Raw genomic sequence first — 576716 nt, 5'->3', positions numbered from 1 at the left:
CATATATCTATTTGTATATATATTCCTAAATATAACTTGTTGAGTTCATACAATGTTAACTGTATGTATATTTTCAGGGCTGATTGTAGTCATTAGATCACTAATTGGGGACTTGCTTTCAATTTTAGAGGGTTAGTCCATGATTATCTTGGATATCATGGGAGGAAGCATGGCATCAAGGGGGAGTAAGGAGAGTGTGAGAGAGATGTACAGGGAGAGAGAGACTGAGTATTGCATGGGATTTTGGAATCTCAAAGCCTTTTACCAGTGACATACCTCTTCCAACAAGGTCACACCCACTCCAACAAGGCCACATCTTTTTATCCTTCCCAAGGAGCTGCACTAACTGGGAACCAAGCAATCAAACATATGAGCCTATGTGGGCCATTCTCATTCAAACCAGCACATCATCACAATCCCTAACAAAAAAATCAATCAACATCTTTATACCCACAGATAGTGTAGTGTTCCTCTCTCATGAGGAAAACTTCTCTTTGCAGTAAATGGAGACAATTACAGAAAATCACAACCGTTAAAAATGCAGGGTTGTGGAACACAGTCCCAATGCATACATCCACACAACACTCCTCCACACAGGGAACACTGTGGAAGACGGGGATGGAAAGATTGTGAGTGCTAGCAGATCACGGAGTTTGCTGAGATAGTTTGTCTTCTAGCAACAGCAGAAGCTACACCCATAAAATCTCATCAACATGATCTACTTTATTTTTTTTTAAAGAGTTTCTCACTGAACGTGAAACTTGCTGTTTCAGCTATACTAGTTGGTAAACCCTTAGGGTTTGTCTGTCTGCACACACATACACCTGCCCCTGGCCTGGATGTTATAAACAGGCAATCATACTAAAGAATTTATGTGGGTGAATTCAGATTCCCATGCTTGATCAGTAAGAACTTTGTCCACTGAAATCATCTCCCTAGTTCCTTGCTTTTTCTTTTGTATGTGCAAAGGTGCTTTTATCCATTAAATCATATCCACAAATCCCAGGGATATGTATTTTATATTTACAAGGATTCTAAATACAAGTAATTTATCATCTAATTTTGTAATACCTGCCTCATTCTGTGAGTTATCATTTTCATGTCATATCATTTGTAGCACAGGTGTTTTAAATTGATGAAGTACAAGCTAGCCTTTTATTTTCATTTGTCACATGTGCTTTTTATTCTGTGTATAAGAAAGTTTTGTTTAAACTGAGGATTTCTGATGGAAGATTTCTGATGGAACCTGATGTAGGTAATTCGGGACATGACAGAGAGAATGGGGATTCAGAAATTACAGGTTAAGAGAAAGAGACAGAAAATCTAGGACAGTTTAGAGAGGGCTATCAGTCATTACTGAAAACACCCCAAGTTTATTTTCCAATTCCTTTTAAAACACAAAGCAAGCACAGTTCACATTGGTCCAAGGACAGGGTTCATGAAACAGTTAAGCTTGTTTTTAATAACCACATTCCTGTATAGCAGACATGGCCCAAGGTCTCACAGATAAGTTAAAGAAACTTGGCAAAACCTCCTCCTTACTTCTGTCTCAAGGTAAAGGCTACAGCATATTTTTTCACTGAATAATCTATAACAAAACAAGCTTGCCAGACAAGCAGCTATCCACAGCTTGAGAAAGAACTTTGGCTTCCCACAATTTCACCCTTTTTTATATTTTTTCTTTTTATTTTTTTAATATTAGTTACAGTTTATTAACTTTGTATCCCAGCTGTATCCCACCCCCCCTTCCCTCCCATTCCTATCCTCCTTCCCTCAACCTCTCCCTATGCCTTTCCATGTCCACTGATAGGGGAGGACTTCCTCCCCTTTCATCTGACCCTAGCTTATCTGGTATCTTCAGGCCTAGCTGCAAAGTCCTCCTCTGTGGCCTAGCAGGGCTGCTCCTCCCTCAGGTGTGTGTGGGAGGTCAAAGAGCCAGCCATTGAGTTCATGTCAGAAATAGTCCCTGTTCCCCTTACTAGGAAAACCCACTTGGATATTGAGCTACCATGGGCTACATCCCAGCAGGGGTTCTAGGTTATATCCATACATAGTCCTTGGTTGGAGATACAGTCTCACAACAGACCCCTGTGCCATGATATATTTGGTCCTTGTGGAGTTCCTGTCCTCTCCAGCTCATACGAATTCCCCCTTCTTTCATATGATTCCCTGTACTCTGCCGAAGGTTTGGTTATGAGTCTCAGTATCTGCTTTGATACACTGCTAGGTAGAGACTTTCAGAGGCCCTCAGTGTTAGGCTCCTGTCCTGTTGTTTCTTTTTTATATTTTTAAAAAAGGCCATAGCTTGATACCCCACAGGGTAGAGCCTTTCAGAGACGCTCTGTGGTAGGCTCCTGTCCTGTTTCATGTTTTCTTCCTCTTCTGATGTCCATCCTCTTTGCCTTTTTGAATGGGGATTGAGCATCATAGCCAGAGTCCTCCTTCTTGATTACTTTCTTTAGGTGTACAGATTTTAGTATGTTTATCCTACATTATATATCTAATATCCACTTATGTGTGAGTATATTCCATGTGTGTCTTTCTGCTTCTGGGATACCTCACTCAGGATGATCTTTTCCAACAGAGTGTATGGAATCTTATGAAAGAAGGGATCTTGTGAAAGAGATAGTAAGACCTGAAGAGGACAGGAGCTCCACAAGGAAAGCAACCACAACTGAATCAAATTATCTGGACACAGGGGACTTTTCTGAGATTTATACTCCAACTAAGGACCATTTATGGAGAAACTTAGAAGCCTTGCACTGATGTAGCCCATGGCAGTTCAGTGTCCAAGTGGGTTCCATAGTAATGTGGACAGGGACTGTCTCTGATATGAACTGATTGGCCTGCTTGTTGGTCACCTCCCCCTGAGGGTGGAGCAGCCTTACCAGGCCACAGAGGAAGATAATGCAGCCACTCCTGATGAGACCTGATAGACTAGGATCAGAAGGAAGGAGAGGAAGACCTCCCTTATCAGTGGACTTGGGGAGGAGCATGTATGGAGAATGGGGAGGGAGGGTGGGATTGGGAGGAAAGGAGGAAGAGAGCTACAGTGGGGATACAAAGTGAATAAACTGTATTTAATAAAAATACAAATAAAAGTCATAGCTTTAGAGCTATAGCATGAAAGATTGTGACTGTATTAGGTTGTCTCTCTTGAAAGATATATTCTTAACTGTTATCAGTACATGAATTCCATCATTTCTGCCCTGTCTGAGGTTGAATATTCCTCAGAGAGATTTTACTCATCCTTGGCTATCCAATCCTACTTAAAGGGGAATGAACAAAGTGTTGAAACTGTAACTTTTGGACTTCTGCCTTCACAAACCAAAGGCTGTGTATGAAAAACTTTAAAGCACAGAGGGGAAAGTAACATCATGAGTAAAAGTATAACACCAAAGTAAAACATTCCTCCTATCTTAGAAATAAATGATGCCAAGTTGGAAATACAGAACAAAATTGTTCCAGAAGAGAATTAGCTGCTTTAAGAAACATCAAAATTCAAAGGTTTAGCCTCTTGCATTAATACTACTTCTTGATGTATCTGGACCAGGTATAGACACAAGTTGGTGTGATGCCATACACCCAACAAATGTTTCTTAACCCTTTCCCAGGTGAAATAACTATCATTATATTTTAAAGGCACAACATAAATCTATTGATAATTAACATGAGAATTTAAATATGATTTAATCTTTAACCCTTGCAATTCATCTAAAACTGGCAAAATTTCATATAGAGAATCTATTCTCAGTTTTAATTTTGCAATCCTAAAATTGCAGTAACATTATGAGATAAATCATTAAAATGACTTGTTGTTTGTACTTCTTGTGTCAAAGCAATAGAAGCTGTTGTAGGTGTAGCTATCAAAGCAATTAAAGCAAAAAAATCCTGCTATAATCAAGTTTGCCATACATTTAGTTCTACTCAGAATTCTCTCTGATTCTTCCAATACCTGCCAACCTTTATCTGAATAGAAAGTGGCTGATATATTTACAGGAACCATAATGAAGGGTGAATCAGAACTGAAGTTCCTTTAGCAATGACTGATAAGCAATTGGAAAGACAACAATTCAAGCAAGAAACATTAAAGTGTACAGACATATTTTCAACTTAACATACCCTGATAAAAATACATGAGGGTAGGTCAAGCAAACAGAGACATTCTTGAAACCATGTCCATAACTAGTGTTACCAATCTTTGTATCAGTAGACAGTATAAGAGGATACATTATTGCAGCCACTTTCCACAAATGTCTTTGAATATAGCTCTCAGGAGTAATCCAAATTCCTGAAGCAAGCTCTTTTTTCCCTAAATCCATCTGATTCCCTGACCAGCTAATTATCTTGGTGACATTACTAATAGAGAATTGAACAGGAATGTTATGATAATAATGCTTCCAATTAATAAACATATGTATATTTGATCATATATATATATATATATTTAATAAACCACCAGAATTTAATGAACATGGTCTGACAGTTTGTGAATATAAAACTTGAAAAACATTAGTCACTTCAAACTGGGGCATACCCATCATGACATGTTGTTGAGTAATTTTTTTGTGACATTGGCAGTCCATATTTGTGATGTAACAGTGACACATCCCTCTTGAGTAGCATTCTTTACAAAGCATATATAAACAGCCGTACTAATGTCAGAATATTTAACCGCAAACCTAGTAAGTTAGTGTCATCAGTGAATACAAGTAGTTCCATACCGTCCCAGAGAATGAGATGCAGCAGAGAAGGATTAAGAACATATGCCCAGTATGGTTCTCCTGTTGCTGTCATCACCAGAATCTATAGGATCAGCAGCAGTGGCAGCCTCAACAAACCATACCAGTCCCTTAGGTAACCAATGAGCATTTTCAGCACTCTGTGGAAAAACACAAACATGTCCTTGTCTCCATATCAAAACCGGGTAGGGCCCATTACATTGTCCATTGAAATGATCTCGCCATCTCACGATGTTAAAATAACCTATAGTTTTGAGGTGCCAAAAACGTCCTGCAGATGACAATCCTTGTGTGTCCAAATTTTTAATTTTTTATATTAATTACAGTTAATTCGCTTTGTATCCCAGCTACTCCCCCTCCATCTGACTGTAGCCTATCAGGTCTCATCAGAACTGGATGCATTGTTTCCTCTGTTTCCTGGTAAGGCTGCTCTCCCATCAGCGAGAAGTGATCAAAGAGCCAGCCACTGAGTTCATGTCAGAGACAGTACCTGTTCCCCTTATAAGGGAACCCACTGCTACATCTGTGCAGGGCTTCTAGGTTTTCTCCATGCATGGTCCTTGGTTACAGTATCAGTCTCAGAAAAGAATGCTGGGCCCAGATATTTTGGTTTTATTGCTCTCCTTGTGGAGCTCCTGTCCCCTCCAGATATTTCTATCTCCCCTTTCTTTCATTAAGATTCCCTGCACTCTGCCCAAAGTGAGTACATAATATGTGTGTCTTTCTGCTTCTTGGATACCTCACTCAGGATGATCTTTTCTAGGTCCCACCATTTTTACCTGCAAATTTCATGTTTTCCTTGTTTTTAATTGCTGAGTAGTATTCTGTTGTGTTAATGTACCACAATTTCTGTATCCATTCCTCAGTTGAGGGACATCTGGGTTGTTTCCAGGATCTGGTTGTTACAAATAAAGCTGCTACAAACATGGATGAGCAAAAGTCCGTATTGTGTACTTGAGCATATTTTGGATATACGCTTAGGAGTGGTGTGGCTGGATCTTGAGGAAACCCTGTTGCTAACTGTCTGAGAAAGTGCCAGATTGATTTCCACAGTGGTTGTAAAAGATTACATTCCTACCAGCAATGGAGGAGGGTTCCAAGTTCTCCACATCCTCTCCAGCATGAGTTTTTTTTATTTATTTATTTGTTTTATTTTTTATTTTTTTTTATCAGTTACATTTTATTAACTCTGTATCCCAGCCGTGTCCCGATCCCTCATTCCCTCCCAGTCCCTCCCTCCCTCCCTCATCTCCACTGTGCCCCTTTCCAAGTCCACTGATAGGGGGGACCTCCTCCCCATTCACCTGATCCTGTTTTATCAGGTATCTTCAGGACTGGCTGCAAAGCCCTCCTCTGTGGCCTAACAGGACTGCTCCTCCCTTCGGGGGTGGGGAGACCAAAGAGCCAGTCATTGAGTTCCTGTTAGAAATAGTCCTTGTTCCCCTCACTTTGGGAAACCAATTGGTTACTGAGCTACCACAGGCTACATCTGAGTGGAGGTTCTAGGTTATATCCATACATGGTCCTTGGTTGAATGTCAGTCTCAGAAAAGACCCTGTGCCCAGATATATTTGGTCCTTGTGGAGCTCCTATCCTTTCCCCATCAGACTAACTCCCCTTCTTTCTTATGATTCCCTGTACTCTGCCAAAGGTTTGGTCATGAGTCTTTGCTTTGAAAACACTGCTAGTTAGAGTCTTTCACATGTGCTCAGTAGACTCCTGTCATACGTTCAATGCACATCCCATCTGTCTTTCTAAACGAGGATTGATCATCTTACCCCATGTCCGCTCAATTGATTATCTTTTTTAGGTGTATAGATTTCATTATGTTTATCATATCTTATAGGTCTATATAAGTGAGTATATCCCATGTTTGTCTTTCTCCTTCTGAGATATTTCACTCAGAATGATCTTTTCTAGATTCCACCATTTGCCTGCAAATTTCATGATTTCCTCCTTTTTGATTGCTGAGTAGTATTCCATTGTATAAAAATACCACAATTTCTGTACCCATTCCACCATTGATGGACATCTGGGTTGTTTCCAGGTTCTGGCTATTACAAATAAAGCTGCTATAAACATGGTTGAGCAAGTGTCCTTTTTGTGTACTTGAACAAACTTTGGGTATATACCTAGCAGTGGTATAGCTGGGTCTGGAGGAAGCACTATTCCTATTTGTCTTAGAAAGCGCCAGATAGCTTTCCAGAGCGGTTGTACCAGTTTACATTCCCACCAGCAGTGGAGGAGGGTTCCCCTTTCTCCACAACCTCTCCAGCATGTGTTATCGCTTGAGTTTTTCATCTTGGCCATTCTGATGGGTGTAAGGTGATATCTCAGGGTCGTTTTGATTTGCATTTCCCTGATGGCTAATGAGGATGAGCATTTCTTTAAGTGTTTTTCTGCCATTCGATATTCCTCTGTCGAGAATTCTCTGTTTAGCTCTATTCCCCATTTTTTAATTGGATTACTTGGATTGCTGATTTTCAGCTTCTTTAGTTCTTTGTATATACTGGATATTAGTCCTCTGTCAGATAAAGGGTTAGTGAAGATTTTTTCCCAATCTGTAGGCAGTCGTTTTGTTTTGATGACGGTATCCTTTACTTTACAGAAACTTTTCAGTTTCATGAGGTCCCATTTATTGATTGTTGCTCTTAGAGCCTGTGCTGTAGGTGTTCTGTTCAGGAAGTTGTCTCCTGTGCCAATGAGTTCTAGGCTGTTCCCCACTTTTTTTTCCAATTGATTTACGGTATCTGGTTTTATGTTGAGGTCCTTGATCCACTTTGACTTTAGTTTTGTGCAGGGTGATAAATATGGATCTATTTTCATTTTTCTGCATGTAGACATCCAGTTGGTCCAGCACCATTTGTTGAAGATGCTGTCTTTTTTCCATTGAATGGAATTGGCTTCTTTGTCGAATATCGAGTATTCATAGGTGTGTGGATTTATTTCTGGGTCTTCTATGCAGTTCCATTGATCCTCCTTTCTGTTTCTATGCCAATACCATGCAGTTTTTATTACTGTTGCCCTGTAGTACAGCTTGAGATCAGGAATGGAGATACCTCCAGATGATCTGTTGTCGTACAGGATCGTTTTGGAGATTCTGGGTTTTTTGTTTCTCCATATGAAGCTGAGAATCTTTTTTCCAAGGTCTGTAAAGAATTGAGTTGGTATTTTGATGGGAATTGCATTGAATCTGTAGATTGCTTTTGGCAGTATGGCCATTTTCACAATGTTAATCCTACCAATCCATGAGCACAGGAGATCTTTCCATCTTCTGATATCTTCTTCGATTTCTTTCTTCAGAGACTTGAAGTTTTTCTCAAACAGGTCTTTCACTTGCTTGGTTAGAGTCACACCAAGGTACTTTATGTTATTAGTGGCTATTGTGAAGGGTGTTGTTTCCCTAATTTCTTTCTCAGCCCTTTCGTCTTTGGTATACAGGAGGGCTTCTGATTTTTTTGAGTTGATTTTGTATCCTGCCACTTTGCTGAAGGTGTTTATCAGATAGAGGAGTTCTCTGGTTGAATTTTTGGGGTCGCTCATGTATACTATCATATCATCTGCAAATAGTGACACTTTGACCTCTTCCTTTCCGATTTGTATCCCCTCCAGCATGAGTTTTTGATCTTGGCTATTTTGATGGGTGTAAGGTGAAATCTCAGGGTTGTTTTGATTTGCATTTCGCTGATGACTAAGGACTTTGAGCTCCTCTTTAAGTGTTTTTCTGCCATCCAATATTCCTCTATTGAGAATTCTCTGTTTTGCCCTGGACCCCATCTTTAATTGGATTATTTGTTTTGTTGCTTTTTAACATCTTGTGTTCTTAATATATTCTGCATATTAGCCCTCTGTCAGATATAGGGTTGATGAAGATCCTCTCCTGGTCAACTGTCATTTTGTTCTGATGACAGTGTCCTTTGCTTTACAGAAGCTTTTCATTTTCTTGAAGTCCCATTGATTGATTGTTGATCTTAGAGCCTGTGCTGTTGTTGTTCGTTTCAGGAAGTTGTCTCCTGTGCCAATGTAGTCAAGGCTCTTCCCAGCTTTTTCTTTTAATAGATTAAGTATATCTGGTTTTATTTTAAGGTCTTTGATCCACTTGGACTTTTGTTTTGAACAGGGTAATAAATATGGATTTATTTGCATTTTTCTATATGTAGACATCCAGTTAGACCAGCACCATTTGTTGAAGATGTTAACTTTTTTCCATTGTATGGTTTTGGCTTCTTTAAAAAAAAAAAAATCAAGTATCCGTGGGTGTGTGGGTTTATTTTGGGGTCTTCTATTCGATTCTATTAATCCACCATTCTGTTTCTAGGCCAGTACCATGCAGTTTTTATTACTATTGCTCTGTACTACAGCTTGAGATCAGGGATGGAGATACCTCTAGATGATCTTTTGTTGTATAAAATCATTTTGACAATTCTGGGTTCTTACTTTTCCACATGAAGTTGATAATTGTTCTTTCAACGTCTGTAAAGAATTGTTTTGGTGTTTTAATAAGAACTGCTTTGAATCTGTAGATTGGTTTTGGCAGGATGGCCATTTTCAGTATGTTAATCCTATTGATGCATTAGCATGGGAGGTCTTTCCATCTTCTGATATCTTCTTTGATTTCTTTCTTCAGAGACTTGAAGTTTTTTTTTTTTTCAAACAGATTTTTCACTTGCTTGGGTAGAGTCATACAAAGGTACTTTATGTTATATGTGGCTATTGTAAAGGGTGTAGTTTCCATAATTTCTTTCTCAGCCTTTTTGTCTCATGTATAGAAGATGGCTACTAATTTTTTTAGTTAATTTTGTATAGAGCCACTTTGCTAAAAATGCTTATCAGCTGAAGGAGTTCTCTGGTTTAATTTTTGGAGTCACTCATGTATATTATCATATCATCTGCAAATAGTTATACTTTCACATAGTGATCCTTTGACTTCTTCTCCAACTTGAATCCCCATCATCTCCTTTTGATGTCTTATTGCTCTTGCTAGGACTTAAAGTACTATCTTGAAGAGCTACTGAGAGTGTACAGCCTTGTCTTATCCCTGATTTCAGTGGAATTGATTTAAGTTTCTCTCCGTTTAGATTGATGTTGGCTATAGGCTTGCTGTACATTGTCTTTACGGTGTTTAGGTAAGTGCATTGTATCCCTGATCTCTCCAAGACTTTAAACATGAATGGGTGATGGATTTTGTCAAATGCTCTTTCGGCATCTAAGGAGATGACGTGTGTTTTTTTCTCCTTCAATTTGTTCATATGGTGGATTACACTGATGGATTTTCCTATGTTGAACTACCCCTGCATGCCTGGGATTAAGTCCCCCTTTTCAGTTCTGTTTTTTTTTTTTTTTTTTTTGGATAGTGCCTCTCTGCCTTTAATTAGTTTGGCTAAGGGTTTGTCTCTCTTGCTGATTTTCTCAAAGAACCAGCTCTTGGCTTCATTGATTGATTCTTTGAATTGGTTTCTTTGTTTCTAATTTATTGATTTTAGCCCTGAGTTTTATTATTTCCAGCTGTCTACTGCTCTTGGATGTGTCTGCTTCTTTTTTTTCCAGGGCTTTCAGGAGAGTCATTAATTTGCTTGTATGAGATATTTCAAATTACTTCTTGAAGGCACTTAGTACCGTGAATTTTCCTCTTAGCACTGCTTTCATTTTGTCCCATAAGTTTGGGAAAGTTGTGCCTTCATTTTCATTGAATTCTTTTTTTTTCCTTTCCAAATCTTTTATTCTTTTTTTATTTTTAATTATACTTTATTTACATTGTATCCTACCTCTAGTTCCCTCCCTCCTCCCCCTCCTAATCCCTCCCTCCCTCCCCCCTTCTCCACATACTCCCTTCCCCAAGTCCACTGGTAGGGGACAGTTTCTTTTTCTTCCTTCTGATCCTAGTCTGTTAGGTCTCATCAGGAGTGGCTGCATTGTCTTCCTCTGTGGCCTGGTAAGGCTGCTCCCCACTCAGGGGGAGGTGATCAAAGAGCAGGCTGACAATCAGTTCATGTCAGAAGCAGTCCCTGTTTCCATTACTATGGAACCCACTTGGACACTGAACTGCCATGGGCTACATCTCTGCAGGGGTTCTAGGTTATCTCCATGCATGGTACTTTTGTATAGAGCCACTTTGCTAAAAATGCTTATCAGCTGAAGGAGTTCTCTGGTTTAATTTTTGGAGTCACTCATGTATATGAGTGGAGTATGAGTCTCAGGAAAGACCCCTGTGTTCAAATTTTTTGGTTCTGTTGCTCTCCTTCTGGACCTCCTGCCGTCTCCAGCTCTTACTATTATTTCCCACTTCTTTCATAAAGATTCCCTGCATTCAGCCCAAAGTTTGGCTATAAGTCTCAACATCTATCTGTTTTGCTAGTCTGCAGGGCAGAGCCTTTCAGAGGCCCTCTGTGGGAGGCTCCTAACTTGTTTCCTGTTTTCTTCTTCTTCTGGTGTCCATTCCCTTTGCCTTTCAGGATGGGGATTGTGCATTTTAGTCAGGGCCCTCCCTCTTGATTAGTTTCTTTAGGTGTACAGATTTTAGTAGGTTTCTCCTATATCACATGTCTATATGAGTGAATATATACCGTCTTTCTGCTTCTGTGATAGCTCACTCAGGATGATCCTTTCCAGATCCCACAATTTACCTGCAAATTTCATGATTTCCTTGTTTTTCATTGCTGAGTAATATTTCGTTGTGTAGATGTACCACAATTTCTGTATCTATTCTTCAGTTGAGGGGCATCTGGGTTGTTTCCAGCTTCTGGCTTTTACAAATAAAGCTGCTACAGACATGGTTGAGCAAATATCCTTATTGTGTACTTGAGCCCCTTTTGGATATATGCCTAAGAGTGGTATAGTTGGATCTTGAGGAAGTGTTGTTCCTTGTTGCCTGAGAAAGTGCCAGATTGATTTCCAGAGTGGTTGTACAAGTTTGCATTCCCACCAGCAGTGGAAGAGGGTCCCCCTTTCTCCACAACCTCTCCAGCATGTGTTGTCACTTAAGTTTTTGATCTTGGCCATTCTGATGGATGTAAGGTGAAATCTCAGGGTTGTTTTGATTTGCATTTCCCTGATGGCTAATGATGTCGAACATTTCTTTAAGTGTTTCTGTGCCATTTGATATTCCTCTATCGAGAATTCTCTGTTTTAGCTCTGTTCCCCATTTTTTAATTGGATTACTTGATTTGTTGCTTTTCATCATTGAATTCTTTAATTTCTTTCTTTATTTCTTCTTTGACCCTGTTGTCATTGAGCAGCAAGTTGTTCAGTTTCCATTTGTGTGTAGGCATTTTACTATTTCTGTTATTGTTGAGGTCCAGCCTTTTTCCATGGTGGTCAGATGGAATACAAGGAATTTCAATCTTGTATCTGATGAAGATTGCTTTGTGACCAACTATATTGTCTCTCCTGGAGAAGGTTCTGTGAGGTGCTGAAAATAAGATATACTCTTTTGAGTTTGGGTGAAAAGTTCTATAGACATCTTTTAGGTCCATTTGATTTAGGACCTCTGTAACTGACATTATTTCCTTATTTAGCTTTTCTCTAGATGATCTGTCCTTTGCTGAGAGTGGAATGTTGAAGTCTCCCACCATTAAGGTGCTGGGATTGATGTGTAATTTAATTGTTGGTAATGTTTCATTTACAAATGTAGGTTCTCTTCTATTTGGGGCATAGATGTTCAGAATTTTGATGTCCTCCTGGTGGATTTTTCCTTTGATGAGAATTAATTTCCTCTCCTCATCTTTTTTGATATATTTGGTTGAAAATTTATTTTATTAGATATTAGGATAGTTACGCCAGCTTTTTTTCTGTGTCCATTTGCGTGAAAAACATTTTTCCAGCTCTTTACTCTGAGGTAGTGTTTATCTTTGTTGCAAAGGTGTATTTTTTGGATGAAGCAGAATGTTTTATCCTGTTTCTACAAACATTCGGTTAGTCTGTGCCTTTTTGTTGGAGAGTTGAGTCTACTGATGTTGCTAGATAATAGTGACCAATGAATGTTAGTTCCTTTTATTGTGGAGTTGGTGGTGTTACTGTGATTCATTACTTGTTTTCTTTTAATTTTTTATTGTGAAAGTTATCTGTATCATGTTTTCTTGGGTGTAGTTTCTGTTGGATTGGAGTTTTCCTTGTAGTATCTTCTTTAAGGCTGGTTTGCTATATAGATATTGTTTAAATTTAGTTTTGTCATGGAATATTTTGCTTTCTCTACCTATGTTGATTGAAAGCTTTGCTGGGTAGAGCAGTCTGGGTTGGCATCTGTGGTCCCTTAAAATCTGTATGACATCTGCTTAGGCCCTTCTGACTTTCATAGTTTCTGTTGAGAGGTCTGGTGTGATTCTGATAGGTCTACCTTTACATGTTACTTGGCCTTTTTCCCTTGTTGCTTTTAATATTTTCTCTGTTCTTTAGATTTAGTGTTTTGAGTATTGTGTGATGTGAAGAGCTTCTTTTCTGGTCTAGTGTATTTGGTGTTCTGCAGGCCTCTTGTATGTTATGGACATCTCTTTAATTTGGGAAAATTTTCTTCTACGATTTTCTTGAAAATATGTTCTGGACCTGGGAGCCTGGAATCTTCTTTTTCATCTATTTCTATTATTCTTATATTCCATCTTTCATGGTGTCCTTGATTTCTTTGATGTTTTGTGTTTGGAACTTTTGTGATTTTACTTTTTTATTGAAAGAAGTATCAATTTCTGAAAGTGTATCTTCAGCACCTGAGATTCTCTCTTCCATCTCTTGTATTCTATTGGTGATGCTTACCTTTGTGGTTCCTGATCTTTTTTCTAAGTTCTCCAGCTCCAGGGTTTTCTCTGTTTTTGTTTTCTTTATTGAGTCTAATTCTGTTTGCATGCCTTGCACCATTTCCTTCATCTGTTTGAATTTGGATTCCTGCCTTTCTTTGATGGCTTCTATTTTTTTGTTCGTTTCCTCTCTATATGCCACTAATTGTGCCTCTATTTGTTAGGCTGTATTTGCCTGTATTTCTTTGAGAACTTTGTTCATTTCCTCTTTATTTGCCTCTATTTTTGTGGCTATTTCTCTGTGAGATTTGTTCATTCCCTCTTTATGTGCCTCTAATAACTGGATAAGCATATCTTTAAAGTCATTTTTTCTGTGTTCCCAATGAATTGAAATATCCATTGGTTTGGGGGTTGCTTGTGAAGCCATATGCCCTAATTTTTGTTGGGTGTGTTCTTATGCTGACCTCTGGCCATCTGCTTATCCATAACTTTCACTGTTTATTCCTGGAGTCTGTACTTCAGATTAGGTCCGTCTTTCTCTCATGTCTGGAGTATTCTTTAGGAAGATGAGAAAAGTCCACCTGTTTGAGAGTGGATGTTGGTGTTTCAGCTGTACTTACAGTAAGAGGGTCTGCTGGCACAGATGCACAATTGTGGGTGATCCATGCAAGTGTGTATGGAAGTGTGTCTTGAAGGAAAGAGTGCAAGAGAATGTAGATGTTTGGAATGTGGTGAGGGGGGTGCAGGCACAGGAGGTGTTGAGGACAGTGACACTGTTCGTTGGTGCAATGCACATGCACAGATTTATTGAATACCTCAGTGGTCTACAGTCCTGTCATACTGTCCTTCTGGTATTCAGATCCACTTGGACTCCAGGAGTTGTTTGCCTGTACTTCACTGGTATACCCACTGAGCAGGGGCTTAAATGTTGGAAGTGCTGTCCCAAGGATCCCTGTGTTGCCCACAATTGGGCTGTGGGTGTGAGGGATCTGATGTCTGGCTGCTAGCGTAGAGGGACCCTGGATTTTGGGCTCTGCAAGCACTCACTTGAAGGCTCACTCACTCTCTAGCCTGACCATTCGGAAAGCACAGTGGTTCCCCCTGTTCCCTACTCTCAGATTTGATTTTGTTGGGGAGAATGCAAGTGTAGATCATCTGTCAGCTCAGGGGTCCTGCAGCTTCAGAACTTGGGGGCTGTTGTTGTGGTCCACTGGGAGTCCAGCTACCACGGCTTAACTAGGAGGCCACTGGAACAGATGCCTTCTGGAAGGCCCTGGGAAGCTGCTGACCTTGTTGGCCTGGTGGAGCCACTGGCACTGAGCTCTAATCTAGGAGCTTTGGGCACTGCTGGCAGGTCACTGTGCTCTGTGGCAGACCCTGCGGGCCAGGCACTGCGCTCTTTGGCAGGCACTGTGCAGCCTCCATTTCTGCCAAGGAGGGAGCAGGGAGGCCCACAAAGGGGAAGTGCTTGGGGATTGAGCCCCCAGGACAAGTCTTCTGAGAAGTCTGTAGTTGACCTGAATCCAAATGGTCTTCAGACACAGTTTGTCCCCTTTCACCCATGAAACCTCAATGTCTATGTTCTAGTTTCACCTGCCCCCCCCCAACTCAGCAAATTCCGAGTTTCAGATCCTCTGCCCCTCAGATAAGGTGCATGCTGGTGACTGCCATCTTGGATCTCATGGATTTTTCTCTTAGGACTGCTTTCATTGGGTCCCATTAGTTTGAGTATGTTGTGCCTTCATTTTCATTGAATTCTAGGAAGTCTCTAATTTCTTTATTTTTTTCTTCCCTTACCCAGTTGCATTGAGTAGAGAGTTGTTCAGTTTCCATGTGCGTGTAGGCTTTTTGCTATTTCTGTTGTTATTGAGGTCCAGCTTTTGTCCATGGTGGTCAGAGAGGATACAAGGAATTCTTTAAATCTCCTTGTATCTGTTGAGGCTCGCTTTGTGAACAAATATATGCTCTATTTTGAAGAAGATTCCATGTAGTGCTGAGAAGAAGGTGAATTCTTTTGTGTTTGGGGTGAATGTTTCTGTAGATGTCTGTCACGTCCATTTGATTCATGATCTCTGTTAGAGACATTGTTTCTTTGTTTAATTTCTGTTTTGTTGACTTGTCCTTTGTTGAGAATGGGGTGGGAATCTATGTGTGCTTTAAGTTTTATTAGCGTTTCTTTTACAAATGTGTGTGCCCTTGTATGTGGGGCATGGATGTTTAGAATAATGATGTCTTCTTGGTGGAAGGTTCCTTTGATGAGTATTAAGTGACCTTCCCCATCTCTTTTGATTAATTTGGGTTGAAAATCTATTTTATTAGATATTAGAATGGCTACTCCTGCTTACTTTTTGGGTCCATTTGTTTGGAAAACCGTCTTCCAGCCTTTTACTTTCAGATAATATTTATTTTTGTGACTAAGGTGTGTTTCTTGTATGCAACAGATTTTCGGGTCTTGTTTATGCATCTATTTTGTTTGTCTGTGTCCTTTTATTGGAGAGTTGAATCCATTGATATTGAGAGAGATTAATGATCTAATGGCTGTTAGATGCTTTGATTTTGCTCTTGGTTGTGGTACTGTGTTGGTGTGCTTGGCTAATTTTAGTTTTGCTGTGTTAATTTCCTGTGTTTTCCTGAAAGTAGTTAGTTTCCTTAGGTTGTATTTTTCCTTCTAGTATCTTCTGTAACGCTGGATTTGTGGGTAGTTATTGTTGAAATTTGTTTTTGTCCTTGAATATCTTGTTTTCTCCATCTATGATGACTGAGAGTTTTGCTGGGTATAGTAGCCTGGGCTGACATCTGTCTTCTCTTAGGATCTACATGATATCCGTCCAGTCCCTTCTGGCTTTCATAGTTTCTGTTGAGTAGTCAGGTGTGATTCTGATGGGTTTGCCATTTTATGTTACTTGGCCTTTTTCCCTCACAGCTTTTAGTATTTTTTCTTTATTCTTTATACTTACTGATTTGATTATTATATGGCAGGAATATTTTCTTTTCTGGTCTAATGTATTAAGTGTTCCATAGGCCTCTTGTATGCTTATGGCCTCTCCTTCAAATTGGGGTAATTTTCTTTTATGATTTTTGAAAATATTTTCTGGGCCTTGGAGACAAGAATCTTCTTTTACATTTATTCATATTATTCTTAGGTTTTGCCTTTTCATGTTGTCTTTGATTTCTTGGTCGGTCAGTGTCAGGAATTTTTTGGATTTAACATTTTCTTTGACTGATACATTGATTTTTTTCCATTGTGTCTTTCATACCTACGATTCTTTCGTTGATGGTCAATGGGTCTTTCCTTTCACCAGGAGAAGTCCTGGAGATAGCTGCCCTGCTGCTGGGTTACTTGTTCTGAATTTAGTGGGCTGCTGCTGCTCTTACACGGTGTTTCCTGGGCACACCCTTCTTGAAGAAGCAGTTAGCCCTGCAATTTGGTCAGTTTAGCTAGGAGACAGGTTGCACTTTGGAGCATTGTCTGGGGTTTGATCCCTTGGACTTTTGTAGGCTTTTGTAGGTCTGAGGTTTGAGCTCTGTGTCCCAGCTGCCAAGTGGTAATCAATGGTAGGTGAGTGAAGCAGTCATTTGTGGAGCAAGAGGCTAGAGTCTGGAACCTGCGGGAACCCAGAGACTTTTCCAGAGCTGGGTGCCCTGAGGTTGGACCTGTTGCTTCCCCCACCATAGGGTTTCCTTCTGATAGGGAGTCCCAGTTTGTGTTGTTTGGGACCCATAGTTCAGTGTAGGATGGTGAGTAGAGTATGCAGGGGCAGGCAATGGCTCCTTGCTGGTGACTGGGCACCTGCAGGAACCCAGGAACCATTCCAGGGGGGAGGTTTCGGCTGAGTGCTCTAAGGTCAGACCTGCTTTTTCCCTCACCTTTGGATTTCCTTACTACATAGAAACCCAGTCTCTGGTGCCGAGGGATCCCACAGTTCTGTCTGGAACAGTGAGTCAGACACACAGGCAGGTCTCTGGGTTGGCAGCTGAGCACCTGCAGGACCCTGGGACCTTTTTCAGGGATTGTCTGGAAACCTGAGGTCAGTCCTGATTGTTTCCTTCACTGTGGGGTTTTCTCTTGACTGGAAATTCCAGTCTCTGGTGCTGTGGGGCCCACAGTTCCGTGTTGAGTGATAGTCTGAGCATGCAGGCATATGGCTTTGGGTTGGCAACAGAGCACCTGATAGGATCCTGCTGTGCTTCTCACACCGTAGGGTTTCCTCTACCTGGGAAACACACTCACTGGTGTTTTAAGGCCCAGAGTTCTGTCTGTTGGTCGCTATGCAGTCCCTGCTGTCCTGCTCGCCAGACACAGTGTCCTCTTGGTGCCTCCATCTTGGATATCATCTATAATTATATCATCTATAATATCCCTTTAAAATATCAAAGAAAGGTTTCAGTTCTCTGATGGATAACTTTAAATAGGGCCAAAGCCAATTAACATCTCCAATAATTTTTGCAAGTCATTTAAGTTCTTCATATTACTGTTTTTTTAATTTTATTGTATATGCACTAGTGTGAAGGTGACAGATTCCTTGGAATTGGGAATTGACATTACAGACAGTTGTAAGCTGCCATATAGGGTGCTGGAAATCGAACCCGAGTCTTTTGGAAGAGCAGGCAGTGCTCTTAACCACTGAGCCATCTCTCCAGCCCCCAAATTATCATTTTTATTTCTATCTTTTGTGGCAAAATAGTCTTGGTATATAATTGATGTCCTAGGTATTTATATGGAGGCTCTTGTTGCACCTTTTCAGGAGCAATTATCAACCCATGTCTTTGCAATGCTTCTTGAAAAGCATCATAAGCCTGGAATTGATTTACTTTTTTTTAAATCAACTAACAGTATATTATCCATAAAATGCACAATATACATTTGAGAATACCTTATTCCTATTGAATTTACAGTATGACCTACACATTTTTGATATAACACAGGACTGTTAGCCATACATTGGAGCAAGACTTTCCATGATAACTTTGCATACAATCACGAGAGTTTACAGAAGGAACACTAAAAGCAAATCTTTTACAATTTTTAGGATGCAAAAGTATAGTATAAAAACAATATTTTAAATCAATAATAATATGAAATGTATTTGCAGGTATGGCTGAGGGGGAAAGAAGACCTGGTTGTGGTGCTCATATTAATTCCACAGTCTCATTTACTTCCTAAAGGTCTTGTAACAAGCTCCTTTTCCCTGAATTTTTTCTTTTTTTTATATTGATGATGGAATTACTTTTTTATTAAAATTTCTCATGCAGTATATTTTGTTTTTTAATTTACTTTTTAAAATTATTTTTAATAAATTACAGTTTATTCACTTTGTATACCAGCTGTAGCCCCTTCTGTCATCGCCTCCAAATCCCACCCTCCCTCCCTCTTCTCTCCCCATGCCCCTCTCCAACTCAACTGATATGGGAGGTCCTCCTCCACTTCCTTCTTACCCTAGCCTATCAGATCTTGTCATGACTAGCTGCATTGTTGTCCTCTGTGTCCTGACAAGGCTGTTCCCCAACAGGGGGAGGTGATCAAAGAGCCAGCCACTGAGTTTATGTCAGAGACAGTACCTGTTTTCCTTATAAGGGAACCCACTTAGAGACTGAGCTGCCACGGGCTACATCTGAGCAGGGGTTCTAGGTTATCTCCATGCACAGTCCTTGGTTGGAGTATCAGTCTCAGAAAAGACCCTTGGGCCCAGATTTTTTTGGTTCTGTTGCTCTCCTTGTAGAGCTCCTGTCCCTTCCAGGTCTTTCTGTCTCCCCCTTCTTTTGTAAGATTCCCTGAACTCTGCCCAAAGTTTGCCTATGACTCTCAGCATCTGATTTGATAAACTGCATTTCTGAATGATGATTAAGCATCTTACTCAGGGTCCTCCCTCTTGCTTAGCTTCTTTAGGTGTACAGATTTTAGTATGATTATCCTATAAGTCTAATATCCACTTATAAGTGAGTATATACCATGCGTGTCTTTCTGCTTCTTAGTTGCCTCACTCAGGATGATATTTTCCAGATCTCACCATTTGCCTGCATGTTTCATGATTTTCTTGTTTTTAATTGCTGAGTAGTATTACACTGTGTAAATGTACCACAATTTCTATAACTATTCCTCAAGTGAGGGACATCTAGGTTGTTTCCATATTCTGGCTATTACAAATAAAGCTTCTACTAACATGGATGAGCAAAAATCCTTGTTATATACTTGAGCATCTTTTGCATATATGCCTTGGAGTGGTATAGCTGGAACTTGAGGTAGCATTATTCTTAATTGTCTGAGAAAGCATCATATTGATTCCAGCGTAGCTGTGCAGGTTTATATCCCCACCAGCAATGGAGGAAGGTTCCCTTGTCCATATCCTCTCCAGCATGTGTTGTCACTTGAGTTCTTGATCTTAGCTATTCTGATGAGTGAAAGGAAAAATCTCAGGGTCTTTTTGATTTGCATTTTCTTGATGACTAAGGATGTTAAGCATTTCTTTAAGTGTTTCTCTGCCATTTGATATTCCTCTATTGAGAATTCTCTGTTTAACCTTGTACCCCATTTTTAAAAATTGGATTACTTGATTTGTTACTGTTTAATTTCTTGAGTTATTTATTTATTCTGGATAGTAGCCCTCTATCAGATACAGGGTTGATGAAGATCCTTTCCCAATCTAGGCTGTCGTTTTATTCTGACAACAGTGTCTTTTGCTTTATAGAAACTTTTCAGTTTCATAAGGTCCTATTTATGGATTGTTGATCTTAGAGCCTGTGCTGTTGGTATTCTGTTCAGGAAGTTGTCTCCTGTGCCAATGAGCTCAAGGCTCTTCCCACTTTTTCTTATAACAGGTTTAGTGTATCCGGTTTCATATTGAGGTCTTTGAACCACTTGGACTTTATTTTTGTACGGGGTAGTAAATATGGATCTATTTGCATTTTTCTACATGTAGACATGAGCCCTGAACTTTAAATTCATTATTTCATTTAAATTTTTTCAAAAATTTTCAGGCTTGCTTTATTATCTATATTATACAGCTGAGTAAACTGAATCTATAACTAACATACTTAGAGCTAGTCACTGAAAGTGTATATGCTTTCCCAGTGTCCCATGATTTATTCAGGAGGACCATATTTTCTATCGAACAAAAGATAAGATTCTAGGATGTGATTCCATATATCTGTCTCCATTTCCATTTCTTCTATCAGCGACCATAAACCTACATTAACTAAATGACTGTGATTAATACACTCCATTAGCTTCTGGTTAGTACCCATGCTTTTAAGATACTTAATATGCAATATTTTATGACATTTTGCTTATTTGTATTATGCATCAGGTGCTACTGTATGAACATGAAGGTCAGAGGATAGTGTGTAATAGGCTGTTTTCTTCTTCTACAATATGGAGCTCTAGAACTGAATAATGATCATCAGGCTTCACATGTGTTCCCTTTGCTCACTGAATCATCTCACTGTTGTTCAAAAAATTTGAAGTGATAATGCCTCCTATCTGAGAGAAAGTTTGTAAATGTACTGAGAGGAATTACCTATAAATATTATTTGAGGAAGAGTTCAAGTAATATTCAACATTTTTAGTCTATATCAACAATTAATCTATGGGTGCTTATATTGCCTTCCCAAATATTTAGAAAAGTGTGTGGATCCATGAAGTCATGAGCTTATACCAAATCCAATGAAAGAATTCCAGTGAGCATATGCTCAATTATAGGCAGATCCAATTACCAAGTCTGGTTAAAAATATTCTCAGGGACGGAAAGGTTGGCCCAGTGGGCAAAAAGTCAATTGCCACATAACCCTTGTGGCCTGAGTTTAATCTCCACAGTCCGTGTGAAGGTAGAAACAGAAAACTGACTCCACAATGTCTTCCTCTCATCTCCACACTTGTGCTGCATCATGTGTACATACCTGCATGCAGCTATCATGCACATATAGATACATACATAACAATGGTGAGTAAATACATTAAAATGTTCTTAAAAATAAAAACACCCATGTATAATCCAGGAAGTGAAAGAGGAGAAAACTAAAATGTATAATAGAGTTCTAAGGAGGTTTCACCCCAACAATTGTTTCTTAGCATGTTCTTTGTGCTAAGCTTTGTGCTAACACTTATGGATAAAGTGACTAAGACATAAGGAAGTGTCAGACACAGTCCATAGAATTGATACCATTCTTAACTGAATCTTTTAGAAATTAATGAAACTATTATATTAAGGACATGGGAGAGTGACAAACCTAAACTATTGATGAGGCTCCAAGATGATTATTGACCTGGTTTTCTATTTGCCAGGAAAGTATCTTCCCCCCTTATATTGAAAATAGCTTTCTCCCCTCACATCCTAATTATCCTAATTATGGTTTCCCTTCTATCTACTTCTCCCAGTTTCTCCCCATCTCTCCTGCTATTCGGATCCAGCTTTTTCTGTCTCTCATTAGAAAACAATCAAGCTTCTAAGACATAATAATAAGATGAAATAAAACACAATATAATAAGATAGAATAAAAGCTAATATTTTGGAATGGAACCCAAGAAACAATCAAGGAAAAGAGCACAAGGAAAGCAAATGAAACAGACGTAGACACAAAGACCCATTTGTTTGCACACTCAGGAATCTCATAAAAAACTAAACTGGGTGCTATAATACATGCACAAAGGACACTCTTTTTACCCCCACTTCAGCAGTGTTCTCTGAGCTATGAGGTCCCCTGTTTAGGGTTGAGTGTTCTAAGCTCTCTCATTCTCTGCATGTCTGGATGTGTGTCTCTGTATTTGTTCCCATATGCTGCTTCTCTGATGATGGATGAGCAAGGCACTGGATTATGAATATAGCAGAATGACATTAAGACATTTATTAAGACATTAATGACATTTATTACTATGTTTATTTAATATTGGAACAGTAGTGTTTGGTTTGTTTGTTCATTTATTTATTACAACTTACTCACTTTGTATCCCATCTGTAGCCTCCTCCTTCATCTCCTTTCAGTTCCACTCACCCTTCCTCTTCTCCCCCTATGCTTCTTCCATAGTCCATTGAGAGAGGAGGACCTCATTCCCTTCTATCTGACCGTAGCCTATCAGGTCTCATCAGGACTGTCTGAATCCTTTTCTTCTATGGCCTGTCCAGGCTGCATCCCCCAGGGGGAGGTGATCAAAGAGATGACCACTGAGTTTATGTCAGAGACAGCCCCTGCCCCTCTTACTAGGGAACCAACTTGGAAACTGAGCAGCCTATGAGCTTCCTCTGAGCAAAGGGTCTAGGTCCTTTCCATGCATGGTCCTTGGTTGGAGTATTAGTCTCTGCAAGCCTCCCTGGGCCCAGGTTTCTTGCCTCTGTTGGTCTTGTTGAGGAGTTCCTGTCCACTCCAGGTCTTCCTATCTCCTCCTTCTTCCATAAGCTTCCTTGCACTCTGCCCAAAGTTTGGCTATGAGTCTCAGCATCTCCTTTGATACCCTGATGGGTAGAGTATTTCAGAGGCCTCCTGTGGAACGCTGGTGTCCTGTTCTTTGTCTATCCTGTTTGCCCTTCTGAATGAAGTTTCAGCCTCTTCCCTAGGATCTTCCTTGTTGTTTAGCTTCTTTAAGACTATAGATTTTAGTATGTTTATCCTATACTACATGACTAATATCTACTCATAAGTGAGGATATATCATATGTGTCTTTCTGCTTCTGGGTTACCTCAGGATGATCTTTTCTAGTTCCCATCATTTGCGAGCAAGTTTCATGATTTCCTTGTTTTTAATTGCTGAATAAGTTTCCATTGTGTAAATGTTCCACAATTTCTGTATACATTCTTCAGTTGATGGACATCTAGGTTGTTCCAAGATTCTGGCTATTATGAATAATGCTGTTATGAATATAGTTAAGCAAATGTCCTTGTATGGTTGAGCATTTTGAGATATATGACCAGGAGTGGTATAGCTGAATCTTGGGGTACCACTATTACTAATTGTCTGAGAAAGTGCCAGATTGATTCCAAAGTGGTTGCACAAAGTTACATTTCCACCAGCAATGGAGGAAGGTTCCCTTTCTTCACAACCTCTCCAGCATGCATCAACCCTTGAGTTTTTAATCTTGGCCATTCTGATGGGTGTGATGTGGAATCTCTGGGTCGTTTTGGTTTGCATTTCTCTGATGTGTTGAGCCTTTGTTTAAGTGTTTCTCTGTTATTCAATATTCCTCTGCTCAACATTCTCTGTTTAACTCTGTACCTCATTTTTTAATTAGATTACTTGGATTTTTGGTGTTTGACTTTATGAGTTTATGTTAGGTCACTTGGCTATCTAGTATCAGTTTCTTGGTCACACATGCAGTGTTGAATAGGGGTTCCAGCTCATGGAATAGGCTTTAAAGTCAAACCAAATATTGGTTGATTCCTCCCACAAGCTTTGTGCCACCATTTCACTAGCATTAATTGCAGGAAGGACACCACTCTAGATCAAAGAATTTATGATTGGTTTGGTATCTAAGTTTTACCTCTAGGAGCCTTCATGTATGGTTGAAGTCTCTATGTAGCCACCAGGTCGACATCTCTAAGTTCAATGAGTTATATAGATAAAACGGGGCCTTGTTGTCAGTTTTTGGAGAACAACCTATAATCTTGGCAACAGTCTGGATTTTTCTAAGATTCCTATGGGACCCATTTGGCCAACAATTCAATTAGCTGTAACACAATCCCTGGTACTGGACTCTTCATTTGGTGACAAGAGATGTATCTTTTTAATGTTTCTTCCACAATATTCTAATGTTTATGTTTTGCTTCTTTAGGGGAAAAAGGCTTCGAGCTCCCTAGTTCTCCTACTTGCTGATGTCACTGACTCATCCCTTTACTCTTTTATTAATTTTTTATTTTTTATATTAATTACAGTTTATTCACTTTGTATCCCAGCTGTAGCCTCCTCCCTAATTCCTTCCCAATCCTACCCTCCCTCCCTCACCTCCTCCCAAACCACTCTCCAAGTCCAGTGATAGGGGAGGTCCTCCTGACCCTTGCTTATCAGGTCTCATCAGGACTGGCTGCATTGTCCTCTGTGGCCTGCCAAGGTTGCTCCCCCCTCAGGGTGGGGGGAGGTGATCAAAGTGCCAGACACTGAGTTCATGTCAGTGTCATGACAGTTCTTGTTCCTCACCCCTTTACTTCTAACACATCTGTATCTAGTTTTGTGTAGGCAAAATGGAGCTGGGTTTGTTTTTACATTTATTCTCATGGTGTCTATCCTTATTGTACTTAAGCCATTTCATTCTAAATGAATGTAGTTAGAATAGTATTTCCTATATTTGTAACTATCTACCCATTGTCCTCAAGAATGTGATTATTTTACATCAGCTTTCCAAGTACTAGACTCATAGGTATGCCTCACTCTACCCAGCTTCTGGGTTTTCCTTATTTATTCTTATTTAATTTTATTATTTATTTAATTTTATTATTTTGTTATTTTATTTATTATCATTTAATTTTATTATTTTTATTCATACATTATTATTGTATATATGCACAATGGGGGGTGTCTATTTAACATAGGGGCCATGTGGAAGTCAGAGGAAAAGTTTGTGGTGTATCTTCGCTCTATCCATCTTTATGTGGCTTCTGGGGATCAAACATAGGCAGCTAGGCTTACACAGAAAGCACTTCTTACTACTTCTGGTTTCCAATATTTACAAACATCTCATATTCTTCTTTCTAGTTATCAAACAGTTAGCTTATTGTTATGTTTGAGTCTCAGTATCATTTTAACTCAATGGTTTTAGAATGTTGCTTTACTTGTTTCCATATCTGATGCTGCTAATGTCAGAATGATTCTTATTTCATTGTTGGTAGTTTTACTTTTTCTCTCTGAAATACTTTACTACTTTTATATTATTCTTGACAGTCTAAAGTTCTACTGTGGTGCACATAATTTTGTCTTTCTTTTTCTTAGAAAATAGCAATTGTTTAATGAATAAAATAAGTAAATAACCTGACTTTAATTTTTGGAGTGTGAGAAGTGTGTGTTTATGTGTGTGAGCATGTGCATGCACACATGAGTGCCTGCATGTGTTTCTGTGTATGTTCAACCTGGTGTTTACAACCTGGCTAAAATACAATTAACTATAATACTGGCTTCCTAAACAGCCAACAAGTAAATATTGCCCATGAAATGTTTAAAGACTTTGGAAGCTTTGCTCCACCAAAACCAGGAAGCAAACCAAGAAAAAAGACACAGAATTCAGTAAAAAGGGATCCAGTAAGGACAACTATGAAGGTATGTACCAGCACAAGGGATGTGTATCAGGTCTGTAGACTATATAGTTAGAGTCTTTGGGAGAATGCTGTTTATTTTTGGGAAATAAGCATATTTGCTTGAGAAAAAGATGATTTTTAATACATATATAAAAGGATAATTTTTTAAAAATAAGGTAATTGCGAACTACAGTAAGAACAACTTGATACAGTAAGAAATATTTATGTGCTATATTAATGCGAAATATATACTTGGATATGACTGAATCTGAAGAGTAATATTATGAGCAATGTGTGACAGTATGAGAAATAAATAATGTTGATAGTTGAAAACTATACACACACATATATGTTTGATTTAAAAATATTTAAATAAAAATAGAAATACAGTACCAATATTCTATTTAATGATGGAAATATATTTAAAAAAAAAACCTTTTCAGAGGCCCTCTGTGGCAGGTTCCTTGGTTGTTTCCTGTTGGAAACAACTTCGGAACCTGCCACAGAGGGCCTCTGAAAGCCTCTGCTGTGCAGACTGTCAAAGCAGATGCTAAGCCTGATGGCCAACTGTCGGGCAGAGTGAATGGAATTTTATATAAGAAGTGGGAAATAGTAAGAGCTGGAGAGGACAGGAACTCCACAAGGAGAGCAACAGAACAAGAAAATTTGAACACAGGGAACTTCCCAGAGACTCATACTCCAACCAAGGACTATTCATGGAGATAACCTAGAACCCTGACAATGCAGCCACTTCTGATGAGAACTAATAGACTAAGATCAGAAAGAAGGAGAGGAGGACCTCCCCTATCAGTGGACTTGGGGAGGGGCATGCACGCAGAAAGGGGGGGAGGGTGGGACTGGGAGGGGAGGAGGGAGGGGCTTATGGGGGGATACAAAATGAATAAAGTGTAATTAATAAAAGTTAAATAAAAAATTAAGAAAAAAAACTTTTGATAAAACTACTGTAAATTCAGTGTGCTTTTTTCATAACTTTATTGTCATATATTAATTACATATACTGTGCCCATTATATATTCATACATGTTTACAATGTACTTTGATCATGTTCATCCCCATTATACCCTCTGTTCTCCCTTCCATACTTGTTGATCTACTTGTTCTGCACAATTAGGTATTTTTTAGAGGTTTTATTTTTATTTTTATTATTAGTTACATTTTATTAACTCTGTATCCCAGGTGTATCCCGCTCCCTCATTCCCTCCCAATCCCACCCTCCCTCCTTCATCTCCTCCCTGCCCCTTTCCAAGTGCACTGATTGGGAAGGAGCTCCTCCCCTGTCATCTGACCCTGTTTTATCAGGTATCTTCAGGACTGGCTGCAAAGTCCTCCTCTGTGGTGTAACAGGACTGCTCCTCCCTTGGGGGGTGGGGACATCAAAGAGCCCACCATTGAGTTCATGTCAGAAATAGTTCCTGTTCCCCTTACTATGGAAAACCAATTGGTTACTGAGATACCACGGGCTACATCCGAGCCGAGGTTCTAGGTTATATCCATACATGGTCTTTGGTGAAGTATCAGTCTCAGAAAAGACCCCTGTAGGTATTTTTTGTGTGTGTCTGTGTCCCATGAGTTTTATTAGGGTTGCTTTACAGGAGCATGGCTAACGGGTTCTTTACAGGCACATAGGCAACTCAGTAATGGCTACATCACTGAAGAAGATATTTTCCCCATTACAACCATTACTTGTCTGTAGATCTTTAAGGAGGGATAAGATCTCATTAGATCTTCTTTCTTAGCATCTGTAAGAAGGAGTTCGACCCCATACCCCCACCCCCAACCCCACCTCATTTGGTTAACTATATATAAATCCTCAAGCAACAGTGGAGTCTCACCTTCAAGTGTCTGTTAACTGCCTATAGCTTTTCAGGGAGGGTGAGGAGCTTGAGCCTCTACTCCCTCTCTCAGCATCTGTTAACTGCCTATAAATCCTCAGGGAAGGGAGGCCTCATGAGTTCCTCATCTTAGAATCTGTTAACTGCATATAATTTTTCAGTGAAGGGTGGGGCCATAAAGGTCTCTCCCTAGATTTAAGTTTATTGATTTTTTTTTAATACTGTCTTTGTTTGGAACCCACAGAGCTCTTCAATATGAAGACTGATGATTTTATTTTTGTTGTTGCTTTTCTATTTATTTTTTAAAATTCTTTAAATATTGTTTCCAATTTTACTTTCAATTTTACTCAATGACGCTCATAATCCTTTCAGGAGGGGTGGATTTGCTCTATAGCCAAGCCTAGCTCACATTTGTGATCCTTCTGCTCCGGCCTCAGCTTTCTGAGTGTGAACATTACACATATGTGTGGCATATCTGAATATTTATTCAGTCCAGATTTTCTCCCTAATTTAAAGCAAGTTTGAAATAAGACACTTTCTATATTTGATCAAATAATTTTTTTAATTACTTAGATAACTGTTTTAAAAAGTAGAATGCACTTCCAGGCATGGTGGCACATGTCTTTATTTCCAGCACTCTGGGAGGCAGAGGTAGGCTAATCTTTGTGAGTTTGAGTCCAGCCTTGTCTACAGAGTGAGTTCCAGGACAACCAGTGCTACACAGAGACACCCTGTCTTGAAAAATCTACTAAGTAAATAGATAGACAGATCAATAGATAGATAGATAGATAGAGAGATAGATAGAGAGATAGAATCTAAATGCAAGCAATCAGATACTAAAGAAAACAATAGCACTTAAAACAAACAAGAAAATATACCAAATACTAAATATTGTGTAAATTAAAAGAAAATAGTCTATTAAGACCAGTGAGCTGGCTCAGTGTCCTTGTCAATTCCTGAAGCCCAGGCAAAGATCGAAGGAAAAAAAATACCTGAAAAACTGTCCTAAAAATGCATGTCCTCATCTACTGAGCACATCTGAAAGACTCTAACTAGCAGTGTTTTCAAAGCTAGTTACAAAGACTCATGACCAAACCTTTGGGAGAGTACAGGGAATCATATGAAAAAAGGGGAGTTAGTATGATGGGGAAAGGATAGGAGCTCCACAAGGACCAAATATATCTGAGCACAGGGTCTTTTCTGAGACTGACATTCAACCAAGGACCATGTATGGATATAACCTAGAACCTCTGCTCAGATGTAGCCTGTGGTAGCTCAGTAAACAATTAGTTTCCCATTGTGAGGGAAACAAGGACTACTTCTAACAGGAACTCAAGGGCAGGCTCTTTGACCTCCCCACCCCCCAAGGGAGGAGCAGTCCTGTTAGGCCACAGAGGAGGGCTTTGTAGCCAGTCCTGAAGATACCTGATAAAACAGGATTGGATGAATGGGGAGGAGGTCCCCCCATCAGTGGACTTGGAAAGGGGCACGGTGGAGATGAGGGAGGGAGGGTGGGAATGGGAGGGAATGAGGGATTGGGACACGGCTGGGATACAGAGTTAATAAAATGTAAATGATAAGAAAAAATAAAATTAAAAAAAGAACCTAATATATATATATGTATATATATATATTTCATACATTTGTTTATTTGTTTTTATAGATTTATGCATGTATACAATGAATTAAGTCATATTCACTTCTCCATTCCTTTTCCTCTTTCCACTCTTTCTGGAACTTTTCTTAAGATATTTCTTCTATCCCTTCATGTCACCTTTTTGGGTGTGGCCCATGGAATTTAATAGGAGTTATTTGGTCTGATGGGTTGGAGTAGTGAGTAGAGCAAGGTCAACTTATCTGTGGCTACATGACTAAAGAGTAGAAAGACCATACATGTAAAAGATTCTAATATGGCAGTTCTTTTGAGTAGAAGATTTAGATTTTGAGAAGACAGCATTCTTGAATGCTTTTAAAATTCATAATACAGAGTATGCATACCCATAATAAATTCAGAAACCATATGATAATATGCAAAACTGTAAGAGAGAAAATTGTATCTTGGCTATGTGTGCATTTTCTTTCTATATTCTATCTTATGAGTGATCAAGGAATTGTAAACTAAAGATGTACCTTTATTTTCTGAGCCAATAGTTTTTGTCACCAATAAAAATATGTAGAGTCCTAAAAAAATATGCATGTCCTCCAGACATGTACTGTGGCAGAAGTGCCTCCCTCATCACAATTTCTCTTTCTCTCTTTCTCACTTTCTCTCTCTCTCTCTCTCTCTCTCTCTCTCTCTCACACACACACACTCACATGCATAGCCAATAACAAATGATGTAACTGAAAAGTTTACCATTAAATCAACAATAATAAACCAAATAAGAAAATCAAATGATTTGATAAAATTCATGACCTATTAATGTATTTTAAAAGAAAACCATAAAAATAAAGACAAGCTTGCTCAACTTCATAGATAAATCATACAACAAAATATCCTTAGAGCTAATATCATGTCAAAGTGGTAAGGACTGAATGTTCTCCAGTTAACATTGGAAACAAGTTAAGGATGATTCCAAGCAGTACTATTCACTGTTATACTGGAGGTATCATCCAGTGCAATGATGCAAGAAAAAGAGATAAAGTCAATTAAGATTGAAAAGGAAGAAATGAAGACATGTGGACCTACTCTGATGATATATGTAGAAATTTCCATGGTAATGTAGTCTCCAGGATCTACCAAGTTAATTTAATAGGTATAATGTATAGTTCAACACATATACCTCAAACACAGTTGTAGATAATAGAAATAAACACGTGGAAAATAATATTTTACAATACTTAACATAGAATATTGATGTGTAAACATAAAAATAAACATATACAGTGAATTATACAATGAAAATTACAAAATGGGGAAGAAGTAAAAGATGATCTACATGTTTCTTATTACAGTGATAGACCACCCTAACAAGCACCACTTAAGAAGAAAAGGTTTATGCTATCTTCCAGCTCAAGGTGTCATCCACCATCTTGGGGAAGACAAGGCAGCAAGAGCTTCGAGCAGCTGGTCACCTTGCACCTGTCAAGAAGCACCTGTCAAGAAGCAAAGATCAAAGCATGAATTCTGCTGCCTGATTCCCTTTCTTTCTTTAATCAAGCCAAGATCCAAACCAGAGACTGGTGCCAGCAACTAGTGTGATGAATGTAACCCTCACAGGCATATGCCCATAGGCCCATCCCCCAGGTGATACTTAGTTCTGTTAAGTTGACAACCCTGACTACTGCATTTGTCTTACTATAGCATGAAAACTCACTTTAGTAAATCTTTCATATAGGCTTAGCAAAAGTCCTACAAAATGCAAGAATTTTTTATATAGACAAGGCTATTGTAACATTTGTATTGGAAGTCAGAAGACCTATAGCAGCTGAAATAATTTTGAAAATTAAAATAAGAAAAACCAGTCAACTTGATTTTAAGACAGTGAGCAGACACTGCAATCAAAGCTGATGAGAGTGGTGAAAGTATATATCAACAGCATAGAGAAACCAGAAGTAAACCTACACCAATACACACGAGTTGACAAGTATTAATTGTATTTATTTATGGAATATAGCATGATCATTTAATCCATACTCAATTTTCATTGATCAAATCTGGATATTAGTATTTCTACTGCCTCAAACATCTATCAGGTTTTTTTTTTTTGGGGGGGTGGTTACCATAGCATTCCCTTCTAGTTATTTACAAATTTATATGAACTTGTTAGGCCTGTAAGATGATGGATGGCTCAGCAGGTAAAATGCTTTTGCTCAGAAAAATTGAGTTTGATTGCTGGAATTGACCTAGTAGAAGGAAAGTAGAAGGAATTCCCCTAGTAGGTCACCTCCTCTGACCTACACATGCATGCTATGACTCACATTCATGAGCACACACACACACTAAAAGCAATCATTTTTTTTAAAAAGAATGTGCCCTAAGAAATGGGAGAAAAAGAAAAAATAGACTATATGGATACTTTTTAGAGACAGGAAAGGCAGGTTTTTCTACAGAACTTCACAATACAGAAGAGAATGCATTCAGAGTGCTGAAGGGAAAGACATGCTAGCCAAGAATACTATGTAAAACAAAGCGATCAAAAATGGATAACAAAATCTTTCTAAGACAAGGGGACACTGAAAAGATTTATCACTAGTAGACCAGACATACAACAAATGCTTTATGGAGTCTCACATTTGGAAACAAAGGAAAAATAACTTTTATCATGAAAGCATACAGAAGTATAAAACTCACTGGTAGAGCATGTATATATTCATATATATATATATATATATATATATGATAAAGAATAAAAACTTTAATACAGAAAAGGAGCAAGTCCCAAAATTAACAGAGAGGATTAAAAAGGGGGTAAATGGATTATAAAAATAGCTAAAGAAAACAAATAAAATGACAGGAAGTTCTTGGATATTTATTAATAAAATCCTGGAAAGAAAACATACTAACTCTCAAAATAAAGTACCAAATGTATGCTGCTTATGCAAAACATACTTCACTGATAAGAACCTACATACTAAAAGTGAAGGGATGAAAAAAGATATTTCATACATGCACTATAAAAAGAAAGAAAAAATGTTATATGACAAAGGCAACAATTCAGCAAGAAGACATTACAAGCACAAATATATCATGTCCAAACCAGACCACCCAATCACATAACACAAATATTATAAGAGCCAATGGAAAGATAGGTTTCAGTACAATAACAGCTCAGGTCTTCTACACTGCATTTCAGTAAATGAGTAAATTATCTAGCTAAAAATATAGAAAACATGAGAGTTAAACTGTACAGTAGGCCAAATGGACTGAATGTACACTTATTGTACATTTCTTACAATGACTGTAAAGTGAAACCTACTAATCAACACAAGAAATACTTGATTTGTTTATCTCTTGAGTAAGCCATAAGTTGGGAGAACATACAACTCTCAAGAATTTCAAAATTTCCTAATTGGTTTGATTGCTGTTCTATTGCTATAAAGAGATGCTATGAAGCAGTAGCTGAGAGCTTTATATCCTCATTTGAAGGCAGCAGGCAGGCAGGGAGAGAAAAAGGGGCAGGGAAGGAGAGAGAGAGTGAGGAGACAGAGACAGAGACAGAAAGACACAGAGACAGACACAAAGACTGAGAGAGGGAGAAAGCCTGGATTGAGCTTTTGAAATCTAAAATCCCACCCCCCTCCCCAGTGACACACTTCCTCCCAAAAGGCCACATCTACTCCAGTGAGATCACACCTCCTAATTTTTCCCAAGTGGTTCTACTAACCAGGAATCAAGCATTAAAATATATGAACCTATGGGAGCCATCCTTCAAACTGCTACACTAATTATATTATGGATCTTCCCTGATTATATGAGAGAAAACAGAAAATCATTTAGAAGAGGAACTTTAGAAACTGAACAAATATAAGGAAACAACATGTTCTGTAATGACCCATGGGGCAATAATCAAAAGATTATTCTTTATTCTTATTCTTTAATCAAAAGATTATTCTTTATTCTTTATTCTTATTCTGTAATGACCCATGGGGCAATAATCAAAAGATTAAGATAAGAGATTCTTGACAAATGAAAGTGTTTACACAACCAACAAAACCTTAGATATGATTTGAATCTCTTCTCCAGGGCTTCCTCGTCATCAGTGTGGGGAGAACAGGAAGAGGTGGAACTTTTATGAGGTGATGCCTTTTACAGGGTAATTAAGTCACTGGGGATGCTACCTTCAAAAAGGATTAACTTTGGTCAAGGAATGAATTCATTCTCATGAGAGCAAGTCAGGATCCTAAATCCCTCTCAGATTTCCTCTATTATCATGTAACCCCTTTGCCTTCTGTACTTACTCCATGGTGCTATCTACCAGGCTGTGCTTTAGCTAGATGTCTCACTAGAGCCAAGATGCTCTTTTCTTATCAAAACTATAGTCCGAATAACCCATTCTTTCTTTATTGTAAGTATCAAGGGTCAGGTATCTTAATAATAACAAGGTGGACTAATGTAGTATGAAATTTAGCAAAGGCAGTACCAAAAAACAAAATTAATACTAATAAAATGCTGCGTAAAATAGATTGCAAAAATAACCTAGCAAAAACTTAACTACCCAAAGTTAGCAGAAGGAAAGAACTGACGAAAAAAACCAAGAGCAAAATTAAATAGATTTGATCTTAAAAATACAAAATACCAGCAAAACAGCAAGTTGTTTGTTTGCAATGATATACAAAATTAATAAATTTTTCATTAGACCAAGAGAACAAGAGGAAAAGCTCAGTAAATAAAACAGGAGCTGAACAAGGAGCTGGAAAACAAATACTACATACACTTCACAAAAATATAAAAGATGATTATGAACAGATGTTTGCTAGCCAACAGAAAATATAGAAGAAGGAATAAACTCTTGGATCCATTTATTGCACTGAGATTAAATCATGAAATAAAAAACTCTGACCCATAACAACAAAACTGAGTCACTAATAAAAAAGTTTCCCAACAAAGAAAAGTCCAACACTCGATGTCTTCAATGACTGTGAGAGAAGAATCACCACCAATTCTCTTCTATTTTGAACAAATAAAGGTAAATTCTTCCAAGTTAATTCTAGATGGCCAGCATTATTCAATTACTAAAACCATAGAAGGAGAAACACCCACCTGCACACACATGGTATACATGGATATATAGCAAGGTAGGGGTTACAGAACTTAATGAACACAGATATAAAAGTTTTCAACAAAATACTAGCAAACCTAATCCAGTTGTACATGTGAAATGTTTCATGGCATGAGAATGGAACTTATCCTGAAAATGCAAGGGTGTTATAGCACATCTGAATCAATGATCACTGTACATCACATCAACACAATGAAGGACGCAAAGCACAAGATCACTTCAATAAGTAGAAAAACATTTCTGGTGATCCAAGATGGCAGGGCAGAAAGGACACTGTTTCTGACCATCAGGATAGCAGTGACTACACAGTGACCAACAGAACAAACTCTGGACCCTAAAACACCAGCAATTGTGGTTTCCAGGTGAGAGGAAACACAACGGTCTGGGAAGCAATCGGGATCAGGTCACCCAGGTAAACTCCAGAAGAGTTCCCAGGTTCCAGGAGGCACTCAGTCACCATCCCAGAGCCATACGCCTGTGTGCTCTGATCACCTTCCCAGACTGAACTGTGGGCCCAACAACACAAGAAACTGGATTTCCAGTTGAGAGAAAACCTCACTGTGAAGGAAGCAATTGGGACCAACCTCAGGTCACACACAATTCCTGGAAAAGGTCCTGGGGTCTGGCTGGTGCTCAGCCACCAGCCCAGAGACCTGCCTGCATGCCCAACTCACTATCCCAGACAGAATTGTGGGCCCCAGGGTGCCAGAGACTGGGTCTCTCTGTCGGGAGGAAACCTCATGGTGGTGGAACATCAGGATACCCTGCTCCAGGAAAAGTTTCTGGGCTCCTGCAGGCTTCAGGCTTTGGCCTCCTGCTGCACACATGAGTGCTGTGTTCACCTGCCACTGATTACTGCTAAGGTACTGGGGCACAAAGTTCTAACCTCAAACCTAAGAAGCCTGAGAGCTAGATACTGCTCCAAGTTGCAACCAGCTATCCCTAGCTAAACTAATGAAACCAGGGGCACTGTGTTTCTTCAAGAGGGCTACGTCCAGCAAACACAGTGTAAGAGCATCAGCAGCAACTCACTAAATTCAGAGCAAGAACCCAGTGGCAGGGCAGCTGTCTCCAGGACTTCTCCTGGTGAGAGGAGAGCCCTCCTGACTACCAACGACCATGGTTACCACACAGGTTCATATGCTTGAGGTGAACTGTGGCAATTTCTGAGGAGCAATGCCATTCAGCTGATCATACCCAAAAAGCTGAGGAGGCTCCCTTCAGAATGCTGCCAAGAGGAGCTTCCCCACCCCAGGATGTCAGCAGGAACTTGAAATTAACACCTTCTTCTCAGCACATCATGGAACCTTCTCCAAAATAGACCATATAGTTGATCATAAAGCAAGCCTCAACAGATACAAGAAGATTTAAATAATCCCTTGTATCCTGTCTGATCACCATGGATGAAAGATGGATCTCAACAACAACAGAAATGGAAAAAACTCTACACACACATGAACACTGAACAACTCTACCCAGTGACAGCTGGGTCAGGGAAGAAATATAGGAAGGAATTAACGTCTTCCTAGAATTCAATGAAATTGAAGGCACAACATACCCACACTTGTGGGACACAATGAAAGCAGTGCTAAAAGGAAAATTCATGCACTAAGTGCCTTTAAGAAGAAATTTGAAACATCTCATTCAAGAAACTTAATGGCTCACCTGAAAGCCCTAGGAAAAGAAGCAGACAGAACCAGGAGAAGTAGGCAGCAGGAAATAATAAAAAAAAAGGGGGGGGGGGGGATGAAATCAATAAACTAGAAACAAAGAGAATAATTCAAAGAATCAGTGTAACCAAGCGTTGGTTCTTTGAGAAAATCAACAAGATAAATAAATACTTAGCCAAACTAACTAAAGGCAGAGATACACTATACAAATAACAAAATCAGAAATGAAAAGGGGTACATAACAACAAACACTGAGGAAATCTAAACAATCATTACTTCAAAAGCCTCTATGCCACAAAATTTGAAAATCTAAATTAAATGGACAATTTTTTTGATCAATTCCACTTACCAAAGCTGAATCAAGACCAGATAATTAAATTAAATAGTCCTATATCCCCTTAGGAAATAGTAGTTGTTATCAAAAGTCTTCCATCCAAGAAAAGCCCAGGACCAGATGGTTTCAGCACAGAATTCTACCAGACCTTCAAAGAAGAGCTAACTCTAGTTCTCTTTAATCTATTCCACAAAATAGAAACAGAAGGAACACTACCAAACTCATTCTATGAAGCCACAGTCACCTTGGTACCTAAACCTCACAATGATCCAACAAAGACAGAGAATTTCAGGCCAATGTCACTTATGAACATTGATGTAAAAATACTCAATAAAATACTTGCAAACCGAATACAAGAACACATCAAAGATATCATCCACTATGACCAATTAGACTTCCTTTCCTTCCTACTCCACTCTTCCATCCCCCATCCAAGCTTCCTTCCTTTCTCTCCTCCCTCCTCTTCTCAATTTCTTTCTACTGTCCCTCACTTTCTTACATTGTCTTTTCTAGTCCTTTCCTCTGCTCACCTCCCCTCTTCTTCCTCCATTCTCTATTATCCTCCTCCTACCCTTCTCCCTTCTTCAGTCCCTTCCTCACTTTCCCTCTCCTCCTCACTTCCAACCCTCCTTTCTTTCTCTTTCCCCTTCCTCCGCTACTCACTTCCTCGAACTCTCCTCCCATCACTTCCTCCCATACCCTCCTCCAATCCCAATCTCATCTCTCATTCTCCTCCCCCTTTATCCCCTACTTTCTCCTATGCTATGCATTTCTTCCATCTCCCCTCCTCTCTTCCTATCCCTCTTCCCCACTTTTTTATTCTCCTTCCTTCCTCTTCCCCTCCTCCTCTCTTCTCTTTCCCTCCCCTTTCACCTTGTCCTCTATTCCCTTCCCCCTTCTCTATTACTCTACCTTTCCTCCTCTCTTCCTTCCCCCTACCACATTCCCATTTCTCTTTTCAGCTTCCTCCCTCCATTGCTACTCTCTTCTTCCCCTTTGTTACCATTTTCTACCTTCCTCCCTATCCCTCTTACCCTTCATTTGTTCTTCTACCCTTCTCCTCTCCTCTTTCCTGCTGTCTTCTCCTCCTCTCTCCCTCCTCCATTACTCTCTTCCTTTCCTCTTCTATGCTTTCCTACCTTCTCTCATCCTCTCCTTTTCCTCTTCCTTCCACTTTCCTCTCCCATTCTCTCCCCTAGTTGTCCTCTATTCCTGGCTCTGCTACCCCTTCATCTCTTCTTCTCCTTTTCCCTCTCCTTCTCTCTCTCCTCCTCCTCCTTCCTCCCTCCTCCTCCCAATTCCCCTTAGCTTTTCCTTTCCCCTTCCCCTACTAATTCCTTCCTTCCCTCTGTCCTCCATTATACTTCTCCTGCCTTTCCTTTCTTTACCTCCCCTCCCATCTATCTCTTCCTTTGCCCCTCCTCTCTCTTCCTCTCCTACTCATTCTTTTCCCTCCCTCAATGCCCTCCTTCCCTCCTCTTGCCCCCTCCCTTCCTCTCCCCTCTTTTCTAATCTCCTTCTTTCCTCCTCCCTCTCCCTTTTTTCTCTTACCCTCTCCCTTTCTATCCCTTCTCAGTTGCTGATCTCTTCCTCCCCTCCATTTCTCACTCCTCCCTTGCTGCTCACTTTCTTTTTTCCTCCCATTCTTCTATCTCTTTCTTTCTCTTCTCTCTTTTTCTAACCAGCTTCACCTTCTTCTCTTCATACTCTTCTCCCTTCCTTCCCTCTCTCCTCTTGCCCTCCCCCTTTCATTTTCCCCTTCCTTATTCCATTCTGTCCACTTTTTCCTTATTCCCTCCTGCCTAACCTGCCTTCCTTACCTTCTTTCCTTCTTTCTCTCCACTTCTACTCCTCTCCTTCCTTTCTTCTTCCCATTTCTCCCTTCTCCTGTGCTCCTATTTCCTCTTATCCTTCTTCCATACTTTTTCCTTCCCTCTCTCCTCCTCCCTTCTTCCTCTTCCATCTCCTTCCTCTGTTACTCACTTCATCCCCTCCTCTCATCCCTCTATTCTCCCCTCTCCTCCTTCTTACACTCTTCCCTTTCTTTCCCCTGCTCTCTCCTCCCCTCCCTTATCTCTTCCCTCCTCCCCTCCCTCTTTTCTTTCTTCTCCCCTCCCCCTCTCTTTCTTCCTCCCTCTCCCCTTCCTCTTATCTTCCCTCTTCCCCTCTTCTCCTCTCTTTCTTCCGCTCCTTCCTCCTTTCCCTTCTTTCTCTCTTTCTTTCTCTTCTTTTTCTTTTCATTCTCCTTCCTCCCCTCCCTCCTCTCCCTCACCTCTTTCCTCTTCCCCTCACTCCACTCTTCTCTTCTCCCCTTCTCCTTTCCCTCCTCTCCTACCTCCTCTTTTCTGTTCCCTCTTCCCCTCTTTCTATGTGTCCTTCATCACCTCTCTTCTCCCTTTTTCCCTCTGTCCTCCGCTTCCTACTCCCCTCCCTCTTCTTTTCTTTCCTCTTCTCCCTTTCTTCCTTTCCTTCCCTTCCTCTCTTTTCCTTCTCATCCTCTTCTCCCCTTCTTCCTTTTCTTTCTTACCTTTCCTTCTCTACTATTATTCTCCTCCACAACACTCCACTCCTCCCCTCCTTCCCCCCTCTTCCTTCCTGCCTCTCCTCCTTTACTCCTTCCTGTTGGGACTTGTCTGGGTTGCTGGAAATTCATTGGCCACCACTGTTTCGTTGAGTCATAAAGCCTTAGTGGCAAAGACAGGCTCAACCAGCCAGTCCCTGTCAGTACTGTGCCTGATGTGGAGGTAAACAGATCAAGGCTTCCTGGAAGTTATGATAGAGATTCAGAGTTAATACAATTCTGAAACAAGACAGTAAGAGTATGTTGGTGCTAGAAGGGTATACTTAGGATATAGAGTAACCATAAATGAAATAGAGAAAATAAAATCAGATGACAACTGTTTATCAGGTTCTAAGTATTGTGCTTATTTGTTGAAACAATATTTGAATACTAACTCTCTGAACAGCGCTGATTTTAACCCTTGTTTTAGGTCTAGAGGCATTAGGCTAGTGAAAGGGGAGACGGCTTGATAAAGTTATTACCTGGTGTTTTATCAAGGCAAGACAAACTTCATCAGATATGAAAAGCAGGCAGAATCTACTAGCAAGAACATCTCTATTTTTGTGTTCAGGGCACCTAGTTTCATCTAAATAAATACAAAAGTTCTCTCTGTAATTCATGCTGTCTCACCAGTACCTCAGTGGGAAGTGTTCACATTCTTCCAGAAAGAGGACTAAGTTTGCATACTAAAACAATAGTAGTGTTTTGTGTGAATATCTTGGTGGAAAGTTAAAGTACTGCATGAATGAGTGCATTCTAAGTAATAGCAGATCATAATTTTAGGTTGTGCCAAAGTAACCATACTTATCTGCTGACCATATAATTTCCTAATATTGAAATGAGTCTTTCTTTCTTTCTTTCTTTCTTTCTTTCTTTCTTTCTTTCTTTCTTTCTTTCTTTCTTTCCTATGGCAGTTTTCTCTGTGTAGTCCTGGCTGTCCTGGTCTCTCTGTGTAGACCAGGCTGTTCTCAAACTCACAGAGATCTGCCTGCCTCTGTCTCCCAGAGTGCTGGGATTACAGCATCATTCCTGGGGTGTTTTTTTTTTTTATTTCTCTTTAATTTTTAAAATTAGCCAACAAAGTCTCAGGATTTTTTAAAAAATTTACATACACTCCCATTTTTTGGTTGATGGCCCCACCCCCAGGCTGCCATTACTCCCCTTTCACTGCATCCTTTCCCAGTATTCATTTCCCTTTTCCTCTCCTTAAAACCATTTTTTCCTATGGTCTCCATTTTAGTTTCATGACTTCTCTCTCTCTCTCTATCTCCCTCTCTCTCTCTTTCACACACACACACACACACACACACACACACACACAAACACACACGCACGCACACTATAAGCTAGGGGTTACATATGAGAGAAAACAGATACCAAATACGTTTGTCTATCTCTGCCTAAGATACTTCACTTAGTCTAATGTTTTCAGTTCTATCCACTTTATTATAAATTTAATAATTTCACTTTTTAACCTATAGAATAATAGAGTTGTGTATGTGCACTGCATTTCCATTAATTCATCATTGATAGACATTTAAACTGATAATATTTCCTTGCTATTGAAAAGAGTACAAATAAAATATATGGGAAAATATCTTCATGGTATAAAAAACCATGTATTCCCAGGAGTGTAGTATAGTAGTTTGATTTTGTGTTTTGTGATGCATAGTTGAATTAAGTTCTATAGAGGCTGCACCAGTTTACATTCCCAATATAAGTATACACATATTCTCATTTCTCCACATTCTCACCAGCATTTGTCTGTTTTCTTTTTTTTTTCTTTTTGTCTTGAAAAATTTTATTTATTGTAATAATTACAGTTAAATCACTTTGTATCCCAGGTGCAGCTCTCCCCCCCCAATTCCCTCTCAATCCCACCCTCACTCCCTCATCTCCAGCCACCCCTCTCTCCAAGTTCACTGATAGGGGACACCCTCCTCCCCTTCCATATGACCATAGTCTATCAGCTCTCATCAGGACTGGCTACATTGTCTTCCTTTGTGGCCTGGTAAGGCTGCCCCCGCCCCCTCCCCAGGGGGAGGTGATCAAAGAGTCAGCCACTGAATTCATGTCAGAGGCAGTCCCTGTTCCCATTACTAGGGAACCCACTTGGACACTGAGCTGCCATGGGCCACATCTGTGCAGGGGTTCTAGGTTATCTCCATGCATGGTCCTTGATTGGAGTATCAGTCTCAGAAAACACCCCTAGGCCTAGATTTCTTGGTTCTGTTGCTCTCCTTGTGGAGTTCCTGTCCCCTCCAGGTCTTTCTATCTCTCCCTTCTTTCATAAGATTCCCTATACTCTGCCCAAAGATTGGCTATGAGTCTCAGCATCTGCTTTAATACTGTTGGGTAGAGTCTTTCAGAGGCCCTCTGTAGGCTCCTGTCCTGTTTCTTGTTTTCTACCTCTTCCTATGTCAGTCCCATTTGCCTTTCTGGGTGAGGATTGATCATCTTACCCAGGTTCTTTCTTCTTTCATAGCTTCTTTAGGTGAACAGATTTTAGTGTGTTTATCCTATATTATATGTCTAATATGCAGTTACAAGTGAGTACATACCATGTGTGTCTTTTTGCTTCTGGAATACCTCAGTCGGGATGATCTTTTCTAGTTCCAACCATTTACCTACAAATTTCATGATTTGCTTGTTTTTAATTGCTGAGTAATATTCCATTGTATAAATGTACTGTCGGGAGCCGCATTCGCCATTACAAGATGGCGCTGGCTTCCTGCTTCCTGGTTCTTCTTGCCAGAACTCGCCTTACAGCGGCGCATGCGCCACATGATGCTAATACGGATTTGAGTGCTCTCCCTATCTGAGAACACATGCTAATTGGGTATTGTGCGGAGCACCAATCACAGACGAGCACGCCGCCCTGCAGGCTATTTAAGCAGAGTGCGCTTGGGGTTTGGGGTCCTTCTCCATCTACCTACAAGAGCTCTACAATAAAGATTCTGCTGGACAAATCTTCGGTTGCCGCGTCTTCCTTATCGGCGAAGGATTGCACGCGACAAGTGGTGCCGAAACCCGGGAACTCGCCGACCCCGGGCAGAGGAACGACTCAAAGGACCCCCGACTGCTCGTCGGAGGAAGATTCAAGCCAGCAGAGTGAAAAGCTGCAGCACTTTTCAGCAAGGAAGAAAACAATCCATTCTGGGTACCGGAGTGCCTCACGCGAAAGCTCGTGACAGCTGAAGATGATCTTTCAACAGACACACCTGCTACTGCTTAAAGAATCAAGGACAGCGAGGAGGACCACTAATTCTACTCGAGTGGATTCATTGCCCACAGACTGGCTTTACCCTGGGTTTCTTCTGCCTTTTCTTACTTCAGATTGGGTGGGGGTGGGAATGTTTGGAGTAACCTTGATAGCAGGACTGCTCCTCTGTTTTTGGTTGCTGCGCAAATTCAAAAGACAACAACATGCAAAAAATGTGGCCATCGTTCAGGCTATGCTGGCTGTCGAACAGGGATCTTCCCCTCAAGTTTGGTTAAACATGCTTAGCCGTTGAGACACTGTCAGAACTCATGGCACTCCTGACGGGCACAGGTTCCCATTGCACCGGGATGCTGTTCTGATCAGACCTTTGCATCTCCCAGGGCTCAGGTTCCCATTGCACGGGGTTCAAGGTGCAAAGGGTCTCTTATACTATGTAACCTCCTCGATCGCTTATACTGTTGAGTCAGTGAGCTGATCGGAAATCTCATAGTGTACCGTTTGGCTTTGCTTGTAATTTTAAAGTAAGGGGGAGATGTCGGGAGCCGCATTCGCCATTACAAGATGGCGCTGGCTTCCTGCTTCCTGGTTCTTCTTGCCAGAACTCGCCTTACAGCGGCGCATGCGCCACATGATGCTAATACGGATTTGAGTGCTCTCCCTATCAGAGAACACATGCTAATTGGGTATTGTGCGGAGCACCAATCACAGACGAGCACGCCGCCCTGCAGGGTATTTAAGCAGAGTGCGCTTGGGGTTTGGGGTCCTTCTCCATCTACCTACAAGAGCTCTACAATAAAGATTCTGCTGGACAAATCTTCGGTTGCCGCGTCTTCCTTATCGGCGAAGGATTGCACGCGACAATGTACCACAATTTCTTTCTAAAATTTATTTAATTTTTCTTAATTACAGTTTATTTACTTTGTATCCCAGCTGCAGCCCCTACCCCCATTCCCACCCAATCCCACCCTCACTCCCTCTTCTTCTCCTATGCATCTCCCCCAGTCCACTGATAGGGGAGGTCCTCCTCCCTTTCTATCTGACCCAAATCTATCTGATTTCATCAGGACTGGCTGTATTGTCTTACTCTGTGGCCTGATAAGTCTGTCCCCCCCTTCAAGCAGAGGTGAGCAAAGAGCCAGCCCCTGGGTTCATGTAAGAGAAAGACCCTGTTCACATTAATAGGGACCCCTCTTGGACACTGAGCTGCCATGGGCTACATATGTGCCAGGGTTCTAGGTTATCTCCATGCATGGTCCATTTTGGAGTATCAGTCTCAGAAAACACCCCTGTGCCCAGAATTTTTGGTTCTGTTACTCTACTTGTGGAGCTCCTATCCCCTCCAGGTCTTTCTATCCCCCCCCTTCTTTCATAAGATTCCCTGCACTCTACCCAATATTTAGCTATGATTCTTAGCATCTGCTTTGATACCCTTTTGGGTAGAGTCTTTCAGAGGCCCTCTGTGGTAGGCTCCTGTCCTATTCTCTGTTTTCTCCCTCTGCCAATGTCCATCCCATTTGCCTTTCTGAAAGAAGATTGAGCATCTTACCCAGGGTCTTCCCGCTTGTTTAGCTTCTTTAGGTGTACAGATTTTAGTATGTTTATCCTATATTATATGTCTAGTCTCCACTTCTAAGTGAGTATATACCATCTGTTTCTTTCTGCTTCTGGGATACCTCACTCAGGATGATCTTCTCTAGTTCCTACCATTTGCCTGCAAATTTCATGATTTCCTTGTTTTAATTGCTGAGTAGTATTCCATTGTGTAAATGTGCCACAATTTCTGTACCCATTTCTCAACTGAGGGACATCTGAGTTGTTTCCAGTTTCTGGCTATTACAAATAAAGCTGCTAAGAACATGGATGAGCAAATGTCCTTGTTGTGTACTTGAGCATATTTTGGATATATGCCTTAGAGTCTTATAGCTGAATCTTCAGGTAGAACTATTCCTAATTGCCTGAGAAAGCACCAAATTGATTTCTAAAGTGGTTGTACAAGTTTACATTCCCACCAGCAATGGAGGACAGTTCTTCTTTCTGTATATCCTATCCAACAAGTGTTGTCACTTGAGTTTTTGATCTTAGCCATTCTGATGGGTGTAAGGTGAAATCTCAGGGTTGTTTTGATTTGCATTTCCCTGATGAGTAATGATGTTGAGCATTTCTTTAAGTGTTTTTCTGCCATTTGCTATTCCACTATTGAGAATTCTCTGTTTAGCTCTGTACCCCAGTTTTTAATGGTATTACTTAATTTGTTGTTTTTTTTTTTAACTTCTTGAGTTCTTTATATATTCTGGATAGTAACCCTCTGTCAGATACAGGGTTGGTGAAGATCCTTTCCCAGTGTGTAGGCTGTTGTTTTGTTCTGATGACAGTGTCATTTGCTTTACAGAAGCTTTTCAGTTTCATGCGGTCACATTTATTGATTGTTGCTCTTAGAGCCTGTGCTGTTGGTGTTCTGTTCAGGATGTTGTCTCCTGTGCCAATAAGTTCAAGATTCTACCCCACTTCTTTTTCTAACAGATTTAGTGTATCTGGTTTTATGTTGAGGTCTTTGATCCACTTGGGCTTTAGTTTTGTCCAGGGTGATAAGTTGGATCAATTTGCATTTTTCTACATGTATATATCCAAGTAGACCAGCACCATTTGTTGAAGATGCTCCCTGTTTTCCATTGTTTGGTTTTGGCTTCTTTGTCAAAAATCAAGTATCCGTAGGTGTATGGACTTATTTCTGGGTCTTCTTTTTTATTCCATCGATCCACCATTCTATTTCTAGGCCAGTACCATGTAGTTTTTATTACTATTGCTCTGTAGTACAGCTTGAGATCAGGGATAGGGATACCTCAAGATAATCTGTTGTTGTATATGATTGGTTTTGCACTTCTGGGTTTTTTGTTTTTTGATATGAGGTTGAGAATTGTTTTTCAAGGTGTTGTAAAGAGTTGTGTTGGTATTTTGATGGGAATTAAATACAATCTGTAGATTGGTTTTAGCAGGATGGTCATTTTTAGTATGTTAATCCTACCTGTCATTGAGCGTGGGAGATCTTTCTGTCTTCTGATATCTTCAATTTCTTCAGAAACTTGAAGGTTTTTTTTTTTTTAAACTGGTTTTTCACTTGCTTTTTCTAAGTCATACCAAGGTACTTTATGTTATTTTTGGCTGTTGTGAAGTGTGTTGTTTCCCTAATTTCTTTCTCTGCCCTTTTGTTTTTGGTGGACAGAAGTGCTTCAGGTTTTTTTGAGTTAATTTTATATCTAGCCACATTGCTGAAGGGGTTTATCAGCTGCAGGTGTTTGCTGGTAGAATTTTTGAGGTCAAGCATCTATAATATCATATCATCTGCAAATATTGATACTTTGATTTCTTCCTTTCTAAGTTGTATCCCCTTGATCTTCTTTAATTGTCTTCTTGCTCTAGCTAGGATTTCAAGTATTATCTTTAAGAGCTATACAGAAAGTGGGCAGCCTAGCCTTGTTCCTGATTTCAGTGGGATTGATTTAACTTTCTCTCTGTTTAGTTTGATGTTGGCTTCAGGCTTGCTGTATATTTTCTTTACTATGTTTAGGTAAATGCCTTGATTCCCTGATCTCTCTAAGACTTTAAACATGAATGGTGTTGGATTTTGTCAAATGCTTTTTCTGCATCTAAGGAGATGACCATGTGTTTTTTTGTCCTTCAGTTTGTTTATATGGTGGATCACATTGATGGATATTTGTGTATTGAACCACCCCTACATGACTGAGATGAAGCCTTCTTGGTCATGTTGGATGATATCTTTTATGTGTTCTTGGATTTAGTTTGCAAGTATTTTATTTAGTATAGTAGCATCAATGAACTTTCATATGAGAGATAGGTCAGCAGTTCTCTTTTTTTTGTTGGGTCTTTGTGTGGTATAGGTATCAAGGTGACTGTGTGCTCATAGAATGAGTTTGGTAATATTTCTTCTGTTTCTATTTTGTAGAATAGTTTGAATAGAATTGTGGAGTTAATTCCTCTTTAAAGGTCTGGTAGAATTCGGCACTGAAAGCATCTTGCCGTGGATTGTTTTTTTTTTTTGGATGGGATGGGAGACTTTTGATGACTGCTTCTATTTCCTTGGGAGATATAGAACTATTCAATCTATTACCTGATCTTGATTTAATTTTGGCAAATGGATTCTATCAAGAAAATTGTCCATTATATTTAGATTTTCAAATTTTATGACATATAGGCTTTTGAAGTAAGACCTAATGATTATTTGGACTTCCTCAGTGTCTGTAGTTATGTCCCCCTTTTCACTTCTGATTTTGTTGATTTGGATGGTGTCTCTCTGCCTTTTAGTTAGTTCAGCTAATGGTTTGTCTATATTGTTGATTTTCATAAAGGAACAGCTCTTAGTTTCACTGATTCTTTAAATTGTTGTCTTCGTTTCTAATTCATTTATTTCAGCTCTGAGTTTCTTTATTTCCAATCATCACTCCTCTTGGGTGTGTCTCCTTTTTTTTTTAGGTCTCTTAGGGGTGCTGTTAAGTTGCTTGTATGAGATGTCTCAAACTTTTTTTCTGGATGCACTTACTGCTGTGAACTTTCCTCTTAGCACTGTTTTCATTGTGTCCCATAAGTTTGGGTAAGTTGTGCCTTTATTTTCATTAAATTTTAGGAAGTCTATTATTTCTTTTTTTTATTTCTTCCCTGACTCACCTGTAATTGAATAGTGAATTGTTTAGTTTCCATGTATATATAGACTATTTTTTATTTCTGTTGTTGTTGAAGTCTAGTTTTATGTCATGGTGGTCAGATATGAGACAAGGGATTATTTTGATCATCTTGTATCTATTGAGGCTTGCTTTGTGCCCACCTATATTGCCAGTTTTGGGGAAAGTTTTGTGAGGTGCTGAGAAGAAGGTATACTCTTTTGAATTTGGTGAAAAGTTTTGTAGACCTCCATTAGGTCCATTTGATTTGGGACCTCTGTAATTGGCATTTTTTCCCTATTTCGCTTCTATCTAGATGATCTATCCTTTAGTGTTAGTGGAGTGTTGAAATCCCCATTATTAAGATGCTGGGATCAATGTTTGATTTAAGGTTTAATAACGTTTCATTTACAAATGCAGGTGCTCTTTTATTTGGTGCACAGATGTTCAGAATTGTGATGTCCTCCTGGTGGACTTTTCCTTTGATGAGAATGATGTGTCTCTCATCATTTTTTTTTTCATTAATTTTGGTTGAGAGTCTATTTTATTTGATATTAGGATAACTACTCCAGCTGGTTTTCTGGCTCTATTTGCTTGAAAAATATTTTCCAGCCCTTTACAGTGAGATAGTGTTTATCCTTGTTGCAGAGGTGTGTTTTTTAGATGCAGCAGGATATTGGATCATGTTTCTACAACCATTCTGTTAGTCTGTGTCTTTTTATTATAGAGTTGTGTCCATTGATGTTGAGACATAATAGTGACCAATTAATGCTAATTCCTTTTATTATGGCCTTGGTGGTGTTACTGGATTTCGATGCTTGTTTTCTTTTAATTTTTGTTGTTGTTGTTGTTGTTGAGAAGTTATCTATATCTAGTGTTTTCTTGGGTGTAGTTGTTTTCATTAGATTAACGTTTTCCTTCTAGTATCTTCTGTAGAGTGTGTTGCTGTGTAGATATTGTTTAAGTTTAGTTTTGTCATGGAATATTTTGTTTTCTCCATCTATGTTGTTTGGAAGCTTTGCTGGGTATAGTAGTCTGGGTTGGGATCTGTGTTCTCTTAGAGTCTGCATGACATCCGTCCAGGCCCTTATTGATTTCATAGTTTCTGTTGAAAAGTCAGGTGTGATTCTGATAGGTATACCTTTATATGTTACTTGGCCTTTTATCCTTGTTGCTTTTAATATTTTTTTTCTGTAAATTTAGTGTTTTGACTATGATGTGACATGAGGAGTTTCTTTTCTGGTCTAGTCTATTTGGTGTTCTGTAGGCCTCTTGTATGTTTATAGACATCTCTTTCTTTAAGTTGGGAAAATTTTCTTCTATGATTTTTCTGGAAAACATTTTCTGGACCTTGGAGCCTGGAATCTTCTTTTTCATTTATTCCTATTTTTCTTAGTTTCTGTCTTTTCATGGAATCCTTGATTTCTTGGATGTTTTGTGTTTACAACTTTTGCGATTTTACTTTTTCTTTGAAAGAAGTATCAGTTTCTGCAATTGTATCTTCAGCGTCTGAGATTCTCTCTTCCATGTCTTGTAGTCTGTTGGTAATGCTTTCTTTTTTTTTGTTTCCTGATCTTTTCTCCAAGTTTTCCAGCTCCAGTTTTTTCTCTATTTATGTTTTCTTTATTGATTCTAATTCTGTTTTCATGTTTTGCACCATTTCCTTCATCTGTTTGAAAGTGGATTCCTTTCTTTCCATGATGGCCTCTATTTTTTGTTGTTGTTCATTTCCTTTCTATATGCCACTAATTGTGCCTCTACTTGTGCCACTATTTGTTCAGGTGTAGTCGCCTATAATTATTTGAGAGCTTTGTGTGTTTCCTCTCTATATGCCTCTACTTGGGTGTTTACCCATGCCCCTATTTGTCTGGCTGTAATTACCTGTATTTCTTTGAGAGCATTTTTTGTTTCCTGTGTTTCCGATGAATTAGCATATCCATTGATTTTGGGGGGTGCTGGTGAAGCCATGATGTCCTGATTTTTATCGGATGTGTTCTTATACCAACCTCTAGACATCTGCTTATTTCTAACCTTCGCTGTTTGTTCCTCCAGTCTGTACTTCAGACTGGTTCTGTCTTTTTTTTCTTTGGTGTCTGGAGTATTCTTCAGAAAGATGAGAGAAGCCCACTTGTTTGGGAGTGGATGTTGGTGTTTCAGCTATAATTAAGGGAGGAAGGTCGCAGGCCAGGTGCACAATGTCAGGTGAGCAAGCATGAACCTATGGGAGGAAGTGTGCCTTAAGGGTCAAAGTGCAGCAATGTGTAGGTTCCTGGAAAGTATGGCTTAAGTGCAGGAAGGTGTGTAGGTGCTAGCTTTTTGGGGGGTCCAAATGCTCTTTTACAGGTGCCCTGAATACCTCAGTGGTCTACAGGCCTGTCTTCCTGTTATTCAAATCTGTTTGGGCTCCCAGAAGTATTTTCCTGGACTCCACTGTTATACCCACAGAACAGGGGCTTCAATGTTGACAATGCTGTCCCAAGAATCCCTATGTTGCCCACAGTGGGTTGTGTGGGTGGGAGGGATCTGATGTCTTGCTGCCATAGTAGAGGGACCCTTGATCTGGTACTCTACATGCACTCACTTGAAGGTACACTCACTCGATAACAGGCCTAATCAGAAAGCACAAGGGTTCCCTCTGTTCTGTATTCTCAGATTTGGGCCTGCAGGGGCAAAAGAGAGTGTAAGAGATCCATCAGCTCAGTGGTGTTCACTGTTTGTTTGCTGGGCTGAGAGACCCTTACTTGGAGTCTCTATTGTCTCAGTCACAGAACATGGATGCTCCTGTTAGGCCTACCTGCCACTCTTCTGTTGCTGCAGCTGCAGAGCTAGGAGGCTGGTACAGCCACCTGCTGGGCTGGGACAACCTGGGAAGCCTGTACAGCCACCCACCCGCAGACCTTGGGAGACCTGTACAGCCTCCTGCCTTTACAGCAGAACTGGGAGGCCCACCTCTGTTGTCTCAGCTACAGAAGAAGGATTCCTGTGCGTGGGTTAAAGGGAAGTTCAAGGGGGTTGCATATTTGCCACTCTCAGTCCCCATAGACATCCATGGGTGACCTTGATCCAAATGGTCTTAGCTCACAGATTGTTTCCTCTCATCCTGGAAGCTTCAATGTAGATGTTCTGGATTCAGCTGTCCTTCCAGTCACCAATTTCAGAGTTTCAGATCCTCTGTCCCTCAGATACTGGGGGCGCTGGTCACCACCATCTTGGATCTCTCTTGTCTGTTTTCTTGATGATAATTATTCTAACAGGAACACCAATGAAATCTTACAGCAGGTTTAATTTGCATTTCGTTGATGGATTAAGGGTGTTTGAACACATAAGAACTCTTTATTGGCTATTTGTATTTTGCAGTTTGAAAAATGTCCATTAAACTCAGGATGATCTTTTCTAGGTATTCCTTTTTTACTTTTTTGAGATAGGATTTTATTTTATAGCTCTGGCTGACCTGGAACTCACTATAATTGTCTGGGCTGGCCACAAATATATGATGATTTTCCTGCTTCCACCTCTGAAATGCTGAAATTACATGTATCAGTCACCACTCCTACCTTGAATGAATAAACAGAAAGACACATACGGTATACACTCACTCATAAGTGGATATTAGACATATAATATAGGATAAACATACTAAAAACTGTTCACCTAAAGAAACTAATCAAGAAGTAGTACTTTGGGGTAAGATGCTCAATCCTCATTCAGAAAGGCAAAGAGGATGGACATCAGAAGAGCAGGAAAACAGTGAACAGTACAGAAGCCTACCACAGAGGGCCTCTGTAAATCTCTTCTCTGCAGAGTATCAAAGCGGATGCTGAGAATCATAGTCAAACCTTGGGCAGAGTGCAGGGAATCTTATGAAAGAAGGGGGAGATAGAAAGACCTGGAGGGGCAGGAGCTCCAGAAGATGAGCAACAGAACCAAAAAAATTTGGACACAGGGGTGTTTTCTGAGACTGATACTCCAATCAAGGACCATTCATGGAGATAAACTTAAACCCCTGCATAGATGAGCCCATGGCAGCTCAGTTTCCAAGTGGGTTCCCTAGTAATATGAACACGGACTATCTCTGACATGAACTGAGTGGCTGGCTTTTTGATCACCTCCCCCTCGGGGGAGCAGCCTTACCCAGCAACAGAGGAAGACAATGTAGCCACTCACTGATGAGACCTGATAGACTAGGATCAGATGGAAGGGGAGGAGGACCTCCCCTATCAGTAGACTGGGGAAGGAGCATGGATGGAGAAGAGGGAGGGTGGGTGGGATTGGGATGGAAATAGGGAGGGAGCTACAGGTAGGAAACAAAGGGAATAAACCAATTAATAAAAATAAAATTAAAATTAAAAAAGTGAAAAGGGGGAGCCTTAATCTTATTCAGGAGGGGAATACGCAAGATCCTATCACTTCATCAAAGGACTCACATTTTTATATTTTCACCTAAGTCAACCACCAAAGAGTTAGTAGTATCAGAATTTGAACTCAAGTAGTCTGGCTCCAAAGCCCCTGCTCTCACCATTATATTTTCCTACTCTAAGCTCCTATTGATGCTGACATCTGTTTGGTTCCCAAGATCTGTCTTCCAAGCCAATGTTATATCTATACTATGTTCATTTTCATAATTTTATAATAAATCTTGGTGGATTAAATCTTGATTTGTAATGAGTCTCTCTCTCATCTTAGCTGTACATAAAGCTTTGTATTCCTTCATAACAATTTTAACATTTTTTGAGATTTCATAAAAATTATTTATTAGACTTTTTCTTGAAATGTATGGATGATGTTGGAGGGGGATTGATGCTCTTATGACATATCTTTGAGTCTTACTGTGAGTGTGGTCTGTGTCCTTTTCTGACAGAAAACATTAATTGCCATTTCTCAGGGAATGGTGAGCCTCTCCTACCCCATCCATAATAGAATGTTGATGTCCTGATCTTGTACTGTTCTTGTTCTATTAACAGCTACCATGAGTTCATGAGTGCCATGCACAGAAGCCTCACCTTACTTCAGCTTTTATATTCTTCCATTACCACCACCTTTCAATAATGAAGCTGAACCTCAGAGGAGATGATAAAATGTTCCTTAAGGCTGAGCACTCAACAGTCACTTATTCTCAACACATAGAACAATTATGAGTCTCTGTGTTAACTGTTGGCAACTGCAGACAGAAATTTCTTTGACCATGACTGAACAGCCCTAATCTTCAATTAATCTGTAATCTATTATGTGAAAACATAAACACTGAGGAGGTAGTTTGACACCATGTCCATAGACCAAAATAACAGTAATCAGTTTCTTCCTAGGGCTTCCACAGATATAATAGGGTTCTGACCAGTCATAAAGAAGCAAATGATTCCATTCTATGAACTAGATTTTAATCCCCATTTCTTTTTTTAAGTCTAATAGCTTATTTATTTTTATTAATTACACTTTATTCACTTTGTATCCCCCCATAAGCCTCTCCCTCCTCCCCTCCCAATCCCACTCTCTCTCCCCCTTCTTCACGCATTCCCCTCCCCAAGTCCATTGATAGGGGAGGTCCTCTTCTCCTTCCTTCTGATCTTAGTCTGTCATATCCCATCAGGAGTGGCTGCATTGTCATCTTTTGTGGCCTGGTAAGGCTGCTCTCCCCTCAGGGGAAGGTGATCAAAGAGCAGGCCAATCAGATTATGTCAGAGGCAGTCCCTCTTCCCATTACTATGTAACCCACTGTACACTAAAATGCCATGGGCTACATCTGTGCAGGGGTTCTAGGTTATCTCCATGAATAGTCCTTGGTTGGTGTATGAGTCTCTGGGAAGTTCCCTGTGTTCAAATTTTCTGGTTCTGTTGCTCTCCTTGTGGAGTTCCTGTCCTCTCCAGCTCTTACTATTTCCCACATCTTATGTAAGATTCCATGTACTCTGCCCGACAGTTGGACATAAGTCTCAGTGTCGGCTTTGATAGTTTGCAGGGCAGAGGTTTTCAGAGGCCCTCTGTGGCAGGTTCCTAGGTTGTTTCCTGTTTTCTTCTTCTTCTGATGTCCATCCTCTTTGCCTTTCGGGATGGGGCTCAATCCCTGTTTCTTAAAACCCATTTCTCTTACAGGCTGGTTTGAAGCTTCATGACCTGTACACACACCATACAATAAGCTAGAATCATATATGACAGAATTCTTTTGTCTCTCTCAGCTTAGGATGGCTCACTCAGTATATAGCATTTTCATTTTAACCCAATATCTTGCAAATCTTATAATTTCACTTTTTAGGATTAAAACTGCACATATATCTTGCATTTTTATTATGTACTCATCTGTTAATGGGCATCTGGTCTGTTTCCACTTTCTGGCTGTTATGAACAGAGCAGCAATAAACACATGTATGCAGGTATCTCAATGGTAGGATATTGTCTTCTTTGAATATATGCCCATGAGTGGGTAGGTGAAATATTAACCAATATTTTACATCAGCCTAATATGCTTTGGAGAAATGCTGAGCTTGAAGGCCTAAGTACCGGCAAATCCTAATATCCAGGAAGCAGAACAGCAACCAAAAATTCCAGCAAGTTGAAGGCTAGCCTGGGCTACCTGGTGAGTTCCAGGTCAACTATAACTGCAAAGCTGGACCCTGATTCAATAAAACAACTGAACAAAAAATTGAAGGAGTACCACTTTTCAACTCCAGCCTTCATGATTTCTGCAACTATTTCCCTTTGTATTGTCCATTTCCTATCCTTGCTGACTTATTTAGAAAATAATCAATGTTGAAGGCATGAGTTCAAATGTTAAAGAATTTGCAGATTTTATTTTCTTTGAAGAAGGTAAAAGGAAGAGAGCTGTAATTTCTAAGAATCTTAGTTTGTCTTTCTGAGTCCAGCCACTAAGCAGATTAACTCGAGGTTTTACCCAAGTAAAATTGCCAATTTTCTAAGAGAAAGGGCTAGCACAATGCTCATTAGAGCATTCTGAGCTTGCCTGTGCAATCTTTTTTTTTTTTTCCTACCCTGCAATTTCCTGCGGGTTATAAATGAAACCATTCTAGCTGTTAATGCAGGCTGTGAATTGAAGAAAAAAAAAAAAGCATGTAATTAATCATAGGAGGTTGGGGGGGGGTGTTCGCTAAGCTTGAGTTACAGGAGAGAAGCTGGACAAGGCACTAGGACCTAGAAGGCAACTATCCACCCTGGCAGGAAATTCTTGCTTGGAGCTCAGACAACAAAGGCACAGAGAGATTGGTTTTCTTTCTCTCAGCATCTCCACCCAACCAGCAGAAAACCGGTGAGTGGGGCTTTTGAGTGATTTTCAAGCAGAATGTAACAGATGTCAAACGGGAGAAGCACACGGCATCCAGCTCTTTTTCTCTGTGTGTCTGTCTCTTTCTTCTTTTTTCTTTGCCTTTTTCTATAGGATTTTTTTTTTTTTGTCTTCTAAGATTCTACCTGGGATTTTCCTTTGGAAAAGTGAGTTTGTTGTACCTTTGTTTTCACTATGATGCTAATTTAGAATAATAGCTCTTCTGATTCTAAAGCAGAGCTTTATTTGCATAGCCAGCCTGGGGAAAATGCTTGCTACTCGTGTTGCAGAGGTGAGGTCTTACTACTGCTAGTTGTCTGACAGAGACAATGCTGAGCTCAGCATAGGTCATGGTGACATTGGAAAAAAAAGGGAGGACTGAGCCTGGTAAATATACCAGCTACCAGTCCCCCTTTATCTCCTGTCTCCCTGGTTCCTTACAAATCTTTATGTGGCAGTATGTAGCAGCTGAGTCCTCTTTGTGAGTTTTTTTTTTTCCCATCTGTGAGATGAATGTTAATAGTTTGGTTTCTTGGATGTCACATTACCTTTGTAAACTGTCAGAGCTTTGGTTGTTTTATTTGGTTGCATGTTTTCATTGTTTTGGTGCTTTTTTTTCTGGTGGGGAGGGGTTTAGAGGGTGTGGAGGGGTGAAATGAAAGCTTGACAGATGACTTTTTTTTGCCTCCATCTATGCACCTAGGCAATAGACAAGTTTGAAGTGAATTGCCTGCTGTGAAGGCAAAATGTCCCTTCATTCAGGGGAGAAATTCAGAACAATGAATGAAAGGTGTGCTCGATGGTAAAGATCCCCAGTGCTATTCAGGGACCCGATTGGGAATCTTTCCACCATTTAATTATTCTATTAAGAGGTGTCCCGGCATTGGTTAGAGAGGGTATGAAACACCTGAAAGGAGAAAGAAAATATTCTGAGACCAAATGGAAACAAGGGGACAGCCTCGCTAACAGATTGCTATATAGCTGGGTTTTCAGCATCCCCACCCCTTCTAGACCCCAGCTTATTTCTTATGGATGCTCTATAGCAGCACCAGCTTGATGGGGAGAGGGTCTGATGACTAGCACAAAGACACTGGGTATTCCCTGGAGGCCACCCCTTTAAGAGAGAATCCTAGCTTATTTGGGGGGAGGGGATACACATATTAGAGTAAGTAAAAGGGGATCTGGAATAAAATGATCACACCCCTTTTCATTGTCATTGTAGTGAGAGGCAAAGACATCTTCCTCAGGTGGAGATGCTAACCTTGGCTAGTCCCCTCTGCTTCTCTTCGAGGGGGATTTTGTCAGGCTAGGGATTCATTTACAACTGTTAGTCATGTGGCCATGTGTGAAGTAGCAGATGTCAGTTTTAATGTATTTTGCCCGAAGTTACAATTTGATAGGGAGTCACTGTCAGTAAGTTCCAGGTTTTCAAGCTATTTCCACATCCCCTCCCAAATTTGGAACAGTGCCAAACGTGCAACCCATTCTATCTCTTTCTCCTGGCCCCCTCCCCACCATCATCCCATCTTTAGCCTACTGCACAGCCTCTCCTTCTTCTCTAGAAAAATCAATATTTCTGCAGGTCAGGGACAAGCAGCAGATGGGTCACAGGCTTTTTTTTTTTTTTTTTTACCAGTTCTTTTCACAGGCAGCAGATTACAGCTCTGGATCTGGCTAATATTTTAATTCTTTTTTTCTCACCCTTTCTTTGCCTCTCTTTATCTCCCCTTCCCCCTTTTCTCTAACAATCAGGTTGCTGTGGTCCTACTAAAATATGGAACTTGATTTTGGACATTTTGACGAAAGAGACAAAGCATCTAGAAATATGAGAGGGTCACGCATGAATGGGCTACCAAGTCCCACTCACAGTGCCCACTGTAGCTTCTACAGAACCAGAACCTTGCAGGCACTAAGTAATGAGAAGAAGGCCAAGAAGGTACGTTTCTACCGCAATGGGGACCGTTACTTCAAAGGGATTGTGTACGCTGTTTCTTCTGACCGTTTCCGTAGTTTTGACGCGTTGCTGGCTGACCTGACCCGATCCTTGTCGGACAACATCAATCTGCCTCAGGGAGTCCGCTATATATATACCATTGATGGATCCAGGAAGATTGGAAGCATGGACGAACTGGAAGAAGGTAATTCAAGTGGTGGGTGGTGGCCCCTGGAGAGAAAGGACATTTTTGCTTAGGGTTACATTTTTAGTCTACCTTAGAGAAAACTAGGCTATTTATTTGCCAAAACATCAGGTTGATTGATGCTCAGGTTTCTGATTCCAAAGTCACCAACAAGACCCTTAACTGTCACTAGTCATGGGGTTCCATCTCTGCTGAGGTTGAAATAGAGGTGGGTTTGCTAATACTAAATGAGTTTATCTGCCCAGGTATACAAAGGAAAGTCTGAATTGTGACATTCATTCTAGATCTTGTTCATAGTTTACTCTGTGGAGCACCATCAAAGCAGGCCATGAAACCATTAGGGGAAGGAAGAACATTTGGTTGGTTTAACATACAAAATTGTATCCACATTTCCTATGAACTACTGAGAAATTACTCAGAAATTGCCATTCATTAGGAATACATGCCCCAGTGCAGAACTTCCTGGGTATAGTCACAGACGATTAGACTTTTAGGTGAGTGGTTGCTGCTCAGCTGTTGCTTTTAAAAAGTTCATTTTAGGATGTGTCCATGAGGATGAGATCATTGTGAGAAATACAAAAGAAAGCTGTAGGTATGTCTGGAATTTACTGAACCACCATTAGAGTAGCTCTATTAGAGTAGAAATGAGTCACTCTACCTAAATCTTTTCAAATCCTCTATAGATTTTGGAATTGTAACTGATTTTTTTTTTAGTTGATTGCTGAAAACCTTGACAACATGCATACCCATGTGACAACAGAGAAAAACCCCAGATCTTTTTTTAATGGATATTTAGAAAATAGATTTTGGGTCATTTTGTTACTAATTTTTACTGCCATATAAATTGTCTTGATCAATTTAACCCATAGGCACTGTAAAAGATAACCTCAAGAAACAGTGACAATGAACATGTTCTTTTAGTCCCTCTTACATTATTCAGCCCTCCCTCCCTCCCCATTGTCCTCGATCTCTGGGCAAAGGTGAACTCAGTGCAAACAGATCTCTAGGGAATTCAGATTATAAATAGCCAACAGGGGAAAAGAAACAGCACAATTCATGACACAGTACTAGCTTTGAGGTTTCCTATGTTTCTAGACAAAGGAACATGAATAATTACTTATGCATGGTCCTATTTCCCTCATGTACTTGTGGTTTTTCAAAGTATCAATGTGAAGTGACTTGGAAAAAGCAACTTATAAGAGACGATGCCCACACAGTGCTTCCATCTGAGTGTCAGGTTCAAATCGAAGAGTTTTCTACATAGCTGACTTTGAAAATCCATACAGATCACATAAAGAGTGGGTAGGCAAACATTCACCCTAGTCTTGCCTGATCATCGAAGAATTAATCATTTTAGTGCAAATCTTAAAATCAAAGGAGGCCATTTGGGGTCAACACCATATATATATATATATATATATATATATATATATATATATATATATATACGTTTATTGGGAGCAGCGAGGAGGGTGGAAGGAAAAGGTGAGCTCATACTGGTGGTGGAGGGCTGGGAAGGGGGGAGAGCAGGAAGAGGGGAAAGAGCAAAAAGGGCTCAATTCCAAATCTTGATGGTTCTGTTAAGGGAGCTGTCCAACAGAGTGATAAATAAGGTATGTGTCTTCAATTGCTGTAAAATATTTATCTTAGTTGAGGGATTTATCTTTAATATATTTTATAAACAAAGCACACTGAATCTCTCAGTTTATCTTAATTTCCATCATCTGTGAACACTTAAAGGCCACAATACATGCTAGGTCAGAACTCTGAACCAACTGACAGTATTCTGAGTAAGAGTGAAAATGTTTTATTTATTAACAGTGTTTTGCATGGATTTCCATTATTAAAAAAAAAAAAACTTTCCACCATCCATGTGTATATGTATGTACTGAGAAAAACAAGATGATAAACAATATCAAATGAATTCTATAAATGATCAGTGTCAATTTTAAAAACAGACCACCGCTTTATCTCACTTGTGTTCTTTTGTTTCTTGCTAACTTAAATGGATCTACCTGGGGGGGTATTGGTATGCACATGTCTTGATGTGCTCCTTTACAGTACAGAATCTGAACAGGGATCAATTATATGTAGCCATCTTGTCTTAAACAAGCCCAAGTTACTGTGGATGCCAATGCTTTTTCAGTCATATGTTGAGGAAATCCAGAGGTATTTCTCGGAGAATGCTGATAATGTGTTAATTTTTCCCCTCTGTCATAGAGCCAAGTGGGAAAGTGCACTGGGGTGAGGAACATAAAGTGTTTTCTTCAACCTCATATTGTTAATTAGAGCTACTTATCTAGGAAAAAGTTCAGAAATCCCTTTACTTTGCTTACTTCTAGAAGATCAAAAATTATTAATGCACAGTTTCCTTTTAAGCTTAGAACTGAGGATGTTAGGAAAGGTTTCTGGTGAAGAATCAGATAACAGGATTACAGGAGCAGATTATAATGGAAAATGAAATATTGGGAATATGATTTGTTTCAAATTCAGATCTATTATCTTCTAAGCTGTAGAAACCTGAGGAGATCAGAAAAAAAGTTTCAGTTTTATTTTTTCGATGTATGTACAATTCTTTTTTTTTCAATGCAGTTTATTCAGGAACCTTGAACAATCATCTGACCCTGGGGAAATCCAGCCCACAGCTTAAATAGCCCCCGGGTATTTTTAAATCTATAAAATGGTAGCAATTGCTTTGAAAATCGATTAATAAATGAGCACAGTCCAGGACAACTGACAGAGTAACTCCAAGTCTAGGGCCTCTAAATTAATTTTTATAGTCTGTATTGAGAAATTCTTTTGTGTATTAAGACATGAAGAGTGTTAGATGAGGTGATTTTTATGAGTCCTTTCCATTAGCATCAGTGAGGCAGAGTTCTTAACTGTAGAAATCCCCATTTCTGCTCCTTTTTGCTTTGTAGATCTCAAAGGAATGGATAATACAGCATATAACATTCCCAAATGATCAGAATATTAAATAGGTAGCCTAAAGTTAGATAAAATAAAAAGTGACTGGTAATCACTCTGACCTTATGGCACTGCTGGCACTCTTTTTGTCTGGTGACTCTAGTCAACTGTCTGCTGCTCGATGTGGAAAGCATCAAGGGAAACATTTTGAGTCTAAACTTCATTTTTCATGTCAGCCATTCCACAGTGTCTTACATACACCAACGGTCTTGGCCAAACCACAGAGGATGTAGCCCTCATTAACTGTATCCCCAGCTGGTCAATAAAGCAGATCCATTGGTGGCATTTCCTTTTGTCTTGCCTTTTAAAAAAAAAAAAATCCTTCATTAGAGAATCATTCTCCACTTTCCTCATAGTTCATCTTTTCTTCACCTTCATGTTTATACAGGGGTATAATTGTGACTAGCCAGTTTTTGTGTATTAAGAAAACGTGGAATACTATTAAATATTGGAAGAATACTTAAAAGTGGGCCAGTCTTGGATAATTTGAGCTATATAGGGACACTGTGTTATCTGGTTCCTTTACCATCATTCACTTGTTTCAATGAGATGAAGTGGGCTTTCCACTTATATTCTAATCCCTAAAGTAAGAACATCACCTATAGCAGTAGTCTTACAATACTCTGGAGTGATACATTAAGAGGTATGATAATACAATAGGCCATAATTTAATATTTTAATGTAATAAGGAAGTAAACTATTATTCAGTATTTTCTTTCTTGAGCTAGGAATCCCCAAGAAAGAAAAGAAAGTCCAGGGAAAAGTGTTTTTACACTAACAGATTATAAATGTACACAATTCTTTGGAAAATGGGGCCTTCTTAAAGGTGAAGAGGGTTACACATTGGATCGTTTTGAATGCAATAACTTCCTTTTCAGCCATTTTAGTTGTCTTTCCACCATTCATTTCTCTTAACTCTCATCCTAAAGCATTTTTTTTCCAGCAAATTGTCACCTTCCTTGGCTGAGAAACAGCTTTCTTTCTAGGTTCCCAGAAGGTGGAAACTAGCCCCTGGTGTCCATGGCAGGGTGGAGACTTGGCTGTGGAAAGAGGCAATATGCCTCAAACAGCTCCAACTGTTAAGTAACTGACTGGGTAGGAAGTGCCAGGCTCTGAAAATAGACTTGGGGAATGTTTGCAAGATCAGAACAAGAAAATCTTATGTATAACCAAGCAATACACCTAAGCCTTTCCAATATTAAAAGTAGAAGGTCCTTGGTGGTGGGTATCTAGTTTTGATTACTGCAATGCTATTTCCTCAAGCCTGCATGAGATTGAAAAAGAAAAGTCCTTTTTATACATCTTTAGGACCCCAAGAGGCTTTGCTATCACTTAGTGAAAGGCCTTCAGTTTGTAGATACATAAATCTAGACTTGGGAGATTAAGTGACATGCTTGAGTTCATATGGCTCTTAAATTCCTAGTTGTGATTTGAATTAAGGTCTGTCTTCTTCATCCTCCTCAGTGCTGAGATTTACACGCATTGACCACCATGCTCTGCTGCAAGGCATTAGTGTTTTTGTTGTGTCTTTTAGCCTCCTATATCTCAGGCTAATATCATACTTTCTATGTAGCTGAAGATGTCCTTGAAATCCTACCAGTTTCTCCTCCACCACTCCCACTCCCGGCCTTGAACTCTTACCCCCACTGCCTCTCTCTTGCAAGTGTGTGGATAATAAATGTACATTTACCATGCCTGGCTAAGTCACTCTTCTTAATCATCATAAATGTCTTTCCCTAAGAGGGCATCAACAGTTGCAGCAGCAGCAATGACTTTGCTGAATGTGATCTATAGAGCTCCTGCATTTGTTATTTGCAGCACCCAGGGGCTTCTTTTCTAGCAGCTAGAAATTATGGATCTATGTATCTATCTATCTATCTATAGACAAGGTATCACTCGGTAGACCTTGTTGGTCAAGAACTCACTATGTGAAGCAGGCTGCCTCCAGCTCACAAGATGATTTTGCCCCTGTTTCCCAAGAGTTTTGGGATTTAAAGGCATGTGCCACCATGCCCAGCCTACAGAAGCCAATCATGTCTTTGAAGCAGAGGGCCTCAGAAATGCTCACATTATACAATTAGCTCAGTTCAGGCCATAGACAGCTGATTTTGATGCATTCTTTGCTGTTCTTTAGCTTTGGGTCTTTCTCACCCTGTATCTTCTCTCTTAGCTTTTACTTTTTCCTCTTTCTCTTTATTGTTTTCCCTTAGTTTTCTGTTTCTTCAGATGAGGGGCTTAATGGTAATAATAAAAACTTAGGAAGTGCTTACTATGCTCCAGCCTCTGGCCTAAGCTCATTTCATCCACCACTGGATTTGTGCCCCACAGCAATCCTGTAAGGTAGGGCTTATTATTAATACCCCCACTTTTCAGACAAGAGAGTGCTGCCAAGGAAGTCAGGTAATTTGCCAAAGGTCATGAAACTAGAAAGGGTTAGGAATAGCAATCTGACTGACATCATACCAGCTGTTCTTTTTCCACTGCTATATATTCAGGACAAAAGTAGAGTGGAGTGATTAAAATATACCTTTAGAAGGTACTCAACATAGATCTGGTTATGGGCTGAGCCCTGTGGAAAGTTCTAGGGTGCCATATGATACTCTAATTATTTGCCATCATATTCATTTTTGTCTGGGGATAGTTAATCATACTTGTAGTTCAGAGGCTTAGAGGTTTAAGAGTGGGGAGCAAAAAAAGTTCAGAGCCCTGATTGGGCTACACATCTGACTTGTCAGAAGAGCCTGCACATGAGTGAAATCATAAATATAAAGCCCTGGATGTTTCCACTCCACCAGTTGTCTGACAGAGTTTGAAAGTGTATGACAAGTTATGGAAAATATCTGACTCAAAGACAGTGACCTCTTGGGGAGATGTCTATGAATATGATAAAGTGCAGAGGCAAGAGGCCATTTCAAATGTGTGTGTGTGTGTGTGTGTGTGTGTGTGTGTGTGTGTATGAAGTTGGCTACAAATAAATGGAAGAACTGAAAAGACTCCTTTATCCATTTGAGTCAGGGTCTCTTTCAGCTTGTGTCCACAACTCCCGAACACATGAGCACCAAGTAGGGCTATTGCCTATGATTGCCTATGATTCATCTCTTGGTTTCTCTATTGTAACAGACCATTAGTGAGATTAAGCAGCCTGTGTGCTACCTTCCCTCCACACACACATACTTGTCCCATCAAAGCTATCCTGGAGATCACCATTGAAGCTTAGCACTAACAGAGAAGTTATTCTTTCACATGACTTAAAGGATTCGGAACAATCAATATTTTCAGAGAATAAATTGTCAATCTAGTGTTTCTGAATGTTTCTGTGTAGTTCTACTGTTGAGAACAACAGAAGCAAAAGAGTCATCAGACTTTAATTCTGTTTATTTTTTGGCACTGGTTAAGGATTATATATTTGTCTACATATTTAGTTTTATTACTGATGACTTAAAGCCTGATCAAATCACTGCATCTAAAGCTCAACCTCTAGATGAACTTCTGTACACCTTGAGGCTAATGTTTTTTACTCAGAAAATTCAGCTTTCTCTCTCTCTCTCTCTTTCTCTCTCTCTCTCTCTCTCTCTCTCTCTCTCTCTCTCTCTCTCTCTCTCTCTCTCAATATACTTGTCCCTCAGGCTGAGCTCACCTCTCTTCGAATTTTCTTCAGTTTCTAGTTCTGGGCGTCTAATGTCCTCCTATTACTTCTGGCCACTGTATTTTTCCAACTGTCTTAGTCCTTCCCCCAAGCCCTCAGTAAATGTAAAACTTATACTGGACCTTTTCAACTCAGTCAGGCTGCATAATGCAGCCATCTCCTACTCTTTGTTCAAAGCAGCCAGAAGCAACTGGTGGAGATGGCACCAAATACACATATGTAGTGTGCAATATTTAGGGAGATGGAGAAAGATGTAAAGAGGGTGGTAGAAAAAGGAAAACATATTTCACAAGGAAGAGCTCGATTTGCAAATGCTAGGAATAGTGTGTGTGTGTGTGTGTGTGTGTGTGTGTGCGCATATGTGTGTGTATGTTAAGATATTTTCTTCATTTGTATGGTATAAGCAGTAGATAATGTGGTCATACACATGTTTAGACTTTCAACTTATACACACACAAACACAAACACACACGCGCAAGCACACACATACACACACACACACCTCATATTTTAATAATTCTACCAATAGCCCAATTTTGTGTGCAAAGGAAGGTTTGGCTTTTGACCAACTGTCTATTGATTGTCTGATATGTAAGGTGTTTTTGGTTCATTTCATTTGAAATAAAAATAAATTAATTAACTTTGAAATTTTTTCTTGGATTATAATAGTACAAAAAGATGAGACTATGAGTGCAAAAGTAGCATGGGAACATCAGGAAATAGAGAAGTTAAACAAGCTCAAGATGTGCATGTAAGTTAATGAACATCATAGAAAGTGAAATGTATTTCTATTTCAGTAGCATCATATTGATTGTGGGAACTTCACTTATTAAATCATGCATAGAGTTGTTTGCTACAATCCTTAGATATACAAGTTTCTTCAACTAGCTGTGCCATTGCCTTAAAAAATGTTTAGCTGATTACTTTTGAATTTGAATAAGTCAAGTTGTCAGAGGACCCATTTAAGAACTGGACATAAAGTTGGTTATTACCTCAACATTTCTCCAAAAGCCTTATTTCAATATACTATTTACTACATCAGGCTGATTTACATCTGCATATCTACTACTGAACTAAATATGTAAACATTTACTTCTTTCCTTAGGGGAAAGTTATGTCTGTTCCTCAGACAACTTCTTTAAAAAGGTTGAGTACACCAAGAATGTTAATCCTAACTGGTCAGTCAACGTAAAGACATCTGCTAACATGAAGGCTCCTCAGTCCTTGGCTAGCAGCAACAGCGCTCAAGCCAGAGAGAACAAGGACTTCGTGAGACCCAAACTTGTGACCATCATCCGCAGTGGGGTGAAGCCTCGGAAGGCAGTGCGTGTGCTTCTCAACAAGAAAACCGCCCACTCTTTTGAGCAGGTCCTCACTGATATCACAGAAGCGATCAAGCTGGAAACTGGAGTTGTCAAAAAACTCTATACCATTGAAGGAAAACAGGTCAGTGCCTGTGTAAAGTACATTTCTCATTTTCCCAACTGATGATCATCTTATGCCTATCATGATTGAAGGTCTCTCCCCCTATATCCATTCTTTCTTAACTGACATTCTTTATCTCATTTGGGAGAAATATTCTCAAGGACAAAGCAATGAACCAGAAATTAGCTGCCTTGAAATTCATTCTACTTTTGATTGATCAGGCATAGCAGTCAGTTAGCCCTGAAGTTCTTTATTTGAAAATAAAAATGCCTTTAAAGCTACGTTTTACAAATTTATATGAATTTATATGTATTATGTTGCAAACTTTCAATGCATATGACTTAAGATATTGTTTGTCTGTCCCACTCCTTTTTGAAGATGCTTCCACGTTGTTGTTTTGCTTCTATTTGGATGTAAGGAAGTTGAAGTGACCTTCATATTTGTATGAAAAGAGGGAAACAAGGGGAAAGCACTGAAACTTTTGGTGCATTGTCTTTGCCTTGCACTATATATATGTGTAAGATATATATATCTTACCCTTTTCCATGTGATATAGCTGACACAGCTGTTTTAACTTGGTTCCATGGATGGTTTGTGTGAGAAAAGAACTATTTCAGGATTCTAAAATTAGCCCAAGAAAGATGCTACCATCTGTTCTTCTCCAAAGCAGGTTCTTCATGTCATTGGTTGCTCCACTGAAGGGCCACCTATATTAGTATCTGGGAAAGAATGCAGCCAGGAATCTATCCCCTTGAACACAGAGATCTGTAAATACTTAACAGAAATGTTCCAAGGGAATTGGAACAATGGCTCGTTCTATTGTCCTAAAAGATCATTTTGGTCACCCACCTAGAAGACAAGTGTGGGTACAATCAGTCCATAATCCTACCCCCTAAAGTTCTTCGATAACTAAACTGTAGACTTCTATACATCAAAATGTCTAATGGGTGTTTAAATAAAGAAGTACCCCTCTCTTCATAATTACTGGTATGTATTGCATGCTGCCGGATTTCAAGTTTCAGGAAAAGTCACTTATATTCTGTGCACTTGGCAATTTAGATAAATCTGCATCTTTTTTCTACTTCTAATTGTTCTGTGTACCAAGATGCCTAGAAGCATAGGTTATAGATCATGCTCATTGAGATACTCTGCCTCAAGGGAATAGACAGAGAGTGGTACAACAGGATACCCACTTTTCTCTTCTGTCCTCCACACAAGCGTGGGCATAGAAACCACATGCATCACACGCACTTACATAGCACAGACATTCACACTCATATATCACAAGCTTTCACACACACATACCACAAGCATACACACACACACACAAACCCTACAAGCATTCCCACATACACACAATACCCACATACTACAAGTAGTCACACACAAGACCACAATAATAATACAAGTATTACAAGCATTCACATATAGACAAGCACACTCACCACAATCATTCACATACATCACACACACACACACACACACACACACACACACACACACGCACACTATTAAAAAAAACCAAAACAACAAAGGTTAACCCTTTGTTTGCAGTCAGTCATTGAATTTATTGGTATTCACATACCTCTTAATAAGCGTTCCTGCTCTTCCTCTACTTTGCCTCTACTGTTCTTTGTATGGGTTTCCTGTATTGTGTGAAGATGAATCATCCCTTGGCATTCTTGACTGTTCCAGATCATGTGTAAAAGGTAATGTACAACTATTAAGTAAGCAACCAAATGTCCGATGATGAGTAAGTTTTCACCTCTGCAGGCCATGCATGATGGAAACTATTCCCCAACATCTTCAACCATCAGTTATTTAGGGAAGATGCAACAAAATACCAGGTTATGATAATGGTGTGTAAGTACAGAAACATAAATGATGCCCAATAGACAGTAATAGAGTCAAGAATTGATTAATTCAATAAAAAAAATTAGGATTGGTATTCTTATCTCCCATAGTGACAAATCACTTTCTGACATTAGTCAACTGGAAAGAAGCCTAGATTTGAATTCTAGCTTTTCACTTTTTCTCCACTATGTGGCATGGAACCAATCATGTCACATTTCTGAACCTCATGTTTTGTTCTTTGCTTCTTTTGTTTTTTCAATACATCATCTCTCTGTGTAATCCTGGAAGTTGAGCTGGCCTTGAATCTGTCAGATGTCTTCCTGCTTTTGCCCTCTGAGTGCTGGGAGTAAAGGCGTGTACCACCTCAGTGGGTCTTCTTTTGTGTAAGATGGTCTCTAAATGTATTCACAACTATCTTATACTAAGTTTATTCTTGCTAACGGTATCTAAAGTGACACCATACAAAGCGATTTTCAAACTTGTCATTTTTATTTGTCTCGACTTTCTTCCCAATGTGGATGATGTAAGGAGTAGAAAAAAGACAGACAAAGAGCAGAGACAACAACAAGAGAACAGGCAGACTATTAGAACTGTCAGTAGCACAGCACCATGATGTTGGATAAGGATGACTGATGTTTGTGGATGGCTAACGTCTGAGACAGCATCACTATTTGTTTTATTTTAAAACATTTATTGGTGTTACTCTTTCTTTTTTTTCTTTACAAGAAATGTGTTTCATAATGATATGTTTGTGCCTATATATCTTTGTAGTTTGATCACATTCACCCTCACCCCGTTATTTTTCCCTCTCCCTTTCATGAATATCTGATTTTTCCAGTACCACTTGTTGAGAAGAAAAAGCACCAATTTTACATCTATCTGCATCAAGGACAATAGCTTACAGTTTTCTCTTTCTTGTATCTTCATGTGGTTTCAGTATAAGGTAATACTAGCTTTGTAAAAAGACATATTCCTTTCCTTACTTTTCTAATGTATGCCATGGTGTGTGAAGCCATTTTTAAAGGTCTAGTAGACCAAGGTCTAGGTCTGGAATTTTTATTTCTTTATTTTTATCTTTGGAGATTCTTAAAAATTGTTTCAATCTTGTTCTTTTTATAGATCTGTTTAAATTGCTTATTTTATCTTGGTTTAAATTTGGTAGGTTATGTACAGGCAGAAAACCACTTTTGTTTTTTTTAAGTTATGACCTAATTATTTTCTATATCTCATTGTTATTTATTGTGATGTCTCCACTTTCATCGTGATTCTGTAAATTAGATTCTTTTCCCTTCTTTGTTACTTTGTTGAACTTTGTCCAGTACTTTGTTTCACTGAGTATTTATATATTTCCATTTCATTAATTTCTGCTCTGATATTATTTCTCCTTTGATTAATTAATAACCTGAATAAAACCTTAAAATATTTAGTCATGTAACATAAAATAGTGGCATCTCTCCATACTGATAATTAAAGGAAAGGAAATTATGTAAAGGTAAGCATCATTGAGGAGGTCATTTTTAGAATTCTTTTTATCATAGATGAAGGAGAAAGAAGATTCGTGTGATTCTATGATGTATGCCTAAAGTATATGGGTGGATGGTGGGCCCATTCAAAGAGGTTAAGGGGGTTCGTAGAAATAACATGAACTTTAGGTATATTGAGTTCTGGGGCTTTGCTTCATCTCATAATACCAATTGCTAGGTTTTAAACTTCCACACTGTTTAACTATACTGCATGGTCTGTGTTGCCCCAAGTCCAGATTTCTCCAGGTGGCAACAATTTCACAAGCTATAGAAGTCTGAACTATTTTCTCAGCAAGGTAACAGTTTTTATACATGGTTTGGTGCCAGAGACCAGTATCTTCTGAAGTCAGTCTGTGTCTACATCCACACGTGTGCCCTGTTTCTGTTAAGTACTGGCTGACTCCATCCAGTGAACTCCAATGTAAACATTTGTGTGTCTGCACAGTTTACAGCCCTGCTTGAAAAGCTAAACTATCTGCCTTCATAGCTTATGTAGTATAGCAATTGATAGGGGACCTTCCCCTCACTTTTCCCAAAGAGGGTGCATCCTTGCTTTGCTTAATGTTTCAAGTGTTTGACTTGTTGTCTGCTGGGAACTGATGTTTGTATCTTCAAGACGGTCTTAAATGAAAGACATGTGGGTTCTCTAGTGGGTAATCTATCCTTTAGATTTTAGATCTTCTGGAATAGTTGATATACTTTGGAATGCATGATGGCTTTTCTTGGCACTATGCAGTTTTGATTTTGTGAAGTCTCACCGTAAAAACAAACAAACAAACAAACAAAAACTTACCACTGTGTAAGTATGAAGGGGAATATATTAATATTATGTATTTAAACATTTTTCAACCTAAGAGTTTGCTTAATATTTCTTGTATGTTTTATTTTTGAAATGTGCAGCCCATGTCTCATGTAGCCTAGAATATCACAGAACTCATTATATAGCTGAGGATGACCTTGAACTTATGAACTTTCTGTCTCTACTTCTCAAGTGCTGAGATTACTGTTACCTGCCACTATACTCTGGTTTTGTGCAGTGGGAGGTAGCAAACCCAAGGCTTCACATATGCTAGACAAGCAGTCTATCAACTAAGCTGTATCCCCCGTCCTCACCTGTTTCTATTCTGAAAAGAAATCAGATAAATTTTTATTGTCCTATAAAAGTATTGTGGACCCCAAGCTCCATGCTGTTCCTGGCTCTTGGCTAGCTGATTCCTGGACTCATATTGTAAGCTCGCTTGCATTATGTAGTTAATGAGAATTCTGGCCTGAAAAATCAATACAAAATAGTGGTAGTTTCTTGGATCTGCCAGTTCGTGATTGAGAATTACCAAAAAAGACTCTTCTTTTTCTCTAGTTCTAATGTATTTTACCCAGTGCACAAATCATGGTAAGATGGTATTGCCAGTAGGCATTTTCTGTAGTTTGTTTGACTCCAGTTAGGGAATAGAGATTTGCTTCCTCAGCATCTTCCTCAAGAGGCTTACAGGACTGATGGATGGCACTATCCATTTCCAGGCTGAAATTGCTTCTGACATTTAGCCTGCAGCTCTAGACAAGACATCTCTGAAGGTAGAATGAAAGTTGATTAGCAATAAGATGATTATTACATTTTATCCAGAGAGAAGTGGATTTTTTTTCTAGCTCTTGTCTGTATTTAGTAGCAATTAATATACTTTTATCTCAACTCCAGCCATAAATTTGGAAAGCAGCAGCCACCCAACCTGTCATGAGGTTCTGAATGCTACACTGCTGTTACATTGGCTGATAAGGCATTTGTTGGCTTTATTTATTTGCCAATAAACCCCATCTGGAAGCTGGTGTAAATTGAGTCTGAGGATGATCGAATATGGAAAACAAAATATAAAATAGGATTCTCTGATGGGAATTTACTTTACATAGCCATACTTAATTTAACATTTTCCTTAATCAGGACTCTAGAGACAATTGCCAAAACCTAGCAGGAAAAAAAAAATCACACACCCACCTTCAACCAGATTCACAGCCCTGGCTCTGGTTCAGTTCAATGAGTAGTATCGACTTAGGCTATTCTACAGGGACTTAGTTGGAGACCTTGAGGTCAGACAGCAATCATTCCCCTTCCCTTCTGGTACAGCAAAAAATCTGTTTAAATCAATAGGCTGCTATTCCCCCAGCTGAATGTGGCTTTTAAGAATGACAGCATCTGTTCCATATTGCCCTTGCCCTTGTCAAACCCCAGCATGAAATAGAACAGAATGGTATAGAGTAGCTAGGTGTGTGTATGTAATACATACAATGTAAATGTAAAGAATATGGTCCCTGGAAGTCTTCATACAAAAGGCAGCCTAGTGGGAGTATAAAATGAGAGTAATCAGACTGAATATAATTAGAAAGATTTAAGGTTGATCAGAACTGGCAGTCTTCTAAGAAATATCTTTTTGAAATATATAGAACTTTATTTTCCATTATTCAAAATATAGTAGATTAGAGGTCATCAAATGTTAGAATTTAAAAGAAAGTGATAAAATATGTGACAGAGACCACAAACCATTGCAAAATTCAAATTTTTATTGATATATTATTGTCTATATTTATGTTGTAAAATATATTTTGACATATGTGTACCCTGTGCAGTGATGAAAACATTTTGATATATATGTATATTGGGCAGTGATCAAATTGTGGATGATTAGCATTCCTATCAACTGAAACAGTTCTGATTCATTTTGTGCTGAGCTTACTCAAAGTCCTCTTGTAGCAGTTCAGAAGTGGTTACAATGCATTATTGTTAGCTACAGAGCCACAGAACTTAATTTCCTCTCCAACAGGTTTATTAACTGTGTTGATCAGAGTTCTATAGAGGAGCAGAATCCATAAGATACATTGATATGCAGAGATTTTATTTTATGGAATTGAACCATGTGGTAGAAAGACTAATAAGGATGAAATATGTAGAGCAAGCAGGCAGGCTTAGAGACCCAGAGAAGAGTTTCAGATTGGAGTCTAAAGCCATAGATAGTGCTTGGCAGATAGATAACATGTGTCAAGCCTTGAAGTTTAGTAAGAAAGAGCAAAAAGGACTCTAGACAAGGAACCCAGAGACACTTGCTCTGCTACCAAAGAACTGGACAAATGTAGACCAAACTCCTGCCTCTCCCTTCATCTGTTTTGTCTATAAAATAGACTCCCCCAAACTACCTTCCACAAGGAATAATTCTATGCACTCAATTCCCTGTACATTTAAAGTTTTGTAACTCCAAACCTTAGATTTGGAAGAATAGCAAACAGCACTCTGTAATGTATCTCCTGGCGATGTCTAGAAGCAACTGCATACTCCTAACAGTTCTGACATTCAATCAATTTTAATTATCTTTAACTAAAAAGAAAATAAGCAAAATGCCTCATTTTCCCAATTTGTTCATGTCATTATCAATAGTAGATTTCATTAATGAGAACTGTATCTGGCAGCTCTTCATAATTGCTCAGCACAGCACTATTCTACTCTATACAGGCAGCAGAAGGAGAAATATTCAGCCTCGACATTTTCACAGCTTAGCAAAGGAAGAAAATGGCAGGGCTAGAACTAAGTAATATTTTAGGTGAATCTACAAACTGCTATTGGAAGCATAGGCATTGCTCTTGATCAGGAATGTTTTCTCAAAACCTTGAGCACTGTCTGGTAGCTGGCATATGTTCAATGTGAAAGAGCTGAGGGCAAGCTTTGAGTAGTACATACTGAAGAAATGTCAGGGCCACAAACTGCAATCTTAGATCATAAAACTTAAAGGATAAACGTGACCTTAGGTAACAAACTATCCATTGAAGTGGTCTGAGTAGCATGAAATTTATTTGTAAGGGATCAACATAGCAATAGAATCAGAAAATGTTATTTAGCAACTAAAGTATATCTAAGTCATTAAATAAAATAAAAACTGTGGACAGAGTCTTTACTTTCCTCCAATTTTCCTGGTCCCTCTGACCTGGCCAGAATAAGGACTATTGGATTGAAATCCCAGTAAATAAAGATGGCATACATTGCCCTAAGAATTCACATTTTCCTCAGGAAAAAAATAAGATGACAAAGGTCCATAGCAGAGGATGCTATTCAGTCAGTTTTAGCATACTTGTAGTCTTCTTGTCTGGAGCATAATCATTCTTGCAAGCTCAGGGTGAGGCTCATAAATTTTAGCCTAGTATGAGACATTGTTTCCTGGGGAAAAGGGGACCTCCCTTGATCCTGGTTCATGTCATCTTGCACCAAGTTTCTAGATACCACACTGCAGAGCCCAGAAAGCTAAGGCAATTACTACTGAAGATGCTTCCTGATTTGTCCCTAGTTTGTATTTAATTACATCCACTCTTTGTATCTCACACTTCTGTACCAGAGTGAGAAGTTCAGAGTTAGTGGATTTTCTGGTTCCCTTACTTACTTTCATGTTGCTGCTCTATATTGTCTGAGATTTTTTTTTTTTTTTTTTTTTTTTTTTTTTTTTTTTTTTTTTTTTTTTTTTTTGTGATTCCATAAGGGCAAAATGACTCAAGGCAAGATGAAGCTTGATGCATGCCTACGTCGTTTTGTGAAGTTTCTTGATTCACAAGCCATGTTTTAGTATCAATACTGAGAATATCAGAGAGTTTCTCATACCCTTGTTATTTCCATATATTCTAGGCCTGTCTTCCCAGAACATCCACCACTCTTCCTGGCCTTTCATTTTCCATCTGTAAAATACAGAGAGGAAACAGTATACACTAATTTAACATTTATTCTGCCTGGCATTTCACTAGGTGCTGGGAATATATTAAGATGTGTTAGCTGCAATCTCATTTTTCTGTCTTTCAGGAAGCCACGATTGCCTAGTTGAATACAGAAGAGTACTGGGGATCTTATATAAAATTATGTATGAAAAATGATCTGTGAGGTGTAATGCATGTTGCAAATGTTAGTTAAGATTTGAGTTAATTAAACTTGTTCTCTTCTCTGACATTGGATCTGTATAGTGGTTCTCTGTAGTACTTGAGCTTTGACAAACATTCCATTAATAACAGCTCAAAGAAGAGGATTGAATAGTGATAATAGGTTTTCTATGTGTATTATGTACTTCATATTTTTATTTCTTATTGTCACAGCATCTCACAAAGCGCAATCTTAGATCATAAAACTTAAAGGGTAAAAGTGACCTTAGGTAACAAACTATCCATTGAAGTGGTCTGAGTAGCATGAAATTTATTTGTGATATTTATTTGCTGTTGAGTAAATATAATCCTCTCCATTTTCCAGATGCAAAATCTGATATTTCATGACATGACCTCACCCAGTATCACAGAGCTGATCCATAGCAGGGCCAGAACTAGAATTCATATTGTTTAACCTCCTAGGTCAGTGTCTGTTCCCTATAGCAATCTTACTGACGGAACTCCATCTCCAAAGTTCACATCATGCTAATTAGGTTCCTGTAAACACAGATGTGTAGCAAGCTATAATCTTTTTGAAACATCTTAAACCTGTCCAGATTTTCTTCATATCCTTGAGTTAAAGCACACAGCAGCTGTCAGAGAGGCAGAGCTGAATTCCTCTGTTTTGAATTACTATGTATCAGAAACCTTATCAACTACTGGCAGGCAGTACTGGATTATACATACATTTCAAGAATCAAAGGCTTCCATTTGAGAGCTACATTAGGAAATCAGAATAATATTCCTGCATCATCCAAAGTCCTTTAGAGTAGATTAGAAATAAGAACTTATATCTTTTACTACAGGCTGGAACTAGAGGCCTCCTGTGTCCTGTTAGATTTTTTTTTTGACATGTAGCCTAATTTTCAGAGCAAGTATGTAGTGAGGAATTTAAATTTTGGACAACCACATTTAATAGGATTTATGGCTTATTACAGATATTTCCCATTTGAAAGTAAGCACCAGAAAATGACATATTCTTCCTGAATATACAAAATATAATTTGTTTCTTTTTTAAAATTTATTTATATTTTTTATTAATTACAGATTATTCACTTTGTATTCCAGCTGTATCCTCCTCCCTCATCCCCTCCCAATCCTAATCCTCAAAAAGAGGATTTCTTCTTTAAAAATAAGTTCTGGATGGGTCCAGCTTCTTCATAAAATGGATGTCACAGCTAACTATCTGCTGAGTCTTGGGGCCAATGCTACATTATTCCATGCCAATCACTTCATTCCCTTCTACAAAAACCTTACATCCGTACTATACTCAAGGTAATTTTCTATCACCGCAAATTTCATTTAAACTTCTTCTAGAAGATACATGTTTCTCTGAGGTATCCTATGCCATGAACCATTCACTGGTACTGTCATTTGACATTACATAACCTGTTCAAGTCTTTCTATTACATTTTGGGTGCTCCAGGAAACAAATGTTACACAAATGCTACAAACACACTGGGATTATAGAATTCCAGTACTCTGGAGGCTCTCAGGTAGAGTTCAAGTACAGCTTGGGATACAGAGCAAAACCCTATTGTAATGCACAAAAATGAGATGATGTGCCCCTTCTGATATCAATTAAATTAGACATTTTTATAGCAAATATCTTTTTTATTTATATGTCTGTTGATTCCTTGATCCCTCCCTGAACTTTGGTCTATTGTGTAGTCTCAATTACTCATCTTTTAGGCTCTCCTAGATTAGGATGCTTAAGGTACATGGCATTAATCTTTCATCTTGTGCCTTAATGATCTCACAACCACACCCCCTTTTCTGCTGCCCAAGCCTTAATTTAATGTTTAAGTAGATCAAGATTTCATGTTTTTCAGAGATTAAAGCCAAGCACCTTTAGTTAGTTTCTGTAGTTCTTTTATGAATAAAGCGGTGAGAGAAGGATAAGAAAAAGGGGAAGGAAGAGGAAAGGAAAAAGAGGCAGAGGAAGGGAAGGGGAAGAGAGGAGAGGAGAGGAGAGGAGAGGAGAGGGAGGGAAAGAGATAGGAGAAAGGGGAGGGCGAGGAGAAAAGACAAGAGGGAGAGGAGAAGGAGAGGGAGAGGAAATAGATGGATCCAACCATGGAATATGGAGGATGTGCATCATTATTACAGAATAAAAGCCATGTTCACCACACAGATTATTTGATATCACTGGGAAACATCTTCACTCCCACCCACCTCCTTGTAACTCTCTCATTTTCACACCTAGGGGTGACTGCTAGAGCAGGTGGAGGTGACAGAAAGCTGCACCCAAGTAATCTAATTTGGCCTTGATTCACAACAGGAAGGGGCTTCAGTTCCTGCTTATTTTTCCCCACTCTAGCATAGTATTAGACCCAAAGACAAAGCTCAGATTGATGCAGGCCCCACCCCACCCTTTCTCTCCTGGTTTCCTTTCTATAAGTCATGTTTTCAGTGTTTGGAGTCTGGCAGCTGCAAGGCCTGGTTGCTAGGAAACAATTTCTCAGTACAAAGAACCCTCAGCTGGGAAGGTCAGGGTTGTCAGTGTGAAACAGCTGTACAGAATTTTTATTTGTCTTCCTCTTGTTTTGGTTAATCATAGGGCATGAAACCAGAATCAAACTTTTCATAGAAATGAAAACTGCTGGAGAGTACCAGTTCAGCTGCTGTGGCTTTGGGTTTTTTTGTTTGTTTGTTTGTTTTATTGTTTTATTTATTTATTTATTTATTTTTGGTTTTTCTTTTTTCTTTTTTTTAAATCTGATCTTCAAATCACAGCCTTTCTACTCCGGCTCAACACAACCTGAACAAGCTGGCCAGGCTAGAAGTAACGACTGGAAGTAGAGAGGTTAGGTGTTCTTTAGCCTTTGACTGCCTACCCAAGGCAGCAAAAGTGCAGCTGAGTCACGGAGCTGAGTTGAATCCCTTTTAATGAATTTCCTTAGAATTTGAGCTGCAAGATAATGCAACATACCCTTAGATATTTAGATCTAAGCTATGTGTGGTGGTAGTCAGCTATAAATGCAGGTTAGTCTTGTGAGGATGAGGCAAAACATTAGTGAATTGTAGGCCAGTCTGTAGATCTTGCTATCTATATACTGTCTCAAAAAGTAGTTTTATGTAAACAATGAGACAGATGAGACGATCAAGTTAAACACCATCTTGTGTTTGATTTGAATAGTATGTCAACCCTAACCTGTATTAAATAAATTTGCTATGAAGGTTGTATAGAACTGATACAAAAATAATAAAAGTGAAGAAAGGGATGATGTTAGTTAGGGTTGTTTAGACTAGCGTGGTAGATGCAAAAGTCAAGGGCTACAGCTGTAGCCCCTAGTGATAGATTGCTTGCAGAGCCTATGGGTTCATTGTCTAGCACTGCTGAAAACTGTAGGCTGAAGCCAGAGGGTTTTTATTTTGTTTTGTTTTGTTTTGTTTAATAGAGCCACACACAGAAAAGGCAAAATCTGTGTTTAGTACTTTCAATGTCTTTTCGAGTTATTCATCATATACCAGCAGAGTGATTAAACTTAAATATGGTACACTGTGAACAACATATGATTACAAATCAGGAAGCATAATTTATAGGACTGCATGGGTGGACTCAATGAGCTGAGTGAGCTTGGGCTGATCATTGGTCTTGTAGGACTCAGCTGCCTTTCCTAATCCATGAAAGAATTGAAATAGTTGTTTCTCTGGCATGTTTCCCCTTCCACCAGGAGCAAGAACAAAGCTGGGGATTTGTTAGAACTGTGTAACACCAGGCTGCAAGTTAGATCTTTGCAATGAGAAACTGGATGCTAGGCCACACAATCATTTTTTTTTTTTTTTTTTCACAACCATCCTGGTAATTTGAGACCAACACATTTGAGAACAACTGAGTGAGAGGACTGTGGAGGAGCATTTCAGCCCTCATTTTCTCTGGCTCAAGCTCCAGTGTTAGTTGGGTTATTTAAAAATGTCTTTGTCTTCTTATTCCCATTCTCAGGAATTTGTTCTAAACTAGTTTGAAAGGTAGGCAAGGAAATTTCCATTATATTTATAATTTCGTTTGTCATTATATCCTCTCTTATTTTCAGGTATCTCCTATTCTTCTTATGCAGTTTTGGCAAGGCCTTCTAAAACCCATTCCACCAGACAGTTAGTGGGAAGGTTTCTGTAAGGGTCAGCAAGTCCTCTGACTGTTGTGTGTATGTTTCATATTGTACTAGACAAAAGATCATATTGAATATTGGTGCAATTTTATAGGAAGAACTGGCTAAGGACACATCTCATCATAGCTTAAGTTGATTTGACTTATAGCTGACTTTATTTCTGTTTTTTTCTCTTTAAAAGTCTAATGTTTCCAAAAGCACTTTTCGTGCCTCAATCTTGATTCTTCCTAAAATGTGATATATAAATCTTCCTCCCACTGTGTTTATATGTATCTTATTACTAATGTAATGGAAGCTAATTCAAAAGGGGCAACTCATGAAGTCAATGGCCTCCATCCCCCCCCACCTGCTTACCTTGGTAGCTGGGACCCAGTGTGTTGTCCATGGTGCTGAATGTGGTTGTTCACATTTAAACACAGGAATCTTTTTTTTTTTTTTTTTTTTTTTTTTTTGTAGGTAACCCACAGTAATTATGAGTTTATTCCTGGTTCAAATCAAACGAGAAGGCAAGAAAAGACAGGATTGTTTCACAAACACTGCTCACATCTTACATGCTGACAGCTCTTACATTTAAAAACAAAAACAACAAACGCTGGTGATAATCATCATTGCTTTCTGGATCATACATTTCTTTTTTTTTTTTTTGTTTTGGTTTGGTTTTTTTTTGTTTTTTTTTCTTTTATTTTATTTTTATCAGTTACATTTTATTAACTCTGTATCCCAGCCGTGTCCCGATCCCTCAGTCCCTCCCAGTCCCTCCCTCCCTCCCTCCCTCATCTCCACCGAAACACAGGAATCTTTGAGAGAAATACATATAGGCAAAGGAAGAGATACTAGATTGTCATAGTGGTCTGTCCTTTTTGCATTTCATTTCCCAACGGAGACAACCTAATGAATTTGGCAATAAAATCATGCCACTTAGCCAAGATGATCAGAGTAATTATGCCTTTTATATATTAGTGCCTTCATTCAGAGCTTTTCTATTGGAATAGCAGGGACACAGTACTCATAGCTCAAGTAACTATTTTATTCTAACAAGGGATTTGATGTAAAGTGTGTATTTACTTAAGAGTAAAGGATTGTCTTCCAAGTACCTCAGTGTCAATGTGAATGAACACGAAAGGATAGTTGCAAAGGAAAGTCAGCAAAATCACAAGCCTTGAGTTGCGCTCACAAATTGTCTTATCATGCATTATGAAGTGTGAGGACACACAAGCATGTTGAAGTACCTTAAGTACTTATTGCAAATAATTGGCTTGATTTTTAAAATTTCTTTTATTTTAAGATAATGAGAGATTTCCAGAGAGTTGTAAATATAGTACAGAGAATATAGTATTGTGAACAGCAACTCTTTACATAAGTACGTACATGTATGCACTCTCAGAATCAGACCATTGACATTGGTACAGTCCCAGGCACTATCCAGATAGCACCAAGGTTATATACATTCATATGAATTTGAATGTGTAAATATAGATTTTTTTTTGAAAAAAGAAAAGTATTGCTATAGTTCCCAGATGACCTGGAACTCACTATATAACCTTCTATGGCATCATCTTGTGACAATCCTCTTTCTCAGCCTCCCAAGCACTGAAATTCTAAGCACGCACCATAATAGTTGACTTAAATAATTGGGAACTTAAAAGAGACAAAAGGATTGTATCACTAGATCCCAAGCCCAGAGTCATTTGGTAAAAATCGGACTCATGGAACTGTTTATACAGGGAAGCTATCTAAAATGGCAGTGAAGGAGTTTGCTGATTCATAGATCATTTGGCTTCTTTCTTCCTTTTACCCTCCATTTTCCACTTTAGTTTTTCCATTGACGACAATTGGAAGTGAAGTACCATGGACAGCCAAATGGGAGGTCAGAAACAGTTTCTTTCTGCAAATTAGAGCATACTTGAGGAAAATGAAGAGTGAATTTGAGGGTTTTTAGGTTCAATATCTGCAAAGCAGCATTGTGATTTTCAGTTTTGTAAAATGACACAACGTTTACAAGGAGAACATACGCATGTAGAGCCACATAAGCAATGTAAAAGAATACATGGACCAATATATTTTTCAATGCCTGGATTCTCGGTGGATATGTTAGCAGAACATATCTAAACGCTACTCTAAGTTATCTTCAAACAGGCAGATGTATTCAGAGTGCAAGCAGGGAATAGTCCAACCCTGACATGTCCTCCAGTGATGACCACTAGACCCTGGCTCCTTTTTCTTATTTGGGAACTCTTAACATGGCATCGACTCTATCTTAATAACATTTAGCATAAAGTTCTGTGTGTTCATGGTACACTGTGTTATGACACACATGGGCACATACTGGCAGGTTTTGGTTAACTTTCCTTTTATACTAGGAAAAGAACAAACTGAAAAATACACATACCTATCCTTCTAAAGAGCTTGGCTTGAGTATGACAGAACAAGGTGGAAGGAATCTAGTTCCAAATCAGCTTACAGTGTTATGTTTAGACACATATTGTGACCCAAAATATGTTACTAAGTCTTTTGGAACCTCAGTGTTATCGTCTGTAAATTAGGCACAGTGATACTGAATGGGTACTGTTTATTTAGTAGTTACAACATAACATCAATGACTCCTAATTCACAAGGCTCTTACTATAATTATATAGCACTGCTGTAAATTATCTAGTGCATAGCAGACACTAAAAAACGAAGTCTATCAATTTTATTGGCAAATACTTTACTTGTAAGGAGGCCTGAATTCATCTGGAGCATATATGGTGAATCAGAATCTTTTCATGGATAGGGAATGATTCTGCCTAATGTTAGTTCTTAGCGTGTGTAGCAAATATAACCCACAAAGACAATAATTCCTGAATAAAAGAGTAATATAACTAATCCTTGCATCAGTAAGCATGATTTTTTAATTAATTACAGATAATTCACTTTGTATCCTAGCTGTAGCCCCCTCCTTCATTCCCACCTGATCCTACCCTCTCTCCCTCATCTCCTCCCTGCCCCTCTCTAAATCCACTGATAGGGGAGAACCAACTCCCCTTCCCTTTGACCCTAGCCTATCTGGTCTCATCAGAACTGTCTACATTGTCTTCCTCTGGGGCCTGGTAAGGCTGCCCCCCACAAGGGAGAGGTGATAAAAGAGTCAGCCACTGAGTTCATGTCAGAGTCAGACCCTGTTCCCTTTACAAGGGAACCCACTTGGAGACTGAGCTGCCATGGGCTACATCAGTGCAGGGGTACTAGGTTATCTCCATGCATGGTCCTGGGCTGGAGTATCAGTCTCAAAAAAGACCCTTGTGCCCACATATTTGGTTTCTGTTGCTCTCCTTGTGGAGCTCCTGTCCCCTCCAGGTCTTTTTATCTCCTCCTTCTTTCATAAGATTCCCTACACTCCACCCAAAGTTTGGTTATGAGTCTCAGCATCTGCTTTGATACCCTGCTGGGGAGAGTCTTTCAGAGGCCCTCTGTGGTTGGCTCTTGTCCTATTCCTTTTTTTCTCTCTCTTCTGATGTCCATCCCTTTTGCCTTTCTGGTTGGGGATTGATCATCTTACCCAGGGTCCTCCTTGATTAGCTTCTTTAGTATGATTTATTTAGATTTTAGTATGTTTATCCTATGTTATGTGTCTAATATCCACTTATAAATGAGTATATAACATGTATGTCTTTCTGCTTCTTTCACTCAAGATTATCTTTTCTAGTTCACACCATTTGCCTGCCAATTTCATGATTTCCATGCTTATAATTGCTGAGTAGTATTCCATTGTATAAATGGACCACAATTTCTGTATCCATTCCTCAGTTGAGGGACATCTGGGTTGTTTTCAGATTCTGGCTATTATGAAGAAAGTTGCTATAAACATGGTTGAGCAAATGTCCTTGTTGTGCACTTGAGCATATTTTGAATATATACCTAGGAGCGGTATAGCTGGATATTGAGGTACCACTATTCCTAATTGTCTGAAAAAGAGCTAGATTGATTTCCAAAGTGGTTGTATAAGTTTACATTCCCACCAGCAAAGGGGGAGAGTTCCCCTTTTGCCACATCCTCTCCAGCATGTATTGTCATTTGAGCTTTTTTGTTTTGTTTTGTTTTATCTTAGCCATTCTGATGGTTGTAAGGTGAAATATCAGGGGTGTTTTGATTTGCATTTCCTTGATGACTAAGGACATTGAGCATTTCTTTAAGTGTTTCTCTGTCATTTTATATTCCTCTACAGAGAATTCTCTGTTTACCCCATTTTTTAATTGGATTGCTTGATTTGTTGCTTTTTAAATTCTTGAGTTCTTTATATATTCTGGATATTAGCCCTCTGTCAGTTATAGGGTTGATGAAGATCCTTTTCCAGTCTGTAGGCTGTTGTTTTGTTCTGATGACAGTGTCCTTTGCTGTTTAGTTTCATGAGGTCCCATTTATTTATTGTTGATCCTAGAGCCTGTGCTGTTGGTGCTGTGTTCAGGAAGTTGTCTCCTGTAGCAAGCATCATTTTTATGTACTAAAAACACTGAATGATGACCAGAGCCATTCCTAAAATATGTGAGGTTATAGTTTGAGACACATCTAGGCCACTCATTTTTGATAAATATTTACATAAATATCTTTTACCTCTTCTGTATAATCACAAACCTGTGCAAGGATTTCTTTTTTTTTAAATTACAGTTTATTCACTTTGTATCCCAGCTGTAGCTCCCTCTCCCATCCCCTCTCAACCTCACTCTCTTTCCCTCATCTCCTCCCATGCCCCTCTCCCTGTCCACTGATAGGAGAGGTCCTCATCCCTTCCATCTGACCCTATTTCTTGTTACTTCATCTTGATCCCTCTGTTATCCAGTTTTATAATTTTAGATGGATTGATCAATTCCTCTGCTAGACTGGTAATGATGGAAAGGCCAGTTTTACTGTGTTTCCACCCCAAGTCCAGTTCCAGAAAAGCCATGACAAAGATTCTGCCTGGAGATATTAATTCCATGAGTTGTGTGATAACGAAATCTTGAATTTCCAGAAGAGAACTAAATTTCATTGCATTGGGTTATCAGTGTTCCTCTGTTTTAAAGCATCCTTTGGTTGTTGACGCCATCATAACTTCAGGCACTTAGTTTGCTAAAGTGTCATCTATTTCCCTTCCTGGATAGAAAGTTATGCAATAATCCTTTGCCTGATTGAAAGAAGCCTAGCAATCCAGATGAACTGCCGATCTAAACCACATAGCACTCCCCTTTTATTCTTGACCCATTTTTCACTGCTTGCTTACAGAACTGAGAGGCCAAAGCTTCAAAACTGATTTACCTTTCCAGAGCATGACATTCTCTTCCCCATGCCAACTGAGTAACATTATTTAACCTGTGAGGGCAGACTGATAGGCTAAAGGAGTCATTAGGGGACACTGAGTGATGAGATGCTTCCATGGGATGCTGCCTTTCTTAGCAAGAAACGCCCCCTCCCCCCCACCCCCCCGTGTGCATAAACAGCCATCTCAAACAGACTATGGGTAATTGTCCGACTTAATGGGATATTCATTAAGCAGACTGATAGCATAATGTAGCCTGAGTGAGTCCCAGCCCTGCCCATTCTCTGTTTCTGTGATGTTAATCACGCTGTTCCTGGCAAGTCTGTCAGCTCTGAAGATGATGATGTAACCAATTTTGCAGCAAGTCCTTTGTCTGAGAGACTGCAGTACAGCTGCAGAACAGAGCACCAGGGAGCTGAATGTATTAATGGGGAAAGGTGCTTTTTCCTCTTCTTTCTTCCAGGATGGTGTTTTCACTGAGTGCTTTGTGTGTCGGTTGGCACCACTGTGTCAGTGTACATATCCGTGGATAGTCTTAGTGCAGTGTTTCTTAAAGTGACAATGGCAAGGGCATTATTGGGAATACAATAGCTCTCAAAGCTCACGTCAGGACTTGGACCAGCAACATTTGTATGCATACATGAATATAAAATACAAGGTGCATATGATAAATGTGGCAATGGGAAGGGCATTATTTTTTTTATTTTTTTTTAAATTTTTCATCAATTACACTTTATTCATTCTGCATCCCCCCATAAGCCCCTCCCTCCTCCCCTCCCAATCCCACCCTCCCTCCTCCCTCTGTATGCATGCCACTCCCCAAGTCCACTGATAGGGGAGGTTCTCCTCTCCTTTCTGATCTTAGTCTGTCATTTCACTTCAAAAGTGGCTGCACATTATTGGGAACACACAATAGCTCTCAAAGATCAGACCAAGATTTGGAGCAGCAACATTGGGCTGCTGAGGTATCTAGGCTTATGTGTGTATGTGTGTGTTGGTACAACCTTCTTTTCATTTAGATGCTGTAACTGAACAGATTGTATAAATAGTAGGTAAATTTATATGCACACATAAATATAAAATACAAGGTGCATATACTAAATATACAGTATTTCTTTTTTCCTCATGTTTGTCATGCGGAGTGAAGAAAGTAGGATGTTTAACTGTGAGAATGTGGTCCTTACAGTCACACCATTTTGGGTTATGTTTAAACCTTCCTATTGTAGTTGATTTGGGAAACTACTCATTTAGAACAATTTTTTTTCTTATATTATGAAGATCCTAAGAGTAAGAATACGTAGATAAGATAACTCTTGTCCTTATCTTGATGTTTAACAAATTGCAACTCTTTCTAAGCACCATCATTACCAACTGACTTAGTTATTTGATGTCTCTCAGTCATCTTTTTGGGCAAGGTACTATTGTTATTTTTGCTTTGTGGGTGGAGGAACCAAGGAGTAGGCACATGTGATCATGCCTGAAATCTCACAGATGTTTTTGAGCTGGATTTGACTTTCAGGATTGCAAATGTCAGAACTGTAAAAGACAGCTCAGTTATAGAGTGCCAGGAAACTTAAATATGAATTTTCCAGCATAGGATTTCCCTCCATAGCTATGTATTAGAATCATCTGGAAGAACTTAGCAGAGAACACTCTTTCTGACAACCCAATAAACAATGTCCATGTTGTCAATGTACATAACTATACATTGAAGATCCAAGACCTACAGATATCTTGTTTATATTTGTAACAAATTGTGTCTATGTGAAATCCTCATTCTCTATTACATATAGTGTGGGACCGACTACTCTGAAAAAAGCAAGAGGGTTATTAAGTGGAAGAAAATAAAGGTGTTTCTTGTAATTGGTGGGATCATTAAAAGCTAATATTAGTGAGAATTTGAAGATTTGAGTGTAAGTAAATAGATATTTGGTTCTGTGGTGTGTTTTGTGGAGATATAACAGTATTTTAAAAGACAGTTTCTCACAAAGTCTAGATATACCCAGACTGGATTAATGTAAGCAATCTTACATCATCTCATATCCCTGTTTCTCTGCACAATGCCTGGCTCACAATAGATGCCCAAAACATTCTTGTTGAACCAGCTACAAAGAGGATTCTACAAGAATAAACATAGGCCTCTAGGAAAGCAAGTTATGGGTGTGGGGAACCAAGAAAAGAATGTACTTCAGCAACTCCCCACTTGAAACAATAACTCTGAAATGGATACCTCCATGGGAATGCACCTTTTTCCTTAACCCTTGTGTGGGTGTAGGAACAACTAAAAAAGTTGTGTGGCTTTTTGTCTTCTGTGTTGTAAGTTGAAGAAATACAGCAGGGTGAGTTGAGGGTGAGGAATACTTTGCCTGTTGTCTTTCTTTTGGGAATAGTACATAAAACCTAGATGCTGGGAAGAGGAACTGAGCTGCGGAAGAGAGGATTAGTCTAGTAATGTTGGCTTCTTTCCCTGCTTGCAGTGTCTTTTGACCTCATACTTTTCACTCTTGGAACTGTATGCTAATAGATATGATTTGCTATGTAGCAGCTGGAAAAACAACCTTGCTTCTCTTTAACCATGTTGTAGGTCTCTCATTCTACACAAAATAACTTCTTTTGGCTCATCTTCCAGAATAATGTTAGTTTTTCTAATAGTTTGCACTAAAATAGGAGAGTATCAGGCTGAAGTTTTGGCTTAATGGTAGAGCACAGACTTAGCATATCTATGTGTTTAATACTCAAAAATCAAATTAACTCATTAATTAAACATATAAACTGCCATGGAAAGAAAAAATTAATTGATTGTCTTCTTTGGTGTTGAGAGAATAAAAAAAAGGGGGGGACAAGAGATTTTTGGAGGAATAAGCTCATCCTAAAATTGATTGTTGTGATAGCTACACAAATCTATGATCATGTTAGAATTGGCTGTGTTCTGCAATTTGAATGAACTGAATAGCAAATTAAATATATTCAATGAAGATGTTGTATATGAATATATGTGTTAATCTAAGGATTATAGATTAATTGAATGGCAAACTGAAGGAACTCTAGAGATCCACATGGTAGGCAAAAAGATATGATTCCACAATGATACAAGTGAGGTAAACATATGTAATTTTTCAACTTTCTATAAACCCACTTCTATTATTTCCAATCTAAAAAAAATAATCCCAACTGTTATCAAATTATTTAACATTCAGTTTTTGCCTGGAAAAATAGCCAGGAAACTCTTGAATACAGTAAGTAAAGAAAGATAGATATCCTACAATAAAAAATACCATCATTAATAAAAGAATAGGCTTGGACACTATCTCAGGGTTCTGGAAGCTCTCTAAATTAGATCAGGCCATTTATATCACTATTGTTTTCTACAAAGATCCCCAGTATCTGTATTGTCTCTTTTCTCTTTAGTCTCATGTCCAAAGACCCTCTGTATGTCCATATATAGCTTCACATGATGCCACTGCAACTTAGCAGAGTTAATATGGCACAGTGGGAGCACAGACAGCAGGTAAAATTCAATAATGTATTTAAAATATGAAAATGGAAGAATCTAGGACCGAAAACCCCCATTTTTAATTCTGAGCTAATGCTAATTGGATATGGAAGAAGCATGTTTTCAACAATGGTAAAAAGTAGATTGAAAAATAAGACTTTGGAGGACTAGGAGAATAAAAATATTCTGGTTGATTTTACTCTGGGCTTTCCTTGTGTTTATAGCCAGTGATTTCTGGATGTAAAAATACACATCGAGACAGAGCTTTTACAGAGATCCTCAATTATGACATTGACTGTTAAAGAACAATTGAACATACTATTATATAGCACATTGTCCAAAATGTGTCACTTCTTCAGATTTTCCCTAATGCCAGAAACATGCGAGACAAAGGAAAACTACAGAAGACAAAGGGAATAGGCATGTGGCTGATTACTACATATTGTGCTTCACAGCAAAGTATTATCTCCACTGAACGCCAACTGGAAATAATCCAGAGTTTGGCTAGTGAATGACCTTATGTACAATAAAGTCCCAATTTTCAAGAAACTATTGTGCAAACTTCATTGCCTGAACTTGTCTCGCTTTTCAGAGGAGCATGGGTTGTTTACAAAGCATAATGATATCCTGCAATATTCCCTTCTCTGCTAGGAAGAGATTTTCACACCAAGGTCAGTCTCACTTGGCTCAAATTCATTATGTCTGTAGACCTCAAATAACCAGGGAACATTTTGTCAGGAAAGGCCAGATGGGCAGACAGAGAAGCAATCCAGTCCCTAAGGAAATTAAGTGTTCAACCTGTCCCTCATCTCCCATGGTGCTGGTACCTGAACCAGGCAGATAGATAAAAAGACATGCATGTAGACAGACATTCAAGCTACTTCGGACATGGGGAATCCAGGGCAGAGCACACTGGGGGAGCTTGGGGAGTCAGGAATTCAAGTTCCCATGTTATAAGCTCACACAATGAAATCTGATAACCACCGTCCCTGCACTCTGGAAATGAACTCAGTCTTGTCCTTGGATTGGGAGTCTGAGCCACAAAACCTGGCAGTACAATTCTCCCTCTCTATACTTTCTGGGAGTGAGAGGCAAAGTGAAACATTGGGGACAGAGGCATTGATGAAGTATGCATTGTCTATTTCAGTATTCAGGATAAGAGGCGTTGTCACTATTGGTACAGTTTATGTTCCTGAGCAATTTCTAAATAGAGTTTAGAATATAAAATTCCACAGTCACATTTGTATCCTCAGCACCTAGGGCAGTGTTGGGGATGTGGTGATAATAAACATTTCCTTAAATAACAGGTCTCACATCTGGCAGTACGCCCCCCATCCCTTGTTGGATTTCTTGATTACTAGCCTTACTCTTTGACCCATGATCTGAACATTAGTCCACAGATGTCAGGGGAAGACACTTGAGACTTATTGTCCAATTGCCTTGGTAGTGAGGAGCCAGAGTACACTATTATATTTTGAAATCCCAAACCAACTAATTTAAAGAAGGCACTGTCAGAAAGCATTTTTCAAATTTAGGATAGGATGAATATATATATATATATATATATATATATATATATATATGTGTGTGTGTGTGTGTGTGTGTGTGTGTGTGTGTGTGTACATGTATAATACATATGTAACATATAAGGATCTGAGGGCAAACAAGAGACATTATGTTAGCATTATATTTGAAAACATGGGCTAGATTGTGAAGACTCATACCCTGATATTGTACTAAATATACTTTGAATCAATAATTCTTGACCAACCAATGAAATATAACAATGTCCTCAGACAGTATTGATTATCTTGACCGTGAGGGCACTACTGGCATGTAATAAATGAAGGCCTGAGATGCTGGTCAGCATCCTACAATGGTTTGGACAGCTGCCCACCGCACAAAATTAGCTGACCCAAAATGTCAATAGTTCCATGGTTGAGAAGCCTTGAGATAAGCAAAGAAGCAAGATTCAAATTAGAGATGACAATTATAAAAATTACACAGAAGAAACAAATTAGAGATGACAATTATAAAAATTACACAGAAGAAACAAGACTAGAAAAAAATGCTCTGTAGTAACATCAGTGGATATGCCTAGGTGATAGAATTATGCATCTTGTAAATTTTTTTCTGGCTTACAAGGTTTCCATTACAACTCGTTTGCCGTTAAGTTGAAAAACAGTGATGTAGGTAATATGCTAATGTACATCCTACTTATTAAGTGTTACACATAAGATTGAAATTCTTTTGACACTGGTGAACCCAGCCCAGAGGTACCAGAATTAATGGTATTGACCTCTAAGAACTTAATCCATATGATTACACATATATTATGTGCAGCTCTATAGGAAATATGTAGAATTTTTGCCAATTTTAACAGCTGCAGTGTACGTGCCTTCTTAAATGTGCTTGCAAAGGCATCCTAAAGAGGGCATGAGGGTATAAAATTGCTGGGCTATAAAAAAAGACATATTTAAAATTTTGTTAGCTATTTGTTGTCCAAATCATCCCACAGATTTACATTTCTGACATTCTCATCAACACTAGAAGCTTATCTACCTTGTATACGATTTGTCAAACACAAATAGATAAAAAATAGCATCTTGTTTTTGTTTTAGTTTGCATTTTTCTTGTCACTGAAAGAACTGAGATCTTCTTCATGTATTTATGGAACCTGTCTCTCCAATGAATAGTAGTACTCACAGGTTTTGTTTACATTTGTATTGTAACCCATTTTTTAAATTTTTATTAACTAGGAGAAACAGGTTTGAAAACAACAAAACAAAACACAGAAGTCAGTCTACCCAGGCCTTCCCTAGTCTCCCTGAGTCCATCTCAAACCAAAGTGACTCTTTCTTGCTATACTAAGAGTCCCACAAAAGCAGACTCTCTAAGCCTGTTCTCATCACTTTTGCATGCTTCTCTGGACTGAGCTTTTGCTGGGCCAGCATCTCAGCACAGAGCAGCCAGCAGTCACTGCCAGTCAGATTTGCTCCAGCCACATACAAATGTGTCATGTGCTAAACCAAAAAATACTAGGAAAGGCAGTGTGTGAACTGGATAGTATCCGGGGCCCGTGCAAATGGCAATTAGACCATTAAATTTCACTTAATCTTCATTAAGAACATCTGTTGTCTAGCGTGCATGAGAAAACCAAAGATGGGGTTGGGTGATCATGACCTGTCCAAAAAGTTTTATTCGCTAGTTTTCTTGTTTTATTTTGTTTTGTTTTTACCATGTTGGCATTAAACAGAAAGAGGCACATAAAATGTGCAATATGTAATAAGTAGTGCCCAAATAATAAAACTAAATGGAAAAGCTTGTTCAGGATGCTAGGATGAACCAGGTGTAGCTGCCTGCAATCCCAGCACTTGAGAGGTAGAGGCATATGTACCAAGAATACAAAATCATCTTTGGCTAACAAAGTGAACCATATGAGACCCTAACTCTAGACAGACAGATAGATAGATGGATAGATAGATAGATGGATAGATAGATAGATAGATAATTATCATAGTTTTAAGACTAGAGGGCTTGCAGGGTGTGTCCCTGCATGAGAAAGTTCCAAGGAGACATCCAAAATTTATCTTTGAGACTGAGTATGTCTGAATTGGGCCATATGAAGCCTAACTTTTCTGATCCCCTCCATCCCTTTGCTTCATCCAGTCCCACATATTTTCCTAGTCAATACCCTTGAAACAATGTTGTCTGCCAGAGAACTGTGGATGTGAAGCATTTCAGAGCTATCCAAACTTGCTATTTATTCTTCCTTTTTATATCTGTTTACACTCCCCATGTTGCCTGTGTTCTATTATAGAGATAAGAGAAGTATTCAGACTAGGTCCAGAGGAGATGCTGGAGAAGGGTAGGGCTTCCTGTATTTTAGCTGGAGCACACACAGGCTAGGCTTTCCCTGACTGTCCAATCCTATGCTGGTCCTCTGCTTTTCTTATTGAGCAAGGGTTGGGGTTGAAGAAGCCTAGATGAGTAGGTAAATGGTTCTCCTTTTTATATGTACCAAATACATCACTTTCATGACCTTATTGGTTTTAGCTCTGCACATATTTGATCGATCGTTGGGTCACATATCAATTTTTACCACCAGTCTGTCCACAACATGAGATCAGAGACCACATCTTTTTTTTTGTTTTGTTTTTTTGTTTGTTTGTTTCTCAGCAAATCCCCATCACTTGTCACCAATGTCTGTCATATGCTGAGTCCTAACCAGCATTTGGTCAAATAACTTAAGTAAATGTTTGTGGCCAGGAGGTTCTTTCAACAGAGGAATTTTACTTCCTCGGGCAGGAGAATGGTGGAAATGTATTTGTGAGGGGCAAAGTGATTCATATCGCTCTACTTTCACCACAAAGTACATATCTTATTCTGTGACTCCACAATCCAGCTTTGAGAAGGAAGTCCCCAGGCACAAGTATCACTCAACTCTGATAGTAGTACCATTACCTAGAATGTTTGGGAATGGCTGAAGTTGAAGGCTTCCTTTGACAGCTTACTATGTCCCTATTATTTCAAATCCACTATCTGATCTAGGACAGGTATTCATTAGTAGGAACAAATCCATCTTGCTCCTTGGAGCCTAAGGAAACTGTAAGCAAGCTGTGAAGCTGGAATGGTAAGGGAAGGGAATGACTTGGGAAATACATTTTTTATTACATTTGAAACTCAGACATGGTAGTACAGTTATTGGGTCATAATTGTCCTGAGAACCTGCCAAAACATTGCTCTGCTGATTCTCAAAGAAAATGACATGGGAGGTGGGGAGAAGTAAGGGCTCTGTAGAGAAGCTGGAAATGGAACAGCTACTGTTCTAAGGGAACATCACTGAAGCTGAAGTGATGATTCTTTTGTAACATTTTCAATCATCCATTTTTACTTACTTTTTAAACCTTGATTTCCACATACATCACAGTTCTATTGATTTTGTAATTATTTTCCTGAATTCTTATGTGGTTTTAATGTTAAAAATAACAGCAGAATTGAGATTCTAACTGGCTTTGTTAGAAAAGCCATGCCTTTCACACATGGCTCAAGTTCTGATGCACAGGAACAAGAGCCTCGAATGCTCTAATCATATCAGATCCACAGTTGCCACTAATAAGAATAATGCTTATTCCCAGAGCCAGCGATTTCCAGTGAGAACATGTTACTCTCATAAACTTGGGAGCTGGATAAAGCTCTTGGCTTGAGTATCACTAATTTCATTTTCATGCTTATGTTTGCCATCACTCACTGAGAGACGAGAAGAGTCAGCTATGATAAGGGCAAACTCTGCTTTAGCATTGTGCATTGTAGCAGTAAATTTTACCATAAATGAAATGCATCAATAATTTAAAGCTATTACAGAGGAAACACAAAGCTACAAATGAGCCTGTGATGGAAGATAACTTGGTTATTTGCTTAGTTGCATCTTTGGCTTGGTATATTTTTCACAGTTTACAAGGTAATAGTTCCCCACAGGCCTAAAGATTGGATTTGTAATACCAGTTTAGGAGCTCAATGCAGCTGATGAAATCAAACTTCAAATGTACTGGAAAAGAGTGACAATTTCTCCTTTTAGAAGCATGAAATATTTTAGGGCACAAGAGTAAATTTTGGGGGTCATCTAGTCTCACTTCCCTTGTAAAACAAAATCTTCATAAATTGTGACCATTTCTAAGGACAGAAGAAAGCTATTGTTCTGTATTGTCTTTTAAACATGTACATGCACACACACACGCGCACATGTACACACACACACACACACACACTAATATCAAGTTTGGGAAACTAATTTATACATATATAAATATACAGAGATACATATAGAGATATATAGAGATACATAAATATATGCTCTTTAATAGCGTCATACAACCCATTATTCTGTGATCTTCTTATGTTGACTTCAAATCTGTTCTGAAAATTTTCTCTCCAGTAGTTCTGGACCACCGTTCAAGAACTCAAAAGGACAATGCAAACCCTGTTTTACAGGATCAGCCTTCAGATAACTGGATACACTTATAATGGTTATTTCCAAGCCACATCTTCTCTTTTCCAGAAGAAGCAACCTTAAATAATCCCTCCATTATTTTCCATTTTAGTCATCTTTCCCTAAGCACATGCAATTTTTTAAATATCCCTCCCAACATATAATGTCTGGTTAGAAGAAAATTCAGATATTGTCTGACCACTGAGGAATATATAGAATTTAATTTTATTAATTTCACCCCACAACTCAATGTCATTTTATCAAAAGAAAAGTTTGCTAGGTGGTGCTTTGCATCAGTCCTTGTTCGTATCCACCAACAATAATTTCTAACAAGTGCTGAAAATTTACTCTAATAGTAATTTTCTGTCCTTTCTGGGTATTAACATTAAGTTAATTATTGATTTATATTTTCTGATATATACTCCTTAACTTTTGCAAAAATAAGGACAATATTTCCTTGTCTTTAGCCTTCTGGCTTTTCTTCCATTTTCCAAGAACTTTCCAGGTGGTAGTGACTCGTTTGGAGAAAACGGTTTCTTTTACTTGGAACTTTCAACAGCATTGTTTGTAACGGTCAGGGGCCATGACTAGGAGAGTTGTTTCTTGGAAAAGGTGTATTTGAATTGGGCAAATCAGAGGGTGAAAGTTAGGATGGCCAATAAATGTGTTATTGACAGAGGCCTAGCTTAAAAAGAGAGCCAAGTCTAGGAAGGCAGTTTTCTCTGAACCATGGCCGAACAAACATTTAGATGGACTGCCTGTCTTTCTTCCCTTCCCTTTATTTTGGCTCTATGTTCTCCTCATTGCTGTGCTTTGACTCCTCTGAGCTGAACTTGGATGGCTACAGCCTCAGCACAAAAGTGGCCAGAAAAATGCACAGCTGCCTCTGAGTTTCCATTCAGGTCCTAGGTCAGGACCTATTCATGAGTTAATAGAGGAAATGTTTTCAATAAATTAATAAAGTATTTTAATCAATATATTTTAGGAATATAGGTCCTATACATTTATATTATATATACATATGTATCTATTTGAAAAAGAGGAGACATTGATTACATAGATAAACAATAGACAAAAATACCTCAAAGCAGTAATTCACTGCAATCCTGAATATAACATATTTCTTTGAAAACCTAATATAAATCCTGTCCTGTATTAGATATTGAGAAGATATAGAGGCATAATATTAAACACATTGCAATAAATATTTTAAATGGTAGATTTTAAATATTTTAAGTGGTTGATTTAAAAACATATTTTCTTTAACAACATTTGAACCCAAAATACAAATGAATTTTTTAAAAGGTTAGCATCCAATGACTGGAAAATAAAATTCATCCAAACTCTCTTGCAACTCTATGTTAGTTAAATGACCCTTGATCTACTGTAAATGTGAAGAAAACAAAACTGGAAAGCTTGTACTTGCTTTGTCTCCTGACCAAATATTGTGGGTGGTTCTGCAGCAAATACAATAGGCCTGATAGTTTTTGAGATTAAGAAATTGAATCATTCACACTAAGTCCAGCTAAGTTTCTTGTCCCTTCAGCATGAATCTTACAACGTACTTAGTTAAGTCCTGTAGTGAGAAGCAGGGTGAGGTCCTTGAACAGGTAGATCTGCCGCTGAAAGCTGGTCCCTTGATCCCAGCAGCCCATTCAAAGGGGCAAATATAAACACTGCATTGCTCAACGTGGAAAGGTTTGAGTTGAGTGACTTCCAGTTGATCATACTGGTTGCCATTTTATGAAGTCTATTTCTGTCTTGTGCACATCCCTCAATTTTCATTCCTGATGAAACTTGCCACTATGTATGGTATGTTTCTCTGTGTGGAAGGTAGCATGAATTTAGAGAATTTAAGAAAGGCCCTTTCATGAGGAGGGAGAATACTTTCTTATTTTGCAATTGTTGTTGTTATTATTATTATTACTATTTACAATTTATTCACTTTGTATCCCTGCTGTAGCTCCCTCCATCTTCCTCTCTATGTCCTTTCCCTAGTCCACTGATAGGGGAGGTCCTTCTCCCCTTCTATCTGACCCCAGCCTATCAGTTCTCATCAGGACTGTCTAGGACCCATTTCTCTGTAGTCTAGTAAGGCCATCTTGCCAGGGGGACGTAATCAAAGAGCAGGCAACTGAGTTAATGCCAGTGACTGTCTCTGCTCCTCGTACTAAGGAACCCATATGGAGACTGGGCTGCCTATGGGCTACATCTGAACAGGGGGTCTAGGTCTTCTTCATGCAAGGTCCTTGGTTGATCCTTAAGTCTCTGCAGAATACATCCCCTGAGCCCAGATGTTTTGGCTCTGTTGGTCTCCTTGTGGAGAACTTGTCCCTTCCAGGTCTTTCTGAGTTTTTGATCTTAGCCATTCTGATGAGTATAAGGTGGAATCTTGGTGTCATTTTGATTTGCATTAAAGACATTGAGCTTTTATCTAAGTGTTTCTCTGCCATTCAATATTCCTCTGTTGATAATTCTCTGTTTAGCTCTGTACCTCATTTTTTAATTGGATTGCTTACTTTGTTGGTGTTTAAAATCTTGAGCTCTTTTACTCATTATTATTATTATTTATTACATTTATTCAGTTTGTATCCCAGCTGTGGCCCCTTCCCTTGTCTCCTCCTAATTTCAACCCTCCCTCCCTCTTCTCTCCCTAAGACCCTCCCATAGTCCACTGATAGGGGAGGTCCTCCTCCCTTTCTATTTAACCCTACCCTATCAGGTCTCATTAGGACTGGTTGAATTATCTTCCTGTGTAGACTGGCAAGGCTGCACTCCCCAGGGGAAGGTGATCAGAGAGCCTGCCACTGAGTTCATGCCAGAGAAAATCCCTGCACCCCTTAATAGGGAACCCACATGGAAACTGAGTTTATGGGCTTCATCTGAGCATGGGTTTTAGGTCCTCTCCATGCAATGTCCTTGGTTGGGGTATCAGTATCTTCAGGGCCCCACAGGGCTCAGTTTTTATAGCTTGGTCCCTTTTTGGAGCTCCTGTCCCTTCCAGGTCTTTCTGTCTCACCCTTCTTTCATAAGATTCCCAACACTCTGCCCAAAGTTTGGCTATTACTCTCAGTCTCTGCTTCAATGCCAAGATCAGTAGAGTATTTCAGAGGCTGTCTGTGACAAGCTTCCTGTCTTCTCCTTATTCTGATGTCTATCATCTTTGTCCTTCTGAATGAGGATTGAGTGTATTCCCTAGGCTCTTCCTTGTTGTTTAGCTTCTTTAGATTTTAGTATGTTTATCCTATATTATGTGGCTAGTATCCACTTAAGAGTGAGTATATACCATGTGTGTCTTTCTGCTTCTGGGATACATCACTCAAGATTACCTTTTTCTAGTTCCCACCATTTGCTTGCAAATTTCATGATTTTCATATTTATAATTGCTGAGTAGTATTCCATTGTGTAAATGTACCACAATTTCTGATTCCATTCCTATGCTGAGAGTGATAAATATGGGCCTATTTGCATTTTTTACATATAGACATCCAGTTAGACCAGTGCCGTATGTTGAAGATGCTATCTTTTTTCCATTGTATGGTTTTGGCTTCTTCATCAAAAAATCAAGCATCTGTAGGTGTATGCATTTATTTCTTGCTCTTTTATTCGATTCCATTGATCCACCAGTCTGTTTCTATGCCAGTACCGTGCTATATTTATTACTGTTGCTCTATAATGCAGCTTGAGTTCAGGGATGGAGATACCTCCAGAAGATCTTTTATTGTACAAGTTTGTTTTAGCTTGTCTGGGTTTTTGTTTTCCCGTATGAAATTGAGAATTGTTCTTTCAAGGTCTAAAGAATTGTGTTGGTATTTTGTTGAGAATTGCATTGAATCTGTAGATTGTTTTTGTTAAGATGGCCATTTTCACTATGTTAATCCTACCTATCCATGAACATGGGAGATGTTTCCATCTTCTGATACCTTCTTCAATTTCTTCAGAGACTTGAAGTTTGTTTGTTTTTGTTTTTGTTTTTTCATACAGGTCTTTCACTCTTAGGTGTCTCATGGCCTCTTTGAAGGTTCTTAGGGAAACTTTTGGTAAAGACATAAGCCATGGTCCCCCAATCACATTTGCTTATTTTTTACAGAATTAAGTATATTGGAGGGAAGTTAGTAATTAGTAGATATTTCATAAAATAGTTTTTTTAAAGTACTAATAAGTAGGGAAACCAGGTGCTCTATAGGGACAAAGAAAAATATAATAAATTTCTCTTGCTTATGAACTCTTCCTTGCTCATTCCATTCCTCACTTTTTCCCTTCCTCTAAAATAGGACTTATTCCATATGCTTTATTCAATGACTCTGATTCCATGCATGTGTTATTTAAAGTAGCTATAATAATTTGTCATAAAATACTGGCATTTTTCAAGGTACAGCCATAGGTAATATCTCCTCATGTTTTAATCTGAAAGGCAAAATTAAAAAAAAAAAAAACAATACATAATCAAAGTACATTTACATCATTTATGAGACTAAGAGTCTGTGATGTCTCATTTAAATCACTTGTCCCTGATCACACTGCAGTATGTGACTGAACCTTCCATATTTCACAATTCTGGAAGAGAGATTTGTTAGGAAAACAGCAGTTACTTCTAGGACATTCATAGTAACTCTTTTGGGAATTGTTTAAAGGTGCTTCATCATTCTACTTTCCAGAAGGCATGAAACATTGCTAAATTAGGCATTGTCTCAACATATACTCTTTGCTTTCTTCAGATATGGAACAGTTGCTTAACTGGCTCTAAAGTTCTATTGTATAGGACACCTCTCTGTCTCTGCTTACGGTCAACTGACATTGAAGCTTTGTGAAATGTTTGTTTCAGGATGTCTCCCCAACCCCTCTGTTGGTCTGTCTGTCTTGTACTAGTTATAATTTATTGACTTGTTTCTTTCCTAGAACTAGCACCTTCTTCACAGGGATCCAGAAGAAACCAGGTTCAGGGTAAATACCAAGCCCCAGCTATATTGTTCTCTCCAAAGAGAATGAGTAAAGCAGTATTGTACTGAAACCATGAACCTTAGAAGAATGCCTAGAACAGAAGCGTTTCCAAAAACTAGAGTGAGGCAGGCTGAGTCATCAACCAGTTAAGCAGTTGGAACTAAGAAATAAGCTTTTATTAGGTTTGAAGTAAAGCCAAGGGTCAAAAGGTACAGAGCAACAAGTGTAGGGAGATGGCCTGTGAAGTGAAGTGTGTGCATTTTGTGGCATGCAAAACTTTCACAGACTAAATGTCAAACAGCACACCCCCAAGTTATTACAATCAAAATGGTCTCCAAATGTTGTACAACGCCACTGTCCTAGAAGGTTTAAAATGTGGAAGATTATTGGTCTTGAAGCTTTTAGAATTCTCCATTTCCTAAATAATTCTCTAAGCTGCAGTCATGGAATAATAAGCATAGATACCTGACATCTCACTCTTCCTAAATGTTCTTTCACATTAGCTCACTGCTTCCATTAAGTTTAATGGAATTTCCAGAATTTCTTCATATGCCATATGTACAAACTGATGTGTGCTCTCTGCTCCTGATTTTCAGTTTTGAATACTATGTGGTTTACATCTAAATTGAAAACAATTGTGAACACCCTTTTGCTTTTGGTAGCTGCTGCATTCTAAAGCATATGAATACAATATATGTTCTTGTTGCTTATCTGTCATTTTTTTTTTCATTTCCTTTTCTTTTCCTGCTTTCATTCAACTATATCCTTTACATTGGAAGTAAATGATGGATGAAATGATATATCAAAAAGCCAGGAAAGAAGAAGCAGAAGAGAAACTTTGGCCAGGGCAGTTTAGTGACTAAATGAACCATGGTTAAAAAAAAAAAGAAAGAAAGCAATTATTATAATCTGAAATATAGAAGAGGTGAGGAGAGCATGTGTAACACAGCGTTAATGTTGCTTAAATGCTAGTCACGCCTCTTTTCTGTTTCAGAGTACAACAATAATACAGGCATGCTCCAAGCCTTCCCCTTCAGGCACACTCCATACTCTGCCATGTTCTTCACTGCTCTATGACATTGTGTTAGCCTAAATGACTAGGCTTCATTTTTAATTACAGTGGTGCTTGGACAGCTGAGTATAGGCAGGGAGGAGAAAGGTGAGTGAAATGACATTGTCTACTCCCTGGCACCCTGAGAGGTCACTGACCATTTCTACTGAAGGTCATGACTCTTGACAGTGAGTCCTTTTCATTTAACTGTCATTCTCTCCTCCTCTTGAGTTCTAACAGCTGCCCCTCTTCCTTTAGACCTAAGATGGGTAATGGACCCCACTGTCAATGTCCCTGTGATACTACAGTGTCTCCTCTGATTTCTTTGTATTCTTCCTCCACTTCTGCAATCTGTCCTCTTTGCTATACTGTACTTAGTGTATCCACTCTGTTTCATATGTCTTCTACAGAAATCCTGGCTGAACATTTTATGATAGCGCTGCATACACTTTACCAATTGAACAGTTATGCTTTTTGTCCTATTCACAATCAGCCATGAGAAATATTTAGAGGCCATGACTCTTATGCCTACTCCTTCTTGCATAGTTAGTATCATTGTTAAACTCAGCAACCTGGGAGGCAATGGCCTGAGGCACACTCAGGTCTCTGCTTTGCTGTAAATCAGTTTGCACTCCTTTGCTTCCCTTGGACTTCTTTTGCAAAGAATGAGCTTATATCCTTTTGCTTCCCTTGGAGCAGAGTCTCAGGAATCCTGAGAAGGGAGGTACAGTTAAGCCTCTGGGATTCCACAACAGCTGCCAGCACTCTGGCTAGCGTGTATCTGCTCCTTAACTGTTTCCAAGCTGGAATGTTTCATACTGCCAGAGCTGGAAGTGTACATGGAAATCAACCAGCCCAGAGACTCTCAGAATCTCTAAGTGGGCTTCAGGGACATTCTTGGCAACCCCCCCAAATCCCCAGTTATATTAAACCTTAACTATTTAGGCACACTTTTTTCCCCCTTGGGAGAAGACATAGCTTTTCTCAAATTCTCCCAAAAGCTCATAACACAAAGAAAACCTAAACCTTGAAAGAAAGACAGGAGATTTTCTTCTTTTTAAAGACATAGATTTATTTATTTTTTACTCTTTTATATTATACTACTTTGCCTTTAATGTGCTGTGCACATAGCAGGCAACAAATAACTGTTATGTACAATAGATTACTGCAATAGGTCCTTCAAATGTGCTCTCTCATTTTTAATTTACCTTCCTAAACAGAACCTGGAGTTGTGTGGGGCCCAGGGCCAATCTTAGAGTTTAATGGTGCCAAGGGATCAGGCAGGGTTTTTCCACCCCAGTTCTTTCTGATGAATGGAGTTCTGTCTCTTCCCTGTTTCTCTGAGCCAACTTGTCCCCAGGGCCCTGTGGAAGGGCAGGTGTCAGTCCTGGGCATGGACTCAGCAGCCTAACTCCAGCACCTCTGCAGCTGTTCTAATGCCTAAGAGCTCTCCACTGGGGCTGATATAGACTGTTGGGAAAATGGCAAAAAAAATCTGAGAAAAAAAAAGTCCTTTCAGTACTGAGGGGTTACCAGACTTCCTAGTGTCTGGCATTACCTAAAATCATGTGATTCAATCATATACCAGTGCTTGATAAAATACAGTAGAATGCCTTATTTCTTTCTGTCTCCAATGTGTGCTTCCTCTTTTTTAAACCAGTGCTATCAGAAGGCTCCTACTGTATTTTCCTACCAAGGACTTCCCTGTCTACTGCAGAAAGGGCCTTTGCTGCTTGCCGCAAACACTCTGTGTATCAGACTGGAATAAGTATCAGCTGTGTCGCTAACTAGAAATGTGACCTGTAAAAATCACTTAACCTCAATGGCCTTTTTTTAACTTTTGCTTTATTTCCTAAAAAGGAGGCTAATGAACCAAATGAAGTAACGGAAGTACAAGCACTTGGCAAATGTAAACTAGCAACAGCTACATAACGCAACTGTGTCCTTTCATCATGCAGAGACAATTACTGTAAAGAGTGAAAAGGGGATAAGTTTGAGTGTCAATATCTCAACTGAAATCTGACTTCCTAGATTTCAGTTCTGAGGACATTTAAGAATGGGGTAAACAGAGTCACTGTTGGCTGTCAGGATAGGAAAACAAGTGGAAAGATCAATTGACCTTAAACACAATATATTCCTACATTTTCTTACAGTATTTTACTACGTGAGTCCTATGGGAAGGTTTTCTGAGGACCAGTAACTATATCAGTCAAAGACTGAGATCTAATATGCTGTAGTGTTGGGGGATCCGAGTGAGCTAGTTCAGTATTACTCGCCAGAGGAATAAGTAAATTTGCTACAGAAGGGTTTCGAATTCCCAGAGAATGATACAAATAGTGGGAAAAGGATATCAATTCCCTCCTCCACAATCAGCCATCAAGATTGCTGTTAAGGCCATGGGATGGGTCACAAGCTAAAACCTACCACTGCCATGATATAAAACGAGGGAAGTAAAAGACATGGACAGTGTTCTCAAGATATAGTTGAAGTGGTGGTGATGGCTCAGTGGTTAAGAGCACAGTCTTCTCTTTCAGAGGTCCTGAGTTCAATTCCCAGCAACCACATTGTGTTTCACAGCCATCTAATAAATACATTTTAAAAGCAGGTATAGTTGAAAGAGAGAGAAAGGAAAACAATCCATGGAAAGTGTAAGGTGCTTTGAAAAGTTTTTAGTTGAGAAAAGAATTGCATTGTTTTTAAGCAAGTGGTTGGAAAAACGACCCAATCTTTATGTCATAACTTTCTCTAAACTAGGCCCTCTCAGGATTACAAATGATTTGGTTCAACCAGATAGAAATTACCAATCAAATATACTAAGCACACAAAGAAAGAAATCACCATAAGGGAGAATTAAGGGAAACAACATATTTAGGTGCCATGTGTTTCAGACATTAGCACTATCAGAGACACAGCAGGAATTATTTTACTCTTAATTGGTCAAAGGTATAAAACAAAGAGACTACAAACCATGGGCCATTCTAGAAGCTGTGAAAGGAAAATGTTCAGAAAAGACTTACTCACCTTATGACCATTGAAGCTGATGTGTTTAAATGAAGCCAGAAAGTGAAACTGGATTGAACAATCTGCAAGTTGTTGATCTTGGCACGAGCAGCCTTGCTGGAGTGGGATGTAGATGGAAATGTGATTGCATTGGGTTGGGAGAAGAATTAGAAGTGGGGAAAAGAATATAACATTAGATACAGTCAGGAGGCAAAATTCTGAGTTCCATAATGTTTTTACGTGTGTATTTTATATTGTTTGGCCATATTCAACATCTATGACTGTCTTTTGTTCACCCTCAGTGTTCTTTACTGAGCACTTTCCTTTTCCTAAAGAGTCTTCCTCCTAGAAAGGTTTCAAAAACAATAAAAAAATGTAAAAATACAAGTATCATTGTTTCCATTTTCTCAAAGGCTTTAGGGAAGTGCAGATATTGAATAAAAAAAAATTGTGCCAAAAAAGAGGCATTTCCCTGGCCAAAGAAAAAGTTGTTGTGAAAAGCCCACAAGCAAAACTTCAAGATAATCCCAAGTAAAAGAGTTTGACAAGAAAACCTGGGTCACCTAGAAACGTTGCACAGTTTAAGAAGTGAAGTCGGTGTCAACCTCCGATCTGAGGCAGTCTAGAGCTGGCAGGCAGAAAATGTTCCAGGATGAAAGTGGCAGTCACTTCTAGAAAGCCTTACTGGTGATGTTTACCAAATCTTTCATTAACTCACTTTTCAAAGCTTGTCAGCCACACTCTATGGCCAGGGCACATTGTTGGCAAGAATGAGAAATCAATGAGGTGTGTCTGCCTTGCCACAGTGCCTCTTCCTCACCACTGGGGACAGCCCTCCCCATAGACATTCTTTGCCCTTTGCTTCACCCTGATTTCTACCAGGAGGCAATTAATTGGATGTTTTGTCTGTGTAGCAGGTTAGCATAATGGATTCAGGCAATTGTGCCGTGCAGCATTTTAGGAGGGGTAAAATAATTTATTATAGCCAATAAGATGTAGCTCTGTTTCTCTAAAGCTGTTAAAAAAAAATGGCATACTCCAGCTCTTGTGCTTTGTTCTCACAGCTACGTCTGCCTAGACCATCTCCTGTTTCCATCAACCAGTATCCGGTCTATGCTTCCAGACTCAGTTTGTGAGCTGTCTTCTTTGTCAAGTCTTTGTCAGCTTTCTGCATAAAACATTTTTATTGATATAAATAACCATTCACAGGATTCATAAACACATTTTATTCCAGTTTATCATGTACTTTGACCATATGTTTTTTTCACTGTCCCTCAGTAGTCACATTCTTTGTCCTGCATAGTCTCACTTTTACTTTCTTGTCATGTATATAAATGATTGTGGGAGGCCACAGTGAGTGATCTTTATTTTTGTTTCTTTGTCTTCTGTGCTTCCTCTTGCTCTTTCTGCCTCCATAGCAGTGCTAACAACAGCCTGCATTGTATTCTAATTATTTGTGTAGTTCACACGTGCTTATTATGTTGTCAACCATGAAGGCAGGAGCTCTTTATTGTTTGTCTCTGTAGTTCTCACACAGTTCCTTTTCTTTAGAAAGTGTTTAATGACCAATATGGGGGTATTGAGCTTTCACTAAAACTATTACACATGCCAAAAGTGAGTGTCACAGATTTATAAATATTCCTGAAGAACATTTCTTTCTGAAGAACTAGGTAAATGAATTATAGAATATGGTAGCAGCAGGCACATGCAAGAATAGCCATTGTCTGTAATATGTGGATAGAGAATCTAATCAACCCTAAATCAAGTCACAGAGGAATTTTCCATTTACAGCTAATAAACTCAGGTTGCTTCCACACAATGATTTGTTGTCTCAATTTATCCACATGTCCTTAGATATTTAAGACACTGGAAAATCCAAATAATTTATTATTTATGCTAATGTACAACCATGCTGGGGCATCCTTCTCCCTACACATTTTTTTTTTTGTAAAGCAAGAGCTTTGAGGTAATAGTTCAATGTTAAAGTGAGTTAATTTTGTTAGATTTTTGTGATGATAGCTGATTATAAAAATAGATGTCATGCTTATGTGATCTCTCCTCTGCCTTAAATACTCAAGTATGACTCATACTTGAGCTGATGTCAGCAAGACCTTTATGCTTTGAGGATGGAGTGATATCACAATGAGTATTCTGCTACTAAATTTGTTGACACTTTATTCTTAAAAAGATTGCCTCAGAAAGCTAATTAGAAAATTATGCATTTGAAGTGTGAGCCAAGGTGGACTTTGTGTCACCATAAAAATTTAAAAATCCGGATCAATTATTTCATTTGAGATTTGTTTCTTCTTTTAATGCAAGTCATCTTTTATTTTTAAATAATGGTAAATTAATATATGTACACAAAGTGGTTCTGTTTAAATAAATATATAATTTTTAACATGTAATTTTCTTATTTCTATAATTATTTTGTATACCTATGACCTTGGGATCTCCAAAAGATTCTTTTTTTGATTAAATTTTTATTTTTTATATTAGTTACAGTTTATTTACTTTGTATCCCAGCTGTAGCCCCCTCCCTCACAGGAACTCCACAAGGACCAAATATATTGGGGTACAAGGTTTTTTTTTTTCTCCAACCAAGGATCATGCATGGATATAACCTGGAACCCCTGCTCAGATGTACCCCATAGCAGCTCAGTATCCAAGTGGGTTTTATAGTAAGAGGAACAGGGACTGTTTCTTACATGAACTCAACGGCTGGCTCTTTGACACACACAACCCCCCCGAGGGAGGAGCAGCCTTGTTAGATCACAGAGGCGGACATTGCAGCCAGTCCTCACGAGACCTGATGAGCTAGGGTCAGATGGAAGGGGAAGAGGACCTCCCTTATCAGAGGACTTAGAAGAGGGCAGGGAGGAGATGACAGAGGGAGGGTGGGATTGAGATTTGCTTCTTATACGCCATTATTATTATCATTTTCTTTTATTTTATTCTTTCCTCCTTTCTCTTCTTAAAATTCTTCCTTATCCTTGTCTTTCCTTCCCACTACATACTTTGCGTTATTCTAATGGATAAGGTTTTTCTTGCCCATGGCTTAAAAATATGGTCAACAACAAAACTTCATTTTTTCAGCATGACAGTCTAATGTGTATTGGACATTGAATGAGACTAGAGTCCCCTGTCTGCAGTTTTATGGAGTTGTGTTCTCTCAAGCAATTGAATTATTTTGTTTTGAAATGAAGCAGGGATGGTGAGTGCTATTCCCAACTCTTTCATGAGCCAACTGTGTACCCTCGGGAAGCTTTAAATCCTTATGTATTGAGATTCTTAATTTTTAAGATAGAAAATGTTTTTTTTTCTCATCATATACAAATATGGGGGCTGCTGTGCCTCAATGCTGAAAGTATTTAGAAAAACTGGGAATCCACTATACAAGATGTGTTTGTCTATATTTCAAAATTGGGAGCAGGATCACACCAGAAACCTGATGCTGAACAGCTGGATTGCAACATGAATATGTTTGAAGCCAAAACACCATTGTGAGTTTGTCAAAAGCATAGGGAACACTGCATTTCTTATAAGATCCCCAAAGGGAAGGATAGCCAAAAGCTTTTTGCTAAGCCTGAGAGGAGGGGGAGAGATGGGCTTGGCAGAGAATGGATAAGAGCAAGTACCCTAGAAATCTGTACTGCTTTGTTATCCTAGAATAAGATCTCATGGCATGTGACTGGGAGGAAAAAAAAATCATCCATTAAATATTTCATTTTTCAACAACTAAGATAGCTCTGTGAAAAACAATGTCTCGATCTGTAGACATTTTCCCTTTCTTTTTCTGAAGTAACTTTAGTAACTTTTCAAAGTCTTTGAATGTTAAAGTCTGTTCTCATCTACAACTGATGTTTTCTTTCTATTTTTCTTTTATATTCATTAAAATTCTTTGAATGTTTCTCTTTTCTCTCTTTGGATGCAGTCTAAACAGAAACGACCTAGGCTAAATTTTTATTAGGCCATAAATTCTCAATTAGGATCCACAAGCAAATACAGAGGGAGGGATGAGCCGGGTGTGCAGTCCAGTGGGATGGGCTGGGTAAGTGTCCATGAAAGAACAATCAGGTCTTAAAAGGAAATGCTAATTCCTAAAAGATAAATAAGGATGTTCAAGAATCAGGTATTCTTCCCTCATGGACCAAAATGAAGGCAGCATTAATCAAGAAAACAATGCAGACCCATTCGGTGTATAAAAGTTCAAAGCTTTGGATTGTATTGATTCAGTATCCAAGACATTCTCAGGGTATCTAGCGTAGGTCTTTAAGCATCTAACTGAACTCTTTTATTGGAACTGATTCCAAGACTACATGAAAAATGCTTTTTGAACTAACTTTGTCAGCTGGAGACTGGGTCGCTTGGATATCATTGTTAATCAATAGTTTCCATGACTCCTATAGGTTCTCTTGTACTTGAAACTAAGATGAAAGGTGTTCTGTTTCAATGTCTGCCTTACTATCAGACTGTGAGCTCTGGGATGTCATATTCTGTGAGTCATATTCTTCCATCTCTCAATTTTTACCATCTATGTAAGTGTCCATATTACTAGATGGTAAAAGGCACATTGGATAGTTCTGTTCACTGAGATTTATCACTTTTTACCTGGGTAATTTACTTCTTACTTCTGAGTCTCAGGCTTCTCATCTCTAAAATAGTGATTACAACACTGTTTTCTGAGTCTGAAATGAGATGACGTATTTGGAAGTACTACGTCCCGTCTCAGAGTAAGCATTCAGTCAATAGTAGCTCTGGTTGTCATTACATAATTCCGTAGTAAATCAATGAAGGTAGACAAACCAGCTGCTAAAGGACATGGGTATATTTGATGAGGATGAGGCTCAGAACTAGGAAGAAGCTTAATAGGAATGACCTTGGCTGTCTTTCAACTCTCCTATACTTCCTGTAGCATGTTGGAGATGATTGGGGGCTTAGACAGTAAGAGGTAATCTTTAAATATTTCTCTTTTTGTGTAAGGCTTGCAATCATCTTGGCTGGGGAAAAAGAGGTTGAATAGATCTTGGGTGGAGAATGATGTTATTTATATAAATATTTTTTTTCCTAAATGTAACATACTGCTTTCTACATATAGCAAGCTGTTGTTAGTTTGTGAAGCCTGTGCCTTTGGAAAACCATTGCTAGCAGCTTGAATGAGATTCTTAAAACAATTAGAGGCTTTGAACACTTGCAAGCCAAGGATAGTTTGACTCCCTGGTTTCTCCTGGGGTTTGCCTGGTGTGCTGGATTGATTATCAGATATAATTAGGGAAGTTGAGAAGTGAAGAGCCACAGGGATCAAGATACTTGCCCAGGAACCTTCATTTCTTTGTTCAGAAGGGAACTGGGAGACTGCCTCCACTGTAAAAAAAAATTAAAAGTAGCTATGAGTATCACATTCAAAAGCAAGAAGGGTCCTGGGAACATGGTTTTATGGTACCCATTGCCGTTGATGAGGTTTAAACTGGTCAAGATAGATTTTCTTTGTTAGGTTTTCAGTGTGGAATGAAACTCTGGCACATTACTAAGTATTTTGTTTTAACTAAGAGAACAGTCTTTGTACATCTAAAAAACTATAAAAATAGTCTACCTTTAGTACACATGAATATGAAGAGAGGAGGTTTCAAGTTTGGGTCGGCTACAATGTTCATTCACCAGAAGCTGAAGACAATCTTTCTCACTTCCTTGTCCTAGACCTAAAATTTGCCTAGACTACAATTAGCTTGCTGACTTTCCTTCAGAGGGAACCATTCTGTTTGAGCATTATTTCACCCTTAGTCTTGATTATGTGGAAACAAGTTGACTATACATAAAACATGGAAAGGCAGTGAGACTTTCATGTTCACTCACTAGGGATCATTGTGCAGACTATGAATGTGGTTGATATTTTGAGAAAAGGAGTTGCCAGAGAGTTAGTAATGATGGTTTAGATGTAAAGTTATGTCCCTTGTCAGCATGACATGGAGTTATCATTATGAGGACATCAAGTACTAATCCAGTATTTCTGCTTTCTCCATAGGTCACCTGTCTACATGATTTCTTTGGTGATGATGATGTATTCATTGCTTGTGGTCCTGAAAAGTTCCGCTATGCTCAAGATGATTTTTCTTTGGATGAGAATGGTAAGTATGATCACAAGGCTTTGTTTTGCTTCTGTTCTTCTCATTTCCATCCCTTAGCATTTTCATGAGTTTATGTGGTCTTCAAAATATTAAAAAATGGTACCTGATAGGCTGATATTATTAGCATTTCTCCTTTGTATCTGTCTACATGACACACTAAGTGAAAGGTCAATTGGATCTCCCAAAAGTAAATCCTTCATACTACATCAGACTTTCCATTTACCTCAATAATGACCGTATTAATGGAAACATATACTGTATCATATGAGCTAACCTGCACCATCAAGAAAGAGCTTTCATAGTATGAACTACATATATATTGTACATACAGTTTTTTTCTAGTCATTCTCTTTATATGTTTCTTTTTAGAAAGTTTTTTTTCAATCCTATTCTTAGTGCTAACCCCCATTTTTACATTCTTGCATGCTACCCCATTCTCTATGCACTGTGATTCAGGATTCCAGAAGATTGCTTACCTCAAGAAAGACCTGAACATCTATTAGTTTAAGGTGCAGGTGTATAAAGTTATAAGTGAGCTAGGCCACACAGCAGAATTAGAATGGAATACAGATGGAAAGACATAGTAAAAACACATTTCCCTCTCAGGAGGAAAATGTAAGAAAACCAGAGTCTCATTAACAGACAACCCACAAACAATTAAGGCATAGTTCTTTGAAAAAGTGGCCATTTCTACAGCTTTTCTTTTAGAAAAGACAAATGATCATGAAATAGCTAACCAAACTCAGGCCCCATCCAATTTCCCATTCCCTCTGCATCTGCATATAATATATGGATATATATAATATATAAAATATATGGATATATATAATATATAATATATGCATCTGCATATAATTGATGGTGATGAATAAAGTTCATCAACCAAAATAAAAAGTGAAACAAATAAAAATGACCTGTCCACTCAATTCAGTTTCCTAAAAAGTTCAGTTGACCAAATTACCGCCCATCTGTCTTTTTAGTGTATGTTTAAGTAGGAGTCAACCAATCGGTCTCTAAACAGAAATTTGTCCTCCACCCTGTTTATTGATTCTACTTTTCTTTTTTTGATATAATTTTTTTTTTAAGATTTATTTATTATGTATATAGTATTCTGCCTGAATGTATGCATGTGAGCCAGAAGAGGGCACCAAATCTCATTGTAGATGGTTGTGAGCCACCATGTGGTTGCCGGGAATTGAACTCAGGACCTCTGGAAGAGCAACCAGTGCTCTTAACCTCTGAGCCATCTCTCCAGCCCCCTTTGATATAATTTTTGAATTTTTATATTAATTACAGTTTATTTACTTTATGTCCCAGCTGTAGCCCCCTCCCTCATTCCCTCCCAACCCCACCCTCCCTCCCTTATCTCTTCCTTGCCCTCTCTAAGTCCACTTATAGGGGAGGTCCTCCTCCCCTTCCATCTGACCCTAGCTTATCTGGTCTCACCAGGACTGGCTGCAATGTCCTCCTCTGTGACCTAGCTAGGCTGCTCCTCCCATGGGGGGTGGGGATGTCAAAGAGTTAGCCACAGGGTTCATGTCAGAGACAGTCCCTGTTCCCTTATTAGGATACCCACTTGGATACTGAGCTGCCATGGGCTACGTCTGAGCAGGGGTTCTAGGTTATATCCATGCATGGTCCCTGGTTGGAGAATCAGTCTCAGACAAGCCTCTGCCCAGATATATTTGGTCCTTGTGGAGCTCCTCTTCTCTCCAGGTCTTACTCTCTCTTCTTTCATATGATTCCCTGCACTCTGCCCAAAGTTTGGTTATGAGTCTCAGCATCTGCTGTGATAAATATGATTCTACTTTTCATCTCACAAAACAAAATTAAGAAACTGCAGCCACAAGGAGAGCAACAGAACCAGAAAATTTGAACACAGGAGTCTTCCCAGAGACTCATACTCCAACCAAGTACCAGGCATGGAGATAACCTAGAACCCCTGCACAGATGTATCCCATGGCAGTTCAGTGCCAAGTGGGTTACATAATATTGGGAAGAGGGACTGCCCTGACATGATCTGATTGGCCTGCTCCTTGATCACCTCCCCCTGGGGGGGAGCAGCCTCACCAGGCCACAGAAGATGACAATGCAGCCACTTCTGATGTGATCTAATAGACTAAGATCAGAAGGAAGGAGAGAGGGACCTCCCCTATCAGTGGACTTGGGGAGGGGCATGCGTGAAGAAGGCAGAGGGAGGGTGGGACCAGGAAGGGAGGACGGAGGGGCTTATGGGGGGATACAAAATGAATAAAATGTAAAAAAAAAATAAAGAAAGATAAAAAAAGAAAGAAATGAGATGGAGAAATGGATCACCAGTTAAAAGCATTTGTTGCTCTTGCTGAAGACTTAGGTCTAGTTTCCAGCACCCACAAAGTGATTCCATAAATCCAGTTCCAGCGGGTCCACCTTCTGACCTCTACTGGCAACAGGAACACATATAGTTCACATACATACATACATACATACATACATACGTACATACATACAAAAAATGAAAAACATATTGTAATCATAAGCCACTTATGTGCATTGGCCTGGGGGATATTCCTGTTTTGAGATGCTGAGAATCTCACTTCTTCCTTCTCCTAAGCTGCTCGTGTCCTTTCGTCCCCAGAATGCAGGGTTATGAAAGGTAATCCATCTGCCACAGCTGGCCCAAAAGCTTCCCCAACACCTCAAAAGGCATCTGCTAAGAGCCCAGGCCCAATGCGTCGCAGCAAGTCTCCTGCTGATTCAGGTAACGACCAAGACGGTGAGTGTTCTCCTATTGCTCATGTTGATTTCATTTATGGAGGCTGATGCCCTCTGCATTAGACAAATGATTTATTTCATGGTTACCAGTGTCCCCATGAGCACCAATTCTATTGTTTTAAAGGAACAGAAAATCTTGTTTGGAGACAAATTTATTTGTTCCTCAGGAGCTGTCCACCTTGCTTTTTGACACAGGTCGCTTGCTGGGATTTTGGGCTTGCTGATTTGGCTAGAAAGTACAGCATGTGCCAGGAATCATCCTATATATGCATCTCCTGTGCTAATAGTATAGGCACATGTACCACCACAGTGTCTTTTTAATATATAACTCTCTCTTTAGCTCTTTTGTCAAAGGACACAAAACAGCAAGATTCTATGAAATAATTATAATCAGTGGGCTGTCCTTTGTCAAACCTAAACAACCTTCCTTGGGCGTTTTGACCTTCCTGACAGACTAACTCTGTTTAGTAGAACTAATATGAACCATACCGCAGGTTTTGTATATTTATATTATATGCATTTTGAAAGTTGTATCATTAATTGCACAAAATAAAATAATTGGTTTCTTATGACATCACCACATACATATTGTTTAATTTAAATATTTAGAGGTCACATTTAAAAATTAAAAACAAACTTAACATAGATAGATTTTATTTTCTAATCCATTCAAAGGTAATAATTTCAACACATGATCAATATAAGAAATTGTTGTCATGCTTATCTTTGAAATTGCTCTTTATTTTATACTTAAACCTGATTAGCCACATTTCAATGTGACTAGTGACTCTACCAAGCACCATAAAATACCTTTCTTTAGCTGAGAGAGATTAGATTCAAGGTAACAATTCTTCACATGAATTAAATGCTGAGGATGTTGCAAAAATGTTTTCATCATTTCTGTTGTTCATCATAATAGCACTATGAATTAAATTACAAAAGGATAATTATCTAGGTTGGTATTTTTAATGTTGAGAGCCTGAGGTACAGTTCAGATTCTGAAGGTCTTCCTAATGTCACACAACTATTTAGTATCCAAGGACCAGAACCAGAACTCCTTACCTCTTAGCAGGCATTCTTTGTATTGTTTTATTTACATGAGACAGGGTATGGGATTCCCAGTGTATTGAATGCAAGAAGTTCTTGTGGATGGTCCTTGCTTCTCAGTGCCCTTTTCCCTGGCCTCATCTCCAGGCCAGGGGTACAGAAATGCCAAGAGATGTTGGGATGTTTTCTGGGTCATTACTTTGTGCTGAATTGAATGCAATGCCACAGGTAAGTCTGCGTTGATGTTCACAGCTAGTGGTCTGCTGTGAACAGATTCTATTAAGTCCCCTAATGTCACTCCAAGGTGAAATGAAATACTTGGTAGAGCAACAGAAAGATGAGAACGCCCTTCCCCCCCATTTCTCCTTCTTAAGGAAAATTCATTTGTATTAAAATATTGCAAGATTAACTATGGTTATATTAAAGTTGTAGACACTTGCCTGGCATAAGTGAAGCTCTAGGTTCCACCCATAAATATTGCAAGGTTGGGTAAATAAATGTGTTTTCCAACAAGGAAGACTCTTCCCCATTTTATTTAAAGAGTCCACAACTGTACAAATTTCAAGGTATAGAAAATAGACTTAAAATTCACATTTCAGCTTGTAATCTACAGTATCTCACAATCTATGTTTGAATTTGGCTTGAGAAACAGATCAATGAGCAAATCCCTGAAGCACTGTTGTTGGGCTCTCAGTTCTTGCTTTCTTGATGGATGAATCTGGAAAGAAGAACAAAGGCATTTCTGTTTAGCAGAAAAAAAGTTAACCAAAGCAATCCAGGCACAACACCCAAGGGCACTTTGAAATGGATATGTGATAACCATAGGCCTGTGTTTTGGCTTTGTTCTGAAGTAAGTCTTGGCCACCTTGGCTACTCTTGGATAGCCTTCCAGAAAAAAAAAAATCTATGCAAGTACAGAGGAATCGGTATATTTAGCCCAAAACAAAAGAAAGGCTAGATCATCTCACTATGTACAAATGTGGAACTGACCGAGTTATGGGTTGAGATCTCCCTCTGTAAGGTGATAACAAATGCAAGAAGATAGTAAATCATACAAGGACCACACAGTTGCAGATAAGAGGAAATTGTGGAAAACAGTCTGTGATCAAATTCTGAAGCTATGATTCATAAAGGAAGGGGTAGAGTCACATACTTTAGTTTAGGCAAATCTTTTCAAATCTATGTATCATTGTTGATTAAAGAGATATTAGTAACCATTAGGATCATGTGAAATCACATATGATAAAATGTCTCAAAAATAACTATACAACAACTAATAGTGGGTGAGCTGGAATTACTGGATTTGGGGGCAGGGCATGGGTAGGCTGAGATTACTTTTGGTGAGTGTTTCAGTATAAACATATGAAAACCAACAAGCTAGTTTTGAGTGTGTATTGGTATTACAATGGGTGAGCAGGCCAGGAGGAAGTGAATGAGCATTAATGTCAGTTTAATATCCAGGCATCATTGGTTAGAAGCAAGGCACATGCCAAGAGAACCTTCCTGTTCTGTGCCATTCTGTTCAAATAAACTTCAATTAAGAATATATCATAAAACTTGTATTACTCACTACTTAGACAACTCTTTAATCACACCCAGAGAACGTAGAGAAATGCATATATGGAGGGTATATTTTTGTGCTACTTCTGAAGTTGGTTGAAAAGAGTTTCTGAGGATAAGGAGAAAATGATCTGGAAGTTAAAGCATAGCTCCGATGCTCAGATCTGTAGCTGGTCTATGAAAACTGACACATGCAAATACTTGTGTCTAACAACATACTATCTTTTGGCACAGCTGCTGAGTTCACTTTCAGATAAGCATGCAAATAAATAAGGACAATTTTCATCGTGGACTAAAGGAGCTACCTTTTGTAGATGGGGAAAGTAGAATGTACAGAATAGATAGCAACCACATGGGACAAAATGCCCAAAATTAATCCAGGAATGTCTCATATCTCAAGTTAGACCATTTTCAGGGAGACTTTGCTGTGTCAGCTTACATAGGTCTCTATGATTCCTTCTCATTCTGGAAGCTTTTGCCAGGTTCTGCTGGGAAAGCCCTTGGGCAATGTAGACAGTCCCTTAACTCTTTCAACTATTAACTCCTTTATTTCCTTCCAACAGAGAATAAATTATTGTTCTGATTTGTTGTGGAACCTCAGACTATTGTCTTGCTTAGAGTGTGTCATTTACTTATCAGAAAACAAAATCTAGTGCTTAAACACTGTGTATCAAAATGTATATCAGACACTGGTAGCATTCTTTATTTGGGGGGATGGCTTACAGAATAAATTAACACATTATTTATATACCCTAGGGTCCTTTCTTTCCTTCCGCATTACCTTAATTGGAGCTATAAACACTACTTGGTTATAGCTATATATTTTAAGTTATGTCTGCTTTTACTCTGCATCCATCTCATCCCATCCTAGTCTTATTTCAGAGACTGGAGTAAGTCTTAAACTTAAAATTTCAGTTTAAAATGCTCCTGAGACTTTTCTTCAGGAGTCAAACCTAAACTTTAATTTAATTTTATTTTTTGACATGGATATTTATTTTATTTTATTTTTACTTTTAGGAAATTTAGCTTCTTTCTTTTCTTTTCTTTTCTTTCTTTTTTCTTCTTTTTTTTTGGTTCTATCAAGAGGTCATAGGTACTCTTTTTTTAATTCTTTCTTAATTACACTTTATTCACTTATCCCCCCTGTGGTTCCCTCCCTCCTCCAATCCCAATCCCAATTTTATAAACCCAGGACTACTGAATAGCTTCCCCAGCCCTTAAATTGTTGGAAAAGCCCAAAGATACTGTTAAATTGCTCACATTTTCCTTAAATTTGCAATCTTCAAATTGTCAAGTGCTGGGATCACAGGCCTATCACGCTACCCAAAGTCCACCCTAAATTCCTTACTAGGTCACACAAGAGACCCACCAAAATCTGGGTCATATCCTTAGTCTTCAGCTGTGTTTATTTGAACATTCTTCTTGCCCCCCTATCCTTGAGCCAATGTGAACTAGTGCTTTGGAAACATACTGTATTCTTTCATACCTTCTTGTCTTCTGGTGAAATTCTAATGCTTACAACACCTTTTCTTTCCTATTTGCTTAGTTAGTTTCAATTTATTTTCTTTTTTATATAATATTTTATTTTTATTTTTATTAATTACAGTTTATTCCCTTTGTATCTCACCAGTAGCTGCCTCCTTCATCTCCTCCCAATCCCATCCTCTCTCTCTCATCTCCTCCCAATCCCATCCTCTCTCTCTCTCTCATCTCCTCCCATCCCCCTCCTGCAAGTCCACTGAATAGGGGAGGTCCTCCTCCCTTTCCATCTGATCCTAGTCTATCAGGTCTCATCAGGAGTGGCTGTATTGTCTTCCTCTGTGGCCTGGTAAGGCTGTACCCCCATGGGGAGGAGGTGATCAAAGAGCCAGCCACTGAGTTCATACCAGAGACAGTCCCTGTTTGCACTACTAGGGAACCCATTTGGACACTGAGCTTCCATGGGCTACATTTGTGCAGGGGTTCTAAATTATCTCCATGATCAATTTATTTTCTTAAACATAGCTTAATTGATATGAACTTATTTAAAACACACATTAGATTTTAGTTAACTACAGAGTTTGCCATAATAATAATTTATTGTCAGAATAACTGGGACTCCAAAATAAAGTTCCCAACCATTAGCAAAAGCATTCTACTTCCTTCCACGTCTTTCCTCATCCAGGTTTTGGCAGTCATGAATCTACTTTTCAGTCTCTGGAAATTTACCTAGTCCAGATTCAGTTCTCAAATTACTTAGGTGTTGCTCCATATTTACTTCCAAGTCTCCTTATTTCATATTCTGTCTTTTGGGCTCTAAAGCCTTCATCTTCATACTTACTTTACCTAATCCTTACTTTCCTCTCCTTAGGAAGTTATGTATTCATTTCTCAAACCCCAATATTTAATATTTGCCTGGCTCATGGGTTAGCCATTGGCTAATGGTATAAATGAGAGGGATGAAAGCTTCTCAAGGACTAAATGAAAGATAATTGAATATACACATAAAATCAGTCAAGGGATGCCCAAGTGATCATTTTTTTTCAGCTCATTTGAACATGAATAATCTCTGCAATCTCTACAAACATGAACCTTCTTTGCTTCTGTTTCTTCCATTAATGAGTATGCTTTAAAAAGGAGGGAAACATTATTATAAGTTGTGGAGAGGAGGTATATCTTTAGGGAATATTCATGATACAGAAGTTTAAATCATATTCATGGAACTAACCACAATATTCTTAGACTATCTTTTTTCATAAGTGTTCTCTCTCCTTCTGCCCCACACCACTATATACCTCTGAGCTACTCCCATGTGTTTTAACAGCCTACTTCAGAATATCTTTCTAACAATATAGGTCCTATGATAAAAACATATTTCAGCATAAGAAAGCAGAACATCTCATGAAAAAAATTTAATTATCCCATTTTGATATAATGCCTTTTCTTGTATTTATATTAAAAGTGCTCATTATCAAAGAGCTAGAAAACATGTTGAAATTACAATGGGGTTACCGAGCTGTGAAAAACTCAGTCATCTCATTTCTATGATGTTTTGACAGGTTGGTGTTGCACCCTGATGTTCACCATGATCTAGAATTAATTTCCATTTCCCTATGCCTTTCACTGTGTTCTTGGTCTTTTATTCTATTCTCTTTTTCTTTCTTGCTTCCATTCCAGATCTCCCACTATCTATCTTTTGCTCCATTTTTTTTCCATTGAAGCTCTTCTTTAAAAATTACTTTCTGCTTCTCCAATTTACTTCAATCTTCTTTCTGACTAGTCTACTTTGTGTTTCTTTCCATTGTTTTCACCCTGGACACAGTAGGAAAGGGTTAAAGATTGATAGGTGGGTCTGTTCTAAATCATTTTCATTCAACTGACTCCAAAGGGGATATGTCCTAGCCCAAAGTACCCATATTTCTTTCCCTAAATATAAGGTACATACATTCTCTGTATCTTACCTTTCTTATCTCCAAACTTAAGGTAAAATAATACTTTATCAAACTGTCTCCCAGAGATGTGAGGATCAAACCTGGTACTTAATATGAAAGGTTTTGAAAAGAAGTAGGTCCCTGTCACTGAGAAGCACTGGGCAGGGTGAGGATTATGGATGCTTTGCTCTGTGCAGGACCACATTAACTGAGGATGGCAGTTTTTTGGGCATTTGAAGAACATGTTTCTTTTCAGTTTGGTTGGATTCCAACAAATCATTTGGTCGACTTTTTGCCTTGTTTGAATGTTCTTAGTGTCTTAGGAGGAGAGAACCTGCTCTTTTATATGCTGATGGTTTTTATTCTGTCCTTTTCTCTTGCCCCGGATTAGCAAATGGAACTTCCAGTAGTCAACTTTCTACACCCAAGTCGAAGCAGTCTCCTATCTCTACACCCACGAGCCCTGGAAGTCTGCGGAAGCACAAGGTATTATGTCTCTTATACCTTACTAAACCACTTTGCACTTACAGTTTCTTAAAAGGCTGGTTAGCATACCTCATTCATTGTATTTCAACAGCACTCTGAAGACAGAATTTTCTTCTATTGATACCGTTAAGTTGAAGTTCCAAGAACTCCAGCAGTGAAAAAGCCTTGAATCTGTTATATTGATTTCTCTAACCCTTGTTTTTAATATTTTTTTCAGTTAAATTTTAACATTTCTCCCAAAAGTGGTACCAAAATCTCAAATATTCTTTCTGAAGCAATGATAAAAATCAAAAGCAAACCATAACACTTATTTCACCAATTCCAACATAATAGCAAAGCTAATGCCAAGGGCTCCTGGTATGCAAAAAACTTTAGATTTAATAAACACTGCAAAAATTTACCTAGGATCAATTTCCAAGCATATTGCTTCCGAGAAAACTCTCTTATGTAGAGAATATGGAATGTTCACTGTTTTAAATTTCTTATACCTTAGATAGTATAGATGTGTTTTTCTCTGATCATCACACTGGAAAGCAAGTTCCACTAGGATTTTTTTGCTTACCGGCCCAAAAGTCCTGGTGTGAAATGCAAAATGGCAAAAGTCTCATCAGTATGTTCAACTCCATCATACAGTGACCAGAATGGAAGATTTTGTAGGCAGGAATATTTTATCACATTATTTCAATAATACTGTTAAGTTTTACATAGACAAGGGAACTGAAACCCAGCCAAATATCTAACTATCTTACTAGGGCAACAAAATTAGCAGCACAACTAGAATGCATGTCCCCACCAGTGCTATTCTAGAGTCATTTTACATTAGCTTTTGAGTTGATATTTTTTTAAATGTGGAAGTGGAAAAACTCATGAGACATCAACCTTGGACAAAGAACTACAGGCAACTAAGGAATGCTGAGAAAGAGAGAGAAACAGTCTTCCCCAGGGAGGAGCACACCAACTGGTTATTCAATACTAAATGGCCAGCCCTGAAAGCATACATAAAGGTAACATTACACAGGCTGAGCAGGTTGTATTTATGTATTTAGAAACAAACACACAGCCCTCGATGTGTAAATGTGTAATGACATCATGCTATAAACTTTAACTTGGTCACAGCACTAATTATTTGGACCATGGAAGTCAGCAAATAAATCAAGATTATCATTCCTCTCCCACTCCACAGAAAGTAAATTGCTAAATACTTAACAGAGACTCAGTGGGTAAAGAGATTTGTCTCAAAGCCTGGCAACTTTGGTTCAATACCCAGAATTCTCCATATGTGTGCTGTGGTGTAGGAAAATGTAAACACACACACACACACACACACACACACACACACACTATAACTTTAAAAATATTTTATAGTATACCAGTATCTGACATGTCATTATCTTTCTTACAGCATACTCTAGCTTCCTGTTTAATTGCCTTTGCTTGCCCTCTTATTGATAATGCCTGTTTCTTTCCTTTAACCACCCTTTTATTTCCCCTATTGATGAACTCAACTGTCTCTGTAGGCTTTGTTACTCAGAAGTTGTAAGATGTGTGAAAATCACTTTACAGTTGGTTTTTAGTTATTTCCTAAGTAGCAAAGTTTGTGAATATAAACTTTACAAGATGGAAACAAACCATCTCTGATGATGCAGTTTTCATGGAGACCCTTCAAGACTATGTTGCTTCTACCTTCACTCTATGACTTTCTGCAATTACTTTCATTTCTGGGATGTGCGTTCTATGCCAGGCCTTTCCATTGACTTTTCCCAGGGTCTCAGAGGCAGTCTGGGCATTTTCTCTGCACAATTGTATCATTCAGCCTCTCCCTGGCATGTACATCCAGCTCACTTAGGTTGAGGATCAATTCTTTGTAAACCATTCAGGTGAGTTTTGGTATTTTCAAATTGGTTGCTCCTGGTTGGACTTGTAGACACTTGTGGCTTGTTTATTTTTCACTAAGTTCTACACACAATTTCAGTCACTAAAGAACTAGACAAAGCTCATGGGTAGCAGCATTGTCAGAGCTGCACTGTTATCTTTGTGAAATTCTCAATGTATTGTATTGAGATTAATTTTTAAAACAGAAAAATGAACACAAGCTAATAAATTATATCATACTTTTCTAGACAAACTTTTAAAAATTATATGCGCTTAGATTTTTATTATAATACACTATTTAAAATATTTTTATCACTTCAAACTTGAAGAGGAGTTGTAGTAATAAAAATTCTCTTTATACACATTTATCAGTTATTTCTGTTTTGCTCCATTTATTTTTCTGTACTCTCATTTTTAGTTGTATATGAATGTAAAGGTTTTTTTTTTACTATTTTCTGAGTTATTTTAGATTAATTTGCAATATAATGAAATATCCAATGTACCTTTCCTAAGGACAAAGTGGTTTATAACCATGGTACAATTTTCAAAATCATGAGATTTAATAAACAAAGACATAAAAATGTTATAGTCTGTGTTCAAATTTTAGCAATTGCTTACATGACATTCTTTTTCTGGTCCAGGATCTAATCTAGGATCAAGTCTTACATTCATTTGACAATGTTTTTTTCTGAACATTGTCTTTCTTTCACCATTTTTAAATCTGGAAGAATTCCTGATATTTTTACCTTTCAGGACAGTACATTCTAGAAATGAAGATGTATGCCCCCTTCTGTGCATCCTACAGGAAGTAACGGCTTCATATTTACTTGGCCTGAAATAGAGATTGAGTTGACTTTTTGGGATAATCTAAAAGTTAGTTGTGACCTTACCTCAGTCCTTCCAAATCTCAGGTCTGAGCTTTGCATTTGTGCTTTCACCTTACTTGCTATTTGAGCCTTAGAACCATCAATGTCCCTGGGCAGTGGCCAGAGTAGATCTCATCTGGACTTCTGTCCAAGTGGACCTGAAAGGTGTGAGTCATGCTGGAGACAGGAAACAGGTGGCGGAGGCAATCACTTTTCTTCTGTGTAATTGGAAACAATCTTGAAGTCCTAGCATCCCCTTGGTAAATTTTGATGGCTGCGCTGGGCCTCTAAGCTGTAATCAGATGTTTGGCTTTTCTTAGGCAGCTCAAGGAGACTCCTCTAATGCAGCTGCAATGGGGTTAGCCAAAGTGCGCATACTCAAGTGCTGCAATGTGGACACACAGTACATCTTAAGGTCCTTAATGAGAACAACATTTTATTTTGTATTGCTATACTGTTTTAACCTTTCACAAGCCATGTTCTTACTTAGCCTTGTAATATCCCTGTGAAAGACAAAGAACAGTTGTATATGATTCCTATTTTACAGATGAGGGCAAAAGTTACAGAAATTAATGACAACCTCAGTATGATTTAACAACTATTTATTGAAGACTGTTTTTGGCGATAATACCTTGTTAAAGACATTTTAAAATATAGAAATATAGAAAAGCTCTTTGATTTAATTAAAGTGGTTTCCACTTTAGTGATTCCACCCATAATTCCAAAGTTGAAGAATTTTCTACAAAATGGAAATTAAAGGAAAATATATCTATTTGCAGATTTTTTTGCCCTCCTAGCAGTGTATAGAAAGAGTTTGATAAATACAGTAGCATCCTGACACTGAGATCACAAGCATAATTAGTTCAAATATAAATGGCTTTGGATAATACAAACAAGAATATAAAACAGGGTGGGAAGGACTTTTGATGGGAACTCAAGTAAGATGGGATCTGGCAAAGATTTTAGAGAAGTGCTAATTAACTGGGATCTTGAATAAGCTTTGAAAAGGCTGGTAAGGCAAACAGACTTGCAAACCTTAAAACATCAGTAAAAACAATGTTTTATGACCAAAAGTGCAGTGTTTGTTTGAAAAAAAGTAGCAAACCCTAAACCAGAAGCTAGGTTTTTCCAAAGTCCTTCCTGAATTCCTTTGGACTATAAGTTCCTTGTACCAAAGAGTAACTTTCTGTTTTTTTTTTTCTAATGCAATAGTATTGCCAGCACAGCTGTATTTGTTACAAACATTTTGTTCTGTAGGGCTCCAAGGGACTAAACAAATGAATTTCAGGTGGAAATTATTTGTATTGCATGTTTCTGTATTTCTACCTATCAATCAGCAAAAACAGAATGCTGAGGTAATTACTTTTTCTGATCATTGGTCTTCCCTTACAAAACGCCTCAGGCTTTGAATATGAAATGAATTGATAGAAGTATAGAAGTGGTTCATGCCTAGCTTTATTCCTATAGATTCTTTCCACAGCCCTAATCTTCACTCTTTCGAAGTCACAGCAATTACAAAAAGAGTTCTCACAATTCAACTCTTAGACCTCTCCTCATTTCTTATGAGGTAAACTCTGCAACGATAATTATTTACACCAAACAAGCTAAGAATTATAATTATATTAACATTTAAAAATAATTCTTGATAAAATTAGTTAAAACAATCAATGAAATTATATACCAGAAAGTATGCATTTAAACCAAAACCAAAATTGAATATGGAACAAAAGAGACAAGACAGAAAATAGGGGGATGCCTGATATAATTCCTATTTACTAGCAACTACTCTAAAGATTAGTAGATTAAGTGCTCAAATTAGGAGCTGTGATTGGCAGAATATTTTTTAATTCATGACCCATCTTTATGCTATCAAAATGGAAGCAATATAGACCAAAAACCATAAATATATAAAGAGTAAAATCACAGGAAAAAGGGAAGTTGAAAGATAGAGATCAAAAGATACAAAGTAACAGACAAGTTAGATGAAGAAATATATCCATCTAACATACATTGTAGATCTAACATACTAAAGTCGTGATGGCTATACAAATAGTAGGGGGAAAAATAAACTTAAATTTTGTTAGTAGGAAAAAAAAATTCCTGATGGTGAAAATGTTAATACTTGCAGAAAATGTGTTTATGAATATGTGTATGCTCCTTAAGAACATTACACCAGTAAATATGTAAGAAAAACTGATGGAACTCAGATAAGTAATCCAACTGTAATAACTAAAAGTTTCAACACCTCAAATGGACTAATGAATATAATCTTGAGATGGAAGGCCACTAAGTAAACTCTTTTAGGGCCCTGAGGTAGACTACAAAAATCTTTAACTGTCTTTCTAGTTCTAAAATCTTATGAACTATAAGACCAGTAACTGCATTTTGTTTTCTTCAGTTGTGTAAAAAGACAAGAAATGAGATTGATACTGCAAGTTAGTGAACTGTGTGGGTATTTCTCAGGAAGTACATAAATAATTTGAATTATATAAAGGCCACTTGGAAACTCTTACCCCATTGAAGCTCTGGGTCTCAACATTCATCTCTATGTTCAATTGTCTAATTGCTATCTTAATACAATCTAGATTAATAGCAACTTTATTTAAACACTGCCTAAATTGTTTGCTACAGAGTAGCACTGATTCTCTTCCCCTCCTCTGGCCTCTTATAAACATACAAATTACGTCTTTATACACAAAATGTCCATCAACACATTTTTGTAATTACCAGATCATACAGTTGTCTTTTGAAATAAACCAGACACATACAGAGAACTATTGCATGATGTCACTTGTGCATGGATTTTTTTAAAAAAAGTAAAAAAAAAAAGTAAATACCTAGAGATGAAAAACAGAACAGAGGTGACCAGAGGGACTACAGCAGTTGAGGAAATGGGGCATGTATAGCACAGATACATAACAGACGAGTTATATGACATAACAGACAAGCTATGTGAACCAATATACAAATCTACAAAGTGACTAATTTAATAAAGCAATTAGGAAGGAAGTAGATTTAATTGTTCTTCTCATACATGAAAGAAACTATGTGAATCCAGATATGTTATTTACTTCTATATAGTGACTATTTTTGTTATCTAAATATATCTCATAATCTCATTTTGTAAACTTATATATATAATAAAATATATATTTCAATCAACTTTAAGAGTATCTATAAAACCTGGAATGTATATAAATCTCTGGAATGTATTTACAAGTTTATCCTACTGTTGTTTTGTTTTTGTTTTTGTTTTTTGTTTTTTGTTTTTTTCATTAATGTAGGCCTGAAATGGTATCAGCTCCTTGAGAGACCTCTCTTTAGTATTTGTTGTAGGACAAGGATGCCGGTGGTGACTACTATTCAAAATGATTTGTTTGAGTTCTTTAAATATTGCCAGTAAACTTCTGTTCTTGATCGGTTCTGTGAACATTGGGTCATTATTTCAACCGCCTATCAGGCAGTTAACAAATGTGGCTTAGTTTTTATTGCTACTTGCACATGTCCCCAAAGTCATCTTGGGCTGAAAGATTAGGACAAACTTAGGTTTTTACTGAGCATGAACTCAGTTATCAATGTGTAGCTGGACTCTTAGATTCCCCAGAATAGGTGTTTAGAGAGCTTCAAAGCTTCCCATGTACAGCTAATTTTACAGCTTGTCCTTATAAGTTTTTAGCCATTTTATTTTTTCCAACTTTTTCACATGCAAACACACATACTTGCACACACACACACACACACACACACACACACACACACACTTTATGGAAAGCTGTATTTTTTTAATAGATAGGGTATTAACATGTAGCCCTGGCTATCGTGGCACCTATTGTACAGAACAGGTTGACCTCAAAACCACAAATATCTGCCTGCTTCTGCCTCCCAAGTGCTGTTGAAGGTGTGCATCACCACACTAGGCCTGGCTAAGAAGTTGTGATTTTTAAATAGCTGTATTGAATAATGACCCCTCCCCCCCCCCCCAAGAATGCTGACAGCAAAAGTGTTCTCTGAATCAAATCAAATAAAGGAGAACTCTTTAAGAAGACTCCTACACAGGTCAACATGACAATTATTTGGAAATAAGACCTTACAGTTTCTCCAAGCTCAATTGTATTAGTCGGTGGCTTTGAGGTTACAGTTGTGTGGATCTTGGAGATTGCTGGTGTTCAAAGATACTGTGGAGCCTGACAGGGAAAATGAAAACAATGCAAGATAGGACACCAAAAATCTTAGTAGTCTTACTTAAATCCAGTCATCTTTCTTGCATAAATGCTTCTTGTTTTGTTGTGTTTGATTAATTTCCAGCGTTCTGAAAAAGTTTATTTTGAGAGTGTTATAATATTAATGAAGGGTCAAGATTTCAGAGCCCCACTACACATTTCTGTGAGTCTGCAGCTCAAAGATGTGTTTTTGTCCATGAGCAACTTGCGCTGTAGACAAATATTTAAGAACTAAATCCAGTTACAGATGCAGTTCTACAGTCTGTTGCTCTGCTTCAGTTCAACTTTACAAGTGGCTTTTGTACTTTCATTACTTCCTCAAGATTGTGCTTCTTACACTTAACAAACATAGCCACACACAATCAAATAAGAACATGTCAATTTGCAAGCTGTTACCTTCTAGGGGAAGCTGAGTACGGAGTATCTTAATATAATATAGAGGTACCTCTTGAAAAACTTTTAAAGCTCATTGTGATTAATTAATTATTTTAAAATAAAATTAGAAAAATGATATTTCAAGCAACTAAAACCATTTCAAAGCTTAAAGTACCAAGTAAAAGAGCGTTAATGTATAAGTACCTTGCCCTAAATGATTGCACTACTGGGCATACACCTTAAAGAGACTCTAACATACAACAAGGACATTTGCTCAAATATGTTAATAGCAGCTTTATTCATAGTAACCAGAATGTGTAAACAACCTAGATGTCCCTCAATGGAGGAATGGATACAGAAATTGTGGTACATTTACACAATGGAAACTACTCAGCAATTAAAAACAAGGAAAACATGAAATTTGCAAATGGTGGGAAATGGAAAAGGTCATCCTGAGTGAGGTATCCCAGAAGCAGAAAGACACACATGGTATATACTCACTTATAAGTGGATATTTGCCATATAATATAGGATAAACACACTAAAATCTATAGTTCTAAAAAATCTAAAGAACAAAGAAGACTGTAGGTAAGAGGTTAAATCCTCATTCAGAAGGGCAAACAGGATAGACATTGAAAGTAGAAGACAGAGATCAAGGCAGGAGCCTTCCACAGAGGGCCTCTGAAAGACTCCACTCAGCAGAGTATCAACGGAGATACTGAGACTCATAGCCAAACTTTGGGCAGAGTGCAGGGAATCTTATAAAAGAAGGGGAAGATAGAAAGACCTGAAGGGGACAAGAGCTCCACAAGGAAACCAACAGAACGAAAAAATCTGGGCTCAGGGGCTCCTGCAGAGACTGATATATCAACCAAGGACCATGCATTGAGGTAACCTAGTACCCCTGCACAGATGTAGTCCATGGGCATTTCAGTCTCCAAGTGGGTTCTTTAGTAAAGGGAGTAGGGGAAGTTACTGGCATGAACTCAGTTGCCTGTTTTTTGATCACCTTGCCCTTGCAAGGTGGCCTTACTAGGCCACAGAAAGAGGAATCAGATAGTCCTGATGAGACCTGATAGACTGGAATCAGATAGTAGGGGAGGAGTATCTCCCCTATCAGTGGACTAGAAGAGGAACATCGGGGGGCAAGAGAGGGAGGCTGGGACTGGGAGGAGATAAGGAAGGAGGCTATACCAGGATATAATGTCAATAAAGATAATGATGATGATGATGATGATGATGATGATGATAAAAGGGCAAAAAAGGAGAGTTAACTTTGTCTCTTTTTTTCTTACAGGACTTGTATCTGCCGCTGTCACTGGATGACTCTGACTCACTTGGAGATTCCATGTGAAAGCTTAGAGGTTAAGTCAAAGCCTATCATCATAGCAGAATGCTTTCGCTCAAGTGACCAACAAGGCTATTGGTGCTTAAACATTTTTTTGTTGTTGTTATTTTTCAAAACACTCTGTAGTATGTAGGGTTTATTTTTATGTGACTTTTCCTCTGGGCCACTAATTCACAATTACCAGTTATGAGAGACAGATTGATAACCATCCTTTTGAGTGATTTTCCAGAACTGCAAAATGTGCTAGTCCATGACCTTTCTACTGAATGCTTAGGGGCCTTTGTATTTCCCCAACTCAATTCATTCAAATACTAGTCTTTCTTTTGTGGAAAGCCGTTTACATACATATCACTTAAAATGTTTGTGTGTGGGGGAAAACATTCATATGCAGATCTAAAAGTGAAAAACCTAAGTGTCCCTTGCCTCTGTATCTTCAGAATGCTGGAGGATCTCAGAAGAGTGGCAAGCCAGATCCTTGGTCTCACTCTTTGCTCTTACATGAATCCCCAGTGTATTGTTTAGCATTAATCCTGGCTGTTGAGAGGGAGAAACAGCAGCTACTTATAATGTGAACACCATGTGCTTAGGGCTATGGTATAGAGCTAGCTGAAAGATATAAGGCAGAATTGGGGGCAAAAACTGCCCAAGTTTCAGTAGGATTTACATTAAGCACAGTGGATTCCTGGTCAACCCCTCTGTTGGGAAAATTTTGAATCAGTAAATAATTGATGAGTTTGAGGTACATGATGTCACATATATGATTCTTCCAGGAGGCTTTCTAACATACACAGTTACATGAATGGTATGGTATATCCATCTAGCTCAGTTCTAGCTCTGTTCTATTGGATGCCTTGTAAACAGCCAACACTACAAACACTGTGAGAATTTGTTTTCAGGTCTGACACCTTTTGGTAGCTTTTTATAGCAAGAAACCGTATCCTTTTTATAAAACCTCAAGTCTGTATTTCAGGAGAAAACTCTTCAGGCTCCTTTTTTTATAAGCTGGTGATTTTTTCCTTTATCTAAAAAAACACAAGCAGAAAATTTACCAAAAAAAATGCAGAATACTGTAGTTTAGAAATCATGCTCTCACTGCCAAACAGAAAGCTCCAGGAGAAAACACAATGATTAGAGGCCAATTCAATAGAATTCAGTCTTTTGATACCTTTTTAACAGTTACACTTACAGTAATAATTTCGATGTGGACCAGAAATTCTAATTATATTTTAAATGAAATGTTATGGCATATTTTAAGTAACTCTTTTCTATCTATAATCCTAATATTTCATACTTAAGATGCAAAGACCTTTCACTTGTCTTTAACATTAGAAAGGATTTCTCTTTATTAAGGATTGATCACTTGAAACAACTCTCAGTTTTTGAGGTACAGGTTTATAACACTGCTTTTTGTCTGTAATCATAGCCCATAATAGCCAAGACAACTAAATTTAGGTGAAAGCCATGCATGCTAATTCTGTGTTTAATTTTAATAGATAGGAAGATTTCCTTTGTAATTGTTCAGATAATTTGAAAGGTGCAGCATTCAAAGCCAAGATGTTGTTTGGCTGCTGAATGATAGGTAGTTGTCCCTCCATTCTAAGTAGAATGAGTATGAAGTTCATGTGTGTGTGTGTTTGTGTGTTTGTGTGTGTGTGTGTGTGTGTAGGCTGCTTCATAATTAAGAAATATTGCAGAACAACTCAACATGAATTGATGGCAACTCGGTGGCATTGCTGATGTGCAGGGGAAGTAGGATGGAAGGGGTAACTAGAGCCCCCTCAAAACTTTTCAGATGTCCTTAATTACAGGATTACAAGAAACATTTTCTTTTTTGGTTCAGGAGAAGTGGGATGATGAGAGTTCTGGTTTCTGGTTAAACTGGTCATTGAAGAGCCCCAAATGATGAGGTTTATTTGTATACCCACATGAAATGATTAAGAAGCCCATTTTGTTCAGCTCCTATTCCTTTCTAGAATCTCAGTGATTTCTTAGTGCCTCCAAGAACATTTGAGTTAATTAGAGAAAATTGGTATTTGGGATGGATTGAAATTGTGGTGGGAGGTTTATTTTTAACCTCTGGGCCAGGTCCTCCAACAAGATCCATGTGGGTCTTTCAGCACATTACATGTAGTCCTCAGTATTCATTTAAGATGAAACATGGAGATCTTATTGAAAGAGTAAATGCAAAGAAAATTCAAAGTTACTCATGCTCAGCCTTCTTGGTAGTTCTCTGAGTATTTCCTTACTTGTAGCTTATAAACCACATCTCAACAGTGCCCTTTCTGTCTTTCTTTGGACTACAAGAAAACATTTAACAAATATTTTTCATTTGTACACAGGCACATATACATGTAAACAAGCTTTTTTTTCTCTACTAGTTCCTGTAACAGGGCTTGGTATAGTAGAAGACTTGCCTCTAAAAATTTCATTTTATATTGGTTCATATTCAAGTAATTCCCTTGCATAAAGTTCCTGCACTACTCTTACTCAGTCTCAGTTTTACCTAGTCTAGTTTTACCACTTTAGTCTCATTGAGTTCAGTATGCATTTTCAGGAAGCATTTGCCACTGCTTCTCATAATGTCTCCCTCTTTGTCACACACACACACACACACACACACACACACACACACACACTCTCTCTCTCTCTCTCTCTCTCTCTCTTTCTCTCTCTCTCTCTCTCTCTCTCTCTCTCTCTCTCTCTCTCTCTCTCTCTATGTTACTTGTTCCTGCCTCTTGACTTTTCTTCCCCACGGAAACAGAAATAGGGGCAAAAGGGGAAATGTATATATGGGGCTGGCTTGAACAACTAATGTCCTAAGTAGTGCTAACTAGAAATAAAGTAAGAGAAAAGCTTCTTATAACTGTTTTGGAAAGGATAGCTACTAGCATGACTGCTTTGTGTCCTTATGAGCTTTAGGCTTAGTCTAGACTGAATCATAACTTTTTTCAGCTGGAAGGAAGCTTAAGATCACATCATCTTCTCCAAAGTCTTCATTTTCTTTAGGCCAGAAAAGACAAGTAAAGTGATTTCCTCCCAAGTAAAGTGCTGAGATTAGAACCTATATCTCTTGGCTCCTATTCCAGGGTCTTTTCTAACTAGCTAGTATTGTCTTCTGCAAAGATCTTGAAAATTCGTTCCCAGGGTCATGTTGCATCCTGGATCCATATGCTGTTTTGTTGATCTCAGCAAGAAACCCACTCAACAACCTAATCTTGCCCTTCCTCCTCAATTTCACATTGCTTTATCCACATAGGCTGCAGATGGCTCCCAAAAGAAGGGGACATCGAGGTTTTGAGCACCAGAGGCTTGATGGGCCACTTTGAGGAATCTTTCCAATAGGCCCCTGGACTTCTGTTTGATCCAAGTAGAATGGAAAATGACTATGTTCCTACTTATAAGCTTCCTTCAACCCCATTGCATGCTGATTGTTCCTCCCAGGGTTAAGGGAGTGGTTTCTTGTTTCCAGCGCAGAGAAAATAAAAATAGCTTTGTTTATCCTTTCTCAGATGACTTTTAGTGTTGAAAATACTAGTCTAGCTACCATTACTACTAACAACAATTGCCTTTAAAATATGGTAGTGAGCCAAGCTAGAAGATAATCAAGTCTTGTGTTTGAATTCAGTCTCAATGTCCCCATAGCCATATTGCCTGATGCAAAAAATTTTCAGGTATAAGCAAGTGGTTTTGTCACTAAAATGTGAACTGGCTGACATTAAATATTTATATTTGTACCAAAATAACACACAGAGACCTTACACAGTATATCCTATCTCTTTGTGTAGCCTGTTTCTGTGACTTTCCATGACAGAAATTAGGGCATCTTAATCTGTATGTATAGATTTCTTTGCAGCAAGGCTCTCTGGGAACTAACGAATATTAATTGAAATCTTAAAGACCTCTTACTAAGTTCACCCAACTTCAGGAACTTCTCAATTGTTCCTTCTCCAGTTGGGAGTGACCAAGGAATCCTAAAGTGGGTATGTAGCTTCTATATTCTAGTTACCCTTTAGAAACATCCAGCCTAAGTTTAAGGCAAGTAGCCCAATGCTTGATTTGTATAAAATTGTGTCTCTATACCCAGTCTCTTCAATATTCTAGGTGGAGATTTTTTCCATTTCCTCTCATATTTGATTCCAAATAGATTTTCCTTTTAGAAAACAGAGAAGTAAACAAACGTCCTTGGGATGGGAGAAGTAGCATGTCCATGTGTCCCAAATGAACTTCTGCAGTCGTGACCTTCTTTCAAAAGATGAGGTTGCCTCAGGGACAGCTGTTTAAGAGACTTGTGTAGCAGAAGCCCTGTGACAACATAGATTTACTGACTTCCTGCCCACTGGTCTGGTTGCTATGGAAATAGAAGGCATTGGATATTTCTCTTTCCTTCCTTCTTGTCAAAAATTGTGACTGGAGCCTGTTCTTGTGCACATAGGGCCACTTGAACCCACATCTAGGCCTTAGTTATATATTGCCTTCCCTATATTAAGAGGTTTAGCTTCTACATTCAAACTGGTTTTCTCAGTAGGCAGCAATATTTTGAAGCTCCTATGGGGAGTGGAATAGTTCACTGACTTCTTGTGCTTTCCTTTCGATTAGAGAGGTATCTTCCTTGGGTAAAGATGGAGTTTCCTTAGTCATCACACTAAAAGCCTCATTCTTTACATCTAGCCTCTTAGTGTTGATTTGAATGTCCCTTCTTTAAGGATTGCTGCAGAGCTTACACGTTGCCTAAGCTGGTGTGAGACTGGCTATCATTTGGGAAGTCAACTGTTTCTTAAGTTTACAGGTGTCAAAATCTTATGGAATTAAAAGTGAAAATTTGTTTTTCCTATCTCCCGTAGCTGGGGTTAGGGAAGCAGAGAATTCTTATTGGAAAATAAGACACTTTCCTGCTTGGCTAGAAGGGCAGGTAAGTTAAAAAAAAGTCAAAGAGAACATAGAAGTCAGAAGAGAAAATCTTATAATCTAAAGCAAAGACCTGAATGCTTTGAAATTTCTCATTTCTGGGTGATAACTCAAATAACTAAGTGGCTTTTTGTCGTTTTACTTCCCCTTTTCTTTCTGGATGCCTACATTTGTTCTCATCAATCTCTCATTCTATAGTAAAAAGCATCCATTCTTTGACTTTTGTGGTCCTTCCCCTTCTTTTGAAATCCTTTACACTTTCCTGCCTCTGGGTATGTGTCTCTTCATGGTTGGTAAGTTTTGTCTTGTGACTGAAAAGAAATTATTTAGTCTCAGTGATTCCTGGTCCTACCCTTGTTCAGTCACAAGTAGGTTGATAGAAATCAACCTAATTCTGGCCTTTTCTTCTAATCTGTTTTAGTTTCAGCAGATCTTAGCATCATCCTTTACAGCTCATGAATGTTTGGTCTTTACTTTCTTCTAAGCAAGCATTGTACAGAATATTTTGTGCTTCTTCTTCTTCTTCTTCTTCTTCTTCTTCTTCTTCTTCTTCTTCTTCTTCTTCTTCTTCTTCTTCTTTTTCTTCTTCTGTTCCTCCTCCTTCTTCTGTCTACCACCTTGTGCAGCGTGCTCAGATAAATAATCACCTGAACAGGAAAACATCCACTCATCCATTCCAATTGGCAAAAGTCTTAGTTGATTTCATGTAGTTTGCTCATAGTTTTAAAAACCTGCAATATAATATCATGAGAGATCACAAGAAATTGTTCCTGTCATTTGGTTCGGCTGAGTGGAGAGGGGGGAATCAGAGACAATTTGTTTAAACATTTACCAGTACTCATTAAGCTCTCTGTTATAACATTATGATCTGTATTTTGCCACCTGTTGAATTGGTAAAGATAAACTGGTAGGCAATTGAAGCTAATTTAAGTCGAAAGAGTATTTAATAAGTCCAGGCTACAGAGAAATAATGCTTAATTGAAATGTATTTGTTCTTCTGATACTACATTTGCCTAAACATTTAACACAAACTGTTCTTGATTCAGCACTGCCTGTCCATGTCTGAGTAATTAGCAGGCTGCTAATTAAACAGAGTGCACAACCCCTGGGAATGTCAGTGTCACTGCTTGGCAATACTATACGCATTGCCAAATTTTCCAGTGACTTTTCTTCATAAGTTCTCTTAAAAGTGTTTGAGAAAGTAACAGGTTATGCTAAAATACATACAATGTTTGGTAGTGTATTGTATTTTAGCATTAAGCCCACAACCCCTTATTATTTATACACAGCTAATGCATGGTTTGAAACTGCTTTTGCATTTTTTCGTGTGCAGTAAATTATTACAAATGTTTTTGGTCACCTTTTTGTGCCATTAAACTTGTACAGAAAATGATTTTATGGCCATTTTCAAAGGGAGAAAGTTTAAAATGGAAACAGCCTACCCTTTCTGCCCTATAGCTGTAGTTAGGATTGAGTAACTGTAGCGAAACAGCTGTAATTGATGGTTGTAGTGTTAGAGTTGTTAGCTTGCTAGTGACTACCTTTGAAGAGTAAATGCATGATCGTGTACATCACATTTCTTAAATTGCTCATTTTAACCTCTGAAAAGAATATATACTTCCATGTGGCCCTCTTCCGTCCATTCACTCCCTGCTCCCTGGTATCTTACAATTAATTGTAAATAACTGATTTAGGGGCCAAGAATTCCTGCCAAGTAAAGTCGGCAAAGAGCAAATAAACCAAAAAAGGAGGATGAAAAGAATTTTACAACAATTTCTCAGAATTTATTAACCATTTCTCAAGGAATGGCATGGTGATCAAATACTCAGTTCTCTTTTACACAAAAATCAGAGGCAAATTGGGAGTGTCTTTGGCTGCCAGACTACATTGTAGACCTGAATAATTCTTAGAATCACACAACCCAAAGATGTCCCTGATCCTTGCATTAGTTGTAAGGTATTTGGAGACATCAGAAGTCTGATGACCAATAATTATTCAGGGAAAACAGAAAAGCAAACCTGAGACAGACATGCAACAGAGATTTCTGTGTTTCAGCTATCACTCAGTCAGCAAAGGCAAAGGCATGGGTTTAAATACATTGCTGTCTGCTTCCCAGGCAAACTTTTAGACTGTGAGTGATGCAAAGGCAGTGTTTCAAGAAGACACTCTTTTTTTCGGTTTATTGTTCTGTCTTGGACTGGTATGTTTGGCAAGGCCCATGTAAGCTGGTAAGAGCAGGCCCTCTTAATCTCCTGTGACCTTTAATCTCCCCCACCATAATTTGATGAGGGCTCTTTGGCTCGAGGACTTCAAGGTTGTCTAGAGAAGTTCCCCCATGTGTGTGAGGTGTTGTAAACTGTGAACACTGTGCATCTTCAGTGTTCAATACCGGGCAGCCAAAGAGCTGCTCTTGCAATCTTTTTTTTTTTTTTTTAAATTTTTGGCTCTCAAGCTCTGTTTTCCATCAAACTCTCATTTCTGTGTACATTTGCAAGATGTGTGTAATGTCATTTTCCAAAAATAAAATTTGATTTCAATATTTCTGGCTGACATTCTCTTTTTTCAATCATCAAACCAATGATCATATAACCACAAAATGTCCGAGCTGGCAGGAAAGTTAGACCTTAGATTGTTCTTCCCCTTAATTATATAGATGAGGAAACTGAGAATCAATGTATGATGGAAATACCATAATTAACAGCACAGCATGTTTGCAGCATATATGATCTTGAATATCTCTCTAAAGTTGAGCAAGAATCAAATCTTTTTGTGTGTATAAAATATTTTGGCTAAGGTATACCGTGTCACCAAATAAGAGACAATTTCTATTACTGTGCTTTCAGAAGGTATAGGAAGACTCTTCACATTTCTTGAAAATACCTTTATGTGCTGTTCATTAAGAGGTTACCTGCACAGCCATTATGGAAGAAAGGATCCATAGATATTGAATTCATAAATATCAAATTTATCCTTGGCTTGAAAGACTAGCTTCTCACACAAGACACTAGAATGAGAAGAGGTTGATGAAAAGTTCACAGTGCATACCTAAACTTTGTTGCAAAAACATCCATCCTTAGGTACTGCCCAGGACTGAGAGGATTAGGAATTTTTCCCTTCCAAAGTATTTATTGGGTCCCAGAAGCATCGGTCTGGTTGAGACAGATAAAGTAGATCAGTATGTAACTTCTCGGTGTTCCTAATTCAAATAAGAGTTTGATGTAGACTTACTAGGTCGATTTAAATAAAAATTTCTTTAAATGTTCATTGCTCTCTGGAGGAAAGAAAAAGATCAGTTAAGCTATATGTATGTGTGTGTGTCTTTAAAATCAATACCCTCAAATTAAAGTACTGTTGTTTTGAAACTATATCCTTTGTACATTTCAATGATTGAAAATGTTCTTTTGCAAAAAATTGGGCAGGGGAGTTAAATGGGTATTATTTTAAATATACTAATCAAACAAAAATTAAGGTAACTAATCTCACAAGGGCTTCAAGTCAAAGCTTTGTCTTTTCTTTTACATTCTAGTCTGCAGCAAACACTGGTTTAGTTTAAAAGGAAAAAGAAATGAAAAAATAGGTTGAGTTGTAAAAATCAGTGATTTAATATTTGAAAGGAATTTTCCCCAAGGGTGCCCTACCTCCCAGTGTCTCCCTCCACCTTTCATCCTCCTCTTGACCTCACATTGAGTAACAGCAGTTCATCAGCATGATCTCAGAAGCTTGTGGGTGAAGCTCAGCCTCAGGCTCTTCTCCACAAACATGGACTCAGGAACCCTGAGACCAGGACCCAGTGGTTCTGGGTGAGCTACTTCTACAAAAGGGTTCTGAAGCCCTCCCTCATTTGGAAACTCCCTGCTCTGGTAAATTCCATTTTTTTTCTTTTGTCAGACTTAGCTAGAAGGGATGATACCATGAGACATTAGGTTCAGTGCCTGCATCTCTAACTAAATATCAGACTGAAGAGACTATTGTTTGTCATAAGATTTCTATAATCATAGTTTTTTTTGAGAGAAATATGTTTTTTTTAATTTTAAGACTAACACTTAACATAAATAAAAAAGAATCATTCTTCCCAACTATTTCAAGGAGTCAAGATGGGAACCTGAGATGAAGAGCAGAGATGTGGTGATTATAGGAGTGTAGATGTAGAAATGCCAGAAATTAGTGGGCCAATTGGAATATGGAAGAAACGGAAAACAGGAAAGAGAGACAGCCTATGCTTGATCAATTTGGCTTGAATTCCTCCCACCCCCTGTTCTCTAAGTCTTCTCCGCTCCTGACAGCCCAGTAGCCTCTTACATACCTCCTCCCCTGACTGTAGCCCTGGCACTACAATGCTCATTCACACTTACTCTTGCTGACATAGTCTACCCTTTTTTCCTTGCCTAGAAAAATACCCTCTGAATGCCCTTTTACATTTCTCCACCTGTCTAAATGTCAAATGTAGCCAAAACCTACCAGCAACGGAACTTAACGCATATTTATAAGAAAAACAAACCCAAACATGGAGAAAAACTGGCAAATTTCTATCCTGAACTTTCCAGGGCAGGCCTGATCTTATGCAACTTTTTTTCTACTTTTCCAAATAAAGATGATTTGTTAAACATCTAACTAAATGTGATTTTGTTTTTATGCATTTCTAAAAAAGAATTTCCATAAATACACTCACAATTTGGAAAACATACCTTGTCAGACCACACATCTGGACTGAGGATGTGGAAAATGGGGTTCCTTTAAGGGAGAGGTTTTCCCAAGTTTCCTCATTAGCTTGTCTGTACTCCCCCATCTCCATGACAGTATGGGAGAAATACTGCCCTTCATTTCTAGTCTCTCATTTTCAGTACACTATGACACCAAGAAAGTCTTTCAGGTGACTTGCTTATATCAAACCTGACTGCCTCGAGGAGACAGCATTGGGTAAAAAACTAATTTCTTTTTAAAACATAGAGGCTGCTGATTTTCTCCAATCGAGAAGAGTCAGCTTAAATTCTCATAATTCTTCCTTTTCCTTGCCTGTGTACCTCTGAATAGTTCTAAGAATGCTTTCATGGACCAAGAGAGGGATGAGTCCTACATTTCTGTATTAAGGGCTATGACCTCTCCCATCCTGAAATTAACCAAAACACATAGAATTGCAGGCTCTCAAAGGTGGACAGGCCTTTATAAGCAATTTGTCCAATGTTTTTCTAAGTTTCCTGGGAGAAAATTACATGGAGAAGTTATTACAAAGTCCAGTTTCAGGATCTAGTCTCAGTCTAACTTTACTAGACTGTTCAGTAGGCTGGGAAGTGGTACAGAGCTAAAGAGCATCCGTTATTATTTCATCTGTGAATTTTATAGCACTTTCTGAACTTTGCTGTGGTTAGTATCACCCAAGCATCTTGTGAGAATGTAAAGCCTGATTTGGAAGTTGTGGAGAAATCAGGTTCTGTGATTTTCCTGAGGTACTCATTAATTTTTCTAAGCTCCGGGTCCATGGGCTACACTTTCAGTAGCAAAATACTAAGGTCAAGAAGAAACCCTTTGTTCAGAAAAGAAAGAAATGGAAGCCTAGAAAATAAAAAAATAATATATTCATGTTCAAACACAGAGGCAGAGATGGCTAACAATGAAGACTCCTATCTCCCGAACAAGTGCTCTTTCCAGAAGACCAGGCTGCCTATCATCAACAGATCTTTAAAAGAGCATGGCTGAAATGGCACTGTTTCCAATCAAAGACCAATTGGGAAAATGATGTTTCCTGAAAGAGAAGCAGCCCTAGGTTGTCTCAGTAATGAGTGGGCACACTGGCAGGGAAAAGACAAAGGAGTGGGGGCAGGGACAAAATTTATGTCTCACTTTAATTGAAGAAATGAGCCAAAGCCTCCTTACAAAGAGCTCGTGGCGGGAGAGGAATTATGGTCATCCAATATCCTCCTACGTCATCTAGGTGAGGGAGAAACTGAAACATGCCCACAGACACACACAGCTCTGAAAGCCTTGTAGAAACACTGTGATGGATTTGCTGCAAGAAGCTGAAAGCACCTGAAAGAGTGTTGGAGTAATGTGGTGAAGGCTACAAGATATAAGCATTTGTATAAAAAAGCATTAATGATGAGAAATGAGCTACTGAAATGAGCCAAATGAATTACTCTGACTAGAATAAATCTTTGATGGTTCCCTTCAAGTACAAGCTTCATTCAGGAGGTGAAACTTGAGCTGAGGCTTAAATAAGTTGAAGTTTGTTAGGCAAAGGGTGACGTGGGATATTTCTGACACAAAAGCCAATATGAACAGAGACAAAGAAGTCTGATCTATTTTTAATTTGTTTAGAGATCAGAAAGGGCCTTCAGTCGGGTAGAGCAGCCTGCAATACGCAGTGCAGTAGAGTGAGTAGTTGGAAACCATGTTAAAAGGGTCAAGAGGGATTCATTCCCTTGAAAAATACACACAAAAAATTTGTTAGGTCCCATGCTATGCCCTAATGGTTAAATAGACGTGGTTGCACACAGCATAGAACTCCAAACATTTTAAAGCCAATTTTAATTGTGGTGCATTGTGCCAAATGCTGTGACACAATGAAATATGGCCGATGAATCACATAACATACCCAAATCACACAGAATACCAAAAGAAATAACAAGTTAGTTGAAACCCAAAGGTGACTAAGTTAGCTGAAACAAAGAAAATATTCTATATGAGGGGAAAGGAATATATGAAGTCCCTGAGAAAAAAGTACTTAATGTTGGAGCAACTGAAAGAAGTCCAGTATGGCTCAAATGGGCAGCAAGATAGAGGAAAGGTGGTGAGAGATGGCATCGAGAAGGCAGAGAGAGGCCAGACCATGTTGAACCTGCTAGCTAACCTAAGGAATTTGGATCCCCCACACTGAAAAACACTTAGGGAGTCATTAAAGAGTTTTAAGTAGGAGAATGAGATGAACAGATTAAAGTATATTTTAAAAAAAAATCACTCCTGCTGCTGCCATTTGGAGGCTGGGCCTGAGAGGCATGAGAACACTAGACAAGTTCATTGGGGCCTGATGTCATGATCTAGATGATACATTATGTCAACTTAGACACAAGGAGTGGTCATATACACAAAAGGAGGTGAAGTCATAGAGATTTTGAAGAGGTAGAATCAACAGGACTTGATGAAGAAAAAAATCTGAAGGGGGACTAGGGAGGAAAGTTTTACATTCTGGCTGGAAAAAGTGAATTATGACAAGAGGAACTCTGAGCCATTCTGGAGAACATTAGGTCATTTAGGGGCTTCCTTCTGGGTAGAGGCAGGCTTTCACAGAATTAAGGTTGTAGACAATTAAGGAACAGGGTTGGGGGAGTTGTGTTCCCACCTAAGAGTCTGGCTCTCTTAGAATGGAATCCACTCTCATGGGCTCTGGCTCCATTACATCTGGGCTGGACAAGTGTGTGTGGCTACCACTTACCCAGGGGGTCTTCCCTGCTGAGCCAGGTGTAGTGTCCCGTACCCCCCATGCCCTATCCAGAACTAACTTCAACAAAGCTGGTGGGTGAGATTGTTTTCATGCTTAGAATATGGAAAACTGGCTCAGAGAGGTGGAGTGGCCTGCCAATAGTCACATATCCAGGAAAAGACAATTGAATGACCTTTCCATTAGACTGTGAATACTTCACATAATTTTAATGAGACATCTCCTCTACAGTAACTCCTAGCCAATGATTTCCATTAAAAAAAAAGTGTCAAAAAAAAAAGAGTCAGCTTTCAGGGCTGAAGAGATAGCTCAGTGTTTTAGGAGTGCTTTGCTGTTCTTCCAGGAAACCTGAGTCTAATTCCTAGCTGCCATGTATGGTGGCTCACAACTGCCTGTAACTCCAGCTTCAGGTGATCAGATAGCCAGTGCCCATATGCATGAGTACACACACAGAGAGACACACAGACATGAACATAAGTAAAAACAAGATAGAATCTTTTATAAGAAAAATTAAAGTGTCAGCTGTTGTTCTTAGCACAAAAAGATAATTACGCGAGGAAATGACTATTTAGTTTGACTTTGAGATTCTATATTGTATATATTATACATCACACACACAGATTCCAATTTCAAGTTATGCAGATTTTATCATAATTGAATTTCTTCAAAGTTGTTTAAAACCATAGCATGAGGTCAGTGTTTTGGGGGAGTTCTTTCTCTCTCTAGAGACCTCAGTTTCTCCCTGTCTTACATTTTCCTCAGTGTTCCTTCTAAGTCTCCAGGCTATGGAAAGGATAAAAAAAAAACCTCTCTGATTAGCCTCCTTCAAATCACCCTATATTCTCAGCCTACAGAGTTCTATCTCCCTTACTTATACACAGTGTTTATTCTTGGTTTATTTTGTGTGTGTTCGTGGAACAAGGCTGTTCAGAAGTGAATGCCGTCAATGAGAAGAGAGGAGGTGTGGACAGCTTTTTCCAGCTCTGTAAGTTATAAGGAGCTCTGTACTGGTCCGGCAATAGCATAGCTTTGTAGACTTGAGGCAAGCCTGTGCTTCTTCTGAAATGTTCTTTCACTGCAGGCACAAAAACACAGTAAACTGCGATCCAAAAAAAACCTGTCCACCAGTGAATGGAGCTTTGTAAGCATGTTAATGTATAACACTTTAGAAGGCTGGGGATAGAGCATGTTTACTTTTCCAACAGGAACCACATCAGGGGTGTCAAATGCCAAGAACCCCAAGGATCCCGTGTTCATACACTTTGAATCTGTAGTCAAACTGTGTCATCCAGACGAGAAGGCTAGTGGTTTCTACTATCTTCCCCACCAAGGATCTTTTTATTATTTTTCCCCTGTGAGCCCCACATTTGGAAAGATTTTTAACTGGTAAAGCTACATTTATTACAGAATAATTCATTTTTGCAGCGTCCTACTCGCTCAGCTTCTAATCCACATGAGATAACCGCACAGAGCTTATACAATTTCAGTCAAAAGCAAGGAAACCTGATATTTTACTGAGCTTTCTATGGCTTTGTCTTAGCCGAGTGTATGATTCCTTGTAGATTCCCTGAGCAGTGAGAAACAGCTTGAGGGCACTACTTACTACCTTTAGAGACACAAGACTTGAGGACTGCCTATACACCGTGACAACAAATTGAAAGGATGACTCTCAGCTTAAGATACTCCAAATCTCATAAACCACAGGAACAGCAGACTCAGCTGAGGTTTTCCTGCTTAATTTCACTGAAATTTCAGTATCTTAAGTTCTTCTTTCCTATGTGAATGGCATAGGGAAAAAAAGAACTCCCCAAAGAAAAATAACTTGTGTTTCCTAGGCGCATATGAACTGCTTCCTACGGCTACAGGGCTACAGGGAGAGTCTCATATGTGAGGATCTGCCTCATCCTCAGACCTGACTGTCCCCAAATCTAAGGCATCTACCCTCTAGATCAGGGATAAGTCAGAAGTTGTCTAGAAACAAATCTCAGGCAACCAATCCTTAATCACATCAAATCCAAAAGAACATACATTGATTTCTGTCTATGCCACTGGCAGGGTTTGAGGCAAGGGATCTCGTCTGACTTTTCTCTGTAGCTGTATACAGTCAAACAGCACAGTGTGGTGTCTGGCATCAACCAAATCTAGTGGAATGACTCACAGTGACTTCTAGGTAAGATGAATAATTCAATTACTAGGAAAGAAACTAGATTGTGAATTCATTAGTAGAAGAGTGTATTATACATTTCTGTTTTTTCAGTGTTTGACACACAGTGGCCACTCAAGTGTTTGAATGAATGAATGGTACAGTGCATTTCTGAAGAGCTGGAGAACAGTTATTGCAAGAACATATGTTATGAATCCCAAGTAGAACTTTCTTATCCTTTCCTTTTTTATCAGTTGTCACCCTATCCTGCTCTGTCATTGGCTACTAATTGATCACCACATGCTCTTCTGGAAAACTCAATAGAATTTCCATTTTTTTTTTGCCCCTGACTTCATTACTCTCCCACATTACCATTGTTTACATACATAAAGCCACACACACTAGTTTGATAAAAAAAAGAACATGGGTCAGAACCTTGGCACAATCTTGTAGAACTGTTGCTGATCCTCACTCTAAAAGCAGCTCAGAAAGAACTGAAAATGAATGCAGCCTAGACGTGTCTCTCTCCTTGTGGTGTCACTGGATGTAATTTAAGCAGAGACATTTTTGCAGTTGTTACACCCAGGCAAATGTGGGGAATGAAACAGTTGTCTGTGACTGATTTAAACTGTGGTTTCTGACAACTGTGCCCCTGACTGAAGTGTCCCACCTGTTAATTTTAGTGTCCAAGGGAGCTGTGAAATGAGCTCCAAGAAGCAGCAGGATCAGTTCTGTTGGGTCCTTGACAGCATGGGAAGATTTTCCACTCCCAAATCAAATTGCAAATTTTATGTACATAGAAGTGCTGTTTAATCAAGATAGCTCTTTCTGGAAGTATCCTGTAATGAAGGGACAAGGTGGGAAAAATATGGGTGATGATAAAGAGGGTAGAGTTGGGAGAAACCCTCTTCAAACTGTTCATAAATAAGGAAGGCTGTACCTATGTTAAGGTCACCAAAGGGTTCTCCTTCTCAAATTTCCACCCTCTACCCTCTTGTTCACCATATCTTTACCACCCCCATCTCCAAAGCTTCAAGTCTATTGTCAACCCTTGCTTCCAGCAAAGGCATCACACACTCCCACTTCAGATTTCAGCATTATCAGAGCAGGAACAACCAATACCAGTTACTGTGGCTTTATCCCTTGATTGGTAACAAGAGAAAAAAGGTGATATTGTGTGGGTAGAAGAAAAGGAACAAATACTGAGAGAAAAAGATTTTTCTTGTGGAAGGTTGTCTTTAAGAAATATCTTGCCAGTGATAAGAGGCAGGGTCTCAGTGTATAGAAGGACAGAATGGAGCAGGAAAATTAGGAAGAGGTGAGGGCAATAAATACAGAGGAAAGAACTCAAAGCACATAGTTTTGCCTTTGGTGGCTTCTGCTTACCATGTCTATCTCAGAGGAACCTAACAGAAGCATTTGAATTCTGCCCCTCACACAAGTGGCAGGATTCCCAGATGCCCAGCCAACTAATCTATGGCTGTCTTTACAGCTATATTTGACCAAAAAGGCTCCTGTCTCCACATACCATCTTACAGAACTTATGTAAACTTGCTTTACATTTAGGTTTTCCCATCGGATCTCCCATTGTTTGCCAGCATGGACTCTGAAACCCACTCCAAACAATACTACATTTTTTCATGAATTCAAACCATAAAGTTCTACAGACATCCTTTCCATGTGCCTCAAGTGCTCTTTTTCTCCCAAAAGCCCTATCACTCTTCCAGTCCCAGTTTAAGAGTTATCTAGTCTACAAAGAGATATCCATGGCAAGTAAGGAAACTTGCCACACTAATGACCACACTAATCTCAGAAACACTTGTGGATCCCCTTTTACTGTGGGTAATCTATGCTCATATGGATATTATGTCTCAAGAATTAGAACCTCTTGAAAGGGACAAATGGAATGTATGAAAGAAGAAGAAAGTGCCAGATTGATTTCCAGAGTGGTTGTACCAGTTTACATTCCCACCGGCAATGGAGGAGGGTTCCCCTTTCTCCACATCCTCTCCAGCATGTGTTGTCACTTGAGTTTTTGATCTTAGCCATTCTGATGGCTAGAAGGTGGAATCTCAGGGTTGTTTTGATTTGCATTTTCCTGATGACTAAGGACAATGAGCATTTCTTTAAGTGTTTTTCTGCCATTCAATATTCCTCTATTGAGAATTCTCTGTTTAGCTCTGTACCCCACTTTTAATTACATTACTTAGTTTATTGGTGTTTAATTTCTTGAGTTCTTTATATATTCTGGATATTAGCGCTCTGTCAGATGTCCTGTTGATAATCTTCTTTTTTATTGTTTGTTATTATTAGTTACATTTTATTAACTCTGTATCCCAGCTGTATCTTCCTCCCTTATTCCCTCCCAATCCCACCTTCCCTCCCTCAGCATCTCCCTGCCCCTTTCCAAGTCCACGGATAATCTTCTTTGCCTTACAGAAGCTGTTTAGTTTTGTGAGGTCCAGTTTATTAATTGTTGATCTTGGAGCCTGTGCGTGCTATTGGTGTTCTTTTCAGGAAGTTGTCTCCTATGCCAATGAGCTCAAGGACCTTACCCACTTTTTTCTGACAGATTTAGTGTGTGTGGTTTTATGTTGGAGTCTGATTTACTTGGAGTTTACTGTTGTGCAGGGTGACAAATATGGATCCATTTGTATTTTTCTACATGTAGACATCCAGTTAGACCTCACCATTTATTGAAGATGCTATCTTTTTTCCAATGTATGGTTTTGGCTTCTTTGTAAAAAAAAAGTATCTGTAAGTGTATGGGTTTATTTCTGGGTCTTCTATTTGATTCCATCAGTGGACTAGGGGTGGACATAGTGGGAAAAGAAGGAGGGATGATGGGACTGGGAGGAGATGAATACTAATACTAATACTAATAATAAAGAAAAAAGTGGGAAAAAAAGAAAGAAGAAGAAAGTTTGCTTTGAAGGCTAAGATATACCAAACCCAGGCTCAGGTAACCATGGAAGCATGAAGTTTAGCTCTATCTTAAAGAGATCAAGCTTATCAAGGTGACAACTAAGCTAGACAGCACTAAAGAAACCTATTGCTTATTATGGAAGTGCATTTTCAGCAAGCTTAATCAAAAGTGCTAAGGGAGTGTTTTCTTCCTTTGTTTAGAGTATGAGATCAGGGATTGCTATTCACCCAGTGATTCTCCCAGAAGTCTAAAGATGCCATCACATTTTGTAATCTTTTATCTTTGTTCTTTCCTGAAAGAAGTTAAATTGAGTGAGCTCAGAGTAAAAGCCAACACACAGTGTATACCACTAGGTAGACATTAAGTCTATACTGGTTTATTCATTGTGTCTCATTATCTTTTCCAACTCCCATCCTTTAACTGCTTTTATTCCACCATTGATCTAGTTTTTAATGTATCTTTCACATAATCAACCTTAATTCTACTAGGAAGTGAATTATACAAAATGAGAATATTATACTTGTTTTTTTATTGCTCCCAAGCAGAACAGAACCAATCTAAGAGCAAAGAATCATCATCCCTTCTCTCTTTTCTATGTTTTCTTGAGGATCAGGAAGAAATTTTAAGTGTGTTAGGGTCATTCGTTCAATATTCAGCAGTGGAGCTACAAAGATGAATGTGACATACTCCCTGCCAGGAAAATGAAGACAAAAATCAAATAAAGGTGTGGCCTTGGTGAAGGAAGTGAGTCATCTCAAAACAAAAATTGAAGGCAATCTTGCTGATTAAAATGTGAGCTCTCAGCTGCTGCTCCAACCACCTATCACCCACTACCAGCACACACAACCATCATGGTCTCTAACCTATTCCCAATTTTTTTTCTTGTATATGTTGCCTTGGTCATCATATTTTATTATAGTAAAAGAAAAGTAACTAATACACAAGTGTAGGCCTTTGTGCATGCTAACTCACATTCTAATGATGAGATACAACCCTACACTTTCAGGTTTATTCTGTTTGAGGTTTACACCCCTTCTTGAATTTATAAGTTTATGTCTTGAAAAAAATATAAATATATGTATACATATTCCTGTTACTGTAGTTTTCCTTTGGTTAACTTATATCTTTTGTTTCTTTGGTAAGAATTTCCATTATTTTTTTCTTATTATTGAAAAAAATATAGTTTCTTACCTAGGATATGCTTATTAGGGCTTCCCCTCCATCTATTCCTCCCAGGTCCTCCTTACCTCTTTGCCATCAAAATCCATCCCCTTTCTGTCTCTCATTAGAAAACAAACAGGCTTCTAAGGGATAGTCATAAAGTATACTATATAATAAAATAGAACAGAATAATAGAATATAATAATATAATACAATATAATATAATATAATATAATGAAAAAACAAAAACAAACAAACAAAAGGAAAAGAGCCCAAGAGAAGGCACAAGTAAAAGACTCAGTCTTTCACACACTCAGAGATCCCATAAAAAACACTAATCTGGAACGAATAATACATACACAAGGGACCTGTAGGGCAAAAGGAAAAATAAATAAATTGATAGAATAGAATAGAATAGGATATATAATTATAATATAAAAATCTACCTTATTTTTATTTATATATATTTATATATTATATTTATATATTTTATATACATTATATATTTATTATACATTAAAATATATACATATATTTATATATAAATATTATTCTATATTTACATATAATTATTATATGTAATTCATATATTAATTATATTATTATATAATTAATATTATTATATTATTCTATAAATCTATATTATTCTATAAATATATTATTCTATAAATACATATAATATAGAAAAATATATAAATATAATTAATTTTATTTTTTTACTATTAATTACACTTTATTCATTTTCTATTCCCCCATAAGCCCCTCCTTCCTCTCCTCCCGATCCTACCCTCCCTCCCCCTTCATCATGCATGCCCCTCCCCAAGTCCACTGATAGGGGAGGTCCTCTTCTCCTTCCTTCTGATCTTAGTCTATCAGATCACATCAGGAGTGGCTGCATTGTCATCTTCTGTGGCCTGGTAAGGCTGCTCCCCCCTCAGTGGGAGGTGATCAAAAAGCAGGCCAATCAGATTATGTCAGAGGCAGTCCCTCTTCCCATTACTATGGAGCCCACTTGGACACTGAACTATCATGTGCTGCATCTGTGCAGGGGTTCTAGGTTATCTCCATGATTAGTCCTTGGTTGGAGTATGAGTCTCTGGGAAGTTCCCTGTGTTCAAGTTTTCTGGTTCTGTTGTTCTCCTTGCGTGGTTTCCGTCCTTTCCAGCTCATACTATTTCCCACTTCTCACATAAGATTCCAAGCATTCTGCCCAACTGTTGGCCATAAGTCTCAGCATCTGCTTTGATAGTCTGCAGGGCAGAGCCTTTCAGAGGCCCTCTGTGGCAGGTTCCTAGGTTGTTTCCTGTTTTCTTCTTTTTCTGCTGTCCATCCTCTTTGCCTTTCAGGATGGGGATTGAGCATTTCAGTCAGGGTCCTCTCTCTTGCTTAGTTTCTTTAGATGTACAGTTTTTAGTAGGTTTATCCTATGTTGTATGTCTATATGAGTGAGTATATACCGTGTGTGTCTTTCTTCTTCTGGGATACCTCACTCAGGATGATCCTTTCCAGGTCCCACCATTTACCTACAAATTTCATGTTTTCCTTATTTTTCATTGCTGAGTAATACTCCATTGTGTAGATGTACCACAATTTCTGCATCCATTCTTCAGTTGAGGGGCATCTGGGCTGTTTCCAGCTTCTGGCTATTACAAATAAAACTGCTACAAACATGGTTGAGCAAATATCCTTATTGTGTATTTGAGCCTCTTTTGGATATATGCCCAGGAGTGGTATGGCTGGGTCTTAAGGAAGAGCTATTCCTAGTTGCCTGAGAAAGTGCCAGATTGATTTCCAGAGTGGTTGTACAAGTTTACATTCCCACCAGCAGTGGAGGAGGGTTCCCCTTTCTCCACAACCTTTCCAGCATGTGTTGTCACGTGAGTTTTTCATCTTGGCCATTCTGATGGGTGTAAGGTGAAATCTCAGGGTCATTTTGATTTGCATTTCCCTAATGGCTAATGAGGTTGAACATTTCTTTCTTTCTTTCTTTCTTTCTTTCTTTCTTTCTTTCTTTCTTTCTTTCTTTCTTTTTTTTTTTCGGACATCTCATTGTTGTGTTATTTATTTGAGCCCACCTTCCAAGTACTCAATACATTTTTGGAAAATATACTGTCACAATATTGTCAGAATGACTGACATCAATATCATCCAGAAACGCAAGTTGCCAAGTTATAGCATCAGCAAACCACAGATAAAAATATTGACTGGAATAGTTTAGGGAACATTCTGCTGAGACTATAGTTCAGACTGGCATTAATTCACTAGTCAATATTTCACATCTACTCAGTTAACCAATCACAGACTTGCTAATAGATGACCATTCAATTTGTATTTACAGATATTTTAACCTGGTATCTGACTTTATCATGAGCCTGAAATATATTCAGAAATATTTCATGTTTTTAATGCATATAATCATGGATAGAATAAAATGTACATGGAAGTTCTCCTCTGGTAGCAATAAAAAGGTGATCTTTATTACATTAATATATCTGTCCCTGGTATATTCCTTCCAATACAATATTTATTTATTTTTTTACTTTTACAGTTTTTATTGAGCTAACATATTGTAAGTATATATTGCATTGTACTTAAGTAATTGTTTCCACTGTTTTCTGTGTAATATAGAAGGGAAATGACATTTGTTTAATTTTATTTTTAAATTCCTTTTACAGCCAATTATAGGCCCTCTCTCATCTCCTCCCAGCCCCACCCTCCCTCCTTCTTCCCATTACCCCTAGCCCACATATTTTAATGAGAAAACAAATTAAAATTAGTTCTCCATTTTTGGCATTCTGCAACTCATCAGAAGTGTGCTTCTTTGAAATTAATGCAGGAAAAAGTCCAGTGTCATTTATTTATTTTTTTTAACTTTTTAAAAAATTTTTTATTAATTACACTTTATTCATTTTGTATCCCCCCATAAGCCCCTCCCTCCTTCCTGCCCGATCCCACCCTCCCTCCCCTTTCTGCATGCATGCCCCTCCCCAATCCACTGATAGGGGAGGTTCTCCTCGGTTGAGCATTTCTTTAAGTGTTTCTCTGCCATTTGATATTCCTCTACAGAGAATTCTCTGTTTAGCTCTGTTCCCCATTTTTTTATTGGATTACTTGGTTTGCTGCTTTTCAGCTTCTTTAGTTCTTTGTATATACTGGATATTAGTCCTCTATCAGATAGAGGGTTGTTGAAGATTCTTTCCCAATCTGTAGGCAGTTGTTTTGTTTTGATGACAGTATCATTTGATTTACAGAAGCTTTTCAGTATCATGAGGTCCCATTTATTGGTTGTTGCTCTTAGAGCCTGTGCTGTTGGTGTTCTGTTCAGGAAGTTCTCTCCTGTGCCAATGAGTTCTAGGCTCTTCCCCACTTTTTTTCTAACCGATTTAATGTGTCTGGTTTTATGTTGAGGTTTTTGATCCACTTGGACTTTAGTTTTGTGCAGGGTGATAAGTATGGATCTATTTGAATTTTTTTTTAAAGATAAAAGAAACTTGACACAAAATGGAGACAAGGGACCTCCAAAGAAACCACTGAATTCCCTTCCTGCTGGCTAGCTAGTGCTGGGCATGTTGTCTACTCTTAAGTATAGTTTGTTTCTCCAGTGAGACCCCTTGGAGAAAACTGTTTTGTTCTTTTCTTTTCTTTTTTTTTTTTTCTTTTCTTGTCCTCTCCTCTTCTCTCCTGTCTTCCCCTCCCCTCCCCTGCCCACCCCTTTTCTCCTCTCCTCTCTTCTCGTATCATTTTTCCTTTCTTTTCCTATCTTTCCTTCTTTCTTTCTTTCCTTCTTTCTTTCTTTCTTCCTTTCTTTCTTTCTTTTTCTCTTTCTCTCTCTCTTTCTCTCTCTTTCTTTCTTTTTTCTGAGACAGGGTTTCTCCATGTAACCATGGCTATCCTGGACTCACTTTGTAGACCAAGTTGGCATTGAACTCATAGAGATCTACCTGCCTTTACCTCCTGAGTGCTATTAAATGTATGTACCACCCCCATCTGGCAGAAAACTAAACTTTCATTTGCAAGTGATTATCAACTGGAGATAGGGTTAGGAATGGAGCATGAGTCCATTTCTCCTACATTTGGCCCCAACTGATGCATACTCATGTAGGCCCTGTGCATGCTGCCTCATTCTCTGTCAGTTCATATGTGCATCACTCGCATTGATTTAGAGGGCCTGGGTTGGTTATTATAAAATGTTAGCCTCATCCTACATCATGTTGTTTACTGTCTTTTCAGCTGCGTGGAGGTATAGGCTCAGCTTTCTTTTGCACTACTCTAGTGGGCACATTGTAATCTTGAGTGTATATACAGCTAAGGCATACATACTCCAAACCCAGCCCCATGTAACTCCACAGGAGTAGCATGCATTTATTGCACAGATGGTCAGTTGCAATAGCGTGGGCATTGCCATAAATTTTCTATAGTTAGCTAATCCTTTTTGTAGTTGTATGGCTACAGGGAAAATATCTTTTTCTGGAACATTTTTATACTGTCTACCGAAAGTTCCAGGTTGGAGGTTTCTACAGAATCTTGTCTGAGATATATGTGTCTCTTAAAACAAACTCAGATAATTTACAATGGTGCAATCACTCAAGTCCTTGGATGCTTTGGTTGCTTGCTTTTCTTTCAACCCTTCAGTCTTCCTGTATTTGCTAGTGATGTCATGCTTAGAGATTTTTAGTTTTCAGAGAATTGACCTGAGCTAGGAGTGTGGGAGCAGTCTCATTTGTCTATCACAAGGAATTTTGTTTTTGAAAAAAAATCATACAATATATTCTGCACAAGCTTTTACTCACCCTAACTCCTCCCAGACCATCTATGTAACTCATACCCTTTCTCTCTCTCTCTCTCTCTCTCTCTCTCTCTCTCTCTCTCTCTCTCTCTTTCTCTCTCTCTCTTTAAAAACAAAGGCAAAAAAAACAAAAAAGAAAAACAGAAGAAACAAACACACTCACACACACACACACACTCATTAAATCAGAAAACAACATACAAGCAAAAGACCAGAAAACAAACAAACAAACAAAACCCCACAAAAACAAAACAAAACAAAACAAAACAAAACAAAAAAACAACATAAGACAAAAATGCCATTGATTACATTTTGTGTTAGCCATCTACTACTGGGTATTGGGCCTATCCGGAAGAGTGGTTAATATACTCACTGAGACTCTATTGGAGAAAACTAATTTTTTTCTTTGCAACTGTGTGTCAGTTGCAGATAACTTCTTAGCTAGAGGTTATCGCCATGTCTCTATATGTTTTTCTTCTGAAAGTCAATGAGCTATAATGTCACTACTATCCTTATAATTAAGTCGTAGCTGTGCTGAAAGTTGGTTTCCAATTGGTTATCTTCATCTTTAGAGACCACCCTCTAACAGTCACTGTAAAATTGAGATCCGGAACCAAACATCAGACAGAGATCAGGGAGTCATATGGTAGAGTTAGGGTAATGATTGAGGGAGCTGGAGAGAGCTCCACAAGAAGACCTACAGAGTTGACTAACCTCGGCCCATGAGGTCTCACAGACACTGAACTACTAACCAAAGAGCATATGGACTGGTCCTCGGTCCCCTGGACATATGTGGCAGATATACAGCTTGGTCTTCATGTGGGTCCCCGAGCACTTGGAGTGGGGATCCTCTCTAACTCTAAGGTCTGCCTTTGGATCTCATCCCTTTAACTGTGCTGCTGATCTGGTCTCAGTGGGAGAGGAAGTGCCAGGCCTTGCAGTGACTTAATATGTCAGGGTGGGTTGGTACCCATGGGGAACCTCCCCCTTTTCTGATTTGAAGAGAGGGGAGAATGGAGGAGGGATGTGAGGAGGCTGAGAGGAAAGGAGGGGGTGGCTGTGAACAGGATATAAAGTAAAAAAAAAAATATTAAATTGAAAATACAGTTTTGAGATTTTTTTTTGGATTTTTAAAAAATTATTTATTTTTTTATTCACTTTACATCCTGGTTGTAGCTTCATCCCTTCTCACCTCCCAGTCCCACCTCCATCCTCCCCCTTCCCCCTTATTACTTAGAAAAAGGGATCCCACTTTCCAACCATCTCAGCACATCAAGTCACATCAGGACTGAGCATGTTTTCTTCTCCTGTGGCCTAGCAAGTCATTTTATCTGCATGAGTATTTTGCCTGTGGGCGCATTTGTGAACTGCATATGTAGTGCCTCTCGCGGCTGGAAGAGTGTATCGAATTCTATGAATCTGGAGTTACAGACAATTGTTAGCTGCCACCACACAGGTACTGGGAACCAAACCCAAGTTCTCTGAAAGAAGAGCCACGGCTCTTTAAACTAAACTAAATTGGACTAAACTAAACTAAAGTAAACCAGACTAAACTAAACTAAACATCCAGTGCTCAAAAATCTGCATAGATTCCCAGCACTGTGACTACATAGTGAATAAGCCTCAAAGGGCCACATTGGCCCGAGAAACAGGTAATGACCTGCTTTCTAGATGTTGTAGCAGTAAGGATTTATGATAAATATAACATTTATCTCTGAGGGCAAGACCCGTAGAGTCATATAGAACTCTGTACTTCTGGGGGCTGTGCCTGGTTTAATGTTCTCTGGTTGCAATCTCAAATTCCTTCTTATTTTAAAAAGGAGTCTTTACACTTTGATTTTGCAAAGAACCCAACCAGTTCTATGTCACCATTTCTAGCTGGAACCTATTGGAACCTGTAGCCACATCTCTGACAGTACTTTATTCTCCTAGCTTAAAGAAGAAAGATCTATAAAGTTACAGCCTGAAGTGGAAGGTTCCCAAGCATGAAATCTGCTGCTTCAAATTTCACACCACATTTCCATTCCCCTGCATTCAGCCAGGATCAGAGACCTGTACCACTTCCTAGGGAATGGTCTCTTTGAGCTAAAAGTCTTATTACTGTGCCTCTAAGTCATATATTAAATGCTTAAAAATGACCAGCGTGTTATACCTATATATTTTTAAAAAGATGCTCATTAAATGAGAGAGCAAATATTTGAATTATGGGTCAACTTTCTCACTACATATTCTATATTTTATAAAAAATCGAAAAATTGCATGTTAATTTCCAGTTGTAAGAAACTTCACCAAGATCCCATTTAGTCTTTCTTCGGCTTTCCCCTGTAGTAACATTCTATAAAATTCTACTATGATAGCACAGTGACCTTGACAGAAGTCATTGAAATTTCTCATTTTATTCATACAAAGCTTTGTACATGCATTTGGAGCTAGACATTGTTTTTGCATCAAGTCCAAGCATCACCACCTAAAGTCACAGTACTGCTCCATGCCATCATCTGGACTACCTTTGTGGTATTTCCCTGTTATGCTGACACCCACCATCCCCTGCAATACTCATCTTTAACCCTTGGCAAATATTAATCTAGTCTCTACTTCTAAAACTAAGGGTATTTTCAATTGAGTGTATTCCAAACATTACCTAGATTTTTGAAAAATCCATTCTTATTAATTCACAAACACTTAAAAGATCAATAAAGAATTATTTTTGGAGGCTGTTGAATCATCTATTAGTTGATAGTTATTTTAAGTTGAGAGGCAACATGTCCTGAGGAAAAGAGTGAGGCATTGGTGTTTGATGTATTTTTTTTTTTAAGAAGCAATACTCTACTATTTCCTTCCTGTATGTCTGGAAGGTATTTATTTAACACACACACACACACACACACACACACACACACACACACAAACACACCAGAAAAAACAATACTTCTGCCATAGAGTTATTTTATGAAGATGAAATGAGATTCCACAGCGAAGGTTTCCAGTGCTTTGGGGCTTTTGAAATCATAGTCCTTTTTTTCTTGGCAACAACTGGAGAATAGAAAGAAATTTAAGATAGTAAAAAGTCAGAATTCTAGATTTTTAAATGAAGTCTTCATATTCCTAAGTATTCGTGAAAGGAAAGGAAGGACAAGAATGGCTTATAATTAGTTTAATAAGCCTCCCAATGAAGTCTAGGAGAGAACTGAAAAAATGTCTTTTAAGTCTCACAAATCCTTTTCCTCCCCCACCCTCCTCCAACATAGAGGTAGGTTAATTAGTTTAGCAACTTTTCTTTTCAAAATCTTCTTGTAATAAACTATAGTCTTCCTTCACCCGATTTTTTTTTTATGTCATGAATCAGTGGAAGCTAGATGAATGACATTTTACTAAGAGGAAAAAGAGCTCGTTTTCCCTTATGTGGAAAGTTTCCTAATTCTTTTTTTCTAATTCCTCTATCCTTACTTTGCCCCCAAGATTAATAGCAACTCAAAGTTATCGCCTTCTGTTTCTTCTTAATTATATAAGTTCTGAAAGACCTTAGCATGGCTGTACAACTTTGACAGACTCCCTCATTTGCCCCAGATCAGAAGATTGCTTGAAATGTTCTCTCCCTTTCTCTCCTTCTCTCTCCCTCTCTCTTTCCCTCTCCTGCCTTCCCTCTCCCAGTGTCTGCCTATTCCCACCCTGTTTTTGAGTATGTGTATGTGTGTGTCTGTGTGTACACATCTGATGGACCCATCTCAAGTTTCTTGCTAAGTTGCTACTCATTTCCCTATGAATGTCTTTTGAAAACTTTGCCAAGTATTTGCTGCAAACTAACTTGGTCCATCCTCCCATGTTTCACAGTATAGGCAGTACAGACATACACAGTTCTGAGCTTTTGTCCTCAAGAGGTATTGATGTGTTATGGAACCAAAGTGTATGTATACAGGAAACATTGGAAAATACAATTGTATACTTTACTAGTGACGGAACCCAGGGCATTTCATGCACCAAAAGTATGCATTCTGCCATTGATCCATAGCCATATCACTAGCCTTCACGGACTTCTCTTTACATGTAAAAGTTTTGTTTTTATTTCCTTTTAGTGTGTATGTGTACATGTTATATATGTATGTGTTGGTATGAATGTGTGTATATGCATTGTGGGGGTGTACATGTGTGTGGAAAACCAGAAGCTGATGATGGTGAGTACCTTCCGTTAAGACTATCCATCCTGTGTTTTGAGACAGGGTCACTCACTCACCCTGTAACTCATCTATTCATCTAGATTGACTAGCCAATGAGCTACCAGGATTCATCTGTGTCTGCTCCCACAATGCTGGGATTGTACATACCCAGTGCCATGCCTGGATTTTTATGTGTGTTCTGAGAATACAAACTCAAATCCTCATGCTTTAAGAGCAGGCACTTTACTAACTTAGTTATGTCTCCAGTCATCCTCATGCAGCCCAAGTTGACACTGATTTCTTAATGTTTTCCAAACTGTTGGAATTGTAGGTATGTACCGTTATGTCCAGATCCACTGGAGAATAATTACGTAGGAGCCTTATGACATCATATTGAATAAAAACAGGATGATTATTCTGAGAGCTTGGATGGATAGTGAAGGAAAAGGGCTTAATGGAGAAAGTATGACTATATAATCAGAGAGTAAAACCTGAGTAGAAGGAAAAGTGAGACAGAGTAATCACAGTGGGGTATCTTTAATAAAAATAAAGAGGGAGTATTTACTGCTACTAAGCATCCAGCACTATAAATGAGAACCCGATCCTTGGGTTTGCACTTAGCTTTCAAATTGCATTATTTATCCCCACCATACGTTGCACAATGTTTCCTGATTTGTGAATTCCGATAATCTCAGTTTTTGATGTTTTGCTTTTTCTTATGTTTATATCTTTGCCTCCTCTTATCTGGTTCTCAGAGCTTATTACTTCTCTGGAGCTGACCTTACCTTTATGTTAGGATGTAGGCAATAACATGGAGCTGTGTTGAACATTTGACTTTGTGACCTAATGCTGTCACCTACAACTTTTATGCTCAAGAGCCATGCAACTGTATTATAAGCTATATACATACATACTCACAAGGACCAATTATGTGGATCAGTGAGTAATAGTTTATGCCATGAAATCCTGACAATCTGAGTTGTCATCCTCAGGTCTCACATTAAAACAAAATGAAAACACACACACACACACACACACACACACACACTTCCACTCAAACCTTGCTCTCAGTACTACTTCTCCTATTTCAGCAATAGTCCAATACTTGTATTCTTGAAAATTTTGTCCAGCCTGGAAAAAAGAAGCACAAGAAGGGACTTGGTGACCAAGAAATGTGTGTAGGTTTGGCATGGTCAGAGATTATCAACCACTCAACTTTTAATTTAAATTAATAAAGACAGAGATTTCTTTTGATTCACATTAAGAAACTAGAACCCTTAAGTGACAAGGCAAACAAAATTACTTCCCCTCATTAAAGGATGTTCTTCTAGTTACTCAATGAAGCAAATTTATATGTTAACCAGGCCAAAAAGGGAAAAAATTCAATTTACCCTCTCTCAAAGTCTTGGTTGAACTCCACCCAGCACTGACCCAAAACTATTTGGTTTGGAAGCTGACAGCCCATCCTCTTTGTGGCTTCTGTTCACACTTTTACTGGCTGTGCGGGATTACAGAAATCATGAAATTTGCAGGTAAATGGTAGAACCTGGAAAAGATCATCCTGAGTGAAAGACACACACGGTATATACTCACTCATATAGACATATAACATAGGATAAACCTACTAAAATCTGTACATCTAAGGAAACTAATCAAGAGAGAGGGCCTTGAGTAAAACACTCGATCCCCATCCCGAAAGGCAAAGAAGATGGACATCGGAAAAAGAAGAAAATAGGAAACAACCTAGGAAAGGAACCTGCCACAGAGGGTCTCTGAAAGCCTCTGCCCTGCAGATTATCAAAGCAGACACTGAGACTTATGGTCGAATGTTGGGCAGAGTGTGTGGAATCTTATGTAAGAAGTGAGAAATAGTAAGATCTGGAGAGGACAGGAACTCCACAAGGAGAGCAACAGAACCAGAAAATTTGAACACAAGGGTCTCCCCACAGACTCATAGTCCAACCAAGTACCAGACATGGAGATAACCTAGAACCCCTGCACAGATGTAACCCATGGCGGTTTAGTGTCCAGGTGCATTACATAGTAATGGTAAGAGGGACTGCCTCTGACATAAACTGATTGGCCTGCTCTTTGATCACCTCCTCCTGAGGGGGGAGCAGCCTTACCAGGCCACAGAAGATGACAATGCAGCCACTCCTGATGTGATCTGATAGACTAAGATCAGAAGGAAGGAGAGGAGAACCTCCCATATTAGTGGACTTGGCCATGCATGAAGAAGGGGAAGGGAGGGTGGGCCTGGGAGGGAAGGAAGGAAGGGTTTATGGGGGGATACAAAGTGAATAAAGTGTAATTAATAAAAATAAAATAAAATTTAAAAAATAAATAAAAATAAAACTGTTTTAAAAAATAATCAAAACATATGTTCATATAAACTCTTGTATATAAATGGCTATGGCAGCATTGTTCACAAAAGTGTAAAAATAGAAACAAGCCATTAAAAAAAACTCAAAAGAGGCTGGGAATGCAGAGAGTTAGCCCAAAGCAAATGGCTCTTCCATGTACTGCTGAACCATATTACACTAGTGAACAATTAACCATGGCTACTGGCACACTGCAGTAAGATCAGTTTTACATTCTAGGTTGGAAAATGCCCAGGATAAAGGACATGATTCATCCAGGATGGAAGCTTGAGGAAGCAAAAGACACAAGAGAAGAGTAAGATAAAATTCATCAGACTATGTAGCACTGGACAGAGAGTGGCCAGTTATTGGGCTATTATATCTAAAGCTTTCAACCAGTACACCCAGAGATTTCTGTAAAATTCCAGTTTAAGATAAAGGAAGGAAAAAGGACCAAGGTGTGTGTGTGTGTGTGTGTGTGTGTGTGTGTGTGTGTGTGTGTCAGGCATGCAGTGGAGTGAGTATATAGAACTTCAGTGAGGTCATAGACAGTGAGACTCAGGTACAGGAAAGGTGAATAGGAAAATGAGGTAGGGGTATATATACGCATGTGTATGTATAATTTAAATGAAGTTCCACCACTTGGATAGATAATGTTTCCTCCAAGAGCCACAAATTATTTAACAGAATCTCTAATACCAAGAAAGGGAAATCTTCTTTCAAGGTGTTAGTTAAAACAGGGAACAGGACAGGAGCCCACAGAGGGCTTCTGAAAGACTCTACCTTGCAGGATAGCAAAGCAGAGGCTGAAACTCATAGCCAAACTTTGGGCAGAGTACAGGGAATCTTATGAAAGAAGGGGGAGATAGAAAGACCTGGAGGAGACAGGAGTTCCACAAGGAGAGGAAAAATAATTCTGGGCACAGGGATCTTTTCTGAGACTGATACTCCAGCCAAGGACCATGCATGAAGATAACCTAGGACCCCTGCACAGATGCAGCCCATGGCAGCTCAGTATCCAAGTGGTTTCTCTAGTAAGGGGAACAGGGACTGTCGCTGACATGAATTTCAGTGGCTGGTTCATTGATGACTTCCCCTGATGGGGAAGCAGCTTTACCAGGCCACAGAGGAAGACAATGCAGCCACTCCTGATGAGACCTGATAAGCTAGGATCAGATGGAAGGGGAGGAAGACTTCTCCTATCAGTGGATTGGGGGAGGGGCATGGGAGGAGAAGAGGGAGGGAGAGTAGGATTGGGAGGGGACAAAGGAGGAGGTTATAATTAGGATACAAAGTGAATAAACTGTAATTAATAAAAAATAAATAAATTTAAAAAATAAAGAAGAGTACAAAGACAATTGCTGTTGTCTTTTTTTCATTCTCAACTTTGAAAATACACCCTGTTGCTGAAGGCATTCTATATTTAAGGCTTAGGATTTGGAGGAATTGAGCTAAAAGTGACCTAGGAGCCTCCTTCCTGAGAACTACCTCTCACAGTATATAAATATGCTATGTAAGCTGCCGCAAGGTGCAATAGTTTCACTAGTATCTTGGAGGTAACCAGCAGTCCTCTAACTAGGATGAAAGCAAATTCAATAAGAGGGAATTTATGCCTGATACAGTAAGTCTAACTAATTTACTGTGGTTGATGAGGTCAAGACCTTAAAGGAGAATCTACTCCTGCCATTTTTCTAAATTGCTATACTTTCTAACTGCATTCAAAATACCTATCCCTATACCTACAGGTAAGTGTAGCTCTTACCTCCACATCAAAGTCACTTCTCTTAGCAGTAGATGGAAACCATTAAAGAAATCCACAACTGTAGGGTAACCAGCCCAACTTCATACATCTATAACACAATGAATATACCTAATGCTCAGGAAACATCACAGAAGAGATAGTACATTGATTGTGAGAGCCAGAAGATAAGGGTAGCTGCAGTGAGGTAATGTCTTCTCTATATGATATGGAGCTGCACTCATGAAATCATAACCATGTAGTCTCCTAAACATGAAATTCACAATAATAACACCAGTTGACATGTCAACCAGGGTGTGAAAAAGATGACAATGCACCAACACTGGGTAAAAAACTACATAAATTAATGACTGCTTAGAGAGGGATATTCAGATTATTCTATAGCTCTAAACACTTTGTGCATATGAACAATACAAAGAGAACTCATCATGATGTATTTTTATGTATATACACACACGCATACACATACACATGCACACAGTGGTTAAAGTTGGAGAGGCCATAAAATTGAAAGCAGAAGTTAGATAGGTAAGAGGGAGTGGTAAAAATTATTTAAATAGTACTCATGAATGAAATTCTCAAAAATAAATAAAGGTATAAAAAGTCAAATTTTAAATTTTTATTTGATTTTGTTATTAGTTTATCTTATTTATGAAATCATAATAAAATTATTACATTACTCTCTTTTTCTCTTCCAAACCCTCCCATATTACTCTCTGTGCTCTCCTTTAATTCCTGGCCTCTTTTTTTTACTAATTGCATGTGTATGTGTATTAGTATCTGCATATATATTCCTTAATACAATCTGTTCAGTCCAGATGATGTCACTCATATGTGTGTTTTCAGGGTTGACCATTTGGTACTTGGCAGCCAGTCGGTGTGCTCTTCCCTGGTGAAGACCATGTTACCTACTCTCAGCTTTTCTAGGTTTCCTATAGCTCTTTTTATAGGGTTAAGGCCTCTTAACTTTTCTCTAATCAAAAAAGAAAAACCATAGCTGGTACTGGAAACCTAGCTAACTACTCAGTGCTGGTGAAGTTGTATTTATTGGAGGAGAATCTAAAACCACTGATTTACTAAACAACCATAATCCCTTACAACAATCTGTAAACATTTGTCTTTATACCAGCAGATAAGTGTACTCTTCATTCCTCATCAAGGAAACTTCTTTTTGCAACAGAGACCACACCAGAAAACCACAACCAATCAAAATGCAAAGTTGAGACCAGTCCCAGTGGGTTCATCATCACTCCTGTACCCAAGGCTCAAGGAACATTGTGGAAGAGGGGGCAAGAATATTATAAGAGCCAGAAGATCAGGGAATTTACTAGTAATAGCGGAGGCTGCAATAATAAACTATCACCAACATGACTGCCGAAGTGTGAGCTGAGAAAAAATGACACCAATGAACATGCCAAAGGAAAGTCAGTTTTAGATGAGGAAGATGTTCCCACTTTATCTTAACAACAGAACAGAAAACTGAAAGACTGAAAACAATGAACTTTGGTTCACTGATGTTTAAAACCGTATTTCTTGAAGCTTAGCCTTAAATCCATGCTATCTGACAAATAATGGTATCAGTAAATGCCTACTGGATGAATAACTAAACCACAATAGTAAGACAGCAAGAAATAGTTTTTGAGCCTCAATTATATTTCAAAGTATGATATATGAATTAAATAGGTCATTTAATCCTCACACTGATACTATAAGATAGGTCTGTTATTATTCTCATTTTGTAGAACAGGGAACCATGTATCAGAGAAACTGTGTCTTAGCAGCAACAGAATTTGAATTAATAGTTTGTAAGGGAAGGCAGGAACATCCTGGCTGTCTTTTGAACAGTTGTGATACAGTGTTCCTAATGATAAGTCGAGCAGTCTGTGAAGCAGATCCAAAGTTCTTTATCATGTGCTCTCCCAAAGGGTCCATCAACAGGCTTCTTCATTGTCCCTACAGACACATACATATATCACTTTTCTTTTTCTACTGGAATTGTACTCATTATGTAAGATTCAGTTCAAATCCTATCTCCTTGGCAAAGCCTATCTTATAGTAGGTAGCCTACCTTGCTAGAAGAGCACTCTCCTACTTTGAAACTCATAGCTCTCATAGACGATAACAATCCTTTGGTACCTGAAAACTATATAGCATTGGTTGATGATCCAGACTTCAGAATCAAATAGGAGAAAGTAAATTTAAATTCCAGTTCTGCCAATTTACTAGGTGTATGACTGTGTGCAAGTTAATTAATGTCTCCACCAAGGAGCATGATCTTTGAACTGGAAAGAAAATTAAAGTCCAAGATAGATGAGGAGATAATAAGAAAGTCTAAAGCTGCCTTCAATGAGTTCAAGTTTTCAGGCCCAGACAAATCACATCTGAAGCTACTGAGAGAATGTGGAAATGTGGTCACAGTGGCAGTCTTGGTAGCCTTTGAGAAACTGTGGCCTAGGGAAGAGGTGAGAAGTGCAGAGAACATAGCTTAATTTTTAGTAAAAGTAGGTGGTGGTATTGGGTAGGGGTGAAATATAAATCTTGGAAACTCAAGACCAGTGAGTATGGCATCGGTCCTTCACAAAAGTATAGAATGCACTATTAAGCAGGTCATTTATGAGGCTTTTGAAAGAGCGGAAATAACCAGAGGTAGGCATAACCTTACAAAAGCAAGTCATGCCTAACTAAGCCCATTTCCTTTCTGAAAGGGTATTCTACAAGGGGAGATGACAGGAACGCCATACCTTGGGGGAATCTGAATTTCAGCAGGACTACCTGAAAAACCTTCTACATAAAGATGGAAAAAATAGAAGCTGGATGATAGCAAAAGTTTACATGAATTGCTTCAAGTTTAAATAAGCTCGCTAAAAGTAACCACTAATAAGAATGGACTCTAAGTTTGTACTTCAATAGTTTACACTATACAGCATCTCATTCAATACATTTATTAGAGACTAGTAAGATGTGCAAATAAAAACTTAGTGTAGAAACACATTCTCTTTTTATATGTACAAAAAACAGATACATGCATACACACATCTATAGAGTACATCTCTGGTATTTCCCTGAGTATATCTCAGGGAAAATGGTATCAGCTTAATCAAAAATGTATTTAAGGTGTAATGATCAAAGTAAGTTTGAGAAAAAGGATAAAATGAAATACACAAAGAGATGGATTTTGAGGATGGATACAAACTCACCATTGAAGTTAAATATCAGTCAAATGTACAAATACACAACGAAACACACAGTAAGAGTTCATGCAAGAAACCACAGAGGTTTGATTGAAGCTACAAGATACACACAGATTGGGTTTGTGATCAAAAGACAACAAGCTCAAAAAAATAAAACAAAACAAAACAAAAAAGATCTAAAGACTATATCCAACAAAGGCCCTAGGATGCTTATTTGAGTAAGAATGGCTTGATAAATCTTCTAAATGGCTAGTGTGTAAAAGAGAAATTAGACATATTTTTGAAGGTAATGTTTGTTTAATCTAAAAACAACAACTTAACAAGTAGAGAATGGCCAAATAGAGCATAAGCTGCTTTATACAGGGATGGGTTTTCCAGATTATCTGGAGACCATTTCTGCACCAAGACAAAAAGGTAGATATCCTCTGATGTTAATGATCAGATTTCATGATTTCTTACTTACTTGACAATTATAGAGATTGAAAGGAGGACTGAAGATAAGCCTAGAAAAAAATATCCTCTCTTTAGTTCAAGGTCAACATCCTACATAAGTCTGATTTGCTTAAGAAGTAGCTTACTACTGAGCCAAATTGAGTGACAATATTTAAATTCTTAACTTTCCTGAGCTCTGGCATTTGGTATTTCTCTAACTCTAGACTGATTTCCATCTTGCATAAAAAAGATACAAATGGGCATTTTGTATTACTCTAACTCTAGACTGATTTCTGCCTTTCATAAAAAAAGATACAAAGGAAAATATCAAAGGAGACTCTCAGACATTTAGTTATAGAAATGTTCATATCTGTGTCATGGAAAAAATATATTGGTATGGAGTCAATGAGTAGGGAAACCATACTTTTCCACTCCCTCTCCCTATGTCTTTCTCACCACCCTCTCCTCCCTTGTACCTCTCTTCTTTCATTTCTTAGATCTTCAAATAACAAGAATAAGAATAAGGATTTGTACAAGGGTAGAGACAGAGGTGTAAATTTTTGGTGGAATGGTAATCATCACACCGGGCAGGAAGTCTGCTGAACAAGATTTTGTGAACGTGAAGTCGACAACAAAAATCAAAAGAATCACATCCTTTCCACCGCGTCTCAATGAAAAACACAGGAAAGGCAGGCCTCGAGTGGGATTCAGCATAGCTAGTTTACAGAGGGATGAGCATGCCACCAGCACTTTTCGGTTGGCCTTTCGCAAAAAACAGCTATTTGCTCTCCTTTTCACCCGATGCTGCTTGCCAGAATGTCGACAGTCCGCTGTTGCTAGAAATCGGGCTTCCAGCAGCTGCCATATAATCAAACTCTGTTCACCTCCCTTCTCTCTGTTTTTTGGCCAAATGTTATTTGCCTTTTCACAAAGTGACCATTATGTTCCTGCATCTTATTAGGTGCCCTTTCATTCTCACTTGATGCCAAAGTCCTTATTGCTATCATAGAAGTGTCTATTAAGAACATGTCTTGCAGCCTAGCACACTAGAACTTTGTCAATATTTTGAACATTTTTGTTCAGCACGTCCTCTCTTCAGTAATGTCCATGCCTGCAGTCACCCCTCACCCCACCCACGCCCACGGGAACAAGGAGTTAAAAACCTATCAGACCCATATCCTGAAAGTGCTATTTCTCCTTAAAACAGAAAGGCCTTTCAAATGTGGCTTTCTGGCTTTCCAATTTTCTGGTGGGTGGATCTGGAGTGGGCATCCCATCTGCACATCTGGCAGGGACGCCTTCCAGATTTTCCTCATGTCTCAGGATCAGTTTCTGAGAGCTGGGAGGGGCCAAGCCTCCTGAAGTTGCTGTGAGGCACCTCCCCCTGTGAGCAGTGCTTGGTACAGCCCAAATAGTTTCCAGGTTAAGAAAGCCAGAATCTTTGTTCAGCTGCACTGACTGAGCAGACTTAGTGGGGTTACCTGGCAAAGAGCAGCAGCAGCAGCAGCAGCAGCAGCAGCAGCACCAGCAGCAGCAAGGCTCCTGAGATATCTCAGGTGAGTAGAGCCAGCTTCCACAAATTTATTTTAAAGTTTTATTTTCTGAGATGTAACATCTAAGAGACGCAAAGGAACTTCGGCTTTAGAGTTAATTAGACTTTGCATTTAGTAATGTTATGGTTTGTCTGGATAGAATTGTGAACATGTGTATGTTAATAGGAGTTTTGAAACCTCTAAAAATGGAATGGGGGGGCTCAATGCAGTGCTTTGGACGGTGTTTCAGTAAGAAGTTTCTGGAAGCTAGCTTTTGAACTTGCTGTGCATGTGCTGTTCATAAACACTTGGTAAATAAGCGCAAACCTGTGAGAGGATGGTGAGGAGAGAAGCCGGATGGCTAGTCGTTCCTTCTGACCTAAAGTTATAGGCAAAGTATTAAAATTCAGGCACAATCTTGGAGCCACATTATGACCCCTTGAAATGGGGTGCACAGGCCAAGAGGCTGCTACACGTGAAGTAGTGGCAGCCCAGGCTATCTTAACTCCTTGTCTGCACAGTTGGAGGACCTTCCTGTCTTAGGGACAGTTTGATCTTGGCAATTGAATTATCAGCCCGTGGTCCTCATTTAGTTTCCCTCAGAGTCTACCTTCGGTTTAAATTTTGAATTGCAGTCAAGGTTCCATCCCCCATCCCACCGTACTACACTGTTGGGGCTTAACTGGACTATGTGACCAGAGTTGGCTTCAGCCAGGGTCAGGAAAAGGGAGCTGCTGCACAATGCAATGGGAACAAGTGGGTGTGAAGATTCAGAACTCGAAGTTTGGTGAAGAGCACACTGGATAATTCAGCAAATTCTACAGTTCAGCCTGTCACAGCAAAATTCATCCTGGTTTGTATTAATGTTTTATTAAACTTCAGTAAATGCTTCATTTGTTAATCTTTGTTGTGAAATTAAGGACTCTTTAAGGCATGAATGAATGCAGAAAAAAATGGGAGGTTTTCTAATGAATGCCTTCTCTGGGTGTTTCTGGGTGTGAGCATTGTGTGCATGTGTGTGTGTTTGAGTGTGTGTGTTCACACAGGCATGCACGGACCCATACACATGCATTCATGTGTTCTCGTATGCTTTCATGTCATGAGTGGCACAAGTGTGTGTAAATACTATGAATTTAAACAACTTTCTTTATTCATTGTTAGAGTTTTCAGTGGTCCATGGGAAAGCTTAAATAGTTTCACAGTCAGGAATAGGTTAAAATGCAGACTTGCTATATCCTTGAAAGTTTTCTGTCTCTAAATTAAAAGCAGAATACAGCCTCTTTGTGACCCACAAACAGTTTCTTTGATTAGTCTTGATTTGAAATCATATCACCTTCCAACAGCTTGCAATTCAAAAACAAGACTTTTAAATGCAATCTTGCAAAAAGAGGACAATGAGAATGCTCAAAAGAAATGCTTGCTTGTAGTTTTGTGTGCTCATGTTGCCCTTTCAATCACAGTTCTTCTTTCTGGTTTCAAAATATAATATTGGTGGGGTGAGTAGGTTCTACTTTTAGTGCCAACTCTATTCCTACCTAACCCTGGTAAAGTCTTGTCACTTTACAGTGAAAGAAAGAAGTTGTACCACCTGGTTTCTAAGAGCCTTCCCAGAAAAAAAATAATAATTCCATAAAAATCAGAATTAGATTCTCAAAGGACTGTAAAATTAGACTTTTAGGATAAGTCAGTCAAGAGAGCAAGTCATCCAAAAATGGGAGGTGGAATATGGAGTAAAGAATGGCAGAGGGGCCATTTTATATAGGTCTTCTATATGTTAAAGTGTATCTTATTTTAATCGTGATCATATTTTCTCTGTTTTTACTGAGAAATGATGTTTAATTCGCTAAAATTAAACATTTCCTAATACAAGTGCTATATGTTAACTTATTCTTAACAATCAAAAACTACACTCACATACTTAATGTTATTAGCTCTTCCTAATAACATAGCAAGGTGTACAGAACACTTATCATATTCCAGTTGTGACTATGGGGAAACTGAGGGTAAAAGATGTTGTTTACAATAAGTGGTTGCTTTGGGATTTGACCCTGTATCTCTTGACTATGAGTGTTCTTTTTATGATTTTGAACTGTCTTTTACTTTTTGACATAGTTTTTCAACACTGTAAATTGTGTGCTTTTTCTTTCTTTGAAGACAGTCTTCTCTATGGAAAACCATAGAATGGATTAGGGAACCTTCAAGGCTCCTTTCAGATCCCAGAATTCTGGCCAAAACCTTGAATCTCAACAACCACATCAAAGTTTCTTGGCAGATATGTGACCACAGACTCATGCAGAAATGGAAAGCGCTGTTCTCTGTAGCATGTGGATGCTGAATGTTTATTCTTCCCATTAAAGCCAAATGAATCTCCCTCATCACCTCCAGTACTGGGGATAGGATTATGTCTAGAGTAAGAAGAGTTACGTCTCCTGTACTCAGTTGCTCATCCCCGTCTTCTTCTTTTGCTTTACTTTTATTTTTGCAGAATAAGGAGAGACGCTAATGAGAGACAGTATCATTTAAACTGTACCTTCTCGCCTTATGTCCCTCAAGTGTACTGCCTACCTTTTCTACTCACTTGAATCCAAAGTAATTTGTGATCACAGATCTGAGGTTTTGTTTTGTTTTTTAATCAATTTTGTTTTAGAATTAATTTGGTATCTGTTGTAAGGCCTATCCACTTTAAGAAGAAAATGACTTTCATTTAAGTATCTGCCTGCTTCCTCAAAGCTTCAAGTCCAATGTGCAGCTAAAGCTCTTTCTCCTAGCTGTAGCCTCGAGTTTCACTGGGTAGGCTCCCTCCATTTTCCCCTGGTAATTTCTGACTTGCCACACACGGAGTCTGCCCCTATCCATTGTCTTCACAGACAGTGTTCCTCACCTTTGTTTTTTAGGCAGTGGGTCTGAATTCTAATAATTCTGCCTAAGGCTATCATTACCTCAGTGATAAGCCAGTAGTTCTGACTAGCTACAGTTGTCACTTGCCCTCAGGTGCCCACAATCGCTCTTCAGAATTGTTCATACTCAAGAGGTTATCAATAGATTTGAGGGTTATCTCAAAAGCCCTTGCTTTTATCTTTATCTATCCCCGTTCCTCATGAGTGATCTTTAGTGACTTTCTCCTCCACATCACCTCCTGGTACAGTGGAAGAGTAAAAAAGAAACATTTTTGTCTCCTTACACATCTGTTCCGGCAGAACAAGAAATGCTCATTATAATACCAGCTTATACGTTTATGGCCTTCCACATTTTCAGAGAGCTACCAAATGAGCCCTTGGCTATAAGGGGCTCAGATTCTATCCATGATCACTAAACCCTAAAAAAAAAAATCTATATCTACCATGGCAATAAATTCTAAGCAGAGTGTCTCAAAGTTGGGCATCATGTTTATTTTGAAGGATTTCCTCATTTGAACTAAAAAAAAAAAAAAAAAAAAAAAAAATTCACTAAAAAAAAAAAAAAACCCCTCAGGTCAGGCATTTCACAGACTGAGGTTTGAATTGGTCATGTTGGTTTCTATAGCTGCTGTTTCTCTGAGTTGCCATTTTTGAGAGTAGAAAATAAAGGGCACAGGTTATGTCCTGCAGATCATGACTGCTACAAAGAAAGAGCATGCAAGCTAATTTGGACAATGCACATTGCAATAATTTGTCACATGAACATTGATTTTCTACTTAAGGCATTTATCCACTCAACAAATATTTCCTGTACAATGTGGAGATGATGAACATGGTGCCTAATAATGAGACAGTTTTAATGTATATCTTGCAACCACATGGCACTTCTATTTAAAATTGGTTTGCACTGAATAATTACAGCTGTAGTTTAAAGGTGAAGTATACATGCCTCCAGTCTCACAATGAAAACAAAAACAAGCAAACAAAAACCCAAAACTGAAACACAAAGAGATCAATGCCATAGAGCAAATGGGATGTCTTGTTGGTTGTCTTGTTACCTAGTCAGAAATGAGGGTCAATACTACTATGTAAGTTGAACAGGACTTGGGAGTACAGTTATATTCCAATGAAAGTTCAAACATATTTCTCCATGTGTCCATATAATGTAAACATCTACATGCAAAAGGTTTTCATTCTACAAAGATTTGGCCCACCAATACCAGCTGTACATTATGTCTCTGAAGTAACCGTACCTGGATTGTAGTATTGCTTGTTTTTAGTTTGGTTTCTGTTTACTGTGTGTGTGTGTGTGTGTGTGTGTGTGTGTGTGTGTGTTTTCAAAGACAACTTGTGGAAACCAGTTCTTTCCTTCAATCTAAGGCTTGGTAGCAAGTGTCCTTCCCCACGAGTAATCTTGCCAGCCCTATTTTGTTATCTTTAAATCAAACCCAATTTTGTTGAATTGATGCTGCTTCTGTGTTTAGACAGGGTCTCTTTGTAACACATTCATTTTGCAAGCTTTTGTGAGCTTTACTATTTGTCTGATTAGCAAGGGAGACTTTGTGAGAGCACATGGCTTCCCTGGGCAGGAAATACCCATTTATCCAGAACATTCAGGCGCTAGGAGGTTCTGGCAAACTAAATATCCTAATTGCCTCAGGCTGTCCCATATTTTCAGCCCCCAGCCTCTGGCAATCCACCAAAACTTCTAAGGAAAGCAAGAAACAGGAGAAGATTTGCTGTAACTTTGAACATACATGAAAATTAGAGCTCATTTGTAATAGGCTCTGAAAAGGACTCTGGGAAAATACTCAGGTTGGTGCTGATGCTTACCTTGAGAATTATTACTAATGCCATCCATGCCAAAAACACCAAAACACGCTAATATCTAAAACACAGGAACAGGTTTAAATCTGGTTAGTAGAAAGCACATTGGTGTTTTGCAGTGTCTCTACAATCCTAATTTGAAAAAAAAAATTGACAATAAATAAGGCTATGGAGAAATGGTGATTATGTTCAGTCTCCTAATGTTTAAATTAAGAGAAAGAGCATGCTCTATATACATATCTTGCAAATAGCCTTGTCATAAAATAACACTGAGAAATTGGATTTAAAAGTTCATGGTTTTCCAATGGGAAAATTGTTTCATCGTGAGGCAGTGCACTACAATACTAAAGAGCGTGCAATAACCTAATAGATTGGTATTAGAAAATAATAAACGTCACAGTAGGGCCTGGAAGATGGCTTAGTGAGGAACAAACGTGCTGGAAAAGCAGGAGGAGATGAATTTAACTCCCTAGGATTCACAGAAAATTGAGTGTAGAAGTAGTATACATGTGGAGTCCCAGTGCTTCTAAAAGAGAGATAGGAGGTAGAAACCGGGGCATATACTCCCATACATAACACCACACACACACACATGCATGCATACACACGAAGTCGCACACCCACACTCACTTGCACATGCACACACCCAAACAGTGCTGATGTAGCCAATTTGGGTGTTTGCTTTTATGCTTTTGTTTCTGAAAATTGCATCCATTTTTTTTTTTAGAACCCCAGACCATAGGTTTTTAGTTTTAATTGTCTTGAGCTCTTAAAATCATAGGAATAAAGGCTTAATGTAGCTGACACCATAAAAATTTCACAAGCCTTTTTTTCATTTACTACTAAATGTCAGAGGAAAATCATTCAGTTCATTACAAATCTATCCTTGTGAATCAAGTAATGACATCAAAAGATCTATTATCACTACATAGCTATTTAAAATCAAATTTGCCCTTTAAATTATCTTCACACAAACCAATTGTTTAGGACATTTGAGTGTGCGGCAGTCTGACAGACTTTGCATGAAAAACCTCTAGACTAATTTTGTTTAGCAATGTGATGTTTTCTTCTTCTACTTTTTTTCTTTTCAAAGAAAGGAAACAACACAATGTATTATATTGACATGGGATTAAAAACTTATAGTCTGTCAAATCAGTGTAATTGAATTTCAGAGTCTGCCTTTTGATTTTAGAGTCTGCAAATGATTGTATACTTTGAAGAAAAAAATCATTATTTTTCTATCTTTTTATGTGTGTTTGAAGGCCATCTGCTGAGCTTTGTTTTGTTTTGTTTTAATAAAATATATTAGCCTTCTTGGCTAATAGGAAAACACACAAGTACTTTAAATGATAAAATGAAAGTAGCTGTGTAAAAGGACTTGTTAGAAGTGAAAGAGGATATTTCCCCCTTATGTACCAAATGTACAATGCTCCAGGACACTGACTCATTCTGAATAGGGTATAGTGATTTTTCACCCTTTTTATCAAATTTCAAAATGTACATTTTCTGAGCTGTTCCACATCAGTATAAATGGAAAATTACCTTTTACATTATAATTATTTATGCTTAGCTGGCAGTCTTCACATCTGTTACCTATTTTCCCATTGAGACTGTTAAAGTCTGTTTTGCACCATTTGGCAAATAAACAAACCGAGGTCTTAAATTGGTTAGGTGCTCACCCAGAATCTAATATTTATCTGAACTTTGACTCTTCTTGTCTTGAACATAGTGACTTTCCCTCAGTGTGAAGGTCCTTGGAGAAAGCCACTGCAAAAACTGTCATCTTTGGAATTTTAGGTAATCCTCGAAAGATCTGAGAAATTCCTCCAAAGTAACATTTTTGTTGTGTTGTTGTTGTTATTCTAGACATAGTTCGATACTATGGGTCCTCCTCTGAAGCTCTTCAAAAACCAGAAGTACCAAGAACTGAAGCAGGAATGCCTGAAAGATGGCCGGCTTTTCTGTGACCCTACCTTCTTGCCGGAGAATGACTCCCTATTTTTCAACCGTCTGCTTCCAGGAAAGGTTGCATGGAAACGGCCTCAGGTACTTCTCTTTCTCCCAATTTTCTGTCTCCTTGATCTCCTTTTGATTCAAAACTCCACATGACCAACTATTTCACTTACATTGACTTATTTAGAAAAATTCAGAAGCCAGTCTTCTTCCTTCCTTTGTTTCATTCACTGTTGCTGTCTCTCTCTTTGTTGAGTTGTAATCAACAGATAAGACACACACACATACATATATGTGGATGACGTGATGTTTTCATATGTCTTCACAATTTAAAATGACTAACACAAATGAATTGACATATCCATCACGTCACACGGAAACAATTTTAAAATAGGATTTAGCTTGAAGAGATTAAAATTTTAATTGATTAATCATATAAAAACTGACAACAGAAAAGGATATATACTATGCTTCTTGTTTTTAAAATTTTATTTGAGTAACTGTTGCAATCTAGAAAGAAATTATGCTCTTGTCTCTTTAGTTAGATGCCTATCACACTATCTTAAAGGTAATCTCACATCCAGTAGTACCTAATGAGATTCACGTACAATTAAAGTATTTTAATTAATTAATATTAACTACTAAGGACCATTCATGGATATAAACTAGAACCCCTGCTCAGATGTAGCCCATGGCAGCTAAGTATCCAATTGTGTTCCCTAGGAATGGTAACAGAGACTGTCTCTGACATGAACTCAGTTGCAGCCTCTTTGACTACCCCACTAAGTGGGGAACAGCCTTGCGAGGCCACAGAGGAGGACAATGCAGCCAGGCCTAATGAGACCTGATAAGTTAGAGTCAGAGGGAAGAGGAGTAGGACCTCCCCTATCAGTGGGCTTGGGGAGGGATATGGGAGGAGATGAGGGAGGGAGAGTAGGACTGGGAGGGAATGAGAGAGGGGGCTACAACTGGGATACAAAGTGAATAAACTATAATTAATGCAAAAAATAAAAATTTAATTAAAAAATATTAACTACTAATAGTCATTATGGGTCTCAATGGAACATCTATGTATGGTTTCTCATGGCAGCGTTCAACAATTCTCCATAAGCTGTATGTGAGCTAGAGCCCAATGTATAATAAGATACAGTGATAGACTCTGGAAAATAATTAGCAACCTTGCTTTATCAAGATTGTACAACTGGACAAAAGGATAATCTAGTAGAGATATTTCCCAATGATCAGGTTTATGGGCCGTGGGGTGATATTAGAAAGTGCAAGTTCTTAGACCCGAAGACACCATTTGTAAGGAAATGTTTTTTTTGTGTGTGGTTGTGAACTACCTTAGTCATCAACTCCCTGTTTGTCTTTAAGGAATTGAAATTCATTTTGTTGTTGCAATTTCCACTGATTAAACTCTTAAATGGAATTCCAAGAGTTATTTTAGTTCATGCACATTGCCACCCGGTGGTGCCAAGATACATTGGTTTCAATAAGTCTTTTTTCTATGATATGTGAAGAAAGGAATGGGTCAGTGGCAGTCTTGAGGTCCTTTCTATAATATTATGTTTTCCTGAAGAGTGAAAATCTTCAGACCTAATATCCTAGTGACTAATGTTGATTCACAAAGAATGATACCTATTAAAAGTATAAGTGTAGTGCCTGGTAGTGTAACTCAGCAATAAAGCAGAGATCCAGACCCCAGTATCAAAAATAAGAAATGAGAGAGAAAATATAGGGGTGGTGGAAGCTACGTTTCTAAGCCTCTAAGTTGTTGACATCTTTGTAGATAGTTTTGCTTTCCTGCAATAAAAATCTAGGAAAAATGAGTAAAATCTGTTAAGAACATAAAGATGTAAGATCTCCCACCCCTTAAAAATATTTGAATAAAAGTATTTGTTATTTATTCTTGTCAGGTCACTAAACCTATGAATGGATGGTGATAACAAGTGCCAAAAGTAGCTAAAAGGGAAGCAGGGAACTGAGAGAAGTATATTGGGTGCATATCTTTTTAAAATAGGACAGACTTGAGCATAGTTGCAAGCTAAGGAGTAAAGACAGTAAAGAGGAAGTTGAAGGTGCAAGAGACAGGATGATTGATGAGGTGAAGTCCTAGAGGAGGTGGAAAGATATCTGGTGGGAGGCAAATTTGGAAGACTACATGAAGCCATTTCCCAGATGTGAATAAAGTAGACAGTGCTTCCTCTGCTGGCATGTCGTTTGATGCATCTTTCTCCCTCTGTCTTGGCTCAGTTTTTTGTACTTTGTCTTCTTCATCCAAATTCTGTATATTTAATTCTAGGTGTATTCACAGGGAGAGGAAACACTTAATAATTAATGACAACAGTCTATTTTTTAGTTTAAGACAAGCTATCTCCTTCTAGAGTTAAGTTTCAATGGTAAGGAGTGTGTGTGTGTGTGTGTGTGTGTGTGTGTGTGTGTGTGTAAGGGTAGAGAATGAACACAACAGGAAAGGAAAAAGGAATTGCATTTATGACACGTCTAGTATAGATTGCATTATATATTGGAGTTCTTTATATAATATCCACTTCATCCTTACTAACCATGGTTTAGCAAGGTAGGTATGTTACAATTTCTTTGATGTAATTCCCTTTCCTGCTTTAAAAAAAAATAACAGGGAGCTGGGCGTGGTGGCACTTGTCTTTAATCTCAGCATTCTTGAGACAGAGGCAGGCAAATCTCTGAGTTTGAGGCCAGCCTAGTGTACAGAGCAAGTTCCAGGACAGCCAGTGCAATGCAGTGAAACTCTGTCTCAAAAAAAAAAAATATATATGTATATGTATATATATATATATATACACACACATATACAAATGAAAGAGCAGGCATCTGCAACATGATTCATCAGGTAAGAGGACTTTGCCAGGAAGCTTGTAGACCAGAGTTTATTCCATGCAATCCACCTGGTGGAAAGAGAGAACAAGTTTCCAAAAGTTGTCATCTGACCTCCACATGGATGTCATGTTTGTGCCCAAATCGCACATACACACACACACACACCAAATATAGAAACAAGACTGAGAACAATAGGTATTTTGCCTTTCATGCTTATGAAGATTTCCAAGAAGGCAAAGATTCACTCAGGGATTTCGGGGCATGGTGCAGTACCCAGTACTCAGGGAGGCAAAATCAGGCAGATCTCTGTGAGTTCAATGCTAGCCTGGTCTACAAAGCAAGACTAGTGAGTCCAGGTCAGCCAAGGCTACACAAGAAACAAAAATTAGAAAGAAAGAAAAAAAAAAGATTCACTCAGGGTCCAACCACTAGCAAGCTAAGAATCAAACCAGGACTGGTCTTCAAAGCCCAAACAAGTGTTCTTCCTATCATAGTATTGTTTGGGACTCTTTTTACAAACATACACTTATGTACCTTCCTTTCAAACACTACTCTGATTTATCCTCATTGTGTTGATGCTGCTCCATCGTAAATGAATCCATGTTCTCCACTTGGAGAACTCGGTGTTGGAAAAGGTTAAGAAACCCAAAGACAGCCTTTCCAAACACCTTTTCAACGCCACCTTTTTTTTTTTTTTTTTTGGCTTGTTATTTCTTTTTCTGTTTATTAATTACAATTTATTCACTTTGTATCCCCCCTGTAGCTCTTTCCCCCTCCTCTCCCAATCCTACCCTCCCTCCCCCTTCTCCACCCCATGCCCCTCCCCCAGTCCACTGATAGGGGAGGTCCTCCTCTTCCCTCTGATCCTAGCCTATCAGGTCTCATCAGGATTGACTGCATTGTCTTCCTCACTGTCTTGATAAGGCTGCTCCCCCCTCAGGGGGAGATGGTCAAAGAGCAGGCCAATCAGTTGCTGTCAGAGACATTCCCTGTTCCCATTACTATAGAACCCACTTGGACACTGAGTTGCCATGGGCTACATCTGTGCAGGGGTTCTAGGTTATCTCCAGGAAAGTTCCAGGAAATTTCAGTGTAATTTTGAGTCTGCAGGTAAAAATTTTAGGCTGAATCAATGTGCCAAATTCCCACAGAAATCTTTTCTCTAGTTCTCGCCAACCACTCTGGCTTTTTTCCTGATTGACTCATATCCACCTACAATAGTGGCCCAGAGTCAGACACATCTAATCCCTGACTTAGATGAAACAAAGCCTCCTGGGGATTTGTGCAGCCAGCTGTGGAAGAAGAAAAGGTCTCCTGCACAAGATCTTCTGTCAACTCTCTTTGTCAACTTCTAAGTTCTGCATCTAACGCCAGTGAGCTTTGTACAGTATTCCTTCACGGAGCACTCTACACAGTGGCCATTTTGCTACATCACCTGGGTGGAACAGGAGGGTGAAGAAGTTCCAGGTTAAAATCATGGTTATAAGAATGACAGGGGAAATCTTATAAAGGAAATCATACCAAGAAGAATATTTATGTTTAGGTAGAAGATAACAAGCGAAGGAATGACAATAGAAGCAATACTCCTGTGTGCTAATAAAATTTCCATCTACTATTGAACTGTGAAACCTTGGTAGAGAGTTTTGACTAAGATGGCTCATGAATTTTCTCTGGTCTCCAGACATCATGTCTTCCACAGAAAGTGGGTTTGTGTTCTCTATTGTTTACACAGATAGTGTGGAAAAGACTTGGCTCCATTCTTCTGGATGCTGGTTATTTAAGAAACATTTTATATTTCTGTGGTTCCTGATGTTTTACCCTGAATCTCAATTATTTTTGCCTTCCTTGCATAAAGGAATGCTAAAGGTCTGAATTTAACTGTTGCAAATATAGTGATGTTTGCAGTGCTACAGATCTTGTAAGTGTGTTTCTCGTCCCATCAGAGATTTCTGGGAATAGGGATGAGGTGAGAATAATTGAGATGTTCCTCAAAGTTCGGCCAGGCGAATATATTTCTTGGAAAAGATATGTTTTTTTTACAGAACATTTATCTTGGGGTGATAGTATTTGGGGAATGCTCCAGCTTTTCTTATGTTCAATTTCTTAGTATTATGTATACTTTACCTAAGAATTATTTTGCTTTGCCAAACAGCTCAGTTCAAGAATCCCTTCAACCATGCCAGCACATCTGGAGCCATTAGGAACACAGCCTCTTCTACATCTCCTCACTACTCTGAAGTCACCCTGACAGTATGGATATATGAGCTGTGGCCTTTTATTGAACCCCATTTCTACCACAGCAGCATGGTTCAGTCTGAAATGTTCTGTCTATGCTCTGCATCTCAGGTTGGAGTTACAGAAAAATAGTCCAACCTTCCTTTAACTTTAACGGGAAGATATCCTGTGTATCCCAATACACAGTAAAAGTCCCTTAAGAACCATTTCATTATTTTTCTTTTTTCTTTTTTTCTGGAAAAAAAAGTTATTAGTGCTTTTTGATTTGCATTGACTCGTTTTAATCTTTTCTAACTCTTTGGCTGTTTTCTAGTCTTTTAATATTTTGTGTAAGAGGCATAAGCTATGTCTTTAGAAAGACTTGTTTCATGTCTCCCACATAGTAGTACTTGCATGTAGTACAAGACTGATTTATTGAATTCTAGAAATCAATGCATATGGGTGATGTTTTTTTAAATCCAAGAGCTGAGAAAATCTTCCAAATAATGGAGTGTTGAGCAAAGAGTATACAATATTGGGATAGATCTCAATGGGGGAGCTGCCCAATATTATCCCCCTGCATAGGATCATTGACAAGCTTAAAGAGAAAGGGATGGGCCAGCTGACACCATGAATACCTTTTTATTTTGAAGTGAAAAGAAATCTTTATTTAAAATGGCATTTTGCTATTGTTTTTATCTGGAATGCCACAAAATTGTGAATTTATTTTTTTAATTTTAATTTAATTTTATTTTTAATTACACTTTATTTACTTTGTATCCCCCCTCTAGTTCCCTCCCTCCTCCCCTCCCAATCCCTCTCTTCCTCCCATTTCTCCATGCATGCCCCTCCCCAAGTCCACTAGTAGGGGAGGGTTTCTTTTTCTTCCTTCTGATCCTAGTCTGTTAGGTCTCATCAGGAATGGCTGCATTGTCATCTTCTGTGGCCTGGTAAGGCTGCTTCCCCCTCAGGGAGAGGTGATCAAAGAGCAGGGCAATCAGTTCATGTCAGAGACAGTCCCTGTTCCCAGTACTATGGAACCCACTTGGACACTGAACTGCAGGGTTTCTAAGTTATCTCCACTCATGGTACTTGGTTGGAGTATGAGTCTCAGGAAAGACCCCTGTGTTCAAATTTTTGGTTTGGTTGCTCTCCTTGTGGACCTCTCCAGATCTTACTATTTCCCATGTCTTTCATAAGATTCCCTGCATTCTGCCCAAAACTTGGCCATAAGTCTCAGCATCTGCTTTGATAGTCTGCAGGGCAGAGCCTTTCAGAGGCCCTCTGTGGCAGGTTCCTAACTGATTTCCTGTTTTCTTCTTCTTCTGAAGTCCATCCTCTCCCTTCTTTAATATTACACTTTTATGAAGAATCGAAGTTCTAAACCGAGATGTCCTATGATTAGATAGATAACTAGAGACTCAAGTGGCTGCTCTTATCTGATCAACCTGTTCTTTCACTGTAAAAAAAAGAAGTCTAGATAGTCTTTAAATTTTCTCCTGGTTTTGCTAGCCTATGATTATAACTGTGTTTTAAAACACACTCTTAAGTATTCCACATGAAATTTTGAACAGGTATTATAAGATTGTAAAACATGCTATTGATAATAATTATATTCAAATCATTCAAAGAGGATACTAATAAACCAGCTCTTCATTTTGCATCTGTTTGTGTGTCTTTATGCTCCCTTATCTGAGAAGTTCACATATTAAAATTATTGACTAGGTGTAGGTTCCTGCTTATCTCAATTAAACACATTGCAAAAGTAACTCCAACTCCTAGCAACTCTACATGAAACCAGCAACTAATTTGCCTTAAAATATATTAAAGCATTTTTCCACCTATCAATACTCATTTGGCTGTTTTCTATGCTAGGAAGCAATCCTCTGTTTCATCTGTATCCAAGAAGTTAGGGCATAATTTAATATCTTGTTCCAAATGAAGTGGTAATGTCCGACCGAGGGAGTAATGACAATGCTTCTTAATTTCATGTTAGATAAAGCAGAGAAATGGAGAGAAGATGCACCAGGATCTGATTCCTCCAACACACTTGCTCTGTGCTCAAAGAAAAGCAGCTGACAAACCCATAAAATATTTAGTAAGATAGAAGTAGTCTCCCAAGACAAAAGGCAGTGAGAAACAAAAAAGGCCAGCAGACTCAAATCTGACAAAGCCACCTAACGGGCTCCTTTTAGCAGGTCGATGCCCAGTTAATCTTCAGTTTGGATGTGTCAGTGCCCAGAATGCCTATTTCTTTCTAGAGCTTTTTTGGCTTCAAACAGATGTATGGAATGCTTCACTCTGTAGTGTGCTTTGTCAAGAAGTATATCCATTAAAAAAAAAAAAAAAACTAGACATTGTGTACCAGAAAAAAAAAGTATAGCTTTCTATTTAATAATTTAAAGGGTGTGTGCCTAGATTTTCTTTCTATTTGTAACTCGGATTTATTTTAACAGGATATACAGAAGGTCAATTTATGAGCCAACAACCACTTCCATGAAACTGTTTCCATTTATTAAGACTTAATTGGGATTTGATGTCTTTGAGCTCTGCAAGTGTTAACGCTCTGAGTCACATCATGTCTGTTATTACATGATGTCCTGTAGAGTGCTATTCCTTGGCTTATATCTGTCTCTCTATCTGCTACACCTCATTGTCTCTTACTTATCCAGTGACCAATCAGTAGTCAACGCAAGTATTCTGTCACTCACTGTGGAATCCATTCCATCACCTAAGGAACTTACGGGATTCTTTCTCTTTAGGCACTAAATATACTATGAAAATAGGTTCATTTTGTTTTCATTCTATTTTGTTGCAGTTACACTATTTAACTTTCATTTCTCCTATTCACAGTGGGAATGACCAGCTAATTATATACTGAAATAAAAATACACATGTATTCTCCCAGCAAATACTGCCACCACTCTTTGGCTAGATAATTTTGGAATACACACTGTGGGGACAGTGTCCTTTGAAATAGTCCTGTGAATGGTCTATTAACACCTGCTATTAAAGCTACTGTCATTTGTATTCATACAAAGGTGGGGGATGGGAAAGCTGGTTGTCATAGAAACTGCTGTTAGCTTTGCTTTGTGCTAGAAAAGGACTTTCTGTATGGTCTCCTAACTCATCATCTTAAAGAGACAGGTGCACTAATGTTCACCTCTATTAGACCTTGTCTCTTAAATGTAATCCTCCTTCCAAGCATCGATACTTCAGGGAAATCTCATCCTGACAAAAATGAGATTAGAATGCAGCATGCAAATTCTTCTAGTCTTCTAGTCAGTGTTCACTGCTGTGGTGAAAATGTTTTCAAAGCCCAATGACAAAGGCCTTCTAGCACCACAAGCCATCCTATCTCATTCCATTGTCTCCTTCCATATCTTCACTCATTCCCCACTCAGCCTTTTTTTCTGTGCAAATTATCCACTGTTTTGTGTTTTTACCACCAATCTCCCCAACTTTTCCTTTATCCCATCTATAAAAACCTGAGCCTGACTCAACCCTATCTCCTTTATAAAGACTTAGCTCAGCTTCTAGTGACTCTTCAACTTCTCCTTGACTCCTGGATAACCAATTACTATATCCCCAGGACATTTCTGATGACCCCCATCTGATTGTGGGTAACATCAGCAACCACCAGCTGATCCAGGGAAGACTGGGGAACAAGTCAATGATCCCTGCATTTTCCTGTTTGGCTGTTCAGGAGTCACACTGGACAAAGGTATTAACTTTTCTGTGGGATCTTAGTTTATTCCCATTTTCTTCTTGAATAACTTGACAGAAAATCAGCTCATAGCTTTTCAAGATCATTCTATTTCTTGAAGATAGAACATGGTAACTCGTTTCTGTTGTAAGTTTTCACAAATAAAGACAAGGTGTGTTTTACAGTGGAAATGCATATACATTAGATTCTAATATTGACATTTCACTGTACTTGCTTTGTCACATATACTACCTGCTCTTTTCTTGTCACTTGTAGTGTTTTGACTCAATATTTCTTTATATTGTATTATTTGCATTAATTTGTTATGAAACAAGTAGGAGCTAAAAGTCATTAACACATATATGCATAATGGAAAATGTGAGAAAAATAGAAATGAGTCTTTGAAAGAGTTTTAATAAATTACTAATAGTACAAGAATCCTTTAATATTCAAATAAAATTCAAAATAACAAAGAACATTTGACTTATGTCAATAAGCATTCTACTCATAAAAATAGATTTTGGTTATTTGTGTGCAATTGTTATAAAAATTGAATTTCAAAAATGTGATTTTTATTAATAACATGATTAAAATCTGAATTATGTAGAATAAAAAAATTTTATACATGACACTCTAGACAGGGCAAACAGAATAAGCGTTGTATTTTCAATGGTTTCAATTTTAAGATTTATTCTATTGCTTATGTGTGTGAGGACGTACATGGATACATGTGTGTGCACTCTATGTTCACTCATGGAGGCTAGAAGAGTGCATTTGGTGACTTGATTTTGCACTCTTGACCTATTCATTTTGAGGCAAGGTCTATCTCTGAAGCAGAACTGATGTTTTTGTCTACAAATCTGAAAGCTATCACATTCTCTAAATCCTCCTGTCTCTCCCTTCTGAGGAGCTGGGGTCACAAGCTCTGACAGGGACACCTGACTTCTTACTTGTGTACTGCGATCCAAACTCCAGTACTGATGATTAAGGAGTAAATTCTCTCAATCAGAGCCATCTCTGCAGCTCTCATGTTACTTTTCAATGTCTTGTTCTTGTATTTAAACATTTGATCATGAATCTATGGGGATAGTCTATCATCTAGTTTATTGATTATCTATAGGAACCCCTGCGTCTTTCCAGTATCCGATGTATTTAGAGCAGTAATGGCAGATATGGTGATAACACAGACAGCAAAACTAATCCATGCAAACAGAAGTTGTGGACAAGATACCATATCCTAGGCTCTTATAACCTAGTCTCAAAGCAAGTATATATGGAAAGCTTCCATTTGCTATATGGTTTTTCCAGGAATTCACTATAATCTCTATATCTGGGTATTGTCTTCTGAGTAATACTGGACTAAATGTTCTCACCTTTCTAGACAATTCCCAACCATAAGGAACAGGAGTGGGATCCTCGAAAGCCAGAAAAATATGCTGGAATATTTCGCTTCCGTTTCTGGCACTTTGGAGAATGGACTGAGGTGGTGATTGATGATTTGCTGCCCACCATCAATGGAGATCTGGTCTTCTCATTCTCCACCTCCATGAATGAGTTTTGGAATGCTCTACTGGAAAAAGCTTATGCAAAGTAAGGAGGGGGTTGGCTACTCTCTGGTCATGATACACGAAGAAAAAGAGATTATATTTGTCTTTGAACACTCATTCTCCCTCCATTCAACCCCAGAGTTCAAACTGGGCTGCATCTCAGTAAGTTAATGTCATTTCTCTAGCCTTGAGCCTGCCTCTCAGTGTTCATAGATGACAGAGGAATCAACTGCTCTGGTTTCTGTTAATCCTAGGTCTCCTATATAACTTTTCAGGTTGTGAATCTGAAATTCACATGGAATTGCTATCTGCTTTTAACCTTGTCTTTCACCTGCCTGTAGGAAGAAGTTTCTATATGGACTAGCATTTATCAACGTAGCCCAAGCTTAGAAATATTTAATTGTATCATAATCTCAGAGTATTTCCCACGTCATATGCAGAGAAAAGCCAGCTGGTAAAGGCTGAGCAGGAATTGTTTTAATTCTTGGGAAAATGATGCCAGTGACGTGGATAACTCATCTTCCTGACATAACTCTGCTTCCAGGCTGCTGGGCTGTTATGAGGCTTTGGATGGTTTGACCATCACTGATATCATCATGGACTTCACGGGCACATTGGCTGAGATTGTTGACATGCAGAAAGGCAGATACACGGACCTTGTTGAGGAGAAGTACAAGCTGTTCAGAGAACTGTACAAAACATTCACCAAAGGAGGTCTAATTTGCTGCTCCATTGAGGTTTGTGTTCACCCAAAACAAACATTTTATGCTCACGTCTGGCACAAAGGATACAATATTTAGTTGGGAACATTGTAGTAAACCCAGAGATTCACATAAGAGTCAATAATAAGACTCAGAAAGCTAACATAGTTATGGAGTCCTGGCTTGGAGACTAAGGAACATTGATTTTTTTTTTAATCCCTTTGAAAAGTCATTCCACTGAGAGCAAAGGCACCATCAAAGGTGTTGTAAATAACTTTTGGTAAATTATTACTATCGTCTTGGCTCCTGAAGTTATAACTGTTCCCTCAAAGAATAGATTGTCCCTACCACATTTTTTGAATCACATTTCATATTTATGTAGGGCAGTAATTATTTAGAATTTGGATTTTTCTTTTTTTATTAAGGTTTTTTATATTAATTACAGTTTATATGCTTTGTATCCCAGCTGTAGCCCTCTCCCTCCTTCCTTCCCAATCCTACCCTCTGTCCCTCATCTCCTCCTATGCCCCTCTCCAAGTCCACGGATAGGGGAGGTCCTCCTCCTCTTCCATTGGAATTTTAAAGTAATTTGTCATGTTACTTTATTTTCTCTCTTTTGTTTACTTTTGTAATAGACTATATATCAGGATCAAATTTCCATTTACGTGGGAGAGAACTTCATTCAATCATACTGGCATGAACCAACCAAGATAGAAGGGGATCGAGACTGGGGTCTTCTAATTCCTATGCTCTTATGTATCTTTCTTTGCTTTCAGTCACCTAGCCAAGAGGAACAAGAAGTTGAAACAGACTGGGGTCTACTGAAGGGTTACACCTATACCATGACTGATATTCGCAAGCTCCGCCTTGGAGAAAGACTTGTCGAAGTCTTCAGTGCTGAGAAGCTGTACATGGTTCGCCTGAGGAACCCATTGGGAAGACAAGAATGGAGTGGCCCCTGGAGTGAAATGTGAGTGAAAGTTCACTTTCATTGCTACTCCTCCAAAGCTCTGTGATTCTTCCAAACCTAGTCCTCTAGATTGATCATGAGCTATCAACAGGAATATCTCTGAGCAACCCAGCCAGAGATAAAATGCACTAGGCCTGGTTCTTATGTATTCTCTTCTTTTGACTTCCTGGCAAGAACACTGACAATTTTTTTTTTATTCTTTGCTTTTAGTTCCGAAGAGTGGCAGCAACTGACTGTAACAGATCGGAAGAATCTGGGTCTTGTGATGTCTGATGATGGAGAATTTTGGTGAGAAGTCTTTCTGCTACAGGAATTTGTGTCTCTTACTAGAAAGGCATACCAATTACCATTTTTCTTTCTTTCCCTGTTCCTTCCATTTAGGATGAGTCTGGAAGATTTTTGCCACAACTTTCACAAACTGAATGTCTGCCGCAATGTGAACAACCCTGTTTTTGGCCGCAAGGAGTTGGAATCAGTGGTGGGATGTTGGACTGTGGATGATGACCCTCTGATGAACCGATCAGGAGGCTGCTATAATAACCGTGATACCTTTCTGCAGAATCCTCAGGTTAAAATCAATTACTGTTCTTTGCCTCCAAGCTATTGAATTCGTAAGAATCAGATCTCACTTTAGTCCTCTCCAGAATATTCATTCACTATTAGGTCTTTGAACCTATTGCATAATAGTCATCAACTATTATCCCCAGGGATTGACTCAGATGATTTTAAGACCCAGAAAACAAGGTATCTTTGCAGAGACTTACCTTGGTAACATGCTCAAATCTGAGTCAATTTCTCCAGCTGCCTCTCTCCTGTTCTGAATGTTAAAGCTTGTAACTCTTGCTTTCTGATGATGGTCTCACATAGTAGAGAGAGCATGTCTCACATAGAGAACATGGTCTTACATAGCAGAGAGATATGCTGTTTCAGTTCTTCCTAATTTGCCTTTACTGCTCAATTGTTCACTTGAAACACACATTATATTTTTAATCCTTTTTATATAGGTTACATTTCTGAAACCCATCATTTTGCTTTTTCTCTTTGAGAATGAGGTCATTTCCCCCTCCTCAGGATTTACATTACTGTCCCGTCAGTTTTTCCTTCACTCTATTTATCACCACAATCCTATTATAGGTGACATTATAGGTGGCCGGGTCAGGAACATTCCAAGAAAACAACAAGACTCTCACAAGCATTGCAGCCTGAATTTATAATAGCCTGCATGAAGATGTGCTAAAGCATAGCAGACGTAACTATGGTTGGGTTGTTTCCTCACTGTCCAAGGACATATCTATCTTTATCCCTACAGGTCTCATTGGCCAGGCATTTTGGAGAACACTAAGGCTAGAAAAACTAGCTTACTTAACTCATAAGTTTCTTCATATTTTTCGTCTTAGTTGTCCCTAAAGAACGTTCATTATTGTTACCCCTCCTCTACATCACTTCCACTTACAAACTCTAGAAATGTTTCATGTACCACACCACTGTACCGAACTTGGTGAATGGCTTCTCTGTATGTGTATACACCAGTTTGACATGTAGGGCCCTTTCCTTGATTGCACACATGTCATAGCTGTGTGGCAAAGTCTGATTGAGTCAAATAAGAATGCTTTCTGTCTTTGTGAATTCTGGACTATTTCTGTATCTAGCTTTAAACACAAGGTTATAATAAAAAGAAGAAATTAATAACTTATCAGGAACATATATATTAAAACTTATTGACTTTGACACCAAAGCCCTAAAAATGGAGTTTTCAGTCTATGCTGGATGCCATAAAGAAAAGTAATTATAATGATCTTTACTTAGATGTGAATTAATTTCCTGTTATGTCATTTTCTGGTCAATAGTAAAGCCCAGAAATTAACCAGAGACTCTGCTTCCCATTATATAATTTGATTTCCCCAAATTTAGGCTAGATTATCTTAAGTGGGAGTGCTAATTCATCTTTTTGATGGCTTCTTACCCTCAGTACATCTTCACCGTGCCTGAGGACGGCCATAAGGTTATCATGTCACTGCAACAAAAGGACCTCCGTACTTACCGCCGAATGGGAAGACCTGACAATTACATCATTGGTTTTGAGCTCTTCAAGGTGAGAACAGCATTCAGAGCAGAAAGACTAAAAACATTCAACCTAAGTTAGGAGGTTTTAGAGTTAGGCCAATTATGAAGGGCTAAAGAAGACAGTAGAAGTGGGATCTTCTAATAGAAAAGCTCTGATTTTAATAGAATGGAATGCTTCCACTTCTTGGCTTCTAGGTGGAGATGAATCGCAGATTCCGCCTCCACCACCTGTATATTCAGGAGCGTGCTGGGACTTCCACCTATATTGACACCCGTACTGTGTTTCTGAGCAAGTATCTGAAGAAGGGCAACTATGTGCTTGTTCCAACCATGTTTCAGCACGGCCGCACCAGCGAATTTCTACTGAGGATCTTCTCTGAAGTGCCTGTTCAGCTCAGGTTCAGTTTTATTGTGATGTTCTTCCAGTCCCTTGTTCTCTTCTTTTATTCTGATCCTAAACCTTTTATCCATATTCCTCTATGCCTATCCTCAATGAGACAATATGCTCAACTGGGATCTCACTAATTGAAATGAAAGTGTTCAAAATATTTCTCAGAGTGGAGCTAAGGAAAATTCTCCAATGGAGATCTGAGATTTAGAATTCTGATCTGGCATTTAAGGGGAAGGGGCCTCTCTCTTAAGCTCTGCCCCTTGTATTTTATCTTCTGTTCTCTGATTGGTTATATCTTCTCTTGAGTTTCTGGCATTCTTAATTGCTCCTAAACCTAGTTCTTAGTACCAGGTGGCCTAAACTACGCTTTACTCCAGCTGTACCCACACTGTTCTTTAAGTGTCAGTCCTATAAACCAGAAAAAAGGAAGCCACTCCCATAAAAATATAAGTCACAACTTACATGTTTCAACAATGAAGTCAATTTAGGCAGGTCCATTTCATCATGAGATGATGCATTTTTTAATGTTCTAGGGAACTGACATTGGACATGCCCAAGATGTCTTGCTGGAATCTGGCACGTGGCTACCCAAAGGTGGTTACACAAATCACTGTTCACAGTGCTGAGGGCCTGGAGAAGAAGTATGCCAATGAAAGTAAGAACTACATGGGTGTCTAAGAAAGCAAACTTCTGTTTTGGTTACTGAATATATGGCTGGAACACATTATTAGCAATTCCTATCTCCATTGGTGTTTTCAGTCCAGAGATTTTAACTCTGGTAGAGAATGGAATGGAACTTTGTGGGGGAACTGTCTACAAAGTGATCACTTTTCTTCTATGATATATGGAAAAGGAAAGGGAAGGGAAGGGAAGGGAAGGGAAGGGAAGGGAAGGGAAGGGAAGGGAAGGGAAGAAGAAAGGAAAGAAGAAAGGAAAGGAAAGAGAAAACACACTCAGTTCTGCATCATTTGGTGTTCCAGATAAGTAAAAATTTCCATAATGGACTTTGTGAAATTATAGCTTCTTTCATCTCTATGAAGGAAAATTTAATCACTGTGTTACAAACAGAAACCAAACAAACAAAGAAAAAAAAAATAAAAGCAAAACCAAATGTTACTTTGTTCCAGCTGTAAATCCATATCTGGTCATCAAATGTGGGAAGGAAGAAGTCCGTTCCCCTGTCCAGAAGAATACCGTGCATGCCATTTTTGACACGCAGGCCATTTTCTACAGAAGGACCACTGACATTCCTATTATCATCCAGGTAAGACTAAACAAGGGAACTTGGGGGTGGGGCAGTTGGTTCTCTACCCCATATCAGATTCTCCCAACTATCTCATATTTTCAGGATGCAGAGCAAAGGCTATCTATTATTTATTTGGTTTGTGCTCAGAATACTTCTCATTAAGCAAAACATTGGCTTCATTATTCATCTGTGACTTAAAGCTCTTGGCTTTATTTCCAGAAGACCACCATATGCTTGTGACTACACTTGTGGGCACATGTACTATAAAGTCCCACGAAAGGAAGTATTTTTTTAGTTCTGTTAACCCCTATTCTGCTAGGTTTGTATGGATAACCTTAGTATTTCTGGCTTAATACTTCTCCTTAGCTGCTTTTATTTAACAAACCCACAAACCCTTGATCTACTTTAATCTATTTTGTTCTGAACATTATCATCTTAATCAAAGGAAAAAAAAACAAGTTTCTTGATGTACATTCTAGATGTCACTAGTTCCATCACTATCCAAGTTTGTTATTGATCTTCACTTTCTTGATTTGTGTCTTTAGGTGTGGAACAGCAGAAAATTCTGTGATCAGTTCCTGGGGCAGGTTACTCTGGATGCTGACCCCAGTGAGTGCCGTGATCTGAAATCTCTGTACCTGCGTAAAAAGGGTGGTCCCACTGCCAAAGTGAAGCAAGGCCACATCAGCTTCAAAGTTATCTCCAGTGATGATCTCACTGAGCTCTAAGCACTCAATATAAGAAAGAGCATCATGACAGTTTTCTTTTTTTTTTTTTGGTCAGGCACCAGGTCTTCACTTCAGATTCATAATTATTCAAACTCCACACTTATTCATGTTTCCTCCTTTCTGAGATTTCCCATACCTCCTGACCCAAGTAGTCTCAGTAGCTACATAACCTATATACCTCTAGCAGCTGGACAGGGGAGGTGACAGTCCCATCTGGAGATCTTACACATGTTTGCTGAGAAAAGATCCTTAGGGCTTCCAGAGGTGAGATTCAAATGGGACAATAACAAAAATATGAACATCCTATGTGTGTCTTTGCTGTTTCCACCGGCCCAGCATATCTTCCCTGTAGGGCATGTTGAGGAAGAGGGAGAGGTGATGAAGGCCAAGCTGGTCTAGCCTGACATCCAGCTCCTGATTAACACTACAGACTTACGAGCAACATTTCACCAGTAGCCAGAGCTGACTTTAACAGTCTCAGCCCTTACCTCTATCACCACCACCACCTCCGGAAAATGTGGTCCTGCCTAACTCAAGTCACTTCCCCCTCAGTGTTTTGCCTTCATGTTGCAGAAGCTTCCTAGGTGCTAAATCAAGAGCTGGAGTTCAATGAGGCTGAGACAGTCATAAGAGCTTGAGCTTCAGCAATGTGGAAGCCAGCTGTGTGCTATGAGAGGGAAAAAATAGAAGAAGCTGCAGGGTGAGACAAAGCCTCAGTCCCTCACCCATCCACACACACCTACACTCACACACACGTAAGTGCACATGAACTACCATTCAAACAGTCAGTGGGCAAGAGTAAGGACTGGTGATGTTATCACATACACCAAAAAGATAAAAGAGTCTATTCAGAAACAGCACAGCCAGTTCGGGGTCCCTGACTACAATGTGAAACCTCTTGCTGCTGCTACATTTATAAACAAGCCCATTGCCCTGGACTTCCTAATATCATCACTGTACTGAAAACTCTATATGGGAACTTGGGAGCCTGGGTCCCATGCAGATCCACCAGGCTTTTGCCTCTGATGGGACGCTCCACTCCCCAGGGCTTTATTTTTAGTATGTCTCCAAAATTTCCTTGTGAATCAGTCATTACATGTTCATCCCTTCATTCTCATTTATTAGCATTCTGCCCTTATTCAAGGCCCAGCCTAAATTCCACCTCCTCCATAAAGTTCTTTCAAATCTTAACCCCAAAGCCCACCCCAACATTATTTCAGCCCTTCTGCAACAATGCAAATACACATAGTTGTAGTACTTAGTCTAGTTCAACACGCATTCATTTAAAAATACATTTTGTATCTTTTTCTCTATTTTAGCTTGTTCATTTTCATTCACATTTTGCAGTATTTGTAACTTTTATAGTGCTTTCGCCATACTGCCTTACACCAAAAAAAAAAAAAAAAATCACAATAAAATTTACATTCAACATGTTGAGCAGTTTTGACTAATTAATGGTGCCTGAGGGATGGCAAGGGTGGTCATCTATTGAGACATGCTTCAGAGCTATTGGAAGCACGGGTGGTGTGTGCTTTGTGAAACTGTAGCTCAACGGTGAGTCTGATGATTTCAGTCCTAATCCAAATCATTCCTTTGTGATGATTTGTGATGATGTGAAGAGGCTTTTTAAGAACTTAAATAGAAGCCCGAGTTCACTGAGACTGAGACTATTAGAGCCTGACATCACCTGAACTCTGATGGTGCAGTTGTTTCAGTAGACGGTTGGTGAATGGTAGAATTGCGAAGGGCCTTCTACTTTTAGGGTGATAGTTGGGGTTACGTACTATTGAAACCTCCCTGGAGCTAGACTCAAGCCCAAAGCTGTGGAAAGGAAGATCTCATAACAAGAGAAAACAGCAACTTTCTTTCTAAATCTTCAGACTCTAATGGATATGGAGTCTTCAATGTATCTGCTTATGTATTCAATCTGCCATCTGTTCATGCTAGGGCAGACTAGGAAATAGTTCTTATTTCCCTCAAGCTATCACTCTTTATTTAAATGAATGCCTCCCAGGCAAGTGGTCTCACTCAGCAAAACAACTCTGAAATGCAGCCTTCACTTTTGCTTCTTATGATGTTATTCCAGAACACATTACAGGTTTAAATACTATAGAATTTTATTAGAAACAATGACAATGTAATCATTCTATATGGGCATCAGATGGCACTATGATATTACAATTAACTTCTAAGGAAGAAGGTTAAAAATTAAGCTTTCTTTCCTTCCCTCCCTCCCTCCCTCCCTCCCTCCCTCCCTCCCTCCCTCCCTCCCTCCCTCCCTCCCTCCTTCCCTCCCTCCCTCCTTCCCTCCTTTCTTTCTTTCTTTCTTTCTTTCTTTCTTTCTTTCTTTCTTTCTTTCTTTCTTTCTTTCTTTCTTTCTTTCTTCTCTCTCTCTCTCTCTCTCTCTCTCTTTCTTTCTTTCTTTCTTTCTTCACCCCTCTTCTTCGGGTCCCACCGTCCCTCCCCATTCCCCCTATCCCTCTTCCCCTATTCTTCCTAGAAAGGATCTCCCCATTTCCAGCATATCAAGTTGCATCAGGACTGAGCACATCCTCTTCCCCTGTGGCCTGGTGAGGTAGCCTCGCCAGGAGGAAATGATCTCAAAGCAGGCAACAGAGTTCATGTCAGAGTCAGCACCCCTTCTCCGTACTAGGGAACTTACATGTGGACCAAGCTACATTGACTACATTGACACAACACTTTGTTGTTGTTGTGAGCCTAGCCTTTAAAGGCTGAGTCATCTCTCTCGCCCCGCACAACACATTCTTAAGTACGAAAATTTTGGATCCCTTTGTGTTAGCTGGGCTGCCTTGTCTGGCCTCAATGGAAGAGGATGCACTTAGTCCTGATGCCACTTGACATGATGGGGGCGGGTTGGCATGGGGGCAAAAGAGTCTCCCTTTTTTTGAGGAGAAGTTAAGGAGGGAAAGGGCGAAGAGGGTGGGAGGGTGAGACCCGGAGGAGAGGAGGGAGGAGGTGATTGGGATGTAAAGAAAAAAAGAGAGAAAGATTTAAAACCCCTGCTCAGATGTAGTCCATAGACTCAATCTCCAAGTGGGGTCCCAGCAGGAGGAGCAGGGGCTCTCTCTGCCATGAACTCAGTAACAGGCTCTCTGATCACCTCCCCCTGGGAGGTGCAGCTTTGCCAGGCCACAGAGGAAGACAATGCAGCCTGTCCTGATGAGACCTGATAGACTAGGGTCAGATGGAATGGGAGGAGGACCTCCCCTATCAGTGGACTAGGGGAAGGGCATAGGGGAAGAAGAGAGAGGGTGGTACCGGGAGGAGATGAGGGAAGGGGCCACAGCCGGGATAAGAAGTGAATAAACTGTAATTAATATAAAAATGGAAAATTAACAAAACAAAAGATAAAAAAGGAAAAAAAAACCCCTTAACTTAAGAGAGAGATAAGCACGGCCTTGTGGTGCAGGCCTTTAATTCCAGTACTCGGGGAGGCAGGAGCAGGCAGGTCTCTATGTGTTCCAGGCCAGCTAACAAGTGAATCTATGACAGCCAAGGCTACACAGGGAAACCATTCGAGGGGGAAGGAGAGAGAGATCTCAATTTTTTTAGTGTATATCTACTGTGCATTTTCATCCCATGTTAAATTCTTTATACATGGGATTTCATTTTTTTATTTTAAATAATTAATTGAGTTTACATCCTAATTGTAGCCATCTCCCTCCTCTCTTGCTGATTCCACTTTACCTCCTCCTCCCCCCTATCTTCCTTCTCCTACTCCTCAGAAATGGGGATACCCCTGGACACACCTCATCTCTTTAAGTTGTATGAGGACTGAGCTAATCCTCTATCCCTATGGCCTGGCAAGGTAGCCCCACTAGAGGGAATGATCAGAAAGCAGTCAACAGAGTCTATGTTAGAGACAGCCAGCACCACCCTTAACTAGGGAACCCACATGAAGCCCAAGCCGCCCATCTGCTACATTTGTACAGGGAAATTTTATTTTAACGTTCACACAAATCACCAGCATTCTTCCTTCTTTAAGATAAAAAAGCTAAAGAAAAGAGATATGAAAGAATTTGCTCACAGTTGCTCAGCTAGAAAGCAACAGGGGAGGGCCAAAATATCCGTTCGACCCTCAAACCTGGGCCCTTTTTAAAATAAAATAGGTTGCATAACAGAAAGTGATAACATTGGTAACATCACATGTTACCAGTGAGGTATCATCAATTCTGTATGAAGAATGAAGCAAAAGACTTGTAAAATATTTTCCCTTGGACACTTCATCCCATATATGTGTGTGTATGTAGGAAGATTGCATATATGTGTATCAAGGATATATTGGGATGAATTTATGCATTACAGAATAACTAAGCTGAGTGAAATAAGCTGGACTGCTTGATTTACTTTATACAAAATTTGGAAAAGCAAGCTACTATGATGGCAGATTATTCAGTTCATGTGAGGGAAAGAAAGGAAGGAGTATAGGCAGGTTGAGCAAGCAAATTAAAAGCAGCTTGCTACAGAAATACCTTCCTATGCTTATTGCAGCACTATTCACAATAGCTGTGTTAAGCAATTAGCATCTTGATTGCTGTGCTGACTGCCTGAGTGTATGTAATTTTCTGGGTCCAAATGAATATTACTGAAAATAAATGTCTATAAAGTGAAGCATCAGAACCATTTGTTACTCCCTCAATAATATTTTGAAGTTCAGGCATGTATGTCTAAAAACATTACACATTCAAATAGGGGTGGATAGATTGCTCAGCCAATAAAAGTGCTTCCTCTCTTCCAAACTATCCTTATTTGAATCCCAGAATCACATCAGATAGCTCACATCAGATAACTCTCTTGTTCTGTAAGATCGAGAATCATCTTCTGGAATAGCATGCATGTGCTCTACATATATACATGCAGGCAAAACAGTCATACAGATAAAAATAATAATAATTTAACTTTAAAACAATTAAAATCCCAGAGCTGGAGATGGTTCTCTGTGTGTGTGTTTCTTTTTAAATTATGGACTGGGCTTTTGTTTGTTTCTTTCTTCTCCAGAGAGAGAAAGCAAGCCATGGAGTCTGGTGGGGAGAGAGGTAGGAAGGATCTGCGAGGAGCTGGGTGAGGGAAAACCATGATCAAAATATATTGTATGAAAAAAATCCATTAAAAATAAAAGAGCTTCTCTTTCAGAGAACACAATAGGGAGGATAAGGTTCTCAGCACCAATTCAGGAAGCTCACAACTGTATGTAACTACAGTTCCACTGAATGTGATGCACTTTTCTGGCTTCCACATTGCACCCCACACATACAACATGACAGCCACGCCCTGTGGTTCTTTGAATGAGAGTGGCCCTTAGACGCTCATATATTTGAATGCTTGTAGCTGGTAAAATTGTTTGGGAAACATTTGGAGGTATTGTCTTGTTGGAAAAGATAAGTCACTGGTGATGGGCTTTGGGGATTCAAAAGATATTAAAATTGTAGGAAAGCTATTCTCCAATAATTCTTACTCTCTATCTGAAGCTAGAAAAGTACTTATATTTTATTTAAGTGATTTAAGGTACAATAATTCCATCAGTTGCCACTATTCAAATTTAAAGAGGCTTTAAGTTTATTTGTTTTTATTTGTCCAAAAGACTTTAGAGAGAAAAACCTCACTTATGCCTGTAATAGAATTTAGTTGTTAAAGACATTATTCTTTAGTATAATAGTGGCAGAATATCACAGTCTTCTGTCATGTCAAATAAAACAATTCAGTTTTGCAGACTGTAAAATAAAAGGCTATTTCTTGTTATAAGCTTTATACTTGTGTGACATTGTAGGTCAAAGAAGTCAGTCAAGTCATAGCCACAGGGCAAAACTGAAGATACATGAACACTCTGTCTTCCTGCCGAGACTTCAAAAGCACAGAAAAAGTTGGAAATCTTATAACTTAATATAGTTGGGAATGGTGACATGTGGAATTAATGAGGAAGTCTTTGAAAGCAAGGTTATCAGAAGAAGTAGTATGTCTAGGGCTGGGCATAATATCCAGCTTATGTCAAAAGAGAAGTACCATAGAATTAATTTCTTTTATGGTTAAACATCTTGTCAAGATAATTGTAGATTTCATGTGATTGTAAGACTGAAGGGAGATCTCTCTCTCTCCCTCTCCCTTCCTCCCTCTCTCTCTGTATTTCCTTGTGATGGTGATGTAGAGTCTGTCTTCTTTTTTTGTGGGACTGTATATTTCTAGAAATTAAGATGTGATTTGAACTTGAATGATTCCTATAAGCTTACATATTTAGATACATATGAGCCTATGAATACATATGGTGAAATTGTTTGGAAAAATTTTAGGAGGTATGGCCTTTTGGAGGAGGTGTATCATATGATGCAGGCTTTGATAATTGCAAGGCCCATACCACTCCCAGTTAGCTCTCTCTGCCTCATGCTTGTGGATCAAGATATAAAATCTCAACTACTGCTCCAGCACCATGTCTGCCTGCTTGTTGCTGTATTTCCCATCATAATGGTCATCTATTCCAACCTTCTGAAACTCTAAGCCAATTAAACAATCTTTCATAAGTTGTCTTGCTCATGGTGTATTATCACAGCAATAGAGAAGTAACCAAGACAGAAGTTGGTTCTAGGAGCTGAATATTGCTGTGACAGACCTGAACATGTTCTTTCTTTCTTTCTCTCTTTCCCTCTTTCTTTTGTAGCAATGTGGAAGACTTTGGAACTTGGGAATAGAAAACTGGTAGAATGCTGTAAGCAGGGATTAATGGGCCATCTTGGCAGAATCTTGAAAGACAGTAATGTCAAGAACCACATGGACTGTTGAGGGCCTGCTTAAGAGGACTTGGAGGGAAGCAAAGGCTTTTGACAGAAATCTGTCTGCATTCTGCCCTTGGTCTAAGAATTTTCATTTAGCTGAGTTAAAAAGAAATGAGTTACTTTTTTTGGTGGAGGAGATATCAACACAGCTTAATATTGGCTCTGTGCCATGGTTAGTAGTAATCATTTTATGCATGTCTATAATGAATAAGAGAAAATGGGGCAAAAGAAATAAAAAGGCATTGTTTGGAGAGAAAAAAAGCACAGCAGAAAATTTAATGTTGGAGCCCAAGCTTGTGCTGAAAAAGATAAAGAGATAAAGAAGAGATCTGATCCAAACTGAAATAGAATGAAAGGTGCCCCTGAACAAGACCCTACCCAGCTGTTACTAATTTGTGAAGAGAAAAAGGTTAAGAAATTTCCTGCTTCTAAAATCAACAACAAAGCAAAGCCAGGATTTATCCCAAGTGGGCAACATACCTTGGTGGTTCTGGCTTTACAGTCATGAAAGATACAGAATTAAAGGGATAGTAGACTATTCCTCCATGGTTAAGGGGAGCCACTGAGTTCAGGAAATGCATGGGCCAGTATAGGCCTACATGAATGCCTTCATATGGCAAGAGGCCCAGAGTAAACATTGGATGAAGCTGTGAAAGTAAAGCCTCAATGGCACTAGAGACACTAAAATGTGGAAGATGCCAGGTTCATGGGATACCTTCCAAGGAGAGTTGCATACATAGAGTGGAACTAGATCAAAGAATGAGTGTGTTGCAATCAGCAAAGTTGGAAGCACAGAGTCATCAAAGCCATCTCACATCAATCCTGGAACAACAGGATTTGGAGTTTGCCTTGGTTGATTTTTGTCTTTCTTTGGTCCAGTATTGCCTCATTGTGCCACCATTCCTCCCTTTGGGAATAGCAATGTATATGTTATCCCATTACATTTTAGAAATATGAAATATCTTTTTTTATTTTATGGGGGTGTTACAATTAGAAGATTGTTTAGAGTCTCAGAAAATATTTTGAAGTTTGGGCTTAAAACAGTGTAGAGACTGAAAGACCATAGAGACTGATTTTTGGATTAAATGCATTTTATGTTATGATATAGTCAGAAGTTTATGGTGTTCAGGGAATGGAATGTGGTGGCTTAAATTACGATGACTCTGTAGGCTCATATGTGTGAATACTTGTCCCCTCATTAATGGCATTGATTGGGAAGAATTAGAAGGTGTAACCTTGGAGAATACATGTAAAGGGGGCAAGCGTATAATGTTTCAAAAGCCTCCTGACATCGCCAGTACATTCTCTGCCTCTTGACTGTGAATTTCGATGTGAACACCCATGCCATACCTGCCTGTCAGCTGCCAAACTCTCCACCATGATGGTCAAGAGCTCTGAACCTCTGAAAATATAAGCTCAAAATATTTTTTCCTTTTAAAGCTTTCCTGGTCATGGTATCTTATAGCAGTAGAAAAGTAAGTACCACATAATACTAGAACAGTGTAGGAATGATGCTAAAATATATGTTTAAGAGGCCAAGCTGTCAACTCTAAAGTTTAGTGCCTGAAAGAACAGAGGATGTTCAAAGCAAGGGTTACAGCAAAAGTTACAGACTAAGTTCCATGGCAAATAGTGGGTCAGAAAAGCACTGGAATACATATGAATTGATCTGACAAGTCTGAGGAATAGAGAAAGGGATTTGAAAATCAATCATGTTTCCTGACTCACTGAGTTAATGTAAATAATTGAAATAGAGCTATTAAAATGCTACAGAGATGTAGCAAAAATGGTTTGATCCCACTAAAGTGACCTTTACGGGGATACAATATGGAGGTACCTAGAGCACACAGTGTATGACAAGAAGGAGAGCAGTGACTGCACAGTGACTAACAGACTGAACTGTAGGCCCCAAAACACCAGCGACTGTGTTTCCCAGGTGAGAGGAAACCCCACAGTGTGGGAAGAAATTGGGGCCAACCAACCTGAGGTCACCTTGGAAAGGCTCCCAGGGCTCCAACAAAGCACTGAGTCACCAGGCCAAAGATATGCCTGCACACTACTCAACATCCCAGAAAACACTATGTGCCCCAAAACACCAGAGACTGGGTTTCCCTGTCAGGAGGAAGCCTCACAGTGAAGGAAATATCAGGTCTGACCTCAAGGTACCCAGCCACCACACCCCTGGAAAAGTTTCTGGGTTCCTGCAGGCTCTCAGTTGCCAGCTCAGAGCCACTGGCTTGTGCCTGCTTACTCTACTCACCATCCCAGATGGAACTGTGGACCCCAAAATACCACAGACTGAGTCTTCCTGTAGGGAGAAAATGCTACAATGAGGAAAATATTAGGTCTGAGCTCAGGGCATCCAGCTAATCCCCGGAAAATTCCTGGGTTCCCACAGGTTTGGGGGTTCTAGCCTCTAGCCACACACCTGTGTGTTGTGTTCATCAGCCACTGATTACCACTTGGGTACTGCAGAACAGAGTTCCAACTTCAGACCTACAGTGAGATCCATGGGATCAGCCCCCAGACACTGCTCCCAAGCTCAACCTGTCTCCCGGTTAAACTGACAAACATGGGGTTCCCTGGTTCTTCAAAAGGGATGCACCCAGCAAACACAGTGTATGAACAACAGCAGCTCACTAAATTCAGAGCAAGAAAGCCGCGGCAGGGCAGTTCTGTCCAGGACTTCTCTTGGTGAGAGGGGAGCCCCTGGGCTCACAATGAGCCCAGTTAGCCCACAGGACAATACACCTGAGAAGAGCTGTGGCAATTTCCTGAGAAGCACTGGTCATTTGGTGACCATGTCCAAAAAGCTGAAGATAACTCCATCAGGAACGACCTTCTTCCTTCCAAGGGGTTTCCCTCACAACAGGATTCCCGTGGGCACCAGAAACTAACAGTCAAAACCTGAGACAGCCAGATAGATAGAGGCCAGCATAAAAGCACAAACAACAAAATCGAAAGCATTATGGCATCTCCACAACCCAGGTATCTAGGGGCAAATAACCCTGGACTCCTTATCATAAGTGAATTCAAGATTACCTTAAATCTATGCTTGTGAAGATGGTAATGGAAGAAACGAATAAAATCCGTAAAGAATTACAGAAAGATAAAGCTAAAGAGATTATAGTTATCTGTAAAGTAATACAGGAAGATAAAGTCAAAGAGATTATGGCCATCCAAAAAGAAATACAGGAAGATACAGCTAAACTGTTTGTGGCCTTTAGAGAGAAAATGATTAAATCACTGAAAGAAATAAAAGAAAAAAGAGGAAAGTTCAAACAAACAGATGAAGGAATTGAAGGAAAATACAGTCAGACAAGTGATGGAAATCAACAAAACAGTTTAAAATCTGAAGATAGAATTGGAAAAATTAAAGAACACACAAACTGAGGAAATCATGGACAGGAAGAACTTAGGGAAGAAAACAGGAACTACAGAGGTAAGCATATCCAACAGACTACAAGAGATGGAAGAAAGAATCTCAGGTGTTATGAATAAAAATGGAAGAAATAGATGTATTTGTCAAAGAAAATGTTAAATTTTAAAAATTCCTGACGCAAACCATCCAAGAAATCAAAGACAACATTAAAAGATGAAACCTAAGAATAATAGGAATCGAGGAAAAAGAAGATTCCCGTCTCCAAGGCCCAGAAAATATTTCCAACAAAATCATAGAAGAAAAGCTTTCCAATTTAAAGAAGAGGCCTATAAGCATACAAGACGGCAACAGAACACCTAATAGATTAGAGAAGGAAAGAAAACTATCCTACCACATAATAATCAAAACAGTAAGTACACAGAAAAAAGAAAAATACTAAAAGCTGCAAGGAAAAAAGGCTAAGTAACATATAGTGGCAAACCCATCAAATCACTCCTGGACTTCTCAACAGAGACTATGAAAGCGAGAAGGGCCTGGATGGATATCATGCAGACTCTAAGAGAACAGGGATGTCAGCCCAGACCAGTATAACCAGCAAAACTCTCAATCATCATAGGTGAAGAAAACAAGATGTTCAACGACAAAAACAAATTTAAACAGAACCTAACCACAAATCCAGCCTTACAGAAGATACTAGAAGGAAAAATACAATCCAAGAAAGCTAACTATATCCAGGAAAACACAGGAAATAAACTCACTACAGCAAAACTAAAAGTAGCGAAGCACAAAAAACACACTGACACAACCAACAGCAAAGTCAAAGGATCTAACAGACACTGGTCATTAATCTCTCTCAAAACCAATGGACTCAAATTTCCAATAAAAAGACACAGACTATTAGAATGGATGCGTAAACAAGACCCAACAATCTTTTGCAAACAAGAAACACATCTAAGTCACAAAGATAGATATTACCTGATAGTAAGGGGCTGGAAGACGGTTTTCCAAGCAACTGGACCCAAGAATCAAGCAAGAGTAGCCATTCTAATATCTAATAAAATAGAATTTCAACCAAAATTAATCAAAAGAGATGGGGAAGGTCACTTTATACTCATGAAAGGAAAATTCCACCAAGAAGACATCACAAATCTGAACATATATGCCCCAAATACAAGGACACCCACATTTGTAAGAGAAACATTAATAAAAATTAAACTATGCATAGATCCCAACACATTAACAGTGGGAGACTTCAATACCCCACTCCCAACAAAGGACAGGTCAACAAAACACAAACTGAACAAAAAAATATAACTAAACATATATCATGAAACAAATGGACCTAAATGACATCTGCATAACTTTTCACTCAAACACAGAAGAATTTACTTTCTTCTCAGCACCTCATGGAACCGTCTCCAAAATAGACCATATAGTTGTTCATGAAGCAAGCCTGAACAGATACAAGAAGACTGAAATAATCCCTTGTATCCTATCAGACCACCATGGACTAAAGCTGAACATCAACAACAACAGAAATAACAAATAACCTACACACACATGGAAAATAAACAACTTTCTACTCGATGACAGCTGGGTCAGGGAAGAAATAAAGAAAGCAATAAAAATCCTCCTAGAATTCAATGAAAATAAAGACACAATATACCCAAACTTATGGGATACAAAGAAAAAATTGCTAAGAGGAAAGTCCATAGCACTATGTGACTTCACGAAGAAATTTGAAACACATCATACATGCAACTTAATGGCTCACCTGAAAACCCGAGAAAAAAAGAAGTAGACATACCCAAGAGGAGTAGACAACTGGAAATAATCAAACTCAGGGCTGAAATCAATAAAGTAGAAACAAGGAGAACAATTCAAAGAATCAATGAAACCAAGATCCGGTTCTTTCAGAAAATCAACAAGGCAGACAAACCCTTTGCCAAACTAACTTAAAGGCAGAAACACACTCTCAAAATTAACAAAATCAGAAATGAAAAAGGAGACATAACAACAAACACTGAGGAAATCGAAACAATCTTACTTCAAAAGTCTGTATGTCACAAAATTTGAAAATCTAAATTAAATGGAAATTTTCCTCGATCAATTCCACTTACCAAAGTTGAATCAAGATCAGGTAAATAATATAAATAGTTCTAAGAAAATAGAGGCAGTCATCAAAAGTCTCCCTTCCAAAAAAAAAAAAAAAAAAGCCCAGGACCAGATGGTTTCAGCACAGAATTCTACCAGACCTTCAAAGAAGAGCTAACTCAAATACTCTTCAAACATTTCCACAAAACACAAACAGAAGGAACATTACTAAACTCATTCTATGAAGCTACAGTCACATTGATACCTAAACCTCACAATGACCCAACAAACAAAGAGAATTTCAGGCCAATCCACCTCATGAACATTGATGCAAAAATACTCAATAACATACTCGCACACCAAATCCAAGAACACATCTGAGATTTCATCCAGTATGGCCATGTAGGCTTCATTCCAGCTATGCAGGGGTGGTTCATTATATGAAAATCCATCAATGTAATCCACCATATAAACAAACTAAAAGAAAACAAAAAATATGATCATCTCCTGAGATGCTGAAAAGCATTTGATAAAATCCAACACTTGTTCATGTTTAAAGTCCTGGAAAGATCAGGGATACAAGGCACTTACCTAAACATATAAAGGGTAATATACAACAAGTCTATAGCCAACATCGAACTAAACGGAGAGAAACTTAAATCAATCCTATTGAAATCAGGGACAAGGCAAGGCTGCCCACTCTCTCCATATCTCTTCAACATAGTACTTGAAGTCCTTGCTAGAGCAATAAGAAAATTAAAACACATCAAGGGGATGCAAAAAAAAAGAAGTCAAAGTATCACTATTAGCAGATGATATGATAGTATACCTGAGTGACCCCAAAAATTTCTACCAGAGAACTCCAACACCTTCAGCAAAGTGGCTGGATACAAAATTAACTAAAAAAATCAATAGCCCTCCTGTATACAGAAGAAAAAAAGGGCTGAGAAAGAAATTAGGGAAACAACACCCTTTACAATAGCCACAACTAATATAATGTACCTTGGTGTAACTCCAATCAACCAAGTCAAAGACATGTATGAAAAAACTTCAAGTCTCTGAAGAAAGAAACAAGATTTTAGAAGATGGAATGATCTCCCATGCTCATAGCTTGGTAGTGATAACAGTAAAAATGGCCATTTTAACAAAAGCAATCTACAGAGTCAATAAAATTATCAACACAATTATTAACAGATTTTCAAAGAAAACTTCAGAACTTCATATGGAATAACAATAAAAGCAAAAGAAAAACAGAATAGCTAAAACGATCCTCTACAATAAAATATATTATGGAGGTATCTCCATCCCTGATCTCAAGCTGTACTATAGAGCAACAGTAATTAAAACTGCATGGTACTGGCATAGAAACAGACTGGTGGATCAATGGAATCAAGCTGAAGACCCATAAATAAATCCACACACCTATGGACACCTGATTTTTGACAAAGATACCAAAAGCATACAATGGAAAAAAAGACAAACGGTCTAACTGGATGTCTGCATGTAGAAAAATGCATATAGATCCATATCTACCACCTCGCAAAAATTACTGTCCAAGTGGATCAAAGATCTCAACATGAAACCAGATACACTAAATCTGTTGGAAGAAAAAGTGGGGAAGAGCCTTGAACTCATTGGAACAGGAGACAATTTCCTGAACAGAACATCAACAGCTCAGGCTCTAAGATCTACAATTAATAAATGGGACTTCGTGAAACTGAAAAGCTTCTGTAAAGCAAAGGACACTATCAACAGAACAAAATGACTGCTTATAGACTGGGAAAATATCTTCACCAAACCTACCTCTGATAAAAGGCTAATATCAAGAATATATAAAAAAAAAAACTCAAGAAATTAGAAACCAAAAAAAAAAAAAAATCAAAATAAAAATAGGGTACAGAGCTAAACAGAGAGTTCTCAACAGAGGAATATCGAACAGCAGAGAAAAACTTACAGAAATGCTCAACATCCTTAGTCATCAGGGAAATTCAAATCAAAACAACTCTGAGATTACATCTTACACCATCAGAATGGCTAAGATCAAAAACTCAAGTGGTAACACATGCTGGAGAGGTTGTGGAGAAAGAGGAATCCTCCTCCATTCCTGGTGGGAGTGCAAACTTGAACAACCACTTTGGAAATCAGTCTGGTGCTTTCTCAAAAAATTGAGGCTAGCACTCCCTCAAGATCCAACTATACCACTCCTCGGCATATACACAAATGATGCTCCACCATTTAATAATGGCATTTGTTCAGCTATGTTCATAGCAGCTTTATTTGTAATAGCCAGAATCTGGAAACAACTGAGATGTCCCTCTGTGGAGGAATGGATACAGAAATTATGGTGCATTTACACAATGGAATACTACTCAGATATTAAAAACAAAGGAATCATGAAATTTGCAGGCAAATGGATGGAACTAGAAAACATCATCCTCAGTGTGGTAATGTAGAAACAGAAAGATGGGTATGGTATACACTCACTTATAAGCATATATTAGCCATATAATACAGGATAGCCGTCTATAGAACTAAAGAAGCTAACCACTAAGGAGGACCCTAGGCAGGATTCCTAAATCTCATTCAGAATGACAAGCAGGATAGACATCAGAAGAAGTGGAAGAGAGTTGACAGGATGGAGCCTACTGTGGAGGGTCCTCTGAAGGGCTCCACTCAACAGGGTATCTAAGCAGATGCTGAGATTCATGGCCAAACTTTGGGCAGAGAGCAGGGAGTCTTTATGGAAGAAGAGATGTGTGGGAATAGAGTCACATGGAGGGGACAGGAGCCCCATAAGGAGACTAACAAAGCTAAGGGATCTGAGCCCAGGAGGTCCTGCAGAGACTGATGCATCAACAGAGGACCCACTGAGAGGGCCTAGAATCCTTGCTAGTTTCCTAGTGAGTTTCCTATTAAGGGGTCAGGGTCTGTATCTGACATGAACTCAGGGGCTGGTTCTTTGTTCACCTCCCCCTGGGAAGATGCAGCCTTACCAGGCCACAGAGGAAGACAATGCAGCCACTCCTGATGAGATCTGATAGTCTAGGGTCAGATGGAAGGGGAGGAGGACTTCCCCTATCAGTGGACTAGGGAAGGGACATAGGGGGAGAAGAGGTAGGGTGGGTGAGACTGAGAGGAAATGGAGGGAGATACAGCCAGGATACAAAGTGAATAAATTGTAATAAGTAAGTAAGTATGTATGTAAGCAAATAAATAAATAAATAAAATGAAAAAGAAACCAATGTAATTTGCCTATCATCATTTAAAAAAGAATCCTACCAGAATGATAGGTCTTGTTATGCAAGCAATCCATCTGTTCTTCCAAAATTGACCTTACATCTAGGACCATGCATGAAGAGGAACTAGACATCCTGTTCAGATGTGGCAGATTGACAGCTCAGTCTCCACGTGGATGTTCCAGTGAGATGAGCAGGAGATTCCTGTATCATGACCTTGGTTGTTTGCTCTTTGATCACACGACTATGGTGATACAGCCTTGCCAGGCCATGGTGGAAGAGGATCCAGGCAGTCCTGATGAGACCTAACAAGCTACAGGCAGATGGCAATGGTGGAGAACTGCCCCTTTCCATTGAGTAGGGGAATGGGAGGGACTATGGGGGGAGTAGAGGGAGGGGCTTCAATCAGGATATATAATGAATAAATTGTGAAAAAAATTAAAATTAAAATAAAGAAAGCAACCTTTGCTTTCAGTCGTAGAAAGTTATCTATTAAAGTGCTGCAAATGAATGAATGGATCACTAGTGTCATACCCAGAATTCTACTAATACTAGAGACTAGTATGTATATTGAAAACTCAGGTAAGTAGAATGGCATGCACTTGAGTAGTGGCACAATGATGTTGCTGGTTCAGTATTAGCAGAGGGCAGTAGAAGTGGTGCTATTTAACATATGCATGTGGTAAGCAAATAGATGCCAAGCAAGTACCTGGCAGCTGGCGCCTCAGAGAATATATGGTACAACTACAATTTGTAGTTAGCAATTTACATATTAGACTCACTCTACTCCAGTAGGATGGAAAAAGGCTTGGGCAGGGCTAGAGTTTCAGCAAACAAACTAGTTGTACTAAGCTGTCATCCATTTATCATTGCTTATGCCTTATTTCTCAAAGTTTCTGTAGTAAAAAACATGCCATTGACTTTTATAAAAAATTGTAATTTTTTAGCTCATAAATTCTATTTTTTAATGCACCTTTTATTTTGGTTAGACCTCCTTCTGACAACTCATTTCCGCGTTCTCTACCTTCCTCCACATCTGAATACTTTTGTCCATATTATTCACCTTCTCAACTTGTATTTGACCTGCATTGTGTTACGCCCATTCCTTAAAGTGGTCAAATTCTAGTTTCTTGGTTTTCCCATATATTTCAATTAAACATACAAAGGATTCAAAGCTAGGATCTACATATGAGAGAGAATAAATGACACCTATCTTTCTGAGCTTGGGGGACTTCACTCAGTATATTTTTTTCCAGTTTTAGTCATTTACCTGCAAATTTTATCTCATTTTTCATTACTGTTAAGCCATATTCCATTGTGAATATGTACCACATTTTTCTTATCCATTTATATGTTGTTGGTCATCTTGGTTAATTCTGTTTCCTAACTATTGTGAATGAACCATTGATTGCTTAGGAGTGATAAGGATGGGTCATGTTTATAGTTATGGTTTTGTTTATAGTTTTTGAGAAGTCTTTAGGATGATTCCCCCAGTGGCATCACTAGTTTACATCCTTACCAACATTGTATAAAGAGTTCTACTTTCTTCACAATTATGCCATCATTTCTTGTCAGATTCATGATTTTGGCCAAACTTACTTTACTGAGATGGAATCTTAAAGTAAGATTATCTATATTACAACACAGGTAAATTTTCAACTAGAAAGGAGAGCAGAAAACAAGTGACATGAAAGGAGAGAGACAATGCACTCAAGATTAAAGGTTTCTGTGGGTTTAGGGGAATTGGAGAATGGGAAATGTAGGGAGTGTGTTAGCCAAAACAAGAATACACAAAGCCTTATGGAAATCTACCAGGTTAAAAACATCCTGGAATTTCATATATGCATACACGGATGGTGGTGGGCAGAAGTACACTGCATTGGTGGCAATGTTGCTCCAAGAATATAATAATTATTAACAGAAAACTTCAGCGCCAGGTACAGGATACCTCTTTATGGGTTGATGGTCAGAACAGCCCCAGCACACCCAAAGAAGCACATGATGTTGCCGTTGTTCTTGGTTCTCTACCATTAGTAGATGTTTAGACCCCATTGCTGAAGATAACACTGAACTTTGGATGCAAGGAATAGAGACATCAACCTCAAACTTGCCAAGAAATTCTCTCCAAGTTGGCTAGCTTTCACAATGTCAGAAAGTCTGTTTTCTGTGTCCATGCTGCTGACAGAGAAAAGGCATCAATAGTTTTATTCAGTGTTGAACACTGCATTCTACAATACTGACCTGCTGCCAAAGTGGCCCCACTGATGCAATAGTTATACGAAGGTTATGGGGAACCGACTGCTTTATGATTGGGCATAATGGCTTCTTATTTACTCATATTTACATTCAATGTCTCCAACTTTCCACATAGAGAGAAAAATGATAAGGCCTGTATGTGAATGCATTAGAAATCAACCAAGTGGCATTTAAAAATTATATTTACCTACGTGTGTGCATCTATGTGGGTGTGTGGGAGCATGGATATCATAGCATGGGTATAGAGGTCAAAACAACAACTTTGGGGAGTTGATTGGCTTCTTCGACCATATGGATCCATGAGATTGAACTGTGATCAGTAGAATTGGAGGCAGGTGCCTTTCCTTTATGAGGTCACAAATTAAGTATTTGTGGGCTAGATGGATGGCATTGTATCCACTTACACAAATGCATAATGCTTTGAATTTGCACATGGTAAGGAGCAGTAATACTTTCAAAAAGAAACGTGTAAGTAATCGAATAAAGACTCTCAAAGATGCTGTTTTGGAACTTCTTTGGTCCTTTGAAGAACTTGATATAAGATATGAGAAGGAGAGGTGGCTCAGCAGCTAAGGATGCTTTCTGCTCTTGCAGAGTACTGGGAGTAGAATTCAGTTCCCAGACACACACAAGCAGGCTCACAACTGCTTGTTACTCTTCTTCAAGGACATCCCATTCCCTTATATGGCACTCAGGGGCACACACACATATCCATAATACCACAAACACACAAACATAGGAATAAAAATCTTTTTAAATCTGCAAGACAAAACAGAACACCATGAACCTGGCATTGCATGTGCAAAATTTTCCAAGTAGAAAGGTAATCGAAATCGAAATTGACTTGTTGCTAACATGTACATTCTTACAGTCATTTTCCTTCTCCCTTTGGGATCTACCAAGTTTTTTGTCTGTATTGAATAATACACATTTACTTCTTTGAGTTAGTCTATGTAAAGGCCAGATAGACAATCTGAGTTATTCAGTGGAAGATTCTTTGAGGCATCTCCTGTATTGGTAAAATGCTGGCCATTTTATCACCTCTATACCTGTAAGAGTGTGATAATCCCCAAAATGTGAAAGAGGCGAAGTGACTGATGAAAGCAGAGTGGAGGTAGTGACAGAAGAGAGAAACAACAGATAATTGATGTTTGTCATTTTATTTGCAATACTTTAGGTCCAAGTTTCAAACTGCAATATTTTTACACTCAAGACACAGTCATGCACAATCCATATTTCAAATTTCTATTGCTTCAACCACAATTTAAAATAACAATATCAGAAATAAAAATCTTCAAAAAGATCAGCTGCTGAGGGCAGAGTGATGGAGTCATACCATCAGCAATTCTACAACAGAAATAACTTACTTAAAAATCAAACAAACAGAAGACCATAAATATCATTAATCCAAAATTACAGAAGAATTTCACTACACATGGGTTTACAAATAACACATTTTGACAAAAGTAATGCACAGCCAAATGAGATACAACTCTGATAAATGGTGAAAATGAAGATGCTCCTCAATTTATTTTATCTGTATGTTATGAGTTCAATCCCAGTAGACATCAGTATCTGTGTTATCTGGGTCCTACTGTTGGATGTACTGAGATTTTTAAATGCAACCCATTAATGGTGAAAGATCTTACCATCACTAATGAATATAGTATATGCGGGTCCAAAAAGCACACTACACACAAGCACGCACATTGAACTTGAATTTCACACTCAGGGCTGGTTGGCACTCTGCTGTAGGCAGGCAGTAGGGACCATCCACCGAACTAACTTTGCTCAAACAAAACAAAACAAAATAAAACAAACAAACAACAACAAAAAAAGAAAAAACTAAAACCAAAAACAAACAACAAAAAACCTAGCCAATTGCTGTTTCATGGGAATTTCCATGAGAATTGTTTTCTTTGAGACCCAATGGTTTGTCAGCTAAAAGCATGCAATTGTATTTCCGTTGCTTTTTTTGAAACTTGTAAGTACATAGGTCCACTCTGTGGTCTTATCCATTAAAATGCTTGGGTTCTGCCATTCTGTGCCATTTCTACTTTAATACACTAAAGCCCATAACTCCTTCATAGGAAAAGAGAGGCCCAAGTACAGTTTTATTCTATGAAATGTGACAGTGAATTTCTGTTCTAGTAGCAAATTCTAGCCACAGCTTAATGGAAACCAGACTTTACATACGGTGTATAGAAAATGAAAACTGGGAATATTAAGTGGAAAAAAAGACATTTAAAAACAAAACAATTGTGAAGTTGGAAGGTTTCCATGAGTTTGATCAACATTCCCTGGTGCTGTTACTTTCACTTACTTGAGTTTTTCCATTGTACATAATTCTAAGTGCAACTTCAGAGATCCAGGCTTATGCTTGTGATATTTGCCATCACTTTGGTAGGTTGAACTTGCAAGGCAAACTGTTACCCTACACAATGTCAGAGATTTTGGAAAGACCATGAAGAGCAGTTAACTCAATACTCTTATTTTATAAATGAATAAATAGGTTATATGATTTGCTTGAGGTCACACATCAAGTTAGGTAAAATGCCCATGTTAACATCTAGGTCTCCTTCCTGAGTATGGTGACTTCTACTGTATCTGACTGATTTTCTGGCATTATTGCCAGTTTTTGCCTTGGTACTGAATCAGTTGAACACAGTACTTGCTATACTGTTGATATTACAGAACAACATTCACTTGATGTCCACTTCTGGGGAGAGTGGTGGCATGAATTAGATTTTATAAACTCCCCTTGCAAGTTCAATGCTCCAAGTTGATAGTGTATTTAGTCAGAGGTGTGCACATGGTGATATCATGATTCCCACATTTGAGATTCAGTGAGATACTGTTTAGTGATAAATAGACATGCCCATGCATGAGAAGCTGAGCTAGATATATTTGATCACTAAAGGAGTGTGAAGCAGAAAAGATGTGATAGAACTGAAAAGCTAAACAACAAAAAATTAGAGTAGAAAAAAGTCTTTTATGAAAAACTCCTTCATAGGAGAAACATTTCCATTATTCCAAAGGCCCTATTTATTTCCTTTCCAATCCACATGCAGAAATATGTTCAGTATTATGTGTTAAGGTTATTCCAAATCCCAGGCCCATTAGACTGTCAGTTTACAAATGCTGAGTTGCAGTCTTCCAAGACTGGGAGATGTTTATACCACACACACCATTCATTTGTTTGAGTAAATATTAACTGCAAAAAGTGCAGAAAAAGACAAGATTAAACCAGGATGGCAGAGTAAAGACTTCCATCTTCACTCTAAGTATAATCTAAGAATAACTAAGTAAAATTTTGGCGTTTTCTGGGGATACGGTCTGCTTTTCAAGACACTTGTATGACATACGTTGTTGAAGTCCTCACCTAAAATTTCTTTGGTGAGTAGAAGGAAATTTCTTCTCTTTTGGTGGTTTGTCTCCCCATCTTTTTAAAGACCACAATCTCTGCCTACAAGCCATAATTACACATCACAAGAGCACAAGGAGACCACCTCAAGCCAAAACTAATAGGACCTAAACTGAATGATGACAGACAATATTAAATATTTCTCTTGTACACAGTATTTTGTAATGAAACCAGTGGAATTAATGTGAAAGATTTATACGATTTGAAAAGAACTTTGGGTAGAGTGCAGGGAGTCTTATCGAAGAAGAGGGAGACAGAAAGACCTGGAGGGGAGAGGAGCTCCACAAAGAGACCAACAGAACCAAAACACCTGGGCCCAGTGGGTGCTGCAGAGACTGATACTCCAACAAAGGACCATACAGAAAGGATGTAGACCTTCTGCTCATTTCCAAATGAGTTCCCTAATAAGGGTGGGCAGGTTCTGTCTCTGACATGAACTCAGTGGCAGGCTTTTTGATCACCTCCCTCTCGGGGGGGTAAAGTTTTACCAGGCCACAGAGGAAGACAATGCAGTCAGTCCTGATGAGACCTGATAGGCTAGGGTCAGATAGAAGAGGAGGAGGTCCTCCACTATCAGTGGATTAGGGAAGGACATAGGGACAAAAGAGGGATAGTGGGTGGGGCTGGGAGGAAATGGAGGGGGATACAGCCAGGATACAAAGTGAGCAAATTGTAATAAGTAAATAAATAAAATAAAACAAGAAACCAATATAATTTGCATATCATCATTTAAAGAAGAATCCTACCAGAATGATAGGTCTTCTTATGCAAGGAATGGTGGGATATAGCTCTTTAATCTTCTGTTCTTTCAAAATTGACCTTAAAAATCTAGGACCATGCATGGAAAGGACCTAGACTCCCTGCTCAGATGTGACAAATTGACAGCTCAGTCTCCATGTGGAAGTTTGAATGAGATGAACAGGAGATGGCTCTATCATGACCTTGGTTGCTTGCTCTTTGATCATTCAACCCTGGGGATGTGGCCTTGCCAGGCCATGGAGGAAAAGGATCCAGGCAGTCTGATGAGACTTAACAAGCTACAGGCAGATGGCAGAGGAGGAGAACTCCCCCTTTCAGTGGAATAGGGAAAGAGGGAGGGAGCATGGGACTAGGGAGGAGTTGAAGGAAGGGACTTCAATCGAGATACATAATGAATAAACTGTGAAAGAAAAAGTAAAAATTAAAATGAAAATATCATTTATTTCCCAGGGGAAAAACATCTTTCAAAACAATTTAGAAAGGCCTCATCCACACAAGTATTATCAATGGGGCTAATCAAGTTGTTAGCCCTCCAGTCCAAGGCAAACACCTGGGTGCCATACCAAAGCTGAGAGCAGCTGTCTTATAGCAAAAGAATGCATTTGGAGGTCTAGCAGTGACATCTCCTTAGCTTTGTCTTAGATAATAGTTTAGTAAGAAAGCATGTGCCATACCAGATCGTGTGCCAACCTCAGTACCCAGGCAAATATAAAGCCTACAGAATAATTTTAACTAGGAAATATCTGTGCCCTGCATGCTCTGGGCTCTGGCCAGAAGGCATCTGCTTCTGGCATCTCATCTATGTTTCTATAGTTCACTTTCTGTTGTTTATTTATTTAAATTAATAATATAGCAATATTAAAGAAAGAAAATATCAAAACAAAAATTTTTCACATAATCCCACCATCCTAACACAACTGATTTCAATGATCTGTGTTCCCAGTCTTTATCAATATGCACACTTCTTTTTATGTAGATGTAATCCTTTTTGTGTTATTTAAAAGTGACTTCATAGACTCTCTCTGAGAACTGGCAGCCTCATTAGAAATAAATGACCCATTGAGGAAATAAAAATAATTATTTACACAATCTTTGTGGTGAGAAATATCCATTATAGACAAACATCTCAAACTATTAAAACAGTTAAACAAAAAAGGAAGCAATTTATACTTCTTTTTTTCTTTTAACAATGGAATGTGCTTCACAGGGGAGAGATAGATGTGAGGATTAGGTGGTTAAACTAAAATATGGTAGGTTCAATTCACAAGCCTGAAGGAAATCCAAATAACACAATGAAAGAATAAATACTTGAGTGAAATCTTTTCATGTGACTTGGCCATCCAGTAGCCAAAATGGAACATGTACACACAAATATTTACAAGGAGACATAGACAAGATCGGCAAGAACGAAGCCATTACCCAATATGGTGATTGATTTAGGGATGTTGTGTCATTCCCCAAATCCTCATGGAATTATGACAACGAACTGGATCTTTACTACAATATTAATTTCTTTCTTTCCTAAATAAATAATCTTTACTGTGCTTCTCACCCTTCCCTGACTTCCCCACTGCCCTATTCCTACCTCAGGACATTTTGAATCAACATTCGAAAATGTGCCCACAAATGTCTCAGTTCACACTAAGCAATGTTAAAGATCTGGATAGACTCACCTGGATTAAGATGAGTTCAAAACAAAATCAAGGAAAGGGAATAAACTATTAACCATCTGGAGGCCAAGTTGTTCAAGTATATTGAATATGGATCCTTCAGCATCATTTTGGCAGGAGAAACAGTTTCTCTCTAATACTTACTAGAAATATATGTAACTCTTCAGCACAAGTCCAAGACTTTAGAAGCTGTTCTCATTTGAACATATACATAAACATAATTTTGTATGAGTACTGGCTACTGGAACAGATTATTAAATCTTGGTACAAAGTGATGGTAAATAGGTACCTAGCCCCTCACTGTGAGTATTGTGAGTGGAGAGCATCAAGAGGAACCATTTCTCTGCCAACAGTGATCTGAAGGATCACTGCTCCAGGGTCTTCTAAATAACAACAACAACAGCAGCAGCAGCAGCAGCAACAGCAACAACAACAAAGGCCTTTACAGCATGCAAAGGATGTTAATTGATATCTTGGACTTCCCAGCCAGGGTTTGGGCTCTCTCTATTAGCAGAGCAACAGTCAATGGAATTCTGCTTGCATCCCAGGTATTCTGTGGAATTCCCTGGTACTACATGTGGGAAAAATCCTAAATTTAAAATAAAATAAAGTAAAAATCAAGATTCCTCCTCTTTTACTAGAGAGGTGTGACATTTAAAATTTTAAGTCCAGATACTTCTTTTCACAATAAAATTGAAATTAGTATAATCCCTTGATGTTCTTTTCACATTTGTCTTTTATTCCATGGCGGACATTTTCAGGGAAGGGGTAAACCCTCCTTAATTTTATAATATAGGAAAATAGCAAATCCACCAGTGGTATCATCTTCTCAACATAAACATATGCACTTTATGATTCACAGACACTCCAGAGAAAGTGCTTTCATTTGAAGGAAAGGATGGGTGGTTGAATGGACAGATGTACCTCACAGAGGAAAGAGGCATATGCCGTTGATCTCATTCTCCTCTGAATATAGGTAAATTCTATTCCAATTCTCTACCTTTACAAATTAAGAAATGCTGTATAGCATAGGTTGTTGGCTTTTCAAAGGTTTAGAGAAACAACTTTCTAGAATTAATACAACTGACTATACACTCAAAAGAGATACATATTCTTTTCTATGTAGACACCTTCCAGATATTTTTCTAGTCTCAGAAGATTAAAAAAAGATTAACTAATACATTTTTAATAACTATAAATAGTGAAATAATAGCCAAGTTCTGGAATTTTCCCCAAGACACAAAAGGAATTCAGTTGGATGATTTCTTGGGATATATAAGTACAGATAAAAGTATTTTCTTGGTGAACCTCCAACATGTTTATGAACAGGCTTTTAAAGGAAAAAAGCCCAAGTAACTAAATAAGAACATATCATATCCCTCATAAAGAGATTGGAGATACATAGGGAAATCAGCATCAACTATTTAGAGCCAAGTGTTGACTGGGATGTAGCTTTCACTAACTTTCCATTTCTTATACAGTTGAATACTTTCTATATCACGAATCTCTCGATATTTAAAAACTTCTGAAGTGTTACAAATTGTCAAAATGAATAACTTCTATCATGAAGAATGTTGGCTAATGGCTCTATTTCCTCCAAATGTGCTTATTGTACAATGCTTATGTTACAGGAGCACAAGAGAGGATTCAATTCACTATTATCTTTTGCTTATTTACTGCCCAGTTAGGTGTTCTGTATTTTCCTTTTGGCTCTCAGAGAATGTCCCATCTTTGTGTAAGGTTTCTCCTATCAAGATATTTTAGGTTTAGGGCTCACCAAGCAGTGCCACCGTATTTTCAGTGTGTCCTTTTTCTGTCATCACAAAGGCCAACAAGCTGCTTTACATGACAATTCAACTACTATATAAGTATCCATGTGAAATGTGAGAGTATCTCACAATTAGAGCTTTGTTTAGACACATTTAAAAGCCCATCCTGAACACTCATATTCCTCTTTGCTTTTGGAAAATGTCTTAAAGGAAACCTTTTCCAATACAAATGCAGAAAAATAGGTACACAAACCAAGCCACCACTACAGAAGGAGAATAAATAATTGTGACTCTATTAGGGCATAGACGTCCACAGCTTCACACAGCACTTGTTCTATTTTTTTTTTTCATTTTTGTTTGGTTTTGTTTTGTTTTGTTTTTATTTGCTTTTTTGCTTTCTTTTTTAAAAAAAACATTTTGACATCTTTTTTTCAGGACATCTAATGACAATGCAAGTGAAAAAAACCATCACATTGGGTAAGGGGTTTTGAAAGAGGTTCGAACTTAGGAGGGACTACTTTCTAACTTAAAAACAAACACAACACTATGAAGAGGGAGTGTGCATCTTTGAGAAATCTTTTTCTTCAAAGGAAATGCACAAAATGAGGGGATTCACTACTGGCTCTTTCGCTTCACGGTGGAAGTGACCACTTAAAGGCCACTTCAACATTGCTGCCCTGTGTGGGCTGCAGTTCAGGCTTACAAATAAATTACATAATCTGAGGGAAGTAGGAAAAAGGCTTATAAGAAGTTTCTATTCACTTGAAAGTTAAAGAACCCCCACCCCATTTGACTGTCTTTTCTTTCATGTTTTCTGCAGTAGAGTTTTATTTCAGTCTTACTCATTAGCGAAAAGGTGAGGGGTAAGGCTTGCACTTCTAACGGCTACTGTTCTTAATTGCTTCCTTTGCAGCGATGATCAGGGGAGTGAGGCTGGAGAGAGGCTTGGCTAATTTTAAAAATGGATGCTGTAAAAGGGAGGAAAAAAAGAGGAATCAGTATAATTCTCCAGTGGTTCTCAACTTTCTTAATTCTGCAGTCCTTTAATAGAGTTCCACAAGCTGTGGTGAACCCCCCAACCATAAAATCATTTTATTGCTATTTCATAACTGTAATTTTGATACTGTCATGAATTGTAATATAAATGTCTGATATGCAGGATATCTGATATTGTGACCCCCCAAAAAAGGTCATGACCCACAGGTTGAGAATCAGTGTATTAGTGTAACTATATATTTTTAAATACCCCCTTTTTCATTGAAATGTTTTTGAGCACTCATTGAGACACTAGTTAATTAAAAATCCCTGCCAGCTTTTATTCTTCAGAATTTTTCCCTCTTTTTCTGTCTTTCAATATCATGAAATCATATGGAAATTTACTTGGCACAACTAGAAACTCTTCAGTATAGAACTTGGAAAATTTCACTCTGTAAAGGCCAGACTCTACATTTCCTAAATTGATGAATGGTGTTGGAGCTGCTCTCAGGCTTAAAGAAGTATCTTTAACTGAGCATTAAAATCAATTTTACTCTGAAACCATTGGCTCCCTATCTGCCAAACCCAATAGCTGTGTCTCCACCACTTCTCTTGGCTCATCTGCAAGAGTTGAAGCAAGCCAAACTCCTTTCCTCCTTTAAACTGTTTCCTTCTTTGCAGACTTGTGACATTCTACTACCTCGGGCCTTTCCCTGGTACATGTGTTCTGACTCTCCACTTTCCATCTTTACTTCCCCTTGCTGTCTCTTGCTCACTGTAAAGTAGCTCTCCTTATCGACTTTTAATGGAGCCCCCAACCTACCCAAAAAAACCTCAATCCAAAAATTACCTTACCTACAAAACCTACAGAATATAGGACAGATAGTGCAGAGATTGAGGGAATGTTCAACCAATGTGGGGCCAAAACCTAAGGCCCACGCCATGGAAGAAAGCTAATTAATTTCTTATAGAGCTCATTTCTGTCACAGTTTTAACTTATCATCAGCTTTATGAGGATGACTCAATAGTGTGTGACCTGATGTCTTCCCTGCCCTCCTGTCCTTCTTTTCATTTGTCTTCCTCTAGAATGTTTGCTTTCCATTTTAAATTCAGCATTTTGAAATATATGTTAAAATTGCCACAACCAAGTCCTTTTGTGTGACATAAAGTACAGGTGCTTTGGAGCCACAACAATGAAATTCAGTTTCCCGTGTATTATAATTAGATAATTGATTCTATGCTTTATCTGTGTGGTTACATTAATGATCCTGTATTTTTTGAATCCTTGGGACAAAAGGTGTTAGAGCTATCAGCACAAGGATTTATATGTGGTGACAGGCTTGGAAACATGTGGAAGTGAAGCACTTATAGGTTCATGTTGTGCATTTATGATATGAAAATCAATTAAATGGTTTGAGGATCAATTAAAAGTATCATTACAGATTCAATATTTTAGGACCCTGTGATGGTCTGAAAAATGCTCACAGATGGCAAGAAAAGGATGATGCAATGGTGCAGCCTTTTCAGTTCCTCTGCAAAGCTCTGTGTGGCATGGGTTGAGAATTTTTTCCCTAGACATGCTTGGGTCCTTGGCTCTAAAAGAATGTTAGAAGCAATTAGAAAAGAATTTTCCATTTGAGTCTGTGGTTATCCCTCTAAATGCCCAAGTATTGCACCTTTTCTTTAATGGGTTTATATATTCAAAGTCAAAGCAAAAACAAGCAGTTGATCTTAAATGCCACAGGTCTTGAGATTCATCCCAAAGAAAAGGTTCCCAGAACTGAGACCACTTGTGTGGTCTTGGGTATGTGCTGTTTTGTCAAATTAAGACAACTTTGAATAATCTACTTGGGTTTCATTTCATGTATGGTGGGAAGTCAGGCAATCCATGGCTCAAATTAGAGCTCTTTTTGCCATTCAGAAGTTGTGTGAGCCTCTATTTCCACATCTGCAAAATAGGGTAACAAAAACTCCACACACAGTTTTAAGAACTGAATGAGATTCTATATGTAAAGGGTTTGAGAGATAACAGGCCCCAATTACTATCTTATATATTAGTCATGAAAGCCATAAAAAGGACAAATGGTTACAGAGATACTCTCCACTGCATAGTACTTTCCCAGGTTGGCATCAAAAGGTAAAGGGCTTTGACCAGTAAAACATTAGAGTAGCAAATGTCATGGAAATAATTAAATAGTTCTGTAGAAAATCACCGCTGGCCAAGAGCACCTGCATATAGAATCCAGAGGCACAAATAAAGTTTAGAACAACAACAACACCCAGCAATACCAGAGAGCTTTACTTTGAAGAATCAGATTTCAGGAAGAACAAAAAAGAATTATAGGTTAAAATGCAAATTCTTCTTTAAAAGGCAAGGCAACGTAATCAATCAATCATGTAATAGATGAATGCTTATACTTGTACTGTCCAGGGTCTAAAATTGAGTGGCAATAGCCTAACTCTAACTATATGTCTCTCAACAAAGATCTCTTACTGTCACACATTAACATGGAAAAACTCAACATAACTCTCCCTTTGTAAATTGCCCTATTTTATGTTCACCTGCAAAAGCTCCTTGGCAGATCCTCGTCTATCCACATCCATCTCAAGACAGCGATTTAAGAAGTCACGGAACACAGCTGACAATCTCTCGGGATTCTGGAGCTCAGGTGTTCCATTGGTGGCTATCAGATATAAGGCCTACAAAGAAAAAGATCCAAATCCAATCAGCATATACATGGTAAAATTATGCATACAAGACAATTTTGTAAGTCTTTTTCAGAGAATAATGTGGACACGGTTTCTGCTGGAAGGTGGGATTAAGAATAGGTTGTACTGATTGATAGCATAACTGCTGACTCCTAACTTGGTTAGTTATTGATCTGCTTATTGTTCATTAGTAATAACTGTTATTGTTGTATCAGAAGTTAATAACATGCATGGATCTTAAATACTATCGTTAGACTGATGGAAAATGGTGTAAAGGACAAAAATAATGAAATTCCTAGGAAAATGAACAAAAATGGAAAAGATAAATAAAATCTAGACTTCACACACACATGTATATATTTGTGTGTGAACATATGACAAGTCAGTAGAAGAGGAACTTAAGGAGAATAAAGGGTGTGGGCAGTGGGAGTCAGGATAGAAAAATGAGGATCAGACCTTTACAAGTATACACTAACACATGAATCAAAATTCCTTTCTGAAAGCTATCACTTTGTACAATGAGCATGCACTTTAAAATGATATGTATTAAGAAAAAAGTTAAGACAAGTAAACTTGTTAAAAGTAGCCCTCTCCCTCTGAAAGGCTCTTCCCTGCAGACTATCAAAGCAGATGCTGAGACTTATGGCCACCTGTTGGGCAGAGTGCCTGGAATCTTATGAAAGAAGTGGAAAATAGTAAGATCTGGAGAGGACAGGAACCCCACAAGGAGAGCAACAGAACCAGAAAATTTGAACACAGGGGTCTTTCCAGAGACTCATACTCCAACCAAGTACCATGCATGGAGATAACCTAGAACCCCTGCACAGATGCAGCCCATGGCAGTTTAGTGTCCAAGTGGGTTCCATAGTAATGGGAAGAGGGGCTGCCTCTGACATAAACTGATTGGCCTACTCTTTGATCACCTCCCCCTGATGGGGGAGCAGCCTTACCAGACCACAGAGGAAGACAATGCAGCCACTCCTGATGAGATCTGATAGACTAAGATCAGAAAGAAGGAGAGGGGGACCTCCCCTATCAGTGGACTTGGGGAGAGGCATGTGTGAAGAAGGGGGAAGGAAGGTGGGATTGGGAGGGGAGGAGGGAGGGGCTTATGGGGGATACAAAGTGAATAAAGTGTAATTAATAAAAGTTAGAAAAAAGTAGCCCTCTCTGGCATTACACTTACTGGTGACTTGATTTTTAAAGTATATTTTTCAACTTGATTTTTTTCCTATGATGAACACAATATTGACTTCATTATTTTAATCCTTACCCGGAAACATTACTTAAAATGCATATTTAAAACTGTGGCACCCAATTTTCATCTATTCTACTTTGTTTTCCTAGGGTTAAATGTGTTTTTCATCAAACACTGCCATTCGAGTGAAAAAAAAAAAAAAAAAAACAAACCAAACCTTAGACTATTTCTTTTTCAATTATTGTTTTCATTTTAACAGCAACAATACTATTTATACCTAATTCCCATTGTAAAAAATTCACACGTTCAGTTGCATTATGAACTAAACTGGCCTTTGTCAACTGGCTTGGGAACATAATTACTATGTAGAAGCCTGTTTCTATGAGAAAATGCACTCTAGGTTCCAAATAATTAACTTAGATGTGAACTTTTGGAACACATCCTGTGTGTTACCGGGGGGGGGGGGTCTTCAAAAAAAGAAAATTGCTACCCACTACCTTGCTAATGAGACACAAATATAATTGTAGCCAACACAACAATAACAACAAAAGGTCTTTTACTAGCAAAGCCAAGTCTTAAATGAAAAGCCTGGAAAAAATAAATCTGGGCATGAGTGATACTGTGCTACATTTAAAGAGTAACTGTAAATTCAAGAAAATTGAGTTGACTATTAGAAATGAAACTAGATATTTTGTGTAGCTACTTCTAGTGTAAGCAAGAAAGCACAGGATTTTCCCCAAGTTCTCCTTCCTCATACCAGCAACGTCCCAACTTTCTACAGTTATTCTGCTAGGTTCTACCAGTACAATGTTTATATGGTTTTCATAGTCACCCACTTCTTTCTTTCACTTCATCTTTGCTTAAGATCAGGACATCTCTCAGACAGCTTTAGTGTTGTCTTAATTGACATTCCTTATTTGGATCCTATTGTTCTTACCCCCCCCCCCCTTAACAATTGTATCTCAACACATTTCATCTTGTCATTCATTTATCTGCTTTAAAGTTCTTAGTGGCATCCTATTGTCCAAAGGTATGGACAGATATCGTTTCAGGTGGTGTTGTCCCAAATTCCTCTCCAAAAGAATTTAAGGGAGAGAGGAGAAGGTAGAGAGAAATGGTAGAGAATTTAGGATCCTATGCTCACATATACAATGATTCAGTCTTTTTCTTCCTATTTATCATTGCAAACTCTTCTTTCATCCACAAGACACAGTAAGGATTGGCATGGCATATGGTATGATTTGATTTCTGCTTCTTTTGTCAGCTTTCCTCTGTTTTCTTCTCACTCTAGAGACTTTCTCATCCCATTCCCACACACACACATTAGTGAAAGCTCACGTATTAGTCACACCAATTTGTTGCTTAATTCTGTGTAGGAAATACTGTTTCTCAGCTCCCTCTGCTGCTTTCTTCACCTCCCTCTATTATCTGGTAAACTGTTACTTGACTTTTGAGAACTCACTCAAATGTGATCTCCTTTTAAGTCTTCAGCATCTCTCCCAGGTAAATGCAGTGTTCAACTACTCCAGTTTTCAGAGTACTGCTTTGTGTTTTAGCCTTGAAAACTTTTTGTCCCCTATCCCATGCAATAAGGATAGTTGCCTTTCACCTCTTTTGAGAGTCAGCATCCATAAATCTATCTTTACAATGCATTTGGATGTACTTTTTATTTATTTACAGATCTGTCATCCCTCATGGAATATGAGCCCAAGAAAATAAATTACACCATAAACATTTCTGAATTTTATAGTAATTTACTAAAAATGTATTTTTGAAGGATGTGTAATAAAAGGCAAAGTTCACAAATTTAGATGCTCTGGAAATATAATGAATTGATATTTAAAATATTAAAGTTGAATTATAAGAATATAAGCGAAGCATAAAAAACACAATTTTTGAGTTGGCAAACCCTGATGTGTGATCATATTAACTACCACTACTGACTAGGGAGAAAAAAAAGAGTGCTCTGTGAGTAGCGTATATAAGGACGTATAATCACAGGGAGGACCATCAAGATCAAGCTAAGCACAACATGTTTGATTCAGGCAAACCCACACATAAAGGAAGGTAATAAGTACTTGCAGGAACTTGACAAAATTGTGTTGACAAACTTCACAGTTTCAAAATCTTTCTCTTTCCTAGCTGACATTGAACAGGGAAGGTCTTTATAACAGAACACATTAGAGCATGAAGTAGGCTATATTTTTCCTAAGCCGAGGCAATAGAGGGCTATGGCGCATGGACTGTATTAGAAATATGACTGGCAAAATAAAATGATAGTTGTTTTCACGGTATAACCTAGAAGTTTCTAGTATTTCAGACATCTACATAATAACTGTAAATATCTTGACAATAACATAATAACCACTGACGTTTTCAAGAACTCTGATGTGCAACTGAATTGACCCAAATACTAAGAGAAAACCAGTGCATCTATTTGGAGAAACAATTGAATTTACCTTAATGGCAATTTCCTCTGTTGGAAAAGATCAAAGTCCTCACCTTGGAAGTTACCACAGTTCTCCAAAGAAGTCTCAAAACAATCCATATGTAATCCATAAATGTTCATTAAGGCAGTGTTTGCACTAAGACTTTTTAATTACAAAGCTTAAGTTTGTGACTTGAGTTCATTATAGCAGTTTATAAAGTTTATTCTAAGTGATTGACAAACCAGGAGACTTTCATGAAATATGTTTGCAAGTATAAGAAGTCCTAGCACCAATACAATGAAACACTTTACAAAGAGGATAGGCTATGTTTGAGAAATATTTTTGTTAGCTGAGTTTTTGGCACTGAAAGTCCATTTTCCCATGGAAATTATTTTATACATGGTGAGTGGGTTCCCAACCTAGTCCACACAAAATCTACTGAATGTGTAATATAATTGAACAAAAAGAGTAAGAAAGTTTAATTATCTATATGTCAACATCAGTTATATTATCATAACTAGTATAAATATATAATTTTTCCATAATGTAATGTCATATATTATATGTATAATTATATTAATTAATTACATTATATAGTTCACATAATTCACACAACTACTTCTTGGTTAATATTATTTTTAATTGACAGGTAAAGAAAGTGTCCTGTGGGGTTAAGAATAATAACTTGACCTATGTCATACTTTTCTAACAATATAGAAAACAATATTTGAATTAAAGGAATATGAATTCTGAATCCATGCTCTTAACTACTGCATGGCTCCCTCTCTCACTTTTCTAAGTCTCTACAAAGAGGCAGAGAAAGAAAGTCAAGAAATGAGGTGTTCTACCCTCGAGCAATTGGCATACTTGATTGTGTTTTTACCTGTACGGCAGAAATGGGACCGAATGTGGTCAATCATTCTCTACTAGTTTGAAACGGAAAGCAAGGGGAACATACATAGCTTGAAGGGAAAAATGTGTGTTTGTGTGTGTGTGTGTGTGTGTGTGTGTGTGTGTGTGTGTGTGTGTAGGGGGCATGCTGTGGGTTTATAAGTATTTATGTGCAACTGAATTTACCAAATACTAAGAGAAAAATCAGTATATTTAATTGGAGGAATAACTGAATTCCTGTATTTTGTATTCTGGTCTTTATTCTGGCTGATTACTACAACCTCCTGCTGTCCCAATTCCTTTCTCATTTTAAATTTTTTTACTCTGTGCTTTATGAACAAACTTTGGCAATGGGCATGTTGACACCTTATGATTCAGTTCACTCATAATGGGATTTAAGAGGTTAAATGGGAGGGCATATTGCTACTTCTGTTGTGTTTATGAATTTCCTGAAAGTCTCTGACTTTCCTTGTTTTTCTGAGAGGGTCAGTAGAATCTAGTCTGCAAAAAGAAACCACTATGCATACACAAACCACCACATGCCGTATTTTGTTTCAACTTCACACTACAGTATGATATAGCATTGTAGTCTAATTTACTTCTATATTTTCTTACATATAAATTCTTATCTGTCAGCAAATCATAAGGAGCTGTTATTTTGCTGCTGAGTCCTTAAAGAGCTATTTAAATGAACGCAGGGATCTATCACTTATAGGTTGATAATAAAAGATAATTAGGTAGTAGTGACTGATTAGGTGCCAGGCTAGCTTTGGAATGCTTTTGCCCAATCAGAAAGCTTTAGCCAATGGCATAAAATAAATGCCAGATGACTCTGACAACCCATGTGCTCATTCTATTCTCTTGTTAAGAAATGTGTATCAGGCAACATGCATTCATGATTTGATTTTTTGTGACCTTAGAAGTACTCAAGGTGTGGAACTATAGGACATTTGAAAGTGGGCATTAGGATAACACTGCAGATTTTTTAAAAGCAGGAAAAGAGAATAGTCCAGGAAGTTAAGGAAAGGTGAGGAGCAGTGAGAATGAGAGGAAACAGAAAAAAGCAAGGCAAAGGCAGGAGCCAATGGAAAATAGAAAGTAAGGCAGTTGGTAGGATGAAGAGAAATAAAGATAAAGGCCAGAAAATAGGTGATGTCAAAGGAACCTGTATCCTAGGCTTCATTCTGCTATTGCTCCATTTCTCTCATCCTGAAATGGTAAGGAGATGAAAATGCTGATTACAAGGATTGATCAGTACATTGAAATACCCCACTCTAGAGGTAACCCAGAAGCAGAAAATCTCACATGGTATATACTCACTCATAAGTAGTTATTAGACATATAATATAGGATAAACATAGTAAAATCTGTACTCTCAAAGAAGTTAAAAAACAAGGAAATATTATCAATCCTCATTCAGAAAGACCATTGCAATAGACATTGGAAGCAGGAGAAGAGAGGGAACAGGACAGCCTCCTACCACAGACAGACTCTGAAAGGCTCCACTGATCGAGGTATCAAAGAAGAGGCTGAGACTCATAACCAAGCTTTGGGCATAATGCAGAGAATTTTGTAAAAAATTGGGCATAGACAGACCTAGAGGGGACAGAAGCTCCAAAAGGAGACCAAAAGAACCTAAAGAAAAAACTGGGCCCTGAGGGCCCTGCAGAGACTGATAGCCAACCAAGGACCATCCATGGAGAGGACCTAAAACCTCTGCTCATATGTAGCCCATAACTCATTCTCCAAGTGGGTTCCCTACTAAGGAGAGCCAGGGTTGTTTCTGGCATGGACTCAGTGGCAGGCTCTCTGATCGAGGCCCCCTGGGAGGTACAACCTTGACAGGCCACAGAGGAAGACAATGCAGCCAGTCCTGATGAGACCTGATAGACTGGGGTCAGCTAGAAGGAAAGGAGGACCTCCCATATCAGTGGACTAGAGGAGGGGCATGGGGGAGAAAAAAGAGGAAGTTGGGATTGTGAGGAGATGAGGGAGGGGCACAGCCAGGATACAAAGTGAAAAAAAATGTAATAAATAATAATAATTAATAAAAAATGCAGAAAGAAATACTTTACTCCAATAATATGTATAATTATTGTTTGTTAACCAAGAAATTTAAATTTTGCCATTTGAGGATGAAGTAATTCCTCCTTTTCATCTCTAGAAGGAAAGAAAAGGAAAAGAAAGGGAAGCAAATGTAAAAGGCATGGCAAAAAGGTCACAGGGAACTTCCCAGAGACTGATACTCCAACCAAGGACTATTCATGGAGATAACCTAAAACCCCTGCGCAGATGTAATCCATGGCAGTTTAGTGTCTAAGTGGGTTCCATAGTAATGGGAAGAGGGACTGCCTCTGACACAATCTGATTGGCCTGCTCTTTGATCACCTCCCCCTGAGGGAGGAGCAGCCTTACCAGGCCACAGAAGAAGACAATGCAGCCATTCCTGATGTGATCTGATAGACTAAGATCAGAAGGAAGGAGAGGACCTTCCCTATCAGTGGACTTGGGGAGGGGCATGCATGCAAAAAGGGGAGGAAGGGTGGGATCGGGAGGGGAGGAGGGAGGAGCTTATGGGGGGATACAAAATGAATACAGTGTAATTAATAATAATAATAATAATAATAATACAAAGAAAAAAAGGTCAGCTTAGTTCTTGGAATAAGGTTTAAACCAGTGGGTCTGAAACTTTTGGTTTCAAACCCTTTGGGGTCACATATCAGATACCTTGCACATTAGATATATTTATTATGATTCATGACAGTAGCAAAATTACAGTTATGAATTAACAATGAAAATAATGTTATAGTTGGGAGTCACCATAGCATGAGGAATTGCATTAAAGGGTCGCAGTGTTTGGGGTGTTGATGACTGCTAACTTTTCCTTGGTATAGACAGCCTTGATGAGAATAACTTAGTGTGCTGAGAGGCTCAGCTAAGAATTTTCTGGGCATCTTTTGCTCAGAGTGCCAATGGTTTCTAAAACTGCTGTCGTGACCCCAAGAAACAAATATAAGAAGTCATCTTCAGTATAAAAAACACCCCGATTTTCTTGGTAAATTCGTATTTCAAAAGCTATAAGATAAAAATATACAGCTGGACATTTCAGTGGGCAAATATACAACCACAACCCAAGATTCATTTCTTTACAATGATCTTTGATTTTGATGGACCTAATTTCTTAGCCAACGGCATGGTACTTATTAGTGGAACAGGCCTATGCATCCCTTGGTTATATCCAAACAATTCGAGCCTGTAAGCTCACGGAGGAATGATAAGAAAAATCAATCTGGCCACTTTCTCAGACAACTAGGAATAACGGTTCCTCAAGATCCAGCCATACCACTCCTAGGCTTATACCCAAAAGGGGCTCAAGTACACAATAAAGACATTTGCTCAACCATGTTTGTAGCAGCTTTATTTGTAATAGCCAGAAGCTGGAAACAGCCCAGATGCCCCTCAACTGAAGAATGGATGCAGAAATTGTAGTACATCTACACAATGGAGTACTATTCTGCAATGAAAAATAAGGAAATCATGAAATTTGCAGGTAAATGGTGGGACCTGGAAAGAATCATACTGAGTGACCTGTCCCAGAAGCAGAAAGACACACATGGTATATACTCACTCATATAGACATATAACATAGAATAAACCTATTAAAACCTGTACATCTAAAGAAACTAATTAAGAGAGAGGACCCTGACTAAAATGCCAATCCCCATCCCGAAAGGGAAAGAGGATAGACATTAGAAGAAGAAGAAAACAGGAAACAACCTAGGAACCTGCCACAGAGGTCCTCTGAAAGGCTCTGCCCTGCAGACTATCAAAGCAGACACTGAGACTTATGGCCAACTGTTGGGCAAAATGCAGGAAATCTTATGTAAGAAGTGGGAAATAGTAAGATCTGGAGAGGACAGGAACCCCACAAGGAGAGCAACAGAACCAGAAAATGTGAACACAGGGATCTTTCCAGAAACTCATACTCCAACCAAGTACTATTCATGGAGATAACCTAGAACCCCTGCACAGATGTAGTCCATGGCAGTTAAGTGTCCAAGTGGGTTACATAGTAATGGGAAGAGAGACTGCCTCTGACACAATCTGATTGGCCTGCTCTTCGATCACCTCCCCCTGAGGGGAGAGCAGCCTTACCAGGCCACAGAAGATGACAATGCAGCCACTCCTGATGTGATCTGATAGACTAAGATCAGAAGGAAGGAGAGGAGGACCTCCCCTATCAGTGGACTTGGGGAGGGGCATGCATGAAGAAGGGGGAAGGAAGGTGAGATTGGGAGGCAAGGAGGGAGTGGCTTATGGGGGGATACAAAGTGATTAAACTGTAATTAATAAAAAATAAAAATTAATAAAAAAGAAAAATCACAGGAAACGAGAATCTCTCTGGGCCAACAACGGTTCCTTGATCACCACATTTTTAAACTCTCCCTTTTCCTTGCCTGGTTAGTTTCTTGGATTTTAGTTTACTGGAATCAATTTCTCTCTTGGCTTTCCTCTGGATCATAATTCACAAGTTTGAACTGTCTGCTTCTGTATAATCTAAATGAAACTTGCAGTTTTCCTGTGGCCAAGTCTCATTTTCCTATGCCGAATTCTTAACAACCAATGATTCTTAAGGGCTTCCTATCTTTAACAGGCAATATATTTTTATTAAAAAGAAACACTGTTACTATTCTATAATATTTTACTTATAGTTATCCCAACTCTCCTCTCCTTTTAGGCATAAGTTAAACCATCAAGGGAAGAAGACTGTCAATAACCAAATCAGTAAATCTTTTTGTTCCACAGTGACTTAAAGAAAAAGAAAGGAATGCTCCCAGCTCTCCCTGAAACACATCCAAAACAATATTGACTGAGGGACAGGAAAGTATGCTTCCTTCTCTGGTGTTCAGGAAGATTATGTCTGACTTTAATTCCAAATGAGCAGGTGCCATCAAACGCAGACATTCAGACCCACAGCCCATGTTCCAGTGGTTGGAGGGAACAAGATGAAGTTTGACCCTTGGTTGCTGTTGTTTAGTAGCTAGGGTTTCTCTCATCATGCATAATGGTCTTGAGACATACAAACTCTCTAGAATTTCCCTGGTCATATGAGATAAAGAAGAAAAATGACATGAAGTGTCAATAAAGAGGTAGGAAGTCTCTAAATGTGACAACAGGCCTTTATTTGGATTGTTACCCTTCTTTCTCCACAGTCATGCAGGTAATGCACTCAGTCATATAGTCACACCCATGGAAATATTATGCTCCAGTATAGTCTAGACACTCAGGTCCTGGCTTATTTTAAAGATGAACAACATTTTCAGAAGAGATAAAGTTGAAAAATGTCATAGCATGAAGATATATGCTTAATTAATATTGTTCACTTTTGATACTGCAATAGCTTTAACTGTTAATCTAGAATCATCTGTGAAGAGAATCTCAATGAAAGAATGTCTGTATTTGGTTGAACTATGGACATATCTGTGGGCATTTTCTTTATTACATTATTTGACATGAAAAGACTTACACAGTGAATTGTAGAAGAATGAAGAGAGCTGACTAAGCACTGGCACACAACTATCAATTTACTGCCCTCTTGACTGTAGATATGTTGTTGATCAATGTTTTAAGTCTCTACTGTCCTGACTTCCCCACAATTATAGACTGTATTCTGAAATTGTGAGCCTCAATAAACATTTTCTCCCTTAAGTTGCTTTTGTCAGAATATTTTTATAACAACAGAAAAGAAGCTAAGATATACAGTGTTTCTGGATTCCTAAGTTTGGGGAAGAGAAGAAGATTTCAACTAGGCTTTGATGCTGTTATGATTTCTTAAAGGAAATGGACAAGTATGAGCAGAACAAGTATGTGCTTTCCTGGTTAAACAATTGTGCTCAAAGAGCAATAAACAACTAATTCTCCTTGCAGAAAATGCTCTATTAAGGCCTTAACATAAAGCTTTACCTTTGTCCTATTCCTAGTTTTCACCTTTTCCTAAGGAATGAAGTACGGGGTCCTTGGTATTTCAACTCCACAAAGGACTCCAATGTAAATGCAAGGAAGAAAATAATTAGGATGTGGGGTCCCCTTACCATACCACAGTCTGCTTTTAACACTGGTAACAGTAAATGACTTCCAGTAGCTCAATGTTTGATATACCCTTTTGAGTACTTAAAACAAAGACATGAAGCAAACACTTAAACAGGGATAGAAAATTACACATAAAACAGGATTATAAAAGATTCTAGAGTCTAGGGAGGTCAAAGATGGCAGCCCTGGGAGGACACTGTCTGACAAGCAGGACAGCAGTAACTGCACAGGGACCAACAGACTGAACTGTGGGCCTTAAAACAACAGCAATTGTGTTTCCCAGGTCAGAGGAAACCCCACAGTGTGGGAAGCAATCAGTCCATTCTCAGGTCACCCCGCTAAACCTCTGAAGAGTTCCAGGGTCCTGGCAGGCACTCAGTCACCATCCCAAAGCCACATGCTGGTGTGCTCTGATCACCATCTCAGACTGAACAGTGAACATCACAACACCAGAGACTGGGATTTCCAGTCAAGGGAAAACCCCGCTGTGAAGGAAGAACTTGGGACAGACCTGAGGTAACCCAGAAAAACCCTGAAAAAAGTCCTGGGGTCCTGCAGGTGCTCAGCTGCCAGTACAGAAAACTACCTGCCTGTCTGACTCACAGTCCCAGACAGAACTGTGGGCCCCAGGGAAACAGAGACTGGGTTTCCCTGTTGGGAGGAAAGCCCACAGTGAGTGGAAACATAGGTCTGACCTTAGGACACTCAGCCCTTTTCCCCAAAAAAAAGTTCTCAAGAAAAGTTCCCAGGTTCCATTGCCACCATGGAACCACTTGCCTGCACCTGAGTGCTTTACTCACTGTCCCAGAATGAATTGTGGACCCCAAAACACCACATACTGGGTCTCCCTGTTGGGAGAAAACCCCACGGTGAAAGAAACATCAGATCTGACTTCAGGACACCCAGCTCTGGAAAAGGTTTTGGGTTCCCAAAGGCTCCAAACTCGAGCCTCCTGCTGCATGCATAAGTGTTGAGCTCACCTGCCACTGATTACTGCTTGGGTACTGGAGCACAGAGCTACAACCTCAGACATACAGAAGCCTGAGATTCACAGGATCAACCCCCAAATACTGCTCAAAGGTGCAACCAGTTATCCCTAGCTAAACGGACCATACCACAAAGCTCCTTGGTTCTTCATGAGGACTGCGCCCAGAAAACACAGTGTAAGAGCAGCAGCAGCAGGTCACTAATTCAGAGCAAGAAACCCAGGGTCAGGGCAGCTATATTCATGGCTTCTACTGGTGAGAGGACAGCAACCCTGAATACTAAGGATCACATTTACCACACAAGTTCATATGCCAGAGGTGAGCTATGGCAATTCCTGAAAACCATTGCCAACTTGTTGAACATACCAAAAATGCTGAAGAGGCCTACTTCAGGAACAACCATCTTCCTGCCAAGGGTATTCTCCCCACCCCAGGATTCCAGCAGGCACCAGAAACTAATAGCCAACAACTGAGACAGCCAGATGGGTAGAGGGCAGCGTAAAAGCACAACCAACAAAAGCCAAAGCAATATGGCATCTCTAGAACTCAGTTATCCAGGGGCAAGTAACCCTGTACAATGTAAGTGAAATTCAAGAAGATGGCCTTACATCTATGCTTATGAAGAGGTTAATGGAGGAAACATATAAAATATACAAAGAAACAGAGGAAGATAAAGCCAAACGGATTATGAGGATTATGACTATCTATAAAGAAATAGAGGAAGATAAATTCAAAGAGATTAGGATCATCCATAAAGAAATACAGGAAGATGCAGCCAGTTTATGGCCTTCAAAGAGGAAGTGATTAAATCACTGAAAGAAAGAAAAGAAACAAAGGAATGTTCAAACAAACAGGTGAAAGAATTGAAGGAAAAACAGGAAAATACAGTCAGACAGATGAAGGAAATCAACAAAATGTTTCAAGATCTGAAGATAGAATTGGAAAAATTAAAGAAAACACAAAGAAAGAAAATCATGGAGATGAAGAACTGAGGGAAGAAAACAAGAACTATAGAGATAAGCATAACCAACAGACTACAAGAGATGGAAGAAAGAATCTCAGGTATGGAAGGTACGATGGAAAAATATCAATGTATCCAACAATGAAAATGATAAATCTAAACATTTCTGGACATGAACCATCCAACAAATCCAAGACAACTTAAAAGGCAAAACCTAAGAATAATAGGAATAGAGGAAAAGAAGATTCCCATCTCCAAAGCCCAGAAAATATTTTCAACAAAATCATGGAAAAAAATTTCCCCAACTTAAAGGAGAGGCCTATAAGCACACAAGAGGCCTACAAAACACCTAATAAATTAGACCAGAAAAGAAAATCCTCCCTCCACATAATAATCAAGAACAGTAAGTACACAGAACAAAGAAAGAATACTAAAAGCTGTGAGGGAAAAAAAGTCAAGTAACATACAATGGCAAACCCAACAGAATCACACCTGACTTCTCAACAAAGACTATGAGCCATAAGGGCCTGGAAGGATATCACACAGGACTTAACACAGATGTTAGCCCAGGCTACTATACCCAGCAAAACTCTTAGTCATAATAGATGGAGAAAACAAGATATTCAACGACAAAAATATTACAGAAGATAGTACAAGTTAATACATGCCCCAAGAAAACTAACTACTTACAGGAAAAAAAATAACCTCACTACAGAAAAACTAAAAATAGCCAAGCACAGAAACACACTAACACAACCAACATCAAAATCAAAGGATATAACAGCCGCTGATCATTAATCTCCCTCAAAATCAATGAACTCAACTCTCCAATAAAAAGACACAGACTAGCAGAATGAATGTGTAAACAAGACCCAACAATCTTCTTTTATGCAATAAACACATCTAAGTCACAAAGATAGACATTATCTGAGAGTAAAAGGCTGGAAGATGGTTTTCCAAGCAAATGGGACTAAGAATCAAGCAAGAATAGCCATTCTAATATCTAATAAAATAGACTTTCAACCAAATTTAATTAAAAGAGATGTGGAAGGGCACTTCATACTCATCAAAGAAAAATTCCACCAAGAAGACATCTCAATTCTGAACATATATGCCCCAAATACAAAGACACCCACATTTGGAAAAGAAACTTTAATAAAACTTAAAAGACATATAGATCTCCACACATTAATAGTGGGAGACTTCAACACCCTTCTCTCAACAAAGGACAGGTCAACAAAATTGAAATTAAACAAAGAAAACAAGACTCTAACAGAGGACATGAATCAAAGGGAACTAACAGACATCTACAAAACTTTTCACATGAACACAAAAGAATTTACCTTCTTTTCAGCAACTTTTGGAACATTCTCCAAAAGAGACCATATGTTTGATAACAAAGCAAGTTTCAACAGATACAAGAAGACTGAAATAATCCTGTGTATCCTATGAGACCACCATGGACTAAAGCTAGAACTTAACAGCAACAGAGATAGCAAAAAGCCTGGAAACTGAACAACTCACTACTCAATTACAGCTGGGTCAGGGAAGAAATAAAGAAATTAAAGTCTTCGTAGAATTCAATGAAAATGAAGGCACAAGATACCCAAACTTATGGGACACAATGAAAGCAGTGTTAAGAAGAAAGTTCACAGCACTAAGTTCCTTCAAGAAAAAATGCGAAACATTTCATTCAAGCAACTTAATGGCTCACCTGAAAGCCCTAGGGGGAAAAAAAAAGAAACAGACATGCCGAAGAGGAGTAGACTGTTGGAAATAATCAAACTCAGGGCTGAAATCAATAAATTAAAAACAAATAAAACAATTCAAAGAATCAATGAAACCAAGAGCTGGTTCGTTGAGAAAAATCAACAAGATAGACAAACCTTTAGCTTAAATAACTAAAAGGCAGAGAAACACTATCCAAATTAACAAATCAGAAGTGAAAATGGGGACATAACAACAGACACTGAAGAAACCCAAACAATCATTAGGGTTTACTTCAAAAGCCTATATGCTACAAAATTTGAAAATCTAAATGAAATGGACAATTTTCTTGATCGATTCCACTTACCATAGCTAAATCAAGATCAGGTAAATAAATTAAACAAGCCTATATCCCCTAAGGAAATAGAAGCTGTCATCAAGAGTCTCCCATCCAAAAAACAAGTTCAGGGTAAGATGGTTTCAACGCAGAATTCTCCCATACCTTCAAAGAAGAGCTAACACCAATATTCTTCAAAGTATTCCACAAAATAGAAACAGAAGGAATATTTCCAAACTCATTCTATGAAGCCACAGTCACCTTGATACCCACATCTCCCAAAGACCCAACAAAGAAAATTTCAGGCAATCTCCCTTATGAACATTGATGCAAAAATACTCAACAAAACACTCTCAATCGAAATCCAAGAACACATCAAAGATATCCACCATGAACAAATAGGCTTCATCCCAGCTATACAGGGATGGTTCAGTATATGGAAAATCATCAATGTAATCCACCATATAAAACAAACTGAAAGAAAAAAAAAAACACATGATAATCTCCTTAGATGCTAAAAAACCATTTGATAAAATCCAACATTCATTTATGTTTAAAGTCCTGGAGCAATCAGGAATACAAGGCACTTATATAAACATAGTAAAGACAATATACAGCAAGCCTATAGCCAACATCAAAATAAATGTAGAGGAACACAAATCAATCCCACTGAAATCAGGGACAAGGCAAGGCTGCCCACTCTCTCCATATGTTTTCAACAAAGTACTTGAAGTCCTTGCTAGAGCAATAAGACAATTAAAAGACATCAAGGGGATTCACTTCTGAAAGGAAGAAGTCAAAGTATCACTATTTGATAGTTATATGATATGTTGGTATTCATGAGTGACCTCAAAAATCCTACCAGGGATCTCCTACATCTGATGAAAGCCTTCAGCAAAGTAGTTAGATAAAAAATTAACTCAGAAAAAAATCAGTAGCCCTTCTGTATACAATAGACAAATGGGCTGAAAAAGAAATTAGGGAAACAAAGCCCTTCACAATAGCCACAAAGGACATAAAGTACCTTGGTGTGACCCTAACCAAGCAAGTCAAAGAGTGTTCTCTGAAGAAAGAAATAGTAGAAGATATCAGAAGTTACAAAGAACTCCCATGCTCATGGCTTGGCAGGATTAACATAGTAAAAATGGCCACCTTACCAAAAGCAGTCTACAGATCCAATGCCATTCCCATGATATTACCAACACAATTCTTTACAGACCTAGAAAGAAAAATTCTCGACTTCATATGAAATAACAAGAAACCCAGAATAGCTAAAATAATCTTCTACAATAAAAGACCTTCTGGAGGTATCTCCATCCCTGATCTCAAGCTGTACTATAGAGAATCAGTAATAAAAACTGCATAGTACTGGCATGGAAACTGGCTGGTGGATCAAGGGAATTGAATAGAAGACACAGAAATAAACCCACACACTTACAGACATCTGATTTTTTGACAAAGATGCTTAAAGCATACAATGGAAAAAAAAGATAGCATCTTCAACAAATGGTACTGGTCTAACTGGATGAATGTCTACATGTAGAAAAATGCAAATGATTCCATTCTTATCACCCTGCACAAAACTAAAATCCAACTGGATCAAAGACCTCAATATAAAAACAGACACAGTAAATCTGTTAGAAGAAAAAGTGTGGAAGAGGCTTGAACTCATTGTCACAGGAGACAGCTTCCTGAAGAGAACACCAAAAGCACAGGTTCTAAGATAAACAATCAATAAATGGGACCTCATGAAACTGAAAAGCTTCTGTAAAGTAAAGGACAGTGTCTTCAGAACAAAAAGCCTAAAGATTGGGAAAAGATCTTTACCAATCCTACATGTGACAGAGGGCTGATATCCAGAATATATAAAGAATTCAAGAAGTTAAATAACAAATCAAATAATCTAATTTAAAAAGGGAGTGCAGAGCTAAACAGAGAATTCAAATTAGAAGAATACTGAATGGCAGAGAAACACATAAATGCTCAACATCCTTAGTTATCAGGGAAATGAAAATCAATACAACCCTTAGATTTCACCTTACACCCGTCAGAATGGCTAAGATCAAAACTCAAGTGACAATACCTGCTGGACAGGATGTGGAGAAAGAGGAACCCTCCTCCATTGCTGGTGGGAATGTAAACTTGTACAGTCACTTCGGAAATCTATCTGGCATTTTCACAGACATTTTAGGAATAGTGCTACAAGATCCAGCTATAGCACTCCTAGCATATATTCATATGATACTCAAGTGTACAAGAAGGACATTTGCTCAACAATGTTCATATTAGCTTTATTTGTTATAGCCAGAATCTGGAAACAACCCAGATGTCCCTCAGTTGAGAAATGATACAGAAATTGTGGCACATTTACACAACGGAATATTACTCAGCAATTAAAAACAAGAAAATCATGAAATTTGCAGGCAAATGGTGGGAACTAGAAAAGATCATCCCGAGTGAGGTATCCCTGAAGCAGAAAAGACACACATGGTATATACTCACTTATAAGTGGATATTAGACATATAAGATAAACATACTAAAATCTGTACATCTAAAGAAGCTAATCAAGAAGAAAGACCCTGGATAAGATGCTCAATCCTCATTCAGAAAGGCAAACTGGATGGACATTGGAAGAGGGAGAAAACAGGGAACAAGATAGGAACACCTACCACAGAGGGCTTCTGAAAGACTCTACCCAGCAGGGTATCAAATCAAAGGCTGAGACTCAGAGCCAAACTTTTGGCAGAGTGCAGGGAATCTTATGAAAGAAGGGGAGGATAAAATGACCTGGAGGAGCAGGAGCTCCACAAGCAGAGCAATAGAATCAAAAAAATTCTGGGCACAGGGTTCTTTTCTGTGACTGATATTCCAGCGAAGGACCATTCACGGAGATAACTTAGAATCCCTACACAGATGTAGCTTATGGCAGTTTAGTGTCTAAGTGGGTTCCTAGTAATAGGAACAGAAACTGTCTCTGACATGAACTCAGTGGCCTGCTCTTTGTTCACCTTCCCCTAAGGGGTGTGGAGTCTTACCAGGCCACAGAGGAAGACAATGCACCCAGTCCTAATGAGACCTGATAGACTAGGATCAGATAGTATGGGAGGAGGTCCTCCCCTATCAGTGGACTGGGAGAGGGGCATGGGAGGAGAAAACAGAGGGAGGGTGAGATTGGGAGGGGACGAGGGTAGGGGCGGCTACAGCTGGGAAACAAAGCAAATAAACTGTGATTAATAAAAATAAATAAATTGATTTAAAAAAAAATAAAATGTTCTGTATGGACTTCAAGTGGACATCAGTGAAACCTTTCACAAGTACCAAAAGCCATTACAGCTCAATAAAAACAATCTTAACATGTGTGTAAACTTAATTTTAAAAAAAATAGTAATTCTTTTGTGTTGGTGAGCAAAACAAAAGTATGGCTTGGAAGAAATTAGTATCTCCTCACTTAGAATCAAGTCTACGTGATAACAATTGTTAGCAAAATATATTATCTGTTAACAGAAAAGGTGGTTATCAACAAAAGCTTGATCTTTGATTTGTATAGTCATAGAGAAAGTTGATTTTTTTAAAAAAAATTCCAGTTACTTTGGCAAACAGGAGGAATGGGGCACTTAATTATTGGTGGCTGCATGAAAATGCCCATGGGTTCCAGAACAACATGTCCAAGGCCAATTACATTGCTTAGAAAGATTTCAGGCACTTGGGGTTGGGGGCAGGGTGGCAATGAGAAGGCTGTCTCCTCTCTGCCCCTGGAAGTGTTTTCAACATCATAACATCAGTACAGGCAATTAATCTCTGCACTTTTAAAAGCAGTTTATGAGCAAATTAGGTCAATTTATTTACATTTTTAAAATTTCAATTTTTACTTTACTAGGTAAAAGAAGTAGTCAATTTTTTGTGCTACATGTACATCAGCAATCAGTATTGACATTTAATTTGCTCAGTTGCATCCAGCACAATGAAAACACAACTCACCAGGAAATGCAAGCACCATTGTAATGCACAGCCCAAGACTGCATCTTGAATCTGCTGTTTAATGTTACATCTTTATGGTAACTATATTGAACTCTACAGAGTTCTCCATTCCACAGGAGCTAGTCAATGTGATAAGAGTTCTTTGGAGGAATACTGAATCCATTAAATTATTGAGTAAAAACAAGAAATGTATTTTTTCCTCATGTTCATGAATTATTACATACATTTTCTACAATGAGCTAAACATGGTGATGTGACTTATATACATTATTCATGATTTTCCTGTGGATTCAGTAAGATGGATATTATCACTATTCAGAGAAAAGAAACATATTTAGGAAAGTTTTTACATGACTTGCAAAATGATTCCAAGCTTTTCAGTTACATAGTCAGGCCATATTTGGATCTGCCTGACTACTTCACTGAGTTTTGCCCATCCCCGCCCCCCACAAGTGCATGCCACTCTTTATAGTACCATTTTATCTTCTGCTCACTCCCTTATACTTCCATCTGTCTTAAAGCCTACAAATAGTGAGCTGGTGGTAGATGGGGATAATTGTAAAGAAAGAATTGGGTGCTCTTGCATATCTCTCCTAAAGTTGCATGGTTTTCTAGTTCCCAACAGTATGCCTCAGCATCCAGGAAAAGAGTCAGCTCCCTACAGTGTCAGACTGTATCTTTCTGTCTCTAACCTTCCCATGGGTTCAGGGAACAGATTTTTCAAGTCCCAAATAAGGGCATCTAGGCTAAACATGAGGCCAGCACATTTACAAGCAAGGCTTAAAAGTATTTCTGGTGACTAGAAAAAAAAAAAAAAGAGCTTCAGAGTCAGAGTCAGTCTGGCTCAAGCAGACTAGTTGATTACTTACCCGAAGGCCGATCCCATAAAGAGAGTAAGGCACAAAGTTAATCAGTCTTTATCAGTGGAATTCAACAAGGCGGTCTTTCTGACAGCTCCTTTTGTCATAGTCTTAGTATAGGCTTCCTGCATTATGTGGTTTACCAATATGCAAGTACTTGTTTTGGTAGAAGGCTGTGGATTCTAAGAGACAAGCTATTAATTCTGAGTTCTGATGTCAGGCTAGAAGATGCCTATAGAGATTACAACTGGTTTCCTTTTTCTCTAGTAATTAGCAGTCTAGCCAAAGAGAGATCAATTATGACTGGGGAGCAGAAGAGAGCAATAAATGCATGACTGAGACCAGTTGCCTTACAGAGCCATTTCACATTCTCCAGGCTGTAAATCTCTCAGCAGAAGGCAGAAGGCAAAATAGCTGTAATCCGTTTAGTGCCACTAAAACCTTGAAGACTTGGAGGAGGAAATCCAAAGAAACAACAGACCTGATACATTCTTTCACTGCTGTTTCTTAATAGGCAAAGGTAGTTAAACAATAAGGAAAAGTCCTCGTAATGATCCCGATGCACTGTGCCACAGGTCAGGGTTGGACTTGATGAAATGCACAAAGGTCTAACCCACAAATGGTGGGAAAATGCCCCTTCTTCTCCACTCTGCCCTACAGGCAGCTAATCAATGCCTATGTCTCACCTGCAGATTGCTCTGTGAAACAAGCCTAACAGTCCGGAGCATTCGTTAGGGCATTCATTTGTAGCTGTTGTTTTCTAATCAGTGTAGGGACTAGGATCAATGGCCAAGTACCAGAATGTCATCAAAAGGAGAAAGAATTAGAGAAGGTTTCTCACTCTATATTGGAAGTATGACTCACAATTTCAAAATTTTCAATTGCAGACCCAAGTAGATGTTTACAAGATTTCTTTGCATATACAGAAAACCACATGCATTTGGCTTGAATATAGATTTTGCAAACCTAATGAGAATAGACTTAACTGACCACTAAGGGAAGTGGGTTTTGTATGCCAAGGATAAAACACAGCATCAGACTCTTCCCGACAATGGTTATGGCATTGATGCTGTGTGTGAGTTTTAAGAGTAAGTTTGCGGGCGGTAGATCGCTACAGTCCTGGTGAGAGGATTGGTGGTGAGCTCTTCGGCTTTGGTTCCTGATATGCACCGAACAAATTTTAGACCCCCAACTCCTCCATAACCCTGCCTGGGGGTTGGAGGTTGGGGTGTCGGAAGCAGCTTTCGGGGTGCCCTGGACGGGGGGGGGAAGGGGATGCCGTTCTCCCAGCAGTGCGGACCCTAGGCTGGGCTGTATGAGAGCAGCCAGTCTCCTTGCCACTGAGGCTGCTACTCAGGGCCCCGCTTCAGGTCTCCATACCCAGGGAACTACCCAGGCTCCTACTCCAGGTCCCCGGAGGGGTCCCAGCATCAGTTCAGTTACTCCCCAGGGCAGCAGCAGACCTACCTCCACCTAAAGACAATAGCTAGCATCTGCAGAGCTCTTACTGTAATGGCAGGTGTGATACTAAAATTCCCTTTACATGGACTATTTAATGCTTTGCGAGGTGACATACTAAATTGGGCCAATTTTCCAGATGAGTGCACTGAGGTGTAAAGAAATTAAGATTACCATGAGTGGCGGGACTATAGTTCTCTGTTCCACACAAATTGTTTCTTTTAGCCAGTATACCCTATTCATATATAAACTTACTTAATCCTCCATGTTTTTTTTTTCCCCTAGAGTTTTTTTGTCAGTTATTGTCAGTAAATAATCTTGAATTCCTAGGGGGAGGACAGTGACTGATTTCCTACTGTTGTATGGTTCCTCTAGACTGTACTCTATGGGCATTTTCCTACAATTGTCCTTCCCTCGTTTTTGCTTTCTTGCTCTTTTTATTTACTCGTTATCATTTTTTTTTCAGGCTATATTTACATCCACTCCAAGTTCTCTTGAAGGGAAATCGAGAATCGAAGATTGTGGAGATTTTCCTTTTCAGTAAATGCAAGGCAATCAGTAACTCTTTGGCTAACAACTTGGATCTATGGTGCTTGCAAACTTGAATATGTTCACCGAGCTGAATCCCTTCGAGCTGGAGTTAATAAGTACAGGAAATTTTCATGTGATATAAAAGCTCTAGGATTTTAAAACCTATCAGGTTAAAAATTAGGTTTCCAGGAAAAAGCGACTACAATTAATTGAAACACTACTTGTACTGGATTTATTTGCATTTAATAGCTGCATCATTATCATATTAGAAGCTGAAAAGTGTTTAAGGTAATAGCAAACTTTTTAAAACGAAATATGGTAATTTTAGTAATTTTTGTTTGTTTGTTTTATCCTTTTGAGACAGGGTTTCTTTCTGTGTAGCTTTGGCTGTCCTGAACTTCTTTGTAGATCAGGCTGTCCTCGAACTCACAATGATCTTCCTGCCTCTGCCTTCCTGAGTGCTCAAATTAAAGGTGTGTGCCACCATGCCCAGCTGGTTTTATCAATTCTTAAAAGCAGTAGATTAAAGAAAACAAGAAATTTGGAACTGAATATATTGACTTTCAATTGACAACTTTTAATATCCACTAATATTTAACTCAGAGAAAGTACCAATTATGTCTATTAGACCTTTTGTTTTAACTGATGATTCTTTTTTTCCTAAAGGGTTCTCCAAGGACATCTACACCATTTGGATCAGGGCGTCATAGAGAAAAAAGAATGTCTAATGAGTTGGAAAGTTGTTTTAAGCCTTCAATTCTTGAAGACCCTTGGGCTGGCCTAGAACCGGTATCTGTAGTGAATATAAGCCAACATTATAGCAATACGCAAACATTCACAGGCAAAAAAGAAAGATGCTTTTCCTAACATTTCTGAGATTCAGCTGGAAGCCTCATGTGTCAGGAACACCTTGGACAGAACTTTTAGCTGAGCCCAAAGGTGATGAATTTTCATAATGATTACTATATCTCAAGTGTTGTTGGGACTAGAGAAGATGACAGGATAATGTGCAGTATTTAGCTATCTGGGAGCGTGTACCACATTCAGAGCACAGTTGTCTTATATAACATTTCCAAGATAACAGACGCTGGTTTTTTCAATGTTTTAAAAGAAAACGTTTTATATTCCTTAAAAAAAAAAGAAAAAAAAAAAGAGTAGATTTGCATCTGTGCTTATTTCCATTTAACAATAATCTCATGTCCTTTATGCATACTAAATAAAGCGTCTGGCTTACTGTGAAGATCTTCATGTCCCAATACTTTCTGACCCACTTCTACATTAAGCAAGTGCTTCTTTTATATTTCTTTGACTCTTACCCTCAGGATCAACTGCATCTCTCTGAGTAAAGCCGGTAAGGTTAGGCTACAAGGTGGAGGTTTTGATATGTTTTTGTTTTTTTCTTTGCAGACGCAGCTGAACTAGTTGAGGATCAAATCTCTAATTACATGGTAGAAAACTGAATTCTCAAACCTTAATTCTCTAATCCAATTTTCATTCATTTTCTATTTGACTGCCTTCTAATTAAGCTTGTGATCTCACCAGGCTGGTGCTATGTCTATGTCTGTTTCATTCAATGTCAACCAAGCTGTTCTTGCTCAATGAATCATTGCTGATAACAAAGACAAAAAAATCCAACTTAAAAAATGATAACCATTCTGGGAATGTATTGTTTTACTTCTCTAGTAATTATAAAACAAGGGTTTCGTAGGTAAAAATGCCCTTTCTTCCCACATCTTTTCTTTCATCCATTTCTACAGTTTTATAGTAGAAAGCTGCATACTAACAAACAATGACAATAAAGGCTCTTGCTGTTAAAAGGACTGAGAACAAAGCATTTCCATCTCAGAGCAATTTATACATTATAATTTGTCATCTTTGTTTTACTTGTTTCAATAAGCACCAGTTCTGACCAGTTCGGAGGAATCATAAAATGTATGTTTCCTTCTTCCCCCTTTTTTTGGGGGGGATGGGTAGAAAGTACCTGAATTTTCCTGACTTACCCTGAGTGGATTTTCATTAAGGTAAGGGGGTTCACCTTCCACCATTTCAATGGCCATGATTCCCAGAGACCAGATATCAACCTTTGGTCCATAAGCTTTTCGAGTTACCACCTCAGGTGCCATCCAATAGGGAGTTCCCACCATAGTGCTTCGTTTACTTTGCTCAGGAGTGATTTGGGCACAGAACCCGAAATCAGCTATAGAGAAGAAAAATCTATTAAAATGAGCCCAAATAATTTTTTGCAATAGTTTATTTCCCCATGTTGGTGAACTTTCCTTTAATGTTAAAATGAGTTCTCACAATTGCTTAGCTCATATCCTGATACTTTCTTGACCTCTAAGATAGTTCTGATTTTAAAGGGGTCTGAACCAATTGAAAGTGATGGCATTTTCAGTAGGCTTCCATATAGTTTCCTCCTGATATTTTCTTATATATTTACAGGACTTTTCCATCCATCCACTATGGATGCCACTAGAAAATCTGAAATATTAATTTCCAATAAATCTTGGCCCAATCTCTAGTAAGAGACTATCAGACAGATTTTTAATTCAAGTTAAGCTCAAAATGTTTTAAGATAAATCATTTTTAGTCGCCATTATCTTCTCAAGGTAGACAGTAGAACAGCTGAAATTCCCTAATATTTTTTTTCATGTTATAGTAAGTCTTTATATATTTGGTTGATTGAACTTAAGGAGACCATATCTTATATAGCACAGTTTTTTTTTCTTTTGGAAATTCTAACATCATATTTATTTTATTATTAATTATTAGTATTTTCTTAAATATCTGAATCAAAATACCTACTCAATTTAACTGAACCATCCATCCCGAGAAGAATATTGTCACTCTTTATGTCTCTATGGATCACTTGGTTTGAGTGTAAGAAATCCAAAGCTTGGAGGCACTATTGGATCAGAAAAAAAAGTTCTAATTATATCACCAAAAAAATTTCTTTTTAATTCTACATCTCATTTCCAGGAAAATTTTGGGAAGGGTTGAGATTTTATATTGTTAAGTGAAATTGAGTACTGAATGCTTTAACACCATTTTCAAACCACATTACTATTTACAAGAGTAATGATACTTAATCTTATGTATGAGAGCTCCCATGCAACACTATAGACTAAACCACAAAGAGGATGACGCAATGAACAATACTAGTCATTACTACAGTACATTTGACCAGTTAACATAATCATGCTTTGTCTAGTTTTCTAGATGGTATGGATTGAAAGGCAGCCAGTTCTAAAGTAACGAAATGTACTTGTTTGGAAATGTCTTCGTCTTGTATTACTGAAATATACAGTATGCAGGCTCAAGTAGACTATCCTACTAAGTGAATATCAACTTGATTTATGACATAGGAAGAAACATGATTTGTTGCTTTATCTCTATGTTTTGAGTAGGAGAAATGGGAAGGAGGAAGGGCAAAGAATGAGGAAATTGAAAAGAACCATGTAAACAGAAACATTAGCTAATGTTACTTAGCTTGGTTATACTATCATTAGTTTTCCTTCAATTTTTTATTAATTACACTTTATTCACTTTGTATCCCCCCATGAACACCTTCCTCCTCCCCTCCCAGTCCCACCTTCCCTCTCCCTTCTCTATTAGTTTTCAAGTCTCCATTTCACTTTGTAGAAAATTTCACAATGAGCCTCACTGAAAAGTGTATGTTGTAAAAACAATATTGATCAAAATAATAGAATAAAATATCACTGAATCATCTAGAAGCTAAACTCACTAGCTCTTATCTCTTTTCATAAATAACAGCTTTTCCAGGCCCACTGGAGGCCTATAAGGAATATTCACAGAATACTGTGAAAGCAATTACTTTCTGTGGTTAGGGAAATCTGTGTTTAAATTGATTTCTAGGGACTGTGAGAGGGCTGAACAGGTCACAACACTTGATGCCATGCTTTACAATTTGAGCTCAATTCCCAGGACCCACAGGATTGAAGTAGAGAACTGAATCTCAAAGGTTGTTCTCTGATATCCATACGTACACATATTACAGTAACATGCATGCACACCACACACACACACACACACACACCCTTTGTTGCTATGTTTCACAATTTGTGCTCAATTTCCAGTAGAGAACTGAGTCTCAAAGGTTGTATTTTGGTATCTACATGTACACACAGTACACCCCCACACATGCATGCGCATACACACGCAAACAAATAAATGTATTAAAATAAAAAATGTATTATCCATATTCTACATAATATGGGAACATTATATAGTCTGTATTTTATGGAGCTCATATTTAACATGCAGAACACAATAATTATGTTGTAAAATTCCCACAGATAATAAAGGCATTCCATGTGAACATCACAATTGGCCATGCTCATTGGCATTACTACATATAAACATAGGTACAGTGTCTCCTGAATCATACATCAGTACTTAAAAAGCCACAAAGATGCAACTAAATAAGAGTCTGGCAAAAAGTAATGCAAGTACATGGCACTACGTTATAGTTTAATGTTATTTTGATGCTAGGAATATTCTCAATAACCAATAAGAGTATCAGCAAGAAACATTTTCTTTTCTTACCTCTCTACAGACTGCTGCTATTTGTCCTTCATCCATACAGGTTTCTGTGACCACATCAGTCAAAGAGCCACCAGCCAAGTATTCCATAACTACCCACAGTTCATCACCCACCAAGTAGCTGTAAGAAAAGAAAAATTCTCTGACTTTGAACTAAGAAAGTAGGAACTCTAATATTCTTAGGCCTTTTTTTGTGATGCAAATGGATTGTAAAGAGGATTATAGCCATTATCTTTAAGTGATTATTGAGGAACAAACTCTAATGCTCAAATATAGGAACTAAGATCACTATATAGCCTCGCCATTCAGGAAAAGAGCAAGAGATTGTTCAAATCAATTAACAACATCTTATTACAGAGAAGAATGACCTCATTGACTCCACCCTGCCTACATACCCATGCCACTAAGCCTGGCATGGTGGCACACACCTGTAATCCCACCTCCTTAGGAAGATAAAGCATGACAATTCTGAGTTTAAGGCTAACCTTGGTTATATGATAAGTTTGAGGACATCCTGAGCTACAGGCATATTTGAAGAAAAAATAAAACAAAACAAAAGCCTACCTCACTATGGAGTAAGACTTTTCCATTGTGTGCTGCTAAAAATATAGTACTTTTGGATTCCACTAGGCAAGTCTCTTAAAATGCAAAATTTACAGGTTCCATTTTCATTAGTTATAGACAAAAGCCTAGAAATCATCCCTTTTAAAAAGTACAAATGTGAGTTTTACAAAACTATAAATGTAGAAATATAATTCATGTCACATTGCTGCAGGTGGGCCATGAAAGACATTGAAAGAAACACTGATTACAGCTTTCAAATTCAGTTGTCCTTTTATATCTCATTTTCTTACCATATCAGTGTCTATTGGCCTAACACAGACAGCAAGCCCTTCAGTTCGTGGAGGCTCAGACCTAGCCTTATGTTCTTTGCATCCCATCAGAGAACTCAGCAGAGTGGTATTAAGAGACAATGACTGAAACTCGAAGAGACAGATGGTAACCACAAGAGAAGAGTTAGCAGAGTCTTTAAGTGCCTATTTGTAACTTGTTCTTAGTACTACTGATGAAAGAGGCATTAATTACCTGCTTTAGGAGAAAGGTTTAAGATTAAAGCCTCAATTTCCTCAACCTCATTGTCAGTTAATCATGAAGCACCCATTAAAGTTGGGCTATTTTTGTCTGCCTTCTTTACTCAGTCTCCTAGGGATCATATGGTTCCAAATAGAGACTTGATGAAATGTTTAAAACACCACTAATTTCTCTTATATGCAGTAATCTATTTCCTGTCGTCATGGAGCCATCATCCTCAAAAGAAATCATACAAACTACTTATGTTTACAACCAAGTTTATAAAACACATTTTAAAGCATTTGATGGGTAGACAAAGATTTACTCTATTACCTTTTATCATTTCAGAAATATTTGTAAATGGTTATTAAAGGAATAAATTCCCAATAAACCATCTAACAAGAAAAGAACCTCTTTGGAAGAAAATATGTAAATAATAAGAGAAAACACTTACCTATCTAAATAATTAACAATGTTGGGGTTCTTATTTTCCCTCATGACAAGAATTTCATTAATAATTAATTCCTTTTTGGGTTGCTGTTGAAGGTTCATTTGCTTTATGGCCACCTGAATGATGAATAAAATATAAGAACAAATTATGACTATTAAAATATACGTGAAAATAAATGTACAAATTCTTTATCTGCTATTTTTTCTGGTCTACAATCATCATTAACTGTATTTCAGATGTTCAGCACACCAACAAATTAATCTTGCATCAAAACCTAGTGCTATACACTAGACATACACTATCAACAAGAAAACTTGATAAATATAAAGGAAACTAATAAAGACAGGGTAGTATCACATACTTCTTGTCCAGTTGCAATGTCTAGTGCTGTGTAAACAGTACCTGATGCCCTGGAAAACAACAACAAAAAAACACCCAATGAATAAATAACCCATACATTACCGATATTCCCCATGTATGAAAACATGATTCATTTTCAGGTGAGCTAAGTTACCAAGATTAAGATTCAGTGATGAGGTAACACAGAACCAGTTTCTTAACAATTATTGTACTAAGAACACTTACACTAGATCTACTCTCTTAGCAAAGTCATAAGTGCATAGTATTGAAACAGCTGCCTTATATAGTAATTACATCAGAAACAATCACAATGAATCCTTTGTGCCGGACTAGGACCTCTCATTAGACTTTCTGGCACCAGTTCCTGGGTTCTGCACTGTGTGTTCATGAATTTAGCAAACTGACCTTGGTCTTCTTAATGAAGCCCCGTAATATTGTTAATATTCTTTACATATTAAAATAACCAACACTGAAGGCAATTGATTAAACTGAAGAAATTTTCAGAAAATAGATCATCTTTTGCTTAGGCAACTGTAACTCAACCGTTCTTGTTAGCATATGGATAGAGTAGCTATATTATGTGTCTCTAACCCTTCGTTTAATGAATCATTAACTTCCAGTATTATGTCAGTGCTGTACCTACATAAAGGAATAACACTGTGGCTCTGTTATAGAGCTTCTGTTTTTATTTTTCTTTTTGCAAAAATTTTCAACAATTCCTGTGAGTTTTCACTCCTATGAAATACCTATATTTTTTAACCTATCATCCCTTAAATCTTTGCAGTATTTATGCCTCTATTTTAACTGTTAGTATAGCTCCTTTGTTCAGCTGAATTTCTACTATTTTTATATGAATTACACACGTTTTCTGAAAATCTTCCCATTGTAATCTCCAGATGAGGAAGTAAGCATTTCATGGTGGCAAGCAAAACAGATAGGATAGAAATCTGTTCAGTGACTCATTTCCTAGATATTATAACACTCCAAGATTTAGGTTTAGCTTAGGGAATATTCTCTCTCTCTCTCTCTCTCTCTCTCTCTCTTTCTCTCCGTGTGTGTGTGCATTTGTCTGTCTGTCTGTCCATCTGTATCTCTCTGTCTCTTTCTTGTCCCTATGTAACCCAGGATGGTCTTGCTGTGATCTTTTAACTTTAGGCTCCTAAATATTGGGATTACAGTCATGAGCCATAACTCCAGGTTTAGGAATTGTTTTCTTATGTCTTTTATGACTCTTCTCCCTGAATGACCCACTATATTGTTCAAAAGCCTGTGGATAGTGCAAATTAAGAAGTATTTGACTAATAGCAGAAATTTAAGACTGCTTTAAGGTGACAATTCGTGAAATGCTGGGCTAATAGTTTCCTTTCACTGAATTTCAGTCCCCTCAGAAAGAAAGCAGTGACCACAGTAACAGTGTGTACTGAATGTGTTCTGTGTGTCAGGCACAGCGCTGAGACGTTTATATACTGGATTTTATGTGATCCTTCCCTATATTTACATATAGGGCAGCTATATGATTCTCTTGTCATAAATCAGGAACCTGAATGTCAGAAAGGTTGAGTAACCTTCCCAGGCCATACAATGTACCAACCACATTCTGCTTCGCTTTAAAATTAGTTTTTGAAACTAGGCTAAACATTAAACTTACTCTCTAGATGGTACCTGAATGAGCACTTGGTAATTCTAAATATGTCTTATGATTATATCAAACCAATCTGTTTTCCTTATTGTATATTTTTAGATTCAGAACTTATAGATGATGTCCTATAAATACTTGTTGAACGAACACGTTAACAAAAATATTCGTAAGCAAATATTCAATTGTAACAAGACCTTTCCTTCCAATAAAGAAAGTATTTTATCTAACTGAATCTTCATGAGACACTTCCTTCTTGGAATAAGTGATCAGACATTCCTGCGTTGGGAACCAGTGTGAGATTTGTCCTTTTGAACTCAGAATTAGGTTAAATTCAAAAGGATATATTGCTTCAATCTTGTGTGGATTTCAGCACCAATAAGCCCCAAGAAGCTCTTCAAACCAAATTGCAAACTATGTTTTAAAAATCTTTATTTGGGTATTTGCAGATATTTAAAGCAGTTGCCTACATTCAGATGCAGAAGAAAAACAGTATTTGTAAAGTGAGACATTAGCATTTCCTCTCTGTTAGGACTTCAGAATATCAAATGACACAGCCTAAGAAAGCATTTGGCCCTGAGCCCAAATCAGTGCTGAAGCTTAATATGGTCACTGCTGTTATTTTCTTTATTGCTGCTGCAGGTATTCATTTCACAGCAGAGAGCTGATTTACTGACTGTTGGTTTCTCTCCCCCCCCCCCAATACACACACAATGTCCCAACCCTATCAACCTTGCTAGCATATCTTTACCTTTCAAAAGCAGGGTTTTAAGGGTGATCTGTTGGAATACTCTGTAGGGATTTTTTTCAAGTGTCTCTCCCAGAAGAAATGGTTTTGTATTTTTTACCTCTCCCTCTCTCTCTCTGTCTCTGTCTCTGTCTCTCTGTCTCTCTCTGTCTGTCTCTTTCTCTCTTTAAGCTTAGAACAGATCAAATAAAAATCATACAGAGGGACTTACAATACATAAAATAAGTAAGGTAGGAGCCCGTCTAGTTAAAGCTAGGGTGACAAAAGGCTAACACACATGGCTACTTTTCCCTTCTCCATGGTTGTTCCTCCAACCAATGAGGCCCATTTCCACTGTCCTAGGGAATAAAACTGGGTTTTGGGAAGTTCAAGGGGGGCTAGTATTTACCTTCTTTGAAGATTCACTTTTAAATGCTTTTTCTTGCTTTTCTTTTCTTTTCTTTTCTTTTTTCTTTTCTTTTCTTTTCTGTCCCTCCATTTCCTTCAGCATTTTATTGTCTTTAAATTGCTAGAGCCTTAATCCTGAAACTCCAATATCCCAGTACATACAATACCCATTGGTGTAGACTTCCTACAAATACACGGCCCTGAAATTCTACAGCACAGGTTAGTAACTAAATATAAATGTTTCATCTTCATTTGTCTTTCTTTCACTTTACTGGACACATGCAATTGTTCAGTGGCAGATATTTTTCCCTTCCTCCTCACTTTTGTTCTGTATTAAAAGGGTTTTATATGTCTCCTGACCCAAACTAAACATTTTATTAGGTAGAGAACCTCACTGTTACTATTTTTGAGCAATTTCTCTATGGAACCTTCAGCTAAGAATGCACACACTCCAATCTTGTACAGAGAATCTTAGTACCTTATTGCCCATTCTATGATAGGATAACTAACATTTCACTGAACCCCAAGTCTCTTGGTATTTGTTTACACTTCAAGAAACTCAGAAACTCAGTTACATGGCAGTTTTGTTTTTCTCCAAGAGATCTCAATATCTTCAGGATTCATCCATGAAATCACTTTCATTGCCCACCACTGGGCTGAAGAAAGATTCCTCAGACCTATTCATTCTTACCTCACCTGTTTTGAATCCTACTATTGTCTAGTTGGTGACTCTGTGACTTACCTTCAAATGTGGATTAAATGTATGAAAGTCTTAAAAGGCATACAGCTCTGGCACATAATTGCCAAATAGCTCTTGATAATTATTGTTTTGTTGGTTGCTTTCTAATATAACATCTAGCTTTCCAATTGAAGTCTATAGATGACTAGGAACATCTTTACATATCTGAAGCTTTCAAGATACTTAATGTTTCAAAATTAATAATAGAAATTCAATATCTCCCTAAAATAGTGATAATTCAAATAACACATTAATTTCCTTTCTTCGCCAAATGTATCATAATGTCACTGTTGAATATCACATACTGATTCAAAATCTCTAAGTACTAATAATATGCAATTATTTTGCTTAATAGATTATACAAATTCAACTATTAATAAATACAGTTCATGATCAAGATTACATGGCCTAGTTCACAGAAATAAATAACAAGTCATTAATTTGTAGTTGGTTTGTAGGTGGTAAAACTGAACAATCTTCGCTTTGCAATATTTGAAGCACAGTGTTAAAACCGGGAAGACCTGTATCTCAATCACATGACACATGGATTCCCAAAAGCTGAGTCTTGCAATGTGCTGGAGTATATTGAAATATCTCAGTACTTGTGCTTACACAATAAAATTTACTTCATCTTAATTTAAAAATTGTATCATCTGTTGGCATTTTAGGACATAAAGATGTCAAAAAAATCAAATCGATAAAGATGGGGGATGCTGTAAGAAGAACATTTATTTATTATAGGACTTTTATTTATTACAAATATCAGTCCCTCAGATGGTGCAAGAAAAACATACATTAGTAGAACTGAGTGTGAAAATAAATCATCCTATTTTAACCTCCTCATTACAGATGAGAACTCTGAAGTCCCAAGAGTGGGAAGGATATAACCAATAGAAAACAACTAAGTAACAGAGGTGCCCTAAGTGTGAAGTAGACATCTTTTCATCCTCCAGCAAGATCAAAGAATATTAAACTAACAGAATGCTCAACCAAGGGGTCGTAATCAGTTACAGCATGATGAATAGTATTGTTAGGCTCTCAACTTTGGCCCAGATGCTTTATCAGTACGCTGTCCTTGATGTGGCCAAGTGCATAACCCTCAAATGGAAACACTGGCATCTAGCCTGAAGGTTCTAGAAAGAAACAAACAATTTGTCATGTCTTTCTTTTCCTCACAAGTCAGTTTAATCATCACCACTCTCCACCAGGTTTTGAGGTTTCCAGCTAAGAAACAATGTCAAACCATGCTAAATAGTTGCCAGGGCAGCAACATATTAGAAATACTAATAGTTGAGATAAATCACTTTGATGTCAGCATGCAAATGAATTAGAGGATCAGAGGGCAAGGAAGTAAGGCTAGGAGAATCTTTGCAGAGTGCATAAAAAGTAAAAAGCAATAGGAAGCAATGACTTGCATGGTGAGCCTGGTGGGAATGAGTGAGGTTCCTGGAGCAACAGGTGCTATTCTCTTTTAGTGTTTTTTTAACATTTACTCTTCCTTTTCTTGCTACTGCTGCTGTTAGAAATCGCTGTATTGTATTGAAACTCTCCGTGCCATCTCTCTGGAAATTAATAATCTCTTTTAGTGCCAACTCTGTGCAACTCTATTTGTCTCAGTTTACAAATAAATAACTTGGAACTGGGCAGTGGTACATAGCTAGCTTGCTGCGGTTACACAGTTAATAGCCAAGTTTAAACAATGCATCAGTTTGATACCATTGTTCATTTTTTTTAACTACATTGTTTGCATGTGCCCTTGAAATGACATTTTTATTTATGTCTTTTGTTAATATGCACGTTAATGAGTTTCATTATGGAATTTTCATATATATTTCGTTATTCATCTTTCTTCACTCTGCCCTTCCCCCACCCCTAATCTCCTCTTTCAATAGCTCTATCTTCTATTTTCATGTTACACATATTCCATTACACTCTTTTTTCCCCTCTTTTCCCTTTCCTTTAAGCTCTCTTTTCTCTCCTGTTCCCTGTCCTCCTTTACACACACACACGAACAAACACCCACATGCACACACACACACACACACACACACACACACACACACAAAACACACACGTGTAAAACACATGCATACACACCCTTAAATATCTTTCATATATAAGAGAAAACAGAGTACTTGTTTTTCTGAGTCTGATTTATTGTGTTCAACATCAAAATTTCCAGCTGCATCTATTTTTGTGAAAAAATATTTTCACAAAATATTTTACTTTAAGGCTAACTGTTCCATTTTAAAACTAGATCTTAAGCATTTTCATTAATACTAAGTGCATCTGTGATTCTTCCTCAAATTCATATTTGTATCTGTTACGTTAAGCTGCCTGTCCCAAATACTCTCCTTACCTCTATTTTTTCCACTTACTTCACCCACATGTCCATTTCAGCCCATTAGTTTGTCCCAGGGCATGGCATGTTTGCTTCTTTTGACATAAACTTACATAGTAGTTTTTCCAGTTTTCTCACTCAGGATTTTCTATGTGGCTGAGATTGAAATAGGGCCCTATATAGAAATTGTTTTACTCCATAAGTGCCCTTGACATAAAGTTTCACAAATGTTTGTTTCATACGCTTACATATGCACTTGTTTTGCTGAAATATGAGAGTAGACGTAAAACATACTCATCCTGAATGATTATAAAATTTCTAACTGGGACTTAAATGTCCATTAAGAATGGTGAAGAATCCTGTATGCAAAGATGTTAAGAGGGGTGGCTTGGCATTTTCTTTCAGGAAATTTATTTCTCAAAAATGTGTGGCTAATGTAAAAAATAGAATAAGATTATGTAAGTCATATCACATGATGACTTGCATATATAGACTGCAAGTATAGCCAGGTGTCACAACATTTAATTAGTAAGATTATAAAATTCAATGGGGAATTTAGGGTTGTTTATCTAGGACACAGCTTTTCCCAGATCACGCATGCTTATCTGTTTCTAAATAAAGCTGTAACATAATATGGATGTGAGGCCAGAAAACTCAGTGGTATATAACATACTATGGGTGTGGTGTGTAACATATGTATGTTAGTGCACATAGTATATAACATACTCAGTGGCATGTAACATACTGTGGGTGTGAGGTCAGAAAACTCCAGTGATAATGAGTCCACAATTACAGAGTTTAATCCCTGGAAATACCAGATAACTCTCAGTTACTCACTCCAACATTAAGTCTAAGCACTGTTTGATAGTGTGTGCCATTGGTTTCAAGAGGGCCCTTTATGGGGAAGAGGGGCAGCTGGCTTAATGCATGCTAATTCCTATGGCTGAAAAAAAAAGAAACTTAATGTATAAACTCTGCTAATGGTGTTTGATGGAATCATCTTTCTTTACAAGGGACAGCATACAACCCAAGGCATTAAAGAGCATTTAGTAGAAAAAAAAAGAGCACTTTCCATTGGTCTATAAACATTGTTCTTTGGCAAATGCTAATGTATTTCCAATCACTTACATCACAAAGCCTATTATAGAGCTTAGACTGTATCTATTTAGTGCTTCATAGAAGTCTTCTGCCTTGTGTGGTCCAAAGTAGATCCAATGAGGAAGGAAATACTTTTTGGGTGGGTGGTCCAACCAAAAGAATAACATACTAGACATCACTTCTGCTCTTACTGTAAATGAGGATAACAACAACAACAATAAAATGTGTCAGAGAGTATATTCTTTGCCCTTATCCCTGAGTTGTAAGCAGTATGCTGTTTTTTTAGGTTATTTAAACTAAGAAGCTATTCGTAGTACCCTTTGAGAAATAAGGGCAGTATGGAGGGAGCAAATTAGAGCAAAGTATAATAATGTACATATGACTATGTCATAACCAAACCTGCTCTTTGATATGCTAACCTAGAAAATTAAATAAATTCCCCTGAAAGAAATAAGATCTAGAACTATTCATCTTCAATGTGATAACTTCACCTGATAGTTTAAAGAGGACTTCCCATGTAATATTAGGGAAAAATCTGAAATATACATAACATATACATTTACTTTTAAAACTTTAAAGCAAATATAGAGGGGCCAGTATTGGGTGCTTGATTACACATGAATTGGTAACAGAGCTTAATTGTAACTGTTAATAAATTAATTATATTATCATTAGATTTGATAATATCATTGACAAATATCCAGAAGTTGTATATTCATTGCATACATATGTCTTATGTATCATTATGCCTAGGAGTAAAATAATCTAAAAAACTGTTCTCATTGCCACTTTCCATCAAACCTGGAAATACAGGTGAAGTACTTCCTGGAGAGATACAGTATGATGTTGGCATTGTAAACATATTGGATATTGGCAAACAAATTCTTCGACGTAGACACATTTTGTCCCAAACTTTCATTTTAAATTTTTTCTTATATAAGTCATAGTGGGAATGAATTTTTATAGGTGTATTATAATTCTAAGTACAACTATACTTGCAAACAGACAAACTTATGAACCACTGTTGGAGTATGAAATGGAGCCATCTTTATGGAGAACAACTTGGAAATCATAAATGTATATGTTGTTTGATAGAAAATTCTATTCTTATGAAGTTATCCTAATAAGTTTGCATAAATGTGAAATGATTCATTTGCAAAGATTATTAGTGAAGCTTTGTTTATAATAGCAATATATCAGAAATAGCCCAAATGTCTATCAGTGAAGGCATGGTTAACTAAATTGTGGTATATCCAAATGCAAAACAGCTGGCACATATTGAAAAGAGCAAGATACTTCTATATAACCACCTCTTAAACATAGGTACATAACAGAAAAGGAACTATGTAGTATGTAACCATTTAAGCTAACAATATATCCATCTCAAACAGGTAAATGTTCCTCTCCCAAAAAACAGTTGCCTTATACTCAAATCTCCTAAAAATATGTCACATAATAATGCTCATAAGTATTTTTTAGATGACAAATACGGTATAGGAAGTAAATACTGGGTTAAAGTATACTCAATTCATATGAGATATAGATGGTTATAGAGAGTAACAGAATCGTAAAGAAAGGACCTAAATGAATAATTTCAGAGATTAAGTCCTTGCAGCTCAAATGCTAGATATTGTAAATATGTTTTTTTTTTTTCTAGAACTCTCTCAAAACTGATGGAGGGAAAGGGACTTTCATTAGCCAGATGTATAGTCTGGCCATTAAAAACAATAATTACTTTAAATAAATGGAGCAGATTGAAAATGTAATATTCCATGAATTTGTAAAAATATTTTTAAATATAAAAGAATGCCTTCTTGATGGGATTTGCTTGCATACAAACTCATTATACCAAAATGTGACAATTAAAACATGAATTTATCTTGATTTATATATTTCCGTGTAACCAAACAATCCTAAGTGATCAAATGTAGTTCTTCTCAGCAAAAGTATGCAAGCCAGCAAATACATATTTAGAAAGTCACTATTTTATAATCCTTAATGAAATGACTGATTTTAGCATTAATCATCAATTATCATTCTATTATATGGAAGACTGTTGTGAACTTTATATGGTAGGGGAGAGTCATCCTTTGCATCTTCCTACTAATTCACTCCTCACCAAAAAATGGCACAATCAAACCCTTCATCTTGATGTAGTATAACATGAAACAACACCACCTATAAAGAATCTTGACATAAATAGAATATGGATCTAAGCCTCTTAGAGGCAATATCCATTTTAGGAAATAGAGAGAGCAGATGAACAATTTTACAGCACGTGAAACTAAAAGACAAGACCAGTAAATGGTGCTTTCTACCAGACAATGAACAGATTCTTTAATAAGTCAATTAGTGCCGGACATCAGCAGATAAATAAATAAGTAAATACCTGAAAAAATAAATGAATAAATAAATAAATAAATAAATAAATAACAAAAGTGGTTTTACAGCACAGAAGTGTAAGCACAAACTGAACACAATGTGCAGATTTTTTAATTGTTAGTTTTAATAAAATAACCATAAAAACAGCATTGTGTGACAACTAGGAATTAGATAATATCATGTAATTAATTAATTTTGGAATGTCATAACTCATTGTGAGTTTACTAAAATATCTGATAATGTTAAATTTGGGTGATAGGAATATAGGTGTTACTATAGCATTTTCTCTATTTTGTGTAAATTTGGATATTTGTAACAAAATTTGAAAAAGTGATGTAGTAGATATAAACATTTATATAAAAGTGATAGAGTAGACACACATATATATGTGCAGTGAAAGCACAGACTCAGAAAAGAATCATCTTAATCCTACAGGACTGTGTAACTGAGAAAGAGATGACACGTCCACAGACAGAGTCACATACAGATTTCAAATCTCAAATATCTTAGATGGGAGTCAGATGATATGTTTAAATAACTGTCAGGGCACTCCCACCGGAGCTCTAGCACATTCTAAACACAATCATGCTTAGGAAGATATTGAATTCTTCTGCTTGTGAAATGAGAGAGGAGAAAAATCTACCAAAGCAATATCTAATTTTATATAATGTATAGTTTTAAATATGTAAGTGGGAGCAAATGAACAAGTTAAACATTGTATGTGGACATTTAAGCAGTTATATCACATGTATTCAAGAAAATCAAATTCCAAAGCTATTTTAAAAAGTATTTCATGGTTCAGCTTATATTCAAGCGTATATTAAATATTGTGAGTATGTGCTTCAGTGTATTTTTTTCGTGTCAGGTGTGTTTTTTTAATGTTATTTTTCTTTATTAATTACACTTTATTCACTTTGTATCCCCCCCCCGTGGTTCCCTCCCTCCTGTCGTCCCAATCCCTCCCTTCCTCCACCCTCTGAATGCATGCCCCTCCCCAAGTCCACTGATAGGGGAGGACTTCTTTTCCTTCCTTCTGATCCTAGTCAATTAGGTCTCATCAGGAGTGGCTGCCTTTTCTTCTTCTGTGGCCTGGTAATGCTGCTTCCCCCTCGGGGGAGGTAATTAAAGAGCAGGCCAATCAGTTCATGTCAGAGACAGTCCCTGTTCCTATTACAATGGAACCCACTTGGACACTGAGCTGCCATGGGCTACATCTGTGCAGGGGTCTTAGGTTATCTCCATGCATAGTCCTTGGTTGGAGTATGAGTCTCAGGAAAGACCCCTGTGCTCAGATTTTTTTGGTTCTGTTGCTCTCCTTGTGGACTTCCTGTCCTCTCCAGATCTGACTGTTTCCCACTTCTTTCCTAAGATTCCCTGCACTCTGCCCAAAGGTTGCCCATAAGTCTCAGTATCTACATTGATAGTCTGCAGGGCAGAGCCTTTCAGAGGTCCTCTGTGTCAGGCTCCTGACTTGTTCCCTCTTTTCTCCTTCTTCTGATGTCCAGCCTCTTTGCCTTTTGCTTCAGTGTATTTTAAACAGCCAATCAGAAAAAGAGAATTACAAGTGAAACCAACAGTAATTTCTTTCCGGAAGTTTCCTTTATGCAGAATACCTGGAAATCTGGGGACACATGTTGAAGCGACACACATTTCATTGTGTATTATTCTTCAAACTCTTGTTGTTATACTGCTTTACCCAACTAGTATCTACTAAACAATAATTAATTAAAACAAAGTATTGTTTACCTCCCAAAGGCGTCAGTCTTAGAAGCTTGGCCTCCAGGTGGCGCAATTGAGAAATTAATGGTTCATGAGGCTCTATCTCTATGAGTAGGTTGATCCATTTGATTAGTTAATAGCTGATTGTACTATTAAGAGATGAGATCTGATTGAAGGAAATGGTTTTCTAAAGGTCTGCCTTTGAAGGGTTTATCATGTTACTGGGTCCATCTTGCAACTTCCCTTTGCTTTCTGACTGCTATGAATTCTGTCTTAAGAGCAATACAATTAGCTGACCACAGACTGAAATGGGAAACACTGAGCCAAAAAAAAACTTTCTTTCCTTAGGATTTTTTTATGCCAATTATTTTGCCACAGCAAAGAAATGATGATATGCACACATTGCAACCTGTTGCTCTCGATTTGTCTCATACCTGTTATTTTAGCATTATTCCTTTTTAACTATAAGTCCACTGCCTACATTTTATACTTCTCCTTTTAATGTGACTTCAACAAATAGTGAGTATAACAGATACTGTTGTAGATCTAGGGACACTTTGATGATAAAACTTAGTTTAAAGCAAATATTCATTTAGTTTACTTCAAGTGAAGTCTCATGATTTGCACTTGCTAAGGTGTGTGTGTGTGTGTGTGACAGTATCTCTCTGCCTATGCCTAGCTGCCCTAGAACTCATACTGTAGAACAGACTGGCCTTGGACTCACAGAGATCCACCTTCTTCTATCTGCCTTCTGAGTGCTGGGATTAAAGGAGTGTGCCACCATGCCCAGCCAGATTTTTATACCATTTCAAATCATAACTAAAATGATCTCACTACTAAAAATCAATTTTCATAACTTCTTTTTATATAAATCATTTATTCATTCTATTTGTCCCCTTATCTCTTTGTAACTGCATTAGAATAGTCATGATATTTTATTTCATGTCATAATGGTTTGTGGGTGTCTTTAGTGGCTTCTCTTATAAGGGGAACAGGGGCTGTTTCTGACATGAACTCAGTGGCTGGCTCTCTGATCACCATCCCTGAAGGGGGAGCAGCATTGACAGGCCACAGAGAAGACAATGCAGCCAGTCCTGATGAGACCTGATAGGCTAGGGTCACATGGAAGGGGAGGAGGACCTCCCCTATCATTGGACTTGGAGAGGGGCATGGGAGGAGATAAGGAGGGGAGGGTGGGGTTGAGAGGGAATGAGGGAGGGGCCTAAAGCTGGGATACAAAATGAATAAACTGTAATTAATATAAAAAAGACACAGAAATATTAAAAACCAATAGCTAATATAATGGAGTGTTTAACCACATGACATATCTGGGCTAAGTATGTTAATTGCCTTCTCTTGTTTGTTTTTCAGTCTTAGGGAGTATGCGTGCTGCTTTGTCATGAACAAGAAAACTTGTGTTTCAAGAAATTAAGCTGGTCATAGACTTTTCAGCTCAAAATGTTGCCCCCCTTTTCATCAACTATTTCAAAATCCTTCCTTTATTCTTCTGTTTTTAAAATTTTTAAGACAATTTAGAAGTACTAGATACAAGATGTTACAGGAATAGTCTACAGGAGTAAGAAGGAAGAAAACAAAGACCAATGAGGGCCTGACAGCTCAAAAAGGATTCAAGAGGAGCTGGCAAGATTAATGTGTAGATCAATACAGAGTAACTGCATATCAGTGGGGGGTGAATCTGTTCTGCCTTTCCCCCTCTCTGTTTTCTCCTACTGTGAATGAACCTAGATTTTCAGCTTCCTAAGTAAGTGAAAGCTAGAGTCTCATCCATTTTTTTTTTGCTAGATATTCAGCAGTTATTAAATATAAAGCTCACTGTGGCTACCAAAACTTGGTTCTTTTTATGGGGATGGGGTTGAGACAGTCTCTGTATGTAGTCCTGCCTGTAGCTCACAATGTAGAAGTAGGCTATCCTAAAACTCAGAGATCCTCCTGCCTTTGAATCCTGACCATTGAAATTAAAGGTGTCCATACTACATCCGGCCCAGAACCTGGTTCTCAATTATAGCTATATCTTAAACATAGTTTTCACTCAACCATAGCTCACTAAATATAAAGATTTGCTCTATATGTGATGCTTCTTTACAAGACAAACTAATTTACTAATATTGTTGAGAAAAGACACTTTGGGTTTGAAAGGAAAGGTGATCTAATTATCAGGTCATTCTCATTTGAGAAAAAAAAAACTTGAAATGAATTCAAACGTATTAGCGAGACATCTGCAAGGCAGCTGCCAGCCTTAGTAAGCTCTACCCTTTGCCACACTGCTACTGCTTATTTAGGAATTACACAAACTTCCAGGGATAGCCATTGACGGAAGAAAAACGTGTGCTTCAGTTGTCTCACCGGACTCCATTTGTCATCTATGTTCTTTTATAGAACTCGTATAGAGTGAAAAAAAAAAACAAAAAAAAAACAAAAAAAAACTTTCTTTTTCCACCTTGCCATTGTTCTTCAGTTAATGAGAATTTAGGGGTATTTGGCTTTCTCTCTTTCCCCTTCTTGGCTCCTTCTCTCTTTCTGCTTTCTTCTCCCTTTACACACTGGATCGAAATGTCTAGATTTGGCAGCCAACGATAGAACATTCACAGAAAACTTAGTAAAATTCTGTCATTTTTAAGACTTAGCCTCACAGTTATGGTTTGCAACAATTAGACAAGAAACTCTGAGTTTGGTTTATGGTTGATGGAACCTAATTTTATGGACTAGGCCTGGATGTTGGGATGGTCGAATCCCATACTGGAAAAAAAATGTAGTTTTCCAAGTGGATGAGGGTAATTAATGAAAAAGGTTTTCTTAAATCCAGCTCTGAAAAGTAGGGTCTTGTGGTCTCTGGATCTGAGAATGGAATAATGGGTTTGATTGTTGCTAGCACTTAATGATTAATGACATGATTTTGAAAGTTACTATAACAACAGGTAAAGCAAAACAATAAAATTCAAGACTTAATGAATAGAAAAGAAAACCACTGTGTCTTAAAAGTAGATACTAGATTGCCTAGCTCAGGGCAATAATTCATGAGAAAATCAGTTACAAGCCATTTAAGTTAAAACACAGTTACTATAAGTGGTTTCTTTTTTTAAAATCTAGAGAAAGTATTTTGTTCATTCACGTAAAATCTTAAGAGTGGGGGATATTCCATTAAAAACTCAAAACAATGATTAGATGAAAATAAATATGATAAAATAAAATTTTAAATCTCAATAAATAAACTTAAGCTCTTTATATCTTAATAGCTATTTTAAAAGTATGCTCTGATTTTAGTTTTTTTAAAAAAAACATTGGTTTTTATATTATGACTATTCATGTTCTGTGTGTATGTGAAAATTGTCAGTGAAATGTGAAGCCAATAGACATGAAAAAGATAGATGTGCAGCACACACCAGAGGAACAACAAAGCAGTATGACCAGGTCAGACCAAGTCACTGTGAAAGAAAAACAGCTGACCATGAAATGAGAAAAATGAGTGATTAAAAAGCCAAAAAGACATTGTTATAAAGGAAAACTAGGTGGGCAAACACTTTTGTTCATCCAACAAATATTTACTGATGCAAAATCATTCGAGAGATACGGGACTAGCAAATAAGGGAAGCTCTGCAAGTAATCTTTGAGTGTGGCTGTTTTGTACGCTTATTCATAACTGTACAAAAAAAATCTGAGGGCCCACTAAATACAAAATATTTGCCACCATGCCAAGCTTAGCAGTATGCTGGACAGTATAGGAGACAAATTAAGAAAGACAATAGATGTCCTAACATCTAATAATTTATTATGACTGAACTTTCAGTTGGCTTCATCATTTTTAAAAATCATGTATTCTCTGGGAATGTAAAACAAAAGCTTCTGTTTCAGCAAATAGGACATACACTGTTTATTTTAAATTGTGTATGTTTCTTTTTGTTTTTTTTTTCCATCTTCCTCTTCTTAATCTTCTTATTTTTGAGAGGGTCTCATGTAGCACAGGCTAGCGTCAAGCTTGCTCTGTGGCTGAGGATCACTTTGAAAACCTAATTATTCTGCCTTCACCTCCTGAGTATGGAGATGAGAGATGTGCCACCATGTCTGGCCTTCCCCTGCTTCTTTTTAGATGATAAATACTTTAAAAAAGGTATCCATATATAACTTTCCTTTTGTATCTTTTGAAGTCTAGTTATGATTAGCAATCACAAGAGGAAATCTCTTTGGTGAGCAAAGTCACTCATTAGTGGTCTGATCTTTGTTCTTGAAGTTATTAATTTGGCTCCATTATTTGAAAGCATCTCTTAAGTATTTTTGTTTGATTTTTTTAATTCAATGTTGTTTTTGTTCAGCTGCATATTAATGGGAACAAATAAGATCACATCTCCCATCCTCACTTCTCAGAACACAGTTATTTAACAAAGTGATTCACTGAAACTCTAATTTAGAAGATGTTTTGCGTGGTAAATACATTGTGAATTGTAAACAAAATTAAAACTAGCAATAATGAGATTCTGTATTTTGCAAAGACTAAATAGAATGAAGTGAAAACTTGCAGAGTACACAGGATGGAGAGAACAAATATGATGTCAATCTTAGAAGGATCTAGAATATATAAGAACTGTAAAACCTCAATAGCAAACAAACAAACAAGCCAAAAAACCCACTTGTAAATGGTAAATAGACCTAAACAGAGAGTTTTCAAAATCTGAAACACATTGCTTGTTGTTATTTAGGGCAATGTGGATTGAGCTGGAATTCATTATGTTGAGTTAAGCATGCTAAGTACCAAAACAATAAAAATAAAAATCAAGCATTGGGGTGGTGGTATCGGCTGAGCACTTAAGGGGAACCCTCCTCCACTGCTGGTGGGAATGTAAACTTGTACAACCACTCTGGAAAGCTATCTGGTGCTTTCTCAGACAACTAAGAATAGCGCTTCCTCAAGATCCAGCTACACCACTCCTAGGCATATACCCAAAAGAGTCTCAAGTACACAATAAGGACATTTGCTCAACCATGTTTGTAGCAAAGTAATTTGTAATAGCCAGAAGCTGGAAACAGCCCACATGTCCCTCAGTGGAGGAATGGATGCACAAATTGTGGTATATCTACACAATGGAATATTACTCAGCAATAAAAAACAAGGAAATCATGAAATTTGCAGGTAAATGGTGGGATCTGGAAAAGATCATCCTGAGTGAGCTATCCCAGAAGCAGAAAGATACACACGGTATATACTCACTCATATAGACATATAAATAGGATAAACCTATTAAAATCTGTACACCTAAAGGAACTAATCAAGAGGGAGGACTCTTGCTAAAATGCTCAATTCCTATCCAGAAAGGTGAAGAGGATGGACATCAGAAGAAGGAGAAAAGAGGGAACAAGTCAGGAGCCTAACACACAGGACCTCTGAAAGGCTCTGCCCTGCAGACTATCAACGCAGATGCTGAGACTTATGAGCAACCTTTGGGCAGAGTGCAGGGAATCCTAGGAAAGAATTGGGAATAGTAAGATCTGGAGAGGACAGGAACTCCATAAGGAGAGCAACAGAACACAGGGGTCTTTCCTGAGACTCATACTCCAACCAAGGACTATGCATGGAGATAACCTAAGACCCCTGCACAGATGTAACCCATGGCAGTTCAGTATCCAAATGGGTTCCATTGTAATAGGAACAGGGACTGTCTCTGACATGTACTGATTGGCCTGCTCTTTAATTACCTCCCCCTGAGGGGGAAGCAGCATTACCAGGCCGCAGAAGAAGACAAGGCAGCCACTCCTGATGAGACCTAATTGACTAGGGTCAGAAGGAAGGAAAAAAATACTTCCCCTATCAGTGGACTTGGGGAGGGGCATGCATGCAGAGGGTGGAGGAAGGGAGGGATTGGGACGGGAGGAGGTAGGGAACCACTGGGGGGATACAAAGCGAAGAAAGTGTAATTAATAAAGAATTAAAAGATCAAGCACCATGTAATTAAATCCGTATGTAAAAAATTAAAAGTAAACCTGATCTGATAGAAGTTCAGAGTGAAATGGTGGTTACCCAAGGCTGGGTATAGTAGGGGAGAGGTAAGAAGGAAGGAAAGAAGGACAATTGATAAGAAGCCATGGTTACAGTAGCAAGAAATTCCTGTGGGCTATTAAAAAGTATGACAGCTACAATGATAATATATATGTACATTTTTGAAGGTAAAAGGAAGATTTTTTGAAAGTTTTCACCATAAAAAAAGATAAATACCTGAGGAGATTGTTATGCTTATTCTGATTTGAACATTATGTAGTATATTTTTAGATTATATTTTATTGTTATAATATGTGTGCATGGTGGTGTTTGTGTGTGTATACATGCATGAGCACACATGTGCACATGTCATAATTCATGTGTTGAGGACATTGTTTTGGAGTCAATTCTCTCTTTCCACTGTGGATTCTTGCAATCTACCTTGCGTTGTCAGGATTTCATGGCAAGCACTTTCACCAAACCACATAAGTACTATATAAATACATGAATCAAAGCATCACATCACTGCCCATAAATATGTATAATTATTATGTGTCAATTAAAAATCAATATTAAAGCATAAAAAGACTATAATGTGAACTATATTTTAAATATCTAGAGCTACATTAAAAATTCTTGAAATGCAGCCACTCCTGTTGAGACTTGATATACTAGGATCAGATGGAAGGGAAGGAGGACCTCCCCTATCAGTGGACTGGGAGAGGAATATGGGTGAAGAAAAAGGAGGGAGGGTGGGACTGGGAAGGGAAAAGGGAGGGAGCTACAGGTGGGATACAAAGGGAGTAAACTGTAATTAACAAAAATTAAAATTAAAAAAGTTCTTCCAAAAATAAATCTGATATAATGATTTATTTCATTTATACCAGTGGTTCTCAAACTTCCTAATGCTGTGACCTTTTAATACAGCTCCTTATGTTGTGGTGACCAATAACAATAATTTTGCTATTGTTGTGAATTGTAATGTAAACATCTGTTATTCAGGATAATTGATATGCGACCTCTGGGAAAGGATTGTTCAACCTCCAATACAACACACATGTTGAAAACTGCTGGTTTAGACAAATGCAAGCAAAATATTATTCCAATAAGCATTCAGTATGCACACTGTCTATACGATATTTTATAGTATATTTGACATGAAGGACTTGAAATTAAGTGTGTATTTCATACTTGTGGCACATTCCAGTTTGGACCAGTAATACTACAAGTGTTCAACAGCCAAATGAAGCTAAGCCCAAAGTAGATACCACAATGAACAATGAAGATCTGTGGTGCTGTTCCCCCAGATTGTATATCTGTCCATTAAAAATAATTTAATTATGTATAGGTGTGTGTGTGTTTGTGTACACAAGTGCAGGTGCCTGTGGAGGCCAGAAAGGGCAGTGGATCCTCTTGAGCTGCAACTATTTGTGATTGTGAGATACCTGATATGGATGCTGAGAACTGAACTCTGTCCTCTGTGTGCACACTCTACCATAGAACCATTTATGTAGACCTCAGCACCCCCTTTTTAACCAAACACGTTAAAATAAAATAAAATCTAAAAGCCAACTTTTCTGTATTGTCTTTTTGCAACTTGTCTTGTGGGATATTCTACTTGTTCACAAAAAAAGTCAGTTAAAGTTTATATATGGACTTGAGAAAGTACATCTTTCATTACACATTATTGCATCCCCAGGGCGTCTGGCTTAGTAATACACTGAGATGTGAGATACATCCAGTTGAGTTGAAGAAGAGGTGGCTCCTACCTCTAGCTTTAGCAAATGATTCAATATTGGTTCACATGTCTAGTTGATGATCAGGATTATCTGAGGACTTTTTATAAGATTACCATTCCTGAAGTCTGATTCAAATATCTGGTGAGTTGGGTCTGGAAATCTGTGCTGTTAACCAGTATGGGAAAGTGATGGACCTGGTCTCATGTAAGGACTATTGGTTTATATTGACACTACTCAGGTAGTTAATTTAACAACTCTGGGTTATTTAGTAAGGCCTTCCTCATTCTCATTCTGTACTGTTCAGTTTGACAAAGCAGGATCTAATCCACAGGTGCATTTGAATGTGAGGGGGCAATGCAATTAGAGCTTTCACATACTCTCTATCTTCCTCTAATTCTACTGCTTTTCTAGGTAAATCAGTGTGGATATACAAATGGCATAGCTATCAAAATGTCCCTGCAAAGTTATCAGTTCAATGATAGTGAAGACTCCAGTATCATGTGTTTCTATGTTAGTTACCAAAAAACCTACCAGCAGGGAAAGTTAAAATTGATTATATAAATCATAAGTATAATACAGAAAATAAGAGGTATGAATTGATATTATATCTGAGCTGTTAGTGAATTTTAACATATGTACATTGTTGGAGTGCATCTTGGTAATTTAAATAAAATCACTTACCCTTGACCAATTTTTTCAAATCTTGTATATTTTTTCTTTGGGTCCCCAACACTCACAATGCTTCCTGAAAGAGAGTGGGGGCAGGGAAGGAAAGGTGGAGGGAGAGAGAATGATTGAAATTGATTTCCTTTTAATGATAAAATTATTACATCAAAGTCAGTAACTTTCACATTTTATATGGAAAATATGCTTAATTTGTTTAAAAGTGCAGTGAAATATATTAAAGTGATCACAATAATCCATACATACTACTTATATTAAAAACTGCTGATATCTGGGAAAGAAAAAATGGACTGACCACAAACCAGCGTTTATAAAAATTAAAAGTCCTTGTAAAATAACTATTATAGATTAGGAGATTAAAATACTTAAAAATTGTGCCCATGATTTAATAAGATAATTTTTCTGAACTGGAGTAAAGGATTGCACTAGATTTAATTCCACAGGATGCATACTTATCTAGTGTTTACTCTTCACTAGCTCCATGCTAACTCAATGGTAAATAAGAATGGGTCTAAGGAGTAAGTTTGGTCATAAATCAAGAGTCATACTTTCAGAAAGTATGCATCCTCTTACTTAGGATTCTACTAGTGCTCAGAGCACTTGACCAGCTTTACTGATATGAGATTTAAATATCATAAAATTCACCCATTTAAAGGATATAGTTCAATATCTTTTTTGTGTAGTCCATGCATCTGTATGTACGTGTGTGTGCATGTGCAGAGGCCACAGGTTCACAATCGGTGTCTTCCTCTATGGCCCTGCACCTAATTTTCTGACGTAGGGTTTCTCCTCACTGAACCTGAAGCACACTAACTTGGAAAGACTAGCAGGCCAGCATGTCACATAGATTTTCTCGTTTCCACCTCCCTAAGGTTGCATGCATGCACCAACCCACCCTTAATATGGTGTGTGTTGGAGAGCTGAACTCAGGTGCAACCACCAGTTCAGCAAGTGAGTCATTACTCTTTCCCTTCAATGTTTGATTTTAAATAACATATTTCAGACTTGTGTATCACACATTCCTATCTATCTATCTATCTATCTATCTATCTATCTATCTATCTATCATCTATCTACCTGTCTATCTATCTATCTATCTATCTATCTATCTATCTATCTATCTATAGAAATGAATTAGTCATTCTTGGGGCTAGAGAGATGGCTCAGTATTTATTGCACTCAAAAGCATAAGGTCATGCGCTCAAGAACACACATAAACTGTCAGTTGGACCTTATGGTCCACCTGTAATTCCAATGCTTAGAAGGCAGAGATGGAATTCTGAAGGAAGAAGCTATCCTATATCAAGGAGTTCTTGGTTAGCTGAGAGACCATGCCTTGCTCGATAAGGTGAAGAGTGACCAAGTATAATTCCCTATGTCAACCTAGAGCCTTCACATGCACCTGCACACATAAGCACCTGCACAGACATGTGTATTCATACTTGTGTGAACACACACATCGACATGACACTTGCAAAAAAATAATTAAACATTCGACAGAGAAACAACATACATATTACCAGTTACTTTTTTTGTTGTTTGAAAACAGAGTTGGGGCATAGTGATGCTATTTTAATATAGGCTAAAGCATGAAGGTTCATAGCAAAAAAGCAGGTCTCTGAAACAAAAATAGGCTTCACTAAGAGAGAGGCACACTTCCTTGTCTTTATGATATTCATGAGCAAGATTTGGGTGGGGTTTTGAAGCTATTATATTCCAAGATTGTAGTTGATACCTCGAAACTCTAAATGGTAGGTCTGCAGGAACATAGAAGATCTTTGCTGTATTACTAGTCGCTCTTATCTGTTCCTAAATAATCTTGCAACAGTTCCTCCTTGCTACAGAACCACACCAGATTTCTTAGTTGAACACAGAAGGCCATTCATGATCCAACCCCATCTGGCATTTTACCTAACCAGGCTAAGTTGCAAGTATCTTTCCCCTGTCTCCTTCCCCCCTGCTTTAGGTCTTAGGAGTACTATCACCATACAGTAACTAGCTCTAACCATATGCTTTTCTGCTTTTCTATTCCCCTTCCTATCTAAGTTCTGACTTCCTAATTACCACCTAAATATATCTTCAGCACATCAGCCTTTCCAAAGTCTTCTAGGATCACTCAATAAAACTAACATACTTTTATTTATTATTGGACTCAGAAAATCTGTGTTTTCATCTGTTTACTTTTGGTGCCCAGTGCAGTGATTGCCACTGAAAAAGGAAGTGAATGAAAATAAGAAAATACATATTCAAATAGAGTACTATATATATGTATATATATACATATATATATACACACACAATTGTATATAGAGAGTATATATACTATATAGTATATATAGTATATAGTATTATATATATAATATATAGTATTATATATATTATAATATATAATGTTATAATATTATATATTATACAGTACATATATTATATATATATATATATATATATATATATATATATCACTAATTTAGATGACTATTTGTTCCCTGGCCTAGTGAAGAAGCTAACTAAAATCTAAAAACTGACAATATAGAGTCAGGAAAAAATTAATCTTCTAAATCTTTCAATTATGGCTTATGTGTTGCATTTGGGATTTAGCACTGCAGGGGTTTGTCTGGGGGTATTTGGTTGACCAAGGATAAGCTTGAACTTCTGATCCTCTTGTGTGCTAGGATGACAAGTGTGCACCTCTAGACCCTATTAGTGTTGTTTTGGGCACAGAATGCACAGCTTCATAAATGCCAGGTTAGCACTCTACCAACTGAGCCATACCCCTGTCCTGGGAATAATTCTTTCATTTTGTCTTCATTGTTTGACAGTTTCATACTGGTTTTGTTGTATTTTCCTTCTTTCTCTCTTTTTTTCACTTTACTTCGCTAAAATGGGCTTTGATTTTAGTTGGCCTTAGTGCGACAGATACTGCAAGAGTTGTTACAAATCTATTGCCATAGGCCATGGTGCTTTCAATCTATCCTCTAAGTAGTCTGGTGAGATATCTGAGAATTGTTTGTCTTTCAGTCCTTCCTTGCAGTCATTCCCTACAGATGGTGTTTACTTAGTGCTGGTTCTGTATCTGCTTTCTTCCTTGACTCCTTTTCCAGTACACTCTTTCCTTAATTCTACTGCTCCTTTTGGACTCTCCTCTTTTGTTTCAACATTCTCCTAACTAGCATTTCTTTTGCTAGGTTTGTCATGTCTATCCAGGTTCTACAGCTCTCTCAGAATGCTTTAACTGTAGACCTGGTCAGATGAGTCTCTGGTTTTGATACCAGAGATACCTGACACCTATAGTTAATCCCCAAAGTCCTTGGCTCAGTATGCAAGTATCACTGTATCTTTAACAAGAACCTTATGCTCTGACCATAGAACATAAAGTGCAATCCCTGAACAGCCCCTGCTTAGCAGTAATAGTTAAGCTGCTTCTTCTACACAACCAGTAACAACCTCTAGGAGTAATTCTTTTCTAAAATATTCTTATTTTCACTTCCTGTGTGTGTGTGTGTGTGAGAGAGAGAGAGAGACAGACAGACAGACAGACAGACAGAGAGACAGACAGACAAAGTAAATGTGTGTTTGTGTGAGAAAGAGGGGGGAAGGGAAGACAGACAATGCCAGATGTGCAAGGAAAATATCCAAGCCAGAAGAGGGCATTGAATCTCCCAAGGCTGACGTTTCAGGCCTTGTAAGCCAACCAATAACATGATGGCAATAAAACTCTTGACCTCTGGAAGAGTCACTCACTTTTTTTCCCTCCCTCTCATAACTCTGTTTCTTTGTTCAAGTAATAGAATAATTCCAAGTTCTAGGTATGTACCTCCAAGTCTTTTTTGGTGTTTTGGCTTAGATCAAGGGAAGTCTTTGAATTCTATATTCCATCTGCAACATACTTCCCATGTTTCCTCATAGCAAGCTCCTTGCTTTAAATGTTATTTTAGATGTTACTTCTTCTGGGAAACCTCTATGATCCCATTGAATAATGTTAATAACTTCCTTTTTCTCTCCCTTTCAATGTCCTTAATGAGTAATATAACACTTTGGAATCACCTTTTACACTGTTTTAATGAGAACAGCATAGTCTTATTCACCTGTAAATCCTTTGTGTCCTTATAGAGCACAAGCTACAACATATATTGACTATTCAGCAAATGCTTGTAGAGTTAAACAGAAGTAAAATTTGGCATTTCCTCTTGAAGAAAAAAAGTCCATGGTTCAAGAAATGTTGAATAATATATTTTATTTTATTATAATTATGTCTTTAGAATGCCATAAACTTAGTGATATGTGGGTTCCTATTCTATTTTTCAAATCGTCTAATGGATTTCCACATCACTAAAGCCATCTTTCTTCAAGTCAGTTATTAATGGGTAAGTGCCTGGATCTTTTTTATTCTTTTGATGAAATTATTATTTTAAAGTTACTTGACACCAGAGTGTTATTAAATGGTTTATACTTTTCTAAGAAAGTTTTGCTATAAAGTTGCTGAGCAAATGCTTTTCCACAGACTGATCAAAAAGCAATGCTTTAAGCTTTAACTCAAACCACTTTCTGAATTGTAACCAATTTCAATTGGCAGGGTTCAGTTAATGAGGCTTTAGGGCAATAAATTATTCAACCATTATTTCCATGGTATGTGGTGTTAAAAAAAATGAGGAAATGAATCGTTTCATATGGATTACTAGGAGACAACCATTTTGATGAGACTGTGCTTCAGAATTTAACTGCTCTCCAATTAAAATGGCGTCCTTACACCCTATATCTTTCACCAGAGAGTATGTGCTGCCATCTACTGATGGCAGGTATGCATACAAGAGGCTTTCCTTTACAATTTCAGTCACAAAACAAGGTTTTCAAGTTATCTCTCTTGTTAGGTCCATTACAATTTGGTTTTATAAATTTCGACAAAGGAAAGTATGGGGACACAGTAAAGCAAAAAAATAGGTCAGCCAATAAAATTGAGTGGAAAAAGCAATGATAGAAATATCAGAACCATTTCCTACCAATTAAGAAACAAACCATTCATTTTAAAGTATAAAGTTTTAAGAATCACTAAATTCTAGTATTTGAAAATGAGATTCATGTTGTGGTTTCAAAAGAAATAAAAGGTCCAACAATATAGTCTCTGTCTTATTAAGCTAAACTGGTTCCTGTCATAAAGAAATTATCCCTTGAGCATAAAGGAGATTTTTTTTGTTGGTTTGTTTGTTTTCCTTTTGTTTCTTTTTTAATTAAATTTTATTTTTTAATATTAGTTACAGATTATTAACTCTGCATCCCAGCTGTATCCCACTCCCTCATTCCTTCCCAATCCCACCCTCCCTCCCTCATCTTCTCCCTACCCCTTTCCAAGTCCACTGATAGAGGAGGACCTCCTCCCCTTTTTTGTTTCTTAAGACAAGGTTTCTCTGTGTTCCCCTTACCATCCTGAAACTCACTCTTGTAGACCAGGCTGACCTCCAGTTCAGAGACCCACCCGCCTGCTTCTGCCTCCCTAGTGCTGGAATTAAGGGAGTGCGCCACCCACCACCTGGCTATTTTTTTTTAATTGTTGAAGAAGAGCTTAATAATTCTCTAAATTAACTTTGATTGTCTCTGATGGTGAATTAGGAAAAAGAATTTGGAGTACAGAATGCTAAGGAAGAAGAGGGCAAAGATGAAAAACTCGTTGTGGGGCTTAGAGGAGGAAGGTTAAAGAGAAATTTCCTATATTGAACAATTTTTCTAACTGTCCGTGCCTTCTGAAAATGTTCACTAGCATGCAAAGGTTTGTTTATTTTTCAACAGATCTGACAGACCACAGTGAACAGCCAGATCCAAGCTATCTGTCTGTGTAACACTGAAAGATGATCTATCCATTTCAGCTATTAATGATTCCTTGGTCTGGCCCCTACCAGAATGGAAGATTAATTGCCTGGAATGGAAGATGAATTGCCTGGGAGCTGTGTGGTTTGGCTTGCACAGTTCCTAGCAATCACATTCTTGAGGTTGAAGATGAGGATGACTAAGTAGAAGCTGTCATTTCTTCCTTATTCTTATATGGTTCACTCTCCTGTAGATGGCAGGCCATCCTTATACTTCTCTACTTTTTTTCCCATTTCCCTTTGTCTAACAGCACAGGCTCCTCTACTACTTCCTCAAGATTTGTATACACCTTTCCAAGGACCTCAATGACTTCCATACAGGTACCACACTTATGAGATTGTCCTGAGTTATAAGCATCCTATCCTAGTGGAAGGTCAGTACCATTCTGTAATGATAAAACAACAGTAATAAAACAATAAGCTTAAGCTGATTATTATGTGAGATATATTACTCGAAAGCATTTATTTAAGCTTCAAAGATCTCTTATCATACTGGGACTATTACTACTATTGGAAGTTCAGAGGAGGTAAGAGACTTTCAAAGGGATACAAAATTTGTACATGTGACTCAGACTTCATTATGATCATTTCAAAGCTTGTCCTGTCAGGCAATCACATTAATGGTTTGTATTCTTAATAAAACAATGAACATTTGTTGACTCCCCCACTATGAGCCAGATATATGTGCTGAAGTTATCATTGTCACATGGTATGAAGTTGGTATTATTATTATGCCAAATTTTTGAATGAAGAAATAGAGGACAAGCAAAATTAAATAATCAGCCAGCATCAGTAAGTCTGTGATTTGAATCTAAGACTTTCTGAACTCAACATTTGTCGTCTTATGATCCATCCTACAGAGAAAGTTTTATACTTCCTTGGCTTGCTAGAGGGAAAATGATTGTCTTGGATAAAGAAGTATAAAGACCAATAGAGAAAAACATTGGCTAAATTATTTTTTTTCTTTACATTTTTTTCTCATTAAAACTTAATTCAACCAGGCATGGTGGCACTTGCCTATAATCCCAGCACTCAGGGAAGCAGAGACAGTTTGGATCTCTGTGAATTTGAGGCCAGCCTGGTCTATAAAGCGAGGCCAGGACAGCCAAGTCTACAGAGAGAAACCCTGTCTTGAGAAACCAAAAATTAATTAATTAACTAATTGAACCTAATTCTCATCAAAAGACTTAAGTCAGTTTTTTTTCCTTTTGGCCTGCTGTTCCTCAGTGCAGAACAAAATAAATAAACTAGAAAGGTCCCAGCCATAGCTGTCATGTTCTGTAAGCAAAACTGTGGTTCAGAAATGTAGCATATATTTCTAAACTTATTTTTCTAAACTTATTTACAAAAATCTATAAATCCATGTTCATGACAGAGAACAGTCATTTTTACTAATGCATGACTGTCAAATTTTAAAAGTCTAATATAATCTCTGTTATAGTTCATGTGATGTGTATAAAAACAAAGGAAGGAATGTAGTGATTATCTGAATCATTAACTTAGTTTTCCTAGTGGTTCTTTTATCTCTGCCTTCTGTTTTACACACAAGGAGTTGGGTTATACAAAACCAAATTAGCTAATGGCAAAAGTGAAAGCTTTTTTTTTAACATGCACATTTTTTTATTAATTACACTTTATTCACTTTGTATCCCCCCATAAACCCCTCTCTCCTCCCCTCCTAAAGGCACACAGATATGAGATCAAATTCTGGCTTTCCCACTCATTATTCTGGTGACTTGGTCACTTAAGCTTTTAAAGCTTACGTTCAGTGTCCTGTAAAATGCAGGCATTAAAATCTACCATAAGTGAGTATAGAGAAAATTAACCTCAGTAATGTATGGAAAGTGTCCACTCACAAAGTGCTCCTCATGTAGGAATTATTATGGCTATTATTATAGCAAATAGTGGACAGTAATGCTAGAAGTATATTTAATCAAGTATAGCAGAGTCACTTTGTTAAATTGTAGCAATTCCAGTTCTGAGTGCTTACTGAGAGCTGTACTTCAACTTTGGCTTCCCCAAACCTATCTACTTCAAATGACAATGGTGTTACATATGAAGTGTCCTGAACGTGACAGACACAAAATAATTATTCAGTCCAAATGACAACTTTGCTGTGAAGGGGAAGGATATCCAGGGAGTGTCCTGGATATTCTATGATTCTTACAAACATTCTTAGCCTCTTATCATCTAGATGATAGTAGACCTATCTAAATTGGGAAACTGAAAAACTATTTTCAGCTAGCTCCTTGTGGCAAAATGGCCCCTTTGTCACATCTACAGTGCCTCTGTGTGGCCAACAAATGATTTTCTTTGCTCTACTCTGTTAACTGAAAAAAAAAAAAAAAGAATAAAAAGGGATAGCCCCATTATTGTCTTATTGTATCATGCTGCTAAGACTTATAGAAAGGATAAGGCGCTAGTAGCAGTTAAACTGGAGATGATGATTACTAATGTCTAGCCTTTCTGTGTGAATTTAATAACTACAATTTATAGAACCTTGCCAATTTTTAGGGGAGAACCTATTTCATACTCTTAAGTGGTGAGTATTTTGTCAAACTGGAGCACTACAGAAGTATGTGTGCTCCAATGACACCTTGGACGTGACTGCTATCATTGCCTGGTTTCACCTGTCTCCCCACAGATAAGGGAAAGCTACTTTATCTGTGGTACTCCATTGGACTTTAGGGTTGATTTTTTTTTTAACCAATGTATATCAGATGAGAACCTTCAGGTATGGTCATAAAATACTAAAGTATTCAATTCCCTTTGGCAGTGTAATCTTAAAAGTTACTATAATATATTTTGTCAAGGGTACATCTATATTGACTGTTCTAAGTGAAAATGCTTAGTTTCTGTTAGGTTACGATTATGAGAGACAGAGAGAGTAACCTGATTGATATGCACAGTAAGTCCTAAACATTTTATTTCACAACTGAAGGGATTCTAGAGTTTGACAAGCAGATTCAGACATCCAAAGAATAAATTCCCTTTGAAGTCACTGTATAAGAAGTACTTTCTGAGGGAAAAATACTCACTTAGCTTCTCTAGGATCTCCTCATCTGTCATCTTAGATTTTTTCCTTTGCCGATCTGTATTTCTGTACAAAGTACTGGAATTCTCAGCAGAAGGAGGGGCGGCTTCTTTATTTGGTGCTGCTGGTGAAGCAATAGATTCAACCACAGAACGAGTATAGATCTGAAAGACAAACATACCGACCCCAATTCCACAATTAAGACAGTAGATAAGGAAGAGTGTGGCAGGAAGGGACTGTCCCTTCACTGTTGTCAAAGAACATTAAGAAGCATAACATATGCTAAAGCATTCAAAGTATTTGCTCATTCTGACCTTGCTGTTCCTCCGTTAGTAATTCTTCCTAGGAGGTTCACATGGTTTCTTTCCTTATCTCCACCTCTGCAGTTTGATGAATTTGTAGTTGCCTGTGTTTTTTGTGTTTGTTTGTTTGTTTGGTATTATTAGCAAGTTATTGGATAGGATAATCTTATACTTTCAAATCATGACATCAAAACTGAGCCCATTTAATGTTGCTTTTGTATTAGGTAATATAAACATATAAAACAACAATAATTATAGAAGAAGAGGTCATAAATTTGAGAGGGAACCAGAAAGGTCATGAAAGGAGTTGGAGAGGCAAGATAGAAGGATGGAAATGATGTAAATGTGGTACTTATATGTGAAACTGTCAAAAAAATAACCAAAAATTCAGATTAATTTTAGGCTCATATTACAGTTAAAATAATTTGTTTTTATTTTTTTTTTTAAATTCGTGTGTCTGTATGTAGGTGTGTTTATGTGTCTGCCATGTCTACCCAGGTGCCTATAGGGCCAAGAGTACTTAGGATCCCTTAGAGCTGTAGTTACATGTGGTAACTCTGGGAACACAGGAAATACCCAACAGGTATTATTTGCTCAACAATATTCTAAAGTTCTAAATGGAACCTTCATGGGTATGTATGGGCGTGCATGTCTGTGCCTGTTTGTGTATGCGTATTGTGCATATGTGAATGCCAGTTGACATCATTCAATTGCTCTTGGCTTCATTTTCAGAGACAAGGTCTCCCATTAACCTGCAGATGGCTAGGTTGGCTTGCAGGCAAGCCCTAGGGAGCCTCTTCTCTGTCCTTACTGTAACACTGGAATTTTCAACACACAGTATTGGGGCTGAAGAGTGGAACAAGAGGTACTTCAGCAACTCCACAGATCCCTAGCCATAAAATGCTGTCTTCTTTGGTTTCTTTTGTTTGGAGCCAGAGTCTTACTATTTAGACTGCTCTGGAACTTTGGATCCTATCCCCTCTGCCTCTTAAACAATGGATTAAAAGCCCACCTCCCCCTGAGGGGGGAGCAGCCTTACCAGGCCACAGAGGAAGACAATGCAGCCAGTCCTGATGAGACCTGATAGGCTAGGGTCAGAAGACCCCTTCATCAGTGGACTGGGGGAGGGGCATGGGAGGAGAAGACGGAGGGAGGGTGTGATTGGGAGGGGATGAGGGAGGGAGCTACAGGGGGGGATACCAAGTGGATAAACTGTAATTAATAAAAATAAAAATAAAAATAAAAAAATGAAAAAAATCCCTCATTGCATATATTCATTGTCGAGGGTACATGTTACATAAGGGAATTTTCACACAAGTGTACATTTTATTTGGAGCATATGTCCTCATACTCCCACAACTACCCTTCCATTTTGCGATTTTCCTCCTTCCCATCATTGTAGTTTGTTCCCTTAGATCAGTGGTTCTCCACTTTTCTAATGCTGTGACACTTTAATATAGTTCCACATATTGTAGAGACCCCCCAACCATAAAATTGCTTTACTGCTTTAGAACTGTAATTTTGTTACTGTTATGACTCATAGCATTAATATGGGATATGCAAGATATCTGCTACATGACCCATGGGTTAAGAACCACTGCCAGAAATAGTTTCACTTTTCCTTTCAGGACATCATATATGTGTGTATCTATGATTTTATTTATCTATATAAAATCAGGAAATCATAAATGAGAGAAAATAAACTGTAGTTATCTTTCTGACTTACTGATTTTGTATGCTCCGGTCTTGGTGCAATGACAGGTGGAGGCTCATTGTCATCTTCTTCCTCTTCCTCTTCTTCATCTTCTTCTTCGGATACAGGAGGAGCCAAAGGAGGCTCAGAAGCTGTTTTTGTGTTCTTAGAACAAAAAAAAAGTGTTTAAAGAGAAGGTATTAACTTTTAACTATTTTTCTTCAGAAACAATAAAACAGAAATGAAATACTTAAATATGTAGAAATCAGGAGGAACTGTATCTTTCACAATAATTTACTAATCAAAGACCAGGGCACATTCAGAGATAAATTAATGTCATGATAGAAAGGATATTATCTTTATTTTTCACTGAGCTCACAATTAGTTAACTATTCATTTAATATTCTTAAATTATTTTAAAATCCATGACTACATTAAATATCAAATTAGTTAACATTAATGCTTTGAATAGGTATTGAGTCAATTAATATTTTCCTGTATATTGCTGGGCATGGTAGTGCACACCTATAATCTCAGCACCCAGGGAGGCAAAATCAGGCAGATATCTGTGAGTTTGAGGCCAGTCTGGTCTACAAAGTGAGTCCAGGACAGCTAAGGCTAGGCAGAGAAATCCTGTCTCAAAAAACAAAAACAAAAAACAATCTTGAATGCTAGTTTGCTGTTTAAAAAGGTTACTTTCTGATAACGTATTTAGCATAATCCTGAGGTTAGAGATAGCTCTGCAAATACAAGAGCCAAGAAGCCAAGACATGTTTCTTCTTAATTAACCCTCTATTGAGTATCACTCAGCAATAGTCACTGAGATCTAACTACTGATACTCATATCAATAATCACTCAATTTTAAGCAACAAACAGGATACTGGCAATTTGCAATGATGTATAATGTATGATATTAACAACTAACAATATCAATCACCACAGTACCTAGTGTCTATTTTTTTTTTAATTTTATGTTCACATAGTGGAAAAATGGTGACAGGTTTGAATTTTGAAAGAATTAAGGTCGTGGTTCTGAAAGCGCACTTGCTAGCTCTTCAGCAGCAGCAGTATCCAGACGTTTGTTAAAAATGCATATTCTCAGGTTTCACTTAGAACTATCAATCAGAAACTTCAGACATGTGGAATTCTGTGCTATAACTAGTCTTATAGGTAATTCTGACACAGGCTCACATAAACTATGATATAGGTTTGGTATAGATGAATATTAGACACATGGATACTGAATAATACAAAAAGCATGGCTAGTCTGAATTGATATGTCTTCTAATAGTATAGTAATCCCAAATTTTATATACTTGATATGAAAATTTTATATTATTTTGCTAATGCATTAATGATTTTACATTGATGTTTTAAATAAAAGCATTTAAAATTTTTGCATATGTTGTATTATATATGGGATTCATGCACATGTGTGTCCAAGTGCGTATGCCTGTGTGTGTGTGTGTGTGTGTGTGTGTGTGTGTGTGTGTGTATGCCAGAGGTCCAAGTTGGGTGTCTTTCTGTGTCCCTCTGTTCTGTAGCAATTTCATTTGAGATTAATCTCCATCTTGGGAAGTTTTATGAGGACATGGGAGTGTGCTAATGGGAGGTAAAACATTCCTTTCAGCCGGAAAACTATTTAAGCTCAGGGAACAAAGGCTTCGGGAAATCCCTGAAGCTAACCAGATATAACAGACTCCTTCTTCCTCAAATGCGTATAAGCAGTAAAGGCTGCTGAGAGACACTCTCAGACAAACTGTGATGTCTGGAAAAGACCCAGACCTGCTGAGCCACCTGGAAGAAGCAGAAACCAGCCAAATTGTCTAGAAGCAACAAAACCAGCCAAGCTGTCTGAACAGGCTCAGATTAATTGAGCCACATTGAAAGGATACTCTGCAATTTGTGGAGCTGCCTGCATGCTGGGCAGTGTGTTCTAGGTCTCTAGCATTTGAGGGCTGTCATGTCTGTCAGGGTGGGCTTTGGAGATGGAGCTGTCTTAGAGTCACTTCTACCCCTGTAAGTTACCCCTCACTCATACTCCTATAAGTAACCCCAGTAAAACTCCTTAGTTCACTAAGGTAGACTTTGATGTATCCCTACTTTGTTCTCTCATGTCATCCCTATTTGGGTGACCAAACGTTCATTGGGGTGAGCAAACATCTTCTCAGGAATAGTGTGACACAGCACACTCTGTAGCTTATTATTTGAAACAGAGTCTCCTGCCTGTACTCAAACAGAGCTTGTCAGCTAGACGAGAATGACTGGCCAGAAAAACTCCAGGATCTAACTGCCCCCACCTCTCAGCACTACAGGAATATAATAGGCATGTGTCACTGCTTCTGAAGTTTACATGGGTTCTGGGGAAAAGAGATCAGGTCCCCATGCTTGTACTGGTGAGCTATTTACTAAGCCCTGGGAATATTTTTAACATTGAGGGTTTTTTGTAATAAAGAATTTTAATTGACACATAGTCATTGTCCATGGCTCTGGGTCTCACAAGGGCACTTTCATATAAGTTTATTAGTTATTTTGCGCATATCCCTTTCCCCACTCCTTGAGATTCTTCCCCCTCTTGCTAGTCCCCTTTGCTCTCATAGACAGTTACATTTCCTGTTCATAGTAATTCCTAATTTTCACATGGTCAGCATAAAAACTCTTGCTAAATTTTAAGTTAATTATTTTGCTTCTACACAGCAATGAGGAACATGGCTGGAATTTTCCCCTTTGGTAACCACATTGAAAATACATCCCATTATAGCTAGAATCTCATTTTATAGACAGCACATCTCTTATAAAAATGTGCTTCCTGCTTGGTCTTGTATATTATCTAGGAAGGTCAGAGAAAATTTGTCACCTCTACTCAATCAGAATGTATTGTGCTATCAGTGGACTTGGAAAAGGGGCAGGGAGGAGATGAGGGAGGGAGGGTGGGATTGGGAGGGAATGAGGGAGTGGGATACAGCTGGGATACACAGTTAATAAACTGTAAATAATATTAAAAATAAAAAAATTAAAAAAGAATGTATTGTGCTAACTAGCTGAGCCCACACTATCCCTGTTTCATTCATTTTCTCATATTTTATTTTCTTTTAAAAATAGTTTATTTTTTGAAAATTTCATATAATATAATTTTATAATATTGTTTTCCTTCCCCCAATTCCACCCAGCTCTTCCCCTAGGTCCCTACCCATCCAACTCTACGTTCTTTTTCTCTCTTAAAAGAAACAAACAAACAACAACAACAACAACAAAACCTGCCATGGATTCCAATTTGTGTTGGCACTAGGGTAAATGGGACCTGCCTTAGAATGTAGTTGATACAACCAGTTTCACTTTATTGAAGAAGAGAAAATTTCCTTTTCTTAGCAACTATAAATTGCAAATAGCTTCTGTGATTGGGATGTGGCTTTATGTCTATTCCTCTTCCTTTGTGCTGGAGTTTTATCTGACTTGAATAAAATGTATCATGAAATATATTTTAGCATTTATTTTTCTCTATTTTAAAATGTGGCTACTAAAATACTTCAATTATACATGTTTATATTGATTTCTGTTGAATAGTATTTCTGTGGGTGTTTTTAATTTTTAATTTTGCTTTCTCTTTGAATAATTTTTTTCTGTTTACGTTACTTGTTTTGCCACCCAATGAGTTCCTAATGTGAATTTCCATTTCTTGAGACCAGAATTGAGGCATCCTATTAAGAAAAACATCACAGTGAAGGAATTAAGTCTATTTTGGAAAGTCAATATGGAAACTTTTTAGTCTTGTTAGTATCTACAGTGAAGTAATATGGTGTAATTATTTTTTGAATGTGAGCCAGCAAGAATTATTTATCATGAGGCGAACACGGGAATTTTTACATAAGTATTTGAAAAGACACTTGGCCGCCCAGATACAGACATATGTTTAGTGCTTTAAAAGACTGAGTATGCATATATATTTATTCCTTTAAAATTAAATTATACTAAAATCTGTACACTTAAAGAAGATAAACAAGAAAGAGGACCTGGGGTAAGAGGATCAATCCTCACTTAGAAAAAAAATTAGGATGGACATTGGAAGTAGGAGAAAACAAGTAATAGGACAGGAGCCTACCACAGAGGGCTTCTGAAAGACTCTACCTAGCAGTGTATCGAAGCAGATACTGAGACTCATAACCAAACCTTGGGCAGAGTGCAGGTAATCATATGAAAGAAGGGAGAGTTAGTAAGACCTGGAGAGGACAGGAACGCCACAAGCACCAAATATATCTGGGCACAGGGGTCTTTTCTGAGACTGTTTCTTCAACCAAGGACCATGCGTGGATATAACCTAGAACCACTGCTCAGATGTACCCCATGGCAGCTCAGTATCCAAGTGGGTATCCTAGTAAGGGGAACAGGGACTGGTTCTGACATGAACTCAATGGCTGACTCTTTGACATACACACACACACACACACACACACACACACACACCCCGCTGAGGGAGGAGCAGCTTTGCTAGGCCACAGAGGAAGACAATGCAGCCAGTCCTGAAGATACCTGATAAAACAGGGTCAGATGGAAGGGGAGGAGGACCTCTCCTATCAGTGGACTTGGAAAGGGGTAGGGAGAAGATGAGGGAGGGAGGAAGGGTAGGATTAGGAAGGAATGAGGGAGGGGGCTACAGTTGGGAAACAAAGTAAATAAACTGCAATTAATATAAAAATAAAATTTTAATTCCATAAAAATTAACTTACAAAGTAACTGGATTTCCTATGGCATTGTCATATATACTTCACTTTGGCTGTATTCTAATCTTTCCTCTGTTCTCTATCTCCCTCCTACCTGCATTTTCACTGAACCCTCCCAACTCCAATAATGCCTCCTTTTATATCCATATATGTGTTCTATTTCTCCAGCTCCTTTCCTTAATGTCTCTCTTTTTTTTTCTATTTTGTGGGCTCCCCTCAATTTTCTTGGCATCAGCCTATAATTACTTCTATCTAAACATGAATATTTACTATTTAGAAGCTAAGGACCCACATATGAGAGAGAACATGTGATTGTCTTTCTGTGCCTGGTTTACCTCAACATAACATTTTTTTTTATTTTCATGTTCCTATAAATATCATAATTTCATTTTCTTTTTAGCTTAGTAGAATTCCACTGAAACACTAACTTTTTGGGAACTGATAGGTACAGAGAGAAATTGATGTTGGATTTTGGATATTATTGCTACAGGCAGCTTTCCCCTGTTTCATCCCTGCTTGTCAATAATGCATGAAATCTTGGAGTAGGAGAGACAATTCAGTTGGCAAAGTCCTTGCTGTAAAAACAACTGGGCCCTAATTGTGACCCCCAGCAAGCACAGCAAAAGCTGGACATGACAGTATACACTTGTAATCCCTGCACTGGTGGTGAAGGGTTTGTGGATCTCTGCAGCTCAATAGCTAGCCACCCTAGCCTAATTTGCAAGTCCTGAGTCCCAAAGAGAGCTTATCTCAAAACATGAGGTATGCTCCAGAGAAACATGTCTGGAACTGTATTATGGCCACACACACACACACACACACACACACACACACACACACAGACACACACACAGGCCCATACACAATGGAAAATTACTTAGTTGTCTAAAAAATGAAAACATGAAATTCATAGGTAAAAGAATTGAACTAGAGAAAAAAATTACCCTGAGTGAGGTAACTCAGACTCAGAAAAACAACTATGGTACATATCTACTTATATGTAGATATTAGCTATTAAGTCATTGATAAACAAGGCACAATATGTAAAAGCACAGAGACTAAATAAAGAGTAAAGGACTAGGGGGGCAGGGATCTCCCTAGGGATGGGAAGTAGAATTCATAGATAAGGATAGACTGTTTGTGTGTGCATGTGTGTGTGTGCATGCATGTATGTAGTATGTTTGTATGCATGTAATGATAGGATTACATGTATGTAATGATGGGATCAAACAGGGATGGGGATTTGAGGGAGTAAGGGAGAGAATGTGTGGAGGGGCAGCTAAATCTAAGTCTTTTCTGGAGTCCTATGGGAACCTAATATAGTAGAAACTCCCGAAAATATATACACATATAAAGGGATTCTAAATGGAATTGCCAAATAATGTGAGAGATGGAGCCCCAATTAGACATCTCTTGTCACCAAATAAAACCTCCAGCTCTGGAAATAGGTTACATCTAATTGAGTTGTTGGCCAAAGTGTTCCCATGGAAATCCCCTAGCTATTGCCAAGGGTATGGGCTGCTTTCCACAAACTAACAGTAAGGCCGTATTGCTGAACACAACACCTGTAAAACTCATGGAACATAGAGAAGTCATGCTGGTGCCTACCTAAAACCTTCATCCCTACTGACTAGTGTTAATGGTACTAGAAAGTACTCTGTAAACTGTCAAAGGAGATAGGTAAATGCCAACCTAGCTACAAACCTCTCACTCTATAATGGTGACCTGCTTTTCTCCATCAGAGTCTCACTGGGTACTTCTAAGGGCAGGTTCCATGACCAGTATAAGATTTCAAACACAAAACAAACTCAATGGTATTTTTGGAGGTTCTTTGTCTTATAATGCTTTGTAATGTTTTTTTTTTTTTATTTTTAACATTACAGATCTTTGGCATATATATGTATTATAGCTTTCATTTTGTGTTCTTAAGGAATTTATCTGTGTGTGAACATGCATGTCTCTGCATCTATTCTTCTAGTGCTTTTTCTTTGGCTCTTTGTTTTATCCTATTCTGGTTTGTTTGTTTTTATCTTATTTTATTTTATTATTATTTTTAGATGAAAGAAAGATAAAGAAAGGGTGTGGATTTAGATGGGAGAGGAGCTAGGGAGGACCTGGAGGAGAAGAAACCATAATTAGAATATATTATATGAAAAAATCCATTTTCAATAAAAGACAAAATTGATGCGGTTTTCAGAATTCTATTCTAGACTCCTATAGGAAATACAGCCCTGGAAACTGCATGTTACCATACTTCTTAGGCAACTCTGATATTCAATCAAGCAAAAGAGCCACTGATCTAGATGAATGAAAGAAACCATTATTACAAGTCCAGATTCTTAGTCCATTATCCATTTATTATCAACAAAAGGCTGGGATTTTAAAGCCCCAACCTGCTGCAGGGTGTGGCTGTCATACCCTGCCCTACACCTAGGGACTGGGCTTCTCTCCCGGAGGCCCTTCACTATATAACCAGACATCTTGCTTCCTTAACCCCCTTTCTGCCCTTACCCCCCTTTCCCTCCTTCCTGCCTTCTCTTTTCCTCCTCCCCCAGCCAGCACATACTCGCCGGTCCCTCTCCACCTGCCTTGCTGCTCCAATAAACCTGCATTTAATTATTGTTTTTAAATCTGTCAGTTATGCATCCAGGTTCTTGAAGCAATACTGTGGCATGTTGTTAGTATCGTTTTTACCTTCTACTTGGAATAGAAGCTCAGGATTTATAAACAGTACAATCAAAACAAAATGTTAAAGTCAAAAATTGGTTGAAATTGAAGGTGAGGCCAGATCCCCAGAATCATTTAACAAGCTTGACATGGCAGCGCAAGCCTCTAACCCCAGCACTAGGCAATTAGAATTAAGTGTATCCCTGAAACTCACTGGCTAGCCAGTCTAGCTGAAATGAACATCTGTAGATTCAGTGAGAGATTCTGTCTCAAATAGGAAGGTGGACCTTGGGTCATTATATTTACCTGGCATGGACCTCTTACCTATACACATGTGTGCATGCCTACAATCATACACAACAGAAATTCATAGAAACAAAGATGAGCACTAAAGAACATGAAACCATAGGAGACATCACTGGATTCAGTACTCAATACAAAGTAAGCAGTTTAAAATCTAGAGAATACAACAGTGCTTATAATTTATTTTCCTCCCAGGATGCTAAAGGATGCCAAACCTTGTGATCAATTTAGTCTATGTGTAGAGTATTCAATCCCAGTTCAATAACTCAGATCTCATTTGATATCCAAGTGTATCCAGAATACACACTGTGAAGTGTACTCTTTCTATTCCTGTGACTGAGTGCCACTGAAGTGAACCTCATTGAACTTAAGGATCCTACTCAGTTCATTCAACCAACAAAAACCTCATCTTATACAGCTTATTTAATCAATTATTGTTACTTGACTTTCAAAGTCAAATTGTCCAATAGGAAACCCAACATCTTCCAAAAGAAATCTGCTTCTCTCTCAAGATAACATCCTACCTAGTCTTTTTATCTAACCATATATAATTTTAAGCATATAATGAATCTTAAGATTTATATTAGTATATATCCAATACACAAGATTTTGTGTTTCATTTTGACATTTTCACACATGCATGCCATGTACATCGCATGTATTCACACCCAATACTTTATTGTCCTCCTCTTCTTCTTCCAGCCTTCTTTGTCCTAAACAGTTCCCTGTCTACAGTCATCTTTTTAAATATAGACTTTGCATGTGAGAAGAGCATGCCATTATCTCATTTTGGGCCCTCATTATTACTAGTGTGGAAGCACACATTATTTTTCTAACTAGCCATCTTTCATCTACTCTTACCTTCTGTTCTTAATTAATTTTGGACATTTGTTGTTAAATTACTCTTCATTTAAACATAAGCATTAATCATGTAACTGCACTGCTCAAAAAACACTTGAAGGACTTTCCACTTCATACTCGAAAAGCTAGATTACTTAGAATTCCCTGTAAGGACCTCTGTGATTTGGCCCCAACATAACTTTCAAGGCTAAATTCTGTGATTCATTCTCTTCCATAACAATCATTCAAGCCCACATACGTTGTTCCCTTCTTTTCTTCATCAACATGACCTCTCTCCTTTTTTCTTTTTGTTTAGAACACTCATAATTTTCATAGACTCAATTTTAATTTGCTCTTCAAGATCTTGCCTAAATGCCACTTTTTTATATGTTTTCTAAATCAACATCCCTCAGATATGCACCACATATCTATCTTGAACCAAGCACTGGACTTAAACTTTTGAATATAAAGACTTGCTTCTTTTACCCTCTCCACATCATTGCAATTTACATAGCAAATGGATACCCTTCATAGTTCCTAATACCCTACACATGGTATTGTAATTATTTTTGTTCATACTCATCTTTCCCTGAAATGGTGAACTTCAAACCTTGTAAGGTTTATACAAGGAGTATTTGACAAAATATGCTGAAACTTCTTCAAAATTGATCATACACCTGCTAACAAAGCAGGTCTCAACTGATAGAAGAAAACTGGAATAATCCCCTGCATCTTATCAGAGCAGCATGGAATAAAGCTGGACTTCAACATCAATAGAAACAACAGAATGCCTACAAACTCATGGAAATTGAACAGCTCTCTACTCAATGAGCATTGGGTCAAGGGAAGAAATAAAGACACTAAACACTTCCTAAAATTCAATGAAACGGATGGCACAACATACCCAAACTTATGGGACACAAGTAAGCAGTGCTAAGAGGAAAGTACATAGCCTAAGGTGCCTTCATAAAGAAACTGGAGAGTTCTCATATTTCATTTCCATAGAACAAGATCATATTTTACTGATTTAATAGAATCTCACTGTCAAGCAGACTTAATTTCAATTTTATAAAAACAATAGAATCTTTAAAAAGTTCATATCTAAAGAGAAAATAAAAGGCAATATGTATACCATCTCAACAAGCTGTCATTTAAAATAACCAACATACCTAAAACAGAGAACTATTTTCAGTTATAACTGGTTAAAGTGCTGAGGATAAGTATCAGTGGGTGTTTGGTTGCAAATGAGACATCTGTATCAACCCTCTCTTCCAAGGCCCAGGGACCTTTATAGAAGAGGGAGTAGAAAGGTGTTAAGAGCGAGAAGTCAGGGAGGACCAGAGTACAAAAGCGTCATCTGTACATGACAGGACCAACCTATAAACTTACTGTAGCTGTGGCTTGCCTACCCAAGACCTGCATATAAGATCAAGCCAGTCAAAATATTCTAGCATGTAATGCAATTAGATGCATAGACCCACAGACAAACGATAGGCCAAACTCAGGGAGTTTTGTGGAAGAGTGGGAGGAAGGATTGAGGGAGCTAGAGGGGTCAAAGGCACCACAAGAAGGCCTACAGTGTAAACTAACCTGTGCTCACAGAGACTGAACCACCAACCAAGGAGCATGCATGGGCTGGACCTAGAACCCCTACACATATGTAGCAGATCTGTAGCTTGGTCATCATGTTGGTCCCCTAATAATGGAAATAGGTACTGTCTCTGATCCTGTTGCCTGCCTTTGGGTTCCTTTCCACAAGGTGGGCTGCCTTGTCTGCCCTCAGTGAAAGGGAATGCACTTAGTCCTGCTGTGAATTGAGATGTGAGGGTGGGTTGGTACCCATGAGTATGTCTCCTCTTTTCTGTGGATAAGGGGGGGTTATAGGAGGAAAGGGGTTATCAGAGTAGGACTGGGAGGAGAGAAGGGAGGGAGCTGGGATCAGGCTGTAAAGTGATTAAATAAATTAATGGAGGAAAATATTCCAGCATGGATGGGAAGGGAGTCATGAACTCCTACCTCTAATGAGGAGCTATGGAGTGTTGGTGGGGATAGGCAAAGTCAGTTTTCTTTCAGAATGTGGCTCCTAGTAGGAGCTACCATCCTCCAGTAGATGGCTCCATACCCAGAAGTGTGTGTGCTACCTAAATTAGTCAATTAAATTTTAGAAAAGAAGAGAGAGAGAGAGGGAGAGAGAGAGAGAGAAAGAGAAGATTAAGAGGTTTGGAGTGGTTATGGGAAGTGTTAAACAGAGGACTTGGAGGTCAGTATGATCAAAAGATATTGAATGAAATTCTCAAAGGATTAGTAAAAGATATTTTAAGAGATCATGTCTTTTCCAGGGAATTTATGCTTGCACATGTGTAAGATTAAACTTATTAAGGTGAAGTAGGTGTTGATTGTAGGTCGTTGCCATTCTTTTCTACTTGCCTTTCCTTTCTGTTTCTGTTATTTTCAATGTGGCCCATGAGATGATCATTTCAGAGGAGAAAATTCCTGATCAGATGTAAAAGTCACATTTTGTTCTCTTTGAGAGAGTATGAGCAAGGCAAGAACATACAAGTCTCTTATGTAGAGAGAATGAATTTTTACTAATTCTCCCATCTACAAATAATAGTAATAATAGCAGCAACTTATATTTATTGCAGAGCATATGCTGGATAGTATAGTATAATGTATTTATTATCATATTTAATATTCACACATATCTTAGGAGGTAGATATTGTTATCATCCCCATTTAATGTTGAGTAAAGAAACTCAGAGGAAAAGAGGTTTGGAAAAGCTAAGTTATTCACAAATATTCAGTCAATGATTAGAAGAATAAGATTAAACACTATACTCAAATCTTCTCCTCTTGTTTCATTAATTTTCATCCTCTGAATTTTGTTACATTTTTAATGTGTATGCGCGCGCGCGTGTGTGTGTGTGTGTGTGTGTGTGTGTGCTGGAGATTGAACCAAGCACTTATAAATGCTAAGCATGCCTTCAACTACTGATCTATTTACCTACCTTGGTCTTCACTTTAATTTTATTCTTATAAAGTATATATAACATAAAAATCACTCAAGCAATTTAAGTAGTGTTAAGAGCAGTCATATTATTGTATACTTATCAGCACCTTTTCATCTTCCAAAATTAAATAACTCTACATTCTCTTTGGCTCCAGATACTAGCACTCATCTTTCTTTCAATACAAATGTAACTCCTCTGTGTAATTCCTATGATCAGAAGCATGCAATATTTGTCTTACTACTATTTTAGGCCATCAAAATTCACACATTGCATCGTGTTTGAATTTTTCTTCCATCATAATGCTGAACAACAATCAAAAGCTTGTTCTTAATACTTTTTTTGCTTAATCTGTCTATGGATATTTGTGTGGCTTCCTTCTTTTGTTATCATGGATACAGCTACTATGAACAGAAGTGGACAAAGAATCTTTTAAATACCTTGCTTTCTACTTTCTGTATACAAAGAATAGCTTAATTAAATGGCAATTTTTTTCTTTTTAATCCTTGAGAGAAATTGTCACACTATGTCAAACTTTTACCCTTTACAAATATTTATTGCTGTCATACATGTTGCCTAAGGTGACATCAAGTCAGTGTTTACTCTCTCCACACACAAAAAAAAAAAATCTATCTACAGCTCTGAAAAAAATGTTTAGATGACTTCCACTCTATGAAATCAAATAAAGCAGAAAATAATTTCTATCAGACCATCAAAATAGCAATCTACAGAAAGAGAGGCCTTGCCTGTGACCATTTTCTCTTTAAAGAATATGACTGTTTTTTAGTTATGACAGGATTTCTAAGCATTAGGTGACATATTTTCTGGTTTGTCCTCTTCAAAACTCAGTGACTTTGAGAAAAATCATCTACCCTCAGGTGCCTCCATTTTTAAAAATAAATAATTAAAATAAGCATAGCATTGACCCTAATCAAGTAAGTTCACGTCTGTGAACTTCAATTTCTTTATCTGTATATCTGTAACTGGGGACCATGGTAAGTCTTACTTAACTTGGTTGTAGGAAAGATTAAATGAGTGTACAAATAGTACTACCCAACATTCTATATTGCAAGTCTATTTTGTAAGTGTTCAATTAAGAAAATTTACTATTTCAATAAAGAAATTACTATTATTATTATTTTCAAGACTATCAATGGGAGATATGCAAAAATATTTTCCCAAATAAAGACAAATACATATAAATTTGTTTAAGTTTTACCTGTGTGGGTGTTTTTCCTACATGCATGTCTTTATTGTACTATGTGTGGAGAGTGAATGAATCCTGAGTAAAAGTGTATTGTTGACATAAGCATGGCCATTACAAGAACCCCAATGTCTCAGACCCATGAGAAAGGCAAGCCCTTCTCCTGGTTCAAGTATGAATGTTGACAGCATATGCAGAAAGTTATAACAACAGCTCCCTCCCCATGGATAACTGCATCCCGAGACAGTTCTCCTACAGAGACCCCCTACCCAGATTAGCTAACTTGCTTCCTTATTCAATGTATATAATAAACTTGCTTCCTCATTCAACTGTGTATAATAAACAGGGTGGGCTTCTGGGCAATGGATGCATCTCTACCAGAGCACACAGTCTACAGAACTCAGCTTTTTTGAACATGTTTCTCATTTATTCATTTCTCATTGCCACAGTCAGGTTAATTCCAAAGTTATGCCTGCAGAGGCCCGAAGAGGATATCAAGATTCTGTAGCATTGTGGCATTGTAGTTATAGATGGTTGTGAGTTACCGGGTGGATACTGAGAATCAAACCCATGTCCTCTGTAAGAGCAGCAAGTGCTCATCAATCCACTACACATGAGTTTTAATAAGAACTTTATTTGTAATATATAAGAACTGTACATAATCTGGAAAGCCTTGAGTGAATGGTGAAAATGTGATACATTCATATCTCAGAATACTGGATCAATACAAGTTGTTAAATATTGACACTGGCCAAAACATGGATGAATCTTAGAAGAAGTATTATGAATGAAAAAGCAAATTCTACAAGTTTGTATTCTATATAACTTCACTTGAAATGTGTCTAAAGATAAACTTTGTAAAGCGAACACAATATGGGTGAGTGACTGGGGCTATGGTGTGAATTGTTCGAAAGCATTCTACAGCAGTACCAGATGTGTAATAAACCCTGATTTTCTAATGTCTGACCCAAGTTGCCTTGGCTGTCAGTTTTCATACCATTTTCAGTAGCATTTACTATTTCTTCCTCAATCTGAGTAAACAAAAAATAATATTTTTAATCAGGAATAAACGTAGGCCATTGTGATGACTTTCCAAACGGACAGGTAAAAGAGCTGTTGAAGGTACTTCTCACCTTTATTTCCCCACTCTAAAACGGAAAGTGTTAAAATGGAAAGGGGTTGGCAAGGACCTTCCTAACATGGGCATCCTATCACTAGTATAATATATATATATGTATGTATATACCCGACTGCCCAGCATGGGAATATCACCTAGAAGATTAGATGTTCTGTTTCTCTTTTCCACAAACGGGTTGTGGCTAATAGTTGATATGAGAATTATAGTGTCTTTGAAGTTTTAGCTGTAAGTACAATAATAGTGTAATATTTCTAGAAATGTCATGATGTAACCAAATATCTTCCCATAAAATAATTTTGGTAAAATCTGTGAATTCTGTGCAACTTGTGATAACAAATGTTATTTATTTTTACAATTGAAAATTGATTGTAATGATAGTAACAGTGATATATAAATTTATTAAAACACATTGGACTTTTAACAATGGGTAAAATAGATTTTTATAGGTATGTATTAAGTTTAGAAATGCGTGTTAAAATACATAAAAATAGATATTTGTGTTTCTAAATTATGTCTTTTTAAAGCTGCTTTTAAATTTTATGTCTGAAAGTTGGACATGAAACCAGATACAAGCAATTGTACTGTTAGACCTTAGGTCAAAATGCTCATGAGAAACAAATTTTAATATTTCACTTACCCTCCTAAAAATTGTGGTACATTTACACAATGATACACTACTCAGCAATTAAAACCAAGGAAATCATGAAATTTGCAGGCAAATGGTGGGAACTAGAAAAGATTGTCCTGAAGGTGGTAACCCAGAAGCAGAAAGACACATATGGTGTAAACTCACTTATAAGTGGATATTAGCCATATAATATAGGATAAACATACTAAAACCCGTCGTCTTAAGGAAGGTAAACTACAAGGAGGACCCTAGGGAAGAGGCTTAATCCTCATTAGGAAGGGAAAACAGGATAGATATCAGAAGTAGGAGAAGACAGGGAACAGGACAGGAGCCTTCCACAGGGTGCCTCTGAAAGACTCTTACCCATCAGAGCATCAAAGGAGATGCTGAGACTCACAGCCAAACTTTGGGCAAAGTGTAGGGAACCTTACAGAAGAAGGGGATACAGAAAGACCTGGAGGAGACAGGAGCTCCACCAAGGAGACCAACAGAGCCAAAAAACCTGGGCCCAAGGGGTCCTGCAGAAACCAATACTCCAACCAAGGACCATGGGTGGAGAGGACCTAGACCGTCTGCTCAGATGAAGTCCATAAGCTTCTCAGTTTCCAAATGGGTTTCCTAGTAAGGGAAACAGGGGTTGTCTCTAACATGAACTCAGTGGCTGGCTCTTTGATCATCTGCCCTGCTCAGGGTATAGCCTTGCCAGGCCACAGAGGAAGAAAATGCAGCCGGTCCTGATGAGACCTGATAGGCTAAGGTCAGAGGTAAGGGGAGGAGAACCTCTCCAATCAGTGGCCTCGGGGAGAGACATAGTGGGAGAAGAGGGAGGAATGGTAGGACTGGAAGGAGATGAGACAAGGGAGGGGACTACAGCCAGGATACAAAGTGAATAAATTGTAATAAATTATAATTAATTAATTAATTAAAAACCAAACAAATGTAATTATAACATAAAAATAAATAAATGAAGAAAATTTTTCACTTACGGGCTGATGTGCTGCTATATATCCATGAGCACTTTTATCTGAAAATTCAGAATGAAGAAGTCACCTTTGTTTCATAAATACTCCCTAAAAACTGTTCATCTTCAATTAGAAGAAAATGTCAGCATTAAACCTGTGACAAACGGCATGCTGGTCTCTCAACATACCTCATATTACGTCTTAACACTATTTTCAGGAAATTATTTTACAAATTTTAATGAAGGCCTCATTTCAAGTGGACTAAAAATACAGTGTTTCCCCCTTTCTCTAAATGCTAAATGATTTGCTCTATAAATCCAATTCAAATGATATTTCTCAAAAAAAAAAATGAGCAACTAAAAAAATATGTACATATGAGTTAATGAAGTAACAATTTGGGTTTAACATGGATATATACATACCAACAAATGGAGTCACAATTTGGGATTAACAATGGTATTTCAATTTCTACAAATAGTAAGACACTGATAGTTTTTTTTTTTCCCCCTCAATTTGAGGACCCAGTGAAAATAACCTGACAAGCACAATGTTGTTCTGCATTGTCATGACACAGATAATTCAATGAATTTCTGGAGACCATTGTTCATCCTTATATTTTTATTCATTGACATATTCAAGACCTAATTCTAAATGACTGACTAGACTTGTACTCATGGAGAGTTATAACTGTGATTGTTGATTCAAGCTAATCACCAATGAACAATTTCCTTATTTGTATTACAACACCACCTAACTAAAACAAATCTAGCACGAATGTCAGATTCCCATTCCATCTGCTGGTTTACTGACACTGAAGCCATTTGCAGAAAATACTTTGGCTTCATGATGAGGCTCTCAGAACTGGCTATACTCCCTTTGATACCATATGATTTCCCTTACCTCCTGATGTAAAGCTCATGTATTTCTGGTTGTTGACTGTTTCTTTGGAGTCGTAGAATTTGAGAACGTCAAGAACAGCTTGTGGATTCTTCTTCTGTTCCAATTTTGTTATATTGGAGGTCTGGAGTAACCGTGCCCATTGTTCAGGAATTCCCTGTGGACAACCAAATGGAAAGAAGGGCTGCTTAGAACACTCATCAGGAGTATATGCACCTTCCAGTAAAGTTCTTCACCAAGAAGCCCATGCTACCTGTAGGATTACACTTGGGAAACTGAAGTTACATTCTAGATTTTATGTTAGTAACTTAATAATGCAATCATTCTCTTCACTAATCAAAACACATAGGTAAAACTGAGATCCAAATTAAAAGGGGTGGGTGAGAGTATGATTGTGATAATAAACAAAGCGCATGAAAATCACCTCCATATTGATTTTGCTCATCCATGAAATGATGTTTACGGCTTAGCTTAGTTTTTTTCTGGCGACTCAGGGCAGACATAGCAAGACTTCTCTAAATTTGTGCACAGTATAGTAAAGTGCAGATCAATGCTTTTTTTTTCTTTAATGAGTGGAGTAACATAAGCTCTTTGGGGGTGTGTTTTAACCAGAATATCCTTTCAAATAATAAATAATAAAGCCTTACCCTGTGTCAGTTTAAACTTTTTGTTTACAAAATGTAATTTAAGGGTTTCGGGATTTCGTCAAATTGGGAGGAGAAAAAACTAGATTTGTGGAGGAGCAATGACCCCTGAAATACAAAACAGTAACATTTATGCTGCTTTCGGTATTTTTCTTGCAGCTTTCTCCAGGGCACGGCTTCCCCCTTTCCTCCCCCAACCCCTTATCTCTCTTCCTATTTCATTCACTGGCCACATAGAAGCTGGGGACTATGAAACCATATCAAAGCCTTGTGAGAATTTGTAATGAATAATATGAAGCACTTAGAGCAGAGAGAGGGGACTATTCAGTAATCTAACGAAGGAGAATTACTTAAAATTACAGAGGTTAGCTTTACATCCAGCATTCAGTATACTTTCCTGCATGTTCAACCTGCAGATGTCCCCATTTTATAATTTATAATCCAACCTCCAAGAACAGCTTGGAGAGAGAAATGGATACACTATTGCTGAAATGCATCCAGACCCAATTTATATGGCTTTGTCCCATGAAGTCTCAGCAAAACAATGTGTGACATGGGCCTCCAGAGTTTGGGAATGACAACAAAAAAGTGAGATAAGCCAAGCAACAACTCTACTGCACACACATGAACCTGCTACTGCAGTGCTATGACATCTCAAAGAAGCACTTTGATGCAAGCTTCTTTTGGGCCTGTGACGCACCTCTGGGAGCTTCCCTGGGCACATCTGTGAGCCATAGAGATCTGGCTGTAATGGACGTAAATAAAGAAAGAAAAGAAAGTTAAAACAGAATGTGGGACAACTTAGAAGGTGGGAAGAGATGAAACCAATGGGTCTGAATGGGGAGTCCCTTTTAAAGTGGGGTGGTCAGGGAAATAGGGAGTTATTAACTAAACCAGGGAAAGGACAGGCTACAGGGCAACAGATTTAAAAGAACAGAGAAAATAATAGTGTTCCAAAGTTTGGATATATAATTCCACTTTGGGCCAGATGCTTCCTTCATAAATAGGCAATAATAAGAATTACCAGTAAGTGATTGGAGAAATTACTAAAAAGAAGCAACAAGAATTTGGAGGGATAAAGGATGGCATTTGTAAGCTTTTGTTTTTGTTTTTCTTTTATAACTGAGTCATCACAGATAGCCCATGGCCATAGGATGAAATTACAAATTTCAGTTTCCAATTCTGGTTATCAAAATTTCCATTTCACATTGGACTTATCTATGTGGCTAAAATTCAAAGGATGGCTATGCAACAATTCTGAGCTTTGTTGTAATATTGAGTTTTATTCTTCCATACTTTGTAGCTAAAATCGTGGGTGACTTAGAGGAAATTATATTAAAGCCATCCTCACAGCCAGAAACTACACTTAGGCTTAGTATGTATTTCTATCAGGGAAAGGGAAAACATTTCATTTCAAATCTTGCACAAATATTTCCATTTAATGACATAGTTCCCAAGCCCCACTTCCAGCAAATAAGATCAAATACAAATTAACAGATTTGTCTAATTGAAAATATATCAAATGCTAAAGAAACATGCTTTGACCCAACTGCTTTGATTTCGGATATATGTCTTTGAATCCTGGCATTTATGGTTACTCCAAGCACAGTGAAACAACACTTTTACATGCATTCATAACACAGTTTGATGCTAAAGCCTTAAGCCAAAAATTGGAACTCAGGAGCCCATGCATGATTCCAGGTCTGATTCTAAGTGCAATTAATAGCATTTGGTTAATAATATAATGGCCAAAGGAGTTAAGTGTTACAAATCCAGGTATGCATTGCAAATAACTAATAATGCAGACTTCACTGGCATGATTATTACCATAATCATTAGAATATTTATAAGTATTATACATGCCCATGGCACTTCTAAACTTTGTAATAAATGGTGGTATCATAATCACTAGACAGAAAAAAAAACTTGCTGTCAGTTGAAGAAGTTCCTCTAGATAACTCTACTTATCACATAACTACACTGATGACATAATTTCTCTTTTCTAAGGAAAAACAAACCAGTTTCTCAATGAGACCTGATTTCTGTAATTTGAGCATATGCCACAATGGCACATAATCAAAGAGACATTTCATTAATCCAAATTGAGGAACTCATCTAAAAAGTTAGATAGCTAATGAAGACCTAAGAGACTGAACATCAGGAGCAGGAGCACATATCCATGCCTATGTACATACAATAACTTGTGAGTTTACATCAAGCTGGGGAGTGTCCAGTGTAGCCCAGGAGAATGGCAGCATGATACAACAGGCCAAGCATCTATCTTATTATAAGAAATGATAATTTATATCACTCATACCATTTTTCCCTCTGATTGACTTGAAGCGACCGTCACAGGTCTAGAGGTCTGGAAAGGGGAGTTCTGAAGTATTTGGGACAAAAATGGCAATATAATGGGTAAAGACTTGTAATAATTTAATACCCCAAATCTCACCTCCCGTCCTAATTTTAGCTTTAGGGTCCAAGTGTATGCCCAGGTATATGAGGTTATATGAGCCAATTAGCCATTAGCATAATCACCAAGCAACATAGCAAACTAGTGATCAGTTATTCAAAAGAGCAGACTCTTATGAAACAACTGTCTACAAGTTCAGCAAACTGCTCAAAATTTAACAGCCACAACCACAATAATCAAATTTCACAATGTGATTTTACCCCAACAGACAATGACCTAATGGTATCTATGGCAATTAAGACTCAGTTCTGTACCCTACCATTACAAGAGTTAAAGGCTTATTACTTTTGCTAGTATAAAAGTTAAACATACTAAAATATTAATTCTAAATCATAAGTTAAGAAAGAAGAAGGAAGATTATGTAAGGTTATGGATTAAGGAATTTATGATTATTTTAAAAGTGTATGTACAAGCAGCTGCTACAGATTATCAATCTGCTACTTCAATATTCCAAATTTGTTGTGTGTTTACAAGGTCAACAAATTTCTATCAGTGGAAATAATAAACAGCTATTTCATTTCAAATGAATTTTATAAAAGGATGTCATTTGGTTTGGTTGCATCAGGACTATAGGGGCTGTCTATAACATATTCTACTTCACTCCTCTCTAATTGGTCCATTGGGTTCTAATTCAGCTCACGATGGAAATGGCTTAGTGCTGCAGTCAGTAAAATGGTGGTGATTTAGTTTCTTTTTATTTCCACTGAGAATCCAGAAAGAACAAAGAAAGAGCTAAAGATGGGAGAAATGTGACAAAAGATGTCAAATAAGGCAGAAGGAAATAAAGTACAAGTGAACCAGAATGCTAAATGAGAAAACACACACAGCAGAACCCCAAAAGGAAAAGAACAAGAAAAGAAAGCATGGAATAATATCAACCAAACTATGAGGAGGTTCAACAGAAGAAAAGCATAGCAGGACTGAAAAAAAAAAAAAAAAAAAAAAAAAAAGAAGCTCTTAAAATAAAAGAGACAAGTTTTTAGACAAAACTATAAAGTTTGAGGGCTTTTCCTGTTTCAAATATCAGAAAATTAGCTAGACACTCTTTGGATGTTTTTAAACAGACAATGGTCAGATTATATAAACAATCTCTATCGGGTGGGAAAGACAGTGGGTGGTAGTGTTGATAATCGGTTTGCAGTTTCTAAATGTAGCCAAAGGAATGTTCTAGCAATGAAATAAAGGCTGAGCTCAAAATAAATGTCACCAAGTAATGACTTTGACTCAGATAACAAAATTCATTAAATTGTATCTATCTCAATTTCAGCAGTCTCATTATTTCTGGGTATTTTTGTCTGCTTGCTACTGAGAACATAGAAGTAATCAGTCTACACTAATTTAGGAGGCCAAGACATTTACTCTGTTTCTATTTCATTCTTACACTGCTTACTTCCAGAATTGATCAAATAAAATAATTTGGCTGTCAAATGTAGTTTAGTTTTCCAAATCAAATTGCCTTGCTTCTTTCCCCCTACTTAATCACATGACACAGTCCATTCACTAACCATTATGCTACAAAACAGAACATTGGTCTCTTTAATGTCTATAATTTTTATAGCTTAGTAAAACAAGAAATATTATAATGATTTTATCAAAGTTTTAATTTTCTAAATTCATTTGAAGCTCTTTAAATTCACATGTTGATTGAGTTGCTTATTAGTATCAAATTGGCTGAAGCATGGGGTCATATTTCTAGCAACATCTCTCCCCTCACTTATTTAATAAGGGGGGGTGCTAAATACTTTAGAGGAATAAAATGGCATATATCTGAGACATTGTGCTATTTGATGCAATTGTCCAAAATAAAAACAGTCATAAACTTATATCATATCCAGATAATTCATGTTGGCAATAATTATAGATGATTCATACATAGTATATATGTAATCACATAACTACTAATACATATGTGCTATACAATAATTATTTCTTCCTGAAACATGGAGTTTGTGGTTGTTAATGCAAATAAAATAAAATAAAATTAATAATCCTAAAGGTAAACTATGTTCTTAAAATCAAATGGGTGACTAGGCAAATTTTACAGAATTTTGGTTACTGTAGTTAGATGATCAGGATCCACTGTAAAGCCTGAATTATTCAGATAAACTGCCTTCACTAGACAAGTTGAATAAATCTCTCTTTGATTCACTTCACTTGAGTAAAGAACCAGGCAGGGTCTCCTTACCATTGCTATATTTTCTGTGCCTTGGCAAAGAAATATTTTCTAGTCAAAATTATAGGATGTTAAGACACTTTTGTTAAGGTGGGCAAAATGACTTTGTCAATGTTGTTGCCCACTTTCTACTTCTATGCATGATTATCCAGGAAAAGTCCATCTTCAGTCTGATATTTTGGAATACAGCAATCCTTACTTGAAACCTATTTCTTTAAGAAAATAGGTTTTTTTTTTCATGGCTTATAAAACAAAATAAGGAGCTTACTTACAGTGAATTCCCCGGTGACTGCATCAAACCCCACATGAATTGTATGCTCAAAGTCTGAAGGAAGAGAGATCTCTGGGCGTTCTTTCTCTTTCTTCTTATTGGCTAAAGACAAAATGTTAACATGTATTTATTTGAGGTATAGTTTTGGCTTCCATAAACTGCATAAGAAGGCTCATCACAACGATTATAAAATAGAAAAAACTGACTGATTTAAATCTTAAATTTAAACTGTAAGACTCATTATTTTCAGGCACATATTTACTGTGGATCTTAAGCTCAGCAAAGACTCCCTTGTTTATAGCAAGTTTACTTTAGTAATTGATATTATCCTTATTGAACAGTGACTGGAGACCTCCTGGTAGTTCAAATTCCCCTGGAGATCTATGTGCCATTGTGGCCATTTACACTTCTTCAACTATCATTTTTACTTGTTCAAAGGGGCAAAATTGTGCAGCCTCCACTTGTGCTTGCTCCACCGAGGTAACGTTGTCTTAGTTTTCCTATTTCTGATCTCCCATCCTTGCTGGACATGGCAAGGACATGTCTCTCCATTTCCTTGATAACGTGGTCTGGTTTTCTCCCTCACACTGTACCATTATTGATTGGAGTATCGTTTTTGTTTAACTTTTCCTAGTGCAACCTTTATCTTTTTGCAGTTTTTCTCTATGCATATTCTTTTCTCCCAGACACAAACGGATGTCAAGAAACTTCCAAATATGGCTGACAGAAATGGATCAGGATATTGTCTTATCCAATACATCATACAACCTGAGAAGGCTTTTATTTAAGAACAATAGAATATTGTAAATACACAATTCATGATTTATCAAGACTCCCCCAGGGCTTTGGAAGTGTTCCGGCTGGATGCAGAAACCTGTTGAAGTAGCTTCATTTGTGCCATAAAAATGAACTGTGGACATCCCCTGTAAGGCCAAATTGCATTTAAAAAATCTGAAGAAATCTATAGGAACTCTACCCATAAAATTGTAGTAAAGCTATCTAGATAATTTTGTGTTTAGTTTCAGATATTCGTAATTCCTCTGGATTCCAGTTGAAGAGCTCCTGTTTTATTCCCCATATCTTTATATCAACCTCCATCCATGGCTTCTTTGCCAGTAAATAAACTCTTCCCTCTTCTCTGCTGGTCGCACATTTATGACATACTGTCATAGATATAAACACTCCACATGAACAAATCTTTGTATAGACTTGACTCAAAGTGTCTTTCTAGAAAGTTGCTTAATAGCCTTCTCTTAAAGCCAAGTGAAAAAAGTAAGATGCCCCAACTTTCTCTTCTACTGATTTCCTATCTCATGGAACTAGTGCTGCTAATCACCTATATTAGAGAAGGGGCGTGGTCTTAATCTTCTCTTTGGAGAAAACAAGAGTTTATATGATCCCTCTCCAATAGATGATTGCAAGAAATGATTCAAAAGTACACAAAAATAAGGAAATACAAAACATACTGTCATTCATAGGATGATGTATTTGAGTATTTAGAAGGGTCCTATGCATTTGTTACACTTTTGCTTCAGCCCTTTTTCTTGTTTGGTTGTTTGTCATATTATGATTTTTATTGTTTAAGACATATGTTATCTTATATAATTATTTCTTAGATACCTGTTTGTCTTCTAGGAAAGACAGAAAAGAAGTACATCCAGATCAGTGGGGGAGGGTTTGGGAAGAACTGAGAAGAGTAGTAGAAGAGTCCATAATCATAATAAATTGCATAAAAGAACCTATTTTCAATAAAATAAAAAGTTAATATATAGAGGAATTGTATATGTATAATGTTCCCACATTACTACTAACTAATCCTACGTTGGCCCAGATAACAAAACTAACATTTTGGAAGGCATCTTAGCTAATTTTCTTATATTTTCACAGTATTGTTCACCATTTTCTTTTTATTCTATCTCCTAAAATTGTTTCAGAAGTCACTATCTTCATCCAAGGCATTGGTATTTTCCTCCAAGGCAACTGCCTCACTTTTTGTCCCTTTTGACACATTTCTCTAATCTATGACCAGATCCTATTCATGCCATTAAGATCTTAAGTTCTCCTCTCATAACTTATGTGTTAAAATTCATTCTTCCAAACATTTAGTATGGAAGTGCTTGCATGACCTGTCCCTTTACCTATCCAGCTTCTATTGTTGCCATGGAAACGAATATCCACATTTTTTTTTAATTTTTATGTTTATTCACAATTTATTCACTATATATCCTGATTGAAGCCCCCTCCCTCATCTCCCTCCAGTCTCACTCACCCTCTATCCCCCCCATCCCATTCCGTTAGTCCACAGTGGAAAGGGAGAGTTCCCAACTATTGCCATTGGCCTATAGCTTATTAAGTCTCATCAGGACTGCCTGAATCCTCTTCCTCCATGGCCTGGCAAGGTCTCATCACCAGGGGAAGGTGATCAAAAAGCAGTCAACTGAACTCATGATAGAGGCAATTACTATTCCCCTCACTCAGAGTTCCACATGGAGACTGAGCTGCCAATTGGCCACATCTGAGCAGGGGCTTTAGGTCCTCTCTATGCAGGGTCCTTGGTTAGTGCATCAGTCTCTGCAGGATACCCTGGGCTCATATCTTTTTAGTTTTGTTTGTCTCCCTGTAGGGCTCTTGTCTCCTCCATGTCCCTCTATTCCCATTCCTCTCTTTCTCCATAAGACTCCTTGTTCTAGATGTCCCTCATTTGAGGAGTAGATACAGAAATTGTGGTACATCTATACAATGGAATAGGACTCAGCACTTAAAAACAAGGAAATCATGAGAAATCCTTTTTTTCCACTGCTGAGTAGTATTTCATTGTGTTAATGTACCACAATTTCTGTATCCACTCCTTAAATGAGGGACATCTGGGTTGTTTCCAGCTTCTGGCTATTTCAAATAAAGCTGCCACGAACATGGCTGTGTAAATGTCTTTGGTTGTTTACTTGAGCATCTTTTGGATATATGTATGCCTAGGAGTGCTGTAGTTGGATCTTGAAGTAGTACTTTTCCTAATTATCTGAGAAAGTGCCAGACTTATTTTCAAAGTGGCTGTACAAGTTTATATTCCCACCAGCAATGGAGGAACAATGGTTCCCCTTTCTCCACATCCTCTCCATCGTGTTTTGTCACTTGAGTTTTTGATCTTCACTATTCTGATGGGTGTAAGGTGAAATCTCAGGGTCGTTTTGATTTGCATTTCCCTGATGGCTAAGGATGTTGAGCATTTCAGCAATTAAAAACAAGGAAAACATGAAATTTGCACGCAAATGGTGGGAACTAGAAAAGATCATCTTGAGTGAGGTACCCCAGAAACAAAAAGACACACATGGTATATACACTCACTTATAAGTGGATATTAGACGTATAATATAGGATAACTATACTAAAATCAGTACACCTAAAGAAGCTAAACAAGAAGGAGGACTCTGGGTAAGATGATCAATCCTCCACAAGGAGAGAAAAAAAATATGGGCACAGGTATCTTTTCTGAGACTAAAACTCCAACCAAGGACCATGCATGGAGTTAACCTAGAACCCCTTCTCAGATGTAACCCATGGCAGCTCAGTGTCTAAGTAGGTTTCCTAGTAATGAGAACAGGGGTTGTCTCTGACATGAACTCAGTGGCCTGCTCTTTGATCACCTCCACCTAATGGGAGAGCAGCCTTATCAGGCCACAGAGAAAGACAATGCAACCACTCCTGAGAAGTCCCAATAGAATAAGATCAGATGGAAGGGGAAGAGGACCTTCCCTATTAGTGGACTGGGGAAGGGGCATGGAAAGAAATGAAGAAGGTAAGATGGGATTCTGAGGGAATGGGAGAAGGAGCTACAGTTGGGATACAAAGTGAATAAACTGTAATTAATAAAAATAAACAAATTTTTAAAAAATAAATAATTAAAAAATTACCAAAATAAAAGGAAAGAAATTATGGAATTTGCAGGCAAATGAATGAAACTAGAAGAGATCATCCTGAGTGAGGTAACCCAGGGGTGAAAGAGAGGAAACTAGATGGGAGCCTAGTATAGAGGGTTCTCTGAAAGGATTCACCCAACATGGGATCAAAGCAGATGCTGAGACTCAGTGTCAAACATTGGGTATCCACATTCTCTTTATGCTTCCTAAATATCTGTTTTCTCTTGCTGCCACAGTTTTGTTTATGCTAGGCTATGATTTGGAACATTGAATTTCTTACTTTCTCCTGCCATCTCTATATGGATTATTTCCATTTGGTTGTTACTTTTTAATTTTATTTTTGTTTACCCTGCTGTAGATGATATGAAAGCTTTACAAAATTTGGACAAAAACACTTTAGCCCTCCTTATTCTTCTTGAAGACTCTATCTTGGGCTCCTTCCACTATGACAAATCCTATATTGTTCTCCCTCTGCAGACAAATTTCAGTGTTCCTCATTCCATGGCTTCACAGAATCACTCAATATATATTGAAAACTTATTGATAAGCTTGCCACTTACCAATACTTGTTAATTATATGTTCTTTTACTACTTATCTCTCTAGCTGAATTTCAAAACAATTGACAACAAACCTCATCCCAACTCTTACATTCTCTAGCACATATATTGTGCCTGAATATTCAATCACTATCCTTTTTGGAAGATTCACAATGAAAAAAATAATCCCAGGGTTATCTCATTTAAATTATAGACCCAGTTTACGAAGCTGGTAAAAGTCAGGGCTGGTATTTGAACCTAATTCTCACTATATTCCAAAAACCTAAGCTTGTCATCCAGTTAACTGATGACTTGGTGAATTTTCAAGAAAAGAGAAGCTACTTTTGCTCTAGTCTTCGGCCAATATTTTGTGATATAATGGAGCATAGATATCTGACTTGTCTTTTACTTCATTTCCCGGGAATTCTACAATGACTTACTCTCCCCTAAGAATTCTGGAAATCTTGGTCATATTTACTAAAACTCATACTTATCTGGTTGCTGGGCTAATATTCAATCAGATTAGTTCAAGGTTGGTATTTGCAGAAAGCAGAAATCCAAGTGAGCATCACTTTCTAAATGTAGGTTCCATTTTACATCAGAACAGAGAACAAAACCAAAGATTACTAGATGCATCACAAACTGCAAATGTCATTTAGCTTTGGGAACTTCTAAGTATGAATACATTTTTCTTCTTGCGTTAGAGCTAGCTAAACCTTCTAAATTTTCATACGTTACCATCTATCTCTATTCTATCACCATATTATAAAAAGCTCCCCTCTAGTAATTTATCATCCTGTCTATTTCCAATCCTAATATCCTGTATTCTCTCTAGAGGTAGAACTTATACCATTAAGAAAAAACCTACATTATGTCTTCTACAATACAGATATTCATGAAATGCTCTCATCATGCCTTCCCTCGGGTTTTCCAATTTCTCCATAAATCACTGTTGTCTGGGGGATCTATATTAAAAATGAGGTATCATAGCACTACCCTAGATTTCTGGAACCAGTTATATGATGAGGGTGAGCACTTCCTCAGATAACCTAGTGGAAGCTGTTTATTTTTCCCTAACCCAAGTCCTTTACAACTGAAATAGTGGACATATACTTACTGTCCCTTTATTCTAAAATGTTTATTTCAGGGCGATACATCTGCACTTGCCTACAAATTATTCTCCTTTTGAGGTGAGTGTCACTTTTCCATTCCTATTCATGCCCCTGCATCCATTGAAGAACTTGGCTTCCAGTCTTCCTCACTAGTCTCTACACTGGCATTACTCAGAAGCAAGAGATGTATGCCCTTTCCTTAGGGGATCCTTAATCTTGATCAAACCCGATCAGTGTCATCTCATCTCCCTTTTATTCTTTCAATCCACTTCCTACATCACCTTCTCTCTGATGGCCCAAGATAGCAGTGTCCAGCACACACCATATCTGAGGGGCACACGATCCAAAACTCCAAAATTGGTGAGTGGAGGGGCAGCTGAAGCCAGAACATCATCATTGAGGCTTCCTGGGCAAGAGTGGAGAACCCGTGAGCTGAGACAGTTTGGATTCACGTCACCTGTGGAAGTCTCCGGGCGAATATTCAACTCCCCTACACTTCCCTTGCCCCAAGCACTGGCCTTCCTGCTCAGTGACTGAGATGGCAGAGGTAGCAGCAGTAAGAGTCTCCCAGATCCACGGACAGCTATACTGGCCTCCCAGGTCTGCAACTGCAGTGGAATGGTCAGTGGCTAACCCAAAGCAGGATCCTCCATGCTCAGTGACTGAGAGAGCAGAAGCCCAAGCACAGGCCTCCCTGCCTGGGGGCCAAACAGTGGATAATACTGAGCTGATGAATCTTTTACATTTTCATTTGCTCATGCAGGCCCAAAAGTGAGAGTAAAGAATAGGGGGAAACTCTGTGCTTTCTGATTGAGCTGGCTAGGAAGTGAGTGCACCTTTAAGTGAGTGCTTGCAGTGCCCCAGATCCAAGGTCCCTCTATGCTAACAGCCAGACATCCTATCCCTTCCAACCACACCCCCACTGTGGGCAATGTAGGGATCCTTTGGACAGCATTCACAACATAGAAGCCCTTTTTCTGTGGGTCTACCAATCGAGTGCAGGCAAAAATTTCCTAGAGCCCAAACAGAACTGAACACCTGGAGGACAGTATGACAGGTCTGGAGGCCACTGAGGTATTCAGGGCACCTGTACATGTACATTGCGCCTGTGAAGAGCCCCAGCACCCTCAACCCCTAATGTACTTAAGGTCCACACTTCAAGGGATCTATATATTCTAGCACCCTCTCCCTCAATTCACACACACACACAAAACTGTGACCTTCCTCTCTAGATATATCAGACACAACAACATCCACTCTCAAACCAGTGGAATTCTCTCCTCTTCCTCAAGAATACTTCAGACACAAGAGATACATGGAAGCAGTTTGAAGTAGAGACTCCAGGAACAAACAGCAAAGGTTACAGATAAGCAGATGGCTGGAGGTCAGCAGAAGAACACATCCAACAAAAATCAGGACATCAGCAAACCCCAAAATCAATGGATATTTTACTTCATCAGAAACAAATAAAGAGGAAACAAATCTCTCCAAGAAATGCAGGCATATACAGCCAAACAAATACAGGTACATGTAAAGGCACAAGTAGTGGCATATAGAGAGGAAATTAACAACAACAACAACAACAACAAAAAATAGAACCTCTCATGGAAAGACAGGAATCCACATTCAAAAAGATGAAGGAAATGGTACAAGACATGAAAACAGAATTAGGAATCCACATTCAAAAAGATGAAGGAAATGGTACAAGACATGAAAACAGAATTAGAGTCAATAAAGAAAACACAAAAAGAGAAAACACTGGAGCTGGACAACTTAGAGAATAGATCAGGAACCACAAAGTTAAGCATCGCCACAGAACACAAGAGATGGAAGAGAGAACTCAGGTGATGAAGATAAAATTGCAGAAATTGATACTTCTCTCAAAGAAAAAGTAAAATTGGAAAAGTTATAAACACAAAACATCCAAGAAATAAAGAAATGCCATGAAAAGACAAAAACTAAGAATAATTGAAACAGACGAAAAAGAAGATTCCAGGATCCAAGGTCCAGAAAACATTTCTAGGAAAACCTTTCCAACTTAAAAAATGAGAAGTCCATAAACATTCAAGAGACCTACAGAACACCAAATTGACTAGACCAGAAAAGAATCTCCTCACATCACATAATGGTCAAAACACTAAATCTACAGAAAAACAAAACAAAACAAAACAAAACAAAACAAAAGATTTTTTTAAAGCAGCAATGAAAAAACCAAGTAACAAATAAAGGTAGACCTATTAGAATCACACCAGACTTCTCAAGAGAAACTATGAAAGTCAAAAGGGCCTGGGCAAATGTCAGGCAGACTCTAAGAGACCACAGATGCCAACTTCGACTAGTATTCTCAGCAAAGCTTTCAATCAACATACATGGAGAAAACAAAATATTACATGAAAATACTAAACTTAAACAGCCCTACAGAAGATACTGGAAGGAAAACTCCAATCCAATGACATCAAGTACACCCAAGAAAACACAACATACAATAACTCCACAACAGAAAATTAAAATAAAACAAGCATAGAAACACAGTAACATCACCAACCCCACAACACAAGGAACTAATATTCATTTGTCACTATTATCTATCAATATCAATGGACACAATTCTCCAATAAAAAGACAGAGACTAACATAAACTGGATCCAACATTCTGCAGCACCCAAGAAACATACCTCTGCAACAAAGATAAATACTACCTCAGAGTAAAGGGCTGGAGAAAGATTTTACAAGAAAATGGACCCAGAAAACAAGCTGGAGTAGCTATCCTAATATCTAATAAAATTGACTTTCAACCAAAATTAATCAAAAAAGATGAGGAGGGGCACTTCATCCTCATCAAAGGACAAATCCACCAGGAAGACATCACAATCCTGAACATCTATGCTGCAAATATAAGAGCACATGCATTTGTAAATAAAACATTATTAAAGTTTAACCATACATTAATCCTAACACCTTGATAGTGGGAGACTTTGCCATTCCACTCTCACCAAGGGACAGATCATCTAGACAGAAACTAATTAGAGAAATAATAACACTTAGAGGTCCTAAATCAAATGGAACTAATAGATGTCTAAAGAACGTTTCACCCAAACTCAAAAGAGTATACCTTCTTCTCAGCACCTCATAGAATCTTCTCCAAAATTGACCTTATAGACAGAAACAAAGCAACCCTCAACAGACACAAAAAAAGATCAAGATAATTCCTTGTATCTTATCAGAACACCATAGTGTAAAACTAGACCTCAATGACAACAGAAATAACAAAAAGCCTACATACACATGGAAACTAAACCACTCTCTACTCAATGACAACTTGCTCACTGAAGAAATGAAAATGAAATTAGACTTGCTAAAATTCAATGAAAATGAAGGCACAACTTGCCCAAACTTATAGGACACAAAGAGGGCAGTGCTAAGAGGAAAGTTCATAATACTAAGTGTCTCCAAGAAGAAGTTTGAGAAAACTTATATAAGCAACTTAATGGCTCACCTAAAAACTCTAGAAAAAGAAAAAAAGCAGACAGACCCAAAAGGAGTAGACTATTGAAAATACTCAAACTGGTAGATGAAATCAATGAATTAGAAACAAAGAAAACAATTCAAAAATTAATGAGGCCAAGAGCTTGATCTGTGAGAAAATCAACAAGATACACAAACCCTTAGCAAAACTAACTAAATAAAAAGAGAAAAACTATCCAAATAAGCAAAATCAGAATTGAAAAGGGGGACATAACTGCAGACTTTGAGGAAAAACAAACAATAATTAGGTCCTACTACAAAAGACTATATGCCACAATATTTGAAAATATAAATGAAATGGACAATTTTCTTAATATATTCCATTTACTAAAATTAAATCAAGATCAGGTCAATAGATTAAATAATGCTGTATGCCCAAGGGAAATGGAAACAGTCATCAAAAATGTCCCCTACAATAAAAGTCCAGGGCCAGATGGTTTAAGTGGAGAATTCTACCAGACCATCAAAGAAGAGCTAACTCCAATTCACTTCAAAGTATTCCACAAAATTGAAATAGTAGGAACATTACCAAACTCAGTCTATGAAGCCACTGCTACCTTGATACCTAAACCATACAAAGACCCAACAAAAAACCAGAACTTCAGACCTATCTCTCTTATGAACATTGATGCAAAAAATGCAAAAAAATACTTGTAAACAGAATCCAAGAACACATTAAAGATATTATCCACCATGACCAAGTAGGCTTCATCCCAGGCATGCAGGAGTGATTAAGTATACAGAAATCCATCAATGTAATCCACCATATAAACAAACTGAAAGAGAAAAACCACATGATCAACTACTTAGATGCTGAAAAAGCATTTGACAGAATCTAGCATTCACTCATGTTTAAAGACTTGGAGAGATTAAGGATACAAGGCACATACTAAACATTGTAAAGACAACATACAGCAAACCTATAGCCAACATCAAACTAAAAGGAGAGAAACTGAAATCAATCCCACTGAAATCAGGGACAAGGCAAAGCTGTCCACGCTCTCAGTATTTCTTCCCATAGTACTTGAAGTTCTAGCTAGAGACATAAGACAAGTAAAAGAGATCAAGGGGATACAAATTGGAAACGAAGAAGTCAAAGTATCACTATTTGCAGATGATATGATAATATAGATGACTGACTCCAAAAATTCAGCCAGAGAACTCCTTCAGCTGAAAATCACTTTCGGGAAAGTGGCTGGATACAAAATTAACTCAAAAAAATCAGTAGCCCTCCTGTATATGAAAGACAAAAGGGCTGAGAAAAAAACTTTAGGGAAACAACACCCCTCACAATACCCACTAGTAACACAAAATAACGTGGTGTGACTATAACCAAGAAAGTGAAAGACCTGTTTGGAAAAAAAAACCTTCAAGTGTCTGAGGAGAGAAATTGAAGAAGATATCAAAAGATGAAAAGATCTCCCATGTTCATAGATCAATAAAATTAACCTATTGGTTAATGGCCATCCTACCAAAAGTAATCTATAGATTCAATACAACACCCATCAAAATACCAACACAATTCTTTACAGAACTTGAAAGAACAATTCTCAATTTCTTAAAAAAACAAAACAAACAAACAAACAACAAAACAAACAAACAAACAAAAAAAAAAAACCAGAAAATCCAAAATTGCTAAAACAATTCTGTACAACAGATAGTCTGGAGGTCTCCATCCCAGAACTCAAGATGTACTACAGAGCAATAGTAATATAAACTTCATGGTACTACCATAGAAACAGAATGGTGGATCAATGGAATCGAATAGAAGACCCAGAAATAAACCCACACACATATTTCATTTTTGACAAAGAGGCCAAAACCATACATTGGAAAAAAGGCAGCAACTTCAGCAAATGGTGCTGCTCTAACTAGATGTCTGTATTTAGAAAGATGCAATTAGGTCTATATTTATCAATTTGCACAAAACTAAAGTCTAAGTGGATCAAATACCTCAACATAAAACAAGACACACTAAATCTCTTAGAAAAAAAAAAGGGGGGGGGAAGTCTTGAACTCATTGACACAGGAGACAACTTCCTGAACAGAACACCAACAGCACAGGCTCTAAGAATAAATGGGACCTCATGAAACTGAAAAGCTTCTGTAAAGCAAAAGACACTGTCATCAGAACAAAATGACAGCCTACAGACTGGGAAAGGATCTTCACAAACCCTATATCTGAGAGAGGGCTAATATCCAGAATATATAAAGAATTCAAGAAATTAAATAGCAATAAATCAAGTAATCCAATTAAAAAATGGGGTACAGAGCTAAACAGAGACTTCCCAATAGAGGAATATTGAATGGCAGAGAAACACTTAAAGAAATGCTCAACATCCTTAGTCATCAGGGAAATGCAAATCAAAACGACCCTGAGATTTCACTTTACACCCATCATAATGGCTAAGATCAATGACTCAAGCAACAATACATGCTGAAGAGGATGTGGAGAAAGGGGAACCTTCCTCCATTTTGGTGGAAATGTAAAATTTTACAACCACTTTGCAAATCCATCTGGCATTTTCTCAGAAAATTGGGAATACTGCTACCTCAAGATCCAGCTATACCAATCCTAAGCATATATCCAAATTATGCTCAAGTATACACAAGGACAATTGCTCAACCATGTTCAGAGGAGCTTTATTCATAACAGCCAGAATCTGGAAGAATGGATACAGAAATTGTGGTATATTTACACAATGGACAACTGCTCGGCAATTAAAAACAAGGAAAGTGTGAAATTTGCAGGAAAATAGGAGGCAAAAAAGATCATCCTGAGTGATGTGTCCTATAAACAGAATGACACACTTGCTATATACTCACTTATAAGTGGATATTAGACGTAATATATGGTTAAACATACTAAAATCTGTACACCTAAAAAAGCTAAGCAAGAAGGAGGACCCTGGGTAAGATGATCAATCCTCATTCAGAAAGGCAAACAGGATGGACATCACAAGAGTGTGAAAACAGGCAACAGGACAGGAGCTTACTACAGAGAGCCTTTGAAATACTCTACCCAGCAATGTATCAAAGGAGATGCTGAGACTCATAGCAAAACTGTAGAAATTGTGCAGTAAAACTTATGAAAGAAGGGGAGATAGTAAGACCTGGAAGGGACAGGAGCTCCACAAAGAGAGCAATAGACTAAAAAATCTGGGCCCAGGGGTCTTCCCTGACACTGATATTCCAACCAAGGACCATGCATGGAGATAACCTACAGACCTAGCACAAATGTAACCCATGGCAGCTCAGTCTCCAAGTGGGTTTCCTAGTAAGGGAAATAGGGACTGTCTCTGACATGAACTCAGTGGCTGGGTCTTTGATTACCTGCCCCTGAGGGTTGAACAGCCTTACCAGGCCACAGAGGAAGACAATGAAGCCAGTCCTGAGGAGACCTGATAGGCTAGAGTCAGAGGGAAGGGGAGAAGGATCTCCCCTATCAGTGGACTTGGAAAGGGGCATGGGAGGAGATGAGGGAGGGAGGGTGAGATTGGGAAGGAATGAGGGAAGGGACTACAGGTGGAATACAGAGAGAACATACTCTAATTAATATAAAAAAATTAAAAAAATATTTACAAATGCTCAATGTCATTGTGATCAGGGAAACGGAAATCAAAACAACCCTGAGATTACACCTCACAACCATCAGAATGGCTAAGATCAACTATTCAAGTAACAATACATGCCGGAGAGAATGTGGAGAAAGGGGAACCTTCCTCCATTGCTGGTGGGAATGCAAAATTGTACAACCACTTTGGAAATCAATCTGGAGCTTTCTCAGACAATTAAGAGTAGTGCTTACCTCAAGATCCAGCTATACCACTCCTAGGCATATATCCAAATTATGGTCAAGTATACAACAAGGACAATTGCTTAACCATGCTCATAAAAGCTTTATTTGTACTAGCCAGAATCTGGAAACAACCCTGATGTCCCTCTACTGAGGAATGGATACAGAAATTGTGGTACATTTACACAATGGAATACTACTCAGCTTTTAAAAACAAGGAAATTGTGAAATTTTCAGGCAAATGATAGGAGGTAGGAAAAATGATCTTGAGTAAGGAATCCCAGAAACAGAAAGAGACACATGGTATATACTCACTCAAAAGCCATATAGTATATGGCTAAGGTGGAAAACTCCAAATACTCCTTGTGCTTTTCTTAGCCAGAATGTCCCTTTTTCTGAAATATTCAATCTTGTTTTTTCATGCTCTATGCCCAGGCTTTCATTCTACCAACCTTTTCATTCTGTAAAGCCCTTACTCCTGTATCTTTTCTACAATGATTTCAACAAAACCCACAATCTCTGATTCTCTCTATTGTAAGGCAATTTTACCAACTCTCTTGCCTACATTCTATGGTGCATCGTGTAAATGGTTCCAACTCTATATAGTCCTAGAAACTCTCACTCCATGAGTTCCTTTGTCAATTGTCTCTGATAGTTCTACCTTGACATAATGCATCCCTAAAATCCCTTCACTTTTATACTAAAGCTGATGAGGATTGCTAGCTGGAGGAATTACATGGCAATGTAATGGATTGTTTTATAAATAATGATAAAGATCATAAACCCTAGTTAGGACAGTAATGGTCCTAACCCTAGTTAGGACAGTGGCTTCTCCCACTCAATTTCTCCATTCAAAAAGAAAAGAAAAGAAAACCCTTCAACCTGCTCATACTCATGATACATTGTAATCACTCACCACCTCCTTATGTGAGTTAAACATCTACAAATATCAATTTTTACTTTATTTCTCACCTCTCCAACAACTGTAATATTTTTCTGAAGACACACATCAATCTCTTACTTTCCCAAGTACCACTTTTCTGTTCTTACAACCACTGCCTTCTCAATTAAAACCAATATCGTGGATCATAAACATCCTGATACTCCTCTACATAAGCTCTTTCCTAGAATCCAGTCCTATTTTTCTGGCCTCTCCTTCTAGGACTTATTTACAAGAGGTTTTTTCTTGTTGGTTGTTTAGAACAGATTCACTAGAAGCTGCCTTAAGTAGTCTCTTCTCACCAATACACTCTTTCTCCAATCATCTCTTCAGCATCTACACTGTCTTTCAGCATGGCCTCAGCACAATCCCAACCCCAGTGGACTTAACTTGCAATGAGATATTGCCAGTTAGTTGCCTCCTTGGATCCTTACTGCAGAGATTTCTGAAGCAATATGAAACTACGTCTCCTTGCTTTCCTACCTCATCATTGTCCAGCTCTTCTTCTTTTTAGAACCCGATTCATTCTCTGCTTTCATTAAGTCTCCTTACTAAATATTGCATCTGAATTTCTTATCCTGTTTCCAATGATGCTGACCCATAAATTAGTCATTTATGATCTACATTGTTCCCCCAAAGCTTCATTATGTCACCTCCTCTTCTCCCATATCTCATACTAGCTAGTCTGAATTTATTGTAGTTATATCCATAAAATGTCAAGAAGCAGTGCTTCATGCTTACTGCCTTTGCAGTGCTGCTCATTGTACTAGAAAAGCCACTTTTTTGTCCGTACATGGCTAGCTATACTCTTTATACATTTTGTCTTAAGACTCGCCTCAGTTTAGTTGTCATCTTATTCAGGAAGCCTTCCCTAACTGCTTGTTCAATCTTCAAGCTACTTCCCTTTTCTAGTACTATTCTGTTTTGTAACTACCATAGTAAATTCTATCGTTGACTAACTTGCCTCTTACGAAGCCATCAGTTTCTTAATGGTACAGAATGGAATTTAGACCTTCTTTTTCCCCAGAACATTACAAGACTCAATGTTCCATAACAAATCAAATGAATAAAGAAACGAATGAGTGAAGAGATGGCCTTCACTGCATGAAATGGCCTTAGAGAGACAGACCATGATTATTTGCTGTATGTTCATTGATGAGGAAATAATGACCCAGGTCTACCAAGAAGGTCAAAGAAGTGAAGGTTATACTCAGACCTCGGACACCACCACTGCTAGTTCTAGAACTGACGCAGGATGTTCCAACGAGGGGTTAAGGCTTCTCATAATATTTCCTATAAGCCCACACCTGTTTGTCTATATCCCCCATTTTTATTCATTATTAGCCAGATAGAGCCAAGTAATTGTGGTAATGATACTTGCTTTTTTGCCCAATGCTGGAATGCTAGTAAATTTACTAGCTGGTTACTCACATGCCTCACTGGGTGCCTGTGCCCGTTGATGCCCCTCACGCTATGACTCTCTTCAGAAAGAAAAGGGATCTTGGAACTACAGCCACCATTGTTACTACCATCTCATTGGCGGCTGTTGGAGCTACCACCGGGGCATTAGCCATGAGTCATACTGGGCAGACTGCTCAGACCCTGAATAATCATTTAGCCAATGTAGCTCATGCCTTAGTTGTACATAAAGGAATTAATGCTCAACTAAAAGGAAGCTTGATGGTGTTCAATCAGAGGATTGATCTCGTGCAGGAGCAAATTGATACCCTATGGCAAATCGCTCAACTTGGCTGTCAATGAAAATATGCTGGACTTTGAGTCACTAGCATATAACATGAGAATTTTTCCTGTGCTGCAAATCTGTCTAAACAATTGTCAAGCTATATTTTAGGTAATTGGACTGGAGAATTCGATACTACGATGGAGCAGCTGAGAGTGGCCATTGTCACAGTAAATTCTACCAGAGTGGACGCAGGACTAGCCACAGGATTATCATCATGGATTGCTGCAGCCATGAATCATCTGAAGGAATGGGCGGGCATGGGAGCGTTAGCAGGCCTTCTGGTGTTGGTCTCCTTGGTTTGCCTGTGGTATATATGCAAGATTAGAGTCTCACAACAGTGTGATGCAGCCATGATCATTCAGGCCTTTACAGCCATTGAAGCAGGACATTCTCCCCAAGCATGGTTGGCTACCATAAAAAGCTAAAATGTTATGCTCAGGATGCGAGGCTAAGCACTGCACTCAGGGTCAGCCGCTTTGGACCCAGAGAAGATCATGTCTGATTGCATGCGGGTTGATGCCCCAGGTCCCGCCTCTGAGAAAAAGGTATTGGACGGGTCTGATGCTCTTTGGGTGGATGAGACCTAAATGAACATCGGTACAAAGTCCCAATTTATTTCTAATATCAGAGATCAGACCTCTACTCTTGCCTGATGCGTCTAAAACAAAAAGGGGGAACTGTAGAGAGCTGCGGAATGCTATGCCTTAAAGATGGAGCTGGTTTCCGCCTTCCACCTTCCCGATGGTGAGTGCTCTCTGTCACGAACAATTCCACCTTTGGCTAAGGCTGAGGATCTGGCTTGCTTCCATGTATGTGGACCTATCTGCATTGCCCACGTGGCACGCCTGGGTTGGCTACCCAGAGGCTATTTAAGCTGTGGGCTGGCTTTCCCCAGGGTCCAAGGATTGTTCAAGGTTCCTGAATAAACTGCATTGAAAAAAAAAAAAAAAGAAGTGAAGGTTACATTTTAAAGTTATTTTTGTAGTTGAATTTGTTTATGGTGTCAGTGATCTTTCTCCAGTGGAGGAAATGTCTATATTCATTCAGTCACAAGAGATGTCACTATGGTGTCAAAGGCATATACTGGGAACACAGTCGGCTAGAATTTAAGGGACAGAGAAACAACCAGTTTCCACCAGGTAAAATCCCTCAATAATGGTGTTTATGTTCAGTAATTTGTTTTTGAAAACTGATGAGTCTTACTTGTTATACTTGATATATTCCCTTAAAATTCCAGAGAATTTTGTTTTTGTTTATCTTTCTCATTAGCTTTCACAAAGTTACTTCCAGAATTACATTTTAGAGTACTTTATAGCTTAAATAGTACATGCAGGTAAACAAAAACAATGACAGGAGACAGACACAGAAAAAAGCTTTTTTACATAAATTTACCTAAAACACACACACACACACACACACACACACACACACACACAAACACATACAAATAATTTTTAGAACAATGGAAACCATGCAGTATGTTCCAGTAGGTGTGGCAAAATTTAAAAGGCTGTGCTTAAAGCTGCATTACTATAGAAAGACCAAGATGAAATATCAATAATAGTTTAAAACACTGAAGTATTTGTTCCAAAGAAGAGTAAACACACAGATTGGACAGTTCTCCGGGGTTAACCATTTCATTATGCTGGCAATGTAAAATAACTCAGCTTCCTTTCATTTTCTTTGAATTAGTCTGTTAGGAAATAAGTATTAAATTACGGATCAATTTAGTAACAGACTATGCTAGATGATTCATTAGGAACATGGGCAATACTTTAAAGTTGCAAATTAACTGGGAGAATGAGCTTAAGGGGAAAAAAAGGAGCAGTATTACCAGACTAGAGAAAACTAGGAAGTAAATTGGAATAATAGAGAATAAATGTTCTAGCATAAATGCACAACACAGGAAAAATATAGATATCAGTAGTGGACCATCTGAGTGAACTAAAGGGAGGACCCAAAAAATGAGCCAGATAGATAAAGCAGACACATACAAATAATTTGTTTGTGTGTGTTTTTCGGGTAAAGGACCCAAGAAATGAGTACGGAATAGGTAAAAAGTTTGTAAGTAAGAAAGACAGTAGAAGCAAAAGGTCAGAAGTAAGAAAGCATATAGCAAACAGATGTAAATTAAAAGACAACAGTAAACACATAGGGAGTATTCTTGAAAATCGAGAAGAAAAGAAAGATTAAACTGGAGATAATTTTGAAGAATGTGTAGGAAAGCAGTGTGAGCAGGTAGATGAGATAATGGAGTTTTTGTGAAGACAAGCTAGTTAGCTCTGTGATGTTAAGGTACCTGGCAGTAACAGGCTTCACTCCAGCTGAAGATGAACAGTGGGTGTGCAATGGAGAAATGGAAGGACCTACCTATTACTACATCTTTTATTTCTAAGGTCAATTACTGGACATTCCTTAAAATCTCTCTGCTCCCTCTCTTTCTCCCTTTGTGTACGCATGTATGGGGGCATGTATGTACACGCATGCATGTATTATTTTTGCAATTGGCAAATTTGCTGAGGATAAAGAGCTTGCCCTCTTACAATGTTCATCACTGAGCTAGACACATAAAAAACAAGCACAACTATTTTTTGGGTTAAAGATACAAGCAGTTCAGACATACTCCAGATTATCTTACTTCTGAACTGACACGTCTAAAAATTACATTTGTGTTTAAAGTCAGAATACATCTCAGATCTATGGATTGGCCACTTGCACCCATGTCTCTATCTAATGGTATTCCATGAAGTGCTTTAAGATAACAGAGTTTTAATAAAGCAATTTAATAGGCCACTTTATTGGTGTTCCTGTAGATTTGAACTTTTCTGGGAAATAGCTTTATCCAACAACCACTGACTTAGCATGAGAATCCTTCCTTGTCTCTTTTGGTGTGTATTAGTGAAGCTGAACAACTTGTCAGGTGAGAAGAGCCACTTTCTACACAGTAAGTGGGCATGACTGGGTCAGAGATCCACCATACTCAGAAGTTCATTCAATAACACAATATCCATACTTTTATTCTTTCTGGGGAATCCATTATGGGAAATTGTAAAAACTATTTTCAAAGTGTTAGCCACATTCCATGAAGGATAACATTCACTTTTACTGACAGGAAATCCTTTGTGAGTTGCTCATTCTTTATCTAGGTAAGAAATGCTTTTCTGTGATTCACAGATTGTTTATAGAATATTGTCTATGGTTTGTGAAGTTTGCAATACTTTAATGTCTAATTAACTACTAGAGCAGTGCATTAAATACTGAATTGTTCCTCCTTCATTTCCTTTTGCTAACATTTTGTTTCACTCTCTGATTCACAGTGATGGTGGACAGTGCACAGTATGCTATCACTCTAAAGTGCAAAGCTTTCTGAAGCCCTTTAAATACTTGATTAAGTATAAGTCTCTCAGAACTGTTGTTATTCCTAGGGCAACAATAGCCCTACAGTTGGTATCAAGAAGCAAGCACTCTTTGTGAAAGCAAAAGCCCAATAGGGACTGATTTCTGGCAAGTTTCTATTTCCTAACACACCTGCTCCATCTAAAAATATTCTACTTGGAGGGGACCCACAGGGATTTCTTACCTCTTGAATTTATTATATATAAATCTTTCCTTATGACACGTAAATCTTTCCTTACACAGAAGGAAAAGTAATTGTCTAGTTTTCACATTTGGGAGCCTTTAAACTTATTACTTTACCATTGAAAATATTTGAAATATTATGTGGTAATGGCATTGGAAAATCAGGCATAAAACACCACTTTTAATGTTAGCTCCAAATATTTAAAGACATGGACAGTGAAAGACAGGTTTGAAAAAAAAGTTAAAAATTGAAAAGTTTTCACATAACTATTTCTTGCTTAAACCTAGCATTTCAGGCAAAATGCACATTGAATCGGAATAGAAAAGCAAGGTTCTTCTTATCAAAAAAGGAAGAGGGCTGGCTTAAGAATGAGTGCAAGAGAAAAACAATGAACATTTCCTTCTGTTCTATTTTAATATAATATAAAATATTTAATATATTTGCTAATACATACTATAATATTGATATAAAATATTTAATAATATTAAATTCCATTTAATAATAAAATATTTTTATTTTTATAATCATCAAAAATTACTATAGATATAGAATACAGTTTAAATGTCTTGAAAAGAACACAGTAATTACAGGAAAATTATGCATTTATAAAACTCAAATTGCTTCTTGATAATAAGATGGGCCAAGAGGAAGACAATCCTGTAAGAAAAAATAAATGACCAAGGTCATCATTACTAATTCACTTAGGTTTCTCCTTTTCTTTCCTTTAAACAAATTCCATGTTTGCATATTACACTGGGTAAAACATATTTTCAAAACAGGTTCAAGCAATCATTTAACTAAGGCTTGAGAGTTTTGTGATACACCTGTGGAGCAATAAGTAGTGGGTCAGCTTTGTGGAAGTCATTTACTTTTTCTGAAATGGTTTCTTGTATAAAGTGGCTTCAAGCAAAGCCTTACCTCTATCACAGGAGGATAGAGGATCAATACGTAGTTGGGAAAGTACAGTGTGTAATATCTATTCTCCTGACTTTAGGATCTTGCAAAAGTTATTCATAGGGTATAACTAGCCTACTTGAATTTTCTTTGTAGTTCATTTATGTATAGTTCATTTCTGTAGGTAAAATATTCAGCCAATTTCCTTCTACCAAGCTTAAATTAAGAGCTGGATGGTTCATGGAAATGATCAGATGAACACAAGGAAGTGACAATTCTTTTTTTTTTTTCAATGCCGTTTATTCAGGAACCTTGAACAATCATCTGACCCTGGAGAAAGCCAGCCCACAGCTTAAATAGCCTCTGGGTAGCCAACCCAGGCGTGCCACGTGGGCAATGCAGATAGGTCCACATACATGGAAGCAAGCCAGATCCTCAGCCTTAGCCAAATGAGCTATATTTTAGGTAATTGGACTGGAGAATTCGATACTACGATGGAGCAGCTGAGAGTGGCCATTGTCACAGTAAATTCTACCAGAGTGGATGCAGGACTAGCCACAGGATTATCATCATGGATTGCTGCAGCCATGAATCATCTGAAGGAATGGGCGGGCATGGGAGCGTTAGCAGGCCTTCTGGTGTTGGTCTCCTTGGTTTGCCTGTGGTATATATGCAAGATTAGAGTCTCACAACAGTGTGATGCAGCCATGATCATTCAGGCCTTTACAGCCATTGAAGCAGGACAATTCTTTTTGAGGCATGTAGTTAGCCCCCTTGACACATATAGATATTCTTAACTTTCTGCGGTTTCATCTCCCAAAACACTCAACAATACTGATCATTCTGGGAAATAATTACAAAGTTGTCTTTCATCTGTTTCCAAGCAACATATGCTTGTTCCATTCTTGTTTATGTTCATTTTAAAGATGCACTTGTTTAAATGGGTGATAAGGCAAAGATGAGGCAGTATCTTAGGGTGACACACCTGTCCAAGTGAACAGTTATGTAAAGCACCAATTGGAGAGGGGTAAAATGCCTTTCTTAGCCCTTGACTATTAGCATTTGTATCCTTTTTTACTTCATTTTAATGTGTGATACAGCATATTTCAATCTTCCCCTCCCTTCCAATGTACCCACTGTTCTTACTTTTATCCTTTTCTTCTTGGATACCACTTCCCCACTATACTTCACTGTATACTTTTCCCAGTCTTATATTTCATACCTTTCTTTAATTTGACAGGCTGATGGATTTAGTGGGCTACTAAATTTTTGCAAACTTTCACTGTTTCTTAGCCTTGAACTAGGAATACAGGCTTTTGGAGAAATGGAGAGTGTATCTGTATTCCATCTTATTTTTATTTCAACAAGGGACTGCTAGGGTGAAAGAATAAATAAGAAGCTCTTCTCAGACATACCACTAACCACAGAAGGCAAGAAAGAACTGTGCCATTCAGGTATCTCAAAGGACAGGCCAGTGATCTATAAAGAGGACTTCCTGCTGAGCTCTATGGCTACTTTTAGAGAATCGAAAGGAATACAAACACTATTCTAAAAATAGTCTCTTCCACATGGCTTTCTGATAGCAGATCCTACCCCTTCATTCACTGACACTCCTACAGATTAGTGGTGAAATAATAATCACCTTGAAATCCTGAAGGATTCCAAAGGGCTTCAGTTTAAAAAAAAATTGCACACTGTTACCAAACTAGGTATAATTTATTGTGAATTATTAGATGCAAATTAGTAATGTGCATTGACCAAAACGATAGATTAACAAGAGCATTAAGGATAGCTGAAGGGGTGTCCAAGATGGCAGCGACTAGCACACACTAAATCTAAGGAGGAAAAGATCAGAAACAAAGAAATTAATGAGTAAAGAGCAGCTGAAGCCAGAACATTGACACTGAGGCTTCCTGGATGAGGGGGAACAACCTGTGAGCTGAGACAGTTTGGATTGAGTTCACTTGCTAGACAGCCAAACAAATTGAGGCACACATAGAGGCACAAGTAGAGGCAATCAAAGAGGAAATAAAAAAAAGAGGCTATCATGGAAAGACAAGACATTCAAATAGATGAAGGAAATGGTGCAAGTAATGAAAACAGAATTTGAATCAATAAAGAAAACACAAACAAAGAAAAACCTGGAGCTGGAGATCTTAGAGAAAAAAATCAGGAACCACAAAGGTAAGCATAACCAACAGAATACAAAAGATGGAGGGGAGAAGACAGGTGCTGAAGATACAATTGCAGAAATTGATACCTCTCTCAAAGAAAACAATAAAATGAGAAAAGTTTCAAACAAAAAAAACATCAAGAAATCAAGGACACTATGAAAAGATGAAATCTAAGAATAATAGGAACAGACAAAAAAGAAGATTCCAGGCCCCAAGGTCCAGAAAATATTTTGAAGAAAATCATAGAAGAAAACTTTCCCAACTTATAGAAAAAGATGTCCATAAACATATAGGAGGCCTACAGAACACCAAAAGAAAGAAAAGAAAGAAAAGAAACTCCTCAAAACTAGTTAAAACACTAAATCTACAAAACAAAGAAAAAATATTAAAAGCAACAAGGGAAAAGGGCCAAGTAACATACAAAGGTAGACCTATCAGATACACACCAGACTTCTCAACAGAAACTATGAAAGCCACAAGGGACTGGCATGCAGATTCTAAGAGACCACAGAGGCCAACCCAGAATACTATACCCAGCAAAGCTTACAATCAACATACATGGAGAAAACAAAATATTCCAGGAAAAACTAAACTTAAACAATATCTACACAGCAACCCAGTCCTACAGAGGATACTAGAAAGAAAACTCCAATCCAATGAAATCAACTGCACCCAAGTAAACACAGGACATTAATAACTTCACAACAGAAAATTAAAAGAAAACAAGCATAGAATCACACTATCATCACTAACTCCACAATAGAAGGAACTAATAGTCATTGGTCACTATTATCTATCAAGATCAAAGGACTCAACTGTCCAATAAAAAGACACAGACTAACAGAATGGTTGCAGAAACAGGATCCAACCTTCTTCTGCATCCAAGAAACACACCTCTGTAACAAATATAAACACTACCTCAGAGTAAAAGGCTGGAAAAAGGTTTTTCAAGCAAATGAACCTATAAAACAAGCTGGAGTAGCTATCCTAATGTCTAATAAAATTGACTTTCAACCAAAATTAATCAAAAAAAGATGAGGAAGGGCACTTCATTCTCATCAAAGGAAAAATCTGCTACAAGGACATCACAATCCTGAACATCTATGCCCAAATACAAGAGCACCTACATTTGTAAATCAAATATCATTAAAGCTTATATCATACATAGATCCCAACATCTTAATAGTGGGAGACTTCAACAGTCCACTTTTACCAAGGGACAGATCATTTAGACATAAACTAACTAGGAAAATAATGACAGTTACAGAGGTCCTAAATCAAATGGACCAAATATATATCTACAGAACTTTTCACCCAAACTCAAAAAAGAGTATTTTCTTCTCAGGACCTAATGGAACCTTCTCCAAAATTGACCAGATAGTCAGAAACAAAGCAAGCCTCAGCAGAGACAAGAAGATCAAAATAATCCCTTCTATCCTATCAGACCACCATGGCCTAAAACTAGACCTCAACAACAATGGAAATAAAAAAAGCCTACATACATATGGAAACTAAACAACTCTCTACTCAATGACAGCTGGGTCAGAGAAGAAATGAAAAAAAAATTACAGACTTCCTAAAATTCAATGAAAATTAAGGCACAACTTACCCAAACTCATGGGGCACAATGAAAGCGGTGCTAAAAGGAAAGTTCACAGAACTAAGTGCTTTCAGAAAGAAGTTTGAGACATCTCATACAAGCAAATTAATGGCACACCTCAAAGCCGTAGGGGAAAAAAAAAGAAGCAGACACATCCAAGAGGAGTAGACTACTGGAAATAATCAAACTCTGAGCTATACACTCTAAATGATAACCTAACCCACAAAACACCCAAATCATGTTAGAACATCTCTATTGTTAAGAATATTGTATATCTATTATTTTCTACAATACAATTAAAAAATGACTTTTCCTAAGATTCATGTACATTTTAAAGTACACTGAAACTTCTTAACAAAAATGAAAGCCACCACTAGTTTCTGATGAGAGCAATACAGATTACTGCACAGTCGTTTTTTTCCACTTCCAGAAAGGTTAATGGAGTATATTAATAACAGGTTGGAATCAGAGAGACTGAGGTGTTTCTGGCTTCCATTCTTTGCTTTGTGGTCTTAGACTGTATATTTAAATGCTTTAAGCATATATTGCTATGGCTGCAAAACAGGGCTAGAACAAGAAATGTTCATGTATGGTCCCTGAAGAACAGACTGGCACCCAGTAAGTAGTTAGCAAATGAGTGATCATTTTCTCCATGTCATAATTTTACCTTATCCCACTATTTCCTCCTACACCTTCAAGCAAAGGGGCCAACATATCATTCCCCAGATCACTAAGCCACAATTCTCTCCAGATTTCTCCACCAAAATACACATGAATTGTGTTGTCTAAAGACACAGCCCTTCAACAGCATTGCACATCCTCCAAATCATATCTAATGTTCAAAAGCAGTACTAGATACAAAACACAAGAGTACTTGAGAAACAGATGTTACTAAGAAGAGATCATCTCCAAGTTCAGGCTCACCTACTTCTTTCTTATATGTCCTTCCAATGCCAACTCCTTAACATTGATTACTTTGGAGTGCCACAATGTCATTTTCAGTGTCCTTGCAGCATTTATTTGCCTCACTGATTTCGCCTTACTGGTTTATTTATAGTTATGAATTTATTAATAAATTTACTTATTCATCCATGTACTTATTCACCACGTTAATCCAGAATGGATGACAGCTGACACACAAAAATACATAAAATGCAACATGAACCCATATATTCAAAACAGATAAGGATGTAAAGTGAAAAAAAAAAAACCAAAATGAAGTTAAGAACATAAAATGAAGTTAGAACACAGCTGGTACAAAGTGCATACCTACCAAGAAGTCTCATTGTAACTGCTATTCATGAACCATAAAATAGGTCCCAAGCATTCTAGTAGCCAACAAAAGAGAAACATCACAATTCACACTGTCTAGAAAAGAACATCAAACCACTTATTTACTCTATCTTTTTTCAGGTCTAAATCCTTTAAAATTTGTATAGTATAGTATCAATTAAATGGTGCTAAACTGTGCCTCCTACGTTGCTTTAACATCAATACTCAGCTCCTACAATAGTCTCCAACATTTCCTTAATCTCAAAATAAAATCTACCCCATATTTTTCCTTTTATCTATCTCTTGTTCCATTTGATCAATGAAAGGTAGCCATTAGACTTCTTAAAAAAAACATACAGATGTTCTCTAATACAAACAAAAAATTTTAAATTTCCCAATATCGCAAACAAATCAACTATTTTCAAATATTAATAAAGTCAGTGTTATTTATAATTGAAAATATTAGGAAATGACCCCAGGTATCTAAACAGAAAAATACTTAAATTAAGCATGATCCCATAATATGTTAACATATTACACACTGTTCAAAAGTGCATTTATAAACTTTATAAAGGAGGCAAATATTCTTGAGAAAATGGTAAATAAAAAAGCAGACTACAAAAATGTATATATACATTGTGATATCACCTATATAAACATATAAATAAGTAATACACACATGCATGAAGAATCTAAAAAGAAATCCACCAACATGTTAGCATAATTTCTGAGATTTATGATTATGAGTGATTTTCATTTTATAAATGCTTATCTTTAATTTACAAGTTGATATTGATGAATAATGTTGATATGATGAGAAAAAAGTTTATGAGGAAAAAATATCAATCCAGTTACTTTTGGCTTATAGAAGTATAAGGATATTTTAGTATCTTTAAAGTGTTCTATCATGAACATATAGATTACAGTTATGGCAAAAGCTACTTTAAAAAGGTATAAATTCACCAACCTAGTCTGTTAGTTGTGGAAGCTATTAAATGCCACAACCATAATAGTAATACTCACAATTACCTAGCAACAGTTAATTTGCATTTTGTAAAACTCAGGTAATTACAACTACCTTAGGTTAAAGGTACAAGATTTGATAAGGATGGCAGACTCTGCCATCTTCATTTAATACCTGATAAAAATTCAGGCTCATAGAAGCTACACGACTGCCCCAAAGTTAGAATCATTATTGCCAGAGCGCTAAATGAATACAGGCCTCCAAAACCCCGCTCTATTTATTAATTCAAAAATGACTGTGCTGTTACTCAAATCACCATCAGTCAGCACAGACAGAGAAACCATATGCGCTCTACAACCCTGAAGGTCAAGTTTTTAGATAAACCTGTTAGCAAAGTTTAATTGAGGAAATTTTAGCAATAGGAGAGAAAAACATGGGCATTAAAAGTGTTGTCACAAGTTAACATTTTAAATATCTTATAAATATTTCATATGCAATAATAATAACAATAACACACTAAGTAAAGAGAACAAGGAGAGTTTCCAATATTCAAAATAGTAATAGTGAAAGGCTCTACATAGTTTTGCTTAGAGCTTGAGAGGATTTCCAGGTATGATAAGAACATACACATTACTCTGTGGTAGTCAAAAAGGAGGTGACAGTGAAGTGATGTACAATGGTGAACTGTTACTTCAAATCATGGAAATAAATGCTCTCAGAGTCATTGAAATCCCATCTTGAAGCTGTATCAAGAACATGAATATAAGTAGCATTATTTAATGACTTTATCCCATTGTGAAGAAGACTTCTGGCTTATGTATTTTTGGAAGAAACTCAACCACTTCTTTATTGAATTCAATAAGCTTATTAGAGCTATAAAAGGAACTTATCAGCTATCCAGTAAAGCCATTTAAATGCCACTACCTTAGGAATTTAGAACTTTTTGACATTAATTTATTCTCACTACAGTGTTTAAAAAGAAAAATACACTTATAGCACTTCTTTGTAAGTGTAATTAAATCATCCAAGCATTCTCTGAAGGTAGTGAGCATGTCAGCTGTCCACTAATATAAGTAAATGGTAATTGAAGACTTAAAAGTTTGAATTAAGATGGTTTCTGGTGATTTTTTCATAATACCTGATTCTTCAAAATCATTTTGAAGTTTTGAGCAAGTAATATGTGACCAGAACAGACCCCAATATTCATTAGTTTTCTTGGAATAGCTTACTATTTTTCTAAAAAATGGCTCCCCTTCCCTACAATTTTGTCTGCCAGTCTCAAAGCCTCCTAATTATCTTTATTGTCTCATAATAATCACCGCTGGCATACAAAAACATCCCTGGGATCATCCTATAAAATGCTTTACCACATATTAGTGTGAACAACTTTATAGTCAAATTTAGTTACATAAAATTTCATATTTCATAGGTTCTTTTTGATCCAAAATTTCACTGCTTTCAGGAGGAGATCCTGAAAGATGTTTCACTATCTCTTGACAAATCTTCTGGGTTGCACTAATACCAGACTTTGGTAAACTAGTTAATGCCTCTTTTATTAAGGATACGGCATTATTAATGGTGTAAGAATCCCTCACATTAGTACCTTCAGAACCTTTTTGTGAGATTTTCAATTGTTAAACATACAACTACTCAATCTTCCTGAATGGCTGGACCATACATTGATATACAAACTGAAAGATTAAGTATGGCTGGTTTATCCCAGAACATGTCCATATTGGCAAATATATGTAGTACCAAATAGATGATAAGAATTCAACATTGTGTTCTTTCAAGTAGTGTTGAATTTCACTAAGAAAGCACTGTTCAAGCCATTCCTGAGTGAGAGATGATGCCAACCAAGCTCTTCTGTGTGCATGCCAGTTTAAGAAAAAAAAATGGCTTAGATTTTTCCCGGAGGAAGAGTTGGACATACTTTTCTGGAGAACAGCAGTGGTTTCACTTTGAGGTCACTTGAACTATTGACACAAAACAGAAATGTCAACTCCTCTGATCTCCAAAAACTCCTGCTCTTCAAAAGAACAAGTGGGATTTTTCAAAGACACTAAAAACATTCACTTCCAATAGCAGCAATAATTTATGTATTGCCATCCACTATTTATCCATTGCCCAAAAATGTAGCAGATGTAATATATGGATCTTTTCTTTGACATCATTATTACAAATGACTTAGCCTTTAGATAGTGACACACCTTCAATTCTCAAACTACCCTTTGCTTTCAGGAAATAGTTTCTAAGATCCACATAAGTACTAGGAAACATATTTTTAAAATTCTCCATTATATGGTGACAGATCCCTTTTATGGAAGGTAAGTTATCCTCTTATTTCTCTTCAATCCTTACGTCATGAGGAGAAAACATCTTATAAGGATACAAGAGGCAACACAGTTACTAACAAGAATTTCAGCTCTTCTTGTGACACAAACTGTAAATTCATTAACACTACATAAAACCCCCCAAACTACTTATCTTACCTGGAAGACACAGACAATAATTATTTTTTCAAAGACATTACCTTTCTTTTCCATTTGCCAATGTTGCTGATGCTCACTTTACTCACATCCTACTCAATAGTTACATCTAGAGAAGCCATATTTCAGCTTTCCAGCAGTTAATACAACTTTATAAGTAACTTACTAAAATAATCACAGAACCAAGAGTCACAAGGTGATAGCATATGGTACTTAAGACACAAGTTGCATTATGAATGCCACATGGATAAATTATAATATATTGTGACGTTCATGAACATGGAACTGAGTACATAGGTGACAACTGGTAGAGGGATAAAGGAAATAATGGACAATGGACTCTTCCTTCCTATCTTGTGATTCACACAGACAACATGATGGTAACTTAGACTTATCCCTGTATGCTTAACTCAGAATCTTCAGTTGCCAAGAAGACATACAGAAGTAAATCTACCTAATACACTCAAATGTCAAAAACGCACAATTCCTAGAGTTAGGAATAAATTGCTTTAAAAAGAACTACCCTAAGTTTTCAGAAAGCCAGTTGCTGTTTATACACTCAGTGCAGTGCTTTTGGGATGGTTTCCCTTTACTTAAATCTATAAATTCAATTTATGTGAGAGGCAAACACAGCATATATATATATATATATATATATATATATATATATATATATATATATGTCCGTTATCCCATAGGAAGTCAATCAAATATGATCCTCTAACAAAACACAATCCCTGAAGATGTAGGTGTAAAGGTCGGGCAGGCCCTGAACAGCCTGTGCTCCAGAACCGACTACCCAAGCAACAAAGAGACAATGAAAGAATAAACTGGCCCCTTTTGAACTCCCGGTCACTGATACTTTACTTTTATCCCCTCCTCCTGGGAAGATAGAGCGAAGCCTGGCTTTCTTATTCTTCTCTTCAGGGGCCATAGGGAGTGGTTTGGAGCTGTGGTTGAGTGCTGAAGAATCTCGGTTGTTACTATTCATCCTCAGTGGGGGAGCTGGGGGTTTTTCTTCATTATCCAAGCTGTCAGACATTTTCAGTTTCAGCTGATTTCACAGCTCCTAAGAAAAAGCAGTGGCAAACAGGAGGTAAGAGAAAACACATCTAATGCAAGTCTGGTACACATGGGGAGTTTAACATCTCAAAAACAGCATTGCTCCCTCATTTATTTACTCATATTTGCTACGCAGAGAGAAGACATTGTCTCTCCAAAGGCTAACAGGACAATTCACCAAAGTTGAAGTAAATGCAGTCATTAGTTGACTTTCAATACACACACACACACACACACACACACACACACATACACTTAAGCTTCCTTGATTTCCCCACAGGGGAAGTCTACTTTCTGTTGTCCGGGCACAATCTCTGAATGAACAATTTACAATCTATTTTCTTTACAAGTCCTATGCTGATTATATCATGGTCAAGAAGCACAAACATTTTACACGTTTAAGTTGACACAGCATAGTGTTGATTGTCAATGGCCCGCACCTACAATGTATTAGCTGCTTTAACACCGGCATGATTTGGTGCCTGCTTCTTACTTCTGTGTACCTGATATGCAAAGTGATTTCTGCTGTTTTTAGGTTTTTTTTTTAATTGTATTTTTCTTTTTAGTTACATTTTGTTAACTCTGTGTCCCAGCTGTATCCCGCTCCCTCATTCCCTCCCCAACCCCACACGCCCTCCCTTATCTCCTCCCTGCCCCTTTCCAAGTCCACTGATAGGGAGGACCTCCTCCCTTTCATTTGACCCTGTTTTATCAGGTATCTTCAGGGCTGGCTGCAAAGTCCTCCTCTGTGGCCTAACAGGACTGCTCCTCCCTTGGGAGGTGGGGAGGTCAAAGAGCCTGCCCTTGAAATCCTGTTAGAAATAGTCCTTGGTCCCCTTACTTTGGAAAACTACTTGGTTACTGAGCTACCACGGGCCACATCCAAGCAGAAGTTCTAGGTTATATCCATAGATGGTCCTTGGTTGAGTGTCAGTCTCAGAAAAGACCTTGTGCCTGGATATATTTGGTCCTTGTAGAGCTCCTATCCTTTCCATATCATACTAACTGTTTATAGTTTTTAAAAAACGAGAAAGCTTTTTATATACATGCCAGTTTCAGGAAGGTTGGTGTATTCTATCTTGGCAGACAATGGCAAGCAACTAAAACAGGTGGGCTGAATGTCATTATGGACAAAGGGCCAAGCTCTAGCACACCAAGGGCACATCATAATTTTAATCTCTATCATATTTCATGTCCCAGAAAGGTACCTTTGTTGTAAAATATAGTATAGGTATAAGGATTTTTTTAACGTATCATGAATTTCACTATTATTTATGCTCTTAAATCAAAATCTGAGCACATTCTTGTTTCATTCAACTCTAAGAATGAACTAGAAAAGTGTGGTATCTCCAAGGAGATGTTTGTGTCCAAGTGTCCTCTTATTCTAAATCTAGCCCTCCCCTTATAGGAGATGACTCTCACAGGCACAAGTCAGGTTCCAAAAGCGTCTTTTGGAAGAATTCCTGTTTTTAATATAAGAAAAATCAAACCTAGTTACAGTGGAATCTCTGTAAATTTATCAAGTATTAATACCAATTTAGGAATATATGAATTAATATAAGAATATATTAATTCTTTAAAAGAACATTTACAGTAAGTGAACATAAATACAGTGATAACAAAGAGTTTCCTTATTAAGTTTTGGATTAAGAAATGGTTTGTCATTAGGTGGTAATGGTGAATGGCTTTAATCCCAGCACTGGTGAGGGAGAGGCAGGCAAATCTCTGAGTTCGGGACCATCCTGGTCATCAGAGTGAGTTCCAGGAGAGCCAAGGCTACAAAGAGAAACCTTGTCTCTAAAAAACCAAAGCCATCCAACCAAACAATCAAACAAAAAAAACAAAGAAAGAAAGTATGTGCCTTAATTCCTTTTAGCTTCAGTGGTTACAGTATTTTTATTGACTTTAATAATGTCCTATAAATTATATCATATGAGGAGAATATAAATTTTTACCATATTTACCCTTGTAAAAAAATGAACTCAACTAGAAAGCTACAAAATAAATGAAATTAGCCAGATTCTAAAAGAAAAGTAAGATGTTTTCTTTCATGTGTGAAATACAGATTAAATAAAAGATATTAAAGTAGAAGGGAAATTTCAGAACAAGGAAGAGGACCACAAAAGAAGATTGAAGAAAGATAAGGTGTAAATATGATCCAGGTACATTAAGTACATGTACCACATAGCATAATAAAATTGATTATTTTGTATAATTAATAACACTTTATATTATTTAATAACATTTTAAATTATTTCCTGTGTTCAAAATTCAATCAATATATACAATCCATGAAACCCACTCCCTCTCTGAGGGACAATTGGCAATTAAAGGTTGTCAGGAGTAGCTGGTTGATATCCATGGGAGGCCTGCCCTTTTCTGAAGAGAAACAGAGAAGAAGTGGGATGAATATATATAAAATGAAATAACTCAAAGTCAAAGGTTGTTGATGGAGGAGCTATCATTTTCCTCAGTGTATAAGCACTTATATGTTGTGCTTGCTATAGTAAATATCTGCCCATTTACACTCCAGTAAGAGACTTTAATTAAAAATACTGAGCAACATGCAAAAACAAACAAAACCCAAAAAGAACCATGCAATTAGGAAGACTGGGTGAGAAGAAGAGTTTCACCAAGAGCTGGAGACGAATGAAAAGGAAGAGAATGGAGAGTGAAAATGACCAAAAAATACTAGTATATAAATGTATGAAAACTGGTAAACAATAAAATGAATAGATATCAAAGAATGTCTTTTTCTGCCAGGTGGTTGCCAGTTCCCTATGATTAGCTTGATCTTCACTTACACAGATCTGTTTCCTTTTCCTTTGCCATGGGTTGCATTATCTTAATGAATTAAAACTGATTCTGTATCTCTTCCGTAATCATCATGAGGAAAGCACCTGGTAATGTTTTGGCATCACCACAACAACCTGAGAAGCCACGTGTGTCCTGTATAAGTGAAACTAGAGCATTATAGCCGAAGGTACAATGAAAAAATAACTATGATGTCAGATTAAAATATATGTTAATATAGTAAGTACCATGTGTTAATGGTACTACTAATTATTATAACCCACAGAAAAGAAAACAGGGCTAATGCACTATATTTTCTATGGCATTTTGACCTTTGGTTCTTTTAAATTTAGTCTTCTCCAGAAAAAACTGAGTCCACCAGTGGCAATAACTTATATTGTCCCAGCTCACAGTTTCATTTAGCCACTGAGAAAAATTTAGTAGGAGACTTTTCTGGGATCGATAATTATATCCAAATGTGAAGTTATCGTTATGGAAATCTCAGATATCAGACCACTAGTTTGATTAAAAACTAAGTGTGGAAGCTACTGGGCAGGACCTGATTATTTAAATAGAAACACCAAGAGACAGATTTCTGGAAAAGTTCTGTCCCGCATAAAGAGCTACCATTTTCCAGATGATACATATTTTTTATTACTTATTACTTAACTTGATCTGGCAGAAGTCAGAGAGACAAGCATGGCCTCTTTAGAACAGATCTGATCTTGTATAACAAGGCAAGAGGCTAGGACAGCAAGGGTTCTTAGGGCAACTGCATAATTTAGAATACTGTGCTCCTTTGTTCTTGATCAACAGGTGTGGCTTCCATACCAATTTGCTCATTCCTAACTATACTCTCTAAAGAAGGAAGCATGCTTATGTGCTGCTTCTTTTCAGGCTACCTGATGGCCCTGAGGCTATCCGCCCAGGTATGTTTTAGTTTGGAAATTAAGAACTACTCAGGACAGAACATTCAAACGAAATTCTTCCATTTGTACTAAAAATCTATAACTCAAATTTCAAAACACTATTCTTAATTGTTTGAGAAAGCACCAGATTGCTTTCCAAAGTGGTTGTATGAGTTTACATTCCCACCAGCAATGGAGGAGGGTTCCCCTTTCTCCACAACCTCTCCATCATGTGTTGTCACTCGAGTTTTTGATCTTAGTCAATCTGATGGGTGTAAGGTGAAATCTCAGGGTCATTTTGATTTGCATCTCCTTGATGACTAAGGACTTCAAACATTTCTTTAAGTGTTTCTCTGCCATTCCATATTCCTCTGTTGAGAGTTCTCTGTTTAGCTCTGTACCCCATTTTTTAATTGTATTACTTGATTTGTTGCTGTTTAACTTCTTGAGTTCTTCATATATTTGGATATTAGCCCTCTGTCAGCTATAGATGTGGTGAAGATCTTTTTTCAATCTGTAGGCTGTCGTTTTGTTCTGATGACAGTGTCCTTTGCTTTACAGAAGTTTTTTTTTTTTTTTTCCTGCTTAGATAGTTTATTGGTTTGATCATTTTGGCATGATGTAATTAAAATAAGAATCTAAAGTAGCATAAAGAAAAGGGATATGTATATTTTGGGCAGCAAAACTTCACTTGGTAATTGTTGTAAGGCTGGCTAACTCGAATAACAGAAATTTAAAAATATCATTAAGGTTTCAGGTTCTTGTTGTTTTTCTCTTCTGTCATTTCACTATTGTGGCACATCCAGCTGGCATTACTACTGGCCCTAAGATATCGGTCATTCTCAGGGACCACCATCCAGAAAGGAATAAAAAAATGCCCATCAGGAAAGGACCCAAAGCATTCCATTCACCTACCCTGTCCTAAGCAAATTGTTTCAGTTCCCTTACTTAGCACAAAGAAGTAGTTCCTCAAGGTTGATTTACAGCTGTTATTTTCAAGCTTAAATGTGTTTCAGAAACATCTAGAATGCATGCTTGACAGAGTGCAAAATTATGGGGTGTTCTCTCAGTTTCTGATTTGGTGCTCTAGGGCAGGGCCTGAGCAATCTTAGATGTTCTAAGTGACACTGATGCCGCTCTCAGCCACATTTTCAGACCAATAAATACACAGTTTCTTTGGCAGCTCTCCGTGTCACACAGCATTGGTGATCCTTTCCAAAGCACACTGTGCCATCTCCTCTTGCCACTCTTCTGTGATACTTAGGATGGAAATATTATGGGTTTTCCCATTAGCATGCCACAGGACAAACCAGAACAGTGGGTACAATTGAATTTTGGGAAAATATTTCAATTTGACCTGCTGGTGTTAGCCTTTACAGAAGTTTTTCAGTTTCATGAGGTCCCATTTATTGATTGATGCTCTTAGAGCCTGTGCTTTTGGTGTTCTGTTCAGGAAGTTGTCTCCTGTGCCAATGAGTTCAAGGCTCTTCCCCACTTTTGCTACTAACAGGTTTAGTGTGTGTCTGTTTTTATACTGAGGTCTTTGATCCACTTTGATTTTAGTTTTGTGCAGGATGATAAGAATAGATTTATTTGCATTTTTCTACATGTAGAATTCCATCCAGTTAGACCAGCACCATTTGTTGAAGATGCTATCTTTTTTCCATTGTTATAGTTTTGGCATGTTTATCAAAAATCAGGTGTTCATAAGTGTGTTGGTTTATTTCTGGGTCTTCTATTCGATTCCATGATCTACCATTCTATTTCTATGCCAGTACCATGCAGTGTTTATTACTGTTGCTATATAGCACAGCTTGATATCAGGGATGGAGAAACCTCCAGTAGATCTTTTATTTTGGAGGATTGTTTTAGCAATTATGGGTTTCTTCTTATTCCATATGAAGCTGAGAATTTTTCTTTCAAGTTTTGTAAAGAATTGGGTTGGTAATTTGACAGGAATTACATTGAATCTATAGATTGCTTTTTGTACGATAGCCATTTTTACTATGTTAATCCTGCCAAGTCATGAGTATGGGGGATCTTTCCCTCTTCATTCACAAAAGCAAACAGGAGGGACATCGGAAGAGGGAGAAAATAGGGAACAGGATAGGAGCCAACCACAGAGGGCTTATGAAAGTCTCTACCCAGCAAGGTATCAAAACATACGCTGAGACTCATAGTCAAATATTGGGCAGAGTGTAGGGAATTTTATGAAGGAAGGGGGAGATAGAAAGATCTGGAGGGGACAGATCTACAAGGAGAGCAACAGAACCAAAATATCTGAGCCCAGGGGTCTTTTCTGAGACTGATACTCCAACCAAGGACCATGCATGGAGGTAACCTAGAACCCCTGCCCAGATGTAGCCCATGGCACCTTAGTCTCTAAGTGGGTTCCCTAGTAATGGGAACAGGGACTGTCTCTGACATGAACTCAGTGGCTGATTCTTTGATCACTGACCTCTCCCCATGGGGTAGCAACCTTACCAGGCCACAGAGGAAAACAATGCAGCCAGTTGTGATAAGACCTGATAGGCGTATAGATTTCATTATGTTTATCATATCTTATAGGTCTATATAAGTGAGTATATCCCATGTTTGTCTTTCTCCTTCTGGGATATTTCACTCAGAATGATCTTTTCTAGATCCCAACATTTGCCTGCAAATTTCATGTTTTCCTCCTTTTTGATTGCTGAGTAGTATTCCATTGTATAAAAATACCACAATTTCTGTACCCATTCCACCGTTGATGGACATCTGGGTTATTTCCAGGTTCTGGCTATTACAAATAGAGCTGCTATAAACATGGTTGAGCAAGTGTCCTTTTTGTGTACTTGAACAAACTTTGGGTATATACCTAGCAGTGGTATAGCTGGGTCTATACACCTAAAAAAGATAATCAATTGAGCGGACATGGGGTAAGATGATCAATCCTCATTTAGAAAGACAGATGGGATGTGCATTGATCGTATGACAGGAGTCTACTGAGCGCATCTGAAAGACTCTAACTAGCAGTGTTTTCAAAGCAAAGACTCATGACCAAACCTTTGGCAGAGTACAGGGAATCATAAGAAAGAAGGGGAGTTAGTCTGATGGGGAAAGGATAGGAGCTCCACAAGGACCAAATATATCTGGGCACAGGGTCTTTTCTGAGACTGACATTCAACCAAGGACCATGTATGGATATAACCTAGAACCTCCACTCAGATGTAACCTGTGGTAGCTCAGTAACCAATTGGTTTCCCAAAGTGAGGGGAACAGGGACTATTTCTAACAGGAACTCAATGACTGGCTCTTTGGTCTCCCCACCCCCGAAGGGAGGAGCAGTCCTGTTAGGCCACAGAGGAGGGCTTTGCAGCCAGTCCTGAAGATACCTGATAGAACAGGATCAGATGAATGGGGAGGAGGTCCCCCCTATCAGTGGACTTGGAAAGGGGCACAGTGGAGATGAGGGAGGGAGGGAGGGACTGGGAGGGAATGAGGGATGGGGACACGGCTGGGATACAGAGTTAATAAAATGTAACTGATAAAAAAAATTAAAAAAAAGACCTGATAGGCGAGGCTCAGATGGAAGAGGAGGACCTCCCCTATCAGTGGACTGAGGGAGGGTCATAGGAGAAGGAGAGGGAGGGAGAAGATTGGGAGGGGTTGAAATAGGGGGCTACAGTTGGGAGTCAAAGTGAATAAACTGTAATTAATAAAAATAAAATAAAAATGAAAAAAATACAAATTTCAAAAACACATAAGAAATGAATGAATGAATGAATAAAGAAATAAATAAATAGATAAATAAATAAATAAAGCCGCATACATGATGTGATATCACAGGAACTCTGAAGATAACCAAGCTTATATGACAGACTTTCTACCCCTCAAAAATCGCAATTGTATCATTACCACAATTACTTGGCTCTATCTGGCTACCCAATGCTGGAATGCTAGTAAAGTTAGGTATGCCCTGGTTACTCGCATGCCTCACTGGGTGCCTATGCCCATTGATGCCCCTCACGCTATGACTCTCTTCAGACAGAAAAGGGATCTTGGAACTACAGCCACCATTGTTACTACCATCTCATTGACGGCTGTTGGAGCTACCACCAGGGCATTAGCCATGAGTCATACTGGGCAGACTGCTCAGACCCTGAATAATCATTTAGCCAATGTAGCTCATGCCTTAGTTGTACATAAAAGAATTAATGCTCAACTAAAAGGAAGCTTGATGGTGTTCAATCAGAGGATCGACCTCTTGCAGGAGCAAATTGATACCCTATGGCAAATCGCTCAACCTGGCTGTCAATGAAAGTATGCTGGACTTTGTGTCACTAGCATACAACATGAGAATTTTTCCTGCGCTGCAAATCTGTCTAAACAATTGTCGAGCTATATTTTAGGTAATTGGACTGGAGAATTCGATACTACGATGGAGCAGCTGAGAGTGGCCATTGTCACAGTAAATTCTACCGGAGTGGACGCAGGACTAGCCACAGGATTATCAACATGGATTGCTGCAGCCATGAATCATCTGAAGGAATGGGCGGGCATGGGAGTGTTAGCAGGCCTTCTGGTGTTGGTCTCCTTGGTTTGCCTGTGGTATATATGCAAGATTAGAGTCTCACAACAGTGTGATGCAGCCATGATCATTCAGGCCTTTACAGCCATTGAAGCAGGACATTCTCCCCAAGCATGGTTGGATATCATAAAAAGCTAAAATGATACGCTCAGGATGCGAGGCTAAGCACTGCACTCAGGGTCAGCCGCTTTGGACCCAGAGAAGAGCATGTCTGATTGCATGCGGGTTGATGCCCCAGGTCCCGCCTCTGAGAAAAAGGTATCGGACGGGTCTGATGCTCTTTGGGTGGATGACACCTAAATGAACATCTGTACAAAGTCCCAATTTATTTCTAATATCAGAGATCAGACCTCTACTCTTGCCTGATGCGTCTAAAACAAAAAGGGGGAACTGTAGAGAGCTGCGGAATGCTATGCCTTAAAGATGGAGCTGGTTTCCGCCTTCCACCTTCCAGATGGTGAGTGCTCTCTGTCACGAACAACTCCACATTTGGCTAATGCCGAGGATCTGGCTTGCTTCCATGTATGTGGACCTATCTGCATTGCCCCCGTGGCACGCCTGGGTTGGCTACCCAGAGGCTATTTAAGCTGTGGGCTGGCTTTCCCCGGGGTCCGAGGATTGTTCAATGTTCCTGAATAAACTGCATTGAAAAAATTAAAAAAAAAAAAAAAAAGAAGTTAAAAAAAATCGCAATTGTTTTAGTGTCATTAGCCTCATCAGGGGAGTCACTGGAAGGGTTGGAATCAATGTTTACAGAGATACACATGAGACTAAGTAATGGATGTTCAGTTCCATACTGAGAATGTAAACCATGACCTAAATACTCTCCATTTGCATAGACATTACAAATTTTATTTTGTTAAATCATCTTGATACTACTTTAGTTCTTTGTCAAGTTTTATAAAGCACAAACAAAAATTATCTTCCTGACTTGCTTAACCCACCTTCAAAGCAAGTGATCCAAAGCATGCTTTGGAAAAGAGTGGAGAAAAGGAATGTATTCACAAGGAAGCCTTGGTGTTAATGTATTTTTCCCAGGTGGGAGATATCTTATACTCTTCCATAATTGTAGGAAGAGACAATCCTATTATTTTATGTTTGTAAAGAATACCAATTTAGTAAGTCAGGTCCTTTTCTGAGACAGCATTCTACAAAGGACACTATTAATGGACTATTGCTTCAATCTGCCTATGATGTCATTATTTCCAAGATCTTAAAAGAGACTATTTTGTTTGGGATGACTCTAGGCTCCATTTCAAGTGCTATACAAAAGCACCATTATTCTCTAGGAGCCCAATCAAAAAAACTGTTTAGTCTTAAGTTTAACTGTTGTTTTTCACTTCTACAACAGAAACTTTCGAGTGGCACTTTAGATCCAGCCACAGGATATTTGTTTTACTTTCAGATACTGGCCTGTAGCTTTGTGAAAAAATAGGTAACATTAGTGTACAAACAGCCACAGTTTATATCTGTTCATAACCTGATTACATAGCTACTATATTTTTCACAATGAATTTAAATGTTTTCTGTGGATACTATGTATTGAGCCAGCACTTGGGAGTTAACTGTTGATATATATTTTGTACTTACCACTAAAATCACATCTGTTATTTTAAAATAAATATTTTATTTCACTATGACCAAAGATCATAAACAGCCTGTTTTAAAACCACTAGGATAAATTACATTTATTTTTCATATCCTTTTCTCTCTCCTCTCAGTCTCATGCACAAGTGTGAGGGCATGTGTGCATAGGTGACTATGTGAACACACACAGCCCCTTACTGACTTGCTTCTTGACAAAGAACCTTGCTGCAAAGCATCTGTAGAGAAAAATAGCTGTTATGAGGTAGAACTACTGTAGATGAAATTAGAAACTTTCAACTACTGTTATTATTCTCTCATATTTTTCTACATGCATTCTCCTGTTATGAAGTACCAGACTAAACTCCCAGGAGTTTAAAAAAGAAAGCCATCAACATGCATGGATCTGACTAGCTACTATAATCAAAATCCACATTATGGCATATATGCTGAATTAGATGCAGCCAAAAACGGCAGTTGTATCCATGTATTACATGTACTATATACCAAGTATGTGAAGGATGAGAAGCCAGACATTCTGGTGTTACCACATGCAAGACCATTTATTAAGCCATAAGCAAATGAAATAAATATTTAAAACAAATACCATGAGTGACATATGTTGAAATAAACATCTCTGTACTTTCAAAATGTATGTAATTAGTTACTTGCATATTTTTTGTAACAAATCAAATACATTGCCTTTCAACCAAAAGCCCAAGATAGCAAATACACAGCCATAATCCAATGAAAGCCTCCAAAACCAGCAGCAACATAAGCCTATTATCAAACAGTGGTGATCACATCAACATTGTTTAATATTTTTTGCATATGAAACTAGAAGATACAGCATAAGACTGTAAGGAAGCCTAGAGGAAATATCCAGGTTAAACTGTAATGTTTCTGGCATATAGTATAGAATACAGAAGGCTAAACTACACTAGAATAGACTAGAATTTTTAAGAAATTGTAATGACAGAGTTATAATAATCATTTAACACAAGGGCATGTGAAAGAAGATGGATTTTAGGATGCAGAAGAGAGTAGGCTTATAAGAGAATTCTATTAAAACACGAGTGTGTTATCTAGAAATTCTTTAAAGAAGGTTCTGTATAAAAAGAATTATTGCTGTAGATCAAGGATTAACATTTTAATGATAGCCTTTAGACTTGAGGGCATTGAATAAGCATGGATTTAAAATCATCATGTGTCTTAGAAAATTATATCAAGACAGAATCATTTTTTGTTTATGAAGATAAAATTGCTGCCTTTACTAGAATGATGTATACACTGACTTATACTTTGGTGGTAGGAAACATGATTCACAAATTATACTTGCTGACTTTTTTTTTCTATATTCACTTGTACCCTAAAAACACATTTTCAAGATGTCTATGTAAATATTCAGGCATAGACCTCAGTAGGGAAACAAGCTGTGTTTTGGTAATTAGCCTAGACCAACATCAAACTCACTTTATTTTGTGTGCATTATTAGGAAATGAATTTACCCAGTTCAAAAATTCATAATTGACAATGTGAGAAAATATAGTAGATAATTTATAATTTGACCTTCCTCCCAGCCACCAAAGAAAGAAAGAATGAGAGCAAAGGAAAAAACATGTAGCCTTCCACAAGGCTACACAATCTTATCTTGAAAAAAAGTATTATAAGTTATTTTGCATCTAGCAACCTATAGCTGAATATTTCTAGACATGTTTTAGACATTAATTTCTATACTATGTTATGTCAAAGATGGTATTTAATGAGAACGATAACGAGCCCAACCTGAGTTTCTAAGATATGCTGGAAGCACACTGCTACTCTCATCTGTTAACCATAAATATTATTTATAAATATTATTTATGTGGGCCCACCTAAGGATTTCTATCATCTTGTCTCAAACTGCATAGAACAATTATGCATAGCTTTTCCTCCCCATAGATCATAAGCTCCACGAGGGCAAGAGTACCCCGCTCATAAATGCATACTTTCATATTAACTTGTACAGTGTGTTTTTCTCAACAAGCATTGTGTTTGAGATTATTAAATGGAGCACTATACATTCTAGGCATTAGTTTCAGCTTTGAGTAGTTTTTCATAATGTTACATACGTCTACATTGTTACTTATATCAAGTCTTGAGACAAGAAAGACATGCTTGCAAATACAGGACTAGTCTAACTGCAAAGCAGATGGGCATCATTTAGAAGGCAGCTATCATCTGGTTACCAACATCTCAATTTAAAAAATATATGTTTGTAATTTCTTTTTGAAAAAATCCTTCCTTGTTCTTCTCTGGGTTAGGCCTCACATCAACACAGTGAAGAAGGCAGCACCATCTCTATGTCTGAAGAGTGTACAAAATACAGGTTAAGTGACAAAAGGAGCTAAAGCTCCAGGTCTAGGACACCTTAAACTCCTAAACTCTTGCCAATTCTTTTTCAACAACACAATACAACACAACAATATATATTCAAGTAAACAGAAAGATGCACATAGTTTTCATATACACATTTTTAACCTCTTGAAACAGTAACAGAACAAGCATAGCCATTTCGTATCAGTTCACTTTGGGCGGGTACTTACTGAGTTCGTTTGCTCTTCCCATCCAAAGGCCCAAGGCTATTCGGTTTATTGATTAAACTCCAAAAATTTTTTTTTCGATTGATTGTACCAATTCTTTGACGGCCTTGTTTGGAGCTTGCCTCTTCTGGGAGCACTCAGCAAGAGAACTCTGCTATCAGAGACAGGGGTGTGCTGTTTCAGAGAGGCTGGCCAGGGAGATACCATTACAGTGGATAATGGAGGGAAGCCATTTGTAATATCATTTGAAAGGGAGGACCTGAGCTACTTGTCAGGCAGGAGGTTTGCAAAAGCAGCTGGACAAGCAAGGGAGGCACTAGCTCTTTTTACAGCCGTATAGTTTCTATCTTAGATTATTCAAGAGATAGCTCACTGATGACATTCATACAAGCACGCTCACACAGAAAACAGTCATGCTCTCTTTCAATCACACACGCAAATGAGGTCAGTTGTATAGTAGTCTTGTCCTCTGCTAACATTCTTGAAAGATACATTCATTGTTTTCAGCAGGAACCTGGCATTGAGTCCAAGAAATCAGCAGATTGTAGTTAGATTTCAGCGTCAGGTTTTGAAAACAACAACAACAAAACAACAACAACAACAGCAACAACTTAAACCAAGTCAATAGGTATACCCCCAGCATCTGGATCTCATATTCTGCATATATTACAAGGGACAAATAGTTCTTTTTCAAATGACTTCTTAAGCCTCTAAATATATGCAGCATCATACTTTATTATTTATTGTATATGGTACATGACCTAATGCCATGAAATTGCTAATGCTTGTCTGCAGTGTATTTATATTTATACACTAATGCATCATTACAGGCTTCAGCTTTTTGTTGCCAGTACCCACACACCTAAGATAAAGTAAGTCACATAAAGTACAAAGCATAGATATGTTTAAGCATGAAAGAACAGAAATAATTACACTAAAAGATACCTCAAAGGAATAGGTGGGGAAAATAAAAGGAAAGCAGAATCCAGTAATAAAACATTTCCGGCTTCTCAAATAGAAAATGTAATACTCTTGGAAACATTCAGATGGAACAAATTAGATGCAGACTAATATCCCTAAGGAGCAGGGTGTGTTGAGCCAATAGCTTGGGTCTGTAGCATTCTAGCTGCTCCCCATTACTATGCATGTACTGTAATTATTAACCACAGTGAAACATCAACACATTGCCTTAAATTTAAGCTCATAATTTCAATTGCTGCATTTCTTAGGGCTTTTTGCATTAGCCTTGAGATGTCTGAATGCTGCTATTTAACCTGTGACTCATGGCTCATTATCTTAGCTCCTTGTTTCCCTGCACTCAGAAGGGCTCTCTGTAAGAGAGATGTCCATGCATGTCTGAAGACAAGAGTTGAGCGGAGTTGATACCTGGGATTGTTTCTAAACCAAGAACTTAGCTCAATTGAGCACAGTTTGTAGTTCTGCTGAAAGTGATTTACTATCAGATCTGGGAGTCACAGAGTCTGAGCTAGCATAAAATATAGCAACTCACTCCCAGTGTTTGCCTTTTAATCAAAGTTTAATTATCCACAATTATAAAAGGCTGTGCATGTGTTTCAGAATCTTACTTGAAAATATTAGGAAATATAAAATAGTATCTATTTTAAGAAACGTTCCAGCTGGGGAGCTCACATAATATTTAAGTACAGTTGCTGTTCTTTTAGAGGACTGTGGTTCAGTGCCCAGTAACTCACATGATATTTCACAACCATCCATAACTCCAAATCCAGGGGGTTCAGCAGGCAAAACACAGACACAAATAAAACAAATCTAAAATGAAAATTTTCTTTTAAAATGTTTTTCTAAAATTTTGGAGGAAGAATGGGAGGTGACAAGTTCTACTTTTCATCTATCGCACTTCAAAAACAGTCAAATATAAACATTTACTTGGTCACAGCCCTGGATAGCAATTCCTCACCTTTGCTGTCCTCCCCCAAATACCACCACCGTTATCAAGTGTTTTACTTTAAAACAATATATCAAATAAATAAATAAATAAAACTAGCCAAGCCTGGCATAGTGGTTTACTCATGTAATCTGAGCACCTGAGAAGCAGCAGTAACAATAGTTCAAGACCAACCAACAAACTCTGAATGAGAACCTGTCTCAAAATTACAAAAGTAACACAAACAAAGAAAACTTGTCATGGTTTTGGAAAGGATCATAAACCAAACAATGACATTGTTTAGAAACAAAATCTCTATTCTGGATGGTGACTTCAAAATCGATTATGTTGAGTTCTTTATAGCCTTCTCATGCCTTCATTGGCAAATTGTCAGGTCAAACAAGTCCCTTGATCTCCTTGTTCTACAGCACTCTCCTACTTGATTACAGAAGATATGACTTGTGATTGGCTCCTGCTAAAGCAGATTCTTACTGTAGCATCCAGTAAGCTCTGCTTCACCAGTGTTTACACACATAAAAAGAGGAGACTATGATGTACTTTTCTGTGATCCTGACAAGCTCTCAAGCTGATGTTAACAGTCTCAGCATGCATCTCAAAAGGAAAAATAAGTGGGTTTTACAAAGAAAAAAAATGCAGAAGAAACAAATAGAAGAAGAGTATGGTGTGAAAGAAACAGTCAGGCCTGAGGAAGAACCAGTGGAGTTTCCACATTAGTCCTCTAGAACATCAGCTATGGCTTAGACGTATTGTGACAGATGAACAGGGGATAAGGAGAGGGAATCTGGTTTTTCACAATAAATGTACACAGCCTTATGAACTAATCATCACCTTAGAATATCCTAGGTCCATTGATTGTGAGTCTAACAACTTTTCTATGACATATCACTCAAAATTTGTCAAATAACCATTAGCTAGGCTGGTGGCTTTGGGCAGATAATTGAGGAATGTCCCATCCCTTTATATGCACAACTTAATGAGTATCTGTAAGCTATGCAGATGCATATAGGAAGAGAAAAGAATTTTAAACCGTTGCCTGCAAGTGGAAAACACACCAGTTAATGCTTTATCTTTGTTAATCTGAGAGTGACTTCATTTCAACAGACTTGCAACAAACCAGACTTAGTACCCTTTGGGGAGCTGAAAATTATGACTTTACTATGAAAGACCCCCCAACTAAGGATCCCATCTGTGTATGCTCTCATTTATTTAACAAATCTTTATCAGTGCTGTGCTCCAGGTAGCATGTTAGGTGATAAGCATAAATAAATAATTACATAGGCCTGAGTAAGGTTGGAAGCTTCAAACAGTGACTGCATGTTATCCTTAAACACATACCAAATGTATAGACAACAATATAACTACCAAGCAAATAATGGTGTTCAAATATTAGATGTAGTGAAAAAGAAAAAAAAAAAACATCCTAAACTCACACCCCCATCCTTGTCATTAACCTTCTAATGTGTACAGTATGGCATTGGGTAAAGGAAGAATACAGACATGGATCAAGATTTATTCTTGTCAAAGGAAGTTACACTGTAGGAATACAATGTGATTAAATCCAGGTAGGCAAAAGATGCTTCAAAAGGAGGAAAAAATAGAAAGTCTAGTTAATGTTCCCAAAGGAGTCAACAGGATGAAGAGCATGACAAGTGTATAAGAGTTCAGCAGATTTTGAAAATTAAAAATCAATATGTTGTAATAATAATAATAATGTAGTCTAACAAACGACTACTCTGAGTATATCAGCTAATTTTTTTCCTCTGCTTTGGGTACTTGTTTATACTGAGCTAAATGATATTGGTGCTCCATGAGGAAGAAGACATGCCAAAACTGTATAGAAAGCAGTATTTGCAAGTATTTGCTGGGATTCTGGATCCAGATAAGCTGCAAAAGAAGAAACCAGTAGGGTCTTACAAAAAATATTTGAGTACTAGATACATCTATAGAGCAAACATCTGGGAAAACATTAGTAACATAATACTTGGGAAAGTAAACTATTCTTTTGTGCTTAAAAACTAAATTGTGTCATCTTGTATGGCTTTTTTGTAGGTATTTTTCTAAGCATGAAAGAATTATATAGACTCAGTGGCTGGCTCTTTGATCACCTCTCCCTGAGGGGGGAGCAGCCTTGCCAGGCCGCAGAGGACAATGCAACGACTCCTGATGAGATCTGAGAGGCTAGGGTCAGATGGAAGGGGAGGAGGACCTCCACTATCAGTGGACTTAGGGAAGGGTATGGGAAGGAGATGAGGGAGGGAAGGTGGGTTTGGGAGGGAATCAGAGAGGGAGCCACATCTGGGATACAAAAGGAATAAACTCTAATTAATATAAAAATTAAAAAATAATTTAAAATATATATAAAAATAATTTTCTCTAAGGAGAGAAAACAGATCAATTGTAGCTCTACTTGCAGATTATTCTAGAATTAAATATTAATTAAATATTCACAAATCTGTTAATTCATTCAACATTTCCACCATGTCTGTTCTATACCTAGCTACACAGACGATACTCAGGAAGGACAGAATAAAATGGTTAGGTAATAGTGCCCAGATGAAAAAGGAACAACATTGCCACCTTGAAGAGACTTAAAAGGACAGTCATGACAGTTTAGTTCAAAGATGAAAACGTGTTGTTACTGGAGGGGTCTGTAAAAAGAAGCTTCACAGTGGAAGTATATTTAAATTTAATTAGGTAGAACAAGTAACCACAATTATAGGAAAAGCATTTTCAGGCACAAAGAACTGTATAGGTTAATGTCCAGGGAGACCAGAGAAAAAAGCAGAAACATGAATTATGTAGAGACGAAATAAGAAAAACTTTTCATTCAATTTGTTTTCCTTCCTTCTTTCCTTCCTTCCTTCCTTCCTTCCTTCCTTCCTTCCTTCCTTCCTTCCTTCCTTTCTTTCTCTTTCTTGATTATTTTTGGTGCTTTTTTTTTTTTTTTTCAATGCAGTTTATTCAGGAACATTGAACAATCCTCGGACCCCGGGGAAAGCCAGCCCACAGCTTAAATAGCCTCTGGGTAGCCAACCCAGGCATGCCACGGGGGCAATGCAGATAGGTCCACATACATGGAAGCAAGCCAGATCCTCGGCCTTAGCCAAATGTGGAGTTGTTCGTGACAGAGAGCACTCACCATCTGGAAGGTGGAAGGCGGAAACCAGCTCCATCTTTAAGGCATAGCATTCCGCAGCTCTCTACAGTTCCCCCTTTTTGTTTTAGACGCATCAGGCAAGAGTAGAGGTCTGATCTCTGATATTAGAAATAAATTGGGACTTTGTACTGATGTTCATTTAGGTGTCATCCACCCAAAGAGCATCAGACCAGTCCGATACCTTTTTCTCAGAGGCGGGACCTGGGGCATCAACCCGCATGCAATCAGACATGCTCTTCTCTGGGTCCAAAGCGGCTGACCCTGAGTGCAGTGCTTAGCCTCGCATCCTGAGCGTATCATTTTAGCTTTTTATGGTATCCAACCATGCTTGGGGAGAATGTCCTGCTTCAATGGCTGTCACTAGCATACAACATGAGAATTTTTCCTGCGCTGCAAATATTTTTGGTGCTTTTGACACAGGGTTTTTCTGTGTAGCCGTGGCTGTCCTCAACTCACTTTGTAGACCAAGCTGGCCTTGAACTCATAGCGATCTGCCTGCCTCTGCCTCACAGAGTGCTGGGATTAAAGGCATGTGTCACCACGCCCAGCTTGGCTTGGCTTTTTTTTTTTTCGTAATTAAAGATACAGTTAAAAAAATCCTGCCCTTATACCACAGTCCTTGCCATCAGCCAATGGAATAGTATGAGTAGTTTTTATTATAGAACGAATACACAGATGTCAATGTGGTTGATACCCAATTGAAGAGAGGGCTTTTTAAATGTTTCAGATAGTGAAAACAGAATGACTTTTGAAGTATAATATAATGATGAATCAAGAGAGAAGAAACACAAGTAATATAGAAAAAGGAAGGCAGGAGACAAGAGATTTTGGGAGATATGGTACCTATTTTGGAAACTGAACAATGAGAGTAGTGATGCTAGGCCTGGTGGGATATAAATATTAGATATTGTTTTAAAAACAAATAGCAGCCTTTTTGTATATCCCGATGGCATCAATATTCTAATGCCCCAAATGGAATCTGAATAGATAAATATTACTGAGGATATGTGGATACAAAGGAACAGGAGAGGATTCCTTGTTTTATAGCCATAAGACTGTGTTGAAGATTCCAGGAAAAACTGTGGTTTTGTTTTCAGATTTATAAAGTGAGAATAATAAATAAGATTAAAGAATGGGAAATAAAATACTGAATTTGGTATGAGAATAACACATGTGATTATACTAGCGTGTTTCTGCATAGCAGCCACTGGTTATCAGCACTAACTGAACTCTGAAAAATAAGAAACGATCTTCAAGTTGTGGGCCAGTAGGAAATCTCTTTTATTGGGTTTTTAAAGAAAATGAATCTAAATCCATATACAGGCTCTTCTGAGAAAGGCAATAATTCTAAAATGACAAAACACTTACAAACATCTCAAATGCACAATAAGAGGACAACACCAGTGACACACTGGAAATCTCAGTAAAAGTGAATCTAAAAATGTATATGGGGAAACAAGACAAATGTTTAAGCATCTTGCTCTTGAAATCAAAAGAAAAACTTGAAGCAAACTGCAGTCCCTACATGGTAGAAAAATATTTATCTTTGGTTGCATGTCTTCTCAGTAGAGATAACACCAAAAAAACAGTAACCACACTGGAAGCATACTTATGACACAATGGTATGGCTTCTGGAATTATTCCAAGAACAGTTGGACATATGGACTCAAGATTTTAACTTGGAGGTCATCAGTATGAAGAAATGTGTAACTGCCCAGAAAGTGCATAGAGTAATAGAAAAGAGAGGACCTGTGGTGAACATCAGGATCTGGAACAGAGAGAAGAGCCAGGGATTATAGAGAAAGGTCAGAGAGGTGAATTGTATGAGGTTAAAGAAATTAAGATGAGAATGCTTGAAGTTGAATGTACTGATCATGATGCAAAGTTACAGGCAGGTCAGAAATGTTCCTTTCTGTCACCTGGCCTTTCTGCAAATTTAACCTAGCTTGCTCTCTTGTTATTTGCACATTAGAAACAAGAGCTACCACATGTCTATAGATACACTTAGATATATTTTGAGAATTCTAACACTTCACAGTCTGTTGTAATAGAACAACATGAAAGATACCACAGCTTATCCCTCAAGAAATATTCTTGGTTGTGGCTGTTACCTTTGTAGCTATTAATACTCTGCCCTGTTCTCAACAATACTATAATGTTGTCACATTGATTGCAATCTTGTATTATTTTGGGCATCGTGTAAGATATACTGTAGGTTTCAGCTAGTGAAATACAGGTTTCAGTTAAACCATGGCTCACGTTTAGATAGTTTTCCCATAGGAAGGAACAGTATCTGTTAAAGTAGCTCCCATTTGGTAACTATAGCTCCATAAGTCTTTTTCATGTGAAAATGCAAATATTCTGGCCGAGAGCGTGCTTAGCCTATACTGCTGATATCACTCTCTTCATTGCTTGGCTGTTCTACAGCTACTTCTTTATGTGCAAAATGGGTCTTCCTCATCAAAACATGTGAGGATTCAATGTTCTGCATGTGGAATGTGCTTCAAAACAACCAAAGATGTCCTGCTATAAAAACATTTATCATTACTGCTGCATAATTCACAAGCTATAAATACAATCACCATTATTCACTGAGATCTTATCATATCCTAGGTATTGTGCTTAAAAGTTACTTAAATGCAAGTTCACATAACTTGTATCTATGACGTTTTAATGTTATTTTTATCTGAAAGAGATGAAGAAATTGACATTTAGGAACATTAATTTACTTGTCCAAGGCCATAGATCTAGCAAACTAAAGATAAAAACTTTACAGCACTGTGTCTGTGACTCTGAAGCCTATGTTCTGGTTTTTAGATTGAGTTCTCTCTTGTATACACTGGGGGATCAACCCAGGGATTCATAAATACTAGCCAAACACCCTACCACAGAGCTATGTCTCAAAATCACTATGCTCTTATTTGTAACTCTTCAGCCACACTAAGTTTCAAAGGTCCAGTTAGTCCTAGCTAGTCACTATCTCCTTGGTCACAAATGTCCTTACAGTTTCAAAGTAAATGAACTGTACTTCCTCTGTGATATCTGAGACCGAACCTTGGAAAAGAGCAAATTCTTTATCCACAAAAGAGTCATTCAACGTTAGTGGGGGAAGAGGGCAGATGTGTGCTGACTGTTGGCCTACCAGAATTATGAGTTTCTTGCACATCTCCTCCCTCACTTTCTGGAACAGTAAATGAAGGAACCATCACTGAAAGTTTGTCAGATTTCTAGGAAGAATTTATATCATTATATCACACATACATGAACAAGAAACATTGATGAGGTTACAAGATAAACATATCCTAGTGGTGCAAGGATTGAGGAAGCTAAAGGGTAGTCATGTTTTTCAATTGTCTCCATGAGTAAGTATAACACTGACAGCTAGCTTTTGGCTGAGCTGAAATAAAAGATTAAAAATAAGCCAAAGGAGCCCAGTGAACATCAGGCTTTGGCTGTAAAGGCTTTGGCTCCATACCATTTCTCTGCTGTCTAGGAGCTCTCTCCTTTTGATGGTGCCTTCCAAAGGCAGTGGAAAGATAATAATAGGATCTGTCACTTGCACATTTCCTATTGGGCAGATACTGAACTGTTAAAGTATCTCATTTCATCCTTGTAAGAGGCTTAGGAGAGGTTAATAAAGTATGTTAAACAGCTAGAAATTGGCGAAACAAAGATTCAAATGTTAGCCTTACTGATCCCTAAGTTGATCTCCTAATGCCTTTCCTGTAATCAAGAAACAAATTTAAAAGATTTCCAAAGATCTCATGAAAGATAGTAAGACCTGGAGAGGATAGGAACTCCACAAGGACAGCAACAGATCCAAAAAGTCTGGGCACTGGGGTCTATTCTGAGACTGATACTCCAGCCAAGGACTACTCATGGAGATGGCCTGGAACCTCTGCACGGAGGTAGCCTATGGCAGTTCAGAGTCCATGTGCCCTCCATAGTAATGGGGACAGGGACTGTCTCTGACATGAACTGATTGGCCTTCTCTTTGATCACCTTTCCCTGAGGGGGAGTAGCCTTACCAGGCCACAGAAGAAGACAATTCAACCACTCCTGATGAAACATGATAGACTAGGATCAGAGGGAAGGGGAGGAGGACCTCCCTTATCAGTGGACTGGGAGAGGGACAGAGGTGGAAAAGAGGGAGGGTGAGATTGGAAGGGGAGGATGGAGGGAGGTACAGGGGAGATGCAAAGTGAATAAACTGTAATTAATAAAAAGAAAAAAGAAAAAAAGATTTCCAAAGGCATAAAATAACACCTAAGTTCTGGTGACTTGTTCTTCTCACTAGACAACTTTCATTAAACTGATGTGGATCTAGGCTGGTACATAGTTTTCCTTCAGATCATCCCATAAATTGTACAAATTGCCTATGGTGAGTTTAGGGTATCAACTATGAACTATCAAATGTAAAACTGCCAGGCTATTTCTCAAAAGCTGTCTCCAAAAGGAGGTGGCATCTTGATGTTGATGAAGTATAATGATCTCATTAAGGTTTCTACTGCTTTCTCTACCTTAGGCCCAGTGACAGAGGAATCTATTATACAATCTTCTGGAAAGATGGTACAGCCCAATGTTGAGCAAGATGTCTATGAGAAAGTTTACTTTGGCAAGTGGCTTCTTTAAACCTTTCCTGAAGTTCCCAACCATTTGCGGACCTTTATGTCCCTTACAACCTGAAGACCAGTGGATGTTACAATAAAGATAGCTCTGATGTCAAGCTTCAGGACTGTTGCCTTTTATGAAACTTTCATGGACTTTATTTTTTCACGCACAAATGAAAAAATACCTCACAGGCACAGTATGTGTCTTTCACCCATTTGAATCTCTCTCTGGGTTGACACCATGTAGAGCCTATAGAAGGATCCTCTGATCTGGTAAGCCATTAGAATTCTAAGATGAGGAAGACAATGTGTACTGATAACATGCTACTGCCTACCTTTTTTTTTTTTTTTTTTTTTTTTTTAGTTCCTTAATTGGGTCACAGAAGTAGTTCTTCCAGGTCTAGGCATGGCATACAGACATTATTTCACACTGTTACGTTCCGTATTATATTAAGTTGTGGTACCGAAACACTCCACTGGAGGAAGCCGGCGACTGAAATGATTGCTGGGGAGTGCTGTCGTGTTTGTAAATTTCCAGATCCAAGTTAATGTTTCCCTGGCTCACTCCTAAGCCTGGGCTTCTTTTGCAGTCTGTCTGGGTGTAAGGAACTCCCATCAGCTTATCTTTACCTACGCCTACACAGAAATCTCCTCTGGGGACTTGTTAGTAACAGCTGTTGAAATTTCAGTGGGGTCTGCATATGTGTGGGCACACGCACAGGAGAAATGAATTTTATCATCCAACTAACTTATTAACCTTTTCTTTCCCTTTCTTCCTTGCTTTAACAAAGCAGCTGTTGAGGTTATTAATATATATTTTTAACATACGCTTTAAGTACTGGGGTTAATAGAAAGAGGGGTACTCAGGACAAACAGAAGACATACAACAGTGTGTGGCTTCTCAAAGGAAGAATTCCCTTCTTTGTTTTTGTTGACTATTGTATTCCTGGTTAACATAGTGTTAATATATGTGGGTAGATCTGTGAGGCCTAAGTGGAAAAGATCTTCCCTTTCCATGTGTATAACCAACAACAGCTTTATGTTGTAAACATAAGACCATAAATGTGCTATTATTATTCATGGCACAGCATTAAGGAATTAGATTCTTCCCTTACCCTCCTCTGAGGAAAGGAGATAACAAGTCAAAGCATGAACTTCTAGGAAATAATCACACCATGCAAAACTCACCACTGTTACATGGGATTGGTTAATGTTCTCAGAGTAGATGTCATTGAGAAAGTGTATAACTACAAAAATGTCAGTTTGTGAAGGCATATAAAGATTTGAAGAAAACTGTATATGAATTTGCGTATGAGTAAGAGTTACTATCAGTATATGTGAGCTAATGTGCTTCTATTAGGGAGGGAGTGTAGGTCAGTGGCAATGTGAAGAAGTATATTATCAGTGTCCCCAGGTAAGGGTTAGTTTGCAGAAAGAGTATGTGACTGCTCAGGCATATGGGTCAATGAGTAAGTGTATCAGTCAATGTAACTGAGTATATGGTAGGGTGAATACATGAATGAGTGTAAAGATCAATAACTGACATGTGTGCTGTCAGCAACCAACTGTGTAAATGCATTTATGCAACTATGTGAATTGATTATTGAGATATGAATTATGCATCCCATTGTACATACCAGTAAAATGCACATTAGTGATGATAAACACTGTACATATCAATCTATGTACACTTGAATAAGTGCATGTAAAATGTGAGTGTGTATCCATATGAGAAAAGGGAGTGGAAATATATACAAATACTAGTCTATGTTCAGTATAACAGTGTTTGTTTGAAAACATGTGATGGTATGAACAGGGACTGGTTTGTACATTTAAGAATCTAAGGGAGGGTTAATATGTGTTCCTATGAATGAGTGGGAATATATAATTTGTAGTATGGAGTCCTGAAAGTTAGTGTGCAGAACTGAAAATACATAAGTGTGTGAACATGGCTATGCATGAAGTGTGTTGTTGCATTTATGCATTTGTGTGAGTAAGGAATGAGGATATGCACATGTCAGTGTGTCTGTGTGTGTGAGAGATTGTGTAAGAAGGACAAGTGACAACAGCAGGTAAAAATGACTGTGTTTGTCAAAGTGTATAACTATTTCAGGTTGGGTGTCTGAAGGTACAGTATTTCGTGATAAGATTAGATATCTGTGTGAAAGGAAAGTTCGTGAATATCAGTGGGTGTCAAAATATATGCCTCTATGTTGAAGTGAGACTCTGTGAAAAAATGAGGAAGGAAGAAGGGTAGCTTCAGTTCTGTGCATGTGAGTGAAAACATACTAGTGCAGGAGACTGTAATGCTTCAAAAATACACAAGGGTAAGTCTGTGAGACATTGTTTATATTGCTATAATCTATATACATGAATTATATGAGTATGTGCATACACCTGTGTGTCCACGTGTCATGTGTGACTGTGAGAAAAAAATGATAATATCAGTGCAACGATGCCAGAGCATATGAAACCGATATATTGTATATGTTTGTGACTATGGAAAAAAAGCCTGAGTTGGTCATGAGGAAAGTCAGGGTATGTCTGCGCAGCAGAGTTTGATTATATAGGTGTGTTAGTAAATAAGATTATATATTACTATCTTACTGAGCTACATTATATCCTCTAGAATGTGAGTAAATATAAACGTGTATGAAAATGTTAAGAGAGTGCAAAGGTATGAGTGGGCGGAAGCATTCACGCGGGGTGTAAGGTGTATCATAGTGAAAATATGAATATATGAATATGGGTTTATTCAGCTGTGTGTAAAGTAGGTTTATAAACATGATTGTATGTGAGGGTGAAGGGTTAAGAATGATGAGTGAGGGTGAATCTGGGCAGGGATGTAACTAGGTGAGTCCTGAAGAACACTGAAGGCTAGAAAATTCTTCCGAAAATGGCTTTCCTTCCCAAATAGCAGTGTTGTTACAGTTCTAGAGTTACTGAGTCCCTCTCAACCTCTATGTTGACAATGCCAAAAATAACTAAGTTAAGCTGATACTGCTTGTAGATTCAGAGAGAGAAGGACAAACTAGCTGAGGAAACACCTACTTTGTAAAGTGCCTAGCTCAGAGTTGACAACAGTAGACAGTAAATAAAACATTATTGTGGCTGCCATCAAAAACCCAAGAGAGATTCTGAGGCACACTTCTTATTTTTGTCAGTTCTGGTTACCTTCTGTCAGTCAAAGTGTATAGAGAATCCTGGATCTGACCATCTCTAGAAAGTTGAATGCATCAGTATCACTGAGGCTGTAATTTCATACCTTCAACTCCATGGCCGAAACTCCAGCGCTTCCCTTTCATGAGAAGGCATTACACAAACACCTGCTGCTGAGATGCAGTTCTGCTGTCTTCTAGGCTCAGGATAGGCTCCAATGAAAGAGAATTTAGTTGCACATTCTTCTTTTTTTTTTTTTTCTTGAAATTCTTTAGGGGTAGGGGATGTCGACAGACAACAGGAGAGATGTCTAAAGCATCTGACCAGGAGACAGACAGTGGACTAGACAGAGACACACAGGGACATCTAGGCTGCAGGGTATACTATAGAAGGGTAGGTGGGGAAGGCAACAGGGGAGGCTACTGTGACTGCTTGGGAAGCAGACAGAGAGAAGGGCAGATGACAGGCATGCGCAGAGGAAAAAATGAGCCCACGGGCAAAGCTGCTGGGGAACTGTTGGTCACTTGTAAGGCACAGTGGAGACCTGTATGACTAAAGTCCTGCCCTTGATAATCTAGTTTACTTGTGCAGAGAAATATTCTAGGAATTCTTTAAGAATGAGTTATGATGAGGAGAGAAAAGCAATGTACACTACGGACTCATGCAGGGGGAGCTGGGGGAGGCAGTATGCCACCTGGTTAGGTGGGAAGGTAGGGAGAATGTTCCATAAAATTTTAGCTGAGCCTACCAGTCCCAGAAGCAAGGAAGAGGAGTGAGTTAGGAATGTATTTGAATATGAAGAAAAAAATTAAGATTACGGGGCAGAGGAAACCACAGGAGCTGATTGGTGGATTTGTGACATATTATTGAAATGGCACTTAGATATCAGGAAAGGAGAAAAGGAAATGACAGCTTGATGGGAAGCATTTTCTTTGTTACATTGATGCTCTTAGATGGTGCTTGACATTTGCAAAGGACATGGCAATGGCTGTTATGTTGTTTCTCCTCCTCACCTCAAAATGTAGATCAAGGCTGCCATTCCAGTATTAGAGATGGAATAACCAAGAGGCGAAGGACAGCTATAACAGACTGAACACCTCAGAAAATAGGGGGTCCTGCCCCCAGGCCTAATATGGTACCTGAGCTCAGAGGAGAAGGCAACATTAAAATACCCCTAACTCCGTGCCCTGAAATCCATGACCCACACAGCCACCACTGCAGGATCTCAGCACAGGTGAGCGCTGCCCATGAGAGGGGGCTGGAGTGGCCTCATCTCTGACTGACTCAGTGCTGTGCACACCAGCTGCCACAAGATGCAAGGACTTAGCTGTCTTTTCTTGGGGGAGCCTGCTGAGAAGTGTTGTGGGGGAGATGAACCTTTTTTACAGCTGCTATGACTTCCTCATCCTAACCCAAATTATGTTACACAAACATGGGGGAGGGGAAGGGAGAAACAAAAAGGGAGAGGGAGAGTGAAGTAGGAGTGGGACATTTCCAAAAATCATTTAAGAAGGCTAGTGAATCAGAAAGGTAAGAAGTGTAAAAACATTGTTATGTAGGATTTTGCAAAGAGTACCGAACTGGGAATTAGGAGATGAGAGTACAGATTAATAATTGATGCTTGCCACCTCACCACTGTGGGCCTACTTGTTATCAGCTATAAAAGATCTGCCTCCCTAGTCATTTTGGACACATATTATGAGGGCTAAGTCAAATAAGATGCATGTGAAAAATGTACACAATTTTCAGAATTAGGGGAAAATTGGCACACTTACCAGAGATGGCACAGTCGGTGTACAGTAGGCAATAGAGGTAATACCCACTGAGAATATCTGAGCTGCCTAGTAACCTGCTACTACTACTCACTTCTTTCGTCCCTCAATTCCGAGTCTCCACCTCCATTTCAACTCTTTTAGCCACCAAACCTCACAGAAGTTTCTATGTCTGATTGTATTGGAAATAAGATTTCTCTCTTTTCCTTATCCTTCCTTCTTCTCCCATCTACTGCTGGATGGAATTTAGAACCATGGTGTGTTGCATGCTAGGCAGTCACTCTACCATCCAGCTACACCTTCTGCCAGAGACAAGGGGTCAACCTCCACTTTCTGCCTTTCCCCATAACCAACTGATCCTCCCCAGGAAAAAACTATTTTTCCTCTTTATAGAACTCTGAGCTCTACAATCCCTACCTACTTCCCCGGACTCACTCCATAAACACACAACCATATTTACTCCCCAAGGAAAGTAGCTACTACATGTTAATTTCAACAGAGCAGTTAACCAGGCTAGCATCCAATTATTAACAGACAACAAAATACAGAGTTCTAACCCAAAGAAATAGATTGATGGATATCTAAAAAGAAAACAAAATTGAAGTCCTTAGGAAGCCAAGAAAAGTCCGATGATCTCCAATTCCACCTCTTAAGCAAAAAGAATAATGCCATACCCTGGGTCTACTCTTCCTCTGGTGCATAGTGTAGATCACAGATGCCAGCTAGCATCTGTAGCATCCCTGTGGATTTCCCACAGGCATATCCCTAGTAGTTTTCCAAATCCCTCCCACTACATCACTGAGTGATGATGAGTCACCTCCTCCCTCTCTTCAAGAACTCACTTTGTAAGGAGATGAGATGAGGTGGGAAGGCAAGAGCTGTCAGAACTTCAGAAGGGGCAAGGTATGAGGATAGAGTGTTAGATGGGGCCCATTCCTGATGATGAGAGTTTACTGATGAAGCAGCATCTGATTGGGAGGGATGAGAAAGAATGTTAGAGACAATGGAAAGAGGATGAATGCAGCAACCTGTACTAACCCAAATCTCTAATCTCAAGTTTCCCTTGAGTGCACCTCACTTTTTCCACAGACCCTCATTTGGAATATCAAATGGTAACTTCATGGTAGTTTGCTTTGAACCCACAAGTTGGGTAGCTTGAACAAGTGCAGAAGCAACCGGTAGGCTACACCCCTTGCTTACTTAGTGTATATTTCTAGCCTATTCTGTATATGAGCAAAAGCTGGATCATGTATATCTGTGCTATTCCTCAGACTGTTATATGCACGTGTGTATATCATGTGTCATGTTTATAGTATGTTGTGAGCCTTATTGTGTTATGTATGCAGTGCTGTGTTTATATCATGCTGCATGCTTATTTTGTCAGTATGCATTATATTTCTGTAATGTTGCACATGTGATTGCATCACTACCATGTATAGTGCATGCGTGTGTATATGCCATGTGTCTAATTTGTAATGTGCAGCATATATAGTCTACACCATGGTGTATGGCTGAACTGAGTGGTGAGTGTTGCATGGCTGTACTATACTGTGCATTTATGCTGCCTTGCTTTCTGCCTGTGGCTCACACCTCTTGTTGGAATCTGGGAAAGTATGGATACACACATCTTGTACATATCTAGCTTCCCTTTCCTTGCTGCATTTTAGCTTTTTGCCAGAATCCCTGTCTGAGGACTAAAACTATAACCTTAGGATGGCAATCAAAGCAAGTTGTGACAATTGTGCTTTCTTCCACAGAACCATTGGCAAGTGTCTTATGCAGCACAAAATATTTCTGGTTAATGCTCCTGGATCCTTTTTCAGGTCCAAAGAAGAAAAAAGCATGAGGAAGAAGAAAGCGATACCCTTCACTCTAAACCTGTTCACAGTGGAGAAGAATGCTGTGAAGCTGCATGTCCAGAGTTTCCCCTTCAGTCTTTGATAAATGGAGTGTGCCTTTGCTTTCTGGGAGTAAGAGCTATATGTGTAAGAGTACTGGTACCCTGGATGGAGATCATGGGATAGTAAGGAGGAGCTAAGAAAAATGTGTCTGTAAGTGAGGTCACTAGGGGGTGATATTGTGCTAACTGCTGAGATAGTGGTCCCTTTAGGGTACAGAATTCCAAAGAATTCACAAGGCTCAGATACAGATGAGGGAAAAGGAGACCCACCCTCAAGCCACACACACACACAAACACACACACACACACACACACACACACACATCCAACCTCTCTGATAATATACAATCTTTATCTTCACCCTAAGCCCTTCCTATCATTACACTGCCCTGGAAGTTAAAACAGTAATGAGTATCGGTGCCTCTCCCTATGATCTGTCTATGAAAACTAACACAAAGAGCTTTTCTGGGCCTTAGTTACAGGGAACCCAGCAAATACCGAATTGGACTTCTTTCCTGAATGTTCCCCGTTCCCATGAAATACAAGTGAAATCATATGGTTAAAAGATAAATGTGTAGATAGTGGTTTTATATGGGCTTTCCCTAAATTGGGGAGCATACAAAATGGAAAGTGATATAGAAAGGCTATCTTCTTTTGTTGAGGAAAGCTGAACTTTAGTGGCTATCTTAACTACTAAGTATAAAAGGATCCACTTCCTAAAATATTTCCAACCAGATTAGAGACACCTAGTTTAACTTCCGTCATTTGAAGGTCAAGGAAACAGGCACTGTATCACACACATTCAGCCAAGAACATCTGAGATCTGATTGCCAAGATTCATGTTATCCTAGCTACCCCCCTGTTCCCCCCCACCACCAAACACATATCTTTTCTCTGTATCCAACCCCCTTCTACCGCACAGAAAACCTTTTCTTCCCCTTAGATCTGCGAGCTTCTGGACCATGCACCTCATGATCCAACCTCTCCTTGAAAATATATTTGAGAGCACTCTTCTCCCCACCAGTAAATTGATCATTTATTTTTGGTCTTCAAGGTCCACTTCCCCTATTTTGCTTCCCACCCCTAGTCCCAGCTGTAGCTACACTAATTTCCCCCCTGGTTGCCTCCCCCGGGTACAGCACAGATTGTCCCAACTTGCAGATAAATGACCAAATGTGCAAATCAGACACGGATCTATTGCATTGATTAACATTTCCAATTAAACACCCCCTCCCCCCCCCCCTTAGGCTGTGTGTATTAGTGACTCAAGTAATCACAAGCAAATGCTTGTGCCTTCCTACGTTGCGGAGCACGGCAGGGAGCACCACGTGTCTGGAGAGAGATGGAACACACTGACCTGGAGGCTCCTTTAGTTCTCTGCTACTGCTAAGTCCGATTGTAAATGTGTGGATGGCTGTTTTAGTTGGTGTGAGGCTCAGGCATCACACCTGAAGTGTAGGATTAGGATCCTCCAGGTCGCTTTAGCTACTTTTCTGCCCCCTGCTGGCAAAGCTATTTAGTGCGGATTAAGCCAGGAAATCTACCCTGGCCCTGCAACAGGAACCACCTAGATCCTGACAGGTATTAGTGTGGATGCGGGTGCAGTGGGGTGGGGTAGGGGTTGAAGGCTTAAGCCATGCCCCAGATGCCTGGAAAGCCATGCTTACCTTCCAGGGTAAAGGTTTTTTTTTTTTTCTGTTTTTGTTTTTGTTTTGCTGTCCTTAGTAGACAAATGTTCCCTGGGCTAAACTCATCCATGGAAAATCATTCAGACTCCTGTTTCATATTATAGCTCCCCTACTCTCCATCCCCTGCCCTCTCTCTTTGCCCAAAAGAGAGAAAAAAACTGTTTTCTTTTTGAAACTGCTGCTCATAAAGTTTCTTCTCATGCCTTTGGCTAAAGTTACTGGTTTCTGAAAATGGGTTATGCATTTGGAAATGGTATTGATTTCCTAAACTGCTAGAAGTTCCGTATAATCCTTGATTGAGCCATTGCTGACTTGATTACCAAAACTTTTCCATAACAATTTCGTCAGAGAAAACTGGGACTCTTGAGCTCCTGACAAGATGTTGGGCATTTTTTTCTCCCTCTACAGCTCTGCTCCTACCTACTCCATTAGCTCCTACCTTATTCAAATAAGATCTGACTTCCAGATCTTATTTATTTTGTATTAGTCATCCTTTTTGACCTTGTGCTTAGTCTTGACTTACTAAGAGAAGAATCTCTGACAGGAAGACCTGCCATCTATGCAGTCATTTCCCATTTCCCTCATCTATCAAACCTACTACCCAGTCAGTCTCTTCCAAAATCCTCAGCAAACTTGTCTGCTTTGTATAGCACTTCCACCTTTGACTAGGAGGGGGGAAAAAAAAACACAACAACTTACAACCTGTAGGAATGATCAACTACTGCTAATGTTCATGGAGTGTTGTGGCCCATAGCATAATGTCTGCTTCTATGTTGGGAGACTTAATGAATCTGCCTCCTCACATCGTGAGGTCTCTCTAGATTCTGGATTACCAGCAGCCAGCTTACCAAGCAAACTGTCCCAGACTCTTACATGTTGTGTCTTGTATGGACACAGAAGAGTATGACATTTGTATCCAAAAAAAAAAAAAAAAGAGGGCTATTTGGCTCTCTTCCCAGATCTCAGCCTATTAATCATCCATTACCTCCATTACCACAGTGTGCCCCGTTACACAAAGGTGCCCCTGATTAGAAGCTCGAATGCCAAATTACACATCCTGCCCAATTATTTCACAAATGGCCCAGTGAAAACCACACTGACCTTTTATACCTGGCTCATCACAGAACAGGATCACAGTGCTGTCACCAACAGGAATGGACCTCCTGTTCCAACACCTCAGACAGCCATACTGTTGGCCTGGATTTAAGTCTGCAAAACCATGGGGGGGAGGAGCAAACCTACCATGGCTAAGGGCTTCCCTGGTGAAAGCCATTTTTTTAAATAGCACTCAAACCACCCCATCATGCTTCCCAAAGCCAAGAGACTCACCCTTCCCTCCTTTGCTTTTAGAGCCCACACAGCCCAGAAACCTCAAGGCTAAAATCTGGAGCTGGATTCTGGAAGGTGTGATCAAAAACAAACAAACAAACGAACCCAGTGGAGCCTCTGGTTCCCTCCTTGAAAGAACCATCTACACCCCCCAAATCCTCATCCACCATCTGGGAAAGGAAAGCCTGACAGAGCCTCAGTCAAAATGTTCTATTCACTCAGAAGCATGCCAGTCACCATACCAGATTACAACCTGAGGACAGTGTCTCCAGGGAGCTAAGAAGGAGTGGGAAGGGAGGAAGCAGTAAACCCAATGACCCCATTCCCCAGACAAAGACAAGAGCCAACAAGGGTTACTTCAGGCTTTTCCAAGGACCTTACTGAATTCATTCAGTCCCTTCAGAAGAAGAAAATGGTGTGTGGTGGTCGTGGTGGGAGGGGGAACAGTCCTTGTCATTATCATCCTCCCAAGTGAAAAGGGGAGGGAGCATAAAGAAAAAAAATTAAAGAAAGGAAAGCCTCCCTTTTAAGAAATCTGGTACTTTTCTGTTTCAGTCAGGTTATTCTGTTGCGGACTTGGCCAGCCTGTGGCCACACCCCCTTCCCTTCTCTGGAGGACTGCTGTCAACAGTGTGGCCTGAGGTGGGGGGTGGGGTGGGGACCGGAGGGGAAGATGGTAGGAGGCATAGAGTCTGACACAGCTTCCAGGGCGGATTTTGCCCCAGGCGACCCAAACCCCAGTAAGGGAGCCCTGGGCTTGGCCAAAGGAAGAAGCCCAGGTCCTTTAGGACCAACCCGGACACACCCACTCATCGCCTAGGCAAACCCCATCAAGCACTGTGTGCTGGATCCCAAGGCTTGGGAAAGGGAGCCCCGTAGGGGAGTAAAAGCTGGGGCACAGCAGGAGCAAGAGAGGAGCAAAGGAAAGAACATCTGCCCAGAAGCCTCCCCTCCCCCGAGCTAGCCTGGAACAGTACAGAAGTCGCGGAATTTACCTGCCAAGGGTTCAGCCACCCTGCCAAGACCTTTCCAGTACCTCGGTGCACGCCAACAGTTTGGCTGGGGAGCTGCAGCCCAGTGGCTGCAGCTGCAGCCCCGCGCCCAGTCCGCTCCCCCCACGCTTCTTCTCTCGCAGGGCACACTTACTTCCAGAGAGGAAAAGCTGCAGCCCCCAATAAGACCCCAGACTGTTTGCGGCCACAGCTGCCTGCCTGCTCAGCAACCGCTCCCTTGCTCTTCTTTGCTATGACGTCACCTGGGCTCTGCACCGTACCTAGGCCAATCAGATGGTGAGCATAAAAGTAAAATCTCCGTGAGTGGGCTACTGGGGACCAATCTTTTGTTTCCAGGCAGGAAGCGCCCTAGGAGGGGAGGAGAGAGAAAGTGAGGGCGTGGGGTGGGGGACGAGAAAGGAGAGGGAAAGGAGATGGAAACTTCTACACTGTCGGGATTGTCTAAAGAAGAAGGTGGAGCCATTGAGAAACAGACACCAGACAGGAGTGGAGAGGGAACATTTCATGAATCTTTCTCTCTTGCCATCCGTAAGAACACCAGGCTTTGAGATGAATTTTCAGGTTGGGGAATTCCATCTACACGAGTAGGCTTTCTTGAGGAAATTTGGATTTGGGACACCTGTCAGTCTAGCAGGTTACATAGAAAACTAAGAGGGGAAGATGTGGTGGTGGAATGAAAAGAGGTAGCGATTTAGACAGGGGAAATAGTGTTCTGCACACCAAACATACATTTCAAAACAGGTGGCATATACAAAAGAAATAATTATTCAACTTCCAGTTGAGTGCATTGATTTCATACAGATCCCCTTGTTCATCTTTTCCCTAAAATCTTTAAGGATTTCTGTTGCCTTTACCAGAAGGTTCAAATTTTGACAGGTGTCCTAAGCTATTTAAAATCTCCCCTCGCAAATCACCACTTCTTACTCCGAAATCCATACTCCCTACAATTTTGGCAGATTATATAAATTATGTCAAATCTCTGTAATGAGACAATAGGCTGCACAATAGTATGTACGTTAGAACTATAATGATGTAAAATATGCAGCTTAATAAGGGAGGAAATGACCATAAAGTTATGGTTAGGTTAAAGCAGTGCTGCTATAGGCTATTTTCTTATCTACGTTTAAATTTTTGGAAATTAAGATAAATGTATCCTTACAAAACGAATGGTTAAAATGAATGATAACTCTTTCAGATGCTCCTTTAATGAAATTTTCTCAACGCTGCATAAGAGCCAACATTCATTTCTTCACAGTGACAACACAATACATTTTTACACCAGGACTTCAGCTCATGTTTTTCATTTCATGTTATTTTCAGATCCTCCTAAGAAGAGTCACACAAAAGATCTCTGGATTCACCAGAGATCACCACTCAGATAGCTGGAAAGTGGGGGGTGGGGAGAATTAACTCACTTTGAGTAACAGGAGGAACTGAAAGAGAACAATGACCAAACTGCAACAAAACCGGGAAAAGGACGACAGAAACTAAATAAACTACACGATTCAAACAATTTCTAAGGATGACATTTCAACATTTTTCTTCAATAAAAATACATATTTATGCATAGATAAGTATGCAGAGAGTAGTAGAACAAGTTTTTATATCTAAATCTGAGTATAAAATCCATGGATTTTCTAATATGCTGAAGTATATGTGTAATAAATATTAAACATGGTATTAATGGCTACAAAGCTATACACTGGTTTTATAAAAAAGTATACAAGTGTTGTTTTAAAATAAGGTATTTTAAAATACCTTTTATAACATACCCTAGTGATTGCCTTCTAATACAACACACACACACTCTCTCTCTCCTGTTCTTGATTAATAGGTTAAAATCAGGATGATTCTGATTCCAATGCCTTTACAGATATCCTTTTAATTAACTTTCAAGATAAAAAAGCACACAGAATGGTGGAAGTAATCTAAAAATATACTGATCTTAGTGTCATTTACTTAATGGTAACATATCTTATTTGTAAATCACAATATTTGGGTAACTTAAAGCCCAAATACTTTAAAAAATATGGAAATGTAACATAACTGGATGTTCCTGGTAATGTTTCAGCTATGGTTTCTGGGGTATTGATTTAAATTGTAATTAAAACGTATTTGATTTCACTCTAATCCTCACATATGCCTCAGCTATAACTTGGACCTACTTATGCAGTCACTTCACATGGTTGTTTAAATGTTTCATGGGTGTTTCTTCTCTTCCCAATGATACAGAAACTTAGTATGTGGCCGGGGGCGGGGAGAGGTAAAATCCTATTAGGAACTTGACAAATTGAAGCATAGTAATGTCATTCAAACAACACTGTAATCCCAGCAGGAGAGACCTGGATCCTCATGTAAAAAGATGACAACTTATGTTATTTTTAGTACCAAAAGATAGTCTTTATTACCAGGAGGGTTTGTTCTCCAGGAATACACAGCAAGAGGAAAGGGTTTTAAACTGTACAAGCATAATATTTCATCTGTGTGCAATTTTTTTTCTCACAATTCCCACTATCTGCTCCTCCCTTGCTTAGAAGCTCCCTGGCTTAAGTATACAACCTTAATAAGCACTTGGGATGTGTATCATATTCCTCAGATTACAAACTTCTTTTCTTTTTTTTAATGGTATTTTTTTCTTTATTAATTACACTTTACTCACTTTGTATCCCCCCTCCCGTGGTTCTCTCCCTCCTCCCGTCCCAATCCCTCCCTCTCCCTTCTGCACTCATGCCCCTCCCCAAGTCCACTGATAGGGGAGGACTTCTTTTCCTTCCTTCTGATCCTAGTCAATTAGGTCTCATCAGGAGTGGCTGCATTGTCTTCTTCTGTGGCCTGGTAATGTTGCTTCCCCCTCAGGGGGAGGTAATTAAAGAGCAGGCCAATCAGTTCATGTCAGAGACAGTCCCTGTTCCTATTACAATGGAACCCACTTGGATTGCCATGGGCTACATCTGTGCAGGGGTCTTAGGTTATCTCCATGCATAGACCTTGGTTGGAATAGCAGTCTCAGGAAAGACCCCTGTGCTCAGATTTTGTTTTGGTTCTATTGCTCTCTTTATGGAGTTCCTGTCCTCTCCAGATCTTCCTACTTCCCGCTTCTTTCCTAAGATTCTCTGCACTCTGCCCAAAGGTTGCCCATAAGTCTCAGTATCTACATTGATATTCTGCAGGGCAGAGATTTTCAGAGGTCCTCTGTGTCAGGCTCCTGACTTATTCCCTCTTTTCTCCATCTTCTGATGTCCAGCCTTTTTGCCTTTCTGGATAGGAATTGAGCATTTTAGCAAGAGTCCTCCCTCCTGATTAGTTTCTTTAGGTGTACATATTTTAGTAGGTTTATCCTATATCATATGTCTATATGAATGAGTATATTCTGTGTGCATCTTTCTGCTTCTGGGATAGCTCACTCAGGATGATCTTTTCCAGATCCCACCATTTACCTGCAAATTTAATGATTTCCTTGTTTTTTATTGCTGAGTAATATTCCATTGTGTAGATATACCACAATTTCTGTATCCATTCCTCAGTTGAGGGGCATCTGGGTTGTTTCCAGCTTATGGCTGTTACAAATAAAGCTGCTACAAACATGGTTGAGTGAATGTCCTTATTGTGTACTTGAGCCTTTTGGGGTATATGCCTAGGAGTGGTATGGCTGGATCTTGAGGAAGCACTATTCCTAGTTGTCTGAGAAAGCGCCAGATTGCTTTCCAGAGTGGCTGTACAAGTTTACATTCCCACCAGCAGTGGAGGAGGGTTCCCCTTTCTACACAACCTCTCCAGCATGTGTTGTCTCTTAAGTTTTTGATCTTAACCATTTTGATGGGTGTAAGGTGAAATCTTAGGGTCATTTTGATTTGCATTTCCCTAATGGCTAATGAGGTTGATCATTTCTTTAAGTGTTTCTCTGCCATTTGATATTCCTCTATGGAGAATTCTCTGTTTAGCTCTGTTCCCCATTTTTTAATTGGATTACTTGGTTTGTTACTTTTTAGCTTCTTTAGTTCTTTATATATACTGGATATTAGCCCTCTGTCAGATATAGGATTGGTGAAGATCTTTTCCCAATCTGTAGGCTGTCGTTTTGACAAACTTCTTTTCTATCACACCATTTAATCCTCACAACCAACACAAGTTTACCTCAGCAAGCATTAGAATTTGAATTTCCTAGAACAGACAATGGAATCCAGGATTTTGAAGACCCCAGTGCATTGCATCATAGAAATGGTCATGTAAACCAGGCCTCTTACTCTAACGTCTTGATCCTTTCTATCACACTATAAGGCAGTTAAAAAGTATGTGTTTTAGATGGGGACAGGGAGTGTTTCTTTATATACAAATGGAGTGGTCTCTAAATTTTGGTGGTATAATTCTTTTTTTTTTCCTTTACATTGTAGCACCAAAAGTGTTATTCCATCACGAAGGATGTATGCTACTCAAATTTGAAGATTTGTATTTGTGTTTCTCTATTGGTTCCTACCAACCAAACCAGGTATATGATTCACAAGAGAAGAAAGATATCCAAAATGGGGCTTTTAGCAATAGAAGTAAACTAAAGTTATTGTCTTCATTCCAATCAAATCCTAAATACAGGAAACATTACATACAACTCTCATAACAACATTCCATTGATGGGACTGTCAAGTGGGTAATACTTATCAAATTTAAAAATTTATATATCACCTTACTGAGAAATTCTAAGTCAAGGAAAATATTTATAGCTACCTTCATGACAACATACCAAGATTTGCTCAAGAATATTCATTGTTTAGTCTAATGTAAGAATGTAAATATCACATAAAAGATAGCCTAAATATCCCTCAGTTAATTGTTGTTATTATTTTTGTTTTTTCCAGACAGGGTATTATGTAGCTATGGATGGCCTCAAAAGCACTACTTAGCTGAAAATAACCTCAAACTTCCAATCCTCTAGCATCCTGCATCTTCTTCTCAGGTGCTGGGTTTACATGTTTTTGCTGCAATATTTAGTTACTCTTGAATTTTTTAAACCACTCATTCAAAGTCTGACTGCAGTGGAAGAGGATGTATGGGTCTGAAGAATACAACTGCATTACTTTGATGATACATGTAAGATATAGCCATCATTTCCTAAAGCTCCACCCCCAGGATACAATAAGAAACATTTGTAATTATGGCATACACATATTTTAGAATATTATACACCAGATAAAAGTAATAAAGTAGATTTCATATGCTAAAATAAAAAGCACACCTTGACACATTTTTTGTTGAAAAAACCAATAGCAAGACAATATGTATGCTATAACTTTATACTTGTTAAAATTGTATGTGTGTTTACTTTGGAATTACATACAGAAACTGCTGAAACAGTGTTTGTGGGAATAAATGGAATAAATTATGTCATACAAGTATATGTGTGAGCTTCAATGTGGGTACTGGGAATCAAATCCAGGTCTTCTGAAAGGGTACTCAGTGCTCTTAATCTCCAGCCTCCAGATGCAGTTCTATAAACTACCCTCTTATCTCAACTTGCTCAGCAACTAGTGTCCAGGCATGAGCTGTGAGCAAAGCACCTGGTCTATCTCCACTCAGTGTCTGGTACTACTCTGATGCTGTTTCTGCTTGGTTTCCTTCCTCTATTATTAGCAGCTGAAGCTTTCCTGCAGCAAGCAGGTTTGTGGGTTTCATGTAAGGTAAATACAGGGAGTTCAGACGTGCCAAGAGGTATCTCTGAAAAACCAGACTGTGTAGTAGAGAGAGTCATATGGCTAAGAGCTGCATCTCTGGAAAACTGGACAGACCCTTGAACAGAAGTCCAGTTTCCACAGGTATCAGCTTTTTCCTTAGTCACTCACTTTGCATATCTCTGAACTGTTGAATGGAAGGGAATGGCTAAAAAGACAAAAGCAAACCTGATGGTATTATGAGGTATTCAGAAACACACACCTCCTAAATGAATTTGTTGAGGCAACACATACACTTAAATCCTAAATATGCATGAGAACAGAGGGTTAGTTCTAACCTTTGTTCTTTATAATTAGCCCACACTAGGGGGCCAGCCTTGCATAACCTGAGAGGATTCAGAAGTCCACTAACTCTGCCATCCTTCCTTTCATGAGGGAGTCAGTCACTGGGGGAAAAGTAGAAGATTAAATCCAGGTGTCTTGGAGTGAATTAATAAGAGAAGTGGGGAGTTTTTATCCTTTGACTGACTCCACTATGGTCCTATATATCAAATTGGGCCAATGCTCTGTTTGACTCCTCTCCTAACAGAACCACATTACACATTCTTTCTCCCAAGTCAAACTGCAGAGTGAATTAAACTGGAAAAACTTGGGTTTTGTTGCTATTGTCTGTGAGGGATTTGTGGTGTGTGTGTGTGTGTGTGTGTGTGTGTGTGTGTGTATCTGTTTGTGTGTGTGTCTGTGTCTGTGTCTGTGTCTGTGTCTGTGTTTTTGCTTGCAGGCTTTCCTGGGAGGCAGCAGGGAGAGAGAGAGGGAGAGGAGAGAAGGCAGAAGTGGAAGGGAGGGGGAGAGACAGAGGAGAGAGAGTGGGAGGGAGGGGGACAGGGAAGAGGAGAGAGAGGGAGGAAGAGAGGGAGAGAGAAAGAAAAAGAGACAGAGATATCATCTAGAGGACAAAGAATCAATGAGAAATAGAAAACAAAAAAATTTTTTGGACCAGCTGTACTATGATGTCATGTTTTCTCAGCTCACCTGTGATTGGCTTCTCAGTTCAGCATCTGCTGAGAGCTAAAGGCTGATTATTTGCCAGAGACACAGACCTTTCAGGGAAGCTTTGAGTCATTTCTGGTTGTCCTGACAACCTAGGCAGTGTCTGCTTCTGATAAACACATAATAAGGTTATCAGGAACAGAAGTGCCCCCATCACTACACCCAATCATCTGAAATGATGAGCAGTGGAATATTTTTTTCCAGAGGTGAAAGAAAAAACTCATCCATAGCCAAATTGGGGATGACTCTTTCAGATAAAGTATGTCACCCAAATGGTGGACTTTTCAGAGGAGATAGCACACTATTTCATCAGTTCCTTACCTACCCCTACCAGGCCCTTCCTGAATTCGCATGTTTGTTGTAAAATAGAGTCATGGAAAACAAGTGGTGAAGAGAGAAAGCATCTCGAAAGCATCTCTGAAATTTTCCACTAAAGCCAAACAGAGGGAAAATTGAGCAGGATGCTAAATCCATTAGTGATAGGCCAATTGTATTCAAAGGGTGCCATCCATCATGGGTGTGACCCAGGGTCCAAGATGGAAGGACTTGGCCAAAACTGGTCACCAAAGCCAGATGCAAAGAGAGCTCAGGATTGTTGTTGATGTGTGTGTTCTTTTTGGCCTGCTATTTTTTTTTTTCCTGAACACAAACCCCTACCCTACATTATATTTGGGCTTCAGATAAATTTAGAAAGGGAAAATCAGTTGCATTTTTATGATGTATCAGTAATTTCTGGAAGATATTTACTGAATACCTAGCAAGTATAAGGCATATTGCTAGGTGCTGTCAAGGTTATACAAATGAACTAAACTTGGCCGTCTTAGTAGCGGATTTAGAATCTAGTTTGAGAGAGAAGATATATACTCAGGTAGCTAACTGCTAACAATACATATATAGTACATGCAAGGCAAACCCACAGCCTTTGATTTCAATAAGCAGAAAATCATATCTAGACTGTCATACTCCAGCTCCAACTCATCTTGCCTTATGCCCAAGAATTGGCTTGGCACGCTATTCAACAGACCAAACTATTCTCATATATATTGACTTTCTATCCTCAGATATCTTGACTTTCATATATCTTTCCCTTGTATATCTTGACTTTCTTGCCCCATGCCTTTCCTTCTACTCTTTCCTACTATTCTTATAAAACGCTGTTGCCTAGGCCCTGTTAAACATTCTGATTTAATGTGATAGCATACAAGTGAGCATCCAGGCTTTAAAAAATATCCCCTTAGGTTCTAATCTTCTCAGATTCTAATGTGCACCAAAATTTGGGGATCATTACATTAGGGATTTCATTGCTTAGGGATGATTGATCTTTCTTCTAAGAGGTTCATGGGTAATCTCTCCCTATCTCTCTTTAGTATATCTGACTTCTACAGGACCATGAAGTTGAATGGAGTAATTTTCTCAAGAGGCAGGCATTTAAATTCCTTCTTCTCTGAGGTTTCACTAGCCTTTTCCTTACTGAGTCTACCAGATAGCTTGCTGGATTTGGAAACTAATATTACACTTTACTTCCATTTGGGTAGCAATGTGATGGCGACATTGAATAAAATCAGAGTTGTATTCATCTTTCCATTTCCTCTTCCCACACATAACTCAGTCCTGCTTCAAATTAAGTGGTCTCAAGTGTGAATCAATAATAATAATAATAATAATAATAATAATAATAATAATAATATGCAGGCAGCATTGGCTGCCCATCGCAGATGTGTTTAATGGATGGGGATTTCAATGTGCTATGGTTCTGTATAATTAAGCACTTGTTGTACCTCATGATCAATCCTTATTTTGCTACAAAGCAGGAACTTAGAGCCAAATTTCTTTCTCTGGTATTCACTTGCTAAGATTGCTTGTGGAGGAGAGGTATTCAAACAGTTTGAGTCCTCCACCTCTTTTAATCATACAAGAGCATACATTCTCTGGTCAGTAAATAATAAATAGTAAGAAACTGGTGACTTTTAAGGATTATATAGAAATTTCAAATATGTTCATGATACTATTTCAAAATAGTACACCATATCCCTGAGAATCCTACATTCCTAGTCCACTCCTGCTGCCAATATGGTAAATTTACAGGATTCTGACTTACTAGGCTAAAGTTTACTGCCAAGAAAGGAAATAGGGCATGTTGCTAGGCAAATTAATATTATATACATAGGAAAGTGACAGCCTGCCAGGGGAGTATGCTAACATAAGGTTTTTAAGCGCTACTCTAAGTGCACTTTGCATTCAAATGACCAGTATGCTAATTAAAGCCCTTATCTGTTTGTTCTGGGCCTTAAGAGTCTCAGCAGCTCAATGCACCAACTGCAGCCAGCAGTTTGACTGCAGGTTTTTAGAAATAATAACATAGCATTTCTTTCAGCATATTTTCAAATTCAAGCTTCTTACAAATCAAGATTGGCCTTTCCCCTTTTCAGGGAATTAGTGAGGCTTAACGGTGTTCGTGATGGTGCAGTCTCCCCCCGCCCCAATACCCCTTTGAACAAAGTCTCCTCCTCTGACTTAAGCACAGCCTGTTGGGGCAGATTTCCATGGCAATTTGCAGGACTCTTTTGAAAGACATGGGGCGTCTTTGTAAATGGGATTGGTGGATGGCAGGAGGTATAAAGGGTATACTTTCTCACTAATCTTAGGATTGTCTTTGACCCTTTTTAATTTTTACCACCCTTGTAAGGCTAGAAAGCACTCTTAACACAGTTTTGTCCAATTGAAAGAACACACACTCCCTAATTCATTTCTTAGGAGAAAGGTAGAAAAACAGAGCACCATTCTCCCTGTCCTCAGCCAAAATGATCAGTCCTTTACCAGAAATATATTAAGAGGAGCAGCAGCAAGGGTTACTTGTATTCAAATTTGGTTATTTAAATTTGTCAAGATCTGAGGCATTTCTAAAAAGATACTATTCTATACTCCACATAGTTTTCTGAACAAAGATGACACTAAAGAACACACTGAACTGAATAAGGCCTTAACATTACACAAAGAACTGCAGACAAATGAGGAAAGCTGGGAGCAGAAGAGGTTGCCCTCCCCAGGGAAGAGCACACGGATTGGTTGTCCAGTGTCAAATGGTCAGCACTGAAAATATACATACAACTAACATTATATGTACTCACAGGTTATATTTAGGACTATATATGCATATAGAAATACACATATGTATGCAAAAACAATTGATGAAGCAAAAGAGACCTTGGATTTGAAGGAGAGCTTGGAGGGGTGTGAGGAAGGGTTTATAGGGAAGAAAGAAAAGGGGAAACATTGTAATTAAATGACAATCTCAAAAATAAACAAAAATTTCAACCTTTCCCTTCTTAGTTTTTAGTAAAATCTAAACTACCTAGACGCATTTAAAAATTACCTCAGTATATTCCATATTTTAGGACTCTGACAACTTTCTTCCTCCCTCTTTTTCCACTTATTTACACCCTCCCTCCCTAACATCATCAGATACTTTCTACTGTTTATGAAGCTGACGCAGTAGACTTATTTCCTGAATGAAAGAAAGAAAGAAAGAAAGAAAGAAAGAAAGAAAGAAAGAAAGAAAGAAAGAAACTAGTCTTACTAGTCATAACGTGTCTTTTCCTTGCAGTGTTCTGTTCTTCCATTCAGGAACACATTTCACACACAAAACCCCAATGAATCACTATCCACTCCTGGGTCTGGGAAGGACACTACCAGATTGACATTTTTCTGGGACAGTCTTAGATAGAGCTGTCATTTCTTGTCTTCTGATATCTGCTTGTTTGCAGAGGATTCTCCCGAAAAGGGCAATGGTACTTGGATCCAAGAATGAACTGTGCTGCTTGAAAATGGCGGTGTTACTGCAAGCATTTGGGAAGTATAAGTATTTAGGCACCTGCTTCTGGGTTGTTTAGCAACCTATGTTGTCATCATGTGTCCCCAGACAGGTGGCCACACCTGGTAGGCATGGTTACTTTGCTCGTTAAAAGGATCAACCTACTACTTTGTCTCTCTCTTTGGCCTCTCTTGACTCTTGTTCTCTTGGCTCTCTTGCCCTCTTTCCTTTCTGTGTCAGGGCGCCTCCTCTCTTCCCCTATCATGTCTCCTTCTCTCCTTCTCTCTCTCTCTCTCTCTCTCTCTCTCTCTCTCTCTCTCTCTCTCTCTCCATTTCCATCTAATAAACCTCTTTCGTATGGAATCTGCTGTGCACCTCATCATTCATTAATTGGTCCCAACAGGGAGAACATAGAAAGATTGTTTGGAGAGCAAAGTGGCAAACAATGCATCTGTCAGTGGGTATGATGGCATAAGCCTGTAAACCCAATTAGGCAGAACAGAAAGAAAGAAAAAAATATGGGACAGAGGAAAGAAGAGTCCCTTGCTCCAGTGTCAGGATGAAACCCCTCACCAGCTGAGAATCTGGAATTCCCATCCAATTATCATTTGCTATAAGTTTGCCAACAGATAAGGTTCACTTCACACACACTTACTATTATTATTATTATTATTATTATTATTATTATTATTATTATTACTACTATAAAAGAGAAATAAGCTTACTTAAAGTTTAAATCTTTATGGTCCTCATGTGTAGTCTTATTCTTTTCCCAGATATTTCTTCTGAGTCTTAACAGTCACTAGACTGTTAATTTCCATTAGAGTCATAGCCCAACTTTCTACATCCCTATACTTTTTTTCACTTTCTTAACTGTAATTTTATCAGGTATAACCAGGAACTGCCTCTGTTCTCATTTAAATTCTTTAGTATTTATTTTTAGTAGGTAATAATTTGGAAAACCAACCAAATCCTATATGTGACCAGTGTAGAGAGGATGAAGTGTGACTTCCTTTTAAAAAACCCATACAGAGGCTTGGGCATGGTCTATTTTTTAGACGAGATCGGGTGCGTTTAGAGTGGTATGGCCGTAGACAATGGCTTATTTTTTAGGTCATTTAAAAGACTCAGAAAAAGGGAAGTATTTATTTATTTATTTTTCAAATAATGTACCAAAAGACATAAAGAAGGTACAAAACAAAATGTAAAACACACTCCCCTGACTTCACAAAAGGGTATAGTTTAAAAAAAAATCTTAACTTTTTTAATAATTACAATTTATTCACTTTGTATCTCAGTTTTAGTCCTCTCCCTCATCCCCTCCTAACCCTACCCTCCCTTCCTAATCTCCTCCCTGGCCCTCCCCAGTCCACTAATAGGGGAGGTCCTCCTCCCCTTCCATCTGACCCAAGTCTATCAGGTCTCATCAGGACTGGCTGCATTGTTTTTCTCTGTGGCCTAGTAAGACTGTTCCCCTCTCAGGGGGAGATGATCAAAGAGCCAGCCATTGAGTTCCTGACAGAGGCAGCCCCTGTTCCACTTACAAGGAAATCCACTTGGACATTGAGCTGCCATAACATCTTCAACAAATGGTGCTGGTCTAACTGGATGTCTACATGTAGAAAATGCAAATAGATCCATATTTATCACCCTGCACAAAACTAAAGATCATGTGGATCTCAACATAAAACCAGACACACTAAATCTGTTACAATAAAAAGTGAGGATGAGCCTTGAACTCATTGACACAAGAGACAACTTCCTGAACAGAATACCAACAGCACAGGCCAGCAATCAATAAATGGGACTTCATGAAACTAAAAAGCTTCTGTAAAGCAAAGGACACTGTCATCAAAACAAAATGACAGCCTACAGGCTGGGAAAGGATCTTCACCAAACCTATATCTTACAGAAGGATAATATCCAGAATATATAAAGAACTCAAGAAGTTAAAAAGCAAGAGGCATGGGAGTAGAAGAAGGAGGGAGGGTGAGATTAGGAGGGGAAGAGGGAGGGGGTTATAGCTGGGATAGAAAGTGAATAAATTGTAATAAATAAATAAGTGAAAAAAAGCAAAAAATCAAGTCATCCAATCAAATAATGGAGTACAGATCTAAGTAGCGAATTCTTAATAGAAGAATATTAAATGGCAGAGAAACACTTAAAGAAAAGTTCAACATCCTTAGTCATGAAGGAAATGCAAATTAAAACTACCCTGAGATTTTACCTTACACTCATCAGAATGGCTACGATCAAAAACTTAAAAATTTTTAAGACTTTTTTACTTATTATATATACAGTATTTTGTCTGCATGTATGCCTGCATGCCAGAAGAGGGCCCCGGATCTCATAATGGATATTTATGAGCCACCATGTGATTGCTGGGAATTGAACTCAGAACCTCTGGAAGAGCAATGAGTACTCTTAACCTCTAAGCCATCTATCCAGCTCTTGTTTTAAAATGTCTAAGGCAGAAAGACAAATAAATTTGAGAAAGCCCTAGAGAATGAATGACTCAGTCATCGACACAAGGTAATTTGAATGTAAGCCATCCACAAGCTTGATATTGGAGCTTGTCATTTTTCTGTACTGAACTAGAAAATACTTGGATGCCATCCATTCACAACACATAGAGGAAAGCAGGCCACTAGGAAGCAACCTGGAGGAGACACTATCTCATGTTTAGCTTGAGCTGGGGTACAATATAAAAATCAATAAGGAAAGAAGATGCAGAGGTTATATAGTGTATGCCTGAAGCTGCCTCACAATTAGGGCTGAACATTTACAGAATGTACTTAGTGTCATTTCATTTAACAGTTCATGACTTTCTTTTAAGAATACAGAGGAGAAAGAATTCATTGGATCCAGTGATTCAGTAATATTTTTAAGTACATTAGCTCATATGTGATAAAGTGACATGTCACTAAGCTGGCTTCCCTACAAATCTACTCTTGGCCCTTCAGATTCTTATAAACACAGCTTATTTTGGAAATGGTGGGAATATGCATGCAATAAATATTCGATAGACATTGTAAGATATAATCCACAATGGACAGTTCATTGGCATATTTGAATGCAGCAGCCAGCTATTCCACTGTCAGACTATGAGGCTGATTAATATAATCTCAATGGGCAAGCTGGGTATGATGGCACACACCCAAAATTCTAGCAGTGAGGAGGCAGTGGAAGGACTATCAGTTTGAGACCGGGATGGTCTACATGTTGAGACTCTTTCTCAATAAACTAATCTTAATGAGATAATTAAAAATATAATTTAAACAGAGTTTCAATGGGGGTATTCTGGATGGGTAGATACCATTGCTCCCAGAAGCCACAGGTATTAAATGGAGTATTAAATGAAAATCTCAGTGCTAGGAGTGAAGCACTCTATGAGTTCTTCAACATGGAGACTCTAGAAGCCTCAAAAATAATAAAAGCCATTTCCATTCTTTCTAGGTGCCCTCAAACACTAGATAGTAAGATCCTACTATTATGTTGGTTATAGGACATAAGAGAAATGAAACAGGAACTCAACTAGAAGAAGCTGTTTCCTTCCTGACTTTCATAGTGCTAGAACGTGGTATGCAATCTGCTGGGGGAGAAAAGTCACCAATAGTTTGACCAGCTGTGAACCCCGAAAGCTATAAAAACAAACCTGACAAGCAAGATGTATCCACTGCTGGAACAGTGGCATGACTACATGGAAATAACCAACCACTTTCAGATTGGATTTGAGGCACAGAAGAGAATATTTCACAGGAAAGAATTTGTGCCTGATAGTTGAAACCTGTTAAGAAGTCCATGGCTGGGAATCCATAGGCCCTTGTGGAGAATCTATTATTGCTTTGCTAAATGGACATGTTGGCAAAACTACTTTCTAAATAAATATATGTTTATACCCTCAAATCGGTGTTGATCATAGCTGTGGTTAGAGAAGCTTCTGTTAACAATACACAGTGTTTGAGATAAATTCAGAACTAATCAAAGTGCTGAGAACAGGTGACCCTTGAGTGCTTAGTCATGAATGGCACAACTAGATAACATGCTACAATGCTCAAAGAATATCATAGAAGAAGGGACAGAAGGAATTTAGGAGTTGGAGGATAGGAAAAAGTGCTGAAAAACAGTGTCTTCTCGACTTATCATGGCCATTATGTTTACAAACTCATTGCAGCTGTCAAAACCTTCACAAGATCTACACAAAATGGGTCCTTCCAAAATTCTATCCTGCATGTGGAGAGCTCATGAGGCCTCACTACTCCCTGAGGAGTTGTTGACAGTTAATGGTTGCTGAAAGAGGAGGGGTCATTATTGTCAGTCACTGATAAACTGTAGTCACTGACAAGTGGCTTTGTTTGCTTATGATTGAGTTTTTAACATATATATTGCATATTAAACCTTAATTACATGTAAAATGAATTTTTTTCTTTTCCAAATATTACCTCTTCACTTTGTTGACTGTTTTCTTTTCTTTCCAGAAGCTTTATTTTATTTTTGCTTTGACATAGTTCCCTTTCTCTAGTTTAGTTAATGTTGCCTATAAAATCCCATTGCCTAATCAATGTCATAGAACATTCCTCTGTTTTCTTCTGGAATTTTTACATATTCAAGTTTTATTTTCCATCCTTTAATCTAGTTTAGCTTGATTTTCATGTAAGACAAAGTATGAGGGTATACTATAATGTCTTAGTCACTGCTCTATTGCTCTGAAGAGGCAATCTTATAAGAGAAAGAATTTAATCGTCAGCTTGTTTAGAGTTTCCAATGCTTAGTTCACTATCATCATGGCAGAGAGCATGGCAGCATATAGATGTGGGCTTTTAAAAACTAAAAGCAGCACACTTCTTCCAAAAAGGCCACACCTTTAATCCTTTCAAGCAGTTTCAAATATATGAGCCTATAGGAGCCATTTTTACTCAAACCAACACACATTGCAGGTGGATATCCTGTTTTCCCAACACCATTTAAGAAGAGATTTTCTTTCTACATGGTATGTTATTGTCATCTTGGTTGAAATCAATTGACCTTAAATGTATTTATTGATTTATTGGCTCATAGTACTATCCTGTTTTAATTATTATAGCTTTATAAAATGCCTTTAAATCAGGTAGGCTGGTGCCTCTATCTTTGTTCTTTTTAATTCAAGAATTCTTTGACTGTTGCATTTTATAGTTCTATCTAAATTTTAGAATTTTCCCCCTATTTTTATAGAAACATGACTTTGGGAAGTTGACAAAAATTTCACTGAATATTGGAAGCCCCCTTTAGTATTGATAACCTACTACCACAAGGCTAGCCTCATAGAATATGTGAAATTCATTTGGTGGTGTGGACATTTAAATAAGAACAATCCTTCCAATCAATTAAAATGGGAAATCCTTTGTCAGAGATTTTATTTCTTTTTCAGTCTCCTTAATCATTGTTGTTGTGCTCATATTTTCTCTTTCTTTGTGATTTAAAATTGAAAGATGTTATGTATTGAAATATGTGCTCATTTCCTCTGGCTTATCCAACTTCCTGTCATATAAGCATTCATAGTATTGAGGTATGATCTTTTATATTTCTTTAATAACAGTTTTAATATCTATGCTTTTATTTCTGAGTTTTAGTTCATATTTTCTTTTTTTCTTTAGTCTAGGTAAAAGCTTAAATAATTACATCTTTTTAATATCTTAAATGTTTTATTTTTATAAACTTTCTACATAATGATCATATTCTTTCCCTTCCTCAACTCCTCACAGGTCTTTCCCTGAATGGTACAATCTTTCTCAATCTTAAAAAAAAAAAATCCAAAAAACAAAACCAAAAAAATAAATTATGAGGACTTTTAAAGTGAAGGTTCAGTAGATAAGAACACTTTTGTTCAAGTGTGGGTACCTGAGTTCAGATCCTAACAACCACAATTTTTTACAAAAAGGTAGCTGTGGCCACACACCTATGCACCAGTATAGCAAAGGAAGACACCAGAGGACCAGTGTAGCTTGCTGGTAGCTCACCTAGCTCCAGGATCAGTGAGAGGCCTTCTCAAAGCAATGAGGCATTGATAGAACAGGACATCTCACATCCTCCATATGCTCTTGCCTCCATATGCTCGTACACACATGAGCAATGCACACACATATTCTCATATACCACAAATGTACACCACAGTCATGTATGTCGATACACACACACATTTTTAAATTAAAAAATAAAATTAAGAAATCAATTTTGTGTAATTGATCATTCTTCTTGTTCTCATTTATTTCTGCTTGCCTCTTTATTATTTGCTTTTTGTGCTTTGTGCTTAGTTGGTTCTTTTTCTGTTTCACTGAGGTGTGATGTTTTATAAGATATTTTTATGATGTGTGCATTTATTGGATAAGCTTCCCTCTTTGAACATCTCTATGTAATGTATCTGTATAATAAGTTGGGACATGTTGTATGTTTATTTTCATTTTATGAAGCTGATATTTGTAATGAAAGTTCCCACTCCAGGAACTAATCAATCAACACCTCTGGTTAAAGGAAAATGGTGCTACTGCTGCAAGTGGCAGCCTTGTGAAAAATCACTGATGTGTCCAACGCATAACAGTAGGGCTGTCCATTTTAATTCTTCCCATACTTTGTTATCTCAGCATTGAAACTACAACTGAAAAACATGTACAATAATGCCATGCCTTTTCACTTTCCATTGACACAGCTCTGTCTCTCTGACATTGCCATCCTTCTCATAGAGACTTTTGCCACCCACATCTCATCTTACATAAACAAATTTGCAGTGGTGGCGGTGGTCTTCCAAAAAAAAAAAAAAAGGGCAGTAAATCCTTGTAATGTCTGAGCTTCAATTGCCAATGAACAGGAAACTTCATATACATAATGCCTATGTTCAGATACAAATATATATTTCATTGTCAATAACTTCAAATTCCAGAAAACTTTATAAACCAGTCTTTCATACACTCCCTGCAAAACTTCATGAAAAAGCCTGTCACAGATTAACATGACACTCTTAGTATAAAAGCTCATATATTTTACTTTAGAAATACTGATGTGATGGATTACCAAATACCGTTTCTAACCCCACTGAAATTATTACACAATCTGCCATATTTCTAAAATTCTTTTAAATATCTGAAATATAAAACTTATTTTGACCCAAAGACTATTGGATAAGAGGGTGGGAAATTATTTCTATTCCAATTTTATAGATAAAATTATGGACCTTTTTTTTTTTTTTGTCTAACATCTTTTATATTTACAGCAACACAGGGTCTCACAATGTAGCTTGGTCTGGTCTAGAACTTTCTACTTAAAATATCCTCTTGATTGTACCTTCCAAGTGCTGGGATTAAGGCGTGTGCCAAAATGCTTGACGAAGTTCATGTTGTTTAGGGCAAGTTTAGGATTATATGATGTTACTAAGGCAACAGTACTGAGAAAGGCACACAGTCTCCCTCACAGGGCTGCTCCCCTAGGCCTCCTGCACTGTGGTTTGTGTGCAGCTTCCCCTGCAGTCTCCCTCACTGTGTCCCTCACAGCACAGTAGTACAGGGCAGAGTCTGACAGCTGCACTGAGGACGTCTGCAGGTGGAAGGAGCTGCTGCTCTTGTGGAGAGTGGCATGGAACACTCGGTGCTCTGTCCTCTTGTTGTCTGTGGAGCTCCTCAGGAGTAGCTGAGGGGCTTCATTGAGATACTGCACGTACCAGAAGAGGGAAGGATTTGAGTAAGTAGTCTGATAGGTGCAGTTCAGCACCAGAGGTGTCCGTGCCGCGAGAGTAACCGGACCTTCTGTCTGAGTTATGGAATTCCCGTTGCTCTTCTCTAGAAAGAAATCAGATTGTGGACATTAAGAGGACCACAATACTGGAGCAAAGGACAGAAAGCATGCTGGTAGAAAGAAATGACTCTTCCTTCTCACAGCTGTGCAGGGCTGGGCTCCAGAAAGATCTTCTCGAAACTACTCTCTCTGTACAACTGTCTCGTGTGTGTCTTCATCTCAAAGGAGGTAGAATGTCTATCTTTGTGGTCCCAGGTTTGTGTTGGCAGCAGGTGCCTGGGGGGCACTGTACACTGGCTGCACAGAAGTATGTGGCTGAGTCCCCAAGACGGGCAGCTGTGATGTTCAGGGAGAGGTGTTTCTCCTTCTTATTCAGTAGGACAATGAGTCCTTGTTCCTCTTTTCTGTCCACGCCTGAAATAACATTTGTAAAGAACTGGAGGCCTGCCCCAGGCTCTTGCTTGTACCAGGAGAAGTAATAACTGTTGCCGTCTGTGTAGGTGCAGGTGATAACAGCGCTGGCTCCCTCCTGGACACTCAGGTGGGAAGGGCTCTGGTCCACCCGCTCTCCTCTGCTCGAACAGTTCAGCTGCAGCCACAAGCACAGGAACAAAGGTCCAGCCAGTGTCTTCATTGCTCTGCTTTAAAATTATGGACCTTTTAATTCTTGGAGACTTTCAGAGACTTAGCTAAGTCCAGAGAGCTAAAAAGTGGTGATATCTGGAGGAGAATAAAGGTCTTTCTGATTAGATTGGGCACATATGAGGTGATATTCGTATAGACATCAAATTCCCTGCATGTTCTGATGGTTAATTTTGATTTTCAATCCGACAGAATTTAGAATGGTCTAAGAGATGCATCTGTGGGCATGTCTGTGACGGCATTTTCAGAGAAGATTAATCAGGAAAAAAATGCCCTCATAGTAGATAGCACCTTCTGATGGGCTGTCCAAACGGAAAGAGAACTGAGGAAAGAGCAGTGCAAGCCTGTCTGCCTTCACTTCTTCTACCTAAACACGTCCATCTATTGTGGCTGCTGTCCTCCACTTCTATCAGACTCTAGTTCTTTGAGTTTCTAATATGTAGTCAGTCACTCTCAAGGGCATGCGAAGCTTTCAGCCCCAGGTTGGGACTGCTATGCCATTCAGCTTCAAAGACTTATCAGCAACCAGGCTCCCTGACTTCCCTGGGATGAAGATATAGCCATTGTTGTACTACCCAACTATCAAGTTCTACTATATAAGTCAATCTCAGGATTCCCTTTGTATTACACACACACACACACACACACACACACACACATTCCATTAGTTCCCCCCCCCTCCGGATGACCTTTCCTAACATACATGTTCATACATGTTCATATATATATATATATATATATATATATATATATATATATATTGCTGGGTGACTATATAGCAGAAAAGTAAATAGATGGATGGTGACAAAAATTGAGACAACTCTGTATACACTTATAAATTATATGCATTTCTTATCTAGATATGTTGGTGATATCATTTGTCAAAATTCTCCCTTTAGAAAGAAATTATTCGAGGGAGGGATCATGTTTTGGTCTTGCTGTTGGAAAACTGGTAAACACCTAATGGGGAAATTTAGAGACTAGTTTTCTAAGAGGTTTCATAGTATTTATGCCCTACAATATTTCTAGGGTCGGTGCACGCTAGAAAATCAGAAAATCTGGTGAGTATTATCCAGATGTATGTGTAAGACATCTTCAAAATCATATTTAATAAAAACACAAATGATATAAATATGTAATAAGCTGCCCTATTTTGTTGGACCACTTACATATTCTAAAGTATGCAAGCACCATTAACTAGGAAAGTCATCTGATGACTACATTTACCTCATGAAGTACTCTTTTAAGGAATATTTTAGTACATATATCAAAGCACTGGGAAAATGACAGGCTGTGACAGAACCACAGGCAGCTCCAGGGGCTTGTGAGAGTATCGCTTAATTAAAAGGATACAACAATTCTCTATAAGCATACAAGAGTGAGTCAGATCAGTTATGGGTGTTTTTGGTGAAAATTCTCTCCACCTGGGGCACAGCATGGAACAACATGGTTGGGATCTTTACTCTGAGATCAAAGCAGTGACCAGGACAGAATGCAAAAGAATTGTGTCACTATGAACAAGAATAGGGTCCTTGGTGTGGTATTTTCACATGAAACTTACTACAGAAGAGCATGTCTTTAAATCTCGGCTGCCTCAACTACAAGACGGGGATAAAATTTGCATTCCTAGTGAAAGGAATAACTCATTATTAGATAGCATCAAGGTCTTTTCAGCTCTAAAATAAATGAATCATTTGAGATTTATTTTTATTTCCGATTAAGAGTCTATGTATATGTGTGTGGGTTTGTGCACATGACAGCTGTTTCTCACAAAAGTCAGAAGATGTTGTCCAACTTCCTAGATAAGACATAAAAGAGGTTGTAAGCCACCTGTTGCAGGTGTTAGGAAGCTGTTCAAGAGCAGGATGTGTTTTTAACCACTGAGACATCTTTCTTGCCCTTTAGGACTCATTTGAAGAGTTGCTTGTGAGTTCTAAAGACTGTATGCAAAGAACTTAACATTATATCCAAATATCCCTGGAGAAAAAAAAAAGAAAATAGTCTTTCCTTCTCATTCCTTCCCCTAATTCAACCAAATTAGAAATTGTTTTTTGTTGCAAAGCTGTGTCTGTAGCAAGTGTGACTCAGCTGCAAGAAGACTGGATATGTCCATTTGAAGAATGTCCTAATCTAGACACATAATTTCAACCTTTGGAAGTCAGTAACAGTAGAATCACACACACAGTTCAGGATCATCTTGCGTTGCTCCATACATGCAAATTCAAAAATCAGCTGTGCGAACATAGGCTTTTCATAGCAGCTGTGGATGAGTGCAACCACCATGCAATCTCAGCAGAGAGTCAGCATCTTTGTTTGTTCATCTAATGTGGCATCATATTGTAATGGTTTCCATGGGCAGAAAATTGACCATAAAAGAAAAAAAAAACCTAACTGATAATCACGTCCATTGCAGTGGACTGTCTGGCAGAGATGTTAAAGCATCACATTATTAGGCCTCACTTTCGTAACACAGAAAAGAAGGAAACCACAGCCATATTCAGTCTCCAAAAGTCCAATTAAAGGTTGTCAAGGAAGCAGGACAATTAAACACAATGGTTGCAGGCGAAATGAAACACAGTTCTGGGGCTCCAGTTAAGGGGTAGTAGCAGCCCTATTCATCTGGGAAACAAATTAAAAGCCACCATTCTCAGGGTGTATAAGGCAGCGATGGACGGACTGGCAATAGAAGTTGGAGGATGGAGAAAATACAAACGAAATAAGAGGGCAGCTGAGCTCCAAAGTTCAATGTACAGAGCTCTGTGTTATGAAGCAGTCAGTGACAGTGCATGCCTCCTGCTTCTACTTTGACCAAAATAGATTCTCATTATGTAGGAACATTTTCTTATTTTCAGACCAAAAAAAAAAAAAATAGAAAAAAGGGAGATGATGTACTCATCTAAACTATTAAGCTGGGTATGTATGCATCTTGTTTGTCTGTTTTTTTTTAATTTGGCTAAGAATGTATGAATATATGAGACTATACAAAAATATATACTGATCATCTCTTTGGTTATGGAGGCAATGCGTTTAAAAAGCAGGAAAGTAAAAACATTGCCTTCCAGAAATCCTACCCTCTATAGACTACATCATTGCTATGACCCTTTTATTGTGGGTAATTATTTTTTTATCTAGAAAATTTACTGAAGATTCTACTGCCTCAATTAATATGACCCATGGACTATCACCATAAACAAACAGTGAGGTATCTGAAAGTTAGCCACAGGTTTTAGGTCTAAATGGTCCATATGATGCCTGGCAAACAGGGATGAAAAAGCAAACACTCTCTTTCCAACACAGGTAAAGGCTGTATAAAGGAGGGCATCCAGCAAGGCAGCTGACCTTTTCACACTGACACTCTGCTTCACTTCCCACATTTTCAAATGTCCACTGCTAGGTGGTTACAGAATGCAAAATGCAATGCCACTCACACTGTCTTCAATTCAGTTAATGAGCACACACATATCCCTCCGACACACACACACACACACACACACACACACACACACACAAAATGGACTCTTACCATTTGTACTGCTTGAGAATACAAACACAGAAATCAGCCATGCAGGATTCACATACTATTAGTAATCAGCAATAAAAACGATGCCACTCCCCGCTGACACAGGCCTATCCCAATAGCCATTTATGAATTTAAAACACAAATACCCTAGTGAAGAACTCTTAAGATGAAGAGACATTTTATATTAATATGATAATGAGAGTTATGTATATCAGAACCTTTTAGATGCAGGCAAAGCCACAATCAGCAAAAAGCCATATGGCCATGAATTCATTTATTAAGATATAAAAATATATGGAAAATAAATTAAGTAAGCTATCTACTCCAGGAGTTATAAATAGAGCAATAAAACAAACCCAGGCAAAGTGTACAGCAAAGATTAAAAAAGATAAAAACAGAAAATGGTGAAATAGAAAACAAATAAATTAGAGTTGATGCATGAAACTAAAATTGTTTTTAAAAGTCCAACCTCAAATAAGTACTAATAAGAAGGAGGCAGAAAGTATAGTAAATATCTCAAGGAAGATAAACACTCATAAAAATAGGTAGCAAAGTGATATGAAAAGTAAGAGAAGGCAGAACAAATGGCTGAAAATCCAAGTGTCTTTCTCTAGAACCTTCATGAAGGTGAAAAGGAGCACTATTCAACAAAGTTATTACACATCATGTTCATGCAACAATAATGTTTTTTGGAAACAATAGAATATTATGGGAAATTTTCTCTTTCCCAATCCCATCTTTTAAAAAACTATGTATTTAAATAAAGTAGGGTTTATCCCAGAAATGTAAGGGTAATTTTGACATGAATAAATTTATTAATACAAGTCACTACAATGCCAAATTAAAAGAAACTAATCATATTACCATCACAACAGATACAGAATAAGCATTTGACAAAAGTTAATGCTTATCTATGATTCCTTTAAGAAATCCAGAAAGGATTAGAAGAAAACTTCCTCAACAAATCATTATAAAATTCTGAGAAGATAATTTTGGCAATGACCACAAGCTATTTGAGTCAGATTTGAATATTGATTACTTCATTTCTTGTGTTACCATGAATTAATTTTTAAAATCTCCAACCTACACTTTCTTCATTTGCAAAACTAAGAATAACAATACCTTCCTCATAATACTACTGTGAATCATAAAGTACATAAAGCTGCTTGTGAAAATGGCTTTTAATAGGAAGTAGTCAATAAACAGTAATTGTTGGTATAAGTAATTGTTGACAAAATATTAAAACAAGGGGCCAGACAGGTAGTGGCCACTGTTACCACTTACTGTGCAACTCTGAGATGGCCTTTCAGTGCAATAAGCTAAGAGAAATAAGAGAATATTTGAAAGGAAAAGAGACAAATTAATAATTTTTATAAGCAATAAGTCTATGTAGAATCTAAAGATTCTTATATCTTTAGATATAATGTTATAATATTAAAACCAGTATTAAAGTCCAATACAATGAATTAAACTAACAGCCTAAAAAAACCCAATAGCTTTCAGATATATTGCCAATAACCTGTTAAGATATACAATAGGGGAAAAAAAAGATACACAATAGGAAAAATAATCTCACAAAAATAATTTCACACTAGCAACAGAAATTTTTAAACCCTATGAGATTTAACCACTTTGAACTTCATTTTTTTTTTTCATAATTTAGACAGATGAGTTTAATAGTACCAATACTTTAGTTCGTTGTGAGGACTAAATTATACAGTTCATGTAACCTATTTAGCAGTGCTCTCTCTGATATACTATGTACCCAATAAACAACCACAATTAACTATTATCATCATTGCTTAAAGTTGTCTGATTTTCTGTCTCGCAAAGTCCTAATGAAAGTTATGACTCCTGTGTCATCTTTTGTCTGAAAATTAAAAAAAAAAGTGTTCCTACACAGTGAGGAGCTATTTTGGTCAAAGTAGGAGTGTGTCAGAGATAAAATTCCATGTAGCAAGCAATGTTTTCCCGTTAAGCAATCAAGAAGCTGATGTTTAGAACATAGCTCAAGGTACACATCTAGCAAGTACCTGTAGTTTAGAATACTACAGAATTGTGCTCATTTCCTTCTCGATAAAATCCAGGGAAGATGAGACTAATTCTGGATACATTCCAAAACTGAATAGTCATTCTTAAGATTTAGCTGGTTTATTTCATCATTTCCTAGGTGTCTCAGAGTTGAGGGACCTAGAGCTTTGTTTGATGTTTCAAAAGTTACTACTTTTGTATCCATTCCTCAACTGAGGGGCATACATTTACACAATGGAATACTACTCAGCAATTAAAAACAAGGAAATCATGTAATTTCCAGGCAAATGGTGGGATCTAGAAATGATCATTCTGAGTGAAGTAACCCAGAAGCCGAAAGACACACACGGTATATACTCACTCATAAGTGGATATTAGACATATAATATAAGATAAAAATGCTAGAATATGTACACCAAAAGAAGCCAATCAAGAAGGAGGACTCTGGTTGAGATGTTCAATCTTCATTCAGGATGGACATTGGAAGAGGGAGAGGACGGGGAACAGGACAGGAGCCTAGTACAGAGGGCCTCTGAAAGACTCTTCCCGGCACAGTATCAAAGCAGATGATGAAACTCATAGCCAAACTTTGGGCAGAGTGAGGGAATCTTATGTAAAAGGGAGAGAGAGAGGGACGTAGAGGGGACAGAAGCTCCGCATGGAGAGCAACAGAACCAAGGGGTCTCGACACAAGGGTGTTTTCTGGGACTGGTGCTCCAACCATAGACCATTTATGATGATGGCCTGGAATCCCCACATGGATATGACCCATGGCGGCTCAGTGTCCAAGTGGGTTTCCTGGTGATGGGAAAGGGACTGTCTCTGACATGGACCAATTAGCCCGCTCTTTGATCACCTCCGCCTCGGAGGGGGTGGGGTGGGAATGCAACATTGCTGAGCCACGGAAGAGGACTGTGCAGCCACTCCTGATGAGACCTGATGGACTGGGATGAGATGGAAGGAGGGGAGGCCTGGGGGAGGGGCCTGAGTGGAGATAGAGGGTGGGATTAGGGGGAAGGAGGGAGGGGCTTGCAGGTGGGATGCAATGGGAATAGATTGTAATTAATAAAAATGAAATATGATAATAATAATAAAGGTTACTACTTTTACAAGGAATATTCACTTTTGAGTCTTTACACTTCGCTACAAGAAGAGATGGCAGTGCCAGAAACAAAAGCTACTGCGGGTCTTTTTGAGAAATCATGGCTCTCTTGAGTTGGGTTCAAGTCATATCATGGGTATGATTATGAGTCACTGGAGACAAGTTTATACAGATTATAATAGTGACTCTCCCCTCTCATTCTCTGAAGCTCCTGATAAGTACATTCCATACCTCATTTTAATAAATATTATTTTACAAGCACTTAACATATCTAGACCATGGCTAAATACTTCATACACATCTGTATTAATCAATTATTTTTATTTGGCATACAGAAATTAAGATAGAAAGATTAAATGATGCAGTTCAGCTTATATCATATGTGGAAAAAGGGAGTGATATAATTTAGCCCTGTAGGAGCTGATGTTTCAATTCTATTTCTTCCTAATTATTTTGCAAAAATGTGGGACCAGAGATTCATTTGAAGACCTTAACTGTTAGATATTTGGTTTCCACTACAAGGTTTTAGATACTGGAGTAAGAAAAAAGAATTTTGTTCATCTGAGCAGGGGGTCTAAGACCTCTCCATGCAGGGTCCTTGGTTGGAGAAAGCAGTTTAGTCTCCAAGTGAGTTCCCTAGTAAGGGGAGCTGGGACTGTCTCTGACATGAACTCAGTGGCTTTGATCACCTCCTCCTAGAGGGTGCAGTCTTACCAGGCCATAGAGGAAGACAATGCAGACAGTCCTAATAAGACCTGATAGGCTAGGATCAGATAGAAGGGGAGGGGACTCCCATATCAGTAGAACTGGGAGAAGAGGAGGAGATGAGGGCAGGGGTTATAACCACAATACAAAGTCAATACATGGTAATAAATAATAAATAAATAAAAATTAAAAAAATAATTTTGTTCAAGTATCAAGGTGTGGAACTGCCATGTGTAATAAGCAGAAAAGCACAGAAAGAGAAAATCCAGGCAGCCATAGTCAGAGGCTGACATGATTAGGATGGCACTCTCAAGAGAATGGATTTTTGCTCCCAAGGTAGTAGATGAAATAAGATACTTTTCTGAATAGTGGTAGAGAGTTGGAAGTGAAACAAATCACAGTTACTCTTCTCCTGTTCTCAAATTACTTGTTGAACAAAGAGAAGAAACAAAGTCAATAGAAGGAGTATTCTCTTCCAAGCTTAGATCCTACCATGCCATTCTTTTCTTCTTGTTTTTTCAGGAAGCCCAATCTTACTTCCCCACAAAACAGATTTTGGGCATTATATAAAGAGCTCACTAGAAAACTGTTTCTTCTAGAATATTTCATGGGTATCTGGCTTCATATTTTGATTTCCATCTTTCCACATCTCAACTCAACTGAAGTTTCTACCTCTGTATAATTTTCTGATGAGGATGGAATATGGTCCTCAGATCATAGTTTGATGATTTAACTAACATTTTAGTAAATTTGAAATGTCTTATCTTGATAAACTTATCTAAAAGAAACACAGAACAAGTATACTTCAATGGTAGTTATTTCAAAAACACATTCATTAAAATGAAATAGAAGAAACATGTGATTTTTAACTACTGCTCTAATCAATGGAATAAAAGAGAAAGAAATTAGATTTTAAAACAAAGAAAAACATCAAAACTCATAATTCATGAAATTCTCAACAAGTAATTGTGTATAAGGTTTGTATATCAATGTTAGTAAATTTCTGTACATTATAAATAATCAATTGGAAATTGTAATTGAAAATGTCACTTAAATACCAAGACAAACTCTGAATATGATAATAACCTTTACTAAAAATGATCAAAATTTTATGAAGAAAACTATAATATACTAAATAGCATAAGAAAGAACCTGTTTATGGCTAGAAGGCTCATTATAGTGAGGTTATAAATTCTCACAGAAGCAATCTTATAAGATGAACATAATGAGAGTCCGAATCTCAAAACATATTTCACAAGATTTGGAAAGTGGATTCTAAAATTTTACACAAAAATAAATGTGCACGCATAGCCAAGATCACTTAAAAAATAGATAACATATTTCCTCACAGATGTAAAAGCATATTGTACATATGAGTAATTAAGTATATTTGTATAAGACTAGATTAAAATAAATCAATGGAGTATTACAAAAACTTTGAGTATGTGTGTTTAAAAATTTATTATATAAACAGCATCTCAAATCAATGAAAACCTTGACTACACAATACACTGCATGTAGGAAATTGACAATCCATTTAAATGTGTAAGTGGATGTTACAGGGAAAAGGTGATAATACTGAGCTATAATAACACAAACTAAAGAGTTACAACAAAACTCAATGCTGACAAAGCTGACTAAAAAACTAGAAAATCTGTATAGGCTTATATAAAGAGATTAGATTAATAATCAAAATATTTCCTACAAAGGAGGACAAGGGTACTTCCCTGACCTAGTCTACAGAATAGTTAAAAAATAAGCACTAACCATTCATTAATTATCAAAATGAGGAAAAGGACCCTTTCTATTTCTTCCCATTTTCTTTCTTTCTTTCTTTCTTTCTTTCTTTCTTTCTTTCTTTCTTTCTTCCTTCCTTCCTTCCTTCCTTCCTTCCTTCCTTCCTTCCTTTCTTTCTCTCTCTCTTTCTTTCTTTCTTTCTTTCTTTCTTTCTTTCTTTCTTTCTTTCTTTCTTTCTTTTCTCCTTTCTTTTAAAATATTTATTTTTACTTTTTTCATTATATATCCTGACTGAAGCTCCTTCCTTTAAATCCTCCCAGTCCCACCCTCACTCCTCCTTCCCCCAATCCCTTTCCTTTAGTCCACTGAAAGTGGGGATGGTTCTCCTCCTCTGCTATCTGCCCATAGCTTATGAAGTCTCATCTAGACTGCCTGGATCCTCTTCCTCTGTGGTCAAGCAAGACCGCATGGCCAGGGGCAAGTGATCAAGCAGGCAACTGAGTTCATGACAAAGTCAGCTCCTTCTCCCCTTCCTTGGTGACTAAAATAGGGACTGAGCTCCAATCAGGTACATCTTATCAGGGCTTCTGGGTTCTCTCAGTGCAGTCCTTGGTTGGTACATCAGTCTCTGCAGGACCCCCTCACATGCCTGAATTTGAACAGGTTGTATAACTGAGAATGAACTTGAACTTGTGATCTTGTTGTCTCCTTCTTTCTGGTACTAGGGTTTTGAAGGTACTAATTCTGTAAAGAAAATATTACAGTGATACTGAAAACCAGATAAAGAAATCACTAAAAAGAAACCTGTATACCAGGACCCCTAAGAGATACAAATGTAAAAAAAAAAAATGTCAAGAAAATTTAGAAGCTTATAAAATGGACTATAAACTGTGAACACATGCTATTAATTTTCAGAACACAAGCTTATTTAAACACACAAACATAAATCAACATTTCTTCTACTATTCTACCATCCTTAGTAGAATAAAGGGAAAACACCACATGGTCATTTCAACAGAAACAGGAAAAAGTATCCAATAAGACTCCCACATTCATTTAGGATTAGAATACATTAAAAAAGTAGATATGGCAAGAAACAGCTACACCTCTGGGGGAAAAAAGTTAAAGTAATGATGAATGACAGAATGAATTTCCTTAAGCTCAGAAGCAAACCTGAGTGTCTGATCTTATCACTCATTTCCAGTTTAGTAGTGGAGGTTCTATCCAGGGCAGTGGGGCAGAAGAACAAAAGCTATCCACAGTAAAGGGGAAGTTGTGCTACTTCATCTACATTGAGAGATGACACAGTTTTATACTATGAACACTCCAGGGAATACACTAAAAGTCAGTGGAAAAAACAAGCCATTTCAGAAAGATTGTAAAATCAAAATCAACATAAAAAAGTTCATCTCCCCCTCCTCCCTGAGGGAGGAGCAGTCTTGCTAGGACACAAAGGAAGACAATGCAGCCAGTCCTGAAGATACCTGATGAGCTACGGTCAGATGGAAGGGGAGGAGGACCTCCCCTATCAGTGGACTTGGAAGAGGGTAGGGAGGGTGGGATTAGGATGGAAAGACTGAGGGGGCTACTGCTGGGATACAAGTGAATGACCTGTGATTAAAATAAAATAAAAATATAAAAAAAATAAAAGCAGATTTCACTATATTGGTAATAAACACTCTAATATAAAACTTGAAAGAATTACTATTTAAAATAGAATGAAAAAAATAATAAAATACATTGAATAACTTAAGCCAAAAGAAATGGAAAATAACCACAAAATGTTGTTAAAAGAAATTTTCAAAAAATGAATGTGAAAAAGTCTGTCTTCAATCCACTTGGTCTTTAACTTAATGCAGGGTGATAAATATGGGTCTATTGGCACTTTTCTACATGCAGACATCCAGTTAGACCAGCACCATTTGCTGAAGATGCTGTCTTTTTTTCATTGTTTAGTTTTGGCTTCTTTGTCAAATATTAAGTTTCCATAGGTGTGTGGGTTTATTTCTGGGTCTACAATTTGATTCCATTGATCCACCAGTCTGTTTCTATGCCAGTACCATGCAGTTTTAATTACTGTTGCTCTATACTACAGCTTGAGATCAGGGATGGAGATACTTCCAGAAGATCTGTTATTGTACAGGATTGTTTTTGCAATTCTGGTTTTTCTTTTATTTTTCCATATGAAATTGAGAATTGTATGTTCAATGTCTGTAAAAATTGTGTTGGTATTTTGATGGAAATTGCATTGAATCTGTAGATTGCTTGTGGTAGCATAGCCATTTAATCCTACTGAGCCATGAGCATGGGAAAGCATTCCATCTTCTGATATCTTCTTCAATTTCTTTCTTCAGAGATTTGAACTTTTTTCATATAGGTCTTTAACTTGCTTGGTTAGAGTCACACCAATTTATTTTATGTTATTTGGAGCTATTGTGTAGGGTGTCATTTTCCTGATGTCCCTCGATGGAGGAATGGATCAGAAAGTGTAGTACATTTACACAGTGGAATATTACTCAGCAATTAAAAACAAGGAAAGTGTGAAATTTGCAGGCAAATTGTGGGAACTAGCAAAGATCATCTGGAGTGGGGTAACACAGAAGCAGAAAGACACATCTGGTATATACTCACCTATAAGTGGATATTAACCATTTAATATAGGATAAATATACTGAAATCTATAGTCCTAAAGAAGCTAAGCAACAAAGAGGACTTTAAGGAAGATGCTCAATCCTCATTCCGAAGAGCAAACAGGATAGACATCTGTAGAAGGAGAAGACAAGGAACAGGACAGGGGCCCTCCACAGGGAATCTCTGTAACACTACCTACCAGTGAATCGAAGGAGATACTGAGACTCATAGCAAAACTTTAGGCAGAGTGCTGGAATCCTTATGGAAGAAGAGGAAGATAGAAAGACCTGGAGTGGACAGGAACTCCACAAGGAGAAAAACAAAGCCAAAATACCTGGGCCCAGGGTGTCCTGCAGAGAATGATACTCCAACCAAAGATTATGTGTGGTGAGGATCTAGACCTCCTGTTCAAAGGAAGCCCATAAGCTGCTCAGTTTCCAAGTTTGTTATATAGTAAGAATATGGATTAAATATGGATCTGTTTGAATTCTATAGTAAGAACAGAGACAGGATCTGTCTCTGACATGAACTCAATGGCTTGGTCTTGGATCACCTTCCCCTGGAGGGGGTTCAGCCTTGCCAGGCCACAGAGGAAGATGGTGCAGCCAGGCTTGATGAGACTTGATAATCTAGGGTCAGAGGAAAGGGGAGGAGGTCTTCCCCTATCAGGGTACTAGGGAAAGGGCATAGGGGGAGAAGAGGGACGGTGGGTTCTGTAGAGATGATAGAAAATGAATAAATTATAATAAATGTATAAATGAATAAATAAATAAAATTTAAAAAATTACGAACAAAACATTCATCTTCATTAATTAGATTTTAATTAATAAGATGACACAATACCTTAAATTAATCTATATATTTAATGCATTCCCTCTCAAAATTACAACCAGCTAAAAGAAAACAAATGTGATTTCATAAAACTTTAAAAAAAAAAACCCTTTTCTATGCCAGAGGGCATTATAAAGAAAATTACATCATAACCCACAGAATAGGAGAAAATTATTTGATTATTTGTAAATCATATGTTACAGAGACATTTGGGTAGAAATACATGAGTAACACATATAATTCACTGTAAAATAATAACATAACCTAAAACTATGAAAATACTTGATAACCTATCTTCAAGGGAGATGATATAAAAAAATGCAAAAGCACATGAAAAAGTTCATCATCATAATAACATGGAAAATTATTTTCAGTAATTAAGAATTAAACATACAGGTTGATAAATAAAATGGAATCAAGGCTCAGAAATAAACCTACACACTTATGGACACTTGATTTTTGACAAAGAAACTAAAACCATACAATAGAAAAAAGAAAGCATCTTCAACAAATGGTGTTGCTCTAACTGCATGTCTACATGCAGAAGAATTCAAACAGATCTATATTTAATACCCTGTGCAAAACTAAAGTCTAAGTGGGTCAAAGGCCTCAAGATAAAACTGGACACATTAAATTTCATAGAAGAGAAAATAGGGAAGAGCCTTGAACTCATTGGCTCAGAAGACAACTTCCTGAACAGAACACCAACAGCACAAGCTCCAAGATCAACAATCAACAAATGGAACTTCATGAAACTGAAAAGCTTCTGTAAGGCAAAGGACACTCTCAATAGGGCAAAGCACCAGCTTACATAATGGGAAAGGATCTTCACCAACTCTACACCTGACAGAGAGCTAATATTCAAAATACATAAAGAATCAAGAAATTAGATGCCAACAAACCAAATAACCCAATTAAAAATGGGGTACAGAGCTAAACAGAGTTTACAACAGAGGAATATCGAATGGCAGAGAAACACTTAAAGAAACGCGCAACATCCTTAGTCATCAAGGAAATAAAATAAAAACAACTCTGAGATTCCATCTTACACCCATCAGAATGGCTAAGCTCACATCCTGGACTGCATATGCTGGCCAGGATGTGAAGAAAGGGGAACACTCTTCCATTGCTAGTGGGAGGGCAAACTGTAAAAATCAATCTGGAGGTTTCTCAGAAAATTGGGAATAGTTCTACCTCATGACCCAGCCATACCACCCTTGGGCATATATCCAAAAGATGTTCCATCCTACCAGAAGGACATTTGCTCAACTAAATTTATAGTAGCTTTATTCGTAATAACCAGAAACTGGAAACAAGCCAGATGTCCTCACCCAAAGAAGGGAAAAAGAAACTGGTACATTTACACAATGAAATACTACTCAGCTATTAAAAACAAAGACATCGTGCAATTTTCAGGCAAATGGATGGAACTAGAAAAGATAATTCTGAGTGAGGTAATCCAGACCCAGAAAGACATGCATGGTATGTACTCACTTATAAATAGATATTAGCTACAAAGTATAGGATAACCATGATGCAATCCACACACCCAAAGAAACCGGGAGGGGGGTGGCAAGAGAGGATGCTGAATCACCCTCAGAAGAGTAAACAAAATGAGACACCAGAAGTAGGTGGATGGAGGGAACTGGGTGAGAGGGGAGATAGGGAGGGTGTTGGGGGTAGGGATCAGGTGTGGGAGAACAGGGATGGGAGAGAACTGGAAGAGAGAACGAAACTCATTGTGGGGAGCATCTCTGGGACAGGAGAGGCTTCCAGGAGACTCTTAGTAGCAGGGTTAAGGAGCCTGAAGTTAGCATCTCTTGTAGCCAGGCGGGACTTTCAGTGGACGGAGGGGGAAACCAACCCACCCGTAAAACTTTCAACCCCAAATTTTTCTTGCCTACAAGAAGTGTAGAGATGAAGATGGAGCAGAAATTGAGGGAATGACCAATCAAGACTAGCCCAACTTGAGACCCACCACAAGGGAGAGAGACAATCCTGTCTCAGAGTATCAATATTAATGATACTCTGTTATACTTGCAGACAGGACCCTAGCATAACTGTCTACTGAGAGGCTTCATCCTGCAGCTGATGGAAACAGATGCAGAAACCCACAGCCAAACATTAGACTGAGCTCAGGACATTTTGTGGAAGAGTGGAAGGAAGGATTGAGGGAGCCAGAGAGGTCAAGGCCACAACAAGAACACATACAGAGTAAATAACCTGGACTCATGCGGGCACACAGAAACTGAACCAACAAACAAAGACCTAGGCCCCCTACACATATGTAGCAAGTGTCCAGCTTGGTTATCGTGTGAATCTTTGCCTCAGTTTAGAAGATTGCTTGAATTATTGGACATAGTAGTAAGGATTTTTGTTTTCAAGTTTTACCTAGTGTTCTCTAAGGATTTGAAATGGATCACTTGTTATGACTGACACTGTATCCTACATAGGAATAGATCTGGTCATTTTTCTACTCAGTTTTCAAGTGGGATTTAGGGTAAGGTAGCCTAAGGAGTGACTGCTAATAGATCTACTATTTCTTCTATGGGATGATGAAAATGTGATGGAATATATTTTAATGTTGGTATGTATAGTAGTACCATATACTTGGAATTCTAGTACCAGGGAGACTGATACAGGAGGATCATGAGTTTAAGGCTAGTATGAGGTAAAATGTACTGTAAGAATTTGCCTCAAACAAGCAAAAACAAAACCAAAAGGAACCATTTCACTATATGGTCCAATTTTAAACTATAAATTCTTTTGGTACTTCAATTACACCTTTATAAAAATTTCAATTAAAGTTAACTTAATCCCAGTTGTCAAAATAAAACATTAACATGACACTGTGTGACAACTCAGTAAGTTTTAATGTGAAGTGGATATTAAATGGTGTAACTACTGCTAATTTTATACATGTAATAAGATATCGTATGAAGATACATTGCTTATATTTTAGATTGTCATTACTTTTAGGAAGCATTTGCTAAAGTATTTAAGGTTCAAGAATCATGACATCAGGCTAAGGATATAGAGGAATGTGTGTTTAACGTGATAGGGGCACTGGATTCCACCCCCAGGACCACAAAATTGAGTCATGATAGTTACAGATAGATAGATAGATAGATAGATAGATAGATAGATAGATAGATAGATAGATAGATAGTAGATAGACATAGAGATAGATAGAAAGATAGATAAGTTGATAGATAAAACAAGCATGGAAAACATTAACTTAGATCTAGAGAAAATGGCTTATTGTCCTCTAGCTATTCACAAATTATAGTTTGGGGGCTTGAATAATTTCAAAATTAAATATTAAAACTAATTAGCAAATCCTATACATTTATATATTTTAATGGTCTTTGAATTTAAAAAACCACTTAGAAATGCAAATTTGTAATATTTATTAAGATAATTGAAAGGGACTTTTATTATGATCCAGCATTTCTTATTCTTAGGATATATCTTAGAGAACCTTAATTACATACACTAAGATTTTCATAAACACTGTAAGAACAGAGCAATGAAAACAACCTTTATGCTTATTAAATTAAGGGACTGATTATATGAATTGAAATTATCCATAATGTGTTATACAGTGCAGAAATTCATAAGCATTGTAGGAGAAAATGCAGGCATGAACTGGTAGCCAGCCTACTTGGCACACTGCACTTCTCAATAAAAAGCATTGCACACCATGCTCCTGAGTATGCCAAAAAGCTGGAACACTGAATTCTGAAGTACTGTGAAGTAGCCTGGTAGCTTGCTTGTGGAATAGTCTGCACTGCACGCTCAACAACATTTTTTAATTTTTTTTATTTATTACAGTTTATTCACATTGTATCCCAGCTGTAGCCTCCTCCCACGTCCCCTCCAAATCCCACCATCCCTCCCTCTTTGCTTCATGATCCCTCCCCTGTCCACTGATAAGGGGTATCCTCTTCCCCTTCTATCTGACCCTAACCTATCAGGTCAACTGGCTGCATTATCTTCTTCTGTGGCCAGGTAAGGTTGCTCCCCACTCAGAGGAAGGTGATCAAAAAGTCAGCCACTGAGTTCATGTCACATACAAACCCTGTTCCCCTACTAGGGAGCCCATTTGGAGACTGAGATGCCATGGGCTACATCTGTGCAAGGGTTCTAGATTATCTCCATTAATGGACCTGGGTTGGAGTATCAGTCTCAAAAAAGACCCCTGGCCCCATATTTTTTTGGTTCATATTTTTTTTTCTCTGTGGAGCTTCTGTCCCCTCCAGGACTTTCTATCTCCCCATTCTTTCATAAGAGTCCCTGCTCTGCCAAAAGTTTGGCTATGAGCCTCAGCATCTGCTTTAATGACCTGCTGGGTAAAGTCTTTCAGAGTCCCTCTCTGGTAGGCTCCTGTCTTGTTCCTTGCTTTCACCCTCTTCCCATGTCTATCCCATTTGCTTTTCTGAATGAAGATTGAGCATGTTACTTAATTACCAAAAGCAATTTACAGAGTCAATGCAATTTCCATCAAATTACCAACACAGACCTTGAAAGAAAAATTCTGAACATCATGTGGAATAACAAGAAACTCAGAATTGCTAAAACAATCCTCTACAATAAAAGACCTTCTGGAGGTATCTCCATCCCTGATCTCAAGCTGTAGTATAGAGCAACAGTAATAAAAACTGCATGGTACTGGCATAGAAACCGACTGATGTGATGCTCAGACTTATATGCAAGCAAAAACCTTACACACAAAACACAATGTTGAAACTCACAGCCAACTATCAGATGGAACCCCAGGAGTCCTGTGGAAGAGTGGGATGAAAGGATAGAAGGACATGGAGGGGACAAGAACACTGCAAGAAGACAGACAGAGTCAACTAAACTAAACCCATGGCTGCGTACAGAGAAGGAATCACCAACCCAAAAGCATGTATGGACTGGATCTAGGCCTCCTACTCACATGTAACCAATGGACATTTTTATCTTCCTGTGGCTTCCCTAGTATGTTGAGCCTATGGAATCTGTGGCCAGCTTTGCCCTAGCCAGGCTGTCTTGCCTGTCTTAGTGGATAAAAGGGAGCTCAGTCCTGATGCAACTTGATGTGCTGTGGTGGGTTGGAGGGTAGGTGGAGCTCACCTTTTCTGAAGACAAGAAGGGGGCGAAGGGATTAGGTGAAGAAGGTCTGAAGGAGGAACCAGAGGAGAGGGGGGAGAAGGCTATGAATGATATGTAAAGTAGATACATAACTTAAAAATAAATTAAAAAAAAGAAACCTACTTGCAGATCAAGGGAATTAAACAAAAAACCCAGATATAAACCCACACTTATAGACACCGGATTTCTGACAAAGATGCCAAAACAATACAATGGAAAAAAAGACAGCATCTTCAACAAATGGTGCTGATCTAACTGGATATCTACATGTAGAAAAATTCAAATAGGTCCATGTTTATCACCCTGTACAAAACTAAAGTCCGAGTGGATCAAAGACCTCAACATAAAACTAGTCACACTAAACCGGTTAGAAGAAAAAGTAGGGAAGGGCCTTGACCTCATTGGCATAGGAGACAACTTCCTGAAAAGAAAACCAACAGCACAGGCTCTAAGAGCAACAATCAGTAAGTGGGACCTCACGAAACTGAAAAACTTCTATAAAGCAAAGGACACTCTCATCAGAACAAAACGACAGCCTACAGACTGGGAAAGGATCTTCACCAACCCTATATCTGACAGAGGGCTAATATCCAGAATATACAAAGAACTCAAGAAGTTAACCAGCAACAAATGAAGTCATTCAATTAAAAAATGGGGTACAAAGCTAAACAGAGACTTCTCTGCATCTCTTTTAATGTACTCCTTCCTTAGAAAGACCCTGGTGGTATGAGCCCTTATTATCAAATCTGAGGTAATGTGCTAACCAAGCACAGTCGATAGGCTTCCACTATAAGTCATTGCTCACATGCAATAAAGCTGACACTGTTCCCTGAAACTGTCTTCAGAATGGTTCATGTCTGGGCCCTTTACTGATCCATGGGCATTGCGATCTTATATGGGGATGCTCTGTTAACTATAGTAATGCATGAAGTACATGATAAGGACTTCAAGACAACTTCTATGGAAAAATCAATTTGCAGAATATGTACCACATCAGCCTAAAACCAAGACAGAATTATTAAAATTACACTATAAGGTATAAAACATACTAAATGGATAACTCTGAACACTTGAGGGAGGAGGATTTAGTGTGATTAGATCATATACAGAAACAGAAGCCAATAGATGACACATAACGAAAGGAGAATTTCATTAAAAAAGGGTTTAATAGAAAAAGGACATATGCAACAATGGGCTTTTGTTTATTTATTCAATTAAAGCTTGACAACAAAATTCAAAAAAAAAATTAAATTAGCATTTTTCCTAATATGATACCTACATTGCTAACTAAAGAAAGAGGCCTTTGTTCCTCAACCCACTCTGAGTCCAGGAGTGAAACATGCCTATAACAAACAAAATCTCTTGTTATTGCCCTGGCCGGGTTTAGGTACTACATTAGATGTGTGATTTTCCTCTGCCCTAAAGGAAACTAGGAAACCATAAACGTTGTAGTGAGGATACAACACTAAGTTAGCCAATGCAGAATGGAAATAGGGGTGTGCAGGAATCTGGATAAATAGAGGAAAAAAAGAAGAAGAAGAAAGGGGCTACATAAGGAGTTCCTGGTGGTGGTGGGTGGTTTAAGGAATGGAAGGTAATGGTGGGAGGGAAGGTTGGTGATGAATGTGAGAAGTGGTGCAATATATGCCTGATCATTTTCCAGGATGTCTCATGAAATAGATGGTGCTTCTGGGGTCCTAAGTCATCTTATAAGCTTCCTCAAGACTCTTTGTTCTACTTAGAATTTGCACTGTCTTGATTCCAGTCCACTGGGTTAGCTATGTTTGTTTCAGGCTGTGAGAAGTGGCTTTATGTAATTGTCTAGTCAGCTTTGATGGTTGACGTGAACTCTGGTCTAGTCAGTGATTAACTCATGCCACATGAAGCAGGTGTAGCACTTCTTCAGTCTATTTATTACATTATGTACTTTCATGGGTCTGTCAAGTCTAGAGATTTGTTGCTGTTGTTAAGTGAGACTGATTTTATGCTAATTCTAATTTATCCTATTCTAGTTCTAATTCTGATTAGTTGCTTGAATTTTTAGATGTAGTATTAGAGATTTTTCTCCTAAGTCTTGCTTAATGTTCCATCAAGAATTGAAGTGGAATGCACTTTAGAGACTGACACTACATTCCAGGTGGAAATGGATCTAGTCATAGCTCCTTCCAGCTTAGAAAAACTGGTATTGACTTTATGAACTTAATGGCCTTATCAGTTATGTATGCATGTCAAGACAATATGTACTGACCAGATCATACGATGTCAAGGTTATTAGGCACTGTTACTAAATGAAGAGAAGGTGCAGTGGCTAATTTTATGTGTCTAGTTTACTGGACTGAGAATCATCTTTGAGGCATATCTCTGGATGCTTTTTGGGAGTTTATTTGAAAAGGGAAGACTCACTTCAGAGGTAGCAACATACCACAAGGAGTTGTCATGGGTAAATATACAGAAAACAGAAGGAAAGCAAGAGGAATATCAGTGTTCGTCACTCACACTCTGTTTCTTGACTTTGGACATAATGCAACCAAAATCTCATGTTATCATCACCATGCCTTTGACTACAATAGACTGTAGCCAACTCAATCTTGGATGCAGCTCCTATTGTGAGACCTTTCCAGTTTCTAAACAGTCAAGTTTAGCACCTTTTTTTCCCTGAAAATTTGACAGACCTATGAAATCACCCAAGACCATACTCTTTCTTCCTGTGGTATGAGGAATCCCTAACCAGTGTCTACATTAGTCATATCTGACTAAGCTGTTACACATAGTGACCTCTCACAGTCTGCAGCCAATAAAAACATCTCTTTCTTCTCTTAAGTTGCTTCTGTCACCTGTTTTGCCTCAGCAGTGAAGAAAGCAGTTAATATAGAAGGTACAATTAGAACCTGCCATGTGGTATGCAGAGATGAGTAAACATCTAAGTATTGCTTAGACATTGATTGTGATGCCTCTCTTTTACAAAGTTGCCTCAAGACAAAGTGTACATAGGTACAGAGTGTGGCAATGAACCAGTGATTATTTCACAATGTGCTGAAGTCCTTCCTGGTTTGAAAGACATTTACCTAGTGGCATGCACATTTAGGCAATAGTTCCTGGAGACCTGTATAATGTTTGGTATAGTATTTACAGAAAAGGAAGGTATCTAAAATATTTAGTAAGTGATTTTGCTTGGGCATAGACCCATCAGTGCAAACATTTGGATAAGATGCTTGAGCAAGAATTATGCCTTCAGTTCTTCGACTATAAAATGGTCCAGTGATCTGAGATTGGAGGAAGACTCTAGGGTTGCAGAGTAGTGTCAGATATTGGGAAGAGGATAGTCTTTTAGTTTTCATTCTCTTGCTATGACAAAAACAACCAAGGGAAGAAAGGGTTTCCTTGGTGTATAGGTTATATTCCCTTAAGGGGGAAAGCCAAGGCAGGAACCTAGAGTAAGGAACTAAAGCAGAGGCCATAGAGAAATGCTGTTTACTGGCTTGCTTTTATAACATCCAGGAACACCTGCCCAGGGGTAGTAACACTGTCCTCAGTGACCTGGTCCTTCCCACATCAATCTTGAATCAAGAAAATATCCTAGAATTGCCTACAGGCCAGTCTGATAAGGCATTTTCTCTATTGAGATTCATTTCCCATAACTCTAGTTTATGCCAAGTTGATAATAAACTTCCCAGAACAGGTGGTATAGGGGTCAGGTCATGACACTGGCTCTTCATTAACAGGAAGAGAACTACTGAGGGTTTTAACATTTGACATAGTCACACTAGTAACTATATGAATATTCTTCTTTGTTGAAAGATTAGAATATTAAAAAAAAGTTGGATAAGGGTGTGGGACACTTTGAATAGTAGCAGATGGCTGTCTTAGACTATGTGGAGAAACAAAGAGGGCAGGACCAAAATACGACCTTAGAAGCTCTAATCACTACAAAGATTTGTTTTTTATCTTCACTGTCCTCTTTGTAATTCTAAATCATACAATAGATATTTAAGACACAAACAATAGAGCTCTGATTTTTTTGTTATGATTGTTTCAGCTTTTAAAAATAACAAAATCGAAGAAAGACAATTGTTTGGTTGGTGCCTTTGAAGTGCTATGGTCTAAGCACATGTTTATTTGGCTTTCCAGATAATGCAGCATTAAGGACTCTATGAATGTGGGTCCACCGAGCATTTGGTGAAAGATATGAGATCTTGGTATAAGACAGGGTTTCCTTTCTATAAACAAAATGGTTGTATAAGCCCTGGTGTGGGTGAAAGATACTCTTGTCAGCTCACAGTGTCCAGTGATGGGAAAGGTTCTGGTTTGTTTGTCCTATGCAAACTAGTGGAAGCTGCCACAGACTGACCTTATGATATGCAATCATATTGCAATTAAAAATGTAATATAGGATAAACATACTAAAATCTGCAACCCGAAGAAGCTAAGCAAGAAGGAAGAACCTGGGTAAGATGATCAATCCTCATTCAGAAAGGCAAACGGGACAGACATCTAAAGATAGAGAAAACAGGAAACAAGACAGGAGCATACCAGAGAGGGCCTCTGAAAGACTACCCAAGCAGTGTATTAAAGCAGATGTTAAGGCTCATAGCCAAACTTTGGGCAGAATGCAGGGAATCTAATGAAAGAAGGGAGAGATAGAAAGACCCGGAGGGGACAGGAGCTCCACTAGGAGAGCAACAGGAGCAAAAAATCTGGGCACAGGGGTCTTTTCTGAGACTGATACTTCAAACAAGGACTATGCATGGACATAACCTAGAACCCCTGCACAGATGTAGCCCATGAAAGCTTAGTATCCAAATGGGTTTCTTAGAAAGGGGAACAGGGACTAACTCTGACATGAACTGAGTGGCTGGCTCTTTGATCACCTCCCCCTGAGGGGTTGCAGCCTTACCAGGCCACAGAGAAAGACAATACAGCCAGTCCTGATGAAACCTGATAGGCTAGGATCAGATATAAAGGGAGAAGGACCTCCCTTATCATCGGACTGGGTGAAGGGCACTGGAGGAGAAGAGAGAGAGGAAGGGTGGGATTGGGAGGGGATGAAGGGGGGAGCTATAGCTGGGATACAAAGTGGACAAATTGTAATAAATACAAAATTTTAAAAATGAAAAAAATGCGGTAGGATCAACTTTCTCACCTTGGGAATAGTTCAGTGATTGTTATAATCTTGGAGAGTGTAGTTTCACAGAAGAAAGACAAGACATGGAGGCTAGTCAGGGCCTCCTGACAGGGATGCACAACTCCAAGAGCTACTCTTTTGTAGAAGAGACTTGTGGTGCAATCTCAAAGGCAACACTTCTTAATCCACACATAGCCAGGCTATGGATTCTTTTGGGAGCAAGGGACAACCTGTTGTTTTCTGGAGCATGGTCAAGTGTTAGGAGAGATACTTTAGGGTAACTCTGCACTTGTGTGGACCTTACCTTCAATATATTCTGTCTGTGCTTTCCCTTTTTAATGGATAATGACCAAGGGATTGTGTCAAGGAGAAAAGAAAGGGCTCTTAGATAGATGGGGTTTAGATGTGTCCAAAATGAGTTGAGAGCTACTCCACTGGATGTAGCTTGATCTAAGGGCTCATTATTAGGAAGATCCTTCTGATGTTATGTGATACCTACAAAGTGTCAATGGAATAGATCTTTGAGGAAATTTTGCCATTATAACATATAGAGAATGAGTATGTAGAAGCATTGCCTAGGATTGGTTACTGACTGCCTATACCTTTCCATCATCCATATCTTTCCATCCAGTGACTGTAAAGTTGAAGACATAGAGAGATCTCAATAATACTGAATCTGCCCTGGAATCACAAACTTACATAGCCTTCAGTTTTCTCTTTTGCACTGGCAGACACTGGTAGCCACTGAGCTTTGGAAAACTTTGCTTTTAGAACTTGTTGAAGACCCAGCTCTGTCAGTCACTCATGAATTAATGCTAGAAATTTAATTCACTGCAGCTCTTGAGCACAGCACAGTCCATCAAGTATACCTGGAGATAACACATGCCTATATTTTAATCTCAAAGTTCCTTCATAGAAGAAAATACATTAGTCCTGGTATCAGACACTCATCTCACTAATTACAAAGGGGTTATGTATTATAACACATCAGATAGCTCAGAATAATGCATGAGTATATAATATAATTGTGTATGATACTTGTGTTAAACCCTTATCAGCACCACAAAAACCATCTGTGTCTGTTTATAGCATACACACAGTATATACTCACTCATACAGACATATAATACAGGATAAACCTACTAAAATCTGTACATCTAAAGAAACTAATCAAGAGGGAGGACTCTGACTAAAAGCTCAATTCCCATCCCAAAAAGCAAGGAGGATGGACATCAGAAGAAGAAGAAAACAGGAAACAAGTTAGGAACCTGCCACAGAGGGCCTCTGAAAGGCTCTGCCCTGCAGACTATCAAAGCAGACTCTGAGACTTTATGGCCAACTGTTGGGCAGAGTGCATGGAATCTTATGTAAGAAGTGGGAAATAGTAAGATCTGGAGAGGACAGGAACTCCACAAGGAGAGCAACAGAACCAGAAAATTTGAACACAGGGGTCTTTCCAGAGACTCATACTCCAACCATGTACCATGCATGGAGATAACCTAGAACCCCTGCACAGATGTAGTCCACAGCAGCTCAGTCTCCAAGTGGGTTACATGGTAATGGGAAGAGGGACTGCCTCTGACATGAACTGATTGGCCTGCTCTTTGATCACCTCCCCCTGAGGGGGGAGCAGCCTTACCAGGCCACAGAAGATGACAATGCAGCCAATCCTGATGAGATCTAATTGACTAGGATCAGAAGGAAGGAGAGGGGGACCTCCCCTATCAGCGGACTTAGGGAGGGGCATGTGTGAAGAAGGGGAGGGAAGGTGGGATTAGGAGGGGAGGAGGGAGGAGTTTATGGGGGGATACAAAGTGAATAAAGTCTAATTAATAAAAGTTAAAAATATATAATGCAGTTTATTATTGTTTGCTCTTTTCTGATGTAGATAATTCATGACTTTATCATTAAATGCCTTCTTAATTGAATGAAGCCAAACTTTTGTAAAAACATTTTAACATTCAATTTGTTGAACATTTCACACGTATACACCCCCTTACATGCCTTTTATTGCCCTTTTCTACCTTTCCCTCATCTCCCTCCCTCTTCTGTCCACCACCTTTTCCCAATAATCTCTTTCCTACCTTCATGTCTATTTGTTTGGGTTTTGTCACTCTGGGTTGACCAGAGCCATCTGTGTAGAAGCCAAAACTTTCCATGTCATTGTCTGATTGGCTTAAGATTTCCTTAAACTACGACTTACAGAAAAGTGCCAAAAGAAGGAGGGTACTTATGACAGTACATTGGTGAATAAACTTAAATAAGGTTAGAAAAAAAGTCACATCTCGCCATTAGGGAAATGCAAATCAAAACAACCCTGAGATTTCACCTTACACCCATGAGAATGGCCAAGATCAAAAACTCAAGTGACAACACATGCTTGAGAGGTTGTGGAGAAAGGGGAACCCTTCTCCACTGCTGGTGGGAATATAAACTTGTACAACCACTCTGGAAATCAATCTGGCGCTTTCTCAGACAACTAGGAATAGCGCTTCCTCAAGATCCAGCCATACCACTCCTGGGCATATATCCAAAAGAGGCTCAAGTACACAAAAAGGACATTTGTTCAACTATGTTTGTAGCAGCTTTATTTGTAATAGCCAGAAGCTGGAAACAACCCAGATGCCCCTCAACTGAAGAATGGATGCAGAAATTGTGGTATATCTACACAATGGAATATTACTCGGCAATGAAAAATAAGGAAATCATGAAATTTGCAGGTAAATGCTGGGACCTGGAAAGGATCATCCTGAGTGAGTTGTCCCAGAAGCAAAAAGACACACATGGTATATACTCACTCATATAGACATACAACATAGGACAAACCCACTAAAACCTGTGCATCTAAAGAAACTAAGCAAGAGAGAGGACCCTAACTAAAATGTCCAATCCCCATCCGGAAAGGCAAAGAGGATGGACATCAGAAGAAGAAGAAAACAGGAAACAACCTAGGAACCTACCACAGAGGGCCTCTGAAAGCCTCTGCCCTTCAGACTATCAAAGCAGATGCAGAGCCGGATGGGCAACTGTTGGGCAGGTGAACGGAATTTTAGGTAAGAACTGGGAAATAGTAAGAGCTGGAGAGGACAGGGTCTCCACAAGGAGAGCAACAGAACGAGAAAATTTGAACACAGGGAACTTCCCAGAGACTCATACTCCAACCAAGGACTATTCATGGAGATAACCCAGAACCCCTGCACAGATGTAGCCCAGGGCAGATCAGAGTCCAATTGGGTTACATAGTAATGTGAAGAGGGACTGCCTCTGACATAATCTGATTGGCCTGCTCTTTGATCACCTCCCTCTGGGGGGGAGCAGCCTTACCAGGCCATAGTAGAGGACAATACAGCCATTTTTGATGTGAACTGACAGACTAAGATCAGAAAGGAGAGGAGAACCTCACCTATTAGTGGACTTGGGGAGGGGCATGCAAGCAGAGGGAGGAGGGAGGGTGGAATTGGGAGGGGAGGTGGGAGGGGCTTATGGGGGGATGCAGAATGAATAAAGTGTAATTGATGAAAAATTAAAAAAAAAAAAAGTCACATCTCTATGATACTGAGCAGTGGCATGACCCAGGAAAACAGAATCACCAATCTAAACCTCAGTTCCATTATGTATGAAGCAGTGATAACCATAATTGCACCTAGCCCATGGGAATCATCCTGAGAATTAAATAGTTGTGAGATAATGGGTGTAAGATGTTTAAGGCAGCATCTAGGCAGTCAGTAAGGGCAAAGTAAGTATTAGTTGTCATTATGATTAACATACTGAGGTAGAACGACTAAAAAGAAAATTAGTATTAACCTATATTATTTAATATGGAATAGCATTTTCTCAGTACCTTGCATTTCAGTGTTTGTCCTAAATGACTGATTCACCTGTATTCCATTCCCCATAATTTCTTCATAACCTCTAACATTTTCCTTGTTTTGTATTTCGTCATCATTTTCATTTCCTTTCCTCTGTGATTTTTGGAGACTGTGGGAGAAGCTGAGATAGTGAGAGAAGTTGGTGCCATGCATGAATACAAGCTGTGAATTAGGCTAATTTAACAAGCCAGGTTTAGGCAGAGACAGGAGTAGGTGGTTGCTGCTTTCTGAGTTCCCTTGCAAGGCAAGTGGAAACACGGTGACTACCAATGGACCTGTTTATCTCCCAGCTTTCTCACTTCCTTGTTTTACAATAACCTAGGAGTTGCTGAGAGTAAGTGAACTCGGCATCTGTGTGTTTTTGGAAAGGCAACCATTGGTTTGAATTGGTGAGCTCAGCCAGAGTCACAATTAAGGATTTAGTTACCAGTAGGAGTATTTTTCTGAATAATGGTGATAATGGCACTGGGTATAGGAGAAAAATCAGGAGGTTAAGGTCAAACTCAGCTGCATTGCTAGTATTAAGGTAGCCTGGGTTACATAAGACCATCTCTCTAAAACAAACAAAACCCCACGAATCCAGCAGGCACTCATACATGCAAGAACACAGGCAGGCAGCCACGCAGGCACAGAGGCACATAGGCACTCACTCACACATGCACAGTATATAAACATGATCATTTCACTGAAATGTGAATCATTACCTATTACCTTCCATTTCATCATCCTTCATTGCCCTCTTCCAGTAGGTTTTTTTACCTTCTTTCAGACATTGAAATTTGCTTTCTCTCTCTCTCTCTTCTCTTAAAACCTACTGATTGGCAAATAGGAATCCAAATTGTTTAGAGGCACAGATTGTGGCAATTCAGTAACAGGGAGAGTAGGAATAGTATTTTATTATCATTATTGGCTAAAAGAGAAAATAACTCAAAATGTTTGATGTGAACATTAGATATAAAGTAAAACAAAATAAGAAAGGAAGCAAATGGGCACAATACCACTAAAAGAAAGTGGTCGCTTTGGGGCTTTAGATTCTGCCTGTACTGTTTCACAAGCTAAATTCTTCCAGAGCTACAAAAAGCTACCACTAGACAAACCGAGTTTATCAGTATGATTGCTGAGACTGAATCTTTTTTTATCCATTCTCACATGTACTGCATATTTATTGTACATTTACTATTCTCAGGGCTTTACTATAGACCCTAAGGATGAAGAGATGACCATGTTTCAAATAATGTTACTGCTCCTCTTTTCCTCCTTCCAGTGGAAGCACAATGTTCTCAAAATCCAGTTTGAGATTGGGTTTTCTTATTCAGGTAGTGAAAGCTCCCCAAACATGCCTTTCTCTCTAGGTCAAACCCAAGCCCCATGAGTAAACTTTAGTTAATCTCTTGTATCACCTGAAAGCTGTTGACCACTTGCCATTTTGTTCACAGTCTATTTTGAAGCTACCCTTTCCATCCTACCCCAGCCATCCAGTTTACATTATGGTAGCTACACACACACACACACACACACACACACACACACACACACACAGGACAAATGAATCCTTGTATTGAAACTAAGCAATGTCTTGTCCTTGTTAGGAACCCTATTGCATACTCACCACACAAACCCTGACACTGGTTGATTCCCATTTACTAACAGACTCTAAACGATCAGTCCTTGAAGGGATCCTGGCTCCTATCAGTCCAGGATGAAGGCCAGCAGGGAGGAAGAGGCCTTGCTTTCTGCCAAAGAGAGAGGATGGTGTAGCAGAATGTGGTAGCTGACAACAGTGCCTTCTGAGCAGAGGAGCTGCTGCTAGAGATCTGAGGGACTTGCTCAGCTATGCCACGTACTCAGATGAGCCTTTTCACTGGAAGAGCCACAGGCTGGCAGTGAGTGAAAATTAAAGTGGCAGTATGTCAACTGACAACATTAAGGAATAAATCAGCTTTACAAACAGCTTTAGATGTCTGAGTGAAACTGTTGATGTGGTTGCCGCTGACTACATTCATTCTGGTGAGTATACAGTTTCAGAATGTGCATTTCGTTTAGGAAAGCAAAGTGGCCAGGAGGACTTTATAGCTAGGCTTCCCTCATTCCCTTGGGGACTGCAGAGCTACTGAGAGGCATTCCCATTGCCTAACTTGACATTTGTCCCTGTGAGTAGTGAAAGGCATATTTTCAGAAGCCAATGACAAGGAGGACCAAAGTACTTCCTCAGAGCCCATTGCTCAGGGCAGTCTGCATGGTTGTGCACAGGAGGGAGAGGTGGAGGAAATGAGAGATTATTGTAATCCCTTTTTTCTAGTGTTATCTGGGAGCTTGAAGATGTAATAAGTAAACTTTTTCAAATAAAAATTACCTTTCTCTTCACGTGATTAGTACTCTTCAGAGAATCCTATTCCTGTTACATTGAACTCTGTATTAATGCTGATGATATCCATAATCTCTAGCCTCTGTCCTTCCTGCAGACCTCTAGAACCAAACAAAAACTGTCTTCCCTATATTGCAGGGAATGAATAAAACCAGACATGTTTTATACCAAACCTGCCAATCTCCTCACCCACTAGTGATTCATCTCAGAAACTTCTTTATTTTAATGGCAAGAATGTATGGAACCGTTTGTCTCTTCCTTTCTCTCCAATGTGCTCTAGTTAGCAACTTTAGTACTCAACTACTGTTTCTTTAGTTTGTTGCATTTTGATGAATGAAAAGATAATTACTCAGCACATTATTGATTTGTGTTGCCAGTTCCGATACTTTGTAATAGAAATGGTGACCTGAGAAGAGTCTTCCGTTGTTTGCAGGATTAAGTACCTTTTGTTCAAGTCTTGGTATGATTAATCTAATATTGATTTTTTTTCCTCTTTCATTTTGTTTCTGACTGCTATCAGATGAATTAAATGCTTGAGTGCCTGTTGTCTGTATTTCTGCAGTAAATCACTCTGTTACCAATTAATTTTCTCAACGTTCATTCAATGCATATTTACTACATGCCACATACAGAACCTACAGCATACAGGGCACTGTTGTAGGCTTGGACAACATAGTTGCCAATCTTACTCTAATGAAGCTTACTTTCTATTTTTATGTGTGCCAGGGAATAGAGAGCAAATGGTTCAAAAACAGGAGTATTTAATGGATATCAATACCATGAATAAAATAAATGAATATTTTAGAATGAAAATGACAACCAGAACAGGAGATTATTTTAGAAAAGCCTTCAAGAGAAGTGGCAGTTACACTGAGAACTAATAACAAAAAGCCTGTGCTTGGAAGATATAGGACTAGAATTGGTGAAGAGGCCTAACTGACTTACTACCGAGATCGATATTAATTAGGCTATAGTGAGTGTGATGGGTATGGTACATGACAAGACTGAAGAGACAAAAAGGCTGGATCCTGTAGGGCTTTTGTAAATCATGAAAAGGAGTTTAGGTTTTATTCTAAGTGCATCAGAAAGTTATTTTCTATGAAGTACATGAGTGGTGTTGTGGTGTTTTATGATTTATGATTTAAAACTCGATTCTGGTGACAATGTAATGAATTCATTGCAGGCCTTACAGTTAATGATAGTGGTGATAGTAATTAATAATATAAAAGGACAAAAACACAAGTGGGCAAACCACTTAAATAACTCTTGCCTACACTATTGGCCACTTCCAGTTTTTGTCTTTTAGTCAATTTTCAAAGCATGGAAGTGGTTCAAACCACTAAGAGGCAGTACTGATAAAGAAAAGTAGAGGACATGGATGTTCCAACCTATAGAGATCAGCTATAGAAGCCTCAGCTAAACTGAAAGACCAGGTGCACAGAGCTCAGAAAAAAAATGAGTAGAGAACTTGAAGAAAAGAAGGGAGAAATGAATAAAAAAAATGTTGTATAAGTCCATGGAGGTCACTAAAGATCTTGATAAGAATAGTTGCTGTAATAGTCTTAGTAAGAAAACCTTCTACAGCAACTGACTATAATCTGTTTTTCCTAAGAGGATTCTGGCAAGGAAAGGTTTCCATTTGCATGTATTTCTTGAAACGAACAAGCACCCACTGCCTATCTCAGGAGATAAAACTATTTATTCATAAGAACGGCATCCTTTGGGTGGCCAGAGAAGATGGTGTTTCTTATTCCTTGCTGTCGTCAGAATGTCTTAGAAAGGGGGAGTTTGTTAAAGCAATTTGCCTGCTCCAAAATTCCTAATGGCTCTCACATTGCCTAGTAAATAAGCTCAACTTTGTAGCTTACAATTTTAGCCTACTTCTAATCAGTCATTCTAGTTCTGTTATGCTGATGGCTTTCATTGTGTGTATACCTAGCACTCAACAATTTTACTCTGTCTGTGTCCTCAGCTCAGAGCTTAACTGGTACTGTTTTCTCTCAGTTTGCATGCTTAGGTGCCATCTAAGATGCACCCAGAAAGTAATGATTCCTCCATTTTGTATTGATTTCAGCACTTTGCAATTTGCATAGCTTGTACAAAATCTGCCAGCACTGGCATCTACCTAGGCATTTCAGGTTATAAAGAATACATGGAGACTCTGTTGTTAATCATTTTAAAATTAGTTCACAAAGCATTAGATTTCATAAGCATTTTGTACCCTTCCACTCCTGGTAGCTTCTTTTTCTGCTTTGTGTCACATGCATTCTGTTGTCCCAATCCCCTTCGTTAATACCTTTACCCCTTTTCTAGTTGCATGACCTATACCCACGCTCACACTAGCATGTATATATCTGAAATCATTAAATGTTAGGATCTGCATATAGAGTGAACACTTAGCATATGTTTTCTGAGTCTGTGTTTCTTTACTTAATATAATATAATATTTTCAATCCACCCAGGATATTATTCTATGCTGTCTTATGTTAGTTTGACTGTGTGTCTTACATTTCCCACTAAATGGTCAAGTCTTTAAGATCAGAGATTATTAATCTTCTTTGTAACTTATACATGACATAAAGTTCAGTCAATCACTTCACTATGGCAGGGCTGCCTCTCCCAGCCACAGGGGAAGAGGATGTGTTCAGTCATGATGTGACTTCATATGTTGAGGTGCATTGGTAGGGGGAGGCTCCCCTTTTGTGAAGAGAAGGGGAGGGGACAGGGAGAGGAGGAAGGATGGAAGCAGGAGGAGAGGAGGGAAGGGCTAAGATGGCAATGTAAAGTTAATTAATTAATTAAAATAAAGTAGTAAAATAACTCTGTCCCTTCTTCTATACATTAGTATATCTAATTTAATGTAGGACTCATGCTTATAAAAAGTTACTGAACATCAGAGCTTATCAGTTTTAACAAGGCCTGCCTCTCTTATCTACTAGAGGGAAAGGAGTACTGAGCTTCCAACACTCTTTTATGTGACATGCATGTTCTTGGATCAAATTATATGTTCTGCCTTAGGGTAAAAAACGTATATACCAAGTACATAGACTTTTGTAGTTTTAAGGAAGTTCTGCTGCAATAAAGATTATTAATGTAGGAGAAGTGTCTGAGAAAAGGGAGTGCTAAAATACTCAGTATATAATGCATTATTGTGTGCCCATACTTTTCTAACATTTTTACAAATGATCTACATTTTTTTTTTTAGAAAAACCTCAAGAACCATGACTCAGTATCCTCTGGCACGAATGTGAAATGTATATACAAAGAGGATAAATGATTTTTCCAGGGTCATATACTAGCAGTAAGTTGCCAAGCTGAAAAAGAAGACTCCTCAGCCTGTCTGCACGCTGGTTCTTAAGCAATGTTCTAATTGCCTTGCATGATATTGCACGATATTTTAGAAGATTTTTAAGCACATTAATCTCTATCACTTGCATGACGAGTATGTTGCTAACTGAGCAAAGAATATGTGGCCATTTTACAGAGGAGAAATCTCAAGAGAAGTAGCTTGCTTAAAGTCATATACTTATTTGACACAGACTCCTTACTCATGAATTAATCCCTCTCTTTAATCATCTTCTTCCACTTATAGGGAAAACAAGCCAGCCCCCTACCTTTCAAAAGTGACTACCTTTCTTTGATTGACAGCACATGACTGCAGGCCTGAAAAGTGCCCTACGGTGTCCAGCCAATAGTAACAATCAGCAAACAACCCCATTTTGCCTTGACTCTTATGATGCTCTCTGCAGTCCATTCATCAAGGCTTCCCTCTGTCCCCCAAGTTGATTAGGTCAGCCAGGGTGTCCCTTGTTAACAATAATAGATGAGGTTACAGAGTGAAACTTAGATCAGTAAGTGAGAAGGCTGTGTTGTACAGACATTGTATGACAGTGGTACAGACAAAAGCTTAGAGAAAGGGTCACATAGAGGTGACTACTGTTGCATATTCCCATTAAAGCTCTAGGGCAGCAATACCAACACAATGGAGTTATCTACTGTCCAGCCCACCTTTGGTCCACGAGCAGCCATGAACATACTTGCCTAATATGCTGATAGAAGAAGTTCTTAGGAGAATGAAAGTATTGCTCACTAAAACTCAGTACCTCTAGGACAGGGTTTGTGCATAAGCATGGACTTCTGGCAAAACATAGGCTCTTACTTAACAGACTAGCTCCAACTTCTGTTTAGTGACACCAATTTTCCAATTCTCTTCCTTTCTAGACTTTCCTATTAGCTTCCCTTTCATCAACTTGGAAAAACAAACCTCAGACAGTGAGTACAATCCTTTGAATATAAGGAGAAAGCAAACTTAATGACTTTCTTGAATGAAAAATGAACTCAAGTGAAAAGAAACTCAAGTGAAAAAGTAAGCTAAATTATCCATATTCTGTATGGACAGAAGCACTATGCTTAAAATAGTAGAAAATACAAGGGTTGAAAAACTTTAAGAAATCACAAAAGCCTAACAACCTAGAAATGCCTGCTCACAACAGTGGAAAGTGGTAGTGCATTTTTGACTTTCACTGGTATCAAACTACCTCAGTGCTTACTACTTTAACACTGATGATCAAGGCAATTTTACATAAATTTTCCACCTTTTTCCCTTATTGTCCTCTTTCCTGAGAAATGTCCCTGTTCATACCTGTAGCACCTGTTAAGGCTCTTTGGTAAGAAAATAAGAACATCTAAGCTTTAATACATAAGCTGTGTTTATTAGGCAGGTGAGGGGAGATAAGACAAGCCTGGGCTGTCTGCAGCTAGGCTATCAGCTACACAGCTAGAGACCGTGTAGGCCACTGAAAGTGTTCATACCATACTATATAGCCAGAATATTCTATTGCCTATCTTTCCATGTCTCCTAAACCAGCTCCTTCATAAAAGACTAAAATTAACAATTTCAATGAATGATGCAGCTTAGATAGGTAACTGCAAACTATAAAACAGAGTTTTGTTTTTTGTTCTGGTTTGTTTTATTTTTTATTTATATTTTTGTTCTACTAACTTGCTTATACACATTGAAAGATCAACTTCCGGTAGTCACAGATGACAGCACAGATGGGAAGACTAACACTCATGTGGAAAAGCACTCCAGGACTCTGGTGTTTTGCTCCTGAGGGATATCTCCTATAGAGTGGGAGACAGGGCTTGATAACAGAGGAGACTGTTCAAAGGCAGTGAGACGGGGCTTAATAACAGAGGAGACTGTTCAAAGGCAGTGAGGTCAGGCCACTGCAGTAGCCAAAAGGAACACATGTTTCCAAGACTATATCCAGGTGCTGGCCAGAGCATATGGGCAGAAAGGAAAGGAAAAATGCTATGATCTTAACATCACAGCTTTGAAAAAATCTTCCTATTCTTTTTCTAAGTTTTTTCTGCACCAAACAAAAAAAAAAAAAAAAAAAAAAAGAGGTGGCAAAAGAGCAACAAATGAAGCAGGTCCTGCTCTTTGAGACAACAGACTAAGAATGGTGACAGACATACATGGCAGCCCAGTGGATCATCATACCACTCTGTTGCTCACTAATGTTTGGAAATATGATAGTGATACACTGTATAAGCCTGAGATATCCTTCAAGCTCTGACATTAATTCATTGTATGGTTTTGAGCAAGTGAAGTCAAGCAGTTTTCTCATGAGTTAGGAGGTTTTACCTTTCCATTCCAACTTCCTACTTCAAAGCACAATGGCAAAATTAATTTTATATATTTTGAGTTTGTAATAATATTTGAAATCACCTAAAATTATGAAAGCATGAATAAAAACCTACAGTCAATATAGAACTGGAAATAGATCATGCAGTAAAAGTCAAGAATGAAGTGACAATAGAAACATAGAGAACTGAATAAGGACAAAGATATTTGCTTTTTGCTAAGAATGTTTTTCAGTGCTAATCTATTTGAATCTTCATGGTAAAAGTCTTATGGGTCAAGCTTACAGAAATAAACGCCTAGAAAGAATCAAAAGTGAGAAATCTGGTAGAAAACACTCCCTGAAATGAGCTAAGTCTCCACTTGTATTTGGAGGATAAGCGTGAACCACATATCAACCTCTTAGAACTGTACCCTGCGTTTAAACAATTCAAGAAAATACATTATAAGATGGTTCTATAACAGGAATGCCACAGCAAAGTGGTAAAAGCAAGCACATGTTTTATTTCTGTCTCTGCTACCCCTCCTATCTCTCCGAAGAAAGGGTATTATAGTAAAATCCAAGTTACTCATACAAGTAATTTTCAAATACAGTGGCCAGCAAAGACAACTACATGTAAGAAGAAATAAATATTATCAACTATCTTTTTTAAAAAGCACAATTAAACACATTAAAAGAAAAAGTAGGGAAGAGCCTAGAACTCATTGGCACAGGAGACAACTTCCTGAACAGAACACCAACAGCACAGGCTCTAAGAGAAACAATCAAAAAATGGGGCCTCATGAAACTGAAAAGCTTCTGTAAAACAAAGAACATTGTCATCAGTCAAAATGACAGCCTACAGACTGGGAAAGGAAATTCACCAACCCAACATCTGACAGAGGGCTGATATTCAGAATATATAAAGAACTCAAGAGGTTAAACAGCAACCGATGAGGTAATCCAAGTGAAAAATGGGGTACAGAGTTAAACAGAGAATTCTTAATAGAGGAATATCAAATGGCAGAGAAACACTTAAAGAAATGTTCAAGGTCCTTAGTCATCAGAGAAATACAAATCAAAGTGAACCTGAGATTTCACCTTACACCCATCAGAATGGCTAAAATCAAAAACTCAACTGACAACACATGCTGGAGAAGATGTGAAGAAGGGGCAATCCTCCTCCATTGCTAGTGGAATGTAACCTTGTACAAACACTTTGGAAATCACTCAAGCGCTTTCTCAGAAAATTAGGAATAGTGCTACCTCAAGATGGAGCTGTACCACTCCCAGCCATATATCCAAAATATGCTCAAGGGTACAAGGACATTTATTCAACTGTATTCGTAGAAGCTTTATTTCTAATAGCCAGAATCTGGAAACAGCCCAGATGTCCTTCAATTGAGGAATAGATAGAAAAATTGTGGTACATTTACACAGTGGAATACTACTCAGTGATCACCAACAAGAAAATCATGAAATTTGTGGGTAAATGGTGGGATCTAGAAAAGATCATCCTGAGTGAGGTATCCCAAAAACAGAAAGACATACTCACTTATAAGTTGTTATTAGACATACAATATAGGATAAAATATACTAAAATCTGTACACCTAAAGAAGCTAAGCAAGAAGGAGAACCCTGGATAATATGTTCAATTCTCATTCAGAAAGGCAAATGGTATAGAGTTAGGAAGATGGAAAAAACAAGGAACAGGACAGGAGCCTGCCACAGAGGGCCTCTGAAAGACTCTACCCAAAAGGGTATCAAAGCAGATGCTGAGACGCAAAGCCAAATTTTGGCATAGTGCAGGGAATCTTATGAAAGAAGGGGGAGATAGAAAGACATGGAGGGAACAGGAGCTCCACAAGGAGAGCAACAGATTCTAAAAATCTGTGCCCAGGGGTCTTTTTTGAGACTGATACTCCAACCAAGGACTATTCATGGAGGTAACCTATAACCCCTGAATAGATGTAGCCCATGGCAGTTCAGTGTCCAAGTAGGCTTCTAGTAAGTGGAACAGGGACTGTCTCTGACATGAACTCAATGGCTAGCTCTTTGATCACTTCCCCCTGAGGTGCAGGGTGGGGGGCAGCTATGCTAAGCCACAGAGGAAGACAATTAGTCCTGATGAGACCTGATAGGCTAGGGTCTGATGGAAGGAGATGAGGACCTCCCCTATCAGTGGACTGGGGGGGGGATGGGAGGAGAAGAGGGAGCGAGGATGAGTTTGGGAGGGGATCAGGGAGGGGCTACAGCTGGGGTACAAAGTGAATAAATTTTAATAAATAAAAAATTATAAATAAAACCATTTTAAAAAGCAAATAACAGAAACTGACCCATAGAAACTTCCAGTATTGGAGATATCAGAGACAGATCATAAAATTATTTTTGGTATGTTCAGAAAGTGCAGTTTTAATACTCTAAAGTCTGATATTATCTATGTGCAGGATAACGTGGGATTTTAAAACTATATCACACTCTGCTTTGTGCTTTTTAAAAATTTAATTGATATATAATAACTACATAGTAATGGGGTATAGTGTGATGATTATGTACATGTATAAAATGTGTATATAATAAAAAAGGGCAATGGTTATTTTTGTGTTTCAAATTCTACTTTCCAGCTGCTTTGAGATATATAATAATAGATAATAATTCTTGAAAACAAATTGATTTCCATTCCTATTTCCTTGTGAATGGAGTGTGGGCTGGAGTAGCCTTAGAAGTAATCATGATTGATTAAAAAACAACAGAAAGAGAACTATAAGGAAATTAAACAAGTGAAACATTTTCTTCATGGTCCAATTTGCTAAGACCTGGGAAGGAAGAGGCTGAGAAACATAGGAGCACTCAGGGGTTTGATCAGAGCCTGGGCAAGGACAAGAGCAACCACAACAGCCTTGTCAGGTTTTGTTGATATTGTACCTTACCATCCAGTGACTTTCCTTTTGGAAAATTAGTAGTAAATTATTTAATGTATCATTGCCACACTTGGACTTTCTCTGTGCCTTCTTCCAGGGTTGGAAAACAGCACAAGAGAATGGGCATAGCCAGAAGAGCTGCTTTCCTGGTTATACAATATCTGGGCTAGGATCCCATATTCACAAACACCCTGTGCTTGGTTTAGCACTCTGCCCTCACTACCTTGAGAGTCTTCCCTTGGTGTTATTCGCTGATGGAAATGATGTGGCCCATCCTGATAGCTGGAGGCGTACACAGACATCAGCCAAAGGTGAAAATAAGGTCAATGGCCACTCAGTGAGCTTTGACAAGCTAATGGCTCATGTAGATTCCAAGCTTAAGAATAAATGAAGGTCCTGGGACATTATGTGAGGCTCAAGAATAGAAGTGGTGACAGATGTACCAGAGAATGAATCAAGGACTGATTGAGGATGACTGTAATAACATAATACATCTATTCCTTAGTTCCTATATACCAGGCATTAGGGTAAGCCCTTTGCATATATCATCTAATTAGTAAGAGCAGGGCCTCTATTGAATGAAATGTAAACAGAAAAAAATAAAGTCATATTTTGGGGGTGGAGCCCTACTCTCTAGTTGTATAGAGCCATAAAAAGGGCCAGTAATACAACGGAGAATGCGTTATGCATTGAGGTGCCATCTGCATGGTCAGTCTGGGCAGTGATTCAACTTTAATTCATAGAAGAGGTTTGCTTTGAGTTGTGGTGGTCAAATAAAGTTTCTCGAAGAAACTGACATTTGGGATGGGTCTTAAAAGAACACCAGGTCCTCGAAGCATGAGTTAGGGTATCAGGACCCCAAGGAAGAATGCTATGGAAGTAGAAACACCTGTAAGATGATGTGAAACAGAGAAGCCTTACTGAAGTAGACAGTACCTAGTGGGAGAAGTGACCAGAGCTTCATGAAAAGAAAATGTGAAAGGCCTCCAATGTCAGAAGGTAGATATTGGTAGTAGAAAAAGCAGCAAAGGTTTTGGGCAAAGGAGTATGTTCTATGATGAAGGGTTATTTGAGGAAGCTAAACCTGGTTAATAAGACAGTGGGCATTGAGTAAGGATAGTGATTCTGAGCTCCTCAAGGGACACTAAAAGTATGTGTATAGAGACAAATGACCAAATTGTGCCCCAAATGTTCTCTTAAGAGTGCCTCTTGGGGCTAATATACAAAAGGGCAAAGTGAGAGCAATCTTGTTTCCTCAGTCCTCTTTTCTTCTCAGCCCTTGATAGCAAGAGCCTATCTGGACCTTAGATCTTGCCTCAGTACCTACGCAAACACTAATAAGTGCCAAAATGTTGTCATGGAAACCACTGCTTCATCTCTCTCGGAGTGCTCTGCAGCCCTGAGGCTTCCTGCTTCAGGAAGCTTTTAGCAAATATTTGAAGAAAGTGGTGAATTCGTCAGCCAGAAGTATACATGTAGAACTGACTGCTAAGGTGGAGGCTGAAAGACAGAGGCTATCCCATAGCACAAGAGCTGCTGAAGAGCCCACTCAGCTGAGGGGATGAATGAAAAACATTTTTGACTTTTAAAGCAACAGTGACTTTCGTTAATAGGTTAGCCTCCTTCCCCCATCCAGTACCACCTATAGCCAGATAGTGTCAATTTTATAAGCCTCTAAACCTCTGACAATTCAAGGGACCACTATTGTCATTGTGGTCCCTCCTCTCTGGCCAAGTTAGAAGAATAAAATCTAGCAGAATCACAATAGGGTTGAGTTGAAGAGAGAAAAACACCCATAATGACAATAACTAGAAAAACATGTCATTTACTCTGTGCAGAGAACCCATCAAGGCATGGTACCAGGATTTCCTTACTGAGTTCTTGAACTCTCCTGCATGATTATTCCTCTGAGCCATAAGAATCTAAGCCAGTTGCCCAGATACCTAGGGAATAGGTGGGAGCATGAACTATGATTTGTCATATGTTCTGTCATATTGCTTCCCCCTTTTCCCTTAATAATAGTGTAATTGTGAAATATAATGTGTACTGAAAAGTGTGGAAATATGTGTAGATATTTTAAATAATGAAATGTGTCTTTCTAGTAATTAATCTCTAATGAACATGGTCATGATGATTAAGACTGTTAATGTTTACTGAGCACTTGGTTTTTACCTGAGTGTTAAGTATTTTACGTGCATTCTATCTTACCCAATTTTCACAAACACCCATAGAATCATGGACACATATTTTCATTTCCAATTCAGTAAAATGAAAGTTAACGTTTGGCAAGGTTAAGTAATTTACCCATTAGTACATGAACACATAGACTTGAACTCAGGGCTTCAATTCCAAAGCCATACTTGGAGTTGCTCAGCCACACTCTCTCTAGTCCTAATTCAAGTCTGTGGAGTGTGAAAGCCTTTACCACCACACCACTGATTGGACGGTATCTTGAAGATAGTACTTTGCTGTACCTCCCCAAGGAAACTAAGGGTCTAAGCTTTCTCTGACATATATGAACAACCCCCTGGATACTTAGGGTCAACAGGTATGCCTCAACCAAAACCCTAAGAATTGTTTTCCATAGAACCCCTTCTAAGCTGTAGAGAGCCCCACAGACCTTAGTATTCTGGGGATATTCATCCACTTATATTCTCACATTTTTCTTGTTTTCCTGGCTTGTATTCTAGCTCTGTTTAGAACTAAGAAGAATTACATCCCATCTCCAATCATCCAGGAAGCTACTTCTGTATGAGCTACAGTAGTCTAGCTTGGTTCTCCACACCAGACATCATTTCTTCCCTAGTTCTCCCACAGCCGTTTGTCTGCATGGTCTCATAAAAGCGTCAGCTCTATCTGCTGAGCTTAAAGTAACTCCAGCACTTTCTCTCATAGGCCATTGCTGAGCAACCTCACCTGGAGGCAGAGTTTCCAGGTTTTTATTGAGAGTAACAGGTGGTAGAGTACTGGATGAATGGATCCTGTTTGCTGACTCTGAGGCTAAAGTTAAATGGCTGATGTAGGTAAGGCTAGGTGAGATATAAAGCAGATAAATGATAGCATCTGTTTTATGGTATAATTGCCTTGATTTAATAACAACACACATATGGGAAGAATATGAATCAGTAAGTGACATCTAACACGGTAATGAAACAATTTCAACAAAAGTCATGCGCCAATCATATTTGTCCAGTATCTAATGAGTAAAGCAGACTTTCAAAAGAACAGCTCCTTTTGGAGCAGGGAATGTTTGATTTTACACCCCTAAGTTTGGGGGATGGGTGTAAAGATGCCGCCAAAGATGCTAAAATTGAAGTAAGAGTGGCACTGCAGACCCACTCCAAAGTTCTGACTTAACCTCAGTTCTCTCCAACATTCGTCAGCCTACCACTCACTTGTGCTCAGGAGGCAATGGCAACATCTACCTTCTCTTCCCCTTTGTTGATTCTTGAGTATATTTAACAGCACTGACTGAAAGAGACCTCACTACTACCCCCAAATTACACAGCTTCCAGTTTCCTTTAATGAGCTCTCACTATTTTGTTTCTTCACCTATTTTGTTTTTGAAAAGTGTCATACTGTGCTTTATTTATGCCAGATATTCATGAAAGCAAATAAGATCTATTTCAGTTTCATAGCAACCAAGGTGGATGAAGCCAGTATTACTATTGCCTTTATGTTACAGAGGAGGAAGCTGAGTGCTAGAGAGGCTGGGCCTTAAATTGTGCAGTTAGTAAATGTCAAAGGCAGGATTTTTGTCTGGGCTGTGTTGATTCCAATCCCATGACTTTAACCACTGCAATATGAAAGGTGAATTTACTGAGCTGAGACCTGGCTGTTTCCATGCAACTTGCACCTTACTGATCTTAGTTTTTTATTTTCCTAGAGTCCCATAGGTGATGTACTTAATCTCAGCAAGACTGCTTCTCTTCCTCCTTCTTGGAGACAGGGTTTCCCTGTGTAGTCCTGGCTGTCCTAGACTTGCTTTGTAGACCAGGCTGGCCTCGAACTCAAACACACAGTGATCTGCCTGCCTCTGCCTCCCAGAGTGCTGGGATTACAGGTGTGTGCTGCCACACCTGGCTCTCCCCCTGCTTTTTAAAGTCAGCACACAAAGTAATGGGTTTCTCTTTTAAAATCCTTTTGTATAGATGACATGTGTGAATGTGTTTGTGTATGAGTAGTGTTTATGTCTGTGAAAGCTGATAGGCACATACCGTGTATGCCAAGGTCAGAGTACAGAGTGTAGTTCCCATGTTTCTACTTTTTTGTTTTTATTTTTCTTATGTTTCTACTTTTTATTTTTATTTTTAAAGAAAGCAAGGGACTTCTTTATTTTTTGTGACTAATTTGTATTTTATTTTTTATAATTTATTCATTTTTGTCCCTATTGTAGCCCCCTCCCTCATTTTCTCCCAGTCCCACACTTTCTCCCTCTTCCTCCATCCCCTTTCCTAGTCCACTGAAATTGGGAGTCCTCATCCCCTACTACCTGACCCTAGCCTATCAGGTCTCTTAAGACTGCCAGGATCCTCTTCCTCTATGGGCTGACAAACTCGCCCAGCCAGGGGAAAATGATCAAAGAGCAGGCAACCAATTTCATGTCAGAAACTGCCCCTCTACCCTGACTAGAGTACCCACATGTAGACTTACATCTGAGCAGGGGGTCTAGGTCCCCTCCATGCATGGTCCTTGGGTGGTGCATCAGTTTCTTCAGGATCCTGAGACTCATAGCCTAACTTTGGGCAGAGTGCAGGCAGGGAATCTTATGAAAGAAGGGGGAGACAGAAAAACCTGGAGGGAACAGGAACTCCACAAGGAGAGCAACAGAACCATAATATCTAGCCACAGGGGTCTTTTCTGAGACTAATACTCCAACCACGGACCATTCATGGCTATAACCTATAAATCCTGCTCAGATGTAGCTCATGGCAGCTCAGTGTCCAAATGGGTTCCCTAGTAAGGGGAACAGGGACTGTCTCTGACTTGAACTCAGTAGCTCTTTGAACAACTCCCACTGGGGGGAGGGAAGCCTTACCAGGCCACAGAGGAAGGTATTTCCACCTTATTTAAGACAGAGTCCTTTATTGTTTGTCACAGATTACACCAGACTAGTTGAACAGAAAGATAGCTTCCAGTGATTCTTCTGACTCCTGGCTCCCATCCCATAGGAGGAAGTCAGAGATAGATATGAGTTACCATGTCCAGGTTTACATGGGTTCTGGACTGGGCAGTGGAACTCACTAAACCTTTTCTTCAACTCAAAGTAGTAGATTTTATTATGGTTATATTATATATAACCATATATAATATAACATACATTATATATGGTTATATATATATGGTTATATAATATACATATATATATGCATCTATATGTCTTCTCATATTTTGTTCTCTTTCATCCCTCTGTATCTCTGCTCTTCCTTGTTCCCTAGGTCTCCTCTAGAGACTTCTCCTCTTCCTCCTCACATAATTGCTCATTCTTTCAGGAAGGTCTTTCCCTCTACATGATTATCATGTCATAGAACTGAGTAACTACTTAATAGACAGTTACTTCTTGGCCTTGGGCAGTTGAACTCATCCTCACATATAACTTGAAGTCTCAAATGTATGGGCCTCTGTGTTCAATGCTCCCTTATTTAGCAAACCCCTGGCACTATACATGTGCTAAAGAAGATGTTCCTGAGAGACTGATGAATTATGGGGTGTTGCCACATACTGAGAGGCAAGTTCTGTGGTCTGTGTCTTATAGATCACTGGGCAACCTGTGCTCCTATGACTGTTTTTGTTTTTGTCTTGTTTTTTTTTTTTCTGTTTTTCTTTGTTTGTTTTTTGCTTTGAAGAAATTATTGACTCTCCTGACCTCTAAACAATGTGCCAATGCTATCACAGCTCAAAATGATTTAGGATTGAATTAAAAGCTCTGCCAACTTCTAATTGTGTGGCCTTGAGAAAGCTATTTAAACTTTATCTTCAAAACTTAATTTTCTCACCAATTTAATTATTTTCTCAAGGGTTAAGGCAAAGATGGAATGAGATGCTACGTGGAAAAAAATGTAGCATGGTCTCTAACATAGACAAGGGATAGTAATTACGAGGCACAAAAATGTAACACCTTGTACTTTCACAGCATTTTAAATTCTATTTTTAAAGTACTTTCTTTCTCTTCCTTTTCTCTCTCTATGAAAACATAAAATCACCCAGAAAATAATGTCTCACAGCCATGACTGCAGCCTCTGCCTGCTGGCACACCACACTGCTTCCACTGCACTCTCATGCCAGGCATCATTCAATTCCCAGCATGGTATCAGCTGCCCATAGTAAAGAACAACAGGTGGTTCAGAAAAAAACTGGCCAACTACTTACGATTCCCTGTAGGCATCACAGTGGCTATTAAATGGTGAATCGACCAAGGCTTAGAGATTTGGTTGTGTCCCTTTAGTGTGTAACAACTGAAATAAGCAGCAGAACCCTTGACCTATATAGATCACAACTACCATCATTAACATAACATCTGTGCAGGTTTCAGGATGTGATCTGCACTCACATGAGCCTCTCTAAAAGGCTATGTGGTCAAGAGGGGGTAGATAGTTTAATTTCTATTTAAAAGGAAGTGAGGCTGTGCTGGTTGGGTTTTGTCAATTTGACAGAAGCCTAGATATATCTGGAAAGTGGAAGTCTTAATTTAGAAAATGCCTCCATTAGACTGGCCAATAGGCAATTCTGTGGGATAGTGCCTTAAAGTAACTTTTGATGTTAAAGGACCTAGGTCACTGTAGGTGATACCACTCCTAGGCAGGTTATCTTGGATGATAAAAATAAAAAAAGAAGGCTGGGAAAGCCAATAACAGCAATCCAAGTATATAGTGTTCCTCCATAGCTTCTTCTCCACTTCTTGAGTCCAGGTTCCTGCCTTGAGCTCCTGCCTTAACTAAACTAGAAAACCTAGAAGAAATGGATAATTTTCTTGACAAATACCATTTACCAAAGTTACATCTAGATTAGATAAACAATTTAAACACACCTATAGCCCCTATTGAAATAGAAGAGTCATTAAAGGTCTCCCAGTCAATAAAAGCCCAGGGCCAGATGGTTTTAGTGCAAAATTCTACCAGACTTTCAAAGAAAATTTAACACCAATGCTTTTCAATTTATCCCACAAAATAGAAAGAGAATGAATATTGTTCATTTCATTTCATGAGTTACCCTTATACCCAAACAACACAAAGTCCCAACAAAGAAATATAATTACAGACCAATTCCCCTTATAAACATAAATGCGAAAAAAAAACCCAATAAAATAATTGGAAACTAGATTAAAGAACACATCAAAAAAAATCATCCACAATATCAAGTAAACATCATTCTAGAAATGCAGCAATGGTTTTCCACACATAAATTAATAAATATAATCCACCATATAAAGAAGCTGAAAGACAAAAACCATATGATCATTTCAATGGAAACAAATTGAAGACTCAGACATAAATCCACATACTGATAGACACCCATTGCTGTTGTTTAATAGCAATGTCTTAGAGTGTTCACCCATATGTGCTAGTGTCTTTGGTACAGAAAGGTACTCTTTTATTCTGCCAAAGAAGAAACATAAACACTAACCTAGCTATGAACCGTGCAATCTGCAATGGTATCCAGCATGCAAATTATGTTAGTGCAATGATGGCACAAAGTTTGTGGCATTAACCAATCAACATCTGATTAGACTTAAGTCCCATTTTTCAAGATGGAACCCATACCTGGCACGGCTTCAGTGACCAAGAACCTGAGACTAGATAGCCCAGGGACCTAGAGAGAAAGCAAATACTAGTATTCTGCTAAAAGAGCATAGCAACCAAAGATTCCTAATGACATTCTGCTACACTCATAGATCAGTACCTTGCTCATCCATCAACGGAGAAGCTCTCTCCTGCAGCAAATGTGAACAACTTCAGAAACCCACAAGTAGACATTATGCAGAAAGTTAGATACCTTAAAATACACAACCCTAAATGGGATGTCCTTATCAAATTCCTCTCATCACAGCTCAGGGAAACCTGTAGGAGACAGAAAGACCATAAGAGCCAGAGGGAATGGAGGACACCAGGAGAAAAAGTCCCTCTAAATTAACTGAGCAAAGCTTATATAAACTCAGAGAGGCTAAAGCAACAAGCACAGGGCTTGCCCAGATCTGCACCAAATAGGGTCTTAGAGCTGAAAGTAGCATGTTCTCATCCCTAAACTAGAAGCTGTCTCCAATTGATAACCACTTGCAAATGAAAATTTAAATTTTTTCCAAGGGAGCCTCATTGGGGGAACAGACTATTCTTAAGGGTAAGCTACGTACCCAACAGTAGATGGCCAGCAGAATTCAAACTCAGTGGTATCTGTCATTGAACTATTTTTTTGTTTCATAATGTCATATGAGACGTTTTTAAATATTATTTTTTATTTTACATATATTTGTATTTCTCTCTTTTTGCCCTACAGAAAAGAGATATGCATATATATTTGCATATATATTACACCTTCGAGTTTAGTGTTTTTATGGTATTCTTTAGCATGCTAACAAGTGGGTTTCTGTATTTTTATCTGTCTTTTGGGCCTTTTCTTGAACTCTTTTCTTTCTGTTTGTTTTGTCCTATTTCAGTATGTTTGATCTTATTTTATTATTACCCCTTGGATAACTATTGACTTTCTAATGAGATACAGAAAGGGGGTGGATACAGACTGGAGGGAGGAATAGAAGGGAAACTGTAAATAGGATATATTATGTGAGAACATAATTATTTTCAATAAATGGGGAAAATGGGCCTCTCCCCAGTACAGCCTGGACTGAATAATTCCCTGACTTCTCAAACTAGAGCCTTGTGAGAGCTGCAGCAACAGAAGTTGTAAGAGAATATATATGCTCTTGCAATCCAATAAATCTGGGATGATTAGTTACATAACAATAGAAAGAGATGCAAGGCCTACGATGGCATGGCAGCTGCAGCCAAGCCTTACATTGGAGAGGGGTGGAACCCATTCCATTATGCAAGTTGTCCTCTAACCTCCACATATGTGCATAGCATATGCAAACACACACACACACCCACCCACCCACACACACACACACACACACACACACAAATAAATAAATAAATAAATAAATAAATAGGAGGAGAGCAGCATGATTCAAGCCTGCAGCTTTGCTGATCTGCTGAATGGTACAGGTCTTGTGAAGACTGAAAGTATTAAACTGAGGTGAATTTTTAAAATTCTAAGGAAAGTTGTGCATATGAGCATCACTTCTTTGCTAAAGTGTTATTTGGTCCTACAGGTCTGGCAGCCATGGTTTAAGGTGCCCAGGAGGTTCTGTGAATTCTTACATGCCATTTGCTATTGAGTCCAGCATTTCTCCATACTCAGATTGTGTCCAGACGAACTGGCAGCCACAGGTAAGCTTCTTTTCATGATCTTCCTGAACACCCCTTCAAATGTTCCTTAGGAATTTTCTTGGGGCTCTAGCCACCACACAAGTATATCTAATGACTGGCCCTACTGCAGTACTATTCTGAATTCCTAAGTGTGGGCTGGAGGAAGTAAGGGGTTTTGACAGACTCCCTAAAAGCAATTAGCCAAATAGGAATCACTTATGCTCAATTCCAAATGGCTAATTTGGTGTCAGGAAATCTTCTTTAAGGAGTGTGGGTAGTAGACACCCCTGCTTATTCTACTTACTAGCTGGAGAGCTAAGACAAGGGGAATTGTATTCCTACATGCCTAGGAAACTCTTAACAAGGGGGTCTACCAGAGTGCCTCCTCTGTCAGCCTGGCTATCAAAAATAAGTCAGGGGAAACGTTTACCTCCCTTGCTAGGTGAGTACACTCAGTGTGAGACAATCTACACAGCACATCTTGCAATACTATCACAACACCTGTGAAACAAGGACCCCTTGAACTTGCTTTTTAGGTCCTTTGGGATATTTTTCCTTGTTATTGCCTTTATGAGGTGTTCTGGTTTTGTTTATTTGCTTTTAGTGTTTCTTTCTTTTCTTTCATAATACAGGGTCTTAATATTCTGAGTACTCAGAGATTTACCTTAAACTGCTGCCTTCTGAGTGCTGGAATTAAAAGCATGGGTTACTATACCAACCCTTGAATGAGTTCTGCATTTATAAGTATGTGGGAAGGGGAGTAGGCAAAACCTACTTAGGAATGCATGTTCTCCACAAACACATTCATTTCTCATAGTAGCACCTCTCCAGTTTCAGTTAAAGGGTCAGAAAGACTTAAAGATATGTTTGCTAGACAACACAGGTGCCCACAGATGATGGATGTGAAGGTTTGTGCCATCACACATCTGTGTGGCACCAGTTTATAAAGGCTGTGGTCAGGAAGAGTACGTATTTGGAGTCTGTATTCACAGAGGGCGGTTGCAAACATTTGACTTTTAACTGTACTCTCACTATATAAAATTGGTTTGTTACAAGACCACAATATTGAGAAACCTGGGGATAATAAATCAAGTCACAGGGGCATTTGGATGTATGTACAACACGTCTAAAATTCTCAGTATGAGTCATTTGCTGATGTGTGTGCACTAACACAAGTGGACTTTTGTGCAGGTTAGCAATGAGGGAAAGAAGACAAGAGCACAAGCATGGGAGAAAAACCGTCAATGAGCCCATGAAGAGCCCTTTTAGAAGAGGACAAGGAGGAAGATCTGGCTCATTAAGAAACCACCTCATTAGGGCCTGAGTTACTAGGGAGCTGAACCAAATTACTTCATGTCCTTGACAATCGAGCCAATTCCCCCTTTTTCTTTCACTTCAGTAATCAGCAGGAAGGGAAATGGAGCGAAATTCCCCCTGTCAGATGAAATTTACATGTCTTCCATGCCTCTTACTTTCCTAACAAGTGTCTGTAAGTGCCTGCTGAGTCTGCCCTTTGTTTTCCATTATTTTCATTCAATATACACAGGGCACTTTGTTCCCAGAGGCATCCTGGCAAAAAGAATGGTTAAATGCAATCCTGTAGTTACCCAAACCTCAATTTCAGCCTGTGTCCACAAATGACAGGAAGAGTAGCTACAAGTAAAACATTAAATAGATTACCTTGCACCAAGAAGTCTGGTGCCTTAAAGAGCCAAACTTGGCTTAAAAAAACAAAACAAAACAAACAAACAAACAAAAAAAAAACCAGTTGTTCATATAATGAGGGTTTTTTTTTGCATGTAGTTACACAAATACAACCTAGATTTAATGATCTTCAGAAGCACTAATCTAAATGTTTACAAGCTTGGGACTGTTCCTGAAAGAAACTTGCCAACACAGTGGCCAAACAGAAATGTCTTGTTTATTTTCGAGGTGGAGCAATTACATGAAAACAAAATAGAGGGTGGAACTCTTAAAACCACTTACATGTTATGGACCTCCTAATGAACTCTACTGCAGCCTCTACATACCTTTCCAATGTTTCTACTCATTCATTAGTGTATTTGTGTGTGAGTGTGTGTACATGTGTACATTTTTAATGTGGCAGCAAGTCATGACCTACATATAAAGGTCAGAGGACAACTTTGTGCAGTCAGTTCTTTCCTTCCACCTTTATGTGGGTTCAGGAGATTGAAGTGTCATCTCTAGGTTTGTCTAACAAGCACCTTCACCTGCTAAACCACCTTGAGGGGGCCAAACAATGTGATTTTTTTTAGTGATTAGAATTATACATGTAGGATTAAAAGAAAATCAGCAATACTAAAATTTCTTATTGAAACGTTTGTGAGTATAATAATATATGTGCTTTATTAACATATTAGTCAATTAAGAATAGCAGCTCTCATAAGTACCATAATTTTGAAATAGTTACTACAGACACATATAACCCAAGACATCAATGATTTCTATTAATGATAAAGGCAAAATGATTATTAATACCACTGTAATTTGTTGATTCACACTTGAAGAAAAAGTTGTTTTAGTTGGAGGCTAATATAAACATTTGTGTTTGCTGCTCTCACCATCACAGATAGCCTGAATTCAACTACAGATCATTTTTGTTCTATTCTCCTTTTATTCTGTTCTTGAGTCAGAGTCCCACTGTAGCCCAGGCTTTCTCACAATCCTCCCATCTCTACATCTCAATAGCCTGGATACAGCCAGGAGTCACCATGCTTGACAATCTATACATCTTTAAATAGGTAAACATTCTTGAATTTGAGAAAAAAAAATGGAGAGCCAAAGTTAAAATTGAGGTTGTAACACTTAAATAAGAGAATGTTCTAACCACGGCTCATATGTCCAACCAGGGTATTAAAGATGAATACACTGACTGTAAGGGAAGCAAAAAGAAACAAATATGCAATCAAAACACATGAAAGGAAAAGCTGTACCCACCAATTGTTAGGAAGTCAGAACTAATTTACCCATTCACATACAGTCACCAAAAAAAAAAAAAGTGTGATGATGGTACAACATCAACCAGAAACTGTCATGATTTGTTGTTCTTCTGTTTTCTATTCACTAATTGTCTTTGCAAGAGAAAGCCCTCTTTTCCTGAGTTAGGTTCCAGGGATTCTTATCAACTCTCTCCTCTGTAAGAGGCCTTTTCTGATCCTCTCAGGGAACTCATAGTGGTTTTCTCTAAACTGTTTTTCTAATTTTAATTTTTTGTCTTAATTACAGTTTATTCACTTTTTTATCCCAGCTGTAGCCCCCTCACTCATTCCCAACCAATCTCACCCTCCTTCTCTCTTCTCCATGCCTCTCTCCCAGTCCAATGATAGGGGAGGTCCTCCTCCCCTTCCATCTGACCCTAGCCTGTCAGGTCTCATCAGGACTGGCTGCAATGTCCTCCTCTGTGGCCTTTCAAGGCTGCTCCCCTCTCAGGGGGAGGTGATCAAAGAGCCAGCCACTGAGTTCATGTTAGAGACAGTTCCTGTTCCCATTACTAGGGAACCCACTTGGACACTGAGCTGCCATGGGCTACATCTGAGCAGGGTTTCTAGGTTATCTCCATGAATGGTCCTTGGTTGGAGTATCAGTCTCAAAAAAGACACTTGGACCCAGATATTTTGGTTCTGTTGCTCTCCTTGTGGAGCTCCTGTCCTCCCCAGGTCTTACTATCTCCCCCTGCTTTCCTAAGATTCTCTGCACTCTTCCCAAAGTTTGGCTATGAGTCTCAGCATCGGCTTTGATATACTGCTGGGTAGAGTCTTTCAGAAGACCTCTGTGGTAGGCTCCTGTCCTGTTCCTTGTTTTCTCCTACTTCCAAAGTATATCCCATTTGTCTTTCTAAGTGAGGATTGATCCTCTTACCCAGGGTCCTCCTTCTTTCTTAGTTTCTTTGGGTGTACAGAATTTAGATTGTTTATCCTATATTATATGTCTAATATCCACTTGTGAGTATATACCATGTATGTCTTTCTTCTTCTGGGATACTTCATTCAGGATGATCTTCTCTAGATCCCACTATTTGCCTGAAAATTTCATGGTTTCCTTGTTTTTAACTGCTGAGTAGTATCCCATTGTGTAAATATACCACAATTTCTGTATCCATTCCTCAGTTGAGGGGCATCAGGGTTGTTACCAGGTTCTTGCTATTATGAATAAACCTGCTATGAACATGTTTAAGCAAATGTCCTTGTTGTGTGCTTGTGCAAATTTTGCATATATGCCTAGGAGTTGTATAGCTGGATCTTGAGGAAGAGCTATTTATAACTGTCTGAGAAAGTGCCAGATTGATTTCCAAAGTGGTTGTACAAGTTCACATTCCCACCAGTAATGGAGGAGGCTTCCCCTTTCTCCACATCCTCTCCAGCATGTATTGTCACTTGGGTTTTTGATCTTAGCCATTTTGATAGGTGTAAGTTGAAATCTCAGGGTTGTTTTGATTTGCATTTCCCTGATGACTAAGGGTGTTGAGCATTTATTTAAGTGTTTCTCTGCTATTCTATATTCATCTACAGAGAATTTTCTGTTTAGCTCTGTACCCCATTTTTTAATTGGATTGCTTGATTTGTTGCTTTTTAACTTCTTTAGTTCTTTATATATTCTGGATACTAGCCCTCTGTTAGATATAGGGTTTGTGAAGATCCTTTCCCAGTCTGTAGGCTGTCATTTTGTTCTGATGACAGTGTCCTTTGCTTTACAGAAGCTTTTAAGTTTCATTAGGTCCCACTTACTGATTGTTGATCTTAGAGCCTGTACTGTTGATGTTCTGTTCAGGAAGTTGTCTCCTGTGCCAATGAGTTCTAGGTTCTTCTTATAACCGATTTAGTGTATCTGGTTTAACCTGAGGTCTTTGACTCACTTGGACTTTAGTTTTGTGCAGGGTGATAAATATGGATCTATTTGCATTTTTCTACATGTAGACATCCAGTTAGACCAGCACTATTTGTTGAAGATGCTATCTTTTTTTTTCCGTTGTATGGTTTTGACTTCCTTGTCAAAAATCAAGTATCTGTAGGTGCATGGGTTTATTTCTGGGTCATCTATTCGATTCCATTGATACACCATTCTGTTTCTATTCCAGATGGCTCAGCAAGTTTAGAGCACTGTCTGCTCTTCCAGAGGTCCTGAGTTTAATTCCCAGCAATCACATGGTGGCTCTAAACTCTTCTAACCCTTTTTACCTGCTTTCAGTTAAGTATTCATCATTTCCTTGCTCCAGTACAGACTTATTTTTTTTCACACTAGATTGGGAGCCTCCCATCCATAGAAGCATTGTGGACAAATGTCTCACAATAGGAAACCAATTTAAGTGCATTTCATGTATATGCTAAAGAGTGAAATATTTTAATTAGCTTATGTTAATTGTACAAAATGTTGGGTTTCATTATAACATTTTCATGTGTATACATAAACAAGTGCTTCGATAGTATTCATTCTCTTTGTACCAATTACTCTGTCCCAATAGTCTGCCTCCTTTTCCCAGCCTTCTTTCTATTTTCATTCTCTTTTTCCATCTTTAAATCTAGATTCTCTGTATGAAAGGAAACAAGGTATTTGTTTAGTTTAGCTTTCTACTAAGAAGTCATTTCAACTAACTGTCTTAGACCACAATACTCAATTACACTGCACTTTTCTTGGAATAAGGATGAGAGTTGTTTCTTATAGTGTAGTATTTTTCACTTGCCCAAATGGCAAAACAGTGGAGAGTGTAGTTGAATACAAACTGATTTAAAAAGTAGCTCAATCTTTCACAATGAAAATAATGTCACTTAATCTTATTGACAATCAGGTAAGGTTTGTCATTTGTGCCATTGTTGGGAATACTTTAAGCTTAGTGGAAGTTAAGAGAAATGATCAAGAAGTGCTTCACGATTTTTTTTTAGAAAGTTAACTTCAAACATGATTGAGAAATGAGCAGATTTGAGTCAATTATGTGTGTGTTTTTCTAATTTTTCTCAGAATAACTATTCATCCACTTTCTCATCCATCCATCTATCCATTTAACATCTTTCCAGCCATGTAGCATACAGCATCTATCCACCTATTTATCTATGATCCACACACCTAATATTCCTTCAATCCCTCTGATGCCCTTTCATCTATGTACCCACTGTCATTGTCATATGAAATGGTATGGGAAATAATGAATAATATGGGAGGTGTCTAATCTTATGCAGTTGTTAGATTAAACTAAGTGAGATCATCTCACACATTTTCTAAATCTTTTTCTTTTTCACTCTTTCAATAGATGTGTGGAAAATGTCAATGAATTTTCAGGGAAGACATGACAAAAGGAACCTTCTCCTAAACCTTTGCTTCCTGTGAAACTTGTCGAAGCCTCACGGGCTCAAAATTCTGAGGGGATGCACCAGTCAGCAATCTATAGGTGATGAAGAACAGGAAAAGCATTTGAATATGAAAGAGGTTATATCACCATTAAGTGAGGCCTCTAGACAAACACAGATGGACAGCTGAGAAGAAACTGTGATTCAATCCCTCCAATTGACATGGGTTTACTATGGGTGGGAGAAATGAATTAATGTTGAGGCATGCAGCCAACTTTACAACTTTTCTTCTGAACCCAGAGGATGGCTTTTGTTAACTACTTCATGAACCATGTGTATCCCATGTTCTTAAGGCTGCATGGAAGTAAATATATATATATATATATATATATATATATATATATATATATATATATATATATATTGAAAGGGACCTAAAGCCCTGGCTCAGATGTAGCCCATAGACCCAATCTCCAAGTGGGGTCCCTAGTAAGGGGTATAAGGGGCGTGGTGTATTCCCTGGCATGAACTCAGTGGCTTGCTCTCTGGTCACCTCCCCCTGGGGGGTGCAGCCTTGCCTTGCACATTGGAAGACAATGCAACCAGTCCTGATGAGACCTGATAAGCTAGGGTCAGATAGAAAGAGAGGAGGACTCCCCTATCAGTGGACTAGAAGAGGGGCATAGGGAGAAAAGATGGAGGGAGGTGTTATTGGGAGGAGACAAGTGAGGGGGCCACAGCTGAGATACAAAGTAAATGAATTGTAATAAATGATAAACAAGAAAGAAGAAGAAAAAAGGAGCTTCTTCCTGAAATATTATGGAGTTTTTGTGTACTACTTTATAGCTAAACTTATCCTGTAGGCAACACTGTTAATCCTTTTCTCCTTCTCCTTTTTCATCTCCTATTCCTCCTCCTTCTCCTTTCCTCCTCTGTCTCTTCCTCCTCCTCTTCCTCCTCCTATACCCAAAAAGGTACTTTTCTCATTGCTCATTTTAGAGCAAAAATTCTAGGACTCTTCAAGTTCAAGCTAGATTTTGAAAGTCCTCTGAAATTGGCTGCATATTACTTTATTTATATAATTTCCAGAGAATATTTCACTTTTATTATCCAAATTCTGGCCACTGGGCAAGGTCCAGATAAAGTCTTAAAACTGTAGCCCTGGTAGGGGAGGGTTTCTTTTTCTTCCTTCAGTGGACTTGGGGAGGGGAGTGTGTGGAGAAGGGGGAAGAAAGGAAGGATTGAGAGGGGAGGAGGGAGGGAACTAGAGGGGAGATACAAAGTAAATAAAGTATAATTAAAAATAAAAAAAAAAACATGAAAAAAAAACTGTAGCCCTTTCACTAACATCTACAAGCCATCACAGACTCTGTTTCATTTGAGGACCGATGGAATAGGCTATATCTACCATTCAGTTACCAAACTTAAAAAAAAGAAAAAAAGAAAAAAACACAACTGTCTTTTCTAGGGCTTTGGCATAAAAATTTGTTGCCTTCCCTTCCATGTTTTCTTTACAACACATGTAAAGTTGCAGAGCTTACCTGGCTTATAGGCTTCTCTTTGTTGAAAAATTGTTATCTATTCAAAAGGAGAAAGTTCCTGGTCTTCACCTTCCTCATCTCTAAAATGGGACAATAATACTAGCTACTCCACAGGTTGATGTAAGGATTAAATGTGATAGTAGTTAAAATGTGTTTAGACCCACCATAAATGCTTATGAAGTACTCATGTATTTAGTATGCTCAGTATCATTTGAAAGTTTACTAAATTAATGAAAGATAATTTATTTTTCTTAAGCAGAGGGAAACATGTAAGGTAAAAGGTCAAATTTCAGGAGTAGGTTTTTTTCTTTCCACCTTGAGCAGCAGAGATCTCTTACTTCTTCTGTCTCTCTGGACTCCAGGACATCTGGTGTGTGATATTCTGAGTGGTTCTTTAATCGCAGCCTCTTAATTCATTGTAGGAATTCTGTGATCACAGAATACCATATCTAGCTTTGGTGGAGACTAGGAACTGAACTTGAGCCATAGGCTAAGCTGTCTCAGTGTTTCCCCCCTCTACAGTTTTATTAACATGTGTATTCATCTAGTTTACTTATACCATTAAATAGAATTTTACTCTAATGTCTTTATTAAATAATTAATTTCCTTGCACATTCAAATTGTGACCTAAATACCTAGCAATTATTTGCTTATTGTTGTAAAAAGTACACACAATGAATTTAGCATTTAAATCACTTTCTTTTTTTTCTTTTTTTTTATTAATTACACCTTATTCACTTTGTATCTCCCCATAAACTCCCTCCCTCCTCCCCTACTAATCCCACAAATCACTTTCAAGTATATAATTCTGGTTCATTAAATACACTCACATTACCATATAACCATGCAGCCATCTATCTCTAGAACACTTAAACCTTACCTAAGTGAAACTATACCAATTACAACATTCCACCATTCTCTCCTACCCCAGCATCTGGCAAATATAATTCAATTTTCTACTTCATGAATATGACTTCTAAAACTACCATTTATAAATAGAATCATGTAGTATGTGTTCTTTTTGTTTTTTTATACCGGCTTAGGAAATCTGCTTCCTTTTAAAAGACTAACCTCCATTGTATTATATAACACTTATTGTCTTAAATTTTAAATCAATTGCTTATTTATTTTGAAACACAGTGTCACTATAAGCTCTGGCTCCAAAACTTACAAAGATCTACATACCTCTGCTAGGACTAAGGGTGTACAATCTTTACACTTTTAAAATCCAGTCTTGTGTTGACAGACACTTGGGTTAAGGCCAAGTTTTGACTACTATGAACAATGCTGCAGTGAACATAGCTATATAAATATCGTTTCAAGTTCACACTTTCAATTTTGGGGTGTTATCTGTTCAGGAATACAACATCTGGATATATTAGACTTATATCTTTAATTTTTTTTTTTTTTAGATTTCCCATCATTTACTTAACTCTTCTCTATTAGATTGCGGTAAGGAACAACCAACCACAGAACCATTTATTCAGAATTACAACTCTCAAAGCACAATTTTAAACTTGAGACCCTCTGGCAAAGGGGAAGGAAAAATAATGTCAAACACTATGCTAACCCATAGGGTGTTGGGAAGCAAAGACTGGGAGAATAGTCTAACTGATTTCCCTTCCTTAGGTTACAGTGTTGGCAAAGTTACCTGTGGTTGGCATTCATTAAGCTAACTTTTGAAGAATTCCATTTTTCTAAAGATTGAGGTTAAATAATAACATTGAAAGACGGGTTGACATTAGGTGTCTTCTTCAATTATTCTTCACATTCTTTTTTGAGACAGAGACTCTCCCTTGTCTTTGATAAAGAGACCACTTTACTTAGAGCTATCTATCTGTGTCTGTGGGTCTCTCTCTGTCTATCTCTGTCTCGGTCTGTCTCAGTCTCTCTCTGTCTCTGTCTCTCTCTCTCCCCTTGGTCTGGGACATCTATCAGTTGTCCTCAGCATTCACAGCTTTGGGCTGGCTCAAAAATATGACTCAGTTGAATAAGTGCTTTCTGCACAAACATGAAGAGCCTAGACTCTTTTGAAAAGCTAGATGCAGAAGCATAAGCTTGTAATCCCAGTGCTGAGGAGAGATGGGAAGATACCTGGAGTACAGTGGTCAACCAGTCCGTATTTTTAAATTTTTAATTATTTTATTTTATGTGTATGGGTGTTTGCTGCATTTATGTAGTCTATGTCAAGCCAGAAGAGTGTTTTGGATCACTTGAAACTGTTGTTACAGATGGTATTGAGCCACCATGTGTATGCAGCATGGCTAGTGTGCTAAACTGCTAGTCATCTCTACAGAGCTACAATTGCATCTTAAAGATGTTTTCTTTTAAGGTTTATTCTTTCTTCAAGCTTTTGGAGATAGGGTTCATTACCTATTTATGGTCACAATACCGAGCCAGAATGCACAGGGACTTCTTGCTCCTAACTGGAATTGTTATCATTTGGCTAGTGTATAAAAACACAAAAAAACTTTTGTGTAATTTTATACTGTGTAATTTTGCTGAATTATAATTTCTTGGGCATTTTGTGACATCTGTGATTTTTAACATAAAAGATTGAGCTGTGTATAAACTGAGTTTTTTTTTTTACTTGTATCTTATAATGAGTTGAAGTAGTTTCTGTTTCTCTTTCATTAAATAATGTTGATGTGTATGAAATGCTTTTCATTTGAGATGATATTGTGATTTTGTTTTGTTTTGTTTTGTTTTGTTTTCAAGACGGCTTTTCTCTGTGTAGCCTTGGCTGTCCTGGACTCTATTTGTAGAGCAGGCTGGCCTCAAACACATACACATCCTCTTGCCTCTTCATCCGAGAGTGCTGAAATTACAGGTATGTTCCACTGTGCCAGGCTGAGATTATCTTGTGATTTTAGGCCTTAGCTGATTAATGTAGCTAAATATCTTTAGTCAGGGTTGATATTGCTGAGACCCAAAGCAAATTGGGAAGCAAAGTGTTTATTTGTTTAGGTGTAAAACTTCTATATCATAGTCCATCACTGAAGCAAGTAAGGGCAGGAACCTGAAGACAGGAACCGATATAATGGCCATGGAGAGTTTCTACCTAGGCTCGTTCCCCATAGCTTGCTTAGTCTGCTTTCTCATAGAAGAACCCAGGACAACCAGCCCAGATTTGCCTCCAGCCCAATTTTAGGGAGGCATTTCCTCAATTGTGGTTGCATCCTCTTATCTGACTACATTATGTATCAAGTTGACATAAAATAGCCAGCAACATTATACTGATTATAATAACATCATAATTGATTTTCTATGCTCAACTACCCTTGCATATCATCATGAAGAAATTCCTTTTGGAAAATAGCATATAATCTGTTTATATAATGCTTAATTCTGTTTGCTAATATTCTTTTGCGGAAAGCTGTCAACATTCATAAAGGACTTTGGTCTGTAGTTCTCTTACAGTGTCTTTGTCTGATATCAGGGGTGCACACTGATTGAAATAAGAAGTGTCTTCTACAATTTAAAAAGATAAGTTAAAGATTGTGGCAAATTTTTCTGAAATATTTTATAGAAATCAGAAAAAAAGCGTTATCAATTATAGGAAAGTAGATAGAATTTGAGATTCTTATATTAAGTAAAATAATACAAATTCACAAATACAAATATTGTGATTTCTTTCTCAATACATGAATTTTATGGGAAAATTAAAATAAAAAGACTATTGTGGATGTAAAAATGGAAATGGACAATGAAAGAGGATATAAGTAGAAGCAACTTAGAAAATGAAAAGGACCAAAGTGTAAGGTGGAAATTATGAAATACTATAATGAAATCCAGTACATTGTATAACTAGTATATTCTAATAAAATTAAAGGTAAAATTAAATTTTTTTAAATTAAAGACACTGGGTCGTGAGCTATTTTTCATTGATGCATTTGTACTGCTGTCCCAACCTTATTCATAGTTATAGCGCTATGAGTACTTTCCAATGTTTCTCTAGGATTTATTGTTTTCTTATTTCATATAGGTTATCAAACTTATCATGCAGTTGCCTATTGTACTCTCAACATCTTCTTTATAATTTCTGCAGCATTGTTAGTAATGCTCCTTTTCATTCCCAATTTTAGCTTTGTGGGGCATTTTATTTATTTCTTTGTTTAGTCAATGTAGCAAAGTTAAACAATTGCATTTATCTTTTCAAAGATTTAACCATTGATTTTTATGATTTTTTCTATCTTTTAAAATTTTTCATCTTATCTGTTTTCATATTTTGGTTTTTCTTCTTCTAGCTTTGAGTACAGTTTCTTCCTTTTTGTTTAATTTTATCAGTGAGAAATTTGTGTTTTGAGTTAAGAATATCCCTTTTGTTTAATGTAACCATCTCTGCTAATAATACTTTCAGCACACCTTTTACTGAATTACACACATTTTGTTCTATTACATTTTCATTTGGGTCAAAATATTCTAATTTCCCTTGAGAATTCTTCTAGATAAAGATGGGGACCACTATGCTTGTCGGGTTGAGTTTACACTGTTTAACTTTGTGAGTCTCAACAGCAACACCGGTTTTAAAATAAAGTATCAAGTTTGGAAATTCCATTTATCTCTAGCATTTCCAAGAGTAGATGATGTAATCGTTTCATAAATATTCCCATTTACCCTTCAGTCTCTCCACTCCTTGCTTGTTCTTTCTTCATTATGCAAATGTATGGTAAAGAACTGCTATGGACTAAGAACTGATGTTGGACAAGTGAGATGAGTAATGAACAGACACTATGAAAGGATTTAGTAAATAGTGGTCATGTTTGTGATGCAACATTTATGTGAAATAATGGTTGCTGTTGGAAATAATGCAAACATTTAACAATCTTCAGGGTTACAAAATCAATTTACATCTTGCAATCTTTCCCTTTGCACTCAAACACAGGTCCAAACACACACACACACACACACACACACACACACACAAACACACACACACACACACATGCACCCAAGCACTGAAGCAGGCACGCATACAAATGCACACAGTTTTCAGTAAGCAAACTATCAAGGTTATCCCTTGGGTTTTCACGTCCCCTTTCAGTTATTCTAGAACTAGTCTCCCACACTGATGCAGCTAACACACTAGTAGCAGTATAATATCACCGATACCTGATAAAATTTTTCCACCTGACCTTTCAAAAATATCTTCTTCCTGATAGACTTGGGTTTTGTATTTAATCCTACAATCCATTTCTGTATTTTGGACCGATTTGGAATGACTATACTTTAAGATCCCAGTTAATGGAAGAATTTTGGTAAGACACTTATGTCTGGTCATATGTTGACAGGATTCAATGACTCAGTCAGCACACTTTTCAGAGCCATTATGATGTGCCTGGCAGAGAAGAGGATAGCATAAGAGAAAACATAAAAGAAATTAAAGACTATCTTTATTCTGAGAAAATGGTGACTCTCATTTAAAAGACAGGACATGAGCACATTCAAACAATGCTAAGAACCAGAAATAAATAAGCCTAACTCAAATGTTGATGCTTAGTAAGGGAAATAATCAAGACCTAAGTGACAGCTGATAGAATAAGAGAAAATATTTGTAAACTATGATTAATAAGGAGTTAATATACAACTCAAAAAATCAAAATGAACAAATATTCTGACTTAAAATGAACAAAGGGTGCTCATTTAAGCTGCACATATACCAAAATTGGACCATATTAAGGCGATTTCCATGACCCTTGCGAAAGAACTAAAATAGACATCTGGAGTGACTGGTGGAAAGGAACTCAAGGTTGAGGGGGCGAGAGGGGAACAGGAGGGACCAAGTGTGTGGAGGAAGGTAGGACTAAATCTGGAATCAGTGAGGTGCTATCCCTGAGACAAGCTAGTAATCTAGAACAGTGGAAAGGCCCAGGAATCTGTGATGTCATCTAAGCTAGCTACGATTCCTAGTGAAAGGGGATACGGAACATGAAACAGTCGCCTATGGTAACCAGGCAAGATTTTCTATGGAGGGATAGAGATATCAGCCCAGACACAGAACCTCCAACCCACAATTGTTCCTGCTTATAAGAGGTGCAGGGATAAAGAGGGAGCAGAAAGTGTGAGAATGGCCAACCAATGACTGGCCCATGAGAGAGAGCCCACCCTGGCCCACGAGCCCCATGCCATGAGAGAGAGCCCACCCTGATGCTCCGCTATAGCTGTAGACAGGAGCCTAGCATAACTGTCACCTGAGTGGCTTCACCCAGCAGCCAATGAAAACAGATGCAGAGACCCACAGCCAAACATTAGGCAGAGCTTAGGGAATCTTGTGGAGGATGGAGAGGAAGGATTAACGGAGCAAGAGGGGTCAAGGAGACCACAAAAAAAGCTACAAAATCAACTAACTTGGGCCAATAGGGCTCACTGAGATTGAACCAACAACCAGAGAGCATCCCATGGGATGGACCTAAGCCACCCATACATATGTAACATGTACAGGTTGGTCCTCATGTGGGACCCCCTAACAGTAGGAGTAGAAGCTGTTTCTGACTCTGCTGCCTGCCTTTGGATCCTTTTCCCTACATGGGCAGTCTTATCTAACTTCAGTAGAAGATGCTCCCAGTTCTACTACAACTTGATATGTCATGGTGGGTTGGTAACCATGGGAGGTCTCCCCTTCTCGGAGAAGAAAGGAATTGTGTATAGGGGAAAGAGATTGGAGACAATAGAGAGGGACTTGGAGGAGAAGTAGGGAAGGGAAGTTATGATTGGGATGTAAAGTTAATTAATTAATGAATGATAACAAGAAATAAACTGTGAGGAATAGAAAAAAAACAAAATGAACAAATGATTGAATAGACATAACTGTAATGAAGAAAAGGTATTGTCCAAAAATGTAAATCAGGTGAAAGTTGACAAGCTACACCAAGCAATATAAGCCAGGAAGCAGGTCCCTGTGAAACAAGGAGACTAGACTGTGAAACAAGGAAAGCACATGGGTTTTGTGAAGTAAGGCTAGATCTAGTCTTTGAAGAATGACTGTAGGTCAGACAGCAACAAAGAACAGGATTGGGCATTTCAGGGTTAGGGCACGGCATGGAAAAAAGCAAAGGAGTGGTGAATGACCCAGTTGTGGCAGAGGACCAAACTCCTGAATGAAAGGGTCTTTTGAGAGATAATCAGATGTGAAAAGCTAGGTTAGGACAGTCTTGAATGCCAAACTAAGGGTTTTTATGGAAAGATCTTCAGGCTGTAGCATAAGCCCAAGTCTTGTTCCAGGAGTACTAAATAGGAAGACTTTGGACTTCTTTTATTATAATGGGGGTCTATCTACATTTTGTGTAGCTTGTCTACTTTCATCTGATTTACACTGTAGATGCTTAAGCACTTTTTATTTATTACTTAAATAAAGAGATCCCTGGTGAATAGAAGCCAAATGATAAACAGATAAATGAGCAAAGGGACTCTGAAAAATCTGTAATTGTCACTAGGGAGATGACATGGCTAGAACGTCCCCTTGGAAATATGTCTTTTAATATAGATAGGGTGGACTAGAGAACACGAAAAAAAAAATCAGAGAGATCTGCAGGGACCTTTCTATGGCTGTTTAAAGTATCAATACCTATGGCAGAAGAATGATTTGGAAAATGGCACATTTTCAAAACATTTCAGAAATTATACATATAATATGGCCAATAGGGCATATGACTAACTAGATGTTACTGGCAGGAAAGAACTAAGCTATTACTCCTCTAAAGAAGACATTTCAACTGATAGAGAATATGGTCAGGGTCACAGAGACCATTATAAAATCCTTTGACTCATTCCATATTGAATGAGCTGCAGTTTTGACTCATCAGAAGAGAAAACTGGTTTGTACTTGCTATTCTAGAAAGGAGAACAAATGGATGCACTGATCTTCAAGAGCAAGTCAGGCAAATTGAGTCCATATTTTCAGAACTACTCAGAGACCAGTTACTACATATTCCTATCTGACAACAAGAAATTCCCTTGGAGGCATCTTAAGCAGAAATAGAAAAAAAAAAAAAAAAACCCTTGGAGAAGTGAAATGTTCTTGTAGGCTTTTCTACCTATGAACAGCAATAGTTGTTTTCAATTTCACGCCAACAAATTTAGATATCTAGAGTGCCTAGCACATTATTGGTGCTCAGCCAGTGTTAAATCAGCCATGGAAAGATGCAGGGATATAGATGCCTAGAGTAAAAAAAAAAAAAGTTAGGCCAAGTGAGACCCAACAAATGCCTAATGAAAATGGAACTGGTTGGTATCTCATGTGATACTCTCTTCACTGGTCCAGGGAGTGGGGGAAACACAGGATAATGAATTCTAAGCTCAATTCAAATCATTTATGTGGCTAATTATATATGTGACTTTGGATAAATCCCTTGCTTCTCTGTGCCTAATTCGTCTTGTTGTAAAAATAAATAAATAAATAAATAAATAAATAAATAAATAAATAAAAATAATCTTACTTTACGGGCTAGAATTGGATTGTAAAAGTTCTTAAAAAAGCATAAAACATCTTGTTCTCAGGAGAACACTTGGCTAACAAGTATAAGGCCATTGGTTTAATCCTCAGCAATGCAAGCAAACAAAAGCCTTGAAGTATTATAAGCATGACAAAATAGCTTGATTCAGCTTTATAAATCCAGGAAGCGGTATGTGACAGAAGGCTTTAATAAGTAAAACTATAAATTAACCTTTTAATATTTTCATGCAAACTCAAAATACTGTGTGTAGTATATGTATATGTACATGTTCATATGTTTGTGTGTGTGTGTGTGTGTGTGTGTGTGTGTGTGTGTGTGGAGGTTAAAAGTTTATACTAGATCCCACCATTTACCTGCAAATTTCATGATTTCCTTGTTTTTTATTATTGAGTAATATTCCGTTGTGTAGATGTATGACAATTACTGTATCCATTCCTCCACTGAGGGGCATCTGGGCTGTTTCCAGCTTCTGGCTATTAGTTCAGTATCCAAGTGGGTTTCATTGTAATAGGAACAGGAACTGTCTCTGACATGAACTGATTGGCCTGCTCTTTACTTACCTCCCCCTGAGGGGGGAGGGCAGCATTACCAGGCCACAGAAGAAGACAATGCAGCCACTTCTGATGAGACCTAATTGACTAGGATCAGAAGGAAGGAAAAGAAGTCCTCCCCTATCAGTGGACTTGGGGAGGGGCATGCATGTAGAAGGGGGAGGAAAGGAGAGATTGGGACGGGAGGAGGGAGGGAACCACAGGGGGGATATAGAGTGAATGAAGTGTAATTAATAATAAATTAAAAAAATAAAAAAAAGTTTATACTAAATGTTTACCTCAGTCACTGTATCTTAGTTTTAAATTTACTCCTCCTCCTACTCATCATCATTATTGTGGATGATGGTCACATGTGCCACAGCTCATATGGGGAAGTCAGAGATAATTATCTTTATCTTCTAAGCCATCTCACTAGGCCTCTACCTTATCTTTTGAGGCAAGGACTTCCAATGAACTGGCAGTTCATGGATTTGGCTATACTGGCTGGACAGAAAACCTTAGGAATCCTCCTAGGGAACCGCCTAAGGTGTTGTCTCCACCATCACTGCCCCCAGTGCTGGGAACGCAAGCCCTTAATGCCACCTTCATCTTGCCCATGGGTCTTCATATTGTGTTGGACAAGCACTTTAGCAACAAACTCATCTCCTCATCCTCCTGAAAGTAATTTTATAATCAATATCAATGTCCCTGCTGTATCCTTGATATTTAATCATACTAATCAGCAAATTTTTGGATTAGTATCCAAAATAAATTCCCTTAGTAAAGCACTGTCCCTTTTCTTTCTTTCTTTCTTTCTTTCTTTCTTTCTTTCTTTCTTTCTTTCTTTCTTTCTTTCTTTTTTTTTTTTTCAGTTAGACAGGGTTTCTCTGTGTAGCCTTGCTAGCCCTGGACTCATTTTGTAGATCAGGCTCACCTTGAACTCACAGAGATCCAGTTGGCTCTGCCTCCCTGAATGCTGGGATTACAAGCGTGCATCACCACACCCGGCTCCTTTTGTTGTTGTTGTTGTTAACTTGTCCTTTAGCATCCTACTTCTTATTGCATTGTTTAATAATTGACGAATGGTTAAATGAATCCTAGTATATTTGTAGTATAGACTACCATGTGTCTGTCTAAAAGGAGAAACCAGATCTGTATCTACGTGTATGCTGGTAAGAGAGTGATACACTCCTTAGCATCAAAAACATACATACCATAATCCCATTTTAGAACAAACGACAGTGTCCTGTATAGATATATCTGATTCATGATTGTATATATTTGTGTGTACATAGAGAAGGTAATGAGAAGATTGAAATCAAAGTTGTTATTATTGCTTACTCTTCAATGAAGGAAAAATAGAGGAGTACCTTGCTTACTTTAATGCCTATGCATTATCCTACTGGTGGCAGTGAACACATAGAACAAATATAATTTCTGAAGATAGTTCATTTTTAAAACAACTTTACCTGGACTAAGAATGCTGCTCCTCTCCACGGCTTCCTGGTCTTTTATGCTGACTTGTTGCTTATATGTATGCTAAATATACAACAAGTTATTCCTTACTTAGAGACTCCTGTCTGCTTGGCTGCTAAATCATTTACAAGCCAAGAAGGTGAATGGTGAAAGAACAGAAAGGCCTTTAACTTAGCTTCAGGACCATCCCTTCCCAACATTTCTGGGAAACAGAAATAGCCCACATAGGAAGTCAGGCAATGACTCAAGCATAAATCTTTACTGTGTAAATAGAGGCAGCTGTGTTTCAAAATCTTGCCTATATTTCAAGAAATCAATATACTTCAAGCCCTGTGTGGTTGGAGAATCTCAACCTCTTAAAATATCTTAAAATATCTGGCCTAGCTACTGTAGTTTCTTTGTCCTTCTGCATGTAATCCGCCCTTCAAAAGCAACAAACTAACTTACCAAGGAACCCCCATCATTTGAGCACACAGTTTGAGGCACTACAAGACATTTTCAGATGTTTCATCTTGACTTAATCTGCATGGCAGCCTCTGTGACAGTGTCCTTCGTTATATAAGAGCTTTTCAGTTTCATGAGGTCCTATTTATTAATTGTAAATCTTAGAGCCTGTGCTGATGGTGTACTGTTCAAGAAATTGTCTCCTGTGACAACGAGTTCAAGACTCTTCATCACTTTTTCTTCCAACAGATTTAGTGTGTCTGGTTTTGCACTTTAATTTTGTGTTGGGTGATAGACATGGGTCTATTTGAATTTTCTACATGTAGACTTTCAGTTAGACCAGCACCATTTGTTGAAGATGCTTTTTTTTTCCATTGTATGGTTTTGGCTTCTTTGTCAAAAATCAGGTGTCTATAGGTGTGTGGGTTTATTTCTGGGTCTTCAATTTGATTCCATTGATCCACCAGTCTGATTCCATTCCAGTACCTTGTAGTTTCATTAAACTTCTTCATAGTACCTCTTGCTCATATACACAAATATTCAGTAGATGTCTCTGGCTTCACAGAGTTTGCGGAGGTAATTTTGCAATATGGTTGATGCTTTAATATAGCACCAATTTCTTGAAACCACTATGAGTCCAAAGACAGAAGACAAAAAAAGCACTATGATTTGTTCAGGCTATAATTTCTAACTTTATCTTTTGGGTTGCCTGTTGCCCTTTGGACTACTAGAAGACAGGTGACACTGTGATGAGTACATCAGAGCAATAAGAATCTTAACCAATCTAAATCCATTCTAGCAGTGCAATGATTGGTACTGGCACATTTTCATAGTTTTTACACCTTAGTCTTCCAACAGGTGTTTTTGTTTTTGTTTTGTTTTGTTTTGTTTTGTGTGTGTGTGTGTGTGTGTGTGTGTGTGTGTGTGTGTGTGTTATGACTGGACCCCAAAGAGGGGGGGAAATAGGGAGAGTCTGCATAAATAAGGTTTGTATGGGAAGAAATCTGGAACAGTGAGAGGAGTGATGAAAAAGCAAATGAGGTGCCACTTTGCTGTGGACATAGCCAGTGTAAATGAGTAATCAAGTCAAAAGAATTCAGAGGCTGTTCTGGCTGACTCTCATGTCAACTTCACACAAACTAGCCTTTTTGGAAGAGCTCTATTGGCAAAGTGGTCTATGGGCAAGCTTGTGGTGCACTTTCTTAATTGATGATGAATGTATAAAGGCTCAAACCAGTGTGGGGCATGTTACCTCTTGGATGGTGGTCCTGGGTGCTATAAGAAAGCAGGCTGAGCAAGCCATGGGGAGCAAGTAAATAATCAGCACCCCTCCATGGCCTCTGCATCAGTTCCTGCCTCCAAGTTCCTGCTCTGATTGAATTCCTGCTCTGACTTCTCTCAGCCATGGACACTGACATGAGAGCTGTAATGCTAACATAAATCATTTCCTCTCTAGGTTGTTTATGATCATGGTGTTTTAACACAACAATAGAAACCATAACTAATTATGGTTTATGACATAGGTCATAATTACGGAATACTGAAAGTATATTAAATACAACATGATCATTCATTTTAAGGGGATAATTTTCGGTTAGAAATACACATATGGACACCTGATTTTTGACAAAGATGCCAAAACCATACAATGGAAAAAAGATAGCATCTTCAACAAATGGTACTGATCTAACTGGATGTCTACATGTAGAAAAATGCAAATAGATCCATACTTATCACCCTGCACAAAACTAAAGTCCAAGTGGATCAAAGACCTTAACACAAAACCAGACACACTAAACCTGTTAGAAGAAAAGTGATGAATAGTCTTGAACTCATTGGCACAGGAGAAAACTTCCTGAACAGAATAACAACAGCACAGGCTCTAAAAGCAACAATCAGTAAGTGGGACCTAATGAAACTGAAAAGCTTCTGTAAAGCAAAGGACACTGTCAACAGAACAAAACAACAAGCTACAGGTTGGGAAAGGATCTTCACCAAACCTTTATCTGACAGAGGTCTAATATCCAGAACATAGAAAGACCTCAAGAAGTTAAAAAGCAGTAAATCAGGTAATCCAAGTAAAAAATGGGGTATAGAGCTAAACAGAGAATTCTCAATAGAGGAATATCAAATGGCAGAGAAACACTTAAAGAAATGTTCAACGTCCTTAGTCATCAGGGAAATGCAAATCAAAACGACCCTGAGATTTCACCTTACACCCATCAGATGGCTAAGATGAATAACTCAACTGACAACACATGCTGGAGAGGATGTGAAGAAAGGGGAACCCTCCTCCACTGCTGGTGGGAATGTAAACTTGTACAACCACTCTGGAAAGCAATCGGGCGCTTTCTCAGACAACTAGGAATAGCGCTTTCTCAAGATCCAACTATACCACTCCTAGGCATATATCAAAAAATGCTAAAATATTCAAGAACATCTACTCAATCATGTTTGTAGCAGCTTTATTTGTAGTAGCCAGAAGCTAGAAACAGCCCAGATGCCCCTCATTTGAGGAATGGATACAGAAATTGTGGTACATCTACACAATGGAATATTACTCAGCAATAAAAAGCAAGGAAATCATGAAATTTGAAGGCAAATGGTGGGAACTGGAAAAGATCATCCTGAGTAAGCTATCCCAGAAGCAGAAAGACATACATAGCATATACTCACTCATAAGTGTATATTAGACATATAATATAGGATAAACATACACCTAAGGAAGCTAATCAGCAAGGAAGACTCTGACTAAGATGCTCAATACCCATTCAGAAAGGCAAAGAGGATGGACATCGAAAGAGGGAGAAAACAAGGAAGAGGACAGGAGCCTGCCACAGAGGGCCTCTGAAAGACTCTACCTCAGCATTAAAGCAGATGCTGAGACTCATAGCCAAACTCTGGGAAGAGTGAAGGGATTCTTATGAAAGAAGGGGGAGATAGTAAGACCTGGAGGGGACAGGAGCTCTGCAAAGAGAGCAACAGAACCAAGAAATCTGGGCACAGTGTTCTTTTCTGAGAATGATACTCCAACCAAGGGTCATGCATGGTGATAACCTAGAACTTCTGCACAGATGTAGCCCATGGTAGCTCAGTGTCCAAGTGAGTTCAATAGTACTGAGAACAGAGGCTGTCTCTGGCATAAACTCAGTGGTGGGCTCTTTGGTCACCTTCCCCTGAGTGTGGAGCAGCCTTACCAAGCCACAGAGAAAAACAATGCAGCTAGTTCTGATGAGACCTGATTGACTATGTTCAGATGGAAGGAGAGGAGGACCTCCCCTATCAGTGGACTGAGGAAGGGGTATGGGAAGAGAAGAAGGAGTTAGGACAGGGTTGGGAGGTGATGAGGGAGGCGGCTACAGCTGGGATACTAAGTGAATAAACTGTAGTAAATAAAAAATTAAAAATTAAAAAAAATGCTTCACAGACAAGCAAATAAAAATGTCAATGGCTCACAGTTCTGTTGAAAATTTTACACAGAATGCCAGATCTAATTTGGAGTATTTTTGCCCATTCTGTAGTAATTGTACTCTCTATTCCTGCTTCCAACCTGGGGTAGAAGTGAAGGTGTGTGTGAGTGCACTCACACAGAGTGTCATGCAGACTCATAGGGTAACTCCCATGATGCTTGACTGTAGGACTTTTTTTTTAAATAGTAACACCCAACACTTATGAAGCTCCCACTTCGTGTTAAAACTTTAATCCTCAAACAAAACAAAACAAAAACACCAAATTCTCAGGGATAAGAATTATTATCACCCCCAATGAGGAAAGAGAAATACAGACAAATTTAAAAGAGTTGATATTAAATCTCCATGCAAAAGAGAGAAGGCAAAAACTAGGACCCAGGAAAGGAAGCTATTGATGTTGGCACTTGCAGCAAACCTAGGATGCTCTGTTTCATGTACTGAACACTTGCCTCTACTGGATCCCAAGGAGACTCCTGAAATGGTACAAAGTATGTGACTTCTGCCCTTAGGGAAATGACAATGCAAATTCTCCTCCTACTGGAGGAGGCTGCAAAAGATCATTTTAAAGAGTGCTAGGCTGACAAAAAGGAACCTAGAGGAAAATTATTAATAATGATAACAAGGAAACTAGGTTAATTCATGTTGGCTGAGACTATTTCTACATATTTGACACGAGTTTAACACTTGTCTGACCTCATTTATTGCTTAGAAATCCCCTATGCTATGTTAGTGCAAACCTGATTTAAGAGTAAAAGTTCCAAGGCTCAGAGAGTTAAATCAATGTAATACATTCAAGTTTGCTTAATTAGGAAAAAGAGGAGGATTGGATTGGATTTGAGCTCCTTTGGACATATATATATATATGTCCCACCCACCAAATGAATACCTATCTTCCATTTGCTAAGCACTTTGTGTAGGCTCTATCCCATTTAATACAACCCTGTAAATTTATTATGATGATAGCCTCCATTCTATAGAGGCAGAGCCTATGCTTCAGTGATGTTAAAGGAGCCTGTCCAAGTTAACACAACTACTAAAAGGTAAAGCTAAGATGCAAACTCAGTGCCAGCCAACCCAGAGGCATTTCTTATTTATTTGTCTTCTAGAAACTTCCTATGGATTCCCAGAAAAGCCCAGCTGCCTCTTATGCATCCATGTTAGTTGCTGTTCATTTGGATGTAAACAATGGGAGTCAACAGTCTAGCCTCAAAGTCCATGAACAGAAAATATAGACACAGCATAGTAGCAGAAGGGAAAGAATGTACCACAGAAGAAGGGTAGGGAAAAGTCTGGAAAATTCTAATGAAGGCAGTCTGTTCTTCATATGCTCCCATAAGGGAAAGGCATTTTTGATAGCTTACAGCATAGGCAACAAATGTAAAACATGCCACAGCCAGCATGAAATGAAACTCTTCTTTGGAATTCTGTTTCTAATCAGTCCCCACGAAGAACCAGCTAGGCAGCAGCAGCTTGTATCCTGGCTCGTTACTAGAATGATGCTGTTTCCTGTAACACTGTTATCTGGGTTCTAAATGACACCAACCAGAAAGGGCTGCTTTCCTATGACCTTGGCCTGCTTTTGATGAGAACAATTCATACCCTTTTCTATTTGCTGCAAACTCATTGTGCAGGGCACTCTGTTCTGTTCAGCAGATCATGAGACTCTCGGGGAGTTGTCATGGTAAACTACTCAGGATTGTAGTTCTGCATGGCTATCGTCCTTCACTTAGACAATTTCTCTTACAATGCTAATATCTTCATGGCTAGCTTCAAAAGTGTTTACTGACTGCTTTCTTGTAGTGCAATTCAGGAGAAGGGCTTTGCTACTTCAAGGGTAGCCTGTGAAACAGTGATATTGGCTTCATCTACTGCAAAAGCAGAATCTGGGCTAGGACTACAGTTCAACAAGAGGGTGTTTGCCTAGCATATATGAAGCCCTGAATCATAAATCCAGTCTGAGAATAAAAAGATACAAAAAAGAAAATGAAATCCTGAATCGCAATCCCCATGCTAGGCTTTGCAAATTGATAACAGTATCTCCCAAGCTTGAACAGTGGCAGAAGGCACTGGTGTAGGACAGTGACACAGAAAGGCTTTCCTTTTCTCTCATTGCCAGCAAGTCCCCCTTCCTTCTGCTTTGCCAAGGGCTGCAGACAATGCTAGTGGGTTCCAAATTTGGTTGTATCTTATGGAATCTGTAACTTTTTAAAATATTTTTTTTCTTAATTTGGAAAAAAATTACGCTAATGAAAGAATCCTAAATTAGTACAAAAAATATGTTTGTCTCTCACATAGATTGACTAACTGTTAGCATTTGCCATATTCTCTCAGTTTCTCCCTCTCTAGCTTTCTGTGTAGTTTCCCTTCTTAATCCAGTTGAGTTGGTTGCAGACATCACGCCTTGAATCAAATATTTAAACATGTGTTCACAAAGAATATCTTACATATAACTAAAGCACAGGTTACTATGTTCATGATTTTTTTAATTTGTCAAAATAATATTTTCTAATACATAGTCTTCATTAAATTGTCAAAATTTAGTTTGCTCATGCCTCTGGTGGGGATGTTGTTTCCAGCCAAAGGACTTTGCGAGAAATTATCTAACTTGAGCCCATGTCAATTATGGCATAAACTCTTACTGGGTTAAGTGTTATGTCATCTAGGCCCATCTATTTTCTTAGAGATAATAGGGAACATTAGTCATTTTTCTATTGCTGTGATAAAATACTATAACTACAGCAATTCATAGAAGAAAGGGCTTATTTAGTTTATGGTTGCAGAAGGATATGATTCTGTTGAGACAAGGAAGTATGACAACAAGGAGTAGACATACCAGCAGAGTAGAAGCTGAGGGCTCATGCCTTGAACCTCAACCAAAACCTAAAAATGGTGTGAATTTTTAAATTCTCAGGGCTCACCTAAAGTAACATATCTCCTCCAATAAGACCACAGTTCTGGGCCTCCCCAAACAGTGCCACCAACTAAGGAGCAAGTATTTAGATGCTTGAGATTCATAATCAATAATATGTTCATAATGATTTGAACATCTCATTCAAAGTAACACATTGGACCTTGTTCTAGGTCTCTGTATCTGTCTCTGACTCTGTGTGTGTGTGTGTGTGTGTGTGTGTGTGTGTGCGTATTAACATTTTTTTTTCATTTATCCAATGATGCACATCTTGGACAATTCTGAATCTTGTTTTTTATAAATAGTACTGCAATAAACATGGATGTGCAGATGTCTCTCTGATAAGCTAACTTAGATCCCTTGGGGTATATGTTCAATAGTGGTATAGTTGGACCATATGGTAATTCTATTTTCAGTTATTTTTTAAGGAACCCCTACAGTGTTTTCTGCAATGGATGTACTAATTTACATTCCCACCAACAGTGTAGAAGAGTTTCCCTTTCTCTGCATCCTCACCAGCATTTGTAATTTTATATCTTTAAAGGAAGAACAGAATTGCTGGGGAAAGGGAGTGGGCACATATTTTCAATCTCTCCGGTAGGCTGTATTGCACAGCTGAGACTAATAGCTAACTGAATTTTGTAATGTAGACTTTTTCTGTGAACTCTATGGATCACAGAGGCAGGAACTGCTATCAGCAAGGTAAGCTTCAAGTATAATTTGCCTAGACCCCCACATCCTCTTTAGTCTGAGTTCTAACATGACTGCCTGCCTCTGAAGTTCTCTGGGCTTTCCCTAACTGCCTTCTGATTTTACCTGTCTTCTGGAAACAAAACATTCATATTTTTTTCCAACCCACTTTTTCCACCACAGCTGTTTAGCACATTCTCTTTAAGAAAAATAAATGTGATGTGTGATCTATGTCGAGTTATGCACAAAGCTGAAGGATCTTGGCTTGGAAAACAAGCTGCTGAGGTGAGCAGATGCCGTCTCAGGCTGCACTGGACAAGGAGGTTTTATGCAGATGGGGATAGAGTCCAATACCAACCAGCTAATCCCAAGAACCAGGAGGCTTTTGCATTTCTAGAAAGAATTGGGTCAATCTAACTGGTTAGTCTAACTACACTCAGCTACGTGTTCTGCTTTCAGCCTTTCATGGATAAAAGGGAAGCCTGATAGATCTTAGAAGGAACTGGCACAGAACTTGTGCTATTTATTCTGGTAAACATCAAACTGTTTTGCAAGCATCGTACCGCATTGCAACTATTGCCCTATGCACTCTCTCCCACCCAAAAATCTATGTTTCATGGCAGCCAAAGACAGCAAGTTTTCTTTGAAAAGGCTCTGCTATCAGGGTATACATTCAAACATGGATGTGTTTGTATGCATCCTTCCTTCTCGAAGGAAGGGGAAAAAAAAGAAAGGAGATAGCTTGGTTTCAAAATTGCTTCATCAGTGTCAGATAGGCAGGCTTACTTTGAGTATGTAAGGATATTCTTTAATATTCGAGTGACCCTGCTTCCTACAGTGGATTATTCCAACAGATGCAACTTTGCAGTTAGCCAATGACAAAATATTTGTGAGCAGTTAATGTCTTCCTCCTCCCAGAACCTCAGTAATGTGCCAAATGAGATCATTCCTTCTGGCCCAAGACTTGAGAATGATTTGAATTGTGTACATCCTGATTGGGAACTGAAGAATACTCTAGTTATCATCAAAGTCCAAATGGAGGACACTTATATTGCTAGACAGGCATTAGAAAATACCTTAATTAGGACCCAGTATGCATTGCTATTAGAATTTCTAATCATCTCTTTCATCGGAGGACTCCTTGTATTGTTACAGATTTGGTGTCTGCCAGTGAAAGAGTGTGCTTCAGTTTATCAAGTATGTGTGAATTGCTCATGTTCCAAATTGTGTAACAAAAAAGGCCAGCATCGGAAAATATTTTCAGACGATCTGATCCCCCCCCCCTTTTTTTTTCTCCTCACAGCTTAACTTAGGCTAATTAAAGGTTGTCTGTCATATTAGGACTATCAAATTAGCTAAATTTCTCTCCAACTGGTAATTTTGACTGTCCCCTTATTAGATTGTTCATATGTATACATGAAGGATCAGCAAATTTAAAATCGGGATTATACGGAATAATGAGGTATTCTCTCTCTAATATCACCTTTCTGTCACTGACATAGCTAAAATATAGTAGGTATGTGAACTTACTCTTTCTACTGTGACTTGGCTCCAAATCATTCTCCAACAACACATAATCCATGCCTTTGGAATAAAAGCCCCAAGTCTTTAGTTTAGCAATTAAGGCCCACTCAACAATATCATGTCAAAAATGATCTCTCCAACTTTGTGTCCCACTCCCACTGTTCAGAGCAAAACATCACATTTGCTGTAACACAGGAAGTCCGATAGCTATTCCTGTGTTAGAGTGTGTGCCATGCACAGACCTGCAGTAGCGATGTCAGTTCACTATCTCCTTTACTTTGTGTCACAGCCAAGTGAAATATGCTATGTGACTCCTGATTTCCAGGTAGGAAAATGGAGACCAATCAATGTTAAATAACATACTTAAAGCCAATTTTCCAGGAAAATTATGGAGGCAGCAACTAAGCTCAGTAGCTTCAACCCAGAATGTGTCCCTCTAACTTCACCTTCCAAAAAATTTTGTGAGCATTTTCCATTGCATTTGCATGCCCCCATATTTAGGTCATGATAGTCTCTTCTTTGGAAACAATAGTACTTAACTATTTTTCAAATTCAACTACCAGAAACTTCATTTCAACTGGCATCTCCTCCATGAAAGCTTTCCTGATCTCACATATTAAAAACTCATATTTCCTGGTTTCTCATTCTCTTAGCATTGGCTCTAGTATAATTATGCTAGCTTTTCATTACTACAGCAACTTCCACATATTTCCCCTTGTTCCTTGACACTTCTGTTCTAACAGGAACTTGAGGACACTATGACAGTAGCTGTGTAATGTTGAAGCCAAGAGAGTGCCATTCAGGAGGTACAATGAAGTAGCTTATCTCTAATCTCCTCTACAACTCAGAATTCCAGGCTGCAGTATCCTTACCATCAGGGACTGCACCCTCCACAGTGTAGCTGGCAAGCCTCTGGGCAACTGCTGAGCTTGCAAAGCTACATTCTCTGATGCAGGTATAGATTAACAAGAACTGATGACATTCTTGCTCCCAATCTCTTTATACTTATCCAACAGTGTCATGTGTATTTGGAGGTGACATTGCTCTGCACGTCTAGCTCAAGGTTGCAGTCCTTCTCCAATTCCTTCTCTATGAGACAATCTATGCTTTATGCTGGGTCTGAGAGTTGATGAGCCATTTGCCTATTGATGTCTGCAGCATTCGTAGCTCTGCTTGTCAGTCTAGGTAGTGCTTTCCAAATGTAAATGCACATCAGAGTCACTTAGAGGATCTGCCAAAGGACATATTACTAATTCCAGTAGTTATCTTGTAGGATATTGGTCTGCAGGTCTTTGGGTCACTTTAAGTGACTATTAGAGGCAATATCTTCATTAACAAGGAGATTTTATTTATCTGTCTACTTCTCATGGAATTGAGGGAACTTCTGGAGGTGGTGGAAAATAAGCCAAATTTTGAACTGGGGGGGGGGGGGGGCTAGTTGAAGGCCAGGTTTCTATAAAAGTGTTGAGTCGAGAGAGGTAGGCGACCTGGACAAGTCTCTAGCTGACCCCACCCCCACCCCAGGCACAGGAATTGGTGAAGTTGCTGATTGCTAATCTGGGTATCTATACAAATTAGAATTAATCAATTGGTCCTCTACTTCACCCAGCCTGTCATGCTGGAAAATTATACATCTCCTTAACACTTCCTTAGGAGTTCAAGTACCTACCCCTGACTAAGAATTATTCAAGCTGGAGCTGCCTTACTATCTCGAATGTTTCACTTTCTGGTCACTTTTTTTTTTTCATACAGACCAAAGAGAATAATTGATACCAACCCTCTTTGAGCTGAAATATGCCTTTTCAAGATATGTGTGTGCTATATTTCTATCCTGTTTGAAATACACTACAGTACAGATATAAAGATACAGAATCTTAGAGCTTAACTGGAAGCAATGTCATACACCAGTAAGCCCAGAACTATGAAGATGAAAATAAGAAGACTGAGAAACTTTGATTCTTATCTGTGCAACACAGTGAAAGCTTGCCTTCATAAACTAAAACAAAACCAAAATAAAATACGATAGCCTATAGCTCTTATATAATCCAAGTTTTCATAACCATTTTCTTGATGAGTTATTTAACATCTTTGAGCCTTACTGAACATTGTAATAGAGTAAATGGTACCTATTTGGTTATTAGATAAACTAAATAAGATAGCATGCACAAGGCATTTGCCAAAGTGTCTAGCACAAACAGAGATTTCAAACCCAATAACAATAGCTATTGTTTCAAAATATAGAATTAAAAAATCAGAAAACACTGTGTATCTATCCATTTTCTTATACATCTAGATAATGCATAGCAACAATAGTGATAATTTTCACAAGTATCACTGCCCACTAAATCTTCTTATCTAGTATTTACAATACTATAAAGATAAGGGGAGCACTCTCATGTAGACTGGTTGAGGTATTTCTAAAACACCTTCACTGTCTTTAAGCCTCCAGTATTATGGACTGGTTTCATGGTGAGTAGAAAATAAAAGGCCTTAGAAAACCCTAATAGTACGGGGTTTACCTTTTGCAGGTTTACCTTTAAGCTAAAGGTCTGCATTATTGTCATTGTGTTCAAACTATATAGTACATACATTAACAGGCTCCAGACAGTCAGTTATGCTAATCAAATAATTCAAGGAATTGTGATAATAAATATAAGCAGAGTACACATAAAAATGATCTGAATATTTCGTGAATTCACCTTATTAGTCCAAGAAAAATCAGCTCAATCTACCGATTACAGTTTTCATGATTTTGTGCTCTGTGGAATCAAGATGCTGTCGCATGCTGAGGTTCCAGTGGCACATTCATCAGTAATTACAGCTCAGTGCTTGGGGAGAAATAAAGAACAGGAGACTCAGAAATTTGCTATGGTGCTTAATGATAAGCTCTTTACTCACCACAAACTAGACAGGGATTCAACACTTCAGCCATTTCACTCCCCTGCTCTTTCTTTCCTTTCATATGTCTGTAAGTTGTGACTGCAGGAAATAGAGGACAACATGGGGCTTTCTATTCTCGCTTCCTTTTTTACTTCCCCCTTGGCTGGTTGCTTTAGTTTACCTTCACAACAAGAAAGAGGCAAACTGACCTTGTTCACTCTTCTCTGCCTAAACTGGGCTTCCCACTACTTCTTATATAGGCCAAATATGCCACACCCTAAGCTCACTTGCATTTGCCTCCCACTCATTATAATACTCCACCTACTGACATTTATTATTATTATTTGGTAAATCTTTATTCAGATATCATTCCCAGCTGGGAAACAATGAATAAACCAATTAATAATCTCTTTGATTAATTTTTCCCATTTATGAAATGGAGATATTATCACAGGCTTTTTTTCTAAGGATCAGTGGCAATAATGCATGTGAGGAGTGTAGGGCAGTACCTGGAATGGGCAAAATAAGCATTACTATTATGCCCAATTATGTGTGCTTTACAAAATTACATCCTGTTTCATTGGATATTGAAAGCAACCTCTTCAAGGAAGAGGGAATTATTTTCACTGATTGATAAGGAAGTTAAAGCTTATGAAAAGTGAATAGTTTTATCTAATATTTCCCAGCTAAAAAAGAGAACTGGAAAGAGGTTTTGATCATTTATTGGTTTGCCAGGTCAGTGCATTGCCTTTCTACTGTCTTAGACACATGTTCTCATCCATGGCATCAAGTGTATGAGTGACAACTGGAGTCCATATTGACCTCTGAGCGTTAAATTACTCTTGTTGCTGTACAGGATGTGGGATGCAGTAAACTTCCTTGAAACTTACAATGCAAATGAGAGTAAAAAAGTATGACGATAGACTGACAAGCACCCCTAGAACAACACTGGTACTGACAATTACAGGATACTCTTCCCTTTTGCAAATACTGGTTAATTGTTTTGGAATGGGAAAGGCTTTTGCCGGGAGAAGTGTTAAATGGCCAAGCCAGCCTATCACATTCAGTAAAAAGCAACACACAGTTGCTGCTATGAAATCAAGTCCATATAAAGTAAAGAGGGGAGAAAATTAGAGAAAGCTGGAAGAGTAGGGTAGCTTGTGAAAGACACCAATAGTCCAGGAAATAAGTTGAATTTTTTTTGAAGTATGATACCAAGTTTCTAAGGAGAAGGATGTTTTCTAATTTACATTTTACAATGAGATTGATGTTATTATAGGAAACCACATACAATATGATTCTGTAGCAAGACAAATTAGGCTTGAATCTCAACTCAATCCCAATGCCTTTATTCATTGAAGACAATTACAGTACCAAGCACACAGCTAGTTTTTGTTTGTTTGTTTGTCATCCCTATGGAAAAGTATAACAATGAATTCAAGGTACTTAGCTTAGTGCTGGGCCTACAGTAGGTACTCAATATCTGTTAGTAACAATTATTACTAAAATTGCTTATAGTAATAGGAGTATAATGTTAGTGTTACAGTTACAACATTAGAAAAATACACAGAATGTGGTCCAAATTAAGTACTAGATTAGTGCTGACTGAAATGAAGTTTTAGACTTCTAAGAGATAACACTATGGTAGTTGAAAAAGAAGATAGTAGACAAAACTGTGTCTCCAATTTCTACCAAATAACTGGGGTTTCTTGTCTCTTTCATGGTCAGGACACTATAATACTGTTGCTGTGCCCTAGCACAGAGTTGTATCTGAGTATGAAATGAGATGATGGGTAAGACATATGGGTATTTCCTGTACCCATATGTCACAAAATCCCAAGGGACCCATTCATTCCAATGCTAGTGAGCACTTCCTTTGTGCCAGCTTGGCACTGGGCCATTCCATCTTTCCAGAAATAACTGAGTCACAGGCCCAATGGGACAGCATCATTGGGTCAACTTGTAACTTTACACTGTTGAAGATTGTGCAATACAACAACTAAGATGAAGCAAGTGGCAAGGCTTCTGATGACAGCATGGCCATGGTTGTTTTTCTTTTCAGTCTGTAAATTAGCTGTTCTTTGGCCACTTGTTTGACAAAGTTATTAACTACACTCCAGCAAGCAGGGACAGGCTGGGTTGCCAATGTAGTATGTGAATCACACATGCCTTGTGCCACACACAGACAAAACCCAGAAAATTGTGATGACGCAAAGAGATTTCTCTTTTGGCAGATTCCTTACCTCATCCAATTCTTAAAGTTCAATGGCCTGTCCAATCCCAGAAATGAATGACTGTATACAACAAACACACCATGCCTTCTTGACAAAGAGGGTTTGTCATGCCAATCAATCCTCATGTTACCTTGGTCTGCCATAAGTTTGGTACATGAGGAGTATACTAACCATGACTGAAATGAAAGGCACTGTGCAACCCAACTCATCTGTCACTGTATTCTTAGGCAAGGTTTTGCCATCTATTGTAATGAACTCATTTTTTCACTTTTGATTTTCCCTCACTTAAAAAAAAAAAAACATGTATTGAGTGCTAACATGTGTTAAGGGGTTATGGAATGTATCTGAAGTGTGCAACTTGTTTGTTTCTATCTTTTAGAAGCTTAAATTCGTATATAGGAAGCTAGATCTTACCAGATTATTATTTATGCCATGAAAAATGGTTAATAAAATCTTCCCTAGAACTTCCACCAATTTTATTTCCCTACACTAAGTGAGGTTGTTGTGGTTTGAATGTGAAATGTCCCTCACAGGACTCTGTGGTTAAGTACTTGTATCCACTTTGCAGCATTATTTGGGAAGGTTGCAGAGCCTTTAGGAGGTGGAGCCTTACTAGGAAAAATTGTTCACTGTGAGTGAGCCTTCATAGCCAGACCCCTCTTCCTGTTGTTTCTCTGTTTCCTGATTTCAGATGCAATGTGACCAAACGGCACGAGCTTTTTCCACTGAATCTTTCCCAAATGTGATGAATTGTAGTATCCCCTTGATCTATAAGTCAAAAGTAAATCTTTCCTCTCTTAAGTTCATTCTTGTCATGTACGTTGTCATAGCAAAGACTTAACTGGTATTCTGCATTTTCTACAGCATGTATTGTCATCTGAATTTTTTATCTTAGCCATTTTGATATGTATAAGATGGAATTTCAGAGTTGTTTTGATTTGCATTTCCCTGATTACTAAGTATGTTGAGCATTTCTTTAAGTGTTTCTCCACCCTTAGATATTCCTCTATTGAGAATTCACTGTTTAGCTCTGTACCCCAATTTTGATTAGATTGTTTGGTTTGCTAGTACCTAATTTCTTGAGTTCTTTATATATTCTGAATATTACTAAAGTCTACAGACCTAAAGAAGCTAAACCACAAGGAGGACTCTATGGAGGATGCTTAAATCTCATTCAGAACTGCAAACAGGATAGAAGTGGTAGAAGAGAGGGAAGAAGATGGAAGCCTACTGCTCTATCAGACAAGGTATAAAAGCAGATGCTGACACTCAGCCAAAATTTGGGCAGAATGCACGGAATCTCATGAAAGAAAGGGGAGATAGAAAGACCTGGAGGGACAGGAGCTCCACAAAGAGAGCAACAGAACCAGAAAATCTGAGCATAGGGGAACCTGCAGAGACTGATGCACCAACCAAGGACCATACCTGAAGAGGACCTAGAGCCTGGCTTAGATGTAGCCAGTTGGCAGCTCAGTCTCCATGAAGGTCCACAAGTAAAAGGTGCAGGGACTGCCTATGTCATTAACTTAGTTGCCTGCTCTTTGATTACTTCCCCCTGGAAATAGGCCACAGAGGAAGAGGATCCAGGCAGTCCTGATGAGACCTGATAAGCTAGGGTCAGATGGGCTGGGGTGGAGGACCCCCCCTTTCAGTGGACTAGGGGAAGGGGTGTGGCACCTGAAAGGGAAGGAGGAAGGGACTGGGAGGAGATAATGAAGGGGGCTACAATCAGGATGAATAAATCGTAAAAAAATAAAATAAAATAAGTTTTTCTTATACAATATATACAATTCTGGTTGTGGTTTATCTGCCCCCCATCCCCTCCTAGATTTTCCCCACTTCCCCACTCTTCAGAATTAACACACTTTCTTTCTTTATCTCTCCTTAGAAAACAAACAGGTCTATAGAAATAATAATAAAACAGAATAAAATAAAATGATAACAAACAAACCAGAATAGGACAAAAAAATAAGCAAACAAACAGTAAAAACATCCAAAAGAAAAGCACAAAACGCATGCAGATACTGACATACATATATTTGCATGCACACAGAAAACTCATAAAACCAAAATAGAAAGACACAATACATAAGAAAAATATTTGTAAGGAAAAAAAGTAAAACAGCCCAGACAATGCATTATGAAAAAAAAAAAAAGACTTCCAAAAATATTATTACATTTGCTTTGTGATGACCATAATTGTGGTTTGTGAGACTACATTGGGAAAATCTTTACTCTCTGATACTGTATACTGAAAATGTATAAGGGCTCACAGTTAACAGACTATGTTGACTCTCAGTATTGGGCTTGATAAAGACTATGGCAAGTTTTGAACTTGGAATGAATGTATTTTGTTTCATGAAGTGGCCATAAGTTTATGGTGTCCAGGTGTAGATGCTGTAGTTTGAGCAAGAAATGCCATCTACAAGCTCATGTGTATAAATAAATATTTGCACCCCAGCTGGTAGCACTGTTTTAGAAGGTTGCGGAACTTTTAGGGGATGGAGCCTTGCTGGAAGAAAGGGGTCACTGGGTTAGGCCTAGAGGTTTTGTAGACTGGCCCAACTTCATAAATACTCTCTGCTTCTTGATTTCAGATGGAAAGTCATCAGCCATCTCTAACCACTTCTCCACCATGATGGACTTTAGCATACCCTCAAACTATACACCAAAATAAACCTTTTTTCCTTTAAGTTGTTTCTTTTCAGGTATTTGGTTACAGAAAAACAACCAAGAAAAAAATTTACTTGTACCACTGTCTCCAAATTATTTCTTTCATTTAATTTTTGAACTTCCCTGTTCATAACAAATTTACCAGTGACTGCCCCCCTCCATGTTACAAAATGCAGTGCTTAACACTTAGTTGTTGTCAAAACTATGGAGTCTTCAGTGTCATTAGCTCAGTTAGTGGTCAACCCTCGTCCCTGATCCACCTTCTTCTTTGCTAGTTTTCTTTCTTTATTTTTCATTTTCTTTGTTGGGCTGTGTACTTTGCCTCATGCTTAACATACTCTTGTTACCAAATTCTGGGAACTTTATTTCCCATAATACATTCAATTTTACCATTTACCATTTGTTTTCCATATCATTTATTTGGGAAAGGGAAGAAGCCCTGAGAAACTGAAGTACTGAGTGAATGTATATTTTGACATGAGCATGGCCTGTCAAGGACTCCAAGGACATGAGACAATTGGCACAGCCATTATTCACATGGGCCATGCTCAAAAGGAGTGGGTAGAGTTCTACCTAGGAAATCAAAAATGAAGGTTTATGAACAACTGATTGGTGTGTGCAAACTAGGAACTGCAGCTTATTTCTCCTGGACATTTACAGCCTGAGATTCCTAGCCTAGAAAGGTGTCCTATTGAGACACCTAACCCTCTACCCTCCCCATGTGCTGGCCTCATAAACATGCTGAGGTTCCAAGTTGATGAAGTAGTGGTAGCAGAATCCTACCTGATCCTAGCTTCGTAGTATGCATGTCTATGTACCTGTCCTTTCTTCATTCCCTTTGTCACCCTTAGCCAGGACTCCAGGACTCAAGCTGCACAGGCCACAGCAACTTCTACTATAATATCAGTATCAAAAAACTCCAATATACTATCATCTGGTATCTACATTACCTTTCCAGATGGTTTGACCTCCTTTGTTCTGTCTATTCTCAACACAGAAGACACAGCAAGCCAATTCAATTCCACATCAAATTATGCTACTCAGTTAGCTAGTATTTTTGTCAACTTGACACAAGTTAGCATCATTTGGGAAAGGGAACCTGAATTAAGAAGATTGGCCCCATGGGCTAGACTTTGGGGAATTTTCTTAAATAATGAGGACCATAGGTAGGCCCAGCTCACTAGGGTCCAGGTCACTGTGGGCCATGCTACTCCTGGGCAGGTGGTCCTGTATGTTATGAATGTAGGGTGAGCAATCCATGAAGAACAAACCAGTAAGCAGAATTCTTCCACAGCCTCTGCTTCAGTTCCTACCTCTAGGTTGTACCTTGCATTCCTGCTATAGTGTCCCTCACATGATGGACAAGAAGGTACAAGATGAAATAAACCCTTTCCTCCAGAAGTTTTTATTTTTTTAAATGGCCATCGGGTTTTATCACAGCAATAGAAACAAACTAAGACAGCTACTTTCTATTGGATGATATATCACTTCTCAGTAAAAGCCAAAGGTGTTACAGCAACTTTAAAAGCCCTACTTATCTTAGCTCCACTTCAGTTCTCTGAATTTATCTTCCACTATGTTTATCCTTGTTCTCAAACATACTCATACTCAAATACTCTGTGTTATTCCCTTGTTGGAGGTACCCTGCTGGTTGTGGTTGCAGTTCTTACCTGGACCAGAAAGTCATTAGCAGCTCTAGCAAAGCATTAAGGCTGAACTCCCTCCCCTTGGCGGGGGTCCCCTGCTCTCTGCCTGAATTCATCTGGAAAGTGACTTAGATATAGATTCCCCTAGCCACATTTGATATATGGCCTCTGACACAGCTCCCTGCTAGCTCTCTCCTTGCTGCATGCATATGTTAATCAAGCACTGACATTCTACTCTTATGATCGGAAAGCAATGTATAATGCAAATCAAGCATCCTTGCAGTGCCTAGTTTCAACCAATTATGTTCACCTATTCTTGGAGCCCCTCACTGACTCCCCTAGGGGTATATATTCTTTGTTCTCTGGAAGTAAAGTTGAAGTAGTCATCAGCTGTTCCTGGAGTGTGTTATTCCCTGTGCAGTTCTCACCAGACATTCTAGGCAGGCTTCTTCAGCAGCTCCTGACTTTGTGGGCTCCTTGGAGGCAGCCTCCAGGCAGGAGGAGTACAACATTCCCTTAGTTACATCATGATCAAACTTTAGGACCTACACACAATCTTTATATGATAAATGTACTCTGCCCAGACAGATGCCAATTTAGAGTTGTCATGTCCTTCACATCTTTACTCAAGATTCTCCTGCCTAGGTGAGTGACTCTAAACTTTTATTTCTTCTAACAAAATTATTTTTCTCTGTTCTTTCTTTGATTTTTCTTCCCAGAATTTATAATCTAACATACTATATTGTAGTCAATTCAAGCTGCCATTGCAAAATATCCTAGACTAGACATCTTAAATAGAAGTGTATGTATCAGAGTTCTCAAGGGTATAAAATCCAAAATCAAAATGCAAAGAAATTACAGATCATTTTGAAGCCTTTCCTTTTGGCTTCTAAGCAGCTTCTATACCTTCTTGGCTCACATGTGTGCCCTAACCCAGATCAGGAGAAGAGGGAAAAACATTTCTAGAGTCAGCAGTTTTTGGAAGCATGCTAATCCCATCTAGCCAATACGCCATTGTCCTGGCCTCCTCTAAGCATAATTATTTCTCACAAATCCCATCTCTAAATTCTACCACATTTTGGCTTTGTATTTTAACCTATGAGTCTGTAGAAAAACACAAGCATTCATTCCATGCATTCCATAATATGTCTCACTGATTCAGTCAGTAACATTACAGATACAATACTAAATGCCTGACCAACCTTGCTTATTGTTTGCTGCCCTTATTCAAATTGATATTTTATAAAGTTTTGAGGTTTGTATTCATTTGTGTTCACCATTTTACTCCTGTGTTTTCAGTAATACTTGGCAAGCAGTAAGGAACAATAAATATCTAGTGATTAAGTGGATGAAATAAACTAACTGTAGTTTGATGTAAGCACTAAGTAAGAAATAAACAGACTGATTGACAAGAATGGAGATCATCAGTCTTGGCTGTTTGTTAAAATCATAGTGGGAAGTATTTGCAAATAAAGATACCTGTTATTCAACCTCCAAAATTCCTCCTTACTTGGTCTAGAAGGAGCCTGGTTATTGTTTTGTTTTTAATGTTCTCTAAGTGATTCTCAATGTAAAGCAAAGCTGAGAACCAATGACTCTGAAACTAAGTAGGAAAAGGAGAACCTACTGGAAATAAAATCACAGAGAAATCTTCATCTTTTTCTGAAATGATATCATTTATGTGAAAACTTGGAGGAAAAAAAAATAAAGCACAGGCAGTTTGGGGGCCAGGAGGTTTAGTTCCTAGCAGAGGGTCAGAATAAGAGTGAAAGTATTAGAGTACAATTTTGTTTGGTGTGTTCTCCGAACAGAAGGTTATTGTGGGTGGTGCAAAGCAAGAAAGAAGAGTGGGATAAGATGAGATTAAAACGGTACATGGGAAGTACTTTATGCTGGGCTCAGTAAATGGTGCATAGTAAAATAAATAAATAAATAAATAAACAAACAAATAAATAAATAAATAAATAAATAAATAAATAAAAACTTACTTTATGAGATGAGAACTGTGAAAAGATTTTTGAGGATGATGTAATCTGGTTTATTGTGTTGCATAAAGGCATCCGTGAACACCGAAAGAACTCAGGAGGTTTTTTTGGTAGTCTAAGAGCCTGAACTGCACTAATGGCTAAGGATGCTCTCTGCTGTCTAGATGGAAGAAGTCTGAGAGTGGCATACAAATCTACTCGCCTCAGGTAAACTCACCCACAAGGCCAATGGTTTCTGGAAAACTTTCCAGAATTTTTAACCACTTCAGTTCATAGCTAATTCTGTGGTTCATGGCTTCAGAGATTGGAGTCTGTATGTCCTGACTTACCCACTCTATCCTAGTTGATCAAGTAGTTGAAAAGGAGCCACCTACCTAGCAAATGATCTAATCTAAATGGGATTTTTTTTTTAAATGACAGAATCATTTCCTCATATAAATTTTAAAGAGCTCCACTAATTTTCAGTCCTGACTCTTTTCTGCTTTCTGGGAGATTAAGACAAGGACACAAATAGAAGTGACAGAAGAGGAAAACAAGTATCCAAATGGAGATATAAGCAAAAATTAGTCAGTGCTATCTTTGGTTTGGCACTCACCTTATGCTGAACACTGCCATGTGCTTTGTGCATGCTCCTGTTTAGTCTCCAACACAATTCAATGGGATAGGGAAAAAGACATCCCACAATGACGACAAACATTGTGGATAACATTCACTAAGTGCTTAGAATTAGCCAATCATTAAGCAAGATGTTTTGATATCTCCTACAAATGAGGAGAACTAGGCTCAGGCAGTATAAATGATTTATCCCAAATCACAGAACAACAAGGCAGTTGCACTTCAGACAGTCAAACACAGGTGATCTTAAAGAGTTAGAAAAATTTTACAGCAGATAGTTTCAACCTTTTCTAGAAGATGCATGTATACAGTGAACAGGCCATGGTAGAATACACATGTGGAGATAAGAAGGAAAGGCACCTGTGCTGTTGGTGTTCTGTCCAGGAAGTTGTCTCCTGTGCCAATGAGTTCAAGGCTCTTCCCCACTTTTTCTTCTAATAGGATTATTGTGTTCGTTTTAATATTAAGGTCTTTGATCCACTTGGATTTTAGTTTTGCGCAGAGTGATATATATGGGTCTATTTGCATTTTTCTACATGTAGACATCCAGTTAAACTAGCATCATTTGTTGAAGATGCTCTCTTTTTTTTTTCCATTATATGGTTTAGGCATCTTTGTCAAAAATCAGGTATCCATAAGTGTGTGGGTTTATTTCTGGGTCTTCTATTTGATTCCATTGATCCACCAGTCTGTTTCTATGGCAGTACGATTCAGTTTTTACTACTGTTGCTCTATAGTACAGCTTGAGACCCAGAATGGAGATACTTGAGGAAGATATTTTATTGTAGAGGATTGTTTTAGTGATTTTGAGTTTCTTGCTATTCCATGTGAATTTGAGAATTTTTCTTTCAAGGTCTGTAAATAATTGTGTTGGTAATTTGATGGGAATTGCATTGAATCTGTAGATTTCTTTTGATAAGATGGTCATTTTTACTATGTTAATCCTGCCAAGCGGTGAGCATGGAAGATCTCTCCATCTTCTGAAATCTTCTTCAGAGATTGAAAGTTTATTTCATACAAGTCTTTGACTTACTTGGTTACAGTTACACTGGATTACTTTATGTCCTTTATGGCTATTGTGAAGGGTGTTGTTTCTTTCTCAGCACTTTTGTCTTTTGTATACAGGAGGGATACTGATTTTTTTTTTGTTGTTGTTGAGTTGATTTTGTATCTAGGCACTTGACTGAAGGTGTTTATCAGTTGTAGGAGTTCCCTGGTAGAATTTTTTGGTCACTCATGTATACTATCATATCATCAGCAAATAGTGATACTTTGACTTCTTCCTTTCCAAAATGAATCCCCTTGAACTCCTTTAATTTTCTTAGTGCTATAGCAAAGACTTCAAGTACTATGTTAAAGAGGTATATATATATATATATATATATATAGAGAGAGAGAGAGAGAGAGAGAGCAGCCTCACCTTGTCCCTGATTTCAGTGAGATTGATTTAAATTTCTCTCCATTTAGTTTGAGATTGTCTATAGGCTTGCTGTATATTGCCTTTACTATGTTTAGATGTGTGCCTTTTATCCCTGACCTCTCCAAGACATTAAAAATAAATGAATGTTGGATTTTTATCAAATGCTTTTTCATCATCCAAGGAGATTATCATATGGTATTTCTCTTTCAGTTTGTTTACATGGTGGATTACATTGATGGATTTCCATACATTAAACCACCTCTGCATACCTGGGATGAAGCCTACTTGGTCATAATGGATGATATCTTTGTGTTCTTGGATTTGGTTTGCAAGTAGTTTATTGAGTATTTTTGCATCAATGTTCATAAGAGAGATTGGCCTGAAACTCTCTTTCTTTGTTGGATCTCAGGCTTTAAGGTCAACAATCAATAAAAGGGACCTCATGAAACTGAAAAGCTTCTATAAAAGGCATTGTCATAGGAACAAAACCACAGCCTACAGACTTGGAAAGGAACTTCACCAACCCTACATCTGACAGAGGGCTAATACCCAGAATACATAAAGAACTAAAGAAGTTAAACATCAACAAATCAAGTACCCCAATTAAATAAAGGGGCACAGAGCTAAACAGAGAATTCTCAATAGAGGAACAAGGAATGGCAGAGAAGCACTTAAAGAAATGCTCAACATCCTTAGTCATCAGGGAAATGCAAATCAAAATGACTGTGAAATTTCACCTCACATCCATCAGGATGGCTAAGATCAAAAACTCAAGTGACAACACATGCTGGAGAGGATGTGGAGAAAGGAGAATCCTCCTCCATTGTACAACCACTTTGGAAATCAATGTGGCACTTTGGCAGAAAAATAGGAATAGTGCTTCCTCAAGATACAGCCATACCACTCCTAGGCATATATCCAAAAGATGCTCAAGTATACAACAAGGATATTTGCCCAACCATGTTTATAGCAGCTTTAATTGTAATAACCAGAACCTGGAAACAACCCAGATGTCCCTTATTTGAGGAATGAATACAGAAATTGTGGTACATTTACACAATGGAATACTTCTCGGCAATTAAAAACTAGGAAATCATGAAATTTGTGGGAACATGGTGAGACCTAGAAATGATCATCCTAAGTGAGGTATCCCAAAAGCAGAAAGACACACATGGTATATCCTCACTTCTAAGTGGATATTAGAAATATAATATAGGATAATCATACTAAAATTTTTACACCTAAGGAAGCTGAGCAAAAAGGAGGACCCTGGGTAAGATGCGCTCAATCTTCTTTCAGAAAGAAAGTCAAATAGGATGGCCATCGGGAGAGGGAGAAGACAGGGAACAGGACAGGAGCCCTCCACAGGGGTCCTCTGAAAGACTCTACCCATCATGGAATCTTAGGAGATACTGAGACCCATAGCCAAACTTTTGGCAGAGTACCAGAAACCTTAGGGAAGAAGAAGGAGACAGAAAGATCTGGAGTGAACAGGAGCTCCACAAGGGAGGCAACAGAAAAAAAAAAAAAATCTGCGCACAGTGGTCTTTTCTGAGACTGATACTCCAAACAAGGACCATACATGGAGATAACCTAGAACCCCTGCACAGAAGTAGCCCAAGGCAGCTCAGTATCCAAGAGGGTTTCCCCATAATAGGACCAGGGAAAACCCCTGACATTAACTCATGGGCTGGCTCTTAGATCACCTACTCCACCTGAGACGTAAGCAACCTTAGCAGTGCACAAAGGAAGACAAAGAAGCCAATCCTGATGACACCTGATAGACTAGGGTCAGACGGAAGGGGAGGAGGACCTCTCTTATAATTGGACCGGGAGAGGGGCATAGGAGAGGAAGAGTGAAGGAGGGTGGGATTGGGAGGGGATGAGGGAGGGGGCTACAGCTTGGATACAAACTGAATAAACAATAATTAATTTAAAAATACTCAAAATTCCATGTGCAAGAAAACAGACAAAGCTCCATCTTAGATTATCCTTAACCATCTTTGTCAGTGCTCATATGTTAGATTCAGTATTGCATTTAGTAATTTTCCTCTCAAACTTTTCTCATGAATGAAATGAAATAAAACAATATCATATTAACCAGACTATAATGTAGTTCATGGAGTGGCAATTGATTAAAGAATTTTACCCACAGAATAGGTCGCAACCAGTAGAAAGGTCTCCAGAGAAAGGCTCAGGGGCTTTTCCAACCTCATTAATAATTTACATGATATATAAAATGTACTTACCACTACCACGTCTGAAGATGACTCAAAGCTGGCAGAGAATCAAATACTTTGAAGAATAAAATTAAGATGCAATGTGCACTCAGATGGGTTGGTATACTGGGCTAAAATTAAAAAAGTGAAATTTAAATAAGATAAAGAAAAATTACTCAACACAAACCTTAAAAACCTATTTTATGACACTGGATGAACCAGTGTTGTCTCAGAAGCAGGCCACATACAAGCAACCAATAAGGGTTTAAGGTTTTATTTGACCCACCAACAAAATTTGAGCCAACAGTTTAATGAAGGTAGAATATCTGGCTGGTAAAGTGCCAGAGTTCCAGTTGAGGATATATTGATTAAACTACTATTTCAGAACTCATGAAACTGAAAAGCTTCTGTAAAGCAAAGGACACTGTCCTCAGAACAAAACTACAGCCTACAGATTGGGAAAGGATCTTCACCAACCCTATATCTGACTGAGGGCTAATGTCCAGTATATATAAAGAACTAAAGAAGTTAAAAAGCAATAAATTAAGTAATCCAATTAAAAAATGGAGCACAGAGTTAAACAGAGAATTCCCTGCAGAGGAATATCAAATGGCAGAGAAACACTTAAAGAAATGCTCAACTTCATTAGCCCTCAGGGAAATGCAAATCAAAACGACCCTAAGATTTCACCTTACACCCATCAGAATGGCTAAGATCAAAAACTCAAGAGCCAACACATGCTGGAGAGGTTGTGGAGAAAGGGGAACACTCCTCCACTGCCGGTGGGAATGTAAACTTGTACAACCACTCTGAAAAGCAAACTGGCGCTTTCTCAGACAACTAGGAATAGTGCTTCCTCAAGATCCAGCTATACCACTCCTAGGCATATATCCAAAAGATTCTCAAGTACACAATAAGGACATTTGCTCAACCATGTTTGTAGCAGCCTTATTTGTAATAGCCAGAAGCTGGAAACAGCCCAGATGCCCCTCAGTGGAGGAATGGATGCACAAATTGTGGCATATCTACACAATGGAATATTACTCAGCAATAAAAAACAAGGAAATCATGAAATTTGCAGGTAAATGGTGGGATCTGGAAAAGATCATCCTGAGTGAGCTATCCCAGAAGCAGAAAGATGCACACGGTATATACTCACTCATATAGACATACAATATGGGATAAACCTACTAAAATCTGTACACCTAAAGAAACTAATCAGGAAGGAGAACTCTTGCTAAAATGCTCAATTCCTATCCAGAAAGGCAAAGAGACTGGACATCAGAAGAAGGAGAAAAGAGGGAACAAGTCAGGAGCCTGACACAGAGGACCTCTGAAAAGCTCTGCCCTGCAGACTATCAATGTAGATGCTGAGACTTATGGGCAACCTTTGGGCAGAGTGCAGGGAATCTTAGGAAAGAAGTGGGAAACAGTAAGATCTGGAGAAGACAGGAATCCACAAGGAGAGCAACAGAACCAAAAAATCTGAGCACAGGGGTCTTTCCTGAGACTGATACTCCAATCAAGGACTATGCATGGAGATAACCTAAGACCCCTGCACAGATGTAGCCCATGGAAGTATCCAAGTGGGTTCCATTGTAATAGGAACAGGGACTGTCTCTGATATGAACTGATTGGCCTGCTCTTTAATTACCTTCCCCTGAGGGGGAAGCAGCATTACAAGGCCACAGAAGAAGACAACACAGCCACTCCTGATGAGACCTAATTGACTAGAATCAGAAGGAAGGAAAAGAAGTCCTCCCCTATCAGTAGACTTGAGGAGGGGCATGCATGCAGAGGGTGGAGGAAGGGAGGGATTGGGACTGGGGAGGAAGAGAACCACAGGGGGGATACAAAGTGAATAAAGTGTAATTAATAAAGAAAAAAAATGTAACACAGGCAAAAAGATTTAAAAAAATAGTAGCAGGATTGGGCGGGGATGGGGGACTACAGCTGGGATACAAAGTGAATAAACTGTAATAAATAAAAAATGGAAAAATATAAACTACTATTTCTAGATCTTAAACATCATTGTTATCCTGCAGCCTCCAGTATTCCTTCCTAGAGTCTCCTACTCAGCCCTAAATAGAGGGTCACTGAGAAGAGCTAAAGCCTCTTGAGAAGAGACAGAAGATTGGAAAACAAAACAAAACAAAACAAAACAAAACAAAAAAAAAAACCTCAGTTCATAGTAGGAGAAGGTTTGAAAGAAACCTGGGGCTGATGAGCAGGAGGGTACACACATGCCATCAGGTATCTACTGGTTTTCTTTTAAAAAAAATATTTATTTATTTCATATTAATCTATTTATTTATTTCAGCTTATTCACTTTGTGTCCCCACTGTTGCACCCTCCCTCATCTCTTCCCAGTCTTACCCTCCCTCCCTCTTCTCTCTCTATGCCCTTATCCTAGTCCTCTGAGAGGGGAGGACCTCTTTACCTTCTAACTGACCCTAGCCTATCAGATCTCATCAAGTCTGGCTACATCATCTTCCTCTGTGGCCTGGCAAGACTGTGGCCTGGCACCTCCCCCACCCAGGAGGTGGTGATCAAAGAAGAGGCCATTAAGTTCATGTCAGAGACAGCCCCTGCCCACTTGCTAAGGAACCCACTCAGAATCTGAACTTTCTTTTTTTTTCTTTTTTTTATTAATTACACTTTATTCATTTTGTATCCCCCCATAAGCCCCTCCCTCCTCCCCTCCCGATCCCACCCTCCCTCCCCTTTCTACATGCATGCCACTCCCCAAGTCCACTGATAGGGGAGGTTCTCCTCTCCTTTCTGATCTTAGTCTATCAGTTCACATCAAAAGTGGCTGAATTGTCCTCTACTGTGGCCTGGTAAGGCTGCTCCCCCCTTAGGGGGAGGTGATCAAAGAGCAGGCCAATCAGATTATGTAAGAGGCAATCCCTCTTCCCATTACTATGTAACCCACTTGGACACTGAACTGCCATGGGCTACATCTGTGCAGGGGTTTTAGGTTATCTCGATGAATAGTCCTTGGTTGGAGTATGAGTCTCTGGGAAGTTCCCTGTGTTCAAATTTTCTTGTTCTGTTGCTCTCCTTGTGGAGACCCTGTCCTCTCCAGCTCTTACTATTTTCTACTTCTTACATAAAATTCCATTCACTCTGCCCAACAGTTGACCGTCAGGCTCAGCATCTGCTTTGATAGTCTGTAGGGCAGAGGCTTTCAGAGGCCCTCTGTGGTAGGTTCCTAGTTTGTTTCCTGCTTTCTTCTTCTGGCTTTCAGAAGCCCTCTGTAGAAGGTTCCTAGGTTGTTTCCTGTTTTCTTCTTCTTCTGATGTCCATCCTCTTTGCCTTTCAGGATGGGGATTGACCGTTTTGGTTAGGGTCCTCTCTCTTGCTTAGTTTCTTTAGATGAACAGGTTTTAGTGGGTTTGTCCTATGTTGTATGTCTATATGAGTGAGTATATACCAGGTGTGTCTTTCTGCTTCTGGGACAACCCACTCAGGATGATCCTTTCCAGGTCCCACCATTTACCTGCAAATTTCATGATTTCATTATTTTTCATTGCTGAGTAATACTCCATTGTAGAGATGTACTACAGTTTCTGTATCCATTCTTCAGTTGAGGGGCATCTGGGCTGTTTCCAGCTTCTGGCTATTACAAATAAAGCTGCTACAAACATGGTTGAGCAAATGTCCTTTTTGTGTACTTGAGCCTCTTTTAGATATATGCCCAGGAGTGGTATGGCTGGATCTTGGGGAAGCGCTATTCCTAGTTGTCTGAGAAAGCGCCAGATTGATTTCCAGAGTGGTTGTACAAGTTTACAACTTTCTGTGGGCTTTCTCTGAGCAAAGGGTCTTCTCCATGCATGGTCCTTTGTTGGAGTATCATTCTCTGCAGGCACCATTGACCCAGGTATTTTGGTGCTGTTGCTCTCCTTGTGGAGTTCCTGTCCTCTCCAGCTCTTGTGGTATATTTACACAACGGAATACTACTCAGCAATTAAAAACAAGGAAATCATTAAATTTGCAGGCAAATGGTGGGATCTGGAAAAGATCATCCTGAGTGAGCTATCCCAGAAGCAGAAAGACACATTTGGTATAAGCTCACTTATAACTGGATATTAGCCACATAATATAGGATAAATATACTAACATCTGTAGTCCTAAAGAAGTTAAACAAGAAGTAGGACCTTGGGAAGAGGCTGAAACCTCACTCAGAAGGGCAAACAGGATAGATATCAGAAAAAGTCGAAGACAGGGAACAGGACAAGTGCCCTCCACAGGGGTCCTCTGAAAGACTCTACCCATCATGGAATCTAAGGAAATACTGAGACTCATAGTCAAACTTTGGGCAGAGTGCCAAAAATCTTATGGAAGGAGAGGGAGATAGAAAGATCTGGAGGAGACATAAATTCTAGTGCTTTTCTTTTCATATTAATTTATTTATTTTTACTAACTGCAATTTTTTTTTCACTTTGAATCCCAGCTCTAGCCCCCTCCCTGGTTCCTTCCTAATTCCACCTTCCCTCTATGTTCTCCTCCTTTGCCCCTCCTCTAGTCCACTGAAAGGGGAGAGCCTCCTCCCCTTCCACCTGACCCTAACTTCTCAAGTCTCATCAAGACTGGCTGCATTGTCTTCCTCTGTGGCCTGGTAAGGCTGCTCCCTGCTCAGAGGGAGGTGATCAAAGATACAGCCCATGAGTTCATGTCAGAGACAGCCCCTGTTCCCCTTACTAGGAAACCCACTTGGACACTGAGCTGCCATGGGCTACATCTGTGCAGGGGTTCTTGCTTATCTCCATGCATGGTCTTCGGTTGAAGTATCAATCTAGAAAAGACCACTAGGTCCAGATATTTTGGCTTTGTTGGTCTCCATGTGGAGCTCCTGTGCCCTCCAGGTCTTTCCCCCTTCTTTCATAAGATTCCCTGCACTCTGCCCAAAGTTTGGCTATGAGTCTCAGCATCTGCTTTGATACACTGCTAGTTAGAGTCTTTCAGAGGCCCTGTGTGGTAAACTCCTGTCCCTTCCCCGTTTTCTCCCTTTTCTGATGTCTGTCCCTTTTGCCTTTCTGAATAAGGATTGAGCATCTTACCCAGGGTGCTCCTTCTTGCTTACCTTCTTTAGGTGTACAGATTTTAGTATGTTCATCCAGTATTATCAGTTTAATATCCACTTACAAGTGAGTATATACTGTGTGTGTCTTTCTGCTTCTGGGATACCTCATTCAGTATGATCTTTTCTAGTTCCCACCATTTGCCTGCAAATTACATGATTTCCTCTGTCTAAACAATTGTCTAGCTATATTTTAGGTAATTGGACTGGAGAATTCGATACTACGATGGAGCAGCTGAGAGTGGCCATTATCACAGTAAATTCTACCAGAGTGGACGCAGGACTAGCCACAGGATTATCACCATGTATTGCTGCAGCCATCAATCATCTGAAGGAATGGGCGGGCATGGGAGCATTAGCAGGCCTTCTGGTGTTGGTCTCCTTGGTTTGCCTGTGGTGTATATGCAAGATTAGAGTCTCACAACAGCGTAATGCAGCCATGATCATTCAGGCCTTTACAGCCATTGAAGCAGGACAGTCTCCCCAAGCATGGTTGGCTACCATAAAAAGCTAAAATGTTATGCTCAGGATGCGAGGCTAAGCACTGCACTCAGGGTCAGCCGCTTTGGACCCAGAGAAGAGCAAGTCTGATGGCATGCGGGTTGATGCCCCAGGTCCCGCCTCTGAGAAAAAGGTATCAGACGGGTCTGATGCTCTTTGGGTGGATGACACCTAAATGAACATCGGTACAAAGTCCCAATTTATTTCTAATATCAGAGATCAGACCTCTACTCTTGCCTGATGCGTCTAAAACAAAAAGGGGGAACTGTAGAGAGCTGCGGAATGCTATGCCTTAAAGATGGAGCTGGTTTCCTCCTTCCACCTTCCCGATGGTGAGTGCTCTCTGTCACGAACAACTCCACATTTGGCTAAGGCTGAGGATCTGGCTTGCTTCCATGTATGTGGACCTATCTGCATTGCCCACGTGGCACGCTGGGGTTGGCTACCCAGAGGCTATTTAAGCTGTGGGCTGGCTTTCCCCAGGCTCAGATGATTGTTCAAGGTTCCTGAAAAACTGCATTGAAAAAAAAAAATTACATGATTTCCTTGTTTGTAATTGCTGAATAGTATTCCATTGTGTAAATGTACCACAATTTCTGTATTCATTCCTCAGTTGGGGGACATCAGTGCTGTTTTCAGATTCTGGCTCTTATGATTAAAGCTGCTACAAACATGGTTGAGCAAATGTCCTTGTTGTATACTTGAGCATAGTTTGGATATATGCCTAGGAGTGGTATAGCTGGATCTTTAGTTGGCACTTTTCTATAGAAGTATTATGTGTCTGTGTTTTGGGAGTTTGGGGGAGGTTGGGGTTGGGGGTAAAAGGACCACTACCACTCAGTGGTTACAAGAAAGCAAGTTGTGCAATAAACCTTTCAGAAAGCCCTTCTGACCTTCAGAAGGTCCTGCTGGAGGATAAGCAGGCTGATAAGGCAATGCAGTCTCAAGTCCTAGCTGCATGAACTGATGCCAGTGGCAAACTTGTCCTAATGAGGTCTCTTGTGGCTTGAGGGACCGTTTTCCTTTCTGTGTGAACCCTGCTGTACAATGAGCCCACATCTGCAGTCCATAGTGTTAGGAGCAGCTTTGTGGGACTTACTTTTTCTACTAGAAGGAGCTTCATCATTTCTTTGCCACCTCCCTGCAAATAACAGTCATCACATTAAACACACACACACTCATATTAAGCACACACACACACACACACACACAAACACACACACACACACACACACACACTAAAACATCTGGTCTCAGTCACCTCTCTAATTTCCTATCTCATTACCCTCTCCTCCCTTCATGTATCTGAGGTGGAGACAAAGTTCTTGCTATTGTTTTTGTGTACATTTCCCTGAACAGTTCACTCATCCCCTTCAAGGTTCAGTTCAGATCACCTATTCAGTGAGACTTTCCCTTGCCACTCTTTTAAATTCTATGTTGTCATGTTGTGCAGGTTTCTACACACACAATTTCAACCATTTTACATATTTAATACAATGCATTGTGCTTTTTAATAGTTTACTTTGGTTTCCTCTGTGTTAAGTTCTTTACATGTCAACATGTAGTTCTCATGTCTGGTGTGTGTGTGTGTGTGTGTGTGTGTGGATGTGTGTGTGTGTGTGTGTGTCTGTATGTGTGGTTTCTCAGCTTCTAGCATACTGGCAAGCACATACTAGGTTCTCAATAAGTGTCTGATGGACTGCCTTCCAAATCCATGCAATTCCCTGTTCTGGTTATTTCAACAACAACAAACAATCATGTGCTAGTAGTAAAGATATAAAATTTAAGTTAAATAAAAAGGAAATTACAGTTGTAAAATTGGCTTCCAATCTGATATCAAGGAATTGAATACTGAGTAGTAAGATTTGAGATGCTTTTGTATATTTTCTCAATTTCCTTCATTTGTCATGCCATTATGTCACATTACTGATCAACTGATGATAGTAATTATAGTAGCTAATATCAGCTGAGTGCGTACAATGTGCCAGCATTGTGATAAACACTAGTAGATTAAGATATTTAGTCTTTTGAAATTGGCACTGCTAAAATTCGTATCTTAAAGACTAGAAAACTGAAAAGACAGGAGGTATCATACCTTGTCCAAGGTTACATAATTAACATCAGACAAATTCCAAGATCCATGTTATTAACCATTACTATCAACATAAGATGGAAAATTGATGATGATGATGATGATGATAAAATAAAGCTAGTGTTGCTAATATTTGTTAAGCATCAGGAGCTATGTTAATTATCACACACCATCTCATTTACACCTTGGAACAACCTGAAGACATATACTACTATTATTTGACCGTTTTTCAGAGCTAAAAGACCTGTATTGTACTCAGAAATTTTCAGTCATACTTAGCATATGACTTGGTTTCATGAAAGACATGCTTTGATTCTCTTTCTGCCACAATAGGCCAGCAGGGAAGCTTGGAAAGCTGTCAATAACATCCTAGTGCTACTTGTATTCTCCATGTCCTGGAGAGTATGCCTCTGGAACAAATGAGGATTTCATTCCTTGCTTGTCCTATTTTCCCATCTGAGAGTATACTTCTTGCTTGCTTACTTCTGTTATCCTGCCAATTGCATCCAAAGCATAGTTTAATTGCAATTGTCTCCAGGAATCTCTCTTTAATGTTTCTGCCATGATGTCTCTGTCTCTGTGTCTCTCTCTGTCTCTCTCTGTCTCTGTCTCTGTCTCTCTGTCTCTCTGTCTCTCTCTCTCTCTCTTTCTCCATGTAGTTCACACACAGCAGGTACCTCCAGCTTTGCTGTGCTGGTTTTCTTTTCATTCTGGTATGCCTGTCTCAGTTATATTACAGCTCAAAAAAGCAGCTGAGTCCTGTACTCCATGTAATGCCCTGAGTCAATAGTTTGCATGTAAATAGTAGACCCTCAGTAATTACTGTGTTGATTTAATCAGAATAGTATGCCCTCATAGTTGTACATATGTTCTCTTTTCAAGGTACTCTTATGCATATTACCTCACATTAGACCCGAGTGATAAGAGGAACAGGCCTGATTTTTCTCATGTTGACAGTTAAAGGAATTGGGAGCCAGGGAGGTAGAATAAGTTGTCTTAAGTCACATATCTGAGAAGTGAAACTAGCTTTTGGGACTTTGCACCTTGGGATCTTTTACTAGACCATACTGATTCCACAGAAAGATGCTGCTGGTGGGAACAATGCTAATAGCATTCCTACGAAGGGTTTGTTGGATTCCATCACTGGAGCAAAGGCAATACAGAATGCCAAGAGGCAGTATCCCCAGTGAAGACAGGGAAGGAAGGTAAACTCAATCTACTCTAGTGAAAAGTGCCTGTGGCTTATCATTTGAATGGTGATAGCTCTGTTACAGTCTGTGTGTAGAGGACTGGTTACTGAATGTTGTCTTCTACAAGTGGCAAACTATTTCAGCATTCAGTCAAAATGAGACAGCCTAGCAGACATGACAACTGAGAAAGAATACAAAGACACTGGAAACCTGTGTGTAAATTCCAATTCTGCCTCAAACTATGGGTGTAACTATGGAAAGACCCCTCAAAATATCTGATGTTGTACTTCTTCTCTAGGACACTCCAATTTGCAAGGCCATTTATAGCTTGAATCTTTCATAAAATTAAGACACATACATCTATGATCATAAGTTTATGAACCATTGGATCATATTTGGCCTATGAACAGATTTTCTTTGGTGTAGTGTGAAAACATTTTTAAATTCCTGGTAACCATGGGAAGGTGAAATGATTTTTGAATCAATATCCAGATCTCAAAGTTCTCTACAAAAATAGTATCTATATTGTCATCTTCTGTGGCCTGGTAAGGCTGCTCCCCCCTCAGGGGGAGGTGATAAAAAAGCAGGCCAATCAGATTATGTCAGAGGCAGTCATATGCAGCCACTCCTGAAGTGATCTGATAGACTAAGATCAGAAGGAAGGAGAGGAGGACCTCCCTTATCAGTGGACTTGGGGAGGGGCATGCATGAAGAAGGAGGAGGGAGGGAGGGAGGGACTGGGAGGGGAGGGGGAGGGCCTTATGAGGGGATACAAAGTGAATAAAGTATAATTAATAAAATAAAATAAAATAAAATAAATTTCAACTACTTAGAAAAAAAGAAAACATAAATAGAACTGTGTAGGATGACAAAGAGGAATGGATGGGAGGGAGGAGCATGCAAAAAGGAAGAGGATGGGGGGAATATGCTTCATAAACAATGTTCACTTGCATGAAGACTGAAATAAACTTCACTTAAAGAAAAAAGGAAAAAATAGTATCTGCTTAAAAAAATAGAAATATTTAAGCTATGGATGGTAATACAAGCCTGTATTCCCAGCACTTGGGAGGTTTAAGCAGAAGATGAGGAATTCAAGACTAGCTCATTCTACTATTTATACCTGTCTCAAAAGAGGTGTGGTGGGATGGGGTGGGTGGGTATCAAAACAAAGCAAACCGGAAGGCTTGAAATAAACTTTGATTTTTAATTTTCCTAGAGAAAAATTCTGAACACATAAGGTTTATTCATCTGTTTACTGCTTAAAATAAAGTACAGTAGGTAGTGTAATAAGTACTATGGGGAAAATAGAAAGCCAGGTAGAAAGTCAACAGTTCTAAAATGGTTGGAGATCCTGCAAGAACAATAGTTATAAAGATGGTGTAAGGAGGGGTGTCAGTGATTAAATGGTCACATTATCATAGATTCCCTGCAAACTGGAACCCATCATTGCTAGCTCCTTTTATGTAGACGTCACGGATAAAAAATTAAAGACATTAATATCTTTCACTTGCCAAGTGCACACAAAAAAATAAATGATGTATGCTGATGTGAATCAAAACAATTTTTTTAAGGCTGAGGAAATGGCTCAGTCAGTAAAAGACTGGAAGCACAAGCATGATTAATTGAGTTGAGATACCCCAGCATCTATGTAAAAAAAAAAAAAATGTAATACTAGTGCTTGGAAGGTGAACCAAGAGGATTCCTGAAGCTGGCCAGATGGTCCTGCCAGATCAGTGAGCTCCAGTTTCAGTGAGAGACCTTGTCTCAAAAAGTAATGTGGGGATTGACAGAGGAAGACATCCAATATCAACTTCCAGATTCCACAGGTATGCAGGTGCACCTCTACATGTGTGCATGCACGCCTACCTGCTCATATGATAAACACACATATACCACATACACATGTCATTAACAAACAGAATTTTAACTAGTTATTTGATTTTACAAAGATGAAGTTTCTGGTAGAAAAATACCTATCAATTCCTGAAAGAAAGAGAGGGGAAGAATGTGCATAAGAGCTGTTTGGACAGATGTTCATCAGAGTTCTACAAAGTCTTTGCTAGAAGAGCAACTGAACACCCCAATTAAGCCAGGTGCATTTCCTCCATAATGGGGTCAATGCAATTAGCTTGATACCCATAGCCAAACTCTTAACTTGCCCTTACACACATTAGGTCAGGGCCATTACATGGTATTGGGGCTAATTAAACAGTAGCCAACTATGTTGACCCAAGCATACCATGGCAAAGATAAGGAGGGAAGAGGAATGAATCATATTGTATTCTCTTGCTAGTAATTTCTAGTCTCATTTAGGACTTAACAGATTATTTTTCTGGATGTCAGTATATCCAAATGAGAAGTGAGTATTTCAAACACTTTTGACCATGATCTACATTAAGGTAAAGTGTTACTTCATGAAATACATATTTTATGTATATATTATACACATATAGATGTATTTATGTGTCTATATACATGTATAAACTGTTTTGTGTACTATGTAGAATCATGTAAAATTATACCTGTACATGGAATAAGCATTTAATGAAGCTATATTCATCTTTCTTGTATACAGAGTACATTTTTATTCATTTCTGCTTTTATTCGTTATTTGTTTTAAGGCTCCTTATTGCTCATAAAGTTGACTCCCTGTTGAGTAACAATTCCATGTGAAAATGTGGCTATTGACCAATAGTTGCCAAATCTGCCCCACATCCTAACCCACTGAGGTCTTTATTAAATGCATTTTGTTGAAAAGAGCATGCTGCAGTGGAACCCAGAGACTCATGCCTAAGAGGTGAGTGCTGTACTGATGATCTGCATTTCCAGTTCCAACATGATCGTTTATTCCTTTCCAAACCAATGAAACCAACCAGAAGTTCTTCAAGTACAACCTGTGAATTTTCACACACACACACACACACACACACAGTTTTTAAATCAAGGACCAGCTGTGCACTGCCGTAAAGAAATCTCAGTTCTCAGAAACAGAGGCAAATGACATCAACAGTAATTACTGTTATGCCAGCCTTACCAGTATAAGTGCTTTCCATTCATTGTCTAACTGAAGTCCTCATGACAACTCCATTCCATAAGTGATGAAACTAAGTCTTAGAACTCTTCGGTAATTTGCTGGAAGGCACAGGCTGGAAAAATAAGACAAAGGGGCAGGACTGTGTGTTTTTTCCACGATTTTCTTTCCATAATTGAAATATGACTCTACTGTACTATCCACACTGTCTCCTCTCATATCGCTCCCAAGGAACCTATTCAAAGGTCTTGGGTCAGCTCTAGAATGGTCTATATTATTCGAAGTTCACACTCAAATTACTTAGTCATTCAAGGTAAAGTACAAATATAAAATAACAATACTTATCTATGCCATTCATTGAGTATTCTTGTTTCTGTTGAATATGTGAGCCTCCATTTATACATTTCAATTATACTGCAAGTGGGGCAGGGGGCAGAGAAGAAACCCAGCGTCAATCAGCAGAAACAGCTTACCCAAATCCCCACCTTAAGTTAAGGCAAGCTGCAACACTATGACTTCCTTCTGGCCTGGCACTTGGATGGTTTTTCTCAAGAGCTCCTAGCTCCCTCTCATTCTAAATCTAACTCCCTTTAAGGCAGAAGAAAAAAAAAATGGCTTGCTTTCTGTCTTCCTCCACAGAGAATTTATGCCACCAATTTCAGAAATGCTTGAGCTGGCCTCATACACTGCCTGTGGGACAGGTTGCCCCGACCTCAAGGAGGCTGTGCTGAAGATTAGCGGTGTTTCTATTTCTGTACTGCAATTTGTAAAAATCTCTGCACTGTGCTTGAAAGGAAAATTAAAAAAAAAAAAAAAAAAAAAAACAGATTTCTTGATAAAGGCAAACGGCTTCATTCCTCCCACAGAGGCAAAATGGCATCTAGCAAAGCAGCCTATGGACATGTCTGTAGAGCAAAATGCTGCAAGCCCACAGCTGAACTAAGTGGTGGACTGGATGGCAGAAAAGGAGGTGAGGATTATAAAGGGCCCCCATTTAGTCTCTTTAGCTGAGGTTCTCCCTCCATTTAGAATATCTGCTCTGTTTCTGCCACAGAGAGGGGTGTTTTTACAATGTGTATGTGGTTATGTCACAAATGACTAGTTATTTATTAAACACTGTGTCAATTCTAACATTTTTTCTCCACCCCTTCCCCCTCACAATGTGACATTTTTTTTCTTTTTTCCCTTAACAGTTCTTCAGGCAAACCTCCAATCCACCCACCATTGCACACGCACACAAACACACGCACACAAACACGCACACATTTGATAAAAACAAAAGCAATATCTATAAAATGAATACACTGATTATAAAGTTCTGGTGGGTCCATTCTCTGGCTCTAGTATTCTGTTCAAATATGCAGATAAATACCCAAGCATTGTCCATGAAATGGCATTTCAGGTACTCTTTGTTAACAGTATGCTATTTCAAATTGTGCATGTGTGTTTCTGCATCTCTCTGTCTCTCTCTGTCCCTCTCTGTCTCTCTCTGTCTCTGTCTCTCTCTGTCTCTCTCTCTCTCTCTTTGTGTGTGTGTATGTATGTGTGTGTGTGTGTGTGTATGTGTGTGTGTGTGTGTTTTGAGACAGGGCTTCTGGTCAGTGTTGGCCTCCAAATCCAGTTGTAGCCAAAGATGATCCTGAACGTCCAATCCTCCTGCATCTGCCTGCCAATTACTGGAATTACAGGCTTGCACCACCAAGCCCAGTTTCTTTGGTGCTGGGTGTGAAACCCAAGGGCTTCTCCATGGTATGAAAGCACTGTGCTAAATTACATTTTTATCCACAAATAGCTTGTTTTGTTGGTGAGGGGCGTTGAGTTGTTGGATAATAGGAAAATTATTTTTTTTCCCCAGGAGGACTCCGACATCCTCAAGAAGATCTGCACTGCCTTTTCCCATTGTTGTTGCAATCGTCATTCTCTTTATTGGCTGTCAGTGCCGTAGAGTCTGGCTAGTCAGTTATCTCTTCTCCATGTGTCACTTTTCTCTCTCCATGTGAAGGTGGTGAGAGCAATCTAGCTTCTTAATAACTGAGGTTTCAACCTCATGGAACTTCAAGCTAGTGCCATTCTCACCTCAGTAGAAGCATCCCGTCTGACATCAAGAAAATCCAAGGAGGTGTTAAATTTGCTTTGTGGCTGCAACTCTCTTTCAGTTTGGCAAGACTAGCTCAGGATTTGATGCATTTATATATTTTACTATTATGAGTGTACAAAATACCTCACCTTCTTAATCTGCACTGTCTGTCAATCACCAAAATGGCTCCTTCCCAGCGGCGTTGCTAATGAGACCCGTGCTTGCTGTTGCTTGTCTACATAGCACATGCCCCTATTTCACTTGCTTCACACCACTTGGTTCAAGAGAATGAGATGCACGTGGTGGGATGGGGGTGCTTCCCACGGTGCTTGGAAAAAAGTGATGAGAGAAAACGAAACTTATTCTCATTCCTTTCCAATATGTCAGATTGATTCACATCAACTTCCCTGTGTCTGAATCCAAGTCATTCTATTTCTTGGGACTGAGTGTGCAGTCAAATTTATGATAATTTTAGGGCATATCTTATAAGGTCACTTTGGAGATCAAGTGGGTAAAGAGCTTAGAGCAACTCTCAGCAAGTGCAAATATCTCAATAACCACCGATTATGCCAATTATGATTCTTCCTGGCTAAACTGGCCTTTAAGATTTCCATTTCAAATGACTATTTACTTTACTTTTAATTAAAATGTCTGATTGCATGCGGGTTGATGCCCCAGGTCCCGCCTCTGAGAAAAAGGTATCGGACAGGTCTGATGCTCTTTGGGTGGATGACACCTAAATGAACATCTGTACAAAGTCCCAATTTATTTCTAAAATCAGAGATCAGACCTCTACTCTTGCCTGATGCATCTAAAACAAAAAGGGGGAACTGTAGAGAGCTGCGGAATGCTATGCCTTAAAGATGGAGCTGGTTTCCTCCTTTCACCTTCCCGATGGTGAGTGCTCTCTGTCACGAACAACTCCACATTTGGCTAAGGCCGAGGATCTGGCTTGCTTCCATGTATGTGGACCTATCTGCATTGCCCCCGTGGCACGCCTGGGTTGGCTACCCAGAGGCTATTTAAGCTGTGGGCTGGCTTTCCCCGGGGTCCGAGGATTGTTCAATGTTCCTGAATAAACTGCATTGAAAAAAAAATTTATTTTTATATTAATTACAGTTTATTCACTTTGTATCCCAGATGTAGCCCCCTACCACACTCTCTCCCAATTCCACCCTCCCAACCTTATCTCCTCCCATGTCCCTCTCCACTGATAGGGGAGGTTCTCCTCCCTTTCCATCTGACCCTAGCTTATCAGGTCTCTTCATGACTGGCTGCATTGTCTTCCTCTGTAGTCTGGCAAGGCTGCATCCCCCTGGGGGATGTTGTCAAAGATCCAGACACTGAGTTAATGTCAGAGACAATTCCTGTTCCCCTTACTAGGAAACTCACTTGGATACTGAGTTGCCAAGGTCTACATCTGTACAGGGGTTCTAGGTTATCTCCAAGCATGGTCCTTGGTTGGAATATCAGTCTCAGAAAAGACTGCTGTGCCCAGATATTTTGGTCTGTTGTTCTCCTTGTGGGGTTCCTGTTCCCGCCAGGTCTTACTATTTCCTCCTCCTTTCCCAAGATTCCCTGCACTTTGCACAAAGTTTGGTTATGAGTCTCAGCATCTGCTTTGATACATTGCTGGGTAGAGTCTTTCAGAGGCCCTCTGTGGTAGGCTCCTGTCCTGTTTCCTGTTTTCTCCTTCTTCCAATGCCCATTCTGCTTGTTTTTCTGACTGAGGATTGATCATCTTACCCAGAGTCCTCCTTCTTGCTTAGCTTCTTTAAGTGTACAGATTTTAGTATGTTTATCCTATATTATGTCTAGTATCCACTTGGGTTGGATCAGCTGTTAAAGGCTAGGCTCACAACCAAGACTGTATTTTTTGGTAATCTCTTTTTACAAAGGGATCTGGAATCACACTAGACACAGTATTATATTATTCACATCTTAAAGTTTCTAGAGAGGAAGGAATTGATTGAAACTGTCTGTTTTCCTGTTTATGCACCTACTGAGCAAATATTTATTGGTACTCTTTGCATGCCAGGTACCATATTAGGTGATGGCAACATGATGGTGGCCAAAATCCTTGATTAATAGAATCAGCACTCTAGAAGTGGGGGAGGAAGAGAGGAAGAGAGATAGTCAAGAAATGAGCCAGACACTGTTGAACTTGATGGCATTAAGAGATAGAACGTGTGGCTGGTTTTAGGGAATATGATGAGAGTGAGATTAAGATGAGATGAGTTTACAGAGAAAGGCAGAGAACAGATCATTCTAGCTTTGCAGTATGTCTTTATCCTTAGAATATTGCAATGTAAATTGGATTTGAAACAAAGAATCAATATCAATGTTTTGATTGTTGTTTGGAGTTGAGATCATAAGACTATTGCACTGTGACATAAAGATGCTCCCTACTCACATTGAAAACAGAAGTGTTAAGGTGATCTCTCTTAGTCAGTGTTAAATCACATTAAGTCCTGCCATAGGGCAATCATCCAAATGATGATTCAAAGGAGTTTGGACCATGTGCACACACATTCTTCTCACTTGTGCATTTCTTGTCACTGAAATACATGTATGATCAAAGCATTTTGCACCCCTTTGTTTTACTTCCTCTCTAGATGAAGCAACTGTGGATGGGAAGAATAGGACTTCATCTTGGTAGAGCAATGGGTAGTGAAAGAAAGAAGTGACTCAGGACTGAGGCAGGACTATTGAATGTGCTCATGGGTATGTATATTTTTTTGTATGAACTTTCCCAAGACTGCTCAAGGCAGTGCACACTGGGGCACACTTTTATGTAGGAGCTGAATCTCTTCTGCAGCTCTTAGACTTAGAGCCAAGAAATTCAGAGTGTCTGTATCCATCTGCACAATATTATGTAAGTTAGTATGTCTGTGATATAAATGGCACACCCATAATTATGGTGCCCTGAACATCCATACAGGGCAACCTAAAAATAGAGTGGAAATGAATAGAAGGACATTGCACTGGTCCAAGACAAAGATGCCAGTGGCCCATACTAGGTTATAGCTGGGGAGGTGGTGAAAGGGGCCATTACTGGAATCTGTTTTGAATGTAGTCAACAGGATTACCTGGGGTCTAGAATGTGATGTGAAAAGGAATAAAACTGAGAACAACTGGGGGTTTGAGCCAAGAAAGCAGATGAGAAGAATGTATGTAGAAAATTCCTTCACAAGTCCTGCTATGAGCAAGTTATGATTTAAGCTGTCCATTTAAATAGCAAGCTAACCAATCTCTATATTGTAAACTTCTCATTAGGAAAGTTACTCTTCACTGAGGACCTCAAAGCATCTATTCAAGAGACCACTGGGAAATTAATAATCTTTGATATTTATATATTTATCTTTGTCTCAGATGTCTTTTTCCTATTCCTATTTGACCCAAGGTAAAATATTTTCAGCCCGTTCCTCCTATTGGTTTCTCCAGGTTTCTCATTTATGGCATCCTGATACATTTCTCTCTCTCTCTCTCTTTCTCTCTGTCTGTCTCTGTCTGTCTCTCTTTCAGTTTCTCATTTATCATTTCCAAATATCCCTTTCTATTTTTTTTTTAATCAGAACTCCAAAGCTTTCCTCTATACAGAATGAACCTTCATTCAAGGACAAGGATGGTCCCTGGACCAGTTCCAAACAGCCTAAAACTCCATTACTTCACCAAATCCCTCTCCTCCATAATAGAAAAAGGTACTTGGAGCAAAAAGCAGAGCCAAATAAGCTGAGACAATGAGCCAAGTGCTGAGAAATTAAAGAAAGTAATGCTGACTTAGGGGGGTGAAGGAATTAATCAGGAACTCTTAAGGTCATTGTGATCTCTTTTATTGCATTAGCATGTAGTAGCAGAAGTCTACAGATTGATTAATATTTCTGCAGAAGAGAACACATATAGGCTAGCTACATGGCTATCTAGAGCTGCATCTTCCTTAGAGAGTGTCCAAGCTGGAACATGACTGGCCATCCTTACTCCTGGGCCAAACACATTTTTCTATAGCTCACTACTTCCTAACATAGGGAATGTGTGAGTAAGGCCCCAAGCACATTTAATAAGTTGAAATCTGCCTTCTGTGCATGGTGCTCCTGAATCTCTTTGACTCATTCATTTCACTACTTCCAAGTGTCCTATTCTAGATGGCTTGGGACAGTCTCTGGAGGGAGGAATTGCTTCTGGCAATCCACATGAGTTTTTGGAGGCTGTCCTTGTGGCTATGACTCACATTTCCTTTAACACCAGAGGAGGAAAGCAATTATCATTTCCAGTGATGCCGTACAGATTTTTCCTCCATGTGTTAAAGTAGCCTTATCTCATCCCTGCTACACACACAGAGAGAGAGAGACAGAGACAGAGACAGAGAGAGCCTGACAGACAGATACAGACAGAGCAGAGAAACACAAAAGCAACTGTCTCATGCAGACAAGCATGGGAAAGGAAATACCAATTAAGACAAGATCCCAAGGTCTTCAGTTCCACCTTCCTACCAGTGACTAGTCTAAGTGCTTTGTATTGGTGCTCTGAGTAAGGTCATCATTTCACAGATGGAAGAACCAATGATCTGAGAGATTTAGGTACTTGGTGGTGATCACAAAGCTAGAACTTAGAAAAGCCAAAGTTTGAACCCAAATATATTTGACTTCAGTGTAAATGCTTCAACTAGCTAGGTATACCTCATGAAACAAAAAGCATACTTCTATTTCCAATAATTTTTCCCTATAGATAGAGGAACTCCATCTATCTATAATGTATTGAGATGCCTAGAAAACCAATGGCACCAACCCTGATCTCTACTATTTTTTTTTTCTACTAAATGGTACCTTGTGTTCATGCACCCTATTCACTCAATTTACACATCACAAACTTATTTGGAGTTCCAACCAGCTTCCTCTTGATTTGCCTCTTTCTGACATCACAAGCCCACTTTCTAGGCTTCCAACTTCAGAACCATCCCTAACTCCTCTCTGTGTGACCACCAAAGTAGGATGATTTCCTCTCTATAGTGTCCTTTAAATTTACTCTTTATGCCGTTTTAGTTTTTGGGGTTTTTTGTTTGTTTGTTTGTTTGTTTGTTTGTTTTCAAATACATCTTTTACCCTTCTTAACACTACACAAATAAACTGTCCAACAGTTTTCACGGGTCAAACATTCCAGGCTGCAATTCTCATCAGAAGTTTTATTAATAAAGTGTAAAAGTACTGTTCAAAGAAATTCCACAACCCTTCACTCCATTTCCCCAAAGTTTAATATTTTGTGACATTTCCTTCAGCCTTTCTTTCTTGCTAAACATATTCTTTTGTAATATGTAATTTATTTTTAAATGTCTTCTTCTCTCATATATTACATCCCAACTGTAGTTTCCTCTCCCTCTTCTCCTCTAAGTTTTCCCCCTCATCTCTTCTCTCCCCTAGATCTCCTCCTCCATAATTTCCTTTCAGAAAAGGGAAGGCCCCCCATAGATATCAACTAAACATGGCATATCAATTATATCTTCTTTTAAACCAGGTGAGAGTAAGTTGAAGATCATATTTCTTTATTTCTATATACTTCAATATGTGATACATATGAAGGCATTTTTGTTCCTTGCAACAAGACAAAGTACAGAATCAATAAATTAATATTCACATTACATTTCTAAAGGAATTTTTCAAATTTAACTAATTAACTCAACAGTAAAACATTATCTATTATAGAAGTCAAGTATGGATCACCTCGAGTTGATTTTGAATGTCAATTTAGTCTTCTTTTAAAAGATGGAACTGTTTCTCAGTTTTTCTTATCTTTTATAACCTTGACATTTTCAAAAAATACATTGTCCTCTGATTCTATCTATAATTTTCAATGTCATGGTAGACAGAAAAGCAGAATATCATCTGAATTTCCTACTTCAGAGTTACAGAATTTGAAAAGGCCTAAATTTAGTATTATTACACTGGGTCTCAAACCACTCAACATTTCTGTCATATCACTGGCTCAACATTATTAAATTACTTCACAATTTACATTTAATTCTAACTGTGACCATTCAGTGATAATTGCTTTTGCATAATCACCCTCAGTCTGAGTATGAGTGGACCCTACCAAAATTATTAGAAATTAATTTAAAGGATATGTTAGATTATATAACAAAATAACCATCTCAGCAATAGAGATTTTAAGCATATGAATCCATCTTCTGAATATGGATGTGAGCTTTAGTTTTAAATAAGGACTATTTGGGGCAATAGAGGAGGGATGTACATAATCAAGCAATCTCAGTAAAGTGAATTTCTAGTACCAGACATGATTTTACTTCTACTGAATGTGGTTTAAGTCCAACTAGACAGTTACTACCAAGATATGAGTGCTACTACTGCACTTTTAAGGATATTGTGCCATGGTGGCCATTGTTGTTGTTCAAAGACATCACATCTGGGTAAGACTTATCATTTCTTCCTTTCCTGAGCAGCTTGCATAGAATCACCTGTTTCTATAAATTCTAGACTTCAGGAAGGAGATTTTCAGTTCAGGTCCAACTCAAATCTTCCACACCCTATGACCAAAGTATGTGGTATAGTAAACAATAAAGGCTCACTTTCAACATCTGGGAGGCATCCAAAGGGAACAATAGTACCTTATTTATTTAGGGGGGTCTCTTGGACTATGATGACCAACAACTCAAAAGGGAGTAGTATTGAGGTCCACAATTAAATTTACTAGCCCATGGAAATAATGGACCATTGCTCTGAAATGAGTTTGTTATTGAGAAGTATATAATAATGGCAACTACACAAAGAAATGTTCTATCAGTATCAAAATCAAATGATTGTGTCAAGAACGAAAATGTACAACAGGAAAATATTAACAAACTTCAACCATCACTGTAAAAGTCTATTGTAATTTTAATTGTGCTGATTTTATATCTAAATTCAGTATAAATTTGTATTTGTTTTTATATATGTAAACATTATCATGAATTTATCTTACTTTTCTGTATGTATGTAGAGGGTAAGAACATAAAGAAACATTACATGGGGGCTAGAAAGATTGCTCAGAACTTAAGAGTACAGGTTGTTTTTCCAGAGGTCCTTAGTTCAATTCCCAGCAACCACATATGCATCTATAGCAAGATCCTGTGCCATTTTCTGGCATGCAGGCATACATGCAGATAGAACACTGTACACATAATAAATAAATAAATATTTTTTAAAGAAACCTTATATGAGCAATTAATATAATGCTCCACTTCAGCCATATAGAGATAAAGCCATCTTATTTCAATACCAAAAAAACAAAAACCATGAACAAGATTTCATAATTTACTAGTGCTTCAAGACAAAACATTCAATAAGCTATGGGTAGATTTGAATTTCCTTGGCATTGTTGTGCTGGTTAGATTTTGTCTACTTAATACAAACTAGAGTCATTTGAAAAACAATGGAACCTTAGCAGAGAGGTTGATTCCATCAGATAGGACACTGAGCTTGATTGTGGAGGCATTTTATTGATTAATGATTGTTATAGGAGGGCTACCTAACTGTGAGAAGTGCTATCTATCACTAGGATGATAGTACTGCTTGTATAAAAAGCAGGCTGAGTGAGCCTCAGATAGCTAGCCAGTAAACAGCATTCCTCTGTGGTTCCTGCCTGTGCTCCTGCCCTGATTTATGGTGGACTATCATTGGGAAGGGAATTCAAATAAACTGCTCATCCTATTTGTCAGAGCAACGGAGACCTAACTGAAACAACTGTCAAAAATATCACAATATTCAATGTAAGTTGAAATGCCCTAACTGAAAATGAAGAAATAAATACATCTAATCTAGCAAAGGTCATAAGTAGATAACACAATGAACTGCAGAGGATGTGTTGTTCTGTTGTGACTTCAATGGTTGACTAGAATCTATGAATCATGTCAATAGTGCTGCTCAGTATCATGAGAAAATATCACACTGTGTTTTGCCAGCTCAAGAAAAGGTAACCTCCATTTTTGGTGACTGAGAAGGCAGAGGTAGCTGCTCTATGTACAGGTCTCCCTGCCCAGCAGACAAACAGTGGACAACACTGAGCTGACAGGTCTCCTATACTCTCATTTGTCCCTGAAGGAACAAATCTGAGAGTAGACAACAGTGGGCTCCACTGTGCTTTCTCATTGAGTCTGACAGCAAGTAAGAGCACCATCAAGTGAGTACATGCAGAGCCTCAGATCTAGGGTCCCTCTACACTAACAGCCAGATATCTGATCCCTCCCACCCACACCCTTACTGTGGGAAACATAGGAATCCTTGGGACAGCATTTTCAACATTGAAGGGCCTGTTCTGTGGGTTTACCAGTGGAGTCCAGGCAAATAACTCCTGGAGCCCAGAAAGTTCTATAAACCAGGAGGACATTAACCCAGACCTGTAAGCCACTGAGGTATTCAGGGCACCTGTACAAGTGCATTGTGCCAGAAAACAGCTCTCCCTCCTGTGCTTGAGATCTAACCTTCCAGGTATCTACATGGTCTAGTGCTTCAAGGCAAACTTCCACACACATTCCCAGGCTACATCACATCTGCCTGCAACCTTCCTCCCTTAGCTACAGCTGAAACACCAACATCCACCCTTGAACCGGTGGACATCTCTCATCTTCCAGAAAAATAGTCCAGACACCAGAGATAAAGAGACCCAGTCTGAAGTACAGACTCAGGAACAAACAGTGAAGGTTACAGATAAGCAGATGGCTGGAGGTCAGCCATCAAAAATCAGGACATCATGACTTCACCAGCAACCCCAAACATCACTTGATATTCTAAGTCATCGGAAACACAGGAAAGTGATCTCAAAACTATGATTATCTAGTTATTAGAGGCATATAAAGAAGAAATGAACAAAGCTCTCAAAGAAATACAGGCAAATACTACCAAACAAATAGAGGCACAAGTAGAGGCATATAGAGAGGAAAAGAACAACAACAACAAAAAAAAGTAGAGGCCATGGTGGAAAAATAGGAATCCACATTCAGACAGATGAAGGAAATGGTGCAAGACATGAAAACAGAAAAAAAAAAAACAAAACCACAAACAGAGAAAACCCTGGAGTTGAAGAATTTAGAGAAAAGATCAGGAACCACAAAGGTAAGCATCGACAAAAGAATACAAGAGATGAAAGAAAGAATCTTGGTCACTGAAGATACAATTGCAGAAATTGGTATATCTCTCAAAGAAAAAGTAAAGTCAGAAAATTTCCAAACACAAGATATCCAAGAAATCAAGTAGGGGAAGAAAAGGCAAAATATAAGAATAATAAGAATAGACAAAAAGGGAGATTCCATGCTCCAAAGTTCAGAAAATATTTTCAAGAAAATCATAGCAGAAAAATTTCCCCAACTTAAAGAAAGATATATCCATAAACAACGGAGAGGCCTACAGAACACCAAATAGACTAGACCAGAAAAGAAACACCTCAGGTCACATAATAGTCAAAATACTAAATCCACAGAACAAAAAAAAAAGTATTAAAAGGAGCAAGGGAAAAAGGCCAAGTAACATACAAAGATAGACCTATCAGAGTCATGTCAGAATTCTCAACAGAAACTATGAAAGCCAGAAGGGCCTGGGGAGATGTCATGCAGACTCTAAGAGATGACAGATGCCAACTCAGACTACTATACCCAGAAATCTTTCAACCAACATAGATGGAGAAAACAAAATATTCTATGACACAACTAAACTTAAAAATCTACACAGCAACACAGCCCTACAGAAGATACTAGAAGGAACACTGCAATCCAACAAAATCAACTACACCCAAGAAAGTACAGGTTATAAGTAACTAAACACAAAAAAAATAAAAATAAAAGGAAACAATCATAGAAACACAGTAACACTACCACCTCCACAATAAAAAGAAGCTAACATTCATTGGTCACTATTATCTAACAACATCAAGGGACTCAACTCTCCAATAAAAAGACACAGACTAACAGAATGGATGTAGAAACAGGATCCAACATTCTCCTGCATCCAAGAAACACACCTCTACAACAAAGATAAACACTACCTCAGAGTAAAGGGCTATAAAAAAGGTTTTTAAAGCAAATGAACCAGAAAACAAGCTGGGGTAGCTATCCTAATATCTAATAAAATAGACTTTCAACCAAAATTAGTCAAAAAAGATGAGGAGGGGCACTTCATTCTCATCAAAGGAAATATCCACCAGGAGGACATCACAATCCTGAATATCTATGCCCCAAATACAAGAACACGTGCATTTGTAAATAAAACATTCTTAAAGCTCTAATCACACATGGATCCCAACACCTTAATAGTGGAAGACTTCAACATCCCACCCTCACCATGATACAGATCATCAAGACAGAAGCTAAATATGGGAATAATGAGATTTATAGAGGTCCGAAATCAAAGGGACCTAATAGATACCTACAGAACTTTCACCCAAATTCAAAAGAGTATACCTTCAAACAAATTGACTATATAATCAGGCACAAGGCAAGCCTCAACAGATACAAGAAGATTGAAATAGTCCCTTGTACCCTCTCAGTCTACTGTGGCCAAAACTAGACATCAACAACAACAGAAATAACAGAAGGCCTAAATACACATGGAAACTAAACAACTCTCTACTCAATGACACCTAGGCCAGGGAAAAAATTAAAAAAGAAATTAGAGATTTCCTAAAATTCAATGAAAACAGAGGCACACCTTACCCAAACTTATGCTAAGAGGAAAGTTCATAGCACTAAGTGTGTCCTGAAAGAAGTTTCAGACATCTCATGCAAGCAACTTAACAGCACACCTAAAAGACCTAGGGAAAAAAACAAACAAACAACAACAACAAAAAAAATCAGACACACCCAAGAGAAGTAGAAGATTGGAAATAATCAAACTCAGAACTGAAATTAATGAATTAGAAACAAAAGAAAAAAAAAACAATTCAAGTAATCAATGAGAAACCAAGAGCTGATTCTTTAAGAAAATCGACAAGACAGACAAACCCTTAGCCAAACTAGCAAAAAGGCAGAGAGAAACTATCCAATTCAACAAAATCAGAAATGAAAACAGGGACATATCAACAGATACTGAGTCAATCCAAACAATCATTAGGTCTTACTTCAAAAGTCTATATGCTACAAAATTTGAAAATCTAAATGAAATGTACAATTTTCTTGATAGATTCCATTTATCAAAATTAAATCAAGATCAAATAAATGGATTAAATAGTCTTATATTCCTTAAGGAAGCAATCATCAAAAGTCTCCCTTCCAAAAAAAAAAGGGGGGGCAAGATGGTTCCAGGACAGATTTCTACCAGACCATCAAAGAAGAGCTAACTCCAATTATCTTCAAACTATTCCACAAAATAGAAACAGAAGGAACATTACCAAATTCACTCTATGGAGCCACAGTCACCTTGATTCCTAAACCTCAAAAAAGAGGCAACAACAACAAAAAAAAAGAATTTCAGACATATCTCTCTTATGAACATTGAAACAAAAATGTTCAATAACCTACTTGCAAACCAAATCCAAGAACACATAAAAGATATCATCCACCATGACCAAGTAGGCTTCATCTTGCCTGTGATGAATAGGATGCAGGGATGGTTTATATGGTGTAATCTACCATATAAACAAACTGAAGGAGAAAAAAACCACATGATCATCTCCTTAGATGCCAAAAAGGCATTTGACTAAATCCAACAACCATTAATGTTTAAAGTCTTGGAGAGATCAGGGATACAAGGCACATACCTAAACATAGTAAAGCCTATATAGCCAACATCAAACTCAATGGAGAGAAACTTAAATCAATCCTACTGAAATCAGGGACAAGGCAAGGCTGCCCACTCTCTCCATATCTCTTCAACATTGTTCGTGAAGTCCTAGCCAGAGCAATAAGACAACTAAAGGAGATCAAGGGGATACAAATTGGAAAGAAAGATGTCGAAGTGTCACTATTCACAGATGATATGATAGTATACATGAGTGACCCCAAAAATTCAACCAGAGAACTCCTTCAGCTGAGAAACACCTTAAACAAAGTGGCTGGATACAAAATTAGCTCAAAATAATCAGTAGCCCTCCAACGTAAAAAAGACCAAAGGGCTATGAAAGAAATTAGGGAAAATTTACACCCTTCATAATAGCCAATAGTAACATAAAGTACCTTGGTGTGACTTTAACCAAGCAATTGAAAGACCTGTTTGAAAAAAACTTCCAGTCTCTGAAGAAAGAAAATGAAGAAGATATCAGAAGATGGAAATCTATCTCATGCTCATGAATCGGTTGAATTAAAATGGCTGTACTGCCAAAAGGAATATACAGATTCAATGGAATTCCCATCAAAATACCAACATAATTCTTTACAAAACTTGAAAGAACAGTTGTCAGTTTCATGTGGAAAAACAAAACAAAACAAAACAACAACAACAACAAACGATTGCTAAAACAATCCTGTACAACATTAGATCATCTGGAGGTATCTCCATCCCTGATCTCAAGCTGTTCTATAGCAATTGTAATAAAAACTGCATGGTACTGTCAAAGAAACAGGGAAGGAGATAAATGGAATCGAATAGAAGACCCAGAAATAAACCCACACACCTACGGATAGTTGATTTTTGACAAAGAAGCCAAAATCATACAAGGAAAAAATGATAGCATCTTCAAAAAATGGTACTGGTCTAACTGGAAGTGTTCATGTAGTGAAATCCAAACAAATCCATATTTATCACCCTGCACAAAACTAAAATCCAAGTAGATCAAAGACCTCAACATAAAACCAGACACACTAAATTGGTTAGAATAAAAAGTAGAGAAGAGCCTTGAACTCATTGGCACAGAAGACAACTTCCTGAAAAGAACACCAGCAGCACAGGCTCTAAGAGCAACAATCAATAAATGGGACCTCATGAAACTGAAAAGCTTCTGTAAAGCAAAGGACACTGTCGTCAGAACAAAACAACAGCCTACAGATTGGGAAAGGATCTTCACCAATCGTACATTTGACAAATGGCTAATATCCAGAATACATAAAGAACTCAAGAAGTTAAACAACAAAAAAATCAAGTAAACAAATTAAAAAATGGGGGTACCGAGCTGAACAGAGAATTATCAACATAGGAATATAAAATGGCAGAGAAACACTTAAAGAAATGTTCAATATCCTTAGTCATCAGGAAAATGCAAATCAAAATGACACTGAGATTTCACCTTACACCCATAAGAATGACTAAGATCAAAAACTTAAGTGAGAATACATGCTGGATAGGATGTGGAGTAAGGGGAACCCTCCTTCATTGTTGGTGGAAATGTAAACTTGTACGACCTCTTTGGAAATCAATCTGACTCTTTGTCAGACATTTAGGAATTGTACTACCTCAATATTAAGCTATACTACTCCTAGGTATATATCCAAAATATGCTCAAGTATACAACCATGTTTGTAGCAGCCTTATTCATAATAGCCAGAACTGAAAACAACTCAGATGTCCCTCAGAAATTGTGGTACATTTACACAATAGAATACTACTTAACAATTACGAACAAGAAAATCATGAAACTTTCATGGAAATGATGGAAACTAGAAAAGATCATCCTGAGTGAGGTAACCCAGAAGCAGAAAGAGACACATGGTATATACTCACTTATAAGTGGATATTAGACAGACAATATTGCATAAATATACTAAAATCTGTACACCTAAAGAAACTAAGCAAGAAGGAGCACCCTGGGTAAGATGATCAGTCCTCGTTCAGAAAACCCATGGGAGCTCAGTGTCCAAGAGTGTTCCCCAGTAATAGGAACAGGAACCATCTCTGACATGAACTCATGGGCTCACTCTTTGATCACCTCCCCCTGAGGGGGAAGCAGCCTTACCAGTCCACAGAGGAAGACAAAGAAGCCAGTCCTGATGAGACCTGGGTCAGATGGAATGGGATGAGGACCTCTTCTATCATTGGACTGAGGGAGGGCCATAGGAGAAGAGGGAGGGAATGTGGGATTGGGAGGGGATGAGGAAGGGAGCTACAGCTAGGATAAAAAGTGAATAAAAATTGTAATTAATAAATATAAGAGAAAGGCAAAAAAGAGCATACATTAGAAGAGGGAGAAAACAGGGAACAGGACAGGAGCTTATCACAGAGGGCCTCTGAAAGACTCAACCCAGCAGGTCAACAAAGCAGATGCTGAGACTCATAGCCAAAAATGGGCAGAGTGCAGGGAATCTTATGAAAGAAGGGAGAGATAGAAAGACTTGCAGGGGACAGCAGTTCTATAAGGAGAGCAACAGAAACAAGAAATCTGAGCTCAGGGGTCTTTCCTGAGATTTATACTCCAACCAAGGATCATGCATGGAGATAACCTAGAACCCCTGCACAGATTTATCCCAAAGCAGCTCAGTGTCCAAGTGGGTGCTGTAGTAAGGGGAACAGGGACTGTGTCTGACATGAAATATTTGGCTGGCTCTTAAATCACCTCCCTCTGAGGAGGAAACAGCCTTACCAGGCCACAGAGGAAGGCAATGCAGCCAGTCCTGATGATATCTGATAGGCTATGGTCAAAGGGAAGGGGAGGTGGACTTCCCCTATCAGTAGACTTGGGGGAAAGGCATGGAAGGAGAAGAGGGAGAGAAGGTAGGATTTGGAGGGGACTAAGGAGGAGGCTACAGCTGGATTACAAAGTGAATAAACTGTAATTAATAAAAAATAAAATATTAAAATGGTGAAAAGTCAAAGTACAAAGTACATTTTGTACTGAATGTTTATTACTTTTGTACAGTAATAATGCCAACTGTAAGACTATGTTGAGAGCCATTTTTACTTAATAGTGAAAGACTTGAAGCTTTCCTATCTTGCTTAATTTTATTCAATATTGTATTAGAAGTTCTATCCATGGCAATTAAGTAAGAAAATAAAATATGAGTAAAGAAAAAATAAAAATAAATATTAATTATCTATATAGTAATAATAGAAATAATAAAATAATAAAACCACTAGGAATACATGTAACCCTAAGTGCAAATCTTCTCATTAGAACAGGGTACCAGGGTGAGAATAAAGGAGAAATAGAATACAATGTTATATGCAATAAATGGGAATTGGATAGGAAGTTTAAGTGTGGAGGAGAATAAGAGGTCAGAATGCAGGAGAGGATATGTGGAGTGAACTTACTAAAACATATACATATATAAAAGTAATTTAAATGGAGTTCCCATGTAATAGGGAAGATAATACTTCAACTAGATATAGTAGATCACAACCAGCCCCCCCCAAACATCACAGGCTACACCTCCACAACTTGACATTCAGACCTTATTGCTGAAGACACCACTTACTTATGTCATTACGAATGAAGAAAGTGTGCTATTTCTCAATGAGAACCTTCTTCCTTACTGACTAGCATTCATAATACTGGAAGATACTACACACAATACTGGAGGAGAAAAGTAGTCATCAATCATATCCAGCAAATAAATGTGCAAGGTGCAATAAAGATATGCCTGTAAGATGTGCCCATTGGTGCAATAGAGGCAGAAATGTTATAGAACCATTTTATAAAATTGGATTTAAGACCTTTTCTGTGAGATGCAACCCTGCTAAAGAGGCCAAAAATCTGAGATTAGATAGGACGTAAGCCCTAAAAGAAACCTACTGCTCTTAAACTACTAAATTAATTACAATAGCAATAAAACAAGCTATTAATTGCTGTCAGCCCCCCCCCCAACAGATAAGATTGTTCTTGCAGTATATGGCAATTAACTCAGAGACCCAGAACTGGACAATATACAGAATGTGAGAGACTTTGGAACACTGAGCCCTAAATGGGATGTCTTTGTCACACCCCTCCGCTAAAGGCTCAGGTGTCCATGTGAAAAGGAGGTGGAAAAAAATTTAAGAAACAGAAATGATAAATGACTTTGAGGAAACAGCATCTTCCAAACACAACAGGCCTGATACACACAAAGACTTAGAGACTGTGACAGCATGCACAAGACCTGCACAATTTCCTGGCAGACAAAACCCCAGCATGGACAAGGTGAAGTGAACACCATGACCTACCTCTAACCTAGAAGCTATTTACAATTGGTGGCTGCTAGGAGAGTGGAAATCAGTTTTCTTCAAAGTAGTATGCATATCTAACACAATCCATGGGTAGGCCTCAGGCTCAAAAATAGTTTGCCAACACAAATGAGATTGCATGTTTTTTTATCTTCTGCTTTTATGTTTTGTTTGTTTTAATTTTAAGATACTGAATGAGGCTGGGTAGCTAGAGAGGGAGAGGGTACAGAAAGAGTTGGTGGAAAGGAAAGGGTATGATCGCAATATACTGAATGAAAAGTAAAAAAAAAAAATACAGACTCAGAACAGTGTGAGCCATTGCAGAAAGAAAATAAAGAAGACCTAAATAACAGAAAGACAGCCTATGTTCTCCACATTCGTCTAAAGATGCAATCATAATCCTACTGTTTTGTTTACCCATTTTGTAGAATTTGAAAAGATGTTCTTAAAATTTACATGTAAGTGCAATAAAATGTTAAGTCAAAAGAATCTTTTAAAAGAATGCAAATATTTCTTAATTCTGAAGCTTACCTTAATTATAATAATTATGATACTCTAATATTGGCATAAAAGTACACACAGGTAAATAGAATTGAATTAAAATTGAACTTGCATGTTTATGGCTGTTTTTTGACAAGTATGTCAAGAGTAAAAATGCTCTTTTCAAAACACTGTCTGGAACAAATGCACATCAACATACAATAGAATTAAATGGGATTTCTACTTTACACCACATAAAATTGATTAGAAATATATTATGTAAATATAAAAGCTAGAAATGTAAAATCTTAAAGGAGACTGATATGACTATTAATCACATTGGATTAAGGGATAGTTCCTTAAAGTATGATGAAAGCATGATGAAGCATTGAAAATAATAGATAAATTATAGGACATTAATAGAACAAACTTTTGTATTATGGGAAACCATCACAAAAATTAAAAGATAGTACACAGTAAAAGGAAGGAAATATTTTCAGATTGTGTCTGGAATATATAATTTTAAAAAAAGTTAAAGGAAATCATGACCTAACAAATGAAAACAACACAAATAAATGGATAGACAAAATGTGAATGTACATTTAATAGCATAGTATTCATCAACAAAAGTAGATGAAGGATTAATCCAGACTGCAATATAGACAGATATACCTTAAAAACATGTTAATGGGGCTGGAGAGGTGGCTCAGTGTTTAAGAGCATGCATCGTTCTTGCAGAGGACCTGGGTTTGTTTCCAAGAACCCACATGGTGGCTCAAAAACATCTTCTGACTTCTTCAAGTATCAGATATGCCATTGTGAAAATACACACGTACAGGCAAAGCACACATATACACAAATTTTTGTAAGGAAAAAAAAAAGCAAAACAAAAACAATCCAAAAAGCATTATGTCAAAACAAAGGAGGTTGTCAGAAGTAACTGCATGGTTACATTTGTATGAAATGAACAAAATCGGGAGTTCAGCGCAGGCAGAATGGAAGTTATGACTGTTTCAGACTAGAGGAGATGGAATATTGGATGGTGATGCCTAAGGGCTGCTATTTCTCTTGACCATAATGAAAAGGTCCTAAAGTTGATTGTGGTGCTGAAAAAAATTCTGTAAACACCAAAAGTCATGGAAAATGGATACATTATGTGAAACATGGATTGTTGCTAATAGAGGAAATAATACCCTATTTGTAGAGGCATAATCATCTACATAAAGTATATCAAGGATGTGGGGCATGGTGGTACATTCCTTTGTCCCAGCACTCATGAGGCAGAGAGGCAAATCTCTGTGAGTTGCAAGGCAGTAAAATCTACATAGTAAGATGTTATCTTTTAAAAATATCAAATAAAACATCAAGGCTGGCTGACAATGTAGCTTAGTGATAGAGTGTACCATGCATAAGACCCTGGGTTTAATCTTCAGTACAAGAAAGGGAAGGAGAAAGGGAGGGTGAAAGGAGAAAAGGAAGAAGAGAAGGAGAAAGAACAGAAGACAGGCAGGCAGGCTCTTTGATGGAACAAGGTTAATAAGTTTGCAGGATTCAATGTAATCATAAAAAAACTGTATTTCTACATACTACTAATGAACAGGTTATAAAAGCAAATATAAAACTACAATAGTATTTATAATCATTAAAAATTAATAAATTATTAAGAAAAGTTAAACAAAAACAATTATGGCACTTAAACTAAAAACAAGAAAACTGATGAAAGAAATCAAAGACTTAAGTAAAATTGAAAATACAGTGTGTCAGTTCTTCCAAAATTGACACATGTAAAACTGCAATTCTGGTTTATTGAATCCTAGTATGACCTCTAATAAGCAAGATTTTTATATATATATACAGTATTTGGAAAGAAAAATGAGATGGGTATATGAGTTGAAAATAAAAAAAAATTAAAATAAATTTATATTAAGATTTTCAACAATTTTAAAATAATCAAAAGAGCATAGTATCTACTCTATTAAGTGATAAATGCCTACATCAATAGACTAGAACAAAAACTTCAGGAACAGAGTGATGCAAATATGTCTTACTCATTTTTTTGCCAGAAAGCTATTCATTGGACAATTTGGTTGATTTTTAAACAAGTGGAATTACAGCAATCAGATACATCCAGAATGAACCCAAGGTTAAACTACACACTTCATGCAAACATAAACACACAATAGGTCGTATAACTAAAGGTCAAACACAGACTGAGGATATACTTTTGTGATAGAGTTCTTGCCTAGCCCATGTGAGGCTGTGCATGTATTATGTATATGTGCTATATAATACTACAAAGATTTAAGAGAAATGCTATAAAGTTTTAAGGGATTGGTGACAATCTCAGAAACCCAGACCTTGGTAAATAGGTCTTAAATAAAAACCTGACAGATTAGACCACATACGAATTTTAAACTTTGATCTATAAAAGAACTTGTTATGGATGGAAATAGAAATGTTAAACTCAGAAGAAAATATTTGTAAGCCATATATATGATGAGATTATTATTTAAAGAAATGGAAAGGGGGACTTTTTAGGGAGGTGAAAGGAGATAAATACAGAAGAAGGAGGGAAGACGGTAAAGGGGACTAGCAGACTGCAAATGGTTTGATAGGAAAAATGGAAAGGGGATATTTAGAGTGGGAGAAGGAAAAATACAAAAGAAGAAGAAGGAAAAGACACTAAAGCCAGTCCTGATGAGACCTGATAAACTAGGGTCAGATGGAAGAGGAGGAGGACCTCCCTATCAGTGGACTGGGTGAGGGGCATAGGAGAAGAAGCGGGAGGGAGGGTTGAATTGGGAGGGGATGTGGGAGGGGGCTACAGCTGGGATACAAAGTGAATAAACTGTAATTAATAAAAAATAAAATTAAAATTACAAAAGAAGGTAAGAAAAAAACAATAAGATGCCTCAAAATAACATCATTTCAATTAAAATCAATTATTAGGCAAAAATATATAAATAATTTTCAAAATTCAACAGGAAAACAAAAAAAATCCTTTTTCAAATGCCCTTGGCATAAAAAATTGTACTGCTAATCTAAGTGACAAAATGAATTGTCCCACCCTCCTTTGTAAATATGAATGGTACTGGAGCCTTGGGGCCAACAAAGACCATTATTCTGTCCATTGTGTAGACTCCAGCTGTGGATAAACCATTTCATATTGAAACACATATAGTCATCGATTTGGCCAACAATTGAAAACACAAAGCCAGATCCATTCATGAGTCATAATCACCCTCACTTCCCAACGATTCCTAAGATTGCTGGACATAATCTGATTTGGTAAATTAATATGCAACGAATAAAGAGAAAATAAGCCTCTGCAGTAGCTGACTTGGAGCCATTTTCCTGCTCTGCCACTTACTAGATGCATGCTTTAGGAAAGCCGCTTAACCCCTTTGATTCTTACATTCCAGACCATGGAGATAACAAACAAACGTGGTATGATGAATGTCTGTCATCACAGTCACATTGGGAGGCTGAGGCAGGAGGATTGTGAATTCAAAGACAGCCTGAGGAACCTACCTAGATACATAGTAAATGGGGATAATATTTGTTCCTCTTTTTTGAGGGTCATTTTGAGGATTTCATGAATTACACTGTGCAATGTACTTAGTAGTACTTAGTCCTTAGTACTTCCCTTGGTGTTTGCTTTCCTCACTATAAATGACAAATGCCCACAGCTCCATGAAGGAAGTACTGTCATTTATCAAGGAAAGGTGACAAAACTAAGCCCTAGAGAAAGGAAACACTGTGGTGACATGATCCTACTAAGATCTTGATCCAAGCTGCTTCTTCCCGAGGCCAAACTTCCCAAGCATAAAGCCAAAGGGCTCTGTATTTTGTAACTCTGAGCTGATTTTCTAATTCTCAGTGCTTGGTTTTGAGGGTCAGCAGGGGAAGAAAGGTGCAGGTGTAGCTCCCTGGACTTCTCCTCAATTTGGCCACTGCCACAGAGCTCAAGCTAAAAAGAAACATGCCATGAAGCTGAGAAGAGTTTAGGGCTATTTCAGTACATTTTCATCCCCTGCTTGGGGACTCTACAATTAAAGTCACAAGTTATCTTAGTCACAGACCCTTTGACCTATGCCAGAACTGCTTATGTGGGTCTGATTGTCCTCTGTCCTATTTCCAATGCAAAGCTATCTCTTAGGCCCGCATGGCCTTCAGAGCCATCAAGCCTCACTGTGGCCAGAAGAGACAGCTGTCTGGAGACTGGCCCCTTTGTTCAGGAGAAGCTGGTAAATCAGCAGTAATCCCTGATTCACAGTGATAATCAGCTCCCTGTCTGAACAGTCAGAGCTGTGCAAAATAACAAGTGGGGCCGCACCTGTTCTGAGGGTCTGGCACTCAAAAAGCAAGCTGCTATGAATGGCCCAAGGCCCCACAGAAGCAGCAGCTGTGGTCTGGAATGGGGCATTGTTAACATAAGAAAGGGGCTCACCCATGCCAGCCAGTCAGCCTGCTAGCCAGCCAGCCAGCCAGCCAGCCAGCCAGCCAGCCAGCCAGCCAGCCAGCCAGCCAGTCTCCCAGCCAACGAACTCTCTTCTCCCCTCCTCCACATCTTGTCTGGAAGACCAAATAGGCCACCCTCATTGTAAGCAGACTAGTTCTAGATTTCTTCTGACTGATGCACTAATCAATATTTTATTTGTAGGGGAAAGAGCAGTTTTCTTTCTTCAGTGTCCAAGTAGAGGAAGAATCACTGTTCCCTGTGTTTGCTCTCTAAGGCAAACATTCATGACCTACAATTCCAGGAAAAACGATGCACAGATTCTATAAAGCAAACAGTGACATTCTGTAAGCATGAAAATCAGCCCATGTGGCCCTTCTCTGGGGCAAATGCAGGATAGAACAGACTCTATCCTCTATCCTATCTTGGACCAGCAGGGAAGTGGGTAGTTGGTGATGGGAACATTTTTTAAAGAATATATGTACTGGCAGGTTTCCCATGATGCAGTGGGTTGCTCCATAACCATGTGCATATAGGCATCACTAACTGGACTTAACCAGTTATCAAAAGAAAAAATGACATAAAGCTAGAAAGTGGTATATTGTAGGGCAAAAATGAAGAAGTTGGAAGGGGAAATAATGGTGAGTAATTTGGCCATATTTCACTATATGAAAATATGAAATTCTCAAAATTAAAAAAGAAATTAAAAATTGTTTTAAAAACTCTTTAGTCACATACTAAAATACTAGAGCTATGTTAAATAGAAATTTTCAGAATGGTGTGCAACATGACATGTGAAGTTGATCAAGGACAGTGCTTACATAAAGTCTATGGATGTTCTTTTCTTTAGGCATAGTTCCTTATTCCATGTCTATGACAAGCACTAGAAACTATGAAAGTCAGAGGAAAGAACTTAGAAGACTAATAGAAAGATTCATCAGGCTGAGAGAGACTTTAATCTAGGTGTTGTTATCAAACTAATACAGCCAAAGGATAAATGATTTTTAGACAAAACATACTACCAGCATTTCAGCCTCTTTACATTAGAAATATTCTCTTTCCGGCCTCTGAAAGACTCTACCCAGCAGGGTATCAAAGTAGATGCTGAGGCTCATAACCAAACTTAGGGCAGAGTGCAGGGAATTTTAGGAAAGAAAGGGGAGATAGAAAAACTTGGAGGGGACAGGAGCTCCACAGGAGAGCAACAGAATCAAATTATCTGGGCCCTGTGGTCTTTTCTGAGACTGATACTCCAACCAAAGTCCATTCATGGAGATAACCTAGGCCCCCTGCACAAATGTAGCTCATGGCAGCTCAGTGTTCAAGTGAGTTTCCTAGTAAGAGGAACAGGGACTGTCTCTGACATGAACCCTGTGGCTGGTTCTTTGATCACCTCCCCCTGAGTGGGGAACATTCTTACCAGGTCACAGAGGAAGACAATGCAGTCACTCCTGATGAGACCTGATAGGCTAGTATCAGATGGAAGGCGAGGAGGACCTCACCTATCAGTGGACTTGGAGAGGGGCATGGGAGGTGATGATGGAGGGAGGGTGGGATTGGGAGGAAATGAAGGAGGGGACTACAGCTGGGATATAAAATGAATAAACTGTAATTAATATAAAAATTAAAATTAAAAAAGAAATATTCTCTTCCATCTCTAATAAGCAGTAAACTTGTTAGAGTTTGTTTTGAGGGTCAACTTAATGATATTCAAACTTTTCCTCTGGCTGTAGAATTCTCACTCTAATAAAAAAATTCAGATGCTCAGAGAGCATTAAATAAACACAAGATTTTACTAGTGAAAGGAGGGATTTAACCTTGTTATATTGGTCTATTCAATCAAGCACATTTCAGAGAAAAAGAGGACTCCATGAAATACCAATTGAAAACCATTGTCTCAGGGGTCTCAGGGGTCATTAATGACAATATGAGAATCTAAGTAATATGGCAAATTTGCCTATTAGAAAGATTACACAAGTTCAGAAGACAGCTTGAAGGAGGCTGCTATAAAATCAGGCACTGTAGTGGCCCAAATGAGAAATGACAAAAAGCAAAATAAGTGTAGTCAAAGTGCAGAGGAACAGATAGCAAATATTTAGAGAGTTGAGAGGTAGAGTTAGGGAAAGTGAATATTGTAAAAGATAAGTGAGGTAAAGGAAACTGACACATTTATTGTCTTATTTAGTGCAGTGTATATCAAATTTAGTTTTGGACATAAGGACTTTGGAATGTCTATGCCATTTCAATATAGAAATAGGCAATGGGTCACTTGATAAACAGAAGAAGTAATCAAGAAAGACATTCAATGGCATAGACATGTGGATGATAGTTGAAACCATAAGCACATGTAAAATTGTCAAAAAAATATGAAGCAAGAAGAAAGAGATTGCTAGAAACACCTATATTTCATGTCTTGTAAAAAAAAAATAAAACCTCAAGAAACAGCTAAGAGTGAATCAAGAAATAATGACACCATATAATCCAAGGAAAGACGTATTTTCAGGAAGACAGGTGATACAAGTTGACTCAGATTGCACTGAGTAAGGTAAAAGACTGAGATATGTTCAGGAGATTTGTCAGTTAGGAAATCACTATTGCACACAACAAAAGACATTTTTTTGTATATCTTTTTAAATTTTTTATTATCATTTATTACAATTTTTTTCAATTTGTATCCCTGCTGTGGCCCTCTCCCTCATCTCCTCCCAATCCCAATCCCTCCCTCTTCTCCCCCTATTCCTCTCCCCTAGTCCTTTTGCTAGGCCACAAAGGAAGACAATGCAACCTGTCCTGATGAGATCTGATAGGCTAGGGTCAAATAGAAGGGAAGGCATTTCTTATGTATACAATGTTTTGTTTTGTTTTGTTTTGTTTTATCTGCATGCACACCTGTACGCCAGAAGACGGCACAAGATCTCATTATAGATGGTTGTGAGCCACCATGTGGTTGCTGGGAATGGAACTCAGGACTCAGGCAGTGCTCTTTTCTCTGAGCCATCTCTCCAGCCCCAGGAAGGCATTTCTTAAAAGTAGAAAAACCAGATTTTACTGGACTAAAGAGTGAATGGAAAGTGAAAGGGTAGAGATAGAATGAGTAGGCTTCTTTTGAGGTAGCTGAACTGTGGAGAGAAGAAGGCAGTAGATAGAGATGAACATAGGACCAAAAAGAAGGCTTTTAAAAACAAGCTGTAACATTCTTGAAGAGCAATAGTGAATAAGATGTTGAATATACACAAAAAATTTGAAAGAGCCAGAGGAGTGAAGAAAATTAATGTCGACACACATGCTTCTAGATTTGAAGGGGAAAAGATAAACAGATTCTATCACCCTCTATATTCTCTGTGAAATGAGGCAAAGCCATCCTATTGGAGACAGAGCCATAGTGATGGGTTTGTACACTAGAGAGTGGGTGATAAAGGTTGGCTTAGTTAGCATTGACAAATGAGTTACTAAGTTGCTTATTAAGGTCACTCTTCATGAGATTTTTCAAATGGATTCCAAGGAGCTGTCAGGTCCTCCACCCCACCCCACTCAGATACCTGAATTACTCCAGAGGTTTTCAATCTGGTTGATCATCTACAGAAATTAAAAAAAAAAAATCTCTTTCTGTGCCTCAGGATTTCAGAAGTGGATCAGTTTGGTGGCTATAACTAATACATTTCTCATGGATGTGATCAAAATACCTGAAAGAAACTACTTAGAAAGGAAGGTGTATTTTGGCTCCTTGCTTCAGAGTTGTCAGTATATCATAGCGTGGAAGGTGTAGCAGAGCAGAGAAAATCACATCAAGCTGTCCAGGAAGCAGAGAGCAGAAATAGGAAGGAGCCCAAGCAAGACTGTAGTCTCCAAAGATAGACCTTCAGTGAACTACTTTTTCTTACCAGGAAGGAGGTACCACCATCTCCTAACAAGATATTTGCAGAGATTTGAATGAGAAATGTCTCCCAGAAGCTCTAATTTTTTAATGCTTGGTCCCCAATAGCTGGCACTGTTTGGGGAGGTTGTGGGAGTTGCAGGTTGGGTAGGAATTATATCACTATGAGTGTGCTTTGAGAGTTTATAACTATTCTCCACTACTAACTCTGCTCCTTGTTCACAGTTCGAAGATGTCTCTCAGCTTCCTGTATCCAGAAACCATGCCTGCCACTTGCTTCCATGCCTCATTGCCATAACAGGCTCTTATCTCTCTGAAACTATAAGCCAAAAATATAAACTCTTTCTTCCAAAAGTTGCTTTTGTTTATGGTGTTTATCACAGCAGCAACAACAAGAAAACCTAACTAATATAATATTCAAGTTTAAGTCTATCAACGAATTAAACCATTCATTAGCGTAGATTGCTCATGATCTAGTCATCTCTGGAAATGTCTTTGCAGATAAACCTAGAGATGTGTTTGGTAGTCCACTAGGTATTTCTTCATCTAATCAAGTTGACAAAACTAATCATCACAGAGACCATGATGAAATTCAGGAATTGGGACAGGTGATCAAGACAGGGTTGTAGTGACAATCTTGGAATATTGGTTTCTTTTAAAAAACAAAGAAATATAAAAATATATTTTTGCTTTATTCCCAGGTATGTGGATATGGGGCTACTTCTGACTGTCCAAACAGCTGACTATGATTTGCTTCATGTTCCAGCAGAGGAGTGGTTTTGCCAGTTGCAGATTGTTTCTGCGGCTGTGTGACATTTGGAATTCTAGAAACTTTTCAGAGAGTATATAAATGGGAGAGCCTTGAGATGCAGGGTTGGTGGTTTTTTGGTCATTCGTGGGGTGGGGTGGTTACAGTTTGTTAGTAGTCATGCTCGAAGAACAAGCAAGAAGAAAGAAATTACAATCCTCCCATCCTTCTTTCTCTCCTATCTAGTGGTGGGGGATGAAACTGGGGGTGGAGGGATAAAGGGTGAGAAGAACCCACAGAGGAGCAAAAACCAGCTACAAGCAAAGAAGAAACAAAAAGAAAGAAATTAGATTCAGGAATGTATTCTCTCTCTCTCTCTCTCTCTCTCTCTCTCTCTCTCTCTCTCTCTCTCTCTCTCTCTCTTTCCCTTTGATCCTTCTTTTTCTCCTATCTACTGATAGGAGAGTGAAACTGGGAGGATAAAGGGTGGACAAAAAAGAAAGACCCACGAAGTAGCAAAGACCAGATATAAGCGAAGAAAGAAATTCGATTCTAGTACCTCTCTCTCCTCTCCTCCTCTCCTCCTCTCCTTCTTTTATCTCCCCTCTCTCCTCTCTCCTCCCTCCTCTCTCCTCTCTCCTCATCTCTCCTCTCATCTCTCCTCTCCTCTTTCCTGTCTCCTCTCCTCTCCTCTCCTCTCCTCTCCTCTCCTCTCCTCTCCTCTCCTCTCCTCTCCTCTCCTCTCCTCTCCTCTCCTCTCCTCTCCTCTCCTCTCCTCTCCTCTCCTCTCCTCTCTTTTCCTCTCCTATCTAGTTATGATAGGAGGATAAAGGGTGGAAAAAAGAACACGCAAAGTAGCAAAGATCAGATTACACAGGGTAGAAATGAAGCTGAGTACAGATAAAAATAGGTCAAAGACTCTTCAAATATAAGGCAGACTTTGTCTCATTCTCTAGCCAGAAACTTCCCCTTAATGGCTCACCGTGACACTCATTCAGAGAAGATGCAATACTATAATTTCCTACAAAGACCAATAAGACTTGTTCCCATGTTACCTCCCAGACTTTATCTTCTAACTCAGCTTCAGCTATATTTGCATTCTTGTGGCCTAGCTCAGGACATCTCTGCACATACTGTTCTCTCTGTAACTTTGCCCACGAGATAGTTGCAGGGATATCTCAGTGAAGGCTACTATGTTTAGAATTCATTCACTCATAATTAAAGTTGAGTGCTTTTCTCAGCATTCTGTACCCCATCTACTGCCACTCCTACGGCTAATGTTTTCTTGGGTAGGCTAGAAGCCAGCAAGCTATATAAATCCTCCTTTTCTAGCTCCCTTGGAGCTGTGCTTACAGGTGTTTTACAGGGACATCTGGCTTATTTTTGTGGGTGCTTTGATTTAATCTCCTGCCTTTCTATTGTAGAGCAAGAACTCTTTTTTTTTTTAACCATTGGAGGATCTGTCTCATAAACTTACTTTTAAAATTTATTTATTTGGTTATTTACTTTACATCCCAACTGTAGCTCTGTCCTTCCTCTAATTCCAATCCCACCCTCCCCCTCTCTCCCTCTATACTCCCCTTTCTACCCCTCAGAAAAAGGGAGCCCCCTACCAACCCAGGATAGGAGGTGACTCTAGTTAATACTCCTAGTGGCAGGGGTCAAGGAGACTAAGGAGCAAAAGCTTTTAACTATTGAGCTACTTCTCCACCTCTCAGAAGCTTCTTGTGAGCAGCAATCTTTGTCGCTTTCTCTACACCCAATACCCACAACATTACCAAGTACAAAGATGTTTGTAACAGATAGCAAAACATTCCTAAGTCCAGGCTCTAAGAAGATTATTCAGAGGACCCAAAGGCATCCACAATAAAAACAAAAGTGATGTTATAAAGTCTGAGAAAAGCTAAGTGAATTAGAAACATAGAGTAGACAAACATAAACAGTAATGCAGGTAGCATATACCCCAAGGTAGCAATTACTCATTTAATATTGCTTTCAACAAAATTTAAGACAGTAATTCATATGCTCATCTGTATATAATTTTCTTATCTGATGGCCTGATTTCTTCTTACCTCTCTGAGAACAATGCATACCAAAAACTTGCAAACAGTACTAGATATCAACTCTTAGGTCTATGAAATGCACAACCCAGAAAAGTGATTCGCCTAAATAAATCTTAATTAAATTTCAGAAAAATTAATATGCAGATTAAGATAAGTAGGTATCATTGGTATAAAAACTGGACTTCATTAATATCCTGTGGATTGTCTACTAAAAAAGCACATAGGCAATAGCTAGTCTATTGTGGTGGTCTTTGTTTGTATTACCAGTAACAATGAGATAGAGGCAAGAGGATCAGAAGTTCAAGGTCATTCCGGTCATTCTTTGGTTAATTTACGTAGTCTGGGATTCCTGAGACTCTGTCTTAATAAAAACAAACAAATGGGAAAAAAAAGCAAAAAAACAGAAGCTCAGGCCATTAGAATGAGAATCTCTGGTAATGAGGCAGATTGTTATACAAAGCTCACCAGGTGATATCAGCAGGTAGCCAACATGTGGCATGCTGATAGATACAGTTATAAGCCAGGGGAGTTTGTTGATGTGCGGTATAAGTCTCAAAAGACACAGATAGAACACTTGGGAGAGAAGATGGAGGGTGACAAGAAAACACAAACATGCCTAGGGATGGAACAGAGACATCTTTAAATTCTGTGTCATAAAAGGAATCATTGGGGTGAAGTTATGCCAGGGGTAAAACCAACTGGAAAGATACTAATTCCTATGAGGACCACCCATTTACAGATGTGTAGATAGAATAAGTTACAGCCAGTATCTAAGAGGGTAGGGTTGGGGATTACCTTTGCCTACAGATTCTTCTTGGGGGCCTTGGAAAAGTGGATGTGAAGTGAACCCCTTGATGCCCGTGGCCATTGGCTATGTATGCTACAATTGATAAGCAAATCAGTCTTAGTAGAAAACTAGGAAATGGTGGTAGGCATAATGACACTGCTTATGTATAACCTTCCAAACAACTGGAAGAAGGTAAGTCTCTGTGGTGTCCAGACTACTTCCAGTAGATGCAGCGCAATGTTTAGTTAGGGAGAGGGTTAAGAATACTAGGTTAGGAGTAGATTCTCAACATTGCGAAGATAGAAGCAAGGAACTGATAGCAACTCTTTATCCAACTGGCAGGCTAAATCTATGCCCACTCTCATTCCATTCCATAACATGTCATTCTTTAGCATCTCTGGTTGAATGCTGGAGCATAAGAAAAGATCCAACTCAGCTCCTTTAAAAAGTAACCTTATAAGTTTGCCAATATTAGGCATGATGTTTCCATAGATTAACCTCTCATCCAGTACATCCTTGGTGTTGTCCCTAAAATGAACCTATAAGGCCTGGGTAGTTATCAGGAACACCTGAAGTGTTATGGAATATGGCCTTTGGCTCTTTTTACTTTCATAAGGACTGTCACCGTTTCTTTCTTTTTTTTTTTTTTTTGCTTTTATTATTTACACTTTATTAACTTTGTATCCCCCCCATAACCCTTGACCCATTTCTCAGTGTCTACAACTTCATGTGATGTACCTGGGGCCCTGAATGTAGCAGGGACAATCTGAGTTGTACCCTAGGAGCTAGTTATGCCTGTCTTTAGTCTCTGGACTCATCATTAAAGCCAGGATTTAGAAAAATGTGATTCACAAGACACATGCATGAAAATTCTTTAGTATGTTCATAAAATGCAAATTTCCAAACTTCACTGCAGACCTGAAGGGTATACAACTCTTGGTAGAATCTTTGAAGGAACTACATAAAAGCAATATATTTCACTGTTGTCTTATTTGAACATGGTAATCCATCTCTATTTGTAAATTTGTGACACCAAATCTAAGACTCCACAGCATGCTAATTGTAGTCCAGTCTCCTGAAAGTCATGCTGTCGACCTCAGGGCCATGAAGCCATACATCTGCCTGAACAACACAGGCACATGAGGATACTTCTACCTTATTGCTGTGTCCAGCCTTGATTATGCTACACTTTCCCATGAGGCAATTCTTTGTGAACGCACGGCCTTTACTATACTATTTAAGGATGCAAACCAAAGTTAGGTCTGTCTTATGTATCAGGGACATAGTAATACTTTTTGAAAGACAATTAACGATTAAATGAAGCTCAAGTCTGTTTCAAAGCACATGAATCTCTTTGAGTGTCACATCTTTTTACTAAATGGTAGTAAAGATATAGCCAAAGAGTTAGTGAGAAAAACAGTTGAAAGAAAAAGGAACTATTTTCTCTATTTAATAACATTTGCTGTATCATATATCAGGCACTTTGTGGGGTATGTAGATGAGTAAAACATGATATTGTTTTCAGAAAATTTAAATCTTACCTAGCAAGACAAAAATTACACTCATATTAATGAGCTTGATCAAAGTCAGACAGTATGATGCAGACACAAAATGGGTACTGTAGATCAAGCACGTGAGAAATCTTACCTAACTTTACTCTGCCCTCAGGCCCTAAACCCAATCCATCTGAAAGTCATTTTGTTCTAACTTAAAAATGTGTACAGAATCTTCTCATTTGTCTTCATGGCTACCACAAGCCTGGTTTAAATCACCAGTTTAAATTTCTTAACTAGGATCATGGCAATCTATCGTAGCCTGGTTTCTCTCCTTGCAGTTCTTCAGCACAGTTTTATATAGCAGCCTAGGCGACATGTTTTAAATGTAAATTACATTAATTTTACTCTTCATTTAAGTGCTTACTAGCTTTCCATCATGTTCAACTTAGAGAACTCATAACTGTGGCTAACAAGCCTCTCTCTGTGTAGTATCTTTCCACAGTGAACATCCTTTTCTTCCTGCGTAACTGTCAAATTTTAGAATATAAATACTTCAAGGACCTACTTTAATGTTTCTGGTTATATTGTTTCCTCTGTGTGGAACACTCTCTGTTTCCGTGTATTCGTATTTTAGGCCACAGCTTACACATAGTTTCCCTCAGAAAGTCCTTTCTTCATGCTACTGCCAATCTCTTTTAGTTCTCCCTTGTAATATCCTTTCAGATTGTGTTGTTGTTTTTCTTTATAGGTTATTATAAGTATCCGAATTAATTTCACCCTGTTTGTATCTTCTACTAGACTCTGAGCTTTGTGAGGATAATCTGGGTCTATTTTCCTTTATAATCACATTCTATGTGCTTAAAGCAGTGCCTACAATATAACAGATGACCAGTATGTACCCTGATGGTAAAAGGTTAAATTTATAAAAAATAAAAAAAAACCTGAACAATACATTAGCCATTACAAATGTTATATATAACCTTAAAGCAAGAAAAAGTAAGACAGAAGCACTGAATAACCCAAAAAGCAGAATTTTCATCAAACAGTCTTTTCGAGTTTCTCAGTACAAAGATGAACACATTCTGAAAGGTCCACAATGTGGTTCATAGCTGGTGGTGGTTAGGGCAGGTTGATGACCAAGATGTAGCATCACACCTTGGGAAGTGGTACTCTTTAAGGCAGGTCCTGTCACCAGGGCTCAATTCCCAGCTCTATTGATCAGGTAGGAATTGTCACTATGGCAGCATGTAATTGCTGAACTCCATGTATTACTTGGGGAGGAGACAAAAGGCTTTTCAGCCTGTTGTCTTGGAGGAATGCCAGAAGGGAATAAATACTTGGCTAGCAGGGCTGACAGAGGAGGCGTGGTAGTTAGGAGGGATAGCTGACAGAACTTCATGTAGTGTAGGACCAGTGTCCTAGGAGAATTGTTAGGTAGCTCTTCTTTTTCCCCATTTTTGTCACCATGTGAACCATTTTCAAGTCCAGAGAATCAGCTGTTCTGCAGAAGTAGACTGAAGGACATTGTGCAATGGTTTTGTAGGAAGTCCTCTCCATGTCAGAAGCTCCTTCAAGCTTACCTAAGACAGTAGATACCTCATAGGAATCAAAGGTCTCAGCTAGGATAGTTTGGACCAAGGTGTACCATACACTGGAAAGTCAAGAGCCAAGGAACCTAGAGAGGTATTAAGGATGGCAACAAAACAATGATAGCAATACCTGGAATAATACTTGAATGTTCCATGAAGTATACTAAGAGCTTTGCAGGAATCATCTCACTTATTCTTAAAAAAAATTCTGAGCACAAGGGTCTTTCCTGAGACTGATGCTCTAAGCAAGGACTATGCATGGAGATAACCTAAGACCCCTGCACAGATGTAGCCCATGGCAGTTCAGTATCCAAGTGGGTTCCATTGTAATAGGAACAGGGACTGTCTCTGACATGAACTGATTGGCCTGCTCTTTAATTACCTCCCCCTGAGGAGGAAGCAGCCTTAGCAGGCCACAGAAGAAGACAATGCATCCACTCCTGATGAGACCTAATAGACTAGCATCAGAAGGAAAGAAAAGAAGACCTCCCATATCAGTGGACTTGGGGAGGGGCATGCATGCAGAGGGTGGAGGAAGGGAGGGATTAGGATGTGAGGAGGGAGGGAATCACAAAGGAGATACAAAGTGAATAAATTGTAATTAATAGAGAATTTTTAAAAAGAATAATAAATAAATAAATTTAAAAAAATAATAAAACCCTTAAGATTAACTGTCATCATTGCCCCCATTGCTTTGGTGAAGAAACAAAGGTTTAAAGAGTCCAAATGACTGATCCAGAGACCTGAAGACTCAAACATCCCCACGGAACTTGAAGAAATCTTGACTCAAATAAGACTGACAAAAGTAGCAGTACAAAGACAAACACTGTCTATAAGGACATGTAAATTATCTGATTCTTTTTCACAATTCCATGAAAAGGTAAGTACTTATGGTATACTTCTCCTTCACATATTAAGAGAATTGGGTGATTAACTAATATTTCCAGGAGTATATAACTTGGAGGTAGAGAACTAGTCTGGTATCCACAAGACTTTTGAGTTGGTTCCATGTTTACCACTGCAAAAGCAAACATGAAAAAGAAACACCATAGTGGGAGATAGATTTACACGTAGCACTGCATTGTGTTTTTCCTCAAAACAGATATTTTGCTAGAAAAATCATAAGTACACCAGGTTGCAATACAAATGTTTCACTTAAGACTTTGGATTGGTTTGAATAAGAACTGCCCCCATAGGTTCATTTATTTAAATTCTTGGTCATTAGAGAGTGGTACTATTTGACCACTCTCTAAGTGGTCAAATTAGGAGGAGTGGCCTTGTTGGAGTAGATATGGCCTTGTTGGAGGACATGTGTCACTAGGGGTGGACTTTGGGGTTTCAAATGCTCAAGCCAGTTCACTTCTTACTGCCTATGGATCAAGATGCAGAACTCTTAGCTACCTCTCCAGCACCATGTCTGCCTGTCTGCCACCATGCTTCCTGTCCTCATGACAATAGACCAAAATCTCTGGATATTTAAGCCATACCCAGCAAAATATTTTCCTTCATAAGAGCTGCCATAGTTATGGTGTCTCTTCACAGCAACAGAACACAAAGACAGAAGTTGTACTTAATGATAATACTAAAATGGAGAACATTCAGTAGAAGTCAGACTTTGAACTAGCAATATGCAGTCTGAAACTCTTACAATATTGAGCAGAAGAAACAAGTTCTACTTCCTACAAAAACATATGAATCAAAAGGACCCACTCTCTATGTTTTTCTGTATTTCCAGGTTTTGGATGAAAGCAATCAAAAAACTACATGAAATCTTCAACACTTCTTACTAAACAGTTCTCTTAGATGATATTATCCAAACATTCTAATTTCAGTGTAGTGGGTATATTTAAGGCTAAGCTATAATATTTGATAGGTTAGGTGCATTACTTTTTAAGCTTGTGTGTGTGTGTGTGTGTGTGTGTGGTATGTGTGTACATGCTCTTGCCATGTGCCCATGGGGAGATTATAGGACAATTTGCAGGGGTTGGTCCTCTCCTCTCATGTGAGATTGAACTTGGGGTATCAGACTTGGATTGTAAGCACCTTTATGTACTAAGATATCTTGATGGTCCCAGGTTTTTGTTTGTTTGTTTTTAATGGAAATTTCTAGAATTTTTATGAAAAATATTTTTTGTTATGCACTTAGGGGGGTGACATGAGCATGCCACAGCAAGCTTTATGAAAAATATTTCTTTGTCATGCACTTGGGAGGGGGGTAAATGAGCATGCCATAGCAAGCTTTTAGAGTTCATAGGATATCTTTCAAGAATTGCTCCTTGCCTTCCATTTTTTGAGGCAACGTCTTTCTTGCTGTTTTTGCTGCTGCAATATATAATCCATAGATGGCCTTTGAACTTTCATAAAATTCTGATGTTTCTGCCTCCCATGTTACCATAGGAGAAGTAAAACTACAGACAATTGCCACCAAATCTAGCTTTCTACATAGGTACTAGCTCAAACTCAAGTCCTCATACTTGCTCAGCTAACACTTTTACCTACTGAGCCATCTACTTGGCCCCAGAGTATCTGTATTTTGGACTACATTCCTTTCACAGCAGCCTGGATGTAATGATTTGACTCCTCCAATATCTCCACAAGAAAGGGAGACTAAGGATCATGACAGATGGAAGAACAAGCCTAGAGAAGCAGAATCACTTGTCAGCATTAAATATGGAGCAAACTACTGATCTTGTTACAAGAAAGACCCTGGTTCCTTGATGTCTATTGACTATCATGATTGAAAATGGCAATAAAGATGACAGACACTGCAGAAAACGGCTTCAAGTATTCTCCTGAGAACTCAAAATCAAAGGGGATTTTTAGAGAAATAATACCTAGCACAGAATATTACCAAAGAGAGACAAGAAAAAGAAACCAAATGGCTCAAAATTATTTTCCATATGTATTTTATACTTTTCATTTTTTTGAGATTATAATATAATTACATTTCTCTCCTTCCTTTCCTCCCTCCAAGCCTTCTCATATACCCAAGAATCCAAGTCAATAAGACTTGTCACCTTATTTCTGGGTCCTTCTCCTAGCTTTCAACCTTCATTTCAATCTCCTAGCAATTAAAAACATCCAGAAATTTACTCTTGGCTTCTCTGAGATCCTCTAGACCCTTGGTATCAGCTTTCTGATAAGAGCAAAAGGAAATATATATATATATATATATATGTGTGTGTGTGTGTGTGTGTGTGTGTGTGTGTTACTCTTTATATGATTTGGGAGACTAACAGTAATCACAGGGGCCTCAGGAATTGACCTTTAAGTGCCAATATATGCAGATATAGTCAATTATCAGATCCCAAATCTCAAAACAAATCTTGTACACCTATCCCTACAATGTTAGACAAAAATAGCCCTGGAAACATTATGCTGACATTCAAAAGCACTACTTCACTTTCTTTCCCTTTCTTTAAAGTTATTTCTGAGACCAGATAAAGTCTATCTATTGCTCATGCATTTCCTTTAGGCATAAAATAACTGTACTACCAGTAGGATCTTTAAGAGCAGACTAGCCTTGACTCTTGATGTCCTAGGACAACACAGACAGATTCACGGTGTCACTTCCTCAACTGAGAGAATTTGTGCAAGCTATTCAACTGCTTCTTGCCTTGTTTTCTGTCTCTGTGAAATGAAAATGCTGATAATATTGACTCTACAGTATTGTAGAGAGAATCACATGGGACATGCAGAGTAGTGCTGTACTTGGCATATAATGAATGTTCAATAAATGGGAGCTATATAGAAAAAGGAAGACTGTCTGTCTCTGAAAGCCAGCCTAAAGAAAGAATCTCCATAGTTCTACCTTTCCATGTAGTGAAGGCAAAGGCTAAAAGGCTGAAACACAAGGTACTAGCTAGGTAAGGCAAATGGAAGCTGATGCTGACTCCTTTCCTTCTGTTATCTTGAGGACAGGATTGTATTGAAACAGTCTCCACACCAGATCAAACCAAACTAGTGATTTGATCAGGGAGGGACATTTCAAGTATTTGGAGGCTGGAGGTAGCTAATGAATGATCATCTAGGCTGCTGAGATCTTGTGGTACAGGAGAGATGCCATGCAACTCTGTAACTTTAATAATTGCAAGGCAAACCAAAGTTGAAGCAGTTAAATAATGTGGAAACTCAAAAGAGAAGCAAAGAACAGTGTTGGTCCATAGTTCTATGAGCTCAGGATATAATCTTGTCTATTTTCAATAATTATTTTACAGAAGGATTATTTGTACTTACCTCCATCTTGAAATGTAAAATGTCCACATCAGTGATTAAGCAGTTTCTTCTTACAAAGTTGATATAATGAGAAAGAACAGACGGCTCTGCATTCACCTCTGGAGAAACCCACGTTGGGGAATTAGCTGAAATACAGCCTCCTCCACCTTTGGAAAATGCTCTTACTTTCTTGGGCCAGAAAGTGCCAGAGAATCTGCCTTTCCCTAGGGTAGAGTCCCAATCTCCTCCAGAATCACCATGAAGTTAGTCCTAAATAGAATTCTTAGTCTGTACCTGGAGTTTCACATTCTGCTAGTTAAGGTGTATCTTCCTATATAATTACTAACAAAATGAGAACTGAAACACAGGTCTTCTGCCTCCCAATTCACTGGAAATGCCATTTTTGATCTGTCCTTATTTTAAATTCCTTCCTTCCTTCTGTTCTTCATGTTGAAAATGCAAACAAATGTTTATTCCTGATTTTATCCAGAATTTTAAAAACAACCTTACATTCACAGGCTAATTCATTATGTAAAAAACATGACATTCCCTAGTTTTATCAAAAGTAACAAGTTGTTACATGTGAAAGAAAAGTCAGATATCTAAGCACATGCTTGTAATCTCAAGACTTGGGACTGAGAGGCTCACAAGTTCCAATCCAGTTGGAGATAAGTTAGATGATGAAAAAGCATACAAACAAAACAAACCAAACAAAAACACAGGGAGGGGCACAGTGGGTAAAACGCTTGATACCCAGTGAAAACACTTAAGTTTATTGCCCCAGAACTCACATAAAGCCGAAACACGGAAGTAGGTGTCTGTCGTCCACCACTTCTTTGGTGAGGTGACAGGCAGAAATGGAAGTTCACAGGTCAACAAACCAAGTGTGCATTGAAAAGTAAGAAGTTTTTTTTTTTTTTCTGTCTCAAAAAACTGAGGTGGAAATGTAAGAACAGACACCTAAAGATATCCTGTGACCTCGACCATATGTCATGCATAGCACATGCTTCACACACACACACACACACACACACACACCATGCACAAACACAAAAGATAAAAAAACATGTCAAATGATAAAGACTTTGTTTAAAAATAAAATACCCTTTACTCTAGTAATCAGTACAAATGCATCATATGATTTATGTGTAGAAAGCATAGCTGTGTTTTTCTGTTGAAATTTTAAAGCATTCACCACTAACAAAGAAGCAACCCAGCTTGAAATCAGGACATTCATTAGCTTAACAACTGAAACAATTTTTTAAGGCAACAAAGATTAAGGATGACAACATCTGCCTGTAAGCTCTCCTCTGAACTTTTCCTACTCTAGTCTGATCTCTTTGAAGAGAAAATAGATGTATTAAATAAGACCTAAAATCATTTGCCAAATACCAAGATTTTGAAGTGAGAAACCACAATTCATAATTGTCAATAACTCAAGTAACCTCAATCATTCCTTTGAGGGTAATAACCCACCCATTTTCCAATAGCTTGGAAAGATTTCTGTAGTTGGTTGTGCAAATGCCACCTTAGAGAAAGTGAATGGGTGGATAACTGCAAAGGGCATTCCTAGCTCTATCAAACTAGAGGCTTTACTTTGAAGGCACTTATATTCCTCTCTAGAGAAGTTGGCAAATTGTTAGATAACAAGTGGCAGTGAATATGTCAGAGCCTTTCCTGGTAATGTCTAATTAGGAATGTTTTCCCCTTTCAGATAAATTCACCATCTACATAACAAATAAGCAAAAACTGTCACAGCTTTCATGCTCTCCTATAGCTCTTTCACACTCAAAGGATGTCAGTTCTCACCATGCTCTTCAGACAATCCTTAACTCATTCAAATGATCACTCTGATTTCTATCTGCCTCTGAATTATAGTGCCTACCACTTATCTAAAGCAAACAGCAGAACCCCTTCATCCACAACTGAATGTTGCCAGAGAAGAGGAATAAGCAGTTGAAGGAAGGCCAGGCCAGTAAAGAGAGGAAGCCACACCTGTGCCTTCTTGCTACTATTCCCTTTGCAGAGTGACATCACTGTTTATTTCTCTTTAAATACTTCTCATGGGAAGGCCTCAAATTTGTCTCTTTGCAGCAAGTACAATTAGACAGTCGCTGATTAATACTGAACATTCAATGTCCAGAACATTCTAGTATCTATCTCATTAACCTCCAAGGTCAGTGCACATGCAACAATAACATTTTCCCAAGTTTCTTTTTGTTTGTTTGTTTGTCTTTAAATTTTCCTAATTTACATTTTGAGAATTATACAGTATATTTTGATCATATTCTTTACCCTCTCCCAACCCCTCTGAGATCCTTCTCCACCTATCCAACTACTCCTGAGTATGGAGCCTGCCATGGTGCGTGTCTGATACACCCACTGTCACTTTCCTTGACAAAAACTGATTTCCCTCTCCCAGTAGTTATCAATTACATATAGCTTTTTAGCAAAGGGTAGGACTTGGTACCCACTTAACCCTTCTCTCCATGCTGTGATTTCAGTTGGTCTGAGATTGTGTTGGTCTTGTGCCTGCTGCCACATGTTTCCTAATACAATGTATAGTTCTTAAGTCAGTCTGTCACAGGCTGGTGTTTTGGTCACTGCCAGCAGAGGTAAACCTAAAAAGCCATCTATTTCACAGGGACTTTACAGGGATGTGCTCTAGAAAATTCTTTAAATACAGTTCTAGTTGGAAATGTATTAAAAAGCATGTTTGCTTAAATTACTAAAGATGAATATTTATTACATATGTTCCATGTATTGCTAGGGTTTCTTGCTTCTCTTCTTTCGTAGGATCCAACATGACTTACTGTCTAGCATTTGATTAAGGACCAGCATGAATATTTTATGATGTGACATCCTAGCAAGCTGACTACACAGGAGAGCAGGCCCAAATCCCAGGAATAGCTGGGCAACACAAAATGTATTTGATCAGAAAGGAAAGGGGGGAAAAAACTTTATCTCACAGTTGGGTGGGAAGAAATGGGGTTGTTGAGAGGTTGATAAAGAAAGGAGTTGAGGAAGGTTAATATATTTGAAATACATTTCATGAAATTAGGAAAGAATTCATAAAACATTATACACAAATAATTTTTATTTTTATATTAATTACAGGTTATTTACTTTGTCCCCTTCCTCATTCCCTCCCAATCCTATCCTCCCTCCCTCATCTCCTTACTACCCCTATCTAAGTACACTGATAGGGGAGGTCCTCCTCCTCTTCCAACTGACCCTAGCCTATCAAGTCTCATCAGGACTGGCTGTAATATAGATAGGCTGTGGTGTTCTTCCACAATATTCAGCCCCTTCTCCTTAATCTCTGACGTCCTTTCAAGGTCACAGTGTTCCAGCTTTTGATACAACTTTTTGTTTTGCTCATTTCTTTTTTATTGAAAAAAAAAAAAAAGATTTTATGCTTTGTACTCTTCCTCAGTCTTCTCACATCCCCCTATATTCTCCCCACCCAATTCCTCTCCCTTTCTCTCTCTCTCGAGAAAACATATAAACAAAACAAATCATAATTTTAAAAACAGAACATGAGAAACACACACACACAAAACCATAAACACACAAAATTAGCGAAGATAATGCAAGCAAAAGAACAGTAAGAAATTTTCCCAGCATATTTAAATTTTTTTATTGATTACAATTTATTCACTTTGTATCCCAGCTCTAACCTCTTCCCTTATCCATTCCCTATCCCACCCTCCCTCCCTCATCTTCTCCCATGCCCCTCTCCAAGTCCACTGATAGGGGAGGTCCTCCTCCCCTTCCCCCTGACCCTAGCCTATCAGGTCTCATCAGGACTGGCTGCATTTTCTTCCTCTGTGGCCTGGTAAGGCTGCCTGTCCCCCTTCAGGGGGAAGCGATCAAAGAGTCAGCCACTGAGTTTATGTCAGAGACAGTCCCTGTTCTCCTTACTAGGCTACCCAGTAAGAATTTTTAAAAGTGCCGAAACAAAGCAATGAGACGGGTCTGTGGAAATACTATTGAGTTCTTTTTCTATTGGCCATCTACTGCTAGGCATAGAGCCTGCCCTTCAGTGTGGTTGAGAACTTCCTACTTGAATACTGCACCTACATCTCTACCATCTCTGCCTTCCTGCTGCAACTACTCCCATGTTCACCCTTTCCTTTCAAAATTCATTATCTTTTCTTAACTACTATTGTTACATGTATACACACATATGTAAATACACTCACACACACAAACACACACACATATATATGTATATCACACACTCAAATACACACACATATATACAACTGAGTCTATTTAGAGTTGCTTATATGTACATGTGTTCAGGGCTGACTATTTGGAATAGGATAACCTATGTAGAAGCTCATCCTTGGAGGAAACTGATCCTACCTCTCTCAGGAGCAATTGACCACCTACAGCTATTCACCCAGAAGTGGGACATTGTAGAATTCCTCTTGCCCATGTTAGCATGTCATTTTGTAATGTCATTATGCTAGGTGTGTTCAGGTAACTACTGAAATTTCTTAGATACACTTTTCCTGTCAACTCTGGCGATTATCTAGCATTGTGTGCCCTGAGTCCCTAGTTCTTACATTTCTTCTGTCCCTGCTTTTGTAGGGTATTCTGCTCTAGGTTCTCAGTGTGTGATTCAAACACCCCAGTTTTTACATCTTGGTAGTTTTAAATCTATTTTAAAAACAAAGAGCCCTATGAAGCCTTATGAATACCCAATACTTACTCTTTAGCTGGCTACTTGGCTTGGTGAGTCAGAAGAAATCGGGAGGCAGTACATTGGGCTGGCAGGATGGCTCATTCTTAGTGGGTAAAGACATTTTCCTGACAATATGAGTTTAATCTCCAGGACACACACGGTAGAAGGAAAGGACCGTCTCCTGAAAGTTTGTGTCTGACCTCCACAGGTGTGCCCACTCCTATCCCAAAGAAAAAACTTTTTTATTTATTAGGGTGACTATTATCACTTGGTAGCTATATGACCTTGGGCAAGTCAGTTCTCTTGTCCTCATTTTATCATCCAAACAAAACTTCCACAGAATTTACCTTCCATGATTCTTTACTCCTAGTCTAATATCACAATTATGTGTCCCAGAACACAAAATAGCTATCATTTCACTTTTCAGCAACACACTGTTGTAAAGTCGAAAAGACTTCTTTTATGCATGGCTAAGTGAAATCCTTCCTATTGCAACTGCAACTTGTTTTCATGTGGAGAACTAATTGTTGCAGAGAAGAGTCTAAAATCAAAACCTCCAACAATCCCTGATCAGGTTCAATCTCAAGTTTGCTATGGTGATTAGCTATTAATTCTCAAGTGGTCCATTCTCCACTGAAAGAAGTTTGTAAAGAAAAGAATTTACAACATTAAGTCAGTCAGGAAAGCTCAATGCTCATGAGAATACAATTTCGTTTGTATTTACATTCCCTTAAAGATGGCCTCAGCACTGACAAAATACTGTATTGCAAACAAGACCCCAACCTTGAATGGCAACTTGAGTTACTGGAGAGGAACCCTGAAGCCATGAGCTCTCAGAAATGACCCTTGAGAATGGTTTCTGAAAAAAAAAATTAGTGTGAAGAATAAAATCAACTATCCAACCAAATTTAATTCCCACCCTCAGTGTTCTCTGGTCAGCAGAATGTGCTCAGATTTGATGGGGTTTACTGAATCTGTACTGATGGCAACTGCAGATCAGGAAATTAAAGGGCACAGTGAAATTTCCAGGATGTGAAAGGAAATAAGCTCAGAGAACTGAGTTACCTAAGATTGAATAAGAATAGGTCCTCATAGTCAAAGCAGAGCAGAGAATTGAGGTCAGTTGCCCATATGCAGAAGATAAACAGGATTTTGGTCTGAATAGTCAGGGATGATTTCCGTAATTCTTCACTTCCCCTCATAATAACCTGGAGTTCATATACAGCTTTTTTGTTTTTTCTGAGGAGCTCAAAATACTTGCAAAGATATTATCTTAGTTGTCATCACACCATCACAAGCAGTGAGAGTAATGATTACTATCAGCTTCATTTTATAGGAGGAGGAGGGAAGAAAGTCTGACACTGGTGAAGCCAAATCATCCAGCTCATCTTTCATCCGTGTTTACCCAGCAAGGTACCAACTGCCTCTGAGCTCAGGAGAAGGATCTATTTGATCAGCATAGTCCTCAAATACTCTTAACACCAATCTAACAATTGGAACACCGGGATTTTATAGGCAAACATATAGGCAATTCTATATATGTCTCCTTTCCTGGAGAGTCACAATATGCATTTGCCTAGCAGACTCTTTTAGAAGCTCTGGAATTAACAAACCTATGCTCTTTAAGCAAAAAGTTTTCAAAGCTGACTTCAAAACTCTCTCTCTTCCCCACCCTCTCACTCTATCTGACCTATGAGTGTTCTGTCTTATTTGAAATGCATATCCAGAAGTACTGGACCAGGACTTGTGTTGATAGCAGACAGATCAGCTCCACACCAACCCAAGCTAATAGGCACTGGGGCATGGTCTTTTCTTTTTGGAGATATTGGCTGATACATTCTGTTATCCAAAGCTAATGAGCAAAGAACTTTCATGCAACCAAAGGATATCAGGCCACTCTTTTTTAGTGCATTCATTGGACAAATGACCTAAGAAGCAGATTCTACTCCAGCCCATTTCTGCTTATATTTCTTTCAACCAGAACCCAGGGCTACTGGAGGTTTCATTTAAGGGGAGAAGTGTTTATGGTGCTAAGTCAAATTATAGGAGTTCATACTCTGAACCAGCAAAACCTTGGACCATCAGGCATTTTTAGAGGGAATCATGAACCTCCAGGTTCCGTCCTAGTAGTATTCATCAGCCTATGTAATCAACATGGACAGAGTAAAACAGAAGAGTCCAAATGAGCTTCTGGTGTATCATAATTGCATGAGTATTAGAGTAGTCATTATATATTCATTTCAAAAAAGTACAGAGCACAAAAATCTTGCGCTACCGTTAATTACCAGTGACACTACTAAAAGTACCTAAAATGTTAAAAGTCCCTGAAGATTCTGCCCTGGTTAATTTCATATGAATTAAATGACAAAAGATCACAGCTAATAGATTTGATATTTATTGCTATCATTTTCTTATTTTCTCTTACTGTTTATTAAACATTCACAGCATGAGGGAAAATACCAGCATTGAAATTGGTAACTTGTTGTATAAGAAGTCTATGTAATGCAGATATACCTGTTTTTATACACTGGCTATGTGAAAAATTCTATGGAAATGTAATTTTGGGAAAAAAAAAACACATATGTTCACTATAAAGGCCCAGAGAGGGAGTGTTTTTATTTTAAGAGTATCTGACTGTGAGCCCATTTGTAAAGCAGCAAATTCTGCGACCTGAATGTGTTCCATTAAGCTCATTTGCACTTCATATCTACAATCACATATATCAGATATGCTTAAAGCAAAATACACATATATTAATAAATGAGGCAAGCATTTCTTGATGGGGCTGCCTTTCGGTTGTCACCAAATCTGTAATACTGGCTCTTTTCAGATTCATCATTATTCATCATTCTAATCCACAGAGACCAATTCTGGATTGCAGAGATTTTGACAATAATACTTCAGGTTCCCTGCAGTTTTACTTAAGTATGACCTCTCTGCTTTTGCACATGCTGCTCATTGAGCTTAGGATTCCACTTTCCACTTAGCCACCTGGTGCATTCATTCCACAAGACTTGTTTGACTCATATGTCACTTTCCCAGGGAAGCCTATCTTGATCTTAACCCCACCCCCAGCTTGGCACCTCTCCTCAGTGCTTCCCCAGTATCCTGCCCATCCCTTGTCATGCAGTTTCCAAGCTCTTGCTTGCATAACAGCCTACACCCCCTGAGAACTGATGTTTTATTCATTTCCATTTTCCAGTACCTAACATTTATGGCAGGTGTGCAATAAATGTTGGTTGTTTGGCTGGTCGAAATTCTTAACTGCTTGTTTTAGGACTTGAAAAGCAATGCATTATCAGAAGCACAAATAAAAATGTTCAAGAAAAGTTAAGGAGTTTTGTTCATTTTTACTGGTCTTTCTTTGGTTCAAAACAAAATGGCTACACACTTTATCTTGTGTTACAAGGAAAAAAACAATCCTGTAGAGTATTCCTGATTAATTAATAAGTGCACATGATTTGTTCCCATTTCTCTGAACATGCAACTATGTCCTAGCACAACACAAATGTCCTCCCTGTAAAGAAGAAATGAGGCTCTACTAATCACATGAGGTGGAGAAGGCACTGCAGAGTTCACCTTTAAGAACATTGGAATCTCATTGGCTGGGAGAAGAAAGTATGCCAAAAAAGTTAGGAATCTTCTGTAGGTGGGGTTGTGGGATCACAATCAAGATGTCCGCTGGGCTTTGGTCAACCTAGGTGGAAATTTCACATCCAGAAAGTACTAAGCAACTGTCCCAGGCACGCAGGGAGCAGGGCGGTTCCATCACTTTGAAGTCATCATCACCCTTCCAATGTGGGCAGAACAGGTTGGACCTGATCAGCTTGCCTGCATGTTGCTGCAGTCAGGCTTGGCATGCGATGAGACCCAAGGACATGAAATGCCAACAGCAACCCAGCCCCATGGCACAGAACACACACAGACACATAGTGAGAGAGATAGAGAGAGTCAAATGCACCAGTCAAACTCACACAAAATTCCACACAAAATCCACACCACGTCCCTGGCACACAGTACTGCATTCCTGTATGCCCAGTCATACACAGGGAGCGCCCCCCCCCACATTCTCTTACTTCCCTAGTGTGCAGTGGCACACACCCCACACCATTAGCAGACTGCAGCCTAACCAGGATCTGGAAGCTGCTAAGAACTGGTTTTGTCCTGTGTAACAAAGCCCCAGGCCCCCAGGTGCCCAGCTGGATCCACTCCATCCATCTCTCCCCGCCCCCATCCCTCAGCTCCCAGAACAAGAGAAAGCTCAGCTTTGGGATGTGGATGCTGGGATTGGGGGCGCAAAGAAAGAGCTTTAGGAATGGGTGGGAGCCGGGAGCAGGAGTCTGAGTAGCTTCAGTGCTCTCTCGCCATGAACCAAGAGGGAAGAAATGGCAAAAGGACAGAGGTGCCTCTCTACACTATCTCCCCGAATCTATTCATAAGGCAACACAGAAAACTGGGAAATACTCTCCCCTTCTCTGCCTTAAGCTCCTCCCAGAGCCACCAGTGTTCCAGCAACCCACCACAAAGCACCCCCCCCAGCACAAACCTGTTCCAACCTCTTCGTGGCAGGAGAGAAGGGAAGCTGCTGCCGAGGATTCTGCCTTTAGCTGCTGGGAGGAGCCGGGGATGGGAGGAGGAGGAGCAGGGATTGGGGGAGGAAGAAGGATGAGAGGGGATAGGCGATCACAGCAGCAGCAGTGGCAGTGGTAGAAGGAGGAGGAAGGGAATGAGGAGGCTGCTTCAGTGGCAGCTGCTAAGGATGCTCTGGCTAGAGGCAGGGCTGAATGTGTGGGGTGTGGGCTCACGTGCACCCCATAGCCCAGGGATGGGCGCGCCTCTGGGTGTGTGAGAGTCTGGGTGTATTTTGATCGTGTTTGTTTCAATTTGGACCCAATCTTGAACTTGCTGTTCCTGCAGCCAGGTGGAAGTGAAACTCTTTAAGTCTCCCAAGCCAAACTGTTGAAGTGTTTGGACCTGGGGGGGGGGGTGAAAAAGAGGAGGCACAAGGATCCCCTTCTTTTAGCCTCCCCCCCCCAGCACTAGTAAGTTTGAATCTGCATCCACTTCTGGGACCTCTATAGCCAAAAAGTAAAACAGACTAAGGAAAGTCACATGCTTTGAATGTATTGCAGGGCTGATTGTTGTTTGAACTACTCAGAGGATAGTTTTTTAGTTTTTGTTTGTTTGTTTCTTTGTTTTGATTTTTGGTGTTTTGTTTTTGTTTGTTTGTTTGTTTGTTTATTTTGTCTTCGCTAGGGTTAACTCATGAATTGGATTGCCCAGAGCTTGAGCAACATTCGACATCTTCTCCATTCTTTCCATTGTTTCATCTTGACACTTGTAACCAAGGTGGCATATCATCAATCCTCTTGTTAGTCCACTCTCCTATCAAGTCCACAGTACTATCAAGACCTCTGATTTCTTTGATATCTGAATGTCACAGAGTCTTCATACTGTCTTTTTTTTTTCCTTGCTAGAGTAAGGTACTCATTTACATGAGAACCAAGGCTAGTTTCCTGATAAGAGGTATATTGATTATTATGAACTAAGCTTTAGATCAGTGTGGACCTGTGTGCATCTCTAAAGCTAAGAAGACAATTGTGAAAGGCACAGTTTTCTTTTGCGATTCAATATTTGATGAACTCCTAGGTTGGAGCCTTGGTTGGAAGTCACTTTTCCACCATTTTTGAGTACTTTGTCTAATGATTGGCACTCAAAGAGCACTTTGAGATTTACACAGCACACTCTAGTCACAAGTTCCCTACAAAAGCATCCCTGTGACATAGGCAGAGAGGATACCATCATTCCCATCTTACAAACGACAAACTGAAGTTCCTCAAGGTTAAGTAGATTGTCTAACATTACATGCCAATAGGTGAAAGATCCAGAACAAGGGCCTCAGTCTTTAGAGTGTTAGGCCAAATTTTTCTTTTAAAATTATACTTCAAAAAGGATTTTCAGCACTTTTGTCTCTATGAAGGTATATATCTATGGTAATGACTTTAAGTATCAATATTATTTACATATGTAAGCACAATGAAATTTCCTCAAATTAGCAATTGTCTTCCTTAAGACCTTAGCTCTCTGGTGATTATAAACACAAAAATGACCCAAATGGCTTTTGATCAACCCTGTCAAAAGAATTGGGCGATCCACCATGGCATTCCAGAGGACACAGTTATAAAGCTGAATGTATGTAAATACCAAGTTTAGGTGACATACATCCGGCATTTGCTTTCTGGCTTCATTCATTCATCTGGTTGTAACTTTAGGTGACCTGTATGAATAAATCTGAGTATTTAGATTGGCAAAAAAAAAAAAAAGAAAAATAATAATAAGAAATTTCAGGAGGCTAAAGGTGTCACTCAAGACCAAGGACTATTCATGGAGATAACCTAGAACCCCTGCATAGATGTAGCACATGACAGTTCAGTGTCCAAGTGGGTTACACAGTAATGGGAAGAGGCACTGCCTCTGACATAATCTGATTGGCCTGCTCTTTAATTACCTCCCCCTGAGGGGGGAGCAGCCTTACCAGGCCACAGAAGATGGCAATGCAGCCACTCCTGATGAGATCTGATAGACTAGGATCAGAAGGAAGGATAGGAGGACCTCCCCTATCAGTGGACTTGCAGAGGGGCATGCGTGAAGAAGGGAGAGAAAGGGTGGGATCGGGAGGGGAGGAGGGGGGCTTATGGGGAGATACAAAGTGAATAAAGTTTAATTAATAATATAAATAAATAAATAAATAAATAAATAAAAGAGTTAAGAACACAGAGGACCCAAGTGTGGTTTCCAGAACCAATTTTGAAAAGATCACAACTACCTATAATTATGCCAGTTCCAAGCAATTTAACACCCCCTTTTAGCCTCCACTGGCACCAGCAATCAAATACACATACCTACACACAGATACATGTGAATACACATGATTAAAAAAACAGTTTATTAAGAAAAGAAAATTTCAAATTCATTGGTACAGTAAAGAAAGTTGATGGTACTAACTAAAATATGATTTTATTGCCAAAGTGATTTCAGTTAAGTTGATGCATCTCAATGTACTGCACATGATAATGGATTCAATAAGGCATTTTATACCTCAATCTCAAACTCACAGAAAGAATTATCTCTTTGATTTTGCTACTAGTGGTATAAGCATAATTGGAAACAAATTTGCAGACGTATAATAGAAATATAGTCTTGATTTTATTAGGACAATATGTTTGTAAGTGGTTTCCCCACAAGCTACACCTGTCTCCTCCCTAGGCCATGAAAGTGAATGATTGCCACCAAAAAAGGAAATCTGTATACTACACAGCAGACCAAGAATTCTATAAATCTAGGGAAGAAAGCTAGGGATAACAGGCAAAGCTCATCTCTGGAGCCAGGCTGGTTGTCATTATTCCAGAAAAAATAAGCAGTGATATCTTTAATGAGACTCCATGAAAAACCAACAACTTTATTGTTGTTGTTTTAAGACAGTGGTACTCAACCTTCCTAATTCTATGACCCTTTAATGCAGTTCCTCTTGCTGTGGTGACTACCCATCATAAAATTATTTTGCTACTGTAATTTTGCTATTGTTGTGAATTATAATGTAAATATATGTGTTTTCCAATGGTCTTAGGCAACCTATGTGATAGGGTCATTTGACCCATAAAGGAGTTACAACCTACAAGTTGAGAACCATTGTTTGAACATAGTTCTCACTCTGTATCCCTGGTTGGCCAGAACTTACCTTAGAGGCCAGGCTACCCTTAAACCTAGAGAGATCTTCCTGCCAAACACTGGCATTAAAGATGTGCAGCCCCATGTCTAGCCCCAGAAGACATCTTTTATCAGTACTGACTCAGTATTGAGGGAACACAAAAGGATACTTTGCTTTTCTTCAGGGTAATATCAAATCTTGATGACATTAGATACATAGGAAAAACAAGTACATATGATATATTCTTTGCAGTTTTGGAAAACAGCATGGACCAAGGTCAGGACCAGACAGGGATGCTGAAAAGTGAACACTTAGGATTTAGCAGTGGATTGTGTTTTGGATTCTTTCTATTTGTAGTCAGTATGATTGACTGGAATGCCATGCATGATAAAGACTTTAAAACAATGTACATAGTTTATTCAAAGAAGTACATTGCTAAACAAATTTCCATTTATCAAAAATCAAATAAAGAACTCCACTGAGAATCTATCAGAAATACCTAAATTTGATACTCCTTCAAGGACTCCCTGTTCCAGTCTGGTATCAAGTAGACAATTCTTATTCAAGCCTTGCCAAGCAAAGAGAGATTGAGTCATAACAATGTTAAGAGCCAAGCTGTAAAAAAGTTGGGAAGAAAGTGAAATCTGTCTCAGCCATCCTTCTACTCTTTCTCTGTTTACTCTTTTATTCCCACTTTCAACTTTTGGTCATCAAAGTCCTTTCAAACAAGGAAAAGGGAGCTTGAGTAGTTCATTCACAACTAAATACCTGAATATTTTCTAATGCTCTTTTTTTTTTTTTTAATAAAAAAGATCAACAATAAGAGACAAGGGAAAACTCAGTGAAATGGTTCCTGGTAGAAGTTCGGACTTATAATGTGTGAAAAGCGGTTAGATAAACTTTGAGTAACTTCAGTACTCAGTGTGATACTCTTCATGAATAAAAGAAAAAAACTGGAATTTTAATTCATGCCATAACAGAAGTGCAGGTTAGTAAGCAATGTGGATTACTTTATTCAGTCTTACCCACTTGCTTTTTGGATAATCAAACAAGAGCTCATAAAGGATCAATCTCTTTCCCAGAAGCACATAGCTCCCAAGAGCTAGGGCAATGACTTGAATAGCCAGTGCAGAACTCTTTTCATTACTCTGTTACTCCATCATCAACTTCTTAGAACCTGATAACTGACCCTTTCTCAAGTGTATGGGCATGACCAAAAGAATAAAAACAGAAGCAAGACTGGGAGGCATACAAGAAACTTTTCCCTAGCAGCTTCTTCCAGAGGACATTTCAAGCAAGATCAATATGAAGTATCATCTATGTGATGCCAGGAACCTAAACTGGACATGATACTAAAGTATGACAAGAATGGATAGATCTCTCCTTGAATCTTGCATTAAAAACTAAATCCCTGTATTGAACAGATTATAATAAACTCCTACACAAAATAAATTAGAAAACAAAATCTCAATACCACAAGTTTCTAGGGTTTATGGTTCTGCTATTGAAGGTGTCATTGTCCCTTAAAACACAGACAACTTAATCTGACTATTAAAACAGAATACATACAAGTGGTATTATACAGACTGAGCAGGTTGTATTTACATATTTAGAAATGTGTTTGTGTGTTTGTGTGTATGTGCATGTGTTTGTGTGTATGCGCTTTTGTGTGTAGAAAAATTAATGAAAAAAGAGGCCATGAATTTGAAAGAGAGAAAAGAAGGGTATATGAAAGGGTTTAGAGAGAGAAAATGGAAGGGTAAAATTATCTAATTATAATCTCAAAAAATAAATTATTTTTTAAAAATAGAATACACTTGTCTTAACTTCATGATTTCTATTTAAGGTGTAGCTAGTTATGTAGTATCTCGAAGTTCACATAAGATTTTTTAACTAGTTTCCCTACTTCTAGGTATGTTTAAAATTTTTCAAATATCTAGGAGAATAAAGATGTGGCTTCTGTCTTCTAAGCACTGCAAGCAGCAGGGCATTCCTGTAATTTCAGATATTTGTGAGACAGAAATAGGAGGATCACAACTTGAAAAACTAGCCCTCATAGTGACTTCTAGCCCAGCCTGTGCAACAAGGAGAGACTCACACTCTTAAGAGCTGAGGATTTAGCTTAATGCTAGAGCAATTGTCTAGCATGTTCAGTGCCCTGGAGTTCCATTCACACCACGACAATAAAATATTCTCTTTTCCTCCCTCTCTCTGGAAGGGACTCAGTATTAGACTGGTAGTAGTTTTCAAATAATGCTGTGCATATATTAACTCATATAGCTTCTATCTATGAATAGGTTTCAACACATCATTTCTTTAAAATATAGGTGTGGATGATCAAATATATCTGGGTGCAGGGGTCATTTCTAAGACTGATATTCCACCAAGGACCAGCTTTGGATATAACCTAGAACCTCTGCTTGGATGAAACCTGTGGTAGCTCAGTAACCAAGTGGGTTTCCCTAGTAAGGAGAACAGGGACTATCTCTGACAGGAACTCAAGGGCAAGCTCTTTGACCTCCCCATCTCCAAGGGAATAGCAGTCCTGCTGGGCCACAGAGGAAGACTTTGCAGCCAGTCCTGAAGATACCTGATAAAACAGGGTTAGATGAAAGGGGAGGAGGTCCTCCCCAACCAGTGGACTTGGAAAGGGGCAGGGAGGAGATGAGGGCAAGAGGGTGGGACTGAGAGAGAATGAGGGAGCCGGATACAGCTGGGATACAGAGTTAATAAAATGTAACTAATAATAAAAATTAAAAAAAAATTAATTATCTATTATACACACACACACACACACACACACACACACACACATATATATATATATATGTTTGGACCTCAGAAGGGCTATGAAAACAAAAACAAAGTAACAAATGCTGGCAAGAAAGCAGAGTTAGAAGAGCTCTAATACACTGTTGGTAGAGAGGTAAATTATAAAGCAAGTATAGGAAACAGTATGAATGCTTCTAAAACACCTAAAGATAAAATTACCATATGATCCAACATTCCTGCTACTGAGCTTACATCCAAAGGAAATGAAGTTATTGTACCAAAGGGAAATATCCACTCCCATGTTTATTGCAGTACTGTTCATAATAGCCAAGATAAGAAATCAATCTGGTGCCCGCTAATATATGAATGTATAAATTAAATGTAGTATGCATACACAATTGAGCTTTATCCAGACAGAAAAAAGTGATTCCTGTCATTTGAAAAAATGGAAATTGGAGGACATTGTATTAAGTGAAATAATCTGAGAGAGAAAAAAAAAAACATAGAGCCTAAGCAAGTTGATTTTACAGAAATAGAGCAAAGAAAATGGTTGGCAGAAGATGATTAGGATATATAGATAGAAAATATATATAATAAATTGGACTATATAAGAAATACCATTAGAGAGGAGGGGAAAGCTCCAGTATTTCATATCACAGTATTGTTATTAATAGTATTAATTGTTGATTCCAAAATAGCTAGAATTTTCAATGTTCCCAAAACAACAATAAAAACATCTGAGATGATAGGTGAATTAGCCTGTTGTAATATCTATATATTTTATTATTATATTTTACACTAAAATGTACATTGTACAGCATAATCTGTATATTTTCTGTATGTCAGTAAGAGCATTTCATATCTTTTTTTATTAATGTTGAAAATGTTTCCTAGACAATCTCCTAAGTTTTGTGATTAGGAAAAGACAGATGGTCTGTTTTCCTTGAATGATCAAATGAGTTATTTTTATGGATAAGACTTTTTTTTTTCAAAACTCAATCTCTTGGTAAACAATTGGAGACTATTATAATTTTCAAACCTATGTCCCCTTGCAAAGCTTGTAATAATGTGTGCATAGCAAGAAGACTGTCACCTTGCTACACTTTGAAAGTTATATATGGTAAGTGTTGGTGCTGTGAGTCTTCTCTTTGCAAGTTAAATTATGAAGAAAATAGAAAACAATTTGTTTTAGACTTTTATATTACACATGATGAAACACAAATATCAGCAAAGCCATAGATACACACTATATACATTCTAAATAAGATAAAATAATATAAAATGTAAGAAAGGGGAAAAACTCAGAGGGATATGAAGCAGAAAAGGGGACAGATTATCATGAAATTTGTAGGTAAATGGTGGGAACTGGAAAGGATCATCAGGACTGAGTTGTCCCAGTAGCAGAAAGACACACACGGCATATACTCACTCATACAGACATAACATAGTATACACCTACTAAAAACTGTACATCTAAAGAAACTAAGCAATAGAGAGGTCCCTGACTAAAATGCTCAATCCCCATCCTGAAAGGCAAAGAGGCTGGACATCAGAAGAAGAAGAAAACAGGAAACAAACTAGGAACCTGCCACAGAGGGCCTCTGAAAGCCTCTGCCCTTCAGACTATCAAAGCAGATGCTGAGCCGGATGGGCAACTGTTGGGCAGAGTGAATGGAATCTTATGTAAGAAGTGGGAAATAGTAAGAGCTGGAGAGGATGGGAACCCCACAAGAGGAGCAACAGAACCAGAAAACTTGAACATAGAGAACTTCCCAGAGACTCATACTCCAACCAAGGACTATTCATGGAGATAACCTAGAACCCCTGGACAGATGTAGCCCATGGCAGTTCAGTGTCCAAGTGGGTTACATAGTAATGGGAAGAAGGACTGCCTCTGACATAATCTGATTGTCCTGCTCTTTGATCACCTCCCCCTGAGGGGGGAGCAGCCTTACCAGGCCACAGAAGATGATAATGCAGCCACTCCTGAGGTGATCTGATAGACTAAGATCAGAAGGAAAGAGAAGAGGACCTCCCCTATCAGTGGACTTGGGGAGGGGCATGCATGAGGAAGGGGGAGGGAGTGTGGAATTGGGAGGGAAGAAGGGAGGGGCTTAAGGGGGAATACAATATGAATAAAGTGTAATTAATAGTAAAAAAATGATATAAAAAAAGCACAGAAAAAGAAAGTCAGAACAAATCCAAATATATCCATGATTTCTAGAAAGATAAGTACACCCAATTCTTCAATTAAAATGTTAATCAGGGTCAGAATAAATAAAATAACAATATCTAGTTGTAAACTATTTACTTTTATAGCTCAGTATAAACACAGAAGCTGGGGGTTAGAGCTTCTGTGAAATGGATCTTTGCTTAAGAGAACTGGCTGCTCTTACAGAGGACAAGGGTTCCATTCCTAGTATCCATATGGTGGTTCACAACTATTTGTAACTCCAATACTAAAGGATCTAACATCCTCTTCTGGCTTCCATGAGCATTGTACACACCTTGTTCAAAGACGTACATGTAGGCAAAACACCAGTACATATAAAAATAAACTGATTTGAACTGAACAAGGACAAGAACAATAGACATGTCAAAGTGGACAGGAAAAAGACCTCAAGGCCTCAACACTACATACACACACAGACACACACACACACACATATATATGACATATATATACACATATACATATTATATGTATATTATATAGTATATGTGTATAATTAATAAAAAAGTTAATAAAATAATAAAAAGTCTATGAATTTGAAAGAGAGCAAAAACGGTTATACAGAGGATTTTGAGGTAGTAAAGGGAAGGGATAAATTGTAAAATTATATGATAATCTCAAAATAAGGCAAATAATCAAAAATTATAGTGGGGCTGGAGAGATGGGTAAGTGGTAAAGGCACTTGCTGCCAAGCCTGAAGACCTGAGTTTCATCCCTAGAACCCACATGGTGGAAAGAGAAAACTGACTCCCACAGGTTTCCTCTGATACCCCAAAACACAAATAAATAAATAAAATATAAAAATAACATGATTAATTTTAAAAATAGAATAAAATAGAAGTAAATCATAAATCAGTCTAAAATATGATTGTAAGAAATCCATATACACAGAAACTTGAAACAACATTTAGAAGACTTCTAAACAAAAAATATGAAGACAATTCTTTATGTCCATAATTAAAAGACAGTGTCATTATCATATGTCAAAACTTAAATGTTTAGAGGAAAATAAAACTAGTCTCTAGAAGAAAAATTCAGAATCCATTAACTAAATATTTAATTAAACAAATTAAAGAAGGATTATAAGAACAATAATTCCCCAAGAAAAGAGAAATAAATAAATAATGACTATGTGTAAAGCATGACTGAAATATAAAACAAATGTGGAACATCAGGTAATCAAAAAGGGAGTTTCTTTTATGTAGCTACATACTTAGAACAAGATTAAAAATGGGGAGTGGGGGCAAAGACAAGTAATAGAAGTGTGCACTTTAATATTTCCCACTTGTTTTTACAGATGCTACTGGGATTTAAAAGATAAAGTAAGGTGGCATGAAGAACTTTAACATACTTGAAAAATTGGATTGCAGACGGGATAGTTCGTTTAAAAATGTAATTTTGAATAGCCAGATAGAGCCAAGTAATTGTGGTGATGATACTTGCTTTTTTGCCCAATGCTGGAATGCTAGTAAATTTAGGTATGCCCTGGTTACTCGCATGCCTCACTGGGTGCCTGTGCCCATTGATGCCCCTCACGCTATGACTCTCTTCAGACAGAAAAGGGATCTTGGAACTACAGCCACCATTGTTACTACCATCTCATTGGCAGCTGTTGGAGCTACCACCAGGGCATTAGCCATGAGTCATACTGGGCAGACTGCTCAGACCCTGAATAATCATTTAGCCAATGTAGCTCATGCCTTAGTTGTACATAAAGGAATTAATGCTCAACTAAAAGGAAGCTTGATGGTGTTCAATCAGAGGATTGACCTCGTGCAGGAGCAAATTGATACCCTATGGCAAATCGCTCAACCTGGCTGTCAATGAAAGTATGCTGGACTTTGTGTCACTAGCATACAACATGAGAATTTTTCCTGTGCTGCAAATCTGTCTAAACAATTGTCGAGCTATATTTTAGGTAATTGGACTGGAGAATTCGATACTATGATGGAGCAGCTGAGAGTGGCCATTGTCACAGTAAATTCTACCAGAGTGGACACAGGACTAGCCACAGGATTATCAACATGGATTGCTGCAGCCATGAATCATCTGAAGGAATGGGCGGGCATGGGAGCATTAGCAGGCCTTCTGGTGTTGGTCTCCTTGGTTTGCCTGTGGTATATATGCAAGATTAGAGTCTCACAACAGTGTGATGCAGCCATGATCATTCAGGCCTTTACAGCCATTGAAGCAGGACATTCTCCCCAAGCATGGTTGGATACCATAAAAAGCTAAAATGATACGCTCAGGATGCGAGGCTAAGCACTGCACTCAAGGTCAGCCGCTTTGGACCCAGAGAAGAGCATGTCTGATTGCATGCGGGTTGATGCCCCAGGTCCCGCCTCTGAGAAAAAGGTATCGGACGGGTCTGATGCTCTTTGGGTGGATGACACCTAAATGAACATCGGTACAAAGTCCCAATTTATTTCTAATATCAGAGATCAGACCTCTACTCTTGCCTGATGCGTCTAAAACAAAAAGGGGGAACTGTAGAGAGCTGCGGAATGCTATGCCTTAAAGATGGAGCTGGTTTCCTCCTTCCACCTTCCCGATGGTGAGGGCTCTCTGTCACGAACAACTCCACATTTGGCTAAGGCCGAGGATCTGGCTTGCTTCCATGTATGTGGACCTATCTGCATTGCCCACGTGGCACGCCTGGGTTGGCTACCCAGAGGCTATTTAAGCTGTGGGCTGGCTTTCCCCAGGGTCCGAGGATTGTTCAAGGTTCCTGAATAAACTGCATTGAAAAAAAATAAATAAATAAAATTTGCAAAAAGCTTGAAAACCCCCCAAAAAATGTAATTTTGAAAATATGAATTTCATTTTTTATTATTATTATTTTTATTTTTTTTATCAGTTACATTTTATTAACTCTGTATCCCAGCCGTGTCCCGATCCCTTATTCCCTCCCAGTCCCTCCCTCCCTCCCTCATCTCCACCGTGCCCCTTTCCAAGTCCACTGATGGGGAGGACCTCCTCCCCATTCATCTGATCCTGTTTTATCAGGTATCTTTAGGACTGTGGCCTAACAGGACTGCTCCTCCCTTCGGGACATCTGGGTTGTTTCCAGATTCTGGCAATTACAAATAAACCTTGCTACAAACATAAACAAAAAAAAAAAAAGAAAATATGAATTAAAATATAGAATTCAAAAAGCTCCCTAGGGAACTGTTGTCCCTCTTTCTCAACTGCGCATCTGCAGAAATCAGTGTCACTGCAAATGTAGCTTCCTTGATCTTTACAGTCAACGGAAGCATGGGTCATGGGCTTCTTCATGGTTCCTGGTGACAGCACAGACTCCAAACACATCCCCTGGCTTCAGTAGCACTGTGGATCCAGACAAGGCTCTCAGAGGCAGCCCAGACCACAGACATCACTCAGGTCATCCAGATCAGTTTGGCCACCAGCGTCAGCACAACGCACATTTTTCAACATGGCTTCAGGCTGCCGCACAGGCCAGGAACATTTATGTAACCTTCCATGGTAATATGGCCACAGGCATAATAACCCCAATTCCTCCCAACTCTCCCCCTCCCCCCCAAAGAGTGACAGTCTAAAAAGGAAACTATTGAAGAGAACTCTTAAAAAGTGTGATAATCAAGAAAGTGGACACGGGCGAAGATGATCAATCCTCATTTAGAAAGACAAATGAGATGTGCATTGAACGTATGACAGGAGTCTACCACAAAAGGCACCTGAAAGACTCTACCTAGCAGTGTTTCAAAGCAGACACTACGACTCATAACCAAACCCTCAGCAGAGTGAAGGGAATCATATGAAAGAAGGGGAGTTAGTATGATATGGAAAGGATAGGAGCTCTACAAGGACCAAATATATCTGGGCACAGGGTCTTTTCTGAGACTGACACTCAACCAAGGACCATCTATGGATATAACCTAGAACTTCTGCTCGGATGTGGCCCATGGTAGCTCAGTAACCAAGTAGTTTTCCAAAGTAAGGGGAAACAAGGACTATTTCTAACAGGATCTCAATGACTGGCTCTTTGACCCCCCCTCCCAGGGGAGGAGCAGTGCTGTTAGGCCACAGAGGAGACTTTGCAGCCAGCCCTGAAGATACCTGATAAAACAGGGTCAAATTAAAGGGGAGGAGGTCCTCCCCTATCAGTGGACTTGGAAAGGGGCAGGGAGGAGATGAGGGAGGGAGTGTGGGGTTGGGGAGGGAATGAGGGAGCGGGATACAGCTGGGACACAGAGTTAACAAAATGTAAATAAAAAGAAAAATAAAATTTAAAAAAAGTGTGATAAGAAAAAGAAAAAAGTGATAAGAATGCTGACGTATAGCACTCCAAAATTGATGGCTTTCGGAGGGGTTGTGGGAAGGGAAGGACTCAGTTCTATTTAAGGGGCAGGCCATTGAGAGTTTGACCATGCTCCAATGAGAATATAGCTAACACAAATGAAATTTAGTGTTGTTGTTTGTTTGTTTTTCTTTTTTCTTTTTCTTTTTTTTTCTCTTTTTCTATTTTATTTTTATGGGGGGGGGGGACATAAGGAAGAAATGACAGGACGGTGGGATGAAAGTAGAAGGACTGGGAAGTGAGTTTTGTCAGGGTGCATGATGTGAAGTTCTCAAAAAAATACATACAAACATTATGTTGGGAAAAATATATTGGTGGGGTACATCAGAGAGGTGGTTGTAGCAAGATGAAGGAAGTGTTTCTACAGGCCCAAGATGTTATCTGATGACATTGCTAGCTTTTGGGTTTGTAGAAGCTAGTGGTCTGCTAAGTTAATAGATTCAGAAAGTTTTCTTTTTTCTTCCTCTGCCTCCTGAGTGCTAGGATTAAAGGCATGTACTACCACCACCCTACTAAGTAGAACTTTTGAGTGTTGTTTTCATTTCAGCGGCACTGGAGATTCATATGGTGGGCAAGCACTCCACCATGGAGTTATTGTCAGTACTTCAGGAAGAGTTTTCACTCTTAACAATAAGATGTTAGTTCAAACACAGGCAAGCCAGAATGGCTATTCATGAGGATAAAGTCAGCCCTAGATTAAAAAAAAATTAGCGTCTGGACCTACAACACTCCGATGTCTCCATGTCACTGTTGTTTTATCAGTCAGTCAGTCATTATAAACAGTTTCCTTCCAGACATTCTTGTTCATAGTATGATAATTCAATACATGTATGAATTTATAGGGCTCAAATTATGGTAATAAACAATTAAGGATTTAATATTACTATAATAGAGAGTTATGCTTTTTTTTGCACAGTCTTACCTTCAGGAATGAATAATTTAAAATTGAAAAAGAAAGGAAATGAAAAAAAGGCTTTTTGCTTGGCAAACAACTATGTAAAGATGCCCTTTTTCTGTCTGATAAAAAAACAACACAAATAGATGCCATTAGTTTCATAGTGAAGAAGGAGAGATGTCTGGGAGGCCTTGAAGAGAGAAAAGGGAAGGTGGCAATTATATAATATTATAATCTCAAAAAGGAAAAATATTTTAAAACAGTCATAGCTGCCACTATATAAACTCTAAAGATGCCTCCTTGTTTGGGGGAACATTTTCTTTCAGGAATGATAGATTCCAGATTAGCCAGAACATAAATACTATTTGCTGTCAGCTCCAAAATAGCAAGGGTCTCAAGAAATTGAGCATGCAGATTTACATGGGTTAAGTGACAATCATCACAAATTAGGCTGATTATAAGAACTTTTGTCATCTATAACCTCAAATTGTCCTTTTTGAACAGTCTGAGTACAGTAAGATTGAATATATTAATCTTGAGTTTTATTCCCCTGATTCATATGAGAATAAATTAAGATGAAGACTATCTCATCAAAATGTAGACAAATTGAACTGCCCCCTTGAGTTGGCCCTACTGAGGGCTACGTAGAATTATTTAGATTAAGGAATGCTCTGAAAAGTATATACAGGTATAGCTAAACTTTCACCACAGCTGAAATGGAGCTTCGAATATGGGGGTTTTTTTCTTGAAAATGTAATTACTCACCTGCTCTTTGATCACCTCCCCCTGAGGGGGAGCAGCCCTACCAGGCCACAGAAGATGACAATGCAGCCACTCCTGATGTGATCTGATACACTAAAATCAGAAGGAAGGGAGGTCCTCCTCCCCTATCAGTGGACTTGGGGAGGGGCATGCATGAAGAAGGGGAAGGTAGGGTGGGGCTGGGATGGAAGGAGGAAGGGGCTTAGGGGGGATACAAAATGAATAAAGTGTAATTAATAAAATAAAATTAAATAAAAAAAAAACACAAAACAAAAGTTTCCTAACCATTTTCAAACCAGGCAATGAATCAGAACATAGAATTGCTCCTCCAAGGAAATATCATCTTCATAGTACTATCAGACTAATTGTACCATCTATTCAAGGAAATTTTCAGTCTTTTATTATATTTTCATAGAAAAGGAAATTAGTAGGAATCCCTAAGTTAATTTAAGCATACATGACCAGAACAATATCATTAAGAAATATTTTAAGTGTCACTCATGACAGTAGATGTAAAATGTATAAACTAAATTCAGCAAGGTATAAAAAAAAATAACTAATATTTACCAAGTTGGGTTTATTTGAGAAATACAAGATTACTGCAGAAAATTTTTAATGCAATTTTTCATATTAAAAAATTAAAGAAGAAACAAAACATTGATTATACAGAAAATGCATCCAATATTATCTAACATTCATTGGCTTAATAAGATCAGCTAGCTAGGAATAATGGGTATCTTTCTCTACCTGATAAAGGACATCATATAACTACAACAATCATTCTTACAGTAGGAAAAGTGGAAACTGTTCCATTTAAGATTAGAATCCAGGGCTGGAAATATGATTCCAGGAGTAAGTGTAGTTGCTCTTCCAGAGGACCTGGGTTTGGTTCTCAGCACTTACCTGGCAACCAATAACTGACTGTAATTCCACTTCCAGAGGATCCAACACCCTCTTTTGGCTTCTATGTGTACTGCATGCACCTGGTGCACAGACATACATGGAGGCAAAAACACCCATAGATATAACAAAAAAATAAGACTAAATAAAATTAGAAACCAAAGACCTCTCCAAGAATGACTACAGTCCAAAATAATAGTGAGGGTCTTAGCCAATGAGAAAAGAAAATACAAAGAATACAAAAAAAAAAAAGAGTTAAAAATCACAGGCTGATTGACATACTTGATTCCTGCACATCGATTCTATTCTTTTACCTGTTTGCAGATACAATTATATTTAAAAAAAAAAAAATCTGTACTTTATTTCTCTTCTTTTACAAGCAGAATGTTGAATACAAGTGAAAGCAGACATTCTTGCCTTGTACCTGACCAAACAGAAAACAACTGAATCTTTCATCATTACACATGATTTCTGCTTTAGGTCTTTTTATAAGTTATCTTTGTTATCATTATTATTTACTCTTTGATGGATATTCAGCTTTGTCAATTGCTTTTCTTTATCTCCTGAAGTCATAACATTAGTTAATATGGAGAACTACACTTATTTTTTAAATGTTCAACCCACTCTTCATTCCTGGAGTAAATCTCACTTGCCAATGATTATACTTTCAGTGTATTGTTGGATTTGATTTGCAAGCATTTTGTTTAGTCATTTTCTTATCAATATGAAAATAGTAGTTGTTGTTTTCATTGTTGCATATGTTGTTTAATCCTTTTCTGATTTTTGTATCAGAGTAATGCTATTCTCATAAAATGGATTAGGAAATATTTCTTCATTCTGTTTCTTAAAGGAAATTCATAGTAGATTTGGTAATTTTATTTAATTATTTAGTAGGATTTGCTAATTAAAATGTCTGTACCTCTTGAAGGAGCTTTGATAGCTTCTTTTTCAAGGTGTTGTCAAATATGTTGGGACAAAGTTATTTATAATAATTAACTTGTATACTAGAATAATAGTAGAATATGTAGTTCTGTGCTCTTTCTCGATATTGGAAAATTTTGTTCCTTCCTAATTTCCTGTTCACTTTGGCTAGAGGTTTATCAATTTCACCTTCTCAAGGACTCCAATTTTAGTTTTGCTGCTGTCCTGTTTCCTAAGCTATTTGTGTACACATTTACCTCCATCTTTTCTTTGGTTTGTCTTTTTCAATTTTTCTGAGAGCTTTCTAATCAACTTCCAGCAACCTGCTACAAATTCTAATGTGCGATTTCAGTTGTCTGAAAATTTTCTCATTTCAATTGTGATGTTGTTTAATTTCTACTCAAAGATTACTTGGAATTCCATTCTTTAATATTAAACTATTTGGGAAATACTGTGTAACCTCTATTTTTCTCTAATTTTCTCCCTCTCTCTCAATTCTGTGTAACAAGATTATTTTGAGATTATAATTTAATTACATTTCTTCCTTCCCTTTTCTCCCTGCAAACCTTCCTGTATACCCCTCCCCCATACTTTCCTTCAAATTTATGGCCACTTTTTTTTTTACTAATTATTTTTGAGTGCATGTATGCATATGTATATACATACATATTCCTAAATATACCATGTTTAGTCCAGAAATGCTACTTAAATGTATTTTTCAGTGTTGGCAATGAACAGCCAATTCTGTGCTGTTCTCTGGGGAAGGCCACCTCTCTCATTACCAGTTTTCCTTCGTTGCCTACAGTGCTTTATGTAGGATTGAGGCCTCATAGCTTTTCTTCATCCAGTCTGGCATGTTCACTAGTGTTATCCTTGTTCGGTTCACATTTATACAGTCATGTTGATGAGACTTTACAGATGTTGCTTCTAATATTACTATAAGACATAACCTCAAGGCAAACTCCCTGATCCTCAGGCCAGAAGATGTCCAAGAAGTTCTCAAAACCTCCAACCTATACTGTTGTCCCTAATTACGACTCCTTCCCAGAGATGGAAAGCAAGTCCCTATAGGTGAAGACACCATGTACCTCAAAAACAGGGCCCAGAAGTGCTTGAGATAGAAGTGACCTGAAAGAACCATCTGTGAGGGACAGTTTCCATGGTATAAAATGGAACTGTGCAAGTATCTAAACACAAGAGGCAACGTCATAGCCAGCTGTGATGCTTATGAAAAACAGTTACCAAGCATGTCACAATAAACCTTCAGGATGCAGTAGTGACACACATACCTTGGTGATAACCAACTGCTCTCTAATTAGACTTAAGACATGCTCAACTGGAGAGAAATCATGCCTGGTACTGGAAACCGAGCTAACTACTCCGTGAAGTTATGGTTGTTGGAAGAAAAGTCTGTAACTAGTAGTTTACTAAACCAGTTAGATATTACTAAACCAATATCTGACAACAATCTGTTCTCACACACACAGATAAGTATAGACTTTAGCCCTCATCAAGGAAACTTCTCTTTCCAATAGACAGAGACCACTACAGGAAACCACAACCAATAAATATGCAGTTGTGTAGCACAGTCTCAACAGATAGATCTACAAAACACTTCCACATCTAAGTATCAAGACATTACAGAAGAGGAGGCAAAAATTATATATATATATATATATATATGTGTGTGTGTGTGTGTGTGTGTGTGTGTGTGTGTGTGTCTGTGTGTGTGTGTATATATATATATCAATAGATTCCTTAGCTTCCTTCACATTCTTCATGCTAGAGCTGACATAAATTTTACTTTTACATATTTATATAAACCTCACAATTCACAACTATATTTGTTTAAAGAATCGGTTGTCTTATGTGAGATTTAAGTAATATGAAAGATGTATTTACAAGGGTATTATTGCATTTGGTTCTCCTCAGTCCCTTATGTATATCCATATTTCCATGTGGTATCATTTTAATTCTACTGAAAAGTCAAACTTTAACATTGCTTGCAGCACAAGATTGCTTCTAGTAAGTTCTTATAGCTTTTATACGTCTTTTTAAAGAATATTTTCCCTGATATTAAAGACATCTTTAGTGTCATTTGCTTTTTACTCCTTCTGATGTTATATCTATTGTGCATAACCTAGTTTTTATATTTTAGGGTTTTTCCTTGAGCATTGGTTTTGATGATTTTTTAGTATGTAGTTTGCTATTGTTTTCTTGTGTTTGGATTTTCTAAGGTTCTTTAATTTGTACTTTTATAATTTTCATCATATTTGGGAGTTTCATAATGCTTAAGTCCTCATCTATTTTGTTCCTACATGTCCCCCTTTACTATTATTTATTATCTCTATGAAGTTGTCTCACAGAACACTAATCCACTTTTCACCCTGATGACTTTGTGATTTTAGTTTTGTAATTGTTACATGTTTTGTGTATGTTTTATAATATATAATCACCCATACATCTTAGTTAGTATATTTTAAATATAAAATATTATCGTACTTATATGTAAAGTGCTAGTTGTTTTAAAACTATTTTTCCTGGATTTATTATATTTCTGAAGGTGTCAAAGAAAACGAAAGAAACTGCTTTATAATCTTTTTGCATAATGACAACCATGTCAGTTACAGGTTGATTTTTAATTGATTTAATTTGCTTTCATTGGGAGCTAGTAAGATTACATTATATAAGTGTACCATCGTTTGGTTAAATGGCCACACGCTAGTAGAAATTCTGCATTCTTGGATTTCTGATATTGTGTAAAATTAATGCTATAAAATACTGTTATTTTTTTCCTTCCTGGACATTTAAAAATTTCATACTTCTAGTCAATATTAAAAGAGTAGAAACTTAATATGACTACAATGTTTGGATCTGGACCTTTGCAGATAATTAGGATTAGGTAAAGCTGTTGAAAAGGCATACCCATGTTACAATATTGATAGCTTTAGAAGTTGAAAAGAGTCCATGAAACACACATAGTTTCAGGTCTTTTGCCTCTTTTCTTGGAATGTTTTATGACCCCTCAAGATTCTGTACAGCACAAGCATGTTACCTCAAGGGGACTTTTGTTCTCAGGTCAAAATTGTGAGCCAAATAAATTTCTCTTTTTATAACTGTGTGATATTAAAATTTTTATTCTTATCTATTTAAAAGATGTGTGTATGTGAGTTGGGTGGTGGTGGCACATGCCTTTAATTCTAGCACTTGGGAGGCAGAAGCAGACAGATCTCGGATTTCGAGGCCAACCAGTACAGTCACTGCTTAACAGTGAAGCCTTCTCTGGGAGGGGAGGAGGGAGGAAGGTTCAGGGGGAATACAAAACGAATAAACTATAATTAATAAAAATAAAAATATTTTTACAAAACAAAACAAATGTGTGTATGCATCAATTTCATTTTTATAACATTTACTGTGATGCTTTTAGGTTTTATTTTATTTCACTAAAAATGTGTATGTATGTGCATATGTAGCTGCCAATACACAGGTGGAAATCAAAGGACAATTTTTGTAGAGGTGAGCCTCTTCTTTCTCTTTTATATGAGTTTTGGGTATCAAACTTTGGTCATCAGGCTTGATGGCAAGCACTTTGCCTACTGAGCAATCTTTCCAGCTTGACACTGACGTTGGTTACGAAAGAAAACAGGCTAATACAGCTACAAATATTTATACAAATATATCAAAAGAACAAATATCTGCTGTCAAGGCACTGAGTTAGAGGGTTGTGTTCACTTTGTAAAACTTTTATTCCAGTCTAGTTATCAGTAAAAACCTGTGTACCCAGCCAATCCAGAGCTTTTGCAGGGAAGCCTGGAGCTCTCAAGGCAAAAGTGAGCTTGTCTGCAGATTCTGTTTATAAAGGATTTTAACATTCTCAACCAGCCAGACACACTTTTGTGACACAAAAGTTTCTCCAGCAGAAGTCAGTGGCATATCTCAAACCTTAAACATAACAAACACCACCTTCTTTGGAACTATCACTAAACTAACAATCTTCATCCTGACTGTCTAGGAATACTTATGTGCCAGTCAGGAAAGGGCCAGGTATCCCAGTGTTACTGTTATTCTGAGTTTGAATAACAAGAACAACAATTATAACAAGCATTTAACGAGTCCTGATGCTGTGCTAAAGTAAAGTCTCTGTGTGTATGTGTGAGTGGCTACACCATCTCAAAAAATTGATTTCATTGCCTCTCTGTCTCCAGGTCCTACCTAGTGAAGCTAATATGACTGCTCATTCTGATACATTCTCTTTTTAGACTATACTGAATGCATGTTTGAAACCAGGAATGTTTACATGTGAGTTCTGGATTTGCTTTTTTACTTATTTATATGACATTAGACAACTCACTTAAGGTCTCCGAGCCTCAATTTCACCATGTGTGAAATAAAAGTAGCAATAGTTCTTCATATAGATGTTATAAACATTTATGTCTTTGGTACATCTAAAGCATGCAAAACAAATCATGGTATAGTGTAATCTCTTACCATATTAACTCTTTTTATAACAATGTGTAAGATGCCATAGTAGAGTCATATTCTGTTCATCTACTTGCTGTATTTCTTATTTGGTTGTTAGTAGAGGCGTGCTGATAAGTGATTAATAATTGGCCTTCCTCCGAAACGCAAAAAGGCCCTGATTTATGTGGAATAAATACAGCAACCGAGGAAGAATTCTAGTTGTCAATATGATGGTACTGAAGCAGAATTGGGAAGTAATATTACTGTAAGTACTTAAAGACAGAACCCTGTTTGTAATCACTGACTTTTAGCACTCAAGAGGCACATTTCAGGTAAACTGGGATGATTGGTCACTCAAGGCTGATTCTACTTAGTCAGATAGTAAATCTATTCCTTAGCATAGTGTTTGGAAATCAATATGGATGAAGCCAGGTGCAATGGTGCACCTTTGTAATCCCAGCCCTTGGGCTGTGGGAGGTAAGAGGATCTGGAATTCAAAGTCATCATCAACTGCATAGGAAGTTCAAGGGCAAGACTGAACTATATGATACCCTGCCACAAGAAACAAACAAATTGAATTGTCACTAGGCATTTTTTTTTAGTTACTGAGGAAAATTTGCACACTGTTGTAGCTCACATCAAGTGGTCCATGACATGGATAGAAGCTTCATAGTTATGCAAACTACTGGGTAGTTCTAATCCTCAATATCCCATGTACACATTCAGAGTGAGAGTATTCATCTCAAATAAGTACTGGAAGGGTTAAATGAGGTAAGGAATGGCAAAACACCAAGGATATTTACTGGCTCAGAGTAAATTGTTAATTAACAGTTAGCACCAACTCAGCCTGTACAGTAGGAAATGTATTTTGCTTTTTTTGTTTATTTTAACTCATTGCACTTTTATTTTTAAAAATCAACCACAAAATTCATGTTTTTACAGGTTTTACAGATTAGACAACACTTGTGGTTATGTGAGCCACCCAGACCCAGGGTTACCCATGGTTACAAATGATTCCTATCACATAATTCTGTCAGCAGCTGTTAAGTAATTTTTTAAGAAAATAGGTCTTAAAAGGGTCAACAAGTTAAAATATATAAACCTGAAGCTTATGTCAAAAGTTCAAAAGTAAACATAGATTGAACACTTGTTTGAATATACAAAGAATACAGATGAAAAGAGAGGCTGGAGAAGGAAAAGAAAAAGCAAACAAAACTATATCTTCCCTAAATCTCAGTTTTGCTAACTACTGTCTATCTTGACACGATCAGAGGGTTCAGCTTTTCTTTTCCTTTTTTATTTTTCCTTCCATTCTTCATTTATTTATGCACTTATATATCTATCTACCTACTTACCTATCTATCTATCTATCTATCTATGCAAGAAAAATTTTTTCTGAAGAACAAAAAACAAAAAACTCTACTTTCCAGAGTTAACAGACTATGCTTTTGAAATAAGACTATCCATGTGACTCATACCCAACCTGGGAGAACATCTGGGAGTCAGTTTTCCACCCTTTCTTTGTCAGAGCAACTGTCTACCAAGTGGGGAGACCCAGCCCTGGAGGAACAGAAATGTCTCAGCCAAAGCTTGTGGCCTTCACATCTCTGCCTAAGCAAAATGAGAGAAAGGCCTGTTTGAGGAAGTGATGTTTGAAGAACTAAATGCTCCTGTCTGTTTCTGGCACGAAAATATTGTAAAATGGCATTGTAAAAATGGTGGATTGTGGAATGCTGGGAAACCTTGCATGTCAATAACAGCAGCTAACATAGCCCAAGCGCATGGTGCATGCTCTGCAGGGCATGTATTGTCTTACTTCATCCTCATAACCAATCCAGGAGATAGTATCTCTTCTTTTCAGAGAAATAAAATGAAGCTTTGTGGAAGTTAATGGAACCTATCCTAAACCACATAGCTGACACTACAGTCTAGCAGTATCAGTACTCTGTTTTTGATACCTGTCACACAAACACCAGGTTCTCTTTTCTACATGTGTTCCAGGAATTTGGTCCTTCCCTTCATATCTTGTTTTCTCCTGAGCACAGGGGAAAAAAACCCTTAAAATTCTTCAGCTTCTTTCCAGATTACCTTAAATAGCTACAAATAAAATGGGTAAAGTCTAGCATCCACAATTTTTGCAATAGACTAGTCAGGGCCACCACAGACAGATGTGCATTTGTTGAATTCCACAAATGTACCCAGCCAAGTTGGAACAGGGGGCAAGTTTCATTTCAAACAGAAACAAAAACTTTACTTCACTCACCATGCTGCTGAAAGAGGCCCCTTTTCAGAGTTCCCTAAATAGGCCAGGGTTAACTGGGAAATAGAAATAGCCTTTTCTCAAGCTAGGATTCCCAGTCAAACAGAGGAGCAGGGTGCAGAAAGACTGCCCTGGTAAATAAAATGCTTGCAACCTCACACTCATCGGAATAGTACCCTAAAGATCTTCTAAGCTGTATATCCCAAAATCTCAGCAATGAGCAATGTGATCATCTCTGTTCAGGTTAGAGTCTCTGCTAGCACATATGGCATTGTTAGGTGACTAATAAAGAAGGTATTCCTGATCATTGATATATACATCAACATGTTGAAATGAATACTATGTACACTCCCAATTCATTGCAGCACTATCAGAGGCAAGATAGGAAATCAAGAAATGTATCACTAGATGAATGGAGAAATAAGATATGATATGATTATGTAGTTGTTGGTATAATGTTCTTGTGAAATGTATATAATTTACCCTTGTTCATTCAAATGCTGATTTCTCTACCCCACTGTCTGGTTTCAATCTGACATTGCATTGTGAGGCTTACTATAAGCATCACCTCTCTCAAGTTTGTGTAAACATACTATCATTTGTTCTGTATTGCCAATAAAACAACGGTCAGTGCTGAGCAATGGAGAAAATAGGATGGGACATCCTCTAGGTTAATAAGTAAATCCTAGTCTCTGTGTGATGATTTGGGTATGCAGTTGGTTTAGGAATAACCGCTGTTTAACTAAAAGATAAATCAATAATAAATACTAATAATAATATATACTAGAATATTATTCAGCCTTTAAAACAAATATTGTGTCATTGTGATTAAAACTGGAAGGCTTTATGCTAAGTAAAATAAGCCAGGCACAGAAAGACAATTATTGCTTGATCTCAGTTATAGATACAATCTTAACATATTTGAACTTACAGAAATAGAATTAAATTAAGGTTATCAGAGGCTAGAGGGGATATGAGTGAAGATATTGCAAAAGGGGCCTATAATTTATTTACACAAAAGTGACAATGAATTTATAAATCTCTTTTATAGCATGGTGACAAGAGCTAATACTCAAGGCTTATATACATATTTCAATATGACTAAGAAAATTTCAAATGCCTAACTAGGAAAAAGGAGGGAGGATTTGAAGGGGATGAAAAGATGGTTTAGCTGTTAAGAGCACTCACTGGCTGCACTTCCAGAAGATCTAGGTTCAATCCCCAGCACCCACATGGCAGCTCCCCATTGTCTGTAACACCAATTCCAGAGGATCTGGCGCCCTCACACAGATATACATGCAAACAAAACACCAGTGTGCATAAAATAACTAAATCTTTCTTTAAAAAAGATTGGCTGAGCCCATCTTCTTCAGCCTACAAGCAAACAAGCAAGGTGATGAATATGTTAATTACATTCATTCAAGGTTCAATTATTGAACAATCTCTTTACATATCAAAACATCACATTCTACTCTGTAAATCTATATGACTCACTATTGATTTTTTAATTTATTTTTTTATTAATTACAAATTATTCAACTTGTATCCTAGCTGTAGCTCCTTCCCTCATCCTCTACCAACTCCACCTTCCCTCCCTCTTCTTCTTCTATGCCCTTTTCCCAGTCCACTGATAGAGGAGGTCTTCCTTCCCTACCATCTGATCCTAGTCAATCAGGTCTCATCAGAACTGGCTGCAGTGTCTTCCGCTGTGGCCTGGCAAGGCTACTCTCTCCTCAGGGGGAGGTGATCAAAGAGCCAGCCACAGAGTTCATATCTGAGACAGTCCCTGTTACCATTACTAAGGAACCCACTTGGAGACTGAGCTGCCATGGGCTACATCTGTGCAAGGGTTCTAAGTTCTCTCCAAGCATGGTCCTTGGTTGGAGTATCAGTCTCAGAAAAGACCCCTGTTTCCATATTATTTGGTTCTGTTGCTCTCCTTGTGGAGCTCCTGTCCCCTCCAGGTCTTTCTGTCTCCCCCTTCTTTCATAAGACTCCCTCTACTCTTTCCAAAGTTTGGCTATGAGTCTCAGGATCTACATTAATACCCTTCTGGGTAGAGTCTTTCAGAGAACCTAATGTGGTAAGCTCCTGTGGTGTTCCCTGTTCTTTCCCTCTTCTGGTGACCATCCAGTTTGACTTTCTGAATGAAGATTGATCATCTGACCCAGGGTCCTCCTTCTTGCCTAGCTTCTGTATGTGTACAGATTTTAGTATGTTTATCCTATATTATATGTCTAATATCCACTTATAAGTGACTATTACCATGTGTGTCTTTCTGCTTCTGGGATACCTCGCTCAGGATGATCTTTCCTAGGTCCCTCCATTTCCCCACAAATTTCATGATTTCCTAGTTTTTAATTGCTGAGTAGTATTCCATTGTGTAAATTACCACAATTTCTGTATCCATTCCTCAAATGAGGGACATCTCAGTTGTCTCCAGGCTCTGACTAATAGGAATAAGGCTGCTAAAAATATGGTTGAGCAAATGTCCTTGCTGTTTACTTGAGCATCTTTTGTATATATGCCAAAAGATATAGTGGTATAGCTGGATCTTGAGGTATATACAGTGGTATAGCTGGATCTTGAGGTAGCACTATCATTGATTGTCTGAGAAAGCGCCAGATTAATTTTCAAAGTGGTTGTACAAGTTTACATTCCCACATGCAATGGAGGAGGGTTCCCCTTTCTACACAACCTCTCCAGCATGAGTTCTCACTTAGGTTTTTGATCTTAACCATTCTGATGGGTGTAAGGTGAAAATCTCAGGGTCGTTTTGATTTGCATTTCCCTGATGACTAAGGACATTGAACATTTCTTTAAGTGTTTCTCTGCTATTCCATATTCCTTTATTGAGAATTCTTTGTTTAGCTCTGTACCATATTTTTAAATTGGATTACTAGTTTTGTTGCTGTTTAACTTATTGAGATATTTATATATTCTGGATTTTAGAACTCTGTCAAATATAGGGTTGGTGAAGATCATTTCCTAGTCTGTAGGCTGTCATTTTGTTCTGACGACAGTGCCCTTTGCTTTGCAGAAGCTTTTCATGAGGTCCCATTTATTGATTGTTGCTCTTAGAGACTGTGCTGTTCTTGTTCAGTTCAGAAAGTTGTCTCCTGTGCCAATGAGTTCAAGGCTCTTCCCCACTTTTTCTTCTAACAGGTTTAATGTGTCTGGTATTACATTGAGGTCTTTGATGCACTTGGACTTTAGTTTTATGCAGGGTGATAAGTATGAATCTATTTGCATTTTTCTACATGTTGATATTCAGTTAGACCAGCACCATTTGTTGAAGATGCTGTCTTTTTTCCATTGTATGGTTTTGGCATCTTTGTCAAAAATCAGGTGTCCATAAGTATGTGGGTTTATTTCAGGGTCTTCTGTTCGGTTCCACTGGTCCACCATTCTGTTTCTCTGCCAGTAAAATGCAGTTTTTAGTATTGTTGCTCTATAGTCCAGCTTGAGATCAAGGACAGAGATTCCTTCTGAAGATACTTTATTATAGAGGATTGTTTTAGCTATGTGGGTAACTTTTTATTCCATATAAAGTTGAGAATTTTTCTTTCAAGGCATTTAAAGAATTGTGTTGGTAATTTGATGGAAATTGCATTAAATCTGTAGATTGCTTTTGGTAAGATGCTCATTTTTACTATGGTAATCCAGCCAAGCCACAAGCATGTGAGATCTTTCCATCTACTGATATCTTCTTCTATTTCTTTCTTCAGAGACTAGGGTTTTTCGTTTTTTGTTTTTTTTTTTTTTTCATACAAGTCTTTGACTTCCTTGATTAGAATTAAACCAAGGTACTTTATGTCCTTTGTGGCTATTGTGAAGGGTGATGTTTCCCTAATTTCTTTCTCAGCCTTTTTGTCTTTTGTATAGAGGAGGGCTACTGATTTTTTTTTTTTTTTACTTAATTCTGTATCCAGCCACTTTGCTTAAAGTGTTTATCAGCTGTAGGAGTTCCCTGGTAGAATTTTTGTGGTCACTCATGTATACTATCATATTATCTGCAAACAGTGATACTTTGACTTCTTCCTTTCTGAACTGAACCCTCCTTGATCTTTTGTAATTGTTTAATTGCTCTAGCAAGGACTTCAAGAACTATGTTGAAGAGATATGGAGATAGTGGGCAACCTTACCTTGTCCCTGATTCCAATGGGATTAATTTAAGTTTCTCTCCATTTACTTTGAGGTTGGCTATAGGCTTGCTGTATATTGCCTTTACTATGTTTAGGTAAGAGCCTTGTATCCCTGATCTCTGCAGGACTTTAAACATAAATGAATGTTGGATTTTATCAAATGCTTTCTCAGCATCTAAGGAGATTACCATATGGTTTTGTTTTTCTTTCAGTTTGTTTATATGGTAGGTTATATTGATGAGTTTCCATATATAGAACAACCTCTGCAAACCTGGGATGAAGCCTATTTGGTCATAGTGGATGATATCTTTGATGTATTCTTGGATTCATTTTGCAAGTATTTTGTTCAGTATTTTTACATCAATGTACATAAGGGAGACTGGCCTGAAATTCTCTTTCTTTGTTGGATCTTTGTGAGGTTTATGTACCAAGGTGACTGTGGCTTCATAGAATGAGTTTGGTAATGTTCTTTCTATTTCTATTTTGTGGAATAGTTTGAAGAGTATTGGTGTTAGCTCTACTTTGAAGGTCTGGTAAAATTCTGTGCTGAAACCATCTCGCCCTGTTTTTTGTTGTTGTTGTTGTTTTGCTTTTTTGTTTGTTTTTTATGAGAGACTTTCAATGACAGCTTCTATTTCCTTAAGATATAGGACTATTTAATTTATTTACCTGCTCTTGATTCAGATTTGGTTAGTCAAATCTGTCAAGAAAATTGTTCTTTTCATTTAGAGTTTCAAATTTTATGGCGCATAGGTTTTTAAGTAAGACCTAATGATTGTTTAGATTTCCACAGTGTCTGTTGTTATGTACGCTTTTCATTTCTGATTTTGTTGATTTGGCTAGTGTCTCTCTGCCATTTACTTAGTCACTAAGGATTTGTCTGTTTTGTTGATTTTCTCAAAGAACCAGTTCTGAGTTTCATTGATTCTTTGAATTATTTTATTTGTTTCTAATTGATTGTTTTTAGCCCTGATTTTGATTATTTCTAGCAGTCTACTCCTCTTGTGTGTGTCTGCTTCGTTTTTTTTTCCCTAGGGCTTTCAGGTGAGCCATTAAGTTGCTTGTATGAGATGTTTCAAATTTCTCCTTGAAGGTACTTAAAGCTATGAATTTTCCTCTTAGCACAGCTTTCATTGTGTCCCATAAGTTTGGCTATGTTGTGCCTTCATTTTCATTGAATTCTAGGAAATCTATAATTCATTTATTTATTTCTTCCCTGACCTAGCTGTCATTTAGTAGCGAGTTGTTCAATTTCCATGTGTGTGGGAGCTTTTTGCTATTTCTGTTGTTGTTGAGGTCAAGCTTTAGTCTATGGTGGTAAGATAGGATACAAGAGATTATTTCAGTCTTCTTTTCTCTGTTGAGGCTTGCTTCATGACGAACTATATGGTCTATTTTGAAGAATGTTCCATGAGGAGCTGACAAGAAAGTAAATTCTTTCGGGTTTGGATGAAAAATTCTGTAGATGTCTGTTAGGTCCATTTGATTCTTGACCTCTGTTAAAGTCACTGTTTCTTTATTTAACTACTTTTTTGTTGACCTGTCCTTTTTTGAGAGTGGGGTGTTGAAGTCTCCCACTATTAATGTGCAGGGATCTATGTGTGATTTAAGTTTTAATAATTTAATAATCTTTTACAAATGTGGGTGCTCTTGTATTTGGAGCATAGATGTTCAGAATAGTGATGTCTTATTGTTGGAATTTTCTTTGATGAGTATGCAATGAACTTCCCCATCTCTGATTAATATTGTTTGAAAATCTATTTTATTAGATATTAGAATGGCTACTCCTGCTTGCTTCTTTGATTAGAAAACCATCTTGCAGCTCTTGACTCTCAGGTAATGCCTATCTTTTTTTTTAAAGATTTATTTATTATATATACAGTGTTCTGTCTGCTTGTATACCTGTCAGGACCCCAGATTGCATTATAGATGGTTGTGAGCCACCATGTGTTTGCTGAGAATTGAACTCAGGACCTTTGGAAGAGCAGCCAGTGCTCTTAACATCTGAGCCATCTCTCCAGCCCCCAATGTCTATCTTTGTGACTTGGGTATGTTTCTTGTATGAAATAGAGTGTTGGGTCTTGTTTACATATCCATTCTGTTAGTCTGTGTCTTTTTATTGGAGAGTTTAGTCCATTGATGTTGAGAGAGATTAATGACCAGTGGTTGTTATATTCTTTGATTTTGCTGTTGGTTGTGGTAGTGTGTTTGTGTACTTGGCTACTTTTCATTTTGCTGTAGTGAGGTTATTTATTTGCTGAGTTTTCCTGAATGTAGTTAGCTTTCCTGGGATGTATTTTTCCTTCTAGTATCTTCTGTAATGCTGGATTTGAGGGTAAGTGTTGTTGAAATTTGGTTTGTCGTTGAATATCTTGTTTACTCTGTCTATGAGGACTGAGAGTTTTGCTGGGTATAGTAGCTGGGCTGACATCTGTGTTCTCTTAAGGTCTGCATGATATCCTTCCACGTCCTTCTGGCTTTCATAGTCTCTTAAGAAGTCAGGAGTGATTTTGATGGGTTTGCCATTATATGTTACTTGGCCTTTTTCCCTTGCAGCTTTTAGTATTTTTTCTTTGTTCTGTAAACTTACTGTTTTGTTTACTATGAGGGGGGAAGATTTTCTTTTCTGGTCTCATTTATTAGCTGTTCCTTAGGCCTCTTGTATGCTTATAGGCATCTCCTTTAAATTGGGAAAATTTTCTTCTATGATTTTGTTGAAAATATTTTCTGGGCCTTGGAGATGGGAATCTTCTTTTTCCTCTATTCCTATTACTCTTAGGTTTTGTCTTTTCATGTTGTCTTGGATTTCCTGGAAGGTCTGTGTCAGGAATTTTTTAGATTTAACATTTTCTTTGATTGGTACATCAATTTCTCCACACCTGATATTCTTTTTTTCCATCTTTTGTAGTCTGTTGGTTATGCTTACCTCTGTAGTTCTTGTTTTCTTCCCTAAGTTCTTCCTATCCATGATTTCCTTCATGTATGTTTTTTTTTAATTTTTTCAATTTTATCTCCAGATCTTGCACCGTTTTGTTGATTAACTTCATCTGTCTACTGTTTTTTCCCATTTTTCCTTCAATTCCTTCACCTGTTTATTTGAACATTCCTCTGTTTCTTTTATTTCTTTCAGTAATTTAATTATTTCCTCTCTGAAGGCCACAAGCTGTTTGGCTCCATCTTCCTGTATTTCTTTTTTTTTTTAATTTTTCATCAATTACACTTTATTCCTTCTGCATCCCCCCATAAGCCCCTCCCTCCCCTCCCAATCCTACCCTCCCTCCTCCCTCTGCATGCATGCCACTCCCCAAGTCCACTGATAGGGGAGGTTCTCCTCTCCTTTCTGATCTTATTCCATCAGTTCACATCAAAAGTGGCTGCATTGTCCTCTACTATGGCCTGGTAAGGCTGCTCCCCCTCAGGAGGAGGTGACTAAAGAGCAGGCCAGTCGGTTCATGTCAGAGGCAGTCCCTCTTCACATTACTATGTAACCCAATTGGACTCTGAACTGCCCTGGGCTACATCTGTGCAGGGGTTCTGGGTTATCTCTATGAATAGTCCTTGGTTGGAGTATGAGTCTCTGGGAAGTTCCCTGTGTTCAAATTTTCTTGTTCTGTTGCTCTCCTTGTGGAGACCCTGTCCTCTCCAGCTCTTACTATTTCCCAGTTCTTACATAAAATTCCATTCACTCGGCCCAACAGTTGCCCATCAGGCTTAGCATCTGCTTTGATTTATGGATGGCCATAATCTGTCTTTATCTTCCTCTATTTCTTTAATGATTGCCATAATCTGTTTGACTTTTTCTTCCTCTAGTTCTTTATGCATTTTATTTGTTCCCTCTTTATAAGCATAGATGTAAGGTCATTTTCTTGAATTTTACTTATAGTAGGGTGTCCAGGTCTGCTTGTCCCTGGATAACTAGATTCTGGAGATTCCATATTGCTTTGGCTTTTGTTGGTTGAGCTTTTACCCTTGTTTTTACCCATCTTGCTCTTTCAAGTGTTGGCTGTTAGTTTCTGGTGGTTCCTGGATTCCTGGGGTGGAGAAAACCCCCTTGGCAGGAAGGTGATTTTTCCTGAAGGAGGCTTCCTCAGCTTTTTGGGTATGGTCACTGAATGGACGGTGCTTCTCATGAATTCTCACAGCTCTCCTCAGGCTTATGGATCTGAGTGGTAACTGTGGTCTCTGATAGTCAGGGGGGCTTTCTTCTCACCAGCAGAAATCCTAGAAACAGCTGCTGTGATGCTGGGTTTCTTGCTCTGAATTAAGTGAGCTGCTGCTACTACTCTTAAACTGTGTTTTTTAGGCACAGCCCTCTTGAAGAAACAGGACGCCCCATGGTTTGGTCAGTTTAAGTAGGAATAACTGGTTGCACTGTGGATCAGTATCTGGCGGCTGATCCCATGGATCTCAAGCTTCTATAGGTCTGAGGTTGGAGCTTTTTGCCCCAGTACCCAAGCAGTAATCAGTGGCAGGCGAGTGCAGCATTTATGCATGCAGCAGGAGGCTAGACCCTGGAGCCTACAGGTACCCAGAAACTTTTCTGAAGCTGGGTGTCCTGAGGTCTGTCCTGATGTTTCCACCACTGTGGGGTTTTCTCCCAACAAGGAGAAAACTGTAGTGTTTTGGGGTTCATAGTTCCTTCTGGGATGGTGAGTAGAGCACACAGGCACAAGTGAGTGGCTTTGTGCTGACAGCTGGGTGCTTCTAGGAACCCAAGAACTTTTCCAGAGAACTTTTGGGGAAGCAGAGTCAGCTAAGTGCCCTGAGGTTAGATCTGATGTTTCCTTCACTGTGTGAGTTCCACCTGACAGGGAAACTTAGTCTCTAGTACCCTGGGGCCCACAGTCTGTCTGGGACCTGTCAGGCATGCAGGCAAGTCTCTAGGCTGTCAACTGAGTGCCTGCTGGACTCCTGAACCTTTTCCAGGGATTGTCTGGGTGACCTGAGGTTGGTCTCAATTGAGTCCTTCACTGTGGGGTTTTCTCTCTTCAGGAAATCCCAGTCTCTGTTGCTGTGGTGCCCACAGTTCAGTCTGGGATGGTGATCAGAACACCCAAGCATCTGGCTCTGGGCTGGTGACCCAGTGCCTGCCAGTTCCCAGGAACTCTTCTGGGTTTTTAGCTGGAAGACCTAAATCCTATTGCTTCCCACACTGTGGGGTTTCCTCTCACCTGGGAAAAACAATCGCTGGTGTTTTAGAGCACAGAGTTTGGTCTGTTGGTCACTGTGACGTTACTGCTATCCTGCTCATCAGACACAGTGTCCTCCCTGCGCAGACATCTTGGATCCCCTGACTCTCTACTTAAAGTAACATTAAATATGGCAGTAGGAGGTAGCCCGAGGGGAGGATAAATTAAAAAGATGCCTAGATTTGCTTCCATGAAGAAAGGATTTCCGTTCCCATTTTTATTTCTCCCATGCCAGTAAGGTGCATCTTTCTTTGATGAGCTATAAAAACACTTATATGAACTGGATTTACATGAGGGAGCTGGCAAAATGGGGGCTATTTGTGCTTATACTTAATCTCTCCCTTAATGCCCCCCACCCTGTTACCCAGCCCTTTCACATAGCTTAAGTGCCTCTACTTCATCAGGAGCAAAATAATTTTATTTTAAGGTTACATTCTTCAGGGAATCACAGAGATTGCTATTTGACTCTTCTCTATCAAACTGTCTTTTGTTCTTTGCTTTGGAGCCTAGGGATGAGTGATTGGCACTCTGCTCCTATTCAAAGAAGCCTCAGCCTTTGAGGGTGCATGTAACTCAACTACTTCTGCATATGCTCACTGAAGCAAGAACACAAGCTGCCGTCTATAAAACAGGAGAATACCACAGGGAAATGAATACTCCTGAGAATGGAGAAATTCATATCTTGAATCACCATTCCCAGGCACTGAGGAAATCGTTAGTAATCAGTTGAAATGGAAGGCCATTTTATTTCAGAGCTAGACTGTAGTCAATAACTGGAAGGATTTCTAACAATAAATTCTGATAAGCCCTGAGTTGGGTAATGAAGGGCTGAAGGATGATGGAATATGTAGTCCGGTGTGCTGAAAAAGAACTACATGGCATCCTGGGTATTAAACAAACCACTGAAAAGAAGAAAAGAAAGCTCTAAATTAATCCACCTTTATTTTAAGTTGAAATTCTTTTTCCTAAGGAATTAAAACACTGTATCATATTGTACATGACATAAATATATTTGCCACTTTTTCAAGATAGAATTTCTCATTGTAATAACACTGTCTATCCTTGAACTCCCTTTGTAGACTAGGCTGGCCTTGAATTCACAAAGATCTTGCCTGCCTCCCCCCTGCAGAGTGCTGGTATTAAAGGCATGTACCACCATGTCTGGCTTTATCTTACTCATTTTAAGTGTCTAGTTCAGTAGTATTAAGAACATTGACACACACAAACAATCTCTATAAGTCACTTCCTTTTAAAAACCTTTAACTCATTAAACAACTACCCATTATTCTCTTCTCCTACCCCTTATTCACACTATTCTGCTTTCTGCTTTCTTTCTCTATAAATTTTATACTGTACATATCACAAATAAAGGGAATTAATATATTTTGTTGGAATGCTTACATATATGATAAACATTTTTCTGAGATTTTTAGATGTACTGCCTAAATTTGAATCAGAAAAAAAAAAACATCTCTTTGATGTACTTACTGCCCCTATCAGATGCTGCCTTAGAGAAATTATTTTTCTGTACTATTAATAACCATTAAGGCTTTATCCGGTATTCTCTATTCTTATTTTCTGCATTCATATTCTAAGACTCTTGAATTCATATAATCTAAATCATTTTCCACATTGTGTAACAATATATTTACTATCTAACTCTGCATCTACAGTTTGGAGATCTGGGTACTTCAAACTCATGATGCCTAGAGCAGACCTCAAAATCCTCGTAACCTACTTCTGCTTCATTGACCCTTAGGTTAGTAAGTGTCCTACTACTCACACTCTTGCTCAGGTAAGAAAGGTGAGACCATACTTAATTATTACATCTCTACCACCTATAGCACTTATTCAATCATCAAGTTCTATTAATTTTATCTTCTAAGCATATTGATTATATACCACCCCCAAAATAATGGCACAAAGGGAAGTATAATCCATCCTTTCATCTGAGTTGTTGAAAAAGAGTCATGGTGAAGAGGTCTTATCTAACCAATGAAAAAAATAGATAGGAATATGTCAGAAAGCTCAATGGCTGGATCATTACCTACAGGAGGTAGAAGAGCCCTTGTAAGGAACACAGAGAATAACAGAAATGGGGGGGGCGGTTTGAGAGGTTCAGTTTTATTCAAACGTAGTGGAAACATTGAGAAAAGGAAATTGAAAGGTGAGCATCATTATGTTTTTCTTTATTCTTTCTTACAGTCTTCTTTGTAGTAAGGTAATTATTTTCTTGAGTTTTGACACCTTGGTTATGATTTTTAGTATGTTTGACTTTTGCTGAAATAAGAAGAGTTCAATTGTCTTGTTTTCTTTTTTTGTTTGTTTGTTGAATTTTTTTATTTTTAATTATAATTTATTTACTTTGTATCCCCTCTCTAGTTCCCTCCCAATTCCTCCCTTACTCCACCTTCTCCACTCATGCCCCTCCTCAAGTCCACTGGTAGGGGAGGGTTTCTTTTTCTTCCTTCTGATCCTAATCTGTTAGGTCTTATCAGGTGTGGCTGCATTGTATTCCTCTGTGGCCTGGTATGGCTGCTCCCCCTCAGGGGGATGTGATCAAAGAGCCAGCCACTGAGTTCATGTCAGAGACAGTCCCTGTTACCATTACTAAGAAACCTACATGGACACTGAGCTGCCCATGGTCTACATCTGTGCAGGGGTTTTAGGTTATCTCCAAGCCTTGGTTGGAGTATCAGGCTAAGAAAAGACTCCTGGGCCCAGATTTCATGGTTCTCTTGCTCTCCTTGTGGAGCTCCAGTCCCCTCCAGGTCTTTCTATCTCCCCCTTCTTTCATAAGATTCCCTGCACTCTGCCCAAAGTTTGGCTATGAGTCTCAGCATGTGCTTTGATACCCTGCTGGGTAGAGTCTTTCAGAGGCCCTCTATGGTAGGCTCCTGTCCTGTTTCCTGTTTTCTCCTTCTTCCAATGTCCATCCCATTTCCCTTTCTGAGTGAGGAATGATCATCTTACCCAGGGTCCTCCATCTTGCTTAGCTTCTTTAGGTATACACATTTTAATATGTTTATCCTATATTATATGTCTAATATCCACTTATAAGTGAATATATACTGTCTGTGTCTTTCTGCTTCTGGGATACCTCACTCAGGATGATCTTTTCTAGTTCCCACCATTTGCCTGCAAATTTCTTGATTTCCTTGTTTTTAATTGCTGAATAGTATTCCATTGTGTAAATGTACAACAATTTCTGTATCCATTTCTCTGTTGAGGGAAATATATATTGTTTCCAGATTCTAATATCAATAAAGCTGAACATGGTTGAATAAATGCCCTTACTGTGTACTTGAGCGTATTTTGGATATATGCCTAGGAGTGGTATGCCTGGATCTTGAGGAAGCGGTATTCCTAGTTGTCTGAGAAAGTGCCAGATTGACTTCCAAAGTGGTTGTACCAGTTTACATTCCCACCAGAAATGGAGGATGGTTCCCCTTTCTCCACATCCTCTCCAGCATGTATTGTCAATTGAGTTTTTGATCTTAGCCATTCTGATAGGTGTAAGGTGAAATCTCAGGGTCGTTTTGATTTGCATTTCCATGATGACTAAGGGTGTTGAGCATTTCTTTAAACATTTCTCTGCAATTTAGTATTCCTCAATTGAGAATTTTCTGTTCAGCTCTGTAACCCATTTTTAAATTGGATTACTTGATTTGTTGCTTTTTAAATTCTTGAATTCTTTATGTATTCTGGATATTCGCCTTCTGTCAGTTAGAGGGTTGGTGAAAATCCTTTCCTAGTCTGTAGGCTGTCATATTGTTCTGACAATAGTGTCCTTTGCTTTATAGAAGCTTTTCAGTTTCAAGAGGTCCCAGTTATTGATTGTTGCTCTTAGAGTCTGTGCTGTTGATGTTCTGTTCAGGAAGCTTTCTCCTGTGGCAGTGAGTTCTAGGCTTTTCCCCACTTTTTATTCTAACTGATTTAGTATGTCTGGTTTTATGTTGAGGTGTTTGATCCACTTAGACTTTAATTTTGTGCAGGGTGATAAATATGGATTTATTTGCATTTTTCTGCATGTAGACATCCAGTTAGACCAGAACCACTTGTTGAAGATGCTGTCTCTTTTACATTGCATGGTTTCCGCTTTTCTCAAAAACAAGTATCCGTCAGTGAGTGGGTTTATTTCTGGGTCTTCTATTCGATTCCATTGAACCACCATTCTGTTTCTATGCCAGTACCATGCAGTTTGTATTACTATTGCTCTGTAGTACAGCATGAGATCAGGGATGGAGACACCTCCAGACGACCTGTTGTTGTACAGGATCATTCAGGCAATTCTGGGTTTTTTTGTTTTTTTCCATATGAGGTTGAGAATTATTCTTTCAAGTTCTCTAAAAAATTGTGTTGGAATTTTGAAGGGAATTGCATTGAATCTGTAGATTGCTTTTGGCAGAATGGCCATTTTCACTGTTAATCCTGCCCATCCATGAGAGAGATCTTTCCATCTTCTGATGTCTTCTTCAATTTCTTTCTTCGGAGACTGGAAGTTTTGGGTTTTTTGTTTTTTTTTTTTTTTCTCAAGCTGGTCTTTCACTTGCTTGGTTAGAGTCACCCCAAGGTACTTTATGTTATAAGTGGCTATTGCGAAGGGTGTTGTTTCCCTAATTTCTTTCTCTACCCATTTGTCTTTTTTTTAAGATTTATATAATTATTTATTTTACGTATATAAGTGTTCTATCTGCATTTACACCTGCCAGAAGAGAGAATCAGTTCACATTATAAATGGTTCTGAGCCACCATGTGGTTGCTGGGAATTGAACTTATGACCTTTGGAAGAGCAGACAGTGCTCTTAACCACTGAGCCATCTCTCCAGCCCCCCCATTTGTCTTTGTTATACAAGAGGGTCCCAAATTTTTTTAATTTAATTTTTTATCCAGCCACTTTGTTGAAGGTGTTTATCAGCTGAAGGAGTTCTCTGGTTGAATTTTTGGGGTCGCTCATGTATACTATCATATCACTTGTGAATAGTGACACTTTGACCTCTTCCTTTCCCATTTGTAGCCCCTTGATCTCCTTTAGTTGTTTTATTGCTCTGGCTAGGACTTCAAGTACTATATTGAAGATATATGAAGAGAGTGTTTAGCCTTCATTGTCCCTGATTTCGGTGGAATTGATTTAAGTTTCTCTCCTTTAATTTAATGTTGGCTATAGGATTTCATCTGTGTATTGATAACTTATATCATAGATGTTACTAAACACCTGACAATCTTGAAGGAGGAAGGGTTTAGTTTGGCTTATAATTTGAAGGGATGCAGTCTATTATGGTGAAGAAGGCATGGTGGCAGGATAATGAGGTAGCTGTTCACATGCTATTCATAGTCAGAAAACAGTAAAAGATGACTGCTATTGGTTGTTTAAATTTCTTTTTCTTTATCTGAGACCTCAGGCTGCTGCTGACACTCAGGGTGGGCATTTTATTTTGTACAAAATCATTTTAGAAGAAAAATAAACCTTGATAAACAAACATGGAGGTATGTTTCCATGGTGTATCCAGATCCAGTAAAGTAGATTATGAAGATTAATCGTCACAGTCTTGTTCATTTCCCGAATGATTACAAAGGGGCCACCACATACATGGGAGACAATAAAGTATGTCCACACCCAAGCCATAGAGTTATACTGTCTATGTTGTTGATTCTTATAATTTTATCTTCAGGCTAGAGCTTTTCTGTGCTCATCAGACCTCTATATCTGAGTCTTTTTCCATTTATTTAGATATCTAATAAGCATTTCATATTTAATCTGTCTAACAGTGATCTCCATATATGTCCCCTCATACATTATCTTCCCACCAGCTTTGCAATATCAATTACTAACAATAGTTGAATTTATAGTGATTCTTCCTGTGCTTTCAAAAATATACAAAATCTGTCTTTCTACCCTTACCCATTCATTCTGCTCCTGTCCAATTTATATTTTGTAAAAAATAAAAAAAAAATGCTGTACCATGCAACACATTCATTTTGTGTATGTATATGCACATTTTGGTTTTTAGCAGATTTATGGTTTTTAAACCGTCACTAAAATAAAGGTAATATTGTTAAAGGGATGTAGACACACTCATAAATGTGAGGCAGGAGTCACAAAAGCCATTTCCCTATCTTCTACTTCACCAGGACCCTGCTGCAGCAGAGGCTTTGCATTTGCTGGTCACCCTGCTGTGAGTACTTTTCTTCCAATTATCTTTGTACCTTTTTGCCATTTTGTTCTTTGCTGTTGTTCAAATGTCACTTCCAAAGTGAGCTCTTCACTGTCTGTCTTATTTTTCCTTCCTCCTCTGTATCATATTGCCTCATCTCTGCTTTAATGTTTTCCCCAATGGCACCTACAATTAGTGTATATACATTATATTCTCTATGGATTTTTTTAGTAGTCGGGTGACTCTTCTGCAAGAACAAAGATTTTTGTGTGCTTTGCTCACGTTTAATACTGCATAGCCAATACATAGATGGCATCTCTCCCATAAAACCGATTCAGTACATATTTGAATGGGTTAAATAGTGAATGGACGATCAGAGGAATGAATGAACCATTCACAGTGTGAGCTTTACAGCCAAATAAACTTAGTTTCTAATCTCAGCTCTGCCACTTACCAACAGTGTGACCTTGAGAAAGCTCCCCTGAGCCTCAATTTGTTGCATGACTCACAGGGCTGATGTAAGAATTTTAATGAGATAATCCGTGTAAAGTGCTCAGCACAGTTCTTTGCATATAGAAAGCATAAGTGACACAAAGTAATAATTATAAAGCACTCTGTAAAATGCAAATTTGAAAATATAAAAGTTGAGTTGTTAAGCTGGCTCTTGATTGAGGTGGTTGAACATGACATGTTCATAAGTAATATTGCAAGATATTTGACTCCACTGAGATAACAGAGATTCTCAGGAATAATAAGTTGTTACTTGGGGATCCTGTCTGTTTCCCCAGCTTACCCCATTTCCCATATGATTTTACTCTTATAAGAAGAATGGAAGCTTCTTTACTGCTTTTCAGATTTTTTAGTGTTTTAAAGAATCTGAAAAGCAGCAAACCAAGTAATCCAATTAAAATATGGGGAACAGAGTTAAACAGAGAACTCTCTGTAGAGGAATATCGAATGGCAGAGAAGCACTTAAAGAAATGATCAACCTCACTAGCCATTAGGGAAATGCAAATCAAAACAACTCTGAGATTTCACCTTACACCCATCAGAATGACAAAGATGAAAAACTCAAGTGACAACACATGCTGGAGAGGTTGTTGACAAAGGGGAACCTTCCTCCACTGCGGGTGGGAATGTAGACTTGTACAACCACTCTGGAAATCAATCTGGCACTTTCTCAGACAACTAGAAATAATGCTTCCTCAAGATCCAGCCATACCACTCCTAGGTATATATCCAAAAGAGGCTCAAGTACACAATAAAGACATTTGCTCAACCATGTTTGTAACAGCCTTATTTGTAATAGCCAGAAGCTGGAAACAGCCCAGATGCCCCTCAACTGAAGAATGGATGCAGAAATTGTGGTACATCTACACAATGGAGTATTACTCAGCAATGAAAAATAAGGAAATTATGAAATTTACAGGTAAATGGTGGGACCTGGAAAGGATCATCCCGAGTGAGCTATCCCAGAAGCAGAAAGACACACATGGTATATACTCACTTCTATAGACATATAACATAGGATAAACCTACTAAAATCTGTACATTTAAAGAAACTAATCAAGAGAGAGGCCCCTGACTAAAACGCTCAATCCCCATCCTGAAAGGCAAAGAGGATGGACATCAGAAGAAGAAGAAGAAAACAGGAAAAAAAACCTAGGAACCTGCCACAGAGGGCCTCTGAAAACCTCTGCCCTGCAAACTATCAAAGCCGACACTGAGACTTATGGCCAACTGTTGGGCATAGTGCATGGAATCTTATGTAAGAAGTGGGAAATAGTACGAGCTGGAGAGGACAGGAGCCCCACAAGGAGAGCAACAGAACGAGAAAATTTGAACACAGGGGTCTTCCCAGAGACTCATACTTCAACCAAGGACTATTCATGGAGGTAACTTAGAACCCCTGCATAGAAGTAGCACATGGCAGTTCAGTGCCCAAGTGGGTTACATAGTAATGGGAAGAGGGACTGCCTCTGACATAATCTGATTCTCCTGCTCTTTGATCACCTCCCCCTGAAGGGGGAGCAGCCTTACCAGGCTACAGAAGATGACAGTGCAGCCACTCCTGATGTGATCTGATAGACTAAGATCAGAAGGAAAGAGAAGAGGACCTCCCCTATCAGTGGACTTGAGGAGGGGCATGCATGAAGAAGGGGAAAGGAGGGTGGGATCGGGAGGGGAGGAGGGAGGAGCTTATGGGGGGGATACAAAGTGAATAAAGTGTAATTAATAAAAAAAGTTTCTCAAGAAGAAGAAGAAGAAGAGAAGAAGAAGAAGGGAAGCTTTCTCTGATTTTAAATATGTCTGGTGTCTTCTTGCCCCGACTCACACAGTCCTTTCACACTCTGATCTGGCTCATTCATGATTACTAAAGATGGACATGTTTATTTGTTTTTTTTAATTTATTTTTTATTTTTATATTAGTTACAGTTTATTTACTTTGTATCCCAGCTGTTGCCCTCTTCCCCGTTTCCTAGCAATCCTACCCTCCCTCCCTCATCTCCTCTCTTTCCCTCTCTAAGAAAGGGGAGCTCCTCCTTCCCTTCCATCTGACCCTAGCTTATCAGGTCTCTTCAGGACTGGCTGCAATGGATGGATATGTTTATTACTGATAAAGTGGCAACACTACACCAAGAGGAGACCTGGAAGAGAAAGGATGCCTGTTCAGGAAACCCTGTGAGTTTAAACATGCTACAGTCTCCACAAAAGTCAGCAACAACTAGCTTCTACATCTAGCTACCTAGATGTAGAACCTAGAATCCTAATCTGTCTCCTAAGGGATGGGAGTTGAGAGCGTTGAGGCCTTAACACAGTGGTTCACAAACTTAAGCCTTCATCTGCATCAAATGGAAATTTTGTAAAACCACAAAGTATAGCCCTTGAATTTCTGATTCACTAGGTCTGGGATGGAGTCCAAGAATGCACATTTCTAAAATATCCCCAAGTAATGCTGTTGCTGTGGATGATTTTGGGAGGGATCGCTTTTTTTTTTTTTTTTTTAAGATAATAAAAATTCTTTATTAGTCAGATGGCAACTATACTGGTTGTTCAGGTTTCTAGGGTAGCCCCGAACCTTTCTCAGCGTAAGATTTTCAAGCATTAAAAAATATATCTTGGGTTTCCATACTTCAGTTAACAAGAACAGTTAGTCAGAAACAGAACAATGTAAGCTAAAAAAGTAAGGTTAGTACATTTGGAAACTTTCCCAGAACTATGGACTTTGACCGATTTAGGTCTTTGTTTTTATTTTGGCTGATGATGCTTTCTACATGCTGAATTTTGTGGCCTGAATGATACTTCCATCATGGCATCAGTTGTGCCAAGGTCTGGAGGCTTCCTAAAGTTTTGGGGCCTGTTACAAGGAGAGGAACTGAAAGGTGTATTAACTGGCTAGACTTGTTCACTCTTTCCATCCTTTATGGTGTGCATGAAGTCTAGAATGTTGGACCTCAGTGTATTCTCTGAGGGAATAGCCAGAATCACTGTGTAATTGGATTCCTCAAGGCTTCATATAGGGAGGGATCTCTTTACGAACTATTGCTCTAGTACTACCACAAAGTTATCCATAAGTCCAAAGATTTGATTTTGGAAGCCTGAAGCTTAGCCAAGGAATTTGTATCTTGCATTATGTTATATCGCATAATATCATATTTCATTGTATTTTGTAGGCTGCAGGATTGAACTCTGACTCACACACATACAAGACAAGCACATTACCCCAAGCCACCCCCCACACATGTATTTATATATTGAAAGATGGTCTTCCTAAATTACACAGATTACCTTGACCTTTTAATCCTCCTGTAGCAGGATTAAATGAGTAGCAGGGATTGATATGTAAAAGCATAATACAAATGTTCCACAGGGCAATCACACATTATAATGAATTTCAGTAACTTTTGCATTAGAGAGCAACATACCTGATACAGGCTGCTTGTGAGGTAAAGAGATTAAGTTCAAGACTGAGCAGCTTCATAAGTACATCAGATACAGAAGTTTAAGCTTCATTATCCCAAGGAATCTCACAATCCAAGGTACTTGAGATTTATGTGAGTAGCTGGTTACAAATACAGATCTCTGGGTCCAACCCATAGACATTCTGAAGGCCTGAATGTAGTCCAGGAATCTACCTTTGCAAACAAAACCTCTTGGAGATTTTGAGGGAGTTAGCTCTGTGTTCACAGTTTGTGATATGTTATATTGCTATTTTTAAATTTATTTATTTTATTCCCTTTACATCCTGGTTGTAGCCTTATTCCTCCTACCCTTCCAATCCCTCCCTCTCTCCCTTCTTTCCCTCTTCCTTCTCACCTATTCCTCAGAAAAGAGGAGCTCCCTTTTTCATCCACCCCAGCTCACCAAGTTGTAACAGTACTGAGCATATCTACAATTACCCTGTGACCTGACAAATCAGTTCTGCCACAGGGAAGTGATCAAAAAGCTAGCAAGTGAGTCCATGTCAGATGCAGCCCCCACTTCCCTTACTAGAGAACCCACATTAAGCCTAAGCTACCCATCCTACCTCTTTGAAGGGATCCTGGGTCCAGTTCCTGCATGGTCCTTAGTTGATTCTTCTGTCTCAGCAAAACCTCTGGGCCCTGGTTAGTTGGTGCTATTGGTCTTCTTGTGTAGCTCTTGTCACCTCAAGGTCCTTTTCTCTTTTCTCCTATTTTCCCACAAGACACCCTAAGCATTGCTCAATGTTTGGTTGTGAGTCTCGGCATCTGTTTTGAGGTGCTGCTGGGTAGAGCCTCTCAGAGGACAACTCTGTCAGGCTCGTGTCTGCAAACTTAGCAGAGTATCATTTATAGTGTCAGGGGTAGGCACTCTCCCATAGGGTGGGTCTTTGGTTGGGCCAGGTGATGGTTGGGTATTCCCTCAATTTCTGCTCTATCTGCTCTATCGTTATCCCTGCATATCTTGTAGGCAGAATAAATTTGGGGTTGAAGATTTTGTGGGTGGGTTGCAGTTCTCCTCCCTCTACATGGAGACGAGTCTAGTTAGAAGGTGTCATCTGGAGATTTGAAGAGCTCTATGGTATTCATAGACCCCCAAAACAGTCACCATCAACATCCTTATTACTATGACTTATGAATTTCCCTGTAGTTTGCACTCAGATGTCTTTAGCCCAAGTCACAACTTTCCTGAGAAGGATGCTTCATCTCAGATTGTTCAAACTCAAAATTCTATGGGGCTGGGGAGCTGTGTGACTAGTGGAGCAGGCCTGGAACAAGGGTAGGGTGGAGATGTGTCTAAACCCCAGAAATTTCATCCCCAGGTCAGCAGGAGTAGGACTCCTTTCTCCCTGACTATGGTCCTGCATTTAGCCCTGCATCTCCACTCCTGCCACCCTCATGAAGTGAAGTCAGTGAAGTCAGATTATTATTTTTACAGGTAAGTAGACTGAAGTCAAGAGGAGGTAATATGCCCAGTCACCTTTACAGTGTACAACACAGAAACCAAATGCATCTGAGTGTTCATATTTGTCATCTTCATGATAACAATTTAGATTGAATTTGAGCTATGTGGCTGACATTTTCCTAAGCATTTTAATTGTATTGCCTTCTTTTAACTTGTACAGTCTAGAAATGGTTATTATTTTTAATCTTTGTTTTACAGGTATGAAAGAACAGAGTGGTTAAACAAATTGTCCAAAGCCATAGAGCAGGTAACGGGCAAAGCTAGGTGATAATGTTAGGTAGTGGGATTTGAGTGCCTGACTGCTTGCTCCTGGTGTCATATGACCCTCTTAGGTGGAATGAAACCATAAATGGGAGTCTAAAGCTTAAAAGCTTACAACAGTTGAATGCACACTGAAATGCTGTTAAAGTTTCCTCTTTCAACTGTCTTCTCCATGCTTTCCTCCAGACTCTTTCACCCTGAACCACAGTAGTAAACTTTCCCTCCGCATGCTAGAGACATGCACCGTCTGGTCCACATTAGCAAGCCACAGTTATCATTCACTCATCACAATAATTACCCTCCAAACTGCCACATTCCAAGTTCTGCTATATTGTAGCCCTTTGGCTTTTCAATACTTTGATCTGTAGAATGTCTAGACATTGAACTTGAGTCACCTTTCTTCATTGGAAATGAGCTTGGCTGGCTGGCCTACTTTGAGGTCCAGGATTTCTTTCTCAATAAGAATGGTCTGCTTCTTCTCTAAACCTCCAGAACCAAACAAAAAAATATTATTTAAAAAATTTGGAAAGATCTCATAACTTAACAGGACACTGAGAAATCTCTAGAAAAAAAAGGAATAAACCACACCTCAAAGGAGTAGACAGCAAGATATAATCAAACTCAGGGATGAAATCAATAAAATAGAAACAATCTAACAACACAAAAAGAAGACAATACAAAGAAGTAACAAAACAAAAAGTTGGCACTTTGAGAAAAATCAATATGATTGACAAACCTTTATTTCAATTAACTAAAAGGTGAGGGAAGAATATCCAAATTAACAAAAAATTGGAGATGAAAAATGAGACATAAAGAACATCACAGAAATCCAGAGAATCATATAAGAAAATACTTTTAAAACTTATATTCCACCAAATTGGAAAAACTAAAAGAAATGGACAACGCATACCATTTACCAAAGTTAAATCAAGATCAGATAAGGAATTTACACAGACCTATATACTCTAGTAAAATATGAGCAATAATTAAAAGTCTACCAACCAAAAAACCCAGAAACAAACAGTTTTAGCACAGACATTGACTAGACATTCAGAGCTAGTGCCAATACTACTCAAATTGTTCCACAAAGTGGAAACAGAAGGAACATTTTTCAATTAATTTCACAAGGTCATAGTTCCATAATACCCAAACCATATAAAGACCCAAGAAAGAAAGAGAAATACAGACCAGTTCCTCTTATGAACACAGATGCAAAAGTAATCAATCAAATACTTGCGAATCAAACCCAAGAATGCATCAAAAATATCAGCCACCATGATCAAGTGGGCTCCATCCCAGAGATGCAGGGATAGTTCAACACATATAAGTCAATAAATGTAATCATCCATATAAACAAACTGAAAGACAAACACCACATGATCATCTCCATGTAATCAAAATAAAAACCCAGTTATAAATCCACACACACACGATGAACAGTAAATTTCTCATAATGATGCAAAAAAAAAAAAAAAAAAACTCACTGGAAAGAAGATAGCATCTTCACCACATGGTTTTGGTCAAATATACTTACCCCTCTGCACAAAATGTAAATCCAAAAGGCTCAAAGATATCAACATAAATCCAGATACACTAAACCTGGAGGAAGAGAAAGTGTGAAATAACCTTAAACTGATTGTCAAAATAAAAGACTTTCTAAACATCACACTCTTTAGCACAGGCACTAAAATCAACAATTAACATATGGGACCTCATGAACTGCATGGCAAAAAGGGAGCCTACATAATGGATTGTATTTTTATCAACAACATGTATGATAGAGTGCTATCCAAAATACATAAGGAAGTAAAAAAAAACCCCACTAGATAACATTTAAAAACGGGGTACAGATCTGAACCGAGAATTCTCAGAGGATAAAACTCAATTGACTATGAAACACTTAAAGAAATGTTCAACATCTTATTCATTAGGGAAATGGAAATCAGAACTGCTTTGTGATTCCATCTTACACTCATCAGAATGAGGGTAAGATTAATAGAACAAGTGATAGCTCATGCTACAAGGAAACACTCATCTATTGGTCGCTGGACTACCAACTTGTACAACTACCCTGGAAAGCAGTGTGTTGGTTCCTCAGGAAGATAAGAATCACTCTACCTCAAGATCCAACCATACTGCACTTCATCATATACCTATAAGATGCTCAACTCTGCCACAGAGACAACTTGCACAACCATGCTCATGGCTGCTCTAGTCATAATATTCAGAAACTGGAAGCAGAAGTCCCTCAATACATGAATGAATAAAGAAAATGTGGTACATTAACACAGTGGAGTATTACTGAGCCATTAAAAAAATGAACCCGTGACATTGGCAGATCAATAGTTGAAACTAGCTTCTTTAGGTGTACAGATTTTAGTAGGTTTGTCCTATATTATATGTCCATATGAATGAGTATATACCGTGTGCGTCTTTCTGCTTCTGGGATAGTTCACTCAGGATGATCTTTTCCAGATCCCACCATTTACCTGCAAATTTCATGATTTCCTTGATTTTATTGCTGAGTAATATTTCATTGTGTAGATATACCACAAGAGAGAAGACTCTTACTAAAATGTTCAATTCCTATCCAGAAAGGCAAAGAGGATGGATATCAGAAGAAGGAGAAAAGAAGAAACAAGTCAGGAGCCTGACATAGAGGGCCTCTGAAAGGCTCTGCCCTGCAGACTATCAATGCAGATACTGAAACTTATGGACAACCTTTGGGCAGAGTGCAGGGAATCTTAGGAAAGAAGTGGAAAACAGTAAGATCTGGAGAGGACAGGAACTCTACAAGGAGAGCAACAGAACCAAAACAATCCAAGCACAAGAGTCTTTCCTGAGACTGATACTCCAACCAAGGACTATGCACAGAGATAACCTAAGACCCCTGCACATATGTAGCCCATGGCAGTTCAGTATCCAAGTGGGTTCCATTGTAATAGAAACAGGGACTGTCTCTGACATGAACTGATTGGCCTGCTCTTTAATTACCTCCCCCTGAGGGGGAAGCAACATTACCAGGCCACAGAAGAAGACAAGGCAGCCACTCCTGATAAGACCTATTTGACTAGGATCAGAAGGAAGGAAAAAGAAGACCTCCCCTATCAATGGACTTGGGGAGGGGCATGCATGCAGAGGGTAGAGGAAGGGAGGGATTGGGATGGGAGGAAGGAGGGAACCACAGGGGGGTTACAAAGTGAATAAAGTGTAATTAATAAAGAATTAAAAACCAAACCAAACAAAAAATAGTTGAAACTAGAAAAAAAGGATCCAAGTGAGGTATTTCAGACCCAGAATAATAAATATGGTATGCATTAGCATGCATGTTGAGACTATCTTTAGAATCACAGAAATTAGGTATAGAGTAAGGGACTGGGGGTGTACAGATTGTCTGCCTAGAGAAGGGAAATAACATAGGTGGATGTAGGTGGATGGGGAAGTGCAAAAAGGATTGTCAGTGGGGAGGGAAAGAGAAAAGGGGAATGAGAGAGGACATACACAAACACCGAGAGAGAGAGAGAGAGAGAGAGAGAGAGAGAGAGAGAGAGAGAGAGAGAGAGAGAGAATTAAGAGCCATTTGAGGGGTAGTATGAAACCTAATGCAGTAGAAGCTTCCAAAAGTATATGTATATATGAAGGGGTTCTAAATGAAATGACCAAATAATGGGGTGACAGAACCCAAACTAGACTTCTCTTGTCACCAAATGAAGCTATCAATCATAGGATTGGGTTGCATCAAATTAAGTTGTTGGCTAAAGAAGTCCCATGGGAACTTGAAACAACCCAGGACATTGCCAAAATTTTAAGTTGCTCTCTAAAAACTGTCAGTAAGGCCCCAGTATTGAACATAACATCTACACAATTTTGAAAGTGAAGTAATGGAGTTGATACTTACATGGATTTTCACCCCTGTGTGCTGTGTCTTTGATACAGGGAGGTACTCTTCACTCTGCCACAAACTCTTTGATTTGCAATGATGTCTTGCCTACAAGATATGCTAGTGCAATGGTGTCACAAACTTTGTGGTAGTAACCAACCAATATCTGACTTGACTTGAGGCACATTCTACAAAATGGAAGTAATGCCTGACACTGCAAGGGTGATCAAGAACCTGAGATTAGATATCCCAGTGACCTAGAGTAAAACCCAACACCAGTGTTCTGATAAAGCAACACTTCTCAACCTGTGGGTCATGATCCCTTTGTGGAAGTCAAATGATTCTATCAGAGGGTTTGCTAAGACCATTGGAAAACACTGGTATTAACATTATGACCCATAACAGTAGCAAACTTACAGTTATGAAGTAGCAATGAAAATAATTTTGTTGTTGGGGGTCACCACAACATGAAGAAATGTATTAAATGGTCACAGCATTAGGAAAGTTGAGAACCACTGTGCTAAAGGAACATAGCAATAAAATAACTTCTGATGACATTCTTCTGTACCCATTGCTCATTCATCATCAGTGAAGCTTCCTCCTGCAGCAAATGAGAATATGAAATACAGAGATCCATAGCCAGACATTAGGCAGAGAGTGAGAAATCTTGGAATACTCATCCCTAAATGGCATGTCTCCATCAAATCACTCTTTCAGGCCTCAGGGAACCCTGTGGAAGAAGACATAGAGTGTTAGACCCAGAGGAGATGGAGGATACCAAGAAAATAAGACTCTCTTTATCAACAGGATCAAAGCAGAGACTGAGGCAGCATAATGCTTGCATAGATTTGTACCAGATGCTGCCCTAGAGCAAAAAAGAAAAGTAGATATACTAACTCATCTCCAAACTAGAAGCAATTTCGAATTGATGACCCCTTGCAAATGGCAATTTAATTTTCTTCAAGTGAAAGCTGAGTACTCTTAAGGACAGGCTGCATGCCCAGCACTAAATGGCCAACATTGGCATCATAATGTCGTGTCAGGGCTTTTTTTAACCCTTAATTATAATTTTTTTTTGCCACGTACTTTTATATACACATATATATTGTTATCCTGCCATTATGGCTTTGCATATAGATTATGGATTTCAGTTTAGTCCTTTTCATGGGATTCTCCAATATGACCAAGTGGGGTCTCTGAGTCTATATCTGTTTCTTCTTGGGCGTTTTCCCTTTTGTTTGTTTGCTTTGTCCAATTGCAATTATTAGTTTTTGTTTCTTCTTCTTATATTATATTTATATTCTATTATTATCCCTTAGAAGCCTGTTTGTTTTCTAATGAGAGACAGAAAGGTGATGGATCCAGATGGGAGGGATGATTGGGAATAACTGGGAGGAGTAGAGGGTGGGGAAACCATAATCAGGAAATATTATGTGTGGGGGAAGAAGCTATTTTCAATAAAAGGAAATAAATCTTCTCATTAAACGTGTAATAAAGAAGTACATATTTATAGGACATAAATTCAGTTTTCACATTTAGACACCAGATACTTGGAATGTTGCTCAGGTGTACAGCAGTTTCTTGGTGTATACAGGCCATGTGTCCCATCACCAGTACCACAAAATAGATAAATAAATGAATAAAATACATATAAATAACAATAGGATATCTGGAGAAATCTCCAGTTACAGTTCTACAAGCAGAACAGCAAAGACGCTTGAGTGTGAAGCATTTCATTAGATTGCAAATGTAAGATGCATCTTCCCAAGGGTTCCAGAGCATAGCTGTTTTCCCTGCTCAAGTCCACTTAATGGCCTCATCTCTGTGTTTAGTAGGGTTCTTCTCCCCTTTATTACACAGCTGCAGCTCCAGATGTACCCATTCGTTCTTCTCTGTACCTCCTAAATGGAAGGAATCACAGCAGGCTAAAAACAGCAGTGGTACAATTGTATGAGTTGGTGGCCAGGAACCGGACTCTGTTGAAACCCTGAACATAGTGCATTGATAATTTGCAGCACAATTAAGATCTTCAAAGACCACGATGCACTGAAAAGATGTCCTTCTATGTATGTATTTCAAAATTTAAGTCAAAATAGACTAATTTTGCCCAGTGTCAACAGTTTCTCCGACCCTTTCCTGATTACAAAATTCTAGCTAAGTTCTTTGAAGTTGAACTTTCAAAGTGATACAAAACTCCTGAGGTTGTAAATGTGTACTTACTCTGTCTGCATAACAAGAAATCCAGCACCTCTCGTTAGTAAGAGTATAATTGGGCTAGAAGCTGCTCTGGACCTTGAGTTTGTTCAGGGGACCCTGACAGAACCTAAAACACCAAGTGATCATATCCAGGCTCCTGGTAGCTCTATAGCTCTTGCTTCAGTCATTTCACATAGATCCCACCAGAATATACCTCATCCCATGCTTGGGAAACCTAGAAACTATTGAGGTATAATTAAAATTTCATCCGTGTCATTATATAAACACTCTTTTTTTGTTTGTTTTTCTTTGTTTTTATGTTTATAATTTTTTATTTATTACAATTTATTCACTTTGTATTCGGCTATGGCCCCTCCCTCATCTCCTCACAATTCTACCCTCCTCCCTCTTCTCCCCCTGTGCTCCTCCCCTAGTCCACTGATATGGGAGGTCCTCCTACCCTTATATCTGACCCTAGCCTATCAAGTCTCATCAGGACTGGCTGCATTGTCTTCCTCTGTGGCCTGATAAGGCTGCATCCTCCAGGGGGTGGTGATCAGAGAACCTGCCACAGAGTTCATGCCAAAGATAACCTGTGATCCCCCTTAATAGGGAACCTACTTGGACACTGAGTCTATGGGCTACATCTGAGCAGGGTTTAGGTCCTATCCATGCATGGTACTTGGTTGGTGTATCAGTCTCTGAAGGGCCTCCAGGGCCCAGATTTTTTGGCCCTGTGAGTCTGCTTTTGGACGCTCCAGGTCTTTCTATCTACCCTTTCGTTGATAGAATTCCATGCATTCTGCCCAAAGTTTGGGTATGAGTCTCAGCCTCTGCTTCAATACCTCGATCAGTAGAGTCTTTCAGAGGCCCTCTGTGGTAGGCTCCGGTCCTGTTCCCTGTTTTCTCCTCCTTCCAATGTCTATTGCATCTGCCCCTCTGAATGAGGATTTAGCATCTTCCTCAGGGTCTTCCTTGCTGTTTAGCTTCTTTAGGAGTATAGATTTTAGTATGTTTATCCTATATTATATGTCTAATAAATGGATAAAAAAATTGTGGTACATTTACACACTGGAATACTACTCAGCTATTAAAAACAAGGAAATCATAAAATTTGCAGGCAAATGATGGGAACTAGAAAAAATCATTTTGATTGAGGCAACTGAGAAGCAGAAAGACACACATGGTATATCCTCACTCATATAAATACTTTTGCCAGGAATTCTGTTGCCTAAGAACCCTACCTCAACAGCTTCAGCATGCTCTTTGGTTGCTCTGTAGTCCATGGTCTTTTATGGCATCACAAAACTATACTACTTGTATCCTGTCCCCAGAGGGACATCAGCAGCTTACATATCTCAGTTTTGCCAGGACTTTCCTCTACAAACATTCTTGTATGATTTTATACCAGACTTTTGCCTCTACAGCAGAAATCTGGTACTCAGTATCAAAGGCAAAATTAAAAAACATTATTGCTGTCTAAGAAAGCCTTATGAGCAGATAGAACCCTCCCTATTCTGACAACTGCTAGTCTCCTAAATGAATCAGAGTAGAGCCTAGGGTGGTATACACTTAGATTTCCAGATCTCCTCCATCTAAATTATACCTAAGATTGTAATCAAACACTCTGCTATGGGTGGTATGCACTTCACACTTCCTGCATCTGATAATGACTTTCAACTTACTTAATACATCAGCCATTCAGAGAACCATGAGCCAATCACGGGACCGTCTGTACTACAGCTTCCTTGTTCCTGCTTGTGTACTCCACGGAGTCCTTTGCTCAGGTGTCTGATCATAGTGGTACTTCCTGGTACATAAGTACCTAAATCTGACAGTTCCTTGGCCTCTTTTTACTTAGCCAAGGCATCCATGGAAAGTCATGCAAAATAGAAATGTCTTTAACTGAGGAAGGGACTCATCAGATTCCTTAAATATACATAGCAATTTCTGCCTTCTTTTTTTAACTTTTTTTATTAATTACACTTTATTCATTTTGTATCTCCCCATAAGCTCCTCCCTCCTCCCTTCCCAATCCCACCCTCCCACCTCTTTCTGCATGCATGCCCCTCCCCAAGTCCACTGATAGGAGAGGTTCTCCTGTTCTCCTCTCCTTCTTTCTGATCTTAGTCTATCAGTTCTCATCAAAAGTGGCTGCATTGTCCTCTTCTGTGGCATGGTAAGGCTGCTCCCCCTTCAGGGGGAGGTGATCAAAGAGCAGAACAATCAGATTATGTCAGAGGCAGTCCCTCTTCCCATTACTATGTAACCCACTTGGACACTGAACTGCCATGGGCTACATCTGTCCAGGGGTTCTAGATTATCTCCACGAATAGTCCTTGGTTGGAGTATGAGTCTCTGGAAAGTTCCCTGTGTTCAAATTTTCTTGTTCTGTTGCTCTCCTTGTGGGGTTCCTGTCCTCTCCAGCTCTTACTATTTCCCACTTCTAACATAAAATTCCATTCACTCTGCCCGACAGTTGGCCATAAGTCTCAGCGTCTGCTTTGATAGTCTGCAGGGCAAAGGCTTTCAGAGGCCCTCTGTGGCAGGTTCCTATTTTGTTTCCTGTTTTCTTCTTCTGGCTTTCAGAGGCCCTCTGTAGCAGGTTCCTAGGTTGTTTCCTGTTTTCTTCTTCTTCTGATGTCCATCCTCTATGCCTTTCAGGATGGGGATTGAGCGTTTTAGTTAGGGTCTTCTCTCTTGCTTAGTTTCTTTAGATGCACAGATTTTAGTGGGTTTGTCCTATGTTGTATGTCTATATGAGTGAGTATATACGGTGTGTGTCTTTTTGCTTCTGGGACAACTCA

General features: G+C 38.4%; 3 protein-coding genes and 1 pseudogene across 15 annotated transcripts; 3 read left to right on the top strand and 1 right to left on the bottom strand.

Annotated features, from left to right (window-relative positions):
• The first annotated feature begins 53865 nt into the window (after positions 1-53865).
• On the top strand, positions 53866-131828 carry Dcx (doublecortin). 3 transcript variants are annotated; one of them, XM_060374278.1, is made up of 7 exons: positions 53866-53965; positions 55733-56118; positions 63837-64177; positions 106346-106448; positions 109066-109188; positions 115611-115705; positions 124336-131828. In XM_060374278.1, exons 2-7 carry the CDS (start codon positions 55755-55757, stop codon positions 124390-124392), a joined length of 1083 nt encoding a protein of 360 aa, XP_060230261.1. In that variant the 5' UTR covers positions 53866-53965; positions 55733-55754; the 3' UTR covers positions 124393-131828. The 3 variants fall into 3 exon arrangements, with proteins under 3 accessions (XP_060230261.1, XP_060230259.1, XP_060230260.1); XM_060374276.1 differs by having other exon boundaries at positions 53867-53965; positions 109066-109203; XM_060374277.1 differs by lacking the exon at positions 53866-53965 and adding an exon at positions 54011-54147 and having other exon boundaries at positions 109066-109203.
• Positions 131829-161008: 29180 nt separating this feature from the next.
• On the top strand, positions 161009-185696 carry Capn6 (calpain 6). Its single transcript, XM_021664297.2, has 13 exons — positions 161009-161191; positions 167758-167937; positions 176507-176638; positions 178002-178210; positions 178712-178904; positions 179645-179838; positions 180049-180126; positions 180220-180406; positions 181808-181930; positions 182098-182300; positions 182827-182948; positions 183421-183557; positions 184085-185696. The coding sequence occupies exons 2-13, from the start codon at positions 167773-167775 to the stop codon at positions 184265-184267; spliced, it is 1926 nt and encodes a 641-aa protein (XP_021519972.1). The 5' UTR covers positions 161009-161191; positions 167758-167772; the 3' UTR covers positions 184268-185696.
• A 17468-nt stretch (positions 185697-203164) lies between these two features.
• Pak3 (p21 (RAC1) activated kinase 3) lies at positions 203165-524120 on the bottom strand. Of its 11 annotated transcripts, XM_060375412.1 has the most exons (19): positions 523973-524107; positions 476909-477020; positions 465039-465139; positions 322880-323081; positions 293473-293573; positions 290872-290934; positions 289255-289299; positions 287914-288067; positions 287038-287075; positions 271578-271709; positions 269554-269713; positions 260655-260718; positions 241200-241248; positions 240842-240954; positions 239320-239437; positions 237559-237658; positions 236754-236950; positions 213180-213317; positions 203165-210610 (listed from the first exon to the last, which is right to left on the bottom strand). In XM_060375412.1, exons 4-19 carry the CDS (start codon positions 323052-323054, stop codon positions 210521-210523), a joined length of 1737 nt encoding a protein of 578 aa, XP_060231395.1. In that variant the 5' UTR covers positions 323055-323081; positions 465039-465139; positions 476909-477020; positions 523973-524107; the 3' UTR covers positions 203165-210520. The 11 variants fall into 11 exon arrangements, with proteins under 11 accessions (XP_060231395.1, XP_060231397.1, XP_060231403.1 ...); XM_060375414.1 differs by lacking the exon at positions 476909-477020 and having other exon boundaries at positions 523973-524120; XM_060375420.1 differs by lacking the exon at positions 290872-290934.
• Positions 233929-235620, top strand: LOC110542692 (M-phase-specific PLK1-interacting protein-like; annotated as a pseudogene).
• Positions 524121-576716: the final 52596 nt, after the last annotated feature.

The sequence above is a fragment of the Meriones unguiculatus genome, chromosome X, assembly GCF_030254825.1.
Source record: "Meriones unguiculatus strain TT.TT164.6M chromosome X, Bangor_MerUng_6.1, whole genome shotgun sequence".
Lineage (NCBI taxonomy): Eukaryota > Metazoa > Chordata > Mammalia > Rodentia > Muridae > Meriones > Meriones unguiculatus.
This window is presented reverse-complemented; position numbering and strand designations above follow the sequence as displayed.

Coding starts and splice junctions, on each gene's coding strand:
- Capn6 (XM_021664297.2), top strand. CDS start 167,773: ATGGGTCCTCCTCTGAAGCTCTTCAAAAACCAGAAGTACCAAGAACTG. Junction 176,639..178,001: donor AGGAGTCACACTGGACAAAG/GTATTAACTTTT, acceptor TCACCTTTCTAG/ACAATTCCCAACCATAAGGA. Junction 178,211..178,711: donor CTGGAAAAAGCTTATGCAAA/GTAAGGAGGGGG, acceptor CTCTGCTTCCAG/GCTGCTGGGCTGTTATGAGG.
- Dcx (XM_060374276.1), top strand. CDS start 55,755: ATGGAACTTGATTTTGGACATTTTGACGAAAGAGACAAAGCATCTAGA. Junction 106,449..109,065: donor TTTTTCTTTGGATGAGAATG/GTAAGTATGATC, acceptor TTTCGTCCCCAG/AATGCAGGGTTATGAAAGGT. Junction 109,204..115,610: donor TTCAGGTAACGACCAAGACG/GTGAGTGTTCTC, acceptor GCCCCGGATTAG/CAAATGGAACTTCCAGTAGT.
- Pak3 (XM_060375414.1), bottom strand. CDS start 323,054: ATGTCTGACAGCTTGGATAATGAAGAAAAACCCCCAGCTCCCCCACTG. Junction 293,574..322,879: donor CCCAGGAGGAGGGGATAAAA/GTAAAGTATCAG, acceptor TTTTGTCTTTAG/CCAATAAGAAGAAAGAGAAA. Junction 288,068..289,254: donor GCCCAGGGAAGCTCCCAGAG/GTGCGTCACAGG, acceptor GGTTGTCCACAG/GGAATTCCTGAACAATGGGC.